The sequence below is a fragment of the Micrasema longulum genome, unplaced genomic scaffold, assembly GCF_059751315.1.
Source record: "Micrasema longulum isolate JH-2025_06_02 unplaced genomic scaffold, ASM5975131v1 h1tg000462l, whole genome shotgun sequence".
Lineage (NCBI taxonomy): Eukaryota > Metazoa > Arthropoda > Insecta > Trichoptera > Brachycentridae > Micrasema > Micrasema longulum.
The window spans coordinates 30,539-607,254 of NW_028277660.1; the positions used below are offsets into that span (position 1 = coordinate 30,539).

Consider the following 576,716-nt stretch of genomic DNA (forward strand, 5'->3'; position numbering starts at 1 on the left):
CTTGAATTCCAAGTGTAACATCCCATCGCAGATAGTTCCAGCAGATTCTCTTTGAGCTTAGTTGCTAAATTTGCCTCGTTTATAGCTGGCTTTAAAATCCATCTTTGCCCAGTGTTATCCGATATCTCTTGCAGTGAGAAGTAATGGCACAGTTCTTTCTTCAAATTATGTAACACCATTTTCATACCAGATATATATGAGTTGATGTTGATCTCGCTTCCGACTTCTTCAATGAAAGACTGTGTGGACGAAAATGAATCAAAGTTCTTTTGATTTATAGATGATGACCACAATTCATTTTTTTATAAAGCCATGGAGTTTGTCTTTTGCTGTAATGACATTTTCATCACGCCCTTGAAGACCTTTATGCAAGTTATTTAAATGTTTAAATAAGTCAGAAAGAAAAGCCAATTTTAAAAGGAATTCCGGGTCAGAAATGAATTCAGAGTAATGTGACTTGGCTTGCTGTAAATATACTAATAGTTCAGCGTGAAGTTCCATAACTCAGGTCAGTATTTTGCTTTTTGATAACCACCTAACTTCTGTATGGTAAAGCAAATTACGGTGTAGTGTCCCCATAACCTCACAAATGATTCGAAACAATCGAGTCTGCAACGCTTTTTGCCTAAAATTTTTGTAAGTATTATTTATTTTTGACATACATGGAAAAAAGGGTTGGGGGGTCGTGAAATATTTTTTGATACTAGGGGGTCGTGTCATGAAAAAGGTTGAAAAACGCTGTAGTAGAGGATTACCTCACGACACATTGCATAAGAAATTAATTTAAAATCAATACGAGCAGTTGACCGCATGCAACCGTACTTAATTATGTAGGTAAATTATAATATATTGACCATGAAGGCTAAATTATTACTGATGCGCCATAAAATGAATATTGCAAGAAAGTCAATAAAAGATCTTTCAACTCAACAATGTTTTGACTATGTCCAAATGTTTTCAGACTGGCTGGATTTCCTCCCTAATGAGTTATTTAGATCTAAATTTGTTGAGAAGGAAATACAGAAGTCGGCCTCGTGGTGTAATGGCCAGCGCGTTTGCCTACCACACAAGAGGTTTCGGGTTCGATTCGTGACATGGTTGACATGAAATATTTATAAAAAATAAATATCATATTTATACAAATCGGGTTGTGGTCCTGTGGCTAGTGTCCCGGACTCACGGACCAAAGGTCCGCGGTTCGAATCCCACTCGGCCCCAGCTTGATTCCCATTTTCAATAGTGAGTTATTTACAACTCGTTGTAAATGGCCACAAAAATTAAATGTTTGGGTAAATCATAAGAACGCAAATACTAATTTTTTCTAAAAAAAAAGAGCGTTTTTACACTAGAATATTTCATAGTCCCTGGACTGGTACCTGAAGCGTAAGACTGATCATCTTACTTTCGTGCAACAAAAATGATCAAGATACGCTGCGATTGGTGTACCAATGCAGTGCCCTATGCACCATTAGGTGCGAAAAGGGAATGATGATGATGAAATACAGAAGTCAAGGCATTTAGCCACTTTACACACTGTGTAAAATTCATCATTCAGCCTTGTTTAAACGACTTAATTTCCTCAACTCTTCCATCTGTTGAAAAGTCAACAAAAGTCAAAAAAAGAAAAAAGAAAAGAAGCATTGACAAGCATAAGGGACATGGAGACAAGATCTGGACTATTTATTTAGTGCTCGTTTAAATCGTTGTAAACTTAAACCAAAAAAGTCCAGATCCTGTCTTGAGTTAACAATACGACAAAGGCGGGTCATTGGAGAATTTAGGCCATAGTTTGTTCTATGCTGATCGATGAACAGTACTTCATTGTTTCTCAATCTACGAGTCGGAATATTGAATTTTACTTGTCCCTCTTAAAAGATATCTGTACGCAATTGACATCAATTCCGTCAAGGAAAACTTAATTCGTCTACAAAGGTTTGTGATACCCAAAGTATTGTCTGCATATTACAACCGATTAAAATTTTAATTTACCCGTGTTTTGCAACAATATTATGCCATTTTTGTTCCACCAGGTAAGCGGGGATCGATGGCAGTACGCGGTAAGAGCGGCCGTCATGACAATGATGGGGTCCTTCGGAGGAGGTGGTTTTGGAATAGCGTAAGTAAACTACATTTTTCCGGGTTCGATTTCAGGAAAGAACACAAGAAATATTTTTTTCTCAAGCCTCCTGGCCTGTTGTGGTGCAAAAAAAAATTTTTTTAAATCGTAAATTCTATTAAATATGTATTTTACTATTTTAAAAAATAATGCTTTTATTCTTTTATTTTATTAAACCAATTTTTTATTTATTTAAAAGATTTGACTACTCATAACAATTATTGTCAGTCACAAAGGGCGAGAAAACAGCCTGTGATTGAAATTAGAGATCGGTCTAAAAAGTGTTGTCGCTTTTTTATATTTTCTTTTTTTATATCATAAACTTCCGATCATGAACTTTTTTATATCATAAACATAAAATTCAGAATTTGCCTACAAAGATTTGGACACACTCAAAACAGTTATTTTATTACGGATGTATAATTGTTTGTCGGCCTCGTGGTGTAATGGTCAGCGCGTTTGCCTACCATGCAAGAGGTCTCGGGTTCGATTCCCGACATATTTATACTAAAGCTGTTTTTCCACAAGAATAATTCAGTTCCTGGGCTGGTACCTAAAGCGTAAGACCGATCATCCTACCTTCGTGTAACAAAAATGATCAAGATACGCTGCGATTGGTGTACCAATGCAGTGCCCTATGCACCATTAGGTGCGGAAAGGGAATGATGATGTTTAAATAAATTTTATTTTGATATTTTTTTCAGGTACTCCCTTATTCGCTTCAAAGGGAAAATTGACTTGATTGATATTATCAACAGTATTTTAGGGTCGCTCGTAGCAATAACTGGTAAGAAATCTCAACAGGGATGGAGAATACCTTAAATGAGGGAATATGGAAGTCAAGGCATTTACAGGGCTTATGACCTTACATTGGCTGGTTTAAGTGGCTTTACACACTGTGTAAAATTCACCATTTTGCCTATGTTTGAACATCCATATTTCTTCAATTCTTGCATTTGTTGATTTTAGTGAAGTTAAAGAGCTGAAACCTTTATTGTTGTGAAGAGATTCATCTGACTGAATTATTTCACATACTAGGCAACGCCTGAAAACAATGACAATCCAGTCTTTTGTCAGACTTCCATATTCCCAAATTTAAGGTATTCTCCATCCCTGTTGTGATTTGTTAATCTTAATGACTCCCGAGGGGGTGAAATCCAGTCTTTTGTCTACACACATTTGGACGAGTAATGGTAAGAAATCATTAAAAAATTATCTCTGTACCAAAACCAATAACCGGTAAGGAATCGTAACAATTATAATTTATAATCAGAGTGTTTTATTATATTAAACTCATTAAAATAGCATTATATCAATTCATTAGTTAACCCAAAGAAAATTTGTTGATAATGATCCTTAAGATAAAAATAACTTTATTTAATTTACTTACACTTAACTTTGAATTATCTATCCTTACCTCTGTTCTGTATAAATACATTTAACTTTTTAATAAAGATACCAGTCTCGAAGATGTCGCGAAAGCGATGAAACCGGTCACTGGATATTCCAAATTTGTGGATTAAAGTATCACTCGTGTTTTATTTATAAAATAAAAGAGTGTTTTATTATATTAAACGGCACATATTCGCTGGGGACTGTCGGCGTGGAAAAGAGAGCATTTGATATCGCCCTCTGTCAGCCTGCCTTGCATTCCATGCGATGTTTATTTACATTTATCTCCTGCTTGACTCTTAACTTTTAATTTGACTTTTATTTTTAAATTTTAATTTTTTATTTAAACTTTTAACTTAATTTTAATTTAAACTTTTCAATTTAATTTTAACATTTACTTTTTATTTTAAACATTTGGTTTCAACTCTTAATTTATACTTACTTACATTTACTACCTGCATCTAATAATTTATTGTTGGTTGTGATTTTTTAGAATTAAATTTAAATGTTCATGGAAGCAGAGAGAAGGGGAGGAAAGTAGAGTAGCTATATAATGTCTTCTCTTTTTAAGAACTTTTTATCTAATATTTTTATATTTACTTTTTTAGAATTAAATATATTTTTCCCCTCTCCTCCTGCATTCATAATAAATTAGTGTGAAATCTGTAGTTGGTCTTACTTTTTTTTATTGTTCTTTTGTACCTTGTTAAATATAAAGACTGTATGCTTTCATTAATAAATAAATAAATAAATGACACACCCTCCAGCTGAACGGCTACATAGCTAGGCTGCATATAACTATGGTCATATATAATATTATCTCCTGCAGCAATAACGAAAAAAACGTATTTAAATATATTTCAACAGAGAGGGAAAACATTTTCGAGAAGGGAATATGGAAGTCTAGGAATTTACATGTCTAATGACCTGTCATTGCCTGGTTTAAGTGGCCACTTTACACACTGTGTAACATTCACCATTCTGCCCATGTTTGAACATCCACATTTCCTCAACTCTTCCATCTGTTTCATCCGGATTCATCTCACCCACGTGATACAGTTTTAGCTCTTTTACTTCACAAAAGTCAACAGATGGAAAAGTTGAGGAAATGTGGATGTTCAAACATGGGCAGAATGGTGAATGTTACACAGTGTGTAAAGTGGCTTACTTAAACCAGCCGATGACAGGTCAAAAGCCCTGTAAATGCCTAGACTTCTATATTCCCTTCATCAAAATGTTTTCCCTCTCTGTTGAAATAAATTTGAATATGAATAACTCCCTAGGGAGGAAATCCAGCCAGTCTGCAAGCATTTGGAGATACTCAAACATAGCTGAAAAAAAAACATTCTTATCTAAATCGTCGTATGATAAATTTTAATTTTTAGCTGGGTGCTACCTCTACAACGCATGGGAAGCTCTTTTGATTGGATTCATTGGCGGAGCAATTACCTGCCTGACTATGCCACTAGTAGACATGATTCACGTGGATGACCCTGTGGGCGCAACGTCCGTCCACGGGTTTGGTGGGATTTGGGGTAAGACTAGCTAGAAAAGACAGAACAAAAATTTCTGAAAACCTCGCGTAGGGTACCGCAAGGAAGTCGTCTTGGGCCAATATAGTTTAACATTTTTGAAACCTTGTTGCATGCATCTTGGCATAAAATGCGAGAGTGAGTAGCTGTTTTATGCTTTAAGGGGGTGTGAGTGTTCATTATTGCACAAGAGTCAATAAGATATAAAATATCATGGGAAGTAGAGAACTAAGTGACTGAGTATGGGTTTTTTCTTTTAATTCGCATTTTGAATGTTAATTTGTTGCAACCAAAAGGGTCAATGACGGGAAAGTTCGAATTTTAAGCAACAATCCTTACCCTTTATTTTTGTCCAGGAGTTGTGGCTGTTGGTTTATTTGCTGATGATCCTGTTCCTCTCACACTTACCAATGGAAGACGAGGCCTATTTAAAGGTGGGATATATATATTCTCCTCATTATCACCACAGCTTTTTAATGTTAATAAACTTAAAATCATTATAAATATACAATTATAAGCGTCATAGCTAGGGTCATAAGCGCCCCAGGCAAGATTAGAATTTTGCGCCTCACAAGACTTATTTTCTAGAAAAAGAAAGAGAAAAGAAGGCTTAGGGTCTACAAAGTCCACTCCTCTGAGGGTTTAGCCCCTGGCAGACGCCCGCCTGGCCAGCCCCTAGGTACGACGCTCCTCAGAATAAGTGCTGCTCTTCAAGATATTAAGTAACATTCCTGAGAGTCCAGAACTGTTCAATGGGGAAATATTACGTCCTACGAGTACCAATAAAAACATGTGAAATAGATGTAGAAAAATTATTTGTAGTTTAAAAATCAATGTGGACTTTGTGGAGAAATGTTTTTATACATAATTTTAAAAACAAAATTGTTAGAAAAAAAATATTTTTACAAAAAAGCGAAATTTTTGGCTTTGACAATTGTGACTTCAAGATTCGTGATGGTGTTCTATTTAAATTTAAAAGGTCACAAACGAAGGTCAAAAATTTACCAAATCGTAACGTATTAGGGGCGCGGCCAATGCAATTAACCGTTTTCGCGGGAATTAAAAAGTATTGATGCAATATTATTTTATTTGAATTATTTTCAAAGAGTTTTACGTTTTACTTTTTTACTGTCCATAGGAGGCGGCTGGTATCTTCTTGGAGTGCAATCTCTGGAGGCTCTGTGTTTGGTGGTTTGGGGTCTGTCCAGCACCGCCGTTATTCTGTGGTTTATCGGACTATTTAGGAATATCAGAATGACCGAAATTGAGGAGCTGCTGGGAGGGGACATCACAGAACACATGATACGCCATGGCAACGTAAGCATATGACCAAGAGATGATGAATGTACATATATAATGAAAACTCTAGACGTTGTAAAATCGCAATGTAGTAATCTGCGTACCGACCAGAAAACTAACTGGAACAGAAGCGTCCAGTTTTATGCTGTTCGAGAAATAGTTACTGAAAAGGGGTGATGAAGGAAGGGGCGCGAGTTTAATAGTTTTAAGTTAGGTTCGGTTAGGTTAGTTGAAGAACAGATGAGTTGTCTTCACAATAACAACTTCTCCGAATTCGCAAATCACCTAATCAATTTTAATCAATATCTAGGAAAGGAAATCTATTATATTAAAGAAAATCTAGCGGAGATGTCCGCTTCGAAGCGTAGCGTTTGGCATATTCACTCTCTACGCTTAGGAATTCCGATGAGGTCCTGGGTTCGATTCATGGCACGGCGGAATTGAAATATTAGTTTAAATAAGCAATTATCATGGATTTTTTATTAGTTAATTAGTAAAGAGTGTGTAGGGGGGGGGGGGGGGGGCTTAAGATAAAATGCATAGACAACTCACTTTATCTTTCTATATGTGGCTTGTGGCATTACCAACATTAAAATTAATGCATTACTCGTGAACTTTTGTGACAAAAATTTTTACCAACTTACGAAACAATCGTTTTCGAAAGACCTTATTTTCCAAATGAAAATAATGAATAAAAATATTCATTATAAGAGCTTATATACGATTAAAATGGTATATTATGCACTTGTACAGTCGTCGCTTTCCTATGGAATAATTGGATGGGGGAGAATTTACAAAAATCATATTAAACCATTAGAAACTGTTCAAAATTTTATATTAAAAATAATGCTTCACAAAAATCGCACTTTTCCCACTTTCCAATTGTTCCGAGAAGCTAAACTTTTAGATCTAAGACAAATATATTGTTTTCAATGTTTAAAATATATATTTAAGAACCAAAAATTATTTACAAGTAATTCAAATAGATCAAGTCAAAGAAGGAATCGTGTGTTAGAAATACCACATTGTAAAACGAGGCTCGCACAGAGACATGCATATTTTATAGGCCTTTTTAGAAATTAATATAGAAATTTTTTAATCATTTTTTTACTGATAATATTTCATTGATTCCAAACTTTCTAAATGTTCCTTCTTTTAAAAAACACGCACTATCCTGGATTCAAACTAAAGATATAAACTCGTTTGTTCTATGATTTATTTTGTTGCCCATTAATAATATTGAATATTTTTTTTTTTTTTTTTTTTAATTATTTCTTTTTTTTAATAACAATAAAAAAAATACCGTATTATCTTTTAGAGAATATATACTTTTTTCTTTCTTATGTTACACAAAAATATTATAACTGTCCATTATTTATTATAGGAGCAAAAATTCATTAACTTTTTCTTGTATACCCACGAACAGGCCATGCCTTTGTGGGATTTTTTGTTCACTATTTTTCTATTAATATGTATTTCATTGCTATGTAATTATGCTTTATTTTTTTAATACTCTGTTTTATTATTATGTTTATTGTAAAAAAACAAAAAAATTAAACAAAAAATAAATATAAATATATATATATATATATATATAAACACTAGGAGAATCTTTAACAAATCTTTTATTTGTAGAGTAGGTTTAATCCGATATCCCTCCCAAGTGATAATACCCTATTGTATATTTTTGTCATTTTGGAGTTTTTTTTCAGGATGAAGAAATTTTGGATATTCTTGAAAGAAATAATTTTGACGTAAAGGAGTTTAGGGAAATTGTTCCTATGAGCGTCAACATTCATCACAGAACGTATTTACAACAGAAATACCCGGTAAAAGACCAAATTTAACTAATTATTTTTATCATTCATAATATTAATAGTCATAAAATGATTGATTGAGTCTATCATGTACTCATAAATGAGTAGGTTTACGTTTTGACCCATCAGTTTCTTTGTAGACGTCGCTCAGTACGCAACTCCTGATTTGAATTCAATTATACCGTGTTGTGTCCTTTTAACGTGTAGAAATACTGCTAGGATCTTAAAGAAACAGGATGGCATCACATTTCATGTGTTATTTGTAAATGAATGTGTAAGCAGCAAATGCTATACGTAAAAATAGTTGTTTTTTCCATCTGTCAGATTGTCGAAGAAACATAATGGAAATTTCGTTTGTGTTGCCATGATAGTATTTTTTTTACTTTACTTTGCTCATCAAATGAAAGAACTAATGAAAATTGGACCTCGGATTAAACAACTCTGTGGTGGACATTTTACTGGCATTATCTTTAAAACATCAAGTATTATTTATCATGATGTAAAAATATTTGTTTTATGTAAAATAAAATTTGTTTTTTATTTTTAGTTTAAAGTTCATTATTTCAATTACTCTATTAAATAACCCTTTACGTATCTACTCTGTTGTGTCGATCAATATTTCCGGGTGCACAATGAAATTTTAGAGAAATTAACAAATTGTTTTTTTTTTAACCTTACATTTGTGTTATGATTATATTATTTCCCATCGTGCAACATTACGCGGCGACATCACAAATGCGCGCGGTGCAAGTGGGGTATGCCCCATTTGATGGGGGGTTTTTTGGACACAGTCAGATGTATTCAAATATAATTCTACGCTCCTCCTGGACTATTCTTAATTCTATGGCCGTTGGCGTGTTATTACTCTAAGGTAAATTTTTTTTTTAATCACTTAATTATATTTCTGTTACAGAATTCAGCAAGGAAATTCAGCATATCAAAGACTATTTATCCTCTGGACAACATATCCACAATTGGGTATCAAAAATACGACCAGTCGGCACTGATTCTGCAACCAGAATACTTTGAATCTAACGAAAATAAACTTGATTTAAAGCATCCGCCATTGAAAAGAATGACAGCTTGGAATAATACCAACTACGGGTCCCATTTTGAAAGTGGTGCAAATCTTGGGAGAGATTTCCACCGACCGATGCAGATTCCGAGAGTAAAAAGCTTCGGAAAAAAGTCAACAGATGTCACTAGCAAAGACGTCAGAAATATCAATTGGAGAAATAATAAAATTATGCATAAAGACCCGTTTTCACCAATAGAATTTAAAAAATAGTTTATTTTTATTTGTTTATTGCTTAGTAGTCATTTTTTTAAATTATCACTGTATACAGGGTGTTCTTTAAACACTGTCACATCCGAAACCACAATGATCAATAATAATAATAATAATTATGGATAACTTATATAGCGCCATTTTCGTAATATAATACCTCAAGGGCGCTTTACAAAGTGATTATATAAAGATATAAATTTAATTTTAACTTTAACTTTTTAATTTAAGAAAAATAATGTACTTTTTCATACTACTTTTCCACCACATGCTAAGAATTTATTCAAATGATTTAGAGAATAAGTGGGTTTTAGGTTTCTTCCGAAACATCACTTCACTCTCACAGTTTCGGATTTCTGCTGGGAGAGCATTCCATACCGTAGGGCCTACGACCGCAAATGCACGTTCGCCGAATTTAGTGCGCGTAGAGGTATAATAACTTTTCCTTTCGACGTAGATGTAGCTGATCTAAGCGTAAGACGCCTGTCAGCTAGTTCCTCTGGAATGCAGAGTTTCCTTAGATATTCTGGAGCAAAGTTGTGCAGTGACTTATACATAAGCCAACAGAGTTTGTATTCCACCCTCTGTAAAAACGTAGCCAGTGCAATTCCCTGAAAAGGTGAAAAGGCTGACAAAAAGGCTCGGGAAGCTACGCTCAAGAAGACGCCCCTTGATTTTACCGATTTCCCGCTCAGCTTTGCCAAAAGGAAAATAAGAAGCAGAACCCTTCAAGTCTGGAACAATCGTTATTTAAGTGAACCTACCGGAAGTATAACTAAAATGTTTTTCCCTACCATTTTCCATGCCTATGATTTCAGGAGAATGCAGAATGCTGGCTACGAATTCACCCAGATGCTTACGGGTCATGGTGGGTTAATGGGTTACCTGCATCGCTTCAAGCTCTCCGAGATCGACAGCTGCCCATGCGACGGTGAAACTCCTCAAGATGTCCCTCACCTGTTGATGCATTGCCCCTTTTTCAGCTTTCACAGATAACAGCTGGAGGCGTGATGCAGAAGTTAAAATTAAATTTATATCTTTATATAATCACTTTGTAAAGCGCCCTTGAGGTATTATATTACGAAAATGGCGCTGTATAAGTTATCTATAATTATTATTATTATTATTTTCGTTGCCAAGGATTCCGCAGTGTTCCCGTATCCAGCCGATGTACACGTCCTGGTGTCTGCATCGAAGCTTCTGGATATCTGTTCTAATGCCCAACATATTTATTTATTAATACTTTTACATTGTTTGTATTCTATTTTTTTATACAGAATAATGTTCCCTCACTGGGGTGTCCCGTGCCGAGGGAAACATTTTACAAAATGTGAATCATGCCTTAAATCAGTTGTTTAACAAAGTTAACATGAAAATAATAATCAAAATACGTAATCAATCTAATCAACTTAATTATCATTAACATAATAAACAATATAAACTAAAATAATCATAACAAACATAATCAATTTATACAGATCAAGAGAACAAATTTCATAGACAGTAAACACATTTTACCTATTTGGCTTGATCCACTCATCAATCCGTGCGCAACCCACCTCCACTATCCATTTCCTAATAGCAATTTTATATTGTGAGAACTTACTTATTGTCCTTATGGATAATGGAAGTAGATTGTACACTTTAACCGAGTAGTAGGCCAATCCTCTTTGACCGAAGGTTGTATTTTTTTATTTTTTTGCAGCATCAGGGTGGAGTATTTAGTAACTCTTGTATTTGTAACGGAAGGTAGAGAATAATATTTACGTGTGTAAAGTAACAGAGCTTTTACATAAAGTTGTTTTATAGATTTTACATTAAAATTTTCGAATATACCGAGGGAGCTAGTTCTGATTGGGACTCATAAGATAATTTTTATTAAAGCTTTTTGTGCAGTTATTATTTGTTTGATCAGTATGTCATATAAATACATGTATACATAGGCAGCACGCTTAATAGTATATAAATTTATGCCATTAAAGTTTCGGCGTCACTTATTGGTTGAAAACAATTCGAAATATAATTAATGTACAGGAACTTTTAAAGATTTATTTTGCATTGTGCCAATCAATTTTGGAGTACGGTATAATCGGTTGGAGTGGTGCGAGTGGCACAGTTTTAAATAGTGTATTTGTTGCACAAAAATCCATAATTAAAATAATACTCAGAGTCCCGATACAGACATCTACTGAAGAAATATTCCATAAATCACAACTTATGACACCAAAACAATTATACGCTAAAACAATACTCACTTATAGATTCAAAAACTACTCTTACTTAAATGAAAGACATAACCTCCACAATACATCACTTGCAAATAATACAATCGCTAGATCCTTAACACATAGACAACTTAAACAAATACAAACTAAAACCACTTTCAGACAAAGAGATTTTGAGTATTATTTAATTAAAATCTATAACCTACTTCCACTATCTACTAAAACTAATATTAAAATGATCCAGGGTCTACAGTATTTTATAGTTAAGCGAATTGTACCTGCAGAGATTTACGAACAAAGAAGTAAAAATGATCTCCTGTACAAAACAATCAAAACTCTGCCTGTTCGAGGACTACTGTGGCTTTGCATCATTTTGGAACAATTTAATAGTAATACATTCAAGTTTCCTCTCAAACATAACTATAATACACGCTTCACGTCTAATGATGGCTTGGTAGTACCAAAAGTATGTAATAAATATGGAAATAGAACTCTCAAATATCTGGTTCCCCAGAATTTTTAATTTATTACCAAAAGAACTTAAATTTAACTCACATTGTAACAAGAGCAAAATAAGAGAGTAGCTACTCGATCAAGAGTTTATATATGAATAGTAGCTTAGGTGTAAATATTTTCTTGTATTTAAATAATAAATTTATATATTATTATTTGTATAAACATGTTTATTCTGATCTTTCCGGCTGTTAATTTTTATCTGTTATTCATTGATTTTATAAATGTAAATAATATTATTAAGTCAGTATAAATATAATCTTCACCAACAAGCTACAAAAAGTGGCTTGGTGGGATTTTAGTTTTAGTAAAAATATAACAAGTGAATTTTTTTTTAAATTGTAAAAATGTATAATTATGCTATTAAATAAATAAAAAAAATTTTAAAAAAAAAAACAGAAAATGTTTAAAAAGGCTTTAAAAATGGATAATGGATAGTGGAGCTAGGTAGAAGTTAAATGGATTGTCTTATTTGCCCATACCAATATTGAATCAATTGCTCCACAAGTGTGTAGCTTATGTCAGGTTTTTGTTATTTTCATTGTGTGTTTTGTAATATAAATAATATAGATGTACATAAATACCTTGTTTTTAAAACTGTCTGAATATTTGTTAATTATCTTCGTTTTTTTAGTTAGTCTTCTTTGTGTATTCTCAAATGTAATAAAAAAAAGTGTATTGTTAAGTGTCCTCAGCGCGGGAAACCCCAGTGAGGTCACATTATTTTTATTATTAATTATAGTTTGAAAGCAAAAAATATGAATAAATAAAATACATCTTCTAATGCACGAAAAAAAATGACGTCAGAGATGACGAGTCGGTAGAGCATACCGAGATTGATTGAGATGGAACAGAAGTATACCGTCTCGATCTATACCGATGATGACAGCGTTTGTAATCGCCCCCTGGGCTATACGTGTTTATGTTTGTCAATGTATTTTTTTTATTGAATAAAGATTTTAAAAAATATTTATTTGTTTATTTCCGGTTGATTTATCGGCTTTCTTCAAGTGTTGGTGGGGTGTGGAGTGGTGCGGGCTGCAGGGGCGGAGGGGTGGAGGGAGATAAGGGAGGTACTGATGGCTTCAAAAGAGAGGTCAAAAGCGAGATTAAATTCTCCGCTAAATCTCGGAGGTATAGCTTATTATTACCCTGCCAGCTATTGGAGGAAACTATATTGTACAAAAAGGACAACTATTCTGCCGTCACAAGAAAGAAGGACGAATCTAACATTTTTTTCGAAAATAAGTTTAAATCAAAATATGTCAATCGAAGCTAAACTGGCAGTGCACAACGGAGTTTTAGTCCCAACACTTATGTATGGAAGTGAAACATGCAACTGGCAGAGGCTGATTTGCAGCAAACAGTCTCTAGAATATATGATGTATGCCTGGAGAGCGAATTGGCGATGAACGAAAGTAAGTCAAAAGTGATGGTATTTGAAAGGGGAAGTGAGGTTACTGACTGCATAATAAATGTAAACAACGAATGTCTCGAGCAAGCAGAAGAATTTGTGTATCTGGGAAGCATGTTTTCAAGAGATGGAAGAGTAGAAAAAGATGTTGAAAGAAGAGTGAATAAGGGCAACAAAATGAACTAAGCACTAAGCACAGTAATTGCTAATTAAAATATGTAAATCGAAGCTAAACTGGCAGTGCACAACGGAGTTTTAGTCCCGACACTTATGTATGGAAGTGAAACATGTAACTGGCAGAGACTGATATGCAGCAAATAGTCTCTAGAATGTATGATGTATGCCTGGAGAGCGAATTGGCGATGAACGAAAGTAAGTCAAAAGTGATGGTATTTGAAAGGGATAGTGAGGTTACTGACTGCATAATAAATGTAAACAACGAATGTCTCGAGCAAGTAGAAGAATTTGTGTATCTGGGAAGCATGTTTTCAAGAGATGGAAGAGTAGAAAAAGATGTTGAAAGAAGAGTGATTAAGGGTAACAAAATGAACGAAGCACTAAGCACAGTAATTGCTAGTAAAAATATGCCAATCGAAGCTAAACTGGCAGTGCACAACGGAGTTTTAGTCCCGACACTTATGTATGGAAGGGAAACATGGAACTGGCAGAGGAAGGATGAAAGCCGAGTGAACGCGGTTGAAATGCGATCTCTTAGACGAATGTGTGGGAAATCAATGTATGACAGGGTTACGAATGATGAAATCAGGCGAGAGTGTAAATCTGAACAAGTATAATTGATAAGATTAAGAAAGGGTCTCTGAGATGGTTTGGTCACGCAGAACGAATGGACGACGAAAGAATGGTGAAACAAATATATATGGCGAAAATGAACCGCAACGTGAGACGAGGACGACCAAGGAAGACGCGGCATGATCAGATAAACCAAAATCTTGAGTCTGGTCATGTCAAAAGCAGACAGAACCGAAGGGCATGTATGACAAGATGTATGAATGTGGAAGAAGCTAGGAATGTATGCCAGGATAGACGTGTGTGGCGGTCCATTCTCTCTGCCTACCACTACGTGGAAATGGCGTGATGGTAGTAGTAGTACATATTCGGAATCAGGAAAAAAAATACGCATCTACTCTTACTTGAATTATCTTCCTAAAATAACCACAACCTTATTATTTTTAAAAATAAATGAGGCTTAAAACACTTTGTATCCCGGAGCCGTGTAAACACGTGATTATATAACCACGCGTTGTGTCCCGGTCCCGTGTTTTCACGTGGTCTCCCAGCTGTCTGAAAAAGCGCATTTTATAGACGTCTGGTGATATTTATTAGTAAACCACGTGAAAACACGAGACCGGGACACAACGCACGGTTATTATAATCACGTGTTTACACGGATCCAGGATACAAAGCACAAAAAAGGAGTGAGGCCCTGGATATGTGCGAACATTGCAATGCGCAATGTGGCTCTCCATAAAGGCTAATGCTGGCAAAACTATCATACAAAAATTACTTATTTAATTATTTTAAATAATCTGGAAGTTTCAATTGATTTAACCCAGGATTTTTATAGTTATGACACTTTTAAGAAACCCTTCACAGAGAATGAAATTTCACAAAAATGGGCCGGGCACGGGGTAAATTTCAACGCTTATTTATTTATTTATTTATTATCATTATATTACATACACAAAATTATAATTTATGTAAAGTTGCTTTGACTGTCTAACTAGGGCTATTTACCCCGTTCTAAAACAGTCAAAAAAATATAAAAAACAGTAATCAATTTATAGAAACAGTTATAAAGATACAGGACAAAGTGAAAAACAAAGTAAAAAATGGAGTAAAAACATGGTAAAAAATGTAGTAAAAACATAGTAAAATTGTAGTAAAAACATAGTAAAATTGTAGTAAAAACATAGTAAAATTGTAGTAAAAACATAGTAAAAATGTAGTAAAAACATAGTAAAAAATGTAGTAAAAAAAAACGTAGCAAAAAAAATAAATTATTAAAACAAAGTAATAAATGCAGTAAAAACATAAAAACAGAATACATAGTAAGAAACATATTTAAAGTCATAATAAAAAAATGAATGTATGTTGTATAGCAAAAAGCGTATTTAAAGAAAGAAAAGAAAAAAACAGCATATTAAAAAATAAAGTAAAAGATGTGATAAAAATTTTAAAAAAATAAATACATAGTTAAAACAAGTTAAAAAGTCATGAGGATCTTAAAAATTAAATCAGCAAAAAAATTAAATCAGCAAAAAACTAAAAATATATATTAACAATTTAAATTAAATCAGTTCATGGTTTACCTCTTCGTTCTAATTCTCAAGGCACTCTCTTAATACCCATCCACAATTCCTCTTTCTTCTCTAACTCATATAGTGTCCATGCGGCTCGACTGTGGAATCATCTACCATCCACCATCAAAGATGTTACTACATTATCTCTGTTTAAATCACGTCTGAAGAAACATCTCCTTTCTCTTCCTTAATCTCTCCACCTTTTCTTTTTCCTCTTTTTTCCCTTTTCCCATTGAGTAATAGTTTTGATTTAAGGTAATTTATAAATAAATCCGTTTATTTCTATTTTTATATATCTTTAGCTTTTTAATCTTTTTTTCTATTGAATATGTTCTGTAACTTGAATTATAAAAATAAAACTTTTATTTGATTGGTTCGTTGGAAGAAATTGCCATTTGGCAATGAACCCGCTAATGTACAATTAACATTGTGTACAAAAATTTAAATAAATAAATTTAAGGAAATCTAATAAGTAAGGCCCAAAATAAAGTAAAATATAATATTTTCTCTCTATGAAACATCGTTTCCTCCAGCCTATGGCCACCGCTTTCGCCTGTTCGTAATATTCAATTATTAAACAATAATCCTACGTTTACTGGGCCCGCGAGACCCCCCCTTCTCCCAGCTCACCCCTATGCGGGGTACATAGGATGGAATACTTGGGGGAGGTGTTATGAACTTGTAGATATTTGCAAATTTCGCCGGAAACTCGTACGAAGCTTGCGTTGATTCGAGAAAAGAGAGCTTTAGAAGAGGGATGATTTTTTCTTTTATTTCGTTTATGGCGCAGAATAACTTGGACTGCTTAAAAACAGAGAAAAGAATTGGGAAATATTAAAATGTTTAAAAGTATAAATTTTTTATTTTTTAACTTTTAACAGGGTACAGATAAACATATCGTGGTTATACAAGTAAAAGTAACCATTTGCAAAAATGACGAAATTGAGATTATTGACTATTTGACATCGTATTAGCATAACATTGACTGGTAAAAATACCAAGTCGATCCGACACTCTAAAAAGAATTTAATTTGTAAAATATGTGACCATTTGATAGAAGCTCACAGATTTTTGACAAGTAAAACTGACCAACACACATAGTCACTTTTAGTGGTAAATTTAAAATACAAAGAATTGACCAAGTAACAGTTAGTCAATTTTACTGTTATGTGACGTCACCAGTGAAGAGTTAGTTAGAGTTAGTAGTTAGTAAGTTAGTTTACGTTTTGTGTTTGATAGATACGGTTTTTTATAAAAAGTTCATTAATAAAATTGATTCTTTAGATCAGAGGTTCCCAAACTTTTTTGTGTCGTAGACCCCTTGCCATGTTTTTCGGTTTTTGGTAGACCCCCACTTACCCGATATTATTGTTTCATAAATTTCTAACTGTAGTGAAGTTTAGTGTTAAAAACGTAAAGTTGAAACAAAGGTTAAGTTTTATACATTTATTAATTGTTGTTTGAACTATTTTTTTTTTAATTTACACTTTTACAATGTTTGTATTCTTTTTCAATACAGAATAACTGGGGTGTCCCGTGCCGAGGGAAACATTTAACAATTTATGAAACATGATAAAAACTATTTTTTTTAAATATATAAATATAAATTTTCAGGCGTTGCCTAGCATGTAGGTGAAATAAGTTCATTGGGAAGATTATTATAATTTTTTACACCTTTGAAGACAAAGCTTTTTGGACCATGACTTGTGTGGAATTTAGGAATTTTAATATTATGTTGGTATCTGAGTGACTTATTCATCTCAAATTCTTTTATTTTTTATTTATTTGTATGGTAGAATTTATTTTATAAATAGTGTCTACTGTATGAACTCTAAGCGATCACATTGAACAATAATGAACATAAACAATATTTTGAGTTTGTCAAATTTTTTGTTGACAAGAACTGGATTCAACTCCCTGGGGAGCTGTTTATATTAACATATTACAACAGAGATGAAGAACATTTAAACAAAGGTATAATAAAATATTGTTGATATATTACCTGGTCCATGAAGAAGTATAGAAATTGAAAAAATAACATTTTCAGGCGTTGCCTAGTATGTAGGTGAAATAATTCAATTAGATGAAACTCACCCGCATAAATAAAGGTTTCAGCTCTTTAACTTCGCAAACATCAACAGATGAAAGAATTGAAGGAATATAGATGTTCAAATATAGGCAAGATGGCAGAGGCAGATGAAGAACATTTAAGAAAAGGTATAATAAAATATTGTTAATAAATTACCTGGTCCATGAAGAAGTAAAGAAATTGACAAAATAAAATTTTCAGGCGTTGCCTAGTATGTAGGTGAAATAATTCAATTAGATGAATCTCACCCGCATAAATAAAGGTTTCAGCTCTTTAACTTCGCAAACATCAACAGATGAAAGAATTGAAGGAATATAGATGTTCAAATATAGGCAGAATGGTGAATGTTACACAGTGTGTAAAGTGGCCACTTAAACCAGCCATTGACAGGTCATAAGCCCTGTAGATGCCTAGACTTCTATATTACCTTATCTTAAATGTTCTTAATTTCTGTTGTAATATGTTAATAATAATGAACATGCTTAAGATATCGCAGTCATAAGTCAACGCGTGTGTAATCTCTAAGTCAACGCTCGAGTCAATTTGTTTTTTTTTTTCCTCGTAAATAAATACAGTTCACTGGCGAAAAATCAGCGTTTACTATAAAAAATAATACCATATATTGCATTTGCAAAATAGTAAGGAGTATCTAATACAAAAAAGTGAAAATTAAATTACAATTACTATGGCGACTGCTTTTCTTGACATTTGGCTTGCTAACCGCTGGCTAAATGCAATAAATAGCGTGATAAATAATAAATAAAAATAGCAGTTTCGGAATATATTCCATACTTACACCTGTTGAAATTCAAATATGCGTTTGCGCAGCAGGATTATACGTCGCGATACGTAAATATTTCGACATTTAATATTAGGTGTTCACGGATGTTGCATTGTGATCGCGAATACGATAAACAACCATGATGGGAAATTGCTATCACGTCACGGTAAGGACATATTGCACTCATTATACCTAGATATGGGTATACATAAAAAAATGTTAATGAACAATATTTTGAGTCTGTTCAAGTTTTTGTAGACAATGACTGGATTCAACTCCCTGGAGAGCTGTTAACATTAACATATTACAACAGAGATAAAGAATATTTGATAGAAGGTGATATAGAAGTCAAGGCATCTACAGGGCTTATGACCTGGCATTGGCTGGTTTAAGTGGCCACTTTTCACCATTCTGCCCATATTTGAACATCTATATTTCTTCAATTCTGTCATCTGTCGATGTTTGTGAAGTTAAAGAGCTGAAACCTTTATTTATGCGGGTGAGTTTCATCTAATTGAATTATTTCACCTACATACTAGGCAACGCCTGAAAATGTTATTTTTTCAATTTCTATACTTCTTCATGGACCAGGTAATATATCAACAATATTTTATTATACCTTTGTTTAAATGTTCTTCATCTCTGTTGTAATATGTTAATATAAACAGCTCCCCAGGGAGTTGAATCCAGTTCTTGTCAACAAAAAATTTGACAAACTCAAAATATTGTTTATGTTCATTATTGTTCAATGTGATCGCTTAGAGTTCATACAGTAGACACTATTTATAAAATAAATTCTACCATACAAATAAATAAAAAATAAAAGAATTTGAGATGAATAAGTCACTCAGATACCAACATAATATTAAAATTCCTAAATTCCACACAAGTCATGGTCAAAATAGCTTTGTCTCCAAAGGTGTAAAAAATTATAATAATCTTCCCAATGAACTAAAAACTATTAAAAAATAATACATCAATAAATAAATTTAAAGTAAATCTAATGAATTTTTTTGAACTCGTGTAAAAACAACATTAAATTTTAATTAGTATGAATGTATTATTGTTTTATATTTTTTCTTCATATATCCTATGTTTTTATTTTTCTTTTTCATGTACTCGAATTTAAAATTAAATAAACTCCTATAAATAAACAACTAAAACAGTGTAAGTCACTCTCCAAGCGCAAGAGTTAGTCTCTTTTTTTGAGAGTTACAGTGATAACATTTACTAGATGTGTAAAAGTAGATATGTTTAGAATTTTAAAAAAACATGCACCTTTTAAGAAATTTATTAATAAAAAAATAAAAAAATGCTTTGCATGTTTTTAAGCACGTCGATAGTTATTTGCGATTGAGCTACTGGTGTATAGTTCTCCTTATCCCTGACAATAAAAGATCATAAATGCCGACATTTTTTATATTCTCGCAAGCTTTTTCTCTTTGTTACAGTTGAAAATAAATAACTATATAAATAAATAACTAATAAATAACTATCGCTTTGAAGTCAATATAAACCTTGTACATTACCAGCAAGGTAAAAGAATATTGCAACTAACATATAAAAAAAGTTGAAAATAAGTCAAAATATCAATATTAACCCCCGCAAGTTAAAAATACAGATTTTGGTCCACGTTTTTGACATTCCTACTCAAATTATTGTGAGACTTTATATTAAGTACCTACTGTACAAATTAGTTGAATTGAAATGGATTACTCGGGACTAAAGTGCCATCTATCGGCCCATTAGAGATGCTTTAAAAAATCTCTATGTTTTTAGGTAGATTTGAGCGAATCACAGAACCATCCTTACATACGAACTTGTCAGTCAATCACTTTCCAATTTTACGTAAATAATTTTAACGTTTCCTTAAGCTCGGGTTTCCTAGGACAGCGGTGCCCGTATTTTAACGGCCGTAGTGAACATTAATGCGGTTGACAGCCGTCGTAACGGTGACTAGAGAGTGGTTTCCTATAAAAATGGTGTTGATAACACCGTTAAAAAATAAAACCACTCTCTAGTCACCACTACGACGGCTGTTTACGCATCACCGTTCACTATGGCCGTAAAGATACGGGCACCGCTGTCCTAGGAAACCCTAGCTTTACTGTCTAAAAACATCCGAGCGTAACGGTGCTGTTTTTATTTTTTTAATTTTCTTTTATTCAGGAAACAGAAGTGATGTTTCGGAAAAAACTTAAAACCATTTGAATAAATCCGTAGCATGTGACAACAAAATATTTTTTAAAAATTAAATATAAAATTACAAATTTAAAAGCTTCAATTAAATTAATTTAACAATAGATTTATATCTTCATATAATCACCATGTTAAGCGCCATTGGGGTATTTTATTACGAAAATGGCGCTATATAAGTTATCCATAATAATAATAATAAATTGTCGATATGAATTGTCCATGTCAATTGTCTGTCTATTGTTAGTCCTCAGTAGTTACACATGCAAAAAATGAAAAATTTTCAACCAGAAAAGTTGAAATTTCATCGACAACTATTTTATTTTATAAATTTATTGCATAAAATTAGTAATATTTAAATTTATTTGAACAGAGAGGGAAACATTAAAAAAAATAAACGGCCTAATACGTTTTCGGGGCTCATTTCTAAATCCAGCCTGAAAGGCATAAGGCACCTACCTTCTTAGCGGTAAAATTAAGATCTGGCAACACTGCATGTACCAAAATATCCCGCCATAAGTGGCGGCAGTATTAAAGGCATAAAAAGCATAAACACTCTAATTGAACACCCTAATTTCCATAGATAACTTCCTGGAAGTGATTTGGTTCAAAAAGAAACATCCCATTAGCGGCGCGGCGGACACATTTAAAAACAAATATTTTAAACGTTCGAATTATGAATGGAACTATTGTGACATTAGAAATAGTAGTAGTAATTCCGTTTCCGCTCCTAATGGTGCATAGGGCACTGCATTGGTACTTGGTACACCATTCGCAGCGTGTCTTGATAATTTTTGTATCATAAAAGTAAGATCTGTCTTACACTTTAGGTGCCGTCTAGGGAAATATTTTACGAAAAAGATTGTGTTAAACTCCTTTTTTATTAAAAAAAATCATGTCAACCAATCGGGTATTGAATCCAAGACCGTTTGCATGGTAGGCAAACGCGCTGGTCACTACACGATGAGGCCTATAAGTGACAAAAGTGACACAAAAACAGCAACCACACCGCTTCTCTTGGGGTAGGCAGAGAGGATTTAACGTAAAAGAGCTGGGCTTTTTTCTGATGTGGGTGAGAATCATCTGCCTGAATGACGAAGTTTAGTGCAACGGGAAATTGGATATAAAAAAGTTTTTTTACGCGTGGTAAAATTTACAGCATTCAGTTGGACTGCGAAGATTCTCGAAAATGTATGAAAATTAATAAATACGTTTTAGATAAAAAATTAACTAACAATGTTTGATTATGTCCAAATGCTTGCAGACTTGCAGGATTTCCTCCCTTATTCATACTAAAATTTATTGCAACAGAGAGGGAAAACAATTTTGAGAAGGGGACATGGAGCCAGTATGCAAACATTTGGACATAATCAAACGTTGTAGAATTAACTATCTGGTAAAAGAAGAAGTATAAATATTTGAAAATGGTTTTAAGGCGTTGCCTAGTAGGTGAATTGGTTCAGCCGGATGAATCTCACCCACTTGATAAAGGTTTTAGCTCCTTTACTTCACAAAAATCAACATATGGAAGAATTGAGGAAACGTGGATGTTTAAACACGGGCATAATTGTTAATGTTACACAGTGTGTAAAGTGGCCACTTAAACCAGCCAATGATAGATCATAAGCCCTGTAAATGCCTAGACGTCCATGTCCCCTTCTCAAAAATGTTTTCCTTCCCTGTTTCAATAATTTAAAAAATGAACTACTTTGAACGACGTCATTATTTCATATTATTCAACCTATGATAAGAATTTTGAATCAGGTTGTGGTCCCGTGGCTAGTGTTGCGGACTCGCGGATCAGAAGTCCGAGGTTCGAAACCCACGCTATCTCAACCTGATTTCCATTTTCTAATAGTTAGTTATTTACAACTCGTTGAAAATGGCCAGTAAAATTTAATATTTGGGTAAATTCTACGGACGATAATATTTATTTTAATTGAAAAAAAAAGAGAGAGCTGAGGAAGATATCCGGTTTACTCACCGTGAACGGACCAATCGGCAGAGCTGACCAAGAATAAGCGAAAGAGAACCTCTAAAGTCACATGCGGAATAATTTCAGAAATATATAACGCATTAAATTGTACGGCAAAGTTTCTTGAAAATGTAAAAAAAAATGGTTTAAATTAAATCGAACAACTTTTGAACCAATGATAAGAGATTTGTGAAAGATTTCCGTCTTACGGTAAGTCAACGAGCCGATCGGCATTAACTGACTGAGAAGAAGCGGAAGAGAACTTGAAACGTCACAAGCGGAGTAACTTCAAAATTACAAAAATTTTAAAAAATCATACCGCTGATAACGATACATTTATTTAAAAGTATGGCTTAGTTTGGCTTAATTTGGCTTAAAAAACACTGAATATCCTCATTGTTTCCCTTAGTTTATTAAATTTTTAAGCATAATTTTGTATCTACCAATACGGAACTTCAGCCCTACGGGAAATTGTTAACAAAAGATGTTTTCTTGCGGGCGGTAAAAATTAGAGTATTAAATTGTACTGCAAAATTTCTTGAAAATATCCGAAAAAAAAAATAAAAACGCACTACTTTGAATGACGTCACTGGTTCATATGAACCATCCAATAATATGAAAGCTTTGAAGGATATCAGGTTTGGTCACCGTAAACGAACCAATCGGAAGAACTGTCAGAGAACGACCTCTGACGTCGCGTTAGTTATTTCAGAAATACAAAACTTAAAATCATAGCGCTGATAATACGACATATAATTTTTTTTTTTAAATGGTTTAGTTTAATAATTTTAGTTTAATAATTAAATTCATAAGTGGTTCAGAGAAGCATCCCAGGGCTGGTATTCTAAACGCTCTCGCAGCCGGTATTATCTGGCGTATTTACGGAAAAAATACACGAAATGAACTCTTTTCTCGTGTACTTTTAATAAACTCGATTATTGTAATGGTATCTACGCAGGTGTAAGAGATAAAATAACTCACCTGCACTCTGTATTGATTGCCACAGCTAGACTAATTTTTGGAATCTCTAAGTTCAGTCATATCTCTCCACTACTTCGGGAATTACACTGGCTACGCTTTCCACAGAGGGTGGAATACAAACTCTGTTGGCTTATGTATAAGTCACTGCACAACTCTGCTCCGGAATATCTAAGGGAACTATGCACTCTAGAGGAAAAGTTATTATACCTCTACGCAAACAGCGCACTGAATTTAGTGAACGCGCATTTGCGGTCGCAGGCCCTACGGCATGGAATGCTCTCCCAGCAGAGGTTGGTCCAAGATCCTTCAATCTTCTAACTGAGGAACTACAGAACATTAAATCACAGGTACAGTTTAACGTAGAACGATTTCAGAATATTTGTATTCTTTATATCTTTAATCTTCGCAAATTTGACCACATAACCGAGTATCGCACGCAACTACACTGGCTCAGCATCAGGCATAGAAGAAACATTCACATTCTATCACTTCTTCGCAATATTTTAAATACTCCCACTTCGCCTGTTTATCTGAGAGAGCTCATCCAACCTCTTTCACAACACGGACTATCTCTTCGTTCTAGTAACGAGAGAACCCTTTTAATACCCTGTCATCGCTCTATTTTTTTTGCCTCCTCTTTCACAGTAGTAGCCGCTCGATTGTGGAATAATCTACCCACTAATGTTCGAGACGCCTCTTCTTTATTTACATTTAAGTCAAGATTGAAATGTCACTATCTAAATATTTAAATTGTTCCTTTATCCTTCTTCTTTCCTTCCCATCCCCTCTCCTCTCTTCTCTTCATAGTAAAGTGTTATTTTTTTTTATATTTATATTTATTTTTGTTAATCTTTGCTTTTAATTTTTGTATAAAATTGTAAGATTCAATATGTCCATGTATTTATAATTTTCTCAAACTGAACGGTTTGGGTAGGTAGGAAGAAATTGCCTTAAGGCAATATGCCCGCCCTTATATGTATATTTATTGTATATGTATATAAAGTGTCAAATAAAGTAGGTTTGAGGTCTTGGATTAGTATGGAAGGAACAGATAGACACATTCTTTGTAAAAAAAAAAAAATTAAAAATAAATCACGTTTTCGTTATATCGGCATATGTTAATTTGGTTTTTCTTTTTTTTTTCTTTTCTTTTCTTTTTATGGTCATGTCATACCATATTTATATGCTATAAACCCTAATATTTGCAAAAAGCGTGTGATAATTTAGATACAATGAAATTGTGGGGCTTGTTGGAAAAGTATGGAGCAATAGTGGTTACACACATAAAGAGAGACATTTACCCAAGCGTCAACCACAACCATAATACAAGATACTCTAATAGGGATCTGATACTAAGTGAAGGGGTCAACACTGTTCTGGCATCGAGACAACACTATAACGTAGGCAAAAAGGTCCATAACCTTTTGCCAGAATCGTGGAAAGACGGGAGTGTTGTCAAGTTACGGAAGGTGTTGACCTCGCTCTTTCATGACATTGGTCGTAGGGAGTCAGAAAAGTTGATGCATGCCACGGATTGGAGAACCTTACTGGATGTCAAAAATAAAATATAAAAAATAAGGAATAATTAAAAAAATATATATTTATAGATGACAACCATGAAGTTTCGCATAAATAAATTGTCTATGTTTTTATGAATGTATGTATGTGTATGCGCATGGGTGTATGTACGTGTGTGTGTATGTACATGTGTATATATGTGTATGTCTGTATGTATATGAATCAAAATGTGTATCCGAATAAATTTATATTTTGTTTGCCTGTGCTCTATATTAATTTGTTAACTATTATAATATATTAAAATGTAATTGCCTAGCTTGGAACGGGGTATGTACCCTTGTTAGCTGGGCAAAGTGAACATGGAATTGTATTTTGATAAAGAGTGTGAATAAATAAATAAAAAAATTAAAAAATAAAAATAAACTTATACGTGGCGTATCGTCCCTCTATGAGGAGAGTTCAGCGTGTGTAAGAGTTAATGGGGGATTCACATCTTAGTTTGCCATCTCAAAAAGCGTGAAACAGGGATGTGTAATGTCACCATGGTTGTTTAATCCGTACATGGACAACTGTATGGCAGAGACAGAATGTATGGGTATTGGAGAAAAAATTGATAATTTTTCAGTAAGCTGCTTGTTGTATGCTGATGATGCAGTTCTGTTAGCAAGCTGCAAGGCTGATTTGCAGCAAACAGTCTCTAGAATGTATGATGTATGCCTGGAGAGCGAATTGGCGATGAACGAAAGTAAGTCAAAAGTTATGGTATTTGAAAGGGGAAGTGAGGTTACTGACTGCATAATCAATGTAAACAACGAATGTCTCGAGCAAGTAGAAGAATTTGTGTATCTGGGAAGCATGTTTTCAAGAGATGTAAGAGTAGAAAAAGATGTTGAAAGGAGAGTGAATGCGGGCAACAAAATGAACGAAGCACTAAGCGCAGTAATTTCTAATAAAAATATGTAAATCGAAGCTCAACTGGCAGTGCACAACGGAGTTTTAGTCCCAACACTTATATATGGAAGTGAAACATGCAACTGGCAGAGGCTGATTTGCAGAAAATAGTCTCTAGAATGTATGATGTATGCCTGGAGAGCGAATTGGCGATAAACGAAAGTAAGTCAAAAGTTATGGCATTTGAAAGGGGGAGTGAGGTTACTGACTGCATAATAAAAGTAAACAACGAATGTCTCGAGCAAGTAGAAGAATTTGTGTATCTGGGAAGCATGTTTTCAAGAGATGGAAGAGTAGAAAAAGATGTTGAAAGAAGAGTGAATAAGGGCAACAAAATGAACGGAGCACTAAGCACAGTAATTGCTAATAAAAATATGCATTGGCATATTCGATTGCGAAGCTAAACTGGTAGTGCACAACAGAGTTTTAGTCCCGACACTTATGTATGGAAGTGAAACATGGAACTGGCAGAGGAAGGATAAAAGCCGAGTGAATGCGGTTGAAATGCGATCTCTTAGACGAGAATGTGTGGGAAATCAATGTATGACAGGGTTACGAATGATGAAATCAGGCGAGAGTGTAAATCTGAGTCAAGTATAATTGATATGATTAAGAAAGGGTCTCTGAGATGGTTTGGTCACGTAGAACGAAAGAATGGTAAAACAAGTATATATGGTGAAATTGAACGGTAGCGTGAGACGAGGACGACCAAGGAAGACGTGGCATGGTCAGATAAACCGAAATCTTGAGTCTGGTCATGTCAAAAGCAGACATAACCAAAGGGCATGTATGAATGTGGAAGAAGCTAGGGATGTATTCCAGGATAGACGTGTGTGGCGGTTTATTATCTCTGCCTACCCCTACGGGCAAATGGCGTGATGGTAGTAGTAATAGTAGTAATAATCAAAAAAGGAATGGCCCACGCTCAGACGCTGAAGTCTTTGTGGGCATTTTTTCCAATTTATGTTATAGCTTAATTTTAAGATGTGTTTTTCTGAAGTGTATTTTTGTAATTATATTTTTATGTAAATAAAATACGTATGGAAAATAAACAAATAAAAAAAATGAGAGTGATTTGGCGTTCTATCCTCTTAGTTAAACCTTACAGGGAAAAGACGTAGTGGTTTGTTTTTGTTGTTGTTGTAATTGGCAGTAGTGCTGTATTGTTAATTTAAATAAATAAAGAAATACATTATATTACTTTAAGTTTTTTTTATGCTATGCATTTGACAGACGATCATGCGATGACAGCTTACTACCCGATTTCATGTTACGGTTGCGTTCTGAATTTTTTTTATGTCTAAATTTAGGGCTGCCATAAAGAAAAATAAAATCGGCGACCATTGGTCCTGTTCTTTGCCAGCGTAGATTAGATACACCAGCGCTGCTCGGCGGCTCAAAGAACCTCCTAATTTATGATTTATGGCAATACTTTGTCGAAAGCATTAAATACTGGGCGCAGTTCTTATACTGTTGTTATTGAATTGTGAAATATAAACAAAAACTACAGTCCTTAAAATATAGCTGGATTAAAATGACAGCTGCCAAACTAATGTGACTAGTGGTCAGTGGCGTCTTTGATACCGAATTTCTAGTGAAGCTCAGACTTTAATGTTAAGTATAATATGCGTATTTTCAGGCGTTGCCTAGTATGTAGGTGAAATAATTCAATTAGATGAATCTCACCAGCAGAAATAAATGTTTCAGCTCTTTAACTTTACAAACATCAACAGATGGAAGAATTGAAGAAATAAAGATGTTCAAATATAGGCAGAGTGGTGAATGTTACACGGTGTGTAAAGTGGCCACTTAAACCAGCCATTGACAGGTCAAAAGCCCTGTAGATGCCTAGACTTCTATATTACCTTCTCCTAAATGTTCTTCATCTCTGTTGTAATATGTTAATATAAACAGCTCTACTGTGAAAGAGGAGGCAAAAAAATTAGAGCGATGACAGGGTATTAAAGGGGTTCTCTCGTTACTAGAACGAAGAGAGAGTCCGTGTTGTGTTTATGTCGTCACTTTTTCTGACAACTGTCGTTCTAATCAAGCTATATTTTAAGGATTATAATAGAAAATCGGAATAGGGCTTGGGTAGAGTGGGGTTTGAACCTCGGATCTCTAATCCGTGAGTCCGCAACCCTAGCCACGGGTCCACAATCCGATTCCCGATGAGAGCATCACGTGTTCGTATTAATTTTTGAGGTTGAATTTAATTTAGAAATGCTCTAAATATTTTTTTTGTTTTTTACGTCATTTGTTAAATCATCTAAACAGACTTTGAAAAACTGTAATGTTGGTCCATGTTTCATGCATATTTGCACCTTTAACAAACTTTGTCTAGAAAATTATGACAATGTGTTTATTATGGCATCCCTTACTCTTAACACGGTGGTTGAAAACTAATACCGCTTTTACTTATTTATTTTATTTATTAATGAAACTGTAGAAATATAAAACATTTTACATAATTATATATTCCAAGGAAAGCATCTGTCTAATATGAAAAAACTTAATTGGTTTTATTACAATTAAAAAGAATGACTAGACAGGTGCGTTTTGTAGCAACTATTCACGGAAAGTGTATACTTGTAATGCCGTATTAAACAGACTTCATGAGCTCGGCAATAGTTATTTCCACGTATCTGATATACTTAGTGTAGGGTATTGTTCCTATAGAACAAACCTTTTGAACTTTTTCAAAGATGGTAAACGGTAATTATATTAATTTATTCATGCATTTCATGATATATACAGTTTTTTGTTCACTTTGCCCAGCTGTATGAAACAGTACCTACTTATGATTTTCTTGTTGTATTACTGTAGAATGTTTTATTATTTAATTTTGTATTTTACATTTATTCTTGAATTATGTAAAATTTTTAGGTTATTTTTTTTAAATATAAATCTGGTATATTTTTTGGTTTATTTTTTTTTATAAATCTTGGGTATAAGGAAATTTATGTTTTTTTTTTTTTTAATATGTATTAAGCCAAATATGTTAGTATTATAATTTTTTGTAAAAGGCTGAAATAAAATTAAATTTAAAAAAATATTTTGGGCTTGTCCAAACGTTTGTAGACAAAATAATGGATTTCACCCCCTATGGAGTCATTAAGATCAACAAATTACAACATGGATTCAGGACATTTTAGATAAGAGAATGTAGAAGTCTAGGCATTTACTGGGTTTATGAACTGTTATTGGCTGGTTTAAGTGGTCACACGTGGGCAGAACGCAGAAGTTCGCGCTCAGCCACCGTACGGGCTGGGCGTGAAATATAGTTCCTCTCCAGCCGTAGCTTATAATCTTATAATAAATCTGAAAATAAGTTGCTATATGTTAGAAAACAATGAGTTAATGTTTATAAGTCGTTAGTGTGTAGTAGTGTAGTCATGTTTCAACAAACAGTGGAAAAAAGAAGACTATTTATTCTATATACTTTATTCTTAACAAAATATGTGACAAATAGTGAACAATGGAAACTTACAAAAAATAGTGCATCTGTAACCTTAAAATCATAAAATTTTATATGAATCCTTTAAAACCGTTTAAGAATGCATCAGTTTTTGACGCTAAAGTACCTAAATTTCGCTATTTAGAACACTACACCCATAATCAATAAATTACAACAGTGCTACTAAAAGTGAACTGACATTTATTGATAACTACATAATATTTCAAATATCTGCCTTCTAATTATATACAAAATGATAAATCAAACCGCTCATACACGCGTTTGTGTAATATTCATGTAAAAAAGTGAATTTGAACAGGAATGTTGCGTCTCATAAAACGAAATAATACGGACCGAAATGGACACCGAGTCATTGGAACAAACGCCATAATGTGCGCGTTACACACGTGCGTTTCCAGAAACTATCTAGCAGCCAGTGGGCCACATGGCGACGGTATCTACCTACTGTCTACAAAAGCTTCTCTTCGGACATCTATCTCCCTTTGTTAACCATGGAGTTGAAACAGTGTTTGATTTATTTAGTTTTTTATTGCTTACTTCTTGGCATGAACACTTGACCAATTTACTACTATACTCGTATGTACGTATTTATAAATTTTTATAAATTTATTGATATTGTTTTAACTTTGCTGGAATTCCTCTCATCCATGCGCTTTGTAGCTGCACGATGATTAGTTATCTACCTTTCATATATCAACTTTAAAATACCTCAATTTTGTAAATGGGGTCCAGAATTCCAATCGTCTATGCGCTTAGTAGCTGAAAGACGTGTTGTAATCTTACTCCTTTTTACTATTCATATTATTATTTTTTTTAATACACTAAATTTATTTGTCAATTTTTAAAATGTGTAAATGGGGGCTAAATTTCTAACTGTCTATGCGCTCTGTAGCTGCAAGACGTCCTGTAATCCAGCTTTTATCTGTTATAATTTTTTATTGATCTTAATTGAAAACGAGGAACTAGAATCCCAACCGGCCTTGCGCTCTGTAGCTGCAAGACGTACTGAGATATTTATTAATTGTACAGCGCCCTTGAGGTGATTTTCACAAAAATAGCGCTATATAAATTAACCAACTATATATATATATATATATATATACACAGTGTGTAAAGTGTAACTTGTAAATGCCGGACTTCCATATTACCTTCTGAAAAACGTTTTCCCTCTCTGTTGAAATAAATTAAAATATAAACGTAAGCGTTAAGATTTGAACAAAATGTAATTTTCTACTTTTTGACCACTCTGTACTTATCTTAGACTTTATTGTACCCAATAAAATAATACTTGCCGATCCTTTGCGACATACCGCATCGCCTGCAGACGCCCATTTGAACAATAGCGCGGGCCTGTCGACCGTCTATATATCTAATATTATATCCCAAACAGTAGTTCAAACACTGTACCAATATTGGGAACAGAATGCTCGACGCCCCTAAGTAAGTATCGCCTACCCACCGACCTTCCCTTAAAATTAGATTTAACTACGCGTGCAATAAAACCATTGCCACAAAATTATCACCAGTTGTAAACATTTGTGACTTATTTGAAGTTTATTGTATCTACTACAGCGTCACTTTTTTATTTAATTTTTTTTTTTTTTTTTCACGCCCATAAGGCTTTTACATACATGAAAGTTTTACAAAATATAAGTATAAAAACAACATTAAATTTAAAAAATACAATATAAAGCAACAATTGTTAGTTGTGATTTTTTTTACAATTAAATTGAAATGTTCATGGAAGCAGAGAGAGAGGGAGGAAAGAGGAGTAGCTTTACAATGTCTTCTCCTTTTTATGAACTTTTTATGTAATATTTTTATTTTTACTTTTTTAGAATTAAATTATTTTTCCCCTCTCCTCCTGCATTCATAATAAATTAGTGTGAAATCTGTAATTGGTCTTACTTTTTAAAATTGTTCTTTTGTACCTTGTTTTATATAAAGACTATGATTTCATTAATAAATAAAAAAAAATAAAAAAATAAATAAAAGATAGAACAGTATTAAGAAGTAAAGTTGGTATAAAAAAAAGAAGATGAGTATATAAACAACATAGATTTAAAAAAAAAAACACAATATAAAGAAATAAAATATAGGAACAGTGTTAAGAAGTATAGTTGGTATAAAAATAAAAAGATGAGTGAATTAACAACATTTTTTAAAAAAAATACAATATAAAGTAATAAAATATAGAAATGTGTTTAAAAGTTAAGTTGGTTTTAAAAAAATTAAAGCAATTTATATATATATGTTTCTATTTTTTCAAATTCTTTTTTTTTAATAAGCTAAAGAAATACAATTAAAGGTTTAAAGCAGCTAGGTACATGATGTTATAAAATACAATATGAACAGAATATTAAGTTCTATTTGATAAGGAACATATACATTGATATTTAAAATTTATAAGACTCACGCTAAAGACATCGATGTTGTTAGCATATTGGTTCGCGAGTATATGCATCCGCATTACAGGTGAATTCGCGCTGTAATTGGTCGACGATGGACCGCAGTAGAACAGAGTATTACATCGGGTAACTCGACCAGGCACTCGCACATTAATCAAATTAATAAGTTCACAACAATCGAACATCGACATTATTATTTTAAACAAAAAAAGCGAGTCATTTAATTTTCGTCTGTTTTCTAATGTTTGGATGTTTAAATAATCATTTAAGTATGAGTAATTTATGTATTCAATCAGTATACTTAATTTAAAATTGATAAAACGCAATTTATAAACAAATATGCGCAAATATACCGTCACAAACGTCAAACAACGACGCTTGTGATTCTCTTTAACTTTACACGTGAGCGGTTAAATTATTTAAACATATATATAGTTGGATAATTTGTATAGAGCTATTTTTGTGAAAATCACCTCAAGGGCACTGTACAATTAATAAATATCCCAGTACGTCTTGCAGCTACAGAGCGCATGGACGGTTGGGATTCTAGTTCCTCGTTTTCAATTAAGATCAATAAAAAATTATAACAGATAGGAGCTAGATTACAGGACGTCTTGCAGCTACAGAGCGCATAGACATTTAGAAATTTAGCCCCCATTTACACATTTTAAAAATTGACAAATAAATTTAGTGTATTAATGATACTAAAAAAAATAAAAATAATATGAACAACAAAAAGGAGTAAGATTACAACACGTCTTGCAGCTACTAAGCGCATAGACGATTGGAATTCTAGACCCTAAATAACTATAACTAATTTATATAGATGACAATTTAAGATGGACTAATCAAATTGATCATATTAAAAATAAATTGAATAATCAAATTCACTTTTTTAAAACCAAAAAAAATATTATTAGCATAAAAGAACTTGTAAAAATATATTACGCAATAATTATATCAGTTTTGGAATATGGGATAATTGGATGGGGATGTGCAAACGACACGCTGATCAAGCAAATAATAATTGCACAAAAAGCTTTAATAAAAATTATCTTAAGAGTCCCAATCAGAACTAGCTCCCTCGGTGTACCGAGGGAGCTAGTTCTGTAAAGCATTTAACAGCAATGAACTAGTAATTATTAAGAACCCATCATAATAAATAAGTCGAATCCCAGAAATAACTCAATAACAGCAAATAATAGGTTTTTAATGGGTAATTTATTCTGCTTTTCCGTTAAATTTACCTGTGGAACCTCAAAAGAATGATTATTATCATAGATAACTTATATAGCGCCATTTTTGTAACATAATACATCAAGGGCGCTTTACAAAGTGATTCAAATACATTTGAAAATCTTAATGTAAAATCTAAAAAACAACTTTATGTAAAAGCTTTGTTACTATACGCACGTAAACATTATTCTCTACCTTCCGTTACAAATACAAGAGTTGCTAGATACTCCACCCTGATGCTGCAAAAATATAACAAAATAAATACAACCTTCGGTCAAAGAGGATTGGCCTACTACTCGGTTGAAGTGTACAATCTACTTCCATTATCCATAAGGACAATGAGTAAGTTCTCACAATATAAAATTGCTATTAAGAAATGGATAGTGAAGGTAGATTGCGCACGGATCGATGAGTGGATCAAGCCAAATAGGTAAAATGTGTCTACTGTTTATGAAATTTGTTCTATTAGTCTATATGAATTGTTTATGTTTTTTATGATTATTTTAGATTTTTATTGTTTATTATGTTAATTATAATTAGGTTCATTGGTTTAATTACGTTTTTTTTATTGTTATTATTATGTTAACTTTTTAAATAGCTAATCTTAGGCATGTTTCACATTATGTAATTTTTTTCCCTCGGCACGGGACACCCCAGAGAGGAAACATTATTCTGTATAAAAAAAGAATACAAACAATGCAAAAGTATAAATAAATATAACTATATCATTTAATAATTGGGTTAGTTGTACCTTTATTTGTTTATTTATATATTAACGGTTTAAAAGAACCTTTTACGGTAAAAAGTTTTACGGAAATAATCACAACAGTGAACAATTCATTATGTAAAATATAACATGAAATATAGTCGAATAATTTAAACTATACAAATTAGTAAATTAATAATATTCAGAAAAAGAACAATAAAAAAATTATAAAGAAACATAACATACCTAAGATTAAAAATAATATATATGGGGGATGGTTCCACAGTGGAGCCGCATGGACACTATATGATTAATAAATTACAACAGGGATGGAGAATACCTTAAATAAGGGAATATGGAAGTCAAGGCATTTACAGGGCTTATGACCTGTCATTGGCTGGTTTAAGTGGCCACTTTACACACTGTGTAACATTCACCATTTTGCCTATGTTTGAACATCCATATTTCTTCAATTCTTCCATCTGCTGATTTGAGTGAAGTTAAAGAGCTGAAACCTTTATTGTTGTGAAGAGACAGTCAGATGACACTATATGAGTTAGAGAAGAAAGAGGAATTGTGGATGGGTATTAAGAGAGTGCCTTGAGAATTAGAACGAGGAGGTAAACCATGAACTGATAAGCATTGACGGAGGTGTATAGGAGAGTTAGGACTATGAAGTACATTGAACAGAAGTGAGAGGGAGTGATAGTCTCTCCGCTGTCTAATGTTCAGCCATTTTAGTAGCCTACGATAATCAGAAATGTAGTCATATTTCCCAAGACCAAAAATGTACCTAACGCATGTATTCTGAAGTCGTTCAAGTTTATCGAGTTGCTCACAGCTTAAATCAGTCGTGGAAACATCAGCGTAATCTAGAATGGGTAGTAGTAATGCTTGTACAAGGTTGCATTTAGTATTAATGGGTAAGAATTTTTGCAACCTTCTAAGTGCGCATAGACTGAAAAATATTTTGCGGCTTAATTCATTAGTATGAGCTTGCCAGCAGAGATTTGTATCTACTACTAGATTTGTTACGGATTACCCGTATTGAATATTAGTACCATTGACATTAAGAGGATTAAGTGATACTAAGCAATCTTTGACTACCCTATTTTGACTTATGTCTCAAATAATGTACAATAAACTTATGTATGTGAATAAGCAAATAAATTGGTTCATTTATATTGCTTTACATAACATACGTACGCCCCCATCTTGAATATTGCACTGCTCTCTGGTCTCATGTTTATAAATTAAATATTAATAGAATCGAGAGTGTTCAAAAAAAATTCCTGAAAAAACTAGAATACAAATTTCATTTGCATTTTCCAAATTATTTAGCTTCATTAAAATTTTATAACCTTGTTTCATTAGCACACAGAAGAGATATGTTTGATCAGATCCTGATTTACAAAATTGACAATAATAAATTCGATTCCCCGGAACTCATTAATCTACTTGCTTACCGTGTCCCCTCCAGGCCAACTAGACTCTGATATTTTATATATTCGTAAATTTAAAACTAATCATCGGAAACATTATACGATCCCTCGTATATGTGAAACATTTAACAAAAAATGTAATAGTCTTGATATATTTAACACTCCATACAATATGTACAGAAGAGAATTAATAGGCTTGATTCATGCTCTTCATTCATAATTCATTTAATCATTAAATCAAATGCAATTTTCCACTCTCACTTTCCTTCAATCATCCTTTACCGCTCCTTATCAATTTCCTTCTTTTCCTTTCCACTATCTCCTTGTTTTGTCCATATTTATCTTATTTTAATATACAGTATATTTATTATTTATATAGTTTAAACTTCAAGCCGTCGTCGTTTTATTACAGTATTATTTAGTGAATACATATAATTGGATGGCAGGCCCTACTATGTTTTTTTTTCAATATTCATTTAACCTGCACATCTGTTTGTATTCAAAATAAAAATAAAAAAAAATAAAAAAAATAACAGGACAATATTTCTTTAGAACCTATGAAAACGGATTTTATTTCGATCCCGGCAAAAATTCTAGTGAACAATATTCCTAATTGTTATCTACCTGCATAATATTCAAAGCAGGTATTTATACTTAGGATCTAATTTGTATTGTTGAATCTACAAAACAATTAGTACTTAATTATAACCGTAAAGCATTTAACAACAATGAACTAGTAATTATTAAGAACCCATCATAATAAATAAGTCGAATCCCAGAAATAACTCAATAACAGCAAATAATGGGTTTTTAATGGGTAATTCATTCCGCTTTTCCGTTAAATTTACCTGTGGAAGCTCAAAATAATAATTATTATTATGGATAACTTATATAGCGCCATTTTTGTAATATAATACCTCAAGGGCGCTTTACAAAGTGATTACATAAAGATATAAATTTAATTTTAACTTTTTAATTTAAGAAAAATAAAGTACTTTGTCACCACATGCTAAGAATTAATTCGAATGATTTAGAGAACAAGTGGGTTTTAAGTTTCTTCGGAAACATCACTTCACGCTCACAGTTTCGGACTTCTGCTGGGAGAGCATTCCATGCCGTAGGGCCTGCGACCGCAAACGCGCGTTCGCCGAATTTAGTGCGCTGCTTGCGTAGAGGTATAATAACTTTTCCTTTCGATGAAGATGTAGCATATCTAAGCGTAAAACGCCTGTCAGCTAGTTCATCCGGAATGCAGAGTTCCCTTAGATATTCCGGAGCAGAGTTGTGCAGTGACTTATACATAAGCCAACTGAGTTTGTAATCCACCCTCTGTGGAAAACGTAGCCAGTGCAATTCCCGAAGTAGTGGAGTGATATGACTGAATTTAGAGGTTCCAAAAATAAGTCTCGCTGCGGCATTTAATACAGCCTGTAGGCGATCATTTTATTCATTGGTAGACCTGCGTAGATACCATTACAATAATCAACTACAAACGCATTTATTAATAGTTAAACTAACGACAAGTAAGTAATAATTAGTTCAGTCATATCACTCCACTACTTCGGGAATTGCACTGGCTACGTTTTCCACAGAGGGTGGAATACAAACTCTGTTGGCTTATGTACAAGTCACTGCACAACGCTTCAGAATATCTAAGGGAACTCTGCATTCCAGATGAACTAGCTGACAGACGTCTTACGCTTAGATCAGCTACATCTACGTCGAAAGTAAAAGTTATTATACCTCTACGCAAACAGCGCACTAAATTCGGCGAACGCGCGTTTGCGGTCGCAGGCCCTACGGCATGGAATGCTCTCCCAGCAGAGGTCCGAAACTGTGAGAGTGAAGTGATATTTCGGAAGAAACTTAAAACCCACTTGTTCTCTAAATCATTTGAATAAATTCTTAGCATGTGGTGACAAAGTACATTATTTTTCTTAAATTAAAAGGGTAAATTAAATTTATATCTTTATATAATCACTTTGTAAAGCGCCCTTGAGGTATAATATTACGAAAATGGCGCTATATAAGTTATCCATAATTATTATAAAGATTATGTCTATATATTTACATTAATATTATTATTATAAATCAAATTTCTCTTTTGAAATTTGTATTACTACTAAAATCGCTTTAATGAAATTTTATCGACTTCTCTTGGTTTAAAATCTTCTTCTTACATTGCTTTTTCAAATTTTAAGGATTACTTGCTATACTTGTTTTTCCTTCTTTATTTTTTCTTTTTTCTGTGCTGCATTGGAATGTTTTTATACTTTTAAACTACTTTTAATTATTTATATAATATATGTAAATAAAATCAATATATTGCTGCTCTTACTATAATTTGTCATTAATTTTGAAGATGTTTTTTAAATTGACCTAAATTTACTGTCTTATATTTGGCTTAAAGATTCTTCTCACTGTTTCTTTGAATCCCTTAAAATAAATATGTGTATATATAAAAAAACGTATTTTTCCTTTTTTTTTTTAAATGTTATTACTATTTTATTTTATTTTTACATCTGAGCATGTTTTTCATTCTTTATTTTAATTCTTAATTTTTAATTACTCTTACAAATTTTCTTCATCTTTAATATTATTTTCATTTGTAAATACTCACTACAAACTACAAAGTTTAAATTATCTTTTTTTCACTTAAATTTTAATTTTTAAACAACTTTCATTTATGTTTTTCTTTTTCCTTCTCTTTTTTATACTTTCATAATTAACCTTACATATAATTGCTTTATAATATGGAAACTTCACTGGTCCATTAGAATTAAGTCTAATTGTGTAAAATATTAAATTTTGTAAATGTACTGTATGTTTCCTGAACAAAAATAAAAAAATAAATAAATAAAAATATTTGAACCTGCTGACAAACTGCATTTTTTGCAGTTCAGTAGGACTTAATAATTTATATGTTAATTTTTTTGTATGCTTTTGATAGTTAAATTCATTAACATTTTCTTGTATACCCACGAACAGGCCATACCTTTGTGGGATTTTTTTGTTTACTATTTTTACTATTAATATGTATTTCATTGCTATGTAATTATGCTTTTTTTAATACTGTGTTTTATTTATTGTTTTTAATTGTTTGTAAATTAAAAAAAATATATTTAAAAAAGTGTTTTAAAAATGCATATAACGTCCATCTCGGTTCTAGGTTTCTCCAATTTCATTTTTAAAGTGTCCTGTATTTTGCTACAATTTACCGTAAGTATGTTTTACTTTATACCGGGAAGGCAACCCTCACCGCACGCCCTTGATCTAAAGATATTATGTCAAAATAAAATCTTGAAATTTGATAGGTCTATAAAAGCTGTCACATTTCGTTGTTTTAAAACCTCTCTAGAAACATAACAACCGACGCCATTTTATGTACAGCCCGCGTTAAATCCTTTCGTAAAACAATTACACAAATAATGAATACTTAAATAAATTTTACATCAAAATTCACGCTAGAACCTTCCTCTGTTTAATTTTCTCTGACGTCCGTTTATGCCAAATAATCTTTCGTAACTCCCGCATATCTCTCTCTCACCCCCGCCGCCAGAACCCTCGCGAGAACGAGCGAGACGCGGCATAATTAGCGTCATAATCTTCGGGCCACGCCGTCCCTCTCGCACCCGCGCACCCGACGACGAAAGACAGAAACAACAATAATCTAATTCCCAGAGCTGTTATTACGTTTCTAATATTCCCAAAAGATGCCGTCGCACGCGGGGGCGGAAAACGCCGCGAGTGCGAGTGAGAACGAACATCATGATGTCAATAATGATATCGATATTGCATCTTTGTCGCCCGCGTTCGTTTACCCGCTGCGCGAACGCGACGAAAGATGCGGCAATTCAAAGGCTCTTATCACAAAACCGCCATTGTTGAAAAAAGAATCAGCAGCGTCCCTTTCTCCCCGCGAGCGATGGAAAGAGAAAGATTTCAAGCGCGCCGCGGCTATTGGAGCGGAAAAATCATCCCGCGCCCCATTGGCTATTGCGCAAATTGTGGGCGGAGCCACGTTGAACATATCAAAAGAAAATACCCAACCAGGGTCGTACTAGGAAAGATTTTGTGCCGGCCTTCGTACAATAAACATTGATTCTTTTTTAATTATAAAAAAATATTTTTAGGGCCACTTTCAACGAGTCGTTAATAACTCACTATTAAAACATGGGAATCAGGTTGTGGTAGAGCGGGGCACTAATTTAATTACTATCGATTTTGTTATTAAACATTATAGACATTACATAAAAACGGTTACACAATGAGGATGTTCACTGGTTTTTTTTTATTTGTTTTTAAATTGAAGATAAATGTTAACTTCCCATTTTAATCGAGGCTCTCGGATTTCTTGCTTTGTAAGCAAGCGCGCTGACCGCTACGCCACGAAGCGGAAAAATAAATAATAATTGGTGTATAACGTAAAAAATGAAGACCGCCTGCGGCTTGATATTTGTAACCTTTCCCTTTCTATTCTAAAAATACCCGCGCGTTACGGTGTTGTGTAGTCACTACATATATTTTTTTTAAAAAAATATTTATAGGAAATGGCTTTAATTGGCCATAATTTAATTCAAAGATGATAATATTTAAAATCTAACTGCTGAAAACATGAAAAAAACATTGGGTATCACTAACGACTCGGGCAAAACGTGCATCCGCGCCAACTTCCCGCGAGCTACTATGTAGCTATATAGTACTGGACTACATGACTGGCTGAGAGTAAACTTTTGATGATATTTGTAATTTATCCCCGATTTCCGATAAAATGCTTTTTTTGTGCCTAATAAGTACTTTTAATTTAATAACAAATTATTTCAGTCGATACGTAAATGTGTAATGGAGGAATACTGAAAATCTAAACCCAATATTTATTATATTTATAAAGATACGAGTACTTTAGTTATTCGACGCAATGTGTCTTTAAAATATAGAACATTTAAGTTTGTAAGTGAAAATTCTTGATGGAAGTTCATTGTAATTTATTATATAAATAAAAGACGAGTGATACTTTAATCCACAAATTTGGAATATCCTTTATAATATATGGTCACTAAAAATAAAATAAAATACTTAAACTCATTAAAATAGCACTATATCAACTCATTAGTTAACCCGAAAATTTTTTGATAATGATCGTTAAGATAAAAATAACTTTTTAAATTAACTTATAACTTTGTATTTTCTATCCTTACCTCTGTTTTGTATAAATACATTGAACTCCTTAATAAATATACCAGTCTCGAAGATGTCGCGAAAGCGATGAAACCGGTGACTGGATATTCCAAATTTGTGGATTTAAGTATCACTCGTCTTTTATTTATATGATAAACTTAAAATATAGCATAATTAGAATGACAGTGGTCAGAAAAAAAACTGACGACATAACTTTGTAATGACCTCTAAGGAGTGAACGAAAAAATCATTTGAATCTGGCGTGTTAATTTATTTTTTGATACAATTCTTGAAACATAAATCAACATTTATATATAAAATTAGCTTTAAAACTAAAAGAAAACTAAAATAAACCTAATTTTTAACGACGTTCTTGCAAGGTTACATAATTTTGAAAAAACGTTAGAGATGACAAATTGATCAATGTAAATTGATCGAATAATAGAATTATGCGTTTAATGTTTATCGTGAAAAAAGTATAAATGTCTTATTTTTTGGTGAATAATTGTCTTGACAGCTGTCGTTCTAATCAAGCTATATTTTAAGGACTATAGCTACACATCACCGGGGAGGGAGGGTTAAACGCGCCGTGAATACAAAGTCTGGCTACGGCCCTGTAACGAACGCTCCTCCTCGAAGTGAGGTTAGAATTTTTGTATATAGGGACGCTCTGGCGAGTTGAGTTAATCAGTCGTTGACATCGATTTTGGCAGGACGCCTGACAGTTCGTTACAATTTCTATTCGAATCGAAGAATCTGTTTTAAAACCAAAACAAATTAGTTGACATTATAATAAGCTGCTGTCAGACTGAGTGCGCGTCGGCGTTATGTTTTAAAGTGACAAACTGGACGATTTCCGGAGTTTTTGAACTGTATCTAGTGTCGTTGAACGTTCGCCATGCAGGGTTTTAGGAATTACGGTGTGGACGTGCATAAAAACTCGAATAACCCCTCGATCGTCGTCGACCTGATGCCTTCGCAGTACACCGGGATGGGCAGCCACTCGCCTCCAGACTCGCCAAAGAGCAAAGGTAGGATTTAAAAAATATTTTAAAATGACCTTAGAATTCTAATACTCCAGAAGCCGCGAGGCCATTATTCACTCTCGCGCTTAGTACGCGACTGCCGATTTAAATTTAATAGGTACGCCGTGTTGTGTCGTTTTAAAGTGTCAAAATACTGCTGGGATTGAAAGGAATAGAGTGCGATCATATTTCATGTGTAAGTAGCAAATTCACAAATAGTATGATTTTTGTATTTTTTTTTTGGTATTTATTTTTATTTAAAAAGGTAAACATGAACAGAAAACATATAAGTAAAAATAATGGAACCCACTTAACCGCGAAACCGGTTAGCCAGCAGGTTTCTATTTTTCTCTTTACAAAGAAAAACGAAAAATTTTATAAATTAAAAAAGTAATATAAACATTTTTAAGAACTAAAAGCATACGTATTTCTACACAAAATTTAATAATAAATTAGATTTTCGAAGAATTTATTTGAAGGGGTGTTTTCACACTAGTATATTTTTATAATCCAAATATGTAGTATTATAAATGTTAAAAGGCAGATTTGCCGTTTATGTTAATAAAATAAATAAATAATCCCTGGACTGGTTGGTACCCGAAGCGTAAGACTGATCACTTTACCTTCATGTAACAAAATTGATCGAGGTATGCTGCGATTGGTATTCCAATCTAGTGCCCTATGCACCATTAGGTGCGGAAAGGGAATGATGATGATAAAGAATTCGATTATTTTACCCACTGTCAGATTGATAGTAAAACAAGGCGGACATTTTGTTAGTATTGCCAGGGTAGTCGAATTTTTGCCCGGATTTCTATTAATTTCATAATCATTCCATATCCGCAACTTATGGTGCATAGGGCACTGTATTGGTACACCAATCGCAGCGTATCTTGATCATTTTTGTTCCATGAAGGCAAGATGATCAGATGATCAGTTTTACACTTCAGATACCAGTCCAGAGACTATAAAATATTCTAGTTTAAAAACACCCTTTTTAATTAATATTTTACATCAACCACGTCGGAAACCCGACACCTCTTGCATGGTAAACAAACGCGGTGACCATTACACCACGAGGCCGACAATTTATAAGCCGTAGTATAATATTAAACTGTATTGATTTGACTTAATGACTAAATGGTTATTTAATTATTTTTTTTTACGTTTGCTTATTATTTTATTTACGTTTGCTTAATAAAAGTACTAGTTTTTTATTATGGTCCATTTAGCAAAATATTTTTTGTCATAAAACATAACACAAAATAATCGAATATTTCTGTTATGATAATATATTGTTCGCGGTTTGGCAACATTACGCGGCCACTTCACGCATGCGCGCAGGTGGAATATCGTGCAGAGGGGGGGGGGGGGCATTTGGCAATTTTCGGACACAGTGCGATGTATGCAAAATCGATTCTACGCGCCTTTTGGGCTGGTATTCTGAACAAAATTACGCGCGAAGAGATCGCTTTGTTTGCGTGTATTTAGTACGTAAATGCGCGTTAAAACACATTTGCTGTGCGCGCTTTTGCGTTCAGAATACCACCCCTGGTATATTATAACTCCATGTTTGAGATATTAGTAAAAATGTTTTTTTTTTTTACAAAAGAACATGTTGAAATTCTCACCAATGATTTCATATGTTTTTACGCTGACTGTATAATCTACCTACTGCACGTCGGACTAATTTTTCTCGACGTTTCGCTGTGCCGTTTTCCACACGCCAAAACGAAACCGATTTTATTGTTTCTTTAAAGAAAGAGTATCAAAATTAAATTTTCTGTGTCCGAATCTTTTCCGTTTTTCAAAATTATTTTTCGTATTTGTTAACCGTACGTCCGAAGTCGGCAGATAAAACTGGGCACTTTTTTGAGATTTTTGATTGTCTCAGTTTCCATGAGAAATAATCAATCAAAAAATCAAAACAATAAAGATAAGCCAATGATAAATATCTATAGAGTGTAAAAATAAATGGTATAATGGTATATTATGCACTTGTACAGTCATCGCTTTCCTATGGAATAATTGGATGGGGGGGAGCTTACAACAACCATATTAAACCATTAGAAACTGTATAATGCTCACAAAAATCGCACTTTTCCCTCTTTCCAATTGTTTCGAGAAGCTAAACTTTTAGATCTAAGACAAATATTTGTTTTCAATGTTTAAAATACATATTTAAGAACCAAAATTTATTTACAAGTAATTCAAATAGATCAAGTCAAAGAAGGAATCGTGTGTTAGAAATACCACATTGTAAAACGAGGCTCGCACAGAGATGCATATTTTATAGGCCCAAAAATTTTTAATTCATTTTTTACTGATAATATTTCATTGATTCCAAACTTTCAAAATTTTCCTTCTTTTAAAAAACACGCACTATCCTGGATTGAAACTAAAGATATGAACTCTTTTTTCTATGATTTATTTTGTTGCCCTTTAATAATAAGGAATATTTTTGTGTTTTTTTTTAATATTTTTTATTTCCCTTTTTAATTACAATAAAAATAAAATACTGTATTATCTTTTAGAGAATATTTTATTTTTTCTTTCTTATGTTACACAAAAATATTATAACTGTCCATTATTTATTATAGGAGCAAAAATTCATTAGCATTTTCTTGTATACCCACGAACAGGCCATGCCTTTGTGGGATTTTTTGTTTACCATTTTTCTATTAATATGTATTTCATTGCTATGTAATTATGCTTTACTGACGAAAATCAACAGAATGAAGGAATGTGGATGATCAAACATAGGCGGAATGGTGAGTGTCACACATTTTGTGAAGTGCCCACTTAAACTTGGTCATTGAAAATGTTCAACGAAAATGTTTAAAATACCTAGATTATTTACAATGGAATAAATACTTATTTCTTGTCACGCGAAGGGGACATTAAGATTAATATTGGAGAGTAGGTTAAAAGAGTCTACTTTATTATTTAATAATTTATTTAAATATGTAGAGTAATTTAGATATATTGCGTCTATTTTCAAGGGTAAAAAAATAATTTTGTAAGTGCAAAACGTTTTATTGTTTTTTAACAACTCAAACTCTTTCCTCTATCGTTCTTGCTCAAACTTTATAGTTTTTTTCATATATTGATATATTTAACATGCCCCTTAATTTATTTTAAAATGAATTAAGACTCATTTTTTCTGGCTGCGATACGATCCCACTTGCTATTTAATGATGCTCACACTTACACACACCTGAACACTTACTCCACACAAACACACACCTCTACACTTACTCTCATACAAATACACATAAACACACCCTTTGGTTGTACCACAATTTAATATGTATGATTTTTATTTGGAAACTTCGCTGGTCTGTCTTTAAACCGTATCTTTTTTATGTTTTTATATCATTGTCGACTGTTTGTTTTTATAAAATAAATAAATAAACTAGTTTATGATAAGTTAATAGCCCTGTAAATGCCTGGACTTCCACATACCTTCTTTAAAATGTTATCCATCTCTTTTGTAATATGTTGATAATTCCTTAGTCAAGCTTTCTTAAAGTGTTTTGTTAAGACAGTGACGCTGTATAATTTTTTTTAACGATTATTAAAATATCTATCTTGGCTGGTTTGAGTGGCCACTTTATACGCTGTGTAACATCCACCAAATTGCCCACGTTTATACAACCCCATTTCCTCTTTTCCATCTGTTAACTCTTGTGAAGTAAAGGAGCTGAAATCTTTATAATGTAGTTGAGTGGTCTAAATAACTCCCTAGGAAGGATATCCAACCTGTCTGCAAACATTAAGACATGCTCAAAACATCGTTGAAAATATTTATCTCTTACCCAATAAAATTTGTCGGCTAAACGACTCCAAGCAATACTTAAATTTAATTTTTAGGTATTTTAAAATTTCCTTTATTTCATATCCTTCCTAGAACTCGTATACCCTTCCGTAATAAAATCAAGTCACTTATTGATTATATTATTTATAATTTTCTAGAAAGCATATTAATACTTAAACAACATTAGCAAACGCCCAAAGCCAAACCAAAAATTATGCGACTGTCACAAATTACCCCAATAAATGTTTACAATCGCGTCTGTCGGCACATCACTAATCGCATTTCTTTTACGGCGTGCAATTAGGACATCTCTATTATCTCGTTTTCCATAGAAGACATCTCTTTCCGTCATAAAACTGGGTCCGGCGTACAATGTCGTCTGTCGTCTGCGTAATTTGTGGAAAAGAACGAATTTGAATTTGCACAAAATGGCGGAAATGTCAGAATATAATTATTATGTTAACCCATTTTACGCTGCCAGTCCGTACGATGAAATAGCCGAGTAAATAAATTGTAATAAAACACTGTTTATTCCATTTTACAACTCAAAATCTTCTTCCTCTTATTCTCTTAATGTAATGTTTCATAATAAATATTGTAATCTTGACATATGTAATAACTGCTAATAATCATCTTGAAGTAATTGTTAATAAACTAAGATATTTAACCTATGTTCAAAAGACTAAGTATTTACGCCCAGCTAAATACGATTAAAATAGTATATTATGCACTTGTACAGTCATCACTTTCCTATGAAATAATTGGATGGGGGGGAACATACAACAATCATATTAAACCATTAGAAACTGTTCAAAAATTTATATTAAAAATAATGCTAAAGTAGTAGCAGTAGTAACTTTTTTACAAGATAAGAACAAACATTAAGAAACGAAGTAGACGGTTCGTTTTTTCTGTAGGAATATCCATCAATAAATGATCAATGTTGAAAGTTTTGTTTATCGATTTGCTTCACATTTAACCATCCGAAATTTTAGCAACGACTTTTAACCAATGTTCAAATTTAAATACTATAAAAGAAGCAAAATATTTGTTGGAATGAGATTGTTTTTATTGTGTTCTAAAGAGTAAAAATACACAGTTACCTTTTGAAAATAACATCCGAAAAATGGTCTCCGCAAAACAGTTACGTAACGCATTCTGTCAGTCTAATGTTTAGCCAATTTTTACACCAAATCCTACGTTATTCGCGAAATAGTGAATGTAACAGTGGCGAATGGTGATTTTATTTACAGGTAAGCTATTAAAATATATCATATATTTGTACCTACATAGAAGGTACATAATATAATGTAAGTAATATATACGATAAATTGATATTTTTCTGTGGTTCTGTGTGATACAACTCTCATCCATGAAATCAACTCAAACGATTTAACTTCGTGATAGATTATTTTATAAAGATTTATTATCCATTACTTTAATATATAGTTAATAAAAAAATATTTAAAAAATGCCACATTGTATTCAATTGAAATGTCAACTGGCCGAAATGTTGTAGTAGTTAATAGTGCTAAAAACGGCCGCGTGGAGCGCTATATGTCCTGCAATATGATGCATGAAAGTAATTATGGTCTTATGTCAAAAGTACCATCTCAAAGAAAAATAGTCCTTAAGAAACAATGTTTGAAATACTGTTTTCCAAATCAAGAATCTTCAAATAATTTGTGTAATCTGCAAGTTTAATCTAGGAGAAAAACCCGCACTGGGGTTAATACATTCAAAATATAGTATGCTTATTTGTATGAAAAAATAAGCTGGAATGATCGGCTAGTTTCTTGGCTCACCGCAGGCGCTGGCGCGCTTTATTAAAATTTATATTTATATTAGGATAAAAATAAAAACTGATTTTAATTAAATGTTGATTATTAATTTGTTTTTCGGTAAATAAAGTTACAATAAAACATTATTGCGGTTAGTCAAATATAATGGTAAGCTGCGCATAATCGCTTCTATACACGGTTCGCCCCGGAAATGTAATAATATATTATCGGCTTCCAATGCTTTAAGGATTGTTGGTTTGTCGCACCATAGGAAATAATCTAATTGCGCCAAATCATAGGATCGTGCAGACCAATAATTAACAGGACTATTTCCGAAAATAATGTTGTCGGCAAACTTATCACGCAGCAAATTCATGGTTTCACAATGAACGAACACATATTTTTTAATCAAGTTTCTACAATTCGCAAGCGTGGTTCGGTATTTTTACAGAGCAAAAAATGTAAAATAACTGTCATCATTACTTTGACAAAAGACAGTATTTAATGTTCTATCAGGACATAAAAATAATCCAATATATTTCATTTTGTGCTAACGTCTATTGTCTATTTCTGGTCGCTCATTTAAATGGGATAAACCGTTGTTTATTTGACATACATTATTATCTTCGCCGACAACAGCTTTACAGTGAAAACCCCATTATGTACACCATGGAATGGATTCACCATTCACCAAGAATCGGTGTATTGAAATGTTAACCGCACATTGTTAATCTCCATTAGGTCGGGTAGTTTACCTCGAAGGGTGCAAACATCTATTTAGCGATGATTTTATTTTAGTTTATTTGCAAAGTTAACAGGATTGACCCAAAGCCCATTTAATGACATTGGGGTGTATTCTGATCCCTTTTCGGGCTAATTTGATGAAAAGAATAACCATTTTATTTATATCCTTTGTAAACACTAAAATGTCTTTTGTTTAGGTGTGACTTAGCTAATTATCTAATGTTATATGAGTATTAAGTTGTATCTCTGCAATTTAATGTCTTAATAATTTTTTTCATTATTTTTGTAAGGTGATTCTAGAATCACCTTACAAAAATTATAAATAACTTATATAGCGCCATTTCCGTAATATAATACCTTAAGGACAATTTTTAAATTGTATTTTTTTTAATTTAAGTAATCAATGTACTTTGTCACCTAAGGATTTATTCCAATGATTTTAGAGAACAAGTGGGTTTTAAGTTTCTTTCGAAATATCACTTCACTCTCATAGCCTCGCACCTCTGCTGGGAGAGCATTGCGCAAATGCGCGTTCACCAAACTTAGTACGCTGTTTGCGTAGAGATATAATAACTTTTTCTCTCGCGTAAGCGTAAGACGTCGACTAATAATCGACTCTAGACACTACAAACGCATTTATTAATTGACGGGCGGCATCAACCGGCAAATTTTTGCGTATGCATTCAATTTGTCTCAGCTGGTAGAAGCATGAACTTATCGTTCTACTAATTTGAGCGTCAAGAGAAAGGTCAGAATTGAGTAAAACTCCCAGTAGTTTAACGGTGGGTAAAGCGGTACTCCCTACATTGGGTAGAGCCGTATCCTGGATCAAATTCTGTCGTCTGGCTGAAGCCACCCACAGTGGTTCAGTTTTTGATGGGTTTAATGCTCTTGCTCAAACTATAATGATTTTTTTTCATCTATCGATATATTTAACATGCCCCTTAATTTATTTGAAAATAAATTAAGGCTCCATCTCTGTGGCTGCGATACGCTCCCACTTGCTATCTAATGATGCTCACGCTCACACACACCTGAACACTTACTCACACACAAATACACACCCTCACAACTCCACACTTACTCTTATACAAATACACACAAACACACCCTTTTGTAGTACCACAATTTAATATGTATGATTTTTATTTAGAAACTTTGCTGGTCTGTCTTTAAACCATATCTTTATTTTGTCATTTAATCATTGTTGACGAATTTTTTTTTTTACAATATACATAAGAGGTAAAACAAAGTATTAAAAAAAATAACTATAATTACATAGCAATAAAATACATATTAACAGTAAAAATAGTAAACAAAAATCCCACAAAGTGATTATGAAATTTTGCTCCTATAATAAATAGACAGGTATAATATTTTTGTGTTAAATAAGAAAGAGAAAAGGAAATATTCTGTAAAAGATTATAAGGTACTTTTTTATTTTATAGTAATGAAAAAAGTAAATAAAAATGTTAAAGAAACAATAAAATATTCCTTATTATTAAAGGGCAAAAAAATATATCATAGAAAAAAGAGTTCATGTCTTTGGTTTAAATCCAGGATATGAAAGCATCCACCCCTTTCCCGAAACTGTTCATAAAGACTTGAGTCTTTCTTCAGTTTCGCATATCAATATCAATTATTTTTTTTAAAAACTAATTAAGCGAAAATTTAATATTTCTTTACAATCAAACCGCGAAAATAACAAAACAAATAAACTTTAAAAACTTTCATTGTACCCCTCACTGCAGTGTGGTCAGTTTGTGATCAATCAAATACACATGGTCAGCACAATCGCCTTTTTCTAATTTCCCAGTATTACAGTGGAGGAATACAGTGTTAGTTCCAAATTGAGACCGCGGCCGCACGCTCCAGATCCCGCCTCGGAAAGGAAGAAGAACGTAGTAATACAAACAAATCAATCAAACGACACGAAACCCAAATACATATAGGAAACATTAGAATAATTTGCCCAATACAAACATGCACTCAATCAACAGAAGAAAAACAATACGTATCTATAACAACTCACAGAGGAACATCAAATTATCAAGACACTACCGGCAAAATCCTAACACAGATCCTAACATGATCCCTATCGAACTCAGGCGAAATTACTTTTCGTCATAGTACTGAATCCCTCGCAAAAACCATTTTCCTAATACCAACAGTAGAAACAATGATATAATATAAGAAACAACGATAAATCCAGGATAGTGTGTGTTTTTTAAAAGAAGGAACATTTTGAAAATTTGGGATCAATGAAATATTACCAGTAAAAAAATAATTCAAAATTTTTAGGCCTATAAATTATGCAGGTCTCTGTGCTAGCCTCGTTTTACAATATAAAATAAATAAATGTTAACAAATGATCTAAGTAAATTCGTTGTCTATGACAATAGATAAAAATAAACCGCGCGAATCTTTAGTACCGATCTAAGCAATTCATTCGCCATTTGTCGCCCTAATAAAAGCGTAATATAAAGATCCGGTAACATCACTAATCGGCACGCGCCAGGGTATGTCCTAGGTACGTCTCCATTGTGGCTAATTTCGCGCACCCGACCGGACATCCCTAAATAGGCCGATCGGGGGAGGCGGCAATTGTCAATTTGACAGAATTAATTGCGCGAAATGTGACAATTGGATTATTAATTGCCTGCGCGCATGCGCTGGCGCGCCAATTCAAAAGAGAAACAGATAGCCATATCGCACATTGAGTAAAAGACTTGTAACTCAAAATTTATCGATTTTGAGTTATGGACACAGTCAAAACGTGAATTTTGCTCTGCATATTTGACTAAAACAAACGTAATTCTTTTACCTTTTCTTTATTAATAAACCCATCTAAAACACAAATTATGTTTGCGGGTAGTCAAAGATTGCTTAGTAAGCTGGACGTATCTTCACTTAATCCTCTTAATGTCAATGGTACAAATATTCAATACAGGAAATCCGTAAACAATCTAGGAGTACAAATGGATGAACATCTCTGCTGGCGAGCTCATACTAATGAATTAAGCCGCAAAATATTTTTCAGTCTACGCTCACTTAGAAGGTTGCAAAAATTCTTACCCATTTATACTAAATGTACCCTTGTACAAGCATTACTACTATCCATTCTAGATTACGCTGATGTTTCCATGACTGATTTAAGCTGTAAGCAACTCGATAAACTTGAACTTCACTTGACTTCAGAATGCATGCATAAAGTACATTTTTGGTCTTAAGAAATATAACCACATGTATGATTATCGTAGGCAACTGAAATGGCTTAAAATTAGACATCGGAGAGACTATCACTCCCTCTCACTTCTGTTAAATGTACTTCATAGTCCTAACGCTCCTATACATCTCCGTCAATGCTTATCAGTTCATGGTTTACCTCCTCGTTCTAATTCTCAAGGCACTCTCTTAATACCCATCCACAATTCCTCTTTCTTCTCTAACTCGTATAGTGTCATCTGACTGTCTCTTCACAACAATAAAGGTTTCAGCTCTTTAACTTCACTAAAATCAGCCCGATAAATTAAATAAAATAATAATTCTAATACTTCTCTTTTCAAAAAAATACTAAAAGAAATAACACGAAAAACATTTCAGTGTAACTGTGAACACGTCGCTATGCGCTAATTGGTCGGGAGACGGGAGACACTTCCTGGCGACCGGATTTAAATTCGAATATCGAGCAGAACAAAAAAAAACACTTAAATGTCATATTCAAATAAGGAACTTGGAACTTCAATTTAAAAAGGCCTTTTTTTACATCAGGAGCGTAAACGCTTTGCCATATTTTGTCCATTTATTTTATTTATTAATATTAATTTATTGAACATATTTTTTCCACAATACCCATACTGATTTCGACAATACAATTAATTTTTTTAAATCCATTTCACAATTTTTTTTCGGCATTTTAAGTATTTAATATTTTACTATCATGTGACAATCCGATCGAAAATTCTTTCTTTTATTATTTAAATTTCCTCTACGCTTAAATTTATGATTTTACATAAGTTAACATAAGTTGTGTCTATTTTTTTCCAAATTAAAAAACGAGCACGAAAAATAAAACAAAATGGTAAATGTGATACGTCATTCAAAGGGAAAGTCTCTGCTTTACAAAATGTTGTATTTGCTTTTACATTACACATATTATTTAATTTTATTACGAGCCTTCAAAATGGAATGCCTATTAGACGAAAGTAATCACTTTCGACAAAGAGGAACTTCAGCCCTACGGGAAATTGGATACAAAAAATGTTTTCTTGCGCGGGGTAAAAATTAGAGCAATAAATTGTACTGCAAAGTTTCTTGAATATGTACAGAAAAAAATAAAATATTTTGATAAAAACGCACTACTTTGAATGACGTCACTGGTTCATGTAAATCAACCTATGATCTGAGAGCTATGGAAGATTTCCGGTCTGCTTGTCGATTTTGGACCAATGGGAAGAACTGAATGAGACTAAGCGGAAATGAACCTCTGACGTTACACGCGGAGTTATTTCAGAAATACACAACTTTAAAAAATCGTAGCGCTGATAATACGATACATAAAAATTGAAAAAAAAAAATTGACTTAGTTTAATAGTCTATTAACAAATAAAACAATAAAAAAAACCACTGAACTTCCTCATTCTTTATATTCGTTTTCAATCGAGGTAACAAAGCTGCCAAAGATGCTCGTGATATTTGCGCGGTGTACGGTGAAGATGCAATAAATTACTGCAAAACAGTATATTTTAGCGCAGAAAATTTTCTTCCGAACGACGTATAACGTTTATCATTTAGTCTTACTTTCGGTGCTCATTTTTAAATTTGAAAAAAAACGTACACAACTAATGTTAACATCAAATACTTTTATTTTTCATATATATCTTTGTAAAATCAAATTGGGAACCCCTGTTCAAGATGGTAATACAAAGACCCTTAGGAAAAAAGCCGATCTTCCACTTAAAGAAACATTAATTTATTTCCGCTCATATTTGTCATTTTTACAACAATGCTGCTTGTCTTCAAGTGGTCTGTGTGAACGTCGGTAACTTTTGACTAGATGCGTTTTAAGTGTTTTTTTTGTTTATTTACGTATGCTGTGTTAATGTTTCTTAAAGTCCTTAACGGCTTAAAGGCTTTTACTATAGTCCTTAAAATATAGCTTGATTAGAATGACAACTGTCGGCAAAAGTGACGACATAACTTTGTAGTAACGTCAAAGGAGTGATTTATATTGACACACGAAAAATCGTTCGTATCTGGCGTGTTAATTTATTTTTTTAATGCAATGCTTGACATTTAAATCAGCATAATTATATTAAATCATCTTTAAAACAAAAAAAAAAAAAAAAAAAACTTATTTTTAACGACGTTCTTACAAGGTTTTCTTGCATCCTCTTTCACAGTAGTTGCCGCTCGATTCTGGAATAATCTACCCACTAATGTTAGAGATTTCCTTCTTTATTTACATTTAAGTCAAGATTAAAATGTCACCATCTAAATATTTAAATTGTTCCTTTATCCTTCTTCTTTCCTTCCCAACCCCTCTCCTCTCTTCATAGCATAGTGTTAATTGTTTTAATATATTTTTATTTTGTTAGTCTTTCTTTTTAATTTTTGAATAAAATTGTAAGATTCAATATGTCCATGTATTCATAATTTTCTCAAACTAAACGGTTTGGGTAGGTAAAAAAAATTGCCTTAAGGCAATATGCCCATGTATGTATATTGTATATGTATATAAAGTGTCAAATAAATAAATAAAATAAGGTTACATTCTTTTGCAAAAACATTAGAGATGGGACAAATTGATCAATGTAAATTGATCGAATAAAAATATAATTTATTTGATGTTGTTCATGAAAAAAGTATAAATGTGTTATTTTTTGGTAAATAATTTACCGTCTTAAACACTCTATAATAGGCTTGTTTTTGCGTTTTTTATTTCAATTTTCGGAAACAGAGTCTCACGTTTGCATGAAAAAAACTGATAAAATCGATTTGATTGGTACATGATCAGTGATCAGTAATTTTCAATCACTATTGACATGAGTTTGACAGCTGTCATTTTAATCAAGCTAAATTGTAAGGACTGTAGTTAAACGTATTAGAAAATGTAAATACATATTTATTAGATTAAAAAATATTTTAAAAATCAATAATTTAAAAATAGCTTATAACTCAATTGTACAATATTTGTTACAATATGGTATTGTAGGGTGGGGTGGCGCATATGCGAATATATGAAAGCCTCTTAAAATAGTACAAAGATTAATTATTAAAGTAAAAATATTTTAGGTTTATACAGTATACACTCTTTATAAAATAAATTCCAGTATACAAATTTATAAAGAAGAAAAAATAAAAGAATTTGAGATGAATTTGGCAGCTGTCATTTAAATCAAGCTATATTTTAAGGACTTAAATGTGTGCACTGCCTATCCTTTAAATTATAATACTCGTACATCTAAAGTTGTTAATTTGTTGCAACAGAGACGGAAGACATTTTAAAGAAGTAAATATGGAAGTTTAAGTATTTACAGAGCTTATGACCTGTCATGCGGGTTTAAGTGGCCACTTTACACACTGTGTAACATTCACCATTCTGCCCATGTTTAAACATCCACATTTCCTCAACTCTTCCATCGGTTGAATTTTGTGGAGCTGAAACCTTTATCACGTGGGTGAGATTTTAGTAGTAAGTTCAAAATTAGGTAGGGAAGTGAATAACTAAAAAAACTGCGTCCCTCAAAAGGACCGCAACTACAAAAGGGCCGCTGGCTATCGGGGAACCCGCCTAATACTCCATTAGTGTTGACTCGCGAAGTGGCCTACCCACGCGGGACTCGAACGCGGGATTGTAAAACAAAGTTTTACGACCCTACCTTTCGGCTACCGTTTAATACAGTCGTTATTATGATTCAAATTAGTCCTAATAATGACGAATATAATAATATGTCGGACGGACGCTAAAAGTAACAAGTTTTGTAGAGGAATGCATGCAAAAAAAAATATGCATATTATTTGATTTTTCGCTTTAAGATTTTCGCCAAAATATTAGCGAGTAGGTAACTGATTTTCATATTTTAAATGTATATTTAAGAACCAAAATGTATTTACAAGTACTTCAAATATATATTCACATACACCACACATATACAGGGTGTTCATTAAACCCTGTCACATCCAAAACCACGATGATCAGTATGAGCAAGAAGACATATTGGCACATGAAAATATTTTTTAGAATCAATAAAAATTTTAAAATATCAAAAAAGCAAATGGTTGCTTACTTCTGTAGGGGAGAAACGAGGAGGGGAAGAGGGGAGTCTGACACAGCGCCACGCTCCTCTCACTTCTCCCCTGCAGAAGAAAGCAACTATTACCTTTTTTTAAAAAATATTTTTAAAATTGTCTTTGTTCTAAATATTTTTTTTAAATATGCTAATATGTCTTCTTGCCTATACTGATCATTGTGGTTTTGGATGTGACAGGGTTTAAAGAACACCCTGTATACACATATATAACTCTCACAGTATGACTAAATGTGAAATTACTGTGAATGGAGTTATACTAAAACAGGTAGAGGAATTTGTGCATCAGGGAAGTATGTTTACGGGGATGTAATGACTGAGAAAGATATTGAAAGGAGGGTGAGTGCCGGGAACAAAGTGAACGGTGCACTTAAATCAACCTTGGCAAATAAATGTTTGTCACAAGAGACAAAATTAGCAGTTTACAATGGAGTCTTGGTCCCAATCCTGATGTATGGGAGCGAAGTATAGACTTGGAAAAACAGGGATGAAAGTAGGTGAATGCTGTATAAATGCGATCTCTCAGGCGAATGTGTGTGACAAATGTGCGTTAGTGCGCTGATTGCGTAGAGGTAAAATAACTTTTCCTTCCGACGTAGATGTAGCTGATCTAAGCGTAAGACATCTGTCAGCTAGTTTATTTGGAATGCAGAGTTCTCTTAGATATTCCGGAGCAGAGTTGTGCAGTGACTTGTACATAAGCCAACGAAGTTTGTATTCTACCCTCTGTCGAAAACGTAGCCAGTGTGATTCCCAGTGCAATGCACAATAAACATAGTAAATGTGGCGCAACTAGTATCCATAAGAAAACGCTGAGTTTCTTCTTGCAGTCGTTGCTCTTTTTTGCACGCCTGCGTGGCAGGACCAATTTGCTTTGACCCCCACAGAAATATTAACTGTATTCTTTTGTATTTCAGATTGTGTTAGTCCTGGGCCAGAGATGCACGGGTCTGGTTCGTCCAACGACCCCAACATAAGGCGATATCGAACTGCCTTCACCAGGGAGCAGCTGGGGAGGCTGGAGAAGGAATTCTTCAAGGAGAATTATGTCAGCAGGCCACGGCGGTGTGAACTAGCAGCTCAATTGAACCTCCCGGAGTCCACGATCAAGGTAAAAGTCACATGCAATAAAATCATATTTATTTTATTCATATTTTTTCTCTCACAAACTATAATTATTAATAAAAATAATAGTTATCCACTAAAGCAATTGCAACAAAACAAACTGCGATCTAACATGTTCAGTATTTGATACAACAGATAAAATTAAATATCTAGGTTTTTTTTATATATTTTTTTATTTTATTTATTGGGGATATCAACAGTAATACATGTAATACAAATATAACAAATAACATATACAGAGAATAAAACCAATGACAGATATCCACAGAAATACATTAAATACACGTACAATACATACTAGTGTGTTTGTGTGAGTGTAAGTGAGTGAGAGGGTGGGTGTGTGGGTGTTATATTGGAAAGAGGGTGTCAGGTATCGAAAATATAAATATATATAAAATATTAAGAAATAGAGATAAAATTTAATAAAATAAAATAAAACTTTATTACTGAAACTAAGTATAAGACAAAAAAGAATGTTTTAAGACGCGCATTTTAAATGTTATTTTTTTACAATCAAATGGATCAATAAGGGGAAAGTTCAAATTATATTCACTAGCAAAACGTATAAGTGGAGAGTTCTGGGCATAGTTCGTACGAACTGCTGGCACATGAAATAGAGAGCTCGACGTGTGACGGGTGCGGTAGCCGGGGACATTTAATGATAACTCTGACAAAAGAGCCGGACTATCAAGGTCTACATAGACCAAAACTCAAAATGGAAAGACCATATTAGTGAACTATAGTCCTTTAAATATAACATGATGATCTTACAAGGTTACATCATTTTGCAAGAACGTTAGAGATGACAAATTGATCAATGTAATTTGATCGAATAAAAAAATAGTTCGTTTGATAATGTTTGATAATGTCATTTGTGATTTAGCTACAGAGCAAAGCTGAGAAACAACTCAATATCACATAATTTATTATAAAATTTGACGAACTTTCCATTAAACCACAATGCAAACAAAGGTATAATAATATAAGTAATAGGTATCCATTACTTAAAATTTTTCATTATTCTATATTCAAACGATTTGCCGCCTTTCACCACGCATGCGCTAATTCTATCAAAATAACCCAAGTGCTAATCATGCTTTTATCAATAGACATTATTCACGCAATTATCACCTCTAAGTTTCTTTACACAAGGGCCACAATCGCGCGCGGTTTTATGGCCCGTTTCAAAGGAGCCGCCGGCAATTATGGCCTTTATGACATCGCTAATTAAGACTCACGTTCGCTTGTACGTTTTATTGCCGGTGTTGAGAGAATCTGATATCTGTGTACGTTTGCTGTAAGAGTTATAATTGCTTGAGTTTGTAAGAATTATTTCGTATTTCGTTTAATAACTTATTGAGACGTGAACAAAAGAATATTTTGGACACAAATCTCAACAGAAATGGAGAACTGTGATTTCTCAGACAAACGTGCGATAAAATTATCTACTTGTGATCTCTATTTTTTTTTGTCCGGGAGGATTAAGAATACAGTGCAGTGTGTGAAATAGAACCAAAGTCCTGGACGTGTCTTTTTGACTCGATGCCTACCTACTCTCAGGTAAAAAATCCGGAATAAGGAAATCGAGTGGAGATTCGTCCGCCTGGTGGTGTAGTGGTTGGCGCGTTCGCCTACCATGCTCGAGGCGCCGGGTTCGATTCCTGGCCAGGTCAAAATAAAATATTGATTAGAAATGTGGTTCTACGTTCTACATAAATAATAATAAAGCTTCATTAACTTGACACGTAAATCAACATATATAAAATAAAAAATCATATAAAATAAAAAATTAAATATAAAATCAGCTTTAAACTAAAAAAAACTAAACTAAACCTTATTACTAACGACGTTCTTACAAGGTTACATTATTTTGCAAAAACGTTAGAGATGAGGCAAATTGATCGAATAAAAAAATAATTAATTTGATGTTGTTCATGAAAAAATTATAAAAATCTTATTTTTTTGTGAATAATTGTCTTAAAAACACCATATTAGGCTTGTTTTTGCGATTTTATATCAATTTTCGGAAATAGAATTTCATGTTTGCACGAAAAAACTGATGAAATCGATTTGATCAGTACATGATCAGTGATTATTAATTTCCCATCACTATTGACATTAGCTGTCATTTTAATCAAGCTAAATTTTGAAGACTATAATACAAATACATCCACCGAATTAAAATTATATTATTTTCTGCGTAGCGCAGTTGCCTAATGAACACAAAACATTAACAAATAAATATTACCTTTAGTTATAGGTAACTTCTGTTCCGTAAAGTTACCGACAAACGTTTATAACTTAAGAACCCAGTAGGTAACACATTATAACCTTTAATATCAATAAAGTCTGCCGCACTTCGCACCTGGCTCTGTATTACAAAGAAACGATAAGGGGTTTTCTAATGTTTGTCGATATATTTATCAACATTAAATCTTAAAATTCCAATATTTTTAAAGCTTTCTTTTCACTAGGCCTGGTGAATTACGTTTTTATTTGACTTTTTGTGCACAGTGTTAATTGTATATTTACGGGCTTATTGCCAAATGGCAATTTCTTCCAACCAACCAATAAAATAAAAGTTTTATTTAAATTTATTTCAACAGAGAGGGAAAACATTTTACAACGAACTATAACAAATGAACATAAAAAAATTCCTTATTATTAAAGGGCAACAAAATAAATCATAGAAAAAACGAGTTCATATCTTTAGTTTGAATCCAGGATAGTGCGTGTTTTTTAAAAGAAGGAAAATTTTGAAAGTTTGGAATCAATGAAATATTATCAGTAAAAAAAGAATTAAAAATTTTTGGGCCTATAAAATATGCATGTCTCTGTGCGAGCCTCGTTTTACAATGTGGTATTTCTAACACACGATTCCTTCTTTGACTTGATCTATTTGAATTACTTGTAAATAAATTTTGGTTCTTAAATATATATTTTAATCATTGAAAACAATATATTTGTCCTAGGTCTAAAAGTTTAGCTACTTGGAACAATTGGAAAGAGAAAAGTGCGATTTTTGTGAAGCATTTTTTTAAATATAAATTTTTGAACAGTTTCTAATGGTTTAATATGGTTGTTAAAAGCTCCCCCCCATCCAATTAGTGCATAGGAAAGCGATGGTTGTACAAGTGTATAATATACCATTTTAATCGTACTTACTTTCTTCAAGTTTATTTGAGTACCAGAGTTTTAAACTCATTTTTTATCAAGTGGCACAAATGATATTAAAAAGATGTATAATTTTAGCCATTTCATCTCCTAATAAATAAGATATAAGCGATGCATCCACAACACACATTAAGTGTGTTTAAATTTTATTAAGGTTAACACGAGCGTGTTAAGTGGTCCGGGTTGACTTTGAAGAGAGCGCTTAAGTGTCAGATTTAACTCCTTCAAGTGTCGGTACCGACATAAACAAAACGCATTCGTGTTAAAACAACCAGGGCCTTACTTGCAAACCTGGTATAAAGTTGCGCCTAGGCATAGTGATAAAATAAGGATGAGATTACCATCCTTATTCTACCACTATACCTAGTACCTAGGCGTAACTTTATGCTAAGTTTATAAGTTAGACCCTGAGAATGTATCATACTCTTATAACTTTTTTTGGGCAATGAATTATAAAAAAAATGAACTTGTCGTGTTGACTTTACGGGACTAACTAACTAACTAACTAACTAACCATCACGCCATTTCCCCAGAGGGGTAGGCAGAGAGGATAGAACGCCACACCACTCTGTCCTGGCACACTTCCTTTGCTTCCTTCGCATTCATACATCTTCTCATGCACGCACGTCGATTATTCCGACTTTTCACATGACCACTTTCAAGAATTTGTTGTACTTGATCATGCCATGTCTTTCTCGGCCTTCCTCGACTTCTACAACCAGACACATTCGCATCATAAATCTTTTTAGCCGTTCTTTCATCATTCATTCGCTCCACATGACCGAACCATCGCAAAAGACCTTTCTTAATTTTGTCGATAATGCTTAACTCAGCCTTGCAACTTTACGGGACAATTGATTGAAATACGCTCCAAGAGATATGCCCTATCGATAAAATTGTTTAAAATTTTGATCTTTTGTATCTTTGTTGAATTATTTTATAAAATAAAATAAGTTAAATCCATCTTCGTGAATATGCAGGTATATCTTTGCAGCATTGTTGAATTCTGTAACGTAATAATCTTTAATAATTTGTATCTTTCTAATTGATTACTTTCTTTTTTGGCAGGTCTGGTTCCAAAATCGTCGCATGAAGGATAAAAGGCAGAGAATTGCAGTGGCCTGGCCTTACGCAGCCGTCTACAGCGACCCCGCCTTCGCCGCGTCAATCCTGCAGGCCGCCGCCACGTCCGTCGCTCTTCCGTACGCCTACCCGGGCCTAGGCCACCCGGGCTTGCCGAATCCGGCGCTGCTGGGCCACTCGCCGGCGCACTTCCCCAACCCCCAGCTGCTGAACCACTCGGGGAACCTCCTCGGACACCCGAACCACTTCAACCCCTACAACCACTACGCGAGATACGCCCCGTACCCCATCCCCGCCAACTCGGCCATGAACGTCTCGGCGCTGCCGCAAAACGCGTCGACCGCGCGGCCGCAAAGCCCCGTCAGATCGGCGTACCCAGCGAACCTGCTGCATTCGATCAATCTTTCTCATCCCGTGTCTCAATCCTCGTACCTCAATCATCTGTCGACGGCGTCGAGAGGTCAGAAGGATCTGGACGCATCCAGAAACTCCTCGTCTCCTGTCACGGTTTCGTCGAGCAGGATGAAGAATAACGAAAGTCCGTGCAATTCTGAGATCAGCGTCAATTCGAATTTGAGTCTCTCGCCGGTCAGCCACGTCGGAAGCGGAGATGTCACCTCTGAATCCAAGCCCATGGACAAAATCCTCAACCACATCGGACAGAAAAGCTATCCTCAGTATGGAGATGTGTTGAGGCATCATCAGGCACAAGACCTGTATAATCTTCAAGGCTCCGGGAGAGACTTGACAGTCCACAGCTCGCTTCTGGACTTTGAGCAAAAGCAAAATTTTAAGCTGGAAGAACAAACAGGGTTAGTTCAAGAAAAGCCAAAACTTTTCAAACCATACAAAAGTGAGGCGTAATTTTAAATACAGACTTAGGCACAGCATGAACAAGTACTTGATAAAAAAATTATGAATGTAAGTGTTTCGGCATAGTGGCGAGCGTTTTGCAGCGCGGCGCGGGTGCCATGGACTTGTTATCATAATGTTTGATTGACATATTACAACCGAGATGGAAATTATATAAGAGAATGTAATACAGAAGTCTATGCAGAGAGTTACATTAGTTTTTCTAAATAAAAATCAGAATTCAACAACATTTTGATTATGTCCAAATGTTTGCAGACAGGCTGGATTTCCTCCGTAGGGAGTTATTCATATCTTAATTTGTCGTAACAGAGAAAAAACATTTTTGAGAAGGAATATGGAAGTGTAGACATTTACAGGACTTATGACCTGCAATTGGCTGGTTTGAGTGGCCACTTTACACACTGTGTAACATTCACCTTTCTGCTTATATTTTAACATCTGTATTCTTTCAATTCCTCCATCTTTTATGTTTGTGAAGTTAAACAACTATCGAGTTCGCCACGCCCGCGCCGCGCTGCAAACGCTCGCCACTATGTCCAAGCACTAAAACTTAATGATTTTAGCTACTCTTTGTAATTATTATATAGCTGTTAAAGATATTTTAAACAATTTGCTATCTTCTGATATGAAAAGTTGTAAATAAGTAGAAAAATTGTATTTTATTTTTAAATTCTTCATACGTTATTTTTGTTACACATTTTAAAAATAATTTAAATAGAAATTTGAGTTGATCTCATTTGTTCGCTTTGTTACCTCGTTCTAAGACCCTAATTATTAGTTATGTATAGATTCTTTGTCCAGGCAGATGAAGAATACAAATGTTAATTTTTTTGCTCCACAACAGGCCAGAAGGCTTGAGAAAAATCACTTGTAATTTTTGGCTTCTTACTGGGAATCGAACCCGGAACCTTCCGTGTGTAAGTCGAGCGTCTTAACCACTACACCACGGAGGCTGGTGAAGTTCTGCGTGTGAAATAAAACCAGAACCCTGGACGAATGTTTTCGACTCGATTGCTGCTCTCAGGTAAAGGTCTCGAATGAGGAAATTTTGTGGAGATAAATCCGCCTCGTTTTGTAGAGCTTGGCGCATTCGCCTACCATTCTTGAGGTCCTGTGTTCGATCCCTGGCGGGGTGGACGTGAAATATTGATTTTGACGGTTTTTTTAACTGAAATATTTCATTGTTCTTGGAACGGAGCCTAAAGCGTAAAACTTACCTTTATGTAACAGATTGTCAATATATGATGCATTTGGTGTACCAATGCAGTGCCCTATGCACCATAGGGTGCAAATGAAAACAAGCTGATGTTATTTATTGTATATGCAGTTTATTGGTAGAATTCCATATTAAAATTTGGTAAGGTACCCAAAATGAAACACTATTTTTCAACTAAATTCCATTTTTTTTAAAAAAAATTATAGATTAGTATACAATGTGACGCGTTTGGTCTTGTTAGGAAAACTTATTTCTTTATTTTATTAACCATAATGTTTAAATAGTGCTTCGTTTATTTTTTATTTTTGTTATTTACCTTTAAGCAAGAACACTTGACAAATTATCTACTCCGCTCAAATGTTTTTTTATTTTTTTTTAATTCATCGATGTAATATTAAGTTGCCAGAATTCTACTCGTCCATGCGCTTTGTAGCTGCAAGACGATTGGTAATCTTGCTTCAGTATGTTAAATTATATCATCCATAAAATACTTTAATTTATTAAACGGGGTCTAGAATTTCAACGGTGCATGCGCTCAGTAGATGCAAGACTTATTAAAATCTTACTCCAATTTTAAAAAAGATTTTTTTATATTTTTTTTAAAAATATCATTTAGACTCAAAACTTCATTGTCAAATTAAAACATAATGTAAATGGGGGCTAGATAACTTACCGTCCATGCGCTCTGTAGCAGCAAGACGTGCTGCATTTTAGCTTCCATCTGTTAAAATTGAAATATATCATGATATGGAAAGGAAAAACTAGAATCCCAATTGTCCAGGCGCTCTGTAGCTGCAAGACGTTCTGGGATATTTATTTATTGTACAGCGCCCTTGAGGTGATTTTCACAAAAGGGGTGCTATATAAATGAACTAACAATACATACAATGTATCAATTTTTCAACAATGCTTTGAGTATGTAAAAATGTTTGTAGACAGCCTGGATCTCCTTAATAGGACGTTATTTAGATCTAAATTTGTTGGAACAGAGAGGTAAAACATTTTGACATCACGAAATGGCGTTATATAAATTATCCATAAAGAGTGTATACTGTGACGCGTTTCGTTTTGTTAGGACATTATCAAACTAACTTAAATATTTACAAAGTTTCCTTATGTACTGTAATAACTTAATTCAATTCATAATGCAATAAAACACCAATGTAAAATTTCAACGATGTATTTTTAACAATATTTTGAGTTTGTCCAAATTTTTGTAGACAAGGACTGGATTCAACTCCCTGGGGAGCTGTTTATATTAACATATTACAACAGAGATGAATAACATTTAAGATAAGGTGATATAATAAATATAATATAGAAAATATAAAATATATAGAAAACATAATATAGAAAAAATTTGGACAAACTCAAAATATTGTTGATAAATCCACCTGATCCATGAAGAAGTATAGAAATTGAAAAAATAACATTTTCAGGCGTTGCCTAGTATGTAGGTGAAATAATTCAATTAGATGAATTGTGAAAGTGGCCACTTAACCCAACCATTGACAGGTCATAAGCCCTGTAGATGCCTAGACTTCTATTAATATGGTAATCCTTATCTTAAATGTTTTTCATCTCTGTTGTAATATGTTGATGCATTTTTAAATGAAATCAATATTATGATCTAATTTTCATAAGTAGTTTATTAATTTGAAAGCTGCACCCCTACAAATATTAAAAAATAATAAGCCTATTTCAATATACCCTAAAGTATTTGAATTACTTTCTTATCTTGGTTTATATAGAAATCCTCAATAATTAAACATACCCACCCCATTAACTAAATGCGCCCATATCATTAAACATCAATTATTGTTAGTATGTAAGGAAACTTTGTAAATATTTAAGTTAGTTTGATAATGTCCTGACATGGCGAAATGCGTTACAATATACACTCTTGTATCTATATACACCTATGTACATAAAAAAAAAAATGTAGAATTTAGTCCAATAGTGTGATGTTATTTTGGATACCTTAACAATTATTTATTCATGACGATGATAGAAAATTAATTAATTACTTAAATCAAAGATCGATGTAATATATTAAATTAAATTAGTAGCGTTGAATAAGATTAGAAGTAGTTAGATTAAAATTGCATTATATTTATTTTATTCATCGTATTATTTTTTCTGCTAAATCAAAGACTTATTTAATGTGATTTATTAATATATTTTTTATGAAAACTGAGCTAGTCTCAAAGTGTTTTTATTATTATTTAAAATCGTATGTTTAAGGTTAAGGCAAAGTATTATGAATAAATAAAATTAAGCATGTCAACCATTGATTGTAAAATGTAAAACACAATAATCTTCTTGTAAATATATAAAATCGGACCTTTTAGAGGACAATGATATAAACAATCGTTTTTTATTCCCTTTTTTCCAAAAAAATATTATACGGTTATGATTGAAAGATTGAGACGTCATACCCTTCACCTTGATGGTATAGTAGAAGATAAATTCTCTCTAGCGATTAGGAAGATACACTACCGACCCCCCGACCCTTCAAGTTTTGAATGGGTACATCGATATGAAACAATGTGAAGCATACGTCACGGTACACATATCCACGCACTGAATTGACAGCTTTAGTGTGACGTCATAGTTGAAGATAAAAATTCTCCCGACCGATTACGAAGATACACTATCGATCCCCCCACCATCGAGTTTAGATGTAAGTACATCGGTTTGTACCGACAGGGATACGGTTATCTACGCATTAAAAGTGTCAAAAATTTTGTTCCACCGAGCAATTTTGCCTTTGATTACGATTTATTTAAATTGTTAATCGTTCTGGGATGACACTTTTTTTCTTATAAGCCTATTCAAAATATGAGAGGAAAATACAAAAAAAATAGAAATCGAATTAAATTCTAACATAAGTCAGTTTTGAAAACGAGTGACTAGATGTAAAAAATATTGTGGCTTAAAGAATCTAGGGCAAAAGCCCTATTAACATATATGAGTATCTAGGCGTAAGAAAGTTGCCATTATAAAAATAATAAAAAAACATTTGTTTTACTATCTTTCTAGGTGTGCGTATCGAAAGTCGGTCTTGTAATCGCTCAGTACATATATACAGACGATATTTAAGTATACCGTCTTGGTAATTCTCAAAAGTCGTATAAAAATAATTATTAATTAATATTTAATTTATAAGCGAGTATTTTTTGGGATTTTTTACTGGGATTTATTGGAGTTTATAATCGCTTTAAAGTGGATACTTTTTACCACAGAAGCCTATTTAAAATATAAACGAGAAGTATTTTTAATGTTAATGAAGTAAGGAACGCGGACTAAAATTTTGGAGTCATTCATTGGTTCTATTCGATCATATGATGTGGATATGACAAGTAGGTAGAACATACCGAGGTAGGTAGAGATAGTACAGAAGTAAAGTATAACGTCTCAATATGTTCAGATGAAGATAGCGTTCATAATTGGGGCCCTGTAGCTCAATCACAAATAACTATCGACGCGCTAATAAGCGACGTGATAACAGTTTCTCACCATTGTTGTTTACAACACCCTGGCGGCCTCCGTGGTGTAGTGGTCAAGACGCTTGACAGAAGGTCTGGGTTCGATTCCCGGTGAGAACACAAAAATAAAATGTGATTTTTCTCAAGCCTGGGTGTTCTGTGATGTAATTCACCACTGTAATTGGGCCCCCTGGCCTGTTGTGGTGCAAAAAAATATTGATAATAAAAAATAAAAATATATTAAACGTCAAAAATATAACAAATAAAATATACAGAGAATAAAACCAATGACAGATATCCACACAAATACATTAAATACTCGTACAATACATGCTAGTGTGTTTGTGTGAGTGTAAGTGAGTGAGAGGGTGGGTGAGTGGGTGTTTTATTGGAATGAGGGTGTCAAGTGTCGAAAATATAAATATATATATAAAATATTAAGAATTAGAGATAAAATTTAATAAAATAAAATAAGATAAAATAAGACTTTATTATTGAAACTAAGTATAAGACAAAAAATGTATCAATAAGGGGAAAGTTCAAATAATATTCACTAGCAAAACGTATAAGTGGAGAGTTCTGGGCATAGTTCGTACGAACTGCTGGCACATGAAATAGAGAGCTTGACGTGTGACGGGTGTGGTAGCCGGGGACATTTAATGATAACTCCGACAAAAGGGCCGGACTATCAAGGCGTCCACTGAGTATGTCATGAAGCACCCCCGGGTCCAACAGTAGACGGCGATCTTCTAAAGTAAGCGAGTGGTGTTTTTTGCAGAGAGACATATAATTGAGATCGGTATACCTGCATCTCCAGTTAAGATGTCTAAGAAATGTCCATTGAATTTTCTCAAACTTTTCTTTATGTGTGACATATTGCGGAGACCAAACAGAAGAGGCACACTCGAGCAAACTGCGAACACGAGCAAAGTAGACCATTTTAAAACACGCGATATCTTTAAATACCAGGGCTGGTATTCCGAACGCGTTTACAGCGCGCTATAATGCGTATTTAGTACGTAAAAACGCGCTATACCGCGCTATAATTTCGATTGGAATACCAGCCCTGACATGTACGAAGTACAAAACCAAGGTTTCTATGTGCACGGGTCAGTATGTCATCGAAGTGATTCTCAAATGTAAGTTTGCTATCAAGAATAACACCCAGATCGCGCATTTGGACATACTCAAGTAAATTTATTCAATAATAAAGAGGGGTGAATCTGATATTAATATGATTAGATAACGCATGTTTTTTGTATAAGAATAATAATATTATGTATAGCGGGGTGGGTACCGTGAAATTGGCTTAGGAATTAAATCTGATAAGTTAAATTCATAAATAATATTACGATTTGTTTGGAACTTCCCCTGTGACATAAGTCTGTCCCCCAATTCTACCAGCAGGCTTTTTTGTTTAGGGGTAGGCAGAATCCACTTCCACTATGATCTGTCAACTTGGTAAAGGCCTTTTTATCGACGTGATAAACATCTGTGATTGAGCGTCAGTAGCTCGATCACAAATAACTATCGACGTGCTTTAAAACATGCTAAGCATTTGAGTGATTACAATGAACAATAATGAACATATAATTACGCCTTATTAGGGCATTTTCAAACGAATGTCACGAAACAATTGTCACGAAGTTTTTATTTTTATATGTTTATATTTGTAAAAATAAAATAAAGTGTTCAGTAGACTCAAATCAGTGTTTGATTTCTAATTATAAGTTTAAATATGGAGTTCTATAAAATAAACACCAAATCAATCAATAATAATGAACATGCTTACGCAGTCATAAGTCAACGCATGTGTAATCTCTAAGTAAACGCTCGTGTCGGTTTGTTTTTTATTTTCCTCGTAAATAAATACAGTTCATTGGCGAAAAATCGGCGTTTACTATAAAAAAATAATACAATATATTGCATTTGCGTCCGTTTAACAACGAATAAAAATGTAGTTCATGTCAATCCCGTTCAAAGCAGGGTAAAAACTTTAGTACTAATATACATATAATAACAAGACATTTTTTAATCGCGAGATGCACCCCTGTCAACATTACGCGGAACATAATTTGTTGGAACAATTTAATCCTTATAGAGTCCATTTCACCCCAGATATAATATTTCCCCCTCTGCACACAAATCTGTACAATACAATAATATTCGTCTGTCATAATATTATTTTTATTGTAATTTAACACTTGTCGGGATTTTATAATGGTTTAGCAAAGGGGTGACAAGTGACCTTTTTGTTATGTCGTCGACGCTTTAATCTTAATATTTTTCATGACAATAAACGCAAATTTGAGTCAAAAGTCAATGAAGTGTTCAGAGAAACACATATTTACTTAATTTTATTTTTCAAACATCTTTTTTATTTCATATCTTTACATCAAGAATATTAAATCAGTTCAACATCGATTTTTGAGAAAGATAGGCTGGAGGTTGGGCTTATCCAAAGACCAATATACGTATAATGAGTTAGAAACTACCAGAAATATATCTTCTCTTCAAGACCGTCGAAATAAATCCAATTTTAAATTCTCAACTCACTCTTTGATGCGCCTGAACTACTGAGTTTACTAAAATTAAATATCCCAACTAGAAACCTCAGACAAAACTTACTCTTTCATACCGGTAACCATAGAACTTACTATAGTTTTCATTCCCCTATGCCCAGAATTCTTAGGTCCGCCAACAAACATCTTCTTCTTCTTCTTCTGCAGCCTTATTATCTCCACTGCTGGATGGCAGCCTCTTCCAAACGTCTCCATTCCTTCCTATCACCCGCTTTCATCATCCACGTTTTACCGGCAATAGAGGCAATGACGTCGACCCATCTTTTCTGTGGCCTTCCAACACTTATTTTGTTTGCCCATGGTCTCCACTTTATTATTCTGGGTGTCCACCTGCCATCATTTTGCCTAGCTGAGTGTCCTGCCCACTGCCATTTCAATTTCGCTGCACGATCCATGATATCCACGACTCATTTCTTCATTTCTTATTTTGTCTCTTAGACATACACCGAGCATCTGTCTTTGCATGGATCGTTGCGTGCATTTTAATTTCTGGCTACTTTTTTGTGTTACAGACATGAACAAACAACAAGCCAACAAAGCCAACAAACATACCAGTCTTGATTTCTTTAATAACATGTCTTCTTTCATTCGATCCTAAATCGAATTAAATTATAACACTTCGCTCTCGCTTCTACTCCCACCAAGTCTACTATATACCATTGTGTCTTTCTATTCCCCTTTATAATAATTTTCTATGTATAAATATGTCCTTAAAAATGCCTATTTCTGCATTTATGTTTACCCGAGAAGGTGGTGCACTGGCTATATTTCCTGTGTACCTACGTTGCGTACATTGGTGTAGGAGCTCCCTGCTCAACGAGCAAATCCCACAAGTCTATCAACAATGACTCAGTAATAACAGCGTCATCAGCATAATCCATCTCGCACAGTTTTCGGGAGGAGATGGATGTAATAAAATATACAATGATTAATTTGTTTTTTAACAATTTGTCTAGCGAGTGGATGGTTTTTATGAGATTTTTTTCGTAACAAAGACACCTGAGGCCAGTAAATTGAAATAATCCCATGGAAATCTATTCCCAAAGCGAGAGGGCGCTAATTGCCTGCGATTTGATTGTCAAATTTTGGGGGGAGATTTGAAAATTAATTTTATACACATCCCTGTTTCTTATGCACCCTTTCCAATGTTTATTTTATTTTTATTTAACTTTTTGTACATAATGTTATGTAAACATTGACGGGCTTATTGCCAAATGGCAATTTCTTTCCGCCAACCAATAAAATAATAGTTTTTTTTTTATTATTCATACTTACAGTTACTACTGAACATATTCGATTGAAAATAAACATTAAAAGGCGAAAGATATATAAAAATAGAAATAAACGTATTTGTTTATAAATTACCTTAAATCAAAATTATTACTCAATAGGGAAAAAGAGGAAAGAGGAAAGGAGGAGAGATTAAGGAAGAGAAAGGAGATGTTTCTTCAGACGTGATTTAAACAGAGATAATGTAGTAACATATTTGATGGTGGATGGGAGATGATTCCACAGTCGAGCCGCATGGACACTATATGAGTTAGAGAAGAAAGAGGAATTGTGGATAGGTATAAAGAGAGTGCCTTGAGAATTAAAAAGAAGAGGTTAACCATGAACTGATAAGCGTTGACGCAGGTATATAGGAGCGTTAGGACTAAGAAGTACATTGAACAGAAGTGAGAGGGAGTGATAGTCTCTCCGCTGTCTAATTTTGAGCGATTTCAGTTGCCTACAATAATTAGAAATGTGGTCATATTTCCTAAGACCAAAAATGTACCTTATGCATGTATTGTGAAGTCGTTCAAGTTTATCGAGTTGCTCACAGCTCAAATCAGTCATGGAAACATCTGCGTAATCTAGAATGGGTAGTAGTAATGCTTGTACAAGGGTGCATTTAGTATTAATGGGTAAGAATTTTTGCAACCTTCTAAGTGAGTGTAGACTGAAAAATATTTTGCGGCTTAATTCATTAGTATGAGCTCGCCGTTGATGAGATGTTCGTCCATTTTTACTCCTAGATTTTTTACGGATTTCCTGTTTTGAATATCTGTACCATTGACATTAAGAGTTTTATCCATTTAATAAGAAAGTTTAATTCTAAATTTGTCGCATCAGAGACGGAAAACCCTTAAAACCCACTTGTTCTCTAAATCATTTGAATAAATCCGTAGCATGTTATAACAAAATAAATTATTTTAATTAAATAACAAATTTAGAAGCTTCAATTTTTTTTAAATTTTATTTAATAGCATAATTATACATTTTTACAATTTAAAAAAAATTTCACTTGTTATACTTTTACTAAAACTAAAATCCCACCAAGCCACTTTTCGTACCTTTTTGTGAAGATTATATTTATACTGACTTAATAATATTATTTACATTCATAAAAACAATGAATAAAAGATAAAAATTAACAGCCGGAAAGATCAGAATAAACATGTTTATACAAATAATAATATATAAATTTATTTTTCAAATACAAGAAAATATATGAAAAATTAAAATATTTACACCTAAGCTACTATTCATATACAGTGGTGCCTCACACAACGAACTTAATTCGTTCCAGGAGCAAGTTCGTTATGCGAAAAGTTCGTTATGTGAAACGCGTTTTCCCATAACAATACATGTTAAAAAAAAAAATTCGTTCTGTAGCATAAAATATGGTAAGATGACATAAAAAAAAGATAAATTTTTTGTTATTATTTTTATTTAGATACATCTAAAAACATAATGAAAAAAACACACATTTTTTAATTTTAAGAAATAATCGAATCTTGCACATCTTCATCCATTTTCCGCTTTTTGGCCGATGGTGCAGTGAAAAACCTGTCCAAAGTCGTTTGTTTCTCTCTTTTCTTCAACATCTGCCGGAAATAACGGACAAGAGTATCGGAGTACAGGTCGTTGATCCTGTTTGCTTCAGCGGAATCCGGATAATGGGCATTGGTAAACTCCTGAACTGCTTTCCATTTGACCAGGATGTTCTTGATGTCAGCAGTTGGAATTGGTTGATTGTTTGATTGTTGCTCCTCGTTATCAGATGACGCTTCCCTTTGAGCATTGTCCTGTTGTTGGGCCAGAAGTGTTTGGAGCTCTTCAGTTGTCAGCTCTTCTTTGTGTTCCTCAATAAGTTCCTCTACATCCTCTTCAACGATTGCTGCGACACGTGCGTAAGTTAAGCGTACTGCTCAGTGACTAACGACTGCCTGCGCGGAAGGATGCAATAAATCGGCAGTGATCGTGTGAAGTGGGCGACTTCGTTGTGTGAAGCGAAGTTCGTTGTGTGAAGCGAAGTTCGTTGTATGAATCGTGAAATGAACGAAAAGGAAGTTCGTTGTGTGCAGCGTTCGCTGTGCGAGGCGTTCGTTATGCGAGGCACCACTGTATAAACTCTTGATCGAGTAGCCACTCTCTTATTTTGCTCTTGTTACAATGTGAGTTAAATTTAAGTTCTTTTGGTAATAAATTAAAAATTCTAGGTACCAAATATTTGAGAGATCTATTTCCATATTTATTACATACTTTTGGTACTACCAAGCCACCATTAGACGTGAAGCGTGTATTATGGTTATGTTTGAGAGGAAATTTGAATGTATTACTATTAAATTGTTCCAAAATGATGCAAAGCCACAGTAGTCTTCGAACAGGCAGAGTTTTGATTGTTTTGTACAGGAGATCATTATTACTTCTTTGTTCGTAAATCTCTACACGTACAATTCGCTTAACTATAGAGTACTGTAGACTCTGGATCATTTTAATATTAGTTTTAGTCGAATGTCCCCACGACATTATACCATATCTTATTATTGATTCTACTAAATAAAAATAAATAATTTTAAGAGTGATTTTAGGCAAAATAAAAGATAACTTATAAAAAGTACTCACAAGAGTCCGAATCAAATTAATTTATTGAATAATCACTTTGTAAAGCGCCCTTGAGGTATTTTATTACGAAAACGGCGCTATATAAGTTGTCTATAATAATAATAATAATTAGAAGGTTGGCATTTTTAGGGCATATTTATTTATTTATTTATACTTTTACATTGTTTGTACTCATTTTTTTATTTAGAATAATGTTCCTGACTGGGTGTCTCGTGCCGAGGGAAACATTTTACAATCTGTGAAACATGCCTTAAATTAGTTGTTTAACAAAGTTAACATAATAATTACAATAAAAAAAACATAGTTAAACCAATTGACCTAATTAGCAATAACATAATAAACAATAAAAAACTAAAATAATCATAAAAACATAACCAATTTATATAGACCAATAGAACAAATTTCATAAACAGTAGACACATTTTACCTATTTGGCTTGATCCACTTTTCGATCCGTGCGCAACCCACCTCCACTATCCATTTCTTAAGAGCAATTTTATATTGTGAGAACTTACTAATTGTCCTTATGGATAATGGAAGAAGATTGTACACTTTAACCGAGTAGTAGGCCAATTCTCTTTGACCGAAGGTTGTATTTTTTTTTGTGCAGCATTAGGGTGGAGTATCTAGTAACTCCTGTATTTGTAACGGAAGGTAGAGAATAATGTTAACGTGCGTACAGTAACAAAGCTTTTACATAAAGTTGTTCTATAGATTTTACATTAAGATGCCTGCCGCTTTATTCACTGTGTAATATACGCTATTCTGCCTATGTTTACACATGCACATTTCCTAACACCTTCCATCTGTTGGACCAGTTATTTTTATACTAATTAATAAATAATAAAATGGATTCCCCTAATCTACTTGAAAGACTTTTATTCCGTGTGCCATCTAGACTGACAAGACAAAATCTTCTGTTTTACACAGACAACGCGTCAACAAGCTTTTTGAAACAATCTACAATACCTAGAATATGCGACCAATTTTTAAAAATTTTATTTTTTTTACAAATGTAATACAGCAATTTACATTGAATTATTTATACAAAAGATTAATTGAGTAGTTTTTTTTTGTTACATATATTTGGACCCCTGTATTTAGTAGCCTTACGTGTCATGTACAAGGCTAAGGTACTCGGAAAAATCGTTTTTGTTTGTCTTGGAAATGGGACGTTCGATCACTGATTTTGGTTTATTACCTTTATGGGTCCAATCACCATTGTTGCAAAGTCCAAGAACAATGGCGCGTGATAACTACTTTTAACGACAGTGTGGATATCTGTTAAGGATATTCCATCTTTCCTGCATTCTGCTTCAAGATTATGGCGTTGTAAACTGAAAAATGGGCACTGAAATAACAGATGTTCGGTACTCTGTGAAGAAATATCATCGCGTGGACAATAGTCATCATTCCTTAATTTAATCCTATATAGGTAACTTCTCATGGCTCCGTGTCCGGCAAAAATTTGGGTCGTTTCGAAAGTACTTTGGTGATGACGACGGAAGTTTGCCGCGTCAGCCAGCGTTGGGTTTAGTGATTTTACCTGTAGAAGAAGCGCGGTAATGATCCTCCCAGCGCTGCTGCGTATTTTGTTTTATACAGCGTTTAGCAAAGCTAAGGGGAAATTTTGAGAAGAAAGGTGCCGTTCTTTTCCAAGTTGCGGCTCTTGCTCGTCCATCCGCTCTCTCATTTCCTACGATACCAGCATGTCCTCTTATCCAGCATATTTAAATGATCATCCTTCTGATTTTTAGATGCTTAATTATACTATGAATATCTACAATTAATGGATTTACTGACCGAGTATCAGTTATAGCTTGAACGCCCGAACGAAAATCAATAACAGGGTTGACACCGTTGGACCTTAAAATTCAAGAAAGGCAGGACATTTATAATGTCAAGAAATTGGGTAAGCTGTATTCCATTCCAGATGATCGCAAGTATCAAGGAACTGCAAACTATTTCGATTTACCTCACCCGTGCGAAAGAATTCCCGAAAGTATTATTTTACTTGACAAAGATATACCTCCTTATGCTCCCAATGAAATAAGAATCTTTACGGATGGCTTGCTCGACGGCAAAGTGGGAGCGGCATTCGTTCCTTTTGAGAGTGATAAAAAATTACCAGGCAGAACATTTAAATTAGACCGGCTTTCTACACAACTAATAATATAGGAACATTGTTAAAAAATCACAAAGACAAAGTCCATAAATATAATAAATCTGGGATATACTAATTAAATTGTAATGGTTGCGATTCAATCTACATTGGAAAAACTAAAAGAAACTTTAATATTCGAGTAAAAGAACACTTAAAATGCTTACATAATAATATTTTATCTGAATTCGCAAATCATCTGATACAAAATAATCATAACTTCAATAAAGACTGTCTGTCTGTCTTTTCTCTTCAAAATTTTAAACAATTTTATCGATAGTCCATATCTCTTGGAGCGTATTTCAATCAATTGTCCCGTAAAGTCAAGACGACAAGTTAATTTTTTTTATAATTCATTGCCCAAAAAAAATTATGTTCAAAACTCGTTTATTTATTGTAGCTGCTCCAAATTTAATTTACTTTGTCCCCATTTAGATATTTTTAATACAAAATTTTGTGACTTCAAAAAAAACTTTTTGAAGCACTGTAAAATGAAACATTTGTCAGTGTGTAATAAGTTTATGTTCCTTTAAATATGTTTATTTTATTATGATATCAAAATGTTGAATTGGTCAACTATATTATGAAAATCCCTCCCCTCCACTCCTCCACTCTATTTCCTCATCCCTTAACCTTCTTACGAGCTCTTTTTTTTCTCATGTCTTATATAATATATTATTCTTCTCTTTACTGTGTAACGTGTTCTCTAATTATATTTGTGAAAAACTTTAACCGGATGTATGTACTATTTTTTTATATTTTGTATTCTTATATAACAACTGTTGTTTTCCCTAAATAAATAAAAATAAAAATAAAATAAAATAAAGGATTAAAAGGATTACACTGGATTAAAAGTACTCCATGTTAAAAATAGAATATTAAAATTAGACAACTTAGAAATCTTAGAAATTAAAAAAGCGATGCATAATAAGAAAGCAATAATTAATAATCAAATGAACAATATTTCTTTTGGTCCTTTCCTGTCTAACTTCGAAAATAGTGATATCAAATTACCAACCGTGTAAGGAAAAAACGCCTTGATTTATTGATTATAACTCGTGTAAAAACAACATTAAATTTTAATTAGTAAGAATGTATGATAGTTTTATGTGTTTTCTTTTTATATCATATGTTTTTATTTTTCTTTTTCATATACTCGTATTTAAAATTATATAAATTCTTACAAATAAACAACTATAACAGTGTAAGTCACTCTCCAAGCACAAGAGTTGGTCTCCTTTTTTGGAGAGTTACAGTGATAACATTTACTAGATGTGTAAAAGTAGATATGTTTAGAATTTTACAAAAACATGTACTTTTTATGAAATCTATGAATAAAAAAATTAAAAAAATCAATAAATATAGTCACAATCAAATAAAATAAATTTTAAAAAATAAATAAATTGGGTCCACGTGTAGTATTTAGTGAACATGATGAAAATAAAAAAAGGAATCAATTCATTCGTTACGTAAACCTTGATGAAGAAGCTTATTTGCTTTGAAACCGGTTAGTGGAAAAAAAAATAGTGGTTAAAAACAAAATTGTTTTATTTATTTTATTTAGATATTTTCTGCTCAGTTTTTCAGGCTGAACTACTCGCAATACGAGAAGCTCTCGAATGGTTATTAAAAAAACCGCCCGAGAGATAGGTTATTGCAAAAATATTACTTGAGTAGTAAAAGTATACATACATATTTTTTATTTTTGCTGGTGGTTCATCTAAATTGCCTAACTGAATTAATGACTCGCCTACAGTATGTATTGACTGCCGCAGCGAGACTTATTTTTGGAATCTCTAAGTTCAGTCATATCACTCCACTACTTCGGGAATTGCATTGGCTACGTTGTCCACAGAGAGTGGAATACAAACTCTGTTGGCTTATGTACAAGTCACTGCACAACTCTGCTCCAGAATATCTAAGGGAACTCTGCATTCCAGATGAACTAGCTGACAGACGTCTCACGCTTAGATCAGCTACGTCTACGGCGAGAGGAAAAGTTATTTTACCTCTACGCAAACAGCGCACTAAATTTAGTGAACGCGCATTTGCCGTCGCAGGCCCTATGGCATGGATTGCTCTCCCAGCAGAGGTGTGAGGCTGTGAAAGTGAAGTGATGTTTCGGAAAAAAACTTAAAACCCACTTGTTCTTTAAATCATTTGAATAAATCCGTAGCATGTGACAACAAAATAAATTATTTCAATTAAATTACAAATTTAAAAGAATCTCTATGTAAAGCGCCCTTGAGGTATTTTGTTACGAAAATGGCGCTGTATAAGTTATCCATAATAATAATAAAAAAAGGGTCAGTTAATTTAATTAGAGCTCCTTCAATAGAGATTTTTAAGTTTGCTTCTAATACCCCAATATATTTTTGATTACAAATTTTTGACCAACTCTTCTTTTGACTAGTCTGTTTTTCTGCTGGCTGGATGATATTGCTTTCATCAAGAAGTCCGCCAAACTTCTTTAGATATATAAACAAATAATTAGGCCCTGTAAATGCTTTAACTTTTGTACGTATTACCTAGTAGTTACCTATAATTAATTAATTAAATATTAAATCTTCGTCTTATTTAAGAAACCGAATTACGATCACGGAGAATGATGTTAACTTCATTACATACGAAAATACATAAGCACGTGGCTCGTCGTCATAACTCAAAGGAAATATCCGAAAACATTTTGAGTATCTCCTAATGTTTGTAGACACCACCGGGCAGTTACATACTTTTTTACTTATTTGATACATGAACCCAATAATCGTACGCTTCAGATTTATGCTGTCAAAATGCGATCCCTCGGGAGAAAGTGTATAGGTAAAACGATGTATGATAGGTGCACAAATCTCGAGATCCGTGAAGTGTGTAAAGCTGAGACATGCATCACTGACAGAATCAAGAAAGGGGCGCTGCGTTGGTTTGGACATGCAGAGCGAATGGACAGTGAAAGAACGGCTGAAAGGATCTACGATGCAAATGTTGATGGATGCAGAAAACGAGGAAGACCGAGAAAGACATGGCACGATCGAGTCCATCAAATACTTGAAGAAGGACATGTCAAAAGTAGGAATAATCGGCGTGCGTGCATGAGAAGATGTATGAATGTAGAGGAATCGAGGTCTTTATGCCAAGATAGAGTGTTATGGCGTTCTATCCTCTCTGCCTACCCCTACGGGGAAACGGCGTGATGGTTTGTTGTTGTGTTGTTGTAGATTTAATCCAAGGAGTATTACATCATCATTATTTCCCTATTTTTAATTTCTTTTATTTATTTGTACAAATATACATATTACAAAAAAATAATACCGTATCCCCAACTCTATGAGTGCAACTCTTTGTCGGCCTCGTGGTGTAATGGTCAGCGCGTTTGCCTACCATAACAAAATACACAGTAAGAAACATAGAAAAAGACATAGTAAAATAAGTATGGCAAAAAACTTATTAAAAAAAACAGCAAAACAAAGAAGATGTTATAAAAAAAATACCTTTGAGAAGGGTATATGGATGTCGAGAAATTTATAGGGCTTTTGACCTGTCATTGACTAGTATAAGCGGCAGCTTTACGCACTGTGTAAGCCTTTATCATGTAGGAGAGAATTATCCGGCTCTTCCAGGAATCGACCCAGGACGATGACCATCATGTTGTGCTTATCTTATGGACATATCTCCACTTAATTTTCTTTTTCAGGATTTTCCCCAGACACCTGAAAACACTGTATTTTTATTCCAGCCGGACGCAAACAAATCAAAGAAAAGTGTTTGCGGGCGTTTTCTCGAAGGTAGAATGGAAGATTTGAAGAATTATGGATGTTCAAACATGGGCAGAATAGTGAATGTTACACAGCATGTAAAGTTGTCACATAAACCAACCAGCGACAGGCCATAAGCCCTGGAAATGCCTTATAAAAAAAACTGTATTTCTATTGATATAAATTTCAAATTTGATAAAACTCCCTAGGGGGGGAATTCTAACGTTTGTCTGCAAACATTTGGACATAATCAAAATATTATTGCTATAATTTATTTTTATTTCCGGTTGACCTTACCGGCAATCGATTCCTAGACATCATACACGTTAGCCAAACGCGCTAACCGCTACGCCACAGTGCATTTTTTTAAAACTCCTCTGTATGATTACTACGAGCTCAATCCTTATTGCTAGCGGTTAGCCAAATTAAATGTTTGAACATCGCAAAATTTCACTTAAAACACATACAAAATACACGCGAAAATCGTTCGTATGACGACTGAATATGGCTTATTTTCGTATGATTATTTTATGTCGCTTGCAACCTTAAAAAACGGACCGTTTTCCTAAATTAACTTTGCCGGTATTTGCCAAGCGAATCCCGGTCTTACGCTCGTCTGAAATAAGGCGTATTTCGGCGTGATTTAATGGGATCTTTTAGTACTTAGAACCGAATCTAAATTAAGTTACATACATGGCTTAACCTATTAAGACCCAGATATAAATAAAGTTTAAAATAATTATGTTATTAACAATATTTTGAGTTTGTCCAAATTTTTGTAAACATGGACTGGATTCAACTCCCCGGGGAGCTATTTATATTAACATGTTACAACCAAAATAAAGCAAATTTTAGAGAAGGAAATATGGATGTTCAAACATAGTTAAAATGGTGAATGTTACACAGTGTGTAAAGTGGCCACTCAAACCAGCCAATGACAGGTCATAAGCCCTGTAAATGCCTAGACTTCCATATTCCCTTATATAAAGTATTCTCCATCCCTGTTGTAATTTGTTATTCTTAATGACTCCCGAGGGGGTGAAATCCAGTCTTTTGTCTACACACATTTGGACAAACTCAAATATTGTAATGAAACCAACTGGTCTAAGAAGAAGTTTAAAAATTGGAAAATTGTTTTCAGGCGTTGCCTAGTATGTGAAATAATTCAGTCAGATGAATCTCTTCACAATAATAAAGGTTTCAGCTCTTTAACTTCACTAAAATAAACAAATGGAAGAATTGAAGAAATATGCATGTTCAAACATAGGCAAAATGGTGAATGTTACACTTATGCTTATGACCTGTCATTGGCTGGTTTAAGTGGCCACTTTACACAATGTGTAACATTGACCATTCAATCCATGTTTGAACAAACAATCACAATCTATATTGATTAAGATATATATATATTTTGCACCACAACAGGCTAGCAGGCCCGATTACAGTGGTGAACTACAGCAGCACAGAACACCCAGGCTTGAGAACAATCACATTCAATTTTTGTCTTCTTACCGGGAATCGAACCCAGAACCTTCCGTGCATGAGTCAAGCGTCTTCACCGCTACTCCACAGAGGCCGTTATATTCCTTTCATTCTGTCATGTGTTGATGTTTGTGAAGTTAAACAGCTGAAACCTTTATTTATGCGGGTTGAAATCTACTTTGGCAAACAAATGTTTATCGCAGGAGGCTAAACTAGCTCTTCACAATGGAGTTCTAGTGCCAAATCTATTGTATGGGAGCGAAGTATGAACTTGAAAAAACAGGGATGAAAGTAGGCTGAATGCTGTTGAAATGCGATCTCTCAGGCGAATGTGTGGTAAAACTATGTACGATAGATGCACAAATGTCGAGATCCGTACATTATATAAGGCTAAGACAAGCATTATCGACAAAATCAAGAAAGGAGCTCGGCGCTGGTTTGGACATGTAGAACGAATGGACAGCGAAAGAACGGCTAAAAATATTTACAATGCGAATGTTGATGGATGCAGAAGTAGAGGAAGACCGAGAGAGACATGGCATGACCAAATCTAAGAAATACTTAAAGATGGACATGACGAAAGTTGGAATAATCGGCGCGCGTGCATGAGGAGATGTATGAATGTAGAGGATGCGAGATCTGTATGCAAAGATAGAGTGTTGTGGCGTTCTATCCTCTGCCTATCCTTACGGGGAAGCGGCATGATTGTTTGTTTGTTTGAGATTCATCTCATTGATTTATTTCACCTACATACTAGGCAACGCCTGAAAAAAAAAATTATTCGATTTCCCTACTTCTTCATGGACCAGGTGGATTTATCAACAATATTTCGAGTTTGTTTGAATTTTTGTAGATAATGACTTGATTCAACTCTTTGGGGAGCTGTTTATATTAACATATTACAACAGAGATGAAGAACATTTAGGAGAACATGAAGAACCGGCCAATGGCAGATAATAGCTTTTTCTATTTGGTCTCCATTCTACAGGATTCATATTGACCATATCGAGTCTGTCCAACACCGTTTTTTAAGAAAAGTTGCACGTTGCTCGGATTACAAAGGGGTAATTATTCTTATTTTGAAATAGAGCAATCTCTTAATCTGTCTTCATTGGAGAGACGTAGAACTGAGATGGACCTTATATGCATTTTCAAAATACTTAATGCTTTAAGTGATGTCCCATCTCTGTTGCGATCAATTTCTTTTCATGTTCCCAACCGTGTCACCAGAAGTCAAAATCTGCTATTTATAAAATCTTCTAAGAGCAACTTTGGTTTTTATGCCCCAATGTCCAGAATGTGTAGATTAGTTAATTCATCACACGACTTGGAATTTTTCGGGATAGATCTTCCGGCTTTTCGTAGATCTCTTCGCGACTAAACAGTGTGGGATGAAGTTGGATTGGCATGGTTTAGCTCAAAGTTTTTGATCTTTGGTTTTTTTTAATATATTGTATACTATTATTGTTTTGCCCTTGTTTGTCTTTGCTAAATAGTTTTATGTTTTTTTTTTTCAGTTTCTTGCATTTATGTTTCTTCATGTAACTGTTGTAATTGGCTTGGCCGTATATATATAATAAATAAATAAATAAATAATAAGCCCTATAGATGCCTAGACTTCTGTTTTACCTTCTTTAAAACGTTCTTCATCTCTGTTGCGACATGTTAATTTTTTCAATGTTATTAAATATTTGCTTATGTATTTAGATGAATTTAAATGAAAAAATATTATATGCAACTGGATTTTGGGTGTTATTTCAATATGGCCGCGCTGGTAACAATAAATTAGTGGGGATTTATGAGTTGTTCGCGCGGTTCAGTAGCTGGTGGATTGATTGACTGCCTAAGTAGGTAATGCGGGTTAAATCCCATTTACGGTCGTGTTCTATACTGTATAGAGGGCCAGCGCGCTGTGGCGGCCAATCAGGGCGCTTATTGGCTTCTCGGAGCGGTACGCAGTACACACTACAATATGAAGAAATGCATATTTGTGTATGTATTTTTAAATATTTAATTAAAGCTTTTTTCGTATTTATTTTTTATTTTTTATTTATTTATGACAAAATACAAGGTTTACATATCACATTTTATTACATATTTTATTTGTACGAAATATTCCCAATCAGCAAAAGTGTTGGTATGAGGGGATATTATATATGATAACACAATAGTTTAAATAAAAATTCGATAAAATAATATCACATATCACTCGTCACACGGGCTGTAAGAACTGTTTTATTTAGGTGTTTTTTAAGTACGCGCATGTTTTGTATATTTTTTAGATCTAATGATCTATGAAATGTTCTAATGAAAGTTAATTGTAAAAATTGATTGCTGTATACAAAAAACTGTTTCTTTTTCTGTTGGTCCTAGGTTGTTCGCAAATAAATTATTTGATGCTCTTGTATTTATTTTATGTATGTTGTAATTAAAATTTAATTTAATATTTCCTTTATTTTATTCTTTTTCATCTTAAATATCATTTATATTTTTTCTGTGTAGGTTAATTCCTCTAGATTGAACATTTTTGTTATTCCATATGAATCTGTGGTTTTAGTATATTTATTAAAATTAAATGTTACTTAAGGTGCTTTATTCATTGTTGTTTGTATTGATTCTTGCATCTGTTTACTACATTGCGACCATATTATTAATCCATACTGAATCAACTGCTCCACAAGTGTATAGCTTAAGTTAGGTTTTTGTTATTTTTATTGTGTGTTTTGTAATATAAATAATATAGATGTACATAAATACCTTGTTTTTAAAACTGTCTGAATATTTGTTAATTATCTTTGTTTTTTAAGTAAGTCTTATTTGTTTATTCTCAAATGTAATTTCGTTAAAAGTATATTGTTAAGTGTTCTCGGCACGGGAAACCTCAGTGAGGTCACATTATTTTTATTAATAATTATAGTTTGTAAGCGAAAAATATGAATAAATAAAAAAATAAATAAAAAACAGCCATTGACAGGTCATAAGAACTGTAGATGCCCAGACTTCTGTATTACCTTCTCTTAAATGTTCTTCATCTCTGTTGTAATATGTTAATTAGTTTCATATTTTCGTTTCATCACATCGTTCCCTTTCCGTACCTAATGGTGCATAGGGCACTGCATTGGTATACCAATCGCAGCATATCTTGATCATTTTTGTTACATGAAGGTAAGATGATCAGGCTTACGCTTCAGGCACCAGTCCAGGGACTATGAAATATTCTAGTGTGAAAACACCCATTTAAATAAATATTTCACATCAACCCCTGTCGGGATTCGAACCCTAGACCTCTTGCATGACAGGCTAACGCGCTGACCGTTACACCACGGGGCCGACATATGAGTTTCATATTTTCGTTTAGAATCACCTTAAACCAGACTATGACATTAGACAAATGACAGGTCACAATAGTAATAATAATAATAATATTTGGCTGATTTATATAGCGCCATTTTTTGTAAAAAATCACCTCAAGGGCGCTTTACAATTGTATATCTAAACTTTCATTCTAACTAAACTTAAGTGATATATTATATTTCCAGATTTAAAATTTAGGGTATGATAGTCTAAAGAAGTGGGATTTTAGTTGGGATCTGAACTGACTGGGACTGTCGATGATTCGTAAGTTTGAAGGCGATCGGTTCCAGGCAGAGGGGCCGGCGGCGGCAAAAGCACGATCTCCAAATCTAGTGTTTGGGGAGCGCCGGATTTCGACAAGTTTTCCTCTTCCTAAATCAAATGCTGACCTAAGAGTAGATTTTGTTTGACATGTATTTTCCCTAATACAAAGGTCCGATAGGTATTTTGGAGCCATTTCATGAAGAGATTTGAATACTGTCCAGTAAAGCTTGTATTTTATTCTCTCTTGGCTTTTTAACCAGTGCAAATCTCGAAGATGTTGTGAGATGTTTTTAAAACTGTCTGAATATTTATTAATAATGTCTGTTTTTTAAGTTAGTCTTCTTTGTTTATTCTCAAATGTAATTTCAAAAAACTAAATTGTTAAGTGTCCTCGGCACGGGAAACCCCAGTGAGGTCACATTATTTTATTATTAATTATAGTTTGTAAGCGTAAAATATGAATAAAAAAATAAATATACAAAGTGTGGAAGTATAAAAGCATTGTATATCATTAATTTTGTACTTTTGTCAAAGTCATCTGTTCTTCTCATTATTCCAATAATTGGACCTAGTTATTTTATAACTGCTTTGATATATTTTGTCCATCCCAATTTTTCATCCACTTCCAAACACAAGTACTTTAAATTTTCTGTTTGTTTAATTTGCTCATCTTTAATTATTAGGTTAAGTTTTATGGGGCGTTTGTTTTTTGTTTTATAATCATATATTTAATATTTAGTCTTATTTATTGTTATCTAACCAGTACATAAATTTATTCAGATCCTTATTAAAGTTGTTTTGCAGTTGGGTTTCATTATCACCACCATATATCAATCAGGGGCGAATGCTCCTTATAATCGATTACATGCAGCTTACCATATTTTTTTGACATTGTAAGTAATGTTTTATAGTACTGTAGTATTATTAGGAAAAAACAATTCACCAAAAAAATATATTACTTTTCTTGGGTAAGTAAATTTATATATTCCTTTATTCCATACAGCGACCGGTTGCGTCTCTATTGGCCAAAATTATTACTACGGATTCCACGAGATTACTCTGCTCACTTTAAAATCACTAATTCAAATACGTCTTTAACCTAAAACTTTAGAATCTCGTTCGAAAAATTACACTTGCGATTGCAGTAAAATCTTGCAGCTTTCATTAATGCAATTAAGTCTTTCAATACTTTTTCATAAGGGCTAGTATTCTTTAAAATACATCAATTTGACTTATGACAGTCTAAGGGAGGTGACAATATACGCACTCGTTATGTGTGAGAAAGAGATAACGAATATATTTTGTATGTTTTAACACGAAAGTTACAATAATAAGTAAGTAATTGACAGTAATTGGTCATACTTATGTTTCGGTGATTTGAAAGTAAATTTGCTTTAAAATAAATTAATATATTGATATTTTAATCGAAATGAATTGATATTTTAATCCATAATATAGTATAAATCCTTTAGTGGGTTTTGAAAAAACAAAGATTCGCTAATTGTTTTTTGATTGTAATTCGTTTTTGTGCATACGATGACAGTTGAATATTGTAGGTTATTCTTCAGTATCCATTTAAACTTTTAAAATTTAGTTAGAGTTATGATAAAAACGTTACTAGTGTATAGTGTTAAGAATAAATATATTTGAAGAATTATAATATGCATAACTTATGTCGTTTTGTGAATAATAATGTGATATAAAAGTAGATGAAACAATGATTCTTAAAACGTAATTTATGTTTTGTTTGGTGAACTATCGTACTCGGTAAGGAATACTTTAAAATTATTCAATTATTTTCATTTATTAAGAAATAGTGTTTTATTTCAAGACAAGTTATAATAGTTTGACTTAACCAAAGATGAACTGGTGCGCTAATGAATTATTCAGTTCATTAATTATTTTTTCGACACTTTGCCCAAAACGCGAAATAGCTGCGCGGTTGGGTCATTGCTTTTTGATGATGAAGGCGGGGGTTCGAGTCCACAGGTGTTCCTTTTTTTTTTGCAAGTATGTTTTTTTAAATTGTATTTTTTAAATCAAATGTTTGTGCTACATTAGAAAATATTTTTACTGAAACTATTAGCCGCTGGAGCCATTTGTTAGGAATTATTTATTAAATATAAAATAGACTTGTTTTTTATATGCCATACTACCGCTGTGGACATTTGATCAGAATTTTCATAGCTTACCAATTTAAAAACTCACCGCTCGCCACTGATATAGTATCATCTGCATATACAAAATACCTCCCGGATACATTTGAATTTAAGAAGGTAAACATGAACAGAAAATATAAAAGGAAAAATTATGAAACCCACTAAACCGCGAAACCGGCTTGCCAGCAAGTTTCTTATTTTTCCTTTACAAAGAAAAACGTTAGAGAAATTATATTAATTAAAAAAGTAGTATAAACATTATTTAGATCTAAAAGCATACGTATTTTTACACAAAATTTATTTACAAAAATTTAAATAGATGATTGTTAACATAAAATAAAAATCAATATAATCCCTTGTTACATATTAGCCATTTAATTATTTTTTTCTTAAAAGTTTTGTCAACATTTTCTTTTAAGATCAGCTTAGGAATCTTATTGAAAATTTGAGTAATTGTATAATGAAGTGTTCTTTGGCCATATTTGTTTACAAACCTCGGCACTGACGAGCCTTCACGTTGTGCTAGCCTTGTATTGTGTGTATGTAAATACCATTTCTGGTAGTTACTATCAAATCGATATCTAGTAACAAATTTGAGCCATAGAATAGCATTTACGGACAGGCACCCTCGCTTTTTAATATAGACAGATTGAGAGATTGCTCTATTTCAAAAAAGGAATAATTACCCCTTTGTAAGCCGAGCAACCATGCCACATTTCTTAGAAAACGGTGTTGGACAGACTCGATATGGTCAATATGAGTCCTGTAGAATGGAGACCGAATAGGAGAAGCGTATTCTAGATGGGGCCGAACTGGTGAACAGTGAAGAGTTTTGATGGTATTAATATTTTTATGTCCGTTGTCATTCTATTGAAAAAACCGAGAAGTTTGAGAGATTTGTTTACAATGTTATCAATATGTATATCAACAAAATAAAAGTAAAAAAAATAAAAAAATTAACACTTTTAAAACTGTTTGGTTTAAATTTTTTCCTTTTTTTTACACACTTAACATAGAATTTAAAAGATATTTAAAACAAATTTTACTTTATTTATATTTATTTCACTTTTCTTTCTTTCGTCTGAGAGTCTATTTACTACGCGTTCGGGCTGGACGTCTGTCGCGTCCGTTAATTTTTTATTTTTTTCCATAGTACTTTTTTTAAATTCGGGATGAAAAATAAGTTTTTTATTTTACTTCTTACTTCTCCGGCTATCCCTATAAACAAAATAATATTTATATTTAACTGCTAATTAAAATACTTAACTTCAATATCAATACATAGATGGCGCTCCAACTCGCTTGTGGATGGTTTCTCGATTATTAACATATATACAAAAATCAAAAATGTTACCTGTGTGGATATTCGCTAATAAGCGGAATGGGGAATGTTGTAGTACCTACTTAAAGTGGCCACTTAACCCAGCCAATGACAGGTCATAAGCCCTGTAAACGCTCGAATATCCATAATCCTGAATTCGGAAAAAAAAATTCCACCTCATCTCTGTAGGGATATAAATAAAAAATAATATTTATCTTTTTATTTATGCTTAATTAAATTAGTTCATAACATCTTAAGAACTAATATAAACTTTTAAAAATATTACAATTTTGTCATCAAAATTTCTCAATAACATATTTTTAAAAAATAATTTCAAATATTTCAATATTTTTCAATCTCCTTTATTTCTTCAGGTAACTCATTGTACAGCTTCAATCCCTCGTACAGTGAGTTTAGAGATTCTATTTTTCTCCTCATTGCTAATCTTATCTTTTTTTACCCCTTGTTTCATATGTATGACATTGTTGGTTAAATTTTATTATTGTTTTTATTTTATTCATCCCCTTAATATGTCAATCGGTCCCCCCGTTGAGACGTGAAGGAAACACAAACAAACAAAAAACTTTCGCATTATGATATTGTACTTATAGATTTTTTTAAGCTTGTATAATTACAATTAATTAATTAATTATTAATTTACACTAAAAATGTATTATACATAATATAATATAAGTTACTACTAATATAAGTTACAACTTAGTAGACATTATAATAATAAATATGTACATCTCCCCTCCCCTCCTTATCCTCTCTTCAAGCATTTTTGTCCTTATCCCGCCCAATTTACAGTAACTTAATGTTCTTAAAATATGTAAATATTTAAAAAATCTTTGATTATTGAGTACATGAAAATAACATTTTTATATGTTTAAATTGTATGTATTTATTTGATATGTAATATATTTTCTTTACCAACTTTGTATACTATGTGGAAATCTGTTATTAGTTCTGAGTTTATACACTATATCTGTTTGTTTACTAAAAATATGTATGTAGAACTGTTGATTTCCCAAATAAAATAAAATAATAAGAGATAATTCTCTTATAATAATAAAAATACTTTATAGTTTTGTTTAACTTTTATTTATAATTTGTTTATAATTTTTTTACCAGTGACCGGTTTTCGTCGTGACAGACATCGTCAGACTGGTAAGAGACTAAACAAATTTTTATGTTATATTCAAGTGCAAGCAGGGGTTGTAAATCATATTTAACTGCAACTAGAGAACTTTTTAAACAAACTAAGCAATTAAATATAACTGAACTCTTTCAACTAGAATCATTAAAATTTATCCATAAATTAGCCACTAATGTAATTGTAGACTAAAAGAACTAAAACTAGTAAAAAATTGTAGTCAACATGGACATAATACGAGAATATCAGACAAATACCATATACAACTTTCTAAAACAAGACAAGGACAATCAAGACTAATGAACCAGGGACTGAAATTATACAATAAACTACCAGACAAAACTAAACAAAAGACTCATACAAACTTTACAAAAGATGTAAAAAATATTATTTTGAACAACAGAGTATAAATGAAAAATGTATATTATTTTATGTAAAATGAATGTTATAATCCGTAAGGGTTTATAAATAAATTTTCAAATAAAAAAAAAAGATTTTATATAATTATGTAAATTAAAGAATTTAAATTAAAACCATTTTAGTATAAGGTAATAACATTTATTAGTGGAATAAAATTATAAAGTATTTTTATTATTATAATTAAAATGCAGTTCCACCAAGAAATGTCAGTAGAAAAACTCAAGATAATTCTCTAAAATTGCAATTTGGAGAAAGATATTGAAAGGAGGGTGAGTGCCGGGAACAGAGTGAACGGCAACTCAAATCGACCTTGGCAAATAAATGCTTGTCACAAGAGGCAAAATTGGCAGTTCACAAGGGAGTCCTGGTCCCATCCCTGGTGTATGGGAGCGAAGTATGGACTTAGAAAAACAGGGATGAAAGTAGGCCGAATGCTGTCGAAATGCGATCTCTCAGGCGAATGTGTGGTAAAACTGTGTACGATAGATGCACAAATGTTGAGATCCGTACATTATGTAAGGCTGAGACAAGAATTATCGACCAACCAAGAAAGGAGCTCTGCGCCGGTTTGGACACGTAGAACGAATGGACAGCGAAAGAACGGCTAAGAATATTTACAATGCGAATGTTGATGGATGCAGAAATAGAGGAAGACCGAGAGAGACATGGCATGACCAAATCCAAGAAATACTTAAAGATGGACATGTCAAAAGTCGGAATAATCGGCGCGCGTGCTTGAGAAGATGTATGAATGTAGAGGAAGCGAGATCTGTATGCAAAGATAGAGTGTTGTGGCGTTCTATCCTCTCTGCCTACCCTTACGGGGAAACGGCATGATGGTTTGTTGTTGTTGCTGTTGTTGGAAATGTCGACATATTTTTGAATTGTTTTGGTTGATCATAAAATAAATGTTTCGGCCGGAAAATTCTAAAAGTCTTTAATTACCCCATTCCGTGCGACAATGGGCACAGTTTTGTCGAATGTCGTCCGGATTCCGGCTATCATAATGTGCAGATATACTGCCGGCCATTGTGTTGCGAACGTTCGTCCCAATAACGATCGACTAGTACCCTAATAAACCAATAAACGCTTAGACTTTTTAACATCATGCTAGCTGCCACTGCACGAAGGTCCGAGCCACGGTTCTAGGTGGACATCGGGCGCGTTCCGCCCATACATACTGTGGACCATAGAATTAAGAATAGTTCAGAAACCTTATACGCACATCAAACCGAAGGCGACTAAACTACTCATAAATGAATAGGTTTACGTTTTGACCCATATGTTTCTTTGTAGACGTCGCGCAGTGCGCAACTCCTGACTTGAATTCAACTATGCCGTGTTGTGTCCTTTTAAAGTGTAGAAATACTGCTAGGATCTTAAAGAAACAGGGTGCAATCACATTTCATGTGTAATGGGGTCTAGAATTGCAACCGTCCATGCGCTCAGTAGCTGCAAGATTTGTTGTTATCTAACTTCTAATTTTATAAATTTTCTATTTATTTCGCTTTTTGAAATATCACTTAAACTCTAAACTTCATTGTAATTTTTTTTTTTTCAATAAAAATGTAAATAGGGGACAGATATCTTATTGTCCATGCGCTCTGTAGCTGCAAGACGTGCTGGGATATTTATTTATTGTACAGCGCCCTTGAGGTGATTTTCACAAAACTGGCGTATTATAAATTATCCAAACACTATTATTATTATTTTTAGTTATTAGCAAATGAATGTGTATATAACAAACGCATTGCTTAAAAATAAAATTATTTTTCCATCTGTCAGATTATCGAAGATACAAAATGAAAATTTCGTTAGTTTTGCCAGGGCAGTATTTTTTTTTACCCTTCTTTGCTCATCTTATGACAGAACTAATGAAAATTGGATCTCGGAATAAACAACTCTATCGCGGACATTTGACCGACATTATCTTTAAAACATAAAATATTTTTTAACATGATATAAAAATATCCATTTTATGTAAAATAAAATTTATTTTATAATATTTCCGCGTGCAAAATAAAATTTTAGAGAAATTAACAGATTGCTTTTTTTACCTTACATTTGTGTTATAATCATATTATTTCCCATCGTGCAACATTACCCGGCGGCATCACGAATGCGCGTGGCGAAAGTGAGGCATAGTGGGGAAATTATTGGACACATTCCGATGTATTCAAATATGATTCTACGCTCTTTCTGGACTATTTTTAATTCTATGCTGTGGACTGTCATCCCCTGAACATTTGAAAATATTATGAATTTTACTATTTAAATTATAACTATGAAAAAAAAAATCTTTAAATATTCCTAAAATGATCGCCAAAAATGTTCGAGCGCACGTGAATCGTACCATATTTTTAGCATACATTCCAAACAGGGATGTGTAATGTCACCATGGTTTTTTTTTTTGTTTGGTTTGACGAAGGCGTTTGGGAAGAAGTGGCATGATCAGATAAACCAAAATCTTAAGTCTGGTCATGTCAAAAGCAGACAGAACCGAAGGGCATGTATGACAAGATGTATGAATGTGGAAGAGGCTAGGATTGTATGTCAGGATGGACGTGTGTAGTAGTAGTACCATGGTTGTTCAACATATACATCGATAACTTTATGAAAGAACTGAAAGATTTAAGAATGGGAGCAAAAATGAGTGGTATAACTGTTAACTGTCTTCTGTATGCTGATGATGCCGTGCTTCTTGCTAGCAGCAAAGGAGACCCGCAACTCTTGGTAACAAAAGTCTACGAGGTATGCAAGAAGAGCCATTTGCTTATGAATGTTGATAAATCGAAAGTGAGAAATGTGAGATCAGTTTGAACGGAGATATTCTGAATCAGGTAGAAGAATTTGTGTATATGGAAAGTATGTTTACTAGGGATGGAAAGGAGGGTGAGTGCCGGGAACAGGATGAACGGTGCACTGAAATCTACTTTGACAAACAAATGATCATCGCAGGAGGCTAAACTAGCAGTTCACAACGGAGTTCTAGTGCCTAATGTATGGGAGCGAAGTATGGAATCGGAAAAATGATGATAAAAGTAGGTTAAATACTGTTGAAATGCGATCCCTCAAGCAAATGGGTGGTAAAACGATGTGTGATAGGTGCACAAATGTCGAGATCCGTGAGCTGAGCAAAGCTGAGGCATGCATTATCGATAGAATCAAGAAAGGGTTGCTGCATTAGTTTGGACATGTAGAGCGAATGGACAGCGAAAGAACGGCTAAAACGATCTACGATGCGAGTGTTGATAGATGCAGAAACAAGGAAGACCGAGAAAGACATGGCACGATCAAGTCCATCAAATACTTCAAAATGGACATGTCAAAAGTAGGAATATCGTACGTGCATGAGAAATGTATGAATGTAAAGAAAGCGAGGTCTGTATGCAAAGATAGAGTGATATGGTGTTGTTTATCCTCTTTGCCTACCCCTACGGGGAAACGGCGTGATGGTTTGTTGTTGTTAAATATCCGGCGCGCGTGCTTTAAATGTACGAATGTAGAAGAAGCGTGGTTTGTATGCAAAGACAGATTTTTATTTATTTATTTATTATGGATAACTTATATAGCGCCATTTTCGTAATAAAATACCTCAAGGGCGCTTAACATGGTAATTCTATTGTTAAGTTAATTTAATTGAAGCTTTTAAATTTGTAATTTAATTAAAATAATTTATTTTGTTGTCACGTGCTACGGATTTATTCAAATGATTTAGAGAACAAGTGGGTTTTAAGTTTTTTCCGAAACATTACTTCACTTTCACAGCCTCGCACCTCTGCTGGGAGAGCATTCCATGCCATAGGGCCTGCGACCGCAAATGCGCGTTCACCAAATTTAGTGCGCTGTTTGCGTAGAGGTATAATAACTTTTCCTCTCGCCGTAGACGTAGCTGATCTAAGCGTGAGACGCCTGTCAGCTAGTTCATCTGGAATGCATAGTTCCCTTAGATATTCCGGAGCCGAGTTGTGCAGTGACTTATACATAAGCCAACAAAGTTTGTATTCCACCCTCTGTGGAAAACGTAGCCAGTGTAGTTCCCGAAGTAGTGGAGTGATATGACTGAACTTAGAGATTCCGAAAATAACAGAGTATTATGGCCTTCCATCCTCTCTGCCTACCCATAAACAGCGTGATGGTTTGCTTGTTCGTTTTTACTTAAAGTTTTGTCCACTTGAATTGTGACTTAGACCTTTGTGCAGCTCCCCAATACTTTATGATCTCGATAAAAGACAATACGGGTTATATGGCTTGTCCTACCGTTCTGGATATTAAGCATTGTATTAAGCGAGTTATTTACGATTTGGTCTACTGTGCAAAATTTTACAATTGTTCTGAAAAATAATTTATGGTTCAAAAGCAAATATTTGTCTACTTTAAAAATGTATTTTTTTCAAACATCCCACGATACTTTTTTACGTCTTTCTCACCTTCTTGTACCTATATATAGTTGGATAATTTATATAGCGCCATTTTTGTGAAAATCACCTCAAGGGCGCTGTACAATTAATAAATATCCCAGAACGTCTTGCAGCTACAGAGCGCATGGACGGTTGGGATTCTAGTTCCTCGTTTTCAATTAAGATCAATAAAAAATTATAACAGATATGAGCTAGATTACAGGACGTCTTGCAGCTACAGAGCGCATAGACAGTTAGAAATTTACACATTTTAAAAATTGACAAATAAATTTAGTGTATTAATGATACTAAAAAAAAATAAAAATAATATGAATAATAAAAAGGAGTAAGATTACAACACGTCTTGCAGCTACTAAGCGCATAGACGATTGGAATTCTAGACCCCATTTATAAAATTTAGGTATTTTTAAGTTGGTACATGAAAGCTAGATAACCAATCATCGTGCAGCTACAAAGCGCATGGACGAGTGGAATTCTAGCAAAGTTAATGATAAACAAAACCTAATGATATACGAAGCACTGCATTTTAGTAAAATAATTGCAAATAGATAAAAAACTTATTTTCCACGTCCGCTCCTAAGTGGAGCATCTGGACATCACCAGCTCTCTCCAGGAGACCGTATTGCCAGCCAGTACTTTCGCCTCCTCCCACATCAATCCAGCGCCCCTTAGTTCCGCCGAATGAAGTCGTAAGTCATCGACGGCTTTCCAGGGGGCGAGAGCCTGCAAGTTTAAAAAAAGAGGCAACTTGGGTTGAAGTTCTCCTGAGGCATGCGCAGCAGCATCCAAGCCAGGTCCACCGCCGCATTCTCAAGACGCTCGTTATAGGAGGCTGCTGCGTCCGTTCTCGAACTTCATTTTTAGTAATAAAATCGAACCACCTTATACTCAATATTCTCCTTTAAGCACTTACTCTCAAAACTCAGAAGTTTGGTGTTCTGGGCGTTGGTAAGGCGCCAAGATTCACACCCTATAGGAGTACTGGTATTATACAAGAGTTCAATATAGACTAGAGTTGCAGCATCATGTTAAAGTTGCTCCAGCAATTCCTAGGCGGGTTGCGAGCTCTTTGTGCATGCTTCCATCCTCAGTCATGTGAACTCCCGAGTATGTAAAGCTGTCAACTTTCTCGATCCTTTGTCCATTATTATACAGAGGCTGACCAGGGTCAGAACAGAATGTGTTGCACAAGATTTCAGTCTTTTTGGTATTAACATTGACCCAGACGAGCAAAAAACGAGCATTGAATAATCACATACTACGAACGCCGATAAAAATATATAAATTGGATTCAGAATAATTCATTGTATTTTCAAAATCAATGTGGATATTGTATTTATTCATCACGGTTATTATACATTTTGTGGACCCCCGATGGAAAATAATACCGCATAAGTAGGATGGCAGACGAACTCGTACGACGATTTGTTTTAATGTCGCGTTCTGTCAAGTTTAAATGCGACATTATACGACTTGACCCGTATCACAACGACAAACATTTGACATTCTTTTTGAAGACAGGTTAAGGCTGTAGTCGGGTAAAACGAACGCAAAATTAGGAAATCATCCGATTTTGCCATTTTAAAACGAATGTTTGTTAAAAATCGCGCAATAAAAAAAATAAATAAATTACATATCTAATAAAAACAATATTTTTATAGGTACTTCCATCAAAAAATGTACTTAAAAGTTTCATATAACTAAAATATAATTACTTTTAGACCGGCAGATTACGCCATTTCAAATTAAGACTAAGCTTATTAATCTGGGATCTCAATAAAGACTAAGTAATGAACTAATTTTTTAAATAATGATTTGAAGATAATAAATTTGAAAAGGAGATGGCCTCGGCAGAATCTTATTTTTTGGTTTTGAAAAGAAATATAAGTATTTTAAATCAAGTAAATTTTTCCTTTATTTCTACGTAAAATTATGCAATCAGTAATACCATAAAAAAATAAAAAATATTGAAATAGTTTAGTTAAAACCTTTTTTTATAGAAATGTATTTTTTTATTTTTTTTCAAAACGATAATTCTAGTTGTTATATTCAATTTTAAACAATGTCTTATTTGGGTTTTTTATTACATTCATACCGACCGTTTGGCGGTCGCAGACGGACGTGCTTTCTGCGCTCTATATATTAATGCATTTTTTAAAACAAATTTCGTTCGAAACATATATTTTTTGTGTTCCTTCTAACACAATTTAAACCAGAATCAATATCACGTTATTTGTTTAATGGATAGTTTGTTCGAATTTGAAAAATAATTTAGCAAAAAAATATTTATATATGTGTTTCATAATCCTTGCATCGTTCTTTTTTATAATACTCACGGACTTCATCCTAGGAAGTCGATTCCACTAGATCGAGGAATATCCATCTTCTCCTTCCAAAAACTCTGAAACCTGGAGTATGCCGATGATGCTCACTGGGGTTACCCGTGCCGAGAGCACTTAAATATATAAATATATTTTTTAATTTTATATGTGAGAATAAACAAAGAAGACTTAATAAACAGATATAATTAACAAAATGTTCAGACAGTTTCAAACACAATGTATTTATGTTTATAATTTATTTATGTTAATCTTTATTATTTATATTTCAAAACGCAAACTGAAAGAACAAAAACATGACTTAAGCTATACATCTGTGGAGCAGTTGATTCAATATTAGTTTAGGCAAATGAGAAAATCCATTTTACTTCTGCCTAGCTCCACTATCCATTTTTTATAGCCTTTTTGAACATTTTCTCGTTACTTATTGTTTTAATAGATAGTGGAAGTAGGTTATAGATTTTAATTGAATAATACACAAAATGCCTGTGTCCGAAAGTGGTATTAGTTTGTATTTGAAGGGTCCACTGCAATAATGCTGAATGTCTTAGGAATCTAGTTCCAAGATATTTGCGTTTAAAGGTTTCAACTAAATAATGCTAAACTGCAGTTAAAGGATTTAAAAAAATGTATATATGAACTTTCAGTTCACATTTATTTATTTATTAACGGACATTGTCCATGTCTACAATTTATACGGTTTAAATATTACAATAAAATAATATTATAAACAATGTTTGAGTATGTCCAAATGCTTGCAGACTGGCTGGATTTTCTCCCTAGGGAGTTGTTCATATTTAAATTTATTTCAACAGAGAGGGAAAACGTTTTTGAGAAGGGAATATGGAAGTCTAGGCATTTACAGGGCTTATAACCTGTGATTGGCTGGTTTGAGTGGCCACTTTGAGTGGCCGTCTTGTAACTTGAATTATAAAAATAAAACTTTTATTTTATTGGTTGGTTGGAAGAAATTGCCATTTGCCCGCCAATGCACAAATAACATTATGTACAAAAGTTAAATAAATAAATAAGATTTGAATGAGGAGATATGCCTAACAAAATAAGCCTTAGACTATTTGCTTCGCTTCGAAATTTTCAATTATAATTAGAAAAAACGTCAGAAATCTTTAAAAAAAAACTTATGAAATGTCATCTCTTTGCTATAAACTACATTTCTATATTTTTTTAAAATAAAAAAACACCACGAAACAGGCCCAAAAAGTGACTTTTTAAACCGGGTCTGAAAGTATCCACTTCGCCACCTGAGTTATTTTTTCTATCATCGGGCTTTACGTGTTAACCCTTGTCTTTTGGTTAAAGAAAGCCATATTTCGGTTGCATTCTCTACAGGAATGTCGTCTGCAAAAATCACTGTGACAGAATGCAAGCGATTACAGCAGTGCACAATAAAGTGTAGGAATCTGAAAATCGCATAATTCTTGTTCAGAACACAGCATGAGTCACAAAAAAAGTCAAAATTATAGTGCGGATTTTTACAAAAAATAATCTGCCTATTTAATAAACAGGATTATAGATTCATGGGAAAACATTCCTACGCTGACACTCGTATAATAATACCTTTACGCTCGCCGTTCGCACATTATTGGCTGGGGGGGAGTCGCGCGTGGCGCGTGGAGTCGTGGAGACGTGGAGCCGTGGAGTATCGCGGAGCGCCCGGCACCGGGGCGAGGATTGCCGTCAATCTGGAACAATTGATTGTCACACCGAAGGGACGACAGACGATTTAACTATTACACTGTACACATTGGGGAATTGCGAAGGTGCAACTGAAAACTATAGCAACTTCAAAAAATCATAAAGGTATTATTTTTATTTAATAGGGCACACATAAACAATATGTTTATTTTTGATTTTACCTTACACCCAGGGGGCATTTATTAAAATAATACAGGTAAGTTCAAACACAGTAATATTTTTTTTTTCAAAAATCAAAATAAATAATATTTTAGACATGTCAAAACCAAAAAAGCATACGGCGATGCAAAATCAAAAGTAATAACTTAGCGTAATAAAAAAGAGAAAAATATGGATATAATGTAACATGTTGTGACAATAATGGAAACGATGAATCTCACCTGCATAAATAAAGGTTATAGCTCTTTTTAATAGGATGTTCAAATATGGGCAGAGGAATATAGATGTTCAAATATAGGCAGAATGGTGAATGTTACACAGTGTGTAAAGTACAAGCATTACTACTACTCATTCTAGATTACGCTGATGTTTCCATGACTGATTTAAGCTGTGAGCAACTCGATAAACTTGAACGACTTCAGAATACATGCATAAGGTACATTTTTGGTCTTAGGAAATATGACCATATTTCTGATTATCGTAGGCAACTGAAATGGTTCAAAATTAGACAGTGGAGAGACTATCACTCCCTCTCACTTCTGTTTAATGTACTTCATAGTTCTAACGCTCCCATATACCTACGTCAACGCTTATTAGTTCATGGGTTACCTCTTCGTTCAAATTCTTAAGACACTCTCTTAATACCCATGCACAATTCCTCTTTCTTTTCTAACTCGAATAGTATCCATGCGGCTCGACTGTGGAATCATCTCCCACCTACCATTAAAGATGTTACGACATTACCTCTGTTTAAATCATCTCCTTTCTCTTCTTTAATCTGTCCTTCTTTCCGCTTTCCTCTTTTTTCCGTTTTCCCATTGAGTAATTGTTTTGATTTAAGGTAATTTATAAACAAATACGTTTATTTCAATTTTTTTGTAAGCAGGTTGGATTTCCTCCATCGGGAGTTATTTAGATATAATTTTGTCCCAACAGAAAGGAAAAACATTTTGATAAAGTAATATGGATGTCTTGGCATTACAAACAAGGCTAATGACCTTTCATTGGCTGGCAGTGGTCACTTTACACGCTGTATAACATTCACCATTCCGCATATGTTTAAACATCGCCATTTCCTCAACTCTTCCATCTGTTGACTTTTGTGAAGTGAAATACCTGAAACATTTATCATGTGGGTGAGATTCATCCGGATGAACCAATTCACCTACTACTACTAAACAATTCTCCACTTTTTATACTTCTTCTTTTACCAGTTAGTTAATTCAACAATATTTTAAGTATGTCCAAATGTTTGCAGACGGGCTAGATTTCCTCTCTAGCAAAAATTTGCTATCAAAATTTGTTGCAACAGAGGGAAAACATTTAGTCGACAGACGGAAGAGTTGAGGAAATGCGGATGTTCAAACATAGGCAGAATGGTAAATGTTTCACAGAGTGTAAAGTGGCCATTTGAACCAGCCAATGACAGGTCATAAGCCCTTTAGATTCATTGCAAAGTTTGTTACATAAAAGAATAATGATCGCGATTACGCTGTAGGGGACAGTCTAAATATTTTTATTTTATTTATTTAACATATACGACAAATCTGCCTTTTACAAAAAAATATAATATGAACACATTTGGTTCAATTATTAAAAAAAAAAATACCTAAATTACCTTTTACCCAAGATTTATAAACATAAATTATACAACACATTTTAGTAGAACCTTAAAAAATTTAAGATTTTTTGATATTTTTTATTTATTTATAATTTAAAAAAAACCCGTTAGGGTTACATTAGAAATTTAATATTGTCTAGTCATTTTATGTCTAGTCATTTTATGTCTCGTCTAGTCTAGTTAGTTCAGTCATCATGTGCTTTTTCAGATTGATTTTAAATTTGTCTCCATTAAAAGTTTTCAAGTAGTAAGGTAGGTCGTTGTAGTGTTTAAGTCCATTATGTAGTATTTTTGACTGTCCTGTGTGTGTAAAAATAAATAAATGTAAAAATCAAATAAAATATTTTAAAGTAATATAACGAAAAATCTTAAAGTACTGTTTCATACAGCTGGGAAAAGTGAACAAATGAATGTTCTAGTGTAAAAACATATTCAAATATGTATTTTGTGTCAACCATTTTGGGAATCGAACCCATGACCTTTTGCATACCAAGCAAACACGCTGATCACTATGTTAAGGATTGTTATATTTCTCGCAGAGAACTGTGTTCTTCTTCCGCCCGGACAGACATTTAAATAATTTTAATAACGTATAAGAACACAGCAGTTCATCATTATTATCTAAAGTTACAATGTTTTTCCTCTAAGTCTGAAGTAGATATTTCCATAAAGCCTATTTCACATATATCATCAAAATTCATACTGCCCAGTGAACTTCGGATAGATCGACATTTCGTATTAACTTTTAAGAGTGTAGTCTGGTAAAACGCGCGCAAAATGAAGAAATCATACGATTTTGCCATTTTTAAACGAATGTTTTTTTTAATAGCGCAATAATAAAAAAAATAATTTAAAAAAATAGATAAGAAAAATAATTTTTAAATGTATTTTTATTAAAAAATATGCTTAAAAGTTTTATGTAACTAAAATATAATTACTTTTAGACCGGCGGATTACGCTATTTCAAATTTAGACTGAATTTAGGTATTTGGAATCTCAATAAAAACTAAGTATTGAACTAATTTTTTAAAAATTATTTAAAGATAATAAATTGAACATGAAAGTGGTGGAAGTTAAATTTATTTTTTTTGTTTTTAAAAAGAAATACAAGCATTTTAAATCACATACATTTTTGTGACTTTTTATTTTATTTCTACGTGAAATTATGCCGTCGGTTATTTAAAAAAAAATATATATTTATTGAAATATTTTAGTTGAAACCATTTTTTATAGAATTGTGTTCTCGTTTTTATGAAAAGAAAAAGATAATTCTGGTTGTAATATTCAATAAAAAATAATATCTTATTAACTATTTTATAATCTTCATACCTTCCTCTATCGGTACCTATAAAAAATATCGTTTTTATCTAATTTATGTTTTTTTATTTTTTTATTATTGCGCAATTAAAAAAACATTCGTTTAAATTGAAAATGAAAAAAACAAACAAATTGAAACTATAACTGCAAAAATTAAGCGCTTAATACATTTTTTCATCCAACTTAGAAATATACTTAAAGTCCCGGACTTGAAACACCTATACCATGCACTGGCAAATTCTGTGTTGACTTACGGTCTAATTGGTTGGGGAGCTTGCACAAAAACCGCCCTTGAACCTGTAGCAATTGCACACAAATCTTTAATCCGAGTCATCTTAAAAAAAACATTTCGCTATCCAAGTGACTTGCTGTTCAAAGAATTCAGAGTACTGAATATTATTCAACAGTATATATTGAGAACGGTAGTGGTTACACACATAAAGAGAGACATTTACCCAAGCGTCAACCACAACCATAATACAAGATACTCTAATAGGGATCTGATATTAAGTGAAGGGGTCAACACTGTTCTGGCATCGAGACAACACTATAACGTAGGCAAAAAGGTCCATAACCTTTTGCCAGAATCGTGGAAAGACGGGAGTGTTGTCAAGTTAAGGAAGGTGTTGACCTCGCTCTTTCATGACATTGGTCGTACTTACTGGATGTCAAAAATAAAATATAAAAAATAAAGAATAATTTAAAAAATATATATTTATAGATGACAACCATGAAGTTTCGTATAAATAAATTGTCTATGTTTTTATGAATGTATGTATGTGTATGCGCATGGGTGTATGTACGTGTGTGTGTATGTACATGTGTATATATGTGTATATTTATATATACATGTGTGTATATATGTGTATGTCTGTATGTATATGAATCAAAATGTGTATCCGAATAAGTTTATATTTTGTTTGTCTGTGCTCTATATTAATTTGTTAAGTATTATAATATATTAAAATGTAATTGCCTAGCTTGGAACGGGGTATGTACCCTTGTTAGCTGGGCAAAGTGAATATGGAATTGTATTTTGATAAAGAGTGTGAATAAATAAATAAATAAATAAATAAATAAATGGCAAAATCGTATGATTTCTTCATTTTGCGTGCGTTTTACCAGACTACAGCCTTAAAAGGCTGAGCTAAAAAATACCTTTACACGCGGTGGATAAAATCGCGTTACCTTTATTATTAGTATCATGGATAACTTATATAGCGCAATTTACGTAATATAATACCTCACGGGCGCTTTACAAAGTGATTACATAAAGATATAAATTTAATTTTAACTTTTTAATTTAAGGGAGATGTGCTTTGTCACCAAATGCTAAGGATTTATTCAAATGAATTAGAGAACAAGTGGGTTTTAAGTTTCTTCCGAAACATCACTTCACTCTCACAGTTTCGGACCTCTGCTGGGGGAGCATTCCATGCCGTAGGGCCTGCGACCGCAAATGCGCGTTCGCCGAATTTAGTACGCTGCTGGCGTAGAGGTATAATAACTTTTCCTTTCGACGTAGATGTAGCTGATCTAAGCGTAAGACGTCTGTCAGCTAGTTCATCTGGAATGCAGAGTTCCCTTAGATATTCCGGAGCAGAGTTTGGAGGGAGAAGTAAAAGCTTACAAGCAGATTAATAACTTTTCCTTTCGACGTAGATGTAGCTGATCTAAGCGTAAGACGTCTGTCAGCTAGTTCATCTGAAATGCAGAGTTCCCATAGACACGTATAATATTTTTGTGTAATATAAGAAATTTATTAAATTTTTTTTCTCTGTATGTATCGGTGGTCAGATGGCAGAATGGACCATCTGTATTTTTGTCTATGTTTTAGATTTCAAGAGTTTGAATGAATATTTTAGTAAATATACGCAGAATTTTTTTTTAAAAAATCAGCGTCATTTACACATAAAATACACACAAATACACATAAAATTTACCCCGTGCCCGGCCCATTTTTGTTAAAATATATGTTTTGTGAAGGGTTTCTTAAAAGTGTCATAATTATAAAAATACTCGATTAAGTCAATTGAAACTTCTCATATTTATTTAAAACTATTTAATAAATCATTTTTATATGATAATTTTGCCGACATTGGCCTTAATGAAGAGCCACATTGCAATGTTTGCACATATACCGGGTCTCACTCCTTTTTTGTGCTTTGCACCCACCTTGCAGGTTCGACAGAGTTTGTCTTTTTTTCTGTGGCAGGTATAGCTATTAAAACATGCTTGGACATATTCCCTGACAACCTGTTCGGTGGATCCTGCAAGTTTCGCATTCGGAGTGGATCCGGTGACTGCAAAATGTGGTCTCCAGAAGGCGAAAAATGATTACTCAAAACTGAAGAACCTACATAATCTAACAAATAAACTCCAAAATTTTTCTTATTACTAACATTATTTTTCTTATATAATATAAAATAATTAAACAAAGCACACATAACAAGGTGAAAAAATACTTTTTTCGACCACTTAATGGTCTTCCTGTGGATATTGTAATAGGACAAGAACTGGTCCGAGATGTCCACTTATTATATTCCAACGCACTTTAAGATGTGTAAAATATCCCCCGTAAACAATCTTCAAAATCAAACGTCAACTGCAAGCGAAACTGGGCGACATCGTAATGGTCAATGGCGGCCACAAATAGCCGTGAAAAAAACTTGTGATTTCAATCCATAAAAGAGATCCTTTCATTTACCGATATTGCAAATCGGATGAGAGCTTTGGAATGGTTCGAGTATTTACAATTCATAAAACTACGAAAAAGTACTAATAAAAGTCACTAGATGTGAATAAAATGCGCATTTTTAGAGAGCTGGTACACCACGTGAAAACACAAGACCGGGACCCAACGCTCGGATACACAATCACGTGTTTACACGGCTCCGGGATACAATGTGTTAAAAGCAATACTAAAATATTTTAGTTTGTGGATTAAAGTCGTATTTTTTTTAAATCGCCTATTATTTTATCGCGCCGTGTGGATTTTTACAGTCGCGTCGTCTGAAATAGGTTTAAGGGGGTTTAATTCGAATAAAAACATGAAATTCTTCCCTATTAATACCCGCTCAGTTTAGCCACCCTTATTCCCTACCCCATAGATGTAATTGTATATCTACTGTTATACACAACAATAGAACGGCTATAGAAAATACAACCGTTTACGCGTAACCTCACACAATAACAATATACACGGTGGCTAAAAGCTAGAAAACATTTCAATTATACAAATTGATCAAAGAAAATAATAGAGCAAAGAAAATTTCAATTGAGGGCCTCGTTTTAAAAACAGCACACGTCCGTTTCTTCTATTTTGATTTAATGTTCATCTGTCCATGACTCCAAACTAGGGACGGTTCTCGCTATGGATCAAGTAGCGCAACGCAGTCCCAATAATTTCAGAAATAATGCATCTGATAAGGGTGCCTAAGTTTGGGACTGTGGGAAAAATAAAGATCTATTTATTTATTGTGTATGCAGACAATTGGTAGAGATCCATATTTAATTTGGTAATGCATCCAAAATAATACAAGTTTATTGGATTATAATTCTACTTTATTTTTTATAAAGTATACAAAGACGCGTTTCGTCTTGTTAGGACATTTTCGAACAAACTAACTTAAATATTTACCAAGTTAAGTCACAAAGTCAAAATATTTACAAAGTAGAATTATAATCCAATAAACTTGTTTTATTTTGGATACATTACCAAATTAAAGAACTATTTATTGAACCCAAAGGATAAGAATCCCCTGGAAAGGAAGCTGTTTATAAACTAAGTTGCCAAAAATGCGATAAAGTATACATAGGACAAACAGGGCGCACAGCAAAGAAAAAGATTGACGAACACAAAAAATCGTGTAAACTTGGGCACCCTCACAAATCCGCAATAGCGGAACTCTTTATAGACACCGGATATTTTGACGCCTTCGAACTGAAAATTCAACATAAACCCAGTAATAATAAAAGAGGCAATTGAAATACACAGACACCCAAATAACATAAACAAAGACGACTGGCTTAAATTAAACTCAACATGGTTCCCAGCACTACATACTACAAAAACTAATAGAAATGTGCCTACTGCCGACTGCGACACGGTACAAATTACTAGTACTTAAACACATATTTTTTTCTATAAAATACTCAGTTTCCCCGAAGATGGCTCCTTTAATGGTAGCCGAAACGTCGGAACAAGTCCAACACACACAGTATCACCCAAAAAAAGAAACATATAATAGTGACCGCGAAAACCTTCGCACCTATATTTGGTTAAGTAAAATTAATCAAACAACTCACCAACTATTTTTTTTCCACTGACCGGTTTCAAAGCGAACATGCTTCTTTATCAAGATTTACGTAACGAATGCATTATTTCCTATTTTATTTTATCCATGTTTACTGCTATACGTGGAGCTAATAAATCACGTCTTTTTTTCTCTAAAAGGGTGGTAATTTGAGATGAATACTTTCGAATGGAGCTGGGCTGGTCATATGACCAGAACCACAGGCTGTAGATGGACCAAAAAAGTCCTGGAATGTCGACCCAGAACGGGTAGAAGAAGCGTCGGCAGGCCTCAGACAAGGTGGTCTGTTGACATAAGCCGAGTTGCAGAAAGTGGTTGGATGCGGTTGGTTCGGGAAAGGGAGATGTGGAGACTAAAGGGGAGGCCTATGTTCACCATTGGACAAGAGACGGCTGATGATGATGATGGTTTTTGAAACTAGACAGGAGTGGAGTAAAAGGAATATTGTTTATTTGGTTATTAATATATTTTTCTTTTTATGAATCACTTTTTCAATTTCTAAGATTTCGGTTGAGATACTGGATTAAAAGAACTTCATATTAAAAAAAAAATATCAAAATTAGACTTACACATTTAAATATATTTAATAATGGCACAACTTGTGTTACCTCTCTCTTTCTCCCTCTCTCCGATGGAGCTACAGCCCATATCGAGCTTTGGCCTCCTGCAACTTTCGCCTCCAACTCTGTCGGTCCTCAGCCACCGTCTTCCAATTTGCCACCTGGAGAAGCTGCGCTGCATCCTTTCTCACTTCATCTTTGGAATGTTGCGTCTCATAAAATGAAATAATATGGACCAAAATGGACACCAAGTCGTTGGAACAATAGGCATAATCCCCCAGTCTACACACGTGCGTTTCCAGAAATTCTCCAGCAGCCTAGTGGACCACATGGTGACGATATCTACCAACTGTCTACGAAAGATTCTCTTCGGACATCTATCTCCCTTTGTTAACCATGGAGTTGATACAGTGCTTTATTTATTTAGTTTTTTATTGCTTAGTTCTTGGCATGAACTTACTACTATGCTCTATTTTTTATAAATTTATTGATATCATTCTAACTTTGCTAGAATTTCACACGTCCATGCGCTTTGTAGCTGCACGATGATTGGTTATCTAGCTTTCATATACCAACTTAAAAATACCTAAATTTTATAAATGGGGTCTAGAATTCCAATCGTCTATGCGCTTAGTAGCTGCAAGACGTGTTGTAATCTTACTCCTTTTTATTATTCATATTATTTTTATTTTTTTAGTATCATTAATACACTAAATTTATTTGTTAATTTTTAAAATGTGTAAATGGGGGCTAAATTTCTAACTGCCTATGCGCTCTGTAGCTGCAAGACGTCCTGTAATCTAGCTCCTATCTGTTATAATTTTTTATTGATCTTAATTGAAAACGAGGAACTAGAATCCCAACCGTCCATGCGCTCTGTAGCTGCAAGACGCACTGGGATATTTATTAATTGTACAGCGCCCTTGAGGTGATTTTCACAAAAATGGCGCCATATAAATTATCCAACTATATATATATATCCTCCCATCTCAGCCCGGGTCTTCCCACTGATCTCTTTCCTCCCGGGTGTCCGCTCATTATTGTTTTAGGGATACGTGAGTCAGGCATTCGCTGTACATGTCTGGCCCATCGTAATCTGAGCATCTTCATATGTGCCGAGATGCTCGGGACCTGGTATATATTGTGTTACCAACTAAGAATAATGACCTAATAGAGTCATTCTTCGTCATTCTTTGAATATTAACCGCGAAGTTAGCCACAGATTACAGCAATACAACGGCCCGTAGGTACGTATCTGTATAGATGTGTTGCTGAATTAGCGGACATTTATTCTTCGCGTAGCAAGTATAAATATTTTTTGTATTAACATTTAGCATAGTTACACAAATTTTGCTTTCCAAATCCGGTGTGAAAATGTCAATTTAAAGATTACAAAAATACGAATTCATTATTTTTTTTAAATTAGAGAGATATATCAAGTCTTGTGTCCTACGTCGACTAGTGTGACATCACAGCCACCTAGAGTTAAACTTGAAACCTAACCAAATCAAACCGAAAATTTGGAGCGCTTTTATTCTGTGCAATAGATTAACACCCAATATTTTTCGTCACGTTTTTCGAACCACCGCATACGCAGTAGGTGCAGCTACAGGGGTTGCAAAAATGGTATAATTGGCTTGAAATTTTGACTCGTCGGATATTGCGGGGGTTAGCTGGTGCTAAATAACTGCCAAATTGGCTCTGGAATAAGGGGCTTAATGCGCATTATCAATTCTAAAGGCAACTTGTCAGCGGTAATAGTCGGGAAAAATGGGAGCGCACTTGTTACATTGGGAAGATTCATTTACACGTCCATTATTTGCATATTATTATGTTTTTCATTGCTCAACAATAAACAGTTATGAACTTGACGAGAGTAGTTCACTTAATATGTATACATTTAAACAAAGACAAAAAAACTCACTGACTCGATAAATGCGGAACTTTGACATTGCAGTGAGATAATTCGAAGCGCGCTTGTTACATTGGAGAGATTCATTTACACGTCCATTATTTGCATATTATTATGTTTTCCATTGCTCAACCATACACAGTTATGAACTTGACGAGAGTAGTTCACGTGATATGTATACATTTAAACAAAGACAAAAAAACTCACTGACTCGATAAATGCGGTACTTTGACATTGTAGTGAGATAATTCGAAGCGCGCTTGTTTCATTGGAGAGATTCATTTACACGTCCATTATTTGCATATTATTATGTTTTCCATTGCTCAACAATAAACAGTTATGAACTTGACGATAGTAGTTCACTTAATATGTATACATTTAAACAAAGACAAAAAAACTCACTGACTCGATAAATGCGGTACTTTGACATTGTAGTGAGATAATTCGAAGCGCGCTTGTTACATTGGAGAGATTCATTTACACGTCCATTATTTGCATATTATTATGTTTTCCATTGCTCAACCATACACAGTTATGAACTTGACGAGAGTAGTTCACGTGATATGTATACATTTAAACAAAGACAAAAAAACTCACTGACTCGATAAATGCGGTACTTTGACATTGTAGTGAGATAATTCGAAGCGCGCTTGTTTCATTGGAGAGATTCATTTACACGTCCATTATTTGCATATTATTATGTTTTCCATTGCGCAACCATAAACAGTTATGAACTTGACGAGAGTAGTTCACGTAATATGTATACATTTAAACAAAGACAGAAAAACTCACAGACTCGATAAATGCTGAACTTTGACATTGTAGTAAGATAATTCGAAGCGCGCTTGTTGCATTGGAGAGATTCATTTACACGTCCATTATTTGCATATTATTATGTTTTCCATTGCTCAACCATAAACAGTTATGAACTTGACGAGAGTAGTTCACGTAATATGTATACATTTAAACAAAGACAGAAAAACTCACAGACTCGATAAATGCTGAACTTTGACATTGTAGTAAGATAATTCGAAGCGCGCTTGTTAAATTGGAGAGATTCATTTACGCGTCCATTATTTGCATATTATTATGTTTTTCATTGCTCAACAATAAACAGTTATGAACTTGACGAGAGTAGTTCACTCAATATGTATACATTTAAACAAAGACAAAAAAACTCACTGACTCGATAAATGCGGTACTTTGACATTGTAGTGAGATAATTCGAAGCGCGCTTGTTAAATTGGAGAGATTCATTTACGCGTCCATTATTTGCATATTATTATGTTTTTCATTGCTCAACAATAAACAGTTATGAACTTGACGAGAGTAAATCATGTGTATGTTTACATCTAAACAAAGACAGAAAAATTGTTGAAAAAAAAGTTTTGTTCTTCGCAATATTTTTCGTTATGTAGGTACATGATATTTTATTTATTTATTTATTTATTAACATACACGGCACGCAGTGCCTTTAACTTAAAAAAGATACATTTTAAAAGTATATAAACATTTCAATATTATGTGAAAAACTTAAAAATTAAATATAAAAGTATTATTTTACATAAATACTATAAATATATAACAAAGCAGTTTTGTATAAAAAACCTATTTAGATATTAAAAAATAATTAAACAATGTGTGTAAATAAAATTTTAAAAGGAAAATAATTTATATGTATTTTTCTTTAAAAGGTACAAAATATAATTTATTTATTTATACATACGCCCAATGGGCATTTTTATGGACACATTTATACATAGAAAATCATCATAACAAAGTTAGAAAGACTCAATGGTTTACATTAGACTTTGTGGGAGTGGAAGCGGGAGAGAGGTGTCTATAATTGAATTTGATTCAGTGATCGTTTGAAAGAAGACAACTTGTTATCAAAAAAATCAAGACTGGTATGTTTTGAATGAAAACCATAGTTAGTTCTAAGGATATCGGTATGAAAGAGTAAGTTTTGTCTGAGGTTTCTAGTTGGGATATTTAATTTTATCGAGCTCAGTAGTTCAGGCGCATCAAAGAGTGAGTTGAGAATTTTAAATAGGACTAGAAGGTCGAATTTATTTCGACAGTCTTAAAGAGAAGATATATTGAAGGTAGTTTCTAACTCATTATACGTATATAGGTCTCTATGTAGTAATAATGACAATTAAAGTAATTTAAAAAATAAGTATACACGTAAATATGGTACACAATAGTACCCATACAAAAGTAAACATAAAAAGCACTATAATCTGAAAAATGTAAATTACCGTTCATCATCTTTGAGTGGATTTATATAAGCTATACTTTAAGTGAAAAATATCAGCAACGTCGGAATAGTTATTGCCGAGAACATTCAGAATCGCATTACAAGAGTATACGGTTCGCGAATTGTTGCAACTAAACGAAGGTACTTGACGAGTCATTCGTCCAGGTACCTTGAAATTAATTTGATTGGTCTAATCACTCCTTCCCTTTGTATTCCCAGTCTTTAGACTTTAATAATTTCATTGTTTGGTTGCGGTTCAATATGACTTATTCCGTGTAAAGTTGATTTTGTAACCTCCTCTGTCTTTTGCACGTGAGTGGTCAAAACACTCTCAGGAATATTTTTTTAGTTTTTTTTTTTTTTTTAATATTTATTTTATTTTTGTTTTTTTACAATAAACATAATAATAAAACAGAGTATTTAAAAAAAAGCATAATTACATATCAACGAAATACATATTAATAGAAAAATAGCAAACAAAAATATCACACAAAGGCATGGCCTGTTCGTGGGTATACAAGAAAATTTTAATGAATTTTTGCTCCTATAATAAATAATGGATAGTTATAAAATTTTTGTATAACATAAGAAAGACAAAATAAAATATTCTGTAAAAGATAATATGGTTTTTTTTATAGTAATTAAAAAAGGAAATAAAGATATTAAAAAGAAAACTAAAATATTCCTTATTATTAAAGGGCAACAAAATAAATCATAAAAAAAGAGTTCATGCCTTTAGTTTGAATCCAGGATAGTGCGTGTTTTTTAAAAGAAGGAAAATTTTGAAAGTTTGGAATCGATGAAATATCAGTAAAAAAATAATTAAATTTTTTTGAGCCTATAAAGTATGCATGTCTCTGTGCGAGCCTCGTTTTACAATGTGGTATTTCTAACACAGGATTCCTTCTTTGACTTGATCTATTTGAATTACTTGTAAATAAATTTTGGTTCTTAAATATATATTTTAAACATTGAAAACAATATATTTGTCTTAGATCTAAAAGTTTAGCTTCTCGGAACAATTGGAAAAAGGGAAAAGTGCGATTTTTGTGAAGCATTATTTTTAATATAAATTTTTGAACAGTTTCTAATGGTTTAATATGATTGTTGTAAGTTCCCCCCATCCAATTATTCCATTGGAAAGCAATAACTGTACAAGTGCATAATATACCATTTTAATCGTATTCAGCTGGGTGTAAATACTTAGTCTTTTGAACACATGGGTTAAATATCTTAGTTTATTAACAATTACTTCGAGATGATTAGTCTATTTAAGTTGACAGTCAATGATTACTCCCAGGTATTTTATGCACCTTTCAGACTTTATGTTTTCGCAGTTATTACACATGCCAAGATTACAATATTTACTATGAAACATTACGTTAAGGGAAAAAGAAGCGTAAGATTATTTTTAGTTGTAAAATGGAATAAACAGTGTTTTATTACAATTTAGCGAGGGAAGATTTCGATCTAACCACTCCTTGATAATAGTTATTCATATATTGTCTTTTTTAAAAGTATTATCCAGGATCACTATTTACAATGAGGAACTTCAGCCCTACGGGAAATTGGATACAAAAAATGTTTTCTTACGCGGGGTAAAAATTAGAGCATTAAATTGTAAGGCAAAGTTTCTTGAAAATGTACAGAAAAAATAATATAAAATATTTTGATAAAAACGCACTACTTTAAATGACGTCACTGGTTCATTTGAATCAACCTATGATCTGAGAGCTATGGAAGATTTCCGGTCTGCTTATCGCTTCTGGACCAATGGGAAGAACTGAATGGGAATAAGCGGAAATGAACCTCTGACGTTACACGCGGAGTTATTTCAGAAATACAAAACTTTGAAAAATTGTAGCGCCGATAATACGATATATAAAAATTAAAAAAAAAAAAATTGACTTAGTTTAACAGGCTATTAACAAATAAAAAATTCAAAAAAAATTCATTATTGCAGTATCATCTGCATATAAAAAATAATAACATTTTACGATCTCTCCTTCCTATCTTCAATTTCTGAGATCGTCTGTTTCTGGGATTACTTTGGGATTGTAAAGGTTGATTTTGTATAATCTGCTTGTAAGCTTTTACTTCTCCCTCCAAACTCTGCTCCGGAATATCTAAGGGAACTTAGCATTCCAGATGAACTAGCTGACAGGCGTCTTACGCTTAGATCAGCTACATCTACGTCGAAAGGAAAAGTTATTGTACCTCTACGCAAGCAGCGCACTAAATTCGGCGAACGCGCATTTGCGGTCGCAGGCCCTACGGCATGGAATGCTCTCCCAGCAGGGGTGCGAGGCTGTGAGAGTGAAGTGATGTTTCGGAAGACACTTTAAAACCCACTTGTTCTCTAAATCATTTGAATAAATCCGTAGCATGTGGTGACAAAGTACATTATTTTTCTTAAATTAAAAAGTTAAAATTAAATTTATATCAACAATGTTTGATTATGTCCAAATGCTTGCAGACCCACGTGATAAAGGTTTCAGCTCTTTTACTTCACAAAAGTCAACGGATGGAAGAGTTGAGGAAATGTGGATGTTCAAACATGGGCAGAATGGTGAATTTTACACTGTGTGTAAAGTGGCCACTTAAACCAGCCAATGACAGGTCATAAGCCCTGTAAATGCCTAGACTTCCATATTCCCTTCTCAAAAATGTTTTCCCTCTCTGTTAAAATAATTTAAATATGAACAACTCCCTAGGGAGGAAATCCAGCCAGTCTGCAAGCATTTGGACACAATCAAACATTGTTGAATTACTACCTGGTAAAAGAAGAAGTATAAAAATTGGAAAATTGTTTTCAGGCGTTGCCTAGTAGGTGATTTGGTTCAGCCGGATGAATCTCACTCACGTGATAAAGGTTTCAGCTCTTTTACTTCACAAAAGTCAACGGATGGAAGAGTTGAGGAAATGTGGAAGTTCAAACATGGGCAGAATGGTGAATGTTACACAGTGTGTAAAGTGGCCACTTAAACCAGCCAACGACAGGTCATAAGCCCTGTTAATGCCTAATAACAAATAAATTTAAATTAAATTTATATCTTTATGTAATCACTTTGTAAAGCGCCCTTGAGGTATATTACGAAAAGGGCGCTATATACGTTATCCATAATAATAATATTCACATTCGTTTGATGACTTTACGTTCATCTGTTGAACTAATAAAAAAGACAGCTTAATAAAACATTAAAAAGAATAAAAAATCATAAATACGAAAGTTACAAAGTAAATAGTTACAGAAGCTGAATTCTCAAATAAATTCAAAATGCTTTTCCGTTTAATAAAGCCACCGCAATGAAGCTCGCGCAAGTCCGCAATGCACAGCGGCCATTTTGATTTATCTGTCAAATAACGCCGGGCTTCTTATCTCCTATGATTCCGTTTCCAATTTGGGATCCTGCCAGCCGAGGGGCCGGAGACGGGGGCCGTGGGCGTAGGGCTGCATCGGGGGCATCTGCCGGGGGGCTTTCTGGGACGACACCCCCCGTCAGATATTGCCAAGACGAAGGATAGAATTAAAGAAACGGCACGAGATCGGAGGACTCTAGCGCATAATAAATGGACTCGTGATAGAGATGAAGAACATTTTAGTGAAGGATATTTGGAACTCGGGGCATTTACTATGATTATGATTAGTGGCTGTTTTAAGTGGTCACATTACACTGTGTAACATTCACCATTTTGCCCGTTTAGACATCCATATTTCTCAAATTCTAAATATTGGTAGACAACTAATGCATTTATGGGCAACACTATAGACGTCACACGCGACGTAGCGCGCCAGGTCCGAGCGACGGACAGGAAGAAGCGTTTTGGCTGTGTTCGGTGGCACTCGTTCTTTAGACAAAAACTTGATTTAATTTTAATTGTTACAATTTCATACTTTTTCTTAACTGCTTTATTTAACGTTTTACAAATTAGATTCCTTGAGTTATTTTTAAGTATTTCCATCCTCTATTACATTAAGTTCAGTTAAGTTTATATATTGTATATTTTGTATTAATAAAAGATAATAAAACTGTAAGAACAATCTTTTACTCTATCTGTGCATTACACATACCATGTTAGTCTGAAGATTTATCCAAAACGAGCGTGTAGTAAAAAAAGTATTTATCCAAACCCTTGAGGAGTTATTTACAAACATGTTTAACAGAGATGGAAAATATTTTTAAAAAGAAAATATGGAACTCGTGCTTTTGAAATTGTAAGGAATGTAGGTATATTGTTGTTACCAACAGTCATCTGCATACTAGCACAACTTGGCAAGTCATTCTAGATTTGTCTCTTCTAGTAAACAGTCGCTCTCTAAACATAGTAATAATATGAATTTATAATAAACCACAGTCAACCGTACCAGGTCATAAGCCCTGTAAATGCCTCAATATCTAAATGCACACAATAAACCGTGTCGTGAATCGAACCCGAGACCTTTTGCATCGTAGCCAAACGCGCGGACCATTCACCACGAGGCCGACAAGGTATTTAATAATAAAAATAAAAGGTTTACAGGCTTTGCAACGCGACAGGTAACAAAACTCACCGGCCGAAAGCCGAAACGAACTAAACGTCACAGTTCACGCGGCCGAGTCACGAGCCATAGGATGCACCAGAGCAGTGGCGGTACTTCCACAGAATCCCGAAGGCCGGGCTTGCCTAATCGATTTTAAATCAAAGTGACAGAATCTGGACCTTACGACTGCAAATAATTAGTGTCGTTGTTTAAAATTTAGCGCGATCGTTTGTAAAGACGTCATTCTTTCTGGAGACGAATTTAGCTGAAACCCGAATCCCATAAAATCCATGTGCGCGGACGCTGGCAGTATGAATAGTCGCCTCGCTCTCACATATTGGTTTCTTACGTGGCTTTATCGTCGCAAGAAAAAGTACGAACATCGCATTGCGAACATAAGATACAAGCCGGATAACAAATTTTATTCACTTGAAAATATTGCTTTTTGTATAGAGGTTAGAAGCCTTCTTTAAAAGTGATGTTAGTTGCATGCGGATGAGATAGAACAGACCGAACGTATTCACGATCGCTTCTCTTGCGCTTGTTTTTTTCTCTCTTCGTTGGGTTATTTTTCTCTATACTAGTTTAAGGCCTACTTATTTTTTAATATAAATAAACGTATGTCTATTGAACTCACAAGAAAAATAAATAAAATCGTTTCTAATTATTAAATCGACAACACAAATTTAATAAACGTTGAGACATTCGAGATCTTGGAATATTTTTTGAAAACACTGGAGACGCGATGCAGAAGCTTGGGTGAAGAATTATGCGACATCCCATCGGTGATAGGTGTTAACGAAAAGGCGGACAGTAAATGAAAATCGAATTTCATTCAGTTTTGTGATTGGGAAATATTTGAGAAAGGATAGGAACATGGAATGGATACCTACCTTTAATATGATCTGAATGTTCTTCAATTTCTGGCACTGGATGACAAAATGAACCATAAAATGCAACAATGTTTTCCACGACGCGCGACGATTCCAACCACTTTTTACCCCAATTTATGTGAAGTCAAAAATGTTGTTTGGTTTTTGTTATAAATCCAAATCTTCTAATTTTGAATATCTTCTATCTTAATGCTAGGCAGGTACCATCAGGATGGGTCAAAGGAAGGATGGAAACGAAAGGTAATCGGCCAGGAATAATATCGATAAATGCTGGTATTTACTTAACAATAGGTAATAAAGAACTGACACGAGAGGTAGTATCATACATGGTCAATATAGTGCAGACAATTGGTAAAATAAACCAAAGTAGGGAAGAAAATGCCGAACACTCCTCTAGTGGAACGGCAGGCCTGTTGACTGCTGCCAACAGGCCGGCTTCTCCTGAAGAGTTTTAAGTGGTTTCCTCTCCACATGAGCAAATGCTGAGAAGTTCCTGATTGGCCCACATTAGTATATCCCTCCTGATCCCAACAGTTTAGATAAATTCAAAGAGATTTAATTGCAGAAAAATCCACTTTTAAAATATAAACCTTGTATATTATAAGCAAGGTAAATAATACAGCAACTCCTATACAAAAAAAAAAACTAAAAATTGAGTCCCTTGGTCGGGTTTGTTTTTGAATTCGAGCCTCCGGCGCTATCTGCTCGCGTAAAAACAGACAAATAATAAATTGTACCCCCTCCAGTCTCCCTGCCCCCACTCCCGGCCAATCCCTATTTATTTAGCGGCCTTTATCTGCCTCGCGAATAAATAAAAACCGAATGAATTGCCCGAATCCTCTGCCATTATCCATTTTCGCATTTAACTGGGAAATCGCTTTTCCAATTTTCCCCGCGCGCATTAAATAAACGAGTCGATGAATATATATATATACATTATTATAGTATTTATAGGGAGGAATAGTTACTTCATTCAAATATAAGTTAATTTTTATTTTGACTCTTGTGTGGCTGTGATGTCGCACTAGTCGACATAGGACACAAGATTTGATATATCTCTCTTATTTTTTTAAATGATGAATTCATATTTTTTGTAATCTTCAAATGGACGTTTTCACACCCGATTTGGAAAGTAAAATTTGTATCACTATGCTATATGTAAATACAAAAAATATTTAACCTCGCTACGCGAAGCATGAATGTCCGCTAATTCAGCAACACATATATACAGATACCTTATACAAGATAAAGCACGAAGATAGAAGTCATAACTAGGAAGACTGAGACGCTGTTCTGCGGTGGGTGTCATCTAAAACAGATTTAGTCTTCAGTCGGTTAATGACAATGATGGGGGACGCACGCGGTAACATGAGCGGCGTATTTGTGATTTTCAATTTATTTTGCTATAACAGGGTTGAATTATATGTTTATTTACATAAATTATGGAAAAGGAGTAATTAAACAGTAGTCTCCATGTTTTCCATTTTTTTCAAATGTCTGAACTTTAGAATATTCCGTTTTTACTAGTGGTAACACGATGTTACATCACCGCGCGCAAAAGGATTATTTACCACAGTCTTCTTCTTCTCTTTTAAGAGTTAAAGCCCGTGGGTCTTTAATAAGGTTGAGAATTAAGTTCGTAGCGTTTATATCAAAGAGTTTTATTTAAACAATAATTAATAATATATAATTAATCCGCAACTTGCAAATCAATACAGTGATTTTTTTTATTTTTTTTTATTTATTTATATATACGCTCAGTGGGCATTTTTATGAACACATTTATACATAGAAAATTATTATAAAAAAAGTAGAAAGACTCAATGGTTTATAGTAGACTCGGTGGGAGTGGAAGCGGGAGCGAGGTGTTAATAATTGAATTTGATTCAGTGATCGTTTGAAAGAAGACAACTTGTTATCAAAGAAATCAAGACTGGTATGTTTGTTGGCAGACCTGAGAATTCTGGGCATAGGGGAATGGAAACCATAGCTAGTTCTATGGTTATCGGTATGAAAGAGTCAGTTTTGTCTGAGGTTTCTAGTTGGGATATTTGAATTATTTCACCTACATACTAGGCAACGCCTAAATTTTTTTTAAATTTCTATACTTCTTCATGGACCAGGTGGATTTATCAACAATATTTTGAATTTGTCCAAATTTGTTAGATGAATTTCACCCGCATAAATAAAGGTTTCAGCTCTTTAACTTCACAAACATCAACATATGAAAGAATTGAAGTAATATAGATGTTCAAATATGGGCAGAATGGTAAAAAGTGGCCACTCAAACCAGCCAATGACAGGTCATAAGCCCTGTAGATGCCTTGACTTCTATATCACCTTCTATCAAATGTTCTGTATCTCTGTTGTAATATGTTAATGTTAACAGCTCCCCAGGGAGTTGAATCCAGTCCTTGTCTACAAAAATTTGGACAAACTCAAAATATTGTTTACATATATTTACATTAACATTTCCCATTACGTGAAAGAAATAAACAATTCTTGTGTACATAATGGGGAGTGACGTCTTACAATAGTTTATTTTATTTTAATTAATCATGTTTTTAGGTTAACATATAAAATATAAAAAAATAAAATAAACGATGTTTTTTATCAGTGCTACATAAAGAATAATTATAAATGTAACTTTTCACTTTTTTCTTAAATATATTGTATTCCTGACTGTACTTTTTATTATCTTTGTTCATTTCATTAATGTAAAATATTCCTCTGTAAGTATAATGATGTTGTGCAGTAGTTGTTTTTAATTTGGGAATTAAGATATTACCACCAATTTATTGTTTTTACATTTATGATTGAATGCAAGAAAAGCGATTTGCTAATGAATGTTGATAAATCGAAAGCGACGGTTTTTGAAAGGGATGAAAATATAACTAAATGTGAGATCAGCGTGAACGGAGATATTCTGAATCAGGTAGAAGAATTTGTGTATCTGGGAAGTATGTTTACAAGGGATGGAAAGGAGGGTGAGTGCCGGGAACAGGGTGAACGGTGCATTGAAATCTACTTTGGCAAACAAATGTTTATCGCAGGAGGCTAAACTAACAGTTCACAGTAGAGCTCTAGTGCCTACTCTAATGTATGGGAGCGAAGTATGGAATCGGAAAAATAATTCTTGTGTATGAAAATAGGCTAAATGCTGTCCAAATGCGATCCCTCAGGCGAATGTGCGGTAAAACGATGTATGATAGGTGCACAAATGACGAGATCCGCGAACTCTGTACGGCTGAGACATGCATTATCGACAGAATCAAGAAAGGGGTGCTGCGTCGGTTTGCACATGTAGAGCGAGTAGACAGCGAAAGAACGGCCAAAATGATCTACGATGCGAATGTTGATGGATGCAGAAAACGACGAAGACCGAGAAGAAAATGGCACGATCAATTCTGTCGCACTGCTATGCAGATGATACGCAGATTTATTTTTATTGCAAAGCAGGCGAGAGAAGTGTGCTTGTCAATTTAATTGATGGATGCATCAAGAAAATAGGAAACTGGAAGGCTGAAAACAGACTAACATTAAACCCATCAAAAACTGAACAACTGTGGGTGGCTTCAGCTAGACGACAGAATTTGATCCAGGATACGGCTCTACCCAATGTGGAGTACCGCTTTACCCACCGTTAAACTACTGGGAGTTTTACTCAATTCTGACCTTTCTCTTGACGCTCAAATTAGTAGAACGATAAGTTCACGCTTCTACCAGCTGAGACAAATTAAATGCATATGCAAAAATTTGCCGTTTGATGCCGCTCGTCAATTAATAAATGCGTTTGTAGTGTCTAGAGTCGATTATTGTAATGGTATCTATGCAGGTCTACCAATGAACAAAATGATTCGCCTACAATCTGTATTGTATATGCCGCAGCAAGACTTATTTTCGGAATCTCTAAGTTCAGTCATATCACTCCACTTCTTCGGGAACTACACTGGCTACGTTTTCCACAGAGGGTCGAATACAAACTCTGTTGGCTCATGTATAAGTCACTGCACGACTCTGCTCCGGAATATCTAAGAGAACTATGCATTCCAGATGAACTAGCTGACAGGCGTCTCACGCTTAGATCAGCTACGTCTACGGCGAGAGGAAAAGTTATTATACCTCTACGCAAACAGCGCACTAAATTTAGTGAACGCGCATTTGCGGTCGCAGGCCCTATGGCATGGAATGCTCTCCCAGCAGAGGTGCGAGGCTGTGAAAGTGAAGTGATGTTTCGGAAAAAACTTAAAACCCACTTGTTCTCTAAATCGTTTGAATAAATCCATAGCACGTGACAACAAAATAAATTGTTTTAATTAAATTACAAATTTAAAAGCTTCAATTAAATTAATTTAACAATAGAATCACCATATAAAGCGCCCTTGAGATAATTTATTACGAAAATGGCGCTATATAAGTTATCCATAATAATAATAATAAATACTTGAAGAGGGATGTGTCAAAAGTAGGAATAATCGGCGTGAGTGCATGAGAAGATGTATGAATGTAGAGAAAGCGAGGTCTGTATGCAAAGATAGAGTGATATGGCGTTTTGTCCTCTCCGCCTACCCCTACGGGGAAACTGCGTGATGATTTGTTTGTTTGTACACTGTATAATATTCACCAGTCTGAAGATGCCCATAAGAGGGTGAAAGCGCTAATTGGTCAAATAAATAAGTGGAAGTGTACCAAGTATTTTTCTATTAATAACTTGTAAATATCAGTTATTACATCATTCGTCTGAACTTTAGATTATTTTGTCTTTTGCTTTGGGTAACACAATATTACATCACCGCGGGCTAATAAATTATTTACCACAGCCTTTTAAGAGAAAAATGCTCCAATTTTTACCGCGTATAAGAAAAGATTTTTCATACTTATTTCTCGTAGCGCTGATATACAGTACTTCGTTTTGATTCAGGAAGAGGAAAACTTTTTAAAATCCGGCGCTCCCCAAACACTAGATTTGGAGATCGTGCTTTTGCCACCGCCGGCCCCTCTGCCTGGAACCGATTGCCTTCAAACTTACGAATCATCGACAGTCCCAGTCAGTTCAGATCCCAACTAAAATCCCACTTCTTTAGACTATCATACCCTCAATTTTAAATCTGGAAATATCACTTAAGTTTAGATATACAATTGTAAAGCGCCCTTGAGGTGATTTTTTACAAGAATGGCGCTATATAAATCAGCCAAATATTATTATCATTATTATTATTCGTTTTAATAAATAAATCAATTTAATATTTTAAGGGTGATAAACTAAAATATGGTGAAATTATGTTGTAAAAATATCATATTGTGTTATTTCAAGTAATGCTGTGGTTATTTTCAGTTTTATGAGGGTAGTAACAATCCATAAAAATATTATTTAATATTATATTGCTTTATGACCGTTTTAAATATTTTAGGAAAAAAAAGCAACCTTTTAAAACTTTCATCTTGTCTTCACATATTACATATTACAACAGAGACGAGAACATTTCAGAGATGGTAATATGGAAGTCTGGGCATCTACAGGGCTTATGACCTGTCATTGGTTGGTTTAAGTGGCTTAAACGTTTTCCCTCTCTGTTGAAATAAATTTAAATATGAACAACTCCCTAGGGAGAAAATCCAGCCAGTCTGCAAGCATTTGGACATACTCAAACATTGTTGAATTACTACCTGGTAAAAGAAGAATTATAAAAATTGGAAAATTGTTTTCAGGCGTTGCCTAGTAGGTGATTTGGTTCAGCCGGATGAATCTCACCAACATCATAAAGGTTTCAGCTCCTTTACTTCACAAAAGTCAACAGATGGAAGAGTTGAGGAAATGTGGATGTTCAAACATGGGCAGAATGGTGAATGTTACACAGTGTGTAAAGTGGCCACTTAAACCAGCCAATGACAGGTCATAAGCCCTGTAAATGCCTAGACTTCCATATTCCCTTCTCAAAAACGTTTTCCCTCTCTGTTGAAATAAATTTAAATAAAAATATGTATTTATTTAATATGTATTATATTTTCTTTACTAACTTTGTATACTATGTGGAAATCTGTTATTAGTTCTGAGTTTATACACTATATCTGTTTGTTTACTATAAATATGTGTGTAGGACTGTTGATTTCCCAAATAAAATAAAATGAAATAAATAAATAAAATAAAATAACTTTTAAAGATATTTAAAAATATAAATAAATGTATTTGTGTATAAATTACTTAAAACAATACCATTACTCAATGGGAAAAAGGAAAAAAGAGGAAAGAGGAAAGAAGGAGAGATAAAGGAAGAGAAAGGAGATGTTAGAAGATATATATTCTTTCAGTTCTTCCATCTGCTGATGTTTGTGAAGTTATAGAGCTGAAACCTTTTTTATGCGGAAGAGATTCATCTGATTGAATTATTGTCGGCCTCGTGGAGCAGTGGTCAGCGCGTTTGCCAACCATGCAAGAGGTCTCGGGTTTGATTCCTGACATGGTTGACATGAAATATTTATTTAAAAATGTGTTTTTACACTAGAATATTTCATAGTCCCTGGACTGGTACCTGAAGCGTAAGACTGATCATCTTACCTTCATGTAACAAAAACGATCAAGATACGCTGCGATTGGTGTACCAATGCAGTGCCCTTTGCACCATTAGGTGCCGAAAGAGAATGATAATGATGACGAATTATTGTTGCCTAGTATGTTGGTAAAATAATTCAATTAGATGAATCTCACCCGCATAAATAAAGGTTTTATCTCTTTAACTTTACAAACATCAGCAGATGATAGAACTGAAGGAATATAGATCTTTAAATATGTGCAGAATGGTTAATGGTACGCAGTGTGGCAGAATCGTGAGTGTTACGCAGTGTGTAGATGCCTAGACTTCTATATTACCTTCGCTAAATTGAATCTAGACTTGAATCCAGCTATTGTCTACAAAAATTTGGACAAACTAAAAATATTGTTAATAAATCCACCTGGTCCATGAAATTAAGAAATTAAAAAATAAAATTCAGGCGTTGCCTAGTATGTCGGTGAAATAATTCAATTAGATAAATCTCACCCGCATAAATAAAGGTTTCAGCTCTTTAACTTCACAAACATCAACAGATGACAGAATTAAAGGAATATAGATATTGAAATATGGGCAGAATGGTGAGTGTCACACAGTGTGGAAATTGGCTATTTAAAAAAAAAAAAAAAAAAATTATTGATAAACCCTTACAGGTTACATACATTTAACAAAGTATTTTCACTTTTAAAATTCACATCCTACTGTTAATAAAAATATTTTTAACATCGTTTTGTAAAGGTTGTCTGAGTCTTTTGTTTAGTTTTGTCTCGTAGTTTATTGTATAATTTCAGTCCATGGTTTATTAGTCTCGATTGTCCTTTTCTCGTTTTAAAAGATTGTATATGATATTTTTCTGATATTCTCGTATTGTGTTCGTGTTTACTACAGTTTTTTTCAAGTATAATTTCTTCGTCTACAATTACATTAGTGGCTTATTTATGAATAAATTTTAAGGATTCTAGTTTAAAGAGTTCAGTTACATTTAATTGTTTAGTTTGTTCAAAAAGTTCTTTAGTTGCTGTTAGATAGGGAGCAAATGACAGTTCATAAGCCCTGTAGATGCCTAGACTTCTATATTACCTTCTCTAAAAGGTTCTTCATCTCTTTTGTAATTTTTGAATGCTCAAATACCGATTCATCAAAATTGACGAACACCTGGGTACGTTTTCTGATGGGCAGTTAAGGTTTATCTTCAATTTTATCTACAAGTAAAATTAAGTTTTCTGTATGAAAAATATAATATGTTTGCATTTTGTTTCCCTAAACGTGTTCAATTGCCAGTTACCGACGAAGATACTTTGAATTTTCATACAAATATTTATACTTTCGTACATAAATATCAATATTTGTTTATACCGTCTCAGTATATACCGATGAAGATAGGCGCATGAGTCCTCTTTAAGTATTTTTAATTTCTGCCTATAGTCCTTAAAATGTAACATGATTAGGATGACAGTTTTCAGAAAAAGTGACGACATAACTTTGTAGTAACGTCAAAGGAGTTATTTATATTGACACACGAAAAATCATTTGTATCTGGCGTGTTCATTTTTTTTTTAATACAATGCTTGAAACATATATCAACATTAATATATTTATTGATTTTAATCAGCGTTAAAACTAAAAAAAACTAAAATAAACCTAATTATTAACGACGTTCTTACAAAGTTACATCATTTTGCAAAAACGTTAGAGATGGGACAAATTGATCAATGTAAATTGATCGAATAAAAAAATAATTCATTTGATGTTGTACATGAAAAAAGTATAAATCATTTTTTTGTGAATAATTGTCTTAAACACACTATAATAGGCTTGTTTTTGCGTTTTTTATATCAATTTTCGGAAACAGAGTTTCATGATTGCATGAAATAACTGATAAAATCGATTTGATCAGTGATCAGTTAAATCACGTCTGAAGAAACATCTCCTTCCTCTTCCTTAATCTCTACTCCTTTCCGTTTTCCTCTTTCCTCTTTTTTCCTTTTTCCCATTGAGTAATAGTTTTGATTTAAGGTAATTTATAAACAAATACGTTTATTTCTATTTTTATGTATTTTAACTTAAAAAGTTAAAATACATAAATATCTTAAGTTTTTTTTTTTATTTCATTTTATTTTATTTGGGAAATCAACAGTCCTACACACATATTTATAGTAAACAAACAGATATAGTGTATAAACTCAGAACTAATAACAGATTTCCACAAAGTATACAAAGTTAGTAAAGAAAATATAATACATATTAAATAAATACATATTTTAATCTTTGTTTTCTATTGAATATGTTCTGTAACTTGAATTATAAAAATAAAACTTTTACTTTATTGGTTGGTTGGAAGAAATTGCCATTTGGCAATAAGCCCGCCAATGTACAAATAACATTATGTACAAAAAGTTAAATAAATAAAATAAAAAAATAATTTCCCATCACTGAAATGAGTTTGACAGCCGTCATTCTAATCAAGCTATATTTTGAGGACTATAGGTACGATATTTTTCTATTGTATCGCACAGCCTTGGTATCGACATATTGACAGTAAAGCGCACTGTCGGACGTCCGACGTTTGACAATAATAAATTTTGTGGTCATGTCTCGGCATTCATCGTGAACATTCTGTAGACGTGTTGACAATTGGACATGTCCGTCAATTAGTCGAGGTGATACTAATTGTCCAAAATTGCTACTGGTTTTCAAAACCTCAATATTTTGGCATAACAAAACGAACGAACAAAAAAACAATCCGTCACTCTGTTCCCCTGGACAGAGAGGATAGAACGCCATATTTCTCTGTCTTTTTGTATTTTTTAATCAAATCAATCGTCGAAATAAATCCGATCTTCTAGTCCCGTTTAAAATTCTCAATTCGCTCTTTGATGCGCCTGTACTACTGAGCTCGATAAAATTAAATATCCCAACTAGAAACCTCAGACAAAACTTCTCTTTCATACAGATAACCATAGAACTAACTTGGTTTTCATCCCCCTATGCCCAGAATTCTCAGGTCTGCCAATAAACATACCAGTCTTGATTTCTTTGATAACAAGTTGTCTTCTTTCAAACGATCACTGAATTAAATTCAATTATAAAAACCTCTCTCCCGCTTCCACCCCCACCGAGTCTACTATATACCATTGTGTCTTCCTACTTTATTTTATAATAATTTTGTATGCATACATGTCCTTAAAAATGCCCATTGGGCGTCGTATATATAAATAAATAATCATTTAATGCAAAGTGGCCACTTTACGCACTGTGTAACATTCACCGTTTTGCCTATCTTCTTCTTAGCCGTTAGCCTTCTTTTACTAGTTAGATGATTCAACAATATTTTGAGTATGTCCAAATGTTTTCAGACTGGCCGGATTACCTCCCCAGGGAGTTATTGAGATCTAAATTTATCAACAGATAGAAAAGTTGAGGAAATGTTGATGTTTAAACAAAGGCAGAATGGTGAATATATTACACAGTGTGTAAAGTGGCCACTTAAACCAGCCAATGACAGGTCATTTGCCCTGTAAATGCCTAGAATACCAGATTTCCTTCTCAAAAATGTTTTCCTTCTGTTGCAACAAATTTAGAGTTTTTTTCATATCATTTTTTCTTTTAAAATCACCCAAACACTTAACTTCATTGTCAAATTAAATATAATGTTAAAAGGGGCTGGATTACTTACCATTCATGCGCTCTGTAGCTGCAAGACGTGCTGGGATATTTATTTATTGTACAGCGCCCTTGCGGTGATTTTCATAAAAATGGCGCCATATAAATTATCCAAATATATTATATCACTTTTGACTTGCTTCCTGTCATCACTAATTCGCTCTCCAGTCCATTATACATTTTTTTATACAGTCTTTAAATATTTGTAAAGACAAAGAAAAACGTTAGAGAAATTATATAAATTTAAAAAGTAATATAAACATTATTTAGAACTAAAAGCGTATGTATTTTTTACACAAAATTTATTTACTAAAATTTAAATAGGTGACAGTTAACATAAAATACTAATCAATATAAAGCCGTGTTACTTATAAGACATTTGATGAACATCTCTGCTGGCGAGCTCATACTAATGAATTAAGCCGCAAAATATTTTTCAGTCTACACTCACTTAGAAGGTTGCAAAAATTCTTACCCATTAATACTAAATGCACCCTTGTACAAGTATTACTACTGCCCATTCTAGATTACGCTGATGTTTCCATGACTGATTTAAGCTGTGAGCAACTCGATAAACTTGAACGACTTCAGAATACATGCATAAGGTACATTTTTGGTCTTAGGAAATATGACCACATTTCTGATTATCGTAGGCAACTGAAATGGCTCAAAATTAGACAGCGGAAAGACTATCACTCCCTCTCACTTCTGTTCAATCTACTTCATAGTCCTAACGCTCCTATATACATGTGTGAAAATTTTTAACGCTTATCAGTACATGGTTTACCTCTTCGTTCTCATTCTCAAGGCACTCTCTTATTAATACCCATACACAATTCCTCTTTCTTCTCTAACTCATATAGTGTCCATGCGGCTCGACTGTGGAATCATCTCCCATCCACCATCAAAGATGTTACTACATTATCTCTGTTTAAATCACGTCTGAAGAAACATCTCCTTTCTCTTCCTTAATCTCTCCTCCTTTCCTTTTTCCTCTTTCCGCTTTTTTCCTTTTTCCCATTGAGTAATAGTTTTGATTTAATGTAATTTATAAACAAATACGTTTATTTCTATTTTTATATATTTTTCACTTTTTAATCTTTTTTTTTTTCTATTGAATATGTTCTGTAATTTGAATTATAAAAATAAAACTTTTATTTTATTGGTTGGTTGGAAGAAATTGCCATTTGGCAATAAGCCCGCCAATGTACAAATAACATTATGTACAAAAAGTTAAATAAATAAATAAATATTTTTTTTTTCTCAAGAGTTTTGTCAAAATTTTCTTTAAAGATCTGCATTCATTCTCGCGACTATTTGTTGCAAATCCACCTTGCCGCTTGTAAAAAAACTGCATCGTCAGCCTAAGATGACAAAATGTAAAGAACTGCTCTGTCAAGGTTTTTGGGCCAGGAGCCGCCAGTTTTTCAAAACGACGTGGCCATTTTTTCACTATGGCAACTGGATTCAAAGACAAACACGCAATGTTTTCTCTTTTCAAACACCCAGCTTCCGACGCCTTTTGTTTACACGCCATGTTTTTTTCTGTTCAAAATATTGAGACAAATGGTGCCGAAGGCAATCCGTTCCGGGCGAAATAAAGATATGAATCTTTTGAAATCCGAGGGCAATATTTAAACATCATGATTTTACACGCCCAATAAAGCTGGTACTTAATTTTATTTGAAGACGTGTAGCTGCAGACAGCGGAAACGCATTCTAAATAAAAAATGGAGGCACCCAAATCACTTCATTTGTGACGAATATGAATATAATCATCGTTCGCTCTTATTTTTTTAACGTGTTTATTATTACTTATTGTTGGGTTGTTTTTTTCCCATTTATTATATAAAATAATATTGAAAAACAATTATAAACAACAACTTATTAAATTTTATTTATTAAATTATATATCCAGTGCATAGAATTAAGAATAGTCGAGAAAGAGCGTAGAATCATATTTGAATACATCGGACTGGGTCCAAAAATTCCCCACTATGCCCCACTTTCACCGCGCGTATTTATGATATCGCCGCATAAAGTTGCACGATGTGAAAAATATATTCATAATACAAATGTAAGGTAAAAAAAAAGCAATCTGTTAATTTCTCTAAAATTTTATTTGATGACACAACAAAGTAGATAAGTAAAGGGTCATTTAATAAGAGTAATTAAATAAATTAACTTTGGACTTAAAATATAAAACAAATGTTATTTTACACAAAACAGATATTTTTATATCATGTTAAATAATATTTGATGTTTTAAAGATAATGTTGGTCAAATGTCCACCACGGCGTTGTTTAATCCGAAGTCCAATTTTCATTAGTACTCTCATTAGATGAGCAAAGTAGGGTAAAAAAAATACTACCTTGGCAACACTAACGAAATGTCCATTTTGTTTTCTTTGACAATCTGACAGATGGAAATATAATTAAATTTTCCTGTTTCTTTTCGATCCTAGCAGTATTTCTACACTATTTAACGACACAACGCGGCATAGTTGAATTCAAATCGGGAGTTGCGTACTGAACGACGCACATAGGAGTATTTCCAGGCGAAAAGCGGGCGAAAGTAAAAAATATGAAAATCGTTAGTTACAAAAAATCACCTGAAAAGCCTTCATTCATTGCCTACCAATAAATTATTTAAATTTGGCCGAACTACGAAAGATTTCTCGGAAATTTACGAATAACGAAAGATTTGAGGGAAAATGTATCAACTGATAAATTGAGCCATGCAACCATTATGAGTTAACAATCTGCCGGGCACAGTGAGGTTTCAAAACTGTTCAAAGACATCACAGCTCTTCCAATACGGGCATCCAAGTATAAAAAAAATATTTACTCTGCAAACCAAAAATTTGCACACAAACTCACCCCATCTAAAGCTTTAGGAATATTGTAGAGGCTGATTTAACCAGAAAACAATGAGAAATCATTCAAGGTTCTAATAAATAAATACAAGAACATCGACCGATCTTATGACTTTATATAAAATAATAAAACCAATGTTTGATACCCCTGATCTACTGAAATTGATTTCATTCTATGTACCACCTAGATTAAGCAGAACATCTACAATATTTTATTGTCAAAATTCTCGAACGGTAGCTCAATATAACTCACCTATTGTTAGATTACAGAATACCGGGAATGAATATGCATAACATTTTGATATATTTAGTTTATCTCTGCCTAACTTAAAAAATAAAGTGACCAACATATTTTTATCAAAAAGAGCACATCATCTTCAGAAGATTGGGTTGGAATAGTTATAATTTGATTGATTAATGTATTTTGTTATTGTATAATTTCTTTAAAATATGTATGTAATTCAAGTAATTAATAATGTGTACAGTACGAGTATATTAATATTTCATACTCGATTTTTTTTCTTTTTAATATTTTTATTTCTAAGCACTCTTTATACCACATATATGTAAATGGCAGAAATGCCGTATATAAATAAATAAATAAGAGGTTTTTGAGGCAGTCCCTGTAAAAGAACTAGAAGAACTTGAATTGCTTACGAAATGGGGTTGTGACGGATGCAAATAACAACAGTTCAAACGAAAATTCCAGAATAATACAGACAGAGACGCAAATATTTTTTAAAGCTCACTAGTCTCTACAAGACTCCGAACAACTGGTAATGATAAAAAAAGCAGTAGTTTCGCAAAACCCTTGCATTTCTACGGCAAGATAAATGTACTCTTGCCCGAATCAGCAGATGAAGATAGCGGAGAAGATTCTGAAACTGAAAATTCAACCGATTCTGTTTTTTTTTTATTGATTTTAAGTCAAATTTCTAATTGATATTTTAGTTATGTATCTTGTATGCTCATACAAATTATTATAATTAATTGTGCTTTTGAAATAAATACCAAAATTAAACTTCAAAATTACCTATTTTTTGTTTACTTAAATTATGGAACCCAAGTACATAATTTATTTATTCATATTTTTCGCTTACTAACTATAATTAATAATAAAAATAATGTGACCTCACTGGGGTTTCCCGTGCCGAGGACACTTAACAATTTAGTTTTTTTAAATTACATTTGAGAATAAACAAAGAAGACTCACTTAAAAAACAAACATAATTAACAAATATTCAGACAGTTTTAAAAACAAGGTATTTATGTACATCTATATTATTTATATTACAAAACACACAATGAAAACAACGAAAACCTAACATAAGCCATACAGTTGTGGAGCAGTTGATTCAGCATTGGTATGGGCGAATGAGACAATCCATTTTACTATTAACTATTTAAAGTATGTTATATTTGCGTTTAGTTAAGAGAATTAATATAAAAGAATTTATTTATTTACTTTTAAAACATATTGTGCCACAAAACCTCGATAAACAATTTCGCGCACTTTTTGACTGGTAATACTCCTCTGTGCGACGTCTACAAATAAACTATTGGGTCAAAACGTAAAACTACTTTTTCAAGAGTAGTTTAGTCGACTATTCTTAATTCTATGTGTTTCGCATTGACAAAAATAAAAAAACTTCAAATTAATCACTCTCTAGAGGGGGTAGAGAAGATCCAAAATACCACCTCTGGGCTTCAGATCTGGCAATCCTATTTGAGGAGTATTGCCCCTTACGTGTATGGCAAATTATGTGATTATATTTTTTTTGCTTATAAGCCCAGTAAGTGTAACAATTAAATGTACATTTTCTGTTGTATCTCAAACATTTAGGAACATGTCAGACCGTTTACGGCTCGTAATATTGTAAATAATTGTCAATATTGCCTGTCGCGTCCTTTGCTTGATTATTCACGCTTCAAAAGTCAGAAGTCTAAACAAATGCGGATGTCTAAGGCGTTGAAAACAATGATGGATGCCACAATAAAAGCTTCGTTCAATACAGTCATAAATACAGAAGACAATGCATAAGGATACTGTTTTGTGAAAACAATGTGACAGATCGAAGCAACCGCGCGACGCCATTTTGACAAAAGTTTACATAGAAAATGTATTATAGGTACTCGAGTGTTAGTGATGCGAATGAATGGCTGCAAAATATCAAGATTCCCGTTGACTTGTATAGTATGTTATTTTGATAATCGATTATTTTCGTACAACAAACCATCACGCCGTTTCTCCGTAAGGGTAGGCAGAGAGGATAGAACGCCACAACACTCTATCTTTGCATACAGATCTCGCTTCCTCTACATTCACACATCTTCTTATGCACGCGTGCCGATTATTCCAACTTTTAACATGTTCATCTTCGTGTATTTGTTGGATTTGGTCATGCCATGTCTTTATCGGTCTACCTCTATTTCTGCATCCATCAACATTCGCATTGTAAATATTCTTAGCCGTTCTTTCGCTGTCCATTCGTTCTACATGTCCAAACCAGCGCAGAGCTCCTTTCTTGATTTTGTCGATATTTTCGAATTTTTTAAATATTTTGATAACCGATTATTTTCATTACGCGGATATTTTTTTAAGTGTATGGTATTCTCCAAATCACTTCTGATCTGGATCCGGATAGGGAAATTAGATTCAGAATAGGCATTGCACGATCAGCATTCAATGGCATGAAATCATTATTCTGCAGTGATAGTCTTAATTTAAAACTGAGACAGAGGATGGTCATGTGCTATGTGTGGTCAATACTGCTCTATGGGGTTGAAACAAGGACTCTCAAGGTGAACTGCATAAACCGATTAGAAGCTTTTGAAATGTGGCTTCACCGGAGAACGCTGAGAGTTGAAACAGAGAAAACTCTGGTCCATATCATGCACGTAAGCAAATATGCGCTTCTACGGCTAATCATGGTGGGGAAGATCGAGGAAAGGCGTGGAGTTGGAAGGCGACAGATGTCCTGGCTGAGAAACATCCGCGACTGGATGGAAGTGCGCGGAGTTGAGGCGCTGTTCCAGTTGGCATAGGACCGGAATGCCTAATCTAGAGTGATCGCAAACGTCGGGGAGACCTGATATGACACAGAAAGAAGAAAATTCTCCAAAGACTTACTAGAGTGCAGAATTTCAGCACGTGACGAGCCAATTAAACGAACAACCCATTTCGGATGTCTTGGCGGTGTACTGTGCAGTTGTGGCTAATGTACAAAATGTTTATCATTTATTGGTATCATTCTGATCGCGCAACTTGCCAGTTGGCAGATGAACGCTAGAATTGGTCTAGTTCGAGGATTTGAGTTATCTTTATTCACTTTGCCACCAACCCCTAATGCAATGAATGCAATTATCTACCTTGTACTGGGGTCCTGGAACCTTGCTGTTAGGAACATCTCTCGCGGCAGGCAGGATCAGATTCTGTGGTCAGAAAGGAGAGGCACTTGACGTGGTTTCTTAATTATTATTTTCGATTTCCCGACACAGTGGATTAAATGTATTATTGATTCCTTTTTTCCCATAGCTGTGGTAATTTGACTCCCGAGGAGGTGAAATCCAGTCTATTGTCTGCAAACATTTGTACAAATTCAAATATTGCAATAAATAAGTAAAATAAATAAACACGCCCGGCGCCCCGGTCGAATCGATTCAATAATTCTCGATTTTGAAATGTTTACATCACTACGGAAAAGTTTGTAATGGCGTGAAACAAAAGGAAACGATGAAAAAATACGTTTATAGTCTTCTAAGCACATTCTCACGACCTAATTTGCCATGATGCGTAGTATTTGTAAGGCTGGACCACTGAATTATCATTGTTTATGACGTTTTGTTGGAATTTTCAACGAACAATGTGTTTCGGGAGATATATGAGCAATACAAGTCAAGTTATTATGTATTTATTTACCATGCATATAAAGAGATCATGTCGACCCGAAACTTTTAAAGCCACTGGTCATGTTATTATATTTGTATTTTTTTAAAATTTTATTCAGAAAACATACAGTCATACATAATAAGTATTAAAAACAATATTTTTTTAACATAAAAAGATCAATTGTATATGGATTATTAATATGGTCGCAATGTAGTAAACATATGCAAGAATCAATACAAAGAACAATGAATAAAGCACTTAAAGTAATATTTAATTTTAATAAATATACTAGAACCACAGAATTATATAGAATAACTAAAATGCTCAATCTAGAGGAATTAATCTACACAGAAAAAATAAAAATGATATTTAAGATGAAAAAGAATAAAATAAAGACAAATATTAAATTTAATTTTAACTACAACATACATAAAATAAATACAAGAACATCAAATAATTTACCTTGCGAACAACCTAGGACCAACAGAAAAAGAAACAGTTTTTTGTATACAGCAATCAATTTTTACAATTTACTTTCTAATGATCTAAAAAATATACAAAATATATACGTACTTAAAAAACACCTAAATAAAACAGTTCTTACAGCCCGTGTGACGAGTGATATGTGATGTTATTTTATTGAATTTTTATTTAAACTATTGTGTTATTATATATAATATCCCCTCATACCAGCACTTTTGCTGATTGGGAATATTTCGTACTAAAAAAATATGTAATAAAATGTAATATGTAAAGTTTAAAAACCTTGTATTTTGTCATAAATAAATAAATAATAAAAAAAAATACTTTTAATAAATTATGCAAAAGATATAAACATTAAATGTGACAAAAAAATAAACAAGTAAGAATTTCAAGTGAGAAAAGAATAATTGTTGACGTTTGCGTTTTCCATGGAGGTAATAAATTAAAGTAAATAAAAATACCGAATGTACACTCCGAGCCATCCACGCACACACATGAACGCACATATAAAACATACACAAACATATACATTACATGCGGCACATATACATAGCAGAAACCACTCAAGATGCACATTCAGCAACTATCCCAAATAATCGACCCCATGAAGAAATTTTCTGTACAAATGCAACGTGCAGTTAGAAATGTCTACATCAATACTGAGTCCGTTATAATTTCTACAGGTACGTCTAATGAATGAATTCGAGGTATAATTGTTTTTAAAAGTTGGTACATAAAAAGGGAATTTAATCTGGTATGGCGAAGAGGAAACCAATATTATGTAAAAGATACGGCGAATCAACTATATTATTGAGAATTTTGAAAATAAATTTTAAATCACATTATAATGGAAAACTTATATAGCGCCATTTTCGTAATATAATACCTCAAGAACCCGATTATATAAAGATACTAGCTGACCCAACAGACGTTGTCCGGACCAAACGTTGGCTTGCCTTGGAAAAAGACTTTTTATTGAAAAGTAGGTACCTAGGTACTTGTTTGCGATTAAATTCCAAGACTAAAAATTGTTAATATTCCAATACTAAATTTAAGTAGGTACTTGTTTATGGTTGAATTCCAAAACATAAAATAAATATTTTTTCAAATATGGCATTCTTTTTGCAAATGTCAAACTCCGGTCTTCTCACCAACAGAGGGGTGTACTTATGTGGGAATAAGATTTTTAAAAAAATATTGAATTTCATATTATTTTAGTATTACCAAAAATCTAATAAAAATAATCAAATGGATGGAAATTATAAGGAATTTAAGGAAAGAATCTAATTGATGTCCGTAAAAAACAAATGCTGTTTGTAAACATTCAAAAACAAACTTTTTTATACACAAAAAAAAAATCTTTCTACACAAAGTACACTATTATACACAAAAAAAATATATGGTGCACAAAAATATTTGATACATCAATTTCCGAAAAAGATAATAATACCCATCAAAAACAGAGAAAAAATTGTATGGAAAAGAAAGTTTTATTACGACATTATGATATTATTTATTTATTTATTTTTTTATTATAGATACAGCCTAAGCCAATTACAACAGTAACATGAAAAAACATAAATGCAAGAAACTGAACAACTACTACTACTACCATCACGCCATTTCCCCGTAGGGGTAGGCAGAGAGAATGGACCGCCACACACGTCTATCCTGGCATACAATCCTAGCCTCTTCCACATTCATACATCTTGTCATACATGCCCTTCGGTTCTGTCTGCTTTTGACATGACCAGACTTAAGATTTTGGTTTATCTGATCATGCCACGTCTTCCTTGGTAGTCCTCGTCTAACGTTACCGTTCATTTTTGCCATATATACTTGTTTTACCATTCTCTCGTCGTCCATTCGTTCTACGTGACCAAACCATCTCAGAGACCCTTTCTTAATTTTATCAATTATACTTGTCTCAGATTTACACTCTCGCCTGATTTCATCATTCGTAACCCTGTCATACATTGATTTCCCACACATTCGTCTAAGAGATCGCATTTCAACCGCGTTCACTCGGCTTTCATCCTTCCTCTGCCAGTTCCATGTTTCACTTCCATACATAAGTGTTGGGACTAAAACTCCGTTGTGCACTGCCAGTTTAGCTTCGATTGACATATTTTTATTAGAAATTACTGTGCTTAGTGCTCCGTTCATTTTGTTGCCCGCATTCACTCTTCTTTCAACATCTTTTTCTACTCTTCCATCTCTTGAAAACATGCTTCCCGGATACACAAATCCTTCTACTTGCTCGAGACATTCGTTGTTTACATTTATTATGCAGTCAGTAACCTAACTATCCCTTTCAAATACCATAACTTTTGACTTACTTTCGTTCATCGCCAATTCGCTCTCCAGGCATACATCATACATTCTAGAGACTATTTGCAAGAAAAAGAACATAAAACTATTTAGCAAAGACAAACAATGGCAAAACAATAATAGTATACAATATATTTCAAAAAAACGAAAGACCTAAAACTTTGAGCTAAACCATGCCAATCCAACTTCATCCCACACTGTTTAGTCGCGAAAAGATCTACGAAAAGCCGGAAATTATGTATCATATAGGACATGTGGCGTTTGTGTGACCGGTTTTGGCATTTATTTTCATTTCATAATTTTTGAAGTAATCGGCCAGTGCTAAGTGTTGACATTTTAATCATAATGCAGAACCTTTTTTGTAGATTTCCTATAAAATAAATCACTGCTCGCGTCGTGTTACATTTACGTGGGGCATTTATTGTGCAGCGCCCTTGAAGTGACTTTCGCAAAAATAACGCTACATAAATTATCCAAAATAATAATAAAAAAATGTTCTTCATCTCGGTTGTAATATATGATTTTAATCAAAATAATTTAATTTGTGGTCCATACTATTTACAATATGAATAATTTCAGGTGTACCTACCTTCTATATATCACGATATTATGTACATAGGTATAACGTACCCTGGCTATATTATTTTCGAGCTGTGTGCGAAATTGGATCCAAAAAAAGCAGAAAATCTCTTTATCGCCGGTAAGCTGTACCTTTATTTTGAGGAGGGATGATAGAGAAGGGGTGGGGGTATTGTTCTTGGGAGGGGAGTTCACAAAATGGCGCCCAACGACACAACCAACGCCCGTCTTGGGACAATATCCTTTAGAGATTTCTGTCCCTCTTAGGAGGGAATTAAATGGAGCGCGCAACATTTTTCTCACAAAATCTTGCACGCGTTTTAATTTTAAAATACGTGGAATGGGCGAACGATATATACTTTTCCCCTTTCGGCACCTAATGGTGCATAGGGCACTGCATTGGTACACTTTTTTTCTTTTAAAATAAAGAAATATTTGCGTTCTCATGATTTACCCAAGTATTTCATTTTGAGGGCCATTTTCAACGAGTTGTAAATAACTCACTATTAGAAAATGGAATCTAGCTGGGGTAGAGTGGGATTCGAACCACAGACCTTTGGTCCGTGAGTTTGAGACATTAGCCACAGGACCGCAACCCGATACACCAATCGCAGCGTATCTTTATCATTTGTTACATAAGGGTAATATGATCAGTCTTCCGATTTCACCGATGTCCGCTTAGCTTTAAAATACGAAGCAGAACCCTTCAACTCTGGAATAATCGTTAATTAAATGAACCTACCGGAAGTATTACCAAAATGTTTTCCCTACAATTTTTCACGCCTATGATTTTAGGAGAATGCAGAATGCTGGCTACGAGCTCACCCAGATACTTACGGGTCATGGTGGGTTCATGAGCCACCTGCATCGCTTCAAGCTATCCGAGATAGACAGCTGCCCATGCGACGATGAAACTCCTCAAGATGTCCCTCACCTGTTGATGCATTGCCCTTTTTTCAGCTTTCAAAGGCAACAGCTGGAGGCACGATGCAGAAGCCCGGGTGAGGATCTACGCAACATCCCATCGGTGATAGGTAATAAAGAACTCACACGAGAGGTAGTATCATACATGGTCAATAAAGTGCAGGCAATTGGTAAAATAAACCAAAGTAGGGAAGAAAATGCCGAACACTCCTCTAGTGGAACGGCAGGCCTGTTGACTGCTGCCCACAGGCCGGCTTCTCCTGAAGAGTTTTAAGTGGTTTCCTCTCCAGATGAGCAAATGCTGAGAAGTTCCTGATTGGCCCACATTAGTATATTCCTCCTGATCCCAACAGTTTAGCTAAAATAAAGTAATATAATAGCAGAAAATTCCTCTTTTTTAAATATAAACCTTATTTTTAAAAATATTGCAACTCTCATATAAATAACAAAAAAAAATATAATCAGTCCTTCGCTTCAGGTACCAGTCCAGGGACTTTGAAATATTCTAGTCAGTCACGTAGTATTCAGAGTCAGTCACGTAGTCTAGTACTAGCTGCCTAGTAGCTCTCGGGAAGTTGGCGCGGGTGCACGTTACGCCCGAGTCGTTAGCGAAACCCAATATTTTTTTTTATGTTTTCAACAGTTAGATTTGAAATATTATCATCTTTGAATTAAATTATGGTTAATTATAGGCATTCCCTATAAATTTTCCATTTTTCCCTTTTTAAATCTCTTATTTTTTTAATGTGTAGTGACTACACAGCACCGTAACGCGCGGGTGTTTTTAGGACAGTAAGATAAAGGTTCGAATCGGGTGTTGGTACTGTGGCTAGTGTCTCAGACTCACAGACCAAAGGTCCGTGGTTCGAATCCTACTCTACCCCAACTTGATTCCCCTTTTCTAATAGTGAGTTATTTACAACTCGTTGAAAATGGCCCTCAAAATTAAATATTTTGGTAAATCAGAAGAACGCAAATATTTCTTTTTAAAAAAATAATTTTCAAAATGTCCGTTCGCGGACCGTGGACCGATGGTTTAGCGGCCATGTTCTCTAGTCATGAAAATAAAATCATGGCGGCTCCTCCCGTCAAATAGAAATACGGAGTCTGGTATTAGGGGCCTTCGCGCCCAATTGAGCAACACGGGATTAGTCTCGTCACCTACCGCCACAACTTCATTCCTATCTTCAAAAGAGTAATAACAAAAAATATTCCCTTAAAAGCACCGCTATAATAAGAAAGTTCTGTAGTTTTTTTCTTATTTTTTTATTTGTAAATATTTTTTTATTTTTTTATTTGACACTTTATATACGTATACAATATATTTACATATTAGGGCGGGTATATTGCCTTAAGGCAATTTCTTCCTACCAATCCAAACCGTTCAGTTTAAAAAAATTATAAGAAGAGAGATGTACATATTTATTATTATAATGTCTACTAAGTTAAATAATGCATTTTTAGTGTAAATTTTAAATCTGACACAGTGATGTTTGTGTAATCTATATATTTAAATTTTGTAATGTACACTGAAAAAGTCCTACGAAAAAAAGCATTTTTAACATACGATGTTTTACTTATTGGTACATGAAACTGGTGGTACCGTCTACAAATCCTGGCTGGCACATGCATTGTTATGAAACTAAGTAGTTCTGTACAGTCAACTATTCCTGTCATAATTTTGTAAAGCAGTAGTTGGTCCGCACACACTTTGAGGTACTGTAGAGATGTGATTCCATGGTAGGTGGAGGCAGTGAGTTGATACATAAGAAATATTGGTACATGAAACAGGTGGTACCGTCTACAAATCCTGGCTGGCACATGCATTGCTATGAAACTAAGTAGTTCTGTACAGTCAACTATTCCTGTCATAATTTTGTAAAGCGGTAGTTGGTCCGCACACACTCTGCGGTATTGTAGAAAAGTGATTCCATGGTAGGTGGAGGCAGTGAGAGTTGATACATAAGAAATACCGGTTTTGTATTTTAGGTACTTTATAAATTTGTTTTGAATATTTTCTATTATTGTTATAAATGTGGCATACTGGGGATTCCATATCTGAGATGCGTATTCCAAATGGCTTCTGACAAACGTATAATATAATGAAATTAGGGCCTTTGGATATGTGTATATTAATTTCCTAATGCGTTTAACCAGATCACGAATATGGTCTTGGCAATTTAACTTTTGGTCTATGTATACACCAAGATATGTCATTGTATATTTTATGTAAATAAATATTTGCCTTCTTATGATTTGACCCACACATTTTAATTTTGGGGCTGGGTACAGCTCACTGTTAGAAAAGCATAAGAGCTTGGAACCTCTGATGCGTGAGTCCGCAGCACTAGCCCTGGGACCACAACCCGAGCCAATTTATATATAATAGATCAAAGTGTGATATTCTTCGTTATGGCGACGGGTGGGTGTTGCCTGGGAATACCCTGGGAATAGGGGCGGCTGGAGGCAGGTGGAGGAAACGCGGAGGGGGTACTGCGTATCGTGAGACAATATATATATTTCACAATGGCGACTCTTATCAAATATTCAGAATCCAATCGACAACCCTAAATCCCCAAGGAGACAGCTGTAGGAAGGGTGACCCAAAACCAGCACTGAGATTTTTAAGCAGTATTATTGAAGAATTATTGCTGAGATATTTTCAAAATATACTTTAAAATAATGAGTTATTTCGTAAAAGGGAAATACAACTGTGTCTTTTACAGAAACAAACATTCGACAATGATATAATAGCATTTAAAAATACGGTTTAAAGACAGACCAGCGAAGTTTCCAAATTAAAATAACATATTAAATTGTAGAACAAAATGGTGTGTTTGTGTGTATAAATAAATACACTTACTCTCATACGAGATTAACTGTATTTATTTATTTATCTTTTTGTACATTGGCGGGCTTATTGCCAAATGCCAATTTCTTCCAACCAATCAACAAAATAATATTAACATATTACAACAGAGACGAAGAACATTTAAGAGAAGGGAATATGGAAGTCTAGGCATCTACAGGGCTTATGACCTGTCAATGGCTGGTTTAAGTGGCCACTTTACACACTGTGTAACATTCACCATTCTGCCTATATGTGAACGTCTATATACCTTCAATTCTTTCATGTGTTGATGTTTGTGAAGTTAAAGAGCTGAAACCTTTATTTATGCGGACGAGATTCATCTAATTGAATTATTTCACCTACATACTAGGCAACGCCTGAAAATGTTATTTTTCCATTTTCTATACTTCTTCATGGACCAGTTAATTTATCAACAATATTTTGAGTTTGTCCAAATTTTTGTAGACAAGGACTGGATTCAACTCCCTGGGGAGCTGTTTATGTATACTTCTTCATTTAATTTATCAACAATATTTTGAGTTTGTCCAAATTTTTGTTTATAAACAGCTTGTCTACAAAAATTTGGACAAACTCAAAATATTGTTAACAAAATAATAGTTTTATTTTTATAATTCAAGTTACAGAAGATTCAATAGAAAATAAAAATAATAATACGCCACGATTCGGTTAAATGTTGACCTTTGTTTCTGACCGCTTAAATTTAAACAGAGCGTCGTCACGTATCTTGATGTCACAATTGTCTAGGCCAAACGTGTCGCCTTGTCGTGGAGACGTATTTTTAAAAACAATTTAATTTTTCCGAATAAAATTATTTTTTCCAAATCCATTTCACTTTTTTTTTTCAGTTATATTAGTATTTCACATTTTACCACCATGCGACAAGCGGAGCTGAAATTCTTTTAAGTTTTTTTTAATTTTATCATTTCTTAAATTTATGATTTTTATAGGTTAACATAAGTTGTATACATTTTTTTCCAAATTAAAAATGAGCACCAAAATAAAAGGTTAATTTTATACGTCATTCGAAGGGAATTTCTCTGCTTTATAAGATATTGTATTTGTTTTTACTTTCCCCATATTATTTTATTTGATTACGAGCCTTCAAAATGGAATGTGTACTAGACGAAAGTGATTATTTTCGACACTTCCTTCTGTTCGTTTTCAATCGAGGTAACAAAGCTGCTAAAGGTGCTCGGACAAAATTAGAGCAATGAAGGGGTATTAAAAGGGTTCTCACGTTACTAGAGAGAAGAAGAGATATTCCATGTTGTGATAGAGGTTGGAAGAGCTCTCTCAGATAAACGGGCGAAGTGGGATTTTTCAAAATATTGTGGAGATAATAATAATAATAATCTTAATTTTGTCTTTCAATTTTAACTTTTGAATTTTAATTCTTAATTTAAACTTTTAATTTAAACTTTTAACTTAATTTTAATTTATACTTTTCATTTTAATTTTAACTTTTACTTTTAATTTTAATCATTTGATTTCAACTCTTAATTTATACTTACCTACATCTACTACCTGCATCGAATAATTTATTGTTAGTTGTGATTTTTTTACAATTAAATTGAAATGTTCATGGAAGCAGAGAGAGAGGGAGGAAAGTAGAGTAGCTTTACAATGTCTTCTCCTTTTTATGAACTCTTTATGTAATATTTTTATTTTTACTTTTTTAGAATTAAATTATTTTTCCCCTCTCCTCCTGCATTCATTAGTGTGAAATCTGTAATTGATCTTACTTTTTAAAATTGTTCTTTTGTACCTTGTTTTATATAAAGACTGTATGATTTCATTAATAAATAAATATATAAGCTATATATACGCTCCATTTAGTTAACAAGTTGAGTGCCCCATGCGCCACTGATGATGAGATAAAATACTCGACTGTGCCGATTTTGAGCAACGCAACCCGTGAATCCGAAAGGCGGGTATTTCCTCGGGGAAGGTGTGACCAATCAGGGATCGGGAGTTTGAAATTGGAATAATTCTTTACCCAATCCGTGTCCCGCATGTTAATAATTAAAATAATGGCCGCTGGGAAATCTACATACTAAATTTAACGGGTTTATTTTCGAATACAGAATGTTCGACTGTCAATTTGACAGAAAACAATTTGAAAAATTATCTGGTTATGGAATTTTCTGTTGGCTTCATAAATCGTCGACTGGGTGCAGAACTTAAGTTTATAAATTATATTTCTGTGGCTTTTAAAAATGTATATTTGTTGGAAGACTATTGAACTAAGCCAAAATTTCTTAAGATATATTTTTATGAATTACGAGCTGAACCCGGCAGCTTTGCTATTGCTAGATTTAAGTACATACTCGTTAATAGATTAAATGAACACAATCTCTTATTTGTTTATTTATTATTTACATACAATATTACATTCTAGTTATTTTAAGACATTTTTGAATTTTTTTAATTTTTTTTTACAGGACTCACCAAGCCAATGAATATGGCTTGTCGGTAAAGGTCCTTTACAATTAATCATATGATAGTCCTACATGGTTTTATAATAATAATTACTACTAACTTAGATATAGGGAGCGAAAAAAACGTACGTGTAATTGATGCTTTCAAAAAAAATATTTAGAAGATGTAAAAAAAAAGCAAAAAATAAGTGAATGATCACGCAATTTTAAGATAAAAAATAAATAAATACAGAACCGGAGTACCAAAATTTTAAACAGAAGTGTGTACATATTTAATAGGCACAAAGCATTTTATTAAAAACATTATTTATTAACATATCCATATCTATATCTATATGTAAGTCTATATCTATATATCATCCTCATCCATATCCATACATATTTATACCCGTACATGAACACATACATATCCATCCATACATATATACACATATATACACATACATACATATATACATATGAACAAACATATACACACACAAACATTCATGAGAATATTACTTAGTTATAAATTCTATTTTATATATATCTATATTTACAAATATTCAATTTTTTAAATATATAAACTCCTGATCGAATAGCCAGTCTATTATTTTGCCCTTGTCACTTTTGGTAGTGCCATTTCGCAGATTGTTTGGTAACAAATTGAACATAACTGGAACCACATATTTTAAAGTTCTTGTCCCATATTTGTTGCTTGTCTTTGGAATCACTAAACCTTCATTTTGTGTGAATCTTGTGTTATAACCATGTTCCAATAAATTTTTGAATTCATCACTTTTTCTTTGTTCCAAAATGATACAGAGCCACAGAATTCCTCGAACCGGCAGCGCCTTTATAAATTTATATAGTACACATTTGTTACTCATCATTTCGTTCTTGTAAATGTTTATGTCGTTTCGCGTCTAGATAACTGTAATGGAATATACGCAAATCTCCCAAAATATCAAACTAATAAACTTCAGTCTGTTTTCAAAGCAGTGGCGAGGCTTATTACGGGAGTAAAAATATATTCTCACATCTCACAACATCTTCGAGACTTGCACTGGTTAAAAAGCCCAGAGATATAAAATACAAGCTGTGCTGGACAGTATTCAAATCCCTTCATGAAATGGCTCTAAAATACCTATCGGACCTTTGTATTAGGGAAAATACATGTCAAAGAAAATCTACTCTTAGGTCAGCATTTGATTCAGGAAGAGAAAAACGTGTAAATATGGATAAATGCAACTTTTTAGACCCCTTTCACTTTGATGTCTAAAAAAAATAAAAAACCTCATACATTATCGGCCCACTCTAATGTATAAGTATCTGGATGGATGGAATAGTGGTGTCAAAGTGGGAGGTCAACAAATATCAAATCTGAGATATGCAGACGACACGACACTAATTGTCAAAGGTGAAACCGAGCTAGCAGAAGCTTTTAGACGGATAAAGTTAGAGAGTGAGGCTCTGGGTCAGAAAATAAATCAAAGTAAGACAAAGCTAATGACTGTAGACAGAGCTGGCAGTCTCCTAAGGACAAGACAGATGCAAGACCTTGAACTGATAGATGACTTTGTGTACCTCGGCTCGCTTATCTCCAACAACGGCAGGTGCAGACCTGAGATCGGTCGCAGGATTCAAATGGCCAAAGAAGCGATGAACCGTTTGGAGAAGATTTGGCGAGATCGAGGTATATCAATAAACACAAAAAAGCGGTTGATAGAAGCCCTGGTATTCTCCGTTTTCCTATATGGGGCTGAAACGTGGACAATGCGTGCCTACGAGAGGAAGAGGATCGATGCATTCGAGGAGTTCATGGTGTTGGAGAAGGCTGCGGCGAGTGCCTTGGACAGCCAGAAGGACGAATGCATCGATACTGGAAGAGCTCCATATTACAACTCGTCTATCAGTGGTGTGTTTGAGAAGGATACTGTCTTTCTTTGGACATGTTGCTAGACGTGAGCCGGACAATCTAGAAAAGGCAATAATGTCTGGCCGAGTTGAAGGCAGGAGAAGCCGGGGTAGAATGCCATATAGATGGACTGACCAAATAAAGGGGGCTACGGGGCTAAAATTTGACGAGTCAGTACGTCGGGCTGAGGACAAACTGGAGTGGAACAGACTAATTAGAAGTGTTCATGGTGATTACGATCCTCAGCATTGAGGGACCGACTTGAAAGAAGAAGAAGAATGTTTCATTATGAATAAATGAAAAAAAAAACATGTAATCTTTGTAATATTTGTAAACGATTATCTATATATAAATTAAAAACACTTCTTACTCATTATTTTTGTGCAGTGCAAATGGGGGCTAGATTTCTAAACGTCCGTGCGCTATGTAGCTGCAAGACGTGTTGTAATCTAGCTCTCACATAATTATTCTAATTCGATAAGGTGGTTCTTAACGAAAATATGAAATTAATTATTTGTAGATGGCGCCGATGGAAATTTAATAACACTTGGTTGGCGGGAACTTTACACTAAATTATTTGTATCAAATACCATAACAATATAATTTAGCTCCTTTTCACAAAATGGTGTACAAAACAAAAAAATACTTGTCTAATTTAAAAAAAAAAACGTAAAAATGGAATTTTTTATTTAAAAATTATAAAAGCGCCATCTATGAATAATTAGTTTCATATTATTGTTTAGAATCACCTTGTAACTAAAATTTCAACCGCCTATGCGCTCTGTAGCTGCAAGGCGTGTTGGGATGCTTATTGTATAGCGCCCTTGAGGTTATTTTCACAAAAATGGCGCTATGTATTTTATCCTAATTTAATAAATAAATAAAAAGTTTTAATTTACTCTCGAGTAAAAATCCTAAGGAAGGAAATTGAGTTGATATAAGTCCTCGCGATGAAGTGGTTAGAGCGTTCGCCCACCATGCTTGAAGTCCTGTAGCTCAATCACAAATAACTATCGAAGTGCTAATAAGCGACGTGATAACAATATCCAACCATGGTTGTTTATCGTATTCGCGAGCACAATGCAACATCCGAGAACACCTAATATCAGAATATTTACGTTTTGCGACGTATAATCCTGCTGCGCAATCACATATTTGAATTTCACCGGTGTAAATATGGAAAATATTTCAAAACTGCTATTTTTATTTATTTATTTATTATTTATCACGCTTTTTATTGCATTTAGCCGGCGGTTGACGAGCCAAATGTTAAGAGAAGCAGTCGCCATAGTAATTGTAATTTAATTTTCAATTTTTTGTATTAGATATTCCTTACTTTTTTTCAAATGCAATAAATTGTATTATTTTTATAGTAAACGCCGATTTTTCGCCAGTGAACTGTATTTATTTACGAGGAAAACAAAAAACAAACCAACACGAGCGTTGACTTAGAGATTACACACGCGTTGACTTATGACCGCGATAACTTAGGCATGTTCGTTATTGTTCGTTGTGATCGCTCAAATGCTTAGCATGTTTTTAAGCACGTCGATAGTTATTTGTGATTGCGCTAATAGATTCGATTCCTAGCAGAGTGAACATGAAATATTAATGTTAGCCGAGTTAGATGCTTTAAAATCAGGAAGCATTTTGTCCTTTCTTCGCAGTACCAAAAAATTAAGAGAAATTCGTCCTTTCAGTAATGTGGTACAATAGATTTTATTAGTTTAGGGCCAGCAGTAAACACGAATAAACTGTAAGTCCTTGTATGTTCTAGCGGTGTCCTTTGCGTCTGGTTTACAAAGATCCTTAGCGAAAATACGGGCTGTAAAACGATAAATACTCGGCTGAGATTCATAATTATTTCTGTACTTAGGTGCAACCATATCGCCGTAAAATAAATGTTTTATTGGCCGTAATCATGGACCTAACCTAACCAAAAATGATTTTTTTGTGTTTTAAATACCTAAATAATAATGTCCAAATGTGCAAGTTTAAAGGACCACTTTACATGCCGTGTAAAAATCGCCATTTTGCCAATGTTTAAACATTCATATTTATTTATTTACATGTACACCTAATGGGCATTTTAAAGGTAAATATTTATACATAGAAAATTAATATAAAGGAAAGTAGAAAGACACAATTTTATTTTTTTTATTTTCTTTTATATATATCTTATAGAAAACATACAGTACAGTTACATAGTTTTATATTTTGCACAGTTAGACTTAACTCTAATGGACCAGTGAAGTTTCCATAAAATATAAAGTAATTATATGTAAGGTTATTAATTAAAGTTAAACAAATTACAACAGGGATGGAGAATATCTTAAATAAGGGAATATGGAAGTCTAGGCATTTACAATGCTTATGACCTGTCATTGGCTGGTTTAAGTGGCCACTTTACACACTGTGTAACATTCACCATTTTGCCTACGTTTGAACATCCATATTTCTTCAATTCAATTTTGGTGAAGTTAAGGAGCTGAAACCGTTATTGTTGTGAAGAGATTCATCTGACTGAATTATTTCCCATACTAGGCAACGCCTGAAAACAATTTTTCAATTTTTAAACTTCTTCTTGGACCAGTTGGTTTCAATTAAAGTACAAAAAACTTTATTTTTTTAATACTGTGTTTTATTATTATGTTTATTGTAAAAACAAAAAAAATCAATTTAAAAAAAATAAAATATATATATATATTTAAAAAGAAACTATTTTTAAAAATATATTTTTTTGGGACTCGAATAAAATGATCAAATAAAATCATAATGCCATTTCAGTTTTATAGTTGAAGCATGCGGCTTGCAAAAACTAGAACCCGCCATAGCAAATTCGCACATAGAGGAGGTCATTCGCTAATTATTGAATCTTACTTTTCATAGCTTAATTGTAACATATTAAAAATACGTTTTTTGACATTAAAATAGCTTTTTTTAACAAATATTGATTAAGATAAGAACATTACTTACCGGTGAAAGGTTATGCCGCCGCTTTTCCAGATCGATTTGTGCAGTATCTGTAGCTCAATCACAAATAACTATCGACGTTCTTAAAAACATGATAAGCATTTGAGCGATCACAATGAACAATACTGAACATACTTAAATTTGTTGCAACAGAGAGGGAATACATTTTTGAGAAGTGGCATTTGGACATACTCAAAACATTCTTGAATAATAAACATGCTTAAGTTGTCGCAGTCATGAGTCAACGCGTGTGTAATCTCTAAGTCAACGCTCGTGTCGGTTTGTATTTTGTTCTCCTCGTAATAAATACAGTTCACTGGCGAACAACCGGCGTTTACTATAAAAAATAATACAACATATTGCATTTGCAAAATAGTAAGGAGTATCTAATACAAAAACGTGAAAATTAAATTACAATTACTATGGCGGCTGCTTTTATTTTGCCGGCTAAATGCAATGAATAGCGCGATAAATAATAAATAAATAATTCAAAATAGCAGTTTTGGAATATTTTCCATATTTACAGCGATGAAATTAAAATATGTGATTGCGCAGCAGGATTATACGTCACGAAACGTAAATATTGTGACATTTAATTTTAGGTGTTCATGGATGTCGCATTGTGATCGCGAATATGATAAACAACCATGGTGTGATATTGTTATCACGTCGATAGTTATTAGTTATTAAAACCCATAATGGGAAGTTAAGAGGGTCTAGAATTTCAACCGTTCATGCGCTCAGTAGCTGCAAGACGTGTTGTTATCTAAATTCTAATTTTATAAATTTGCTTTTTATTTCGTTTTTAAAATATCACTTCAACTCTAAACTTCATTGTCAATTAAAAAAATAGAAAATAAAAATGTGAATAGGGGCTAGATTTCTTATTGTCAATGCGCTCTGTAGCTGCAAGACGTTCTGTTATCTAGCTCATATATATCATAATTGGAGACGAGGAACTAGAATCCCAACCGATTATGCGCTCTGTAGCAGCAAGACGTGTTGGGATATTTATTTATTGTACAGCGCCCTTGAGGTGATTTTCACAAAAAAGGCGCTTTATAAATTATCCAAACATTATTATTATTGTTATCTTCGAATGTCTAAAGAAAATTCCATATGTGTGTACGGAAATGAAAATGAATCTTATGATTACTACCTAGAGCCCCCCCCGGTTATCCGGGGGCTCTGGGTGGTTGTATCTACGGACCGCTCCCGTAAAAAAATATTATTTATTCTTAAAACAATTTTATTTTTATTTTTACAAATTAAACCGATTTTAAGTTTATTTTATTAATAATTTAACACTTACTTTTTAACACTTCGATTTTGCAAATTGTGCAATGATATAAACGCTATTTAAATTTGCAAGGATAACGTGGTGACGGCTAAGACGATTATTCACGGTTCGATTCCTAATTGAATCGCAAATTTTCAAAATTACAATATTTCACTTAAAAACACTAATAAAAAAGAAAGGTCGTTGCGCTGAATTTTAATCGCAAAATTTAAATATGTAATTTACTTTTAAAAATGGAAGTTGCCATTCCCAAGCACCACGTTTAATACGAACATCGGCAGCCAGATTTTTATTCATTTGTATTTTGAAAATAATTAGCAAAAACACCCACTTTTTATTAAACGCGTGGCAAAATATATTATTTTTAATGCGCGTGCTTCGCTATCAAATTTTCAACACGAACTGGCCTCTCTAAGAGAATTATGAAAACTGATTTCACAACACTTTCTGACAAATTGTAACAATACTCTCGAAAATAATATTAAATATCTGTGCCTTAAACTATAAACCTAAGGCCTCACAATTTATTTATTTATTCATTAAAAATTACAAAATTAAATATTTATGAACTTATAAGGGCTTTTTAGGCTATGCCCGTGTCAAGCCACAATGAAAAACAATAAAAATACATAGTAAAATTAATTAGATCAAATTATAATGACATAGAATCACATACTTTTAAATATACTTTTAAACTACTTTTAATTACTTATATTATATATGTAAATAAAATCAATATATTGCTGCTCTTACTATAATGTGGCATTAATTTTGAAGATGTTTTTTAAGTTGACCTAAATTTATAGTTTTATATTTCACTTAAAGATTCTTCTCATCGTTTCTTTGAATCCCTTAAAATATGTTTGTGTATATTTATGTTTTTCCTTTTTTAAACATGTTATTATTTTATTTTATTTTTACATCTAATCATGTTTCTCATTCTTTATTTTAATTACTTTTACAAATTTTCTTCATTTTTTTACATTAATTTTAATTTTTAAACAACTTCTATTTATTTAATTTAAATTATTTATTCATTTATAATATTCACCAGTCTGAAGATGCACATTAGAGGGTGAAAGCGCTAATTGGTCAAAATAAATAAGTGAAAGTGTACCAAGTAATTTTTAAATTAATAACTTATATGTAAATATAAGTTATTACATCATTACAATGGAATTTCATCAAGAATTGTCAATAAATAATTTAAATGAAAAAAAAGTAAAAAAGATGTTGTTATAAATTAAATATTACAACCAGAATTGTCTTCTGTTTAAAAAAAAAGGCATACAATTCTATAATAAAAGGTTTCAACTAAAGTATTTCAATATTTTCAATTTTTTTTTTAAAGTTTTATTGAATGCATGGAAAATGTCACAAAAATGCATGTGATTTTTGTAAGCATTTTAATGCTTGTATTTTTTTTCAAATTAAAAAAATTAAAATTGGCTGCGGCCACTTTCATGTTTAATTTATTATCTTCAAATAATTTTAACCAATTTTGGTTCAATACTTAGTCTTTATTGAGATCCTAGATACCTCAGTTCAGTCTAAATTTGAAATGGCGTAATCTGCCGGTCTAAAAGTAATTATATTTTAATGATGTAATAACTTATATTTACATATAAGTTATTAATTTAAAAAAATACTTGGTACACTTCCACTTATTTATTTTGACCAATTTGCGCTTTTACCTTCTAATGGGCATCTTCAGACTGGTGAATATTATACAGTGTATGGATAATTTATATAAAACTAAATATTATCTTAAGTGTAGATACATTTACACAACTTATATGTAAATATAAGTTATTACATCATTACAATGGAATTCCATCAAGAATTGTCAATAAATAATTTAAATGAAATTATATTTTAGTTACATAAAACTTTTAAGTATATTTTTTAACAGAAATACCTTTTAAAATATTGTTTTTACTTAATTTATGTTTTTATATTTTTTTATTATTGCGCGATTTAAAAAAAAACGTTCGTTTTATATGGCGAAATCGTATGATTTCCTAATTCTGCGTTCGTTTTTCCAGACTACTGCCTTAATCGCGAGATTTAAAAAAAACGTAGATTTATAATGGCAAAATTGTTTGATGGCAAATTTGAATGATTTCCTCATTTTTCGTGCGTTTTTATGACTACAGCCATAACAAGTTAGTCTCTTGATGACAATGGTTGGGTGGAGCAGATGACAGGTTGACAATGTCCGGTTCTCTGCGTGCTCCGTCGTGGCATTGTCACCAGGTTAGTTAGTGGCTTTATCCTTTTGAGGAGGACCGCCACAGCGGGATTCACCTGACAAAAGGAAGGTAGCTTTTTGTCCGCCCACGATCTATTGCAGTCCAAATATTTGTCATTATTTTTACGAGTTAAATTGTCATCTGTGGCGAATGCGAAAATCAATACAGATCGAAAAAATCAAACAAATAATTGAGGAATCATTTTTCAAAGAGGCCTGCGTCAAAATGTGTGAATTTCAAAGGAAGAATAGAGAAATATCGCGATTTTTTTTTACAAAATTAAATTAATAAATGTGTTTGAAATACTGTCGGGAAACGTTTTTTTAAGACTTATTTATTTATTTATTTGACGGATTTACGCAGTAAATACAACTTTTTTATAATAAATACAGGCAAACAATATTTTGAGTTTGTCCAAATTTTTGTGAACAAGGACTGGATTCAACTCCCTGGGGAGCTGTTTATATTAACATATTACAACAGAGATGAAGAACATTTAAGATAAGGTAATATGGAAGTCTGGGCATCTACAGGGCTTATGACCTGTCAATGGCTGGTTTAAGTGGCCACTTTACACACAGTGTAACATTCACCATTCTGCCCAAACTTGAACATCTATATTCCTTTAATTCTTTCATCTGTTGATGTTTGTGAAGTCAAAGAGCTGAAACCTTTATTTATGCGGGTGAGATTTTTGGCATTCGTGATGGGAATCTTTCCCTTCAGGAGGGTTACCTTTCTTTTATTTCCTTCAATCCGTCAGCGCTTAGAATCTTCTCGGGTTATCCCCGATCACAGGACTACCAAAGAATGTGGATTGTGGTCGCACTGCTATGCAGATGATACGCAGATTTATTTTTATTGCAAACCAGGCGAGAGAAGTGGCTTGTCAATTTAATTGATGGATGCATCAAGAAAATAGGAAACTGGATGTCTGAAAACAGACTAACATTAAACCCATCAAAAACTGAACAACTGTGGGTGGCTTCAGCCAGACGACAGAATTTGATCCAGGATACGGCTCTACCCAATGTAGGGAGTGCCGTTTTACCCACCGTTAAACTCCTGGGAGTTTTACTCAATTCTGACCTATCTCTTGACGCTCAAATTAGTAGAACGATAAGTTCATGCTTCTACCAGCTGAGACAAATTAAATGCATACGCAAAAATTTGCCGGTTGATGCCGCCCGTCAATCAATAAATGCGTTTGTAGTGTCTAGAGTTGATTATTGTAATGGTATCTATGCAGGTCTACCAATGAACAAAATGACTCGCCTACAATCTGTATTGAATGCTGCAGCGAGACTTATTTTCGGAATCTCTAAGTTCAGTCATATCACTCCACTACTTCGGGAACTACACTGGCTACGTTTTCCACAGAGGGTCGAATACAAACTCTGTTGTCTTATGTATAAGTCACTGCACAACTCGGCTCCGGAATATCTAAGGGAACTATGCATTCCAGATGAACTAGCTGACAGGCGTCTCACGCTTAGATCAGCTACGTCTACGGCGAGAGGAAAAGTTTTTTTACCTCTACGCAAACAGCGCACTAAATTTGGTGAGCGCGCATTTGCGGTCGCAGGCCCTATGGCATGGAATGCTCTCCCAGCAGAGGTGCGAGGCTGTGAAAGTGAAGTGATGTTTCGGAAAAAACTTAAAACCCACTTGTTCTCTAAATCATTTGAATAAATCCGTAGCACGTGACAACAAAATAAATTATTTTAATTAAATTACAAATTTAAAAGCTTCAATCAAATTAACTTAACAATAGAATCACCATGTAAAGCGCCCTTGAGGTATTTTATTACGAAAATGGCGCTATATAAGTTATCCACAATAAATAAATAAATACGCAGTTTTTATCAGGTCATGGTAAATTTAATAAAAAAATATTTGTTTTTAATATTGTTGACTCCTCTTCGTGCTGCTGCGGATATCCTAACCAATCTTCTGAACACATCCTGTGGTCTTGTCCCTTTCCCCTTCTCTATGATTACCGAATGGAGCTTCTCGCTGCTATCCGTGGCCCTGTTATAGGTCCTGTCGGATATACAGATCTGGTGGCTTCTAAAAAGAATTTCGAGGCTTTTAAAAAGTTTTGTAATCATTTCGGCGAATTGATCATGTCCAATGCGGTGTGCGGTATGTGGTGGGCTAGCTGTTGACCGAGTAGCCTGAAGAGTGTTTTCTATTTCCTGGATACTCAGTTTAGGATTCGTTTCCACCAGTGTTTTTAAAGCGTCATTATTATTATTATTTTTTTTATTATTTATTTATTAAGGAAAAACAACAGTTTTTATATAAGAATACAAAATATAAAAAATAGTACATACATCCAGTTAAAGTTTTTCGCAAATATAATGAGAGAACATGTTACACAGTAAAGAGAAGAATAATATATTGTAGAAGACATGAGAAAAAAAAGAGCTTGTAAGAAGGTTAAGGGATGAGGAAATAGAGTGGAGGAGGGGAGGAGAGGGATTTTCATAATATAGTTGACCAATTCAAAATTTTGATATTATAATAAAATAAACATAATTAAAGGAACATAAACTTATTACACACTGACAAATGTTTTATTTAACAGTGATTCAAAAAGTTTTTTTGAAGTCACAAAATTTTGAATTAAAAATATCTAAATGGGGACAAAGTAAATTAAATTTGGAGCAGCTACAATAAATAAACGAGTTTTGGACATAATTTTTTTTTGGCAATAAATTATTTAAAAAAATGAACTTGTCGTGTTGACTTTACGGTACAATTGATTGAAATACGCTCCGAGAGATGGACTATGGATAAAATTGTTTAAAATTTTGAAGAGGAAAGACATATCAGAAATGCTTCTACGTTTAGTAAGGGAAGTTAAACTATGAAGGGAATTATCAAACACCAACAATAATTCGGGGGTTAAGGGTCATAAGGGCGAAACTACAAAAACACAGTTTTGAGATAAATGATAAAATAGTTTTCAAAAAATAATACTGTCTTTTAAGGGTAACAAATAAAGAAAATAAAAAATACAGTTAACGGAGCATAAAATGTTTTGGAGACAAAAATATGAAACTACGCTTTCGTCTATATGACCCTAACTTGCGCTTACATTAGTAAATTAACAAAATGATGTAAAAGGTGTTTTATTCTTCTGACTTTAAACAAAACGCTTCATTTGTAGTTTCACACAAATTTATCTAGGTAACTACTTATCGGATGAGTTTCATCTTTTTGTCACTAACAGGATATTTTGTTTGGATATCAGATTAGTACTTAACACAAAACAGCATTTTTTGTAGTTTCGCCCTTATGACCCTAAGCCCCCGAATTGATTCCTTATAGTACACCTGACAGTAATGAAAATACAATTAATATTTATAAACCTTTATTCAACATGGCAACAATACTTTTCACATTACATAATACTACCCTTGTGTATATAATCTACAGCCCTTCCATAATGCTGGTTGCTTAACTTACCCTAGTTAACTATAGTACAATGTAGCTGAAGAATTGAGGTCGTAAAAATATAAAGCAACCAAAACATCTACAAAAGTAAGTAACATAATAATAGATAGATATTTTGTTTAACACGTTCGCGGACATTTTTTTCTCTCATAAGATCGTCAGTCATGTGGACACATATGCCTTCAAAGTGTTAAAAACTAGAAGAATTTAAATGACCTGTTGTATTTATATAAACGATATTTTGAGTTTGTCCAAATTTTTGTAGCTAAGGACTGGATTTAACTGTCTGGAGAGCTGTTTATATCAACATATTACAACAGAGATGAAGAACATTTAAGAGAAGGTAATATAGAAGTCATCTAATTGAATTATTTCACCTACATACTAGGCAACGCCTGAAAATGTTATTTTTTCAATTATATAAATACTAACAAATTACAACAGAGATGAAGAACATTTAAGGGAAGGTAATATAGAAGTCCAGGCACCTACAGGGCTTATGACCTGTCAATGGCTGGTTCAAGTGGCCACTTTACACACCGTGTAACATTAACCATTCTGCCCAAACTTGAACATCTATATTCCTTTAATTCTTCTGTTGATGTTTGTGAAGTCAAAGAGCTGAAACCTTTATTTATGCGGGTGAGATTCGTCTAATTGAATTATTTCACCTACATACTAGACTAGGCAACGCCTGAAAATATATTTTTTTTCAATTTCTATACTTCTTCATGGACCGGGTGGATTTATCAACAATATTTTGAGCTTGTCCAAATTTTTGTAGGCAAGGACTGGATTCAACTCCCTGGGGAGCTGATAATATTACCATTTTACAACAGAGATGAAGAAAATTTTAGAGAAGTCAGAATAATTTAAAAGTCTATGCATCTGCGAGGCTTATGACCTGTCACTGGCTGGTTTAAGTGGCCACTTTACACACTGTGAACATTCACCATTCTGCCCATATTTGAACATCTATATTTCTTGTCTACAAATTTTGGACAAACTCAAAATATTCTTGATAAATCCACCTGGTCCATGGACCAGAAAAAGTATAGAAATCGATATTTTTTTTAAATCAGGCGTTGCCTAATATGTAGGTGAAATAATTCAATCCGATGAATCTCACCCGCAGCAATAAAGGTTTCAGCTCTTTAACTTCACAAAGGTAAAACAGATGGAAAAATCGAAGGAATATAGATGTTAAAATATAGGCAGAACGGTGAATGTTACACAGTGTGTAAAGAGGCGGCCAAACAACTGTCTAGATTTCTATATTACCTTCACTAAAATGTTCTTTATCTCTGTTGTAAAACGTTAATATTTATTTATTTAACTTTTTGTACATAATGTTATTTGTACATTGGCGGGCTTATTGCCAAATGGCAATTTCTTCCAACCAACCAATAAAATAAAAGTTTTATTTTTATAATTCAAGTTACAGAACATATTCAATAGAAAAAAAAAAAAAAGATTAAAAAGTGAAAAATATATAAAAATAGAAATAAACGTATTTGTTTATAAATTACCTTAAATCAAAACTATTACTCAATGGGAAAAAGGAAAAAATTAACAGATCCCCAGGGAGTTGAATCCAGTCCTCGTCTAAAAAAAATTTTGACCAACTCAAAACATTGTAGACACCATGTCTTCTACCATATAAATACTTCAGTTTTACAAAGGCTGTCTCCGTCTTCGCTACCAATGTCATTTGGACCGACGGCTATAGCCCGCATATTGCGAACGTGTTAAACATATTTATAAGCAAGAAAATAAGGTTTTTTTTAAAGCCTGATAAAGCTTCAAATTGAATTAATACGATCAATTGTTGGGATAAGTTGAACTTCAAAATATTGAACTATAATTTTGAACCTATAGTCCTTAAAATATGGCTTGATTAGAATGACGGCTGTCAAACTAATGTCATTAGTGATGGGAAATTACTGATCACTGATCACTGATCAAATCGATTTTATCAGTTTTTTATGATAATTGATATAAAAACGCAAAAACAAGCCTGTTATAGTGTGTTTAAGACAATTATTCACCAAAAAATAAGACATTTATACTTTTTTCATGAATAACATAAAATGAATTATTTTTTACTCGATCAATTTACATTGATCAATTTGTCCCATCTTCAACGTTTTAGCAAAATGATGTAAACTTGTAAGACCGTCTTTAATAATTAGATTAATTTTAAATTATTATGAACAATATTCTGTGTTTACTATATTAGTTTTGATCGGGTTGTGGTCCCGTGGCTAGTGTCTCGGACTCACGGACCAAAGGTCCGTGGTTCGAATCCCACTCTACCCCAACTTGATTCCATTTTCTAATAGTGAGTTATTTACAACTCGTTGAAAATGGCCCTCAAAATTAAATATTTGGGTAAATCATAAGAACGCAAATATTTCTTTTAAAAAAAAAAAAAAAAAATATCACCCGTCGATGGGAGGAGTGCTCTCCCGAAACTATAGTAGTCTTCTTGTAAAATAATAAAATTGTGTAACACTAATAACAAAGTTTTATTTTCATAATAATTTATAATGAAGTGTTACGAAGAGAATGCCGATTCAATTTTAAAAAAGGTTTATTTTAGTTTTTTTTTTTTAAATTTTAAAACTGATTTTATATATTTATGTTGATTTGTGTCAAGCATTGTATTAAAAAAAATTATTAACACGCCAGATACGAATGATTTTTCGTGGGTAAATATAAATAACTCCTTAGACGTTACTACAAAGTTATGTCATCACTTTTTCTGACAAATGTCATTTTAATCAAGCTATATTTTAAGGACTAATTAATAATTTGGCATTTGATCGAAATGGCTGAAATATACTTTTCTCTGTAATGCTTACTACCAGCAGAACCAGAAAAAAATAGAGGCTTTCGTTGCGGTGCCAATACTTGAAAAATGAGCCCTCTGCCTTTTTAATTTTGGTAGGTACGAAAGTAGATGAATCTTAAATTTTGTGTATATTTGAACATGTCAATCACAGTAAAAAATATATAAACATTTTTAAAAGTAAGCGCTTAAAAATACAGGAATATTGAATACAAACAATAACATTACAATAATTTGTGAAATCAATGATTAAAATACATTTAAAATTATCAATAATAATACAAAAAACCTGTTGCGATAACAATTTATGATTAAAAAAATATATCATTTTTTGGTTCCTTGTGATTAAAATGGTTATTTTTAAAAGATACATACATTTGGTGGGATATTTCTAAAAGATTATCGGATTTCATATTTTCAAAAATGCACATTTTGAGATGTTCAAATTTGAAATGTGAACGATTTGAGGTTTTCATATTAAAAGTGTGAACAATTTGAGGTGTTCAAATTTGAAATGTGACCGATTTAAAATGTTCAAATTTAAAATTTGACTAATTTGAGGTGTTCAAATTTAAAATGGGAACGATTTGAGGTGTTCATATTTAAAATGTGAACAATTTGAGATGTTCAGATTTGAAATACAAACGATTTGAGGTGTTCATATTTCAAATGGGAACTATTGGAGGTGTTCAAATTAAAAATGTGAACGATTGAGGTGTTCAAATTGAAAATGGGAACGATAGAGCTGTTTATATTTAAAATGTGAACGATGTGAGGTGTTCAAATTTTGAAATTTGAACAATTTGAGGTGTTCAAATTTTAAATGTTAACAATTTGAGATGTTCAGATTAGAAATGCGAACAATTTGAGGTGTTTCACAGACACAAATTAAAACTGTCTATTAACTTTTTTACAAGTGAATACAAGCAACAGGTTTTAAAAAGACATAAAACAGGAATTCAAATTGTAAAAATAATTGGGGACCGTGTGATAGACAAAAGACAAACATTCAGCAAATAGTGTGAAAGCTGTCTCGAGACAAGATTTATACTTGGAAAAAAAGAAATATCGCCTATACGGCGTCTGCATAGCGCCTACACTGCCCTACAGTCTCCGTGGTGTAGTGGTCAAGACGCTCGACTCACGCACGGTTCCGGGTTCGATTCCGATGAGAAAACAAAAATTGAATGTGATTTTTCTCAAGCCTGGGTGCTATAATTCTATATACGAGGTCTGTTCAGAAAATAACGAGATTTTTTTAATTTTGCGGGTTCGGAGAGTCTGATTGTCGTTTTTTAATGTTGGTATACATGCCCCTGAAGTATGCTAACATTTCCAGCTGTATTCATTGCTTACTTTGTCTGTGGCAGCCGTTAAGGTTAGACGTGTTCGGCGTGCTCGGCAATTTTCGTCTTGGTGATCCAAAATGCCTCCACTGGGACGATTGAGCCTTAGTTTCGACGTCATATCCATAATACCACGTCTCGTCACCTGTTATAACACGTTTCAATAATTCTGCCTGCATCGTCCTTGACTTCATTTAGTGACACCTGAGCAACTTCCATTTGCCAATCGATACGCTAACATCATCAGCGAGTTCTCTGATTGTGATTCGGCGATCGTTCATAACCATTTCATTCACCTTTTCCACGTTTTCATCGGCTGTTGATGTGTTGGGGCGTCCGGGCCGTTTGTCATCTTCAACATCTTCACGGCCATCTTGGAAACGCTTATACCACTCGTAAACTCTTGTTTTACTCATAGCAGACTCACCATAGGCCTTTGTTAACATTTCACACACTTTTAATGGAATTTTTCAATCACATTCACATAGAACACGTATAGGTGTTTCCTCATCTGCACTGCAGAACCTACATCTAAGTTTGGAAAAGGTTTATTCTAGCAAGGTGTTTGTTCAATCTGCAGTGCCCTGGGCGGGCTCTGGTGATAACCCTCACTTGATTTGATGAACGGTACTCAAGTAAAATGTATATTTAAGCTCAATCTGTTACGGCTTCCTGCTCAGAGTAATAATGCGTGAACCTATAGCGAAGCCCTATCACTATGTTTCATAGAACGCAAGCGATGTTGGTTTGTTGCTTAGCAACAAATTGATGGCCACTTTGTTTTGTTTGACAACATGAAAATAACGGTTCGATCGGATGCTTTTGTCGCTGTGCTTGGCTTTGTTTGTAAAGAACTTGGCGATTTACGTTATAATAAATAAAAAAAACACTATGGTGAATTGCAGGATGTTTGGTTGCAGCAGTAGGAGCGTCAAATGTGTTAAAGGAGTCAGTTTTCACAGGTGATTGATTACGAATATTTTCCCATGATTTACATTAATTTTTGGCATTTATTGTCCCGACACGTGTATTATGTTGCTTAAAAACTTTCCTTATATCAACATATTTACTTTAGATCCATTTTTTAAAATTTGGGAGATAAATTTGTGAAAAAAAGTATGTTTACTGTTGATAATGACAGCTGATTACGGGCAATACGTCGGGGCCGCACTAGGCATCCATATAAAGTTTGAGTCTTTATCGAGTAGAGGTCGATTGAAATTTTACTCGAAAATAGCAATGTTAACCTTAAATTCGCACCTAAAATGACGTGTCCAAATTTCAGGCCGCTACGACTCGCCATTTCGAAGATGTGACGGACAAACAAACAAACTCAACACGGGACTTTGGTTCCATGGAGTTGGGATTTATGTCTCAATAAATGTAACATAAGTATATTGCGAATAAAATGAATAAATAAATAAAAAAATAAACACACACACACGTATTTTCAGTTTTATAAAATAAATACAGGCGAATTATAGAAAAATTAATTGGAATAACCCTGCAGTAATAAATACACAGGTACATATTTAAAAGTAATTACAATGCAAATTAATATTAATTTGGCAATTCTCGACCTGAGGACGGCGCATTGTTTTGCTGCGTGTAGCTAACTTAATACCCAATAGTCATAGAATGGTTTTCCCACGTTTGGGCTCCTCTATAGCTTGGCGCAGTATTACTCTGAGGCTTCCTGCATGGCAGTAATGGTTGGAATGGTTTATTTTTGTGAAATTTCGTCGCAGTATTTTTTATATCTTATTAAAGCAAATTTTAAAAAGACGTAATAAATTGTTAAAATACTATCATGCGTCGTTAGCACTCTTTTCCGACGTTTAGGATCGCATTACAGCGACGTATGTGCGAAAAAGACGTAGAAGAATGATCCCCATTTATTTTCATCTTAAAATTAGTATACAGACTAAAAATTATTAACTTATTGATTAAAAATACTTTTCAAAACACAAAACTATAAAAATAAAATTTGTAAAATTTCAGTGGTATATCATTAGGGTGATTCCATAGTAAAGAAGACACGAGACTCCCGTTTTACACAGCGGACAGTTTTTATCAAACAAACCATCACGCCGTTTCCCCGTAAGGGTAGGCAGAGAGGATAGAACGCAATACAAACAACACTCTATCTTTGCATACAGATCTCGCTTCCTCTACATTCATACATCTTCTCGTGCACGCGCGCCGATTATTCCTACTTTTGACATGTCCATCTTCAAGTATTTGATGGACTCGATCGTGCCATGTATTTCTCAGTCTTCCACGTTTTCTGCATCCATCAACATTTGCATCGTAGATCCTTTTAGCAGTTCTTTCGCTGTCCATTCGCTCTACATGTCCAAGCCAACGCAGCACCCCTTTCTTGATTCTGTCGATAATGCAAGTTTCAGACATAGATAATTCACGAATCTCGACATTTGTGCATCTATCGTGCATAGTTTTACCACACACTCGCGTGAGCGATCGCATTTTGACAGCATTCAGCCCGCTTTCATCCCTGTTTTTCCAAGTCCATACTTCGCTCCCATACATCAGGGACGGGACAAGGACTCCGTTGTGAGCTGCCAATTTTGCCTCTTGTGACAAACATTTATTTGCCAAGGTCGATTTAAGTGCACCGTTCACTCTGTTCCCGGCACTCACCCTCCTTTCAATATCTTTCTCAGTCATTCCATCCTTAGTAAACCTTCTTCCCAGATACACAAATTCCTCTACTTGTTTTAGTATAACTCCATTCACAGTGATTTCACATTTAGTCATACTTTCATTCCTTTCAAATACCATCACATTGGATTTATCGACATTCATCAGCAAATCGCTTCTCCCGCATACATCGTAGACCTTTGTTACCAAGAATTGCAGTTCCTCTTTGTTGTTAGCAAGGAGTACAGCATTATTTCTACAATATTCAAAGAAACAGCTTTATTTACATAATAATCGAATTTTTAATTAATATTCATTTATTCAATCAATAGTCAATCTTTGTACTTCCGGTGTACAACTTTCATTTCTTTCAAAAACCATCACTTCGATTTATCGACATTCATCAGATTTTATGTACACAGTAATTAACAGTAGTGCTGAATTGTATATAAATAAATAAATAAAATAAAAATCTGGTATTTTTCATACGAATTAAGAGTAAGCATTTATCCACCGCGTAAAACAGGAGACCGGTGCATTGAACCCATCGTAAAATTATTATTGTTCAACAAAATTAATTAGTAATTAAATCGGAATTTGTTACCTTGCAAAGCTTTTATAAAAATATAAATAATCACATAAAATATGACGCAGATGAAAGAATAAAATTTTATTATACAGCGATTTAAAAATAATATTTTTAAATGAGAATGCGGGCGTAAAAGAGGTCCATCTTGTTACAGACGCCTAGAGCATTTACAATTTAAATACAGCCTCTCTTGCGTCACATATCTGAAGATGCCGCTAATATAAAAATACTAGGAAAGAGGTGCCGTTTAAGATAAAAAAAAGAAGAAAAAATAGCGTATTTTTTAATGTTAAGCTACCCTTTATGTTATACGATGAACACTATTTTCGATACTTGCGGTCGCTTGTCCTTTAATTGTGTTTTTTTTTCTTGTGGACATTAGTCACTACGATATCCCGAAAACGTCACAGGCAACCTGCGTTTTCTTGATGGCAATCAAAGATCAAACAGTCATTTTCATTTTACAATAATTATGTTAACTATAGGTCAATCTGCGTTGTTTAAAGCACTCGTAGGTTAACCTGTGATTTGACGATAGCAGTCATAGGTTAACCTCATGATTTTACGATAGCAGTCATAGGTTAATCTGTAATTTTACGATAGCAGTCATAGGTTAACCTCATGATTTTACGATAGCAGTCATAGGTTAATCTGTGATTTAACGATAGCAGTCATAGGTTAACCTGTAATTTGACGATAGCAGTCATAGGTTAACCTGTGATTTGACGATAGCAGTCATAGGTTAACCTGTGATTTTACGATAGCAGTCATAGGTTAACCTGTGATTTTACGATAGCAGTCATAGGTTAACCTGTGATTTTACGATAGCAGTCATAGGTTAATCTGTGATTTAACGATAGCAGTCATAGGTTAACCTGTGATTTTACGATAGCAGTCATAGGTTAATCTGTGATTTAACGATAGCAGTCATAGGTTAACCTGTGATTTGACGATAGCAGTCATAGGTTAACCTGTGATTTGACGATAGCAGTCATAGGTTAACCTGTGATTTGACGATAGCAGTCATAGGTTAACCTGTGATTTTACGATAGCAGTCATAGGTTAACCTGTGATTTGACGATAGCAGTCATAGGTTACCCTGTGATTACTCTAAAGCAGTCATGAGTAACATGATTTCTCGATAGATATTTTGACAGCAGTTATAGGTTAACCTGTGAGTTCTTGACAGTAGTCAATAGTTGAATTGTGACATAGATTGATCCTTGAATTTTCAATAGCAGTCATACATTTAACATAGCAATCACAGACTGATCCGTGATCGTTTTAAAGCATTTACAGACCGATCTGTGACAGTTTGATAGCAGTCGTGAGTTGACCTGTGATCTTTCGATGGGAGTCAGTTGGACCTGCGATTTAAAAATAGCGTCACCATCTAAAATTAATTATCGCGTGTATTTCTATTCATAAGGCGTCTCTTTTCTAGTATAGTCTTACATAGTCGAAAAGGCAACAAATTGTCTTTGTACAATACTAAGTACGCGTAATATTACCACTCCGACAACTAGAACCGGTAGTTTTAAATATATACATTAGAGACTCGAAGAATACTGGGCAGGAATGTTACAGTACGACGTGCAAAGCATGTGAAGATCACATGCTTGACAAGTGAAGATCACATGCACGGCATGCAATAATCGCACAATACCAGATATCCGTAACATCTCCAATTTTGATATAATTAACACGTTCGCGGACATTTTTTACATCCACTTACATGGAAGCATATATCGTAATCTAAATACACTGAAAGAGGTCAGTTGCGTAGGCAGAGAGGATAGAACGCCACACTACTCTGTTTTTACATAAAGATCTCGCTTTCTCATTCGTACATCTTCTCACACACGCCCGCCAATTATTCCGACTTTTATTATTTTATTTATTTTTAATCTTGAAATAGAGCACACATAAACATATTGGCGGCCTCCGTGGTGTAGTGGTCAAGACGCTTGACTCACGCACGGAAGGTTCCGGGTTCGATTCCCGGTGAGAACACAAAAATTAAAAATGTGATTTTTCTCAAGCCTGGGTGCTCTGTGATGTAATTCACCACTGTAATTAAGCCTCCTGGCCTGTTGTGGTGTAAAAAAAAATAATGTAAAAAGTAAAAAAATATTCGTCTTCAACAATGTTTGAGTATGTCCAAATGCTTGCAGACTGGCTGGATTTCCTCCCTAGGGAGTTATTCATATTTAAATTTACTGCAACAGAGAGAGAAAACATTTTTGAGAAGGGAATATGGAAGTCTAGGCATTTACAGGGCTTATGACCTGTCATTGGCTGGTCTAAGTGGCCACATTACACACTGTATAACATTCACCATTCTGCCTGCAATGAAGGTTTCAGCTCCTTTACTTTAAATGTGGATGTTCAAACACGGGCAGAATGGTGAATGTTACACAGTAAATAAAGTGGCCACTTAAACCAGCCAATGACAGGTCATAAGCCCTGTAAATGCCTAGACTTACATATTTCCTTCTGAAAAATGTTTTCCCGATCTGTTGCAATAAATTGAAATATTCTTCTTTTGACATGTCCATCCTTGAGTATTTGTTGGATTTGGTCATGCCATGTCTTCCTCGATTTCTGCATCCATCAACATTCGCATCATAAATCTTTTTGACTGTTCTTTCGCCGTCCATTCGCTCTACGTGTCCAAACGAGATTGGAATATAACCGTATGAAGGGACATGCAGCTGTGTCAGAAGCGCAGGACGCGAACCTGACTTTGAAGGACGCACGGGAGCTGGCAGCCAATAGGGATGCATGGATGCTGCAACTGAGGAGCAGGCGTGGAATGATGATAGATGTCTTTTTACTACCAAAGCCTTTTGGACTCATTTCCTCAATGAGAGACACGATTTTGACGACCATAGCCGGCGCAGCCGCGAACGTGTTAATTACATTTTTATACAATATTTTAATTATTAAATATTTACCACTTTTATGCACGTAGAAATAAACGCTGGATAATGTGACGTTATATACTCGATAATTTCTGCATTTTTTAACGGCTTAGAAGTGGCAAAGCGTTAATTTGTAATTATTTTATTTGTGAATATCGATCGCCCAGTTCGTTAGTCAGACATTTTTAAATGGCAAATTAAGAGATAATTAAAAAAAAAAAAACTTAATTATAGAACAGGCTGAGAATTTGAAAACAAATCAATTATTATGTGTTAAAGGAATTTTGAAATTTTTGGGATTTTATTAAGTCTCGCTGATCACACAACCTGAAATATGCATTTTGCAGAAAACAAAATTGAATTATTGAATGATACCTCATGGGAAATATCACATACTACGAATACCGATAAAAATATAAAAAATGGATTAAGAACAATTAATTGTATTTCCAAAATCAATTTGGGTGTTGTGAAAAAATATTTTCATACATAAATTTAAAAAAGAAATTTTATTTAAATATGTCAGAAAAACGCGACATGTTTGGCCTTGATAGTCGTAACGTTAAGATTCGTGACAATGTTCTAAGCAAATTTGAATGGTCAGGAACAAATTAACATGAATCGTGACGTATTAGGGGCGTGGCCAATGGAATAACAGTTTTTGCGGGAATTCAAAATAAAAAAATTTTTTAATATTTTTTATGCTACGAATAATAAATATTTTTTTTACTGTAGCTCAATCACAAATAACTATCGACGCGCTAATAAGCGACGTGATAACAACTTTTCACCACGGTTGTTTATCGTATTCGCGATCACAATGCAACATCCGTGAACACCTAATATTGAATGTCAAAATATTTACGTTTCGCGACGTATAATCCTGCTGCGCAATCACATATTTGAATTTCACCCGTCTAAATATGGAAAATATTCCAAAACTGCTATTTTTATTTATTTATTTATTATTTATCAGGCTATTTGTTGCATTTAGCCGGCGGTTGGCAAGCCAAACGTCAAGAAAAGCAGTCGCCATAGTAATTGTAATATAATTTTCACTTTTTTGTATTAGATACTCCTTACTATTTTGCAAGTGCAATATATTGTATTATTTTTTATAGTAAACGACGATTTTTCGCCAGTGAACTGTATTTATTCACGAGGAAAACAAAAAACAAGCCGACACGAGCGTTGACTCAGAGATTACACACGCGTTGACTTATGACCGCGATAACTTAAGCATGTTCATTGTGATTGCTCAAATGCTTAGCATGTTTTTAAGCACGTCGACAGTTATTTGCGATTGCGCTACGGGTATACAGGGAGCGAGAGAGACAATTCCACGCGTCACGCCCACGAACAGCAAAGCTGCCAGTACTTCTGCCATTTGCCGGCCGCCAGTTAGTAGCTCTTTGAGTTTCGCTAGTGGTGGTTCTTTTATTTTTGTCTAGACTGTATTTCATAGACGCTTATTACTTTAAAAACCTGTTATTTCATTACGTTTGTAGTGTCCAGAGTCGATTATTGTAATGGTATCTATGCAGGTCTACCAATGAACAAAATGACTCGCCTCCAATCTGTATTGAATGCCGCAGCGAGACTTATTTTCGGAATCTCTAAGTTCAGTCATATCACTCCACTACTTCGGGAACTACGCTGGCTACGTTTTCCACAGAGGGTCGAATACAAACTCTGTTGGCTCATGTATAAGTCACTGCACAACTCTGCTCCGGAATATCTAAGGGAACTATGCATTCCAGATGAACTAGCTGACAGGCGTCTCACGCTTAGATCAGCTACGTCTACGGCGAGAGGAAAAGTTATTATACCTCTACGCAAACAGCGCACTAAATTTAGTGAACGCGCATCTGCGGTCGCAGGCCCTATGGCATGGAATGCTCTCCCAGCAGAGGTGCGAGGCTGTGAAAGTGAAGTGATGTTTCGGAAAAAACTTAAAACCCACTTGTTCTCTAAATCATTTGAATAAATCCGTAGCACGTGACAACAAAATAAATTGTTTTAATTAAATTACAAATTTAAAAGCTTCAATTAAATTAATTTAACAATAGAATCACTATGTAAAGCGCCCTTGAGGTATTTTATTACGAAAACGGCGCTATATAAGTTATCCATAATAATAATAATTTCCCTATCTTGTCTCAGCCTGCTTACTGGACAGATCTCAACATTTAAAGGCAGATTAAAGGAATCATAAAGACGTTTTTTTCTTTATACATAAATACAACTGTACACTTAATTCGAATTTTGTTTTCTGATTATTGAACTGGGCGATTGATGCGTGTTTTTTTAATATTTTTTATAAGCGTCGACTCACTTAAAGCCTAATATCTGTAGTAGTTTGGTTTGAAGGGGCCGACTTTATTCAACCCGAGATATTTGGCTTGCTCGTCTGTTAGTTCTGTGAGGTGGGCGTCGAATGTAGGGAGGTGGAGGCTGGCTACGTATTCGTCCATTTTCTTCGGTAGGAGATACACATCGGCCTGAAACAAATCAAAAACATATTTGTGAAACAATCGTATACCACATAAAACCCCGTTCATTCAAGGAATTCGATATTTATTTCAATTTCAATAATTTATTTATTTTATAAACGTTTATGTACATTACAAAATATTTCAATGCATACATAAAACGACAAAATGAATACTTAAATTTAAATATACAAAAATTATAAAATGAAAATACCCAGCAATGAGGAATTCCAGCCCAACCCAGAATTAATTTTTTTAAATGTTTTCGTGTACACGTCAACATTTAAAAATTTTGGAGTAGGATGAAATATCTCAAAAACGCACGGAAAATAAATAAAAAATGTTAAAAATAATATTCATTTTAAATTAACATACTACAACAGAGATGAAGAACATTTAAGAGAAGGTGATATAGAAGTCTAGGCATCTACAGGGCTTATGACCTGTCAATGGCTGGTTTAAGTGGCCACTTTACACACTGTGTAACATTCACCATTCTGCCTGTATTTGAACATCTATATTCCTTCAATTCTTTCATCTGTTGATGTTTGTGAAGTTAAAGAGCTGAAACCTTTATTTATGCGGGTGAAATTCATCTAATTGAATTATTTCACCTACATACTAGGCATCGCCTGAAAATAGTAGTATAAGTATAGAAATTGAAAAAATAATATAGACACTTATTTGCTACGACAGACTTTAAGGCACCATTAACTCTGTTACCGGCACTAACCCTCCTTTCAATATCCTTGTCCATATTTCCATCTCTAGTAAACATACTACCCAGATATACAAATTCTTCGACCTGTTTCAAACTATCTCCATTTACTACAATCTTACATTCAGTCATAGTTACATTTCTTTCAAAGACCATGACGTTCGACTCTTTTGATGAATGGCTTTACTAATTTCTAATTGTTCTAAATTATCTAAACGAAAACCATTTTTATTGACATGCAAAATTTCTACACACGTTTCTTGATTAAATTCATGGTTTTCGGATATAAAATGATTTGCCAATTCTGAAAAATTATTATTACTCAGACATCTTATATGTTCTTTGATTCTAACTTTAAATTTACGTGAAGTTTTTCCAATATAGAAATTTGGGCAATTTAAACTATTTAATTTATAAATTCCCGAATGATTTAATTTATCATCCCTAACTTTACAATTTGTTAATATTTTACCTATGTAAGATGATACGATACGATACGATGTAAGATTTTGATTTTGGTTTTGAATTTTTTTTATTTTATTTTTTTTTATTTATTGGGGATATCAACAGTAATACATGTAATAAAAATATAACAAATAACATATACAGAGAATAAAACCAATGACAGATATCCACAGAAATACATTAAATACACGTACAATACATACTAGTGTGTTTGTGTGAGTGTAAGTGAGTGAGAGGGTGGGTGTGTGGGTGTTATATTGGAAAGAGGGTGTCAGGTATCGAAAATATAAATATTTATAAAATATTAAGAATTAGAGATAAAATTTAATAAAATAAAATAAAACTTTATTATTGAAACTAAGTATAAGACAAAAAAGTATGTATTAAATTACGCTATTATTTAGGTAGGTAGGTTAGGTATGTATAATGTTTGATTATGTCCAAATGCTTGCAGACTGGCTGGATTTCCTCCCTAGGGAGTTGTTCATATTTAAATTCATTCCAACAGAGAGGGAAAACTTTTGAGAAGGGAATATGGAAGTCTAGGCATTTACAGGGCTTATGACCTGTCATTGGCTGGTTTAAGTGGCCGCTTTACACACTGTGTAACATTCACCGTTCTGCCCATGTTTGAACATCCACATTTCCTCAACTCTTCCATCTGTTGACTTTTGTGAAGTAAAAGAGCTGAAACCTTTATCACGTGGGTGAAATTCATCCGGCTGAACCAAATCACCTACTGGGCAACGCCTGAAAACAATTTTTCAATTTTTATACATCTTCTTTTACCAGGTAGTAATTCAACAATGTTTGATTATGTCCAAATGCTTGCAGACTGGCTGGATTTCCTCCCTAGGGAGTTGTTCATATTTCAATTCATTTCAACAGAGAGGGAAAACTTTTGACAGGTCATAAGCCCTGTAAATGCCTAGACTTCCATATTCCCTTCTCAAAAGTTTTCCCTCTCTGTTGAAATGAATTTAAATAGGTATGCATAGTTTATTTTGGCATCAATAACTAATTTTCCGCTTTTGGTGGAGATTTCTAAGTTCGCTTCTAACACCCTCATGATGTCTCATCCATCAATACCCCCTCCCTCTGTGTCCTCACCTTATATCTATTGGGCGGGGCGTTGAACAGCTCGATGAGCGCCAGGCCTTGGGTGGCGGCCGTGATGGACACCACGAAGGACGGCAGGGAGGAGCACGACAGGTTGGCGAGACGACCCTCGGCGAGCAGGACTATCCTCTTGCCGTTCTCCCAGATCACGTGATCCACCTGGAAAGCAAAGTTGGCAGTGACTAGGCTTAATAAATGTAAAAAAAAACACCGATGCCTTTTACATTTGCGTAACTTTTGGTCGGTCGATTATTCATGAATAAAATTTTCAGTATCTTGTGTAAATGTTAAATTCTTTATTATAACTAATATTACAGTAAAACCTCGTTTTTACGTTCCTCAATTTTACATTTTCCCACTTTTTACACCGAAATGTTTAAGTCCTATTTTTTTCCACACATTCTCATTAAAATATTCCCCCAATTAACGTTTTTTATAACCCTGATTTTACGTTGAAAATTTTTCAAAACTCATTTGATCTGTGAAAAGACCCCGAGCCGCGCGCCGCCGCGTTTGCCCAAAACGGTGAATGAAATCAAGGTTAGTGAAAAAATGTGCAAATTGTTGTCTCAAACTAAATTCAAGTAGGTTCGGTGTAATTGACCATTTTGTTTAAGTGTCTAATTTTAACTAGCGCATTACACTATTTTCTCACTTAAGGAAGTTGGACTAGGGAATGGAACGCATCCTTACCTGCGAGCGGACCCTCTCCCAGACCAGATCGGGAGTGCGCAGACTGTGCACATCGATCTCTGTGTTGGAGTGGCCCATGTTGCACACGACGCAGCCGTTCTTCATGCGCTCCATGTGTTCTCGGGTCACAACGCCTTTGTTGCCAGTGGCTGTGATAACCAAGTCCACGTTGCGAATAACCTGAAAAAATAACATACAGTGAGACCCCGAAATTGCGTCTCGGCCATTTGCTTGTGCACTATTACAACTGATTTACTGTCTTTTAGCACCTGGTGCTCATCCAACAATCTACATCTCAACTTAAGTAAGTGCAAGGTTATGAGATTTTTTCATCTGAAAAATACAAACATATACGACTACTCACTGAACGATGAAATATTATCATCTGTGTCTAGCATACGAGATTCACGTATTATACTTGACACTAAACTTTCTTTTACAATCCATATTGGCCATGTTATCAATAAATCCTTGAAACTCCTTGGATTTATTAACAGAAGCACAACTGACTTCAAAAATATCAATACCCTTAAAGCTCTCTTCTGTTCCCTAGTTCGCCCGCACCTAGAGTATTCCTCTGTTATCTGGTCTCCATATTATGATGTTCACATCAAGAATAATGAATCAGTTCAACATCGATTTTTGAGAAAGATAGGCTGGAGGTTGGGCTTATCCAGAGACCAATATACAATATGTATAATGAGTTAGAAACTACCTTAAATATATCTTCTCTTCAAGACCGTCGAAATAAATCCGACCTTCTAGTCCTGTTTAAAATTCTCAACTAGCTCTTTGATGCGCCTGAAGTACTAAGCTCGATAAAATCTAACATCCCAACTAGAAACCTCAGACAAAACTTACTCTTTCATACCAATAACCATAGAACTAAGTATGGTTTTCATTCCCCTATGCCCAGAATTCTCAGGTCTGCCAACAAACATACCAGTCTTGATTTCTTTGATAGCAAGTTGTCTTCTTTCAAACGATCACTGAATCAAATTCAATTATAAACACCTCTCTCCCGCTTCCACTACCACAAAGTCTACTATATACCATTGAGTCTTTCTACTTTTTTTATAATAATTTTCTATGTATAAATATGTCCTTAAAAATGCCCATTGGGCGTATATATAAATAAAATAATAAATTTGCATTCCACAATTTCTGTATTACTGTTCCCAGTCTCAATTAATTACTTATTTTTTAGTAAATTCAAAACCCAGTTTTAAGTTTTTTTTACAATGCCGAATTCACAATCCGCACTGAAAACTGACAACTCAAGATTCTGAAGTTAGACGCTAATTACGAAATTCGTAATTTTAAATGCAGTTTTGTGTGTTGCAGACATTTACTGCCGCCATTTTAATGTTTTTGACAGCTCAAGAGTCTGAAGTTAGTATCTAATCATTATACCAACTTGTTGGTCAGAAAAATTACAATCCCCACTGAAAACTGACAGCTCAAGAGTCTGGAGTTAGTATCTAATCATTATACCAACTTGTTGGTCAGAAAAATTACAATCCCCACTGAAACCTGACAGCTCAAGAGTCTGGAGTTAGTATCTAATCATTATACCAACTTGTTGGTCAGAAAAATTCCAATCCCCACTGAAAACTGACAGCGTAAGAGTCTGAAGTTAGTCGCTATCATTATACCAACTTTTTTGTTGGGAGAAATTCGTAATTTTAAAGACAGTTTATTGTCAAAAATATTTCGAGTTTCTCCAAATTTTGTAGACAAGGATTGGATTCAACTCCCTGGGGAGCAGTTAACATTAACATATTACAACAGAGATGAAGAACATTTTAGAGAAGGTAATATAATAAACCAGCCAATGGTCAGGTCATAAGTCCTGTAGGTGACTAGACTTCTATATTACCTTCTCAAAAATGTTCTTCATCTTTATTGTAATATGTTAATGGTTTATTGTGTTTTGCGGACATTTATTGCCGCCATTTTCCTGTTCTTGACAGTCTGATGTGAGTCGCATCATTATACCAACTTGCTGGTCAGAAAAATTCCAATCCCCACTGAAAACTGACAGCGCAAGAGTCTGAAGTTAGTCGCTATCATTATACCAACTTTTTTGTTGGAGAAATTCGTAATTTTAAAGACAGTTTATTGCGTTTAACTATTATTTATTGCAGAGATTTTCATGTTTTTGACAGCTTAAGAGACTGATGTTAGTCTCATCATTATACCAACTTGTTTTTGGGGTTTCTCTAGACAATTATTACTCTGAGAGGGAGGTAGACATAGAAAGTCGGTAAGTGGTTAGATACAAATATTTCAAAACATTTAGTAAAATGTTTGACAACAAAATAATTGCTTTAAATATTACCTCATTTAATTTGACTACTCGGCACCCGTCCATGGACGCTTGAAGGGCACAAATTGGATCTATCTCTGTCACATATACCTGGAAATACAATACAATATTCAATACAATATTATACACTTTCATTAAATAGATTTAAGTTGCTTATTTTTCACCTAGATTATTACGTACAACTGCAAAAGGTGTGTCCCTTCTAACTGCCCTAACTATAGAGTGAGAATATAGTAAGAAAATTTGCTGTGGTGTGGTTATGGAATTTCTCCGCATTTGATATGAAGAGGAAACCAAAGAAAACTCATTCAGAAGAAGCTGGACTATTGACGGGCATCAACAGACCTTCAGTCTTACTGAATAATACTACTGTTCCATTTGCATTTGAATGAATTATACTATTGGACCATTTACATAAGAATGAATTTATACTATTGGACCGTTTGCATTAGAATGAATTATACTATTGGACCATTTACATAAGAATGAATTTATACTATTGGACCATTTACATAAGAATGAATTTATACTATTGGACCGTTTGCATTAGAATGAATTATACTATTGGACCATTTGCATTAGAATGAATTGTACTATAGGACCATTTGCATTATAATGTATTATACTATTGGACCATTTGCATTAGAATTAATTATACTATTGGACCATTTGCAGTTTAATGTATTATACTATTGGACCATTTGCATTAGAATTAATTATTATACTATTGGACCATTTGCATTAGAATGAATTATACTATTGGACCATTTACATAAGAATGAATTTATACTATTGGACCGTTTGCATTAGAATGAATTATACTATTGGACCATTTGCATTAGAATGAATTATACTATTGGACCATTTGCATTAGAATGAATTATACTATTGGACCATTTGCATTAGAATGAATTATACTGTTGGACCATTTGCATTAGAATGAATTAAACTCGCTGAATCTGATAGTATTCGTGTACATACGGAAAGGTTTCAAAAATATACTAACAACACAGCCGAGGGCGCGGAGGGCCTGACAGCAGCCTTTGCCGACTTCCCCGTAGCCACATACGACGGCCTGTTTCCCCCCGAACATCAGGTCCGTACTCCTCTTCAAAGCGTCGATTATACTTTCCCTAAAAAATATTCCATTTTCATTAGGATAAACAACACAAATTATATAAATAAAAATAAAAAGTTGTACATAAATCAAACAACAAAACATGAAGCTTTTTATAGGGTTAAGAATGAGGGCTGTGGTCCCATGGCTAGTGTCGCGGACTCACGGATCAGATCTCCGAAGTTTGAACCCCACTCTACCACAACTTGATTCCAATTTTCTCATAGTGGGTTCTTTACAATTTAAATTTATTGCAACAGAGAGAGAAAACATTATTGAGAAGGGAATATGACCTGTCATTGGCTGGTTTAAGTGGCCACTTTACACACTGTGTAACATTCACCATTCTGCCCATGTTTAAACATTCACATTTCCTCAACTCTTCCATCTGTTGACTTTTGTGAGTGAATTTAAACCCTGTCACATCCGAAACCACGATGATCAGTATGGGCAAGAAGACATATTAGCATATTTAAAAAAATATTTAGAACAAAGAATTTATTTTTTTTAAATATATTTAAAAAAACAAACTCAGGGGAGAGGTGAGGGGAGCGAGGCGCAATATTAGACTCCCCCCTCCCCCCTCGTTTCACCCCTGCACAAGTAAGCAACCATATGCTTTTTTTGATATATTTTTTTAAAAAAATTATTCGTTCTAAAAAAATAAATAAATGTGCCAATATGTCTTCTTGCTCATACTGATCATCGTGGTTTCGGATGTGACAGGGTTTAGTGAACGCCCTGTATATATATATATATACTTCAAAAAAGTCAACAGATGGAAGAGTTCCATATTCCCTTCTCAATAATGTTTTCCCTCTCTGTCACAATAAATTTAAATATGACAAACTCCCTAGGGAGGAAATCCAGCCAGTCTGCAAGCATTTGGACATACTCAAACATTATTGAGTTCTTCTTGTTGAAAACGGCCTCCAAAATTGTGAAATATTTCGGTGCATAAAAATGCAAACATTTATTTTTTCTTAAAAAAAAAAAAAAAGAGAAGAGGAAGAAGGTCAAATCTGTGGCGTTTAGGTAAAGTTACTTTAAACGGGCATTTAAAGTTTCTTACTGATTTAGTTCTTTGAAGTAAAATTTTTGGCAATGTCTATGTCAATAAATGCGTTAACTTAAGAATGAAATACGTGAAGCGGCACTACTCATATTGAGATACTTCTCTTATTTGGTTCAGCAAATTGGAATCACATTATTAACTTACATGTCCAGCAAAGTTAACTGCACAATTAAATTAACATTTGAAGTGAGCTTGACATTTAATTCGAAACCAAAATGCCTGATTGTGTTTTAAAAGTGTGCAAAAACCGTTCGGATAAACATAAAAAAGATGATGTATTTGTAAGTAGGTACCTAGGTACTTGTTTATGATTGAATTCCATAACTTAAAAAATTCAAATCCAAATTAAGAATTATTTTTGTAAATATCAAACTCTACTCTTTTTGCCAACAGGGGTGCCACTTAATGTAGGAATCGACAAATGACGGGTCACACGCAAAATAAATGCCTCGACTTTCATACTTCCTTACCAAAAAGGTTCTCTATCTCTTTATTCCTTCCTGTTGTATAGTTAAATTTTTCATCGTAAAAATACTGGAAAAAAAAATAAATTCTCACCTACAGGAGTAAAGATTGTCAAATTTAGTTTTAGTAACTGAATCATTCACATTCATGGCCGGTACGCAGAGTTTCCCCGCTTTACTTAGCTGGTATAGCCTGTGGACTCCGGTAACACTTTCTTCAACGATACCTGAAATCAAATACAAAACGAAAAATTATATCAGTACAGTGCCCTATGCACCATAAGGTATAGATAGGGATATAATATGATGACAACGAAATCAGTAAATGGAATATTATGTGAGTATCATAATGTTTTGATTTTAAACTATGGTAGTTAATTTACTATCAAAATATCAGAGGATTGAAGACTAAATGAAATTGTTAGTATTGAAACATTATATGCCGGTAAAATGGGTGAGTAGGAACATTTTTTGATTTGAAACTTATTTTAATGTCTTACAAACCTACTTACCTGGTAAAAATTTGAGTTTGCAATCCGTTATATAATTTGGTAACAATTAACTCATAACTACAAGATATTCGACAGACACTATAGCTGCCCAAAGGATCCCATATTCAAGCTTGAACAAGATGCTCGTCTTCAAAGCCACAGTCTCAGGCTAGAGAAAACCAGATTTAATCCACAGAAGGATTTTCTGAGCAATAGGGTCGTTGATGGTCGGAATAAGCTGCCACAAGAGCTGATCTCAACGTGTAGTCTCAATGGGTTCAAAAATGGACTAGATTAGTTTCGGAAAAATTAAAGTTTGCTAACAACTAACTTTCATTTAAATAGATAAAAGCATATCAGCTTTAAGCTGCTTGAAAATAACCCTCAATTTGTGATTTTTTAATCGGGTTGTGGTCCTGTGGTTAGTGATTCACGGCTCAAAGGTCTGTGGTTCGAATCCCACTCTACCCCAACATGATTCCCATTTTCGAATAGTGAGTTATTTACAACTCGTTGAAAAAAACATTCAAAATGAAATATTTGGGTAAATCGTAAGACTGCAAATATTTATTTTTATTTTAAAAAAAAACTAAATTTTGACATTCAGATTGTTATCATAAATCAATAAATATCATAATATTAAGTGAACTTTCATCATCCATTGCACGAATATTGAAGAACATCCCCATCGCATCAAAGGTAGGTCCATTCCTGTGCTCCTTCCCTTTATTCAAATACTCCAATTTTGTACAAAATTAATTGATATTCATTGTGACATTACACAGCCTGCTTATAGTTTACAATACCTTTGATGGCTTTGAAGGCAGCTGGGTGTTTCTTGAGCATCAGGTGTGTGGCGTCCCCGCCGTCGTCCAATATCATGTTGGGCTGCCAACCCTCGGCCGCAATACAGCGGTCTATGCACCACCAAAAGTCTTCCTCCGTCTCGCCTCTCCAGGCGAATATACTGTACCCTGGAAAATACCAAGGTAACTAAATTAATGTACAATCGGAATTAGTGAGCCCGCAGGTTTAAGGAAAAGGCACTTGGGTTTAGGTTCTCCTGAGGCATGCGCAGCACATGCCCAAGACAGGTCCACCGCCGCATTCTCAAGACGCTCGTTATAGGAGGCTACTGTGTCCGTTCTCGGACTCCAAAGTTATTTACAAAATCTAACCACCTTATACTATTATTCTCCTCAAGGTCTTACTTTCAAAACTCAGAAGTTTGGTGTTGAAAGTTTTGGTAAGGTGCTAAGATTCGCACCCAACTACTACCGTCTAATATGGACCACCACACACGTCTATCCTAACATAAATTTCTAGCTTCTTCCACATTCATACATCTTGTTATACATGGCCTTTGGTTCTGCCTGCTTTTGACATGACCAGACTTAAGATTTTGGTTTATCTGATCATATCATTTCATTCCTAGGTCATCCTTGTCAAACGTTACCGTTCATTCTCGCCATATATAAATGTTTTACCATTATTTCGTCATCCATTGGTTCTACATGACCAAACTATCTTAAAGACCCTTCCTTAATCTTATCAATTACACCTGACTCAGATTTACACTCTTGCCAATTTTTTATATATTTTTTAAAGAAATATTAGCGTTTTTATAATTTACCCTAATACTTTAATTTTGCTGGCCATTTTCAACGAGTTGTAAATAACTCACTATTAGAAAATGGAAATAAAGTTGGGGTAGAGTAGGCTTCGAACCTCGGACCTCTGACCCGTGAGTCCGCAACACTAGCCACGGGACCACAATCCGATTCATTTCATCATTCGTAACCCTGTGATACATTGATTTCCCACACATTCGTCTAAGAGATCGCATTTCGACCGCGTTCACTCTGCTTTCGTCCTTCCTCTGCCAGTTCCATGTTTCGCTTCTATTCATATTTTAAGTGTTGGGACATATTTTTATTGTCAATTTCTGTGCTCAGTGCGCCGTTCATTTTGTTGCCCGCATTCGCTCTCCTTTCAACATCTTTTTCGCTCTTCCATCTCTCAAAAACATGCTTCTCGGGTACACAAATTCTTCCACTTGTTCACATTTATTATGCGCTTAATTTAGTTTCCGCTATTTGAAAGGATGGTTACTTGAGGATGTCGACGGCTGACAAAACGAACGTCTGAAAATTGCTGGGGCTGGCAGCCATCTTGGAGTAGTTACATTTATAAATTCCACAAAAAAGGTTACGAAATGCAAACATTATATTGGTAATTTCCAGTAATGATTATCTTCTATAGTGGCTACCTCATTATTTATGACACTATCTACACTTCCTGCAATTTCCTATACAATCATTGTCATTTGACACATTTTCAGTAGCATTAACAATGCATAAAATAATTTGATGTCTTTATGCAGAAAGCAGCCAGTCCATTATTTAGAAAAAAGAGATATTACTGTTATCGGGTTCAGGGAGGTCAATTACATTTTCTGTTAAAAACAGCCAGACCGCAAAAAAAACTGTAATAACCACCTTCCAAAAATTCCATGATTGTCACGTTCAATTTGTGTTGAAATTAATGCAGATGTTTCAAAACCGACTAATGATTTAATTTGATCACCGGATGAATCTCACCCACATGATAAAGGTCAACAGATGGAAGAGTTGAGGAAATGTGGATGTTCAAACATAGGCAGAATGGTGAATGTTACACAGTATGTAAAATGACAGGTCATAAGACCTGTAAATGACTGAACCCCCATATTCCCAAAAAAGTTTTCTCTCTCTTTATTTACTACTGGCGAATATGGAATTCTGGGAATTTTCTATGTCCGGGTGGATTGAGAATACAGTTTTATATGTGAAATAAAACCAGAACCCTAGACGAGCGTTCTCAACCCGACGCTGCTCTCAGTTAAAAATCCGGAAAAAGGAAATCGAGTAAAGATAAGTCCGCCTTCGAGTGAAGCCATCCGGTCAAAAACACTCGTTCAGGATTCTGGTCCGATTTACACACAGAACTGTATTCTTCAAAAACCTTGACATTAAAAATTGCTTTATACTTATTTGTAGACATCGTTTTTCGTATGTTAAGGTGCATGAGTATATTCTGCTTTTTAATCAATTTTTCGTTTACTATCAAAACATCGGAGGATTAAGAACCAAATGGTAGTTTTAATTCCACCACTGTTTTGTACTAATTATTGCACAGAGACTTACCCGCTTCTGCTAAGGCGGCCGCTACCTCGTTCTGTGTAGAGTATATATTACAGGCAGCCCAACGAACTTGTGCTCCCAGAGCAACAAGAGTCTCTATAAGAACGGCTGTCTGGGCGTTGATGTGTGTGCAACCCACAATCTGAAAACAAATTTTACAAAGATAAATAAAACATTCAAATCTTTAATGTTTATAATATTGCCCCCTCCAAGATATGTATCAACACGCGCATAGGCTCATCACTGGAAGCTCTATCTTCCCCAATTCCACCTCAACCCAGAAACAAACTCCAGCAAAGTGGTTTCAGGCTGGAATAATTTTCCAAACATGGTTGTAATTTAAGGAATAGAGGGGGTTGATGACTGGATAGATATGTAAAATTTATGCTTGTGGATGTAGGAAGATCCCACCCCTAATTGGAGTGACAAAAGAAAACAGCTGAACTCTGCTGACAACGACTTAGAACTTACTTTGTGAATTAATGATTTCACGGCTTTTGTAGTAGCCGTTTCTGTTGTTCTCTCTTCTTCTGAGTGGAGCATTAAGGTCATCTTCTGTTTCCCCGACTGTCAGCAATTTGATATCCGTTCTAGGTAATCAGTGAATTGGATGTTTTGATATTGTATTGTCTACATACATGAAATCTATGATTCACCTTTTGCACTTATATTAAGACAATAGCAGGTAAGTGACGTTTTCCGGGTTTCATAGTAGCTGTCCCTGTTGTTCTACCTTCTTCGGAATGGGGAATTGAGGTCATCTTCCATTTCCCTGACTGTAAGAAATTCAACATCCATGCTAAGTAATCAGTGTTTGGGATGTTTTGATATTTTATTATTTACGTAAAGTAAATGTATGATTCGCCTTCTGCATTATTCTTAAGACGATAGTAGGTAAGTAACAATGGGCATTGGTTTCCAGGTGAGTCCCATAGATAAATACAAGATACTAAATGGACACTATGACTGCTCAGATGTGTCATAACTGGAAGCTCTATCCTTCCAATTCCATCTCAACCCAGGAACAAACTTCCTCTCCAGCGGAGTGGTTACAAGCTGGAACAACTTGAAAAAATGAACAACTCACCTTGGCATTCTTAAGAGGCTTATCCTCGCTGGCTCTGGTCCTCAAGGCCACTATCCCTGGCATCTCCTGCTCTGCTATTTCAATCTCCCGCCGGCCGAAGGCGTGCTGGGCGATGTTCCTCACGCAGAAGTCGGAGAAGCCCTTGGAGGACTTCTGCTGCTTGTCTCGAGGGGGAACTTCATCTTCCGAGGAGCTGGACCCTGGAAGGAAACAGAATTGGTTGGTTTTCAGGTGTGATGCGTTCTTTTTGTAGAATTTTGTTTAGTTTTATTGAACTAGTATTCTTAAGCATGAATTGATCTATTGTTGCCTGACTAATGGAATAATAGGATAAATGGTTATTAGATATTTGCAGACTGGCTGGATTTCCTTCCTAGGGAGTCATTTATATATCAATTTGTTGCAACGGAGAGGAACAATATTTTTGAGAAGGGAATATGGAAGTCTAGGCATTTACAGGGCTTATGAACCGAAATGTCCCTCATTGCTACAAATGTAGATCTAAATTACTCCCAACGGAGGGAATCCAGCCAGTCTGCAAACCTTTGGACATACTCAAAACATTGTTGATTTAAGTAACTGGTAAAAGAAAAATAATTAAAATTGGAAAATTGTTTTCAGGCGTTGCCTAGTGGATGAACTGGTTCAGCCGGATGAATCTCACCCACAAAAGGTTTCAGCTCTTTTACTTCACAGAAGTCAACAGATGGAGAAGTTGAGGAAATATGGATGTTAAAACATAGGCAGAATAGTGAATGCTACACGACGTCTAAAGTGGACAATTAAATTGTAGATTGTTCTTATAATTTTGACACGGAACCTAACCTTAAATCTGCCATTATATTTGTGTTCATTTATCGCCAATTTTTTTTACGCCGGTGTCTCTCGGAACGACGTTTATCTGTATATTATTTTTATTTAAATCATATTTAAATACATAAGCTGTGAGCAACTCGATAAACTTGAACTACTTCAGAATACATGCATAAGGTACATTTTTGGTCTTAGGAAATATGACCACATTTCTGATTATCGTAGGCAACTGAAATGGCTCAAAATTAGACAGCGGAGAGACTATCACTCCCTCTCACTTCTGTTCAATGTACTTCATAGTCCTAACGCTCCTATATACCTGTGTGAAAAATTTCAACGCTTATCAGTTCACAGTTTACCTCTTCGTTCTCATTCTCAAGGCACTCTCTTAATACCCATACACAATTCCTCTTTCTTCTCTAACTCCTATAGTGTCCATGCGGCTCGACTGTGGAATCATCTCCCATCCACCATCAAAGATGTTACTACATTATCTCTGTTTAAATCACGTCTGAAGAAACATCTCCTTTCTCTTCCTTAATCTCTCTTCCTTTCCTTTTTCCTCTTTCCGCTTTTTTCCTTTTCCCCATTGAGTAATAGTTTTGATTTAAGGTAATTTATAAACAAATACGTTTATTTCTATTTTTATATATTTTTAACTTTTTAATCTTTTTTTTTCTCTATTGAATATGTTCTGTAACTTGAATTATAAAAATAAAACTTTTATTTTATTGGTTGGTTGGAAGAAATTGCCATTTGACAATAAGCCCGCCAATGTACAAATAACATTATGTACAAAAAGTTAAATAAAAAAAAAAAATTGAAAAATGTTCATATATGGGATTAATGGTGAATGTTACACAGTGCGTAAAGTGGCCACTTAAACCAGCCAACGACAGGTCATAAGCCCTGTAGCTGCCTAGACTTATATATTCTTTGTTCTTTCTTCTGCAGCCTTATTCTCTCCACTGCTGGATGGCGGATGGCGGCGTCTTCCAAACGTCTCCATTCCTTCCTATCACCCGCTTTCATCATCCACGTTTTACCGGCAATTGAGGCAATGCCGTCGACCCATCTTTTCTGTGGCCTTCCAACACTTCTTTTGTTCGCCCACGGTCTCCACATTATTATTCTGGCTGTCCACCTGCCATCATTTTGCCTCGCCAAGTGCCCTGCCCTCTGGCATTTCAATTTCGCTGCACGACCCAACAGGACGAGACATTTTCATTAACGATTATAAAATCGAAGTGGTTGATGAGTATATTTATCTAGGACACAAAGTCAAACTTGGCAAAGATAACCGCATGGCGGAGTTACCAAGAAGAATAGGGCTAAGTTGGGCTGCTTTCGGCAAACTTAAATATATTTTTGAAAATAAACAAGTCCCTATATACAATATTATTTTTGGTATGTATATATATTTACATATTTATACACACACAATTCTGGGTTTTTTATCCCAAGGGGGAGTACAGAGATGGGTAGAATTTTTGAATTTTAAGTCCCTATATGCTCGAAAAGACGAGTATATGAATCGTGCATATAGCCGGTGACAACATACGGATTAGAAACCATGTCTGTAACACAGAAAAGTAGCCAGAAATTAAAATGCACGCAACGATCAATGGAAAGACAGATGCTCGGTGTATGTCTAAGAGACAAAATAAGAAATGAAGAAATAAGGCGCCGAACCGGAGCCGTGGATATCATGGATCATGCAGCGAAATTGAAATGACTTATATATTAGCTTCTCTAAAATGTTCTTCATCTCTGTTGTAATATGTAAAATTTTTAAATGTTGGTTGAAACATTGGATTTAAATCTGTTGCAACAGAGAGGGAAAACATTTTTATATAGAAGTGTTCCACATCATTTGATGACGAAATTATCGACAGATATTACTTGAGTAATTAAAATTACATCTTGTGATATAATCTGAGTCACGTTTAAAGTATACAACTCTGTTGGAGAGTAGAAATAACTTTTAAGTACAAATAAATTAATTCGGGCGTACATCTCGGCCACGATTCGGTTAATAATGTCGATCGCGGCAAATTCGCTCGGCATGCTGTCTCTCTCGCACGCCGCGCGCGGCGGCCGCGTGTGTGCGAGCGAGACGGGGCACGGGCGTCCGTGACCCACTTCGAAACGGCGATCGAAATATTATCTGAATTTCTTAATCTGTAAATTGTAAAGTAAAATATTTACAACTTTTCTAAATTTTTGTAAACATGATTTGAATTAATATATATATATATATAGTTGGATAATTTATTTATTTATTTATTTAAATCTTAAAGTAGGGCACACATATCATACATATTGTTATGTGTGTTCTAATAATAACATTGCAAATATATTTAATTTATAAATTGTTTATCACATATGTCTTGACCATTATTTTAAATTTTGATATGTTTTTTTCTTCATAAATATTTTTTTCCATTTCGTAATACTTTTTAATTGCTTTAAATAAAATTGAATTTATACAGCGCCATTTTTGTGAAAATCACCTTAACTCTCAGGACTACTACTACTACTACTACCATCACGCCATTTCGCCGTAGGGGTAGGCAGAGAGAATGGACCGCCACACACGTCTATCCTGGCATACAAACCTAGCCTCTTCCACATTCATACATCTTGTCATACATGCCCCTCGGTTCTGTCTGCTTTTGACATGACCAGACATAAGATTTTGGTTTATCTGATCATGCCACGTCTTCCTTGGTCGTCCTCGTCTCACGTTGCGGTTCATTTTCGCCATATATTCTTGTTTTACCATTCTTTCGTCGTCCACTCGTTCTACGTGACCAAACCATCTCAGAAGCCCTTTCTTAATCTTATCAATTATACTTGACTCAGATTTACACTCTCGCCCGATTTCATCATTCGTAACCCTGTCATACATTGATTTCCCACACATTCGTCTAAGAGATCGCATTTCAACCGCGTTCACTCGGCTTTCATCCTTCCTCTGCCAGTTCCATGTTTCACTTCCATACATTAGTGTCGGGACTAAAACTCCGTTGTGCACTGCCAGTTTAGTTTCGATTGACATATTTTTATTAGAAATTACTGTGCTTAGTGCTCCGTTCATTTTGTTGCCCGCATTCACTCTTCTTTCAACATCTTTTTCTACTCTTCCATCTCTTGAAAACATGCTTCCCAGATACACAAATTCTTCTACTTGCTCGAGACATTCGTTGTTTACATTTATTATGCAGTCAGTAACCTCACTCCCCCTTTCAAATACCATCAGTTTTGACTTACTTTCGTTCATCGCCAATTCGCTCTCCAGGCATACATCATACATTCTAGAGACTATTTGCTGCAAATAGTCACTAGAATAGCAAATAGTCTGCAAGCAAATAGTCTATCGACCGTGAAAACCTTCGTACCTATTTAATAAATAGTATATATTTTAATGATAATTAGATATAAGTCAATATTAGGACATTTAAGTAATATGTTTGTACTATTTTTAGACTAAAAAAAAATTTTTTTTTAAATAAAATAATTTCATAATAATTACTACCTCAAGACTGGTCTACCTTAGTGATTGTATAAATCTAAGTTTACAACGCGACACAATCGGGACATTAGTGCATGCAAGCCATAGTTTGTGCTGTGCTGATCAAGGAACAGCACATTATTATTTCGCAACCGGCGCATCGGAACATTGAATGCCACTTGTTCCAGTAACGATTGTACATCAATTAAGCCATTTAGTAAATTAAACATAAATATGGAATCAACAAGCCAATCAGTTTTGGAATATGGAATAATTGGATGGGGATGTGCAAATGACACACTGATCAAACAAATAATATTTGCACAAAAAGGTTTAGTAAAAATTATCTTAAGAATTCCCAATCAGAACTAGCAACCTCGGTATATTCATAAATCTTAATATAACATCTGTAAAACAACTTTATGTAAAAGCTCTGTTACTATGCGCACACAAAGATTATTTTCTAACTTCCATTACTCCTTCCACAAATACAAGAGTTACCAGATACTCCACCCTGATGCTGCAAAAACAATTAAAAATTCATACAACTTTCGGTCAAAGAGGATTGGTCTACTACTCGGTTAAAGTGTACAATCTAATTCCATTGTCCATAAGGACAATTAGTAAGTACTCACAATATAAAATTGCTATCAAGAAATGGATAGTGGAGGTGGGTTGCGCACGGAGCGATGAGTGGATCAAGCCGAATAGGTAAAAATGTGTGTACTGTTTAAGAAATTTGGTCTACAGGTCTATATAAATTGGTTATGTTTTTTATGATTATTTTAGTTTATATTGCTTATTATGTTAATGATAATTATTTTAATTAGTTTAATTACGTACCAGTCGACAATGATATAATAACATTTTTTATAAATACAGTTTAAAGACAAAATAAATAAAAAAGTTTCTAAATAAAAATCATACATATTATTCAATTGTGTTACAACAAAAGGATGTGTTTATGTGTATTTGTAAGTGTAGATGTGTGTTTATGTGTATTAGTGTGGGAGTAAGTGATCAGGAGGGTGCATCATTAAATAGTAAGTGGGATCGTATCGCAGCCAGAAATAATAAGTCTTAATTTATTTTTAAATAAATTAAGGGGCATGTAAAATATATCAATCGATGAAAAAAAACACATTATAGTTAGAGCAAGAACGATAGAGGAAAGAGTGTTGTGCATAGTTACTGCTACAGACTGGCAGATTATGTTAAATTTGTTAAATAACTCATTTAAGGCATGTTTTACATATTGTATAACGTTTCCCTCGGCACGTAGGGGCAGGCAGAGAGGATAGAACGCCATAACACTATATCTTGGAATGCAAACCTCACTTTCTCTACATTCATACATCTTCTCATGCACGCACGCCGATTATTCCTACTTTTGACATGTCCATCTTCAAGTATTTGATGGACTCGATCGTGCCATGTATTTCTCAGTCTTCCACGTTTTCTGCATCCATCAACATTTGCATCGTAGATCCTTTTAGCAGTTCTTTCGCTGTCCATTTGCTCTACATGTCCAAACCAACGCAGCACCCCTTTCTTGATTCTGTCGATAATGCAAGTTTCAGACTTAGATAATTCACGAATCTCGACATTTGTGCACCTATATACATCGTTTTACCACACATTCGCCCGAGGGATCACATTTCAACAGCATTCAACCTACTTTCATTATCATTTTTCCAATTCCATACTTCGCTCCCATACATTAGAGTTGGCACTAGAATTCCGTTGTGAACTGATTTGTTTGCCAAAGTATATTTTTAGTGCACCGTTCACCCTGTTCCCGGCACTCACCCTCCTTTCAATATTTTTCTCGGCCTTTCCGTCCCTAGTAAACATACTTACCAGATACACAAATTCTTCTACCCGATTCAGAATATCTCCGTTCACACTAATCTCACATTTAGTTATATTTTCATCCCTTTCAAAAACCATCACTTTCGATTTATCAACATTCATAGGCAAATTTGTTACCAAGAATTGAAGGTCTTCTTTGCTGCTAGCAATAAGCACGGCATCATCAGCACACAGAAGACAGTTAACAGTTATACCACTCATTTTTGCTCCCATTCTTAAATCTTTCAGTTCTTTCATACAGTTATTGATGTATATGTTGAACAACCATGGTGACATTACACAACCTTGTTTGACTTCTTTCGGAATATTAAACCACGATGTGAATGACCCATTCACCTTCACACATGCTGTGCTGTCCTTATACAGTGACGCAATAGCCCTTGTCAGGTTACCATTCACTCCATACTCCGATAAAACCTTCCACAATTTATCTCTGTCAACTATATCAAATGCCTTTTAACAATATACAATATTAAAATTATTGGTAATTAGAGTTTACATTAATGTAAAACTTACACCGATGCGACATTTTGGAGTTGGGCAGGCAGGCTGGATCACTTTAAAAGTATTTTCATACAAACACAACACTTCACAATACACTTTTCATAATATACGCGGGAACTGTGTCACTTTTAGATATAATAGATGCACTTTAAAAATATGACCATCTTAAAATTAAAATCTATAATATTATTCATCCACAAGTATTCTGTGTTGTCTGTACCATAAGCAATTTAAACCTTATTGACGCGATTGTCACTGTAAATGTATCAATTTCCCTTGAGTCAATTTAACGAACGGACAGAAACGAAACCTATTTTGCAAAACATAAATGAATTGTTTTTTTTATATAAAAAAAAACTGGAAATGTGGTACCGAGGAAATAATTAAAGATAATGTGTCAGTGATTTCTTTACTTAAGGTTGTGGTCTAATATAGACATATCGTAAAGAAATTCGTTTGTTTTTTTTACTTTGAAGACAATGGATCTTCAGCCCTACGGGAAATTGTATACAAAAAAGTTGTCTTACGCGCGGTAAAAATTAAAGCATTTAATAGAACGGCGGCGGCGTTTCTTGAAAATGTACGGAAAAAATATTTCAATTAAAACGAACTTCTTAGAACGACGTCGCTAGTTCATATGAATCAACCAATGATAAGAGATTTGTGGAAGGTTTCCGGTTTACCTACCGTCAACGGATTAATAGGCAGAACTGACCGAGAAGAAACGGAAGAGAACTTATGTCGTCACACGCGGAGTAATTTTAGAAATACAAAACTTAAAAAATCATAGCGCAGATAATACGATTTTTTTCGGCTTAGTTTAACAGTCTTTTGAGAAAAAATATTTTTTTCAAAACCACTGAACTTCCTCATTGAAGATAACTCTGTTAAATTTTTATTGTAATCGAGGCCCAGGGTTCTGGGCACGTGATGGACAGTTAATTTAAATTTTATTTAGGAGCTGGGACGAATCAGCTAGACTGTTAATAATTTTATAAAGGAATGTGAGGTATATTAATGTTCTCCTTTTTTCAAGGTTGATCAGTTTGTGAAAACGTGCAGATAAGTCATGATTTGGAAATATAAGAGAGCATCGGAAATTCAAATGTTTTAAAAATTTGTTTTGTACTTTCTCCAGCCTGTCAATATAAGTAATGTGTTGTGGATTCCAAACGATAGACGCAAATTCAAGATGGGTTCTTACATAACTATAATAAAGATTTTTTATTGTTAGATCAGCGTATAATAAAACCTAACATTTTATATGCTTTTTCAATAATTTTATCAATATGTGATTGAAATGTCATTTTTGAGTCCAGAACTACACCTAGATCTCGTATTTCTTGGACACGGTGCAAGACTGTACCCGATAGGGAATACGAATAATCTATCGGATTTTTTATTCTCGTAAAGGTAATTGTTTTGCATTTAAGCGGATTTAATATGAGCTGATTATTTACACAGTAAGTAGAGAAGTTTTCAAGATCTTCTTGCATATCAAGACAATCTTGTAGGGAAGTAACTTTCTTGTATATTTTTGTGTCATCGGCAAATATTTTGTGTTCGGAAAATTTAAAGACGTTACCCATATCATTAATATAAAGAATAAACAATAACGGACCCAAGTGGGATCCCTGGGGTACACCGGAATAGCATTGTTTAAATGAAGACTGATAGTTTAATAGTGCAACTGATTGGAGGCGATACCTTAAATAAGATTCAATCCAACGTAGTAGATTACCGTGAAAGCCATAACATTTTAATTTGTGAAGAAGGATTTTGTGACTGATTTTATCAAAAGCCTTGCTAAAATCTGTATACTGAGCGTCGACCTGATGCCGGCTGCCCATTACGTTTAGAACCCTATCTGTAAATTCAGCAAGATTAGTAGAAACATTTCGCATTTTAAAGAAACCGTGTTGGTTTGGATCAATGAATTTGTATGAAAATTCGAAGTATCTTCGTCGGTAACCAGTAATTGAACATGTTTAGAAAAAAAAATTGTAAACAAATCCAATTTATTATATAAATAAAAGACGAGTGATACTTTAATCCGCAAATTTGGAATATCCAGTGACCGGTTTCATCGCTTTCGCGACATCTTCGAGACTGGTATCTTTATTAAGGAGTTTCGTGTATTTACACAGTACACCGAAGTAGAATTACTTAATGAACAGATAACACACGTGCATTCTCTCTTACTTTACCCATTGTTATATATATGTTTACTTGTGACTTTTTTCCCTTTGTTTTCCAGAAGTAATAATTTACAAAAACCACACTCACGAAGGATGGGATACTAAAAATAAAATAAAATACTTAAACTCATTAAAATAGCATTATATCAACTCATTAGTTAACCCGATTTTTTTTTTTATAATGATCCTTAAGATAAAAATAACTTTATTTAATTTACTTTCATATAACTTTGAATTATCTATCCTTACCTCTGTTTTGTATAAATACATGGAACGCCTTAATAAAGATACCAGTCTCGAAGATGTCGCGAAAGCGATGAAACCGGTCACTGGATATTCCAAATTTGTGGATCAAAGTATCACTCGTCTTTTATTTTATTATTATGGATAACTCATATAGCGCCATTTTCGTAATAAAATACCTCAAGGGCGCTTTACATGGTGATTTTATTGTTAAGTTAATTTAATTGAAGCTTTTAAATTTGTAATTTAATTAAAATAATTTATTTTGCTGTCACGTGCTACGGATTTATTCAAATGATTTAGAGAACAAGTGGGTTTTAAAATTTTTCCGAAACATCACTTCACTTTCACAGCCTCGCACCTCTGCTGGGAGAGCATTCCATGCCATGGGGCCTGCGACCGCAAATGCGCGTTCACTAAATTTAGTGCGCTGTTTGCGTAGAGGTAGAGGTTTATACAGGGTGTTCTTTAAACCCTGTCACATCCGAAACCACGATGATCAGCATGGGCAAGAAGACATATTAGCATATTTAAAAAAATATTTAAAGCAAAGAAAATTTAAAAAAATATAATATTTAAAAAAACAAATAGTTGCTTACTTCTGCAGGGTGAGAAGTGAGGGTAGCGCGGAGCAGTATCAGACTCCCCCCTCCCCCCTCCTCGTTTCTCCCCTGCAGAAGTAAGTAACCATTTGTTTTTTTTCATATTTAATTTTTTTAAATTTTATTCGTTCTAAAAAAATATTTTAGTGTGTCAATATGCCTTCTTGCTCATGCTGATTATCGTGGTTTCGGATGTGACAGGGTTTAATGAACACGCTGTATAGTAAATTACAATGAACTTCCATCAAGAATTTTCACTTACAAACTTAAATGTTGTAAACTACTTGACTAAAATTGAGACTTTAAAACTTGTGCACAAAATAACACTGGGAAACATACAAGACGACGACATAATATTAGTCAAAAATGCTGACATACACAAATATAACACCAGACAACAACAACACTATCATATTGAAAAAGCAAAGACAAACATAGGACAGTAAAAAATACTACATAATGGACTTAAACACTACAACGACCTACCTTACTACTTGAAAACTTTTAATGGAGACAAATTTAAAATCAATCTGAAAAAGCACATGATGACTGAACTAACTAGACTAGACGAGACATAAAATGACTAGACAATATTAAATTTCTAATGTAACCCTAACGGGTTTTTTTAAATTGTAAATAAATAAAAATAAAAAAAACATATTCTATTTTTCATACAGAAAACTCAATTTTACTTTGTGCATAAAATTTAAGATACTAATATTATTAATATTTATTTATTAACGGACATTGTCCATGTAAACAATTTATAAGGTTTAAATATTACAATAAAAGAGTAGTTTAAAACATTTAAAGGAAAAAGAAAGAAGCATTGACAAACATAAGGGACATCGAGACAAGATCTGGACTATTTATTTAGTGCTCGTTTAAATCGTTGTTAACTTACACCAAAAAAGTCCAGATCCTGTCTAGAGTTAACAATACGACAAAGGCGGGTCATTGGAGAATTTAGGCCATAGTTTGTTCTATGCTGATCGATGAACAGTACTTCATTGTTTCTCAATCTACGAGTCGGAATATTGAATTTTACTTGTCCCAGTAATGATGGAACATCGATTATACCATTTAGTATGCCGAACATATATATGGACTCAATATTAGTTCTACGTTTTTGTAGACTAGAAATATTTAACATTGACTCTATTTCAGCATAAGAATAATTATCTCTCTCTAGTCCGAGCATCCACGCTATTTTTCGAAGCGAGCGATGTTGGACTGATTCAATGTGATTTATGCGATCGACATAGAATGGAGACCAGACCACTGAGACATATTCAAGAAGAGGGCGAACAGTCGAGCAATAAAGAGTTTTGATTGTACGGACATTAGTAAAATCAGAGGATATTCTGTTAATGAAGCCAAGTAATTTCAGTGGTTTATTTACTGTATTATCTATATGCTCGTTGTATGTCAGTTTATAGTCCAAAACAACTCCTAAATCTCTGATGGACTTGACTACATCAATTACATTTTAACTTCGCATCAGAATATGTACCCAGGTTGTATTTCACGCAGAATTGTATTCTTAATTCGCCGGACACATAAATACGGCTACAACTACTCGGTTATAAATTTTATCGGCGAGAAACGTAATCAAGCAGACATTGACCGAGCGTAAACATTGATAAAAGCTAACTAAGCCACAATTATGTAGGCGACTTGAACGTCACATTGTTTACTAAGTGAACGCAGCATTAATTTATATGCGATTTACGCACTCGGTACTATGGCAAACGCCACAAATGTCTAAATATAGACTCGGCAGTCGGTAGCTATAGGGAATTGAGAAAATGACTAATTAATTATGTAATTCTCAAAATATTTAGTGTATTTTTTACAAACAGAATATCTGAGTGGCTCAAAATTAATAAACTTCAGCTTAATGCTGGAAAAACAAAATACATGAAGTTAGGAAAGAAAAAGCCAAACCCAAGGATGAATGTACTTATTGATAATGAAACCATAGAAAAGGTTAATGAAATTAAATATTTGGGGATAATACTTGATTCAAAATTGACATTAAATGCAAATTTTGAACAGGTTAATAAAAAAATATCAAAAAAAATATTTTTCCTTAGTAGATTGAGAAATAAATTAAATAAAGATACTGCAGAACTAATTTACAAAACAATCATTCTTCCACATATAGATTACTGCTCAACAATATTATTTTTAGCAAACGAAGGAAATTTAAATAAACTAGAAATTTTACAAAATAAAGCGATGAGAATAGTTCTTAAGAAAAATAAATATAGCAATGTAAAAAAAATGAGAGATGAACTAAAATGGTTATCTGTAAGAAGGAGACTTAAATTTAATATGTTGATATTTATACATAAATTTTTTCACGATAAATTACCAAAATATTTTAAGGATAAAGTTGTCTTAAACAAAAATTGTCATGAATATGCTACTAGACAAAAGGATAAAATAAGACTACCATTATTGAAAAGAGCTGAGTCGCAAAATTGTTTGATGTATAAGGGTTTAAAAATGTATGATGAGATGCCTGAATGTATGAAGAATGAAAAGTGTCTGAAAGAATTTAAAAATAAATGTATAAGTTACTGTAAGGAAATGTAAATATAAATAGATGATGTAAATGTACATAATAGTTTATATTAGTTTTAATATTAGCTAACTTAAGAAATAAATAAAAATAAAAAATTTAAAAAAAATATCAAGTGCTGCGAGCATATAATTAAGAATAGTCTAGAAGGAGCGTAAAATCATATTTGAATACATCGGACTGTGTCCAATAATTCCCCCACGTAGGCACACTTTCGCCGCGCGCATACTTGAGTCACCGGGTAATATTGCCAGATCGCGATTAATATAACCATAACACAAATGTAAGGTAAAAAAAACAATTTTGTTAATTTTTCCAAAATTTTATTGTGCACGCGGAAACATTGATTGACACCATTTAATAAGAGTAATTGAATTAATGAACTTTGAACTTAAAATATAAAACAAATTTTATTTGACATAAAACGGATATTTTTACATCATGTTAAATAATATTTGATGTTTTAAAGATAATTTCGGTCAAATCTCCACCACAGAGTTGTTTAATCCGAGGTCCAATTTTAATTAGTTCTCTCATTAGATGAGCAAAGTAGGGGAAACAAATTACTACCCTGGCAACACTAACGAAATTTTCTTTTTTTTTCTTAGACTATTTGACAAATGGGAAAATAAATCATTTTTTAAGTAATGCATTTGTTATATACACATTTGTTGGCTAATTACACATGAAATGTGATACCATCCTGTTTCTTTAAGATCCCAGCAGTATTTTTACACTTCAAAACGACACAACACGGCATAGTTGAATTAAAATCGGGAGTTGTTAAAACGGGTCAAAACGTAAACCTACTCATTTATGAGTAGTTGAGTCGCCTTCAGTTTGATATGTGCGTATGCGGTTTCCGGACTATTCTTAATTCTATGGCTGCGAGGTTTGTCTGAAATTTAATATCTTTATATATATAATTCCTCTGTACGTATGATGTCACCGCACTCCTCCCAAACGGCTTAACCGATTTACGTGCGGTTTTCAGAGAAATATAGATCTTTGCGCTGTGCGTGTCCGTAGATATTAAAATCTTCAATCGCATATGTAAAAAAAAGTTAGGAGCATAAATGTTTTATTTATCGATCTACCAGGGTTGCATTCGAGGAGAATGCATTTGCAAAAAAATGGAAAGATGTTCTTTTTTGTGTACAAAAAAAGTTTGTTTTTGAATGTTTACAAACAAAATTCGCTTTTTATGGATCCCAATCAGATTCTTTCCTTACATTCCTTATAATTCCTTCCCATTTATTTATTTTTACTCGATATTTGGTAATACCAAAAAAATATTAACTGACATTAAATACATTTTTAAAAAATCGCATTCATGATTAAAGAGCACCCTTGTTGGTAAGAAGAGCCGTGTTTGACATTTGCAAAAATTATTCTATATTTGAAAATTAATTATTTTATGTTTTGGAATTTAACCATCAACAAGTACCTTCTAAAATTCAATATTTGATATTAATAATTTTTAGTTTTGGAATTCAATCATGAACAAGTACCTGGTACCTACTTATCAATAAAATAAAAAATTCCAAGTAGGCAAGCCAGCGTCTGTCGGGTCCACTAGTTTAATATAAAATGATGACTTGCTTCATCGGTCGTCGATCTTTATTTCAGGTGAAAGCATTGCACGTGTGTGTATCATCGATCAATGGACTAAGAACCCCACATATCTGATATTTACAGGACTTGTAATAGTCAAAATAATTATTGTACCATAAAATTTGATACCTCTAACAGACGCGCGGCAATCTTTCAGTCATATTTATTACACTAATAAAGAAACAGTATTTGGAACGAGATTTATTACTTATCAATGTTTGAGGTCAAATCTAATAAACTTTGAGGTGTGGCTAAGATACTCAGAGTAAAAAAGGCAACAATGCGTCAACTTACTTACCCGGGCTTAAGGGGGGTATCTAGCAGGGGCGAACCGTGTATAGAAGCGATTATGCTTAGCTTACCATTATATTTGACTAACCATAATAATGTTTTATTGTAAATTTATTTACGAAAAAACAAATAAATAATTACCATTTATTTTAAATCATTTCTACCGTTTGTATTTTTATCCTAATATAAATATAAATATTTATAAAGCGCGCCCAGCGCCTGCGGTGAGCCAAGAAACTAGCCGATTATTCCAGCTTATTTTTTCATACAAATAAGTATACTATATTTTGAATGTATTAACCTCAGTGCGGGTTTTTTCTCATAGATAAAACTTGCAGATTACAAAAATTATTTGAAGATTCTTGATTTGGAAAACAGTATTTCAAACATTATTTCTTAAGGACTATTTTTCTTTGAGATGGTACTTTTGACATAAGAACATAATTACTTTCATGCGTCATATTGCAGGACATATAGCGCTCCACGCGGACGTTTTTAGCACTAGTAATTACTAGAACAATTCGGCCAGTTGACATTTCAATTGAATACCTAATATCGACTGAATTGATAGTGCTATTTTTTTTATTTATTTTTAAATGAGAATAATATCTAGAAAAATTACAACAAAATAATCAAAATATTAACAAACTTAATCTTATATTAATGATGAATTATAACAATTAAAATTGAAAATTAAACGCCGGAAGTAATAATGACAAAATATTTTACATAAACCTAAAAATGTAAGATAAATTTATTGTAAAAAAGTAAAGAATTAATTTAAACATAATTATTTCAATGACACAATTATTACAAATCATAATAGGGAACAGTTTGAACTTAAGAAAATATAAACAGAATTTATTTATTTATTTTATTTATTTTATTTATTTTATTTATTTTATTTATTTTATTTATTTTATTTATTTTATTTATTTTATTTTATTTATTTTATTTATTTTATTTATTTTATTTATTTTATTTATTTTATTTATTTTATTTATTTTATTTATTTTATTTATTTTATTTATTTTATTTATTTTATTTATTTTATTTATTTTATTTATTTTATTTATTTTATTTATTTTATTTATTTTATTTATTTTATTTATTTTATTTATTTTATTTATTTTATTTTTATTTATTTTATTTATTTTATTTATTTTATTTATTTATTTTATTTATTTTATTTATTTTATTTATTTTATTTATTTTATTTTATTTATTTTATTTATTTTATTTATTTTATTTATTTTATTTATTTTATTTATTTTATTTATTTTATTTATTTATTTTATTTATTTTATTTATTTTATTTATTTTATTTATTTTATTTATTTTATTTATTTTATTTATTTTATTTATTTTATTTATTTTATTTATTTTATTTTTATTTATTTTATTTATTTTATTTATTTTATTTATTTTATTTATTTATTTTATTTATTTTATTTATTTTATTTATTTTATTTATTTTATTTATTTTATTTATTTTATTTATTTTATTTATTTTATTTATTTTATTTATTTTATTTATTTTATTTATTTTATTTATTTTATTTATTTTATTTATTTTATTTATTTTATTTATTTTATTTATTTTATTTATTTTATTTATTTTATTTATTTTATTTATTTTATTTATTTTATTTATTTTATTTATTTTATTTATTTTATTTATTTTATTTATTTTATTTTATTCAGAATTGATCAATAAACAATTTGTACAAGAAAAAGGCTGACCTAAAACGATTAGGGCAGGTCTGACGGTCATAAAAATCAATAAGATAATGTTTTAAATTGAATATTACAACCAGATTTTTTTATATTTTTTTTTATTTAATGCACAAAATACACAATTATATGTTTTTTTTTGTCCCGACTTGTTAGAAAATTCCGCGTTAAGTCGGGACACTTCGATATATAAATCAAAAATCAAAAATATTTATTTACATATTAAAACAATATACAGGTCATCAAAAAAAAATATGCAAAATAATCAAAACAATATACAAAATAGTAATAGAAAAATAAAATTAATAAAAAATTATAATACATGTCGAAAATGGAATCAAAAGTTATATAATAATACGTATGACAGTGATGACATACACATATAATTATCTTCTTTTTTCAAAAAATGAGAATACAGTTCTATAAAAAAAGGTTTCAATTAAAGTATTTATTTTTTTTTTAAAAGTATTTACGGTTTAAAGACAGACCAGCGAAGTTTCTAAATAAAAATAATACAAATTAACCTTCCCTTCACTAAGCATCCAAAAATTACACATGATCCGAACGGGGGGACCAAACGACCCCGGCGCCCACTTGTATATGGCGTCAGGAGAATAAAACGTTGGAAGTGTTTATGAACGTGCAATGATTAATTCATGTTTTCGCGTACACATATTTTACTCGTTAGTGTATTTTATTCACTTTTATTAGTTTGCCGAATGCTTATGTACATAAAGTGAAATTGACCGAATCGGTCTATGGGGGATTTGAATAATCCCCCCCTTCGGGTTAACCAAAATTTCACCCGCGAGTCGAAACTTAAGAAATAAAACAAAAAAAGATAATAATAAATAAGTGTCCACCCTAATGGAAAGGGGTCGTTGTCCAATCAATATTTTGTGATCAAAATAAAACCTGATGCAGAAATAGATTTTGACCTTTCCTTTCAATTGAATTTCCAAAGGTTATCAAACGCTGTTGTTTGATCATTTTTGTCCTTTTAATTAACAAACAAAACAAAACAAACAAACCATCACGCCGTTTCCCCGTAAGGGTAGGCAGAGAGGATAGAACGCCACAACACTCTATCTTTGCATACAGATCTCGCTTCCTCTACATTCATAAGTCTTCTCATGCACGCGCGCCGATTATTCCGACTTTTGACATGTCCATCTTTAAGTACTTGTTGGATTTGGTCATGCCATGTCTTCCTCTATTTCTGCATCCATCAACATTCGCATTTTAAATATTCTTAGCCGTTCTCTCGCTGTCCATTCGTTCCACATGTCCAAACCAGCGCAGAGCTCCTTTCTTGATTTTGTCGATAATGCTTGTCTCAGCCTTACATAATGTACGGATCTCGACATTTGTGCATCTATCGTACATAGTTGTACCACACATTCGCCTGAGAGATCGCATTTCGACAGCATTCAGCCTACTTTCAAGTCCATACTTCGCTCCCATACATCAGGGACGGGACCAGGACTCCGTTGGGAACTGCCAATTTTGCCTCTTGTGACAAGCATTTATTTGCCAATTTCGATTTAAGTGCACCGTTCACTGTGTTCCCGGCACTCACCCTCCTTTCAATATCTTTCTCAGTCGTTCCATCCCTAGTGAACATACTGACCAGATACACAAATTCCTCTACTTGTTTTAGTATAACTCCATTTACAGTGATTTCACATTTAGTCATACTTTCATTTCTTTCAAAAACCATCACATTCGATTTATCGACATTCATCAGCAAATCGCTTCTCTTGCATACATCGTAGACCTTTATTACCAAGAATTGCAGTTCCTCTTTAAGTACAGCATTATTTCTACAATATTCAAAGAAACAGCTTTATTTACATAATAATCGAATTTTTAATTAATATTCATTTATTCAATCAATAGTCAATCTTTGTACTTCCGGTGTACAATATTTTTTCGCCAAATAAGCATTTTTTACGCACAATATCGTCTCAATGTAGCGAGTATTTAATTTATTTTAATCAGGGTTCGAAGGATATACCTTTAAGGCTGTAGTCTGGTAACACGCACGCAAAATGAGGAAATCATACGATTTGCCATTTTAAAACGAATATATTTCTGTTAAAAAAATACACTTGAAAGTTTTATGTAACTAAAATATAATTACTTTTGGACCGGCAGATTACGCCATTTCAAATTTAGACTAAACTTAGGAATCTGGGATCTCAATATAGCCGAAAAAAAGTTTTAATTTTTTATTTTTGAATAGAAATAGAAGCATTTAAAATCACATACATTTTTTGTGACATTTTCCTTTATTTCTACGTAAAATTATGCCTTCGGTAATATTTAAATGTATTTCAACAGGAAGGGGGAAAACATTTTTGAGAGGGGATTATGGAAGTCTAGGCATTTACAGGGCTTATGACCTGTCATTGGCTGATTTAAGTGGCCACTCTACACACTGTGCAACATTTACCGTTCTGCCCATGTTTGAACATCCACATTTCCTCAACTCTTCCAACTGTTGACTTTTGTGAAGAGCTGAAACCTTTATCACGTGGGTGAGATTCATCCGGCTGAACCAAATATTTTCATTTCATTTAGACATACTCAAAACACGGTAGGGTAAAATTCATAAGTTAATTATACCTTGATAAAGAAGCTTGAGTAGCTTTGAAACCGGTCGATAGAAAAAATAAATGGTTTAAAACAACAATGTTTTGAATACGTCCAAATGTTTGCAGACTGGCTGCATTTCCTTTCTACGAAGTTATGTTTCAAGTGGCCACTTAAACCAGCCTCTGACAGGTCATAAGCCCTGTAAATGCCTAGACTTCCATATTCCCTTCTCAAAAATGTTTTCCCTCTCTGTTGCAACAAATTTGGATATGAATAACTCCCTAGAGAGGAAATCCAGCCAGTCTGCAAACCTTTTTACATACTCAAAACAATGTTGAATTAACTATCTGGTAAAAGAAGAAGCATGAAAATTAGAAAATTATTTTCAGGTGTTGCCTAGTAAGTCAACAGATGGAAGAGTTGAGGATATGTGGATGTTCAAACATAGGCAGAATGTCTAATTTTACACAGCCGGGTTTGAATCGGGTTGTGGTCCCGAGGCCAGTGTTGCGGACTCGCCGACCAGACGTCCGAGGTTCGAACCCCACTCTGCCCCAACTTGATTTTCAATTTTCTAATAGCGAGTTACGTGCAACTCGATGAAAAATGGTCTTCAAAATTGAAATATTTGGGTAAATTATAAGAACGCTAATATTTCTTTTTTGCCAATGACAGGTCATAAGCCTTGTAAACGCCTAGACTTCCATATTCCCCTTTCAAAAATGTTTCCCTCTCTGTTGCAACAAATTGCTTTTATATTTATTGTATTATTTTTCTCTTATTTGTTTATAAATTTGTATAAACCACTTAATTTTTTTTTTATAATTACACTTGGACCGGTTTCGAGGTTACTACCTCATATTCAGGAATTTAATTAACTTATAATCACACGCGTTGCTATTTATATAATAAAATATTGTATGAAAGAGACGGAAAATTGAAAGAAAGAGAGAGAAAGAAGATAAAATAAATCATAACGGGAATAGTTTTAAAAGAGGACTCGAAGTTAAATTCAATTGATTATTTATTATTTGAAGTTTTTGATTAATGGCTTTACTAATTTCTAATCGTTCTAAATTATCTAAACGAAAACAGTCGAAACCGGTCGAAGTGTAATTATTTAAAAAAAATTAAGTGGTTTATACAAATTTATAAACAAATAAGTGTAAAATGTCATACCACAAAGTGAAAAATGTTTTTGATAACAATAATATACTCGTATTATTTTTCTGTTTATAAAAAACCGGAATGCATTTTTTTGTAACTAAATGGACTTAATAATCTGTAAATAAAATAATTTATTAATAAAAAAAACACTTTACACGAAACTTTAAGTCACTTGACACAATAATATATTTATATTATTAGTGAACAAAAATCTCCACACGTAAACACTATTAATTATTCTCAATGTGATTTTTTTGTTCGCGGCGCAGTTGGACCGTGGCTCTGTGGCTGTGTGTTACTGTGGATGTGCTGGTATTCGCTACTGATAATACGGTCGCCGGTCACATCTCGTGGCTGGCTGGACGCGCGCGTGTGTTGGTGACTTCGGATGGAATATGGCCGAACTGAGCGGCACGCTTGCAAAACCGGACGCGTCCAAAATGCGAAAATATTTTTTATGACGGTTAAAATGAAGCGAACCACGCATAATGGGCAATGAGGTAGTTCAGTGTCTTTTTTTATTTGTTAATATACTATTAAACTAAGCCAAAAAAAAATATTATATTGGTCTATATAAATTGGTTATGTTTTTGATGATTATTTTAGTTTTTTATTGTTTATTATGTTTAATGATAATAAGGTTGTAAACTAAGCCAAAAAAAATTGTTCTATTGGTCTATATAAATTGGTTACGTTTTTTATGATTATTTCAGTTTTTTATTCTTTATTATGTTAATGATAATTAGGTTGTAAAGTAAGTAAAAAAAAATGTTCTATTGGTCTATATAAACTGGTTATGTTGTTTATGATTATTTTATTGTTTGTTATGTTAATGATAATTAGGTTGTAAACTAAGTCAAAAAAATTTGTTCTATTGGTCTATATAAATTGGTTGTGTTTTTTATGATTATTTTAGTTTTTTATTGTTTATTATTTTAATTATAATTAGGTTGTAAACTAAGCCAAAAAAATTGTTCTTTTGGTCTATATAAATTGGTTATGTTTTTAATTATTATTTTAGTTTTTTATTGTTTATTATGTTAATGATAATTAGGTTGTAAACTAAGCCATAAAAAAATGTTCTATTGGTCTATATAAATTGGTTATGTTTTTTATTTTTTATTAACAAATTACAAAAGGGATGGAGAATAACTAAAATAAGGGAATATGGAAGTCTAGGCATTTACAGGGCTTATGACCTGTCATTGGCCTGTTTAAGTGGCCACTTTTCAAACATGTTTACCACTCGGTGACTAGTTTATTATATTGTATACATACTAGCTATTATATTTGATTTTAAAAAGTCGCCACCAGGGCCGCGATTACAATAGGAAGGACGTCATACATTCACCATGACGGTATAGTTGAAGATAAATTCTCTCAGGCGATTACGAAGAAACACTACCGACCCCCACCTTCAAGATTAAGATAGGTACATCGATATGAAACAAGGGAAAGCGTACGTCACGGTACACATATCTACGCACGGAAATGACATAGCTTTAGTATGACGTCATAGTTGAAGATAAAAGACTCCCGACCGACTACTAAAATACACTACCGTTCCTCCACCATCAAGTTTTGATGTAAGTACATCGGTTGATACCGACGGGTCTAGAACCTCTCGATACGTTTACCTACACATTAAAAGTTATCAATTTTTTTTCCACCGTACAATTTTTCCGTTAATTACGATTAGCTTAATTTTTTCATCGTTCTGAGGTTGGCACTTTTTTCTTAAAAGCCTATTAAATAAATGAGAAAGAAAAGGGTAAATTTTGAAGCCGAATTAAATTCCGAAATAACTGTCAGACTAGAAAAAGAGCGCCTAGATGCAAAAAAAATGTCACTAGATTCTGCCCTATTGACGTATGTGAGTATCCAGCAGAGGCGAATGGTAATTTTATTTACAGGAAAGCTATTAAAAAAAACATATATTTGTACCTACATAGAAAGTACATAATATAATGTAAGTAATATATACTATAAATGGATATTTTTCTGTGGTTCTGTGTGATACAACAACTCCCATCCATGAAATCAACTCAAACTATGTAACTTCGTGATAAATTATATTATATAGATATATTATCCATAACTGTAATATTTTATTCTGAAAAAATAAATAAATAATACCACTATGAATTCCGTCGATATTAGATATTCAATTGAAATGTTAACTGCCCGTATTGTTCTAATAATTAATAGTGCTAAAAACGGCCGAGTCGAGCGCCATATGTCCTGCAATATGACGCATGAAAGTAATTATAGTCTTATGTCAAAAGTACCATCTTAAAGAAAAATAGTCGTTGTTTAAATACTGTTTTCCAAATCAAGAATCTTCAAATAATTTGTGTAATCTGCAAGTTTAATCTAGGAAAAAAAAAACCCGCACTGGGTTTAATACATTCAAAATATAGTATACTTATTTGTATGAAAAAGTAAGTTGGAATAATCGGCTAGTTTCTTGGCTCACCGCAGGCGCTGGGCGCGCTTTATAAATATGAATATTTATATTAGGATGAAAATACAAACGGTGGAAATGATTAAAAATAAATGGCAATTATTTATTTGTTATCCTGTAAATAAAGTTACAATAAAACATTATTATGGTTAGTTAAATATTATGGTAAGCTGCGCACAATCGCTTCTGTACACGGTTCGCCCCTGGTATCCAGGCGTTCGAAAGTTGCCACTGTAAAAAATAAATTTAGTATTTTTTTATCTGTTTTACTATCTTTCTGAGAGAACGTATCGAGACGTTAAAGGAGCCGGCTTCGTTGTCGCTAATAAATAAAAAAAAGAATTTAGATCAGTGGATTTTTTAATAAACGCAATGTTGGATGCGGCGTGTTTTTCAAGCGAGAGACTTGTGTGTGTGTGTGTGTCATTCATAATGTACATGTACGTGTCAGAGTATAATTACGCGTGTGTTGTATTGCGCGAATGTCCAACTATAAATGAATCGAGCCCTACTTACAAATAACATATTATATCATAACTGCGTTGGTAATTAATAACACATATTGAATTCAAATGCTTCAAAGTCAAAACTTCAAAGTCTTTTATCCGTGCCATCTTGCTCATTGACGTAGCTAATTCCTAAAAAAAAATCCTGAAAAAAATAAAATAACAATTTTATTTTATTCGGAAAACTAACGATTCAGCGTCATATTATATTCAAAGGCGGCCTCCGCGGTGTAGTGGTTTAGACACATGTCTCACACACGGAAGATTCTGGGCTCGATTCCCGGGGCGAACATAAAAATTAATAAATCCTGTTATGGTGCAAAAAAAATTGTTTATTTATTTATTTATTTTATTTGGGAAATCAACAGTTCTACATACATATTTTAGTAAACAAACAGATGTAGTGTATAAACTCAGAACTAATAACATATTTTTCACATAGTATACAAAGTTAGTGAAGAAAATATATTACATATCAAATAAATACATACAATTTATACTTATAAAAATGTTATTTTCATGTACTCAATAATCAAAGATTTTTTAAATATTTATTTTAAGAACATTATCCATAGAATAAAGAATAGTCCAGAAACCGCAGACGCGCATCAAACAGAAGGCGACTAAACTACTCTTAAACGAGTAGTTATACGTTTTGACTCATTAATTTATTTGTAGACGTCGCGCGTCGCTCAGTACAAAACTCCCGATTTGAATTTAATTATGCCGTGTTGTGTCGTTTTAAAGAGTAGAAATGCTGCTTGGATCAACAAGAAACAGGATGGGATTACATTTCATGTGTAAGTAGCAAATGCATTACTCAAAAATTTTATAATTTTTCCACCTGTCAGATTGCCAATGAAAACAAAATGGATATTTTGTTAGTGTTGCCAGGAACTCAATTTTTCGCGCTACTTTTTATTATCTTACGTTTGTGTTATGGTTATATTTTTCGCGATCTGGCAACATTAGGCGGCGCCTATTCAAATATGATTCTACGCTCCTTCTGGATTCAAATATGGTTCTACGCTTCTTGGACAATTGGACAATTCTTAATTCTATGTGTTTATCATTTAATTAAAATTATATTATATTTATTACAAAAAAAAACAAAACAAACAGTCACGCCGTTTCCCCGTAAGGGTAGGCAGAGGCGATAGAACGCCACATCACTCTATATTTGCATACATATCTCGCATCCTCTACATTCATACATCTTCTCATGCACGCGCGACGATTATTCCGACTTTCGACATGTCCATCTTCAAGTATTTGATGGACTCGATCATGCCATGTCTTTCTCGGTTTCTCCCTCGTTTTCTGCATCCATTCACATCGTTAATCCTTTTAGCCGTTCTTTCGCTGTCCATTCGCTCTACATGTCCAAGCCAACGCAGCACCCCTTTCTTGATTCTGTCGATAATGCAAGTTTCAGACTTACATAATTCACGAATCTCGACATTTGTTCACCTATCATACATCGTTTTACCACACATTCGCCCGAGGGACCACATTTCAACAGCATTTTACCTACTTTCATCATTATTTTTCCAATTCCATACTTCGCTCTCATGCATTAGAGTTGGCACTAGAACTCCACTGTGAACTGCTAGTTTTCTCTCCTGCGATAAACATTTGTTTGCCAAAGTAGATTTAAGTGCACCGTTCACCTGTTCCCGGCGCTCGCCTTCCTTTCCATCCCTAGTAAACATTCTTCCCAGGTACACAAATTCTTCTACCTGATTCAGAATATCTCCGTTCACACTGATCTCAAATTTAGTTATATTTTCATCCCTTTCAAAAACCATCAGCTTCGATTTATCAACATTCATAAGCAAATCGCCTTTCTTGCATACATCGTAGACTTTTGTTGTCGTTGGATTTGGTCATGCCATGTCTTTCTCGGTCTTCCTTTCTTTCTGCATCCATCAACCCTGAAAGTATGCGGAGCATTAGCTTTTATGTTCCGGATAATTACCTTAGACAGCGCCAGCGTCAGCATAGACTGTTTCACATTCCAATATATATATACAGGACCATCCTACCGATGGTTATGCCTGATGGAAGGGCTATCTCTATGTTGAACAATATTACATGGGACATTGACATTTTTCACGTCTCTGAGGGAGTTTTTTGTAACAAGAATCTCTTACTCTTTTCACATGCTATGCTCTGGATATTATGTATATGTATGCCTATGTGTTGGTTTTATATATAACTAATTTTACGTTTTTATTTTAATTAATTTTATTTAATTTTATTTTAAGTCTCTAGAATGTACGATGTATGCCTGGAGAGCAAATTGGCGATGAACGAAAGTAAGTCAAAAGTGATGGTATTTGAAAGGGATAGTGAGGTTACTGACTGCATAATAAATGTAAACAACGAATGTCTCGAGCAAGTAGAAGAATTTGTGTATCTGGGAAGCATGTTTTCAAGAGATGGAAGAGTAGAAAAAGATGTTGAAAGAAGAGTGAATGCGGGCAACAAAATGAACGGAGCACTGAGCACAGTAATTTCTAATAAAAATATGTCAATCGAAGCTAAACTGGCAGTGCACAACGGAGTTTTAGTCCCAACACTTATGTATGGAAGTGAAACATGGAACTGGCAGAGGAGGGATGAAAGCCGAGTGAACGCGGTTGAAATGCGATCTCTTAGACGAATGTGTGGGAAATCAATGTATGACAGGGTTACGAATGATGAAATCAGGCGAGAGTGTAAATCTGAGACAAGCATAATTGATAAGATTAAGAATGGGTCTCTGAGATGGTTTGGTCACGTAGAACGAATGGACGACGAGAGAATGGTAAAACAAGTATATATGGCAAAAATGAACGGCAACGTTAGACGAGGACGACCGAGGAAGACGTGGCATGATCAGATAAACCAAAATCTTAAGTCTGGTCATGTCAAAAGCAGACAGAACCGAAGGGCATGTATGACAAGATGTATGAATGTGGAAGAGGCTAGGATTGTATGCCAGGATAGACGTGTGTGGCGGTCCATTCTCTCTGCCTACCCCTACGGGGAAATGGCGTGATGGTAGTAGTAGTAGTGTATGAATTAAGATATTCCATTTTGTCATGTGCATATACATATAAATAAATTTGAAATTGAAACATTCACATGGTATATATTACTGTTGACCAAACTGTCTTCGTTTGGAATTCGTAATACATTTTTATCGTTCTTTAAATCGTATCTCCAACAGTTTGTAAGGGTAAATAATTCCATCTCTAACAGCATTAATGTATCTTCGGGTGTACCACAGGGTGCTCACCTAGCTCCTTTGCTATTCAATATATTTATCAATGACCTTAAAAATGTTTTTCTTACTTCATCGATTTGGCTGTTTGCTGACGACACTAAGATTCTCAAACATAATATAAATATTTGAAAATGCTCAGTTATGTCTTTCGCTAGGGCCCCAAAACGCATTTTTCCGCTATCGAATGAATGACCAGAATCTTATCTAACTAACTCATTATATTGTAATAATAAATAAATAGATATTATATCATATTTTATGTACTGCATAGTATGTGAGTTTTATCGTTTACAAATTACTCTCGCATCAATGTAACAGACCTATTTTGTGGTTTCCCATAACTAGTCCATGGACATTGTGTGAATGTTTGTAATATTGTGGTATCGCCATCGGTACGTCACCAAAGTTATTAAAAACTCTAATGCAACAAAAAATCTCTATCCTCAATAAATGTATAGACAAGTTAACATATTACAACAGAGATGAAGAACATTTAAGAGAAGGTAATATAGAAGTCCAGGCATCTACAGGGCTTATGACCTGTCAATGGCTGGTTTAAGTGGCCACTTTACACACTGTGTAACATTCACCATTCTGCCTATATTTGAACATCTACATTCCTTCAATTATTTCATCTGTTGATGTTTGTGAAGTTAAAGAGCTGAAACCTTTATTTATGCGGGTGAGATTCAACTAATTGAATTATTTCACCTACATACTAGGCAACGCCTGAAAATATTATTTTTTCAATTTCTATACTTCTTCATAGACCAGGTAATTTATCAACAATATTTTGAGTTTGTCTAAATTTTTGTAGACAAGGACTGGATTCAACTCCCTGGGGAGCTGTTTATATTAACATATTACAACAGAGATGAAGAACATTTAAGAGAAGGTAATATAGACTCTAGGTAATATACCTTATCTTATATGTTCTTCATCTCTGTTGTAATATGTTAATATAAACAGCTCCCCAGGGAGTTGAATCCAGTCCTTGTCTACAAAATTTGGACAAACTCAAAATATTGTTGGTATAGACAAGCTACTAAAAAAATAAAGATTAAATGCGTGTTTTCACACTAGAACATTTCACAGTCCCTGGACTGTTGTACCGGAAGCTTAAGACTGATCATCTTACCTTCATGTAACAAAAATGATCAAGATCCGCTGATATTGGTGTACCAATGCAGCAGGGGCGAACCGTGTATAAAAGCGATTATGCGCAGCTTACCATTATATTTGACTGACCATAATAATGTTTTACTGTAACTTTATTTACAGAAAAACAAATAAATAATTACTATTTATTTAAAATCATTTCCACCGTTTGTATTTTCATCCTAATATAAATATAAATATTAATAAAGCGCGCCCAGCGCCTGCGGTGAGCCAAGAAACTAGCCGATTATTCCAGCTTATTTTTTCATACAAATAAGTATACTGTATTTTGAATGTATTAAACCCAGTGCGGGTTTTTACTCATAGATTAAACTTGCAGATTACACAAATTATTTAAAGATTCTTGATTTGGAAAACAGTATTTCAACATTATTTCTTAAGTGCTATTTTTCTTTTGCGTGGTACTTTTGACATAAGACGATAATAACTTTCATACGTCATTTTGCAGGACATATGCGCTCGACGCGGCCGTTTTTAGCACTATTAATTTTTAGAACAATTCGGCCAGTTGACATTTCAATTGAATACCTAATATCGACTGAATTCATAGTGGTATTTTTTAATTTATATTTTAATGAATTATATATCAAAGTAACGGATAATATATCTGTATAATATAATACATCGCGAAGTTACATTGTTTGAGTTGATTTCATGGATGAGAGTTGTTGTTTCACACAGAACCACAGAAAAATGTCAACGTATAGTAAATATTACTTACATTATATTATGTACCTTCTGTGTAGGCACAAATATATGATATTTTTTTATGGCTTACCTGTAAATAAAATCACCATTCGCCACTGCAATGCAGTGCCCTATGCACCATGATGATAATGATGTAATAATTTTTATTTTATTTATTTATATATACGCCCACTGGGCATTTATAAGGACATATTTATACATAGAAAATTATTATAAAGGAATGTAGAAGACACAATTGTAAATAGTAGACTTGGTGGGAGTGGAAGCGGGAGAGAGGTGTTTATAATTGAATTTGATTCAGTGATCGTTTGAAAGAAGACAACTTGTTATCAAAGAAATCAAGACTGGTATGTTTGTTGGCAGACCTAAGAATTCTGGGCATAGGGGAATGAAAACCATAGTTAGTTCTATGGTTATCGGTATGAAAGAGTACGTTTTGCCTGAGGTTTCTAGTTGGGATATTTAATTTAATTGAGCTCAGTAGTTCAGGCGCATCAAAGAGCGAGTTGAGAATTTTAAATCGGACTGGAAGGTCGGGTTTAGTTCGACGGTGTTGAAGAGAAGATATATTCAAGCTAGTTTCTAACTCATTATGCGTATATTGGTCTCCGGATAAGCCCAACCTCCAGCCTATCTTTCTTAAAAATCGACGTTGAACTGATTCAATATTCTTGATACGAACATCATAATATGGAGACCAGATAACACAGGAATACTCTAGGTGCATGCGAACTAAGGAATAGAATAGAGTTTTAAGGGTATTGATATTTTTGAAGTCAGTTGTGCTTATGTTAATAAATCCAATGAGTTTTAAGGATTTATTGATAACACGTTCATTATGAATTGTAAAAGAAAGTTTAGTGTCAAGTATAATACCCAAATCTCGTATACTAGACACAGATGATAATATTCCATCGTTCAGTGTGTAGTCGTATGTGATTGGATCTTCCAGGCGAAAAAATCTCATAACCTTGCACTTACTTAAGTTGAGATGTAGATTATTGGATGAGCACCAGGTGCTAGAAGACAGTAAATCAGATTGTAATAGTGAACAATCGGAAGGGCTGTCAATCTGTTTGAGAATCGCAGTGTCGTCAGCAAACAGCCAAATTGATGAAGTAAGTAAATCATTTTTAGATCATTGATGAATAGATTGAATAATAATTATGGATAACTTATATAGCGCCATTTTCGTAATATAATACCCTGGAACACAACTGCATATTATCTTTCATTAAGATATGAACTGAACCACATATGTACCTGATCACGGTTACCATAAGTTTTTTCCAGACGTTCAAGCAAAATGTCATGGTCTACAGTATCAAATGCAGCACTCATGTCCAAAAGAGCCAACAACACCAGATTACCAGAGTCTACCGCCGTTATAATGTCAGACAGCACTCTTATCACTCCCGTCTCCGTAGAATGAAAACGTCGGTATGCCGATTGCCTTACCGAAAATAATGAATTCTGCTCGATATAATTAACGAGCCTATGAGAAACTATTTTTTCTAATGTTTTTGATACGATGGGAAGATTTGAAATAGGGCGAAAATTGGAAAGATCTTCCATCTTCCATCTAATTGTGAACATTTTAAAAGTGGAGTTACATTCGCTTTCTTTATGGCTTTTGGAACAATGCTGTGCTCCATGGAAGTATTGAATAAGTGGTCGAGATGCGCCGCATGTACTTTAACGATGCGGTGCCCAACGCACCATCAGGCGAATGCGGAAAGGGAATGATGACGATGCTGAAGCTATAACAATAGTCGATTTGTGATGCTAAAATTAATATGGAAATGTGAAAAATTAACATAACATAAAAAGAGGATGGTGGTATTTACATATGAAATATTGAAAAGAAATTTAAATATTCTTGAAACTTGAAGCGTTGTAGAGACTCCCGATTTTCACAAAGTAACATATTACAACAGACAAAGAACATTTTAGAGAACGGGATATGGCAGACTAGCCATGTACAGGTCTTCTGGCCTGTCATCGGCTGGTTTGACATTTCCCTCACAGAGCATTTAAAAATTACACATGATCCGAACGGGGAGACCAAACGACCCCAGCGCCTACTTGTATATGATTCGATCTTTTGTTGGCTAGACTTAAAACACTTAATATGACACAACCGGTTGTAAAATGGTTCGGATCGTATTTACGAGCTAGACAACAGTGCATCAAAACACCAGATCATCAATCGGAATGGGTCGATATTGCCGCTGGAGTACCTCAAGGTGGAGTTTTATCACCATTACTATTTTCCCTGTTTATTAATCCGATTGCAGATTGTCTCAATTGTTCATATCATCTCTATGCAGATGATTTACAATTGTATCTTCATTGCAGACCTGAAAACACCAGCGAAGCAATAGAATCGATGTCTAATACACTAAATTGCTTGTCAACATGGACAAAAGAGTATGGTTTACTAATAAACCCGTCTAAAACACAAATTAGGTTTGCAGGTAGTCAAAGATTGCTTAGTAAGCTAGACATACCTTCACTTAATCCTCTTATTGTCAATGGTACCAATATTCAATACTGGAAATCCGTAAAAAATCTAGGAGTACTAATGGATGAACATCTCTGCTGGCGAGCTCATACTAATGAATTAAGCCGCAAAATATTTTTCAGTCTACACTCACTTAGAAGGTTGCAAAAATTCTTACCCATTAGTACTAAATGCACTCTTGTACAAGCATTACTACTACCCATTCTAGATTACGCTGATGTTTCCATGACTGATTTAAGCTGTGAGCAACTCGATAAACTTGAACGACTCCAGAATACATGCATAAGGTACATTTTTGGTCTTAGGAAATATGACCACATTTCTGATTATCGTAGGCAACTGAAATGGCTCAAAATTAGACAGCGGAGAGACTATCGCTCCCTCTCACTTCTGTTCAATGTACTTCATAGTCCTAACGCTCCTATATACCTGTGTGAAAAATTTCAACGCTTTTCAGTTCACGGGTTACCTCTTCGTTCTCATTCTCAAGGCACTCTCTTAATACCCATACACAATTCCTCTTTCTTCTGTAACTCATATAGTGTCCATGCGGCTCGACTGTGGAATCATCTCCCATCCACCATCAAAGATGTTACTACATTATCTCCGTTTAAATCACGTCTGAAGAAGCATCTCCTTTCTCTTCCTTAATCTCTCCTCCTTTCCTTTTTCCTCTTTTTTCCCTTTTCCCATTGAGTAATAGTTTTGATTTAAGGTAATTTATAAACAAATACGTTTATTTATATTTTTATATATTTTTAACTTTTTAATCTTTTTTTTTTCTATTGAATATGTTCTGTAACTTGAATTATAAAAATAAAACTTTTATTTTATTGGTTGGTTGGAAGAAATTGCCATTTGGCAATAAGCCCGCCAATGTACAAATAACATTATGTACAAAAAGTTAAATAAATAAATAAAAAAAATATATGGCGTAAGGAGAATAAAACGTAAGTGTTTATGACCGTACAATAATTTATTCATGTTTTCGCGTACACATATTTTACTCATTCGTAAATTTTATTCATTTTGGGACAGTTGGGATTCAAGTTCCTTGTTTCCAATTATAATTTGATTTAATAACAGATAGGAGTTAGATTACATCGTGTCTTGCAGCTACAGGGCGCTTGGGCGGTATGAAGCCTAGCCCCCATTTTATTATTGCACCGAGTTTGACAGTTCCTTGAAAATCACAAACTTAATAGTTTGAAATACTACAAAATAGAGCAATGAGAATTATACTGAAAAAAAGCAAATATAATAGTGTTGGAAAAATGAGAAAACAATTGAACTGGATAGGAATAAAGAAAAGACTATTGTATAATGTATTTGTATTTATATATAAAGTGTTTAATAATCTCATGCCAAAGTATTTTATAAGTGAAATTATATTAAATAGAAATGTACATAAATATAGGACAAGAAATAGAAATAGGATAAGACTACCACTTAAGAAAAAAACAAAATCACAAAATAGCTTAATGTATAAAGGGTTAAAACTGTATGATGAGATGCCTGAAAGTATGAAGAATGAAAGAAAACTTACGGATTTAAAAAAAAAATGTTATGTTTATTGTAATAATGTAGTTATGTAAGAAATATTTAATAAGTATTTGTTATAATTGTAAATATATTAGTTAATATACAATGTAATATTAACTAACTTAAGTAAATAAATAAAAAAAATAAAAAAATAAAATAAAATAGCGATGAGACAGGGGCCCAGTTAAACAACTCACCGGGAAAATTCATAGCCACAAAAGGTGCAAAAGGTGTGCAGTCAATCACATCAGGGGAAAGGGGAAAGACGATGTCAATGATAGCCTGTCGTAATGCCGTTGGAAATTTTCTCCAGTTATCACGAGAAAGTGACTATGAATGCGTGGAATGTTTTAAACATTACCGGAAAACTAAATCTGTTATGAATTGGATACAATGTATTATGTGCAGGAAGTGGCTTCACGAGAGTTGTACTTTGTACGGGGATATCTGTATTCAATGTGGACGGACTAATTTATGAAAATAAAAAAAATAAAAAAATTATAAGGTATAATTCATTACAACGTTAGTTTTAAGTGCCAAAAATGTTTGTGACATAATTGTGACAAAATAAAGTAATATTTAAAAAAAAATGTTTTAACTGATTTCATAATGCAACTAACCCACCAGTCAAAATAACATTGAGGCATCTATCCCATAGAGTAGGCAACTATCCTCATTCATAGGGGTTCCGAAAATAATTTCTTACAAAAAAAATGCAATAAATACTTTACTTTTTACACATGCACAATATTATCTAATATGTAAACTAAACGCCACAAAAGTATCAGGCAGTTTAATTCATAAATTTGTCGAAAAATCGCATTTTTCAAAAAGTGTGGCGACTATCCCACTTTTACCCTATGTAATTAATAATACTATTGAAATATTTTTTGTGCTTTTTTATACTTTTTTAGCTTGTATTATGTATATGTAATTTTAATACGCTTTTGATATTTTTTAACCTGTATTGGGTACACATATTTTGTTAATTTTTTTTATTTTATTTATTCTTGTAATTTTTTAACATTTGCACTCTCGTATTAGTTCAGCTTGTATATATACGAACATGTATTTTTAGACTTTTTATATTTTTTAATTTTTCTTTCCCAGATTGTATAATGTATACATCATTTTAAATTTGTTTCCATACCTTGTATTATATTTATTTTGTTGATTTAAAATATTTTTCATACCCTTTTAATTTGTAGTGTATCTTAATTTTTAATCTGCTTTTGTAAATAATGTTATAGGTTTAAAATATAAAAACATCTGTAAATAATTTTTTTTTTTTTTTTTTTAAAAAAGAAATATTTGCGTTCTTATGATTTACCCAAATATTTAATTTTGAGGGCCATTTTCAACGAGTTGTAAATAACTCACTATTAGAAAATGGAATCAAGTTGGGGTAGAGTGGGATTCGAACCACAGACCTTTGGTCCATGAGTCCGAGACACTAGCCACAGGACCACAACCCGATCCATATCCATATTTATTTATTTATTTATTTATTTATTTATTAACGGACATTGTCCATGTTTACAATTTATAAGGTTTAAATATTACAATAAAAGAGTAGTTTAAAACATTTAAAGAAAAAAGAAAGAAGCATTGACAAACATAAGGGACATCGAGACAAGATCTGGACTACTTATTTAGTGCTCGTTTAAATCGTTGTAAACTTAAACCAAAAAAGTCCAGATCCTGTCTTGAGTTAACAATACGACAAAGGCGGGTCATTGGAGAATTTAGGCCATAGTTTGTTCTATGCCGATCGATGAACAGTACTTCATTGTTTCTCAATCTACGAGTCGGAATATTGAATTTTACTTGTCCCAGTAATGATGGAACATCGATTATACCATTTAGTATGCCGAACATATATATGGAGTCAATATTAGTTCTACGTTTTTGTAGACTAGAAATATTTAACATCGACTCTATTTCAGCATAAGAATAATTATCTCTCTCTAGTCCGAGCATCCACATATTGTTATCTGTATGTCCATAAATGAGTTTTTTAACAAAAACTTCTGGGGCATATCATATAAAATTACGTATAATATGTTTTCAATTTAATAAAAAATAAAAAAATATATATTTGATGTATTTATCAATAAACGTGAGTTCACTTTTAGTAGCACTGTTTTAGCTCATTTATCAATTCTTAAGCGGGGCAGCGTGGAGAGTAGTGAAATTGATTTTAACAGTAACTTATTTATTGACAAAATCAAGACCCACTGTATTCAAAACGGATTCGGGTATGTGGAGGAATGTACTTGAAATATACTATTTAAACAGATTTTGACATTTAAATTTATTTCAACAGAGAGGGAAAGAGTTTTCGAGGAGAAATTTGGAAGTCTAGGCATTTACAGGGCTTATGACCTGTCATTGGCTGGTTTAAGTGGCCACTTTACACACTGTGTAACATTCACCATTCTGCCCATGTTTGAACATCCACATTTCCTCAACTCTTCCATCTGTTGACTTTTGTGAAGTGAAAGAGCTGAAACCTTTATCACGTGGGGGAGGAAATCCAGCCAGTCTGCAAGCATTTGGACATAATCAAACATTGTTGAATTACTACCTGGTAAAAGAAGAAGTGTAAAAATTGGAAAATTGTTTCCAGGCGTTGCCTAGTAGGTGATTTGGTTCAGCCGGATGAATCTCACCCACGTGATAAAGGTTTCAGCTCTTTCACTTCACAAAAGTCAGCAGATGGAAGAGTTGAGGAAATGTGGATGTTCAAACATGGGCGGAATGGTGAATGTTACACAGTGTGTAAAGTGGCCACTTAAACCAGCCAATGACAGGTCATAAGCCCTGTAAATGCCTAGACTTCCAAATTTCTCCTCGAAAACTCTTTCCCTCTCTGTTGAAATAAATTTAAATATGAACAACTCCCTAGGGAGGAAATCCAGCCAGTGTGCAAGCATTTGGACATAATCAAACATTGTTAGATTTTGACATACTCAAAATATTGTTTGTTCTTTTGTAATGCAGAGTAATCTCACCTTACATTTTTATCTGATTAAAAATAATTTTATCTTAATACTTTCAGTACCTAATTCACATCATACATACACAGCTACTTAGTTCTTGAAAAAAACATTAAGTCAATAAAAAGCGTATAATGAGGAAGCTCACAGTGTTTTTTTTTTATCTTGAAATAGGGCACACATAAACATACTCTTGTATGTTCTCTAATAATAATAATAAATATGGCATGAAAAGTGGCATGGTTGCTCGGATTACAAAGGGGTAATTATTCTTATTTTGAAATAGAGCGATCTCTTAATCTGTCTTCATTGGAGAGACGTAGAACTGAGATGGACCTTATATGCATTTTCAAAATACTTAATGCTTTAAGTGATGTCCCATCTCTGTTGCAATCAATTTCTTTTCATGTTCCCAACCGTGTCACCAGAAGTCAAAATCTGCTATTTATAAAATCTTCTAAGAGCAACTTTGGTTTTTATGCCCCAATGTCCAGAATGTGTAGATTAGTCAATTCATCACACGACTTGGAATTTTTTGGGATAGATCTTCCGGCTTTTCGTAGATCTCTTCGCGACTAAACAGTGTGGGATGAAGTTGGATTGGCGTGGTTTAGCTCAAAGTTTTTGATCTTTCGTTTTTTTTAATATATTGTATACTATTATTGTTTTGCCCTTGTTTGTCTTTGCTAAATAGTTTTATGTTCTTTTTGTTCAGTTTCTTGCATTTATGTTTCTTCATGTAACTGTTGTAATTGGCTTAGGCCGTATATATATAATAAATAAATAAATATGTACCTTATCCTCTCTTCAAGCATCCTTGTCCTCCCACTCTACCCCAACTTGATTCCCATTTTCTAATAGTGAGTTATTTACAACTCGTTGAAAATGGCCCTCAAAATTTAATATTTGAGTAAATTATGAGAACGCAAATATTTCTTTTCTAAAAAAAAAACTGTATTCTCAATCCGCCCGGACATAGAAAATACCCAGAGTTCCATATTTGCCAATAATAAATGAATTAAAAAAATAAAAAAAAAATTTTTGGGAATATGGGACTTCAGTCCTGTCTTATGACCTGTCATTTTACACACTGTGTAACATTTACCATTCTGCGCATGTTCGAACATCCACATTTCCTCAACTCTTCCATATGTCGACTTTTATGAAGTAAAGGAGCTGAAACCTTTATCATGCGGGTGAGATTCATCCGGCTGAACCGATCACCTACTAGGCAACGCCTGAAAACCATTTTCCAATTTATATACCTTTTCTTTTACCAGGCAGTTAATTCAACAATGTTTGAGTATGTCCAAATGCTTGCAGACTGGCTGGATTTCTAGACCTAGACTAGACTTCTATATTTCCTTCTCAATAATGTTTTCCCTCTCTGTTGCAATAAATGTAAATATGAATAACTCCCTAGGGAGGAAATGCACCAGTCTGCAAGCATTCGGACATACTCAAAAATTGTTGAATTAACTACCTGGTAAAAGAAGTATAAAAATTGGAAAATTGTTTTCAGGCGTTGCCTAGTAGGTGATTTGGTTCAGCCGGATGAATCTCACCCACGTGATAAAGGTTTTTTTTTTTATTTCTTTTTTTGCCTTGTGAAAGACGACACTTTTTTTTTATTTTTATTTAAATCTTAAAGTAGGGCACACATATCATACATATTGTTATGTGTGTTCTAATAATAACATTGAAAATATATTTAATTTATAAATTGTTTATCACATATGTCTTGACCATTATTTTAAATTTTGATATGTTTTTTTCTTCATAAATATTTTTTTCCATTTCGTAATACTTTTTAATTGCTTTAAATAAAATTGAATTTTGTGACTTTGCCTTTTTCCTAAATGGAAGTCTAATTTTGTTCTTTTCTCTAGTATTGTGATCGTGTTCATGCTGGTTCCGATCAATTTTTTTCCAAAATTCTGTTTTTTTATTAGAGTTAATAATTTTATGAACAAATATCATTGTATTGTAAAATATTCTTTGTTTATATGTTAATAATTTCATTTCATTTACCATCGACTTTACCCTCGTATATCTGTTTTTTTTCAAAATGATTCTAAAGGCTTTATTTTGTAATACAGTTAGTTTATCTATGTTTTCCTTGTTTGATAAAAATAAAATGCTACTACAGTAGTTAACGTGTGGTTCAATAATTGCTTTGTAAATAGTTTTGCAGGAGTCCTTATCAATAAATCTTCTGATCCTTCCCAAAATTGATATTTTTTTTGCAATCTTATTTATTACCAGCTTCCAGGTTTCAGCTCTTTTACTTCACAAAAGTCAACAGTTGGAAAAGTTGAGGAAATGTGGATGTTTAAATATGGGCAGAATGGAGAATGTTACACAGTGTGTGTTAAGTGGCAACTTAAACCAGCCAATGACATGTCATAAGCGCTGTAAATGCCTAGATTTCCATATTCCCCTCTCAAAAATGTTTTCCCAATCTGTTGCAATAAATTTAAACCAATTAGGTACTATAGTCCTTAAAATATAGCTTTATTAGAATGACAGTTGTCAGCAAAAGCGAGGACTTAACTCTTCATTCAACTCTTCCATCTGTTGACTTTTGTGAAGTGAAGGAGCTGAAACCTTTATTATGTGGGTGAGATTCGTCTGCAAGCATTTGGACATACTCAAACATTGTTGATTTTACATCATTATGTTGATTTATATGTCAAGCATTGTATTAAAAAATAGACATGCCAGATACGAATGATTGTTCGTGTGTCAATATAAATAACTCCTTTGACGTTACTACAAAGTTCTGTCGTCACTTTTTCTGACAAATGTCATTCTAATCATGTTACATATTAAGGACTACAGCTGCTTTAAACCTTTAACTGCATTTTTTAAGCTTATTTTTTTTAAACTAAACTTCTGAACACAGTTCCATATATTATTTCTTCATATTGTATTTTTTTTAAATTTATGTCGTTTATACACTCATCTTTTTATTTTTATACCAACTTTACTTCTAAACATTGTACTACTATATTTTAAGGATTATAGGAATGAATCAACGGTCGACGCATTGACCACCCATGAAACATAAACTATATCTAAAATCTAATTTAGAAATATAATTTCGCATGCTGAACTAACAAATATCGGGTGCTAATTAATTGAAGTAAAAATAGACATAATGTATTGTAATCTCAGTCATGATAGGATAATTATTATTTAATGCATTAGCAAATCACTGTGTGGCCTTTATCAACCCAATATTAATTAGCTTAATTGAGTATTGAATAATATTTATAAGGCTGTGGTAAAAACAAAATTTTAAAAGGTAGGTAATTAAATTTGAATAAACAACTTAAGCATCTATTAATTATTTTTTTTAAGGAATAACCCGCTATAGTCTAAGAGTTCGGCCTCCAGACCTTCGTCATTTTATAAAAGCTATAGTTTCTCAGAGTATGCCACCAACCAGTTGCGTGCACAGAGTTTTCAACGAGGGTAGGCAGTAGAAAAAAAGTACGTTTTATATAGTATAAGTACCTAATCAATCCTACCAAACAGTTTCCTTCACTAGTCACATTAGTTTGAATCACTATGCTGTAGGTAGTTAATATTGAAATAACATAAGCTACATCAAATATCCAAATAAATACCAAATTTATATGATATATTTCTTATTTTTAATATAATTTATATAATATATTGCCACGAAATCCTTCTTTTGAATATTTTTATATTTTCATTTATTACGGTTGCTACACTCGAAATTAAATCATTTTGGGCTCCATTTGACATTCTCGTAAATTCACTACTAGATAATTGCCAGTGATTTTCCAAGATACCGACATATTTAGCTAGCAAATCAATAAGTTCCAAAAAATTACCTTTTTTATTTTTTTTTAAATGAACGCGAAACAATAATCTCAATTGTATAATTTTAGAACAGAAACCAATTTGAGGTTATTTATTCGACATGACTGTCTTTTATTAAATAATAATCGAAAAAACGCTAGATGTCAGTAACGTATTTGTTTGTTCTTTCTGAAACAATGTACCTACCAGCGTTCAAAAAGCACTGCCTACTAGCTTACACACACACGCGTAATTACAACTGAAATAAAACCCACACATACACATTTCGTTTTCGCATCGCGTTATGTGCATATGGAAGAAAAAGGCATTTGTAGTTCGTGCTTCTGCCGACCAGGCCGATAGCGGCGCGCTGATCGGTACAATATTTACTTAACCGAATTATCTCTGGCGCGTTTTTCAAATTTTAAAAATAGTTACTAATATTTTTGATATTATTTTTTGCTATTATTTTAATGAAATTCTAGTAGGGTAGGCACTGCTTATGTGACTTTATGGAACGCACGCCACTACCCCCAACACAGGTAGGAAAATACAGACGTCATATCTTCACCTTGACGGTACTGGTTGTTTAACTTAAGCTGGCGAGTTCAGAAATCTCACACTATAGTCCTTAAAATACAGCTCGATTAGAATGACAGCTGTCAAATTAATTTCATTGCTGATGGGAAATTACTGATCACTGATCAAATCGATTTTATCAGTTATTTCATGCAATCATGAAACTCTGTTTCCGAAAATTGATATAAAAAAGGAAATAACGAGCCTATTATAGTGTGTTCTATTATAGTCCTTAATATGTAACATGATTAGAATGACAGTTGTCAGAAAAAGTGACGACATAACTTTGTAGTAACGTCAAAGGAGTTATTTATATTGACACACGAAAAATCATTTGTATCTGGCATGTTATTATTTTTTTTTAAATACAATTCTTGAACATTTTTTGGTTCGTGTACCTGCACACAAATCTGGATTTTCTCCCAAGACGGGAGTAGGTATATATTTTTATTTATATCCCTACAGAGATGAGGCAGAATTTTTTTCAAATTCAAGGTTCGGGATTATGGATATATAAGCCCTGTAAACGCTCGAATATCCATAATCCTGAACCTTGAATTTGAAAAAATTCTACCTCATCTCTGTAGGGATATAAATAACAATTCTTGAAACATAAATCAACATTAATATATAAAATCAGCTTTAAAACTAGAAGAAAACTAAAATAAACCTAATTATTAACGACGTACTTACAAGGTTACATCATTTTGTAAAAATGTTAGAGATGGGACAAGTTGATCAATGTAAATTGATCGTATAAAATAATAATTTATTTGATGTTGTTCATGAAAAAAGTATAAATGTCTCATTTTTTGGTGAATTATTGTGTTGAACACACTATAATACGTTTGTTTTTGCGTTTTTTGTATCAATTTTCGGAAATAGAGTTTCATGATTGCATGAAATAACTGATAAAATCGATTTGATCAGTGATCAGTAATTTCCCATCACTAATGAAATTAATTTGACAGCTGTCATTCTAATCAAGCTGTATTTTAAGCACTATAGGTACATAATGTTATAAAATACAATATGAACAGAATATTAAGTTCTATTTGATAAGGAACATATACATTGATATTTAAAATTTACAAGACTCACGCTAAAGACATCGATGTTGTTAGCATATTGGTTCGCGAGTACATGCGTCCGCATTACTGTTGAATTCGCGCTGTAATTGGTCGATGATGGACCGCAGTAGAACAGAGTATTACATCGGGTAACTCGACCAGGCACTCGCACATTAATCAAATTGATAAGTTCACAACAATCGAACATTGATGTTATTAAATACTATTAAAATGGTATATTATGCACTTGTACAGTCATCGCTTTCCTATGGAATAATTAGATGGGGGGGAGCTTTTAACAACCATATTAAACCATTAGAAACTGTTCGAAAAATTATCTTAAAAATTATGCTTCACAAAAACCAGACTTTTCCCTCTTTCCAATTGTTCCAAAAGCTAAACTTTTGGAAATAAGACAAATATATTGTTTTCAATGTTTAAAATATATATTTAAGCCATTTTCAAAAAGAGTGTACAAGTCTACTACGAGTGTACTCTTAGTAACAAAAGTCTACGAGGTATGCAAGAAAAGCGATTTGCTTATGAATGTTGATAAATCGAAAGTGATGGTTTTTGAAAGGGATGAAAATATAACTAAATGTGAGATCAGCGTGAACGGAGATATTCTGAATCAGGTAGAAGAATTTGTGTACCTGGGAAGTATGTTTACTAGGGACGGAAAGGCCGATAAAGATATTGAAAGGAGGGTGAGTGCCGGGAACAGGGTGAACGGTGCACTAAAATCTACTTTGGCAAACAAATGTTTATCGCAGGAGGCTAAACTAGCAGTACACAACGGAGTTCTAGTTCCAACGCTAATGTATGGGAGCGAAGTATGGAATTGGAAAAATAATGATGAAAGTAGGTTGAATGCTGTTGAAATGCGATCCCTCAGGCGAATGTGTGGTAAAACGATGTGTGATAGGTGCACAAATGTCGAGATCCGTGAAGTGTGTAAGGCTGAGACATGCATTATTGACAGAATCAAGAAAGGGGTGCTGCGTTGGTTTGGACATGTAGAGCGAATGGACAGCGAAAGAACGACTAAAAGGATCTACGATGCAAATGTTGATGGATGCAGAAAACGAGGAAGACCGAAAAAGACATGGCACGATCAAGTCTATCAAATACTTGAAGATGGACATGTCAAAAGTAGGAATAATCGGCGTGCGTGCATAAGAAGATGTACGAATGTAGAGGAAGCAAGGTCTGTATGCCAAGATAGTGTTATGGCGTTCTATCCTCTCTGCCTGCCCCTACGGAGAAACGGCGTGATGGTTCGTTGTTGTTGTTGTTGTGTACAAGTCTGGATTTTGTCTAAGGGAAGAGACCATTGCAGGAGACTGCTGCGAGATATTGCATAGATTTATATACTATTGAGTGTGTTGTCCGGGTGCCCTTTGAAATATATGTTTGTTTATGTAATAATATTTCATTGTTATTTTGGCTATTATTTAATTGTGTACATGCTTTCCAACTCAACTCAGGGCCCTTGGTCTCATAGAGTTTGGGAAACGTTATTATTTATTTATTTATTATATATACGGCCTAAGCCAATTACAACAGTTACATGAAGAAACATAAATGCGAGAAACTGAACAAAAAGAACATAAAACTATTTAGCATGCAATATATTCAAAAAACGAAAGACCTAAGATTTCGAGCTCAACCATGCCAATTCAACTTCATCCCACACTGTTTAGTCGCGAAGAGATCTACGAAAAGCCGGAAGATCTATCCCAAAGAATTCCAAGTCGTGTGATGAATTGAATAATCTACACATTCTGGACATTGGGGCATAAAAACCAAAGTTGCTCTTAGAAGATTTTATAAATAGCAGATTTTGACTTCTGGTGACACGGTTGGGAACATGAAAAGAAATTGATCGCAACAGAGATGGGACATCACTTATAGCATTAAGTATTTTGAAAATGCATATAAGGTCCATCTCAGTTCTACGTCTCTCCAATGAAGACAGATTAAGAGATTGCTCTATTTCAAAATAGGAATAATTACCCCTTTGTAATCCGAGCGACCATGCCACTTTTCTTAGAAAACGGTGTTGGACCGACTCGATATGGTCAATATGAGTCCTGTAGACTGGAGACCAAATAGGAGAAGTGTATTCTAGATGGGGTCGAACTAGTTATTATTATATTTTTTTGTAATATGTATCTGTATTATTAAAATAGATAAAAATCCATTTAATATTTTGGTCGATTACTCGTATTATTCCCAGATATTTTATCTTAGATTTTTCCGTCAGGGTAACACATTGAGAAGAACAGTTTGTCAGGTCTCCGCAGTTTTTGTCGACAGATTTTAGGTCTATATGATTATGTCTATTTCTATTGTTCAATGCAAATGTTAAGTAGTGGGTTTTTTCTGAATTCATTGTCAAGTAACTTTGATCCAACCACTCTTTAAAAACTTTTAAGTCTATATTAGCCATTTAAATTTATTTCAACAGAGAGGGAAAAAGTTTTCGAGAAGGGAATATGGAAGTCTGTAAATGCCTAGACTTCCATATTCCCTTCTCGAAAACTTTTTCCCTCTCTGTTGAAATAAATTTAAAACTTTTTCCCTCTCTGTTGAAATAAATTTAAATACGAACAACTCCCTAGGGAGGAAATCCAGCCAGTCTGCAAGCATTTGGACATAATCAAACATTGTTGAATTACTACCTGGTAAAGGAAGAAGTATAAAAATTGGAAAATTGTTTCCAGGCGTTGCCTAGTAGGTGATTTGGTTCAGCCGGATGAATCTCACCCCCGTGATAAAGGTTTCAGCTCTTTTACTTCACAAAAGTCAACAGATGGAAGAGTTGAGGAAATGTGGATGTTCAAACATGGGCAGAATGGTGAATGTTACACAGTGTGTAAAGTGGCCACTTAACCAGCCAATGACAGGTCATAAGCCCTGTAAATGCCTAGACTTCCATATTCCCTTCTCGAAAACTTTTTCCCTCTCTGTTGAAATAAATTTAAATACGAACAACTCCCTAGGGAGGAAATCCAGCCAGTCTGCAAGCATTTGGACATAATCAAACATTGCTATATTAGCCACTTTATTAACCTCATTCCTCATGTCTTATGTAATATATTATTTGTCTCTTTACTGTGTAACATGTTCTCTCATTATATTTGTGAAAAACTCTAACTGGATGTATGTACTATTTTTTAAATTTTGTATTCTTATATAACAACCATTGTTTTTCCTTAATAAATAAAAATACCATTAAGTATGCCGAACATATATAAGGAATCAATATAAGTTCTACGTTTTTGTAGACTAGAATATATATATATATATACAGGGCGTCCCAAACTTATGGGACATGAAGGGGAAGTACCTTAAATATCGTAGATAGTGTGTTTTGCTGAAAGAAGACTTTATGTTACTTTTAAAAGTTAGTAATTCTGCATTCATAGATTTTCTAAAAATTACTTGCTTCGTCTGGGAATCGAACCGACTTAAATGTCCAAAAAAAATCACCCTACTTTTATGATGCCAATCGAAAGAATAGCTAAAAAATAATAACATTGCTTAAGTAACATAGTATTTTAAAAGAAAGGAACAACATGAAATTAATCATTTTAATCAAATTAAAAACATACACTAAAGTGCCGTAGTCAATTAAGTAAGTATTTTTGTAAATTAATTAATTAAATGCTCAAAATGTGATCCCTCTTGTCTTACGCAAATCGCCAATATTTTAATGAGTCCGCTGCCTGTTGATTTTCTTATCATTTTATGGTGAACACTCGATGTGATATGGATCAATTCTGTTTGCAACTCGCCCAAGTTCTTGTATCGCTTTATGTATAGCATATCTTTCACGTGTCCCCAAAAGAAGAAATCCAATGGTGTAAGGTCCGGGGATCTGGCCGGTTGTATAGTTGGATAATTTATACAGCGCCATTTTTGTGAAAATCCCCTCAAGGGCGCTGTACTATTAATAAATATCCCAGTACGTCTTGCAGCTACAGAGCGCATGGACGGTTGGGATTCTAGTTCCTCGTTTTCAATTAAGATCAATAAAAAATAACAGATAGGAGCTAGATTACAGGACGTCTCGCAGCTACAGAGCGCATAGACAGTTAGAAATTTAGCCTCCATTTACACATTTTAAAAATTGACAAATAAATTTAGTGTATTACTGATATATAAAACAAAATAATAGTATGAATGATAAATAGAAGTAAGATTACAATACGTCTTGCAGCTACTAAGCGCATAGACGATTGGAATTCTAGACCCAAAATTTAGGTATTTTAAAGTTGATATATGAAAGCTAGATAACCAATCATCGTGCAGCTACAAAGCGCATGGACGAGTGGAATTCCAGCAAAGTTAGAATGATATCAATAAATTTACAAAAAATAGAGCATAGTAGTAAGTTTGTCAAGTGTTCATGCCAAGAAGTAAGCAATAAAAAACTAAATAAACAAAGCACTGTTTCAACTCCATAGTTAACAAAGAAATATATGATTTTACATATATTTTACATTTTTTTTGCACCACAACAGGCCAAGAGGCCTAATTACAGTGGTGAATTACATCACAGAGCACCCAGGCTTGAGAAAAATCACATTTTAATTTTTGTGTTCTCACCGGGAATCGAACCCGGAACCTTCCGAGCGTGAATCAAGCGTCTTGACCACTACACCACGGAGGCCGCCAAACGTGATAAAAATGATAAACCAGCCAAAGGTTTAGAACTATTTGTTTCATTCACCGCTCGTACGCATTCGGCTCAAGCAACCAAAAGAACGAAACGAACTAGAGACATGAAGGACACGAAAGATATGAAGACACAAAAGATATGAAGACACAAAAGATACGAAGATGCGAAAGATGCGGAGATACAATGACCTAAATGAGCCGAATGAGCAAAAGATATATTCGCTCAATTGAACCACTTAAAAGATTTGGTCACTTTGGTGATGCAGATCAAGCGATACACAGACAGGGTATTGCCCACGTCTAATCTCGGTCAGAAAATAAATCACATGTAAATTAGAATAAGTCTTTCTAACCTGTATATGACGCCGAGCTGTAGGAGTCAGCGGACGACGCGGACAGCGACCTGCTTCTGTACCGAGCCGCTTTCTTCAAAGCTCCAGACTTATCCATTTTATTGCGCCCCGCAAAGGCGGCTGAGCCGTCCATGGACTTGACGGCAGACCCTGGATCGGTCACGGGACTGTCACAAACCGACGCTAAATTACTGCCGTGCTTGTCGCCGGAACTCGCTTCGCCGACTTCAGCCATGTTACCGGCTAAATTCAAAACAAAACCACTAAATAAACAGAGTACGAGACTTTAAAACTTCACCAGAAGGCCGACGTAACACTGCGCCGATCATTTAATATCTAGTAGCTTCGATGATTGAGTGATAGAACGGCTGGAGTGTTTTTAATTCCGATACGCGATCATCGCTGTGGATTCGTAAATCTTAATTTGATGGTAATTATAAAACAGTTTGCAGAGTTTTCTGAGATTAATCGGAAAAAGTCAGATCGATCCAGTGTTATGGTGAATGGTGTTGAGAGAAATGTCAGTTTTAGTTATTAAATCTGACTGCAGAGTACAACCGATCTAAGACGAACGAGCGGCTAGAAAAGGTCATATATTACACGAAAAAAATAAAATTTTATTTTGGTATGTCCAAATCAGTGTAGACGAATACTATATTCAAGCCCCTAAAGAGTTTTCAAGATATATATAGTCAAAACTGTGTACAGGCGGGTAAAGAATATAGTTTTGTGAGTGAAGTAGAATCAGAATCTTGGACGAGTGTTTTCGACTCGATGACTACGGTCAGGTAAAAAAAAATAACAAGGAAATTGAAAGGATATACGTCCGTCTTATTGTGTAGTAGTTGACGCGATTTCTTACCATTCTTGAGGTTCTTGGTGCGAAATCAAAAGTAAAACTTTGGCTAGTAAAAAAAGAAGAAAAAATATGGATATAATGAAGCATTATTAGTTAGGTGTACAAATATGCATTAAAAAATATATATATGAAGAACAGTAGTAAACATAAAGTTAATTATAGAAATTAAGAAGCAAATCGTGAACATTTTTTTTAACACAAAAAAATGGTACTAACGAATCAATATTTATTTATTTATTTATTTATTTACGGACAAAGTCCATTATAAACATTACAATTAAAAGAAATTTTTACAAAGGAATAAAAAAATATAAGGAACAGAAATAAGCAGCAAAGACAGATGATAGATTTTTTAGATTAAGTAAAAAGCATAGGCTAACTATACAGATTCTTTAGCTGATTTGTAAAGAAAGACATCCTTACACCATAATAATCAAGATCTCGATGATCGTTCACCCGCCTGATCATTCTGGGCAAAGGCGACTGTGCACCATAATTGGTCCTGTAGTGACCGAGGAAAAGCATTTCATTATTTCTTAGTCTACGGGTGGGAACGTTAAAAAGAATCTTTTGCAAAATTTCAGGGGCATCAATGAGACAGTTCATAATTTTATACATGCAGATTATATCTGCAATGCATCTGCGTTTTTCAAGACTTGATATGCTTAAAAACCTCTCCATATCAGAATATGAATAGTCTCCTCTTTCCAATCCCATCTTCCATGCAATTTTTCTTATAAAACGATGTTGAACTGATTCAAGGCGCTTGATATGAACAGCATAATGAGGGGACCAGATTACAGATGCATATTCAAGAATAGGGCGAACTAAAGAGCAATAAAGTGTTTTAAGTGTAAGCATACTTTGGAAATCAAACGTAGTTCTATTAATAAAGCCTAAAATTTTTAAGGATCTGTTTACTATATTATCAAAGTGTACCAGAAAAGTTAGTTTATTATCTAGGATCACTCCAAGATCTCTTATAGAGGTGACAATCGAAAGAACTTGGCCATTAAGTTTATAATCAAAAATAAAAGGATGTTTACATTTATGGTATGAAATAATTTTGCATTTATCGATGTTAAGTTCCATGTTATTAGTTTTGCACAAGTATGAAATGCATTTATGTCTTCTTGGAGTCTGACACAGTCATCAATATTTTTAATTAGCTTAAGTATCTTGTTATCGTCAGCAAAAAGCCAGAATTTTGTAAAAGAAAAAACATTAGCAGCATCATTAACAAACAGATAAAATATTCAAATAAATTACAAAACTGATGGTGGTGTTAGTGCTTATTTAATGATATTTTTTGTTCATTCATACAAATTGATGTGGACAATAACTTTTTTCACAAAAACACCATATTTTTAACAGTTGATTTGAGGTACCTACGTTTTTTTCCTGATATATTTGGAAAAAACGATGGATGGACGCCTAGACAGAAAATAGTTCAATCCAATAGTATCGTTTTGAAAAATTTTGGACCTTTGAAATTTTTAGAATGAAATCTTCAATTCCAAAATCAGATAATATTTATGATAAAAACGTTATAAAATGTCTTGTATCGGACATTGCCGCTCGTATAGTGAAAAAAGGTGAAATGTGGCGGCAAGTGCCGATCATTAGAAACAACATCAAGCCTAGCGGCCCTTATTCGGGCTCACAGACGGACGTGATTGCTGTTCGGTGGAAAATGTTCGACTGGACACTGAGAAATTGTTAGACCCCGATGGCAGCGGGAGTTTTTTGAGTCGTCGCTAGGGCTACACTCGGCGCTTCAATAAGAATAGCCGGCACTGTTGTTTTTACGAACTTTTTTATATGTTGGTTTTTTATGTTTATTTGGCTAGTAGTCTCGATTTCGTAATCTAAAAAGCTGCTCCTTTAATAAAGATAGTTAATTATGTCACTTACGGGGCCAGACGTTAGAATATCGAGACTCTAGCCACAAAGATTGTGAGTTACTAGGCCTCACTAAAACGTGTGTGGCCTTTTTAATCAGTATGTAGGATCTTTTCCCGTGCTATTTACACATCAAATAAGACAAATAGATGATGCCTGCATACTTCACTTTTATATGAAATATATACCGAGGGTGTTATTTGACTTCAAAGTAATAATGTAAAAATAAAAAATAAAATTGTCCAGCCAATGAGAGGGCGCGCTACGAGCAAATCCGGGGCAGCCTGACCCCCTCCCGCTCTCTTCTGCTGCTTATGTTTGCTGTCCCGTACCCTGTCCAACAGTGAAACGGTGCAAATGAATTAATAAAACCTGTTTGTTTTTTTATAAATAAAGTTGTGTATGAATCAAGACTAAGCGTGTTTTATTGTCACTATTTCTCATTGTCACTTCTATTGTCACTTCTGTTTTATCTTCCTGCTTGCAGAACCAACCTGCCGATGGTAATGCCAGTAGGAAGAGCAATGTCTTTACTCAACCGTATCTCTTCGGATATTGACATCTTTCATATTAGTGAAAAAAAGTTCAGAGAGGATTGCATTCTTTCTCTATAATTGCTGGGTATTTTTTATTTTACCATTATTGTATATTTAAATTTTAATGTTCATTTTTTCGTTTTATGTATGCATTGAATTTTTTTGTTATGTACATAAACGTTTTTAAAATAAATAAATTGAAATTGGAATTACGCCCTCTCCACCTTCGACTACGCCTCTTGCCTTTTTGGAGAATATCAACGCCGACCCAGCCAGAGAAGTCTATCTCATCCGAGGTGGCAAGACAGCAACAGCTACAGAGCCACCACTATCTACAGTTCAACTATACACACGGCGAGGTGTCGTGTATATGTCTTTTAGCTATATTTATTTAAGCATTTAATGAAATCATTTATCTTCTTAATGGTCACGTTACATGTAAACTGTTATTTTATATACATTGAATATTGTTCTTTATATTTGTAGATGTCTGGGGATAGTGTGTTGGGGAGCCTCTACACCAGTCAGAGCGTAGACAGAATTAACAGCTTTAGACGTAGATGTTATTTTATATTTCACATTAATTTTCAAGTAAAAGATTTAATAAATATGATGACGGACATAGTAACGCCCGTGAGAGAGTACTGAAGAGATGCGTAGTAGTCCATGAAACGGGTCCTCCTTTTATATGCTGGATTGCTTTGTTCCCTGGTCTCCCACTACGACGGAGGGAAGGAAATCTCCCCCTGACGAACAATTGAATTAGCGTTATCACCACTCAGGTAAGTGGTAGCCGCCTGGATCGGGGTTAGCACTGCGTGTACCGATTTCCCTTACGCGTGCTGTGGTGTGTCGTTGACCTGAGTTCGATGCTTCTTATATATTGTTTAAAGTTATTAAACCTTTAATTTTGATTTCTAAATGTGCATGCATAGATTAATTTATTAAATTTTAATCGTTATATGAATAGACGTACCGGTTAGAATACGTAAGTATATAATAAGACAAATGTATTCACTCTAATGAAACCATACAAAGTAACGAATTAAACAATATGCATTATGAAATAAAATAATATTTAATTTATTGATTATAATTCTGGATGAAAAATTTTAAAAAGGAATTCATCATTGAATTCCAACAAAACAAGGAGGTAGTTGGATGAGAAAATAAAGAATAGGACAAGTAAAAATAAAGGATAAATGAAGAATAGTGGAAGTGAAAAATTTAATTTCCCAGCCTGTCCAGAATAACTAAAATATTTCAGTGTAAAAACGATACATTTTTTTATTTAGACCTTCCTAGGAATCAAATTCCTGACTTATGTAATAACGCGCGGGCTTCATGATTTTTTTTCCAAGAATTTTATTTGAGAGTAGCAATCGTCCAGCGGTGCTATTTTGAACCGCTCTCGTGGCCGTAGAAAACACTTTTATCTCGTGTTTTTAGATACAAAATACACCAAATAAAATTGTTTTCTAGGCCGCGAGAGTGTTTGGAATATCGCCCCGGGATTTTGGTTTTATTTCGCACGCAGAAGTATATTCTACAACCATGCACATATTTTTTTATCACTACATACCCCGATTCTTCGTAAAAACCAAAATGTAGTCACCCTTTTTCTAATTTCGCGTTAGCGTTTTTTTTATTTATTTAAATTCGCTTTATTGCAAACTGCGCGTGTATTACATAAGAATCTAAACATTTTACTTTATTTTCTGGCGAAAGAATAGAGGTAATTATGTTTTTGATATCATATTTCGTTATAAATATAAAAAAGTTAATAGGATATTGTTGCCCTGTTAGCGACTTCGTTCACCATTATTGTCGGGTGCTGGCGACACATAAGTTTTAACCTTCATTCTTAATTTGACGTTTATATTTGTTGTTGAGGGCTAAGCGAATGTGCAAATTAGCGTAAAAAGGTAAAGATGTTTTTATTAATAAATTTAGCTGTCTAAAATACCATTGTTTCCACTTTTTAGCTACTGTTTCCCGCGTTCGCCCTGTGACCTTAGCTAATACCATTTGTGATGTCTATGACTACTTGTACTTGAATAATTTCGATTGTTTACTTGTGTCTTAACTACTGTGGTTTTTTAATTTCTGTATTTATATAATTGTATAAACGGGCTAATGGATAGACAAATATCATAAAGATGTCTGCATACAAAAAAGAAACAAAATGTACCTGTGGCTTAAAACTTTCTGTGCTTACATTTATATGAAATGCTTGTTCGGGAAAAGTCTGCTAGAATTATTTTTTTTGCGAAGTTTTATTGATTTATTATCAATTAGAGAGATGGTGATATTTAATAATAAATTTTAACGACTGTTAATCTCTTTTTTATTCATTTTTAAAATATTTTTATTGTCTTAAAATAGTACAAACATAACACATGAATGTCCTAATATTAACTTATCTCTTTATAAGCTGTACATAATAATACATAGAGATAAGTTAATATTAGGACAATTATATAATAGGTAGTTCATAGATTAATTTAGTATTTTTCAAGTTATTGTTATTATTATGGATAACTTATAAAGCGCCATTTTCGTAATATAATACCTCAAGGGCGCTTTACATTGTGATTCTATAGATAAATTAATTTAATTGAAGCTTTTAAATTTGTAATTTAATTAAAACAATTTATTTTGTTGTCACGTGCTACGGATTTATTCAAATGATTTAGAGAACAAGTGGGTTTTAAGTTTTTTCTGAAAAATCACTTCACTTTCACAGCCTCGCACCTCTGCTGGGAAAGCATTCCATGCCATGGGCCCGGCGACCGCAAAAGCGCGTTCACTAAATTTAGTGCACTGTTTGCGTAGACGAAATGTAAACAACGAATGTCTCGAGCAAGTAGAAGAATTTGTGTACCTGGGAAGCATGTTTTCAAGAGATGGAAGAGTAGAAAAAGATGTTGAAAGAAGAGTGAATGCGGGCAACAAAATGAACGGAGCACTAAGCACAGTAATTTCTAATAAAAATATGTCAATCGAAGCTAAACTGGCAGTGCACAACGGAGTTTTAGTCCCAACACTTATGTATGGAAGTGAAACATGGAACTGGCAGAGGAAGGATGAAAGCCGAGTGAACGCGGTTGAAATGCGATCTCTTAGACGAATGTGTGGGAAATCAATGTATGACAGGGTTACGAATGATGAAATCAGGCGAGAGTGTAAATCTGAGACAAGTATAATTGATAAGATTAAGAAAGGGTCTCTGAGATGGTTTGGTCACGTAGAACGAATGGACGACGAGAGAATGGTAAAACAAGTATATATGGCAAAAATGAACGGCAACGTTAGACGAGGACGACCAAGGAAGACGTGGCATGATCAGATAAACCAAAATCTTAAGTCTGGTCATGTCAAAAGCAGACAGAACCGAAGGGCATGTATGACAAGATGTATGAATGTGGAAGAGGCTAGGAGTGTATGCCAGGATAGACGTGTGTGGCGGTCCATTCTCTCTGCCTACCCCTACGGGGAAATGGCGTGATGGTAGTAGTAGTAGTAGTAGTAGTAGTTAGGTGATATGACTGAACTTAGAGATTCCAAAAATAAGTCTCACTGCGGCATTCTATACAGACTGTAGGCGAGTCATTTTTTTTCATTGGTAGACCTGCATAGATACCATTACAATAATCGACTCTAGACACTACAAACACATTTATTAATTGACGGGTGGCATCAACCAGCAAATTTTCGCATATGCAGTTAATTTGTCTCAGCTGGTAGAAGCATGAACTTATCGTTCTACTAATTTGAGCATCAAGAGAAAGGTCAGAATGAAGTAAGACTCCCAGTAGTTTAACGGTGGGTAATGCAGTACTCCCTGCATTGGGTAGGGCCGTATCCTGGATCAAATTCAGTCGTCTGGTGGTTTTATGCTCTTTAAAGATATTGTGTTTGCTTTTTCATTACAGATACCATTTTATTTAATTACAAGTCTTTAAAATAGAATGTCAAATAGACGAAAGTGAGCATTTTCAACACCTCTTTCTGCTCGCGTTTAATCGTCAATCGCTTTTTCAAAAAGAATCACGTCTTCCGCGCACTTCAAACTGCACAACTTTAGAAGGGAGTTCACTTCTATGGCTCAATCAGACGCAGTTGGTAAAGGAATAACGTGTCCATTTATTGTGCGTCGGTAGATACAATATTACTGTTTTGCAGGAGTAACGAGCTACTCCCAGCCGAGGAGAATGTCGGAGCCCGAAGACTCGTGTGCTGCGGAGGAAACGGAGCAGAATTCTGAAGTGGGAATCGTATACACACAAGAGAAAGAAGGTAATTTAAAACGTTCACCATTTTTACGCAATTATCTACTTTAATTAATTTTTATTCATTTGGGAAAATAACAATTTTTACATAAAATGCTTACAACAATATTTTGAGTTTGTCCAAATTGGCTGGTTTAAGTGGCCACTTTACACACTGTGTAACATTCACCATTCTTTCCATGTCCAGGTCCATGAAGAAGTATAGAAGTTGAAAAAATAACATTTTCAGGCGTTGCCTAGTATGTAGGTGAAATAATTCAATTAGATGAATCTCACCCGCATAAATAAAGGTTTCAGCTCATTAACTTCACAAACATCAACAGATGAAAGAATTGAAGGAATATAGATGGTCAAATATAGGCAGAATGGCGAATGTTACACAGTGTGTAAAGTGGCCACTTAAACCAGCCATTGACAGGTCATAAGCACTGTAGATGCCTAGACTTCTAAATTACCTTCTCTTAAATGTTCTTCATCTCTGTTGTAATATGTTGATATAAACAGCTCCCCAGGGAGTTGAATCCAGTCCTTGTCTGCAAATATTTGGGCAACTCAAAATATTGTTGATTTAGTTATTTAGTAGTTTGAAGCTGTATAATTTCAAATATACATGAAAAAAAAAAAATACGCAAAATAAAAAGAAAAACAGAAAATAATAATCCTATAATCCTATCAATGTAGAACGCTGTGTTTACTCGGGTTCTAAAAATTTCTTTAAATTTACTTTGAGTTTATTTACTGATATATTAGTTTTACTCTTACTCGTGTATTTTGCAGACGAGTGGTATAGTCACACGCAGACAGAGGAGGCAGACCAGTCCCAGGATCTGGAGGAGTCCCACCGTCAGGAGATCCGGGCGGCGCTGAGGAGCGGCCACAGGACCATCACTCTGTCGGCCGACGACACTTCCCTCGAGGCCAAGATCGCCGAGATCGTGCGACAGTCCAGGCTCACGGACCAGGTTAGATAATCGAGAGATATTGCAACCGGAAACTCGGTCTCACGATGCTGCATGAACGGCGAGAAAGAACCGAGATTCCAGCCAAAACCGAAACTGAATTTTGGTTTCTGTTCTAATTTTAAGTCTGAAAATTATTAAAATAAGAATATGGAAGTATAGGCATTAACAGGGCTTATGTACTGTCATTGGCTGTCAGCGCTTAAAATCTTCTTGGGTTATCCCCGATCACTGGACTACACAGTTTGTATCAGATCATGGTAAATTTAAATTTTTTTCAACAGAGAGGGAAAACATTATCGAGATGGGAATATGGAAGTCTAGGCATTTACTGGGTTCATGACCTGCCATTGTCTGGTTTAAGTGGCCACTTTACACACCGTGTAACATTCACCATTCTGCCCATGTTTGAACATCCGCATTTCCTCAACTCTTCCACCTGTTGACTTTTGTGAAGTAAAAGAGCTGAAACCTTGATCACGTGGGTGAGATTCATCCGGCTGAACCAAATCACCTACTAGGCACCGCCTGAAAACAATTTTACAATTTTTATACTTCTTCTTTTACCAGGTAGTAATTCAACAATGTTTAATTAAATATGAATAACTCCCTAGGGAGGAAACCCAGCCAGCCTGCAAGCATTTGGACATACTCAAACATTGTCATGGTAAATTTAATTTAAAAATATTTGTTTTCAATATTGTTGATTCCCCTTCGTGCTGCTGCGGATATCCTCATCAATCTTCTGAACACATCTTGTGCCCTTGTCGCTTTCCCCCACTCTATGATTACCGAATGGAGCTTCTCGCTACTATCCGCGGCCCCGTTATAGGTCCCGTTAAATAAATAATAAAATACATTTATAAACTGCCCCATCTGGCCTACCGCTACGCGGAAGCGTCTCATCAATCAATAAATAGTTCCGCATTAATAATCTTTTTTTTTCAGGGCGAAAATGGGGAGCAGCAGTACATTGAAATAGTGAATGGCTGTGGAGAAATGGGTAGTGATAACGAGGCTGGGAACCAAATTGGACTCATGAACTTTCGGCTAATAAGGTAAGGCTTTATTTATTTATTATTATAAAAATGGTGATTTGTGTAGAAGAATTTCATGGATCTTAACGTCACAACAACCAAGGCCAAACACGTCGCGTTTTTCTACTAACATATTTTTATTGAATTTCTTTTTTACATTTATGTATAAAAACATTTATTATTATTATTATTATTATTGTGGATAACTTATATAGCGCCATTTTCGTAATAAAATACCTCAAGGGCGCTTTACATGGTGATTCTATTGTTAAGTTAATTTAATTGAAGCTTTTAAATTTGTAATTTAATTAAAATAATTTATTTTGTTGTCACGTGCTACGGATTTATTCAAATGATTTAGAGAACAAGTGGGTTTTAAGTTTTTTCCGAAACATCACTTCACTTTCACAGCTTCGCACCTCTGCTGGGAGAGCATTCCATGCCATAGGGCCTGCGACCGCAAATGCGCGCTCACCAAATTTAGTGCGCTGTTTGCGTAGAGGTATAATAACTTTTCCTCTCGCCGTAGACGTAGCTGATCTAAGCGTGAGACGCCTGTCAGCTAGTTCATCTGGAATGCATAGTTCCCTTAGATATTCCGGAGCCGAGTTGTGCAGTGACTTATACATAAGCCAACAGAGTTTGTATTCGACCCTCTGTGGAAAACGTAGCCAGTGTAGTTCCCGAAGTAGTGGAGTGATATGACTGAACTTAGAGATTCCAAAAATAAGTCTCGCTGCGGCATTCAATACAGATTGTAGGCGAGTCATTTTGTTCATTGGTAGACCTGCATAGATACCATTACAATAATCGACTCTAGACACTACAAACGCATTTATTAATTGACGGGCGGCATCAACCGGCAAATTTTTGCGTATGCATTTAATTTGTCTCAGCTGGTAGAAGCATGAACTTATCGTTCTACTAATTTGAGCGTCAAGAGATAGGTCAGAATTGAGTAAAACTCCCAGTAGTTTAACGGTGGGTAAAACGGCACTCCCTACATTGGGTAGAGCCGTATCCTGGATCAAATTCTGTCGTCTGGCTTTCTCTGCCATATCCATTGATTTTGAATATACAATTAATTATTCCAAATCCATTTCATATATTTTTATCGGTAATCGTAGTATGTGATATTTCCCCATTGTAAGGCGAAGTTTCTTGAAAATGTATGAAAAAAATAACAAAAACTGTTTCAATAAAAACGAACTACACACTTTAAATGACGTCACTAGTTCTTCCAAATCAGCCTATGATATAGTGTTGTAATAGATTTCCGTTTTACGAGAAGCCAATTGACCAATCAGCGGAATGAAGAGGGAAAGAGAATTTGAGATATAATGTCAAAATAACAAAACTTTAAAAAATCATTGACTGATTTTAACATACATTTTTTTAACATATTACAACAGAGATGAAGAACATTTAAGAAAAGGTAATATAGATTCTATATTACCTTCTCTTAAATGTTCTTCATCTCTGTTGTAATATGTTAATGTAAACAGCTCCCTAGGAAGTCGAATCCAGTCCTTGTCTACAAAAATTTGGACAAACTCAAAATATTGTTGATAAATTACCTGGGTCCATGAAGAAGTATAGAAATTGAAAAAATAACATTTTCAGGCGTTGCCTAGTATGTAGGTGAAATAATTCAATTAGATGAATCTCACCCGCATAAATAAAGGTTTCAGCTCTTTGACTTCACAAACATCAACAGATGAAAGAATTGAAGGAATATAGATGTTCAAATATAGGCAGAATGGTGAATGTTACACAGTGTGTAAAGTGGCCACTTAAACCAGCCATTGACAGGTCATAAGCCCTGTAGATGCCTAGACCCATTTCAATGATATCTCCTGTACCTAAACTATTCGAATCAATTATTACAAAAAAAATAACACCTATATTTAAAAATGTGCTGATTGAGGAGCAGCATGGATTTAGGACAGCCAAATCAACGACGACCAATTTGCTTTCTTTTACTGATACTATTTTTACAGCGTTCGAGAATAATCTTCAAGCTGATGTACTGTATACAGACTTCTCCAAGGCCTTTGACAAAGTTGATCACAACATTTTATGTGCTAAACTTCGTGCTGTAGGCATTAGAGATCCCTTTTTATCGTTTTTAAAATCCTACCTCTCACATAGAAAACAAAGTGTAAAAATCAATAACGTCATATCAAATAGCTTCCTAGTAACTTCTGGTGTACCACAGGGTGCCCACTTGGCCCCTCTTCTATTTAATCTGTTTGTTAATGATGCTGCTAATGTTTTTTCTTTTACAAAATTCTGGCTTTTTGCTGATGATAACAAGATACTTAAGCTAATTAAAAATATTGATGACTGTGTCAGACTCCAAGAAGACATAAATGCATTTCATACTTGTGCAAAACTAATAACATGGAACTTAACATCGATAAATGCAAAATTATTTCATACCATAAATGTAAACATCCTTTTATTTTTGATTATAAACTTAATGGCCAAGTTCTTTCGATTGTCACCTCTATAAGAGATCTTGGAGTGATCCTAGATAATAAACTAACTTTTCTGGAACACTTTGATAATATAGTAAACAGATCCTTAAAAATTTTAGGCTTTATTAATAGAACTACGTCTGATTTCCAAAGTATGCTTACACTTAAAACACTTTATTGCTCTTTAGTTCGCCCTATTCTTGAATATGCATCTGTAATCTGGTCCCCTCATTATGCTGTTCATATCAAGCGCCTTGAATCAGTTCAACATCGTTTTATAAGAAAAATTGCATGGAAGATGGGATTGGAAAGAGGAGACTATTCATATTCTGATATGGAGAGGTTTTTAAGCATATCAAGTCTTGAAAAACGCAGATGCATTGCAGATATAATCTGCATGTATAAAATTATGAACTGTCTCATTGATGCCCCTGAAATTTTGCAAAAGATTCTTTTTGACGTTCCCACCCGTAGACTAAGAAATAATGAAATGCTTTTCCTCGGTCACTACAGGACCAATTATGGTGCACAGTCGCCTTTGCCCAGAATGATCAGGCGGGTGAACGATCATCGAGATCTTGATTATTATGGTGTAAGGATGTCTTTCTTTACAAATCAGCTAAAGAATCTGTATAGTTAGCCTATGCTTTTTACTTAATCTAAAAAATCTATCATCTGTCTTTGCTGCTTATTTCTGTTCCTTATATTTTTTTATTCCTTTGTAAAAATTTCTTTTAATTGTAATGTTTATAATGGACTTTGTCCGTAAATAAATAAATAAATAAATAAATAAATAGACTTCTATATTATCTTTTCTTAAATGTTCTTCATCTCTGTTGTAATATGTTAATATAAACAGCTCCCCAGGGAGTTGAATCCAGTCCTTGTCTACAAAAATTCGGACAAACTCAAAATATTGTTGATACATTTTTTTGCTTAGTTTAATAGTTTATTAAAAATCCACTGAACTTTTTCATTCAACAATAGATCTTGACGAGTGATGTGATTTTATTTTATCGACTTTTTATTTAAACTATTGTGTTTTTATATATAATATCCGGAATAATATTGGGAATATTTCGTACAAATAAAATATGTAGTGTAATACGCGATGAGGATAATATTAAGATGTGGGAGACGAACAAATGTTAAGAAAATGATTCAACTTCTAGATATCATGACAATTGATCAAAGAATCAAATTCAATGTTGCCAATGAAATAAACAAAATTATTAAAGGAATAGTTCCGAGATATTTTCAAGATAAACTAAAAAATAATGAGTTCTTTCATAACTATGCAACAAGAGGATCTAAAAATATAAGACTGGAAAAAAAATCAAAAGCAATGTCCCAGAACTGCCGCATGTACAAGGGAATAAAACTGTTTGAAGAAATGCCAGAAAGCATAAAAAATGAAATTAATGTAAATATATTTAAAATTAAATGTAAAAAGTATATATGTGAAAAATATTAGGTAGTAAATAGTGAATATAATTAATGAAAATGTACATATGAAACAGTGAATATTATAAATTAGGATTTTAAGTGTATAATAGTGATAAATAATGTTAGAATAAGTATAGATGTAAATATTGTGTTGTAAATATATATTAGACTATGTAAATACATAGAACTAAATAAATAAATAATAAAAAAAATAAAAAATAAAAAAAAATACGTAAAGTTTATAAACCCTGTATTTTGTCATAAATAAATAAAATGATTTTAATTGGTATAAAGATAAATTAAATAAATCTAAGTTTCCATGTTTGTTCGCTAACATGTGGAGCCGTGGAATAGGTGAGTATTTGGCATAGTTTGAACTATGCAAACCAACAGTGAAATAAGTATTTTGTCTCGTCCCACGCTGTCTCACGTAAAGATTCACACAATTCAAAAGTTTGGGACTGTCAGGAACATTATTGAATAACTTGAAAAGCAGCACTAAATTTGAAATTTCCCTTCTATCACTAATACATATTAATTTTAACTGCTTCATTAAACATTTATAGTTAAGCTCTTCAATTGGAATGTTTAATTTGAAATTCATAAATCTTAAAAACTTGTGTTGGACCTTCTCCACACTGTTTGTATGGGTAACATAATGAGGCCCCATATTCTAACTGGCTTCCTACTAGGGTCATGTATAATATTTTTAATGCATCAACAGACTAAAACTCTCTTGTTGTTCTGATAGCAAAGCCTACCTATATTGCGCTCATTATACCTAGATATGGGTACATGTAGCTAACGCGCTACCGGCGTCGTGTTGTGGTTCCGCTGCAGTCACTAATGCACACGTCCCGACCCACTGGCTGTAAGGCAGCGGAGGCTAGGCGATCTTGTTAACTCGTCGGGGCCGGAGATGTCCTCAGAAGGGCCTCTTATTTCGGGTTGAAGTTGCCGGTTCGCCGTGGTCAGGAATCCGTAGGGAGAGAAGTCCAGGGTGAAGCGAAGGTGTCAAGCGAAGTGAAGTAGAATCGAGTAGAAAGCCGGGTCGGGGAGCAGCGAGTAGAGATGAGTAAAAGCCAAACTCAGATAAGAAGTGGTTGGAATAGTTATAATTTGATTGATTAATGTATTTTGTTATTGTATAATTTCTTTAAAATATGTATGTATTTTAAGTAATTAATAATGTGTACAGTACGAGTATATTAATATTTCATACTCGATTTTTTTTATTTTTAATATTTTTATTTCTAAGCACTCTTTATACCACATATATGTAAATGGCAGAAATGCCGTATATAAATAAATAAATAAATATACGCACGTAAACATTATTCTCTACCTTCCGTTACAAATACAAGAGTTACTAGATACTCCACCCTGATGCTGCAAAAATATAACATAATAAATACAACCTTCGGTCAAAGAGGATTAGCCTACTACTCGGTTAAAGTGTACAATCTACTTCCATTATCCATAAGGACAATTAATAAGTTCTCACAATATAAAATTGCTATTAAGAAATGGATAATGGAGGTGGGTTGCGCCCGCATCGATGAGTGGATCAAGCCAAATAGGTAAAATGTATGCACTGTTTATGAATTTTTTTTAATCGGTCTATATAAATTGGTTATGTTTTTTATGAATATTTTCGTTTTTTATTGTTTATTATGTTAATTGTAATTAGGTCAATTGGATTAATTATGTTTTTTATTGTTATTATTATGTTAATTTTGTTCAATAACTAATTTAAGGCATGTTTCACATTTTGTAAAATGTTTGCCTCGGCACGGGACAACCCCAGAGTGAGGGAACATTATTTTGTATAAAAAAAAGAATTCAAATAATGTAAAAGTATAAATAAATGCTTTTTTTAAATTTTTTTTCTGGTAAAATTGATATATTTATAGTGCAGAGCACAATCGCAGTACTCTCTTATGATAGAGAAAATCCAAAAGAAGTTTTTGAGATATCTCTACATGAGAGAGTGCGGGTATTATCCTCGGCTCTACCCGACCGAGTTTCTCCAGGGTATGCTCGGCAGTTTAGAGACTAGAAGGAATGTGTATTTGACTACACATTTTTCTCCATTGTTGCGCGGTGTGGACGATAATCCTCAGGTTATGAGGAGTATTGGTTTGTATGTTCCTGATAATTACCTAAGACAGCGTCAGCATAGATTGTTTTATATTCCGATATACAGGAGCACCCTGCCATTGGAAGGGCTACCGCTATGTTGAACAACATCGCTCTGGATGTTGATCTGTTCCATGTATCCGAAGGGGTTTTCCGGTGCAGGATTCTCCTACTATTTTGAAAAGAGTCTCTTTATGTGTTTTTTGTCTTTTTATAATATGTACATCTTGAATTTTTATTTGTAATGTATGTATTATTTTAAATAAATAAATTCAAAAAAAATTACAATAGAAGCTTCTTTCTCCGCAGGTATGATGACAGTGGAAGTGCAGAGGTCGCAAAGACTGAAGAAGAAGAGGAAACGATGGGAGATATAGAAGAGGAGGAACAGCAATATGTACAATTCAAAGTACGTTAAGTCTATCTGCTATATTTTAAGTTTCTCCAAATGTTTATAGACAAGGACTATGATTCATCCTGTAGGGAGTATTAACCCTTTGAATTATATTTAATTTACACTTTTTGTTGAAGCTCTGAATTATTTTTTTGCAAAAATAATACAATAGGAAATAGATTTACAAAAAAATACACAAAATATTGAATTGCCAACATATTTATTTGAAATAAAAAGCATTTTCTTTCTACTAGTATGGTTGATTAAAAATTGGCTTTGTATGATATTTTTTAAAACACAGTCCTAAATGCAGACCAGGTTTTTGTGGACAGGTTTCGCAAAACCACACCATTTATATTCTTCCTCCTTTTTTATTTCGGTCAATGCATACTGCACAGTCTTAGGAGCTGTTTTTTTCTCTCTCGGCTAAGAAGTGTGGTTTACCATCTAGGCGTTCTTCCATGTTCAGAGTACAAGGTCTTCCTATTTTTTCCGCCATTTTTCAAACATTGAATGGCAGTTGTACAAATTTGATTTATTTTGTTCCGTAATTTCAAATAGAAATCTGTTTTATCGGCTATTTTAAAATATAAAAATACATCGTAAAAAATGTTCCTCCGAAGTTTTGCAGCATGGATCAAAAAACTGCATATAATGCTGTTTTTTTTTTCCATAGAAGGAAAATGTCGAAGAATCGGAGACCTCACAATTAGAAGAAGAAGAAACTGATCCTCAGGGGCTGAATCATCCACCTGGTAAGATATTACATTATTTCACAATATAAAAGATTGTGAAATAATACAACTGTATGTGATGTATAAAAGATTGTGGAATAATACAACTGTATGACATGTATAAAAGATTGTGAAATAATACAACTGTATGTGATGTATAAAAGATTGTGGAATAATACAACTGTATGACATGTATAAAAGATTGTGAAATAATACAACTGTATGTGATGTATAAAAGATTGTGGAATAATACAACTGTATGTCATGTATAAAAGATTGTGAAATAATACAACTGTATGTGATGTATAAAAGATTGTGAAATAATACAACTGTATGTGATGTATAAAAGATTGTGAAATAATACAACTGTATGTGATGTATAAAAGATTGTGAAATAATACAACTGTATGTCATGTATAAAAGATTGTGGAATAATACAACTGTATGTGATGTATAAAAGATTGTGGAAAAATACAACTGTATGTGATGTATAAAAGATTGTGAAATAATACAACTGTATGTGATGTATAAAAGATTGTGAAATAATACAACTGTATGTGATGGATAAAAGATTGTGAAATAATACAACTGTATGTGATGTATAAAAGATTGTGAAATAATACAACTGTATGTGATGTATAAAAGATTGTGAAATAATACAACTGTATGTCATGTATAAAAGATTGTGGAATAATACAACTGTATGTGATGTATAAAAGATTGTGAAATAATATAACTGTATGTGATGTATAAAAGATTGTGGAATAATACAACTGTATGTCATGTATAAAAGATTGTGAAATAATACAACTGTATGTCATGTATCAAAGATTGTGAAATAATACAACTGTATGTCATGTATAAAAGATTGTGAAATAATACAACTGTATGTCATGTATAAAAGATTGTGAAATAATACAACTGTATGTCATGTATAAAAGATTGTAAAATAATACAACTGTATGTCATGTATAAAAGATTGTGAAATAATACAACTGTATGTCATGTATAAAAGATTGTGAAATAATACAACTGTATGTCATGTATAAAAGATTGTGAAATAATACAACTGTATGTCATGTATAAAAGATTGTGAAATAATACAACTGTATGTCATGTATAAAAGATTGTGAAATAATACAACTGTATGTGATGTATAAAAGATTGTGAAATAATACAACTGTATGTCATGTATAAAAGATTGTGAAATAATACAACTGTATGTGATGTATAAAAGATTGTGAAATAATACAACTGTATGTGATGTATTAAAGATTGTGAAATAATACAACTGTATGTCATGTATAAAAGATTGTGAAATAATACAACTGTATGTGATGTATAAAAGATTGTGAAATAATACAACTGTATGTGATGTATAAAAGATTGTGAAATAATACAACTGTATGTGATGTATAAAAGATTGTGAAATAATACAACTGTATGTCATGTATAAAAGATTGTGAAATAATATAATGTGAACAGATTATTTGAATTAGTTAAACAAGACAAAAACAAGTTATAGACAGACGCATTACAAATATTTTCTACTTTAAACTTTGACGCATTGAATTGCTCTGTAATGATTGAATTGAATAATCTGTAAAATTTTAGGTATGCAGTATGTCCAAGTGGTGGAACACGACCAAGTGCCTCTCGTTTACTTCACTGTGACTCAACCGGATCCTCCAAAGCCTCCTGTCCACAAGCAGTTTGCAATTCATCAGGGAATGCGTCCAGGGTAAGAACTGAACTTTTTGTGGAGGGACTGCTTGTCCGAGAAATGAAGTATTTACTATATTTTAAGATTGCATTTTTTTTTTTTAATTGACTTTTTGGAAAAAAAATATTTGCATTTTTTTTAAAGCTTACCATGAGAAATGTTGTTCCTCTGAAGTTTCGCGGTCTGGCCCTGAAAAACCGTGTATATAATACCTGTCATTAGCCCTGTAGATGCCTAGACATCTGTATTTCCTTCTCTAAAGTGTTCTCCATCTCTAAACTAACATATTACAACAGAGATGAAGAACATTTAAGAGAAGGTAATATTGAAGTCTGGGCATCTACAGGGCTTATGACCTGTCAATGGCTGGTTTAAGTGGCCACTTTACACACTGTGTAACATTCACCATTCTGCCCATATTTGAACATCTATATTCCTTCAATTCTTTCATCCGTTGATGTTTGTGAAGTTAAAGAGCTAAAACCTTTATCACGGGGGTGAGATTCATCCGGCTGAACCAAATCACCTACTAGGCAACGCTTGAAAACAATTTTCCAATTTTTATACTCCTTCTTTTACCAGGTAGTTAATTCAACAATGTTTGAGTATGTCCAAATGCTTGCAGACTGGCTGGATTTCCTCCCTAGGGAGTTATTATATTCCTTCAATTCTTTCATCCGTTGATGTTTGTGAAGTTAAAGAGCTGAAACCTTTATTTATGCGGGTGAGATTCATCTAATTGAATTATTTCACCTACACACTAGGCAACGCCTGAAAATATTTTTTTTTCAATTTCTATACTTCTTCATGGACCAGGTAATTTATCAACAATATTTTGAGATTGCCCAAATTTTTGTAGACAAGGACTGGATTCAACTCCCTGGGGAGCTGTTCATATTAACATATTACAACAGAGATGAAGAACATTTAAGAGAAGGTAATATAGAAGTCTGGGCATCTACAGGGCTTATGACCTGTCAATGGCTCCATCTCTGTTGTAGTATGTCAATATTTACGGCTCCTTAGGGAGTTGAACCCAGTTCAATTTATCAACAATATTTTGAGATTGTCCAAATTTTTGTAGACAAGGACTGGATTCAACTCCATGGGGAGCTGTTCATATTAACATATTACAACAGAGATGAAGAACATTTCAGAGAAGGTAATATAGAAGTCTGGGCATCTACAGGGCTTATGACCTGTCAATGGCTCCATCTCTGTTGTAGTATGTCAATATTTACGGCTCCCTAGGGAGTTGAACCCAGTTCATGTCTACAAAAAATTTGGATAAACTCAAAGCATATTTTAAATGGACAGAACACATAGAATATATTACACAAAAATTAGAAAACTCTCTCATATCTTCATGTCGATACGTAACATCTTATCCCTAATTAAACTCAAACAACTATATTTTATTTTATGTAACTCAATTATAACTTAAGGCATAATAGGATGGGGAGGCACTAATAAATCGATATTAAAACCTCTCGAATCTGCTCAAAAATCAATAGTTAAAATAATTTTTAAAAAGCCCTTCAGGTACCCCAGCGTCAAATCATTTGAGGAAATTGAGATCTTAGATATAAGACAATTGTATATATCTAGAATAATAATGTTTGTGGAACTAAATTATTCTACCAAATCCCAAAAGGAACACTCCCACACTACCAGAAGTCAAACTAGAGGATGGGTCATGGGGTCTACCGCAAACTCTGAATTCGGGCAAAGACATTTCAGGCTTCTGGGCCCCAAAATATTCAATATGTTACCCGAACATTACAAAACAACGACCCGGATTCAATTTAATGAATTTGTAAAAAATTGGTTACTGAGTTTAGGTCGAGAAAAATCGGATAATTCACTCAAAAACATTCTTAAATAATAAATGGTATAAATTTAACAATGTTTGATTATGTCCAAATGCTTGCAGACTGGCTGGATTTCATCCCTAGGGAGTTGTTCATATTTAAATTTATTTCAACAGAGAGGGAAAAAGTTTTCGAGAAGGGAATATGGAAGTCTAGGCATTTACAGGGCTCATGACCTGTCATTGGCTGGTTTAAGTGGCCACTTTACACACTGTGTAACATTCACCATTCTGCCCATGTTTGAACATCCACATTTCCTCAACTCTTCCATCTGTTGACTTTTGTGAAGTAAAAGAGCTGAAACCTCTATCACGCGGGTGAGATTCATCCGGCTGAACCAAATCACCTACTAGGCAACGCCTGGAAACAATTTTCCAATTTTTATACTTCTTCTTTTACCAGGTAGTAATTCAACAATGTTTGATTATGTCCAAATGCTTGCAGACTGGCTGGATTTCCTCCCTAGGGAGTTGTTCGTATTTAAATTTATTTCAACAGAGAGGGAAAAAGTTTTCGAGAAGGGAATATGGAAGTCTAGGCATTTACAGGGCTTATGACCTGTCATTGGCTGGTTAAATGCCTAGACTTCCATATTCCCTTCTCGAAAACTTTTTCCCTCTCTGTTGAAATAAATTCAGGTATAAATTTATGTTGTACAACTGTATAGTAAATTAACCAGTTGGTAGTAATGTTATTGTTTATTTTGCATAAAAATGTCTACCTTAAAACAGCTTGTACCTAGTTAGGCAGACTAGACATGATCCAGAGAAATCTATGACCTAAGTGTGGATGTTGTAGATAAAGTTATTGTTATTTTTGTTAATAAATCATTATAATTATTGTTGACCAATGTTGTGTATTGTTTACGCAGGAGACGAAAACGAGGGGAATTCAACATCCCTCCGCACGTGATGGACTCTCCTAACTTCAAACTTTACCTCTACAATTGCAAGATGTGTGACTTTAAATGTAACGCCATCAAGGAGCTGACTGTCCACAAGGTATGTTTCAATTTCTATTTATTTATTTATTTAATATGTTTATGTACATTTCATCGTTTAAAATCATTCAATCGACGACACTTTTTGTTAATTTTAATGAACGTCGAGACGATTCGAGATCTTGGGATACTTTTTGATAGCAAACTTAAGTTCGACCATCACATTGACCACATTTCAAAGAAAGCGTCCAAAATCTGTGGATTTATTTTGCGAATTTCTAAGCCATTCAAATGCCCGAAAATTGCCATTACATCGTATAAATCATTTGTTCGTAGTTTGCTTGAATTTCAAACAAACAAACAAACCATCACGCCGTTTCCCCGTAAGGGTAGGCAGAGAGGATAGAACGCCACAACACTCTATCTTTGCATACAGATCTCGCTTCCTCTACATTCATACATCTTCTCGTGCACGCGCGCCGATTATTCCGACTTTTGACATGTCCATCTTCAAGTATTTTTTGGATTTGGTCACGCCATGTCTTTCTCGGTCTTCCTCCATTTCTGCATCCATCAACATTCGCATTGTAAATATTCTTAGTCGTTCTCTCGCTGTCCATTCGTTCCACATGTCCAAACGAGCGCAGAGCTCCTTTCTTGATTTTGTCGATAATGCTTGTCTCAGCCTCACACAATGTACGGATCTCGACATTTGCGCATCTATCGTACATAGTTTTACCACACATTCGCCTGAGAGATGGCATTTCGACAGCATTCAGCCTATTTTCATCCCTGTTTTTCCAAGTCCATACTTCGCTCCCATACATCAGGGACGGGACCGGGACTCCTTTGTGAACTGCCAATTTTGCCTCTTGTGACAAGCATTTATTTGCCAAGGTCGATTTAAGTGCACCGTTCACTCTGTTCCCGGCACTCGCCCTCCTTTCAATATCTTTCTCAGTCATTCCATCCCTAGTGAACACACTTCCCAGATACACAAATTCCTCTACTTGTTTTAGTATAACTCCATTCACCCTGATTTCACATTGAGTCATACTTTCATTCCTTTCAAAAACCATCACATTCTATTTATCGACATTCATCAGCAAATCGCTTAATTCTATAATATGGTCTCCTAATTATAATATTCATATAACGCGGATTGAATCAGTGTTACGTCAATTTTTTAAATGGTTAATATTTAGAATCGGTTCAAATACTTTCATAATCAACTATTACAATCGTCTAGAGTACTTTCATATCTTTAGTTATGAATTCAGAAGGATTTTGGCTGATTTGATATTCTTGCACAAATTAATATCTAACTGTATGGACGCCCATGATATCCTCGCTCAGATAAACATTAATGTACCCAGCCGTAACTTGCGTACCAATCCTGTCTGTGCCGTGGGAAATTATAAAACTAACATTGGGTTCTTTTCCCCTCTGCCGAGGATCCTCGGAACAGTGAACGAAATATTACTAAACGTCGTACTGTCGATGTGTTCCTACAGCAAGGGCGGGCATTCGAGAAGCAAGCGGTGTTGTCTCTCCTGACTCGCGACGTCACTTGGCTCGTTTCAAAAGTACTTTGGTGATGATGACGGAAGTTAGCTGCATCAGCCGGCGTTGGGTTTAGTGATTTGACCTGTAGAAAAAGCGTGGTAGTGATCCTCCCAACGCCGCTGCGTATTTTGTTTTATACAGCGTTTAGCAAAGCTTAGGTGAAATTCTGAAAAGAATTTGCCATTCTTTTACAAGTTGCGGCTCTTGCTCGTTCATCCGCTCTCTCATTTCCCACGATACCAGCGTGTCCTCTTATCCAGCGTATTTGAATAATCATCCCTCTGATTTTGAGATGCTTAATTTTACTCTGAATATCTACAATTAATGGATTTACCGACCGGGTATCAGTTATAGCTTGAATGCCCGAACGACAACCTGATAATATTTTTTCAAAGCGGGGTTCAGCTCTGACGACCACGCGGATTTTGGTGTTACTCTCTACAATACAATGTGAGTGCAATTTTTGGGCTTTAGAATGGCTTAGATATTCGCAAAATGAATCCACAGTTTTGGACGCTTTCTTGCAAATATTTACGCAGTAAGGTCAATATGCTCTGCTTAAAACCGCCAGACCGCTTTCATACAAAAAATTGTAATAATAACCTTCTGAAAAACGCCATTCCTCAATTAATAACTCATATTCAAAATACGCTGCGTTTGGTGATTGTGTGGCATTCACCATCCCGCCCGTGTTTGAACGCCCGTATTTCTTCGTTTCCAGGCAACGCATCCCGGTATGGGCAGCGGTCGCTACAGGAGCTTGGCCAAGCCTCCCCTGGAAAAGGCCACCGAAATAGAGGCGCCCCCTCCTTTATAGCTCACTGTGATAAGTGTAAATTCAAAGCCACCACTCGACTCCAGGTACGTAGAAAATGGACTCCTTAGTTTTAGAAAATTATATATATTTCAGTGCATAAAATATGTTTATTTTTTTTATATTTTTATTTTCTTTTATTCAGGAAACATACAGTACAGTTACAAAGTTTAATATTTGGACTTAATTCTAATGGACCAGTGAAGTTTCCATATTAAAAAGCAATTAAATGTAAGGTTAATTATGAAAGTATAAAAAAGAGAAGGAAAAAGAAAACATAAATGAAAGTTGTTTAAAAATTAAAATTTAAGTGAAAAAAAAATATTTTAAGGTTTGTAGTTTGTAGTGAGTATTTTCAAATGGAAATAATATTTAAAATGAAGAAAATTTGTAAGAGTAATTAAAAATTAAGATTGGAAATAAAGAATGAAAAACATGCTCAGATGTAAAAATAAAATAAAATAGTAATAACATTTTTTTTATAAAAAAGGAAAAACATAAACACATATTTATTTTAAGGGATTCAAAGAAACGATGAGAAGAATCTTTAAGTGAAATATAAGACAGTAAATTTAAATTTAGGTCAATTTAAAAAACATCTTCAAAATTAATGACACATTATAGTAAGAGCAGCAATATATTGATTTTATTAACATATATAATATAAGTAATCAAAAGTAGTTTAAAAGTATAAAAGTATAAAAACATGCCAATGGCAGCAGAGAAAAAAGAAAAAGTAAAGAAGGAATAACAAGTATAGCAAGTAATCTTTAAAATTTGAAAAAGCAATGTAAGGAGAAGATTTTAAACCAAGATTACTTGAATAGAGAATTGTTTAGTAATAATTTAAATGGTATTAGTAATAGATCCGATAGTGTACTGTCGGTTCCAGGATGCAGAACTAAGTTCGCACAGAGGCACTCCTCACATGTTGGTCCAAGATCCTTCAATCTTCTAACCAAGGAGCTACAAAACATCAAATCACTGGTACATTTTAAAGTAGGTTTGAGGTCTTGGATCAGCATGGAAGGAACAGATAGACACACTTAAAAAATTAATCAAAATTAAAAATAAATGCAAATATCAGCGTATGTTAATTTAGTTTTTCTTTTCTTTTTTTTTCATTTTCATGTCTTACTTTTTAAATAATTAAAAAAGGAATGGCCCACGCTCAGACAAAGCTGAAGTCTTTGTGGGCATTTTTTCCAATTCATGTTATAGCTTAATTTTAAGATGTATTTTTCTGAAGTGTATTTTTGTAGTTATATCTCTTTGTCAATAATATGTGTATGGAAAAATAAACAAATAAAAAAATGACAACACCTAAATAATACTCGGTATATCCAGAAAGTAACCTCCATTTGTATTTGAGGATATTAGAAGCAAAGGATGTAGAAATCTCCACCAAAAAAGAAAAATTAGTTATTGATGTCAAAATGAACTACAGTACAGTTAAGCTTGCATAAAAACCGCCCTTAAAACCGCCCTTGAACCTGCAGCAATTGCACAGAAATCTTTAATCCGAGTCATCTTAAAAAAAACATTTCGCTATCCAAGTGACTTGCTCCTCAAAGAATTCAGAGTACTGAATATTATTCAACAGTATATGTTGAGAACGGTAGTGGTTACACACATCGATAGAGACATTTACCCGAGCGTCAACCGCAACCATAATACAAGATACTCTAATAGGGATCTGATACTAAGTGAAGGGGTCAACACTGTTCTGGCATCGAGACAACACTATAACGTAGGCAAAAAGGTCCATAACCTTTTGCCAGAATCGTGGAAAGACGGGAGTGTTGTCAAGTTACGGAAGGTGTTGACCTCGCTCTTTCATGACATTGGTCGTAGGGAGTCAGAAAAGTTGATGCATGCCACGGATTGGAGAACCTTACTGGATGTCAAAAATAAAATATTTAAAAAAAGGAATAATTTAAAAAAAATATATTCATAGATGACAACCATGAAGTTTCGCATAAATAAATTGTCTATGTTTTTATGAATGTATGTATGTGTATGCGCATGGGTGTATGTACGTGTGTGTGTATGTACATGTGTATATATGTATATGAGTATATATGTGTATGTCTGTATGTATATGAATCAAAATGTGTATCCGAATAAGTTTATATTTTGTTTGTCTGTGCTCTATATAAATTTGTTAACTATTATAATATATTGAAATGTAATTGCCTAGCTTGGAACGGGGTATGTACCCTTGTTAGCTGGGCAAAGTGAACGTGGAATTGTATTTTGATAAAGAGTGTGAATAAATAAATAAATAAAAGTAAAACCTCCTTTTTACCTTTTTCAAGGAAGCAAGAAAAAAGTATAAAACTGAGGAAAACGAATGGAAAAAATGTATGGAAAAAATAGGAATTACAACAAAATAAAATGGATTTGCTACACTATAGTCTACATATACTTCCAGAAAAATTGTAAAAACAATTATAAGTGGGAGTTGTCAATATTTTTTTTTTCAATGATTTGACTAAAAATATTTTTTCAATGTAATCTGTTTTTTAAATAAATAAATATAAATACATTTTTTTTTCTTCCAGATGAATCGCCATATATCAAGATATCACGTCACCAAAACGAAACTGCCCGAAGGTAAATGAAATCCTTTATTTTTTATTAACTAATAGAGGTATTATTTAGTAATCCTGTTTACTGCATACCAAAATAAAACAGGCACGAGTTTGAGTTTGAGTATCGTCTATTGTCTTGTTAACTTTAATAATAAGTTAAGGAATGCTATCTTTGTTTAGTTTTTTATATTTGACTTTTTGTGCTGTTACATGTTCACTTCATTGCCATACTTACTAGTTCTTTGCTCAATGTATTATTATTGCGTTTTTTAAAATTATTTTTTATTATTAACTTTTTAAAATCATTCTTATGTTGTTGAAATTCCATTTGTCGGTGCGTTTTGAAGCTGCAAGACTTTTTGTGATGTTAGCTATCATATTATTTTTATCATATTATGTAAATGTTATCAACTATCAAATATCTAAATTTAGAAAATGGGGTCTAGAATTTCAACCGTCCATGCGCTCAGTAGCTGCAAGACTTGTTGTTATCTAACTTCTAATTTTATAGATTGGCTTTTTATTTCGTTTTTAAAATATCACTTAAACTCTAAACTTCATCGTCAAATAAAAAATTTAAAAATAAAAATGTAAATAGGGGCTAGATTTCTTATTGTCCATGCGCTCTGTAGCTGCAAGACGTTCTGTTATCTAGCTCATATATATCATAATTGTAATATATCATAATTGGAGACGAGGAACCAGTTCACAACGGAGTTCTGGTCCCATCCCTGATGTATGGGAGCGAAGTATGGACTTGGAAAAACAGGGATGAAAGTAGGCTGAATGCAGTCGAAATGCGATCTCTCAGGCGAATGTGTGGTAAACCTATGTACGATAGATGCACAAATGTTGAGATCCGTATATTATGTAAGGCTGAGACAAGCATTATCGACAAAATCAAGAAAGGAGCTCTGCGCTGGTTTGGACATGTAGAACGAATGGACAGCGAGAGAACGGCTAAGAATATTTACAATGCGAATGTTGATGGATGCTGAAATAGAGGAAGACCGAGAAAGGCATGGCATGACCAAATCCAACAAATACTTAAAGATGGACATGTCGAAAGTCGGAATAATCGGCGCGCGTGCATGAGAAGATGTATGAATGTAGAGGAAGCGAGATCTGTATGCAAAGATAGAGTGTTGTGGCGTTCTATCCTCTCTGCCTACCCTTACGGTGAAACGGCGTGATGGTTTGTTTTGTTGTTTTTTGTTTTTAGGAACTAGAATCCCAACCGTCCATGCGCTCTGTAGCTGCAAGGCGTGTTGGGATATTTATTTATTGTACAGCGCCCTTGAGGTGATTTTCACAAAAAATGGCGCTTTATAAATTATCCAAACATTATTATTATAATTTAACTTTTTTTTTTTTGTTTTATTGCTCAAAAAAATTTTATTTTAAGTACCAACGTTGTAATAATTTTTTTATTATTATTAATAAGTTATTCTCAACTTTACTGTGTTATATTTATAATTAGTTCATAAGATTTTCTCGTGGTTATTGCTATCTTTATTTAGAAATGTTATTTTTCTTTTTAATTTTTTGTATTATATGTTTGCCAAATTGTTTAGTTTTAATTATTCCATTATTTCATACCATGTACTACATGATTATTGTGCACTGCTGTGATTATTTCTGTAAATTATTATTTTTTTTGTAAAAGGTTCATTGAACCGTTGATGTATAAATAAATAAATAAATTTAATAATGCAGTCGAACTTGGTTAACAACGATCACGGAAACAGCAAGATCTCGGATGTAACGAGTAAACAGAAAAAAAAAAGAAGTATAGAAATTGAAAAAATAACATTTTCAGGCGTTGCCTAGTATGTAGGTGAAATAATTCAATTAGATGAATCTCACCCGCATAAATAAAGGTTTCAGCTCTTTAACTTCACAAGCATCGACAGGTGAAAGAATTGATGGAATATGGATGTTCAAATATAGGCAGAATGGTGAATGTTACACAGTGTGTAAAGTGGCCACTTAAACCAGCCATTGACAAAGTCATAAGCCCTGTAGATGCCTAGACTTCTATATTACCTTCTCTTAAATGTTCTTCATCTCTGTTGTAATATGTTAATATAAACAGCTCCCCAGGGAGTTGAATCCAGTTCTTGTCTACAAAAATTTGGACAAACTCAAAATATTGTTGATAAATTACCTGGTCCATGAAGAAGTATAGAAATTGAAAAAATAACGTTTTCAGGCGTTGCCTAGTATGTAGGTGAAATAATTCAATTAGATGAATCTCACCCGCATAAATAAAGGTTTCAGCTCTTTAACTTCACAAACATCAACAGATGAAAGAATTGAAGGAATACAGATGTTCAAATATAGGCAGAATGGTGAATGTTACACAGTGTGTAAAGTGGCCACTTAAACCAGCCATTGACAGGTCATGAGCCCTGTAGATGCCTAGACTTCTATATTACCTTCTCTTAAATGTTCTTCATCTCTGTTGTAATATGTTAATATAAACAGCTCCCCAGGGAGTTGAATCCAGTTCTTGTCTACAAAAATTTGGACAAACTCAAAATATTGTTGATAAATTACCTGGTCCATGAAGAAGTATAGAAATTGAAAAAATAACGTTTTCAGGCGTTGCCTAGTATGTAGGTGAAATAATTCAATTAGATGAATCTCACCCGCATAAATAAAGGTTTCAGCTCTTTAACTTCACAAACATCAACAGATGAAAGAATTGAAGGAATACAGATGTTCAAATATAGGCAGAATGGTGAATGTTACACAGTGTGTAAAGTGGCCACTTAAACCAGCCATTGACAAGTCATAAGCCCTGTAGATGCCTGGACTTCTATATTACCTTCTCTTAAATGTTCTTCATCTCTGTTGTAATATGTTAATATAAACAGCTCCCCAGGGAGTTGAATCCAGTCCTTGTCTACAAAAATTTGGACAAACTCAAAATATTGTTGATAAATTACCTGGTCCATGAAGAAGTATAGAAATTGAAAAAAATAATGTTTTCAGGAGTTGCCTAGTATGTAGGTGAAATAATTCAATTAGATGAATCTCACCCGCATAAATAAAGGTTTCACCTCTTTAACTTCACAAACATCAACAGATGAAAGAATTGAAGGAATACAGATGTTCAAATATAGGCAGAATGGTGAATGTAACACAGTGTGTAAAGTGGCCACTTAAACCAGCCATTGACAGGTCATAAGCCCTGTAGATGCCTGGACTTCTATATTACCTTCTCTTAAATGTTCTTCATCTCTGTTGTAATATGTTAATATAAACAGCTCCCCAGGGAGTTGAATCCAGTCCTTGTCTACAAAAATTTGGACCAACTCAAAATATTGTTGATAAATTACCTGGTCCATGAAGAAGTATAGAAATTGAAAAAATAACGTTTTCAGGCGTTGCCTAGTATGTAGGTGAAATAATTCAATTAGATGAATCTCACCCGCATAAATAAAGGTTTCAGCTCTTTAACTTCACAAACATCAACAGATGAAAGAATTGAAGGAATACAGATGTTCAAATATAGGCAGAATGGTGAATGTTACACAGTGTGTAAAGTGGCCACTTAAACCAGCCATTGACAAGTCATAAGCCCTGTAGATGCCTAGACTTCTATATTACCTTCTCTTAAATGTTCTTCATCTCTGTTTTAATATGTTAATATAAACAGCTCCCCAGGGAGTTGAATCCAGTTCTTGTCTACAAAAATTTGGACAAACTCAAAATATTGTTGATTCAATTAATCCTACGTAAAGAATATTCCAAACTTAACTAATCTAACAGGATACAAAACTTTATTAAATGCATCTATTGGTACTCGTGAGACAAAAATCATTTTGACCAGTGTAATTAATAAATGATTTTTTATTTATTTCATAGGTTCATCAAAGTCCTACCACACTTACGAGACCCAAACTACCGAAGGCCTAATCACTTACTACTGCTGTCGCCTGTGCAGTTTCAAATCCACCAACAAGCACCAGCTCAAAAGGCACCACTGCAAGGAAACGGCTCTTCAAGACCCCTCGGGGCCGGATAAAAACAAACTCTGCACATAAACCAGCAGGCAGAGGGGACGGACCCGACGTCCCCCGGACTCGAGGCCCGGCCGCCGGGAACGAAATGGCTGTCTCGAGCTGCGCTTTCCTAAGAAGGCGGCGCCGCTATCCAGCGGCCGTGATGTGCCGTGTGCGGTGGGCGTAAAAAGACAGCCGTCTCAGCGGCGGCCAGAGATGTCAACTTGACCCCTTTTTTGGCAGCATTGTCGCCGTTCGGGCAAACGTCACTAACCCGACAAAACATCATTTTGAGAAATAGCAATTTGAATATTTGGAGACCTTATTTATTCATGTCTTTTTGATAAATTTTATTGGTAACTTTTTATTTCTGATGTATAAAAAATATCTGTGAGGTTTTTAATGAGGCAAGGTGGCTAAAATTTGGACCACGCAAGCTATAAATTAGCGAAAGGAAGAAAATAACACTACTACCATCACGCCATTTTACCGTCAGGGTAGGCAGAGAGAATGGACGCGGTCCATATACACGCGTCTATCCTGGCATACATTCTAGCTTCTTCCACATTCATAAATCTTGTCATACATGCCCTTCGGTTCTGCCTGCTTTTGACATGTCCAGACTTTGGTTTATCTGATCACGTGTCGTTCTCGTCTCACGTAACCGTTTTATTTCGCCAAATATGCTTGTTTTACCGTTCTTTTGTCATCCATTCATTCTACACGGCCAAACCGTGGAAGGAAATATTATTTTTCAATTCAATTCATTTACTTTAAATATAACATATACACTAAAAACATATATTCAATACGTACATATTATAAAAAAGAAAAAAAAATACACGAAAGAGACTCATGTCAAAGTAGTAGGAGAATCCTGCTCCGGAAAACCCCTTCGGATACATGGAACAGATCAACATTCAGAGTAATGTTGTTCAGCATAGCGGTAGCCCTTCCAACAGGCATAACCATAGGCAGCCTGGTCCTGAATATCGGAATATGAAACGATCTATGCTGACGCTGTCTTAGGTAATTATCAGGAACATACAAACCAATGCTCGTCATAATCTCAGAATTATCGATCATACCGCGCAACAATGGATAAAAATGTGTAGTCAAATACACATTCCTTCTAGTCTCCAAACTGTTGTAGCCGAGCATACCCTGGAGAAACTCGGTCGGGTAGAGCCGAGGATAATTATTATTCATCATAGGCAGGCAGCCTTTGCCGGTGCGCCTATATCTCGTGTACTTGTACTGCTTTTTGTCCAAGTTCTTCTTCCTTCAAAACAGCATCCAAACGGTTTTCGAACTAGTCTCAAATGGAATGGACAACTAGGCTTGGCAATTTATTCCAGTCTGAAACTACTCTGCTCTCTCTCCGATGGCGCCACAGCCCATATCGAGCTTTAGCCTCCTGCAACTTTCGCCTCCAACTCTGTCGGTCCTCAGCCGCCGTCTTCCAATTTGCCACCTGGAGAAGCTGCGCCGCATCCTTTCTCACTTCATCCTCCCATCTCAGCCCGGGTCTTCCTACTGATCTCTTTCCTCCAGGGGATCCGCTCATTATTCTTTTAGGGATACGCGAGTCAGGCATTCGCTGTACATGTCCGGCCCATCGTAATCTAAGCATCTTCATATGTGCCGAGATGCTCGGGGCCTGTACAGGCCTGATCAGCGATCAGTAATTTTCCATCACTGATGACATTAGTTTGACAGCTGTCATTCTAATCAAGCTATATTTTAAGGATTATAGAACAATAATTTTGATTTTGATTTTCGCATTTTCCTCAGTTTTACACCTTTTAGTTGCTCCCTAGAAAAACGTAAATAGGGGATTTACTGTAACTCAAAACTGTCGTTTTAGTGACTTTTGCCTGAACGGCGACGATATGATCTCATTTTTAACTGCATTATCACAATTCATAATAAACTTTGATTAAAACAAAAACAGTATTTTAGTTTTGGAATTCTGAAGCATTTTCAACCATCGAATGTGTAAAAAAAAATTTTTTCCTTCTGCCAGGATGAGGGTTAAAGAGAGCAGTGCTTTTATCTAGCTGTCGAGAACACCTAATTACAGGGTTAAAAAATTATTATAAATCTTTTTTTTAATATAATAGACATTTTATATATTACACATAGAATCATAATATACCAGAAAGCGCGTAGAATTATGTTTACATACATCGCACTGTGTCCAAAAGTCTGACATCCCGCCTGCGCGCATGCGTGAAGTGGCCGCGTAATGTTACCAGACCGCGAACAATTTATTATCACAACACAAATATAAGATTTTATGATTCTATTTTTTATTTTTTATTAAAAGAAATATTTGTGTTCTTATGATTTACCCAAATATTTCATTTTGAGGGGCATTTTCAACGAGTTGTAAATAACTAGAAAATGGGAATCAAGTTGGGGTAGAGTGGGATTCGAACCACGGACCTCTGAGCCGTGAGTCCGAGACACTAGCCACGGGACTACCACCCAATTAAATGAGATTTAATATGAGATTTTTTCGTCTGGAAAATCCAATCATATACGACTGCTCACTGAACGATGAAATATTATCATCTGTGTCTAGTATACGAGATTTGGGTATTATACTTGACACTAATTTTTTTTTTTATAATTCATATTAAAAATGTTATCAATAAATCCTTAAACTTCTTGGATTTATCAACAGAAGCACAACTGACTTCAAAAATACCAAAACCCTTAAAACTCTCTTCTGTTCCCGAGTTCTCCCGCACCTAGAGTATTCCTCTGTTATCTGGTCTCCATATTATGATGTTCACATCAAATATATAATCAGTTCATCATCGATTTTTAAGAAAGATAGGCTGGAGGTTGGGCTTATCCGGAGACCAATATACGTATAATGAGTCAGAAACTACTTTAAATGTATCTTCTCTTCACGACCATCGAAATAAATCTGACCTTCTAGTCCTATTTAAAATTCTCAACTCGCTCTTTGATGCGCCTGAACTACTGACCTCGATAAAACTAAATATCCCAACTAGAAACCTCAGACAAAACTTACTCTTTCATACCGATAACCATAGAACTAACTATGGTTTTCATTCCCTTTTGCCCAAAATTCTTAGATCTGCCAACAAACATTCCAGTCTTGATTTCTTCGATAACAAGTTGTCTTCTTTCAAACAATCACTGAATCAAATTCAATTATAAACACCTCTCTCCCGCTTCCACTCCCACCGAGTCTACTATATGCCATTGTGTCTTTCTACTTTCCTTCATAATCATTTTCTTTGTATAAATATGTCCTTAAAAATGCCCAGTGGGCGTATATATATATATAAATAAATAAGGTAATTTTGTGTAATGTTATTTTATGTTTTACCATGAAAATTTTTTACTTTTTTACAAAATGTCGACCTTGTTTTGTTCAACAATCTGACAGATGGTAAAATAATATTATTTGTGAATTCGCTACTTTCACGTAAAATGTGGTCCGCCCTATTCTCTTTTAATCCCAGTGGTATTTTGACACTTACAAACGACACATCACGGCATAGTTGAATTTAAATCGGTATTTGCGTACTAAGCGACGTCTACAGAGTAACTAATGGCCAAAGCGTAAAACTACTCATTTACGAGTAGTTTAGTCAGCTCCAGTTTGATGCCGTATGCAATTTCTGGGCTATTATAATTCTATTATATTACATATGGATGGTGTTACTGATTAGAGCATTAAATTATATTGCAAAGATTCTTGAAAATGTACAAAAATAAAAATATATATTTTTTTTATTCAATTAAGTACTTTTTATGTTTTACTTAACAGCCTAATCAATTATATTTTTGAAAAATGCGCTTGATTTAAAACATCAATTATCTCGGGATTGAGATTGGCGTGGCTTACCGCATTTTTCAGACCATAAGACGCACTTTTTTGCTCTGAAAATCTACCAAAAATTGGGCGTCTTATGGTCCGATGCGTCTTATCGTCCGCAAAATACGGCAACACATTTTTGCAAAACACCATCCATATTTGACAAATTAATATCAAATACCTGTACTTAACCACGAAGCATCAATATTGAGTTAACGAGACTACTATTTATTAACATATTACGACAGAGATGGAGATCATTTAAGAAAGGAAAATATAGAAGTATAGGCATTCACAGGGCTTATGGTCTGTCGTTTGCCGGTTGGCTAATTAAACTAACTGGTATAAAAAGAAGTATGAAAATGGAAAATAATTTTTTTTCAAGTGAAAAATGTTTTCCTTCTCTGTTGCAATAAATTTCAATCTTAATGATTCCCTAGGGAGTGAAATACAGCCTTGTCTACAAACGTTTGGACATACTCAAAATATTGCCTGTTTAAAATTAATTTTCATATAAATATTCTATCATAATTCAGCACAATATTATGTAATAATCATTACTAGCTACTAAATCATAATAAATTAAATGAGTCATAAATTGTTTTTTTCTTTTATTTTTACCTGTTAATTGACGAGTTAAGATAAGAGATTTAGGAGTTGTTTTGGACTATAAACTGACATACAACGAGCATATAGATAATACAGTAAATAAATCACTGAAATTACTTGGCTTCATTAACAGAATATCCTCTGATTTTACTAATGTCCGTACAATCAAAACTCTTTATTGCTCAACTGTTCGCCCTCTTCTTGAATATGCCTCAGTGGTCTGGTCTCCATTCTATGTCAATCGCATAAATCACATTGAATCAGTCCAACATCGCTCGCTTCGAAAAATAGCGTGGATGCTCGGACCAGAGAGAGATAATTATTCTTATGCTGAAATAGAGTCAATGTTAAATATTTCTAGTCTACAAAAACGTAGAACTAATATTGACTCCATATATATGTTCGGCATACTAAATGGTATAATCCATGTTCCATCATTACTGGGACAAGTAAAATTCAATATTCCGACTCGTAGATTGAGAAACAATGAAGTACTGTTCATCGATCAGCATAGAACAAACTATGGCCTAAATTCTCCAATGACCCGCCTTTGTCGTATTGTTAACTCAAGACAGGATCTGGACTTTTTTGGTTTAAGTTTACAACGATTTAAACGAGCACTAAATAAATAGTCCAGATCTTGTCTCGATGTCCCTTATGTTTGTCAATGCTTCTTTCTTTTTTCTTTAAATGTTTTAAACTATTCTTTTATTGTAATATTTAAACCTTATAAATTGTATACATGGACAATGTCCGTTAATAAATAAATAAATAAATAAATAATGCGCGGTTAGACTTCATTATCCAAATGTATTCCCATATTTTCTCCTTGGATTATGGCTCTGGAACAGTGATTTTTTTTCCACACCATGCAAATTTACCATTAGCGTGTCCCTATGGTATGTTTTTTTCAATAAATTGTTTTTTATAAGAACTATCATCATCATTCCATGTCCGCTCCCTGGTTGGAGCATATGGTGTCCACGAAGATCCTCCAGGCATCTCTGTCGGCTGCCAGCTCCTGCGCGCCCTCCCAAGTCAGGTTCGCGTCTCGTAGTTCTGACACGAACTGCCGACAAATAGTTAGCAGTGGACGTCCAAGACTCTGAGTTTTAGAAGGTTAATTTTACTCTGAATATCTACATTCTTTAATGAATTATTTATATAATCACTTTGTAAAGTGCCCTTGAGGTAATACGAAAATGGCTATATATAACAACAACAACAAAGCATCACGCCGTTTCCCCGTAAGGCAGAGAGAATAGAACGCCACAACACTCTATCTTTGCATACAGATCTCGCTTCCTCTACATTCATACATCTTCTCATGCACGCGCGCCGATTATTCCGACTTTTGACATGTCCATCTTCAAGTGTTTGTTGGATTTGGTCACGCCATGTCTTTCTCGGTCTTCCTCTATTTCTGCATCCAACATTCGCATTGTAAATATTCTCAGCCGTTCTTTCGCTGTCCATTCGCTCCACATGTCCAAACCAGCGCAGAGCTCCTTTCTTGATTTTGTCGATAATGCTTGTCTCAGCCTTACATAATGTACGGATCTCAACATTTGTGCATCTATCGTACATAATTTTATCACACATTCGCCTGAGAGATCGCATTTCGATAGCATTCAGCCTACTTTCATCCCTGTTTTTCCAAGTCCATACTTCGCTCCCATACATCAGGGCGGGACCAGGGCTCCATTGTGAACTGCTAATTTTGGCTCTTGTGACAAACATTTGTTTGCCAAGGTTGATTTAAGTGCATCGTTCACTCTATTCCCGGCACTCACCCTCCTTTCAATATCTTTCTCAGTCATTTCAGCTTTGGTAAGGTGCCAAGATTCGCACCCATATAGGAGAACTGGCATTTCGTTTTGACCGAGTATAGACTAGAGTTCCATACAACACGCATCGTGTTAAAAGTTGCTCCAGCAATTCCTAGGCGGGTTGCGAGCTCTTTGTGCATGCTTCCATCCTCAGTTATGTGAACTCCCGAGTATTTAAAGCTGTCAACTTTCTCGATCCTCTGTCCATCATTATACAGAGGCTGATCAGGGTCAGGACAGGATTTGTTGCACATAATCTGGGTATTTTTCTATTAATATTAAGATCCAGACGAGTTGAGTTTTCCTGAGTGTGTCAACAATTTCCTGAAAATCACTAACAGACTTTTTTAAAAAGGACTGCATCATCTGCATACTCCAAATCGCACAACTTTAGGGGGAAGTTCACTTCTGTACCTCGATCAGGTGATAAAATCCATCAGCATGATGAATAAAAACGGTGCAAGGACGCAGCCTTGCCTCACTCCAGTGGAGACCCCGAACCAATCAGTCAAAGAGCTACCGATTCTCACACGACAATTGCTATCTATGTGGAGTTTTCCAGATACACTGGCTGTTTATAAGTTATCCATAATAGTAAGGGCGGGGCTTCTCTAGAGAATGATTACTTTGTTGGTTGCAATAGATTTCCAGTTACCGGGAAGCCATTTTTTCCAACATTTAGCGTATATTTATAGCTACGGGGCTCTACTTTTAAATATCAGACCGATGAAAACTAGTGACATCACAGATTAATTTTAAAATTACGAAACTTAAAAAAATTAAAAGTCGGAATAATCAGCGTGCATGCATGAGAAGATGTATGAATAGAGGAAGCGAGGTTTGTATGGAAACAAACAAATGTTCACGATAGAGCTGTTTAATCCGAGATCCAATTTTCATTAGTTCTCTCATAAGATAGGCAAAGTAGGGTAAAAAATTACCCTGGCAACACTAACGAAATGTCCATTTTGTTTCTTCGGCAGACTGACAGCTGGAAAAATAATTCAATTTTTAAGTAATACGTTTGCTACTTACACATGCAATTGCTAATTACACATGAAATGTGATCCCAACTTGCAGTTTTTAAGATTTACATTGAGTTTATGAAAACCTCAACGCAAGATTACAGGTTCGGGTAAAGATTTCACTATGTTCCAATTAAATACATCAGCAATATCCTCAACTTGAGATCACACAAAGCTCCATTACGTTTGCGTCTTACAAATGACATACCAATATTAAAATTGTGATAGTTGATGCGCTGATAACTTAACTGACATAATATTTGTCATTTTGCGTATCGACAGTGTTAAACTTTACTAAAATGAAAGCGACTTCTTCACCGTTATTAATTTTAAGCGGATCAGACACTGTTTTTTCGTTTTCCTCGGCCAAAGATTCGGAGGCACGTTATTCATATTCGTCGTAATGACTTATGATGAACGTCTCGAAATCTGTTTGTTCATCAACCGAGTAGGCATCAAAGTCTGTTGTTTCCGTGTCGCTATGACAGTTTTTCCAATGTTCTCCTCTATAAGGTGTAGCTATCTTTTGATCCTGATGGCAGAGAAAAATCGGATGGATTGTTTACCAATTGCTGTGTGGTATAAAAAGTTTGATTGAACAGAATAACTGGCTTGTCATTTTCAGCCTGTATTTGAGTTGAAACCCCCGTCAGATTTTTAAATCCGATTTGTTAAATCTTTGGCAAAAAATCTGATTTATGGGCCAGTTTGAACAAAACATCCCGTTACCTCGTTTAAAATCATGTTTTTACCATTTACTTCATTTTCTTTTATATTTTCTACTTTCTTGGATAATGTTTTTTCAATGTAGTATGTAGCGACAACCCTAGACGTCGGCAAAATTGTTTAAAACACTAGCTAAGAAATCTAGGACAATTTTGCCCACTTAAATATCTATTGTGTTGTTCAAATAGATGTACAAAAATACGTTCTATAGCGTCTAGTATGTATGCAATGAAATATATAAAACTTATTTGCCTCCTTTCAACACAAACTCCGCAACAACAAAAGTTTTGACAATATTTGGAGATATACACAAACAGACCTTCAAGTTTAACTCCAAATTTCAAGTGATCAACTGAAGCTGGCGGTAAACTAAATATTTAGTTTTGCCATGGAACTATCAAAATATACTTAATAAATGTAATTTTTATGATACCAGTAACTTTTCTTACTTTAAAACTTGATTTTGTTAAGGATTTCGGCAGTGGGCAAAATTGTCATGTTTGACGGTAGTTGAGTCGCCTTCTGTTTGATGTGCGTGTGGAGTCTTTCTACTTTCCTTTATAATAATTTTCTATACATAAATACTATAATACAATACAATTCTTTTCTATACTTAATGAAGTCACTGAAATTAAATATTTAGGTGTAATGTTGGATTCAAAACTTACATTTCACCAAAACGCTAAGATGGTAATAAATAAGATTGCAAAAAAAATATCAATTTTGGGAAGGATCAGAAGATTTATTGATGAGGACTCTTGCAAAACTATTTACAAAGCAATTATTGAACCACACGTTAACTACTGTAGTAGCATTTTATTTTTATCAAACAAAGAAAACATAGATAAACAAACTGTATTACAAAATAAAGCCTTTAGAATCATTTTGAAAAAAAAACAGATATACGAGGGTAAAGTCGATGGTAAATGAAATGAAATTATTAACATATAAACAAAGAATATTTTACAATATAATGATATTTGTTCATAAAATTATAAACTCTAATAAAAAAACAGAATTTTGGAAAAAAAATGATCGGAACCAGCATGAACACGATCACAATACTAGAGAAAAGAACAAAATTAGACTTCCATTTAGGAAAAGGGCAAAGTCACAAAATTAAATTTTATTTAAAGCAATTAAAAAGTAATACGAAATGGAAAAAAATATTTATGAAGAAAAAAACATATCAAAATTTAAAATAATGGTCAAGACATATGTGATAAACAATGTATAAATTAAATATATTTGCAATGTTATTATTAGAACATATATAACAATATGTATGATATGTGTGCCCTACTTTAAGATTTAAATAAATAAATTGAGTAATAAATATGTCCCTAAAAATGTCCATTGGACATATATATTTAAAATGAACATGGCATTCTATCCTCTCTGCCTACTGCCTACCCGTATGCGAAAACGGCGTGATGGTTTGATGTTTATAAAAATCATAGCTTTTTATGCCGCGGTCACGCCATTTTGAATTAACTGTCATTTCACGTAGTGTTAACTTCCTAGCTCGCATAATAAAGAAAAATAATCCAGTGTAGTTTCACGCAAAAATGATTCATACGCCCACGATCATAGAGGTTAAATTCAAATGTATTTTCCTTGAAACATAACTGTTTCACTCCGTCAACAACCTTTCTTTCGTGCTGGCTTTTCAAACAAAAATTAGTAAAATAAAGACACGGGGCAAAAATGTACAAATCTAAACACCATAGCTATTATTTTATCGTGTAAACAAAATAACTTTTGGTTTTATGTTCGATAACTTAATATTTTACAGGAAAATATAACGTGTTATGGAACATGGAGGTAGTTGCTTAAAATGTCGTTTTGTTGATAAGTTTATTTTTACTATAATAAGCAAATGATTTGTTCTTTTTGTTGTTTTTGTGTAATTTTAACGCGTGTTTCGAAGAACGAGACTATTTGACATTTCATTGGAAAATAAATGTATGTTATAGGGATGCGAATGACGTATCCGAACTATTTATAACCGGTTATTTATATTGTTTATTTGTCAAACAGAAATAAAATATTACAATAAAACCAAAACATGATCCATTATCATTTTGTTACACATATAAATAGTGTAGAGAAGGTCCAACACAAATTTTAAAGATTTATACATTTCAAATGAAACATTTCAATTGAAGAGCTAATATATAAATGTTTAATGAAGCAGTTAGAATTAAAAGATATTAGCATAGAATTAAAAATAGTCCAGAATGGGCGTAGAACCATTTTTGAATACATCGGACTGTGTCCGAAATTCCCCCACTATGTCCTACTTTGGTGAAAGTGCGGTGGCACGCATTCGTGAAGTCGCCGCGTAATGTTGCCAAATGGGAAAAATATAATCATAACACAAATGTAAAAATGATATTTGAGATGAAAAATAATAAAATTAATACAAATTTTAAATTTAATTTTAACTACAACATAAGTAACTAACTAACTAACCATCACGCCATTTCCCTAGAGGGGTAGGCAGAGAGGATAGAACGCCACACCACTCTGTCCTGGCACACTTCCTTTGCTTCCTTCACATTCATACATCTTCTCATGCACGCACGTCGATTATTCCGACTTTTCACATGACCACTTTCAAGAATTTGTTGTACTTGATCATGCCATGTCTTTCTCGGCCTTCCTCGACTTCTACAACCAGACACATTCGCATCATAAATCTTTTTAGCCGTTCTTTCATCATTCATTCGCTCCACATGACCGAACCATAACTACAACATACATAAAATAAATACAAGAGCATCAAATAATTTAACTTGAGAACAACCTAGGACCGACAGAAAAAGAAACAGTTTTTTGTATACAGCAATCAATTTTTACAGTTCACTTTCTAATGATCTAAAAAATATACAAAACATTTACGTACTTAAAAAACACCAAAATAAAACAATTCTTACAGCCCGTGTGACGTGTGAAATGTGAGGTTATTTTATCAAATTTTTATTAAAACTATTGTGTTATTATATATAATATCCCCTCATACCAGCACTTTTGATTTGACAGCTGATTGGGAATATTTCATCCAAATAAAATATGTAGAGTTTAAAAACCTTGTATTTGGTCATAAACAAATTTAAAAAAAGATGAAAAAGCGATTTATTAATTTCTCTAAAATTGTATTGTGCACGCGGAAACATTGATTGACACAACAGAGTTAATAAATAAAGGGTCATTTAATAAGAGTTATTGAATTAATGAACTTTGAACTTAAAATATAAAACAAATTTCATTTGACGTAAAACGGATATTTTTGAAACGTGTTAAATAATATTCGATATTTTAAAGATAATATCGGTCAAATGTCCACCGCGGCGTTGTTTAATCCGAGGTCCAATTTTCATTAGTTCTCTCATGAGATGAGCAAAGTAGGGTAAAAAAATGTACTATCCTGGTAACACTAACGAAATGTTCATTTTGTTCTCTTCGACAATCAAACAGATGGAAATATAATTCAATTTTTAAGTGATACATTAGCTACTTACACATGCATTTGCTAATTACACATGAAATGTTTTCCCATCCCGTTTCTTTAAGATCCCAGCAGTATTTCTACACTGTAAAACGACACAACACGGCACAGTTGAATTCAAATCGGGAGTTGCGTACTAAGCGACGTCTACAAAGAAACTAATGGGTCAAAACGTAAAGCTACTATTTTAGTAGTAGAGTAGTTTAGTCGCCTTCTGTTTGATGCGCGTATGCAGTTTCTGGACTATTCTTAATTCTATGGGTATTGGTGATAGAAGAGAAATTTTAGATTTAGTGCTGCATTTCAAGTTTTTAAATAATGCTTATCCTTTGATTCTTAACCCTAGATTCATAAACTTTATTTAGGGTTACATTATGTATGTCTCTGATACACCTTACTTTTAAGATGACATAATTTAATAATTGCGGGAGATATTTAAAAAAATCTACATAAGTTAATTACAAAACATAAAAAAAACAATTAAAAAAATAATCAGAGCACTAGAAGAAATACTGCTAGGATCTTAAAAAAACAGGATAGTATTTCATTTCACGTGTAATTAGCAAATGAATGTGTAAGTAGCAAATGTATTACTTAAAAATTAAATTATTTTTCCACCAGTCGAAGAAACAAAATAAACATTTTGTTAGTGTTACCAGGGTAGTAATTATTTTTACCCTACTGTGCTCATCTACTGAGAGAACTAATGAAAATTGGATCTCGGATTAAACAACTCTGTGGTTGACATTTGACCGACATTACCTTTAAAACAACAAATATTATTTAACATGATATAAAAATATATTTTAAGTTTAAATTACATAAATTTAATTACTCTTATTAAATGACCCTTGACTTATCTACTCTGTTGAGTCAATCAATATTTCCGCGTGCACAATAAAATTTTAGAGAAATTAACAGATTCCTTTTTTTTACCTTACATTTGTCTTATGATTTTAGTTTTTCCCATCGTGCAACATTGCGCGGTGACATCACGAATACGTGCGGTGAACGTGGGGTATAGTGGGGGGGTTATTGGACACAGTCAGATGTATTCAAATATGATTCTACGCTCCTTCTGGACTATCCTTAATTCTATGTAAAAAACGAAGCTTAAAATTTGAAACGCTTTTGTCTATGCAATAGAGCGCTTTAGGGGTTTTCTAAATAATTATTACTCTGAAGAACTTCCTCGTTGTAAATAATGCAGAATATTACTATTCGATTTCCGTAACCGGTTATCACAACCTGTTGCTGTACGTCTCAGGTTAGCTATGTGGATCAATCGACCAAAGTGGATTGTGCATTTGATAACGTCGGGCTGTTGTAAAGTTTTAAATTCAGTTTTACACAAACTTAATCTGTATTAAAATTAAGTTAAAGTTTCGTGAAGTTATCTACAATGTTTTTCAACTATTTCCCGTGGATTGCTTTTGCAATATGGACCATATTTTCGTTGGATTTTGCGGCTTCTAAAACAGGTATTCATTCTATCGACCTTCCGCTTGCATCTTTCACTTTTGATCGATACAAATTTAATTCTGGGTATATTTATATCTTAATAGGTGCGGTGTGTTTTGATGAAGAAATTTTTACTGATTTATCAACTATATCACTCTACAGTTATATAAAATTACGCAGGAAGTAAAATTAGCCGTTCACAACGTCCTGGCGCCGACCCTTATTTATGCGTGCGAAGTGTGAAAGGATTTATTTATTCATCCATTCAAACACTTTATATACCTACTTAAAATAAAGATACGTTCATTACAACTAGGAATAAGTGCAAACTGTATCCGGGCGCAAAAAGAGTACAGTTGTGCGAGTGAAAAAAAGCAGAACCCTGTAGCTCAATCACAAATAATTATCGACGTGCTTAAAAACATGCTAAGCATTTGAGCAATCACAATGAACATGCCTTAGTTATCGCAGTCATAAGGCAACGCGTGTGTAATCTCTAAGTCAACGCTCGTGTCGGTTTGTTTTTTTTTCCTCGTAAATAAATACAGTTCATTGGCGAAAAATCGGCGTTTACTTTAAAAAATAATGCAATATATTGCATTTGTAAAATAGTAAGGAGTGTCTAATATAAAAAAGTGAAAATTTAATTACAATTACTATGGCGACTGCTTTTCTTGACATTTGGCTTGCCAACCGCCGGCTAAATGCAGTGAATAGCATGATAAATAATAAATAAATAAATCAAAATAGCAGTTTTGTAATATTACCGGTGAAATTCAAATACGTGATTGCGCAGCAGGATTATACGTCGTGAAACGTAAATATTTTGACATTAGTTGCTCACAAATGTTGCATTGTGATCGCGAATACGATAAATAACCATGGGGAGAAATTGTAATCACGTCGCTTATTAGCACATCGATACTTATTTGTGATTGAGCTACTGAACAAGCGTTTTTGACTCGATGGCTAAATCGAGTGGCGATAAATGGTTTGCGCATTCGCCTGCCATCTTGAGGTCCTGGGTTTGATTCCTGGCAGGGTGGACGTCAAATATTGGTTTTAAAGGTGGTTTACACTCTAATATTTCATTTGCCTGGACGGGCACCTGAAGCGTACAACTGATCGCCTTACCTTCATATAATCTATGATTAATGTACGCTGCATTTGATGTACCAATGCAGTGCCCTATGTAAAACTCTTACATATTAATACTAAATGCGCTCTCGTACAAGCATCACTACTACCCATTCTAGATTACGCTGATGTTTCCACGACTGATTTAAGCTGTGAGCAACTCGATAAACTTGAACGACTTCAGAATACATGCATAAGGTACATTTTTGGTCTTAGGAAATATGACCACATTTCTGATTATCGTAGACAACTAAAATAGCCCAAAATTAGACAGCGGAGAGACTATCACTCCCTCTCAATTCTGTTCAATGTACTTTATAGTCCTAACGCTCCTAAATACCTCCGTCAACGCTTATCAGTTCATGGTTTACCTCTTCATTCTAATTCTCAGGGCACTCTCTTAATACCCATCCACAATTCCTCTTTCTTCTCTAACTCATATAGTGTCCATGCGGCTCGACTGCGGAATCATCTCCCATCCACCATCAAAGATGTTACTACATTATCTCTGTTTAAATCGCGTCTGAAGAAACATCTCCTTTCTCTTCCTTAATCTCTCCTCTTTCCCTTCTCATCTTTTTTCCTTTTCCCCATTGATTATAGTATTGACTTAAGATAATTTATATTTTTATACAATATATCTTAAGCTTTTTTATTTTTATTTTCTATTGAATATGTTTTACAACTTGAAATGTAAAAACAAGACTATTATTTTATTGGCTCGTTGGAAGAAATTGCCATTTACAAAAATGTACAATTAACATTATGTACAAAAAGTGAAATAAATAAAAATTAAATAAATAAATATGCGTCACGGGGTGCAGATAGGGACATGCTAATGACGATGATATTTTTATCTTATCAGGGCCCCGATTACGATAGGAAGTTTACAGAATTATCTTCGACTGTCAATAAAGAAAAGCCGATATTTGAGTACGAAAATGAGTAATATTTGCATGAACATTTAAAGTAACTTTGTTGGTAACCTATAATTGAACATTATTTTTTTTAAATTAATAAATTTAATAAAAGGTACATGTTTGATTAGAATTCTTTACATATCTACTTTTATACATCTAGTAAATGTTATCACTGTAACTCTCAATAACAAGAGACTAACTCTTGTTAACATATTACAACAGAGATGAAGAACATTTAAGAGACGGTAATATAGAAGTCCAGGCATCTACAGGGCTTATGACCTGTCATTGGCTGGTTTAAGTGGCCACTTTACACACTGTGTAACATATTTTGAGTTTGTCCAATTTTTTGTAGACAAGGACTGGATTCAACTCCCTGGGGAGCTGTTTATATTAACATATTACAACAGAGATGAAGAACATTTAAGAAAAGATAATATAGAAGTCTAGGCATCTACAGGGCTTATGACCTGTCAATGGCTGGTTTAAGTGGCCACTTTACACACTGTGTAACATTCACCATTCTGCCTATATTTGAACATCTATATTCCTTCAATTCTTTCATCTGTTGATGTTTGTGAAGTCAAAGAGCTGAAACCTTTATTTATGCGGGTGAGATTCATCTAATTGAATTATTTCACCTACATACTAGGCAACGCCTGAAAATGTTATTTTTTCAATTTCTATACTTCTTCATGGACCCAGGTAATTTATCAACAATATTTTGAGTTTGTCCAAATTTTTGTAGACAAGGACTGGATTCGACTTCCTAGGGAGCTGTTTACATTAACATATTACAACAGAGATGAAGAACATTTAAGAGAAGGTAATCAACAGATGAAAGAATTGAAGGAATATAGATGTTCAAATACGGGCAGAATGGCGAATGTTACACAGTGTGTAAAGTAGCCACTTAACCCAGCCATTGACAGGTCATAAGCCTTGTAGATGCCTAGACTTCTATATTACCTTCTCTTAAATGTTCTTCATCTCTGTTGTAATATGTTAATATAAACAGCTCCCCAGGGAGTTGAATCCAGTCCTTGTCTACAAAAATTTGGACAAACTCAAAATATTGTTACTAACTCTTGTGCTTGGAGTGACTTACACTGTTGTAGTTGTTTATTTATTAGAGTTTATATAATTTTGAATATTCAAGTACATGAGGAAAAAAATAAAAACACAGAATACATAAAGAAAAAAACATAAAATAATAATACATTCATACTAATTAACATTTAATGCAGTTTTTACACGTGTTCAAAAAAATTCTTTAGATTTACTTCAAATTTATTTATTGATATATTATTTTTAATTGTTTTTAATTTATTGGGGAGATTATTATATTTTTACACCTATGAAAATAAAGCTTAGTTATTAGTGTTACACAATTTTCATTCTTTTACAAGAACACTACTACAGTTTCGGGAGAGCACTGCACCCATCGACGGGTGTATTTTTTTTTGTATTGCACGAGAAAGTATGTAAAAGTACTTCCTCCACATACCTAAAACCGTTTTAAGGGCCGTGGGTCTTCGTATCGCTTTCCATCATACAAAAAGCGTTGTTTTTGTGTCAATAAACGAGTTATTACTTTTAAATGTTCAATTTCATACATAGCCATTTTGATTGAATTTAACTATACTAATTTCACTGTGTGTTTGTCAAATTAATTAAATTAATTCGAATTTGAAATTTCCCAGTTTTTAAAACGTTAATTGCTTTTTTTTAAATATTTTTTTTTGATGTTTTTTTAATATATTTTATTTTATTTATTTATTTTATTTTATTTCATTGGAAAGCCAACAGACATTTATACATTTATAAGAATCAATTATACCATAAAGATATATCATAAAGTCCAATTAGAGGCTTCCACATAATATTGTTATTGTAAATGTTGTCACATAAAAATTATACATAACATAAAGTAACTAATCATACAAAACTTATAATATTACTAGAAATGTAAATGAATATTGGTCACACAGTTGCACATTACAATAAATAATACAACTATAGTTGACCATACAGTGTTCATTTATTATGTGCCCACATACAGAACGAGGTATGCAAGAAAAGCGATTTGCTTATGAATGTTGATAAATCGAAAGTGATGGTTTTTGAAAGGGATGAAAATATAACTAAATGGGAGATCAGCGTGAACGGAGATATTCTGAATCAGGTAGAAGAATTTGTGCACCTGGGAAGTATGTTTACTGGGGACGGAAAGGCCGATAAAGATATTGAAAGGAGGGTGAGTGCCGGGAACAGGGTGAACGGTGCACTAAAATCTACTTTGGCAAACAAATGTTTATCGCAGGAGGCTAAACTAGCAGTTCACAACGGAGTTCTAGTTCCAACTCTAATGTATGGGAGCGAAGTATGGAATTGGAAAAATAATGATGAAAGTAGGTTGAATGCTGTCGAAATGCGATCCCTCAGGCGAATGTGTGGTAAAACGATGTATGATAGGTGCACAAATGTCGAGACCCGCGAAGTGTGTAAGGCTGAGACACGCATTATTGACAGAATTAAGAAAGGGGTGCTGCGTTGGTTTGGACATGTTGAGCGAATGGACAGCGAAAGAACGGCTAAAAGGATCTACGATGCAAATGTTGATGGATGCAGAAAACGAGGAAGACCGAGGAAGACATGGCACGATCAAGTCCATCAAATACTTGAAGATGGACTTGTCAAAAGTAGGAATAATCGGCGTGCGTGCATAAGAAGATGTATGAATGTAGAGGAAGCGAGGTCTGTATGGCAAGATAGAGTGTTATGGCGTTCTATCCTCTCTGCCTATCCCTACGGGGAAACGGCGTGATGGTTTGTTGTTGTTGTTGTTACATACAGAACTGCACATAACCTGCATAATATAGGCTGCGGATTCAAGGCGCAACATCATAACTTGAATTATTTTTGGAAATTTCACTTTTAAAGGAAGTTAAAGATATATTATTAATATCAATACAATTTAATTTCTGATTACACATATGGCAGGTTCTATTTACAAATGAATTTTGAAAAGATTTAGTTGCACTTTTAGAAATTTCAAAAAGAGATTGGTTTCTGGTCTGCGTTACTGGGACTCTAAAATTAATAAGTGACAGAATCTTAGGGCAGTAAAAAAGAAGTAAAACAGAGTATTAAAAAAATTAATGATAATTACATAGCAATGAAATACATATCAACAGTAAAAATAGTAAACAAAAATCCTACAAGGGCATGCCCTGTTCGTGGGTATACAAGAAAGGTTTATAAATTTTTACTCCTATAATAAATAGACAGTTTTAATATTTTTGTGTCATATAAAAAGAGAAAAGGAAATATTCTGTAAAAGATTATAAGGTATTTTCTTTTTTTATAATAATTAAAAAAGGAAATAAAAAATATAAAAAAACATAATAATATTCCTTATTATTAAAAGTCATCAAAATATATCATAGAAAAAAAGAGTTCATATCTTTAGTTTGAATCCAGGATAGTGCGTGTTTTTTAAAAGAAGGAAAATTTTGAATGCTTGGGATCAATGAAATATTATCAGTAAAAAAAGAATTAAAACATTTTGGGCCAATAAAATATGCATGTCTCTGTGCGAGCCTCGTTTTACAATGTGGTATTTCTAACACGCGATTCCTTCTTTGACTTGATCTTTTTGAATTACTTTGATTCTTAAATATATATTTTAAACATTGAAAACGATATATTTGTCTTGCATCTAAAAGTTTTGCTTCGCTTAGCTTACTTACAAGCAGTGGCGTGCGTTCCATAAAGGCACATAAGCAGTGCCTACCCTACTAGAATTTCATTAAAATAATAGAAAAAAATAATATCAAAAATATTAGTAACTATTTTTAAAATTTAATTTAATTTAACTCAGAGATAATTCGGTTAAGTAATATATTGTACCGATCAGCGCGCCGCTATCGGCCCGGGTCGGGAGAAGCACGAACTACAAATGCCTATTTCTTCCATATGAACATAACGCGTATGCGGGAACGATATGTGTATGTGTGGGTTTTATTTCAGTTGTAATTACGCGTGTATGTGTAAGCTAGTAGGCAGTGCTTTTTGAACGTTGGTAGGTACATTGTTTTAGAAAGAACAAACGAATACGTTACTGACATCTAGCGTTTTTTTCGATTATTATTTAATAAAAGACAGTCATGTCGAATAAATAACCTCAATTTGGTTTCTGTTATAAAATTATACAATCGAGAGTATTTTAGTTTCGCGATTATTTAAAAAATAAAAATAAAAAAGGTAATTTTTTGGAACTTATTGATTTGCTAGCTAAATATGTAGGTATCTTGGAAAATCACTGGCAATTATCTAGTAGTGAATTTACGAGAATGTCAAATGGAGCCCAAAATGATTTAATTTCGAGTGTAGCAACTGTAATCAATGAAAATATAAAAACATTGAAAAGAAGGATTTTGTAGCAATATATTATTTAAATTATATTAAAAATAAGAAATAAATCATATTAATTTAGCATTTATTTGGATATTTGATGTAGCTTAGGTAATTTCAATATTAACTACCTACATGTAATCAATGAAAATATAAAAACATTGAAAAGAAGGATTTTGTAGCAATATATTATTTAAATTATATTAAAAATAAGAAATAAATCATATTAATTTAGCATTTATTTGGATATTTGATGTAGCTTAGGTAATTTCAATATTAACTACCTACATAGTGATGCACACTAATGTGACTAGTGAAGGAAACTGTTTGGTTAGATTGATTAGGTACTTATACTATATAAAACGTCCTTTTTCTACTCTGTGCACGCGACTGCTTAGAAGCACCTAATAATATTACGGGTCTTTTTTGTAAACCTGGTATAAATATACACCTAGGCATAGTAGTAATACTGGTAATAAGGACAGTATTATTTACTTTGTATAAGTTTATGATTAAAGCCCTACGATGATAATACGCGTATTATTTTCAAAGACAATAATAGGTATGAACGCACGGTCAAGCCAAAACCCGGTTTTAGCTTTAATTTGTTATTTTATCATTAAGAAAATAACAGCTTTACAAAATATGTACAACATTATAATAAATATTACGTTGAGCGTTTCACAAGAATACGGTGACGAAGTTCAGTGCTACGGGAAATTGGGTATAAAATATTTTATTAGAGTATTTGAGGGTACTAGCAGGCAGCAGTCTGTTCCATCCTGGGGAATCCTGGTGCTTTTTGCTATACAACATATATTCATTTTTTTATTATGACTTTAAATATGTTTCTTACTATGTATTCTGTTTTTATTTCGCATTTTACCGAGTTTCAAAATATTTTTATAGACATATTTATATATTTTCATGTTTTTTTTTTTACTATGTTTTCACTGCATTTATTACTTTGTTTTTATAATTTATTTTTTTTCTACGTTCTTTTTACTATGTTTTTACTATATTTTTACTATGTTTTTACTACAATTTTACTATGTTTTTTCTACAATTTTACTATGTTTTTACTACATTTTTTACCATGTTTTTACTCCATTTTTTACTTTGTTTTTCACTTTGTCCTGTATCTTTATAACTGTTTCTATAAATTGATTACTGTTTTTTATATTTTTTTACTGTTTTAGAACGGGGTAAATAACCCTAGTTAGACAGTCAAAGCAACTTTACATAAATTATAATTTTGTGTATGTAATAGATATAATGATAATAAATAAATAAATAAATGACCTTTTTTTTGGTTCTGTGAAAATCAACTCAAACAACAATTATTATTAACCACGCGATAAACATGGCTTTATTCTACACTATTTTAATACAATACTTGTTCAAAAGTTTATTAACAAATACCACAATGACATTCCGCAGATATTTCCATTATGATCTGTCATTGACAGTACTGTCAAGACTTGAGCACTGGCCGATTTGTTTTTAAATGAATAATGCCTAAAACGGCCACTGCGAACGCCACCGGTCCTATGTGATACATAATATGTCAACGGTATCCCATCAAAAAAAATAGTCCTTCGGAAATAATGTTCCAAATACTAGTTTCCAAATAGAGAATCTTCTAAAAATATTTGTAATCTGCAAGTTTGTTTTAGTACTAAAAAAGCCGAGTTGGGTTAAAGACGAAAAATACAGTGTACTTTTTTGTATGGAAGAATAAGCTGAGGTAATCGGCTAGTTTCATCGTTCAGTAAGAATGGGCTGGGCGCACTTCATAGATTTTTTTTGTTGAAATATATAAACGGTAATTTATAATAAATAACCAGCCAATGACAGGTCATGAGCCCTGTAAAAGCCTAGAATTCCAAATTCCCTTCTAAAAAATGTTTTCGCTCTCTGTTGAAATATATTTAAATATGAATAACTCCCTAGGGAGGAAATCCAGCCAGTCTGCTAGCATTTGGACGTACTCAAACATTGTTGAATTTTCATTATTGTTCATTTTGATCGCTCATATGCTTAGCATGTTTTTAAGCACGTCGATAGTTATTTGTGATTGAGCTTCAGATTGAATTGGATGCTTTGTAATGTGCTCATGTTAATAATAAATAAAATAAAAAATATCTTCACTGGAGCCGCGAATTAAAATAGGAACAATGGCTTCATTAAATAAATACAATTTAACGATAAAATCATTTCGCTATAAACACAATGGCGCACTTTGGTTCGACTCCGGATTTGCAAGATAATAGATTTCTGTACCAAGTGCATTCTTGTACCAAACGTGATTTCAAAAGTAATTAAAAATTAATTGAATTTTCACCTGTGACTAATTCCGATCGCGCCGTACCGCCATTAAAATTTTATTTCGATCTTAATAAAAGCGGTGAAATTTTGACATACGAATATGTTTTTAATTTTTTTGCAACAGAGGAAAAACACTTTTGAGAAGGGAATATTACGGAAGTCTAAGCATTTACAGTGCTTATGACCTGTCATTGCCTGGTTTAAGTGGTCATTTTACATTAATTTGCCATTCTGCCTGTTTAAACATCCACATTTCCTGAACTCTTCCAGCTGGTAAGATGCGGGCTTGCGCTTCAGGTACCAGTCCGGAGACCATGAAATATTCCAGCGTAAAAACACCCTTTTAAATAAATATTTCATATCAAACCTATCGAGAATCGAACCCGAGATTTCTTGCACGGTAGGCAAACGCGCTGATCATTACACCACGAGACCGGCGAACGCGCTGACATCTGATTATATCGGTCTCAAACTTATTTGATTTGTACATTTATTTGACTATCTGTTCTTACAGCTTTAGCTCACGGGCTTACAATTTTAGCTTGCGCGGACTTAATTACTGGGATAGCTATCCGCCAAATTTTAACAGCTGAAAATGAACCCGATTTATCGTTAATACCACGATAATCCTTTTTTTATCTGTTGATATATATAACACGCCCCTTAATTTATTTAAAAATAAATTAAGACTGATTCTTTCTGGCTGCGATACGATCCCACTTGCTATTTAATGGTGCTCACACTTACACACACCTGAACACTTACTCCCACATACACACAAACACACCCATACCTACTCTTACTCTCATGCAAATACACATAAACACACCCTATTGTTGTACCACAATTTAATATGTATTTAGAATCTTCGCTGGTCTGTCTTTAAGCCGTATCTTTTTTACGTAAATAAATATCAGCAACGTCGGAATAGTACGGAATTCTCTAACAAGTCGGGACATAAAAAACATGTAATTGTGCCTATGTAAAATTGTGTATTTTGAGCATTAAATAAATTTTTGAAAAAAATTTAAAAAAGTTTTTGCCGAGTACATGAAGTCGATTCAGAATAGCATTTTACGAGTATACGGTTCGCGGATTGTTGCAACTAAACGGAGGTACTTGACGAGTCCTTCGTCCAGGTTGACAATCTTAAATAAATTCAATAAATCTACAAGTTTTCTTCTCTCCATATTTTATTTTTTATTTATTTATTTACACATTTCATCAAAATACAATTTAACGTTCACTTTGCCCAGCTAACAAGGGTACATACCCCGTTCCAAGCTAGGCAATTACATTCTAATATATTAACATATTACAACAGAGATGAAGAACATTTAAGAGAATGTAATATAGAAGTCTAGGCATCTACAGGGCTTATGACCTGTCAATGGCTGGTTTAAGTGGCCACTTTACACACTGTGTAACATTCACCATTCTGCCTATATTTGAACATCTATATTCCTTCAATTCTTTTGTCTGTTGATGTTTGTGAAGTTAAAGAGCTGAAACTTTTATTTATGCGGGTGAGATTCATCTCATTGAATTATTTCACCTAAATACTAGACATTTTCAGGCGTTGCCTAGTATGTAGGTGAAATAATTCAATTAGATGAATCTCACCCGCATAAATAAAGGTTTCAGCTCTTTAACTTCACAAACATCAACAGATGAAAGAATTGAAGGAATATAGATGTTCAAATATAGGCAGAATGGTGAATGTTACACAATGTGTAAAGTAGACACTTAAACCAGCCATTGACAGGTCATAAGCCTTGTAGATGCCTAGACTTCTATATTACCTTCAAACTCTATGAGCTAAGAAAAAGGTCCTTCGCAATGTTAGGTTTTTTTGTAAATTTGTATCAATTTGGAAAAATCTATTCGGACATAAATATACTCATCATGCAAACCAGGCGAGAGAAGTGTGCTTGTCAATTTAATTGATGGATGCATCGAGAAAACAGGAAACTGGATGGCTGAAAACAGACTAATATTAAACCCATCAAAAACTGAACACCTATGGGTCGCTTCAGCCAGACGACAGAATTTGATCCAGGATACGGCCCTACCCAATGTAGGGAGTACCGCTTTACCCACCGTTAAACTACTGGGAGTTTTACTCAATTCTGACCTTTCTCTTGACGCTCAAATTAGTAGAACGATAAGTTCATGCTTCTACCAGCTGAGACAAATTAAATGCATAGTGTCTAGAGTATTTTATTGTAATGGTATCTATGCAGGTCTACCAATGAACAAAATGACTCGCCTGCAATCTGTATTGAATGCCGCAGCGAGACTTATTTTCGGAATCTCTAAGTTCAGTCATATCACTCCACTACTTCGGGAACTACACTGGCTACGTTTTCAACAGAGGGTCGAATACAAACTGTTGGCTTATGTATAAGTCACTGCACAACTCTGCTCCGGAATATCTAAGGGAACTATGCATTCCAGATGAACTAGCTGACAGGCGTCTCACGCTTAGATCAGCTACGTCTACGGCGAGAGGAAAAGTTATTATACCTCTACGCAAACAGCGCACTAAATTTAGTGAACGCGCATTTGCGGTCGCAGGCCCTATGGCATGGAATGCTCTCCCAGCAGAGGTGCGAGGCTGTGAAAGTAAAATGATGTTTCGGAAAAAACTTAAAACCCACTTGTTCTCTAAATCATTTGAATAAATCCGTAGCATGTGACAACAAAATAAATTGTTATAATTAAATTACAAGTTTAAAAGCTTCAATTAAATGAATTTAACAATAGAATCACTATGTAAAGCGCCCTTGAGGTATTTTATTACGAAAATTGCGCCATATAAGTTATCCATAATAATAATCTATTTTTATAACAAAAAATCGTGTAAGGAACCATCTTCAAATACCTATTTATCAAAACGCTCTGCCAACGCATATCCTTGCTTTTTTACCGTCGAAATAATGTTCACGATTCATGATACGCGCATTCTTCGGTGACCATGGTGACTCAAAGGACGTTATCAAAATATTTCCTCAATAAATCACACTTTCCTGGAACGAAATTAGCATTACATATTCACATCGCGATCCAGTAAATATAATTTACATTAAAAGTGACTATGAGACCTTCAATCTACATTTAATGCATTTAAATTTCCCTGTAAATAAGTGCATTTATATTTTTTATTAATATCCCTACAGAGATGAGGTAGAATTTTTTCAAATTCAGGATTATGGATATTCGAGCGTTTACAGGGCTTATGACCTGTCATTGGCTGGGTTAAGTGGCCACTTTACGTTTTACAACATTCCCCATTCCGCTTATAAGCGAATACCGACACAGGTAACATTTTGATTTTTTATATATATCTTATTAAATGAGAAACCATTCACTAGCGTGTTGGAGCGCCATCTATGTATTGATATTGAAGTTAAGTATTTTTAATTAGCAATATTATTAATTAATTAATTAATTAACCAACACGCTAGTGAATGGTTTCTCATTTAATAAGATATATACAAAAAATCAAAATGTTACCCGTGTCGATATTCGCTAATAAGCGGAATGGGGAATGTTGTAAAACGTAAAGTGGCCACTTAACCCAGCCAATGACAGGTCATAAGCCCTGTAAACGCTCGAATATCCATAATCCTGAATTTGAAAAAATTCTACCTCATCTCTGTAGGGATATTAATAAAAAATATATACCTACTCCCCCTCGGGAGAAATCCAGATTTGTGTATGTACAAAAAAAATACACATACCAAAAAATAATGAAGTGCATTTATAATCATTTATAATAACGAATAATGCAAATGAATGAAGGCAAACCTTGCCAAAATTTTTAAAAATAAAAATCCTGATTCGAAACCGAATTTCGGCGTCTGTTCTAGTTTCGGCCGAAACGGAAACTTATTTGAATAATTTTACAGTTTTTAAGCCGTGAGCAACTCGATAAACTTGAACAACTTCAGAATACACATGCATACACATTTTGTATATCCGAATTATGTTTCCAATAATCATGTGTTCATTGTACTATACGACATTTCTTAGGCATCCGGGTGGTTACTTACTGAGATGGATATGTTCTCATCATCACTATGGGAGCATCATCTGCGTGGCATGTAGTGTTAATGACCTTATCTCCCTTAGTAGATTCACTACTTTTTTTATTCTTTAAAGCGTTTTTTTAACATATTTATTCTGCTTGTGTAAGAAAAGGTTTTAGGCGTATATATTGTTATTGTATATTTAGTTATAAACTTAGCAGGACTTTTTCAATGTACAATACAAAATTTAAAAATATAGATAACACAAACATCACTCTGTCAGATTTAATATTTACACTAAAATGTATTATGTAACTTAGTAGACATTATAATAATAAATATGTACATCTCCCCTCCCCTCCTTATCCTCTCTTCAAGCATTTTTGTCCTTATCCCGCCCAATTTACAGTAACGTAATGTTATTAAAATAAATATTTAAAAAATCTTTGATTATTGAGTACATGAAAATAACATTTTTATACGTATAAATTGTATGTATTTATTTGATATGTAATATATTTTCTTTACTAACTTTGTGTACTATGTGGAAATCTGTTATTAGTTCTGAGTTTATACACTATATCTGTTTGTTTACTAAAATATGTATGTAGAACTGTTGATTTCCCTAATAAAATAAAATAAAATAAAGTGCTAAACTTGCTTTGTTTCTTTGTTGTTCTCAATATGTGTTATTTTCTAAATGCTAATATTATTTATGTCGCGAATTGAGTTGCTGTAACTCCTGGGAATGTAATTCAACGTATTATACTTTGTAAAATACTTTGTGTTATATGATTTATAAATAAATAAAAAAATATAAAAAAATAAGGTACATTTTTGGTCTTGGAAATTTGACCACATTTCCGATTATCGTAGGCAACTGAAATGGCTCAAAATTGGACAGCGGAAAGACTATCACTCCCTCTCACTTCTGTTCAATGTACTTCATAGTTATTGGTCGCTTATCGGTTCATGGTTTACCTCTTCGTTCTAATTCTCAAAGCACTCTCTTAATACCCATCCACAATTCCTCTTTCTTCTCTAACTCATATAGTGTCCATGCGGCTCCACTGTGGAATCATCTCCCATCAACCATCAAAGATGTTACTACATTATCTCTGTTTAAATCACGTCTGAATAAACATCTCCTTTTTCTTCCTTAATCCCTCCTCCTTTCCTCTTTCCTCTTCTTTTCTTTTTCCCGTTGAGCAATAGTTTTGATTTAAGGTAATTTATACACAAATACAAATATTTCAATTTTTATATATCTTTAGCTTTTTAATCTTTATTTTCGTTGGAAGAAATTGCCGTTTGGCAATAAGCCCGCCAATGTACAAATAACATTATGTACAAAAAGTTAAATAAATAAATTTGTTGCAACATTCATTTTTGAGAAGGGAATTTTAAATTCTAGGCATTTAAGGGGTTTCAGCTCTACTTCACTAAAATCAACAGATGGAAGAGTTGAGCAAATCTGGATGTTTGAACATAGGCAAAATGATTAATGATGACAGCACTGTAAATGGTAAGACTTCCGTAAATCAAAAACGTTTTCCCTCTCTGTTGCATTAAATTTAGATGCGAATGACTCCCCGGGAAGAAAAACCAGCCAGTCTTCAAACATTCGGACGTAGGGTAGACTGAATACGGTTGTGCCAGGGTATGGTTGTGCCAGGGTACGGTTGTGACAGTCGTCGTATTAGCGAAACTGTAAGGAATAGCGGGAAGGGCGCAAGGGGAGTGAAGAACGGCGTGCCCGTCTGAACGTTTTCCGCAATATCGCGTCCTTAAAATTTAGCTTGATAAAAATGACACGACATAATGTCAATAGTTTTGGGAAATTACTGATCACTGATGTAGCCGTCTGCCTGGAAGACCGTCGAAGAGATAGAAGTACAGCTGGTACTCAGCGTCTCAGGAATCACCATCTAACCGATAACAGATCAAACGATCAAAACAGAAAAGAAGAAGAAGAAGAAAATATTATAAAAACCTTTTTTTTCACTACCGTAAACTTAAAAAAAACATATTCCCTTGTCGAAAATGTTTTGTCTCTCTTTTGCAACAAATTTTAATAAAATTCACCGTTTTTATTACAAAATTGGTTAAGTTAAGGTTTCCTCGTTGAATTTGCTTTTAGGAATTTCGATCCGTATTCGGCGTTTGATCGCGTCAATAGGGTTCAAATTGCTTTCGGCGCAGACACAATTCTAGAGAAATGAAATGTAATAAAAGTATGCCGGGAGATTGTCTTTTTCTGCAGTGACGCGTTGGTGGGTCATTCACTCGACGCGACGTAGGAACAAAACTGACCTTCTGTAGCCAACAAAGGAGTTTCCAGTGTCAATATAAATATGGCAACACTTAATAGTACACCGCATATTTATTTATTTATATACCTCATTTCTGCCATTTACATATATGTGGTATAAAGAGTGCTTAGAAATAAAGAAATACACATTATTAATTACTTGAAATACATACATATTTTAAAGAAATTATACAATCACAAAATACATTAATCAATCAAATTATAACTATTCCAACCCAATCTTCTGAAGATGATTTGCTCTTTTTGATAAAAATATGTTGGTCACTTTATTTTTTAAGTTAGGCAGAGATAAACTAAATATATCAAAATGTGATGCATATTCATTCCCGGTATTCTGTAATCTAACAATAGGTGAGTTATATTGAGCTACCGTTTGAGAATTTAAAGAATTTATATTACGAAGTAAAGCAAATTCGTAAAAATACCACAGCTACAGACCGCCGCCTCCTACGTATATTTTATTTGATTTATTTATTTGACTTTTTGTACATAATGTTATTTGTACATTGGCGGGCTTATTGCCAAATGGGAATTTCTTCCAACTAACCAATAAAATAAAACAACAACAACAATAAACCATCACGCCGTTTCCCCGTAGGGGTAGGCAGAGAGGATAGAACGCCATAATACTCTATCTTGGCATACAGACCTCGCTTCCTCTACATTCATACATCTTCTTATGCACGCAGGCCGATTATTCCTACTTTTGACATGTCCATCTTCAAGTATTTGATGGACTTGATCGTGCCATGTCTTTCTCGGTCTTCCTCTATTTCTGCATCCATCAACATTTGCATTGTAGATCCTTTTAGTCGTTCTTTCGCTGTCCATTCGCTCTACATGTCCAAACCAACGCAGCACCCCTTTCTTGATTCTGTCAATAATGCATGTCTCAGCCTTACACACTTCACGGATCTCGACATTTGTGCACCTATCATACATCGTTTTACCACACATTCGCCTGAGGGATCGCATTTCGACAGCATTCAACCTACTTTCATCACTATTTTTCCAATTCCATACTTTGCTCCCATACATTAGAGTTGGCACTAGAATTCCGTTGTGAACTGCTAGTTTAGCCTCCTGCGATAAACATTTGTTTGCCAAAGTAGATTTTAGTGCACCGTTCACCCTGTTCCCGGCACTCACCCTCCTTTCAATATCTTTATCGGCCTTTCCGTCCCTAGTAAACATACTTCCCAGGTACACAAATTCTTCTACCTGATTCAGAATAAAAGTTTAATTTTTATAATTCAAGTCACAGAACATATTCAATAGAAAAAATAATTAAAAAGCTAAAGATATATAAAAATAGAAATAAACATATTTGTTTATAAATTACCTTAAATCGTAACTATTACTCAATGGGAAAAAGGAAAAAAGAGGAAAGAGGAAAAAGGAAAGGAGGAGAGATTGAGGAAGAGAAAGGAGATGTTTCTTCAGACGTGATTTAAACAGAGATAATGTAATTTGTTATATAAATAAAACACGAGTGATACTTTAATACACAAATTTGGAATATCCCGTGACCGGTTTCATCGCTTTCGCGACATCTTCGAGACTGGTATCTTTATTAAAGAGTTAAATGTATTTATACAAAACAGAGGTAAGGGTAGATAATTCAAAGTTATATGTAAGTAAACTTACATTTACATTTATATTAATTACATTACATTTATATTAACGATAATCGGAAATGTGGTCATATTTCCTAAGACCAAAAATGTACCTTATTTTTTAATATTTTTTTATTTATTTATAAATCATATAACACAAAGTATTTTACAAAGTATAATACGTTGAATTACATTCCCAGGAGTTACAGCAACTCAATTCGCGGCTAAAATAATATTAGCATTTAGAAAATAACACATATTGAGAACAACAAAGAAACAAAGCAAGTTTAGCATACACAGATTAAAACTTAGGTACTGAAAGGGTCCGGCGGAAGGGGGAAGGCAATGTGTGGCGGAGGGGGTGGGGTTTTCCTAATTATGGGGAATATTGATAGCAGGGGTGATGCATTTTGAAATATAATATTCTACTTCAGGGTGCCTGGAAGAACGACTAGACAGGTGCCACCGTTTTGTAGCAACAATTCTCGGACAGTGTATACTTGTAATGCCGTATTAAATAGACTTCATGAACTCGGCAATAGTTATTCCCACGTATCTGATATATTTAGTGTTGGGTATCGTTCCTATAGAACAAAGCTTTTGAACTTTTTCAAAGATGGTGAATGGTAATTATATTTATTTATTCGTGCATTTCATAACATGCACAGTTTTAAGTTCACTTTGCCCAGCTGTATGAAACAGTACTTATGATTTTCTTGTTGTATTACTGTAGAATGTTTTATTATTTAAACTTTCTACTGAATATGCTGTATAATATTTAGGTAATTTTTTTAAATATAAATCTTGTAAAATTTTTGGTTTATTTTATTTTATATAAATCTTGGGTATAAGGAAATTCATGTTTTTTAAAAAAAATCATATATATAAATATATATATGTTAAGCCAAATATGTTAATATTATAAATGTTTGTAAAAGGCAAATTTGCCGTTTATGTTGATAAAATAAAATATTTTTAATTAAAGTTTTCTCTGAATTTAATTTTTTTGTATTTCAATATTTTCTTAATTGTTCATTATGTTCCCTTTACTTTTGACCGCATGCAAAAGATTAATGTTGTGTGAATGAAACGAATGGTTTGTATCCATAATATGGTTTGCGAATTCAGAAAAACTATTACTAGAACTAGAACTTCTTCTCTGGTCTCAATCCTGGGATTGGCTGGCAGCAATTACATTCATTCTTCTCCTCCATTCCTCCCTGTCTTGTGCGGCTCTTTTAAAGTCAGCATATGATGAGCAGCGCACGTCCTCTAATGGGTCCTCCAGGTACTCTCGGCGCGGGCGTCCCCTGGAATTTGTCCCCTCGGTCATCCTCTCCAATATGACATGCAGGAGGCCTTCTTGACGTATTACATGGCCGATCCATCTCGCTCGCCTTTCGGACAAGGTCCTGAGCAGGTGCCTTCCACCTTCGATTCTCTGGAGAACCTCCTCATTTGTAATGTGGTCTCTCCAGGAAATTCCTAGTAGTCTTCTATAGGACCACATCTCAAAAGCCTCTAGTCTCCGTTTATCTCTTTCGGATAGGCACCATGTCTCGCAGCCATACATCAAGATACTCCATACATAGGTCTTGATTAGGAGTATTCTTAGTTTTAGCTCTATATTATTTGATTCAATTATTTTTGACCTTTTATTAAATGCAAGTCTAGCTTGATGTATACGGCTGTCGACCTCGCTCTTAAGCTAGGGTTTCCTAGGACAGCGGTGCCCGTATTTTAACGGCCGTAGTGAACGGCGATGCGGTAGACAGCCGTCGTAACGTCGACTAGAGAGTGGTTTCCTAGTGAAACGGTGTTAAATGGTGTTGATAACACCGTTTTCATAGGAAACCACACTCTAATCACCGTTACGACGGTTATCCACCGCATCACCGTTCACTACGGCCGTTAAAATACGGGCACCGCTGTCCTAGGAAACCCTAGCTTTAGACCGACCGACCCACGTTATTTTGCTCCCGAGGCAGACAAACTCCTTGGTGTTCTTTAGTGGTATTCCCGACATCACTACTCTCATCTGGTGTTGCATTCGGCCTACAGTCAGTAGCTTTGTTTTGTCTTTATTTATCTTCATACTGTAGTTATTTTGAAGAATGCTTTTCATAGTTGTTAAGGCCTCTTGCAGTTCTTCTTCACTTTCAGCAACCATAGCAATATCGTCAGCAAACCTTATCATATCCACCTTTTTCCCGTGTATCTTTACACTTTCTCTGTGACTCATCGTCTCTCTCAAGTCGTCAATCGCACCCTGTTTATAAGCGTTGAAAAGAACAGGTGATAGTGAGCATCCCTGTCTTACCCCTTGTCTTATATTGGATTCTTTTGTATCATCGTCACATCTGATTATAGCGGCCTCATTCTTGTATTGCGCCTGGATTATTCGTCTATCTCTATATTTGATATCAATTTTCTTTAAAATCTCGAAGAGTCTTTTCCATTCTACTTTGTCAAAGGCTTTCTCCAGGTCTATGAATGCAATGTATTTGTTTTGGTTTCTTTTTATTCATTTTTCTAGTAGTATTCGTAAAGACAATATTGCTTCTCTGGTTCCTACACCTCTTCTGAAGCCAAACTGGTCTTTGGAAAGGATGTTCTCTACCTTTGGTTCAATTCTCTTTAGGATGATATTAGTCAATATTTTTGAAGCATGAACTACTGTGTGTGAACTCTTAGAACTCTTGTGTGGTAAATTTACAAAGTGTTTTATTTTAAATAAATTCAAAACGCTTTTCCACTAAGTAAATGCTGAAACAATAAATAATATGACATACGCCTGCCTACATTAAAGCCATCGGGTTCTCGACGTCCTGAACGTCTACTGCTGACGTTCGTATAATCCGTGTCAAAACTAGAGATGCAAGGCGGTAAAACTACCGCGGTATTTTACAGGAATTTAACAGATTTTGGTAAAATACGGTATTTTTCGGTAAGAAACGAATTTGACGTACTAATTTTTTCATACCGGTGCGAACCTGACTTGTGAGGATGCACAGGAGCTGGCATCCGACCGAGATGCCTGGAGGATCTTTGTGAACACCATATGCTCCAACTAGGTAGTGGACATGGAATGATGATGATGACTTTTGGTAGGTCGACTATCAAATAATTAGTAAAAGCCTCCGTGGTGTAGTGGTCAAGACACTTGACTTACACACGAAAGGTTCCGGGTTCGATTCCCGGTGAGAACACAAACATTAAAATGTGATTTTTCTCAAGCCTGGGAGTTCTGTGATGTAATTCATCACTGTAATTGGGCCTCCTGGCCTGTTGTGGTGCAAAAATAAATAAATAAAAAAGTTGCTGCTAATAATATGTCCTAAAACAAAGCTACTCGTATTTGTAATATCTTTGAAAAATAAAAATTTGTACGTGAAATTCGTTTCTTACCGAAAATTACCGTAAAATACCGTAAATTACGGTTTTTTTTTTTTTTTTTTTTTTTTTTTATTATATTGAAAACATATTATACATAATTATATACAATATTCCCAAGGAGTTTTTTAAAAAAAAACTCATTTAGGGACATACAGATAATAATTTTTTTAGAGACGTTTTTAAATTTTAAACTATAATATTATTTAACAAAAGCAGAAAAATTAAAATTATGATATACTACAAATTAAAAAGGGTATGAAAAATACTTGAAAATAACAGAATAAACAGAATACTAGGCATGGAAATAAATTCAAAATAAATGTTTACATTATGCAATCTGGGAAAGAAAATTGAAAAAGTTTAAAAATTACATGGATGTATACATACATACTGAACTAGTACAAAATAAAATCATTTTTTTTAATTAACAAAATATGCGCACACCCAATACAGGTTAATTTTTTTATCAAAAACGTTGAAAAAATTGAAATTATGTAATAAGCCAAAAAAAGTATATAAAAAGAAAAAAACACAAATAACATTTAAATAGTATTAAAAATTACATATACAAGCAAAAACGGTGAAATATTAAAAGGTATATGTTCAAGATGCGCATTCTCTATAAACTAACATTATTTATTCAAAGTACTTCTGGAAAAAATAATTCTTCAATTCGCACGTCCTGTTTCTATATTTTGAAATAGGTACTTTAAATTTTTGTGGCAATTTATTAAATTCCTTGAAACCTATGTATTGTAAAGATCTAGTACCAAACTTCGTAGACTTCACAGATCCAATATACATATATATTGTTTTTTGATCGAGTACTGTACCGATGGATGTCTCCAATGAAAGCTGGCTTTATGTTACTGTGCATTGAGTCGAGAGTAGTATTAATGATAGTGTCAGTTATCTCGAAATAGGAAAGTATGCTAAAAGGCATGATTTTTGTTTCAAAATAAATGTCCCTTACATGAGTATCATACGGTAGGTGAAACACATTTCTGATCGCTCTATTCTGAATAATCTGCACCTCAGAAATTTTGCTCTTAGTTGCAAAACCCCAAACACAGCATAGGTATGATAAATGCGAATGGACCATAGAAAAATAGATTGCTCGAAGCAGCGAAACTGGAAGCATTCTCTGAAATCTGTACAGTATTCCAGCTACGGGGACAATCTTTCCCTTCACGTGCTCAACATGTTCATTCCAAGTAAGCTGCGAGTCCACTAACAGTCCCAAGTACTTAGTGCTATTTTATTTCTCCAGACGATCAACACCAATAAAGACATCAATAGATTCATTACTCTTGTTTCCAAATAGAAGGTAGTGAGTCTTTTTTGCATTCAAGCTCAATTTATTTAAACGCAGCCATTCCGCCAGATGTAAAACGTCACTTTCAACCATCTTCTGTAAATCTTGTTTGTTTTTAGTGTGATATAAAATAGTCGTATCATCTGCATAAAGCTGTATTCCTCCTTTGATGCCCCATTTTGTCACATCGTTGATGTATATAAGAAATAGCAACGGACCGAGTATAGACCCTTGATTTTACCGCGACTTTTGGTAAAATTACGTAATTTTACATCCATAGTCAAAACTACGGGACAGAGATGTTTGGAGGATCTTCGTGGACCGACGGGAGCGGACATGGAATGTTGATGAGTTTGTTGAAGTTTCTGTTGTACGCAGTTCAGTTATGGTTTAGTTTCTAAGGCTGAATCACATTTTTTGTGCTCTAGTTAGTTTATTTTTTACAATACTATCTCTTATTCTTTTAAATGATGAAATTGTATTTTTTCAATCTTTAAATGGACATTGGAATAACACTTGTATAACTGACTGAGCGGCGCGCTGATCGGTACAATATATTACTTAACCGAATTATCTCTGAGTTAAATTAAATTAAATTTTAAAAATAGTTACTAATATTTTTGATATTATTTTTTGCTATTATTTTCATGAAATTCTAGTAGGGTAGGCACTGCTTATATGTCTTTATGGAACGCACGCCACTGTACAATAGTATACTTTAAAAAAAGATACGACAGTATGCGTCCCAAGAAGAACGTAACTAATTACAAAATTATGTTTTTTCTTCGTTGGAACTAAAAATATAACAAACACGTGTTTTAGGGCCAGACCGCGAAACTTCAGAGGAACATTCCACGTGGTAAACTTTTTAAAAAATCACACTAATTTTTATCCAAAAAACATTTTTTGTCCTTAATTTCTTGGACCAGCATCCCTTCTACAAACCACTACCACTCTCCTACCCAGCCGCTTCCCTTGTCCGCGTCTGGTGCGTATCGCTTTGTTGGTCAAATGCGTTTTTAACCTCATTTTTTCGTAGGGGAGGGGTAGGGATTTGTAGATAGAAGGATGCTAGATAAATAGAAAGATTTCCAACATTTGGAATTATGCAAAAAAAAAATATTAATATTTTTTTTTGAAGTTTACCATCAGGAATGTTCCCCTGAAACACAGTGTATATATTAAATACATTTAATACTCAAAATCGACAATTTGTGGGTTACGTTACTATACGTAGGAGGGGTCGAAATGTAGGCGGAAGTATGTAATATATTGCCAAAAGCCCACAACCTCAAAGTAATAAAATTCAGTGGATCAAGTTGATGATGCAACGATTTTTTTAATTATTGCCATAAAGTTTCTTATAGGTCTGCAAAAAAGTCCCAACTAATAGCCGTGTTAAAAAAACAAAAATAAACAAACCATTAATCTATATCAACAATATTTTGAGTTTGTCCAAATTTTTGTAGACAAGGACTGGATTCAACTCCCCGGGGAGCTGTTTATATTAACATTTTACAACAGAGATGAAGAACATTCAAGAAAAGGTAATATAGAAGTCTAGGCATCTGCAGGGCTTATGACCTGTCAATGGCTGGTTTAAGTGGCCACTTTATATATATAGGCAGAATGGTGAATGTTACACAGTGTGTAAAGTGGCCACTTAAACCAGCCATTGACAGGTCATAAGCTTTGTAGATGCCTAGACTTCTATATTACCTTCTCTTGAATGTTCTTCATCTCTGTTGTAAAATGTTAATTAATCTATTTTGTATACACCATGATTGTTGTGACACACGTTTTGTAAATCGGAATCATGTTTCCAATAATCATGTGTTTTTCGTACCATACGACATTCTGAGGCATCCAGATTACTCACTGAGCTGGATATGCTCTCATCATCACTATGGCTGCATCTTACGACCTTATTTCCCTTAGTAGTTTCACCACTTTCTTCACTTTTAAAAGCGTTTTTTAAATATATTAATTCTGCTTGTGTAAGAAAGGGTTTTTGGCGTATATATTGCTGTGCTATATTTAGTTATAAAGGTGCTAAACTTGCTTTGTTTCTTTGTTGTTCTCAATATGTGTTTTTTTTAATGTTAATATTATTTATGCCCCGAATTGAGTTGTTATAACGCCCGGGAATGTAATTCAACGTATTCTACTTGTAAAATACTTTGTGTTATATGATTTATTTATATAGCGGGGCACCATTAGTGTGAATGGGCTTTGTTTTACACCTGTTGGTAACAAAACCCGCCGAAAATTCGTTCCTAGAGACGTGTAACGAATCCGATTAATAATTTATGAATGGATTTTCCTCACGAGAGGCGAGCTTCCTTGTGTTTTTATGATACATAGGAACTTTCCGTCAAACTAATATGAAATAAACAATGTTCTAAGCATGTCCAAATGTTTGTAGACAGGCTGGATTTTCTCCCCAGTAACTCAATCACAAATAACTATCGGCGTGCTAATGAGCGAAGTGAAACCCGAATTGTGTTTCCAATAATCATGTGTTCATTGTACTTTACGATATTTTTTAGGCATTCAGATGTTTACTAACTGAGATGAATATGTCCTCATCATCTGCGTGGCATGTTATGTTAATGACCTTATCTCCCTTAGTAGATTCACTACTCTTTTAATTCTTAAAAGCGTTTTTTTATATATTTATTCTGCTTGTGTAAAAAAAGGTTTTAGGAGTATATATTGTTGTGCTATATTTAGTTATAAAGGTGCTAAACTTGCTCTGTTTCTTTGTTGTTCTCAATATGTGTTATTTTCTAAATGTTAATATTATTTATGTCCCGAATTGAGTTGTTATAACTCCTGGGAATGTAATGCAATGTATTATACCTGTATGATTTTTATATCAAAAAATAAAAAAATTGTGCCGTTTTTCCGAAGGGGTAGGCAGAGAGGATAAAACGCTATTTTACTACGTCTTTGCCAACAGACCTCGATTCCTCTGCATTCACATAACTTAGAGAACACTTTCCATTCCTCAACATAGCACATCGATTTTCAGCTAATCCTTTTCCATCCAAGCCGCCAGACTTCGGAATGAGCCATCTCTTCATATAAAAAAGCCTTCTCTAGCCACCTTCAAGATACGCCTGTACCTCAATCACAAATAACTATCGACGTGCTTAAAAACATGCTAAGCATTTGAGCGATCACAATAAACAATAATGAACAGGCTTAAAATATCGGTTTGTTTTTTGTTTCCCTCGTAAATAAATACAGTTCATTGGCGAAAAATCGGCGTTTACTATAAAAAATAATACAATACATTGCATTTGCAAAATGGTAAGGAGTATCTAATACAAAAAAGTGAAAATTAAATTCAATTACTATGGCGACTGCTTTTCTTGACATTTGGCTTGCCAACAGCCGGCTAAATGCAATGAATAGCGTGATAATAAATAAATAAATAAATAAATAATAATAGCAGTTTTGGAATATTTTCCATATTTACGTCGGAGAAATTGTAATATGTGATTGCGCAGCAGGATTATACGTCGCGAAACGTAAATATTTTGACATTTAATATTAGGTGATCACGGATGTTGCATTGTGATCGTGAATACGATAAGCAACCATGGGGAGAAATTATTATCACGTCGCTTGTATATATTTGTGATTGAGCTACTGAAACATTACTTTACATCGTCAGAATCCTAACTCAGAAATTTTTAAAGCTAATATGTCCGAGTCTTATCTCCTCTTAAAAAAACAGCTGTTATTTTTAATTAATTAGGTTTTTTTTCATAAATGTATCTTTTGATTTCGATTTCCGTATTTTAGTACAAATTTTTGACCAGTCTATTTTTTGGTTGGCTGGAAGATATTGCTTTAAGCAATAATTCCGCCAAAGTACTTTTTCTTTGTACTTAAAGTGTCATTACTACTATTACCATCACGTCAATTCCCCGTAGGGGTAGGCAGAGGGAATGGACTGCCACCCACGTCTATCCTGGCATGCATTCTACATTATCTTCTACCACATTTATACACCTTGTCATCATACATGCCCTTCGGTTCTGTCTGCTTTTGACATAACCAGATGATTTTGGTTTATCTGATCATGCCACGTCTTCCTTGGTCGTCCTCGTATCACGTTACCGTTCATTTTCGCCATATATACTTGTTTTACCTTTCTTTCATCGTCCATTCGTTCTAAATAACAAAACTTAATCTTATTTATTTATTTATATATACGCCCAATGGGCATTTTTATGGACACATTTATGCATAGAAAATTATTATAACAAAATTGGAAAGACTCAATGGTTTATAGTAGACTTTGTGGGAGTGGAAGCGGGAGAGAGGTGTTTATAATTGAATTTGATTCAGTGATCGTTTGAAAGAAGACAACTTGTTATCAAAGAAATCAAGACTGGTATGTTTGTTGGCAGACCTGAGAATTCTGGGCATAGGGGAATTAAAACCATAGTTAGTTCTATGGTTTTTTCATTTCATTTATGTTTGCACCAAACAGGCCAGGAGGCCTAATTACAGTGGTGAATTGCATCAAAAAACACCCAGGCTTGAGAAAAATCACATTTTAAATTTTTGTGTTCTCACCGGGAATCGAACCCGGAACCTTCCGTGTGTGAGTCAAGCGTCTTGACCACTCCACCACGGAGGCCGCCAAAGTTCTTTCATACCGCCGCGTTATCGGTATGAAAGAGTAAGTTTTCTTATTTTTATTTTTTTATTTTATTGAAATAAACGGCACTTAGTGCCTTTTACATATTAGTTACAAATACAATTAAATATACATACATGTAAACATAGTTATAAGTAATACAGAGCATTTAAAACAATATTATTAATTTAGAAAGTCTAAGAAATATAAACTATATAAAAGAATAAAATATTACCAGTTATAGAATTATCGATAAAAAAAGATAATTTGGTATTAGAGATACTTTGAACCAGTTAAAAAAATAACTAAGAAGTAAATTTTGAATAACATTAAATAAATATATATATATATATATATATGTATTATTATTGAAAACTAATATTTAGGTAAATAGTATATGTTTATGTATAAAAGTATATAATGATGTAAAAAAAATGATAAAGAGAAATATTTTTTACTTATAAATTAATTAAGAAAAGAAACGAAAAAAGAAAAAAAAAAAACACTAATACACTAAAAAAAAAACACCACTTATCAATTATACTTGACTCAGATTTACACTCTCGCCTGATTTCATCATTTGTAACCATGTCATACATTGATTTTTCCACACATTCATCGAAGAGATCGCATTTCAACCGCATTCACCCGGCTTTAATCCTTCCTCTCTACCAGTTCCATGTTTCAAGTTTCAAATAAATAAATATCTTTCAATTGATTTATATTAGAAAAATTTTCTTCATGCGTGATTTGAACAAGCCTCAGACACGATGGAAGATGATATTACACCTTATCTTTAGGAATTTGACTGACGTGGATATTTACTTTCCAGGACCTGCCCACGACAAGGTGGTGGTGTGCTACGTCGGATCCTGGTCAGTCTACCGACCCGACAGAGGGTCCTTCTCCCTGGACTCTGTGGACCCCAACCTCTGCACTCACCTGGTGTACGCCTTCGCTGGGCTCAACGCCACCTCTTCCACCATCAGATCCTTGGGTAAGCCAACAAACAAACAAATTAACAGAGCAACAGAGAGGGAAAACAATTTTAAGAAGGGAATATGGAAGTATTGGCAATTACAGGACTTATGACCTGTCATTAACTGGATTAAGTGGCCACTTTACACACTGTGTAACATTTTAATTATTATTTATTTTATTTAGTTCTATGATTAACATAGTCTAATATATATTTACAACACAATATTTACATCTATACTTATTCTAACATTATTTATCACTATTATACACTTAATATCCTAATTTATAATATTCACTGTTTCATATGTACATTTTCATTAATTATATTCACTATTTACACTATATATTACCTAATATTTTTCACATATATACTTTTTACATTTCATTTTAAATATATTTAGATTTATTTTTATTTATTTAACTTTTTGTAAATTATTTGTACAAATGGCAATTTCTTCCAACCAACAAATAAAATAAAAGTTTTATCTTTATGATTCAAGTTACAGAACATATTCAATAGAAAAAAAATATTAAAAAGTTAAAAATATATAAAAATAGAAATAAACGTATGTATTTGTTTGTAAATTACCTTAAATCAAAACTATTACTCAATGGGAAAAAGGAAAAAAGAATAAAGAGGAAAAAGGAAAGGAGGAGAGATTAAGGAAGAGAAAGGAGATGTTTCTTCAGACGTGATTTAAACAGAGATAATGTAGTAACATATTTGATGGTGGATGGGAGATGATTCCACAGTGGAGCCGCATGGACACTATATGAGTTAGAGAAGAAAGAGGAATTGTGGATGGGTATTAAGAGAGTGCCTTGAGAATTAGAACGAAGAGGTAAACCATGAACTGATAAACGTTGAAAGGTTTCACTCAGGTATATAGGAGCGTTAGGACTATGAAGTACATTGAACAGAAGTGAGAGGGAGTGATAGTCTCTCCGCTGTCTAATTTTTAGCCATTTCAGTTGCCTGCGATAATCAGAAATGTGGTTATATTTCCTAAGACCAAAAATGTACCTTATGCATGTATTCTGAAGTCGTTCAAGTTTATCGAGTTGCTCACAGCTTAAATCAGTCATGGAAACATCAGCGTAATCTATTTAATTTTTTATGCTTTCTGGCATTTCCTCAAATAATTGTATTCCCTTGTACATAAGGCAGACCATTGACATTGACCATTCTGCTTGCATAGCACTGACCCCCATTTCTTATATGAGAATAGACATAATCGTAATTACTGTATTTGGGGAGGTGTTTGCGATAGATTGTTAGTAAAACTATATTCAAATACCCATTTATTAAATTGCTCTCCGCCACATATCCTTTTTTTGTTTGACAAAAAGTTCCGTGGACTCAGCATCAGAGACGTCCACCGTCCTCGGCGAGTGGAACGTGAATAAATCGACATTTGTAATCTGGCTTTTTGTATAAAGATTTGTATAGGATTTTTACACCCTCAAAATGGCGACAGTTTATACGATATAATGACGCAACAAAACTTATTTTTAATAAAAACGAGATATTGAGACTTAGAAGAAGATTTAAGCATTACGATAAACTAAAAAAAAAGGTCGTACCATATTTACAAATACGTTAAATGCCTATTCGAAAAATTACTGTTTTCAGTGATTTCATAATCTTTAAGAATTTTTTTCACTAACTTACAAGATAAAAATAAAATAACAAAAGATATTGAGCCCTAGAAAAAAGTTCAAATTTTGACAAGGTATTTTTAAAATTTGGCTAGGATTACTACAAGTACTTTAAATCTCCCATAAAAATATAACATTTTAGCATTTTTCAGGCCACTCCCCCTTAATCAGTAGGTACCACTAAACCTTAATTTTGAGCTGTAATTTTCAGATCCCTGGCAGGACTTGAAAGACAACTATGGCAAAGGTAACTTCGAGAGAGCCACGGGCATGAAGCAGAGATACCCCCATCTCAAGGTCACCCTGGCTATCGGAGGGTGGAACGAGGGTTCCACAAACTACTCCAAGATGGCCGCCAGCCCCAGCAATCGCCAGGCGTTCGTTTTGTCAGCCGTCGATTTCCTCAAGTAACTATCCTTTTAAACGACAAAAAAGCAAACGGTATCCGGGTCTTGAACAAGTTGAAGAATTTGTGTGTATATATATATATTTTTGTTCCAGAAAATACAACTTTGATGGCCTGGATTTGGACTGGGAATATCCTGGAAAAAGAGGGGGCGCTCCGGAAGACAAAAACAACTTTGTCTCCTTAGTCAAGGTTTGTCAAACTTAAGCCTGTAATAATCCAATCTTCGGATCTGCTGGCCAAGCGAAGATCTGAAAATGTTTACTTAATAAAATAACGCGTTCCTCTGTGATTGGTGGAATGCGTAATGGATGTCTCAATCACATATCTAAAAAATACCCATAAACTTCAAATTATATTTTTATTTTCAATTTTACAAAATCTAGATTGCGCCAAACTAATCTATATATATATATAAATGAATTGCCGTGTTGTGTCTCGGCGATTCATACACAAGTATTTAGGTATTAATGAAAAGTATTTTTCCTTTTATCCGGACAGTTTTTGCACGCTTTTACTATAGCCCTTAAAATATAGCATGATTAGAATGACAGTTGTCAGAAAAACTGACGACATAACTTTGTAGTAACTTCTAAGGAGTGATTTATATTGACACACAAAAAATAATTCGTATTTGGTATGTTAATTTATTTTTTTATACAATGCTTGACATATAAATCAACATAAATATATGAAATCAGCTATAAAACTAAAAAAAAAAAACCTAATTATTAACGATGTTCTTACAAGGTTACATCATTTTGCAAAAACGTTAGAGATGACAAATTGATCAATGTAAATCTATTGAATTAAAAAATAATTCATTTGTTACATCATGTTGTTCGTGAAAAAAGTATAAATGTCTTATTTTTTGGTTAATAATGAGGAATTCCAGCCCAACCCGGAATTAAATTTTAAAAATGTTTTCGTGTACACGTGAATATTTAAACATTTTGGAGTACGATGAAATATCTCAAAAACGCACGCAAAAATAAATAAAAAATGTTAAAAATAATATTCATTTTAAAATCGTAAATAATGACTCTCCTTATATCTACGTGTAGTATTTCCGGTTTCCGCTTTAAAGCCCCCGCACCTTGTAAGGAACGTTTTGACCATAGAAATAAAAGAGTATAATTTGTATAATTTGACATTTCAACCAGAGATTATGTCAACTTTCTAGGTTTTTCTAAATCGAAATGTTCGTAAAAACAACCATAACATAGAAATGAGCAAATTACGATCAACTAAATGAAGTAATCAAAGCAATATTCCATAGATTCTTGTCAGTTTTGTTATTGGCTGGAGAAATACAACTTACCGCGGTCAGTAAAAGTAAGAACGCCAACCGTTTCATGACGTCACTACTGAAAAGTGACACACTGATTACAGTCATTTGGCGCGGTATTTGATAAATGTAACTTTAAATAACGCACCAAAAAAAATATTTTTTTTTGCTTAGTCAAATAGTACGCCAATAGAAAAAAAATTGGAACAATGTAATTCCTCATTGTATTCAACACACTATAATAGGCTTGTTTTTGCGTTTTTATATAAATTTTCGGAAACAGTGTTTCATGTTTGCATGAAAAAACTGATAAAATCGATTTGATCGGTACATGATCAGTGATCAGTAATTTCGCATAACTATTGACATTAGTTTGACAGCTGTCATTTTAATCAAGCTAAATTTTAAGGACTATACACAATCAGGCATTTTTCTTTTCAGTAGTGATTTTTTCACGATTTTGATTTGAGCACGACGAGGCCTCTTAGCCAATCATATGAAGAGATACAACAAAAAACTTACCCTTATTCCGAATAAATAAATAACTCAAAAAAGGCAAAAATAAATAACTTGTGTCCTTATTTATGAAAAAACGTTTGCTGAAGCTTGTATCAGGCAAGCCAACTTTCAGGAATTTTTTTTTTTTGTTTTAAACAACAATCTATAAGCAAGTACCTAACGTCTTTTTCCTTTTATACGTACAGTTTTTGCACACTTTTGCGCCACAATCGGTAATTTTTCTGGTCGTTCTTTTTTTGTTTAGAATTAAATGTCAAGGTCACGTCAAAACCTGGCTGGCGGTTAAAGAATGACTAAATTCGCATTGGTCATTAGTTGAGTGTCATAATTTTAGACGGCTCAGGGTAAAAAGTGGTCTGACTTTTATTCATTAACACGCATTCTCGTATTTTCTCCGTGGATTATGGCACTAGAGTAGTGATTTTTGCACGATCTTAATTTGAGCACGACGAGGCCTCTTCCAATCAAATAAACGAAAAAAACGATTGCTCATCCAGCTTATAGCAGGCAAGCCAATGTTCGGGAATATTAATAATTTTTAGTTTTTGAATTCAATCATAAACAAGTATCTAGGTACCTACTTATCAATGAAAAGTCTTTTTCCTTTTATACGGACAGTTTTTGCATGCTTTCACGACACAATCGGGCATTTTTCTTCATATTTACTTTGGTATCGAATTAAATGTCAAGCTCACATCAAAACACTGCTGGCGGTTAAGGAATGGCTAAATTCGCGTTGGGCATGAGTTGAGTGTCATAATTTTAGAAGGCTCAGGGTAAAACGCGGTCTGACTTTTCTTCAATTCACATATTTTCTCCATAGATTGTAGCCTTTGAGTGGCCTTAGTACGGTTTGGGTAGATAGGAAGGAATTGCCTTAAGGCAATATGCCCGCCCTATTATGTATATAAAGTGTTAAATAAATAAATAAACTGTTTGTTTTTTACAAAGTAAATATTTCATTCCAGGAGCTGAAGAGCGAGTTTAAGAAACACAACTTTATACTTACGGCCGCCCTGGGGGCGAGCAAGGAAACCATCGACGTGGCTTATGACGTCGTCAAGCTATCCGAATACCTAGATCTGGTACACATGATGTGCTATGACTACCACGGAGTGTGGGACAAGAAGGCTGGTGCGAATGCTCCCCTGTACGGAGAGAACGACAGAGATGAACTGACAGTAGTAAGTATTTACTTTTGGCATACAATAGAACCTTTACGTCATATAATATGGAGTATGGTATAATCGGATGGGGTGGTGCGAGTCACTCAGTTTTAAATAGTGTATTTGTTGCACATAAATCCATAATTAAAATAATACTCAGAGTCCCGATACAGACATCTTCTTTTTCTAGTGCCTTGCCGGGTCTCCCCGACGTTGGCGATCACTACAGCGAAAGCATATGTATCTGTCCTACGCTACTTTTATTCTTCGCAGCCAGGACGACTGCTTATTGATGTACTCGCCGTAGTGATTCCTGGGAAAAGATGACCTGAGTGGTTTCCCGTTGCCTTTTCTGGTGGATTTTTCTGTCGGGATTCCCTTCCCTTAACTGGTTGGTTTTGGTTTTGGGGCGCCAAAAACTCGCCTTTCATCCTCTCGTTATCTGCTGTGATCACACCGCTATGAGTGTAATCCCATTGCCCAGAGTTCGCGACGTGGACGCTAACGAGTTTGACTAGTCAGTAGTGTTGCCGGTAGAATGCAACTGGGCGTTCGCAGCATTTTATAGAATTGCATCCTCCAGCAAGATGTGACTCACTGCGACCCTACTGACAGTTTGAACCCCTAAAGATATATTCCACAAATCGCAACTTATGACACCAAAACAATTATATGCTAAAACAATACTCACTTACAGATTTATAAACTACTCTTACTCAAATGAAAGACATAACCCCTACAATACATCACATAAAAATAATATAATCACTAGATCCTCAACACAAAGACAACTTAAACAAATACAAACTAATACCACTTTCGGACAAAGGGATTTTGAGTATTATTCAATTAAAATCTTTTAACTACTTCCACTCCGTATTAAAAAAATTAATAACAATAAAAATGTTCAAAAAGGCTATAAAAAATGGATAGTGGAGCTAGGTAGAAGTAAAATGGATCGTCTTATTCGCCCAAACCAATATTGAATCAACATATTACAACAGAGATGAAGAACATTTAAGAGAAGGTAATATAGAAGTCTAGGCATCTACAGGACTTATACCTGTCATTAGCTGGTTTAAGTGGCCACTTTACACAATGTGTAACATTCACCATTCTGCCCATATTCAAACATCTACATTCTTTCGATTCTTTAATCTGTTGATTTCTGTGAAGTTAAAGAGCTGAAACTTTTATTTGTGCGAGTGAGATTCATCTGATTGAATTATTTCACCTACATACTAGGCAACGCCTGAAAATCTTATTTTTTCAATTTCTATACTTCTTCATGAACCAGGTGGATTTATCAACAATTGCCTAGTATGTAGGTGAAATTAGCAGCAGATAATGAGAGGGTGAAAGGCGAGTTTCTGGCGCCTCCAAACCAGAACCAACCAGCTATTGTAAAATATTGTCAATATTGAATCACATTATTAAATAAATATGATTCATTCACGAACGTAGAAACTATTTTTCTCACAAGAAATGACTGAAGTTCAATGAATGTAAATAGGTGCGAAGGTTCTCACGGTCACTGTTATCGATAAGTTTCTTTTTTGGGTGATACCGTGTGTGTTAAATTTGTTCCGACGTTCCGGCTACCATTGCAGGAGCCACTTTCAGGGTAAACTGAGTATTTTGTAGAAAAAAAGTATGTGTTTGAGTACTAGTAATGTGTACCGTGTCACACTGTGAAATTTGACCCTTTTGAGTTATAATATATTAAATATCCCAGCGGTCTCCACGGTGTAGTGGTTCAGACGCTTGACTCACGCATGGAAGGTTCCAGGTTCGATTCCTGGTGAGAACACAAAAATTTAATGTGATTAAAGCTACTTTTTCTGCCATCATTTTTTTTTAAATTACACCACAAACCAAATACTCACCTTTTTTTGTTTTCTCGGAAAGCTATTTTTTTTGCCTGTCAGTTAGTATTTTTTTTTATTTATTAAACCCTATTTCCATCTAGCGGCCGACCTGTGAAACGTTAAACCAAATTTTATCTAATATTCGAACCATTACGATTTCAAATCAACTCGCTCATGAAAATTTTTTCACCAGCCCGTACAGGACAGACGCAATCAATCATTTCTAGAGTAATAATATATGGATTGTCATCAAAATGCGACGGTTATCGAATATTACAAATATGGGGGTTGACAAATATGTTATGTTAAAAAATATTTTATGACCATTCCAGGCGTTTACCACGGAGTATATGCTGAGGTTGGGTGCTCCGGCTAATAAGCTTGTAATGGGGGTGCCATTCTATGGCAGAACCTTCATCAAGGAGGCTCCCGCTTCTCCCAACGTGCACGTTGGGGCGTCGACCCAAGCCCAGGGCTTCCCGGGCCCCTTCACCAGAGAGGCTGGCTTTATGGGGTACAATGAGGTAAGAAAATACTCCTTTCCAAACTCTTCAATCTAAACCATGCATTTTAAAATTCAATTTGTATATCCTGTTCTACCACCTTTACCGTCGTACTCGTCGATATTATGCGACAAAAAATTATTATGCGAAAATAAAATGGCTCTAAAATATGGTTGGCGTCTGTTAAGTAAATAACAGCATTTATCGATACTATTCCTGGCCGATTACCTTTCGTTCCCATCCTTCCTTTGACCCATCCTTATGATACCTACCTAACATCAAGATAGAAGATATTTAAAATTAGAAGATTCGGATTTAGAACAAAAACAAAACAACATTTTTGACAAACATTTCAAACAAAACACATAAAATCGGTTTAAAAGTGGTTGGAATTGACGCGCGTCGTTAAAAACATTGTTACATTTTATAGTTCATTTTGTCATCCAGTGCCAGAAATTGAAGAACATTCAGATCATATTAAAGGTAGGTGTCCATTCCATGTTCCTATCCTTTCTCAAATATTTCCAAATTTTTTAAAAATTTTTTTTTTCGTTTTAAAATTCGTTTTTCATTTTCAGTCCGCCTTTTCGTTAACAGCGTCCATAATGGCTCACCCTCTCACTTCTGTTCACTGCACTCCATAGTCCTAACACTTTACTTTACCTTTGTGAAAAATGTCAATGCTTATCAGATGATGGCTTCCCTCTTCGTTCACAAGCATGCTCCCATCCATCATTGCTCCTTCTTCACAAACTCGCATAGTGTCCATACGGCTCCTCTGTGGAATCATCTCCCATCCACTATCAAAGATGTTTCTACACCAACTTTATTTAAATCTCGTCTGAAGAAACATTTCTTTTCTCTTCTTTTTTTATTGCTTATTTCCTTTTGAAGGGAATGTTTATTTATTTATATGGACATATCGAGTGCTCCTCATTATCAACTTGGGTCGTTGAAGCAGAGCATAATGCTCTAGCAAAAAATACCTGGTCATCACCATGTGAAGAAACTGATAAAATGATTAAAATGCATTCTCTACACTCGCGAAACATTTAGAATATCACCCCTGGGCCTAAACCAATGAACACATGCTAGCAGATGATGTAGTTTCGATATCTGCTTGTTATTTTCTGAGATTCATTGTTAGTTTATTTTTAAGCCTTGACAAAATACAGTCATGTTCTGAAAACCGGTTGGCATATTTCAGTGATTTTGTAAGTAAATATGTGCCTTGTCAGGTCCCCCCGATGTTGGCGATCACTACAGCGAAAGCATCTCGGTTCTCCGCTACTCCGAGGCAAGGACAACTGCTTGTTAGATGTACTCGCCATAGTGATTCCTGGGAAAAGATAACCAGATTGGTTTCCCGTTGCCTTCTCTGGTAGATTTTTCTGTCGGAGTTGCCTTCCCTTAGCTGGATGTATTGATTTTGAGGCGCCAGAAACTCGCCTTTCATCATCTCATTATCTGCGGTGATCATATCGTTATGAGTGTGATCCCATTGCCCGGGATTCGCGACGTGGACGCTAACAAGTTGGACTACCGGTGGAATGCAACCGAGCGTTGCAGCATTTAATAGACTCACACCCTTCAGCGAGATGTGACTCACTGCGACCCTACTGGCAATTCGATCCCCGTTGTTTTATTATATTATTTAACATGGAAAATCACAAAGTTAGTGCTTATATTAATTTTATAAGTATTGTGTAATTTCTTTTGTAGATATGCTTGGAGTTGTCAAACACAACTTCGGGTTGGAGCAACCATTGGGACAAGCCTTCCAAGACTCCGTACATCGTGCGCGACAACAGGGTTATTATGTACGACAATCAGAGATCCCTCGCCGAGAAAGTCAGGTAAATTACAATTCATTTAATTTAATTTCATTGTTTGCACCACAACAGGCCAAGAGGCCCAATTACAGTGGTGAATTACATTACAGAACAACCAGGCTTGAGAAAAATCAAATTTTAATTTTTGTGTTCTCACCGGGAATCGAACCCGGAACCTTCTGTGCGTGAGTCAAGCGTCTTGACCAATCAACATCACTTGCTTCGAAAAGTAGCGTGGATGCTTGGACTAGAGAGGTAATTATTCTTATGCTGATATAAAGTCCATGTTAAATATTTCTAGTCTATTAAAACGTAAAACTAATATTGACTCCATAAATATGTTTTTTATTTATTTATTTTTAATTTTTAATTTAATTTTTAATTTTTTTGTTTTTTACAATAAACATAACAGGTAAAATAAAGTATTAAAAAAATAAAGCATAATTACATAGCAATAAAATTCATATTAATAGTACACAAAAAAATCCCACAAAGGCATGGCCTTTTCATGGGTATACAAGAAAATGTAAATGAATTTTGCTCCTAAAATAAATAATGCACAGTTATAATATTTTTGTGTAACATAAGAAAGAAAAAATAAAATATTCTGTAAAAGATTATATGTTTTTTTTATAGTAATTAAAGAAGGAAATAAAAAATACAAAAAAAACACAAAAATATTCCTTATTATTTAAGGGCAACAAAATATATCATAGAAAAAAAGAGCTTATATCTTTAGTTTGAATCCAGGATAGTGCAAATTTTGAAAGTTTGGAATCAATGAAAATCAGTAAATTAAATTAAAAATTAAAAATTTTTGGGCCAATAAAATATGCATGTCTCTGTGCAAGCCTCGATTTACAATGTGGTATTTCTAACACACGATTCCTTCTTTGACTTGATCTATTTGAATTGGTTGTAAATAAATTTAGGTTCTAAAATATATATTTTGGTTTGATAGTCTATAATATAGATAGTTTATATATTTATAAATAAAACCACTGAACTAATTAATTGTTCATACGCGCCATAAAACAGTTTACAGGGTGTGAAGTTGTATTGTTGAGTGACAAAACTAAATAAAATATATTGAAAGTATTATTGCTCGAACCAGGATGGAATATTGATGTTTATATCTGTAACAGGTTTGCCCTATCTAAGAAGCTCCGTGGAGTGATGATCTGGTCTATAGACACTGATGACTTCCACGGAGACTGCTCCCCGGAGACGGACACCTTCGTTGACTATTTGGAGGACCTTCAATCCCTCAAGGCCAGTCCGTTCTACCAGAGTGCGCTTCCTGAACTTGACCTGGCCAAGAGTAAGTTTTTTTTCTTTAAACAAATTAAGATCGGTGTAAAATATAAATACATTTTTAATTAACTAATTAATCGACCGATTGTGGTTCCGCGGATAGTGTTGCGGATTCAGGAGTCTGAGGTCCGAGGTTCAAATGCCGCCTTACCACAACTGGTTTCCCATTTTCTAATACAGTTTTAAATAATGTCGTAAACGACTAAAAGAAAATGCCCTACAAAATTCAATTATTTGGTAAAATCATAATTACTAATATATTTATTTAACAGACACTGTCGGAACACTGGAAATACATAATTCGATTTGTTATTTATTCACCATGTAATAAATACACATTAAACAGCAACCTCTTGTCTTCTGTCAACCTCTAACTGGGGTAGGAGCTCTAACCCTTATCAACCTAAAGGCGGCCTCCGTGGTGTAGTGGTCAAGACGCTTGACTCCCGCACGGAAGGTTCCGGGTTCGATTCCCGGTGAGAACACAAAAATTAAAATGTGATTTTTCTCAAGCCTGGTTGTTCTGTAATGTAATTCACCACTGTAATTGGGCCTCCTGGCCTGTTGTGGTGCAAAAAACTGAAATGAAATGAAATGAAAAATCCTACTGCACCTCGGGATGCTAACAAACGGATGATGATGACTTTAACTCTTAAAACCCCCTGGGTCGGAAAAAATATATGTACATGGTTGGTGGTGGGTCTAATTAAACCCACTTTTTAAAGGTTATTTATTTATAAATACGCCCGATGGGTATTTTTAAATACATATTTATACATAGAAAATTATTATAAAGAAAAGTAGAAAGACAAAATGGTAAATAGTAGACTTTGTAGAAGTGGAAGCGGGAGAGAGGTGTTTATAATTGAATTTGGTTCAGTGATCGTTTGAAAAAAGACAACTTGTTATCGAAGAAATCAAGACTAGTATGTTTGTTGGCAGACCTGAGAATTCTGGGCATAGGGGAATGAAAACCATAGTTAGTTCTATGGTTATCGGTATGAAAGAGTCAGTTTTGTCTGAAGTTTCTAGTTGGGATATTTCATTTTATCGAGCTCAGTAGTTCAGGCGCATCAAAGAGTTAGTTGAGAATTTTAAATAGGACTAGAAGGTCGGATTTATTTCGACGGTCTTGAAGAGAAGATATATTTAAGCTAGTTTCTAACTCATTATACGTATATTGGTCTCTGAATAAGCCCAATCTCCAGCCTATCTTTCTCAAAAATCGATGTTGAACTGATTCAATATTCTTGATGTGAACATCATAATATGGACACCAGATAACAGAGGAATACTCTAGGTGCGGGGGAACTAGGGAACAGAAGAAAGTTTTAAGGGTATTGATATTTTTAAAGTCAGTTGTGCTTCTGTTAATAAATCCAACGAGTTTTAAGGATTTATTGATAACATGTTCAATATGAATTGTAAAAGAAAGTTTAGTGTCAAGTATAATACCTAAATCTCGTATAGTAGACACAGATGATAATATTTCATCGTTCAGTGAGTAGCCGTATATGTTTGGATTTTCCAGACGAAAAAATCTCTTAACCTTGCACTTACTTAAGTTGAGATGTAGATTATTGGATGAGCACCAGGTGCTAAAAGACAGTAAATCAGATTGTAATAGTGAACAATCGGAAGGGCTGTCAATCTCTTGCCTCTTAGGCAATTTTTTTAGTTTTTAAATGTTATTATTTGTTATGTTATTTAATTATCAAAATGTTCTCTGACTCAATTAAGAAGACGCGTCGTAAAAATTTGTTTTATTTTTCGTGATTTTCTTATACATATTATATTCCAAAATATCCAAACGCACCGAAATTATTTTACATATAATCAATATTTTATAGTACTTCTGGGTCTAATCGGACCCATCTCCGGAAGGTATAAATTAAATTAAATTTTATGCTTTTTAATTTTTTTCAGGTAGCAACACAACACAAGATTATGCTAGCAACGCCATCAGCAACGCATACCAAATTCAAAATGGCGTCCTAACCTTAGTTGTGCCCCTGCGAACAACCGCGAATTTCCCGCTCTTGAGGACTCTGAACGAAGCCATCGTCCTCGCAGAGCAAGAAATACTCATCAAGGATGCTTTCGAGAAGAAAATTAAGGAAATCGAAAGGGAAAACGAGATATCAAACTCAGTCAATGCCGCCAATCACCTGTCAGATTTTGGAGGGAAAATGGGACTCGTTTGTTTCACAGTTCTAATTTCTCTTACTATGCGACAGCATTAAAACATTTGAAATATGTATCACAATTCAATTGTTTTCAATGTTTAAAATAAATGCTCACAATGTATCGTCACAAATACAGCGGTGATTTTGTAAAGCCAATGCCAAATTTTTAATTAGGATTTGGTTCAATTGTAATATTTCTCATTTTAAATATTACAAATGGGAACATTTTTTTAGAAGGGAAAATAAATTTTATTTTATTTCATATTAAATATGGTCAATGCATTTACAGGGCTTTTTACCTGTCATCGGTTCGTGGTAAATTTAATTTAAAATTATTTGTTTTTAACACTATTGATTCCCCGACAAGCCGCTGCCGATATCCATAATCAGTCGTCTGAACAAATCTTGTCCCTTCCCCCTCTATGAATAACGAATTAAGCTTCCCGCTACTATCCGCGGGCCTGTTATAGGTCTTGTCGGATATACAGTTCTGGTGGCTTCCAAAAGGAATTACTAATTTCGTCCAGTCAGTGAAGAACTCACTTCTCTCTTTTCCTCAATCCAATGATGTACATATTATGGACTTCTGGATCACCTTCTTGCTACTCAATTACAGAGTGCTCCTTCGGGCAGCTTTTCTTGTTCGGCAACGAGCAATTTTTTGTAGGCTTAAGCCCTCAGATGTTGTGTGCGTGGTATGTGGTGGGCAAGCTGTTGTGTAGGGCATCACCAACAAGCCGTGAAGTTGACAGGGCGGAACACCGTTTTGGCCCGCAACGCGTAACCCGACGCAACGTCAACTCGGACAAGTAATTAAACCGTTCACCAGCTCCTCGCCAGTGTTCGCTATTGTAAATTCCTTCTGTACAAAATGTAACTTCATTATCATCAATTTCAACTTCACGGCTTGTCGGTGATGCCCTCGACACTGTCATTGGCTAGTTTTCGTGATATTTTTTTTATTTGAGTCGCAGAATAACTAAACCCACTCTGGAGACTACTAAAAACAATTATTTTACAATACCCCAAAGAAACCAGATCAATATTTTTTAATCGGGTTGTGGTCCTGTGGCTAGTGTCTCGGACTCACGGATCAAAGGTCCATGGTTCGAATCCTACTCTACCCCAACTTGTTGGAAATGGCCTTCAAAATTAAACATCCTAAGAATGCAAATATTGCTTTTACAAAAAACTTTACAAACCTAAATTTGTTGCTACAGAGAGAGAAAACAAAACATTTTTGAGAAGGGAATATGGAAGTCTAGGCATTTTAACGGCTCACGACATATCACTGTGTAACATTCTTCATTCTGCCAATGTTTAAACATCCACATTTCCTCAACTCTTCCATCTGTTGACTTATGTAAAGAAAAAAAGCTGAAACATTCATAATGTGGGTGAGATTCATCCGGCTGAACCATTTCATCTACTAGGCAATGCCTGAAAACAGTTTTTAAATTTTTTACTTCATCTGATCAGTTATTTTAATCAACAATGTCTTGCGTATGTCCAAATGTTTGTAGACAGGCTGGATTTGCTCCCGAGGTTTAAGTAACCACCTTCACTATTTGTAACATTCACCATTCTGCCTATGTTTAAACGTCCACATTTCCTCCATTTTTCTTGGCTTCTGTGAAGTAAAAGAACTGAAACCAGATTGCAATAATAAATTATGTCCCCTTTTTTTTTCATTTCTCTAAGTGCCTTTTGTAACTCTATAATTGAACGCTCGCTACCAGGAGTTGCTGTGTTTGTTCTATTATTACCCCAACCATCACAGAATCGTACCTGCATTAAAAGAGCCCTATTGAACATTTTACATTACATGTTTTTAATCAAAATGAACTTGTATGATACAACTTATTTTACTATATGAAATATATTTTTTATTACATAAAAACAGGGTTATTTTTTCATGCTGTTATTTTCATTGTTTTCAGGTTAAAATTGTGAAAAATTGATGTGTGGTGGAATAAAAAATACAGTTCTGTGTGTTAAATAGAAACGGAATCGTTTACTAGTGTTTTTCACTCGATAACAACTGCTAAATAACAGGTGTATTTGATTTTAAATCCGTTAGAGATCAGTCCACTTCGTGGTTTACAGGTTAGTTAATTCTCCTACCATGCCCTAAGGTCCCAGATCTGATCCCCATTAATGTCGGCATGATGTATAGGGTGATTTAATAACGGCACCTTTTTTCTCAGAATTTCCCCTTAGCTTTGCTAAACGCTGTAAAAACAAAATACGCAGCAGCGTTGGGAGGATCATTTCCGCGCTTCTTCTACAGGTTAAATCACTAAACCCAACGCTGGCTGATGCGGCAAACTTCCGTCGTCATCATCAAAGTACTTTCGAAACGACCCAAATTTTTACCGGACACGGAGCTATGAGAAGTTACCTATATAGGTTTAAATGAAGGAATGATGACTATTGTCTCAGAGTATCGAACATCTGTTATTTCAATGCCTATTTTTCAGTTTACAACGCCATAATCTTGAAGCAAAATGCAGGAAAGATGGAATATCCTTAACAGATATCCACACTGTAGTTAAAAGTAGTTATCACGCGCCATTGTTCTTGGACTTTGCAACAATGGTGATTGGACTCATAAAGGTAATAAACCAAATTCAGTGACCATTTCCAAGACAAACAAAAACGATTTTTTCCGAGTACCTTAGCCTTGTACATGACACATAAGGCTACTAAATACAGGGGTCCAAATATATATATTTTTTTAAAATAGGGTGATTTTTCTGCAATATTTTGTGGCCCCGGATCTTGAGCACAAGAATGATCAACTTCATGTATAAATGATCCTGAAATGCCATCAGAGTACAAATGCAGTGTAGAATTACTTAATAATTTGCACCGCATGAGAAATCAGGAGCCCCCCAAAAGAGTGTTGTTTAACGCAATGGTCGGATGGTGTTTTGGCAATGTCGGGCTCTGGGGCAACAAAACTGGAGAGAGCTGAAACCTTTATCACGTGGGTGAGATTCATTCTGCTGAACCAATTCTTCTTTTACCGGTTAGTTTATTCAACAATGTTTTGAGTATGTCCAAATGTTTGCAGACATGTTGGATTTCTTCCCTAGGGAGTTAATCAGAACTAAATTTGTTGCAACAGAGGGAAAACATTTTTGAGAATGGAATATGGAAGTCTTACAAAGCCAATTCCAAAAAATGCTTAGTAAAGAAGTTCGTGATTTCAAAGCTACATCGCATTTTACAGGCGGACGGTTAGAAATGGGTATGCGGTCGACCAGTTGACAGCGGTTGACGGTTTGGCCCCCCATGAATGGTGGATACCTCAGTCTCCCATCGAATCATCAAAGTTTACTATTAAATCTGCTCAGGCATATTAAAAGCCAAACAAAGAACAGGGCAATCAATAAAAAAACACCAAACATTGCGATATATATCAGTTTATTGCAATATTTAAACATTAGCCTTTCCTACATATTCCACGAGAAATGTAACATAAAGAATCCCGAGTTATATTTACCATTCAAATCTTAGCAATATCAAAGATGGCCAAAGACCGACTCTAGAATTTTCTACATTTTAATCCAATGTATTACAATAATTTTTAGGAGCACTCCTCAAATATTGTATGCAAAATAATGTTTTTATTATATCATTAAACTCTTCCAATTATCAAATTGATAGATCTGTCATTAAATTTTGATCTGTTGTCAAATCAAATCATTGAACAAAATGGTGTGTTCTAAAATAGCAAACAAGCACACACAATTACCTACGCAACAAAATATACAGTACTAATTTCTAAAAGGACAAGATGTAATGGGAATACGAATGATATAATTTGTGTTTGCGTTGTTATTGTTCTTTTAAAGTGTGGTGTGTAGAACATGGCGTGCATGTTGTGTGTTATGAGAGTAGATTTAGTTCAGATTAAAATAGGTTAATCATTATTACTGTTGATGAGATTCAGCTTCCATTTGTAATGGAGAGCAGAGTTGTTGAAAAAGTCCAAATCAGCTTCTTATATTTTGAAAAAGTGTTGATTGCTCTTCCCAATGGGGAATTTTGAGCTGCTCTAATGTTGCATTTGTTTTTGTTCAATAGTGTAGTATGCCGAATGAGAACAGATATGTTTTTTTAATTCAGTGAGTATGGAAGGAATATAAAGCCTGAGTTTGTTGCTGGAAAATTTAACATTAACAAGTAAGGAAGGGTTGAAGCACTTAATTTCAGGATACTTTTTTGCTATGGGAAAGGTCCCAAGAAATAGGAAAAGTGTTAGTACACACAGTACTGTACAAACTTTGTCATGGAATGTTTCAATACTACATTTTCTGTCTTAATCCTCTGACATTTTGGTAAAAAGAATTTAATATGAATAAGTATATTTATTTATTTACACCGTATGTGTCAATATTTTATTGAATAAATTAATTTAAATGAAAAATATCAAGCTATTTTTGTCAATATCACCTCAAGGGTGTTGTACAGTAAATACCACAACAAGTCTTGCGGCTACAGAGCGCGTAGGCGGTTGGGATTCCAGTTCTCCATTCCTGGGATGGACGACATGAAATGTTGATATATCGTGGGCATACAATGTAAACTGGCCAAATCAGAATTCTTGTTTGCTGGCAAATCAAGATTGAAGTTTTTAAATAGACACAAACTAATAGTTTTATTCAGATTGAACAAACACCTTGCTAGAATGAACCTTTCCAAAACTTCTAGATGTAGGTTCTGCAGGGCAGATGAGGAAACACCTATCCACAATATATGTGAGTGTAATGCTTTACATCATAAAAGGAGCCTCATCCTCGGGGGACCACTGGTTAAACCCGAGGATGTTAAAGAGCTCGCCCCTTACCTAATAGCCCGATACTTTACGGATCTGGGCTTGGAGGAGAATATTTATCAAAATGTAATCTCTTGTCTTCCTCACAGCAGCCAGGCTCTTTATAGACCCGGGCTCGGAGGGCAATAACTATTCACAAGGACCAATAGTCACAATAGATCTTCATAGGTCGCAGTGACGTCAGGAGTTTGCTTCGTTGTTTCGAGATAATCGCATTTAAAGCTTTTTTATTATTTCAATGCATCATATCTCCTACAATTTTCTTTTATTAAATTTTTTTTATAGCTTTGAAAGAATAATTTTTATTCTAGGCATAGCACAAAATTTGAAATCAACATCTTACACCTATATTTAAAAACATTTTAAATATATAAAGGCTGTTGACTCTACTGAGTCATCATGTTCAGTATGGCCTCAATATATGAATTTGCTTGACTTAAATTATAAATTATATTGGTATTCATAGAATCACTTTGTAAAGCGCCCTTGGGGTATTATATTATGGAAATGGCCCTTTGTAGCGTTTGGCGAACGGCACCAGTGTTTTTACGAACTTTTTTATATGTTGGTTTTTTGTGTTTATTTCGGCTAGCAGTCTCGATTTTGTAATCTAATAAGCTGCCCCTTTAATAAAGACGGTTAATTATGTCACTTGCAGACGATAAAATATGGAAACTCTAGCTACAAATATGCATAGGATTATGAAGTACTAGGCCTCACTAAATCCCACTAAAACAAATATCACCCTTTTTATCAGTATGTAGAATCTTTTCCCCTGCTATTTATGTATTAATTAAGACTAAAATGTATACTTAGGGTGTTATTTGACTTTAAAGTTAAGATGTAAAAATAAAATATAATAATGTCCAGCCAATGAGAGCGTTCTACGCATTAATCCGGGGCAGCTCGACCCCCTCTCGCTCTCTCCTGCGGCTTATGTATGCTGTCCCGTACCCTGTCCGACAGCGACACGGTGTAAATGATTTAATACCCGTGTGTTTTTTGTATTATATTATGGAAATGGCCCATTGTAGCGTTTGTAGCGCATGATCAAATTTAAATTCAGAACATAATTAGAAAATACGTAGGTAATGGTCAATTGGTCATCTTTGATACTTATAAAAAGTATTCCTTGAAGAAAAAATCTCTTCCTTTTTATATGGAGTATATTTATAATTAAATACAGATTTAAAATATTACAGTATTTACCAGCCACATTTTGATTACATTTTGCCTATAGTAACAAAGAAACCAATGGGATATCGTATTGAAGGCGTTAGTAAAAAGGTTACATGTTTCATATATGATACTTAACACCGATAATATTGTCATGTCAGCCATTTTCGTAAAGTGTCGTTGATCCTTAGAGAGCCAAATTCAAAATCTACCATTTTGAATGCTTCTAAACTATTTTAATGAGAAAGGTAATTGACAAACTAATAATAATCATTAAATAATCTGATTTAAGGAGTGTAAGACTGATTTAAAAATGTAAAATAGATTCACGGTTATAAAAATTGAATCGAATACAGATTTATCTATTTGATGCAAACGCCGTAAAAAATGACAGTTCCATGAGAAAAAAAAATGTACCATAAACAAATAGATAAAATGAGTTTTTTGTGTGTTTTTGTGCACTGGCAACTAGTTATTGTTTTCTGGATGTTGTTCCAATTTTCAAACGGTTCTTAAAAGTTCGAAGCATTTCAAAATGGCGACGTGTCGTGTGAAAAGTTGGTAGTTTTGTTTACTTATTTTCTTGCACGGGGAACCATGACTGGCAAGCCTCGTTGGCAATCTCACACATGGCTGACAGCGCCTTGCCGGCGTTTTCGTAATCTGGAAAATAACAAGAAAATTATGTATGTGAGAAAACGCCAATAAAAGATATATATAGATACTAAGCACCCATATTGTGTTCCACTCAACTAAGGATTCGGAACTTATCTTTTGTTTGATGGAAAATCATTGAGGTATAAATGTTTTAATAATGTAAATGGGGACTAGGCTTCATATCGTCCATGCGCTCTGTAGTTGCAAGACATCATGTAATCTAGCTCCTATATATGATAATAACTTTTAGCGTGAACACTTTACAAATTTACCATTATGCTCAATTTCTATTTTTGTAAATTTATTAATAATTTTAAGGTGCTAGAATTTCATTCGTTCATGCACTTTGTAGCTGCAAGACGATTAGTAATCAAGCTCCAATAGGTAAATTTAATCAACTATCAAATATCTAAATTTCGTAAATGGGGTCTAGAATTCCAACCGTCCATGCACTCAGTAGCTGCAAGACATGTTGTAATCTAACTTCTATTTTTATAAATTTGTTTTTATTTCGTTTTTTTTTTTAAATATCACTTAAACTCTAAACTTCATTGTCAAATAAAATAAAACAAAAAATGTAAAAAGGGGCTAGATTTATTACTATTCATGCGCACTGTAGCTGCAAGACGTGCTGTAATCTAGCTCCTAAATATCATAATTTATTGTAATATATCATAATTGGAGACGAGGGACTAGAATCCCAACCGTCCATGCGCTCTGTAGCTGCAAGACGTGCTGGGATATTTATTTACTGTACAGCGCCCTTGAGGTGATTTTCACAAAAATGGCGATATATAAACTATTCAAATATATATTTATAAGCATGAGCGTTCGAAATATGGTGCCTCAACCTGCGGCCAATTGGCATATGTTTTATAGAACCGACTTTAGTCTGTTGCGAGTAGTCTTCGGCTACTTTTGTCTCCTCGCAATTACGATACTGCACAAATCGATCTGGGAAAGCGATGGTATAATCTTTCACCGGAAAGTAACGTTTTTATCTTAATCAATACTTGTTTAAAACAGCTATTTTAATGTTTAAAAACGTCTTATTAATATGTTACCAGTTAATTCATCATTAGTCGTGAGTTGGCTCCTGTCTCTGTCCTGCTCAGTTATTCAAGCGCATAGTTAGACGATAAACAAAGGTGACGCGTATGCGGAAGGGAGCGACATACTGTATAGAACTTACAGTAGACCGATACAAACAGTCAGTGCTTTTTACTGTACTACTCGTTTTGCTTGTCAAAATCGACGTGATATGACGTGACGATACTTGGTCATTCCCTTACCTTTAGGAACGACTTTTTAGCTCGGATTTGTATGGAATGTTATCTCTATATATTATATCTCAATGTGGACAGTATCGTTTGTAGTTTGTACAGACCTACGGGGTTTCCCCTCTTGCCGAAGATGGAGCCGTTGAAAGGGGGCTTCCTGTAAGTGGCGTCCCCTCCGGTCACCATACAAAGGACCACGAGACTCGCCAGCAGCACGAACGCCGCAACGCTCACAAAAGACTTGTTGACTCCGAACATTGTCTGAAACAGATATTTAAAACAAAACAATGATTTAGTAGTAGATACTGGAAAAATTGACTTATTTGTTTAAAAAAATTAAATGACTTTTCTTGTATTTTATGCAGTCGTTCATATCGTCTTCATCATAAGTCAGCCAGTGGCTGTCAGTGGATTTCTTTACGACTTGTAACTACAATCTTAGTAATCGGTTGTTATTATTATAAATAAAGTACAAAATACTTTATACTTTCACTGATGCTTTTCAACCTTTTCTCTGTTCTCTGCAAAATATTATCAGATTGTCGTTCGGGCGTTCAAGCTATAACTATTATTTGGTCGGTAAATCCATTAATTGTAGATATTCAGAGTAAAATTAAGCATCTAAAAATCAGAGGGATGATTATTCAAATATGCTGGATAAGAGGACATGCTGGTGTCGTAGGAAATGAGAGAGCGGATGAACGAGCAAGAGCCGCAACTTGTAAAAGAACGGCACCTTTCTTCTCAGAATTTCCCCTTAGCTTTGCTAAACGCTGTATAAAACAAAATACGCAGCAGCGTTGGGAGGATCATTACCGCGCTTCTTCTACAGGTAAAACCACTACACCCAACGCTGGCTGATGCAGCAAACTTCCGTCTTCATCACCAAAGTACTTTCGAAACGGCCAAAATTTTTACCGGACACGGAGCTATGAGAAGTTACCTATATAGGTTTAAATTAAGGAATGATGACTATCGTCCATGCGATGATATTTCTTCACAGAGTATCGAACATCTGTTATTTCAGTGCCCATTTTTCAGTGCACAACGCCATAATCTTGAAGCAGAATGCAGGAAAGATGGAATATCCTTAACAGATATCCACACTGTAGTTAAAAGTAGTTATCACGTGCTATTGTTCTTGAACTTTGCAACAATGGTGATTAGACCCATAAAGGTGATAAACCAAAATCAGTGATCGAACATCCCATTTCCAAGACAAACAAAAACGATTTTTTCCGAGTACCTTAGCCTTGTACATGACACGTAAGGCTACTAAAAACAGGGGTCCAAATATATATTTAAAAAAAACCCTGTTCTCTTCCTAGTTGGTGTTAAGTAGTTGTAGTAGTTCTGAGTACCTAACTATTAATATTCAAAGAAACTATAAGATGTTGACATAGAAAGGTAAATGGCAAAGTAATAAACAACGTCAGAGAGACGGAAACGGTTACAAAAAGAATGATATTTTGAATAGAATAGCTTCTACATCGAATACAAACAAGACACGTGACAATAATAACGACCATAATGAAGGTATAGCTTGTTTGCCGTATGTACAAAATGTTTCCGGTGGAATTTCACAAATTCCTAAGAAAACACGGCATCAAAACCGTTTTCTGCACATCCACAAAAATTTGAGATTTTCTAAAATCAGCGGAGGACCGGGACGGTATTTACAAGCTTAATTGTCAAAAGATGTGCATCGGGCAGATTGCCAGAAAAATTGCAACGAGAGTAAAGGAACGCGCGAGTGCTTGCAGGCTCGGCTACCCCGAAAATCGGCTTTGGCCGAACACCTCATGAGGGCATGAGTTTTCCTTCGAGCTGATGATCTTAAGGAGGCGGCGAACGACGCGCGGCAGAAAAACTTATTGAGAAATATAAGGCGCTGAAGATTCTGTCATTATTGCTGACACTCCTGAACAGATGTAATTGTTGATATAGTTTATAATTCTGTAAAAAACTTTGGGCTCAAAACGAATGCACTCAAAACTAAAACCATGGCAGTCAGCAAACGGAGAGGCACCAACCTCAATCTTACTATTAGGCTGTAGTCTGGTAAAACGCTCGCAAAATTAGGAAATCATACGATTTTGCCATTGTAAAACAAATGTTTTTTTTAATCGCGCAATAATAAAAAATATAAATTAGATAAAAACAATATTTTAAAAAAGTATTTCTGTAAAAAAATATACTTAAAAGTTTTATGTAACTAAAATATAATTACTTGTAGACCGGCAGATTACGCCATTTCAAATTTAGACTAAACTTAGGTATCTGGGATCTCAATAAAGACTAGGTATTTAACTAAAATTTGTTAAAATAATTTAAAGATTGAACATAAAAGTGGCCGAAACAAATTTTAATTTTTTGTTTTTGAAAAAAAATACAAGTATTACCGCAGGCATAGTTTTACGTAGAAATAAAGGAAAATGTCACAAAAATTTATGTGATTTTTTGCTGCTGGTTTACCAGTTTACCACGGAAAACACGGGACCGGGACACAACGCGTGGTTATTTTAATCACGTGTTTACACGGCTCCGGGATACAAATCACAAAAACATTACCTCGGTGAGAACCTGTACACGTGCAAACATTGCAATGTGGCTCTCCATAAAGGCCAATTTTGGCCAGACTATCGTACACAAATGACTTATTCAATTGTTTAAAATAAATAAGAGAAATTTCACTCGATTCGACTCTGTATTTTCCCAATTATGGCACTTTTAAGAAACCCTTCACAAAGCATGAAATTTCACAAAAATAGACCGAGCACAGGTAAATTCTATGTGTATTCGGCCGGTATTCAAACAATGAAATACTCAATAATTACTTACGATTTGGTGTGGTATATTTTCTTGTAAAGATCGGTTCCTACTCGAAGCTCTGACCGCGTAGAACTGATGCTGTTTGAAGGAAAGCAGCCTATTTATACTCTCCTTACACTCGGGGGATGTTGAATTTTCCTTCAGTATATAATACTGTGGAATCGTGTGTGTTTTATCTCAAACAGGGTGGCTAGAAGCCTCCGACCAGGGGCGTCCGCGCTTTTCCTATTACGGCCATACGAACGGTTTAATTTGACGGTGAAACTTTTGTAAAATGTACGTAAAAGTAATTAAAACTGTGCTGTCAAAATTCATCTTATCTTTTAATAAATAAAAAAACGATGCCTTAACTACTTTTCAAGTTTTTACGAACGACCTCTCTTTGGTGGCGAACGGCGATTTCATTTACAAGTAAGCGATAGAAAAAAAAATATTTTTTACTATGTTTCTTACTATATATTTTGTTTTTACCGTGAGTAATGTTTTCAGTATGTATTTTACTGCGTTTTTAAATACGTTTTTTACCATATTTTCACAATATTTTTTGCTATGTTTTTTGCTATGTTTTTTATCTGTGTATTTTACTATGTTTTTCAGTATATTTTTACTATGTCTATGTCTACTACCTACGTAGTAGGTACATATTATAACATATGCAACATGCACGATTCATATACTTGTCTTTTTAAGCATGAAGGGACTTCCTTATTTTCAAAAATATGTCTCTAACACTTAGAAGTATCCAGAAATTAAAATGCACGCAACTATCCATGGAAAGACAGATGATCGGTGTATGTCTAAGAGACAGAGTAAGAAATGAAGAAATAACGCGCCGAACCGGAGTTGTGGATATCATGGATCGGGCAGCGTGATTGAAATTATCGATAATTTAAATAATAAAATGACATTTACTTAAATAAGTCACTAAGATTATCGGTAAGTCGGGACGAAACAATCACAAATCTAAATTGGTCGTTTTGATATTTAAAAAATAAAGTAAACATGCCATTTGTATCGGAATAAAATCGACCTAACCGGCTTGCGGTCACTATATGTTTGTCTGCGTTGCGTCCTTCACACGGCAAACACAACACTAATTGCGTCACTTCCGTACCGATACGGAATCTAAATTCTCCGAGTCATAAAGAGACCGATGTAACGGTTTTGTACTATTCCCACCCGAATGTTGCGTTTTTTTTAATGCAGAAAGAAGGATAATGTTCATTGAAGTCGTTTTATGATCTTAACCACAGAGTAATAATGCGTAACCTAGAGAGGAGCCCAAACGTAGGAAAACCATTCTATGACTATTGGGTATTAAGTTAGCTATAGTTTGCAGCAAAACATTGGGTACTCTAGTCGAGAGTTGTCTAATGGATATTAATTTGTATTTTAATTATTTTTAAATGTTTACCTGTGTATTTATAATTGCAGGGTTATTCCAATCTATTTTTCTCGCTATATTTTATTCTCGCTATTATAATTCGCCTATATTTATTTTATAAAACTGAAAATACGTGTTTGTGTTTATTTTATTTATTTATTTATTCATAATATATTTATGTTATATTTATTGAGACATAAATCCAAACTCCATGGAACCAAAGTCCGGTGTTGAGTTTGTTTGTTTGTCCGTCACATCTCCGAAATGGCGAGTCGTAGCGGCCTGAAATTCAGACACGTCATTTAAGATGCGATTTCAAGGTTAACGTTGCTATTTTTGAGTAAAATTTGAATTGACCTCTACTCGATAAAGACTCAACTTTATATGGACGCCTAGTGCGGCCCTGACATATTGTCCATAATCAACTGTCATTATCAACAGTAAACATACTTTCATTCACAAGTTTATACCCTAAATTGAGAAAAAATAGTATCTGAAGTAAATATGTTGATATAAGGAAAGTTTTTAAGCAACATAATACACGTGTCGGGACAATAAATGCCAAAAATCAATGAAAATCATGGGAAAATATTCGGAATCAATTACCTGTGAAAACTGACTCCTTTAACAGCTTTGCTGCTCCTACTGCTGCAACCAAACATCCTGCAATTCACCATAGTGGATTTTTATTTATTATAACGTAAATATCCAAGTTATTTACAAACAAAGCCAAGCACAGCTACAAAAGCATCCGATCAAACCGTTATGTTTATGTTGTCAAATAAAATATGCATAAGGTACATTTTTGGTCTTAGGAAATATGACCACATTTCTGATTATCGTAGGCAACTGAAATGGCTCAAAATTAGACAGCGGAGTGACTATCACTCCCTCTCACTTCTGTCAAATGTACTTCATAGTCCTAACGCTCCTATATACCTGCGTGAAAAATTTCAACCCTTATCAGTTCATGGTTTACCTCTTCGTTATAATTCTCAAGACACTCTCTTAATACCCATCCACCATTTCGCTTTCTTCTCTAACTCATATAGTGTGCATACGGCTCGACTGTGGAATCATCTCCCATCTACCATCAGAGATATTACAGTATCTCTGTTTAAATCACGTCTGGAAAACATCTCCTTTCTCTTCCTTAATCTATCCTCCTTTCCTTTTTCCTTTTTTTTCCTTTTTGCCATGGAGTAATAGTTTTGATTTAAGGAAATTTATAAACAAATACGTTTATTTATATGTTTATATATCATTAGCTTTTTAATAATTTTTCTATTGAATATGTTCTGTAACTTAAATTATAGAAATAAAACTTTTATTTAATAGGTTGGTTGGAAGAAATTGCCATTTGGGAATAAGGCCGCCAATGTGCAAATAGTATTATGTACAAAAAGTTAAATAAATAAATAAAACAAAATGGCCACCAATTGGATGCTAACCAACAAACCAACATAGCTTGCGTTCTACGAATAGTGATAGGGCGTCTCTCTAGGTTACGCATTATTACTCTAAGATCTTAAATCGTTTTAAGCTTTTTTTAAGTTAAGTCGTTTTCGTCCTAAAGGTGCGATATCTACTTTTGTAGCGCCCAATCTGTGTCGATCGTACGCCCCTGGGAGGCACACAGCGTAATATTGGAACAACGCGATGCTATTATGGAATATAATAACTTTGTCGTATCGTCACTGGTAATTTCAAATGCTCTAAATGCAAAATAACTATAGAAACCCTTAAAATTTCAATCCAGGCGAAAAAAATACAGTATTTTTTGAAATAGAACAAGAATCTTAGGGTTGTATTACAAAGGGGAGTTATTTTTATGAAGTTGAAAGTCTGTTCATTATTACAAGAATTTCCAAATAAACAAATCAGTCATCTGATACCCGACGGAGAATAGCCTATTTCACACATATCATCTTAATCTAAACGGTACGGTAAAAATATACAGGTTTGACATTTATTAGATTCGACAATGTTTTGAGTATGTCCAAATTTTTTTATTTTTTTTATTTATACTTTTACATTGTTTGTATTCTTTTTTTATACATAATAATGTTCTCACTGGGATATCCCGTGCCGAGGGAAACATTTTACAAAATGTGAAACATGCCTAGGATTAGCTATTTAACAAAGTTAACATAATGATAACAATAAAAAAAACGTAATTAATCCAATGAACCCAATTATAATTAACATAATAAACAATAAAAAACAAAAATATTCATAAAAAAAAAACAATTTATATAGACCAATTAAAAAAAATCATAAACAGTGCATATATTTTACCTATTTGACTTGATCTACTCATCGATCCGTGCGCAACCCACCTCCACTATCCATTTCTTAATAGCAATGTTATATCCTGAGAACTTACTAATTGTCCTTATGGATAATGGAAGAAGATTGTACACTTTAAACGAGTAGTAGGCCAATCCTCTTTGACCGAAGGTTGTATTTATTTTGTTATATTTTTGCAGCATCAGGGTGGAGTATCTAGTAACTCTTGTATTTGTAACGGAAGGTAGAGAATAATGTTTACGTGCGTATAGTAACAGAGCTTTTACATAAAGTTGTTTTATAGATTTGACATTAAGATTTTCAAATACACCGAGGGAGCTAGTTCTGATTGGGACTCTTAAGATAATTTTTATTTAAGCTTTTTGTGCAATTATTATTTGCTTGATCAGTGTGTCATTTGCACATCCCCATCCAATTATCCCATGTTCCAAAACTGATCGAGGTATTGCGTAATATATTTTTACAAGTTCTTTTAGGCTAATTATATTTCTTTTAGTTTTAAAAAAAGAAATTTGCTTTTTCAATTTATTTTTAATATGATCAATTTGATTAGTCCATCTTAAATTCCCATCTACATAATTTCCCAAATATTTAATTGAATCTACTCTGTCCAACGATTTACATATACATTCAATATTCGGAATTTGGTTATTATAATTACAGCTGTGAATAGTTAAGGAATGATGTGGATTACATATAGTTTTATTATTAATTTTAAATGTTATTTATTTTGTTTTCGAGTGATTAATTGTTAGATAATTTGAGTCAAATCATTTTTTTACTAAGTTTAAATGCTTGCAGACTGGCCGGATTATCTCCCTAGGGAGTTATTCATATTCAAATTTGTTGCAACAGAGAGGGAAAACATTTTTGAGACGGGAATATGGGAGTCTGGGCCTGTCATTGGCTGGTTTAAGTGGCCACTTAACACGCTGTGTAACATTCGCCATTCTGCATGTATTTAACTTCCGGATGAATCTCACCCACATGGGTTTCAGCTCTTTTACTTCACAAAAGTCAACAGATGGAAGAGTTGAGGAAATGTGGATGTTCAACATAGGCAGAATGGTGAATGTTACACAGTGTGTAAAGTGGCCGCTTAAACAGGGAGCTGACAGTAGCTTGTTACTTGACCTGATGTCTGCACAGTAATTAAATGTGTGAGCTAAACTAGTAATATAATTAACAAATTACAACAGGGATGGAGAATACCTTAAATAAGGGTTAAAAAATTGAAGAAATATGGATGTTCAAACATAGGCAAAATGGTAAATGTTCCACAGTGTGTAAAGTGGCCACATAAACCAGCCAATGACAGGTCATAAGCCCTGTAAATGCCTTGACTTCCATATTCCCTTATTTAAGGTATTCTCCATCCCTGTTGTAATTTTTTAATCTTAATGACCCCCGAGGGGATGAAATCCAGTCTTTTGTCTATGAACATTTGGACAAACTCAAATATTGTAATAATATAATGTTGTTTTCTTCTTCTTTCTTTTTAAATTTAAAAAAAAAAAATCTCTCTCTTACTATGTATTTATATATGTATTTTATATATATTTTTTTAAACACTAATAATATATTAAATCATGTAAATGAATGCCTCAACACGGGTTGTGCTCAGTGAGGTATTCATATTAAAAAATAAAGTTTTATGTAAAACGTGAAATAATAAATAAATAAATAAACCAGCCAATAACAGGTCATAAGTTCTCCCTGTTGCAACAAATTTAAATATGAACAACTCCCTGGGGAGAAGATCCAGCTAGTCTGCAAGCATTTGGACATACTTTAAACATTGTTAAAATAAAAGTATGACTGAATGTAAAATCACTGTGAATAAGGTTATTCAATTCAATTCATTTATTGAAAATGTCTCGGATTCACGACTCAAAGGCACGTGGTTCGAATCCCACTCTACCCCAACTTGATTCTCATTTTCTAATAGGTAGTGAGTTCTTTACAGCTCGTTGAAAATGGCCCTCAAAATGATAGATTTGGGCAAATCAAAAGAATGTAAATATTTATTTTATGAAAAAAAAAATTTTTGTTGGAAAACAAAATACAAGACGTACATAATATAAAATTTAAAAATATACTAAGCGAAGCTTGTCAAAATAGTAGGAGAATCCTGCTTCAGAAGACCCCCTCAGATACATGGAATAGATCAACATCCAAAGCAATGAAATATTATAGTGTGAAAACACCTTAAAAATAAATATTTAATGTCAACCATGTCGGGAATCGAACCCGAGACCTCTTGCATGATAGGCAAACGCGCTGACCATTACACCACGAGGCCGATCGAAAATATTAATGCGTTGAAAATAAAAATTATAGAAGAAGAGCTAATTTTGATACTTAAGAATAGATTATTAAAAAAAAATGATAAACAGATAGATGGCGACCGCATTTAATATCTTAAGTCTGATAAAATAAGGTACATATTTAAAAAATGTATATATTTACGCTGACCGTAACAAATTAAAAATAAGCACGTTATTGGCTTATCAACCGCATCTCATATTTAGCCAACAAAGAGGAAATTCGGTGTTACGGGAAATTGGATATTAAAAATGTTTTCTAACACGCGGTAAAAAATAAAAGCATTTAATTGTACGGCCATATTTTCTAAAATACGTTTTAAAAAAAACAACAAAAAAAATGGGTGGCCTCCGTGGTACAGTGGTTAAGAGGCTTGACTCACACGCGGAAGGTTCCGGGTTCGATTCCCGGTGAGAACACAAAAAAAAACAAATGTGAGTTTTTTCAAGCCTGTGTGTTCTGTGATGTAATTCACCACTGTAATTGGGCCTCCTGGCCTGTTGTGGTGCAAACATAAAATATAAATAAAATAAAATAAAATATTCTTATAAAAATGAACTACTTTGAAACGTCACAGGTTCAGGCGACAATAACCAATCAATTATAACATTGTAATGTGTTGTGATAGATTTCCGTTTTCCGGGTTTTCAGCGTTTAGCGTGCTTTGACGGGTACGGGGTTCTTGACTCGACAGCTGCTCTCAGTCAAAAATCCTGGCTAAGAAATCGGTTGGAGATAAGTCCGTCTCGTTGTACAGTGGTTGGCGCGTTCGCCTACCATTCTTGACGTCCTGAAAAATATTTAGAACGAAGAAAATTTTTAAAGATAAAATATTTAAAAAAACAAATGGTTGCTTACTTCTGCAGGGGGAGAAGTGAGGAGAGCGCGACGCAGTATCAGATTCCCCCTCCCCCTCCTCGTTTCTCCCCTGCAGAAGTAAGCAACCATTTGCTTTTTTTGATATTTTATTTTTTTAAATTTTATTCGTTCTAAAAAAATATTTTAATGAGCCAATATGTCTTCTTGGTCATACTGATCATCGTGGTTTCGGATGTGACATGGTTTAATCAAACACCGTGTATAATTATAGGTTAAGTATTCAAAAGGTTACAAATTAATCTGTGTACAATATCTTAATATTGTTATTTATTTACTATTTTTTTCATGTATCTCTATAATAATGTATATGTACTCGTATATAATTACATCACAGAACACCCGGGCTTGAGAAAAATCACATTTTAATTTTTGTGTTCTCACCGGGAATCGAACCCGGAACCTTCCGTGCGTGAGTCAAGCGTCTCGAGCACTACACCACAGAGGCCGCCAAATATGTAAATGCATATATGTGTATATATATGTACATTCATGTATGTATATGTGTGTGTGTGTATATGCATATGGATGTGTATGTATGTGTGTATGTTTTTATATGTAAATTTATAAAATATCTTTCACACCTATGTTGGGACATTTTCTTATCTTTACTTATTATTGTATCTTTTAGTTTTTCTTATGTTTTAATTAATTATAACTAAATGTACATACTTGTGTTTCACTGCTGCACATGAACGTTGTATTTCTAATAAATGTAAAAGCCCGGAGGGCGTGTAAATCAATAAATAAATAAAAGTCAACGGATGGAAGAGTTGAGGAAATGTGGATGTTTTAACAAAGGTAGAATGGTGTATGTTACACAGAGTGTAAAGTGGCCACTTAAACCAGCCAATGACAGGTTATAAGCCCTGTAAGTGCCTAGACTTCTACATTCCCTTCACAATAACGTTTTCTATTAGCTGCAACAAATTTTAGATCTTATTAACTTACTTCCCAGGGACTGAAATTCCAGCCAGTCTATAAACATTTGGGCATACTCAAAACATTGATGAAACGTTCAGATATGTCATCATCATTCCCTTGCCGCACCTAATGGTGCATAGGGCACTGCATTGGTGCACCAATCGCAGCGTATCTTGATCATTTTTAATAAGATGATAAGTCTTATCTGAAGAGATACTATGAAATATTATAGTGTTTTTACCGTTTGAAATAAATATTTTATATCAACCATGTCGGGAAACGAACCCGACACCTCTTGCATGGTAGGCAAACGGGATGACCATTACACCACGAGGCCGACGTGCATATCGTAAGAACGAAAATTTTCATTTTATCAATGAAAACAATCATTTATTGTGATTTTATCAAATTATAAATATGGAATTAATGGCTAACACGGGCGATGTCACCACCGGCCCGGATAGCTCAGTCGGTAGAGCATTGGACTTTTAATCCAAGGGTCCAGGGTTCAAATCCCTGTTCGGGCGATGCATTAAGCATTTTTTTTTTATGATAATTAAAAAAAAAATACTAAACAAAAATATAACACGTTTTGTAATATACTTAACATACATAAATCGTTATAAAAGGAAAAATTGCTCGGTGGAACAAAACTTTTGTCACTTTCAATACGTTCATAAACGTAACAAGGGTTCTAGACCCGTCGATACAAACCGATGTACTTACATCTTGATAGTGGGGGGATCGGTAGCGTATCTTAGTAATCGGTCGGGAGAACTTTATCTTCAACTATGACGTCATACTGAAGCTTTGTCATTTTAGTGCGTAGATATGTGTGTACCGTGACGTACGCTTCCCCTTGTTTCAAATCGATGTACCTACCCAAAACTTGAAGGTGGGGGGTCAGAAGTGTAACTTCGTAATCTCTAGAGAAAATTTATCTTCAACCAAACCGTCAAGGTGAAGGTATGACGTCTTTATCTTTCTATCATAATCGAGGCCCTGCTCGTTATGTAAAAGAACGTAAAGTTTATGTTATGATTTCGTTCTTTTATTGTGCGTTTTATACAAAATATACAGAAATTATATATATTACAAGCTGACCCGACAGACGTCGTCCTGCCCAAACGTTAGCTTGCCTGCTATTAGCTGGTTGAACAAACATTTTTTTCGTAATTACACACGTTATGTATTTATTTATTTGACGGACTTATGCAGTCCATTTTAAACTTCTATTTATTTTAGACTGTAATAATTATTATTATTTTTGACAGCGTTTTACCCTGAGCCTTCTAAAAATATGACACTCATGCCCAACGCGAATTTCGTCATTCTTTGATCGTCAGCCGTGTTTTGATGTGAGCTCGACATTTAATTGGAAACCAAAAAAGAACAAAGATAGACCAGATCTTGTCTTGAAGTAGTATTTTTTTTGGCCTAGCTTTAATTTTATTTCGTTGTATTTTATTTCATTTGTACCTGTATTTAGTATAAGAAAATGTATTTACCATTGTTGGAATGGACTGTATAAATCCGGCAATAAATATTTAGTAATAAAAGAAAAATTGACTGTATTGTGAACACGTGCAAAAACATTCCGATTAAAAGGAAAAATACTTTTCATTGACATGTAAGTACTTAAGTACTTGTTTATGATTGAATTCCAAAACATAACATTTTTAATATTCAAATATTGGATTTAATTACATAGCTAGGTACCTTGGTACTTGTTTGTGGTTGAATTCCAAAACATGAAATAATAATTTTTTAAATAAATAATTCTTTTTGCAAATGTCAAACTACGCTACTTATCGGCAGTGGTGCATTCTGTGTGAGAATCCGTTTTTCAAAATGTCTCGAATATCGGTATTTTTTTTTTAAACATTACTAAAAATCCATTAAAAATATGTTAACATGCAGAAATGAAGAAATTGTTAGGAAATTGATCAATTCAGTTTCCATTAAAAATAATTGATGTTTGTAAACGTTTAAATATAAACTATTTAATTTACAAAAAAACAACAATCTCCAAATTTTTTGGAATATGCATTTCAGTCGAATGCAACTCTGGAAAATCGATGTAAACACACATATGCTTTTAACTTTTTTTCTAGTTAATATATTGAAGATGTTATTATTTGTTAACCTTGAGTATGTGAATTAGAAAATTTAGCAAAAAACCGCACGTAAATCTGTCAAGCCATTTTCGAGATTTTTCGAGACAATACGGCGATTCATTTTTATATAGATAAACATGAATATGTCGTGTTTAAAACTGTCTTAAAATGTTGTAATTTCTCTGTGTATATTATTTAGTCTTCTTTGTATATTGTCACGTGTAAAAAATAAATCAAAAGTATATTGTCAAGTGTCCTCGGCACGGATACATTATTTTTATTATTGCATTCACCTTTATATAGGCGGCCTCCGTGTTGTAGTGGTCAAGACGCTTGACTCACGCACGGAAGGTTCCGGGTTCGATTCCCGGTGAGAACACAAAAATTAAAAATGTGATTTTTCTCAAGCCTGGTTGTTCTGTAATGTAATTCACCACTGTAATTGGGTTCCCTGGCCTGTTGCGGTGCAAAAAAAAAATGAAATGAAAAAAAAATCCAGGTATGGAAATAAGTTTGGAAATAAATTTGAACAAATATTTGATATTTTCAATACAAACTCTGTTAATGCATGAAAATTTAATCAAACTTGTTTTTGTTTAGAAAGGTAATGAATTCATTAAAAAATATATTATTATATTTTCTTTGTTTTCTTGGATACGTATTTTTGTTTATTTCTTTATATATAAATTGTACATTGGTAGATTCATTGCCAAATGGCAACTTCTTCCAACCAACTGATAAAATAAAGGTGTTATTTAGATTATTTAAGTTTTCCTGTTGCATTAAAAAACTTATCTTTTATCCATAGAATTAAGAATAGTCTAGAAACCGCATACGCACATCAAACAGAAGGCGACTCAACTACTCATAAATAAGTAGGTTTACGTTTTGCCCCATTAGTTTCTTTGTAGACGTCGCTCAGTGCGCCACTCCTGATTTGAATTCAACTTTGCCGTATTGTGTCCTTTTAAAGTGTAGAAATACTGCTAGGATCTTAAAGAAACAGAATGCAATCACAGTTTATCTGTAATTTGCAAATGAATGTGTATATAACAAATGCATTACTTAAAAATTGAATTATTTTTCCATCTGTCAGATTGTCGAAGAAACAAAATGGAAATTTCGTTAGTGTTGCCAGGGTAGTAATATTTTTTTACCCTACTTTGCTCATCTAATGAAAGAATTAATTAAAATTAGACCTCAGATTAAACAACCCCGCGGGGGACATTATCTTTAAAACATCAAATATTATTTAACATGAAATAAAATATCCGTTTTATGCAAATAAAAATTGTTTTATATTTTAAGTTCAAAGTTCATAAATTCAATTACTCTTATTAAATGACCCTTTACTTATCTACTCTGTTGTGTCAATCAATGTTTCCCCGTGCACAATAAAATTTTCATGTCCTTGCGCTCAGTAGCTGCAAGACTTGTTGTAATGTAACTTCCATTTTTGTAAATTTATTTTTAATTATTATTTTTTTAAATATCACTAAAACTCTAGACTTCATTGTCAAATAAAAAAAAATTAAAATGTAAATAGGGGCTAGATTTTTTATTGTCCATGCGCTCTGTAGCTGCAAGACGTGCCGGGATATGTATTCATCGTACAGCACCCTTGAGGTGATTTTCACAAAAATCGCGCTATATAAATTATCCAAATATATACATATATGTATACCGATACAAAAATTTTTATTCTGATAAAAAATAACAAAATCGGTTAAGTTTTGAGGTGCGGAAAACGGTACAGCGAAACGTCATGTCTATTCTAACAAAAGGTCTGAAATGCACTTGTCTTTTCCAAGACAGTGACAGGAAAACCTATTTATCAAAATTCTCAAATGTCTAATTTGGACTAAATACAATAATTGATCTCAAACTTTCGATTGTGTTCATTTAATCTATTTAGCAAGAACTCAAATCTAGCAATAGCAAATCATTGCCGGGTTCAGCTCGCGTGTAAAACAAAATGTTATTTTCATCAACATACAGTATCCGTACGTGATGGTGCATAGGAGCACTGCACCTGTACATATTCAAACATTGTCACTAAACTTTATGACGTGTTTTCAAAATGGCCGCCCAGCCCGTTTTCCGTTTTCCCGCCTCCCCCAATTACGGGCGCGTTCGGACAAGTAAAGTTAGTTTCGGTAAAGTACAATCACTCGGAGATAACGCAATTACCGACCGACGGCGGCCGAACAACACGCAAGCAATATGGCGGACGTGGGACGTATTAGTTCCCCGCTGATGGGCGCTGAGAGCGACTTAATTTCATTTTCTTCAAGTCCGTGGGAACTGCAAACTCCTACAGGGCCGTATTGAGAAAGCCAAGTGCTACAAAATCTTATTTTAGTTCGAAAATCGCCATAAAACCATTCGTGCATGGGACACTGCAATGGTGCTTCGATTTCAGCGTAACCCTACTACTACTACTACCACCATCACTTCATTTCTCCGTAGGGGTAGGCATAGAGAATAGACCGCCACACTCGTCTATCCTGGCGTACATTCCTAGCTTTTTTCCAAATTCATACATCTTGCCATACATGCCCTTCTGTTCTGTGTGCTTTTGACATGACCAGACTTAAGATTTCGGTTTATCTGATCATGCCACGTCTTTCTTGGTCGTCCTCGTCATACGTTACCGTTCATTTTCGCCATATATACTTGCTTTACCATTATTTCGTCGTTCATTCGTTCTACGTGACCAAACCATCTCAGAGACCCTTTTTTAATCTTTCAATTATACTAGACTCAGATTTACACTCCCGCCTGATTTCATCATTCGTAACCCTGTCATACATTGATTTCCCACACATATATCTAAGAGATCGCATTTCAACCGCGTTCACATGGCGGAAGGGCGAACGCCGAGTGAACGAATATGTGGGAAATGAAATGTCAATGAAAATCTAAGTCAAATATAATTGATAAGATTAAGAAAAGGTCTCTGAGATGGTTTGGTCATGTGTAGAACGAATGGACGACGAAAGAATGGTAAAACAAGTATATATGGTGAAAATGAATGGTAACGTGAGACGAGGACGACCAAGGAAGACATGGCATGATCAGGTAAACCAAAATCTTAAGTCCGGTCATGTCAAAAGCAGACATAACCGAAGGGCATATATGACAAGATGTATGAGTGGGTAAGTAGCTAGGATAGACGTGTGCGGCGGTCTATTCTCTCTGCCTACCCCTACACGGGGAAATGACGTGATGGTAGTAGTAGTATATTTAACTTAATTAAAATTATTGTCTTATGTGTAAACAATTGTTTTTGTGTGTGCATGAATGTCCTACAATACAGTCCTTAAAATATAGCTTGATTAAAATGACAGCTGCCAAACTAATGTCACCAGTGACGGGAAATTACTGATCACTGATCATGTACCGATCAAATCGATTTTATCAGTTTTTCGTGCAAACATGAAACTCTGTTTCCGAAAATTGATATAAAAAACAAGCCTATTTTAGTGTGTTTAAGACAATTATTTACTAAAAAATAAGACATAACATACTTTTTTTCATGAACAACAACAAATGAATTATTTTTTTATTCGTTCGATTAATTTGTCCCATCTCTAACATTTTGGCAAAATGACGTAACCTTATAAAAACGTCGTAAATAATTAGGTTTATTTGAGTTTTTTTGTGGTTTTAAAGCTGATTTTATATAATTATGTTGATTTATGTGTCAAGCATTGTATTAAAAAATAATTAACATGCCAGACACGAATGATTTTTCGTGTGTCAATATAAATCACTCCCTAAGGAGGTCTAAACGTCACTACAAAGTGATATCGTCACTTTAGCTGACAACTCTCATTCTAATCAGGGCTATATTTTAAGGACTAAAATATACAAAGAAATTGCCAATATTTCTGGACATACTGTTTGTTTACCCAATAAAATAAATAAATAACTTGTGAAATCTGACTTTAGATGCGGCCCTGCGCTCCGGGCGGGAGTTTAGTTCGGCCGTCCGCCGTGTGGTCATTTAGCGCGGGAAAAATTGACAGCTAATGTAATCAGCACCGACAAATTGTCTCTGCTTCTCCGCTGGCGCTAAAAGGGTTTATGGAAACGTTTTCTCGGAGCTTGATTGGAGCCCTATTAATAATTCCCTACGATACAAACATACGACACAATAAATTGATCATGTTTGTATACTGAAAGTGGAATTGAAGCCTCTTAGGCGCAGAATTAAGAATAGTCCAGAAATCGCATACGCGCATCAATACAAGGCGACTAAACTACTCGTAAACTACTACTACTACTACTACGTACTACTACTAAATGCGTAGTTTTACGTTTTGACCCATTAGTTTCTTTGTAGACGTCGCAAGATATCTGTAGTCTGTGGACGTCGCTCAGTGCGCTGCTCCCGATTTGAATTGAAGTATGCCGTGTTGTGTTGTTGTAAAGCGAAGAAATACTGCTGGGATCAAAAAGAAACAGGATGGAATCACATTTCATGTGTAAGTAGCAAATGTACGTGTAAGCAGTTGATGCATTACTTAAAAATGAATTCTTTTCCATCTGTCAGATTGTCAAAGAAAAAGAAATGGACATTTACTTTTTAGCACGAACACTTTACAAATTTACTATTATGCTAAATGTTTGTTTTTGTAAATTTATTGATAATTTTAAGTTGCCAGAATTTCACTCGTCCATGCAATTTGTAGCTGCAAGACGATTAGTAATCTAGCTTCAATAGGTAAATGTTATCAACTATCAAATATCCAAATTTAGTAAATGAGGTCTAGAATTCCAACCGTCCATGCGCTCAGTAGCTGCAAGACTTGTTGTTATCTAACTTCTATTTCTATAAATTTGTTTTTTATTTCATTTTTTAAAATATCACTAAAACTATAAACTCCATTGTCAAATAAAAAATAGAAATGTAAATAGGGGCTAGATTTCTTATTGTCCATGCGCTCTGTAGCTGCAAGACGTGTAATCTAGCTCCTATATATCATAACTGGAGACGAGAAACAAGAATCCTAACCGTCCATGCGCTCTGTAGCTGCAAGACGTGCTGGGATATTTATTTATTGTACAGCGCCCTTGAGGTGATTTTCACAAAAACGGCACTATATAAATTATCCAAATATAAATAAATAAATATAAATAGTCAAATGTTTGACATGAAAATATCCGCTTTATGTAAAATAAAATTTGTTTCATTTTTTAAGTTCAAAGTTCATTAATTCAATTAGTCTCTTTACTTATCTACTCTGTTGTGACAATCAATGTTTGCGGAATGATATAACTGAAACACCCGGGTGTTCAATAAAATGTTAGAGAAATTAACAAATAGCGTTTTTTAAATGTAATTATCTCTTACATTTGTGTTATGATAATATTTTTCGCAATCTGGCGACATTACGCGGCTACTTCACGCATGCGCGCGGTGAAAGTGGGCCAAAGTGGGGGGTTTTTTGGACACAGTTCGACGTATTTAAACAGGATTCTACGATTCTTCTGGACTATTCTTAATTCTATGCTTTTAGGATGTGTTTGTCTCTGCTTCTTAAGTCACTTATTTTCTAGTTATTTTGCTTTCTTTTCCACCACAGCTGGCCAGAGCTGGTATTCTAAAACGTTTTATAGCTCGATAGGAACGGAATTGCGCGCTAGGAGATCGTTCTGTTAGCTTGCATTTAGTACGTAAAAAGTGCGTTTACTACGCACGTTTTTGCGTTCAGAATACCACCCCTGGGCCCTGATTACAATAAAGAAATAAATTAAAAAGAGATATTGGTGTAACCGGGTGCAGTAGGTCAATTGAACGTAGTTATGCTGAAACCAGCCAGCCCACAATAAAAAATAAAAAAGAGAGATATTAGTGTAATAGGGGGCAGTAGGTCAAGAGAACGTAGTTATGCAGAAACCAGCTAGTCCAATATAAAATAAAAAAGAGATATTAGTGTAATAGGGGGCAGTAAGTCAAGAGAACGTAGTTATTCAGAAACCAGCCAGTCCACAATAAAAAATAAAAAAGAGAGACAATAGTGTAATAGGGGGCAGTAGGTCAAGAGAACGTAGTTATGCAGAAACCAGCCAGTCCACAATAAAAAAGAGTGATATTAGTGTAATAGGGGGCAGTAGGTCAAGAGAACGTAGTTATGCAGAAACCAGCCAGTCCACAATAAAAAAGAGTGATATTAGTGTAATAGGGGGCAGTAGGTCAAGATAACGTAGTTATGCAGAAACCAGCCAGTCCACAATAAAAAAGAGTGATATTAGTGTAATAGGGGGCAGTAGGTCAAGAGAACGTAGTTATGCAGAAACCACCCAGTCCACAATAAAAAATAAAAACGAGAGATATTAGTGTTATAAGGGGCAGTATGTCAAGAGAACGTAGTTATGCAGAAACCAGCCAGTCCACAATAAAAAATAAAAAAGAGGGATATTAGTGTAATAAGGGGCAGTAGGTCAAGAGAACGTAGTTATGCAGAAACCAGCCAGTCCACAATAAAAAATAAAAACGATAGATATTAGTGTTGTAGGGGGCAGTATGTCAAGAGAACGTAGTTCTGCAGAAACCAGCCAGCCCACAATTAAAAAAATCTTAGTTGCATTTTTTTTTGCGGCTGGCGGAATCAAACCCGCCACGCCAGTTTCACAGTTGGCCATTTAACCAACTGTTCTATGACGCCTGTCTTCACACAGTGTGTAAAGTGGCCACTTAAACCAGCCAATTACGGGTCATATAAGCCTTGTAAATCCCTTAAGACTTTTATTTTTATTTTATTTTGATATTTCCTTCTCGTAAATGTTTTCCCTCTCTGTTGCGACAAATTTAGAACATTATTATATTATTTGAATGCCGCAGGACTTTTTGTAACATTCTTGGAGAAATGTAAAAGGACATGTTTTCATCGCCATAAGCTTGACAGCCCTGGTGGGCCTTGGCTGAATCCAGGAGTCTCCACTCGTGCCGGTCTGCTGCCCTTCTACTCCAGTTCCTCGCTTCCAACGTTGTCATATCTGCACTGATGCAGTCCATGCATCGCATTTTGGGCCTTCCTGGTCTTTGGGCACAGAGAGTTAGGCGTTTTACGGGGTTTTCGTCGTCCATTAGTATAGTAAATACATGTTTTAGTGGTTATCTAAAAAATCCTGAACTTGAAGTTACTATAGTCCTTAAAATATAGCTCGATTAGAATGACAGTTGTCAGAAAAAATGACGACATAACTTTGTAGTGACGTCTGAGGAGTGATTTATATTGGCACACGAAAAATCATTCGTATCTGGAATGTAATTTTTTTTTTATACAATGCTTGACATATAAATCAACATAATTATAAAAATCAGCTTTGCAACAAAAAAAATAAATCTAATTATTAACGACGTTCTTGATCAATGTAAATTGATCGAATAAAATTATAATTTATTTGATGTTGTTCATGAAAAAAGTATAAATGTCTTATTTTTTGGTGAATAATTGTCTTAAACACACTATAATAGGCTTGTTTTTGCGTTTTTATATCAATTCTCGGAAACAGAGTTTTATGCTTGCATGAATAAACTGATAAAATCGATTTGATCGGTACATGATCAGTGATCAGTAATTTCCCATCACTATTGACATTAGTTTGACAACTCTCATTTATTTCAAGATATATTTTAAGGACTACAGTTGTAAACATGAAACGAACATTTTATTTTATTTTATTTTATATGTAAAAAATATATATTATTCTGAAAATTATTTATTCAATATATTATTTACAAACAGTGCAAAAGTATCATTTGTCTTATATTATAATCTATGTACAGCGATCTTAATTCTACAAGTTGACCATCCTCAAAAGATACGCAGAAAGTATAAAATATGTAATAATTTTAACAAAAATATCAATCAAGTTTCATAATGTTTATTAAAACCAATAGGCGCTTTCGCCATAAGTATGCATCTTCAAGAATGGTAAATTGTATATGACATTTTAACTTAAATACTATTTTTAACAAGCTTTAGGAGATAAGAACACCAGGGCTGGTATTCCAAATCTTCTCTACTCCATAGAGAGTGGTAAATTTGAGGATTTTTATGATGACGTACGGTAGTGAGACATGGTGCCTTACCGAATGAAATAAAAAAAGACTAGAGGCCTTCGAGATGTGGTGCTACAGAAAAATATTAGAAATTTGCTGGAGACCACATCACTAATGACGAGGTTCTCAGCAGAATCGAAGAAGCGAGGCACCTTATCAAAACCATCTCAGAGAGGCGAGCCCGATGGATCGGCCACATTATGCGCCATGAGGGTCTCCTGCACGACATCATAGAGGGAATGGCTGAGGGGACAAATTACAGAGAGCGCCCCCGACGGGAATATTTGGAGCAAGTGTGCGAGGATTGAAACTGCGCCTCGTATGTCGAGCTGAAGAGGGCTGCAGAGAATAGAGGGCAGTGGAGGACGAGATGCAGGACTTTGCTGCAAACCAATCCCCAGGATTGAGACTGGGGAGAACTTTTTTAATGCAATGACACTTTGCTTTATTTAATGGCCACACTGATGATAGAACGTCAAATAGTGTAAAAAAAAACAGCTTCAAAAATGGAAATGAAACTAATACGGTTTGGTCAGTTAAACGTAATTAAGTGTTTTGGGTAATGCTTAAGGTCGCAATAAAGGTCTAAATTAAAATTTAAATATTTAGTTTCACGTGTTCGTATTTGTTTGACGTTCAATCGTCAGTGTGGCCATAAATGAAGCAAAGTTTAGATGCATGCAAAAAATAAAAATCCCCAAATTAACCACTCTAGGCGGAATAACTTAAAAAAAAGAATTGTGAGATTTGTAATTATGCTTCACCAACTCAATGGAGAATGCTAAATTTGCGGTGTCGAGTAGTATAATTGAAATCTGTTTTTGCGAGATTTAGAGACGGTTTTGAATTACCCTATTATTTAGGCAAGTAGGTTTTAAGGTATATTTAATTTTGGCATGAATAAGTAATTTTCCGTTTTTGGTGGAAATTTCTAAGTTTGCTTTTAATACCTTTAATTAATTTTCAACATACGAGGGCGGATTGATAATGAAGCTACCTAGCGCTAGATGGCAGCACAAACACAAAAAAGATTTTTTATCCAAATTGCGATCTGTCAAACGGCAGCTGTCAAAATGTCACCCAAATTCGTCGATTAGTTCATTTGTTGTAGTCGTTGGAATCGAAAAATGGAAAAAAGCGAATTTCGTGCAGTGATTTAACACTATTATTTGAAAGGGAAAATGGCGAAAGAGACAAAAGAAAAGCTCGATAAACATCACGGTGAGTCTGCTCTGTCAGATTACATGGCGAAATATTGGATTGCTTAATTTAAACGCGGCCGAACAAGCACTGCAACAATACCATCAACAGGAAGGCCAAAAGAGGTGGTTACTGAAGACAATATCAAGAAAATCCTCGATATAGTTATGAATGATCGCCGAGTGAAGTTGCGCAAGATTGTTGAAATGGTAAACATCTCATATGAACGCGTGTTCAACATTTTGCATGAACATTTGCATATGAAAAAGCTATCGGCAAGATGGGTGCCGCGTTTGCTCAGTGTCGAACAAAAACGAGTTTGGACATGATAAAGCGTAATCCTGTTGATTTTTGGCGTCGATTAATAACTGTCGATGAAACGTGGGTGCACCACTATACACCTGAAACCAAAAATCAATCGAAACAATGGGTGGAAGCTGGTGGAAGTGCTCCGAAGAAGGCAAAGGCAGTGAAATCGGCTGGCAAAATTATGGCCACTGGATTTTGGGATGCACTCGGAATATTTCTCATCGATTATCTTGAAAAAGGATCCACAATCACAGCAAAGTATTATCGTGCATTGTTGGATCAATTGAATGATGCAATCAAGGAAAAACGACCACATTTAAAGAAGAAAAAGTGCTCTTTCTTCGAGACAACGCACCGGTTTACACAGCATTAGATACGATGCTAAAATTACGTGAAATATACTTCGAATTGGTTGATCATCCACCTTATAGCCCAGATTTAGCTCCTAATGACTTTTTCCTGTTTCCAAACTTGAAAAAATGGCTCGCAGGAAAAAGATTCAGCTCAAACGAAGAAGTGATTACCGAAACCAACGCGTATTTTGAGAGGTTCCCGAAATCGTATTATTCGGATGGTATAAAAAAGTTGGAATATCGTCTTACTAAGTGTGTCGAAGTAAAAGGAGACTTTGTTGAGAAATAAATGGTTTTTGAAAAAAAAAGTTTTTTTCCTACTTCAGTAGCTTCATTTATAATCCGCCCTCGTACATACATACAATTCATGAAAATAGACCCTTTTGTGGAAAAAAACAATTATCTGAATTTATAATTGTCAGAATAGGTCCTGTCCCAATTGATTAGAATAATCGGAGCTCTACTGTAGTTTGTTTTTATTAAAATATTTTTAAAAAATCATATATTTTTGAAAAACTTTGCAGTAAAATTATATGGTCTAATTTTTAACAGGTATAAGAAAACATTTTTCAAACTTCCTCATTTCATAATTTTTAACTGAGAGAAGCCACCAACCATCTTTTTCACACATAGAATTGTATTTTTCATACGCTCGGACAAGACTATACACACTGTTTGAATGCCTATGTGTGGAGTACACGTCAATCTCCATAGATCGTATAATATACAGTAAGGTAATTTATACATGTCATAAAGAAAAAATAGGTTGAAATTGACATAGAATAATTTCGATCAAGTTGTTGCGACTCTAACATCGTACGGTTGATTCCCTTCTTTGCTCCCATCCACGTTCGGCACACTCCTGGCGAGGCCGCTTTGATAACTCGGCGAATTCGCAATCGGGCTGGACAGATCGTCGAAGCTCTGTCTCGGCGAAGAGGCGTCCGAGCGCAGCTGGCCGGCCGGGTAGGGCGACATCGGATGCGGCTGTCTGGTCATGTCCATGGCGGAGAGGTTCGGGGGGAAGTTTTGGACGCCGCCCGGGCCGAACATTCGCTGTTGCAGATGACGGAAATCTCTGAAGAAGTTGTGCGGGTAGTGAGGTGTCTGGCTCTGGATATTAGGGCTCGAAAACGCATGCGGGCCGACATTGAAATCCCTAACATTTTGGTGCGGATAGCCTCGAATGAAATCAGCGGGATTTTTGCCTTCGTCAATTTGATACTTCTGTTCATTTGCAAATTCCCTCAATTCGTTTTGGGGCGCGTTGTCGTGTTGCCTTTGCAAGCGTTGGTTCAGACTACCGTAATTTAATTGTCCGGGCATTTCTATGTGTTGTTGGCGTAGATCATTGTATCGTACAAATTGTCTATGCGCCGCCGTTTTCTCGGCATTTTTCGCTAACAACCAAGAGTTTAAATTGTGTTCCCGATAGGTTTCGAAGGGTTTGATTGATTCTTCGTTGTTTATATAGGAGTTTGGCGGGATTAGTCGGCTGTGCTGGTTTAAATCAGGAACCATTTCACTATACGATCTCATATAACTTTCATATGGCAATCGGGGAGGCACATATTTCTGTTTTGCATCTGTGGAGACATTAGCACTTAAATTCCGAACCGCTTCTGTCGCTACACCTAAACTGTCTTTTTTCTTTTGTTCCCTATCACTCAAATTCATTTGATCATCGTGTCTTACTTGGCGTGCTTTTGAATCATCATTTAAAGCGCACATTTCTTCTGCTTTTTTGGATTCGCAAACCATGGCTGTATCTTCAGTAACATCTTCCCTGTCAAACAGATTCTTAGCAACATTAATTCTCACACCCTCAGTAGATGTTTTGACAGTTTTATCGGGTAAATTTAAATTAACGTCGTTATTTACAACTTCATTTATTTTTTCTACTATTTTTGATTCTTTCTTTACAGCAGGTACATCATCTTTATTGTTTTTAACTTCTTTATCTTTGAACACAGTTTCATTACATTCTTTAGCTAATTCTTCCGTATTATCTTCAGCTAAAATTATATTTGTTTTACTATCTAATTGTTCGTTTGTTTTTAAACATTCTTCGTTTACTTCATGGGTTACTTGTTCCCTTTTACCATCAATTGGTTCCGTTGTATCATTTACCTCGATTTGTTCATTGGCTCTTACGTTATCAATATTAGGTAGGACAGATTCCTTTGGTCCAACAACTTCTCCATCTTTGGGAGGCTCTAAATTGATAATATCTCCTATTACGAGAACGACATGGCTGTCTTTCAAATGCCTATTCAGTTTGTCCTTCAGTTCGAACACCTGTGAACAAAAGAAAATATTATGAAGCCTTCTACTGACTGCGTGGAAAACATTAAAATTCAACAATGCATCCATAAAAAAAGTGGCCCAGAGGGCTTTTACAAGACAGTTACAAAATTACAATACGTCTAATAAGTATGTATCTAACAAGCAGAGATTATATATATTTTTTTTTAAGAATCAAATAACATTTTAAAGAGAAATACGAAATGTTAAAATTTTCTGACCATTCCCTAAAAGTCGTAAATGACTTGTGCGGGAAAAATGGAAAACGAGTTGTGGTAGAGTGGGATTTGAACCTTGGACCTTTGGCCCGTGAGTCAGCAATACTACCACGGGACCACAACCCGGTTTGTTCGAAGACTAAGAGCATGGTCAAGTTAGCGTAAAGAGAAGTCCAAAGACTATTTAACAGCATTTGCAATATTCTCGCCACATGTCGGACCTTTTAGTGGCAATAATCTAAGGTGGACCTATAGTCGAAATAAATCGAACAAAAGGGGAGACTTGCGCTGTGTGAGCCGCGCTTAAGTGGCTAAAGACCCGCACGAGACTCGTGGCAGTGGCGTGCCTTCCATATGGGCACATAAACAGTGCCTACCCTACTAGAATTTCATTAAAACAATAACAAAAAATCATCTAAAATATGCCAGTAACTATTTGTAAAATCTGAAAAATGCGCCAGATGTGCCAATTCAGTTAGGTACTGTGTCGTACCGATCAGCGCGCCGCCATCGGCCATGGTCAGCTATGGCACAAACTACAAATGCTTATTTTGTTCATATTGCAGCTGTTGTTTACATGAACAAAACGTGTATGTGTGGGTTTTTATTTTCATTTGCAATTACGCGTGCATGGGTAACTTTGAAGGCAGAGCTTTTCATGAACTTTGGTGCATTGTTTTAGAAAGAAAAAACGAATATGTTACTGACATGTGGCGTTTTTTTCAATTATTATTTAATAAAAGACGGTCAAACATCAAATGTCAAATAAATAACCTCAAATCGATTTCTTTCATATAATCGAGTCCGTGTTTATTTTGTTAATAAAAAAAAATAAATGAAATTCTGTCAAACTAGAACTAGGCATGTGTTCACAATGAGGAATTCTACTATTTAACTAAGAAAAAAAAATTATTTTTTTTGTGCATTATTTACAAAGATATAGGTTTTTTTATTTTTTTAATAAGTTACATTTATCAAATACCGCGCCAAATGACTGTAATCAGTGTGTCACTTTTCAGTAGTGACGTCATAAAACGGTTGGCGTTCTTACTTTCACTGACCGCGGTAAGTTGTATTTCTCCAGCCAATAACAAAACTGACAAGAATCTATGTAATTTGCTCATAGAAATGAACAACACAACATAGAAATGTTATGGTTGTTTTTACGAACGTTTCGATTTAGAACTGTTTTAGACGCTGTTGAAATGTCAAAACTTTTCAATCACAAATTATACTTTTTTTTTTTCTATGGTCAAAACGTTCCTTACAATGTGCGGGGGCTTTAAAGCGGAAACCGGAAATACTACACGGAGATATAAGGAGTGACGTCATTATTTACGATTTTAAAATTAATACTATTTTTAACATTTTTATTTATTTTTGCGCGCGTTTTTGAGATATTTCATCCTACTCCAATTTTTTTAAATATTCACGTGTACACGAAAACATTTTTTAAATTTAATTCCGGGTTGGGCTGGAATTCCTCACTATCCTTTATGGACAAAAAAATAATGTGACGAGTGAAGGAATCTGTTTGGTAATATTTATTACTTATGTTGTACAAAACGTTTTTTTTCTACTGCCTATCCTTGATAAAAACTTAGTGCACGCGACTGCTCGTTGGTTAGAGTAAAAATACTAGTAACGGGGCTTGATTAGAATGAGAATAATGAGAAGAAGCGAGCTAGGTTAGGTCTGGATAGAGTTCATAGAAGCCTAGTAGCGGGGTTAGGTTACCTGCCCGCACAACGTACACAAGTGCTGCGGCGCGATCTTGGGCACGTCCTCGTCGCGGTGCACCGTGGCCAGGTGCTTGTTGAGGCTCTGCGCGGAGCGGTAGCCCAGCGAGCACACGAAGCACGCGTACGGCTTGCCGGCCAGCTCGTGGCGCGTGGCGTGCGCGGCCAGGCGCGCCGCGGACGAGCAGTCGCGGTGGCACGTGTCGCAGCGGAACTCGCCGCCGTGCACGGCCACGTGGCGCGCCAGCTCCGCGGGCGTGTTGCGCGTGGCCGGGCACAGCGTGCACGCGAAACGTTCCTTGTGCTCGTGGTGCTGAAAATAATATTAAAATAACATTAACATAATATACACCTATTTTTCATAGAACGCAAGCGATGTTGGTTAGCAACAAATTGGCGGCCATTTTGTTTTGTTTGACAACATAGGCATAACGGTTCTATCGGATGCTTTTGTCGCTGTGCTTGGCTTTGTTTGTAAATAACTTGGATATTTACGTTATAATAAATAAAAATCCACTATGGTGAATTGCAGTATGTTTGGTTGCAGCAGTAGGATCGTCAAATGTGTTAAAAAGGAGTCAGTTTTCACAGGTAATTGATTTCGAATATTTTTCCATGATTTACATTAATTTTTGGCATTTATTTTCCCGACACGTGTATTTTGTTGCTTAAAAACTTTCCTTGTTTCAACATATTTACCTTAGATACTATTTTTTCTCAATTTAGGGGATAAATTTGTGAATTAAAGTATGTTACTATTGATTACGGGTAATATAACGGGTTTCTAGTTAGAATAATTCATTTTATTATTGTTATGTCAGCAGTTCAGGCGCATCAAAGAGTGAATTGAGAGTTTTAAATAGGACTAGAAGGTCGGATTTATTTCAACGGTCTTGAAGAGAAGATATATTTGAGCTAGTTTCTGACTCATTATACGTATATTGGTCTCCAGATAAGCCCAACCTCCAGCCTATCTTTCTTAAAAATCGATGTTGAACTGATTCAATATTTTCGATGTGAACATAATATGGAGACCAGATAACAGAGGAGTACTCTAGGTGCGGGCGAACTAGGAACAGAAGACAGCTTTAAGGGTATTGATATTTTTGAAGTCAGTTGTGCTTCTGTTAATAAATCCAAAGAATTTTAAGGATTTATTGATAACATGTTCAATATGAATTTTAAAACAAAGTTTAGTGTAAAGTATAATACCTAAATCCCGTATACTAGACACAGATGATAATATTTCATCGTTCAGTGAGTAGTCGTGATGGGTTAAACAGCCCGTAAAGTAAAGCAGACTACAATAGGCTATTATCACTCGGGAGGAATATCGGATTTAACCTACTCTACAAATAAAATATTGTTAAAGATTCTCCTAGTGTTTATTATATAAACTCTTATAATGAATATTTTCATTCATTATTTTCGTTTCGAAAATAAGGTCTTCCGAAAACGATCGTTTCGTAAGTTGGTAATAAATTTTGTCACAGAAGTTCACGAGTAACGCATTCATTTTAATGTTGGTAATACCACAGGCCTCAGATAGAAATATAAGGAAAGTTGTCTGTGCATATTATCTTTAGCCCCCCCTTACCCACTCCAGTTCCAGGCACTGACAGATGAAAGTTAAAGTGGAATACATCTTACATCTCGAATTTCTTTTATTATTTCAACCTCTTCTAAATATTAATTTATTATGATAATGATAAACTGAATTATCAATTTAGCATGAAAATTATAAATCACAACTCGTAGCGTTTGATAAGTGACAGAACCCCGTAAATGTAAACAAACGACACAGAAAAAGGAAGCTATCTACAATACTCTATAAAATCCATAGACATTGATGAAAAAAAAATCCGATGACGCAACAAAACATCCGAAGATGTCATACTTGATATCGTCACGAATCGTTTGTTTTTGGAACCATTTAAATTACTAGAATTTAATCCTTTATATCTCCTTTATTTCTTAACAGATTTTAATAAGAATAGTACCGTTCGGCTTGTCATTTTTTAGATTAATATATTAGCTAATAAAAAAAATCCATGATAATGACGAATTCCACTGTTTTCTAGTTTATTTATTTTCTATTAGCGTACTATTTAACTAAGCAAATATATATATATATTTTTTTTGTGCGTTATTTACAAAGGTATGATTTTTTAAAGTTACATTTATCAAATACCGCGCCAAATGACTGTAATCAGTGTGTCACTTTTCAGTAGTGACGTCATGAAACGGTTGGCGTTTTTACTTTCACTGACCTGACAAGAATCTATGGAATATTGCTTTGATTACTTCATTTAGTTGATCGTAATTTGCTCATTTCTATGTTATGGTTGTTTTTACGAACGTTTCGATTTAGAAAAACCTAGAAAGTTGACATAATCTCTGGTGGAAAAAAGAGTATAATGAAAGTTATACTCTTTTTTTTTCTATGGTTAAAACGTTCCTAACAAGGTGCGGGGGCTTTAAAGCGGAAACCGGAAATACTACAGGTAGATATAAGGAGTGACGTCATTATTTACGATTTTAAAATGAATACTATTTTTAACATTTTTTATTTATTTTTGCGTGCGTTTTTGAGATATTTCATCCAACTCCAAAATGTTTAAATATTCACGTGTACACGAAAACATTTAAAAAATTTAATTCCGGGTTGGGCTGGAATTCCTCATTGCCCATTGTCAAATAAATAAATACAGATCCAGCTGCTGGTTTTATTACCTTGGCGTGGGCGTTGAGGCGGGCCTGCGTGTGGAAGCGCTTGGGGCAATGCTCGCACCTGAAGTGCTTGGGTCCGACCTGATGCATGTTCAGCTGGTGGCGGTTCACGGACGAGGAGGTGGTGAAGCGCATGCCGCACATGTTGCACGAGAACGGCTTCAAGCCGAGATGCGTGCCGATGTGGTACCTGGAACGAGGGATGATGGGACTTGAAAGATAATACAAGACGTTGAGACAATGAAGGTGAGATGATCAATATTACGCGTTAGGTACAAGTCCAGGGACTATGAAATATTCTAGTGTAAAAACAACAACAACAGCAACAAACCATCACGCCGTCCCCGTAGAGGTAGGCAGAGAGGATAGAACGCCACATCACTCTTTCTTTTTATTTTTATTTATTAAGGAAAAACAACAGCTGTTATTTTTTTTTATTTTTTTTATTTTATTTTATTTAGAAAACATACAGTCATACAAAATAAGTACTAAAAACAACAATTTTTTAACATAAAAAGACCAATTAAGTTTTCATAAATTAAAAAGATATAAACATTAAATGTGACAAAAAATAAAAAATAAATAAGAATTTTAAGTGAAAAAAGGAGAATTGTTGACATTTGCGTTTTCCATGGAGGTAATAAATTAAAATAAATAAAAATACCGTATGCACACTCCGAGCCATCCACGCACACACATGAACGCACATATAAAACATACACAAACATATACATTACATGCGGCACATATACATAGCATAAACCACTCAAGATGCACATTCAGCAACTATCCCAAATAATCGACCCCATGAAGAAATTTTCTGTACAAATGCAACGTGCAGTTAAAAATGTCTACATCAATACTGAGTCCGTTATAATTTCTACAGGTACGTCTAATGAATGAATTCGAGGTATAATTGTTTTTACAAGTTGGTACATAAAAAAGGGAATTTAATCTAGTATAGCGAAGAGGACAACGGAAACCAATATGTTATATAAGAATACAAATTTAAAAAAATAGTACATACATCCAGTTAAAGTTTCTCACAAATATAATGAGAGAACATGTTACACAGTAAAGAGAAAAATAATATATTATAATATTATATGTAAGACATGAGAAAAAAAAAAGAGCTTGTAAAAAGGTTAAGGGATGAGGAAATAGAGTGGAAATAGAATGGAGGAGTGGAGGAGAGGGATTTTCATAATATAGTTGACCAATTCAACATTTTGATACCATAATAAAATAAACATATTTAAAGGAACATAAACTTATTACACACTGACAAACGTTTTATTTTTAATTTACTTTGTCCCCATCTAAATGGGGACTAAGTAAATTTAAATTTGGAGCAGCTACGATAAATAAACGTGCTTTGAATTTTTTTTGGGCAACGAATTATAAAAAAAATGAACTTGTCGTGTTGACTTTACGGGACAATTGGTTGAAACACGCTCCGAGAGATATGGACTATGGATAAAATTGTTTAAAATTTTGAAGAGGAAAGACAGATCAGAAATGCTTCTACGTTTAGTGCGGGAAGTTAAACTATGAAAGGAAGAAGAGTCTTCGTACGAGTCAAAATATGTAAGAGATTTACGATCCAGAAGTTTAAGGAATCTATTCTGTATTCTATCTAGTTGTGATATGTAAAATGTATATCGAGGATTCCAAACAACAGATGCAAACTCAAGATGGCTGCGAACGTATGCATTATATAAGATTTTGAGGGATGCGGTTGTTTTGAATGGTCGAGTGGTGCGTATAATAAAGCCCAGATTTATATAAGCCTTATTTATAGACGCCTGAATATAGGAATCAAATAAGAGGTTTTCATTCATAATCGCACCTAAATCTCTCAGCTCGTTTTTCCGGACAAGACAATTACCGTGAATTTCATAGTTGAAAATAATTTTATTTGCGTTTCTAGTGAACGAAATAACGAAACATTTATCAGTGTGTAAGAATAGCTGATTATATTATATATGTAAATAAAATCAATATATTGCTGCTCTTACTATAATGTGTCATTAATTTTGAAGATGTTTTTTAAATTGACCTAAATTTATTGTTTTATATTTCACTTAAAGATTCTTCTCATCGTTTCTTTGAATCCCTTAAAATAATAAATATGTGTATATTTACGTTTTTCCTTTTAAAAAAAAAATTTATTACTATTTTATTTTATTTTTACATCTGAGCATGTTTTTCATTCTTTATTTCAATTCTTAATTTTTAATTACTCTTACAAATTTTCTTCATTTTTAATATTATTTCCATTTGTAAATACTCACTACAAACTACAAACTTTAAAATATATTTTTTTCACTTAAATTTTAATTTTTAAACAACTTTCATTTATGTTTTTCTTTTTCCTTCTCTTTTTTATACTTTCATAATTAACCTTACACATAATTGCTTTATAATATGGAAACTTCGCTGGTCCATTAGAATAAGGTCTAATTGTGTGAAATATTAAACTTTGTAACTGTACTGTACGTTTTCTGAATAAAAGAAAATAATAAAAAAAAAAATAAAAAAAATAATATATATATATATCATTAATTGTAGTGCTTTCGCACTTATAGATTACGCAGACAGGGTATAGTCTAAGCTTATAACCTAGTTGCACAGTTTAAACCCAGTCATGGTAACAGTAATCCGCTAGTTTATTTAGGTCGTTTTGTAATTTCCAACAATTATTTTCTTTGCATACAGATCTCGCTTCCTCTACATTCATACATCTTGTCATGCACGCGCGCCGATTATTCCGACCTTTGACATGTCCATCTTTAAGTATTTGTTGGATTTGGTCATGCCATGTCTTTCTCGATCTTCCTCTATTTCTGCATCAATCAACATTCGCATTGTAAATATTCTTAGCCGTTCCTTCGCTCTATATGTCCAAACCGGCGCAGAGCTCCTTTCTTGATTTTGTCGATAATGCTCGTCTCGGCCTTATATAATATACGGATCTCAACATTTGTGAATCTATCGTACATAGTTTTACCGCACATTCGCCTGAGAGATCACACTTCGACAGCATTCAGCCTAATTTCATCCCCGTTCTTCCAAGTCCATACTTCGCTCCCATACATCAGGGTCGGAACCAGGACTCCATTGTGAACTGCTAATTTTGCCTCTTGCGACAAACCATTATTTGCCAAGGTTGATATAAGTGCACCGTTCACTCTGTTACCGGCACTCACCCTCCTTTCAATATCTTTCTCAGTCAGTCAATACCTAGTAAACATACTTCCCAGATACAAAAACAAATTCTCTGCTTGTTTTAGTATAACCCCATTCATTTCACATTTAGTCATACTTTCATTTCTTTAAAAACTTTCACATTCGATTTATCGACATTCATCAGCAAATCGCTTACCTTGCATACATCGTAGACTTTTGTTACCAAGAATTTAAATAAACTTGTTTAAATAATTATTTCATGTCAACCATGTCGGGAATCGAGCTCGAGACCTCTTGCATGGTAAGCAAACGCGCTGACCACTGCACCACGAGACCGGCAAAAAAAACTTACTAACATTAAAATGTGCAAATATGGAAAGAAAAAACAAAAAAATACGGCATTGGCTAGAATAAGCGAGGTGAAAAAAGCCACAAAAGAAGTACATTTTTAAAAACATATTTTTTTATAATATTATATATTTGGACATCCCTAAATGCTAGAAAATCTGGTTTCACCAAATTGATAATAAAAAAGTACCTGCCTGCATAAAATTGAATTGTAAATAAGGAAAAATTTACACTCAACAGCCATGAGAATTATGTTTAAAAAAAAGGAAATACTATGGAGAAAAATTCGAACTAAAAATAGTTCCATCCAACCACACACACACACAGTTTGTGCTATCTCATTCTTTCTCTCGCAATTTCAAACAAGAGAAAGCGAGAAAGAATTGAAAATTTGAAATCAGTTCAAATTGGGGGGAAGGAAAATTTTCTGTCACATTCAATTGTTTTGTTTTCTTGTGTGATGTTAATTTGTTTCGGGTGTTTGAATTAAAATCAACCATTAATATGCAGAAATTGCCGTTGGATAATGACACGGCGCTTTTACTGAGATGTGAAATCATAAAATACTTGGACGGGTGTGGTTATTTGAAGAAAATGGAGGACGAAATAGTCAAATATACGCGAGTTCTGAAGTCCGGAAGGAATCACTATCCGCCATTCAACTTTCCCATTTATTTCAATTACATGGATCTTTTAGATAAATCAGGTACACAATTATTTATTTATTAACGGACATTGTCCATGTATACAATTTATAGGTTTTAAACATAACAATAAAAGAATAGTTTAAAAAATAAATAAAAAAGAAAAGAAGCATTGACAAACTATTACTATTTATTTAGTGCTCGTTTAAATCGTTGTAAACTTAAACCAAAAAAGTCCAGATGATCTTGTCTCGAGTTAACAATACGACAAAGACAGGTCATTGGAGAATTAAGGCCATAGTTTGTTCTCCGCTGATCGATGAACAGTACTTCATTGTTTCTCAACCTACGACTCGGAATATTGAATTTTACATGTCCCAGTAATGATGGAACATCGATTATACCATTTAGTATGCCGAACATATATATGGAGTCAATATTAGTTCTACGTTTTTGTAGACTAGAATTATTGAACATTGACTCTATTTCAGCATAAGAATAATTACCTCTCTCTGGTCCGAGCATCCACGCTACTTTTCGAAGCGAGCGATGTTGGACTGACTCAATGTGATTTATGGCGATTGACATAGAATGGAGACCAGACCACGGAAGCATATTCTAGAAGAGGGCGAACAGTCGAGCAATAAAGAGTTTTGATTGTACGGACATTAGTAAAATCAGAGGATATTCTGTTAATGAAGCCAAGTAATTTCAGTGATTTATTTATAGTATTATCTATATGCTCGTTGTATGTCAGTTTATAGTCCAAAACAACTCCTAAATCTCTGATGGATTAACTACATCAATTTTGGAGTTTTCTATTAGAATCGTTGTTTTGTTCTATATTTTTTTAAATATTTAGTTCTAATTTATTGACTTTACACCATTGGTTAAAAGGTACACCCGATGACTACATTAGTACACCAATCGCAACATATTCTGTTTTTTTGTTTTTTTTTTTTAACAAGAAGGTAAGATGATCAGTCTTACGCTTCAGGTGCCAGTCAGTCCATAGACTATGAAATATTCTAGTGTAAAAACACCTTTTTAAACAAAATTTTTATGTCGACGATGTCGGGAATTCATTTCACGGACAGTGTATACTTGTAATGCCGTATTAAACAGACTTCATGAACTCGGCAATAATTATTCCCACGTATCTGATATATTTAGTGTAGGGTATTGTTCCTATAGAACAAACCTTTTGAACTTTTTCAAAGATGGCGAATGGTAATTATATTTATTTATTCATGCATTTTATAATATATACCGTTTTTGTTCACTTTGCCCAGCTGTGTGAAACAGTACTTATGATTTTCTTGTTGTTTTACTGTAGAATGTTTTATTATTTAAACTTTCTGCTGAATATGCTGTATAATTTTTAGGTTAATTTTTTAAATATAAATCTTGTATAATTTTTAGTTTAATTTTTTTATATATAAATCTTGGGTATAAGGAAATTCATGTTTTAAAAAAAATAAAATATTAAGCCAAATACGTTAATATTATAAATGTTTGTAAAGGGCAGAATTGCCGTTTATGTTAATTACAATATTTGAGTTTGTCCAAATGTTCGTAGACACAAGACTGGATTTTACCCCCTTCGGGAGTCATTAAGATTAACAGCTCTTTAACTTCACTTAAATAAACAAATGGAAGAATTGAAGAAATATGGATGTTCAAACATAGGCAAAATGGTGAATGTTACAGTGTGTAAAGTGGCCACTTAAACCAGCCAATGACAGGTCATAAGCCCTGTAAATGTCTAGACTTTCATATTCCCTTAATTAAGGTATTCTCCATCCCTGTTGTAATTTGTTAAGTTTATGTTAAAAAAATAAATAAATAAATAAAATAATTTACCCTTATCCGCATGTGATGATGGATAGGGCACTACATTAAAGTAAAAACGGCGTTTCTTTGTGTCCAGGCGGGTGAAGAATACAGTAATGTTAAAAACAATTATTTTGTGAAAGAGCGAGTTGCTTTTGAAAATTTCACTTTAAAAAACCGCGATTTTAACTGAATTTAACTGTACCGCTTTCATTGCCCCTTTCACTGAAAACCTGATTTTTACGTTTGCGTGAACACTGAACGACCGAACGTTTTCTGCAGAGGTTCTGGCGTCGTGGCTGTCGCGCGAGCCCGTGGCGACGCGCGAGATACTGCGCAGCGTGGTGCACGCGTGCGTGCTCACGCGCGCGCGCGTGCTGCCCGGGCAGATCCACGCGCGCGTGAGGTGCGGGGGCGCGGGCGCGCTGCGCAAATATTCGGGACTCGTCCTGCAGGCCGTGGGCCCCAACGAAAGCTACATGTGAGTGATGACTGCTAATTTTAATTATTTATAATACTAATCATAGTTTATTAACAAAATAACAATTACTTTATCTACTACATACACACTTAGGTAATAGATTTCTCCGGAACATATCGAGTAGAGTGGGACGATGATGTATGAGGTTTTTTATTTTTTTAGACATCAAAGTGAAAGGGGTCTAAAAAGGTGCATTTTGGATCACATTAAACGTAAAAATTATTTAAAAAAATATTCCATACTACTTTTGGCCCTCAACCGAGGTTTGAAGTTTATCACTGTCTGAACATTTTGTTAGTTGTCTATATTGATAAAATTATTTTGTGTCAGTAAAGAAATAACTTAATCACATTACAAATTCGAACGCGCTTTAAAACTACCGAAATGGAAAAAGTTTACCCTCCGCGGAACCAATTCCGTCGAGCGCCTTGCTAATATTGACGAAAACAATGACCTATTAAAACAATTCTACACATTTATTACAAAACAAAGTGCAACTCACGCCCTTAGATGCTTATTTAATAAGATTTAATGCACATTACAACATTTAACCGCCCACCCTAATGTCTAGTCTGCCTAACTAGGTACAACCTGTTTTAAGGCAGACATTTTGATGCAAAATAAACAATAGCATTACTACCAACTAGTTAATTTAGTATACAGTTATACAACATTAATTTATTATTTAGGAATGTGTTTTGAGTAAATTTTCCGATTTTTCTCGACCTGATTACCAATTTTTTACAAATTTATCAAATTGAATGCGGATCATGGTTTTGCAATCTTTGGGTAACATATTGAATATTATGGCATTACATTTAAGAATTCAATCAATTCATTTTATATAAAATTAAAACCAATTTCGACAAAATGAGGAAGTTCAATTATTCATTCATTCATTCATTCATTCAATCATTCATTCATTCATTCATTCATTCATTCATTCATTCATTCATTCATTCATTCATTCATTCATTCATTCATTGATTGATTGATTGATTGATTTATTGATTTATTTATTTGTTTATTTATTTATTATAAAGTATAAAATGTACAAAATAATGAGACAATTAGATATACAAAAAATTAAAAATAATATTAAAACATGGGTATAAAAAGAAAAAGAAAAATAACAAGAAATATATACGGGGTGTTCTTTAAACCCTGTCACATCCGAAACCACGATAATCAGTATGGGCAAGAAGACATATTAGCATATTTAAAACAATATTTAGACGCAGATTTTTTTCAAAAATAAAATATTTAAAAAAACAAATGGTTGCTTACTTCTGCAGGGGAGAAGCGAGGGGGCGTGGCCATATGGTTGAGGGTGTATCAGACTCCCCCCTCCCCTCCCCGCCCCTCCTTCCCCCACCATTTGTTTTTTAAAATATTTTATTCATTCTAAAAATTTAAATTAATGTGCCAATATGTCTTCTTGAATTTACTGATCATCGTGGTTTCGGATGTGACAGGGTTTAAAGAACACCTGTATATATATATATATATGTGTACCAACTTGTAAAAACAATTATACCCCGAATTCATTCATTAGACGTACCTGTAGAAATTATAACGGACTCAGGATTGATGTAGACATTTTTAACTGCACGTTGTATTTGTACAGAAAATTTCTTCATGGGGTCGATTATTTGGGATAGTTGCTGAATGTGCATCTTGAGTGGTTTATGCTATGTATATGTGCCGCGTGTAATGTATATGTTTGTGTATGTTTTATATGTGCGTTCATGTGTGTGCGTGGATATCTCGGAGTGTACATTCGGTATTTTTATTTATTACCTCCATGGAAAACGCAAATGTCAACAATTATTCTTTTCTCACTTAAAATTCTAATTTATTTTTTATTTTTTGTCACATTTAATGTTTATATCTTTTTAATTTATGAAAACTTAATTGGTCTTTTTATGTAAAAAAATTGTTGTTTTTAATACTTATTTTGTATGACTGTATGTTTTCTGAATAAAATAAAATAAAAATGTATGTATGTCAGCATACTAAAGATATAAAAAATATATAATGAATAAACACCAGATCATTGGCATAAGTAGCCTTTGCAAATAATTCGTTAATCGTAACTATAGAACATCATAAAATATATATAAAGAGGTGATTTGAATTCACAGAGACTCGAGTTGAAAATGTCGATATTTTTTATTTATTTATTTATTTAATCCAATATAAAATACAATACAAATACATAGTTAACAAAAATGTCCATACAATAGGTAGGTACATTCAATTTTTTTTTTATGGATATAGCCACTCCACTGGCCCACAAGCACGTTCCGGAGTGTCAGTGTATTATTTATTTATACATAATTTTACATAATTTCACATCAATTGTGTAAAAATTTAAAAGAAATAAAAAAATTTAAAAATTATAACATATCTACATCAATAAAACGAAAAAGGATTTTCAAGAAACTATAATTACATTCTTATATATGAAACATATTCTTCAGCTTCCTGTCTAGTCTTTTTAGCAATCCATTTATGTACTCTAGCTTTGAAAATATTGATATGAGAGGTACATTTGTTTCCTAGTCTGTGTATACGCGGTATTGGCGAGTGACACAGATCGTTAGTTTGAGAAGGGTGACAATAATATGGACTATATTGCCCAGTTCTACGTATTGGTACATTAACGTTTATTAAATCCAGGAGTTTGCAACAATCGAATTTAGAATTAATGATTTCATATAAAAATATTAGGTCAATTTATTTATTTATCCTTTTACATTGTTTGTATTTTTTTTTTATACAGAATAATGTTCCCTCACTGGGGTGTCCCGTGCCGAGGGAAACATTTTATAAAATGTAAAACATGCCTAAGATTAGCTATTTAACAAAGCTAACATAATAATAACAATTTAAAAAACGTAATTGATCCAATTAACCTCATTATCATTAACATAAATAATAATTCCCTTTTTTTTTTTTTTTTATACGCCTCCACTCGTTAATAATTCCCTTAGATAACATAAATTACACGTATTTATTAGACACTTTAAATTTAATTTTATAAGAAGATCGTAGAAAAAAAAATTACCTTCTTTTTTATTTTAAATTTTAAATTCGGTGCTCGATTGTTGTGAACTCCTGAATCTCATTAACTTCAAAATACTTAATCGAGTCACTAAAAGTACGGAGTTGTTTGCAACTACGAGTACATACGTAGCTACTAACTATTTTATTTGATTTATTTATAAATTTATTGCAAAAAAATCATATACATACTTAATAACAGGGAATCTATATAAAACCAATTAATGTAAAATGAAAACGGAGTGTTCTCTGTTTATGATAGTCTCCATCTAACATGGCACAGCCTGTTCTAAGATGGAGACTATGCACGACACTCTCCGATTCCGCGTTTACATTCCTTAGCCAACAAATTTACTTGTCAAATAGACATTTTTAATACGTCAATTACTCATATCAATTTTAAAACGTTCTTAAATGCACTGTTTGAAACTAAATATTAATGTCGTAATAAAACTTTCTTTTTCATACAATTCTTTCTCTGTTTTTGATGTGTATTATTATTTATTATTATCTTTTTCTGAAATTGATGTATCAAATATTTTTGTGTACCAGATATTATCTTATTTATACTTACTGTTAACTAATTTTTATTATTTGTTTTTAACAATAATTTGTTGATACCATTTTTTTATACTTATAAGTACATGTAAATGTATTTATTTTTTGTTTGAATTCTTTACAAGTTATTTACAATTTGCTTTTTAATTTAATTACTTTTCTTATATCTATTTAAAAAAAATAATCTTTTTTACTATGTAAAGTTTCACTTTTTATTTTGCATGGCAGTGTGCTTTTTATTATTTCTACATGTAGACAAAAAAGCGTTGTTTATCTTTTAAATTTTTACTCACTATGTTTGTACTTACCTGTATATTTTTTGTAAATGCCCCTTGGGCGTATTGTAAAATTAAATTTAAAAAAAAAAACAATAAAAAACTAAAATAATCATAAAAAACATAACCAATTCATATAGACCAATAGAACAAATTTCATAAACAGTACACACATTTTACCTATTTGGCTTGATCCACTCATCGATCCGTGCGCAACCCACCTTCACTATCCATTTCTTAATAGCAATTTTATATTGTGAGTAATTTTTTAAATTTTATTTATTTATTCACACTCTTGATCAAAATACAATTCCATGTTCACTTTGCCCAGCTAACAAGGGTACATACCCCGTTCCAAGCTAGGCAATTACATTTTTATATATTATAATAGTTAACAAATTAATATAGAGCACAGACAAACAAAATATAAACTTATTCGGATACACATTTTGATTCATATACACACATATATACACACATATATATATACACATATATACACATGTGCATACACACACACGTACATACACCCATGCGCATACACATACATACATTCATAAAAACATAGACAATTTATTTATGCGAAACTTCATGGTTGTCATCTATAAATATATATTTTTTAAATTATTCCTTATTTTTTATATTTTATTTTTGACATCCAGTAAGGTTCTCCAATCCGTGGCATGCATCAACTTTTCTGACTCCCTACGACCAATGTCATGAAAGAGCGAGGTCAACACCTTCCGTAACTTGACAACACTCCCGTCTTTCCACGATTCTGGCAAAAGGTTACGGACCTTTTTGCCTACGTAATAGTGTTGTCTCGATGCCAGAACAGTGTTGACCCCTTCACTTAGTATCAGATCCCTATTAGAGTATCTTGTATTATGGTTGCGGTTGACGCTCGGGTAAATGTCTCTATCGATGTGTGTAACCACTACCGTTCCCAATGTATACTGTTGAATAATATTCAGTACTCTGAATTCTTTGAAGAGCAAGTCACTTGGATAACGAGCTATTTTTTTTTAAATGACTCGGATTAAAGATTTCTGTGCAATTGCTACAGGTTCAAGGGCGGTTTTTGTGCAAACTCCCCAACCAATTAGACTATTTACTAATTATTTAATAATTTACTAATTGTCCTTATGGATAATGGAAGTAGATTGTACACTTAAACCGAGTAGTAGGCCAATCCTCTTTGACCGAAGGTTGTTTTAATTTGTAATTGTTTTTGCATCATCAGGGTGGAGTATCTAGTAACTCTCGTATTTTTATTTGTAACGGAAAATAGAGAATAATGTTATCGTGTTTAATTGAACATAAACAATGCTTTCTAAGACGTGGTAAAAATTAGAGCATTTAATTGCAAGGTGAAGTTTATCCAAAATGTATGCGAAATGGTATGACCACATTTAAAATATGTAAGTCAAATTTACATGACTTTTTTTTTTATTTTCTATTTAATAAATCTGATATGTATATTTTGTAATGTGTTGAGAATTAATTGAATACTCTGTAATGTTCACAATTGAAAATAAATCAATGAAAAGAAAAAAAAAGATTTAAAAAAACAACATATTACAAAATTTTAGAGAAGGTAATATAGAAGTCTAGGCATCTGCAGGGCTTACGACCTGTCATTGGCTGGTTTAACTATCAACCGTCGATCGCGAGTACTTTTTGAGTCGATCTAGAGAAAAAATATCCGTGCATATTGTGCGGAAAACTAATGTATGTGTCACGATACACCCTACCTAGGCGACAATCCTGCATTGCACATACGTTCAGCCTCTCAGAGTCGATCGATCTGTTATAACCCATGATGAATTACCAATACTCATAATTGGGGTTTTTCCATGTTGTCATTTTGTGGTTAAGCGTCTTCCTTTTGATAATTAAATTGAAGCTAATTTTATATTTAATTGATAGTTTTATCCTGTTTATATATGGAAAATACGCATTATTCATTCCTGAAATCCCGTCATAACTAACTGATTATTTATCCTGTTGATGCAATATTAGTAAGTTCTGGAATACGACGCAATAGGTGAATAAACAGGATATTTGTGGTAATTGAACCATATAAAAAGGGGATTGCACATCCCAACTGTGTCATTATTATTCGATAGTTATACGCCTGCATAAATAATTGCACTTGTTCCCTTCTTGATAAAATAAACTATTAAGTTCTGCACAAGTGTTATCTCATTGGTGGACCATCCTGAGGAAGAAGACTACCCCTGACATAGCCTCCTTCTAAGTTTTCTACAACTTATCAGTGTAACGCTCACGACTGATTGCCTTCGGTCAAAAGTTCTAACAGATCGCAGTCTAACGATATTGAGGTATATCGCCAGCAGTTCAGGTTTGAGCACCCCTGCTCTAGGGGATAGCGAAGATTCATAATTGCAACCACGGAGACGTCTGGTGATGTCCGCGTCCAAGAAGGATGTGAAAGTCTCTCGAAAGTTTATGGTGGAAATACGAAAGTCCAAGTCAAAAGCCCTGCGGACTTCCATATATTGTCTTCTCAATGATGTTTTCATTTCTGCTGCGAGGTTAAATTTCAAATGAAACATTTTCAGAAACCAATCGGCCTGGAGATGCTTAGAAGAGTGTGAAAACACTTTTGTAGTTCTTCCGTGGAATCCAAATAAAGGTATGCATAATATTTTGAGCCTGTTCAAATGTTTGCAGACAAAATACAGGACTTGAGGAAATGCGGAAGTCTAGACATTTTTTTTTTTAACCAATCAACAGTGACCGGTTTCATCGCTTTCGCGACATCTTCGAGACTGGTATCTTTATTAAAGAGTTAAATGTATTTATACAGAACAGAGGTAAGGATAGATAATTCAAAGTTATATGTAAGTAAATTAAATAAAGTTATTTTTATCTTAAGGATCATTATCAACTAATTTTCTTTGGGTTAACTAATGAATTGATATAATGTTATTTTGATGAGTTTAAGTATTTACAAAACCACACTCACGAAGGATGAGATACCAAAAATAAAATAAAATACTACGTAATAGTATTTTAGTCAAAAGATGGAAGAGTTGAGGAAATTTGGATGTTTAAACATGGGCAGAATGGTGAATGTTACAATGTGTAAAGCGGCAACTTTAACCAGCCAATGACAGGTCATACGCCCTGTAAATGCCTAGATTTCCACACCATTCTCGAAAACGTTTTCGCTCTCTGTTGCAACAAATTTAGATCTAAATAACTCCCTAGGGAGGAAATCCAGCCGGTCTGCAAACATTTGGACATACTCAAAACATTGTTGTCTTTGACTTATTCAATTGGTGACTTTTCGCCGATGTTGAACAGTAAAAAAACATAGCTAGATTATTTTTCAGTTAAACTTTTGAATAGGAAAATATCACCCTTTTTAAATATTTTTTTTAAGTAATAAAGGTCTATGAAATACTGTTCAAAAAACGGTAATTCCATTCCCTAATACATTACGATACGTGTTTATTTGTTCCTGACCATTCAAATTTGTTTAGAACATTGTCACAAATCTTAACGTCACAACTATCAAGGCCAAACATGTCGCGTTTTTTAAAAAAATATGTATGAAAACATTTCTCCACAATATCCAAATTTATTTTGAAAATACAATTGTAGGAAAAAGTAGTTGAGGGTTGGTTGGAGCTCCTACCCCAGTTAGAGACTGACAGAAGAGACATGAGGTTGCTGTTTGTTGCGTATATATTATTACATGGCGAATAAGGTACAGCACTTGGTTGTGTAGCATGAGCGTCGATGGTGGGTTGAAGAGACTGCACTTGGACTACATGCTGGAGCTGAGCGAACTGGACTGAACTTGTTGGGCTGACTGACTGGCGTTGCGTCCTGTGGTCTCTTTAAATACGACGTTCCTTTGTACTTCATTTCTTCGTGGTAGGGACGATGTGAATGTACTGCAGAACAATGCTCCCGGTTTAACGTGCAATACTATAAGAGTTGCATTATACGAATGTATTGGATTCGATAGAAAATGATGGCATTGCATCGTCGGTCATTAGCCTACTTCGGGTGAACTAATTTAACACATGTGTGTCATCGATTATGGACTATGGACTTATTATATAATTAATTATTCTTAATCCATTTCATATATCGGTGTTTGTAGTATGTGATATTTCCCTGTTGTGTTTTTCACTTCTAGCCCCGAGGTGTGACGGTTGCAACTCAGTAATGGCGGAAATGCAAACGGGTCGTGATCAGGGCAGCGTCACTGTAGCGACATTTCTACTGCCGGAAGCTTTGGCCTACAAAACTACCCGAGACATCAAGCAGTGTTTTGCAAAGAACATATTCATCTGTGGTAAGTATTCCGGGGCCTCGATTATGATGGGAAGATAAAGATGTCATACCTTCACCTTGACGGTATAGTTGAAGATAAATTCCCTCTAGCGATTATTATTATTTATTTATTTATTTTATTAAAGAAAAAAGAAATATTTGCGTTCTTCTGATTTACCCAAATATTTAATTTTGAGGGCCATTCTCAACGAGTTGTAAATAACTCACTGTTTGAAAATGGAACCAAGTTGGGGTAGAGTGGGATTCGAACGACAGACCTTTGGTCCGTGAGTCCGAGACACTAGCCACGGGACCACAACCCGATAAAGATATACTACCGACCCCCCACCTTCAAGTTTTGGATAGGTACATCGATATGAATTAAGGGGAAACGTACGTCACGGTACACATCATAGCTACGCTCTAAAATGACATAAAATGACATATAGATAAAAGTCTCCCGACCGACTACAAAGATATAGTACCGATACCCCCACCATCAAGTTTTGATGTGAGTACATCATTTTCTACCGACGGGTCTAGAACCCCTCGATACGTTTATCTATGCATTAAAAGTGTCAAACATTAAACCTAAGTTTGTTTCGCCTTCCCCATTCAGATATATTAGATATATCCGCTTGGAGAAGACGAAAATCGTCAGAAGTTGTCACCTTTAAGAACGGTTTTAAGTCATCCGCAAACAACAGAAAACGCGAGTTCAAAATTACATTTTTAATATTAATAATGAAAATTGAGAACAACAATGGACCCAGGTTAGAGCCTTGCGGGACACCCGAGAAAGTATGGAAACACTCTGACGCAAATAGACCGTAGGAGACGTGTTGATAACTCCCTAGGGAGGAAATCGAGCCCGTCTGCAAACGTTGGGCCATACTCAAAACGTTGCTGTATTGAAATACATTTTGTAGACAGTACTAATAACTTTGCAGACGAAATGATCGACCTGCTAGAGTTGGGCAAAAGCTACGACGTGACCGTGTTGCAGTCGGATCGCAAGCTCACCGCGTGGAACGTGGAGCCGCGCCAGCCCGCGGCCGCGCTCCCGCGCACGCCGCGCGCGCGGTGGACGCACGCCCACCCGTGGCTGGCGTGCGTCGGCGCGTGCTGGGCCGCGACCGGCAACGTCGCGCCGCGCGGCTCCTTCGTGCACCTCTGCATGGGACTGATATTAAGCCTGGCGAGCGTGCAGGTAAGTTCTTGATTTAAATTTTGGATACATTTTTTAAGGGGCCGATATTTTTTTTTTACTAATTTTATTTATTCATTTTATTCATTTTGTTCATTTTGTTCATTTTGTTCATTTTGTTCATTTTGTTCATTTTGTTCATTTTGTTCATTTTATTTAATTTATTTATTTTATTGGTATAAACGGCAAATCTGTTTTTCACAAAAAATTATAATGCTAACATTTTGGCTTAGTATTTTTTTTTTTTTTTTAAACAAATTTCCGGTGCTGCGTTGGTTTGGACATGTAGAGCGAATGGACAGCGAAAGAACGGCTAAAAGGATCTACGATGCGAATGTTGATGGATGCAGAAAACGAGGAAGACCGAGAAAGACATGGCACGATCAAGTCCATCAAATACTTGAAGATGGACATGTCAAAAGTAGGAATAATCGGCGTGCGTGCATAAGAAGAGGTATGAGTGTAGAGGAAGCGAGGTATGTTTGCCAAGATACAGTGTTATGGCGTTCTATCCTCTCTGCCTACCCCTACGGGGAAACGGCGTGATGGTTTGTTTGTTTGTTTTGTTTGCAAAAATATTTGAAACAATATTTGGTATTACTTTTGACCCTCAACCAGAGCTTGGAGTTTTCGAAAAAGTCAATTTTTGCCCTAAAGCGGCCGTCGTTTCGTATTTAAGTAAGAAAATCAGTCCAATTAAATCTTATAATGTGCATTAAACCTTATTAAATAAGCATCTAAGAGCGTGAGTTGCACTTTATTATGTAATAAATGGGTAGCATTGTTTTAATGAGCCATTATTGTCGTCAATATTAGTCAGGCGCTCAACGGAATCAGTTCCGCGGAGTGTAAACTTTTTGCATTTCGGTAGTTTTAAAACGTGTTCGAATTTGTAATGTGATTAAGTAATTTTATGCGAGTTATATTATATTAGACGCTGATTATTTACATTTTAGATTGTTTTGATTTAGCCATTTTAATTTCATCATCATTCCCTTTCCGAACCTAATAGTGCATAGGGCACTGAATTGGTACACCAATCGCAGTGTCGCATCTTGATCATTTTTGTAACATGAAGGTAAGATGATCAGTCTTACGCTTCAGGTACCATTCCAGGGACTACGAAATATTCAAGTGTGAAAACACCCTTTTAAATCAATTTTTCATATCAACATAGCCGGGAATCGAACCCGGGACCTCTTGCATGGTAGGCAAACGCGCTGACCATTACGCCACGGGACCGATCTAACACGTGATGCAAACTGTAAATATAAGTTAGAAGTTAATGCATAGAAAGCAGATAGCTGCTGAACTGCCGATATGTACACAAAAATAGATCCATATTATCCGCAGACGACGGCGTCGGATTCAGCAAGCGGATTGCCCTATCAACGGGTGAATTCCGACTTGCATTCGTACGGCTTCCAGATGCGTAAAGTAGTGCAAATTGATTTCATTCTATGTACCACCCAGGTTAAGCAGAACATCTACAATATTTTACTGTCAAAATTGTCGAACGGTAGCTCAATATAACTCGCCTATTGTTAGATTACAGAATACCGGGAATGAATATGCATCACATTTGGATATATTTAGTTTATCTCTGCCTAACTTAAAAAATAAAGTGACCAACATATTTTTATCAAAAAGAGCAAATCATCTTCAGGAGATTGGGTTGGAATAGTTGTATTTTTTTATTGTATGATTTCTTTAAAATATATAGGTATTTCAAGTAATTAATAATGTGTACAGTACGAGTACATTAATATTTCATACTCGATTTTTTTATATTTTTATTTTTAAGCACTCTATACCTCATATATGTAAATGGCAGAAATGCCGTATATAAATAAATAAATGAATTAATTAATAAATAAGATCTCTTGTCTAATACGATGTTACATCGCCACGTGTAAAGGAATTTTATAGCATAGCCTTTTAAGAGTTAAGGGTTCCGACCTGATATGTTGTCCCAATTTACAGCAGCACATAAAATAATGTAAAATGTAATGCATTCCAATGAATTAATTTATTAAGTAGTAGCGGACGTTGGCTTGCAATTAATATTAGCTGGTTAATCAAACGTTTTTTCGTAAAAAAAGGACACACGTTATTTATTTTGATTTTTTTTGAGCTATTTACATATTCGTAATGACGGTTAGTTTTTGTTTTATCTCTTCATGTGATTGGCTAAGAGTCCTCGTCGTGCTCAACTCAAAATTGTGCAAAAATCACTGCTCTAGTGTACCCAGGGAGAAAATATGGGAATTCGTGTTAATGAACAAAAGTCAGACCGTGTTTTACCCTGAGCCTTCTAAAATTATGACACTTAACTCATGCCCAACGCGAATTAAGTCATTCTTTAACCGCCAGCCGTGTTTTGACGTGAGCTTGACATTTTATTCGAACCCAAAATAAATTAAAAGGAAAATGCCTGATTGTGTCGTAAAAGCGTGCAAAAACTGCTCGGGTGTGTGACTGGGTACCTAGGTACTTGTTTATGATTGAATTCCAAAACTAAAAATTATTCTTATTCTCGAACGTTGGCTTGCCTGCTATAAGCTGGTTCAGGAAACGTTTTTTCGTAAATAAAGACACACGTTATAAGTAAATAAACGTTAAAATACAATCTTTTTTTACATACAAAAAACAACACTCCCAAATTTTTTGGAAAATGCATTTTAGTCGAAAGCAACCCTGGAAGTTTGATGGATTCGCTCCTAACTTTTTTTCTGATGAACATTTTAAAGATATTATTATTTACAAACCTAATTCACGTAAATTAGATTATTTTGCAAAAAATCGCAAGTAAATTGGTCCAGTAGTTATCGAGTCTATAAAGGACAAACATACATACATTAATTAATATATATGTACTAGCAGACCCGACAGCAGCCCGAACCTTAGCTTGCCTGCTATTAGCTAGTTGAACAAACATTTTTTTCGTAAATAAGGATACACGTTTTTTATTTTGTTTTTTTTTAACTACATATTTATAAATTCGTTATTACGAATGGTTCATTTTTCGTTTGATTTCCTCATGTGATTGACTAAGAGGCCTCGTCGTGCTCAAATCGTGCAAAATCACTGCTCTAGAGCCATATCCATGGAGAAAATACGGGAATACGTGTTATTAAAGAAAAGTCAGACCGCGTTTTACCCTGAGCCTTCAAAAATGTTTACACTCAACTCATGCCCAAGGCGAATTTAGTCATTCTTTAACCGCCGGCCGTGTTTTAAATTGAGCTTGACATTTAAGTCGAAACTAAAATAAATGAAAAGAAAAATGCCAGATTGTGTGGTGAAAGTGGACAAAAACTGTTCGGATAGAAGAAAAAATACTTTTTATTGATAAGTAGGTACCTAGGTACTTGTGTAGGATTAGGTGGTTGAGGGTTGGTTGATGTTTCTAATTGGGGTAGGAACTCCAAACAAACCCTCAACTACTTATTCCTACACTTGTATATGATAAAATTCCAATTCTAAAAATTATCTTTATTACCGAGCGTTCACTTGCCTGCTTTAAGCTGGTTCAGCAAACATTATTTTGTAAATAAGGACACACGTTATTTTTAGTCCATATATTGAGAATGTTATTATTTGAAAACCTTGAGGACGTAAATTAGAAAACTTTGCAAAAAACCGCACGTAAATCTGTAAAGCCATTATCGGGTTTTTGCGAGACAACATGGCGATTAACTACTAACTAACTAACCATCACGCCATTTCCTCAGAGAGGTAGGCAGAGAGGATAGAGCGCCACACCACTCTGTCCTGGCACACTTCCTTTGCTTCCTTCACATTCATACATCTTCTCATGCACGCACGTCGATTATTCCGACTTTTCACATGACCACTTTCAAGAATTTGTTGTACTTGATCATGCCATGTCTTTCTCGGCCTTCCTCGACTTCTACAACCAGACACATTCGCATCATAAATCTTTTTAGCCGTTCTTTCATCATTCATTCGCTCCACATGACCGAACCATCGCAAAAGACCTTTCTTAATTTTGTCGATAATGCTTAACTCAGCCTTGCATTCTGCTCTAATTTCGACATTAGGGCACCTATCATACATTGTTTTTCCGCACATTCGCCTGAGGGATCGCATTTCAACAGCATTCAGTCTACTTTCGTCCCTTTTTTCCAACTCCATGCTTCGCTTCCATACATTAGGGTTGATACCAGAACTCCATTATGAACTGCTAATTTAGCCTCTTGCGATAGACACTTATTTGCTACGACAGACTTTAAGGCACCATTAACTCTGTTACCGGCACTAACCCTCCTTTCAATATCCTTGTCCATATTTCCATCTCTAGTAAACATACTACCCAGATATACAAATTCTTCGACCTGTTTCAAACTATCTCCATTTACTACAATCTTACATTCAGTCATGGCGATTCATTTTTATATATATAGATAGATTAAATTAATTGAAATATACATTATTTGGTCAATGAATTATGTTTTTAGGAATCTGAAGATGGATCACCATTACAAGTACTGGCCGTTGGTTCTGAAGTTACCTTCACAAATCAAATCATGGACAAAGTTTCACAGTATGCCAAGAGGTAAAATATCCCCATACACATAATCCACAAAGATCCTCCAAGCATCACTGTCGGCTGCCAGCTCCTGCGCATCCTCCCAAGTCAGGCTCGCGCCCCGCAGTTCTGACACGAACCGCCGAAGGACAGTCTAGTGAGGTGCCACGATGGGTTTTTGCAATATTGATTTTTAAACCCATGCATGCGGAGTACCTATCTGCAGTGGCTGATGATGCAGTTCTGTTAGCCAAGCAGCAAGGATGATTTGCAACAAATAGTCTCTAGAATGTGTGATGTATGCCTGGAGAGCGAATTATAGTCCTTAAAATATAGCTTGATTAGAATGACAGCTGTCAAACTAATTTCATTAGTGATGGGAAATTACTGATCACTGATCAAATTGATTTTATCAGTTTTTACATGCAATCATGAAACTCTGTTTCCGAAAATTGATATAAAAAACGCAAAAACAAGCCTATTATAGTGTGTTTGAGACAATTATTCACCAAAAAATGAGACATTTATACTTTTTTCATGAACAACATCAAATTAATTATTTTTTTATTCGATAATTTACAATCCCGTCTCTAACGTTTTTGCAAAATGATGTAACCTTGTAAGAACGTCGTTAATAATTACGTTTTTTTTTGTTTTCTTTTAGTTTTAAAGCTGGTTTTATATATTAATGTTGATTTATGTGTCAGGAATTGTATTAAAAAATAAATAAACACAGCAGATACGAATGATTTTTCGTGTGTCAATATAAATAACTCCTTTGACGTTACTACAAAGTTATGTCGTCACTTTTTCTGACAACTGTCATTCTAATCATGTTACATTTTAAGGACTATAAGCAAGAACGAAAGTAAGCCAAAAGTGATGGTATTTGTAAAGGGAAGTGAGGTTACTGACTGCATAATAAATGTAAAAAACGAATGTCTCGAACAAGTAGAAGAATTTTCGTATCTGGGAAGCGTGTTTTCAAGAAATGGAAGAGTAGAAAAAGATTTTGAAAGGAGAGTGAATGCGGGCAACAAAATGGACGGAGCACTAAGCACAGTAATTGCTAATAAAAATATGTCGATCGAAGCTAAACTGGCAGTGCACAGCGGAGTTTTAGTCCCACCACCTGTGTATGGAAGTGAAACATGGAACTGGCAGAGGAAGGATGAAAGCCGAGTGAACGCGGTTGAAATGCGATCTCTTCAAAATGTGTGGGAAATCAATGTATGACAGGGTTACGAATGATGAAATCAGGCGAGTTTAAATCTGAGTCAAGTATAATTGATAAGATTAAGAAAGGGTCTCTGAGATGGTTTGGTCACGTAGAACGAATGGACGACGAAAGAATGGTAAAACAAGTATATATGGCGAAAATGAACGGTGACGTAAGACGAGGACGACCGAGGAAGACGTGGCATGATCAGATAAACTAAAATCTTAAGTCTGGTCATGTCAAAAGCAGACAGAACCGAAGGACATGAATGACAAGATGTATGAATGTGGAAGAAGCTAGGAATGTATGCCAGGATAGACGTGTGTGGCGGTCCATTCTCTCTATTTAATTTTGATTTCCCAGTATGACAGTGAAGGAATACTGTCTTAGTTCCAAATTGAGATCGCGGCCGCACGCTCCAGATCCCGCCTCGGAAAGGAAGAAGAACGTAGCAATACAAACAAATCAAACATCGACACTGAACCCAAATACATTAAGGAAACATTAGAATAATTTGCCCTATACAACATGCACTCGAGCGACAGAAGGAAAACAATACGTATCTATACCAAATCACGGAGGAACATCAAATTATCAAGACACTACTGGCAAAATCCTAACACAGTTCCTAACATTATCTCTATCGAGCTCAGGCGAAATTACTTCTCGTCGTAATACTGAATTCCTCGCAGTAGTAGTACAGTGGCCTGAAGACCCGTGACTGAATTCCATCCATTTTAACCGCATCATATAAAGGTAGAATCGTTTGTCTTTCAGAGTGGCGTACGGCAGGGCAGGCTCTCTCCTCTCTGGAGAAGTGCGCAAGGACGGCTCCCGAGAGGCCGGCGCCCTGCTGCTGGCCAGGGGCGGGGCGTGCCTGATGGGCCACTACGACGCCAGGGGCGGACTCGTACAATCCGGTAATTTATTCACTCACAACCATAGACAGAATGGCGAGAGCTGCACGAAACGAAAGATATCGCGTAAATGTGAAACGATGGAAGTAGTTCGTAATTTTTAGTTACAAAAAAAATAGTACGTGGCGGAGTGGTCAGCGCGTTTGCCTACCATGCAAGAGGTCTCGGGTTCGATTCCCGACATGGTTGACATGAAATATTTATTTAAAGGGGTGTTTTACACTAGAATATTTCATAGTCCCTGGACTGGTACCTGAAGCGTAAGACTGATCATCTTACATGCATAAGGTACATTTTTGGTCTTAGGAAATATGACCACATTTCTGACTATCGTAGGCAACTGAAGTGGCTCAAAGAATTAGACAGGGGAGAGACTATCACTCCATTTCACTTCTGTTTAATGTACTTCATAGTCCTAACGCTCCTTTATACCTGCGTCAACGGTTATCAGTTCATGGTTTGCCTCTTCGTTCTAATTCTCAAGGCACTCTCTTAATACCCATCCAAAATTCCTATTTCTTCTCTAACTCATATAGTGACCATGCGGCTCCATTGTGGAATCATCTCCCATCCACCATCAGAGATGTTACTACATTATCTCTGTTTAAATCACGTCTGAAGAAACATCTCCTTCCTTAATCTCTCCTCCTTTCCTCTTTTCTGCTTTTTCCTATTTCCCATAGAGTAATAGTTTTGATTTAAGGGAATTTGTAAACAAATATGTTTATTTATATTTTTTATATCTTAAGCTTTTTAATTTTTATTTTCTATTGAATATGTTTTGTAACTTGAATTGTAAAAATAAAACCATTCTTTTATTGGTTGGTTGGAAGGAATTGCCATTCGGCAATATGTCCACCAATGTACAAATAACATTATGTACAAAAAGTTAAATAAATAAATAATGTATTGAATTCAATAGAAAACGCTGACTTGCTTCATCGGTCGTTATACTAAAATTTCAGGTGAAATTATTTAGCGCGTGTGTGTGTAGTCGATCATGGACTACAAAACCCCGCAAATAAAAACAAAAAATATATATAACACCTTTAAAATTTATTTTAGCAGTGTCTTCTGGTAAAATAGTGTTGGAAAGTCACAAAGGAGACTGGCTCCCTCTGAAGTGCACAAGTTGGAGCTACTGCGAAGTGCCGACTAAACAGAAAGGCAAACATCTACTACACACTCTAAGCAAGTAAGTATACATAGAATTAAGAATAGTCTAGAAGGAGCGTAGAATCATATTTGGATACATCGGACTGCGTCCGAAAATCCCCCCACTTTGCCCCACTTTCACCGCGCGCATTTGTGAAGTCGCCACGTAATGTTGCCAGATGATAAAAAATATAATCATAACACAAATGAAAGGTTTAAAAAAAAAAAAAAAATTGTCAATTTCTCAAATTTTTTTTTAGGCAACGCCTGAAAATGTCTAGTATGTAGGTGAAATAATTCAATTAGATGAATCTCACCCGCATAAATAAAGGTTTCGGCTCTTTAACTTCACAAACATCAACAGATGAAAGAATTGAAGGAATATAGATGTTCAAACATAGGCAGAATGGTGAATGTTACTCAGTGTGTAAAGTGGCCACTTAAACCAGCCAATGCCTAGACTTCTATATTACCTTTTCTTAAATGTTCTTCATCTCTGTTGTAATATGCATTTTTTTTATTTATTTGTCTGCCTATGCATAGACATACAAATGTATCTGTAATTTATTACCTTATATCATCATCATTCAATTAACACACCTAATTAGGCATAGGGCACTGCATTGGTACACCTATCGTAGCGTATCTGGGGATAATTTAGAATAATGATCAAATCTTGATCACTTTTGTTACATGAAGGTAAGATGATCAGTTTTATGTAACTGTATGAAGCAGACGGAATATTTGCATTTGCGCTATTCCTGATGCGAAAATTTCTTTTACATATCTTTTGTACAAAAACATGTTTCAACTACATTAAGACCAAATATCATTGGGCTCTTTGTGCGTGGGGTGGGTACTAACTATGCACGACACTCTCCGATTCCGCGTTTACATTCCTTAGCCAACAAATTTACTCGTGAAATAGACATTTTTAATACGACAATTATCCATTTTAAAACGTTCTTAAATGCACTGTTTGAAACTAATTATTAATGTCGTAATAAAACTTTCTTTTTCATACAATTCTTTCTCTGTTTTTGATGTGTATTATTATTATCTTATCTCTTTCTGATATTAATTTATCAAATATTTTTGTGTACCGTATATTATATTATTTTCACATATATACTTACTGTTAACTAATTTTCATAATTTGTTTATATCGTTTTTTTTTATACTTATAAAGTATATGAAAATGTATTTATTTTTTTGTTTGAATTCTTTACAAGTTATTTACAATTTGCTTTTTAATTCAATTACTTTTATTATATCCATTTAATTTTTTTTTTCTTTTTTACTATGTAAAGTTTCACTTTTTATTTTGCATGGCAGTATGCTTCTTATTGTTTCTAAATGTATACAAAAAAGCATTGTTTATCTTTTAAATTTTTACGCACTATGTTTGTACTTACCTGTATAGGGCTATGTGTAGCGTGTGAGCTCGCCAATATATGACAGTAAAAAATTTATTGTCTTTGAATTTCCTAGAGTTTTAACCATCGAAAAAAAAGAAGATTGCAAATCAAATCAACAGACAATGGAAATTTGAGGTGCATTATTTTAATAGATTGTTTATAACAGAAAAATACATAGAGAAATATGCATTTTTATTTTTTGTAATAAAAAAAGTAAGTAAATTCGAATAAATAAAAATACGCTTTATATTAACAATATTAATTAAAATGCAAAAATAACATTGAATACTTGAAAAATAATTATTATTTAGTGTTACAAACATAATTTAAAAAACGGATAGCGATTAAAAGTAAAAACTATCTTTAGTTTAATTCTTATAGCGATAAATACATAAACATTATAAAACAGGAGTTATACAAATACAAAAATAATATTGTAACTAGGCGGCTACCTACACGGTTAAATTTCGAAACACCACGCAATTTCTTATCTCGGCTACGCTATGTAAAATGAAATAAATATCTAAATTAATAATTTCATTACGTCATGAAGTCGCCCCTGGGTAACGCCTGCTAACGTCAATCAACAAAAACATCCTCATTTTAATTACAATATTTCGGCTACGCCATGAATCTCTTTTTTTAAATAATTTCTCACGTCACAAAGTCGCCCCTGGGTAGCGCCTGCTAACGTCAATCAACAAAAACATCCTCGTTTTTATAACAGTATTTCGGCTACGCCATGAATTTCTTATAAAAAATGTCAAAACGTCACAAAGCCACTCTCTGAGTGTCGCTACTGACATCATTTACAAAAACATAATTATTTGTGCTTTTTTTAGGTACGCAACATTTTTTTTTAAATACACCTACCTAACCGATAAAATACTATTAGTAATTAAACCAAGGTGTGCTTTAAAGTTCCGTATGGCCAAATAATATTATTTATTATTAGAATATTATTGACATGTAGTTCAAGCATTGCTGCATTCACGTTGCTTTACTTCTGAGAGCTCAACTGCTATGTTTTTCTATGGTTATGTTTACTGTCATCTGTCATGTATTGGCGAGCTCACAGGCTATACTTACGCCCCTGTATATTTTTTGTAAATGCCCCTTGGGCGTATTGTAAAATTAAATAAATAAATAAATAAAATAAATAAAAATGTGAATGAAAAAGATGTAGAATGTATGGGTATAAACGATATGTGGGAGTGTTTGAAAATAAGTATGTGCGAGGCGGCGAAAGAAGTGTGCGGTGTGACAACGCTAGGGAGAAAGAAAGGTGATGCGTGGTGGGACGACGAAGTCAAAAAACTCGTTAAAGAAAAGAAGGATGCGTGGATAAATTTGCTTGCTGTAAAAAAGAATACAATTGAATATGAATCGGCTAAACGCGTGTATGGTGAAAGTAAGAAAAAGGTTAAGCAGGGTGTATGTGAACGGAAGAAAAAATTGAAGGATGAAGAAGGAATGAAAATGACACACAATTTCCATGAAAACATTAAAGTTTTCTGGAAAGCTGTGAAAAACTCCAGGAGTAGCAGTGAAAGCGGAGGCATGACAGTTGTTAAAGATAAGGATGGAAAAATGGTGACTAGTGAGAGTGGAATAAAAGAGAGATGGAAGGAATACTTTGAGGAAGTTTATGAATCGCACACTGGTAACTCGGGCGGTGCCGATGTATCGACATTATCCGAGGTGTGTCTGAACGCAAATGATGAGGTAAGTCAGATTAGTATGAAAGAAATTATCAGCGTTGTCAAATGTATGCGGAATGGTAAAGCGCAAGGGTATGACTGTATTGCAGCAGAGTTTATTAAGTCGGGTGGCAAATTAATTCTCACATGGCTACATAAACTTTTTAACTTGTGTCTCAAGGAGGAAAGGACTCCACCTGATTGGAGGAGGGCAGTTGTTATGCCGTTATACAAGGGAAAGGGTTCTAAGGTGGAGTGTGGGAATTACAGAGCTATCAGTCTTCTGAGCGCTGTCGGCAAAATGTATGGAAGAATACTGATAGAAAGAGTAAGAAACGTGACCAAGGAGAAAGTATGGGATGTACAGAGTGGATTTATGAATGGAAGAGGATGTATGGATCAAATATTTGCATTACGCAATATGACAGAAAAGTTTTTGGCGAAAAACCAGAAGCTTTTTTGCGCTTTTGTTGATTTGCAAAAAGCATTTGATCGAGTTGATAGGAAAAAATTATGGATGGTTCTATCGGAGTATGGAGTGAGTGACAACCTTGTCCGCGCTATTGCTTCCTTGTACAAAGATAGTGTAGCGTGTGTAAGGGTAAATGGGTCATTAACTTCCTGGTTTGACATCCCTAAAGGAGTCAAACAGGGATGTGTAATGTCACCGTGGTTATTCAACATATACATGGATAAATGTATGAGAGAATTGAAAAGTATGGATGTGGGAGCGAAAATGAGTAATATAATTGTCAGTTGCCTTCTGTACGCCGATGACGCAGTTCTCCTAGCTGACAGCGAAGAGGAACTGCAATCCTCGGTTACAAAGGTTTACGAAGTGTGCAAGGAGAGTGATTTGCTAATGAATGTGCAAAAGTCGAACGTCATGGTCTTTGAAAGAAATGTAACTATGACTGAATGTAAGATTGTAGTAAATGGAGATAGTTTGAAACAGGTCGAAGAATTTGTATATCTGGGTAGTATGTTTACTAGAGATGGAAATATGGACAAGGATATTGAAAGGAGGGTTAGTGCCGGTAACAGAGTTAATGGTGCCTTAAAGTCTGTCGTAGCAAATAAGTGTCTATCGCAAGAGGCTAAATTAGCAGTTCATAATGGAGTTCTGGTACCGACCCTAATGTATGGAAGCGAAGCATGGAGTTGGAAAAAAAGGGACGAAAGTAGACTGAATGCTGTTGAAATGCGATCCCTCAGGCGAATGTGCGGAAAAACAATGTATGATAGGTGCCCTAATGTCGAAATTAGAGCAGAATGCAAGGCTGAGTTAAGCATTATCGACAAAATTAAGAAAGGTCTTTTGCGATGGTTCGGTCATGTGGAGCGAATGAATGATGAAAGAACGGCTAAAAAGATTTATGATGCGAATGTGTCTGGTTGTAGAAGTCGAGGAAGGCCGAGAAAGACATGGCATGATCAAGTACAACAAATTCTTGAAAGTGGTCATGTGAAAAGTCGGAATAATCGACGTGCGTGCATGAGAAGATGTATGAATGTGAAGGAAGCAAAGGAAGTGTGCCAGGACAGAGTGGTGTGGCGTTCTATCCTCTCTGCCTACCCCTCTGGGGAAATGGCGTGATGGTTAGTTAGTTAATAAAAATGTAAAATTCTAATATTGCATTATGGACCGTGTTTTAAAATTGAATTAGTACGCAAGTATTTGTCTAACCGGGTGGATCTTTTTTGTTTAAATTCAAATGAGATATTCTCTATCGATTTTTACAATAAATGCAGAAAAGATCCAAAGTGAGTTGGATCTTTTCTGCATATTTATTTATTTATTTATTTATTCACACTCTTTATCAAAATACAATTCCATATTCACTTTGCCCGGCTAACAAGGGTACATACCCCGTTCCAAGCTAGGCAATTACATTTTTATATATTATAATAGTTAACAAATTAATATAGAGCACAGACAAACAAAATATACACTTATTCGGATACACATTTTGATTCATATACATACAGACATACACATATATACACATATATATATATACACACGTACATACACACACACGTACATACACCCATGCGCATACACATACATACATTCATAAAAACATAGACAATTTATTTATGCGAAACTTCATGGTTGTCATCTATAAATATATATTTTTTTAATTATTCCTTATTTTTTATATTTTATTTTTGACATCCAGTAAGGTTCTCCAATCCGTGGCATGCATCAACTTTTCTGACTCCCTACGACCAATGTCATGAAAGAGCGAGGTCAACACCTTCCGTAACTTGACAACACTCCCGTCTTTCCACGATTCTGGCAAAAGGTTACGGACCTTTTTGCCTACGTTATAGTGTTGTCTCGATGCCAGAACAGTGTTGACCCCTTCACTTAGTATCAGATCCCTATTAGAGTATCTTGTATTATGGTTGTGGTTGACGCTCGGGTAAATGTCTCTCTTTATGTGTGTAACCACTACCGTTCTCAATATATACTGTTGAATAATATTCAGTACTCTGAATTCTTTGAAGAGCAAGTCACTTGGATAACGAAATGTTTTTTTTAAGATGACTCGGATTAAAGATTTCTGTGCAATTGCTGCAGGTTCAAGGGCGGTTTTTGTGCAAGCTCCCCAACTGTCCTTCATTTCTTGAATTTTAAGATCTCGCGGTGTAAAACCCGTTAGGGCTTGAGCTGAGACGAGTAAAATTGTTCTGTATCCTCTACAAGATCTCATGGCAAATTGTCTTTGTAAGCTGTCAAGCGCATTGATCGATGATATGTCTGATGAACGTTTCTTCCAGTCTGTACGGCATTATATTCCCCGCTGACGAGGAAGACATCGACGGCTTGGCGGAGTACGTTCTCAGCAGGGCGGTGAACCCCGGTAGCCGTGAAGACGAGGACCCCCATGTCCCCAGCTCTGCGGACATAAAGGAGAGGTATCGGGAGACCGCCGAGTGGAAGGTGACCTTGGAGCCGACGGCCGAGCAGCTGATGAGGGATTACTTCCTCGCGCTGCGAAAGGATCGACCAGGCAGGCAGAAATTTTAAAATTACAAACATCGGTGATGTGATGAAAACGTTGGATTATTTTAGCCAATTTAAAAAAAAAACATATGTTAAATCACTTACCGACTTTTCCATGTCTACCGATTTTGAGATGTACCCGTCTCTTCGTCAGGACACCAATTAAACTAACTTTATTACATCTAAAAACGTATTCCTATCAATGCACCACTGTAACTAAGAAGAGCTTCTCAATTGCGCCGTTAGACGTAGTTTGACGTTTACAAAAAATAATATTTATATTTTTACAATAATTGTTTTAAGCTTTCTTTAAACTTTAAACTCATGAAACAATGAAAAATTACACAATCCTTTTGTTTATCTGTTTGTACTTTTATTTTTTTAACATGTTTTCTTGACACAAGTAGGTATTTTTGTTTCGATATTCAACGTCACGTCTAGCTGGCGGTCGAAGAACGGCTAAATACGCGTTGTAGTTTTGTAATTTTGAAATTACACCGCCTGTGACGTCACGAGTTCGAGTCGGTGAGTTTTCCTGCAAAGTCGTACACCTAATAGCTTCAAAATGAAAACGGCGTGATGATTTGTTTGTTGAAATTACACTGTAGAGGGGTTTGGAAGTGAGCGACTCATTTCTTCATCGTTGGTTGCGCCACATGTATTATGTTTGTTGTGTATTGCGCATTGACTAGGTCGCTGCGTTGAATTTATTACTACCTACTGAGCCCTGGTGAAAATGTTGTAATTATCCTACTGTGGGTACAATATTTTTCTCTCCGGCCATTGGGCATCAACGTGTTCCATATTCTTTCCGCTCCTCACATAGCATTTTACTACTGCCTCTCTCGTCTGAAAATCTATCGGGAGCACAAGTATAGGAAGAGTCTCAGACGCCACAGTCCGATATGCCCTTGTCAGTGACAGCAGAGGAACCCTCTGTCCACTAAGACAAGTGCTAAGAATCCCAATACAAGGTGGGTAATTGTATTCATTTGTATTAGGGTTCGGTGGCAAAGTATATGAAGATAACGCAAAGCAAAGCCAAAAGCCGCGAACCAGCAAAAACGCAATATTCGAGCGTCCATCCGCTAACTGGCGAGTGGCGCGATCAATCTTACTGAAACGTTTGCTATCTGTTTCCAGAGGAGGTCCCGCTGCGAGCGCTGTCAGTACTGGACAAGATGTCCCGCGCCAATGCGCGCCTCTCCCTGCGGACAGTGGCCGTGAAGGAGGACGTCCTGCTGGCTGCGTTCCTCTACCAGAGGAGCATCAGCACCCTGAACGGGGAGTCAGCAGCGATGCCCGAGCCGGAAAATGCACCGATACAGTGCCTGGATGATGTAAGCGCCTATTTATTTAACCTTTCCCTCATTAAGCATCCAAATTTTACACATGATCCGAACGGGGGGACCAAACGACCCCAGCGCCTACTTGTATATGGCGTCAGAAGAATAAAACGTTAAAAGTGTTTATTCCCGTACAAACGGTAATTACATTGGCCACGCCCCTAATACGTTGCGATTCATGTTTATTTTCAATTTTGTTCCTGACCATTAATTGTTTTTAGAACATCGTCACGAATCTTGACGTCACAACTATCAATGCCAAAAATGTTGCGTATTTTTAGTGACACATAAAAAAAAAAAAATTATTTATGAAAACATTTCTCCACAATATCCATACTGATTTTGAAAATACAATGAATTATTCTAAAGCTCAGAGTAATAATGCGTCAACCTATAGAGAAGCCCTATCACTATGTTTCATAGAACGCAAGCGATGTTGGTTAGCAACAAATTGGCGGCCATTTTGTTTTGTTTGACAACAAACACATAACGGTTCCATCGGATGCTTTTGTCGCTGTGCTTGGCTTTGTTTGTAAATGACTTGGATATTTACGTTAAAATAAATAAAAATCCACTATGGTGAATTGCAGGATGTTTGGTTGCAGCAGGAGGAGCGTCAAAGCTGTTAAAGGAGTCAGTTTTCACCGGTAATTGATTCCAAATATTTTCCCATGATTTACATTGATTTTTGGCATTTATTGTCCCGACACGTGTATTATATTGCTTAAAAACGTTCCTTATATCAACATATTTACTTCAGATACTATTTTTTCTCAATTTAGGGGATAAATTTATGAATTAAAGTATGTTTACTGTTGATAATGACAGTTGATTACGGGCAATATGTCGGGGCCGCACTAGGCATCCATATAAAGTTTGAGTCTTTATCGAGTTGAGGTCGATTCAAATTTTACTCGAAAATAGCATCGTCAACCTTGAAATCGCATCTAAAATGATGTGTCCAAATTTAGGGCCGCTACGCCTCGCCGTTTCGGAGATGTGACGGACAAACAAACAAACTCAACACCGGCCTTTGGTTCCATGGAGGTGGGATTTATGTGTCAATAAATGTAACATAAATATATTGTGAATAAAATGAATAAATAAATAAAATAATAAATACACACATGTATTTTCAGTTTTAGAAAATAAATATAGGCGAATTATAGAAAAATAAATTGGAATAACCCTGCAATAATAAATGCACAGGTACATATTTAAAAGTATTTACAATACAAAATAATATCCATTTGGCAATTCTCGACCTGAGTACGGCCCATTGTTTTGCTGCAAACTGTAGCTAACTTAATACCCAATAGTCATAGAATGGTTTTCCTACGTTTGGGCTCCTCTATAGCCTGGCGCACTATTACTCTTGAGTTCTAAATCAATTTTTATCGGTATTCGTAGTGTATGTAAATAAAAATGGTTCGAAGGCGAAAAAATGTCCGGTGTCTTTAGAGTGTTCCGCTATTGCGGATTTGTCAGGGTGCCCAAGTTCACGCGCTCTTTTGTGTAAACTTGGGCACCCTGCAATCCTCATTTCCTCAACTCTCCGGACGAAGCTTACTCTCTGGACATACCTTGTACATCCGCCCAGACAAGGGACCCATGCAACCCAATGCAGCATGAAATATAATTTATATAATGTTTTCAGATTCTCAAGACGGTCCGCGAATTTGAGAAGTGGCTCACAGCGTACGAATACAACATATTAGGATGAAAAATAAATTAAAAAAATTGCAGTGTTACCGGATTTTTAAATAAAAGCTTAAATAACAAAACGACTCACTTTTTTTACTTTTAGTCCTTTCAGCCTGGGTGTTCATTTAAATGTTTAAACATTCAATTATAAAAATCAATCATAAATAAGTACCTAGGTACTTACTTACAAATGAAAAGTTACATCATATTTTTTACGTTTATCCATTTTCCTTACTTACTTATATTTACTTATAAGTTATTAATTTAAAAAATACTTGGTACACTTCCACTTATTTATTTTGACCAATTAGCGCTTTCACCCTCTAATGGGCATCTTCAGACTGGTGAATATTATACAGTGTATGGATAATTTATATAAAACTAAATATTATCGTAAGTGTAGGTACATTTAAAAATAAGTTGAAAAAAATACAATACGCAATATTGCAATGGAACAGAGTGAGACAAATGATCGAAACACGTGTTAGCGGTGTACTTTAAGAGGATATTCTATGTTATGAAAAATATTTATTGTTTTATTACAATGTAAAGGGTCCAACTAAGGGGGCTAATAGGGGTGAGTTTTTAAATTCTATCTGCTGATTTATTAAAATTCTATCGCTATTAATAAAAAATATTAGTGATAAAAAAATAATGTAATTTGTAAATAAAACAATAAATATTTTTCATATAGTAGAATATTCACTTAAAGTACACCGCCAACACATGTTTCAATAATTTGTCTCACTCTGTTCCATTGAAATATTGCGTATTGTATCTTTGTCAACTTATTTTTAAATGTACCTACACTTAAGATATTATTTAGTCTTATATAAATTATCCGTGCACTGAATAATATTCACCAGTCTGAAGATGCTCATATAGTGTCCATGCGGCTCGACTGTGGAATCATCTCCCATCCACCATCAAAGATGTTACTACATTATCTCTGTTTAAATCACGTCTGAAGAAACATCTCCTTTCTCTTCCTTAATCTCTCCTCCTTTCCTTTTTCCTTTTTCCTCTTTTTTCCTTTTTCCCATCGAGTAATAGTTTTGATTTAAGGTAATTTATAAACAAATACGTTTATTTCTATTTTTATATACTTTCAGCTTTTTAATTTTTTTTTTTCTATTGAATATGTTCTGTAACTTGAATAATAAAAATAAAACTTTTATTTTATTGGTTGGTTGGAAGAAATTGCCATTTGGCAATAAGTCCGCCAATGTACAAATAACATTATGTACAAAAAGTTAAATAAAAAAAAAAAAAAGATGCCCATTGGAGGGTGAAAGCGCTAATTGGTCAAAATAAATAAGTGGAATCGTACCAAGTATTTTAAAATCAATAACTTATATGTAAATATAAGTTATTACATCATTAGCGGCTTATATGTAAATATAAGTTATTATTTATTTATTTAACTTTTTGTACATAATGTTTTTTGTACATTGGCGGGCTTATTGCCAAATGGCAATTTTTTCCAACCAACCAATAAAATAAACGTTTTTCATAGAAAAAAAAAAGATTAAAAAGTTAAAAATATATAAAAATAGAAATAAACGTATTTGTTTATAAATTACCTTAAATCAAAACTATTACTCAATGGAAAAAAGGAAAAAAGCGGAAAGAGGAAAAAGGAAAGGAGGAGAGATTAAGGAAGAGAAAGGAGATGTTTCTTCAGACGTGATTTAAACAGAGATAATGTAGTAACATCTTTGATGGTGGATGGGAGATGATTCCACAGTCGAGCCGCATGGACACTATATGAGTTAGAGAAGAAAGAGAAATTGTGGATGGGTATTAAGAGAGTGCCTTGAGAATGAGAACGAAGAGGTAAACTATGAACTGATAAGCGTTGAAATTTTTCACACAGGTATATAGGAGCGTTACATTACATCATTGGCGGTTTCCGTGGTGTAGTCGTCAAGACGCTTGACTCACAGACGGAAGGTTCCGGGTTCGATTCCCGGTGAGAACACAAAAATTAAATGTGATTTTTCTCAAGCCTGGGTGTTCTGTGGTGTAATTCACCGCTGTAATTGGGCCTCCTGGCCTGTTGTGGTGCAAAAATAAAAAAAATAAATAAAATATAATTACAATGGAATTCCATCAAGAATTGTCAATAAATAATTTAAATGAAAGAATAAATAAATAATCGAATTTAGCAATAGCAAAGCATTGCTGGGTTCGGCTCGTATAATATACAGTCAAGTTATACATGAGTAGCTTGGTGTGTGGACAAAAAATATACTCATTCTTTAACAAAATAATATGACTTACCTAAAATCTGAAACTCGAGCGAATTTCCTATCACATTTGTCGCACTCGTAGGGAAGCTCTCCAGTATGGATTCTGGGAACAAAAACAAACAATAAAAAAAGTAAAGCGGGGGATTCACTGAACATATAAGTGAAACAATTATGATTCTATTTTATGTCAATTGCTATAATAGCTAATGCATGTATATCAGGGGCGAATCGTCAAAGTAAGCGATTATGCACAGCTTACCATTATATTTGACTTTAAATTATAATAATTTATAGTAACCATGTTTATGGGAAAATATATAAAGTAATTGTTATTTATTATAAATCACCGTTTATATCTTTCTACAAAAAATATCTATGAAGTGCACCCAGCGCCAGCGCCCAGTCCATTCTCACTGAACGATAAATTAAAAGATTCTCTATTTGGAAACTAGTATTTCGAACATTATTTCCGAAGGACTATTTTTCTTTGATGGGATACCGTTGACATATTTTGTATCACATAGGACAGGTGGCGTTCGCAGTGGCCGTTTATTCATTTTAAAAGAAATCGGCCGGTGCTCAAGTCTTGACAGTACTGTCAATGACAGATCATAATGGAAATATCTGCTGAATGTCATTGTGGTATGTGTTAATAAACTTTTGTATGAGTTTAGTATTCTATTAAAATAGTGTAGATTAAAGCTACGTAAATCGCGTGGTTAGTAATAATTGTTGTTTGAGTTGATTGCCAACCAACTGGTCCAAGAAGAAGTTTAAAATTAAAATTGTTTTCAGGCGTTGCCTAGTATGTGAAATAATTCAGTCAGATGAATCTCTTCGCAACAATAAAGGTTTCAGCTCTTTAACTTCACTATAATCAACAAATGGAAGAATTGAAGAAATATGGATGTTGAAACATAGGCAAAATGGTGAATGTTACAGTGTGTAAAGTGGCCACTTAAACCAGCCAATGACAGGTCATAAGTCCTGTAAATGCCTAGACTTCCATATTCCCTTATTTAAGTTATTCTCCATCCCTGTTGTAATTTGTTGGTATCAAATATAGTTACCTAAAATGGTGAATGTTACACAGTGTGTAAAGTGGCCACTTAAACCAGCCAATGACAGGTCATAAGCCCTGTAAACGCCTAGACTTCCATATTCCCTTATTTAAGTTATTCTCCATCCCTGTTGTAATTTGTTGGTATCAAATATAGTTACCGATAATGCTCTTTCAACTTGAAGGGGGTTATGAAGCAGCGCTGGCAGAGATCACACTTCCAGGACTCTTGGTGAAGGTTCATGTGGAGCTTCATATCTCTCTCGCGGGTGAACACTGCAACATACGGAGGCCCAGAAAATTACATGGCTCGAGTCGTCATTGAAATGTGCACGAGGCGGGTTCAGAAAACCACGGGAATCCTTCAAGTTCGCGGGCTCGCTAAGTCTGATGGTCAATTTTAGGGTGGAATCGAACCCGTCGATGGGAGGAGCGCTCTCCCGAAACAGTGGTAGTGTTCTTGTAAAATAATAAAATTGTGTAACACTGATAACAAAGTTTTTTTTGCATCCTCTTCTCCGTTGCTCTCTATCCCTGAACAAATATAAGTTTTATAGTGAGAAGATCTTTTAATATAAATATGTATCCCCGTACTGCGGGCCAACTGTTTGTGACACCTGATTTTCATAATCCGAATCATTCCTATCAAACTTATATGTTATTCTTATTTATATATTATGTAGGTGCATATAATATGCATCTGTGTGTTCGTTTTGAATCAACGTTCGCGTATTGTCAAACCTTATTTTATTGTTGTCACTATTTCGTATTTACTGCATTTTGAGGTTACCTACCGTACTCCTATTGTATGGGACTCGTCGCACATTATTCATTCGATGTGTATCAGTTAAATTTTAAAATAAAATGCTTTTTTTTCAGAATACGGTTTTGAAATTTAACATACTTTTAAAAAAAAATACAATTCATATCATTTCTTGATTTGAATTTTAACAAAAAGGTTTTTAACTTTTTACTAAGCTCTTTATTGTACCATTTTTAATACAATTACAAGTTTTAAACAATTATTTTTTTATACTTGCGCACTCACACACACGCACCCTCTCCCACATTCATTCCCACACGCACATGTATCCTCTCCCTCATTCATTCCGCATACACACATTCACATACACATGAACACAAACGTCACACAAATACAATTACCAAACTTATTTTCTTATATATTATGTGTCATTATATTTACAGTGGATTTTTTAAATTGGCTTTAGCATTGTTAAGATTTTCTACTTATTTTGTTTATGTAATAGCTGTAAAAATCCCAAATAAAATAAAATAAAAGAATTTGGGCCTCCGTGGTGTAGTGGTCAAGACGCTTGACTCACACACGAAAGGTTCCGGGTTCGATTCCCGGTAAGAGCACAAAAAATAAAATGTGTTTTTTCTCAAGCCTGGCTGTTCTGTGATGTAATTCACCAAATTGGGCCTCCTGGCCTGTTGTCGTGCAAAAATAAATAAATAATAATTTTAAGAATCAAAGTTGACCTATTGAATTTCCCATGTCGTGGTGTAGTGGTCAAGATGCTTGACTCACACACGAAAGTTTCCGGGTTCGATTCCCGGTGAGAGCACAAAAAATAAAATGTGTTTTTTCTCAAGCCTGGCTGTTCTGTGATGTAATTCACCACTGTAATTGGGCCTCCTGGCCTGTTGTCGTGCAAAAATAAATAAATAATAATTTTAAAAATCCAAGTTGACCTATCGAATTTCCCACGTCTCAAGAATGTAATTCAGGAAAAGGGGTATAGTGGGTTATTGTTGGTTTAATCGGTGTCCTGATGAAGAGACTAGTTCGTCTCGAAACCGGTTGACATATAAAAGTCGGTAAGTGGTTACTACAAATATTTCATGAAGAAGAACATTGCTACAATAAATATTCTCGCATCAATATTATGCAGTGTTTAAATCATTGCTTTAATATGGTTAAATTTAAGCTAACACATCTAATGAGGAAGTCCAGTGCTACTGGAAAACTGAATTTAAATAATATTTTCTGAAGCGCAGTAAAAATTTGGGCATTTATTTGTACTGCGAAGTTTATCGAACATGTACGAAAAGCATAATTTAATTACTTTGAACCATGTCACAGGCTCTTCAAAATCAACCAATGATAGTGTGTTGCGATAGATTTCCAGTTTCCGGGAAGCCAACTCACCATTCAGAAGAATTCGCCGTCGAGAACTTGTAACGTCACGGGCGGAGCGATTTCGAAAATACAAAACGTAAAAAAATCAGATCGATGAGAATAGGATATTTGACAGGCGCCATGGCGCAGTTGATTAGACGGCCAACTGTTAAACTGGCGTCGCGGGCTCGATTCCCGCCAGTTCCAAAAAAATTGAAGAAAGATTTCTATCTTATATTTACAGTCTGCATTGTGTGATGGGTCAAACACCCCGTAAAGTCTGCAGACTACAAAGTTAATGCTTTTTTTTAACAATATACCTAAGAGGTAAAACAGAGTATTAAAAAAATAAAGGATAATTACATAGCAATAAAATACATATTAAAGTAAAAATAGTAAATAAAAAATCCCACTAAGGCATGGCCCTTTCGTGGGTACACAAGAAATGTTTATGAATTTTTGCTCCTATAATAAATAGACGGGTATTATATTTTTGTGTAATATAAGAGAAAAGAAAATATTCTGTAAAAGATTGTAAGGTTCTTTTTTATTTTATGATAATTTTAAAATGAAATAAATAATATTTTAAAAAAGCATAAAAATATTCCATATTATTAAAGGGCAACAAAATATTTCATAGAAAAAAGAGTTAATATCTTTTGTCTGAATCCAGGGTAGTGTGTGTTTTTTAAAAGAAGGAAAACTTTGAAAGCTTGGGATCAATGAAATATTATCAGTAAAAAAAGAATTAAACATTTTTGGGCCTATAATATATGCATGTCTCTGTGCTGGCCTCGTTTTACAATGTGGTATTATTTCTAACACACGATTCCTTCTTTGACTTGACCTATTTGAATTACATGTAAATACATTTTGGTTCTTAAATACATATCTTAAACATTGAAAACAATATGTTTGTCTTATATCTACAAGTTTAGCTTCTTGGAACAAGAGGGAAAAGTGCAATAGTTTTTTTTTTAAATATCATTAATGTAATAATATATTAAATCCTGCTTGAAAAGTTCTACAGATATTGTAGAACAACAAAAAGTAATAATGTTGAAAAACATCAATTTTCTTCAGTATACATACATTTTCCGCAGAGTTCGCAATTGGTAGGCTTCTCCCCCGTATGCAAACGGATGTGTTCTTCGAGGCAAGTTGCGGACGACAGACCCTGAATAAATACCAGAAAATATTAACAAGCAGAAATAAACGGTGAAATGTAAAGAATTACAATTTAGAACAGTATTTGAAACACAGATATCAAATAACGAAAGTTAAAAGTATTATTTCAAATCCAATAGAAAATAATTTAGGAGTACCCCAAGGCTCAGTGCTAGGGCCCATATTATTTATCATATACATAAATATCGGTGAATCTCTTAAATATTGTAAGATTCAACTTTTTGCAGATGATGCAATAATAAATAAGATAAATTACAATTTGGAAAATATATCAAAATGGTTAAAAGTGAATAAATTAAAATCAAATATCTCAAAAACAAAATATATTAGATCGGGTTGTGGTCCTGTGGTTAGTGTCTCGGACTCACGGACCAAAGGTTTGTGGTTCGAATCCCACTCTACCCCAACTTGATTCCATTTTCTAATAGTGAGTTATTTACAACTCAACAATGTTTGATTATGTCCAAATGCTTGCAGACTGGCTGGATTTCCTCCCTAGGGAGTTGTTCATATTTAAATTTATTTCAACAGAGAGGGAAAAAATTTTGAGAAGGGAATATGGAAGTCTAGGCATTTACAGGGCTTATGACCTGTCATTGGCTGGTTTAAGTGGCCACTTTACACACTGTGTAACATTCACCATTCTGCCCAAGTTTGAACGTCCACATTTCCTCAACTCTTCCATCTGTTGACTTTTGTGAAGTAAAAGAGCTGAAACCTATATCACGTGGGTGAGATTCATCCGGCTGAACCAAATCACCTACTAGGCAACGCCTGAAAACAACTTTTCAATTTTTATACTTCTTCTTTTACCAGGTAGTAATTCAACAATGTTTAATTATGTCCAAATGCTTGCAGACTGGCTGGATTTCCTCCCTAGGGAGTTGTTCATATTTAAATTTATTTCAACAGAGAGGGAATTTTTTTTTTTTTTTGAGAAGAATGTGGACGTTCAAACTTGGGCAGAATTGTGAATGTTACACAGTGTGTAAAGTGGCCACTTAAACCAGCCAATGACAGGTCATAAGCCCTGTAAATGCCTAGACTTCCATATTCCCTTCTCAAAAATTTTTCCCTCTCTGTTGAAATAAATTTAAATATTTACAACTCGTTGAAAATGGCCCTCAAAATTAAATGTTTGGGTAAATCATAAGATGGCAATTTTTAAAAAAAAAAAATTAAATATGAATATTGGGAGAAAAAATATACCCCAGGATACAATATTAATATTGATAATTATATATAAATTCTGTGGACGAAATAAAATATCTCGGAGTTTACTTGGATAGACATTTGAATTTCAAAACACATTCTCAAAATGTAACAAAAAAATTCATTTATGGAAAGCTTGCGAAATGTAATTGATGTAAAGAGTAGTGTTTTTATATTTAAAAAAATCAAATGTCCACACATAAATTACTGTTCTTCTATTCTTTTTTTATGTAATGTAGGAGAAATTAAAAAAATACAAATTCTTCAAAATAAGGCGATGAGGATTATACTCAAAAGGAATATATATTCTAATGTAGAAATAATGCACAAAGAAATTGGCTCGCTCACAGTACAGCAGCAAATTAAATATAATGTAGCAATTTTTATGCATAAAATAATTAAGGGGATGAATAAAATAAAAACAATAATAAATTTAACCAACAATGTCATACATATGAAACAAGGGATGAAGAAAGATAAGATTAGCAATGAGAAGAAAAACAGAATCTCAAAACTCATTTTACAAGGGATTGAAGCTGTACAATGAGTTATCTGAAGAAATAAAGGAGATTGAAAACAATATTTTGAGTTTGTCCAAATTTTTGTATACAAGCACTGGATTCAACTCCCTGGGGAGCTATTTATATTAAAATATTACAACAGAGATGAAGAACATTTAAGAGAAGGTAATATGGAAGTCTAGGCATCTACAGGGCTTATGACCTGTCAATGGCTGGTTTAAGTGGCCACTTTACACACTGTGTAACATTCACCATTCTGCCTATATTTGAGCATCCATATTCCTTCAATTCTTTCATCTGTTGATGTTTGTGAAGCTAAAGAGCTGAAACCTTTATTTATGCGGGTGAGATTCATCTAATTGAATTATTTCACCTACATACTAGGCAACGCCTGAAAATATTATTTTTTCAATTTCTATACTTCTTCATGGACCAGGTAATTTATCAACAATATTTTGAGTTGTCCAAATTTTTGTAGACAATGACTGGATTCAACTCCCTGGGGAGCTGTTTATATTAAAATATTACAACAGAATCTCACCCGCATAAATAAATGTTTCAGCTCTTTAGCTTCACAAACATCAGATGAAAGAATTGAAGGAATATGGATGCTCAAATAAAGGCAGAATGGTGAATGTTACACAGTGTGTAAAGTGGCCACTTAAACCAGCCATTGACAGGTCATAAGCCCTGTAGATGCCTAGACTTCCATATTACCTTCTCTTAAAGGAGATTGAAAAGATTGAAATATTTCAAATTAATTTGAAAAAATGTTATTGAGAAATTTTGATAAAAAAATTGTAATGTACTAAAAATTGTAATGGACTAACTTCATAAAGAATAAATAAATAAAACTGGGCTGAACGAACGTTTCGTCATTGCGCCTGCAAAATCCGTTAAATGATTTTTCTTTTTTATTTATTTATTTATTAATGAAATCATACAGTCTTTATATTAAACAAGGTACAAATAACAATTAAAAAAGTAAGACCAACTACAGATTTCACACTAATTTATTATGAATGCAGGAGGAGAGGGGAAAAATAATTCAATTCTAAAAAAGTAAAAATATAAATATTAAATAAAAAGTACATAAAAAGAAGAAGACATTGTATAGCTAATCTACTTTCCTCCCTCTCTCTCTGCTTCCATGAACATTTCAATTTATTTGTAAAAATTCACAACCAACAATAATTTATTATATATAGTAGATGTAAGTAAGTATAAATTAAGAGTTGAAATCAAAAGTTTAAATTAAAAGTTTAAATTCAAACAATAAGTTTAAATTAAAAGTTAAAATTAAGAATTAAAATTAAAAAGTAAAAATTGAAAGATAAAATTACTACCATCACGCCATTTCTCCGTAGGGGTAGGCAGAGAGAATGGACCGCCACACACGTCTATCCTGGCATACAATTCTAGCCTCTTCCACATTCATACATCTTGCCATACATGCCCCTCGGTTCTGTCTGCTTTTGACATGACCAGACTTAAGATTTTGGTTTATCTGATCATGCCACGTCTTCCTCGGTCGTCCTCGTCTCACGTTGCCGTTCATTTTCGCCATATATACTTGTTTTACCATTCTTTCGTCGTCCGTTCGTTCTACGTGACCGAACCATCTCAGAGACCCTTTCTTAATCTTATCAATTATACTTGACTCAGATTTACACTCGCCTGATTTCATCATTTGTAACCCTGTCATGCATTGATTTCCCACACATTCGTCTAAGAGATCGCATTTCAACCGCGTTCACTCGGCTTTCATCCTTCCTCTGCCAGTTCCATGTTTCACTTCCATACATAAGTGTAAAAATCAAATTAAAAGTTAAAAGTCAAGCGGGAGATAAATTCAAAATGTCTAAAAGTATTAAAAGTATTTTTAATTTCTCATTAAGATTACACAACTTAGTTTTAGCAAAATTAACTTAAATCTTCTCTTCTTGTGCGTGTATGTGTCGTCGATCTATGGACGTTGTACTCACACGCCTAAAATGATTTTTGGTTTACCTTTTGACAAATGTGACAGGAGAAAGGTTTCCTTTCCGAAGAATCTGGTTCAGAATGGATGATCCTAATGTGTTTCTTCAATGAAGGGCTGGCTTTAAATGTTTTGTCACACATGTTGCAACTGGAAAAGAAATACGCACGTTAACACAGCGTGAGGGGAAAGCGTCCACCTATAGAAAGCTCACCTAATACGATGAATAAATGATCTGGGTATCATCTTTGATGATAAATTAACTTTTGCTACCCATACGAATGAGATGGTTAATAGAGCCACTGTATCGGACATCGCCGCACGTATGGCAAAAAGGCGGAATGCGGCGGCAAGTGCCGATCATTTAAAACATCATCAAACCTAGCGGCCCTTGTTGGGGCTCATAGACGGAGGCGGTTTCTGCACGGGGAAAAATGTTCGACTGAGCGCGAGAAGTCATTAGACCCCGATGGCGGCTGAAGCTTTGCGAAACGTCACTAGGGCTACACGCGGCGCTTCAATCAGAGCGGCCGGCACGGGTGTGTTTACAAATTTGGTGTTTTTACAATGTTAGTTTTCTTGCTTATTTCGGCTAGTAGTCTCGATTTTGTAATCTAATAAGCTGCCCCTTTAATAAAGACGGTTAATTATGTCACTTGCGGAGGCAGACGTTAGAATATCGAGACTGTATTTATTTATTTATTAACGGACATTGTCCATGTATACAATTTATAAGGTTTAAATATTACAATAAAAGAATAGTTTAAAACATTAAAAAAAAAAAAAAAGAAGCATTGACAAACATAAGGGACATCGAGACAAGATCTGGACTATTTATTTAGTGCTCGTTTAAATCGTTGTAAACTTAAACCAAAAAAGTCCAGATCTTGTCTTGAGTCATCTCTAGCCATAAATATGTATAGGATTATAAGGTACTAGGCCTCACCGAATTTATTCATTTATTTATTTATTAATTTATTAGTTTATACATACATTGTCACAAAAATGGCACAAAAAACACTCTGGCAAATTCTGCTTGTACTAGGAGTAGGCTCAGTATATGAAGGGTCGGCAAGCCAGAAATATTAATATGCCTAATGTTGCAATCGGTTCCTATATGGGCAAATGCCTGTTCTAAGAAACCGATTTGTTGCGGCAAATATGGTTTTCGAATATGTTTCCTATAAATAAAAACAACATTGAAGAAATAGAAAAACAGTTATAGCCCAAAAGAGAAGAAAAGAAAAAAAATATTACAGTTTATACAAATATACAAAAGGTACTTTAAGAACTTTTTTTGAACAGATTCTATTGAATTTATATGGTTTTGATATTGCGGACTCCATACGCATGAGGCATACTCAAGATTACTGCGAATCAAACTCATATATAGACATATGACAGTTTCTGGTTTTTTAAAGGGTTTGGTTACTCTCTTTAGGAACCCCAGTAGCTTAAGTGACTTACGAGTTATGTAATCTATATGATGCTTAAAATTTAATTTTGTGTCAAAATAAACCCCGAGATCCTTAATAATGTTAACTCTACTTAATATTTTATCACCAAGAGAGTAGTAAAAAAATATTGGGTTAATTTAACGAGTAAAACTGATAGAGTAGCACTTTTTAATGTTCAGTTGCATATCGTTTTTATGGCACCAACTCAATAAAGTTTGCAAATCAGTCTGCAATTTAACACAATCCTCCACTCCATCAGTTTTATTAAATATTTTCAGGTCATCAGCGTACAAGAGAGACATACATTTTAATTTATTTGACAGATCGTTAATAAAAATTAGAAATAACAATGGACCAAGGTGAGACCCTTGGGGAACTCCAGAAGTTGGAGAATAGGGCAGTGACTCATAACCTCTAACCATTACAACTTGACACCTATTTGATATATATGACTGAATCCAACGCAGCAGGTCACCACGGATACCAATATTTTCAAGTTTTGTTCTGAGAATGCGATGATTACGCGTTAATCCGGGGCAGCCCGACCCCTTCTCGCTCTCTCCTGCGGCTTATGTACGCTGTCTCGCACCCTGTCCGACAGGGACACGGTGCAAATAATTTAATAGTAGGGAAGAAAATGCCGAACACTCCTCTAGTGGAACGGAAGGCCTGTTGACTGCTGTCAACAGGCCGGCTTCTCCTGAAGAATTTTGAGTGGTTTCCTCTCCACATAAGCAAATGCTGAGAAGTTCCTGATTGGCCCACATTAGTATATCCCTCCTGATCCCAACAGTTTAGATAAATTTTAAGAAATTTAATTGCAGAAAAATCCACTTTTGAAATATAAACCTTGTATATTATAAGCAAGGTAAATAATAAAGCAACTCCCATATAAAAAAAATAAAATAATAATAATAATTTAATAGAACCTGTGTGTTTTTACTGAATAAAGTTGTGTATAAATCAAGACTAAGTGTGTTTTATTGGAATTACGCCTTCGACTCCGCCGCCTGCTCTTCTCGGAGGATATCACCGCCGACCCAGCCAGAGGAGCCTATCTCATCCGAGATAGCCGGGCTACAGCAGCTACAGGGCCACCCCTATCTACAGTTCAATTATATACACAGCGAGGTGTCGTGTATAGACACAAAAACCCTGGGCTTTGTTATCAGAACAACAAGAGAGTTTAAGTCTGTTGATGCATTAAACATATTATACATGATCCTAGTAAGAAGCCGGTTAGAATATGGGTCCTCATTATGCTACCCATACAAACAGTGTGGAGAAGGTCCAACACAAGTTTTTAAGATTTATGAATTTCAAGTTAAACATTCGAATTGAAGAGCTTAACTATAAATGTTCAATGAAGCAGTTAAAATTAATATGTATAAGTTAAAGAGGGAAATTTCAGATTTAGCGCTGCTTTTCAAGTTATTAAATAATGTTCTCGACAGTCCCGAACTTTTAAATTGTGTGAATTTTCATGTGAGACAGCGTGGGACGAGACAAAATACTTCTTTTCAATGCGCTATGTAGCTGAAAGATGCGTTGGGATATCTATTGTACAGCGCCCTTGACGTAATTTTCACAAAAATAGCGCTATATACATTATCCACAATAATAATGATAAATATAATGGTAAATCCAATTATCTGGATAACGTCTGGCACTCATTAATCCGGATTATTGGAGTTTTACTAAATAAGATATTTACCCGAAAGGTCGAATGACTGTATGACATTTCCTGTGTTCTATAAGGTGGCTCACTTTCTTGAAAGCTTTAAGGCAAATGTTACAGAAGTGTGGTCTCTGATGAACTTTCCTAAAAATAGATACAAAAAATTCATCAAAAATCTTATTCGGAAAATTAATATTTAAAGCACACTTTGATGGCGTTATGCAAAAATGTGTTGAGCCCTCAGGGTAATGATGCACCAAGTTATAGAGAAGACCTATCGCTATGTTTCATAGAACGGAAGCGTTGTTGGTTACCGACAACTTCACTCTGCTGGCGGCCATTTTGTTTTGTTTGACAACGACGCTTTTGTCGCTGTGCTTGGCTTCGTTTTTAATCAACAATGGTGAATTGCAGTATGTTTGGTTGCAGCAGTGGGAGCGTCAAAGCTGTTAAATGAGTCAGTTTTCAATGTCGCCACTTTACTAATTAAATTATTGATATGAATTGTCCATGTCAATTGTCTGTCTATTGTTATTCCTGGAAAATAAAAACGTGATATTTCGGTATTCTGACACTATTTTTTTATTTATTTTGCAGCTTCACACATTTTTGCATAACATGATCCATATCTGATTTCCCGTGTTCAAAAAATCAACAATGTATATCGTCGTCTGTTCGTGTCCAGACGAAACAAGAATACAGTTCTGTGTGTCAAATAGAACCAGAATCCTAGACGTGCGTTTCCCACTCGACGGCAACTCTCAGGCAAAAATCCTGACAAAGGAAATTGAGTGGAGACAGGTCCGCCTCGTGGCGTAGTGGTCGGAGTTTGCCTACCGCGCTTGAGGTCCCGAGTTCGATTCCTGCCAACTTACGAACGAGACACCCTGCATTTGGCACACCAATGCAGTTACCATAGACCACTGGGAAAATAAAAATTAATGAAGATATTTTTACTTACTTATTATGAGATTTGAATTTGGCTGCATTTTTTAATATTTCATCGCATTCCGTACACTTGTATACTAAGTTTTCAGGGGGTTCCTGCATGATCTCATCTTCCTCTTCGATAATTTCTTTCTTAATCTTCTTAATTTTCTTAATTGTAAGCTTCTTGACCTTCCTACTAAAAAAAATACATATAATATACTTTTACGTTCAATTTGACCAGGAATTTGTAATTTAAAAGAACCACGCTTAAGATATTGATATTTTATTCCTTTTTGGAAAGTCATTCTGAAATCGGCCTACAAGAAGTTCATTACTTAATATATTGTAATTCAATGGAAAACCATGTAAAATTTTCGAATTGCTTCCAATTCGCAGACGATACTGCCCTTGTAATAAGCCATTCAAATATAAAAACTGCCCAAAAAATGCTTCAAGAAGATTTTTCAAATCTCATTAAATGGGCGCATGACTATGGCTGAGTAATAAATTCTAAAAAAACTAAAATTGTTCATGTATCCCCACCATATATTACTAAATGTGAATTTGAAATAGAAATACAAGCTCATATAAATTCTTGCCTTCATTCAAATTTAAATATAGAATCAGATAAATGTAATTGTCCTATTATAGATGTTGTAAATAATCATAAATATTTAGGATTAATTATTGATTCTAAATTTAGCTGGGGTGTTCATATTGATGGAATCTGCGACAGATTAAGGTGATTTATGAAATTAAAAGCATACTCCCTTTCAAAACGTTAAGATACATATATACTTCGCGCATTGAATCCATTATATCTTACGGAGTGCGTGTCTGGGCCTGGGGTCTCACCTTCCAGTCTCATCGGGGTAAAATTTATGATATTCAGGTGAGACTGTTGAGGGGGATCGTACCGGATAGCATAATCCGTGAGGCGAAACATATGGGCGAAAGTGTATATTTTAAATTCTGTAATGTCCTGCCGGTAAAACAACTTTGTGACTACAAATTGATTGTAGATCACTTTGTTGATCCGGAATATAAAAAAAGAGTTTCCCACACTCACAACACTAGATTAAAAACTAAGGGCTCCCTGTCTGTTCCCCGAATTACAAATTACTTCGGAGAGCGAACATTAAATTGCGTTGTTCCAAGATTGTTCAATGATCTCCCACAAACCATTGTCAACATGAAAAATCTTCAAATGAAAAAAAAAGAACTGAAGAAATATCTTGATACTTTATAGTGCCTGTTTATAAATAAATCTGTAAAATACAAATAAAATAAATGTAATTTAAACCTGTCATAAAAAAAAAAAAATTCCCACCGAAAAGTCTTTAGACTTAGTGGGTAACAAATTCTTTTATGTATTTTTAAATTATAAAATAAACGCTGCTCTGCAGCACTGAAACTGAAGTACTATGAAGAATGGTAAAAATGTTGGCATATGTGTATTGCCTCTATTAATAATAATAAAATTTGCCTGATTTATTATCAATGTTGATAAATCGAAAGTGATGGTTTTTGAAAGGGATGAAAATATAACTAAATGTGAGATCAGCGTGAACGGAGATATTCTGAATCAGGTAGAAGAATTCGTGTATCTGGGAAGTATGTTTATTAGGGATAGAAAGACCGAGAAAGATATTGAAAGGAGGGAGAGCGCCGGGAAAAGGGTGAACGGTGCACTGAAATCTACTTTGGCAAACAAATGTTTATTGCAGGAGGCAAGCAGTTCACAATGGAGTTCCAGTGCCAAATCTAATGTATGGGAGCGAAGTATGGAACTGGAAAAATGATGATGAAAGTATGTTAAATGCCGTCGAAATGCGGTCCCTCAGGCGAATGTGTGGTAAAACGATGTACGATAGGTGCACAAATGTCGAGATCCGTGAACTGTGTAAGGCTGAGACATGCATTATCAACAGAATCAAGAAAGGAGTGCTGCGTTGGTTTGGACATGTAGAGCGAATGGACGGCGAAAGAACGGCTAAAAGGATCTACGGTGCGAATGTTGATGGATGCAAATAACGAGGAAGACCGAGAAAGACATGGCACGATCAAATCCATCAAATACTTGAAGATGGGCATGTCAAAAGTAGGAATAATCGGCGTGCTTGCATAAGAAGATGTATGAATGTAGAGGAAGCAAGGTCTTTATGCAAAGGTAGAGTGATATAGCGTTCTATCCTCTCTGCCTACTCCCATGGGGAAACGGCGTGATGGTTTGTTGTTGTTGTTTACATTTATTGTATCCAATTTTCCGTAGAGCTGAAGTTTTTCATTCTGGATCATATTTAACATAAAGTATACAGGTATTTATTTATAAACGTCAATGGCATATGGAGAGGCTTCACCACTAGAGATTTGTAGACGATATCGTCCTGATTTTAAAGAGAGACATGTCGTTGGTTTTTGCGTTTCGAAGACGGTAAAAATTTGTTGGTTTGAAGGGGATCTTTGCGAAAAAATATGGTTTAAGCGGTTCTCATTGGATTCCGCTGGTCGTCCGGAACGCTCCATGTCTTTCAGGTCGAAATTAGCGTCATTGAAACTCGCCTTTCAGCCTCTCGTTATCTGCTGTGATCACACCGTTACGAGTGTGATCCCGTTGCCCGGGGTTCGCGACGTGGACGTTAACGAGTTGGACTAGTCAGTAGTGTTGCCGGTGGAATGCAACTGGGCATTCGCAGCATTTTATAGAATCACACCCTCCGGCAAGATGTGACTCACTGCGACCCTACTGACGGTTCGAACCCTCAATACAATCGCTAAATTAATAAATAGTCTTCCTGTTTGTACTTACTCGTCAAAAGAGTTGTCATCTTTGGCCGAAGATACAGAATATGCCTTGGTTTTGTTTCCCCTCCCAGTTGGTAATTTGTTGGATTCTAACTGCGACAGCGGCAAATCGTCCTCCGATTCATCGTCAGCCTGGAAATTACAATTTTTATCATTTCATCAATGACGTAAAAATTTACGGAGCGGTGACACACTTGATGAAATTTATGGGCTTACTAAGATCTATTGAAAATACTAACACACTTTCACGTAATGTATTGCCATACCGAGGATTTCCAAGGCACATCTATAACAGAGGTGAATCGTTCAAATAAGCGATTATGCACAGCTTACCATTATATTTGACATTCAATAATAATGTACTTATATGTTTATGGAAAAATAAATAAAATAATTGTTATTGATTATAAATCGCTTGCCCTTCCAATTTTTCACTTTAACAACATGATTTACTGTCTTTTAGCACCTGGTGCTCATCCAATAATCTACATCTCAACTTAAGTAAGTGCAAGGTTATGAATTTTTTTCATCTGAAAAATACAAACATATACGACTACTCACTGAACGATGAAATATTATCATCTGTGTCTAGTATACGAGATTTAGGTATTATACTTGACACTAAACTTTCTTTTACAATTCATATTGAACATGTTATCAATAAACCCTGAAAATTCCTTGGATTTCTTAACAGAAGCACAACTGACTTCAAAAATATCAATACCCTTAAAGCTCTCTTCTGTTCCCTAGTTCGCCCGCACCTAGATTATTCCTCTGTTATCTGGTCTCCATATTATGGATGTTCACATCAAAAATATTGAAATAGTTCAACATTGATTTTTAAGAAAGATAGGCTGGAGGTTGGGCTTATCCAGAGACCAATATACGTATAATGAGTTAGAAACTACCTTAAATATATCTTCTCTTCAAGACCGTCAAAATAAATCCGAACTTCTAGTCCTATGTAAAATTCTCAACTCACTCTTTGATGCGCCTGAACTACTGAGTTCGATAAAATTAAATATGACAACTAGAAACCTCAGACAAAACTTACTCTTTTAAACAGATAACCATATAACTAACTATGGTTTTCATTTCCCTATGCCCAGAACTCTCAGGTCTGCCAACAAACATACCAGTCTTGATTTCTTTGATAAGAAGTTGTCTTCTTTCAAACGATCACTGAATCAAATTTAATTATAAACACCTCCCTCCCGCTTCCACTCCCACCAAATCTACTATAAACTATTGTCTTTCTACTTTCCTTTCTATTAATTTTCTATGCATAAATATGTCCTTAAAAATGCCCATTGGGCGTATATATAAATAAATAAATAAATCAACACCACCGTTTAGATCTTTGTACAAAAAAAAAACTATGAAATGCGCCCAGCGCCCAGCCTGTTCTCAGTGAACGATGAAACTAGCCGATTACCTCAGCTTATTTATTAATATAAAAAAGTACACTATATTTTACATCTTTAACTCCGTCAGGTTTTTTAGTACTACAGCAAGCTTGCAGATTACAAATATTATTTGAAGATTCTCTATTTGGAAACTAGTATTTCGAACATTATTTCCGAAGGACTATTTTTCTTTGATAGGATCACATACGACATGTGGCATTTGAAGTGGACGTTTTTGGCATTATTCATTTTAAAGGGAATCGGCCAGTGCTCAGTGTTGGCATTTAAATCATAAAGGAAATATCTACTGAATATCATTGTGGTATTTTTTAATAAACTTGAATGAACCCTAGACCTCTTGCGTGGTAGGCACCACGAGGCCGATAGATGGTAAATAAAATAAATAACAAATACAATAGTAACCTTTTCTTCTGCATCGCTAAGAACTTCTTGTTTTATTTCCAGAACATCGTCCAAAGTGCAGAACTCGAAGCCATTTTCCGATATTACAGGTTGATCTTCGATTGTTTTTTTCTTGTGTTTTTCACTTGTTTTTTTGCTTTTTTTAAACAGCCGTTTCAGGGTCTTCGTGCTGAGCTTATTTTTCTTGGTGTACACAATTTCTCGCTGTTTTTCCTTGGATATTCGGTCCAGTTCGTATGACAGAAGAATGTCATCATCCAATTTCCTCCGGGAGCTTTTGCGATGAAAAATCTTTTCAGCCTGCAAATAAAATCAATCGACAGACATGTTAACGGAGAGAGAGAACATATCTGCAAAAAGAATTGGTGTATCTGGTAATAAGGAAGATTGGTGGTTTTAAAAATATATATATTTGTTGATAGTTGTTCAAGAGTTCTGATGACATTGAAAAGCAGAGCCTCGTTAATTACGCCACATTTACTAGGTTGAGGCGTTCAAATTTATTTGCTACCTACTGGACCCTGATAGGATGTTGCAATTCCTACCGTGGGTACCAATATTGTCTTCGGCCTAAAAATAACAACTGAACTGTCTTTGATATTCTCACCGCAATCGCGAATAAGTTATTTTTGCAATCAAAAGTTCATTTAATCCACTGTGTCGTATAATCGCATATAATAATCAAGAAACCACGTCAAGTGCCCCTCCCTCCTGACCGCAGGATCTGACCCTGCCTGCCGCGAGGGAAATTCCGAAAAATAAGGTGCCAGAACCCCAGTACAAGGTGGGTAATTGCATTCATTGTATTAGGGTTTGGTGGCAAGGCAAATAAAGATAGCGCATTCCGCGAACCAGACCAAATTGAGCGTTCATCTGCCAACTGGCAAGTGGCGCGATCACTCGTAGTGTCAAATGCACTAACCGTTGAGAAAAATGGCTACCGGAAACCTATCACAACACTGTAATTGATTTGTTACTACTACTACTACTACCATCACGCCATTTCAGTGTAGGTAGAGAGAATGAACCGCCACACACGTCTATCCTGGCATACATTCCTAGCTTCTTCCACATCCATACGTTTTGACATACATGCCCTTCAGTTCTGTCTGCTTTTGACACAATCAGACTTAAGATTTTGGTTTATCTGATCATGCCATGTCTTCCTTGGTCGTCCTCGTCTCACAATACTGTTCATTTCACCATATATACTTGTTTTACCATTCTTTCATTGTCCATTCGTTCTACATGACTAAAACATCTCAGAGGGTGCTATTCTGAACCACTCTCGGTTACATACAAAACACACGAGATAACACGGCCACAAGAGCGTTTGGAATACCAGTTCAGAAACCCTTTCCTAATCTTATCAATTATACCCAACTCAGATTTACACTCTCGGCTGATTTCGTCATTCGTAACCCAGTCATACACATTCGTCTAAGACACCGCATTTCGACCGTGTTCACTCGGCTTTCATCCTTCCTCTGTCAGTTCCATGTTTCACTTCGATACATAAATGTTGGGACTAAAACTCCATTGTGCACTGCCAGTTTAGCTTCGATTGACATATTTTTATTAGGAATTACTGTGCTTAGTGTGCTGTTCATTTTGTTGCCCGCATTCCCTCTCCTTACAACATCCATTCCATTTCTTGAAAACACGCTTCCCAGATACACAAATTCTTCTACTCGTTCGAGACATTCGTTGTTTACATTTATTATGCAGTCAGTAACCTCACTTCCCCTTTCAAATAACATAAAAAAATATACATATTAAAAAATCAGCGAACTTCCTCAATACTGTGCTTAGTACGCCGTTCATTTGGTCACCCGCATTCAGTCTCCTTTTACCATATTTTTCTACTCCTCCATCTCTTGAAAACACGCTTCCTAGATCTACCGATTTGAAAATAAAAACATCCAAAAACAAAATGACTACGTACCTTGCTGTCAATTGGACTTTCGATATTTTTTACGCACTCAGTGGCTGGTACTCCTTCCTGGATATCCACAATCGGATAAAAAAGACCATCATCTTCGCTGCTCAAATCCTCAGACATTTTAACAACGATAAAAATGTGATATTTCAAACTGAAAACATTTTAAATCATAGACATTTTGTTTTGCTCCGAAAATTACGAAACTTTACACGCAACGCCGGGAGCCGAGAAGGACCTTCGAACACTTTTCACAATTTTTCGATGTAATAACATAATATTCGGCATGTAATAATTAATTTTACAACTTTAAATTACGAAATTAACGCCTGAGAATAAATACACAACACTTTAATTTTGATGACGCCGTTTAAAAATTAATAATAAGATTTTTATGGATATTTTTTTGTTCGCGGGATCGAGCCCGCTATGCAAGCGTCGAAGTTGTTCGAAGCGCCATTGTGCCAAGCGTCAAAACAGGTTTTGAAGGCTAAAAAACACGAATTCCTGCTATTAAAAATATGGAAAATAATTCTCAATTTCTCTAAATACAACTTCAAAAAAATCTTTTAACTTTGATGACTAACGTTGATGCAATTCGGTGTTATTTTGAATGCATTTAAATAACGCGGATGGGAATTAAAATATAAGATGGTTGGAATTTTTGACTTTGACAGATGGAGAGTGTTGTCAGATCTGATACAATATTCCATAAAATATTTTATATAAATAAAGTGTTACCTTAAAAGTATACAACTTCAAACAGTTTTCAACTTCAACTGACTATATCTATTTATATATTAAATACTACGCTTTCAAATTTCAACACAAATTTAAGTCTTATGTTTCAGGTTACAGAAACATACCACATATGTGGACATATTAATATCCTTCAATTTCTTTTTTATTTAATTGTTTTTGTCACAATTTACCTGCAATTGTTGCAAACATGAGACACAACAAGAAAGTCGTAGTTTCTCATGTAGTATTTTACTGCTTTAACCATGAGACAATAAAATTTTTAAAAATATTCAATTTCCATGAATAATGTTGTAAATATATCATGCAAAATCAGAGAAATTAAATAAAACCAATTTTCTGCTTTTAAAAACATGATATAATTTGAAACGCTTACGTCATCAAATAAATCAAATCCTATCAAAAGAAATTAAACATCTTTCAAAAATCTAATTTAAAACTCAAAATACAATACATAACTTTTATTATTTTCCCGTTTTGGCTTGGATATGTAATTTTTAATACTATTGTAATATTTTTTGTGCTTTTTTATACTTTTTTAACTTGTATTATGTATTTGTAATTTTAATACGCTTTTGATATTTATTCAACCTGTATTTTGTTAATTTAAAAAAAAAAAAATATTCTTTTAATTTTTTTACATTTGCACTCTCGTACTAGTTCAGCTTGTATATTTACATAAATGCAATTTTTAAACTTTTTATATTTTTTTAATTTTCTTTCCCATGTTGTATAATGTATACATCATTTTGAATTTATTTCCGTACTTTGTTTATTTTGTAATTTTTTAATATTTTTCATACCCTTTTAATTTGTAGTGTATAATAATTTTTATTCTGCTTTTGTAAATAATGTTATAGTTTAAAATATAAATACGTATGTAAATAAATATTGTTATCTGCATGTCCCTAAATGAGTTTTTTTACAAAAACTCCTTGGGAATATTATACACAATTATGTATAATATGTTTTAAATTATTTAAGAGTTTTTTTTTAAAATTAATTGAGACTGTGTGTAATTTAAGACATGGATAATCGGGTTATGGTCCCGTGTCTAGAGTCTCGGACTCGCAGCTCAAAGGTCCGTGGTTCAAATCCGACTCTACCCCAACTTGGTTCCCGTTTTCTAATAGTGAGTTATTTACAACTGGTCACAAAATTAAATATTTGGGTAAATCATAAGAACGCAAATATGTATTTTATTTTTTAAAAAAACAATGATAGAAAATAAACAAATATTAAAATGCATAATACTATTTTCATAGTCTGTACTTTTCTGTAATAAATTAACTACTGAAGTCGTACCTATTTATAAAATAATTCAGTTTTCTCTTCATTAATAAACATAACTATCAGTAGAGATTTGATACAATTTGAGACCTACTAATTGAGACTTACGCACCTGATTTGAGACATAGTCTTAGTTTACCTTCCAAATCTTTCATTTCTGGGAATTTTTTATTTCACTTTACCAACTTATGCCGAAAGTGTCAAACATGGCGTAGACTTGTTTATGGAAAAGCGCCTCTCGAGATCGTATTATTAAATCGATTTAGATCACTACAATTTTTTGACTAATAATTGAGTTTTGAGGCATATGTAATTAGATTTTAATTTAAAATCAATGTCAATTTATCAATAAATACAACTTACTTTGTCTAAATTTCCTCTTGACAGCAATTGACAAATGACAAGCAAAAACTTCGGAAGGACACTGCCAGTGCTGCCTGAGTAGCAATGATACCACATGTAATATTAAGTGCCGCGGAGATTTCGTCTCAAATTATATTCAAGTCGCATGTTTTATGCTTTTACGGTAAAAGATTTACAATCATTACGTCAGAGAGGAATAACATTAAAAAATAATATGGCAGTCTGGATACTTACAGAGCTTATTACTTGTCACTATGTGTGTGAAATAGAGCCAAATCCCTGGACGAGTGTTTTCTACTCTCAGGTAAAAGTCCTGAAAAAGGAAATTGTGTAGTGGTTGACATGAAATATTTATTAAAAAAGCTGTTTTTACACTAGAATATTTCATAGTCCCTGGATTGGCACCTGAAGCGTAAAACTGATCATCTTACCCTCATGATACAAAAATGATCAAGAAACGCTGCGATCGGTGTACCGATGCAGTGCCCTATGCACCATTAGGTGCAGAAAGGGAATGACGATGATGATGAAATAATAATAAAAAGAAAAACTACTATTACTACCATCACGCCATTTCCCCGTAGGAATAGGCAGAGAGAATGGACCGCCACACACGTCTATCCTGGATTATATTCCTAGCTTCTTCCACATTCATACATCTTGTCATACATCCCCTTCGGTTATGTCTGCTTTTGACATGACCAGACTTAAGATTTTGGTTTATCTGATCATGCCACGTCTTCATTGGTCGTCCTCGTCTCACGTTACCGTTCATTTTCGCCATATATACTTATTTTACCATTCTTTTGTCGTCCATTCGTTTTACGCGACCAAACCATCTCAGAGACCCTTTCTTAATCTTATCAATTACGCCTGATTCAGATTTACACTCTCGCCTGATTTCATCATTCGTAACCCTGTCATACATTGATCTCCCACTCATTCGTCTAAGAGATCACATTTGTCTATAATTTTATTTTATTTTTTTATTACTCAAAATCAAAATAATTCCTAAGGAGATTTAGTATTTTAAAATAAAATATTTATTTTAGTTTGTATTAGGTACGTCCTGGCAGCATTTTCTGTTTTCAAATATTTCCACTAGGTTGCACTGGCATCGGTGCATATCGAACCTGAAGTGTAGCAATATTTTTTCTAGTAAACTAGTACATAAAAAAGTATGACGATTTGTATGACGGTTGCCCGACGGTATTATAATGTTAGATGATTTTTTTAGTAACGTGCTTTATTTTACTATCAACTTAATTGCACGGATATAAAATGACATGACCGCGGCTACAGTAGGTGCAGACTCAAGGCTAGTATGATATATTATTTAATATTTAATATTATCGTCAGAGTACATCGCGTCGGTCGGGTCGGTGTAAATTTCCGTCAAGTATGTTTTTGATGTCATTAGTCGCAGTTTGTATGTGCGAGTAACAGATAAAATCGCGTCAAATTTCTGAAAAGTGTGACTTAAAATCCCCGAAAATGAAGCTGGCTGGCCCTATTTTCAGCCACATGACCAAAATGCTGGATTTTTATTCACAATTCAATCCTTCGCCGCTGTCCATAAAGCAATTCATCGATTTCGGTAAGTAAACAGCATGTTTTTTAATGTTTCTGTACAATTTCATTAAATAAGCAACCATCAAGAGTGTTTTAATTGTATGCGGTGTAGACGTCACTTTACAAAATTAAATTTGTAACAGGTACCCTTGAAAGGGATTAAAAATCGTTCTGTTTTTAAATGATAAATCTCATTTGTTTTTCTTTGGCGTTTATCTGTCAAATTTGCCTCCAATTAAACAAAATGTCAAAATTGGTTATTTTCTTCTCACCTTCAAGTACCTTTGAAAATGAACTCGGTACATTTTCACCGGAGTTTTCATGTGCGCATGTTTTGTGCCAAGTGTTCACTCCATTATTAACATTACTGACGTGGTAAAGCGCCATCAAACGTAAACAATAACAAGTCTTTTTAGGTGACTAGGTATAATTTATCTTTCATAAATTTACGGACAAAACACAAACATTCGTAATTTCATTCACAAAGTGATACGTTTATATTACGAAAATACGTGATACAAACGAATGACGTATTTTCTCCCTGGATTATGGCTCTAAAGCAATGCTTTTTTTACACTATATAATATATTATATACTATAAGCGTGTCCCTATCGTTTTTTTTGTTGATAAATTGTCTGCATGTACCATTGAGATACAATACATAGAGAAATATTAACAAAAATATACAAAAAGTAGCAAGAAAAGTAAATAGAAATCAAAATAAAATTATAAATATGTATTCAAAGTAGATAACTGTAGCCTAATAAATGTAAGTTACCGTTCACCATCTTTGAAATGATTAAATAGAGTTGATTTATATAAACTATACTTTATGTTAAAAATATCAGCAACGTCGGAATAGTTATTGCCGAGTACATGGAGTCGATTCAGAATAGCATTACTCTTCGAAATGTCACTTTTTTTACATTATTAAAGTAATAAAGGTCTATGAAATACTTTCCAGTAAAAAAAGAATTTTGCTAATTTATTAGTAGCATGAAAAATATAAGTAATTTTGAATTCCCGCAAAAACGGTCATTCCATTGGCCACGCCCCTAATACGCCACGATTCATGTTTATTTGTTCCTGGCCATTTAAATTTGTTTAGAACATTATCACGAATCTTGACGTCACAACAACCATAGCCATCACGTCGCGTTTTTCTAGCAATGTATTTTGCGCCGCGGCGCAGTTGGTTAGACGGCCAACTGTGAAACTGGTGCCGCGGGTTCGATTCCCGCCAGTTGCAAGAAAGATTTTTTTCTCATTTGGTCTGGGTGTTGTGGTGTATTTTCCATTACCTCCTTCCATATCCTTTTTATCCAACTTGCTGACAAGCCTCAAAATAGAGACTTAGCGGGTTATTCCTTTAAAAATAAATATGTATGTATATATATAAAATTTATTTTTTACATTTATGCATGAACACATTTATCCCCAATATCCATATTGGTTTTGAAAGAGCAATTAATTATTCTAAATCCATTATATACAAGTATTTTTATCGGTATTCGTAGTATGTGATATTTTCCTATGTAACTATAGTCCTTAAAATATGATTAGAATGACAGTTGTCAGAAAAACTGACGACATAACTTTGTAGTAACGTCTAAGAAGTGATTTATATTTACACACAAAAAATCATTCGTATTTTGTATGTTATTTTTTTTTATACAATGTTTGACATATAAATCGACATAAATATATAAAATCAGCTTGAAACTAAAATAAACCTAATTATTAACGACGTTCTTACAAGGTTACATCATTTTGCAAAAACGCTAACGTTTTCTAACAAAATCTCTAAAGATGGACAAATTGATCAATGTAATCTGATCGAATAAAAAAATAATTCGTTTGATAATTTTGAAGAATAAAAAGTATAAATGTCTTATTTTTTGGTGAATTATTGAATTCAACACACAATAATAGGCTTGTTTATGCGTTTTTATATCAAATTTCGGAAACAGACTTTCAGTTTTGCATGAAAAAACTGATAAAATCGATTTGATCGGTACATGATCAGTGATCAGTAATTTCCCACCACTATTGACATGAGTTTGACACCTGTCATTTTAATCAAGCTAAATTTTAAGGACTATAAACGAAGGTACTCTTGAAGAGTCCTTAAAAGCGCCTTGTTTTATCTGTCGTCTTCGGACGTACGAATATTTGAAAAATGCAAAACGTGCTGGTACAGAAAAATTATTACTGTTACTCTATCTTTAAAAACAAAAATCTGTTCAGTTTTGGGGAGCGGAAAACTGTTAGTTGGGCATCATCTTTTCCACGGTCCGTTGTCTTTTTCTCTTCCCCGCATATCCTGTTAATAAGTCATCGCTTTCCTATGAATAATTGGATGGGGGAGCTTATAACAACCATATTAAACAATTAGAAACTGTTCAAAAATTTATCTTAAAAATAATGCTTCACAAAAATCGCACTTTTCCTTCTTTCCAATTGTTTCAAGAAGCTAAACTAATAGATATAAGACAAATATATTGTTTTCAATGTTTAAAATATATATTTAAGAACCAAAATGTATTTACGAGTAATTCAAATAGATCAAGTCAAAGAAGGAATCGTGTGTTAGAAATACCACATTGTAAAACGAGGCTCGCACAGAGACATGCATATTTTATAGGCCCAAAAAAATTTAATTCTTTTTTTACTGATAATATTTCATTGATCCCAAACATTAAAAATTGTCCTTTTAAAAAACACGCACTATCCTGGATTCAAACTAAATATATTAACTAAACTCTTTTTTTCTATGATATATTAGGTTGCCCTTTAATGATAAGGAATATTTTTATGTTTTTTAAATAGTTTTTATTTACTTTTTAATTACTATAAAATAAAAAAGTACCTTATAATCTTTTACAGAATATTTTCTTTTCTCTTTCTTATATAACACAAAAATAGTATACCTGTCTATTTGCAGTCCTCCTAGCTGACAGCGAAGAGGAACTGCAATCCTTGGTTACAAAGGTTCACGAAGTGTGCAAGGAGAGTGATTTGCTAATGAATGTGCAAAAGTCGAACGTCATGGTCTTTGAAAGAAATGTAACTATGACTGAATGTAAGATTGTAGTAAATGGAGATAGTTTGAAACAGGTCGAAGAATTTGTATATCTGGGTAGTATGTTTACTAGAGATGGAAATATGGACAAGGATATTGAAAGGAGGGTTAGTGCCGGTAACAGAGTTAATGGTGCCTTAAAGTCTGTCGTAGCAAATAAGTGTCTATCGCAAGAGGCTAAATTAGCAGTTCATAATGGAGTTCTGGCACCAACCCTAATGTATGGAAGCGAAGCATGGAGTTGGAAAAAAAGGGACGAAAGTAGACTGAATGCTGTTGAAATGCGATCCCTCAGGCGAATGTGCGGAAAAACAATGTATGATAGGTGCCCTAATGTCGAAATTAGAGCAGAATGCAAGGCTGAGTTAAGCATTATCGACAAAATTAAGAAAGGTCTTTTGCGATGGTTCGGTCATGTGGAGCGAATGAATGATGAAAGAACGGCTAAAAAGATTTATGATGCGAATGTGTCTGGTTGTAGAAGTCGAGGAAGGCCGAGAAAGACATGGCATGATCAAGTACAACAAATTCTTGAAAGTGGTCATGTGAAAAGTCGGAATAATCGACGTGCGTGCATGAGAAGATGTATGAATGTGAAGGAAGCAAAGGAAGTGTGCCAGGACAGAGTGGTGTGGCGTTCTATCCTCTCTGCCTACCCCTCCGGGGAAATGGCGTGATGGTTAGTTAGTTAGTTAGTTAGTTAGTTAGTCTATTTATTATAGGAGCAAAAATTCATAAACATTTCTTGTGTACCCACGAACAGGCCACGCCTTTGTGGGATTTTTGTTTACTATTTTTACTGTTAACACGTATTTCATTGCTATGTAATTATCCTGTATTTTTTTTAATACTCTGTTTTACCTCTTATGTATATTGTAAAAAAACAAAAATAAATAAAATTTAAAAAAATATATACAAAATAATTTTAAAAAACGATGACCGAGGTCCGAAGTTCGTACTATGCCAACATTGTAGACGTTCGTTTAAGCAAGTTTGTGTATTTTTAAAAGTCCGTAATAATGCATACATTGCGTTAGTGTGCAATATGGACGCGGCATGGACTTGGAACTTAATTTTATTTTGATGGAAAGTAATTTGTGGTGTGGGCGTTAATTTTCATTACTTTTAAACAGGTTTCTAAAAGATCGTGATATCATCATTCCCTTCCGCACCTAATGGTGCAAAGGGCACTCCATTTGAGGAATTGGAGATCTTAAATATAAGGCAATTATATATTTTTAGAATTATGATGTTTGTGAAGGCAAATTGAGAAGGACGATGAGAAGGACGTAAGCTGGTTTCTTGTTTTACTAGTAATGACTTAGGACTTAGGATATAGAGATTTTGGTATTATTTATGTTTTCTCTGGACATTCATTGTTTACTTTTAAGACTGAAAAAGCACACATTATGATAAACCTGTAATTACTTTTTAATATTATTATAAAATACATAATTTACTGCCTTAGAACGGGGAAGCTATACCTAGTTAGGTAGTTTAGATGAACCAACAGCAAAAATTAAAAATATATATGCTTACTTTTACTACTTAATTAATTTGTTGTATAAATAATTACTTGTAAATTGCTGTAATAGATATGTAAAAAAGAAAGAAAGAAATAATAAAATTAATTTTCAAATACATAATTATTTTTGCAAATGTCAAACTCTGCTCTTTTCACCAACAGGGGTGCAATCTATTTAGGAATGCGATCTACAAAAATTTATTGAACGTCAGTTAATATTATTTTAGTCGGCCCCGTGGTGTAATGGTCAGCGCGTTTGCCTACCATTTAAAAGGTCTCGGGTTCGATTCGCGACATGGTTGATTTGAAATATTTATTTAAAAGGGTGTTTTCACACTAGTATATTTTATAGTCCCCTATATATATATATAGACTGGTATCTGAAGCGTAAGACTGATCGTCTTACCTTCATTTAACAAAACATGATCAGGATACGCTGCGATTGGTGTACAAATGTAGTGCCCTATGCACCATTAGATGCGGAGAGGGAATGATGATGATTATTTTATTATTACCAAAAATCCAGTAAAAATATATAAATGGGTAGAAATTATAAGGAGTTTGAGGAAATAATCTGATTGAGATCCATAAAAAACGAGTATTCTTTGTAAATATTCAAAAACAAAATGTTTTGGCACTAAAAAATAACATCTTGAAATTTTTATACTATATGCATTCTCGTCGAATGCAATCCAAAAAAAACATTTACGCTCCTAACTTTTTTTCTACTAAAAAATTGAAGATTTTAATAGCTTTAAATATGCTCGTGACAAAGATCTACATTTCGCTGAAAACCGCACTTAAATTGGTCTAGTAGTTATTCAGTCCATCGAGGACACACATACGAATATTGCCTTTTATATACATACATTGAAGATAGAAGATTAGATTAATATTGTAGTAACGTGTGTATTTATTTATAAAAATATTAATTGTAAAAATGACAGTGGCCTATGCACCGCTGAATGCAGATAGGCAAATGATGACGATGATTTAATTTGTTCACACTCCCACACATATTTGTCGTAAACTTCCTCATTACGATTCCAATTAATGTTGGTGGAAAATACTAAAAGGAAGCCATTTTATGTACGCCTCTATTATTGCATTTTATTTGTAGATCTGGGGCACGGATGACGTAATGTTGAATGACGTCAGAACCCAAAGTGTTAACTACTTGAATTACTCCAGGAATTGTATAATTTGCCAAAAATATTATTGCGGATGCACTCCCGATTCTAACGGGCTTGTTCCATTTAGACCTGTGCCTCGATTATGGTGGGAAGGTAAAGACGTCATACCTTCGACGTCACCTCGACGGTATAGTTGAAGATAAATTCCCTCTAGCGATTTTAAAGATATACTACCGACCCCCCACCTTCAAGTTTTGGGTAGGTACATCGATATGAAACAAGGGGAAGCGTACGTCACAGTACATCGGTTTATACCGACGGGTCTAGAAACCCTCGATCAGTTATTTACGCATTAAAAGTGACAAAAATTTTGTTCCACCGAGCAATTTTTCCTTTAATTATGATTTATTTATTTATTTTATTTTATTTTCTTTCAGTTGACGCCCATGGGGCTTTTACATTATACATACTATATAATAAGAAAAAGTTACACATTAAACATAATTAGCATTTTATCAAATATAAAAATTTTAAAAAAAATTTACATAGTTAACATAATACACTATTAAGACATAATAATATATACATTATTTTATGTTTATAATATAAGGCATAGTAGGATTAAAATAAAACATAATTATTATTATTTTTTTTTTTTTACACCGGTAAACTAAACTTTAAAGTGAAGTTATCCAAAATGTTGAAAACTGAAAAGGGTTTTATAAACTAAAAATATAAAACATAACACGGGCTAACTTTTAAGTATACATAAATACGATCAAAGATTTATTGACTAGACTCCGTCGCGTCGGTCGCCTGTAGTAAAATTTAAAAAAAATATTAAAATTTTTAATCGTTTTGAGGTTGGCACTTTTTTTCTTAAAAGCCTATTGTAAATCTGAGAGAGAAATAAGTAATTTTTGAAGTCGAATTAAAATCTGACATAACGAACGCCTAGATGTGAAAATAATGTCGCTAGGTTCTGTACTATTAACAAATAAGAGTATCTAGGCGTTAGAAAGTTACCACTTTAAAAAAATAATTTAGTTATTATATTTTTTCCATCTGTTTTACTATCTTTCCGAGTGTACGTATCGAGACGTTCAAGGAGCCGGCTTTGTAGTCGATCGGTAGATACATACTTACGATCGTTAAGCTTACCGTCTAGGTGATTTCCAAAAGTCATACAAAATTCATGTTCAAGCGAGCGTTTTTTGCTTGAATTGGGATATTAGAGTTTATAATCGCTTTGAAGTGAGCACTTTTTATTACAGGCACAGTGCCATGATTATGAACGTTATCTTCATCTGTATATATCGAGACGGTATACTTAACTTCTGTACTATCTGTATCTTACCTCGGTATGTTCTACTTACTTGTCATATCGACATCATATGACCGAAACAAGCCAATGGAATGACCGCAAGCAATTAGTCCGCGTTCCTTACGTCATTAACATTTAAAATAGTTCTCATTTATATTTTAAAAAGACTTATGTGATAGAAAGTGCCAACTTCAAAGCGATTATAAACTCTGATAAATCCCAATTCAAGCAAATGCTCGCTTGAACATGATTTTTATATGACTTTTAACCATTGCCAAAACGATATGCTTAACGATCGTCTGCATTTATCTACTGAAGTAGTACGTAGCGAATACAAAGCCGGCTCTCGATACGTTCTCTCAGAAAGATAGTAAAACAGATAGAAAAAATATAATAACTAAATTTATTTTTTACAGTGGTAACTTTCTAACTATAGGACAGAACCTAACGAGATTGTTTTTGCATTTAGCCGCTCGTTTCTCATAATCTGACAGTTGTATCGGAATACAATTTGACTTAAAAATTTACTTATTTCTCTCTCATATTTTTAATAGACTTTTAAAAAAAAGCGCCATCCTCAAAACGATTAAAAATTTAAATAAATCGTTACTGAAGGAAAAATTATTGATCGTTCACCAGGGCTGCATTTGACGAGAATCCATATACTAAAAACTGGAAAAGGGTTTTTTTTGTATGAAATAGTTTATTTTTAAAACAAAATTCGTTTTTTATGGTTCCCAATCAGATTATTTCCTTAAATTCTTTTTAATTTTATTTCTTTTTACTGGATTTTTGGTGAAAGTAACTGGCATTTCATACATTTAAAAAAAATTGTATTCCTACATAAAATGCGCCCCTGTTGGTAAGAAGAGTAGAGTTTGACATTTGCAAAAAGAATTCTATATTTGAAAATAGATTATTTCAAGTTTTAGGATTCAATCACAAACATTTACCTAGGTACCTACTTACTTTTAAAAGTTAAACGGATTTTTACGCTACTTTGCTCATCTAATGAGAGAACTAATGAAAATCGGACCTCTCGGATTAAACAACGCCGTGGTGGACATTTGTCCGACATTATCTTTAAAAAGTAAAATATTATTTAACATGACAGTACCTATCCGTTTTATGTAAAATAAAATTTGTTTTATTTTTTAATTTCAAATTCATTAGTTCAATAACAATTAATCAATGTTTCCGCGTGTACAGTAAAATTTTAGAGAAAAAGTTACAAATTGCTTTTTAAAAAAAATATATTTTCAATTTTTTGTGTTATGAATTTATTTTTCGCGATTTGGCAACATTACGCGGCGCCTTCACGCATGCGCGCGGTGAAAGTGGAGCAAAGTGGGGATCTTTGGACAGTCCGATGTATTAAAATGTATCTACATATAGATCTTAATGATTTTGATAATTTCTTTGTCTTTAACACCTTCTAAAATGTACATATTAATTAATTAAGATGCAAGACCTGATATATGACTTTGTGTACCTCGGCTCGCTTAAGCTAGGGTTTCCTAGGACAGCGGTGCCCGTATCTTAACGGCCGTAGTGAACGGTGATGCGGTGGATAGCCGTCGTAACGTCGACTAGAGAGTGGTTTTCTAGGGAAACGGTGTTAAATGGTGTTGATAACACCGTTTTCTTAGGAAACCACTCTCTAGTCACCGTTACGACAGTTATCCACCGCATCACCGTTCACTACGGCCGTTAAAATACGGGCACCGCTGTCCTAGGAAACCCTAGCTTCATCCCCAACAACGGCAGGTGCAGACCTGAGATTGGTCGCAGGATTCAAATGGCCAAAGAAGCGATGAACCGTTTGGAGAAGATTTGGCGAGATCGAGGTATATCAATAAACACAATAAAGCGGTCGATGGAAGCCCTGGTATTCTCCGTTTTCCTATATGGGGCTGAAACGTGGACAATGCGTGCCTACGAGAGGAAGAGGATCGATGCATCCGAGATGTGGTGTTGGAGACGGCTGCTGCGAGTGCCTCGGACAGCCAGAAGGACGAATGCATCGATACTGGAAGAGCTCCATATTACAACTCCTCTATCAGTGGTGTGTTTGAGAAGGATACTGTCTTTCTTCGGGCATATTGCTAGACGTGGGCCGGACAATCTAGAAAAGGCAATAATGTCTGGCCGAGTTGAAGGCAGGAGAAGCCGGGGTAGAATGCCATATAGATGGACTGACCAAATAAAGGTGGCTACGGGGCTAAACTTTGATGAGTCAGTTCGTCGGGCTGAGGACAGACTGGAGTGGAACAGACTAATCAGAAGTGTTCATGGTGATCGCGATTCTCCGCATTGAGGGACCGACTTGGAAGAAGAATATAAATTGATTGCTACATAATGTTATAAAATATTGTAAAATATAATCATCAAATAATTATTCAGCTCGTATTATGTAAATAGAAATAAGTTCTCATAAATTATCTTTATCTCTAGAATAGTAAACCCATGTCAAATATGTTTTCATTATATATTTTTGTTGTAAAATATGTATTATCAAGGTTTTGGGTGTTTTGACAGAATTAAGAAAGGGGTGCTGCGTTGGTTTGGACATGTAGAGCGAATGGACAGCGAAAGAACGACTAAAAGGATCTACGATGCAAATGTTGATGGATGCAGAAAACGAGGAAGACCGAGAAAGACATGGCACGATCAAGTCCATCAAATACTTATATATTAATAGAATAATCGGCGTGCGTGCATAAGAAGATGTATGAATGTAGAGGAAGCGAGGTCTGTATGCCAAGATAGAGTGTTATGGCGTTCTATCCTCTCTGCCTACCCCTACGGGGAAACGGCGTGATGGTTTGTTGTTGCGTACACATTATTATTTTTGTGTATCGGTTTATATAAATTGTGAGGACAGAGAATTTTGATAAATAGGTGTTCAAACATAAAGGCAACTGCATGTCAGACCTTTTGCTAGAATAGACAAAATCGACGTTCCGCGCTACCGTTTTCCGCACCTCAAAACTGAACCGATTTTAACAAATTACAACAGGGATGGAGAATACCTTAAATAAGGGAATATGGAGGTCTGGGCATTTCTTAATAATGCATATTATTATTGCGAGTATGTTTAATTTCCAATTGTTGTAATTCACCTATTTTGTACCTATTTTAAAAATGTTTAAGGTTTTATGTTTTTTTTTTGTCTTGTCTGTAATATTGATTTACTCCCATTTAACATTTTTAATCACAGTTTGTTTCTGGCTAATATTACCAAGAATGGTAAAAGCCATAATAAATAAATAAAAAATAATGATTCTACGCTCTTTCTAGACTATTCTTAATTCAATTTTTTTTCTTTTATTCAGGAAACATACAGTACGGTTACATAGTTTTATATTTTACACAGTTAGACTTGACCAGTGGACCAGTGAAGTTTCCATATTATATAATAATTTTATGTAAGGTTATCAATGAAAGTACAAAAAAGAGAAGGAAAAAAACATCAATGGAAGTTGTTTAAAAATTTAAATTAAATTAAAAAGTAAAAAAGGTTATTAAAAAGTTTGTAGTTAGTATTTACAAATGGAAATAATATTAAAAATGAAGAATTTTTGTTGTTAAAGTAGTTAAAAGGTAAGAATTAAAATAATGAATGAAAAACATGCTCAGATGTAAAAAAAAAAAAAAATTTTAAAAAGGAAAAACATAAATATACACACACATATTTTATGAGAAACGATGAGAAGAATCTTTAAATGATATATAAGACAGCAAATTTAAGTCAATTCAAAAAACTACTTCAAATATAATGACACATTATAGTAAGAGCAGCAATATATTGATTTTATATACATATACCAGTGGCGAATGGTGATTTTATTTACAGGTAAGCCATAAAAAAATATATATTTTTGTACCTACATAGGAGGTACATAATATAATGTAAGTAATATTTACTTTAAATTGATATTTTTCTGTGGTTCTGTGTGATACAATAACTCTCAACCATGAAATCAACTCGTAACTTCGTGATATATTATATTATATAGATATATTATCCATTACTTTAATATATAATTCATTAAAAAATAAGTAAAAAATAGCACTATGAATTCAGTCGATATTAGGTATTAAATTGAAATGTTAACTGGCCGCATTGTTCTAGTAATTAATAGTGCTTAAAACGGCCGCGTGGAGCGCTTTATGCCCTGCAATATGACGCATAAAAGTAATTATGGTCTTATGTCAAAAGTATCAACTCAAAGAAAAAGAGTCCTTAAGAAACAATGTTTGAATGACTGTTTTCCAAATCCAGAATCTTCAAATAATTTGTGTAATCTGCAAGTTTAATCTAGGAGAAAAAACCCGCACTGGGGTTAATACATTCAAAATGTAGTATACTTATATTTATGAAAAAATAAGCTGGAATAATCGGCTAGTTTCTTGGCTCACCGCAGGCGCTAGGCGTGCTTTATTAAAATTTATATTTATATTAGGATAAAAATACAAACGGTGGAAATGATTTAAAATAAGTGTAAATTATTTATTTGTTTTTCTGTAAATAAAGTTACAATAAAACATGATGGTTAGTCAAATATAATGGTAAGCTGCGTGTAATCGCTTCTATACACGGTTCGCACCTGACATATACAATATAAGTAATCAAAGGTAGTTTAAAAGTATAAAAACATGTCAATGCAGCAGAGAAAAAAGAAAGAATAATAGGTATAGCAAGTAATCTTTAAAATTTTAAAAAGCAATACAAAGAGATTTTTTTTTCTATGATTTTCATATAGTTTATTTTACAGAAGCAATAATTTTTACCGTTCAGAAAATAACTATGATAGTTTGAATCAAAATATCAACACAGAATTGTCTATTCTGTAGATTAATTTAACGTTTAAATTACATAATATTTACGTCAGAGATTATCGGATCGTCTGAAGTATTCTATAAAAATATTCGCTTATAAGCAACTATAGTTAAGTGTGAGTTTGTACAATATTATAATCTCATATTCAAGGTTGGACAGTGCCTATGAGCGTCAGCAATATTAATAATTTGGTATTTACTGGCTGAGACAACTAATTGACTGTTTGTTAGTAATATAATTATGATTCTATTGTAATATAACACCACACGACACACCGCCTGCATTCTGATGCACTCATGCAAATGCTCGTACAGGCAACGTCGGCGTCGGTTGCATTCGTTAATTTGATTTATGTTGCATATTGACGTGATCTAATTCCATGGTTATTAAGTAGATACGTATATTTTTAAGTTAAATAGATAATGGTCTGTTTCCGGGCGGATGTATTACGAAGGCTGTCCAATAAATACGCGAACTAGACCCTAGTTAAAAACTTTATTTTACAAAATTTCATGTACATGTTATTTCATATCATTTCATTTATTTATTCAGATATTTAGAACATTACAGAAAAAGACCCAATTCATTCTAAATACAATAATAGATCACAAATTACAGTAGATAATTATGTTATTAAAATAATATAACAAAATGTAAAAAGAAAAATTAAATGTTAGAAAGTGCTTTCCTAAGGGAAGGCCCACTGTCGTGAAATATGCGATGCGATTAAGTAGCAAGATTGCCCTACCAACCGGCATAACCATTGGCAGGTTGGTTCTGCATCGCGGTAGGTAAAACAATCGATGCTGTCTTTGTCGAAGATAGTTATCAGGTACGAACAGACCTACATCCATCAGAATTTCTGAGTTATGTATGCGACCACCGATCACCTGGAAAAAGTGAACACCCAAATGAACGTCCCTCCTCCTCCATAATGACTGATAGCCTAGCATTCCCAGTAAAAAGTCAGTTGGGAAGAGCCAAGGATAATATCCACACTCTTTAAGGTACAGATAGCGCAGAAATTTTTTCTGCACTCTCTCCACCATCAAAGAGTATCGAGTCTCATGTGGCGACCAAATAATGGAACTAAACTCCAAACGACTTCTTACCAAGGAATTATACAATGTCCTCAAAATCTGAGTGTTAGAAAAGATCTTGGCATTTCTAAGAACAAAACCAAGCATTTTAAGGGAGTCATTACATAGATTAACTATATGAAGATTAAAAGATAACTGAGCATCAAACAACACCCCGAGATCTCTGGACGTTGAAACCCTTTCAAGTCTTACTCCGTCCATGAGATAGCGATAGTATATTGTTTTGGATGCTCTTGTTATGGCCGATGTAGTATCACACAGTGGAGGACTATTTGAAGTCCACCAGTAGCTCAATCTCAAATAACTATCGACGTGCTTAAAAAATTAAGCTTGACATTGACTCAAATCAGTGTTTGATTTCTAATTATAAGTTTAAATATGGAGTTCTACAAAATAAACACCAAATCAATCAACAATCAATCAACAATATATTGCATTTGCAAAATAGTAAGGGAGACAACAGAGATGAGGGCTTATGACCTGTCATTGGCTGGTTTAAGTGGCAACTTTACACACTGTGTAACATTCACCATTTTGCCTATGTTTGAACATCCATATTTCTTCAATTCTTCCATCTGTTGATTTTATTTATTTATTTATTTATTTGACACTTTATATACATATACAATAAATATACATATAAGGGCGGGCATATTGCCTTAAGGCAATTTCTTCCTACCTACCCAAACCGTTCAGTTTGAGAAAATTATAAATAAATGGACATATTGAATTTGACAATTTTATAAAAAAAATAACACTATACTATGAAGAGAGGAGAGGGGATGGGAAGAAAAGAAGAAGGATAAAGGAACAATTTAAATATTTAGATAGTGACATTTCAATCTTGGCTTAAATGTAAATAAAGAAGGGGCGTCTCTAACATTAGTGGGTAGATTTTAGTGAAGTTAAAGAGCTGAAACCTTTATATTTAAGGTACTCTCCATCCCTGTTGTAATTTGTTAATCTTAATGACTCCCGAGGGGGTGAAATCCAGTCTTTTGTCTGCGAACATTTGGACAAACTCAAATATTGTAATGAAACCAACTGGTCCAAGAAGAAGTTTAAAAATTGGAAAATTGTTTTCAGGCGTTGCCTAGTATGTGAAATAATTCAGTCAGATGAATCTCTTCACAACAATAAAGGTTTCAGCTCTTTAACTTCACTAAATCAACAGATGGATAAATTGAAGAAATATGGATGTTCAAACATAGGAAAAATGGTGAATGTTACACAGTGTGCAAAGTGGCCAATGACAGGTCATAAGCCCTGTAAATGCCTAGACCTCCATATTCCTTAGAAAAATAAAAATAATTTTTTTTTATTATTTTTATTTTTCTATTATTATTTTGTATATTTTGTATATTGTTTTGATTATTTTGCATATTTTTTTGATTACCTGTATATTGTTTTAATATGTAAATAACTTTTTTTGATTTTTGATTTATATATCGAAGAGTCCCGACTTAACACGGAATTTTCTAACAAGTCGGGACATAAAAAAAACATATTATTGTGGCTATGTAAAATTGTGTATTTTGTGCATTAAATAAATAAAATAAAAAAATAAAAAAATCCCTTATTTAAGGTATTCTCCATCCCTGTTGTAATTTGTTAAAATCGGTTCAGTTTTGAGGTGCGGAAAACGGTAGCGCGGAACGTCGATTTTGTCTATTCTAGCAAAAGGTCTGACATGCAGTTGCCTTTATGTTTGAACACCTATTTATCAAAATTCTCTGTCCTCACAATTTATATAAACCGATACACAAAAATAATAATGTATACGCAACAACAAACCATCACGCCGTTTCCCCGTAGGGGTAGGCAGAGAGGATAGAACGCCATAACACTCTATCTTGGCATACAGACCTCGCTTCCTCTACATTCATACATCTTCTTATGCACGCACGCCGATTATTCTATTAATATATAAGTATTTGATGGACTTGATCGTGCCATGTCTTTCTCGGTCTTCCTCGTTTTCTGCATCCATCAACATTTGCATCGTAGATCCTTTTAGTCGTTCTTTCGCCGTCCATTCGCTCTACATGTCCAAACCAACGCAGCACCCCTTTCTTGATTCTGTCAATAATGCATGTCTCAGCCTTACACACTTCACGGATCTCGACATTTGTGCACCTATCATATATCGTTTTACCGCACATTCGCCTGAGGGATCGCATTTCGACAGCATTCAACCTACTTTCATCATTATTTTTCCAATTCCATACTTCGCTCCATTCGAGTTGGCACTAGAACTCCGTTGTGAACTGCTAGTTTTGCCTCCTGCGATAAACATTTGTTTGCCAAAGTAATGTATACGCACATATCTAATTTGGACCAAACACAATAATGAGGAACTTCAGCCCTACGGGAAATTGGATACAAAAAATGTTTTCTTACGCGGGGTATAAATTAGAGCATTAAATTGTACGGCAAAGTTTCTTGAAAATGTACAGAAAAAATAATAAAAAATATTTTGATAAAAACGCACTACTTTAAATGACGTCACTGGTTCATGTGAATCAACCTATGATCTGAGAGCTATGGAAGATTTCCGGTCTGCTTGTCGCTTCTGGACCAATGGGAAGGACTGAATGAGAATAAGCGGAAATGAACCTCTGACGTCACACGCGGAGTTATTTCAGAAATACAAAACTTTAAAAAATCGTAGCACCGATAATACGATATGTAAAAATTAAAAAAGAATAATTTTGACTTTGTTTAACAGTCTATTAACAAATAAAAAATTTGAAAAAAACCACTGAACTTCCTAATTGATATCAAACTTTCGATTGTGTTCATTTAATAGATTCAGCCAGAACTCTAAATTCTATTCTTCGTCTCGGTTAAGATCGATTAATTTGGTATCAGCTAAAAGCTAACTCCTGAGACTTTGAGTTTCAGCTGTTCTTCCCGCTCCTTGGTGGTCTTCCGGGCAGACGGCAAACGGCCGGGATTTCGTGGGCAATGGTATAGGGGATTTTGGAGCTGTCCATTAATGGCATTACTGACGTAATCTCTCCATAATCTATTTACTGTTCAATGGGTATCGCAAATCCGTCTAACTTCTTGACTCTAGACCCTTTCTCTTCTGGGTTTCCCTGCGATTGCCTTTAGTACTTTCATATCTGGCGTTCTAAGCAGTTATTTGGTTTTTCTATTTAGTTTTGTGTATTTTTTTATTTTCTCTCTATCTATCCTCGCCTCTGTTGTATACACCATGATCTGGTCTGACACACGTTTTGCATATCCGAATTATGTTTCCAATAATCATGTGTTCATTATACTATACATTTCTAAGGCATCCAGATGTTTACTAACTGAGATGGATATGTCTCATCATCACTATGGCAGCATCATCTGCATGGCATGTGATGTTAATGACCTTATCTCCCTTAGTAGATTCACTACTTTTTTTATTCTTAAAAGCGTTTTTTTATATGTATTTATTCTGCTTGTGTAAGAAAAGGTTTCAGGCGTATATATTGTTGTTGTATATTTAGTTATAAAGGTGCTAAACTTGCTTTGTTTCTTTGTTGTTCTCAATATGTGTTATTTTATAAATGCTAATATTATTTATGTCCCGAATTGAGTTGTTGCAACTCCTGGGAATGTAATTCAACGTATTATACTTGTAAAATACTTTGTGTTATATGATTTATAAATAAAAAAACTCAAATCTAGCAATAGCATAGCATTGCCGGGTTCGGCTCGTGTTATATAAACACAACAAGTCGTTTATCTTTCTTCTATTTTATAATGTTTTGAAGTGAAACTTGTTATTGTTTGCGTTTGATGATGCTTAACCGCATAAATAGTCCAGAAACCGCGTACGCGCATAAAACTGAAGCCGTTCATTGTCAGCATTGTTGAGGGCTCATGGCATGTCTAATGTATATGTGTGTATCAGTATGACAATGACGTATTCTATTATAATATAAGCCATCTGGCCCACACATGTCACGTCTCTGAGTATAGTCATTTCGTATAGATATTTATTTATTTATTTATTTATTTATTTATTAACGGACATTGTCCATGTATACAATTTATAAGGTTTAAATATTACAATAAAAGAGTAGTTTAAAACATTTAAAGAAAAAAGAAAGAAGCATCGACAAACATAAGGGACATCGAGACAAGATCTGGACCATTTATTTAGTGCTCGTTTAAATCGTTGTAAACTTAAACCAAAAAAGTCCAGATCCTGTCTTGAGTTAACAATACGACAAAGGCGGGTCATTGGAGAATTTAGGCTATAGTTTGTTCTATGCTGATCGATGAACAGTACTTCATTGTTTCTCAATCTACGAGTCGGAATATTGAATTTTACTTGTCCCAGTAATGATGGAACATCGATTATACCATTTAGTATGCCGAACATATATATGGAGTCAATATTAGTTCTACGTTTTTGTAGACTAGAAATATTTAACATTGACTATTTCAGCATAAGAATAATTATCTCTCTCTAGTCCAAGCATCCACGCTATTTTTCGAAGCAAGCGATGTTGGACTGATTCAATGTGATTTATGCGATTGACATAGAATGGAGACCAGACCACTGAGGCATATTCAAGAAGAGGGCGAACAGTTGAGCAATAAAGAGTTTTGATTGTACGGACATTAGTAAAATCAGAGGATATTCTGTTAATGAAGCCAAGTAATTTCAGTGATTTATTTACTGTATTATATATATGCTCGTTGTATGTCAGTTTATAGTCCAAAACAACTCCTAAATCTCTGATGGACTTGACTACATCAATTTTGGAGTTTTCTAATAGGTACTCGAAGGAAATTGGTTGTTTTGTTCTATGAAATGACATTATTTTGCATTTTTTAATATTTAGTTCTAATTTATTGACTTTACACCATCGGTTAAAAGAGTTAATGTCTGATTGAAGAAGAAAGGTAGTTATCGGTAGTTATCCAGTCCTGTAGTTGCACTCAATACACGGGCTGTCCGCTGTCCCGCGTCCCAGATATGCTCCGCATAAAATCAATTATTTAATCACGCTATGACGCTAAATGAAGCACGCTCTACTCTGATGATACATCCGTCTTATTCTGACTGCCTGTAATAAAAGTATTTAAGTTTCGTAAGAAGTCAAAGGCGCAGAACTCGTCGATGCACCGAGCCGTACATTTATATATTTGGACCCCTGTATTTAGTAGCCTTACGTGTCATGTACAAGGCTAAGGTACTCGGAAAAAATCGTTTTTGTTTGTCTTGGAAATGGGATGTTCGATCACTGATTTTAGTTTATTACCTTTATGAGTCCAATCACCATTGTTGCAAAGTCCAAGAACAATGGCGCGTGATAAGTACTTTTAACAACAGTGTGAATATCTGTTAAGGATATTCCATCTTTCCTGCATTCTGCTTCAAGATTATGGCGTTGTAAACTGACAAATGGGCACTGAAATAACAGATGTTCGATACTCTGTGAAGAAATATCATCGCATGGACAATAGTCATCATTCCTTAATTTAAACCTATATAGGTAACTTCTCATAGCTCCGTGTCCGGTAAACATTTGGATCGTTTCGAAAGTACTTTAGTGCTGAAGTCGGAAGTTTGCTGCATCAGCCGGCATTGGGTTTAGTGATTTTACCCGTAGAAGAAGCGCGGTAATGATCCTCCCAACGCTGCTGCGTATTTTGTTTTATATCGCGTTTAGCAAAGCCAAGGGGAAAATCCGAGAAGAAAGGTGCCGGTTATGAAGTAAAGTTTCATCGCATTCAAAAAATCCCCAAATTAACAAATTTCTAGGGGGTAGAGAAGATTCAGCAAACCATCCCAGCACGTCTTGCAGCTACAGGGCGCATGGACGGTTGGGATTCTAGTTCCTCGTCTCCAATTATGATGTATTACAAGTATAACATATGAGAGCTTGATTACAGCATGTCTTGCAGCTTCAGAGCGCATGTACAGTAAGAAATTCAGCCTCCCTTTACATGTTTTTTATTTGTCAATGAAGTTAAGTGAGTTAATATCCTTAATTAATCCGGATAAATTAATTGAACCTCGGACCTCTGGCCCGTGAGTCCGCAACACTAGCCACGGGTCCACAACCCGATTACACACTCTGTAACATTCACCATTCTGCCCATGTTTAACCATCCACGTTTCCTCAACTCTTCCATCTGTTGACTTTTGTGAAGTAAAGGAGCTGAAACCTTTATCACGTGGGTGAGATTCATCCGGATGAACCAAATACCCTACTAGGCAACGCCTGAATTCAATTGTCCAAATTTTATCTTCTTCTTTTACCAGGTAGTTAATTCAACAATGTTTGAGTACGTCCAAATGCTTGCAGACTGGCTGGATTTCCTCCTTAGGGAGTTATTCACATTGAAATATATTGCAACAGAGAGGGAACACATTATTGAGAAATCGCCTAGTAAGTGATTTGGTTCAGCCGGATGAATCTCACCGACATAATGAAGGTTTCAGCTTCTTTGCTTCACAAAAGTCAACAGATGGAAGAGTTGAGAAAATGTAAATGTTTAAACATGGGCAGAATGATGTTACACAGTGTGTAATCGGGTTGTGGACCCGTGGCTAGTGTTGCGGACTCACGGGCCAGAGGTCCGAGGTTCAAACTCCACTCTACCTCAACTTGATTTCCATTTTCGAATAGTGAGTTATTTACAACTCGTTGAAAATGGCCACCCAATTTGAAATATTTGGGTAAATTATAAGAACGCTAGCATTTCTTTTAACAAAAAAAAAGTGGCCACTTAAACCAGCCAATGACAGGCCATAAGCTCTGTAAATGTCCAGACTTCCATATTCCCTTCCTAATAATGTTTTTCCTTTCTGTTGCAATACATTTAAATATTATGATCTTAATGATGTAATAACTTATATTTAAATATAAGTTATTAATTTAAAAAATATTTGGTACACTTCCACTTATTTATTTTGACCAATTTTTGACCAAAACAAAAAAAAAATTACACATAGGACATAAAGGTCAAAAGTTAGGTAGATTGGAAATTTTAGAAATAAATTGGATAAAAAATAATAGCGATAGAATTTTAATAAATCGCGACATCTTCGAGACTGGTATCTTTATTAAAGAGTTAAATGTATTTATACAGAACAGAGGTAAGGATAGATAATTCAAAGTTATAGGTAAGTAAATTAAATAAAGTTATTTTTATCTTAAGGATCATTATCAACAAATTTTCTTTGGGTTAACTAATGAGTTGATATAATGCTATTTTAATAAAGATACCAGTCTCGAAGATGTCGCGAAGGCGATGAAACCGGTCACTGGATATTCCAAATTTGTGGGTTAAAGTATCACTCGTGTTTTATTTATATAATATATTACCTTTTTTGTTATAAATGGCTTTTATTCCTGTCTTTTTTTTTTAACACTTTTGAAAAAACCCCCAGTTAGGACGGTGTCAGAATAAGCCCTTTGGAACATCAGAACGTTATTTGTAATTCCGTTCATCACTTAGCGACTAAAAATTACAATTTTTTAGGAAAATTCAGCGTCGAAAATATGTTTACTTGTTCAAATAAATAAACACACTTTCGGATTTCTGTCTAACATGACTGCGATGAGTCTCAGTGTAAATATTGTCTGTAAATTCTCGAGACAGAACACAGAACACTCGTCCAGTGCCTCGATTATGAACGCTATCTTCATCTGTATATATCGAGACGGTAAACTTACCTTCTGTATACAGATGAAGATAGCGTTCATAATCGGACACTGTCGAAAGACATAACTGAGCATTTTGAAATATTGAGTAATAATTTATTTCGTCTTCCCCATTCAGATACGTTTATTATATCCGCCTGGAGAGCACGAAAATCATCCAAAGTTTTAACCCTCGAAAATAGCTTCAAGCAGATACAGTGTCCATAGTGAGAGCGCGGGCGCGGCAAGGCGCCCGCGTCGTGCCGCAAACGCTGCACCACTGTGGCCAAGCACTAAGCTCTAAGGCGTTCCGTTAATGAATTGAGTGTTGTTCAAATAACCGGCATCATTAGTTTGACAAGAGAGTTCTATCTAAATAAAACATCTGTTATTTCACATTAATTCTGTGATTTATTTTATTATTTATAGAATTTATTTATTGAACTACCAAACATTTTACGCGTCACAAAAAATACACACATATGCGAGCCATGATCATGTCTTATCAATATAAACATCGGTCGTTTTGAACAGCTAAACAAATACTTTACTCGTTCATATTGCTCGTAAATATGAATATTACACCTTTGTTATCGTCAAGCGAATAATGCTTATCACGATAATAAATCGCCGAGTAGAAACTATAAACAGTATTACAATAGACATTAAGTCTTGCGTCCTTAAGTTGCCACAGTTTGGTTTGAGGTCACCACCGGAGTTCGCCAAGGTTGCGTCCTTGCACCGTTCCTTTTTATAATCCTCATGGACTTCTTCCTTAGAAAGTCAATTCCACTGGATCGAGGAATATCCATCTCCCCCTCCTAAAAACTCTGCGACCTAGAGTATTTATTAAGTTATTATACGGCACAAGTGCCTTTATGATATAAAATATACAAAATAATGAGTTAGTTAGATATGCACAAATTTAAAAACAATTAAACATGGGTATTTTTTTTTTAATTTGAAAATTTATTTAAAAACCTTTACGGATTATTACATTCATTTTACAAAAATAATATAAACATTTTTCATTCATACTCTGTTGTTCAAAATAATATTTTTTACATCTTTTAAAAAGTTTGTCTGAGTCTTTTGTTTAGTTTATAAAAAGAACAAGAGGCGTAAGTATAGCCTGTGAGCTCGCCAATACATGACAGATGACATTAACATAACCATAGAAAAACATAGCAGTTGAGCTCTCAGAAGTAAAGCAACGTGAATGCAGCAATGCTTGAACTACATGTCAATAATATTCTAATAATAAATAATATTATTTGGCCATACGGAACTTTAAAGGACACCTTGGTCTAATTACTAATAGTATTTTATCGGTTAGGTAGGTGTATTTAAAAAAAATGTTGCGTACCTGAAAAAAGCACAAATAATTATGTTTTTGTAAATGATGTCAGTAGCGACACTCAGAGAGTGGCTTTGTGACGTTTTGACATTTTTTATAAGAAATTCATGGCGTAGCCGAAATATTGTTATAAAAACGAGGATGTTTTTGTTGATTGACGTTAGCAGGCGCTACCCAGGGGCGACTTTGTGACGTGAGAAATTATTTAAAAAAAGAGATTCATGGCGTAGCCAAAATATTGTAATTAAAACGAGGATGTTTTTGTTGATTGACGTTAGCAGGCGCTACCCAGGGGCGACTTTGTGACGTGAGAAATTATTTAAAAAAAGAGATTTATGGCGTAGCCGAAATATTGTAATTAAAACGAGGATGTTTTTCTTGATTGACGTTAGCAGGCGCTACCCAGGGGCGACTTCATGACGTGATGAAATTATTAATTTAAATATTTTTTTTCATTTTACATAGCGTAGCCGAGATAAGAAATTGCGTGGTGTATCGAAATTTAACCGTGTAGGTAGCCACCTAGTTACAATATTATTTTTGTATTTGTATAACTCCTGTTTTATAATGTTTATGTATTTATCGCTATAAGAATTAAACTAAAGATAGTTTTTACTTTTAATCGCTATCCGTTTTTTAAATTATGTTTGTAACACTCAGTAATATTTATTTTTCAAGTATTCAATGTTATTTTTGCATTTTAATTAATATTGTTAATATAAAGCGTATTTTTATTTATTCGAATTTACTAGACTGTTTTATTACAAAAAATAAAAATGCATATTTCTCTATGTATTTTTCTGTTATAAACAATCTATTAAAATAATACACATCAAATTTCCATTGTCTGTTGATTTTATTTGCAATCTTCTTTTTTTCGATGGTTAAAACTCTAGGAAATTCAAAGACAATAAAATTTTTACTGTCATATATTGGCGAGCTCACACGCTATACATAGCCCGAATAAGAAAAATATCAAGAAATATATATACACATGTCAGCATACAAAAGATATAAAAATTATAAAATTAATTTCCTGTGATTGTGGATCCTTTTTCAAGATAATCGATGAGCGATATTCCGAGTGCATCCCAAAATACAGTGGCCATAACCTTGCCAGCCGATTTCACTGCCTTTGCCTTCTTCGGAGCACTTCCACCAGCTTCCACCCATTGTTTCGATGATTTTTGCTTTCAGGTGTATAGTGGTGCACCCACGTTTCATCGACAGTTATTAATCGACGCCAAAAATCAACAGGATTACGCTTTATCATGTCCGAACACTGGTGTGAAGTGGTCTCTCGAACTCGTTTTTGTTCGACACTGAGCAAACGCGGCACCCATCTTGCCGATAGCTTTTTCATACGCAAATGTTCATGCAAAATGTTGAACACACGTTCATATGAGATGTTTACCATTTCAACAATCTCACGCAACTTCACTTGGCGATCATTCATAACTATATCGAGGATTTTCTGGATATCTTCTTCAGTAACCACCTCTTTTGGCCTTCCTGATGATGGTATTGTTGCAGTGCTTGTTTGGCCGCGTTTAAATTCAGCAATCCAATATTTACCATGTAATCTGACGGAGCAGACTCGCCGTAATGTTTATCGAGCTTTTCTTTTGTCTCTTTTGCCGTTTTCCCTTTCAAATAATAATGTTTAATCACTGCACGAAATTCGCTTGTTTCCATTTTTCAAGAAACACAAAAGTTGTTTACTTCAAACGACTACAACAAATAAACTAATCGATGAATTTGGGTGACATTTTAACAGCTCCCGTTTGACAGATCGCTATTTGGAAAAAATAATTATTTTTTGTGTTTGTGCTGCCATCTAGCGCTAGGTAGCTTCATTATCAACCCGCCCTCGTATTACTGTAGCATTTACTAGTGATTTTTTAGATTAAACGAACTATAGTTAATACGTTTTTAAAAGATCCTCGAAATAAACAAACGAAATGCGTGACCTTCGCGTGATCGAATAGTATATCACCTCGTATATGACATCCACTGGCTAAGTTGTTGGTTGTAAACGCGGGTCTATGATGATAGAATAAAATATTAGACACTGATAACGTTGTTTTTATTTTTATAATAAATTGTTACAAAGTGAACGCCGGTTCAATTAATAATATTGTGAAAAACATTATTTATCGATTCATGATAATGTTCTTGTGATAATGACGGAACAGTTTTATCGATAGCAAAATTATTGCCGATTGCAATCATCTTTGGTGACATTTTCAATCAAAATAAACAAAAATCTTTTTAATGATGATGGATCACTGTTGTTTGGATGAAGGTAGATAATGTAGATAATAAATATTGAAATTATCTACATATGCGTTTATTATTGTTACTGAGCAGAAATTTTAATAAATTTATTATTATTGATATACAACAACAACAGAAACAAATCACGCCGTTTCCCCGTAAGAGTAGGCAAGAGGATAAGAACGCCACATCGCTCAATCTTTGTACACAGATCTCACTTCCTCTACATTCATATATCTTTTCATGCACGCGTGCCGATTATTCCGACTTTTGACATATCCATCTTCAAGTGTTTGTTGGATTTGGTCATGCCATGTCTTTCTTGGTCTCCGTGTATTTCTGCATCCGTGAACATTCGCATTATAAATATTTTTATCCGTTCTTTCGCTGTCCATTCACTCAGCGATTTTGTTGATAATGCTTATCTCAGCCATACATAATGTACGGATCTCCACATTTGTGCATCTATCGTACATAGTTTTACCACACATTCGCCTGAGAGATCCCTTTTCTCAGCATTTAGCCTACTTTCATACCCGTTTTTTCAAGTCCAACCTTCGCTCCCATACATCAGAGTCGGGACCAGGACTCCATTGTGAACTGCTGTCTAAAGGAAACATTTACATATTGTTTATAAACATATTACAACAGAGATGAAGATCATTTTTAAGAAGGTAATATAGAAGTCTAGGCATCTACAGGGCTTATGCGCCACATCAACAACAGAAACAAATCATCACGCCGTTTCCCCGTAAGAGTAGCCAAGAGGATAGAACACCACATCGCTCAATCTTTGCACACACATCTCACTTCCTCTACATTCATAGATCTTTTCATGCACGCGCGCCGATTATTCCGACTTTTGACATGTCCATCTTCAAGTATTTGTTGGATTTGGTCATGCCATGTCTTTCTCGGTCTTCCTCTATTTCTGCATCCATCAACATTCGCATTGTAAATATTTTTAGCCGTTCTTTCGCTGTCCATTCACTCTACATGTCCAAACTCGTCTTTCTTGATTTTGTCGATAATGCTTATCTCAGCCATACATAATGTACGGATCTCCACATTTGTGCATCTATCGTACATAGTTTTACCACACATTCGCCTGAGAGATCGCATTTCGCAGCATTTAGCCTACTTTCATCCCCGTCTCAGCTGGTAGAAGCATGAACTTATCGTTCTATTAATTTGAGCGTCAATGCGAATACGAATGCGAAAGTGTGTCTAAGTGGGGGAATTATTGGACACAGTCCGATGTATTCAAATATGATTCTACGCTCCTTCTGGACTATTCTTAATTCTATGGACTGTAGACCTAATGCATTCTGTCAGTATAGCCTCGATATGTACAAAGCTAAAAATAAATTCTCATCATGTTATGTATAATTCACCTTCACACCTCTGTTCTATATTTATCGAAATCGTGTTAATTTAATTTGTCTTTCGTTTCAGGTTTGAATGCGTGCGAACGGAAATCCTTCATTTTCCTGCGGAAGGAGCTTCCTGTCAGGTAATTCGGATTCATCATTCCTTCATCTGACCCTGATGGAGCGTGGGGAGGGTTGCCATGTTTGGCCGGGGTCTCGTCAAGACGGTTTGGGATATGGAGATGTAGCAACAAAAATGACAATTTTATAATGAACTAGCAGCTTCAATATATTAGGTTGTGCAAAAGTTATGACTGTTTTTTTATGATCCTAGTTAAAAAAAAATTCTTTAGAAATGATGAATAGTATCTTATTTAAAATGATTCCATTGTATAAAGGATGCTTCCCCTCTACTTTCTATTCAGTTTTGGCCTGGCCAGAGTACAGTGACGAGCTCTTGTATTTTTTCAAAATGTCGGTCGATAGAGTGCGTTTACGTCATTGTTTACTTTATGAATTCTGCCTTCGAAGTTGTTAATGGGGCTTGTCCAGGTATAGCCCAATGTCTTTTTCTTGTCACATTGTTGAACACGACCCATTTCTCATCTCCCAATACCAAACGATGCAAAAAAGGTTCATGTTTCAAAAAGCAACGCACGTCGAAACACGATATAATAAATTGGCAGCCGACAATGAGGAATTCCAGCCCAACCCGGAATTAAATTTTAAAAATGTTTTCGTGTACACGCGAAGATTTAAAAATTTTGGAGTAGGATGAAATATCTCAAAAGAGCACGCAAAAATAAATTAAAAATGTTAAAAATAGTAAGCATTTTAAAATCGTAAATAATGACGTCACTCCTTGTGTGTACTATTTCCGGTTTCCGCTTTAAAGCCCCCGCACCTTGTAAGGAACGTTTTGACCATAGAAAAAAAAAATTGTATAACTTGACATTTCAACCAGAGATTATGTCAACTTTCTAGGTTTTTCTAAATCGAAACGTTCGTAAAAACAACCATAACATAGAACTGAGCAAATTTCGATCAACTAAATGAAGTAATCTAAGCCATATTCCATAGATTCTTGTCAGGTCAGTGAAAGTAAGAACGCCAACCGTTTCATGACGTCACTACTGAAAAGTGACACGCTGATTACAGTCATTTGGCGCGGTATTTGATAAATGTAACTTTAAAAAATCATATCTTTGTAAATAACGCACAAAAAAAAATGTATTTTTGCTTAGTTAAATAGTACGCTAATAGAAAAAATATATATTAGAAAACAGTGGAATTCCTCATTGATGAGGTATCCAAACGTCGTACCGCGAAACCACCCCCATACGCTTCAAATGTCTTAATACGGTTGTTTGGTTGACTCCCATCATCAACGCGATCTCCCTGGTGGTTAGACGTGAATTAGTGTCAATTATGACTTTTAACTTGTCGTCATCAGACTTCAATGGCCGCCCGGTACGTGGTTTATCAATTAGTGAAAAATCCCTAGATCGGAATTTCGCAAACCATCTTCGTACCTGTCGAGCTTTGATGACATCTGCTCCACACACTTCGCAAATGCTTTCGGTTGCCGCACTCGCGGTATTGTCTTTACGGAATTCATAAAGTAAACAATGACGTAAACGCACTTTTTCGACTGACATTTTGAAAAAATACAAGGGCTCTTCACTGTACTCTGGCCAGGACAAAACTGAATAGAAAGTAGAGGGAAAGCATCCTTTATACAATGGAATAATTTAAAAGAAGATACTTATCATAATTTCTAAGGAATATTTTTTTTTTGTAGGATCATAAAAAACGGTCATAAGTTTTGCATTAACCCAATATTATATCGATACGGTATAAAGTAAAATTAGTATAAATATACGAAAATTAAAGTATCTTCCGATGAACTAACCGATGTAACTAACCTGAAAACGTTTGACATGACAGCGAGAGAGATAGCAATCGGACGCAAGAGAGAGACAGCGCCTTACAAAACAATTAAGGACGCATAATAATAATAATAATAATGTTTGGATAATTTATATAGCGCCATTTTTGTGAAAATCACCCCAAGGGCGCTGTACAATAAATAAATATCCCAACACGTCTTGCAGCTACAGAGCGCATGGACGGTTGGGATTATAGTTCCTCGTCTCCAATTATGATATATATGAGCTAGATAACAGAACGTCTTGCAGCTACAGAGCGCATGGACAATAAGAAATCTAGCCACTATTTACATTTTTATTTTTAAAATTTTTATTTGACAATGAAGTTTAGAGTTTAAGTGATACGAGTATTTTAAAAACGAAATAAAAAGCAAATTTATAAAATTAGAAGTTAGATAACAACAAGTCTTGCAGCTACTGAGCGCATGGACGGTTGAAATTCTAGACCCCATTTACTAAATTTAGATATTTGATAGTTGATAACATTTACATAGTATGATAAAAATAATATGATAGCTAACATCACAAAAAGTCTTGCAGCTTCAAAACGCATCGAGAAATGGACTTTCAACAACATAAGGATTATTTTAAAAAGTTAATAATAAAAAATAATTTTAAAAAAGACAATAATAATACATTGAGCAAATAACTAGTAAGTATGGCAATTAGTGAACATGTAACAGCACAAAAAGTAAAATATAAAAAAACTTAACAAAGATAGCATTCCTTAACTTATTATTAAGGTTAACAAGACAATTGACGATACTCAAACTCAAACTCGTCCCTGTTTTATTTTGGTATGCAGTAAACAGGATCTATTGTCCTTTTCCTAGTAAATAACCGTAAAAACATTTGGTTCACATTTGGCTGTTCCCTGGGAGATGATAGTAGAAACGCATCTGCGTGCGTAGTGTAGAGTGTTGGTACCAAGGAATTTATCCGCTTCTTGTTAATTTTGTTTGTTATTATTAGACGCATGTTTCCCGCTTAAAATTTCTGATTATTATTATTTTACTTTGATTAAGATGTCAGATAAACTTGTGTATTACTTTTGATATTCGAGTAATTTTACGTGATACAGAAAAAAGGGTATCATTTGTATTTTTAAATGAACGTAGATATGTAGCACTATATTGTACAGAAATTGTTTTATAATAAATAGTTAAATTTCGACACTTGATCTTCACAAATATACACTTTTTTAAACAGTTTTAACAGAAGCACAGTTATAAAATCACGAGAGTTTGTGGCGTTTGAATATATTTTGGTTAGAACAAAGCGTTGAATATAATAACGTGTATAAAAAAATGCTTTAAATGAATTATCTCATCTAACAAATTGTTAAATTTCGGCACTTGATCTTCACAAATAAACACTTTTTAAACAGTTTTAACAGAAGCACAGTTATAAAATCACGAGAGTTTGTGTGCATGTGTATTCCCTTTACAAAACGACGTCTGTGTACTGCTATCACTGACTTGTTTTACATTTTACGGAGCAAAGAAAAACATAGGGTGGATTCATTGATATTTAAAAAAAAAACATTTATCAATAGGCAGGTAAAAACACGAAACAGTACACCATGCGGCCGACTAATATCCACTCGAGATCTTTAAGCAAAATTTTCACCCGCGTGTAGAAACTAAATAAATAAAACCAAAAAGGAAAATCATAAATACGTGTCTATCCACCCTTATTTTACCGGACCGAGTGGATTGGCGCAATTCGTGCTATACGGGCCCATTCATGACAGACACAATCAATCATTTTTAGAATAATAATATATAAGTCATTCAAAATAACGCTTCAAAAACCACACAGCTATCACATATCAAATATCCTGGCGGCCTCCGTGGTGAAGTGGTTAAGACGCTCGACTCACGCATGGAAGGTTCCGGGTTCGATTCCTGATGAGAACACAAAAATTAAATATGATTAAAGCTACTTTTTCTGCATGTTTGTTATTGTTATAATTCACCACAAACCAAGTCTTATTTATGTATAGGTTGAGATATTATTTTAAAAGCAAAATAAAAACATTAAAATATCCTGCCATCTAGCGGCCGATTTGTGAAACGTTAAACCAAAATTTCATCCAATATATGAACCAAAATGACATACTTTCAACTCACTTACGAAACTTTTGGCGACATATTGAAGTACATATACTAAAAAAAATATTCATCAGCGGGCAAAATAAGCCCGTACAGGACAGATGCAATCAATCATTTCTAGAGTAATAATATATAGATTCATCAATAAACTGACGAAGCAAGTTTCTTTTCTCCAGTCTTTGTATGTATATAAGTTTTTTTTATTCCAGGCTCGCAAACATAATGAAGGAGATTGCTCTGCTTCCCGAAAATCTTCTGCGCATGCCCTCCGTGGGACTCGTGAACCAATGGTACGCCACTTCCTTTGATGAGATTATACAGTTTGAAAAAAATGATCCATCTGAAACTACACTCAGAAAGTAAGTATTTTTACTCCTAAAATTTATATCTGAAACACTAATTTTCAAGTTATGATTATTCTGTATATGTGATGTCACTAAACTCTTAAACGGCTAAACCGATTTACGTGCGGTTTTTTGCATAATAATGATCTTTGCGCTGGGCATGTTTTTAAATCTTAAAATCTTCAATTTAATCTGTAAAATAAAAGTTAGGAGCATAAATGTTTAATTCGGATATTTCTTTCTTACTATATGTAAATATTTCATATTATCTAAAATATATTAAATGCAACAACTATGGGGAACAGGAAATCAAAATGACATAAACAGACTAAGGCGACAGCAAAATAAAATATTGAAGCTAGTATGACCTCCTTTATCTAACACCAACTAAAGAACTCTTTAAACAAACCAAACACTTAAATGTGAATGATCTTTTCAACTCGAATCTTTAAAATTGATTTATAAGTTAGCCACTGATATTATTGTAGACACAGAACTAAAACTTGAAAAAAATTGTAATAAACGTGGACATAATACAAGAATATTAGAACACGACCTCACACAACATTCCAGAACAAGACAAGGACAATCGAGACTAATAAATCAGGGACTGAAATTATACAATAAACTGCCAGACAAAACTAAACAAAAGACTCAAACAAACTTTTCAAAAGGCGTTAAAAATATAATTGTCAACAACACAGTAAAATAGATGGTACAGAAATTCCATTCATGACTTCAGTTAAAAACTTAGGTATTATCATTCATAAGCATTTAGGGTGACACGATCAGGTTAACGAAGTTAGTCGTAAACTTTATAGCAGTTTGCACTCACTTAAAAGATTACAGAATTTCTTGCCAATTAATGTTAAGCAAACATTAGTCCAGAGCTTACTTTTTCCACTCCTTGACTATGCGGATGTATGTTATCCAGATGCTAACTCTGAATAACTTGATAAGTTAGAACAATTGCAGAATATTTGTATTCGTTATATCTTTGATCTTCGCAAATTTGACCACATAACCGAGTACCGCACGCAACTACACTGGCTCAGCATCAGGCATAGAAGAAACATTCACATTCTATCACTTCTTCACAATATTTTAAATAATCCCACTTCGCCTGTTTATCTGAGAGAGCTCAACCAACCTCTTTCACAACACGGACTATCTCTTCGTTCTAATAACGAGAGAACCCTTTTAATACCCTGTCATCGCTCTAATTTTCTTGCCTCCTCTTTCACAGTTGTAGCCGGAAGTAGTAGTCACGGAATATTATTTTTGGTGCTAAAGAAATTGTATAAAAACTTTCAGATTCTGTTCTTCCCTTGTGAAGATTCGCAACCGTCACTCGGATGTGGTGCAGACCATGGCGCAGGGTGTGCTAGAGCTGAAGGACAGTCACGACGTGGACTCCAGCACGGAGCACAGCGTCCAGTACTTCCTGGATCGCTTCTACATGAGCCGAATCTCCATCCGAATGCTGATTAACCAGCACAGTAAGTGTCTACTTCAATCGAACTTGGTTATTACGAGGAAAACGGGACTGACTGAATTTTCTCGTTTTAATCATTACTTGTTATACCAGCGGAAGGTTTTTTTAATCCAATTGCCATTGCATATTATCACTGTTAAAAAATTATAATAAATGCTTCCAAACATATCACCTAGAATTAAGAATAGTCCAGAAGGAGCGTAGAATCATATTTGAATTCATCGGACTGTGTCCGAAAATCCCCCCACTATGCCCTACTTTCGCCGCGTGCATGGGTACAGTCGTCGCGTAATGTTGCCAGATGGGGAAAAAAATAATCATAACACAAATGTAAGGTAAAAAAAGCAATCTGTTAATTTCTCTAAAATTTTATTGTACATGCGGAAACATTGATTTACACAACAGAGTAGATAAGTAAAGGGTCATTTGATAAAAGTAATTGAAAATATGAACTTTGAACTTACAATATAAAAAATATTTTATTTTACATAAAACTGATATTTTTATATCATGTTAAATAATATTCGATGTTTTAAAGATAATGTTGGTCAAATGTCCACCACGGCGTTGTTTAATCCGAGGTCCAATTTTCATTAGTTCTCTCATTAGATGAGCAAAGTAGGGTAAAAAAATGTACTACCCTGGCAACACTAACGAAATTTCCATTTTGTTTCTTCGACAATCTGACAGATACGCTCATCGAACAGAAGGCGACTAAACTACTCTTAAAATAGTAGTTTTACGTTTTGACCCATTAGTTTCTTTGTAAACGACGCTCAGTACGCAACTCCCGATTTGAATTCAACTTTGCTGTGTTGTGTCGTTTTAAAGTGTAGAAATACTGCTGGGATCTTAAAGAAACAGGATGGGAACACATTTCATGTGTAATTAGCAAATGTTTGTGCAAGTAGCAAACGCATTACTTTAAAAGTAAATTATTTTTCCATTTGTCAGATTGTCAAAGAAATCAAAATGGACATTTCGTTAATGTTGCCAGGGTAGTAATTTTTTTTACCCTACTTTACTCATCTAATGAGAGAACTAATGAATATTGGACCTAGGATTAAACAACGCCGTGGTGGACATTTGACCGACATTATCTTTAAATGTAAAATATTATTTAACATGATATACAAGTATCCGTTTTATGTAAAATAAAATTTGTTTTATATTTTAAGTTCAAAGTTCATTAATTCAATTACTATTATTAAAGGACCCTTTACTTATCTACTCTGTTGTGTCAATCAATGTTTATGCGTGCACAATAAAATTTTAGAGAAATGAACAAATTCCTCTTTTTTTACCTTACATTTGTGTTATGATTATATTTTTTCCATCTGGCAACATCACGCGGCGACTTCGCGAATGCGTGCGGTGAAAGTGGGGCAAAGTGGGGGGATTTTGAACACCCAATGTATTTAAATATGATTCTATGCCTCTTCTTGACTATTCTTAATTGTATGATAAAAAATAATAAATACATTCTAAAAACCCCTGGAACAAGGATGTCATTTATAAACTACAAATGAAGTTGTAAATTTTAATTAGGTGCCAAAGCTTAGATTTTTCAGGCAAAGCACTTACGCAGTTCCGTAATCCAGAATTAGACAATATGCAGTGTAGTTAATACCAGTTCGCGCATAACTGCGCAGTCGAAAGGTTGTGTGTGTGGGGTTGTCACAATTTTTTAGAACTTATTAATGAATGAACATCGGACCCATCTCAGATGGCTTCGATCAAAACAGCAAACCAATAACAAAATATTTCTTTTAGTTATTTAAAGGATTAGTTAACTCATAGATAATTTTATTTAATGAAAAGAAAATATATACTGATTGTTTATAGGTCAAATATTTAGGGAAGCATTGGTTCCATCCGATATATGGACGAACCGCGCATGGAATATAATACAAATTTCTATGCAAAACATTTCAGTTTGTCAATGCATTATTACCTTCTGTTTCTTCAGCCCTACTGTTCAGCGAGCAGCCGCCCCCTGTGACTAGCAGTCGCCACATCGGCTGCATCGACATCGACTGTGGACTCGGCTCCGTAGTGAGAGACGCGTACGACAACGCTCGCTTCCTCTGCGAACAGTACTACCTGACCGCGCCAGAACTGGTTCTCAGCGAACACAACGGTAAGTCCGAGTAAATCCAAATCTTCATAGATTGGGATTGGTTTGCAGCAAAGCCCTTCATCTCGTCCTCCATTGGTCTCTATTCTCTGCAGCCCTCTATCTTTAGCTTGACATATGAGGCGCAGTTTTAATCCTCGCACACTTGCTCCAAATATTCCCGTCCTGGGCGCCCTCTGTAATTTGTCCCCTCAGTCATTCCCTCTATGATGTCATGCAGGAGATCCTCATGGCGCATAATGTGGTCGATCCATCGGGCTCACCTCTCTGAGATGGTTTTGATTAGGTGCCTCGCTTCTTCGATTCTGCTGAGAACCTCGTCATTAGTGATGTGGTCTCTCCAGCAAATTCCTAATATTTTTCTGTAGCACCACATCTCGAAGGCCTCTAGTCTTTTTTTATCTCTTTCGGTAAGGCACCATGTCTCACAACCGCACATCAATATGCTCCATACATATGTCTTGGCAAGTTGCTTGCTGAGTTTAAGATTTACCTCCTATTATATTATAAACCACACTTAAGTAGAGCCAATACGAATCAGTGGCAAGTGGTAATTTTTGCATAGGTAATCTACAAAAATTGATCATAAATTTGCACCTCCATATAATTAAGTAATACATCAGTAATATAATTATAAATGGCTATTTATTCTGTGGTTCTGTGAAAATCAACTCAAACAACGAAAGAAAGAAAAATAATTCGTTGGAAATAATGTTCAAAATACTATCTTCCAAATAAAGAATCTTCAAATAATATTTGTAATCTGCAAGCTTGTTTTAGGACTTAAAAACCGCGACTGGGCTAAAGATGTAAAATATAATGTACTTTTTTGTATGGAGTAATAAGCTGAGGTAATTGGCTAGTGTCGTCGTTCACTAAGAACAGGCTGGGCGCTGGGCGCCCTTTAAAGATTTTTTTTTTGTAGGAAGATATAAACGGTGGTATTAATTTATTTATTCAAATATTTTGTTTTTTTACAATAAACAATAATAAAACAGAGTATTAAAAAAATAAAGCATAATTACATAGCAATGAAATACATATTAATAAAAAAATAGCAAACAAAAAATCCCACAAAGGCGTGGCCTGTTCGTGGGTATACAAGAAAATGTTAATGAATTTTTGCTCCTGTAATAAATAATGGACAGTTATAATATTTTTGTGTAACATAAGAAAGAAATAAAAATATTTTAAAAAAACACAAAAATATTCCTTATTAAAGGGCAACAAAATATCATAGAAAAAAAGAGTTCATATAAAGATATCCTGGATTCAAACTAAAGAGTTTGAATCCAGGATTGATTTATAATGAATAAGAATTATTTTATCAACGTTTTGAGTATGTCCAAATGATTGCAGACTGGCTGGATTTCCTCCCTAGGGAATGTTTTCCCTCTTGGTTGCAACAAATTTTTAAAATAATTATTTTATTTATTTTCCCATAACGCGCACATAGTTACTTTTACATTATTATCTAAAGTCAAATATAATGGTAAGCTGTGCATAATCGCTTATTTGGGCCATTCGCCCTTGGTACCAATATAGAACTGTTCACCGCTGTTATATATGTGTTGAGAGGTGATAAATATGCTATACGTCGGCTTGTCATGAAGAGTAAGATTGAGTGCTGTAGAGGGGTTGGAAGGAAACGGCTTTCCTGGCTTGGAAACATCCGAGAACGAACCAGGATTAAAACTGTGGAGGAGCTGTTTCGCACTGCTCAAGACGGGGAAGCTTTCTTCCAACATGCAAAAATAAGTGTTTTAAAATCTGAAAAATGTAATATTCATAAGCAATCAGGAGAGTCCTGAAGATGCCTACTCAGGCAAAAGCGGTCGTTGGTAAAATTAAACTTAGTGAAATTCAATCGAGGAATTTTATTGATATTTTTACCAATCAAATCTCACGTCTTATTGTATTTTTAGAACTGAATACCGGCAATGAGATCCACGTGGTTTACGTCCCTTCCCACCTGTACCACATGCTGTTCGAGCTCTTCAAGAACGCCATGAGAGCCTCCGTGGAGCATCATCAGGACAGCGGAGACACTCCCCCCGTAGTTGTCACCGTAGTGCGAGGAAAGGAAGACATTTGCATTAAGGTATTTTCAGATATTCTTCGATGCTCTTGATATTTTATTAACTAAATGATTAACGCGCCATAAGTGAATATGTCATGAATATTTCACATCCACCCTGCTTAGGAATCGAACCCAGGATCTCAAGAATGGTAGGCGAACGTGCCATTAGTTAAATCAACTGTATCCATATGTTTTTTTCCTTTTCAGATGTCAGATCGCGGCGGGGGAATACCCCGAAGTGTTTCTCATCAGCTGTTCAAGTACATGTACAGTACGGCTCCTAAACCGTCTAAATCTGACGCCCACACGGTTCCATTGGCTGGTAAGTTTCCATCACAGGCAATCGCCTCTTTAGTTTTGATTGGTAGAATGCATAAGGCCCTATTCATTAAAAAAAATTAAGTCTATTTAAATTTATTGCAACAGAGAGGGAAAACATTATTGAGAAGGGAATATGGAAGTCTAGGCTTATGACCTGTCATTGGCTGGTTTAGTGGCCACTTTACACGCTACGTGATAACACACACATTTCCTCAACTCTTCCATCTGTTGACTTTTGTGAAGTAAAGGAGCTGAAACCTTTATTACGTGGGTGAGATTCATCCGGCTGAACCAAATCACCTACTAGGCAACGCCTGAAAACAAATTCTCCAATTTTTATACTTCTTCTTTTATCAGGTAGTTAATTCAACAATGTTTTGAGTATGTCCAAATTCTTGCAGACTGGCTGGATTTCCTCCCTAGGGAGTTATTCAAATTTATTGCAACAGAGAGGGAAAATATTATTGAGAAGGGAATATGGGCAAAATGGTGAATGTTAATGGTAATGCATTGAAGATGTTAGGATTTGTTCTGCTTACTGCCAGGGTTTTCTAAAATACCCGCATACTGAGAACTCTTTGCAACTCCTTGGTGCGAAGTAGACTCGAGAGTGGCTCGATGATTTAGGGGCCACATGAACTGAAGTACTCTCTTATGATAGATAAAATTCAAAAGAAGTTTCTGAAATATCTCTACATGAGAGAGTGCGGGTATTATCCTCGGCTCTACCCGACCGAGTTTCTCCAGGGTATGCTCGGCTACAACAGTTTAGAGACTAGAAGGAATGTGTATTTGACTACACATTTTTATCGATTGTTGCGCGGTATGATCGATAATTCTGAGATTATGATGAGCATTGGTTTGTATGTTCCTGATAATTACCTAAGACAGCATCAGCATACATTGTTTCATATTCCGATATTCAAGACCAACCTTCCTATGGTTATGCCTGTTGGAAGGGCTACCGCTATGCTGAACAACATCGCTCGGGATGTTGATCTGTTCCATGTATCCAAAGGGGTTTTCCGGAGCAGGATTCTCCTACTACTTTGACATGAGTCTCTTTCGTGTATTTTTTTTCTTTTTTATGATATGTTCGTATTGAGTATATGTTTGTAATGTATATGTTATATTTAAAATAAATTAATTGAATTGAATTGAACTGAATGTTACACAGTGTGTAAAGTGGCCACTTAAACAAGCCAACGACAGGTCATAGATAGTCTGTAGATGCCTAGACTTCTATACTGCTTTCTCTAAAATGTTCTTCATCTCTGTTGTAATATGTGAATATACATAAAACCTTCCTACCTAAATAATAGCGTAATTTAAAACTGACTCTAAATCTTGCAAGATTCCAATGATACTACTCAACACTGCAAACTTAACATTCTCCATTAAGTTGGTGAAGCATAATTACAAATCTCACAATTCTTTTCACAAAGTTTTTCACAAATATCTCCTTCAATGGAGATTTCTAAGTTTGCTACAAATACCCCCGTATGCATCCCAACAGTGCTGCTCTACGAATGTGAGTCGTGGTATCTCACCTAATTAAAAAGCAAAAGAAAGCTTCGATAATAAATGCTTGACACTTGAAAAAAGTATTTGACTTGACTTAAATTTCCAGGGTATGGATATGGACTCCCTATATCCCGCCTGTACGCACGCTACTTTCACGGAGATCTGACTCTGCTCTCCTGCGAGGGGTATGGTACCGATGCTGTCATCTATTTGAAGGTAATTGCTATTTATTATTTATTTAATTGACGGACTTATGCAGTTCGTTTTAACGATGATTAATACAATTTCTTATAATAAATACAGGTACTAATCAAATAAAGTACAAAAAAAATAAAATTACTACCTCAAAACAAGATCCAGTCTATCTTAGTGAATTTTTAAATCTATAAAGACTTGCACCAAAAAAGTTTAGATCTTGTCTCGAGTTTACAATACGACACAATTGGTACATTGGTGCATGCAAGCCATAGTTAGTGCTGTATCATAATTTATCCCCCATTTCCGATAAAATGCTTTTTTTGTGCCTAATAAGTACTTATTAATTTATAACAAATTATTTCAGTTGATACGTAAATGTGTAATGGAGGAATACTGAAAATCTAAACCCAACATTTATTATTTTTATAAAGATATTATAGTCGTTAGACGCAATGTGTACTGGCTACACATCACCGCGCACCGGGAGGGAGGGTTAAGAGCAGCCTGATTGTCTGAGAGAATATAAATTATTTTGTTTTGGTATTGTCTGCGTAAATTTTCATGTACTTCACTACATAAACCGTGATTATAATTTTTATATACCATGCATTTATTTGTTATTATAATTCTCTATTAAAGGCATTGTCAAATGAAGCAAACGAGTTGCTCCCGATTTTCAACAAAACGTCCAGAAAATTCTACCAGTCTTCCACCCAAATGGCCGACTGGTCCGGTCGGATACAACCGTCCAAGAGCCGCAGCACCCCGCCGGCCAACTCCGCTTCGTCCGACGCGTCGTCGCCCGAGTCCTCCCCGCGCGGCGTGCGCGTCGGCAGCTAGCCGGCTGCCCCTTCATCGCCCGATGAAACCAAAGACTCGAGCGATGAAGCGGCGAGACAGGAGAGCGACGACGACTCGAGTTTTAAGTTTCAGTGCGATGGGAGCGAGTGCTACGATTGCGAGTCCGAGCTGAACCGGCAGAACTTGGATTTGGAGCTGTTTGATGACAAATATAACTGCTCGGAAATGGTTAAGGATTTCTATGGGCATCGATGTACCGATGAAGAAAAAGATAATAAATAGAGTGTGATGTAATTTTGATGAAAACTAGCCCATGATGTTTAAACCCGACACGGAGACTGTATTCTTCGTCCGCGTGGTCATAGAGAGTTATAAGAACTAAGAAAAAATTATGGATGTTTAAAGTTAGGCAAAATGGTGAATAGGTGTGAAGATTTTCACGGTCACTGTTATCAATTTGTTTATTTTTTGGGTGATACTGTGTCTGTTGGATTTATTCCGACGTTTCGGTTACCATTGCAGGAGCCATCTTCAGGGTAAACTGAGTGTTTTGTAGAAAAAAATATGTTTTTAAGTACTAGTAATTTGTACCATGTCGCAGAGCGTGTAAACTTAGGCATCCTGACAAATCTGCAATAGCCGAACACTTTAAGACACCGGACATTTTTACGCCTTTGAACTGAAAATTTTGCATAAACCCGGTAATTACAGTGCACGAATAATAAAAGAGGCAATTGAAATACACAGACACCCAAATAACATAAACAAAGACGACAGGCTGAAATTTAACTCAACATGGTTCCCAGCACAACATACTACAAAAATGAATAGAAAAGTGCCTACTGCCGACTGCGACACGGTACAAATTAACAGTACTTAAACACATTCTTTTTTTCTACAAAACACTCAGTTTACCCTGAAGATGGCTCCTGCAATGGTAGCCGAAACCTCGGAACAAATCCAACAGACACGGTATCACCCAAAAAAGAAACAAATCAAAATAGTGAATGTTACACGTCGTGTAAAATGATCACATTAACCAGTTAATAACAAGTCGTAAGCCCCGTAAATACCTATAATTTCGTATTCCCTTCTCTGTGACGTGTCTGTCAACACATTTGTTACCTGTTGCTTTTCAAAATTATTCCGGAATATTTTAAAATTTTGATAAAATTATGTTTGTAGGTTTACATATCAGGTTTATAATTACGTAAGTGTATTATCTTTCGTGGGCGGAAAAGGGGTCTCGAGGCAATGAAGAGAGCGGTGCCGTCATCTAGCGGCTGTCACGTAGCAGTGGGTTGTCCTCGTATAAACTCGCAGGGACAGAACCTTATGACAATAGTTATTAAATCGCTCACGCGTATTTTTTCTGCCCAAAATGGAGGCAGACCTTTTTATTATTTAATTTGTTTGTTATTTAACAATTCCAACACGTCTTAGTCTAAAAATATTTTTCGTTAGCTCACTCGTAGTAAACTTCATTGTGTATTCATTTTTGCACCATTTCGCTTTGCATAATTTTCGTATTGTCCCAGCTTTCTGTCGAGGCTGTTCACGGAGCTGGGACAAGACAATATTGCCCCATCTATTGTATTGTCTGCGTGTAAATGATACTAGAGACTTTAAATTTGTCGCAACAGAAAGGGAAAATATTTTTAAGAAGGGAATAAGCTAGACAGGTCATATGCCCTGTAAATGCCTAGACTCCCATATTCCCTTCTCAAAAATGCTTTTCCCCTTTGTTGCAACAAATTTAAATATGAACAACTCCCTAGGGAGAAAATCCAGCCAGTCTGCAAGCATTTGGACATACTCAAAACATTGTTGAATTAACTACCCGGTAAAAGAAGAAGTATAAAAAATTGGAAAATTGTTTTGAGGCGTTGCCTAGTAGGTGAATCGGTTCAGCCGGATGAATCTCACCCACGAGATAAAGGTTTCAGCTCTTTTACTTCACAAAAGTCAACAGATGGAAGAGTTGAGGAAATGTGGATGTTCAAATATAGGCAGAATGGTGAATGTAAATTGGCAACTTAAACCAGCCAATGACAGGTCATAAGCCTTGTAAATGCCTAGACTCTCATATTGTTGCGCGATATTATTGACAACCCTGAAATTATGCGGAGCATTAGCTTTTACGTTCCGGATAATTACCTTAGACAGACAGGATTTTCTCCCCAGGGAGTTGTTCATATGTTAAGTGGCCACTTAAACCAGCCAATGACAGGTAATAAGCCCTGTAAATGTCTAGACTCCCATATTCCCTTCTCTAAAATGTTTTCCCTCTCTGTTGCAACAAATTTTAATGTGAACAACTCCCTAGGGCAAAAATTCAGCCAGTCTGCAAGCATTCGGACATACTCTAAACATTGTTTATTTATTTATTTATTAACGCTCATTGTCCATGTATACAATTTATAAGGTTTAAATATTACAATAAAAGAATAGTTTAAAACATTTTAAAAAAAGAAAAGAAGCATTGACAAACATAAGGGACATCGAGACAAGATCTGGACTATTTATTTAGTGCTCGTTTAAATCGTTGTAAACTCAAACCAAAAAAGTCCAGATCTTGTCTCGAGTTAACAATATGACAACGACGGGTCATTGGAGAATTAAAGCCATAGTTTGTTCTAAGCTGATCGATGAACAGTACTTCATTGTTTCTCAATCTACGAGTCGGAATATTGAATTTTACTTGTCCCATTGTTGGATACTTTAGACTTTTGATATTAATCCTGCCCACGAAAGCTATTTTCCATATGAAAACCTAGTCTATTTAGATGTAGGAAACTTGTATATAGATACGTAATTGGTATAAAAAGAGTAATGATTTTTTAGTATATTTTGTGACGTTCCATTTTACTTGTAGTCATAGTACTTTAGTGTTTTGTGACGTGATCTTCGTCGCCATACCCTTGTCTACACCTCATGATGCACGGGACACTGGACCTCGATCATCTGCCACATGAAGGTAAACATCTATACACGTCTTCAAGCTACAGAACGTATGTAAAACTCTTCATAATATCGGCCACATCTTTGAGAGCTTACTACACAGTAATTTGGCTCAGCACTTTTAAATGTTAAGAGCTTTCAGTGTAAAATATGTTATGGTCCTTAAAATTTAGCTTGATTAAAATAACAGCTGCCAAACTCACGTCAATAGTGATGGGAAATTACTGATCACTGATCATGTATCGATCAAATCGATTTTATCAGTTTTTTCATGCAAACATGAAACTCTGTTTCCGAAAATTGATATAAAAATGCAAAAACAAGCCTATACAAATAGGTGTTGAACACACAAGTGTTGAATACAATTATTCACCAAAAAATGAGACATTTATACTTTGTTCGTGAACATTATCTAACAAATTATTTTTTTATTTGATCAAATTACATTGATCAATTGAACGTAGTTATACAGAAAGCAGCCAGCCATAGAATAGTGAAACTGAGATAATAGCCATTTTGTGAAAAGAGTGAATTATAAAATCTACACAAAAGTTTGAATGTTTTTGACTTTAACAAACGATAAACAATGAAAAAATAAGTTTTTTTATATAGTACAAACAAGAATCTTATTGTGTATTTGACCAGTTTAAAAGATTTTTAAAGTACCATAAGATTTTTCTAGTTTTGTGGGTGTTTTTTGCAAATTGAGAAGTGCCTTTTTTGTGATCGACACCTTTTTCCGGAGGTGATTAATACAGTTTTTTATATGAAAGCGGTCCGGCTGTTTTTAGCAGAACATGAATCGACCTTACTGCACCCGATAACATCAATATCTCATACATTTAAGTTTGTAAGTGAAAATTCTTGATGGAAGTTCATTGTAATTTATTATATAAATAAAACACGAGTGATACTTCCAAAATTTGTGGATTAAAGTATCACTCGTGTTTTATTTATATAATAAATCAATATCTCATTTTTCCGAAATTGTGGACTGGCTGCTTTCTGCATAACTACGTTCTTCTTCGTTTTTTCATGGCCTTTTCACATCTCAACTCGGGTGTTCTGGCCAGTGTCGAGTATTTTTGTTTTTTTTTTACATATATACACATGTGTTAGTAATATAATATATATATAATAACTACGTTCAATTTGTCCCATCTCTAACGTTTTTGCAAAATGATGTAACCTTGTAAGAACATCGTTAATAATTAGGTTTATTTTCGTTTTTTTTTTAGTTTTAAAGCTGATTTTATACATTTATGTTGATTAATATGTCAAAAATAAATTAACATACCAAATACGAATGAATTTTCGTGTGTCAATATAAATCACTCCTTAGACGTTACTACAAAGTTATGTCTTCAGTTTTTCTGACAACAGTCATTCTAATCATGCTATATTTTAAGTACTTACTATAGTAATAATGTTGCGATATGTTTATATATATAAATATGAAATTTTGAGTTAATAGCCAGTAAAAAACGGACTTCCATTAAACGAGTGATAGATAGATTAAGGCTAAAATGCGGAGCAGTGCTTTATTATATAGATAGGACCTACAACTGAGGAAGATCGTAGAGAAATCACATGTTTTATGGCTTGGTGTTCGAGTGCAGTTTGTGTCCGGACACGATAAACGAAACTTATCTGTGAATTTTTTTGAGGAATTATCGCTGAGACTCAAATCTCCACCGTCAACTGTGCTGGTAACAGCAAATGTAAATTTACAACGCAAGTGCAAAACAAACAGAATGTGAATTGATGCAAAAATGTGCAATTTCTTTATGGTCCGTCTATTACTAGGAATGAACCAACATGTCATTGGCTTGGTGGTGACTAGAACTGAGTCACAATATCAGAGTTTTAAAAGAATGACTTTTCATTTGACTGCACACCCAAAAACACGATTCAGAATACCACCTCAGAAGCCCTTTGCCAGAACCCTAAGCTACGCTTCTGGGCACACGACCTAAGTTCATTACGAGGTGTACATTTGGACACTGTTTTAAAAGATGTATTTTTCTCTTCTGTCTTTTCACCACTAAGATGATAGTTCGAATTGTCAAATTGACCAATATGTCATTAGCTTGATGCGAAATTTGTGAATCTGATAAGTCAGCTTTTCAGGAGGACAAAATATGCTTTTTTTGTGTTGTTTTAATTTATTATTTTCAAATTATCACTATGTGTAATGGTATTGTGTTATCAATAATAATTAAAAGCCTACTATAATTTGAAAGAATAATCGAGAAATATTGCTATAAAAACTAACCCAAAAAGTCAACGGATGTCACCTAACAAAAGTGTCAGATTAATGTGAAAGCACACCTGTTTTGACTAGACATTATATATTGTACGCTTCTAAAAATTATGGAGATGTGGAAATCACAAACATGGTGAATGTTACAGTGTGTAAAGTGGCCACTTAAACCAGCCAATGGCGGGTCATTAACCATGTAAATGCCTCCACCCTCCTCCGTGTTAAAAATGAATTTGGGTAAAATAGCAGATTTACAACTTTCGCATGGATCTTCTGATGATATACATATTAAAATTATAAATTTAGAAAGGAAAATGAGGGTTGATTGGATTGAAAGTAATTTTAGTACTTTTTATAATAATAGTTATAATTAATTTGTACGCCATTTTATGAAATTGTTCATATTTTTATTAATATTATTGTTTGATGTATGCACTTTTTTTTTATAATGTCAGATTAATTAATCATTTTACTATGCTATTTATTTATACCTCATTCCGTTAGAAATAAAATTTAATTTAAAAACCCGTTTTTTCATTTATTTTCCTTTGCCCTATCTACTAGCCACTATTTGTTTATTTATTAGATTTTACCCGGCACATCGCTTCGCGTGGTATTATGGGGAAATATCTAGCGCAGTGGTTCTGAACCTTTCTGAAGTCAGGGAGCCTTTTTGATCGTAATGAAAATTCGCGGTACACCAAAACTAAAGATTAAAAAAACATACAAATTAACTTTTATTAAAAATAAAACTGATTATTATTACAGACAAGTTAAAAATTACAATCATTTAAAAAATACATAAAAACATAAATACTTAAATTAACTTTTTGCGGTGAAAATTATTTAATGTGACACCTGAGCTTGTCGGCTTTTTTTATTTTTATTTTTTTAATTTTATTTTTGCACCACAACAGGCCAGGAGGCCCAATTACAGCGGTGAATTACATCACAGAACACCCAGGCTTGAGAAAAATCATATTAAATTTTGGTGTTCTCACCGGGAATCGAACCCGGAACCTTCCGTCTGTGAGTCAAACGTCTTGACCACTACACCACGGAGGCCGCCAAAACAAACAAACTTCAGCGATATTAGGTCAAATATTTGATATAACTACTCTCATTTCTTTATCCAAATTGCTAAGTTTTTCGCGTTTCTTCGTTTTAATATTGGTTAATGTCGAGAAACCTAGCTCACACAAATATGAGGTTAAAAATTGTAATAAAATTTTCAGTGCCCTTGTGGAGAAAGCTGGGTATTCGTCTTGAACAAAAATCCAAAATTCATTTAGAGCTATTTTTGAGAATTTTATATTTAGAGTACGATCTGTTGATAGAGTAATTAATTGTTCTTCTTCTTGATATGAAAATTCACAATTCGATGTATCCCTGGAAGTATCAATTACCGCAAAGGGATTTCGTATCCAGTCATAATTTTCTATATTTATTGAAGGAAAGTAATATTCAATCTTTTCTTCCGATAAAGTTAAATGTTCTGTTATAGCTAAAATAATTTTCTCAACGGTGTTTTCATTTAACAAAGGATACATATCTACTCTTTTTTTCTAAAATGTGATTTTTCCAAATATTGAAGTAATCAAAAACATCAGCCAAATATGCCAGTTTAGCACACCTGATATCATTTTGAAAACATTGTACAAAATTATCCATACCTTAATTTTGGTCAACATCAAATTTTGGTTTTCATGATTTCGCGGAGCACTTGCAACAAGCTCGCGGAGCACCGGTTAAGAACCACTGCTCTAGCGGTCTTTAAAAACTTCACCAAAAAGTCAACAGATGTCACCTAACAAAAGGGTCAAATAATCTGATAGCACACCTATTTTGAATAGACATTATATATTATATAGAATGGTGAATGTTTCACGGGTGTAAAGTGGCCACTTAAACTTAAACATAAGCCCTGAAATGCCTAGACTTCCGAATTTCCTTATCAAAATCATTTTCCCTCTGGCTATACATATTTTTTTTATTAATCGACTGGGCAACTTAGTTGGACAATACATATTTTTTTAATAATCAATTATTATAACCCAGTATCATATCTTAAGTCTGTGATTATAACCGGGACGTCTCTGATATTAATATCCCATTCCCTATTCATATTCTTACTCTCCTGTCCCCACCCAATAAACGTATATTTAAAATCCTATGTAAGTATTTAGTTGTAAATGGTGTAAAGCTGCAAATACGTTTTATTATTAAATGTATATATTATATTAAATACTAACGTACTGACTTGTACATATTATATTACTAACACATGTGTATATTTGTAAAACAAAATGTGTATATATGTACAAAAATACTCGACACTGGCCAGAACACCCGAGTTGAGATGTGACTAGGCCATGAAAAAACGAAGAAGAAGAAGGTTATAACCGGTTATCGAATCAATAGTTAGTTATATGTAGGTTTAGTCTATGGTGTAATGCTTGCGGATGCGCTTTGGTCTGTGGTTTCCAGTTTTGACATTGACATTTATTTCGCGTCATGACCACAAAATATAAAACCAAACCTAAACAGAACACATAACCTATTTGAGGAATAGCAATTTATAATGTTTTAGTATGGTGTTTATAGTCAGGCTTTTTACATCGCGCCGTTACGCATAAAACGGAAACAACCTAAATCTTTACCGCTGTTTATTGTTTCCTGCCGCGATGTCTCACTCCGTGGAGTGGGACGTGGAGGGCTACAGGGCGCAGTGCGAGAGCGCGGAGCAGTGGGAGCTGAGGAAGGCGTTCCTGGAGAAGTGGAAAGACCAATTCCCGGAGGACAGACTCGTGTGCCTGTCGCGCGTCTTCACGAACATGGAGTTCCTCGGCTGCCGCTACCCGGCGGAGGTCATGCGCCTGGTCGCCGAGTTGTCCAAGGAGGTAACCTCTAATCATCTCCCGTGTACTATCTATATACGTGTTTATTTTTATTTACATTGAAAACGTATTATACATTATTTTATATACATAATATTCCCAGGGAGTTTTTGTAAATAAAACTCATTTTAACCCAGGCATTTACAGGGCTTATGACCTGTCATTGGCTGGTTTAAGTGCCCACTTTGCACACTGTGTAACATTCAAACAAACATCCACATTTCCTGAAATCTTGCATCTGTTGACTTTTGTGAAGTAAAAGAGCTGAAACCTTTATCATGTGGATGAGATTCATCCGGCTGAACCAATTCACCTACTAGGCAACGCCTGAAAACAATTTTCCAATTTTTATACTTCTTTTACCATTTAGTTAATTCAACCTTTCTGTTGCAACAAATTTATATCTAAATAACTCCCTAGGGAGGAAATCCAGCCAGTCGGCAAACATTTGGGCATACCTAAAACATTATTTTTCTTTCCGGTTCAATCCAGTGTCTTAATTTAATCCAAAATATGAATATTAATTTGATCAAGATCTTATAGTGTTTAACATTTCATATTTTTTATTAATTTTCTCTTGATAACTCGTGAAGTAATGTTTTATTGTAATTTTTAGGTTGCCGCAGATTATAGAGAGAAGAAAAAGTCAAAACTTCAACGGACGTTTGTTTCGGCGTCCGACGCCGCAGAATACCGAGCTCGGGGTGTAAAGCGACCGGCTAACGATCAAAGCAACTCCAACGCGCGTAACAGTGGCCCCAAAATCTTCATACCGGCACAAACTAGCGATAAACAACACATTGCGGAAATAAAACAAGAAAATTCTAAGTCTAATGAGCTCATCAACGAAAGAGTCTCATTTGAATGTACGCAAAATGTAAGACCGTCATTTGGTAATGGAGGGAATAATGACAGACCGTCTTTTGGTAATGGAGGGAATAATGACAGACCGTCTTTTGATAACGGAGGGAATAATAATAGGCCATCATTTGCTGTCAGAAGTGATGAGCGACCGTCATCTGATAATAGAAACAATGAAAGACCGCATTTCGATAATAGGAGAAATAATGACAGACCCTCGTTTAATAATAGAAATAATGATAGACCGTCTTTTGATAGTAAAAGAAATAATTATGGATCGTCATATGATAATAGAGGTAATAACTACGGGCCGTCATTTGATAACAGAGGAAATAATTACAGGTCGTCATTTGATAATACGGGGAATAGTGACAGACCGTCTTTTGATAATAGACGGAATGATGATGGACCATCATTTTACAACAGAGGAGATAATGACAGACCACCTTTTCGAGGAAAGGCAATGAGGGGTTCAAATCGGCGACGAGATAAAAGGAATAATTTACCGTATGTGGATAATTCACTGATTGAAACTGAGTATGGAAATCTGGTGCTGTTTGATCGACCGGGAACGTTTGCAAACAAATTGTTTAGTAAGTATAAAATTTGCAAATTATACCTTACATGTTTATCTGAGAGAGCTCTTCCAACCTCTATCACAACATGGGCTATCGCTTCGTTCTGGTAACGAGAGAACCCTTTTAATTCCCATTCATCGCTCTAAAACAATTGTTTGCCTCCTCTTTCAGTACTACAGTAGTAGCTGTTCGATTGTGGAATAATCTACCCATTAATGTCAGTCATTTAAATCAAGATTAAAATGTCACTATCTGAATATTTGAGTTTTTCCTTTCTCCTTCTTTCATTCCCATCCCCCCTCCTTTCGTCATAGTATAGTGTAGATTCTTAGTTTATTTTTGTTTAAATTTTTATATAAAATTATAAGATTCTGTGCCTAGAATATGTCCATGTACTTCTTATTTTCTCAAACTGAACGGTTTGGGTAGGTAGGAAGAAAGACGATATGCCCACCCTTATATTATGGATATAAAGTGTTCAATAAATAAATATATTTATAGAGGCAGTCAAAGAGATCATCATTGTCATCGCCCTTTCCACACCCAGATAGGGCAATGGAGACCGTATTATGTTGAAGTAATGATACGATAATCTTTTATAGGTTCGTGTCAGCGCTGCCGGGCGCCAATGCTGACCAAGTTCTCCCACGACGGACCCACCTGGCTCTGCTCCATCCTGATCAAGGGCCTGCCGGCGGGCGAGGGCGAGGGGCCCTCGCAGCGCGAAGCCAAGGAGGCCGCGTGCGGCGCCGCGTGGCGCTCGCTTGGCGCGCGCTGCCACACGCTCGTCGTGCGCGCAGCGCACTCGGCCGGGGACCGGATCTCCGCGCAGGAGGTGGCGGGCGCGGCCGTATCGGGGCCGTCCCGGCTCGAGGAGGGACTCGATACGAAGGTGGACAGCGCTATAGCCACTAGGTGTGTGATCCATTTTTAATATCTAGCGTCGTGTGTACTAAAAAAACCATCTAAATGCACCGTTGCCTATACTGAAATACATCAATTTAAATGTTTGACGGGTGTTTCTCATCTGCACTGCTGAACCTACAGCTAGAAGTTTGGAAAAGGTTCATTCTAGCAAAGTGTTTGTTCATTCTGCTGCGCCCTGGGCGAGCTCTAGTGATAACCCTCATTTAATGAGACTGAGCTTTATTAGGGCATTACGCTCTGCTTCCTGGCTCATGACCTATGCTCGTTACGAGGAGCACATTTGGGCAGCCCTAAGTAGGGCTCAGGGCCTATTGGGGCTGTCTCAGCTCCCAGCCTTGCCAATCACCAACCGTTTCGTAACCGTCGATGTTTGAGTGTCCAGGTACCTAAATCAATGTCATACTGTTTCACTCGGTGAAAATTCTGAATCGAATCTAGCCTTGTCTACACATCTTGACATACTCATATTTTTTTTTATTCATTTATTATAATACGGCACAAGTGCCTTTTACAATATAATGAGTTAATTACATATACAAAAATTAAAAAACTAAAAAACAATATTAAAACATGGGTATAAAAAGAAAAATTAAAATAACAAGAAATATATAAATAGACATGTATGTATGTCAGCTTACTTAAGATATATAAAATGAATAAACACCAGATCATTAGCATAAGTAGCTTTTGCGAATAATTTGTTAATCGTTATCATAGAACATCATAAAATATTTATAAAGAGATGATTTGAGTTCACAGAGATTCGAGTTAAAAATGTCGATATGAGAGGTACATTTGTTTCCTAGTCTGTGTATACGCTGTATTGGAGAGTGACAAAGATAGTTGGTTTGAGAAGGGTGACAATAATACAGACTATTTTGTCTAGTTCTACAAGTTGATATTATTATTATTATTATGGATAACTTATACAGCACCATTTTCGTAATATAATACCTCAAGGGCGCTTTACAAAGTGATTATAAAAAGATATAAATTTAAGTTTAACTTTTTAATTTTAGAAAAATAATGTGCTTTGTCACCACATGCTAAGAACCTATTCAAATGATTTAGAGAACAAGTGGGTTTTAAGTTTCTTCCGAAACATCACTTCACTCTCACAGCCTCGCACCTCTGCTGGGAGAGCATTCCATGCCGTAGGGCCTGCGACCGCAAATGCACGTTTGCCGAATTTAGTGCGCTGTTTGCGTAGAGGTATAATAACTTTTATTTTCGACGTAGATGTAGCTGATCTAAGCGTAAGACGTCTGTCAGCTAGTTCATCTGGAATGCAGAGTTCCCTTAGATATTCCGGAGCAGAGTTGTGCAGTGACTTACACATAAGCCAACAGAGTTTGTATTCCGCCCTCTGTGGAAAACATAGCCAGTGTAATTCCAGCGTAATATTTATCAAATCCAGAAGTTCGCTACGATCGAATTTAGAATTAATGATTTTATACAAAAATATTAGGTCAGTTATTTTCCTGCGATCTTCCAGAGTAGGTAAATTCAAAAAGTTTAACAGAGACATGTAGTTGATTTGATCTATAGGAATATGCAGTTTGAAATTAATGAGTCTTAAAAATTTTCGTTGGACTCTTTCAACATCGTTTATGTGAATTTTGTAAAAAGGGGACCATATTGTAGAAGTAATGCAATCACATCGGTATTAGGCAATAGATCGGGTTGTGGTCCTGTGGTCAGTGTCTCGGACTCACGGACCAAAGGTTTGTGGTTCGAATCCCACTCTACCCCAACTTGATTCCATTTTTTAATAGTGAGTTATTTACAACTCGTTGAAAATGGCCCTCAAAATTAAATGTTTGGGTAAATCAAAAGAACGCAAATATTTCTTTTTCTTAAAAAAAAAAAAAAATTCTTTGTTTTAGAATGATGGAAATGATGGGATGGAGCGGAGGAGCCCTAGGGTCAGCCGAGGATGGAATAAGCGAGCCAATCGTACCACATCTGAAGCAGGTAAAATCAGACTAATATATTTTAAAACCCAATTATATAACGATTTCTTTTTATGTCCCTAACCGTGTCACCGAAGTTGAATTTTGCTATTTATCAAATATTTTAAGAGCCGCTACTGTGTACTACCATCACGTTTCTGATACATACTGAGGCCCCTAATCTTAGTTACAATTCCAAGCGTTGTGGTGGTCCGAAGAAGCAGTCGACATCCGTAAGACGTTTTTAATTTTAATTATTTTCGCCCGTTGCAGATCCGGCGAATGGGGCTCGGCAACGCAGGCAGCGGCAAGCGAGAGATCAACACCGCTCTGCAGTCCGCCATAGAGGAGTACGCGCGCGACGGCACCCCCGACTACGACCTGGTCTTCGCGTCGGACTTCACCAAGGAGGAGCGCGCTGACATGCACAAGATTGCCCTCCGCTGCGGTCTGCGCTCCAAGAGCTACGGCAAGGACGAAGAGAGGTGAGGCATCAATCCTGATCTCTATAGGCACAAGAGCTGCGGCAAAGCGACGGTTTCTGCAACTGACTAATGACCAATTAAACTATAAATTTTTTAACATATTACGACAGAGGTGAAGATCATTTAAGAGAAGGTAATATAGAAGTCTAGGCATCTACAGGGCTTATGACCTGTCAATGGCTGGTTTAAGTGGCCACTTTACACACGTAACATTCACCATTCTGCTTATATTTGAACATCTATATTCCTTCAATTATTTCATCTGTTGATGTTTGTGAAGTTAAAGACCCACATAATTACTTAATTACTCTTAATTACTCTTACAAGTTTTCTCCATTTTTAATATTATTTCCATTTGTAAATACTCACTACAAACTACAAACCTTAAAATATATTTTTTTTTTCACTTAAATTTAAATTTTTAAACAACTTTCATTTATGTTTTCTTTTTCCTTCTCTTTTTTATACTTTCATAATTAACATTAGATTTAATTGCTTTTTAATATGGAAACTTCACTGGTCCATTAGAATTAAGTCCAATTGTGTAAAATATTAAACTTTGTAACTGTACTGTATGTTTCCTGAATAAAAGAAAATAAAAAAAATAAAAAATAAAAAAAATAAAAAATAAATAAAGGTTTCAGCTCTTTAACTTCACAAACATCAACAGATGGAAAAATTTAAGGAATAGAAATGTTAAAATCTAGGCAGAATAGTGAATGTTACAGTGTGTAAAGTGGCCACTTAAACCAGCCATTGACAGTTTATAAGCCCTGAAGATGCCTAGACTTCTATATTACCTTCTCTTAAATGTTCTTCATCTCTGTTGGAATATGTTAATATAAATAGCAGAGGTGCGAGGCTGTGAAAGTGAAGTGATGTTTCGGAAAAAACTTAAAACCCACTTGTTCTCTAAATCATTTGAATAAATCCGTAGCACGTGACAACAAAATAAATTATGATGTAATAACTTATATTTCCATATAAGTTATTAATTTAAAAATACTTGGTACACTTCCACTTATTTATTTTGACCAATTAGCGCTTTCAATGGGATCTAATGGGATGCCCATTAGAGGGTGAAAGCGCTAATTGGTCAAAATAAATAAGCGGAAGCGTACCAAGTATTTTTTAAACTAATAACTTATATGGAAATATAAGTTATTACATCATTATAATGGAATTCCATCAAGAATTGTCAATAAATAATTTAAATGAAAAAATAAATTATTTTAATTAAATTACAAGTTTAAAAGAATCACTATGTAAAGCGCCCTTGAGGTATTTTGTTACGAAAATGGCGCTATATAAGTTATCCATAATAATAATAAAAACAGCTCCCCAGGGAGTCGAATCCAGTCCTTGTCTACAAAAATTTGGACAAACTCAAAATATTGTTTATAATTTTTTTATCTGAACTTTTATTTCTATAACTGATTATTATCTCATTATTTTTATATAGGATTCATCGAATCTCTTATAGTAATCCATAAATCAATGCAGTAAAATCCCCTCTTTACGTTTTTCAAGGGAGCAAGGAAAAAATTGTAAAACTGAGGAAACCGCTAAATTGAGGAAATGAAAAATGCGTGGAAAAAATAGGAATTACATACTTCTTCTTCTTAGTTTTTTTTGTGGCTTTTTTCACCCCTAACTGGGGTGTTCTAGCCAGTGTCAAGTTTGAGATTGGCATATTTAAATATTTTCACATGTGTTAGTACCATACATACAAGTTAGTGTGTTGGTATTTAATATTACATACACTTTACATATTACAACAGAGATGAAGAACATTTAAGAGAAGGCTATGCCTAGACTTCCATATTCCCTTATTTAAGGTATTTTCCATCCCTGTTGTAATTTGTTAATTTAAAACTTATTATGTTCGTGGCTAATTAATTAGTTATTTTTTTCCAGGTATTTGGTAATTACCAAACCGTTAGCCCTGGCCGAGTTGGTGCAGAACGTCATCTCCTCTGGGGGAAGCAACGAAAAATACCAACTGATCTTGCCAACGGGGAACGCGTAGATCTGCCACTAGTATTCCCTTGCCTGGGCACCGATTACAGCTTGCCCGCCACATGCCGCACACCGCATCCGAGGACGCAAGTCTCCGTGGTGGTGCCCACATACCAGGGGCGAACCGTCCATATAATCGATAAGGGTATTTTATGGAGCAAAATTATTATCCAACAGATGTTCAGCTCGATACATAAAAATAAATTATAGTCCTTAAAATGTAACATGATTAGAATGACAGTTGTCAGAAAAAGTGACGACATAACTTTGTAGTAACGTCAAAGGAGTTATTTATATTGACACACGAAAAATCATTTGTATTTGGCGTGTTAATTTATTTTTTTAATACAATGCTTAAAACATAAATCAACATCAATATATAAAATCAGCTTTAAAACCTAATTATTAACGACGTTCTTACAAGGTTACATCATTTTGCAAAATCATTAGAGATGGGACAAATTGATCGAATAAAAAAATTGTTCATTTGATGTTGTTCATGAAAAAAGTATAAATGTCTCATTTTTGGTGAATAATTGTGTTAAACACACTATAATCAGCTTGTTTTTGCGTTTTTTATATCAATTTTCGGAAACAGAGTTTCATGATTGCATGAAATAACTGATAAAATCGATTTGATCAGTGATCAGTAATTTCCCATCACTAATGAATTTAGTTTGACAGCTGTCATTCTAATCACGCTATATTTTAAGGATTACCAAAATTAAAAAAAATATATATATGTTGCCACTTGACATGAAAACATGTCATAGTAAAAATAAAATTATGTTTTTATTACGTAAGTGGTCAGTAGCTAGAACGTTCCTATATTGATTTATTATTTAAAAACATTTTTTATCTCTGATTGGATACATTTTTGTTATTTTCTCAGGTTAACCTTTTCTTTTATTTATTTCTTATTTTATTTACATTTTTAGATCTTAATTTAAATAGGTACTTTTAATTTTCTTATTTATCTTGTTTTGATTACATTTATGAGCACACACTATTTATATGTGTTTATATTTTTTCCTGTATTTAAAATATATCAAAGTAAATGGCTATTGTTTAATTTTAATTGTATTATTTTACTTTATTTTATTACTTTTCAAAAAAATATTTCTTTAAACCATTTTTATCTGGTTTTGTTGAGTTTTTTTTTTCTTAATAATATTTTTCAAAGCATCTAAAACAAAACAATATATATGTTCATTATTTTATACGTATACAGTATTATGTCTGTACTCTTTTATTTGATTGTTAATTAAAACTAATGTCTGAGCACCCGATGACAAACTATTATTGAATAGTTTATCGGGACAAAATATATTTTAATACTTTGTTTTCTTTATAATGTATTAATATTGTAATAATGTGTATATTTTATTGAATAAAGACTATAATTTTATTTTTTTTTATAACTATTAATATTAATGTTTTACAGTAGTTTTAACTTCTTTTTCGCAGTCTCAATCCTGGTGATTGGTTTGCAGAAAAATTACGCAGTTTCTCCGTAGGGGTCGACAGAGAGAATATAACGCCATATCACTCTATCTTTGCATACAGACCTCACTTCCTCTACATTCATACATCTCATGATCAAAATTCAAATTCAAATGATTTATTCACAAAGTAACATAACAAATAACAAAGGATCTAAGACGTTAAATTGGAACTTTATATCAAACCAAGAACCCTTGAGCAATGGTTCGACATTATGAAGGTATAATACTCTCTAATAGCAAGAGTATTTGCCTCTTAAACATAGTTTCACTAATGTGAAAGGTGTCGATCTCCAAAGTGATAATGTTCAGCTGCTTGACTGCTCTTCCAATCGGCATGACCAGAGGCAGGTTGGTTCTGGAAGCCGGGAGGTAAAACAGTCTGTGCTGACGCTGTCGGAGATAGCCATCAGGAATATAAAAATTTATACTCTCTAAAATGGTTGAGTTATCGATGAATAATAATAATAATGTTTGGATAATTTATAAAGCGCCATTTTTGTGAAAATCACCTCAAGGGCGCTGATGACACCCCTTAACAGTCTGAAAAAATGGGTCAGTGTAGACCCATCCCTTCTAAGTTGCAAACTATTGATCCCAAGCATACCCAAGAGGAACCCAGTGGGTTCTGGTTAGAGTTAATATCATAATGTCGTAATCATGTTTTTAAAAACACTGTCAAATAAACTATTTTTTTAATATAATTTCAAACAGAAAAAATATATAAAAAATGGTTTCACATAGATTAATCTCAAGTCAAATTACATTAGTTTTAAAAATATTTAATCCGATGACGAACTCTGCCGAGATCGTTTCTTGTGTTTGCTCTTTTTTTTCTTTTTATCTTTCTTGTGAGACTTCTTTTTCTTTTTAGCCTTGTCTTCTTCTTCGGAGTCACTCCTCTCCTTTGGTGATCGTGATCTGAAATAAGATATTTCAAATATAAGTACATTACAATGCTCACTCGTACGAGCATTAATACTACCCATTCTAGATTGCGCTGATGTTTCCATGACTGATTTAAGCTGTGAGCGACTCAGTAAACTTGAACGACCTCAGAGTATGTCCATTTTAAAGTCTGTTCATTATTACAAGAATTTCCAAAGAAACAAACCAGCCGCGTGATACCCGACAGAGTATCGGCTATTTCACACAAATCATCTTAATCTAAACGGCATTAAAATTATAATGGATTGACATTTATTAGATTCGTTTGTACCTAGTTAAATTTGATAATATTTTTACATTTCGTTTTTTTTTTTTCGGTAATGATTTAAGTAAAATATCAATAGCCTTGGTATTTTTTTTTATTTTTTATTTATTTATTCATATTTTTTGCTTACTAACTATAATTAATAATAAAAATAATGTGACCTCACTGGGGTTTCCCGTGCCGAGGACACTTAACAATATACTTTTTTTTTATTACATTTGAGAATACACAAAGAAGACTAACTTAAAAAAACGAAGATAATTAAAAAATATTCAGACAGTTTTAAAAACAAGGTATTTATGTACATCTATATTATTTATATTACAAAACACACAATGAAAATAACAAAAACCTAACATAAGCTATACACTTGTGGAGCAGTTGACTAGTACCAACTGTACTTGCTTGTCTATATTTACTTCAATATTCATCAAGGATTTTAAGTTGTTGCTCATGATTGACAAAATAACTAACTGGGGTGATTAAATTAGATGATTCAATATTGGTATGGGCGAATGAGACAATCCATTTTACTTCTACCTAACTCCACAATCAATTTTTTTATAGCCTTTTTAAACATTTTCTCGTTACTAATTGTTTTAATAGATAGTGGAAGTAGGTTATAGATTTTAATTGAAAAATACTAAAAATCCCTTTGCCCGAAAGTGGTTTTAGTTTGTATTTGTTTGAGTTGTCTATGTGTTGAAGATCTAGTGATTGTATTATTTGTATGTGATGTATTGTGGGGGTTATGTCTTTCATTTGAGTAAGAGTAGTTTTTGAATCTATAAGTGAGTATTGTTTTAGCGTATAATTGTTTTGGTGTCATAAGTTGTGATTTATGGAATATTTCTTCAGTAGATGTCTGTATCGGGACTCTGAGTATTATTTTAATTATGGATTTTTGTTTTAAAACTGTATCACTCGCACCACCCCAACCGATTATACCGTACTCCAAAATTGATTGGCACAATGCACAATAAATCTTTAAAAGTTCCTGTACATTAATTATATTTCGAATTGTTTTGAATATATACGTTAATCTCTTAAGTTTATTAGTAATATTTTCAATCTGCTATATATAATATATATATATTTTTTTAAATAAGAAATTCTTATAATTTACCAAAATATTAAAATTTTGGTGACCATTTTCAACGAGTTGTAAATATTTAAATTTGTTGCAACAGATGGAAACATCATTTTTGAGAAGGGAATCCGGGAGTCTAGGCATTTACAGGGCTTATGACCTGTCATTTGCTGGTTTAAGTTATCACTTTACACACTGTGTAAGATTCACCGTTCTGCCTATGTTTAAACATCCACATTACGTCAACTCTTCCATCTGTTGACTTTTGTGAAGTCAAAGAGCTGAAACCTTTATCATGTGGGTGGGATAAGAGAGTCCCACTGTTGAACTGAATTGTTTACCTGTCCCTCTTCCTGCTTTTCGTCTTCTTGGAGCGAGTTGCGAGTTTGGATTGAAGTTCCTGAGTCCGGAGTTGCTGTAGAGGGGTAGGCGCTTCGCTCTCCGAATCTGAGCTGGTGCTACTAACATCCAAGACTATTTCCTTATTTGGGTCCACCTGACAAAAAATACACATTAAAACTGACAAACAATACAGAAATGTATTTATTTATTCATACAAAGACACGTATTACAAAAAAAAACATGTGTTGCCGACGTAACACCGCAAATAATAACTTGGCGGCCCTTCCTGGGGCCTCTTGATATAATTTTAACATAGGGACTTCAGTACGTGTAAGCGAGGTACTACCTCCCCAATAAAGACCAGTATTTGTCGCTTTCGGGGGTGGTCACTGCCATACCTGAAGCATTTATAGACTAGGAATCATTTAATAGAATATTATTGACTGCCTACTATGATATTTAATGTATCATAAAAATAAACTTGTTCATTGTTCTGTTTGAATGTTGATCACCGAACGGTCGGCAGGGAACTGCGGCCGGGCAGCGGGAGGGGGGCGTCCTTATACGTGGATAGAGCGGGCGAATGTGCTCGCTATCTCTCTCGCCACGTGATCGGCCAACCTAGTACCGCCTGCTATTGGCCTAACAGAACCGCCGCACGGTGAAATGTATTGTATATATAGCCCCGCCGGGCAAATAATAAATCAGTCAATTGTCAACACCATTAAGGGCTTTTACTCTCCACTTCGTCTCCCTGCCTCGCTTCAACCGGACCTTGCCGCCAACTGGAATATTCGACCGCTGCTACCCCCTGGATTTAGGACCCCGGATAAATTGGACCCTTGGCTACCTCCCCGGAACACATTCCGCCGTTCCCGCCGACGGAGAGATACCGGCCTTACGACCCGGTTGCCTACTTCAGGATTGCAACCGCCAGTGCTACTCACTAGCGACCCCGCAAGGGATCGCTAGGCAGCGATACCTCCCCCGGAGCTTATCGTTCGTCGGCCGAGGCCAAGCCCTGTAGATGCCTAGACTTCTGTATTACTTTCTCTTAAATGTTCTTCATCTCTGTTGTAATATGTTAATATAAACAGCTCCCCGGGGAGTTGAATCCAGTCCTTGTCTACAAAAATTTGGACAAACTCAAAATATTGTTGATAAATACGTAGTGTTTAAAACTGTCTGAACATTTTGTTAATTATCTCTATACATTACATCTTCATTGTATATTCTCGCATGTAAAAATATTAAGTGTCCTCGGCACGGGTAACCCCAGTGAGGTCACATTATTTTTATTGTTAATTACAGTGTATAACGTGGGAAAATGAATAAATTAAATAAAAAATACGGCAGGGTCAGGTCGAATAATAATAAATGAAAAATAGTTACCTTAATGAAGTTTCTGCACTGGTAGGTGAGATGTCCGGCGTAACCGCACTTGCTGCAAGCTGCTCTGGACGACTCCTTCCCGTGGGGCATCAGGCGAGATAGAAACTCCGAGTCCCCCATCTGATAACCACAAAATATACACATCCAAACAATTCTCCATTACTTTCGCGCCATTCCTCCGTAAACCCTTACGGCAGGCGGCGGAAATAGAATGCCGCACTCAATAAAATACTGCAGTGTGTTGCATGAATATATCTGAAAATAATTCAATTGACAAACCTCTAATATTTCAAACTGGTATTTGAAATGTAAATACACATTCGAACTTATAAACTCACGGCACAAGCTGTCAGTGTCAAAGTCATAGAAAATGCGTGATTGGGAAACAGAGCGGGAAAGGAATAGACAACGAAAATGTAAATAGCCGGTTATGAAGATCGAATAGTTGAAATATTAATTGTTGTACTATATATTTTTTTTTTATTAAATTGAAAAACATAGTATACATAATTTTATATAATATTCCCAAGGAGTGTTTTTAAAAAACTCATTTAGAGACATGCCGATAACAATATTTATTTAAAGACGTTTTTATATTTTGAACTATAACATTATTTACAAAAGCGGAATTAAAATTATGATACACTACAAATTAAAAGGGTTTGAAAAAATATTTAAAAATAAAAAAAATAAACATAATATTTATTTTATTTTTTCACGTGCTAAAGATTAAGTAGTATTTTGATCAGGCAGAGATGTTCGAGTAGAGAGAATAGGGAAATATCACATATACTACGATTACCGATAAAAATATATTAAATGGATTTAGAATTATTAATTGTATTTTCGAAATCAATATGGATATTGTAGAGAAATCTTTTCATACATGAATGTAAAAAAAGAAATGAAATAAAAATATATGTTTGTAGAAAAACGCGACGTATTTGGCCTCGGTTGTTGTGACGTGAAGATTCGTGAAATTGTTCAACAGAAATTTCAATGGCAGGAACAAATAAACATGAATCGTGATGTATTAGAGGCGTGGCCAATGGAATGACCGTTTTTTCGGGAATTCAAAATTACAAATTTAGCAATATAAATATTACAATGAAGTATTTTTTATGCTACTATACGCGTCACATTTATTATTCACAAGTTGCCTCCGTTCAATATGATTACTTCTTATTTACAACGGCCAAAAGAACGATGCGAATGTTGATGGATGTAGAAATCGAGGAGACCGAAAAAGACATGGCATATCCAAATCCAACGAATACTTGAAGATGTTCATGAGAAGATCTATACGGAAGCGAGGTCTGAGCAGAAAGACAGAGGGATATGGCGTTCTATCCTCTTGCGGGGAAACGGCGTGATGCGTGGTGGTTTATTTGTGTTGGTTTAGACGTGTCATTTGAATCGGGTTGTGGTCCCAAGGTTCAAACCCCGCTCTATCCCAACTTGAAACTTATTTACAACTCGTTGAAAATGGCCACTAAAATTTAAATATTTGTGTAAATTATAAGAACGCTAATAGTTCTTTTTTAATTAAAAAAATAACCGATTATTTGATATTCGGTATTATTCCCAACCAATTTCACCCTATGTTCAACGGCATAAAACACATAATCTTATTTAAACAAGCAAATATAGTCATTGTAGTACTAAAAGTAAAGACTATTTTCATATACTACAAATTCTTACTGGGTAAGAATATAGGGAAACAAGTGTTACCATGACAACCGTTGCTTCCGTTTGTAAGAGAATCAACATTCAAATCACTTCAATATTTTAAGATATATTTTAATTGATTATTATTTTTAAAGTTGTTTTTTCGTGTAAATAATTATTCACTTATATTTAATGATGGCGTTGTCACAAGACTTGATAAACATGGAGAGTGAATTTAGAATTTTAAATCAAGAATTGGAAAACAAGGCCGAAGAACTTTTTAAAAGAGCTGATAACATTGTGGTATTATTTTTAACTTATCCGCACTTAATAGTGCATAGGACAATTAATTTAAATTTTTCTCCACTCTTACCAATGTTGATTAGTTTATTTTTATGATTTATTAAGTTAATTCATAACATTTTAAGAACTAATTACAAAATTTTAACAACATCACAATTTTTAATAAAAATTTAACAAGAACATATTTTTAATTTTAATTTGAAATATTTCAAAGCTTTCTATTTCTTTATTTCTTCATATTCTGAATCAGGTAGAAGAATTTGTTTATTTGGGAAGTATGTTTACTAGGGATGGAAAGACTGAGAAATATATTGAAAGGAGGGTGAGTGCCGGGAACAGGGTGAACAGTGCACTGAAATCTACTTTGGCAAACAAATGTTTATCGCAGGAGGCTAAACTAGCAGTTCACAGTGAAGTTCTAGTGCCAACTTTAATGTATGGGAGTGATGTGTGGAATTGGAAAAATAATGATGAAAGTAGGTTAAATGCTGTCGAAATGCGATCCCTCAGGTGAATGTGTGGAAAAACGATGTACGATAGGTGCAAAAGTATCGAGATCCGTGAACTGTGTAAGGCTGAGACATGCATTATCGACAGAATCAAGAAAGGGGTGCTGCCTTGGTTTGGACAAGTAGAGCGAATGGACAGCGAAAGAATGGCTAAATGGATCTACGATGCGAATGTGGAGACAGACATGGCACGATCGAGTCCATCAAATATTTGAAGATGGACATGTCAAAAGTAGGAATAATCAGCGTGCGTGCATGAGAAGATGTATGAATGTAGAGGAAGCGAGGTCTGTATGCAAAGACAGAGTGATATGAAGTTACTGAGATATTTGCGAAAAACTTTGAAAAAATAATTGTGAGATTTGTAATTGTGCTTCAAGGTTTCAGCACTTTTACTTCACAAAAGTCAACAGACGGAAGAGTTGAGCAAATGTGGATGTTCAAAGATAGGCAGAATGGTGAATGTTACACAGTGTGTAGAGTGCCCACTTAAACCAGCCAACGACAGGTCATAAGCCCTGTAAATGCCTAGACTCTTATATTGCCTTCTCAAAAATATGTTCCCTCTCTGTTGCAGTAAATTTAAATATGAGCAACTCCCTAGGGAGAAAATCCAGCCGGTCTGCAAGCATTTGGACATACTCAAAACATTGTAGAATAAAATCAGTTTAGTTTTGGAGCGAGAAAATTGGGTATACTAGACCTTAATTTGGTCGATGGCATAATTGGTCTGATGTGTTGTTGTCTTTTTTGCTTAGTATCGGGGAGCATCTGCTAGAGACTGACAGAAAAACTATATTTAAATTCCTATTCATCAAATTTCTCTGCCACCGCATATCCTCATAATCACTCACGATTCAGGATTTTTCTTCCAGAAAAATCAAGAAAGGTCAATGCAAGACTTAGTCACTCCTCAATCCACCAACAGAGAATCCGAAAGAATGTTCCAAGAATCAAAATCTTCAGATATTGGCCCAACATATCGAAACTCGGACACTACATCTCTCCAATCATCCTGCGACGAGTCTATGGGCCAGGCGAGTGATCACGTCAAACAGCTCCTCGCAAAAAGAACAAAAATTAAAAACAAGCATCGAACTTTTGATTCGGACGACTGCTCGCACAAAAGCTCTAACGCGAGCAAATGTCCCAATGGCAAGTCGAAGGCGCGGGAACGTTTACAGTCAAATGCGCGCGAGAGCTTGCACAAGTCAAAAGCTCTCGAATGTTTGCCGACAAATGCGCGCGAATGTTCACACGACAAGTCGAGCGCACGCGAATGCTTATTCGATAGCTCCAACACGCGCGACTGTTTCCGCGTCATGAGTAGCTTGGGCAACTTCGAGATGGAGAGTCTCGACGATGATTCCGAACTCGACGATGACGAGGTGGATAATATGATGAAGGTGTTAGACGATCAGAAGAAGTACAATAAAAGCGTCATCGGTCTGATAAATACGAAGGAGTCCATCAGGAGGAAAAGGGATAAGTTAAATAGCGGGGATTCTGGCAACCTGGACAGGAATACATCTGATGCAACGCTCAAGTGCAGTCGAACATCCGTTAATGAAATTACTGCTTTAACCCAAGCAGGTAATTATGAAACAGTTTTATATCACTGTCGGCCTCGTGGTGTAATGGTCAGCGCGTTTGCCTACCATGCAAGAGGTCTCGGGTTTGATTCCCGACATGGTTGATATGAAATATTTATTTAAAAGGGTGTTTTCACACTATAGTCTTTAAAATATAGCATGATTAGAATGCGTTGTCAGAAAAAGAGACGACATAACTTTGTAGTAACGTCTAAGGAGTGATTTATATTGACACACGAAAAATCATTATTATTTGGAATGTTAATTTATTTTTTTAATACAATGCTTGGCATATAAATCAACATAATTATATAAAATCAGCTTTAAAACTAAAAAAAAACTAAAATAAACATAATTACTAACAACGTTTTTACAAGGTTACATCATTTTGCAAAAACGTTAAAGATGGGACAAATTGATCGAATAAAAAAATAATTCATTTGGTAATGTTCACGAAAAAAGTACAAATGTCTTATTTTTTGGTGAATAATTGTCTGGAACACACTATAATAAGCTTGTGTTTGCGTTTTTATATCAATTTTTGGAAACAGAGTTTCATGATTGCTTGAAAAAAATTGATAAAATCAATTTGATTGGTACATGATTAGTTTGGCAGCTGTCATTTTAATCAAGCTATATTTTAAGAACAATATTTCATAGTCCCTGGACTGAAGCAAAATGAAGAAAAATTTATTGAGATATCCTGCGATTGGTGTACCAATCCAGTGCTCTATGCACCATTAGATGGGGAAAGGGAATGATGATGATGATGATTTATATCACTGTATGTTTTTTTTGCATCCTTTATTTTTTTATGCTCTCAAAGAGCCTCCAGACATCTTTCTTGACTGCCAGCATCTGTGCATCTTCCTAAGTCAGGTTCGCATCCTGAAATTCTTTCATAAATTGCCAACAAACAGTCAAAATCGGATGCCTTGTAAAGTAGACAAGCGTGGTTTAATCTCTCAGGAGGCATCCAGAGCATACGGCCCGCCAACAGTATCGCCTCCGCTTGACGATAGTTGTTACCGGAGTTGCTTTGTCCATTCTCGTATTTCTTTACACCCTACAAAGTCAAACCACCGCACACCCAAGATTCTACTGAGACTCCTATTCTCAAAACTCAGAATTTTGCTGCTTTGGGCCCCAGTGAGGTGCCACGATTCACATCCGTAGAGGAGAACAGGTGTTATGCAGGCGTTATTTATTTATTTGTTTTGACGGCTTACGCCTTTGATAAAGTATAAAATAATATTTAAAAACAATCATAATGAAAGAAAACACCTGAACACAGTATGGAAAATATAGATAAATGAAATAAAATCAGCAGAAAATAAGGAAATAATAAAGAAAAATTAAATTAGAAATTATAACATAGGTATGCAGCAAATCAACCATTAACAAAGGGTTTAAATATAAAAAGTATTGAAGTAACAGGGGCGATGTATCATAGCATCAACAGTAAAACAAGTAGAACACTTAGTACATTTTTGTAATTTAGAAAAGAAGTGATTAAAAAGTAATGATTTTAATTTGTATAAAGATAAATTAAATAAATCTAAGTTTCCATGTTTGTTCGCTAACATGTGGAACCGTGGAATAAATGAGTATTTAGCATAGTTTGAACTATGCAAACCAACAGCAAAAGAAGTATTTTGTCTCATCCCACGCTGTCTCACATAAAAATTCACACAATTTAAAAGTTCGGGACCGTCAAGAACACTATTCAATAACTTGAAAAGCAGCACTTTATAGGCGGCATTTAATTTTCACTGAGTAAATATCTGATCTCCTGATAGCCTCATTGGTGTTTGAAATTCTCGACTATTTGGATGACTTGATTTGACAGCCAGGGGATTTTGAGCATCAAGGCACAAAGCGTTACACAGTACATGGGTTTTACGATATTGATTTTTAAACCCGTGGAGTACCTATTTAGTCTATCAACAGTGACTTTAGGACTGAATTGTAACTAGGTCACAGAGTTTATGGGAAGAGAAGATGGATATTCCTCGATCTTGTGGAATCGACTACTTCAAGATGGAGTCTATTAGGCTTATAAAAATGAATCATAAACCAGTCTGTGACAACATTGTCACCCAATTAGGACTAATCACCCACCTTGTACTGTAGTGTTCGAGGTTCTGAGACCGATACCTCGTCGCAGGGTCGACATAATTTTTTTAATCCAATGGAGAGATATGAACAAAGGTGTATTAAAAATAATATTAGCGTAATGTAACATTTTAAAATAATTATAAATTAATAAGGCTCTATAAATTCTGTCGAGCAAAAAGTCATTTTTCTTTTACTTATTAGTAGCATACAAAATATTTTGAAATTCATCATCATCACCGTTCCCTTTCCGCACCTAATGGTGCACAGGGCACTGCATTGGTACTACAATCACAGAGTATCTTGATCATTTTTGTTACATGAAGAAAAGATGATTAGTCTTACGGTTCAAAAAAGTACTTATAAAAGTCACTAGATGTCAATAAAATGCACTTTTTTAGACAGCTGGTAAGCCACGTGAAAACACGGGACCGGGACACAACGCGTGGTTATATAATCACGTGTTTACACGGCCCCGGGATACAAATTATTTCAGTTGATACGTAAATGTGTTATGGAGGAATACTGAAAATCTCAACCCAACATATATTATATTTATAAAGATATTATAGTTATTAGACGCAATGTGTACAAGCTACACATCACCGGGGAGGGATAAATTATCAATGAAAATATTTCTACACAAAATCCATATTGATTTTGAAAATACGGTTAATATTTCTAATCCATTTCACATATTTTTATCGGTTTTCGTAGTATGTGATATTTCCCCATTGTAATTAGGTACATGTATGTAAAAATTGTGTTTTGCTGTTTGCTGAATTTTGATTTGCGTTCAATTACAGCAGAGAAGTCTAAAACTGAACTAGTTATGGTACGAAGTTTACAGTCAAAAGTCAAATCTCTGCAAGACGAATTGAATAAGACAAAGGAACAACTCAAGAAAAAGGTAATTATTGTTATATTTTAGTTCGAATACAAACAGATGTACAGGTTAAATTAATATTTTAAAAAACTATATAAAATGTATACATAGTAGGGCCTGCCATCCAATTATACGTGTTCACTAAATTATACTGTAATAAAGTGACGACGGCTTAAAGTTTCAACTATATAAATAATAAATATACATTGAAAATTGCATTTGATTTAATGATTAAATGAATTATGAATGAAGAGCAAGAAAAGAGACAAAACGTCTATTCTCTGTTATTCTGAATCAAGCCTATTAGTTCTCTTCTGTCCATATTGTATGGAGTGTTAAATATATCGAGACAATTTAAATTATTGTTAAATGCTTCACACAATACAACAAATATGGGGAACATTTTAGAGAGGGGGGGAATATGGAAGCATAGGCATTTACAAACATCTTTAAATTTATTGCAACAAGTTGGCTGGTTTAAGTGGACTTCTACCTTCTCTTAAGTGTTCTTCATCTTTGTTGTAATATATGAATAATCTACTTTTACCACGCAAGTACCAAAATAAAGATCTTCGAATTTCACATTGTCCCATATTTATTTATTTATTTCAACGGCTTACGCCTTTGACAAAGTATAAAATAATATTGAAAAACAATTAAAATGAAACAAAACACCTGAACACAGTATAGAAAATATAGATACATGAAATAAAACAGCAAAAAATAAGGAAATTAAAAATTAAAAATAAATAAGAAATTAAAACATAGGTATGCAGCAAATTAACAATAAATAAAGAGTTTAAATATAAAACGTATTGAAGTAACAGAAGCGATGTATCATAGTTTATACAGCAAAACAAGTATAACATTTAGTACGTTTTTATAATTTAGAAAATAATTGTTTTGCTTGAATTTGATTTGATTGAAGGTAATGATTTTAATTGGTGTAAAGATAAATGAAATAAATCTAAGTTTCCATGTTTGTTTGCCAACCGTGAAATAGGTGAGTATTTAGCATAGTTTGAACTTTGCAAATCAACAGCAAAAGAAGTATTTTGTCTCGTCCCATGCTGTCTCTCATAAAAATTCACACAATTTAAAAGTTCGGGACTGTCGAGAACATTATTTGATAACTTGAAAAGCAGCACTAAATCTGACATTTCCCTTCTATCACTAATACATATTAATTTTAACTGCTTCATTAAACATTTATAGTTAAGCTCTTCAATTGGAATGTTTAATTTGAAATTCATAAATATTAAAAACTTGTGTTGGACCTTCTCCACACTGTTTATATGGGTAACATAATGAGGAGACCAAACTGGTGTTGTAGATAAATCTAGTGAGATTCTTGGATTTTTACTTCGAAACTCTAGATACTTCGATAATACTACTACAATTCTACACTAGTCCGCAGCATACTAGAATACTGTTCCATCATTTGGGCCCCTCTGAATCCAACCACATCCTTGAAATAGAAAAAATTCAAAAGCCATTTTTGCTTTACTTATACCTTAAAGAAAATAATAATTATCCATTCTTGTATCCATCCTTTTTTCTGGCAGGGACGCTGGATTATAACACTCAAATCTAGTTGTCAAATTTTTCTTGGGAAACATTTCTATAAGCTGATTTCTGGAAGTATAAATTATCCAAATATACTGAAAGAGATCAGTTTGTATGTTCCCAATAATTTTACCATAGTGAGATCTTTGATGCTTGGACTAGAGAGAGGTAACTATTCATATGCTGATAGAGTCAATGTTCAATATTTCCAGTCTACAAAAACGTAATACTAATATTTGACTTCTTATATAAATATGTTCGGCATACTAAATGATATAATCGATGCGCCATCATTACTGGGACAGGTATAATTTTATATTCCGACTCGTAGGTTAAGAAACAATGAAGTACTTTTCATCAATCAGCATAAAACAAACTATGGCCTTAATTCTCCAATGACCGTCTTTGTCGTATTGTTAACTCGAGACAAGATCTAGACTTTTTTGGCTTAAGTTAAGGTTAAAGTTTTTCAACTATTTAAACGAGCATTAAATAAATAGTCCAGATCTTGTCTCAATGTCCCTTATGTTTGTCAATGCTTCTTTTCTTCTTTTTTAATGTATTTGAGTGTTCTTATCCTGTAATATATTTATCCCTATGAATCGTATAAATGGACAATGTCCGTAAATAAATAAATATTTCCATCCCTTAAATGTTCTCTATCTCTGTTGTAATATGTTAATCTTTATAACCCCCTTGGTTTAGTATTTAAGAATAAAATATGCTTGCAAGGCATTGCGTGATACATATTAATTATTATTATTGAATTTGAAATATTCTAGACAGTTGAGTGTGAAGCCTGCACTAAGGCTACTCAGGGCTTCGTGGAGAATAAACTGAAGTTACTGGGGCAAGTCAACTCTCTGAGGAGTCAGGGGGTCAAGTTGGAGTGCCAGGTGTCGGGGCTTACTTCCCAGCTGCAGGTGAGTACATCGTCAACTAGAAGCTGAAATATGATCGTAAAAAGATTAAAGATATTAAAACAGGGATCAGAAGTCTGATGTTTGAACCCCATCCTAGCCATTCTTATTCTTATTCCTGTGCTATGCAAGCTCCTGACGTCACCACGACCTGTGAAGATCTATTGTGAATAGTTGTCGCCCTCCAAGCCGAGGTTTATAAAGAGCCTGGCTACTGTGTGGAAGGCAATGTTTTTAAGAATTATGCTGTTAATTGTTTGGATATTTCAAAAAAATTTGGGAACACTTTTGCATACTTAACTCAATAAGTAAATTTCTGAATTGTGCAATTATTATCGCTCAAATGCGAAATATGCTTACCATTTTTCATCAGATATTCGTATTCTTTTCATAATTTAGAGACATTTCTACCTTTCCTGAGACTGTCTGCGCCTCGATTATGAGCGCTATCTTTATCAGTACATATTGAATTTTATAGTATCTGGTTTCAACACCAGGGCTGCGATTATGAATGGCTATCTTCATCCGTATATGCTGAGATGGTATAAACCAACATTGTTATTTATTTATTTATACATCAACAGTTCAAAGAATCTTTTACAAAAAAATGTTTTACAGAAATAATCTACAGAAATAATTACAGAATTACTAAATGTAATTAAATATTTGTACATAACCACTTGCTGACTTTTCTATGTCTACCGGTTTCGAGACGCACCCGTCTCTTCGTCAGGACACCAATCAAACCAACATGCAAAACCCACTATACACCTTCACCATAGTTGTTGTACAAAAATATAACACCAACACGACATGCATTTTAATAAGCACATGCACTTATTAGGACAAACATGCACTGATTAAATTATGAAAATATTCTGTTGTTTGAGAGATAGTTGAAAAAAGGTAGAGGGGGTGGATGGAGGGGGTAAGCTTAATAGGTTTAATAGGGTGACCATTACAGTGGGATATCATATAAAGGACTATATTGGAAGTTTGTTTGATTATTGATCAAAGGAACATTATTTTTTCAAGTTTTTCTAATATGAAATATACAGGGTGTTCTTTAAACCCTGTCACATCCGAAACCACGATGATCAGTACGACCAAGAAGACATATTGGTAAATAAAAATAAATTTTTAAAATGAATAAAATTTACATAAATAAAATATCAAAAAAACAAATGGTTGCTTACTTCTGCAAGGGTGAAGCGAAGAGAGGGGAGGGGGAGTCTGATACACCATCAACTACATAGCCACGCCCCCCTCGCTTCTCCCCTGCAGAAGTAAGCAACCATTTGTTTTTTTTTTTTTAATTCTGCGTTTTTAATATTGTTTTAAATATGCTTATATGTCTTCTTGCCCATACTGATCATCGTGGTTTCGGATGTGACAGGGTTTAAAGAATACCCAGTATAATGAAATAAGTGGTTATATACAAATATTTAATAACGTTTAGTAAAATGTTTGACCACAAAGTTAATGCTTTAAATATTAATAATAAACAATAAAATAATTCAATCTAAACAATTTAGTGAACATATAATATAAAAAACAAAAAAAAATCTTATGTTCCAAATATAAATATAACATAGTAAAGCTGGGAATAACCGGGAACAACATTACTACTTTGTAAATTATAAGTTTTTTAGAGCAATAAAAAAAAACTAAAATTAACTAAATAATACCTTTATTTGGTGAAATCATCATCAGTTTGTTGGAAGAAGTTGCCATTTGGCAATAAATCCACTAATGTAAAATTTAAATTATGTTTCACATGTTAAAATAAATAAATTGAAAATCACGTATTCCAGGAAACAAAGTTAAATATAATAATACATTTTAAAGTAAATCCATTACTTTTCTAAAAAATAACGAGAGAGTACGTTTTAATTCTTGAACAGAACTTTTATTGAAAATATCGAATATTTTTTCGAATAATAATCGAGTTTTATTATATAAATAAAACACGAGTGATACTTTAATCCATAAATTTGGAATATCCAGTGACCGGTTTCATCGCTTTCGCGACATCTTCGAGACTGGTATATTTATTAAAAAGTTAAATGTATTTATACAGAACAGAGGTAAGGATACATAATTCAAAGTTATATGTAAGTAAATTAAATAAAGTTATTTTTATCTTAAGGATCATTATTGACAAATTTTCTATGGGTTGAAGATGTCGCGAAAGCGATGAAACCGGTCACTGGATATTCCAAATTTGTGGATTAAAGTATCACTCGTGTTTTTATTATATAATAAATTACAATGAACTTCCATCAAGAATTTTCACTTACAAACTTAAATGTTTTAATAATCGAGTATTTTATGTGCAAAAATGTGTATATTTGTATGAAAATTCAAACTATCTTCGCCGGTATCCTATAATTGAACATGTTTAGATAAAATTTTAAACGTATTCTATTTTTCATGCAAAAAACTTAATTTTAATTTGTAGATAAAATTGAAGATAAATTTGATCTTCCCATCAGAATACGGACTCTGGCAATTAATTGTATATTTCTTATCCTTAATTGATTCCAGGCAAAAGAGTCCGAGTTGTCGAGCGAGCGAGAAGAGCGGATGCGCTTACAGAGGGAGGCAGAGAAGGGCGAAGCCTCTCAGGACGCGCGGTTGGCGACCGCGGGGCGCGAGCTCGCATCACTGAGAGAGCAACTCGCACTAGCTAGAGCGGCAGAGAAGGTTATAAAGAAACATGTTACGCAGTGTGTAAAGTGATCGCTCAAACTAGCCAATGACAAGTCATAAGCCCTGTAGATACCCAGTCGTTCATATTCACTACTCAAAATGTTTTCAAGAGAGGGAGCGCGATTAACTTTTAGAGATGTCATTTTTCTCTATTGCAAGCATTGCAAATTTTTGGTTTGATTTTTGACTTCACAATAGACGTATAACAGATGGTTTCGTCACTGTGCTTGCAATTCTAGACGTGAGTACCAAGGACCCATTATTTTGCTGCAAACTGTAGCTAACTTCATGATTGATATCCTAGAACTAGCTCCCTCGGTATATTCGTAAATCTTAATGTAACATCTATAAAACAACTTTATGTAAAAGCCCTGTTACTATACGCACACAAATATTATTCTCTACCTTCCATAACTCCTTTTACAAACACAAGAGTTACTAGATACTCCACCCTGATGATGCAAAAACAATTAAAAATTCAAACAACCTTCGGTCAAAGAGGATTGGCCTACTACTCGGTTAAAGTGTACAATCTACTTCCATTATCCATAAGGACAATTAGTAAATACTCACAATATAAAATTGCTATTAAGAAATGGATAGTTGGAGGTGGGTTGTGCACGGATCGATGAGTGGATCAAGCCAAATAGGTAAAATTTGTGTACTGTATACGAAATTTGGTCTACAGGTCCATATATAAATTGCTTATGATTTTTATGATTATTTTAGTATATATTTCTCATTATGTTAATGATAATTAGGTTAATTAACACCCCAGTGAGGAAACATTATTATGTATAAAAAAGAAATACAAGCATTGTAAAAGTATAAATAAATAAATTATTTTTTGTCCATATAGGTGGCTCTACAAACGATAAAACCGTTATTACTCCGAGGATGCAACAAATTCAAATACATTTTTTTGTTTGATTGTCTTTTCTTCTTGCGGTGCCTTATCAGCTCCCCAGACATTAGCGATCTCTACCGCGAAAGCATCTCGGTCCTGCGCTACTCCGAGGCCAGAACAACTGCTTGTTGGATGTACTCACCATAGTGATTCCTGAGAAAAGATGACCAGAGTGGTTTCCCGTTGCCTTCTCTGGTGGATTTTTCTGTCGGAGTTACCTTCCTTCAGCTGGTTGCTTTTGGTTTTACGGCGTTCTTTTAACAAATAAAAAACCGCTGAGCTTTCTCTTGGGTGTTTGCAGGGGGCTCGCGAGGAGGGGCGGCGCCACTCGGCGCGCCTGGAAGCGGAGCTGGCGGCGAGCTCGCGACGTTCGGGGGCCGTGGTGCGAGGACTGCGCGCACATGCCGCGCTCGCTGATAACCTGCGCCGCCAGACCGCGCTGCTGGCTTCGGCGCGGGAAGTGCGCACCGTGGACGGCCAGCTAGACACCCTGCTGCAGTGGGAGCCCACAGTCGACTGAGAAGACTGCACAAACTCCCTCGCTATTTATACCGACTCTTCCACATTAAAGAAAAAATTATAGTAGTGACAATACTGTATTTAGTTTTATTCCACTTTTTTTTTAAATCTTTCAAGGTTCATCTTTCAAGGAAGGCACATTTCATTATAGTTTTTTTACCGGTGCTTGGGTTTGTAAAATATTGAAATAAGAGCGAGTGCCGGGAACAGTATAAACGGTGCACTCACAAGATCCTAAATTGTCACTGTGACCACACCCCAAGCAAGAAATGTATCAACTCAACCCAAACACCCATCACTGGATCCACCCATTATCACCCATCTCTATTATCCTCCCGAATCACATCACTACCCCGGAACAAACTTCCTCTCCACCAGAGTGGTTCCAGGCTGGAACAACTTGCCAAACATGGTTGTCCGCTCCACCTAGAGGGAACCAATTTGAGGAAGAGAGGAGACTTGATAGAGACATACAAGATCCTAAATGGTCACTATGACCGCTCTCTGCAAGAAATGAATCAACTCAACCCGAACACCCATCACTGGAAGCTCAATCTGCTCCAATATCACCTCAACCCAGAAACAAACTTTCTCTTCATCACTGGTTTCATTTCTTATTTAGAAGTCATAAAACATGTGATAAAACGAAACAGATTAAAACAAAAAGAGACCATTCAAGTGTTCTGTGTCCAAGTGGATGAAGAATACAGTAATTCTCTTTGTGAAATAGAATCAGGATTCCGGATAAGCGTTTTGCATTCGACGGCTGCTTTCGGGTAAAAACATTTTTTTTTCAAAAATCAAGTGGAGCTAAGTTTGTCGCCTCATTGTGTGGTGGTAATTGATGCGTTCGCATACCATGCTCGGGGTCTTGAGCTTGAGTCCCGGTGAGACGGACATGAAATATAAATTTCAATGGATTTTTAACTGTTCCCAGAATGGCACCTAAATTGTAAAACTGAATCACCTAAGCTTACTTTCAAGTAACAGATGATCAAACTACGCTTTGTCTGGTTTATTAATATACTGCACCACTGGGTGCGGAAAGGGAAATCACGGTGATGAATTTTTAATAATAATTTTCGTCCATGATTTCTTAGGGGAATTGTTTTAGTAAAGTAAGTAGGTGCCATCAAGAAAACTATTCAATTATTGTCTATGTCATATTTCGAATTTGTCTATGTGTTTTGTCGAAATGGCCGCCTACGTCTAGCGAGCGGCTTTGCTTGTTGTGTTTTTCACCTGACTTGTCAATAAATAAAAATAAAACCGTTTTTCTAATAATGTTCGCTCCTTGTTATAACTGTTTTTATCACGCATAAAGGTGGTGCACTCGAACTTACAAGAAACAGTAGGTATGGAGCTCTTAATATAACGATCAACGGAATTTTAATGTTTTTTTTTTTAATTTTGAGGTTATGTTCATAGTTTATGCTCATAATTTGTATTAAAATAATGAAACTGTAAACCTTTTATGCAAATATTTCGCACACCTCGTGTACAATCTAAACTAACTCAGCTACCCTGAGTTGAACTTCGACCAAGAAATTTAACGACCCGAATTGGAATGTGTTATCGTTGATAACTTTTTAAAAGGCGATTATTATTGTTTAGTATGTGTCCGAGCGAATCAAGAATACATGTCTGTGTGTGCGAAATAGTACCAGAATCATAGACGAGTGTTTTTGACGCGATGACTTCTCTAGTAAAAATCCTGAACAAGGAAATCAAGTGGAGAAGTCCGCCTCGTAGGGTAATGTTCGCCTACCACACTTGAGGTCCTAGGTTTGATTCCTAGGATGATCAACATGAAATCGGGTTGTGGTCCCGTGGCTAGTGTTGCGGACTCGTGGATCAGAGGTCCGAGGTTCGAACCCTACTCTACCCCAACATGATTTCCATTTTCTAATCGCGAGTTATTTACAACTTGCAAATGGCCACCAAAATTGAAATATTTGGATAAATTGTAAGAACGCCAATATCTCTTTTATTTAAACAGAATATATGTATATAAATTAGTAAGGTGGTTTTCCACTGTAACGTTTCCTGACCCTGGACTGGCACCTGAAGCGTAAGACTGATCACCTTACCTTCCTTTAGCACATGATCGAGATACACAGCATGTTATTTTCTAATGCAGTGCCCTATGCATCATCGGGTGCAGATTAGGGCTTGATGATGATGGGTAGTTTTGCATTAAAATCTTCGAGTTCCATTATGCATTTTTTACAGGAGATGCAGATTAATTGAAAGTTATTATATTGAGAAAGACATGGAATTCTTTTGCATCAAGACTGAACCGGGGATCAACGATGCAACTTATGTTCCTTGTGCTAATTCAAGCTCTGCTAATGATGTAGCCAATATTAAAATTGAACCAGAGAGTGATGATGAAACAATTGCTAGTAATTGTAAGGAAAATGATTCACTTAATCTTGACGACGAGTCTGATGATGGAAACCTTAAAACTGTACCAGAAAACGATGAACCAATTGTTAATAACTCTGCTCGAAAAGAGCCATCTTATCTTGAAGAGACCAAAAGGTTAGACAATGTAAATTTTAAAGTTGAACCGGGTACTGGCGATGTAACTGTACCGAAGAATTGTACGATTATCGAAGAGTTGGAAATATGTTTCGATAGAAGTGTTGAGTCTAAAGTTCCTCCAATCACCCGCAGGACTAGAGGTGACTATAATGAATTTATTATTTTTTTGTACGCAGGCAGCCTTTGCCAGTACGCCCATATCGCGTGAACTTATTTTTGTCTGCGTTTTTCTTCCCTCAAAAAAGCATCCAAATGGTTTTCAAACTGCTGGAAAGGAACTTTTTCTTGGGATTGAGGTGAAATTGAGGACGATAAAGCTTCTAGTTATGACCCCGTAAGTTGGTGTTAGGATTTTATTGATACATCTTGTTCCGGGGCAGTCTCATTCGTCGTTCTTCCAATGATGCAAGTCTTAGTGCTTTTAATCCAGTAGGGCACCCCCTTGAGTAATTTAGATATATTCGTAGCACATTTTCGGACCTTTTCCAGACGCTCAATGTCTTAAGTGAAGGAGGGACTCCATACTTGGGTTATTATTAACAATATTTTTTAACATGTTTTTCAAAATTTTGACAGATCCTAGCTAGTGTCGTTTCTATGGTAACGATTTACGCAAAAAGAAATATGAACTAAAAAAATATGTTTATCTCTTTCTTAGATGAATGATTGTATGCACATGTATCGCGATTTGCTATCTATTATTTTTTTATTGCTGAGGGCCACGCAATATTTGCTTTATCTTATATGTTCATTGTATTAAGAATAACATGTGTATTTATTTATATATCATTGTTTGAACTGTATAAAGGTAATCTGTTCCTTTTTTACATTTCAGGCAAAACGAGCGGTTCAAAAGCGACACGCCGCCGTAGAAATAAAATTCCTAATTACATTCCAAAGTCAAATATGCTTTTATGTCCGGAGTGCCCATACGCCTGCGTCCGAAAAGGACATCTAGATAGACATATAATGACTCACACTGGTGAAAAACGGTTTTCCTGCTTAGAATGTGATTACAAATGTGCAGACAGTAGTCAGTTGAAAAAGCACATGTTTGTTCACACTGGTGAGAAACCATATTCGTGTCCAGACTGTGGTTACACCTGCTCGTTAATAACCGCTTTGAAAATTCACATGCTTGTTCACAGTGGAAAGAAACCGTTTGCGTGCTCTGAATGCGATTATGTATGTTCGAGGAAAACGTATCTAAAATCGCACTTGCTAATTCACGCTCCCCAGAAACCATTTTCATGTAAAGACTGTGATTACAAATGTTCGCATAAACGGGATATGGTGAAACACTCTTTCACTCACGCTGGTAATAAACCATTTTCGTGTCCTGAATGTACATACACTTGCGTACTCAAAGATGAGTTGAAAAGACATTCTTATACTCACACTGGCGAGAAACCGTTTTCGTGCACTGAATGCTCGTATAGATGTACGCAGAAATACAGTTTGAAAAAGCATCAATTTACTCACACTGGGTTCAAACAGTTTTCGTGTTCACAGTGTACTTACCAATGTTCACAAAGCAAGTATTTAAAAAAACATATGCTCACACATACAACTTAAAAATGTGCATGATAAAAGTTCGAAATAATACTTCTAAATATGTGGATCTCTTAACAGAGAATAAAATGTTTTGAAAATGAAATATTGATGTCTTGTACGCATTCTCAGCGGGCTTATGAACTGCCTTTATGTTTGATATATTCAAGACAGAATTGGACAAGATCTGCGGCATATGCTAAATATCAAATCCAAAAGGCACGCCAATAGTATCGGCCTTTGAGTATCTGGAAAATTTATAAAATGAAAATCTAGATTGAAAAAAAATATTGAACTGAGGAAGCTTGATATTTTTGGATCTTTTCCACTAGATAATTTATGTTTTTTTTGTACACAGCAATTATTCGTTAATAAACAAATTCAAGAAATTCAACATGAAATAAAAAATAAAATAAATATGTACACATATGATGCCTTGTTTCTTATTTTAGCTTTGAACGCACACAATTAAACTAACCATTATTTTTTATTTAATTTCAATAAGTAGTGTCAATGTTATTGTACAATTTTTGTATGTATCCAGGATGGTGAAGACTGTAGTTCTGTGTGAAATAGAACCAGAACCCTGGACGAGTGCTTTCCACTCAATGGCTCTCGGGTAAAAATCCTGAATAAGGAAATCGAGTGGAGATAAGCCCGTCTCATTGTGTAGCGGTTGGCGCGTTCGCCTACCATTCTTGAGGCCCTGGGTTCGATTCCTGACCGGATTGAAGTGAAATATTGCGTTTAATGGGTTTTTGAACTGGAATATTTAATTATTTCTGGACTGACATCTAAAGTGTAAGACTGATCCTTACCTTCATACAACAGATGATTGAACTACGCTAAATTTGGTTTAACAATGCAGTGCTCTATTCACCGCTAGACGCGGTTAGGGCGATGATGATGACAATGTTTGTAACGTATTTGTTCATTATCGATCTCTTCATCTGCCCTTTTGAATATTATATACTTATGAATTAAAATAAAAGCAAAGCACACCATGCGTGCCCAAAACTCTAAAATAATATATCAATGAAAAAGAAATACAAAATAAAACTACGTGATGTAACAATTTAGAATTAAAATGAAATAATCTGATTAAATGTTTGCAATCATGATAGCACACCTCCATTTTTACTCCTCCAATTTTCTTTTTTTTCGTTTTTTACCTCCCATCCGCAGTGTTCTAGCCAGTTTCGAATTTTAGATTTTTAATTTATATGTATATTCACACATTTGTTAATTCTATAAAATAAATAACTTAATATGTTGGTATTTAATATTAAGTACACCATACATATTTAGATATAATTTATTTAAAACTCAATACGGTTTATAACCAAATATTTACATATATTTTGAATACATCTTTATTGGGTGAGGATAGGAGAGTTGGAATATATGAATAGGAAATGGAATGTCAATACCGGAGAGGTTGGATAGGAACTCAGGATAACAATCATTTAAGGGGTAAAAACAAAAAAAATAGGTCTTCCTCCTCAAGCTAACATTCACATTTGGCAGAGTCCCAGATATGGATTCTGAACAGATAAGAACCCTTACAACAGTACCCAATGAGCATTCTGTATATGGAAGTTGTATCAAAATTGTTTAGAATCACTTTGTAAATCCAAGGAGTTATGTTACATTTGGTTTTAGATGAAAAAATGTCTTCCTTTGGCTTGGGAAGACGTTACCCAGCATTCTTGCCATCTACCCCTCTACTGAAGCAAAATGATTTTCAAAACATGTACACAACTACAATCTTAATGCAGATTTGTGAACTTGCGCGACTCGCTAGAAAATCAGTGCTGAGTTGTGGCACTTATTTTCACTGATCAGGTATTTGATAGTTCTAGTCTACGGTTTGTCGAATATTATACTTGTCAAGATTGGAGAACTGGCAACACATAGAATACAGAACTGTCAATTTGTAGAATTTTGACTTCTAACCTAAAATCCGCGATCTTCATATTTCATTATAACATAAGGAAAGTTATTCCTTGCGTGTATTCCGTGAATAAAAAAAAAAAAATACAATCTTAAGATGGTGGAGTTACAAAAACAACGTGTTGAACAAGAAATGACAAAAATCGTGGACGATTTGGACAAAACTTATCTTCGAAGAATTCAAGTAAATTGATTTTGAATTGTTTACAAATTGAGGTTATGTGTACAGATCAGGAAATGATTATTACAAATAATTATTTTAATTTAGGGTGATATGCATCGCTGTGCCGCCAAGTGCTGTGATAACAAAACCAGTTCTTTGGAATCCACGCATAGCTGTATAGAAAAATGTGGAGCTCCTCTTAGTAAGGCGAATCAATTTGTTCAGGTATTGACTATTTAACATTTCTTGTGCTAGTTTTAATCCCCGGGGTTGGTTTGCAACAGCAAACCTGAATCTCCATTCTGTACCGTCCTTTAACTGGCCATATAATGTGTAGTTCATATCCAGCGTTGCCCATGCTAATTTTCCAAGTCTCGATTCCCCATAAATTCCCCACATAATTATCTCAAGAAAGAAAAAACAGTTTTGATAAAATATGTAAAATAACATGAAATAAAAACTGGCTAGAATCGTGAGTGTAGCGAGGGTCCACCGTCGGTGACTTTGCCATTTACGCACATATTGCAATATTTTTTCATTCAAACAAAATAGACGTAAGGTCTAATCATCCTCGACATTTCGAAGGGACGTTTATGGGCTCTTAAGAAGAATTTAAACAAGTTTTGTTGATAACCTACCTTAGGATTATCTTGCGCTTTTTTATCAATAACTTTTAACAACCATTTATATTTTTTTGCACAAAACCGTTATTATCTTGAAAGATAATAAAATAAAACACAAGCAGTGGTTTGTACTAGTACTTAATGTGCTCATTCGACTGTCATTGTTTTCATTTTCATTAAAAAGGGGATCCCGAATTACTATTTGAAGTTGATATTGTGTTGCTGTTAAAAAATATCGATTACATTCATAATAATATTAATGTTTTAATCACTTACCATCAAACTATCAATGTGTTAGCTAAAGATAAATTAGTAAATGATAAAATTTTTAAATCCTCGCATTTTCCCCGCATATTTATTTATTTATTGTGGATAACTTATATAGCGCCATTTTCGTAATAAAATACCTCAAGGGCGCTTTGCATGGTACCAAACCCCACAAAATCCCCAATCGAGTTGAGATTCCCCGCAGTTTGATATTCCCCACAAATTGGCAACCCTGTTTATATCTCCTTCACTAAACTACATTCACAGATTTAAATTTATTGCAACAGAGAGTGAAAACATTGTTGCAAAGGGAATATAGGAGTCTACCTTTGAGGTGCAGATTTTATATTATATATGTTTTTTTCTTCTTAAAAAACAAACTGTTAAAAATTTGAAATAATATTTTATTCATAAATTTTCAGAGTGAAATCAGTCATCTTCAGGACAAACTACAGCGGTGTGTTATGCAGTGCAATGATGACATTAGGGACGCCATGGGACCAAATCCCACACAAGACGTTGTTAGTAACCTTTTTTATTTAATCAATAATGTTTTGGGTATGTCCAAATGCCTATAGACAGGCTGGAAATCCTCCCTAGAGAGTTCGATCTAAATTAATTATTATTTGTTAATTATTACTGCTACTATCACGCCGTTTTCTATAGGGGTAGGCTGAGAGGGTGGACTGCCACACTCATCTATCCTGACATAAATCCATAGCTTCTTTCGAATTGATACATCTTGTCATACATGGCCTTCGGTTCGGTTTTACACTGCAGTATTGGCATATGAAGCGTAAGACAGATCACTTTACTTTCATGTGATGGATGATAGATATATGTGACATTTAGTGTACCAATGCTGTTCCCTATTTTTTTTTTTTTACATTTTTTTTTTTGTACTACAACAGGCCAGGAGGCCTAATTACAGTGGTGAATTACATCACAGAGCACCCAGGCTTGAGAAAAATCACATTTTATTTTTTGTGTTCTCACCGGGAATCGAACCCGGAACCTTCTGTGCGTGAGTCAAGCGTCTTGACCACTACACCACGGAGGCCGCCAAATGCACCATCGGGTGTGGATAGTATGATATGGTGAATGAAAATGCCAGATACAAGTCAACTATTCATTTTAGTATAAATAAGTATAAAAAAGTGCTGATTGTGTTGTCAAATTTTTAAGGAAGCATTATTTTGTTTCAATCTATGAACGGACTGTGCATGGTATCAAGTAACTTCTGACTGCTTCTTAAATCGAAAACCTCACAACTGGCCCCTTTTTATACGTTTATTTTACAAATTGTAGTCTGCATTTCTTTACAGGTTGTTTAACCCATTACATTATGTAGACTGTAAATATTTATTTATTTTATAAATTTATTGCATAAAATTAGTATACATATTTAATAACAGGGAATCTATATAAAACTAATTAATATAAAATGAAAACGGAGTGTTCTCTGATGTTCTGACTGTTCTAAGATGGAGATTTTTTTATCTTTTAGAGCATAAGTAGTCCTATACTAATAAAACAATAACGTTAAAAAAAAAACTAAAACTACTTAATTATAAATGCCTAGCTAATCAAATGTAAGAAATTAAAAATCGTTATTATACAAATAAAAAGTAAATAAATGTGCCAAGAATACATGTTACTTAAACATAAATAATATACTATAATTATAATAAAAAACAAATATAAAGCAATGAAATACATAAAAATATAAATAATATGTGTACCGATTGTATAAAGTACTACGTTTTTTGATTTCCATATATTTTTCAAAAAAATCTCTCGCTGCACTATTTATATGTGCAGTTATTTTTATTTTAAAATTTGTTTTACATTTTGAGTCTTTTATATTTGGCAATAAATCATTAAATATTTTTGGAGCAATTACATTATATTGCTTTTTACCAAAGGCGGTTGATACAAATGCGACAATACAGTTAATTTGTGTTGCCGAACGATTGTTTATATTTTGTTGGGTTCTTTTGACCTCACTTAATTTATCATAAAATTTAAGTAGTCGGCACCTCACAAACAATTGTCTTACACCCAATATCTTTAACTCAGCGAATAGATCTTCTGTTAGATACCTCAAGGGTTTTTTGAGAATGATTTTCATGATCCATTTTTGTGCTATTTTCACTGGTTCAAGAATCGAACGAGAGCAACCTCCCCAAGCTAAATAAGCTAGAAGTTAATGAATAGAAAGCATATAGCTGCTAAACTGTCAATACGTACAGAAAAATAGATACATATTATCCGCAGAAGCCATATTTAGCAAGCGAATTGCCCTATTAATGGGTGAATTCTGACTTGCATTTGTACGGCTTCTGGGTGTGTAAAACAGTGCATGAGATCTCGCTCTAGTATAATTATTGGGAACATACAAACTGATCTCTTTCAGTATATTTGGGTTATATATACTTCTAGGAATCAGCTTATAGAAATGTTTCCCAAGAAAAATTTGATGACAAGATTCGAGGGTGTTGTAATCCAGCATCCCGGCTAGACATAATGATAGTTACAATATGGATTATACTTTTATTTGTTATTTTCAGACGGATCGACTGACAACTCAGTTTGAAAAATGCGCCGTGAAATGTGTGGACAAACACGTGGATTCCTTACCCAACATGATGAAAACAATGAAGACTGTGCTGTCGCAAGTAGCTTCTCCACGGGGCGAATCTCTTTAGAGACGGCGAACACTAAACCAGAGTTTGCCTAACAAATGGTCTGATGATATTGCAAGGACAATGAATATTAAAAAAACAACATATTTTTTCAATTGCAGAAAACAATTTAGAGTCAGAGAAACAGCCTAGAAAGCGTCGACATCTGTGAGGCGGAGTACTGTGATAAGTAATTCAATGATAAGGAGATGGGTGAGTCAGTTCTATGAAGGTCTTGATAACACGCACTACACTGAACAAAGTAGGTGTCCATCTTTGATTAGTGATGAACTGGTTCGTCAAAGATAGACTCCCACTTTTTTGTCCATATGCACATTATCACGACTTCACAAATCACTTATCACATGTTCTCCGTACACCTCACAGGTCTGTTGATGAATCTTGACTGGTTTTATATTCATCGCACAAAGGAAACGAATCACAGACCTTATCTCACAAGCGGCGGGATTTTCTCTTTTATTTGGCATTTCAAACAAGCACCGCGAATCGTACACAACAGTCAGCTAATCCATAATGGCTTCAACTCCTTCCCAATAGGTCACAAATCACAAATAACTATCGACGTGCTAATAAGCGACGTAATAACAATTTCTCACCATGGTTGTTTATCGTATTACCGATCGGAATGCAACATCCGTGAACACCTAATATTAAATGTCAAAATATTTACGTTTCGCGACGTATAATCCTGCTGCGCAATCACATATTTGAATTTCACCAGTGTCAATATGGAAAATATTCCAAAACTGCTATTTTTAATCATCATTTATCATGCTATTTATTGCATTTAGCCGGCAGTTAGCAAGCCAAATGTCAAGAAAAGCAGTTGCCATAGTAATTGTAAATTAATTTTCATTTTTTGTATTAGATACTCCTTACTATTTTGCAAATGCAATATATTGTATTATTTTTTTAAGTAAACGCTGATTTTTCGCCAGTGAACTGTATTTATTTACGAGGAAAACAAAAAACAAACTGACACGAGCGTTGACTTAGAGATTACACACGCGTTGACTTATGACTGCGATAACTTAAGCATGTTCATTATTTAAATTTGTTGCAACAGAGAGGGAAAACATTTTAGAGTAGGGAATATGGTAGTCTAGGCATTTACAGGGCTTATGACCTGTCATTGGCTGATTTAAGTGGCCACTTTACACACTGTGTAACATTCACCATTCTGCCCATGTTTGAACATACACATTTCCTCAACTCTTCCATCTGTTGACTTTTGTGAAGTAAAAGAGCTGAAACCTTTGTGAAACGTGAGATTCATCCGGCTGAACCAAGTCACCTACTAGGCAACGCCTGAAAACAATTTTCAAATTTTTATACTTCTTCTTTTACCAGGTAGTAATTCAACAATGTTTAATTATGTCCAAATGCTTGCAGACTGGCTGGATTTCCTCCCTAGGGAGTAGTTTATATTAAAATTTATTTCAACATAGCCAATGACAGGTCATAAGCCCTATAAATGCTTAGACTTCCATATTCCCTTCTCAAAAATGTTTTCCCTCTCTGTTGAAATAAGTTTTAATAAATATTAATATTTAAAAAGCACACTCAGCGCCTGCTGTGAGCCAAGAAACTAGCCGATTATTACTAGGGGTGGAGAATACCTTAAATAAGGGAATATGGATGTCTAGGCATTTACAGAGCTTATGACCTGTCATTGGCTGGTTTGAGTGGCCACTTTACACACTGTGTAACATTCACCATTCTGCCTATGTTTGGACATCCACATTTCCTCAACTCTTCCATCTGTTGACTTTTGTGACGTATTCTCTTCTCAAAAATGTTTTCCCTCTGTTGCAACAAATTTTAATATGAACAACTCCCTTGGGAGTAAATTCAGCCAGTCTGCAAGCATTTGGACATACTCAAAACATTGTTGATGTTCATTATTGTTCATTGTGATCGCTCAAATGCTTAGCATGTTTTTAAGCACGTCGATAGTTATTTGTGATTGATGATGGCAAGAAATACAAACAGAAATTACTTTCTAAATATACCTCGTATTTATGTTCTATCACCATCAGCATTGTGAACAGAACGCTGTTTAGGGGGTAAAGAACGCGTTTTTAAAATGCACTTCAGAGTCTGAAATTTCTTCAGATTCAGCGTCAGTCTTTTCCGTATCACTTTTCAATGAGTCGTTGTCTTTTTTTTTTCCACAAAATGTCATCCTCTGTGCCAACAATAACCAAATAAAAAACAACACCGTTCACTCTGTTCCCGGCACTCACCCTCCTTTCAATACCTTTCTCAGTCATTCCATCCCTAGTAAACATACATACTGACAGTTGGAGAACGACTATATACGCGTTGGGCATGACTTCGCGTTTGGCCATGAGTTAAATGTCATCATTTTTGAGGGCTCAGTCTATATGTATTAATAGGTCCATGCAGTCCGCGTATTGGAATATCCACCATTGCTGTTGTTTGCATTTGGTTCTGCATTTGAAATACAGTTTTTTGAGGTTGGTTCTCAGATATTTTATAATGAAATGTTATTGTATTGTTAAGTATCCAAATAAAATTAGTTTTAGTATGTAGCGTGTTATTTATTTTACTTCATGAAGTACACAAAAAGCAAGAAAAAAGAGTTTAAAAATTCTGAAGTATGAAGCCTATGTCAAATCTAAAATATGTTATATGCAACAACTATGGGAACAGGAAACTAAAATGACATAAACAGACTACAACGACAGCAAAATAAAATATTGAAGCTTGTTTATATAGGAGCTCCCTTATCTAACACCAACTAAATAATGTGAATTAACTTATTATTTATATCACTACAGAGATGGGTAGAATTTTTGTTTCAAGATTATGGATATTCGAGCGTTTACAGGGCTTATGACCTGTCATAGGTTGGGTTCAAGTGGCCACTTTTATGTAGAATTCTACAACATTCCCCATTCCGCTTATTAGCGAATATCAAAAAAACCAAAAATGTCACCGATATGGATATTCGCTAATAAGCGGAATGGGGAATGTTGTAGAATTCTACATAAAAGTGGCCACTTGAACCCAACCTATGACAGGTCATAAGCCCTGTAAACGCTCGAATATCCATAATCTTGAAACAAAAATTCTACCCATCTCTGTAGTGATATAAATAATAATATACCTACTCCCCCTTGGGATACAACCCAGAATTGTGTGTGTATAAATATGTAAATATATATACACATACCAAAAATAATATTGTGAATTAACTTTTTTAACTAGAACCTTTAAAATTTCTTCATTAGTTAACCACTGATATCATTGTAGACAAAGAACTAAAACTTGGAATAAATTGTAGGAAACAGGGACATAATACAAGAATATCAGAACAATATCGCATAAAACATTCCAAAACAAGACAGAGACAATCGAGACTAATAAATCATGGACTGAAACTATACAATAAACTACCAGACAAAACTAAACAAAAGACTCAGACCAATTTTTAAAAAGGAGTAAAAAATATAATTATCAACAACAGAGCATGAAAAAAAAGATATATATAATTTTTGTATAATGAATGTAATAATCCGTAAGTCAAATAAAAAAAAAAATGTTACTCAATTGGGCGGCTGGGCTGTTCAAATGCTGGCATTCAATTGCATGGCTAGGCCATTCGTTAAATGAATTAAGATAACTCAACGTTGAAAGCTAGCCCTTTGGAAACAGCCGAACCAAAAGTAGCCACGTTTAGTTAAGTTTAATAATATAAAATGTTTTGTAACTTGGTCCTTAATTTAACTTAATAATTCATCTTTCTTAAGTAAAAAAGCTAATTATTTTTGTTATTAAACTTAACGTAACCTGGCGGATTTTGGTTCAGCTGTTTCCAAAGGGCTAGCGTTCAACCAGCCAACATGTTAAACTTTTGAGACATCTTAATTCATTCAATGAACGGCCTAGCCATCCATTTTAATGCCGGCATTTAATAAACTGCCCAGCCGCTCAGTTAAATGACTGATTTGAATATTTGGTGGTGAAATATATACAAAGTTTTTTTTTTTACATACAGGTGTTCTTTAAACCCTGTCACATCCGAAACTACGATGATCAGTATGGGCAAGAGAACATATTGGCATATTTAACCAATATTTAGAATGAAGAAATTTTTTTAAAATAAAATATAAAAAAAAAACAAATGTTTGCTTACTTCTGCGGGGGAGAAGCGAGGGGGGCGCGGCCGTGCGGTTGACAGTGTATTAGGCTCCCTCATCTCCCCTCCTCATTTCTTCGCTGCAGAAGTAAGCAACCATTTGGTTTTTTTTAAATATTTTTGTTTTTAAGATTTTAGTCGTTTTAAAAATTTATTTTAATGTGCAAGTATGTCTTCTTACTCATACTGATCATCGTGGTTTCGGATGTGACAGGGTTTAATGAACACCGTGTATATACAAAAAAATTGAGCTTGAGTTTGTTTTGTTGGTGAAAGCGCTAATTGGTCAAAAAAATACGCGGAAGTGTACAAAATATTTTTAATTAGTAACTTACATATATGTAAATATAAGTTATTACATCATAATACTTAAAATAAAAAATTCAACCAAAATACCCTACACAGAACGGAAAAATAAAATCAAGTTTTTCGTATTTTTTATTTTTATAAAAATCCGGTATTTATTTATTTATTAATACAAAGATACATATGCCATTTTTTAAAAAACGTATCTTTAACTCTTGAGGTCAAGAGCTCTGTGTTGACATTCTTTGTTGTTCTTTAATTCAAATTACCCTCCTCGCAACTTTTTCAACGTTGTCATTGGTCAAATGACGCCGTTCCTTAATATATTCTGAGCATGCGCACTAACTTCAAGACGCACTAGTGTTGGTAATCGATTGTGGAAGAATTAGATATATTTATAACTGGTAACGATATTCGATTCCAAATAATTATTGGTATGTAAGTAATATTATATTTAAAAAATACGGAAATATTACACAGGTAGTTCTTATACACTGGAATCTCAAGTGTAAAAATGCAGTACCTTTTTCACCATTTGTCGCCGATAAGGGAATGATAATGGAACTAATATTAACATTTTAAATAAAATTAGTTTGTTCATGTTTTTTGATTTTATTTCTTCTCTTTTGCATTGGAAACCATAGTGTTTTTGAAAAATAACATGAATTATGAATTCTAAAAAAACATGATGCGTAAATATAATTGAAAGATGTTTGTTATTGCCATGTCGTGCCGTCTGATAAATTGACATTATTATGGATAACTTATAAAGTGGCATTTTAGTCAAAATCACCTTCAGGAAACAGTACAATAAATATCCTAAGTCATGTTGCAGCTACATAGCGTATGGACGGTTGTGATTCTAGTTTCTCATTTACAATTACAATATATATATTAATAACAGATAATTGCTTAATTACAACATGTCTTGCATCTACAGAGCGCTGAACGGTATGAAATATAGCCCCCGTTTACATTATTTTAAAATGTAATTTTCAGTGTATTTTTTCTAATCGCTAGCAAGTAAGAGTTAAAATACGTCTTCCAGCTACAGAGCGCATGTATGGTTGGAATTCTAGATCCTATTTGTGATTTTCTCGTATATTAAACAATTTGAAGTTGATGACACACACACAAAAGCTAGATTAATAAATGCATCGCAGCAACAAGCGTATGAACAAATGTAATTCCAGCTTGCTAAAAATGATTTTATAAAAAACATTTAGCAGAGTATTCAATTTGTTCAGTTTGCATTATGAAAAGTTAACAATACACAAGGAAATCAATGATGTATTCGTTTGTAATTGCCCCCTTAGAGGCACTCATTTTGAAGATTTTTTCGAATATTGGCATTTGGCTAAGACTTTTTCGTAAAAACAAAATCATGGGCTTAATGCTATAACTAGGTAACTTCTTCTCATTCTAAGTTATTTACAACTCTTTGAAAATGGTTACCAAAATTCAAATAGTGCGGTAAATGATAAAAACGTTAATATGTTTATATATATATATATTTTTAAACTTTAAAATCAACATTTATGAGCCAACTACTAAAATACAGATTTGTGTCTTCCTCCATGAATGCCTTAAATAGACTAGTAGAATTTTCAAATATTCTCAGCGTTAATTTTGTTGCCGTTATTTCATTGTCTATTCGCTCTACATGTCCAAGCTAAAGCAGAACTCCTTTCTTGATTTTGTCGATAATAGTTATTTTAGACTCACATAATGTACTTCGAATGTTGATGGATCGAGAAAAACCGAGAAAGACATAGTGTGATCAAATCCAACAAAAACTTGCAGATCGGCGGGCGTACATAAGAAGGTGTATGAATGTAGTGAAAGCTAGATCTGTATGCAAAGACCGAGTAATCTGGCGTTCTATCATCTCTGCCTGTATGTTAAGAAAAACGGCATGATGATTTGTTTTGTATTCAAATAACGATTTTATTGCTCACTCAAAAATTATGATTTCTGCTTATTTATTTATTCATTCATTTATTTGATCAATTGTAGTCTGCATTACTTTACGGGATCTTTAACCCGTTGCTAATTGATATAATGGAGATATCTGCTAAACTGCCGATATGTACAGAAAAATATATTCATATTATCTGCAGAAGCCGTATTCAGCAATCGAATTGCCCTATTAATGGGTGAATTCTGACTTGCATTTATACAGCTTCTGGGTTTGTAAAACATTCCATGAGATCTCGCTCTAGTATAATTAAAATTATATTTATTATAATTATATTGTGATTATATTCATAATTTTATTTATTAAATAATGTATGGCATTAAGCCCACGATATGATAAATATAAATGTATTAAAAGCTAGATGAGTTATTGTTTGATTAATTATTTAAAGAAACTAAATATCCAATGTGTAAATAATCGAACTTTAACCAAACACATCACTAAATCTAACCAGAATAAAAAAAAACTCGTTTATCGGGGCGATTCTTGTGCGGCTGACGACCCTTTTGAGTTATGACGTTAAGTGCCATTCCGGCATTAAATTGTTCTAGTAAAGAAAGTTTATCGAGAAGTAATCCAGCATCTGTCATGCCTTCAATAATTTCCAGACACTGGTAAGTCAAAAACATTGTACAATTAAAAATTACATTCTTCCTGCTCCGCGCGCCGCCATTTTGCATTTCATCTGTCATGTTTACGAATATTGTTTTGAATCGGACTTCTGTTTTGTTGTGATAACAAATTTTAATAAACGTAAAAATTACCCACGAAAAGATTAAGACTCTAAAAACACTGCCATGTTCTTTTTTTATAAATAATATTTTAGATAATTAATGATCAGAAGTAACTAGTTATTCGATAGGGACCTGATGTCCGCCCTTTTTAGAAGATTTACGAGAAATAGATTTTGATGAATAGTTTTTTTAATTATTATTTTTCGGTCATTCTCTCTCAAATTCCTCCCCGGTTCTGTGTGAAAAATACAGCTGCACTTCGGACTGATTATGCCTAACTAAAATCGACAGAATCGACGTTTCGTAGTCCCGATTTATGCACCCCAAAACTAAACCTATTTGTTTGTTTGTTTAATGAAATAGTATCAAAATTAATTCTTGTATCGGTTCCTTTTGCAATTTAAAAACATATTATTATCATATTTGTCAACTGTACGTCCGAAGACAGCAAATAAAACTGGACGCTTTTATGGCTGTTTGATTGGTTTAAGTTCCCATAGTAAACGATTTATCAAAAATATAAAACTAAAGGAACACGCCAATGGTAAATATCTATAGTGTGTTAAAAAATTGCTGCTATTGTGCTATAATCCGGCGAGAAAATACGAGAATACGTTTGTATGAAGAAAAGTGGACCGCGTTTTCTCTTGAGATTCTTTGTTCGTTTTTTTTATGTGTTGAGTTTTCGTTTGGCCATTTGAGGAACATATTGAAATGTTATGGCGTCTTTAGAATTTTCTGGAAACATTACCGTGATTTTATTCCATCCACATTAAAGATTTATAACTGTAAACAATTTAATTAGACGAATGTTATTGTTGTATTTGTCAGAAGGTACAGTCAGCCATCTGTGGCCCCTTTCTGTAACTAATTCGTAAAGTATGAGTGGGAACGAAAGCGAAATACGATTTTGATTGCGTTAGAGATGTATATATGACGAACGAACTTACGAAACGAAATTCTGACAATGGCCTGCATGGAATTTTCCATTGCTTCGTGCGTTTCACCTAAATTGGTTTAAAAATAGAAAGTGTGTTGTGTTTACTAATTTATTCATCATCCTTGTCTTCGCCAGTGGTGCATATGGTACTGGATTGCTACGCCAATCGCTGCGTATTTCCCCTATTTCAGTAACCGACCGGAGTTTCGGTCTCAGCCAATAAAACAAACAAGTTTCAGTAGCCGAAGTTGGCCCAAACTTCGACTCAGCCGAAACCTGCAGTCGGGATGTGTCGGATTACGTTCGGCTGCACTCGGGTGCATCCTAAGGCTCTTGGAGAAGTTCTCGTGAAAAGTCTTGCGTATTTATATTTTTGTAATTCCTTTACAGTTAAAAGTTAAAGTTCCTTTAGCGTATATTGAATAACTGTTGCATATAAGTTATACGTATAACATAACAACGGACCAAAAAGCGCTAAAATTAAACAAATTTACTCATTAAATTTATACCTTTTATTTCATTGTGTATTTTATTCAACCTTCTGAAACCTGAATTCAATCAGGGGCCTGGAAATGGGAAGATGAAGACGTCATACCTTTACCTTGCGGTATACTTGAAGATAAATTCTCTCTAGCGATTACGAAGATACACTACCGACCCCTTACCTTCAAGTTTTGGATAGGTACATCGATATGAAACAAGTGGAAGCCTACGTCACGGTACACATATCCACGCACTGAAATGACATAGCTTCAGTATAACGTCATAGTTGAAGATAAAAGTCTCCCGACCGACTACTAAGATACACTACCGATCCCCCCACCATCAAGTATTGATGTAAGTAGATCGGTTTATACCGTCGGGTCTAGGACCCCTCGATACGTTTATCTACGCATTAAAAGTGTCAATAATTTTCTTCTATCGAGCATTTTTTCCTTTAATCATGATTTATCAAAAAAATTTATAGTTTTGAGGTTGGCACATTTTTCTTTCAAAGCCTATTAAAAATACGAGAGAGAAATAAGTAAATGTTGAAGTCGAATTAAATTCCGACATAACTGTCAGTTTAATGAAACGAACGCCTAGATGTGAAAATAATGTCGCTAGGTTCTGTCCTATTAACATATAAGAGTATATAGGCGTAAGGAAGTTACCACTGTAAAAAATAAATTCAGTTTTTATATTTTTTCCATCTGTTTTACTATCTTTCCGAGTGTATGTATCGCGACGTTAAAGAAACCGGCTTTGTAGTCAATCAGTAGATACATACAGACGGTCGTTAAGCGTACCGTTTAGGTTATTTCCAAAAGTCATACAAAATTCACGTTCAAGCGAGCATTTTTTGCTTGAATTGGGATTTATTGGAGTTTATAATCGCGTTGAAGTGGGCACTTTTTATTACAGAAGCCTGTTTAAAATATAAATGAGAAGTATTTTAAATGTTAATGACGTGGGGAACGCGGACTATTTTTTTGCTGCCATTCATTGGCTTGTTTCGATCATGTGATGTCAATATGACAAGTAAGTAGAACATACCGAGGTAAGATACAGATAGTACAGAAGTTAAGTATACCGTCTCGATATATAAAGATGAAGGTACCGTTTATAATCGAGGCACAGGAACATACAAACCAATGCTCATCATAATTCAATGTTCCGATCCGCCGGTTGCGAAATAATAATGTGCTGTTCCTCGATCAACACAGCACAAACTATGGCTTGCATGCACCAATGTCCCGATTGTGTCGTATTGTAAACTCGAGACAAGATCTGGACTTTTTGGTGTAAGTCTTTATAGATTTAAAAATTCACTAAGATTTTGAGGTAGTAATTTTTATTTTTTTGTCCTAGCTTTAATTTTATTTTATTAGTGCCTGTATCTAATATAAGAAATTGTATTTACCATCGTTAGAATAGACTGCATAAGTCCGTCAAATAAATAAATAAATAATCTCAGAATTATCGATCATACGCGCAACAATCGATAAAAATGTGTAGCCAAATACACATTCCTTCTAGTCTCTAAACTGTTGTAGCCGAGCATACCCCGGAGAAGCTCGGTCGGGTAGAGCCGAGATAATACCCGCACTTTCATGAGGAAACTGAGTGATTTGATGTTTCTCTTTAAGATAATAAATGGCATGTTGGACTCTCCTGACTTGCTGAACATGATTCAATTCCGAATACCTGTTAGGACTACTAGATAATGTCCCATTTCATATAGATATTGCTGCTTCTAATTATGCTATGAATTCACCTATTTCAAGATTGCACAGTCTAGGGAACCAGATCAGTTGTATTGACATTTTTCACATTAGCCAAATGAAGTTTAAACTTGCTATTAAAGAAATAGTTTAGGATTTTGACTGATTTTATTTATTCATTTATTTGACATAAACGGCATAAATTGCCTTTAACATATATTGAACATAAATATGAAAAAAAAATACATGTATAAAAACATAACAAAAAATTATAAAATTGCATAACTATAACAATAGTAACAAGTAGGTTAATACACGTAAGCAACCAAAAATATTAACGAAATAAATACATAAATATGAAAAAACAAAAAAAAAAACATTTTTAAATATAAAGAAAAGTTTAAGAATAATATTGCGAGAGAAAAAAAGAAATCAGACTCGTTTTATAACTATCAAGTCCAGAACCAAATATATCAGCCTTGTCCTCATACTGATTGCCATGTCTATGGAGCCTAGGGATAGGCGAGTGCATGTGATAGTTGGTTCTAGAACTTGCAGAACAAAAAGGAGATCTGTGGCGGGTATGTCGACCAGGTACACGGAAACACACCAACTCCAGCAAATCTGGACGGTCAATTAATGAATTGATCACCTTAAAAGGTAATATTAGGTCGGTTAGGATTCTTCTATCAGAAAGTCTTCAAAGATTTGCTGAAGACAACAATTGATTATAATTAAATAAAGCAGCTGGAATATGAAGTTTAAAATTAATATATTTTAGAAATTTCTTCTGGACGCGCTCGAGTGAATCAGAATGTACACGATAATGGGGTAATGGTTTAAGTATTTATGTTCATTTATAAAAAAATAAAAATAAATGTATTAATAAATACATGTCAAATATATTTATAAACGTACGACTAGATATTTGTTTTTTTATTTTTTTTAGTTTTTAAAATTTAAATTTTTATATATTAAAAAAAAAATTCATATTAAATTTTTAAAAACGGTTGAGAACCCCTGAGCTCTTATCAGGAGACAGTTAGTATTATTCCTAGGGCATTCAATATACATTGCAACAATACCAACAAATCAATGATTAATGATTTTTGCTATTTCGAATATACCGCGTTATCTTTATTTTTATTATTTTTCTACCTAAGTATGTTAAGTATTAAAATCCCAAAGTTATTATATAGAATATTTATAAAACAACTGTGTAATATGTATAGATATATTGTTATTATATTATTTCATAATTTATTTCATAATTTATTATTTCATCATTTTTCTTATTATATAGTATGTATAATGTAAAAGCCCCATGGGCGTCAACAGAAAGAAAAAAAAAATTGTAATACAACACTGTATGTCAATTGTATTTATGATTATGTTTATACAAGGCATTTGTGCCGTGTATACACTAATAAATAAATAAATAAAAAGTCAAAACATTACATTTGTCAACGTTGAGGAACAAATTGTTTCTTTCACACCATACATTTTAGCAATTGAAGTTAGATTGTAGAGTTTCGCAATGACCTATGTTTGTTACCACCCTATATATTTTTATATCATCATTGAACATGTTCAGAAAAAAAATATTGTAAACATTATATTTTTCATACAGAAAACTTAATTTTACTTTGTAGATAAAATTAAAGATACATTTTAACATCAGAATGCGTACCCGGGTAGTGCCCCATTAACAGTTTGAGGGATTATATATATAGTTGGATAGTTTATATAGCGCCATTTTTGTGAAAATCACCTCAAGGGCGCTGTACAATTAATAAATATCCCAGTACGTCTTGCAGCTACAGAGCGCATGGACGGTTGGGATTCTAGTTCCTCGTTTTCAATTAAGATCAATAAAAAAATATAACAGAAGGAGCTAGATTACAGGACGTCTTGCAGCTACAGAGCGCATAGACAGTTAGAAATTTAGCCCCCATTTACACATTTTAAAAATTGACAAATAAATTTAGTGTATTAAAAAATAATAATAATATGAATAATAAAAAGGAGTAAGATAACAGCACGCCTTGCAGCTACTAAGCGCATAGACGATTGGAATTCTAGACCCCGTTTACAAAATTTAGGTATTTTAAAGTTGATATATGAAAGCTAGATAACCAATCATCGTGGAGCTACAAAGCGCATGGACGAGAGGAAATCCAGCAAGGGATTATTATTAATATAGTTGGAAATTTTATATAGCGCCATTTTTGTGACAATCACCTTAAGGGCGCTATTTATTTATTTATTAACGGACATTGTCCGTGTATACAATTTATAGGGTTTAAATATTACAATAAAATAATAGTTTAAAACATTTTAAGAAAAGAAGCATTGACAAACATAAGGGACATCGAGACAAGATCTGGACTATTTATTTAGTGCTCGTTTAAATCCTTGTAAACTTCAACCAAAAAAGTCCAAATCTTGTCTCGAGTCAACAATACGACAAAGACGGGTCATTGGAGAATTAAGGCCATAGTTTGTCCTATGCTGATCGATGAACAGTACTTCATTGTTTCTTAATCTACGAGTCAGAATATTGAATTTAACTTGTCCCAGTAATGATGGACCATCGATTATACCATTTAGTATGCCGAACATATATATGGAGTCATTATTAGTTTTACGTTTTTGTTGACTAGAAATATTTAACATTGACTCTATTTCAGCATAAGAATAATTATCTCTCTCTAGTCCGAGCATCCACGCTACTTTTCGAAGCAAGCGATGTTGGACTGATTCAATGTGATTTATGCGATTGACATAGAATGGAGACCAGACCACGGAGGCATATTCTAGAAGAGGGCGAACAGTTGAGCAATAAAGAGTTTTGATTATACGGACATTAGTAAAATCAGAGGATATTCTGTTAATGAAGCCAAGTAATTTCAGTGATTTATTTACTGTATTATCTATATGCTCGTTGTATGTCAGTTTATAGTCCAAAACAACTCCTAAATCTCTGATGGACTTAACTACATCAATTTCGGAGTTTTCTAATAGGTACTCGAAGGAAATAGGTTGTTTTGTTCTATGAAATGACATTATTTTGCATTTTTAAATATTTAGTTCTAATTTATTGACTTTACACCATTGGTTAGAAGAGTTAATGTCTGATTGAAGAAGAAAACAGTCTTGTAAAGTTTGAATTATTTTGAGAATTTTATTGTCGTCCGCGAAGAGCCAAAAACGAGAGTAAGAGAATGATTTAGCAACATCATTAATAAACAAATTGAAAAGCGGGGATGTTGTTTGTTGTTAAATCGAGTATTATTTATTTGGCCGAACGCCCATTGGCAGAGGTAAACGGTTTTATAATTCTATTAAAAGAATAATTTAAGTATGCAAATATAGTAATTTCCTAGTTTCTATCTTCTCCGCCTAAGTTCCTCAGTAAGTCAGTAGCTTGAGGACTCTCTTCCACTACGCTCGTGTTCGTCGTGATCGCCTTCAATTATTGATTTCGATAGCATTTATACTAACCAGGTTTTCTAAGACTAAGGTTTTGTTATTTTTTTAAAATATTAAAGTTCGAACCAAGTTGTGGTATCTCTCAATTGAACATCCGTGACGCTTCGACGGGGCCGCAACTCTTCAAATATAAAAATATGTTGTTAAGATAATACGCATCTAAATAGTGGCGAGTCTGCAAAGAGGGAATAAGGAATTCTAGGCATGAACAGGGCTTATGGCGTGTCACCGCCTGTTTTAATCACTTTACAAACTGTATAACATTCACCATTCTACCGATATATATATATTTTTTTTTAATGTTTATATTTATTTATTTTAAAGAAACAAACAGTCTACAATGATATAGTAAAATAATAAAGAAAATACAGCTTAAAAACAGACCAGCAAAGTTTCTAAATAAGAATCATACATATTAAATTGTGTTACAACAAAAGGGTGTGTTTATGTGTATTAGGGTAGGAGTAAGTGTTCAGAAATGTGTAAGTGTGAGCATCATTAAATAGTAAGTGGGATCGTATCGCAGCCAGAAATAAGGAGTCTTAGTTTATTTTTAAATAAATTAAGGGACATGTAAAATATATCAATAGATGAAAAAAAAGCATTATAGATTAAGCAAGAATGTTGTGCATAGTTAATGCTACAGACTGGCAGATGGAATAAATACTTATTTCTTGTCACGCGATAGGGGGACATTGAGATTAATCAAATTAATATAATCATCATCATTGGCTTTCCGTACCAAGTGGTGCTTAGGGCACTAAATTTGTAAACAAAGTGCAGCGTATTTCGATCGTCAGTGATTCAGTTAACATTTATCTTTAATTTTAACTACAAAGTAAAATGAAGTTTTATGTATGAAAAGCATAATATGGATACATGTTTTTCTTCTAAACATGTTCAATTAAAGGTTACCGATGAAGATACCTTAAATGTTCATGCAGATATACTTATTTGCGTACACAAAAATCGGTTTTTTCTTTATAGACCGTCGAAGATAATTTTGTTAACTTTCCATTGTAATCGGAACCCCGGTGCCAGTTCAGGGCCGCGATTATGAACGCTATCGTCATCGGTACATATCGAGACGGTTTAAACTAACATCGATATTTACGTACGAAAATGTGTATATTTGTATGAAAAATCAAAGTATCTTCGTTGGTAATAGGTAATTGAACATGTTTAGAAAAAAAATGTAAGCATATTATATTTTTCACACAGAAAACCTTATTTTACTTTGTAGATAAAATTAAAATCAAATTTTAATTTCCCGTCAGAATACGTACTCTGGAGCAATGAAATGTGGCAAATTCTACTCTGCCAGGAATCGAACCCAGGATCTCGAGAATGATAGACGAGCGAGACAACCGCTACACAACGCGACGCACGTATCTCTACTCGATTTCCTCCTTCAGGATTTTTAACCGAGAGCAGCAATCGAGTCGAAAGCACTCGTCTAGGTGTCTGGTTCTACCATTCGAAACCAGGCGAGAGAAGTGTGCTTGTCAATTTAATTGATGGATGCATCGAGAAAATAGGAAACTGGATGGCTGTAAACAGACTAACATTAAACCCATCAAAAACTGAACAACTATGGGTCGCTTCAGCCAGACGACAGAATTGGATCCAGGATACGGCTCTACCCAATGTAGGGAGTACCGCTTTACCCACCGTTAAACTACTAGTAGTTTTACTCAATTCTGACCTTTTTCTTGACGCTCAAATTAGTAGAACGATAAGTTCATGCTTCTATCAGCTGAGACAAACTAAATGCATACGCAAAAATTTGCCCGTTGATGCCGTCCGTCAATTAATAAATGCGTTTGTAGTGTCTAGAGTCGATTATTGTAATAGTATCTATGCAGGTTTACCAATTAACAAAACGACTTGCCTACAATCTGTATTGAATGCTGCAGCGAGACTTATTTTCGGAATCTCTACGGAAGTTCAGTCATATCACTCCACTACTTAGGGAATTACACTAGCTACGTTTTCCACAGAGAGTCGAATACAAACTCTGTTGGTTTATATATAAATCACTGAACAACTCTGCTCCGGAATATCTAAGGGAACTATGCATTCCAGATGAACTAGCTGACAGGTGTATCACGCTTAGATCAGCTACGTCTACGACGAGAGGAAAAGTTATTATACCTCTACGCAATCAGCGCACTAAATTTAGTGAACGCGCATTTGCGGTCGCAGGCCCTACGGCATGGGATTCTCTCCCAGCGGAGGTGCGATGCTGTGAAAGTGAAGTGATGTTTCGGAAAAGACTTAAAACCCACTTGTTCTCTAAATCATTTGAATAAATCCGTAGCATGTGACAACAAAAAAAAATGTTTTAATTAAATTACAAATTTAAAAGCTTCAAGAATCACTATGTAAAGCGCCCTTAATAATAATAATATTTGGCTGATTTATATAGCGCCATTTTTGTAAAAAATCACCTCAAGGGCGCTTTACAATTGTATATCTAAACTTACATTCTAACTAAACTTAAGTGATACATTATATTTCCAGATTTAAAATTGAGGGTATGATAGTCTAAAGAAGTGGTATTTTAGTTTGGATCTGATATGACTGGGACTGTCGATGATTCGTAAGTTTGAAGTCAATCGGTTCCAGGCAGAGGGGCCGGCGGCGGCAAAAGCACGATCTCCAAATCTAGTGTTTGAAGAGCGCCGGATTTCGACAAGTTTTCCTCTTCCTGAATCAAATGTTGACCTAAGAGTAGATTTTCTTTGACATGTATTTTCCCTAATACAAAGGTCCTATAGGTATTTTGGAGCCATTTCATGAAGGGATTTGAATACTGTCCAGCAAAGCTTGTATTTTATTCTCTCTAAGCTTTTTAGCCAGTGCAAATCTCGAAGATGTTGTGAGATGTGAGAATATATTTTTACTCCCGTAATAAGCCTCGCCGATGCATTGTAAACAGATTGAAGTTTATTAGTTTGATATTTTGGGAGATTTGCGTATATTCCATTACGAGGTATTATATTACGAAAATGGCGCTATATAAGTTATCCATAATAATAATAATTTACTGTTTTACCTGGTGCTCATTTTTAAATATCGTAAAAAATGGGCACAACTAATGTTAACAACTTCTGAAACTTGTAGGGATGTGAAAATTGCAAACATTAGGCAAAATTATAAATGTTAACACAGTGGGTAATGTGACACTTAAATCAGACAATGACAGGTCATAAACCTTTACAGTGCCTACACTTCCATATTATCCCTCGATGACATCTTCCAAAGTAATTTCAGTACGCGCTCGTCTGCAAAAATACTCCTAGTATATTTTCGATAAAAGAATATTTGAGTTCAAAAGAATTGACAGTTTGTTAAAAAGACTGACTTTTAAAAAAGGAACTTTCAAGAAAAAGTGTTTCGTTTTAAGGAAATTGAAAAGGAAAAATTGTCAAGATGATGATGCATTTGGTGTGCGAAAATTACGCCTGGTAAATATATTTTTAATTAAATTAACTTTTTTTTGTTGCTAATTTTGTGTGGAAAAGGAAATATCACATACTACAAATACTTGGATTTAGAAAAATTAATTATATTTTAAAAATCAGAATGGACATTGTTGAAAAATGTTTTCATACGTAACTTTTTTAATAAAATTATTAAAACTATGTCTCTACAAAAACGCGACATGTTTGGCCTTGACAATAGGGAAATATCACATACTACGAATACCGATAAAAATGTATGAATAATTAGTTGTATTTTCAAAATTTTTATTTCATTACCTCTTGTTTCATCTAATTATAGGCAAAATTCATATTTATGGCGAACTTTTAATAATTTTAATGTACTAAATAAATCATTTAACATAGATTTATTTGAAAATAATCTTAATGACGTGCGGCGTTTACTTTCAAAATAACTCGTAGTATTTTTTTTCTTTTCTTTTAAATTTACATTTAATTACTATTCATTTTATGTTCGAGAATCTTTTTTAACTTACTGTGATGCTACTTGTGAAAACCTGTAATTGGCTTATTTGTTATTTGTTTTGTTATATAAATATGATATAATTATAGCTGTTGGTTATCCAAATAAATAAAATAAAATAAATAAATAAATAAATAAAATCAATCTGGATATTGTGGAGAAATGTTTTCATACATAAATTGAAAATTTTTTTTTTTTTTTTTAATACGTCAATTGAAAAACGCGACATGTTTGGCCTTGATAGTTGTGACGTCCAGATTTGTGACAATGTTCTAAACAAATTTGAATGGTCAGGAACCAATAAACATGAATCGTGACGTATAAGGGGCGTGGCCAATGGAATGACAGTTTTTGCAGGAATTGCAAATTTAACTATGTTACTAATAAGAATATTTCAAGAAGACTGATCACCTTACCTTCATGTAACAAAAATGATCAAGATACGCTGCGATTGGTGTACCAATGCAGTGCCCTATGCACCATTAGGTGCGGAATGGGAATGAAGATAATGAATGTTCAATGGGTTTTTAAACTTATTTTGTTTTTAATAAGAAAATATTTTTTTTTTTATTTACATTTTTAAAGTATTAAAGGTAAAATAATACTGGCCAGTAAAAAAAAAATTGTTTAGTAGCATAAAAAACGCTTTTAAATTTGTAATTTTGAATTTCCTCAAAAACGGTCATTCCATCGGCCACGCCCATAATACGTCACGATTCATGTTTATTTGTTTCCGACCATTCAAATTTGTTTAGAACATTGTCACGAATCTTGATGTCACAACTATCAGGGCCAAACACGTCGCATTTTTCTAGCAACGTATTTTTATTTAACTTTTTTTTTTAAATTTATGTATGAAAACATTTCTCCACAATATCCATATTGATTTTGAAGATACAATTAATTATTCTAAATCTATTTCGTATTTTTTTTTATTTATTTACAATTTTAAAAAACCCGTTAGGGTTACATTAGAAATTTAATATTGTCTAGTCATTTTATGTCTCGTCTAGTCTAGTTAGTTCAGTCATCATGTGCTTTTTCAGATTGATTTTAAATTTGTCTCCAATAAAAGTTTTCAAGTAGTAAGGTAGGTCGTTGTAGTGTTTAAGTCCATTATGTAGTATTTTTGACTGTCCTGTGTTTGTCTTTGCTTTTTCAATATGATAGTGTTGTTGTTGTCTGGTGTTATATTTGTGTATGTCAGCATTTTTGACTAATATTATGTCGTCGTCTTGTATGTTTCCCAGTGTTATTTTGTGCACAATTTTTAAGGTCTCAATTTGAGTCAAGTAGTTTATGTCAAACTGGTGTGTTTTTTGTACAGTTCAGTCGTAGAGGTCATTTATTAGGTCGTATATTTTTATCCGTATTCGTAGTATGTGATATTTCCCTATTGTGGTCGTTATTTATGTCTATTTTGTGAAAAAAACTTGAACGCTCTATGTCTGCGGATTTACGTTTCGGTCTGTTGGACGAATACGAACTGAAGCGATGACACATCACCGGGAAGCGAAAGTAAAGCATGTAGTCGTAAAATCATTGCAAAATGGCACCAAAATATTATAATGTTGATAAATTACTACAAAATTAAATGATGATAAATATTGTTAAAGTCATTTGGTCATTTTTGCCCAGATTACATTGGGAAGTTATCAGAGTTGTCTTAATTATTTTTTATAAGTATAATTTAATTTTCTGTTTTCGAAAATTTGTTTATTTATTTATTTAAAATACAAGCTGATGTACAGGTTAAACGAATATAAACAGAAACTACAAAAAAATGTATGTCAACATTTTTTTATTTTTTTTAGAGTCTTTATTCAATAAAATATACATATTATTACAATATTAATACATTATAAAGAAAACAAAGTATTAAGATATATTTTGTCCCGATAAACTATTCAATAATAGTTTGTCATCGGGTGCTCAGACATTAGTTTTAATTAATAATCAAATAAGAAGAGTACAGACATAATACTGTATACGTATAAAATAATAAACATAAAAATAGTTTAAAGATTTTTTTTTTTTTTTAAGTAAGAAAATAGAGTAAAATAATACAATTAAAATTAAAGAATAGTAATTTACTTAAATATATTTTAAATATAAGAAAAAAAAAAAAAATAGACACATATATAAATAGTGTGTGCTCATAAATGTAATCAAAACAAGATAAAAAAATAAATTAAACAAGGTAAAGTAAATCGAGAATTTCAATTCATATCTACAGGAGAAAAAAAAAATTAGTAAGAAAATTAAAAAATGTAATTAATGAGGGATAATTTTTTTAAATTTTTTTTTTTAATTTATATATGTAAAAATAATAAGTAAAAAATATTAAAAAATTTTAAAAATTTAAAATTAAATGTTTTGAGGATGTGAATTTTTCTATGATATATTTTGTTTTTATAAATATTTTTTATTTCCTTTTTTAATTACTATAAAAAGAATACCATATTATCTTTTACAGAATACTTTATTTTTTCTTTCTTATGTTACACAAAAATATTTTAACTGTCCATTATTTATTATAGGAGTAAAAATTCACTAACATTTTCTTGTATACCCACGAACAGGCTATGCCTTTGTGGGATTTTTTTGTTTACTATTTTTACTATTAATATGTATTTCATTGCTATGTAATTATGCCTTATTTTTTGAATACTCTATTTTATCACTTATGTAAACAAACAAAAAACTACTGGCAGGTTTAAGTGGCCACTTTACACACTATGTAACATTCACCATTCTGCCCATATTTGAACATCTAGGTATATTCCTTCAATTCTTCCATCTGTTGATGTTTGTGAAGTTAAATAGCTGAAACCTTTATTTATGCGGGTGAGATTCATCTAATTGAATTATTTCACCTACATACTAGGCAACGCCTGAAAATGTTATTTTTTCAATTTCTAAACCAGGTGGATTTATCAACAATATTTTGAGTTTGTCCGAATTTTTGTAGACAAGGATCGTGAAATTAGATGAATCTCACCCGCATAAATAAAGGTTTCAGCTCTTTAACTTCACAAACATCAACAGATAAAGGAATTGAAGGAATATAGATGTTCAAATATGGACAGAATGGTGAATGTTACACAGTGTGTAAAGTAGCCACTTAAACCAGCCATTGACAGGTCATAAGCCCTGTAGATGCCTAGACTTCTATATTACCTTCTCTTAAATGTTCTTCATCTCTGTTGCTTAATTTAATATCTTAATTGGCTGTGACTGTGCTGTAGAAATAAGGAGATAATTTATGTAAAAAATTGAGTCAATCCATCGATTACTTTCCGAGATTTGCGGTCACAAACATACAGAACCTAAATTTTAATATATAGGTATATCAACATAACATATCATGGATAATCATATGAAAGAGATAGAATGTATGGCCATTGGAGCAAAAATGGATAATTTTTCAGTAAGCTGCTTGTTGTATGTTGATGATGCAGTTCTGTTAGCAAGCAGCAAGGCTGATTTGCAGCAAATAGTCTCTAGAATGTATGATGTATGCCTGGAGAGCGAATTGGCGATGAAAGAAAGTAAGTCAAAAGTGATGGTATTTGAAAGGGGAAGTGAGGTTACTGACTGCATAATAAATGTAAACAACGAATGTCTCGAACAAGTAGAAGAATTTGTGTATTTGGAAAGCACGTTTTCAGGAGATGGAAGAGTAGAAAAAGATGTTGAAAGGAGAGTGAATGCGGGCATCAAAATGAACGGCGCACTGAGCACAGTAATTGCTAATAAAAACATGTCAATCGAAGCTTATCTGGCAGTGCACAGCGGAGTTTTAATCCCATCACTTATGTATGGAAGTGGAACATGGAACTGGCAGCGAAAGGATAAAAGCCAGGGGACGCGGTTAAAATGCGTTCTCTTCGACGAATGTGTGGGAAATCAATGTATGACAGGATTACAAATGATGAAATCAGGCGATAGTGTAAATCTGAGTCAAGTATAATTGATAAGATTAGGAAGGGTCTCTGAGATGGTTTGGTCATGTAAGAAGCTAGGAATGTTTGCCAGTATAGACGTGTGTGGCGGTCTATTCTCTCTGCCTACCCCTATGGGGAAATGGCGTAATGGTAGTAGTAGTGGTAGTGGTACTGGCAGTGGTAGTGGTTGTAGTAGTATATATAAAGATTAGGCATGTTTCAAAGGTATATTGTACCCTCTCCCTCATTCATTCACGCATACACACATTCACATACACATGAATACAAACGTCACACACACACAATTATATTATGTGTCATTAGATTTACAGTGGATTTTTTTGATTGGCTCTAGCATTGTTAATATTTTTCTACTTATTTTGTTTATGTAATAGCTGTAAAAATCCCAAATAAAATAAAATAAATAAATATTAAGGTAAGGATTGGCCTACTACTCGGTTAAAGTGTACAATCTACTTACATTATTCATGAGGGCAATTAGTACGTACCGCGGTATTTTACGGGAATTTTACCAGATTTTGGTAAAATACGGTATTTTACGGTAATTTTCGGTAAGAAACGAATATGACGTACTACTTTTTATTTTTCGAAGATATAACAAATATGAGTAGCTTTGTTTTAGGACACGTTACACGACAGTGAAAACCAGGTTTAGATCCATCTGGTGGGGACAATTATATTATTATTAAATGCTTTTTTTCGTAGGACTTTTTCAATGTACAATACAAAATTTAAAAATATAGATAACACAAACATCACTCTGTCAGATTTAACATCTACACTAAAAATGTATTATGTAACTTAGTAGACATTATAATAATAAATATGTACATCTCCCCTCCCCTCCTTATCCTCTCTTTAAGCATTTTTGTCCTTATCCCGCCCAATATACAGTAACTTATAAAATAAATATTTTAAAAATCTTTGATTATTGAGTACATGAAAATATCATTTTTATATGTATAAATTGTATGTATTTATTTGATATGTAATATATTTTCTTTACTAACTTTGTATACTATGTGGAAATCTGTCATCAGTTCTGAGTTTATACACTATAACTGTTTGTTTACTAAAAATATGTATGTAGAACTGTTGATTTCCCAAATAAAATAAAATAAGTAACCGGAAATTACGGCATTTTACCGCGCCTTTTGGTAAATTACGTCATTTAACATTCATACTTTCAATCAGAGCAACAATGCCGTGTCCCGTGCCCCGTGCACCACTCGGAGCGTATGAAGAAATGACGATGATGATCAAGTAATGTACCATTTCGGATGGCACAAAACCTCGTCAAGTTTATTTATAAAATGACTTTGAACGTTTCGTGACTTAATAAATTCGTTTTCCGTAATTATTGGTACCATCTCGAAACAAATACCAAATTAGGGTGAATTATAATTTGAAAATAAAAATACACGATTTTTCAGGGCCAGACCGCGAAACTTCCGAGGAACATTTCTCATAGTAAGCTTTAAAAAAAATCCTGTTTGTTTTTTTTCCAAAAAGTAATTTTAAAAAATAAATTAAATATATATTATGATTTAAATTTATTTCAACAGAGAGGGAATATGGAAGTCTAGGCATTCACAGGGCTTATGACCTGTCATTATTGGCTGGTTTAAGCGGCCACTTGACACACTGTGTAACATTTACCATTCTGCCCATGTTTGAACATCCACATTTCCTCAACTCTTCCATCTGTTGACTTTTGTGAAGTAAAAGAGCTGAAACCTTTATCACGTGGGTGAGATTCATCGATTTACGTTGATCAATTTGTCTCATCTCTAACATTTTTGCAAAATGACGTATTTTTTTAGTTTTAAAGCTGATTTTATATAATTACGTTGATTTATGTCAAGCATTTTATTTAAAAAATAAATTAACACGCCAGATACGAATGATTTTTCGTGTGTCAATATAAATCAATCTTTAGACGTTACTACAAAGTTACGTCCTCACTTTTGCTGACAATTGTCATTCTAATCAAGCTACATTTTTAGGACTATAATTAAAGTATATGTTTTTGTAATGTAAGATGTTTTATTTACCAATTAACAGAATATGAACCATGTAATTTTAAACAAAAATCAAAATCAAAATCGAAAATAAGACATTTTTCAAATATATTTTTTAAAATGGCGGGTCCAAGGAGGCTCGGACGCCAGTATCGCCAGTTAAGAGTTCAGTAGCTCAATCACAAATAACTATCAAAAAACAAATTGACACGAGCGTTGACTTATGACTGCGATAACTTAAGCGTGTTCATTATTGTTTATTGTGATCGCTCAAATGCTTAGCATATTTTTAAGCACGTCAAAAGTTATTTGTGATTGAGCTGCAGGGGCCGGGGGATGTGTACGTATTAATATGTCCACGATAGAACTGAGAAAAATGTAAAAACAAATTTGCTCATTACCTTCACAAAATGGCGTCGAAAATGAAACGCAGTCGTGTTAATATAAGCGACGTGATAACAATTTCTCACCACGGTTGTTTGAAACATCCGTGAACACCTAATATTAAATGTCAAAATATTTACCTTTCGCTACGTATAATCCTGCTGCGCAATCACACATCTGAATTCCACCGGTTTAAGTATGGAAAATATTCCAAAACTGCTATTTTTATTTATTTATTTACCATTTACCATGCTTTTCATTGCATTTAGCCGGCGGTTGGCTAGCCTATTTATTATTTATCACGCTATTTATTGCATTTAGTCGGCGGCGGCGGTTGGAAAGCCAAATGTCAAGAAAAGCAGCCGCCATAGTAATTGTAATTAAATTGTCACTTTTTTGTATTAGATACTCCTTACTATTTTGTAAATGCAATATATTGTATTATTTTTTATAGTAAACGCCGATTTTTAGCCAATGAACTGCATTTATTTACGAGGAAAACAAAAAACAAATTGACACGAGCGTTGACTTATGACTGCGATAACTTAAGCGTGTTCATTATTGTTTATTGTGATCGCTCAAATGCTTAGCATGTTTTTAAGCACGTCAAAAGTTATTTGTGATTGAGCTGCAGGGGCCGGGGGATGTGTACGTATTAATATGTCCACGATAGAACTGAGAAAAATGTAAAAACAAATTTGCTCATTACCTTCACAAAATGGCGTCGAAAATGAAACGCAGTCGTGTTTGATATTATTCCAAGGAATGTGCCGCCCGTGACGTCACGGAGCGCGGAGCAAAACAATAACAGTGGAAAAAGTAGGATGATTATTGGGATATTTATATCTCGGCAGACAGTGAGTGCGTCATCTTGCCGTAGCATCATATTGGGAATATATCGCCTCCCGCATCCCCAGTAGCGCAATCACAAATAATTATCGACGTGCTTCAAAACACGCTAAGCATTTGAGCGATCACATTGAACAATAATGAACACATTTTAAGTTATTTCAGCAGAGGGGGAAAACATTTTGAGAAGGGAATATGGAAGTCTAGGCGTTTACAGGGCTTATGACCTGTCATTGGCTGGTTTAAGTGGCCACTTTACACACTGTATAACATTCACCATTAAGTATCTAAAAATGTAAGTAAAATGACGGGAAGATAAAATTAAAGATAAATATAAAAGGAAAATTAAGTTTTCTGTATGAAAAATAGGATATGTTTACTTTTTTTTACTAAACATGTTCAATTACCCGTTACTGACGAAGATACTTTAAATGTTCATACAAATACACACGCTTTCGTTCATAAATATCGATATAAGTTTATACCGTCTTAGTATATACCGATGAAGATAGCCGTTCATAATCGCGGCCCTGGTGTCTGGCCACCTGTCTATACATAAAATTACACATTTATATAAAGTTCATTGACTCAAAAACTATAGTAAATACGAAGAAAAAACATGCTAAAAACTATTTTTAGTAGAAGCTTGTGAACACAATAAAAACCTCAGAGTAATAATTCTCTAGAGAAGCCCTTAGGCCAAATTGCATATAGGAAATCAAAATGACAAACAGACTACAAAGACAATAAAATAAAATATTTAAGTAAGTACATGACCTACCCTATCTAACTGCAACTAGAGAACTTTTGAAACAAACTAAGCAATTAAATATAACTGAACTCTTTCAACAAATTTATCCATTAATTAGCCACTAATGTTATTGTAGACGAACAACTAAAACTTGTAAAAAAATGTAGTAAACATGGGCACAATACGAGAATATCAGAAAAATGTCATGTACAACTTTCTAAAACAAGACAAGGACAGTCGAGACTAATAAAGCATGGACTGAAATCATACAATAAACTACCAGACAAAACTAAACAAAAGACTCGGACAAACTTTTCAAAAGATTTAAAAAATATTGTTTTGAACAACAGAGTATGAATAAAAAATGTATATATTATTTTTGTAAAATAATTGTAATAATCCGTAAGGGTTAATAAATAAATTTTCTAAAAAATAAAATAATATATATATTGAGTTTTTCTACTGACATTTCTTGGTGGAACTGCATTTTCATTATAATAATAAAAATACTTTATAGTTTTATTCCACTTTTATTTATAATTATTTTATAATTTATTTATTTTTTTACCAGTGACCGGGTTTCGTCGTGGCCGACATCGTCAGACTGGTGGGAGACTAAACAAATTTCTATGTTATATACAAGTGCAAGCAGGGGTTGCAAATCATGATTTTATATAAAACTTATAATTGTTATTACCTTATACTTAAATGATTTTAATTTAAATTCTTTTATTTACATAATTATATGGAATAAAATAAAAATGTGGAATAAAACTATAAAGTATTTTTATTATTATAATTAATATATATATATATATATATTAGCGATGGTTTTTTGAACGCACTTTCGTCAATACGACCAACGGAAAACGGATTTATAATTAAAATATTATTAATAATGAATAAATACAGAAAATTTTAACATGATTCCGTTGAATTAAAAATATCTGCTGATTTTACGGTCACTGGGAAACAATTTATTATCAAAATTCATTAGCGTTTTTTCGTACTCACATTTGCTGTTGCGAGATAAACTTCATTTTACAAGATACACTTTTAACCTCTTGGTTCTGAGGATTGCGTCAGTAAAGCATCATCATCATCACTACAATCCTGCCCTACTCGGTGGTGCACAAGGCACTGCATTGGTACACCAATCGCAGCGTATCTTGACCATTTTTGTTGCATTAAAAAAATAATACATTTTATAATATACATAAGAGGTAAAATAGAGTATTAAAAAAATAAAAGAATAATTAAATAGCTATGAAATACATATTAACAATATAGTAAACAAAAATCCCACAAAGGCTTGGGCTGTTCGTGGGTATCCAAGAAATGTTTATGAATTTTTGCTCCTATAATAAATAGACGGGTATAATTTAAGAAAGAGAAAAGAAAATATTCTGCTTTAAAGTAAGTTTATTTGTCCAGGGCCCCGATTACAACGGCAAGTTAACATTTATCTTCAATTTTATCTACAAAGTGAAATTAAGTTAAGTCACTGAAATTAAATATTTAGGTGTAATGTTGGATTCAAAACTTACATTTCACCAAAACGCTAAGATGGTAATAAATAAGATTGCAAAAAAAATATCAATTTTGGGAAGGATCAGAAGATTTATTGATAAGGACTCTTGCAAAACTATTTACAAAGAAATTATTGAACCACACGTTAACTACTGTAGTAGAATTTTATTTTTATCAAACAAAGAAAACATAGATAAACTAACTGTATTACAAAATAAAGCCTTTAGAATCATTTTGAAAAAAAACAGATACACGAGGGTAAAGTCGATGGTAAATGAAATGAAATTATTAACATATGAACAAAGAATATTTTACAATACAATGATATTTGTTCATAAAATTATAAACTCTAATAAAAAAACAGAATTTTGTAAAAAAATTGATCGGAACCAGCATGAACACGATCACAATACTAGAGAAAAGAACAAAATTAGACTTCCATTTAGGAAAAAGGCAAAGTCACAAAATTCAATTTTATTTAAAGCAATTAAAAAGTATTACGAAATGGAAAAAAATATTTATGAAGAAAAAAACATATTAAAATAATGGTCAAGACATATGTGATAAACAATTTATATATTAAATATATTTGCAATGTTATTATTAGAACACATAACAATATGTATGATATGTGTGCCCTACTTTAAGATTTAAATAAAATAAAAATAATAATAAAAAGTTTCCTGTATGAAAAGCAGAATGTGCGTACATTTTTTTATTTTAAACATGTTCAATTATAGGTTACCGACGAAGATACTTTAAATGTTCATGCAAATATACTCATTTTCGTACACAAATATCGATTTTTCTTTAGACAGTCGAAGATAACTCTGTTAACTTTATATTGTAATCGGGGTCCGGGAGGCAATTACAAAGGCTATCTTCATCGGTACATACCGAGACGGTATACTTGACTTCTATAATATCTCAATCTACCTCGGTATGTTCTATCGACTAGTCATCTCGACATCATATGATCGAATCTAACCAATGAATGACGCCGAAAATTAATATTTTTAAATAGTTGTCATTCATATTTTAAATAGACTTATGCGATAAAAATTGCCCACTTCAAAGCTATATAAACACAAATGAATCCCTATTCAAGCAAAACATGCTCGTGCATGATTTTTTTTATGACTTGACAATTACCAAGACGGTATGCTTAACTTTCGACTGTATTCTTCTACCGAGGTATTACAAAACCGGCTATTTTAACATCTCTATACCTACACGCCGGAAGATAGTAAAACAGATGGAAAAAATATAGTAACTAAATTTATTTTTTAAAGTGGCAATTTTTTTACGCCTAGATGTTCTTATTTATTCTCCCGTGGGATCCACCATAAACGAATGTTGATTATTAAAGTTAAAATACAATCTGTTTCATGTAAAAAAAATGTTTATCCTTAAATTTTTAGTAGCATTTGCATGCTCATTGAATGCAGCCCTGGTTTTAATAAACAAACTCTGTCCGTATGCTTGTCACTACTTTTTGACATATTTTACTCTATAGGGCGCGTCTATGTATTGTGTGTTTATTTATTTTAAAACTTCTAGTACAAAGAATAAGTACCTACTTTGGCAGACTTAATGCTAAAAGCAATATCTTCCAGCCAACCAAAAAACAGACTGGTCAAAAGAGGAGTTGGTAAAAAATTTGTATTAATAAACGAAAATATATATAAAAAATGTTATTAAATATTTGTATATAACCACTTACCGACTTTTCTATGTCTACCGGTTTCGAGACGTACCCGTCTCTTCGTCAGGACACCAATTAAACCAACATGCAAAACCCACTTTACACCTTATTTTTATTTTATTTATTTAACACTTTAAATACATATACAATATACATATAAGGGCGGGCATATTGCCTTGAGGCAATTTCTTCCTACCTACCCAAACCGTTCAGTTTGAGAAAATTACAAATACATGAACATATTGAATCTTAAAATTTTATACAAAAATTTAAAACCAAGATTTACAAAATAAAAATATAGAAAAAACATAACACGATACTATGAAGAGAGGAAAGGGAAGGGGAAGGGGAAGGAAAGAAGAAAGATAAAGGATCAATTTAAATATTTTGATAGTGACATTTCAATCTTGACTTAAATGTAAATAAAGAAGGGGCGTCTCTAACATTAGTGGGTATATTATTCCACAATCGAGCGGCTACTACTGTGAAAGAGGAGGCAAGAAAATTAGAGCGGTGACAGGGTATTAAAAATCCCACTCCACCCCAACTTGATTTTATTTTTCTAAAATTGAGTTATTTACAACTCGTTGAAAATGGCCCTCAAAATTAAATATTTGTGTAAATCATAAGAACGCAAATATTTCTTTCTAAAAAAAAAAAAATTGAAAAGGGAAAAAAAGAACTCTATTAATTTCTCTAAAATTTTATTGTGTACGCGGAAACATTGATTGACACAACAGAGTAAATAAGTAAAGGGTCATTTAATAAGAGTAATTGAATTAATGAACTTTGAACTTAAAATATATAACAAATTTTATTTTACATAAAACGGATATTTTTAAATCATGTTAAATAATATTTGATGTTTTAAAGATAATGTCGGTCAAATGTCCACCACGGCGTTGTGTAATCCGAGGTCCAATTTTCAATAGTTCTCTCATTGGAACAGCAAAGTAAGGTAAAAAAAATTACTACCCTGGCAACACTAACGAATTGTCCATTTTGTTTTCTTCGACAATCTGACTGATGGAAAAATAATTCATTTTTTTAAGTAATGCATTTGCTACTTGGACATTCATTTGCTAATTACACATGAAATGTGATCCCATCCTGTTTTTAAGAGATCCCAGCAGTATTTCTACACTATAAAACGACACAACACGGCATAGTTGAATTCAAATCGGGAGTTGCGTACTGAGCGACGTCTACAAAGAAACTAATGGGTCAAAACGTAAAACTACTCTTTGAAGAGTAGTTTAGACGCCTTCTCTTAGATGCGCGCATGCGGTTTCTGGATTATTCTGAATTCTATGTCTATAGTCCTTCAAATATTGCTTGATTAGAATGACACCTGCCAAACTAATTTTATCAGTTATTTCATGCAATTATGAAACTCGGTTTCCGAAAATTGATATAAAAAAACGCAAAAACAAGCCTATTATAGTGTGTTCAACACAATTATTCACCAAAAAATGAGACATTTATACTTTTTTCATGAACAACATCAAATGAATTATTTTTTTATTCGATCAATTTACATTGATCAATTTGTCCCATCTCTAACGTTTTTGTAAAATGATGTAACCTTGTAAGAACGTCGTTAATAATCAGGTTTATTTTAATTTTAAAGCTGATTTTATAAATTATTTTTGATTTATGTTTCAATCATTGTATATAAAAAATAAATTTACACGCCAGATACAAATGATTATTCGTGTGTCAATATAAATACCTAACTCCTTTGACGTTACTACAAAGTTTATGTCGTCCCTTTTTCTGACAACTGTCATTCTAATCGTCTTACATTTTAAGGACTATAGCCAAATGAAATTTTCAGGATTACTTCTCCATAAATAAGAGTAGTTTTTAAAATAGGTTGTGGCGCTATAGTTATTTTGCTTAGAAATTCATCCGTTAGAGAGGGCCTCTCTTGAAAGAAAACGTTATCTCCTGAGAAAGGCCATGATCAGAAAGGTAAATGAAATTCTCAGTAAGATATTTTGGAGCGCAAGGGTTGTGAAGAATGTCATGTAGCTAGTATAGGAGTAACGGATCTATTTATTTACGTCATAGCATGCGACATTATTGACTTTTTTAACATCAGGTTGGTCATGACATCTTTGTATCTATTTACCAAACAACAGTTGCATCATTACTTACTTATACTTCAAATTAAAACGAATTAAATTTCGATGCGTCACGCAGTGATAATGTACAATTCATATTTATTAAATTTACAAATAAAAATCTAAATTACGATGCAAATATATTCCCTAAAATTGTCGTCGAACAAAAGTAAACCTTATAACTTTAATTCACAGGGTCCTATTTGGCGTGACTCTCGTACGACTGCAGTGAATTTCGTTTGTTTATGTTTACAAGTAGTACACTTTCAAGGAAATTAGTCATTTATTTAAGGTTACCGTAAGGTTCAAATTTCTTCGTTTAGGGATAATAATTTGTGCAGCAATGCGCAGGAGCGTTTTCGGTAATGTGGTGTTGCCAAATTCTGAAATATATCTTGTAAATTCCACGGCTCGCTAAAATGTCGATTTCTCGCTGAAAATGTTTTATCAGTTTTGAAATTTATTTAAACTAAAAAATATGTTAGATCAGGGCTCCGATTACTATGGGAAGTTTAAATTTATCTTCAATTGAGTGTTATGTGCCGATGTAGTGTAGCACACAAAAAATCAATATTCGAAGTCCAACAGATCAATTGAGAAGACACGAACATGTTGTATATTATTTAAATTTATTGCAACAGATAGGGAAAACATATTTGAGAAGGGAATATGGAAGTCTAGGCATTTACAGGGTTTATGACTGGTTTAAGTGGTCACTTTACACACTGTGTAACATTCACGATTGTGCCCATGTTTGAACATCCACATTTCCTCAACTCTTCCATCTGTTGAGTTTTGTGAAGTAAAGGAGCTGAAACATTTATTATGCGGGTGAGATTCATCCAGCTGAACCAAATCACGTACTAGGAAACGCCTGAAAACAATTTTCCAATATTTATACTTCGTAGAATCTCACCCGCATGATAAAGGTTTCAGCTCCTTTACTTCACAAAAGTCAACAGATGGAAGAGTTGAGGAAATGTGGATGTTCAAACATGGGTAAAATGGTGAATGTTCCACAGTATGTAAAGTGTCCACTTAAACCAGCCAATGACAGTTTGTAAGCCCTGTAAATGCCTAGATTTCCGTATTCCCTCCTCAAAAATGTTTTCCCTTTCTGTTGAAATAAATTTAAATATGAACAACTCCCTAAGGAGGAAATCCAGCCAGTCTGCTAGCATTTGGACATACTCAAACATTGTTGATCCAGTTCTTACTGCATGTAAGAAAACATGTTTTATATCCAAATTCCTGTAGTACTGAACTTACTTATTATGGGTTGCCATCGAAGATTTAAAAAAAATTTAAGCAAATATGCACATTTAAGTACAAAAAATTCGATTTGACTTTATTGACAATTGGAGAAATCTCTTGCAGTGTCGAAATCACTTATACAAAACGAATTATTATTTTAAGTCAATGCATTGAAAAAAACATGTCGAAATCGATACAATAATATTTATTTGCAAAAGAAAAAGACGAGGTTATAGAATGCATGTGTTAGTGATGTACAGTAATACAGGATTTTATTCTAAAAATATATTTACCTTTCCAAGCCGTGGTGTAATGGTCAGCGCGTTTGCCTATCATGCAAGAGGTTTCGGGTTCGATTTCCGACATGGTTGATTTGAAATATTTGTTTAAAAGGGTGTTTTATTTATTTATTTTTGCACCACAACAGGCCAAGAGGCCCAATTACAGTGGTGAATTACATCAGAATACCCAGGCTTGAGAAAATTACATTAAAATTTGTGTTCTCACCGGGAATCGAACCCCGAAATTTCCGTGCGTGAGTCAAGCGTCTTAACCACTACACCTCGGAGGCCACCATTTCATAGTCCCTGGACTGGTATCTGAAGCGTAAGACTGATCATCTTACCTTCATGTAAGAAAAATATGACCAAGATACGCTGCGATTGGTTTACTAATGCAGCGCCCTATGCAATTAGGTGCGGAAAGAAAATGATGATGATGATGAAGTATTTTAATTTATAACTTAAATAATTTTCATTATAATGGTGACGTTACATTTAAAAATAAAAAAGGGCAGTTTAAAAATTTGGATTTTTATTTTAATTTAAATGGTGGCGTCAAAATAAGGAGACTTTTTTTAAAATGCTTCGCTTTAGTTATCCCCGGTGATGTGTAGCTAGTACACATTGCGTCTAATAACTTTATAAATATAATCAATATTGGGTTTAGATTTTCAGTATTCCTCCATTACACATTTACGTATCGACTGAAATAATTTGTTATCAAATAATAAGTACTTATTAGGCACAAAAAAGCATTTATCGAAAATCGGTGATAAATGACAAATATCATTAAAAGTATACTCAGTCAGTCACGTAGTCCAGTACCATATATCTACTCAGTAGCTCTTGGGAAGTTGGCGCGGGTGTACGTTTCGCCCGAGTCCTTAACGATACCCAATGGTTTTTTCATGTTTTCAGCAGTTAGATTTGAAATATTATCATCTTTGGATTAAATGACAGTTAATTAAAGCCATTCCCTATAAAAATTTCATTTTCCCTTCTTAAATCTCTTATTTTTTTAATGTGTAGTGAGTACACAGCACCGTAACGCGCGGGTGTATTTCAACTTCCTCATCAGTATTTTATTTTCAGTACTATGAACGAATTAATATCGATAGATCATTTAGGATAGGTTAGGTTAATGAAATCGATCATAATTGGAAACAAGGAACTAGAATCTCAAATTCCAACCGTCCTTGCGCTCTGTAGTTACAAGATGTGCTGCAATATTAATTTGTACAGCGCCCTTGAGGTGATATTCACAAAAATGGCGCTTTTTAAATTAAATTTTAAATTACGAGTATTAATTAAATATAAAAAGTCGGTTTCGTCGTGTGGTGGCCAGCGCGTTCGCTTACCATGCAAGAGGTCTCGGTTTCGATTCCCGATATGGTTGACATGAAATACTGATTTTAAATATGTTTTTACACTAGAATATTTGAACGTAGTCATGCAGAAAGCAGCCAGCCTTAGAAAAGTGAAACTGGGATAATAGCACCTTTGTGAAAAGAGGGAATAATCAAATCTACACAACAGTTGGAATGTTTTTGACAAATGATAAACAATGAATACATAAGTTTTTTTATATTACAAACAAGAATTTAATTATGTATTTGACCAATTTCAATAACTTTTTTAGTACCGTAAGATTTTTCTAGTGCTATGGGTGTTTTCTTCCAATTGAAAAATGGAGTTTTTGTGATCGACACATTCAGAAGGTAATTATTGTAGTTTTTTGTGTGAAAGCGGTCTGGCTGTGTTAAGCAGAACATAGAATTGACCTTACTGCATCCGATAACATCAATATCTATTTTTTTGGACTTTCTGCGTAACGACGTTCATTTCGTAGTCCCTGGACTGAAGCGTAAGACTGAACATCTTACTTTCATGTAACAAAAAAAAACAAAATAAGCTGCGGCGGAAAGGGGATGATGATGGTGATATAAAAAATAATCACAGTCTCCAAGACTGGTGAAAAAAAAATCTTTTGGTCTGAGTGTCACACTCGGCATACGCGCTTAATAATATTTTCTAACTGGCAACACAGTTCCGGACTACTTAACAGCCAACAGCTGGCGTGCTGGCAGTTTTGAAGCTACATTCGCACCGGTTGTCCGTCAAATTTTCCTGCTAGCCCTTACGCCATTTTGTTTTCTGACTGAATCTTATTTGCACTTTCGAGTTTTATCCGCCGATTCGCCGCCGTTCGATTGAATTCCCCACGGGAGATAAAATATAATTTGCCTTTGCGTCGAAACCCGCTTGTAGCGTTTTCTTTTTTCTTTTTGCCGGAACGCGTGTGTTGAAAAAAATCTTGTAAAAATGGCAATGATTATTTCTCAAATGCCTTTTAGTAGTAGTAGTGCCAAAAATAAAAACTTAGAGACTGGATGTGGAATGTTGGGGTAAAATAATTGTTTTATTATAATCTTAATTAATTAATTATCCACGTGAAGTACGAAGAACAAATATTGTGCAAATAATTCGACTACGCCATATGTTTTTTTTGGCCTGCGTAAATAAAATTGTCTGAAGAAAAATTGCCAATTCACCCATAATTTCACCGTTATTTTTGTGAAAAAAAGATTTTTTAAATATCAATCAATTAATTATGTAACAGGTAAGTATTGATTTTAGAAAACGTGTTCCGTGTTAATTCAATTATTAATATTGTTGAAGTTTTTTTTTGGTCGGCCTCGTGGTGTAATGGTCAGCGCGGTCGCCTGGGTAGGCGCAAGCGAGGTCCCTGGTTCGACTCTTCGGTTGAAATGCGATCTCTTAGACGAATGTGTGGGAAATCAATGTACGACAGAGTTACGAATGATGAAATCAGGCGAGAGTGTAAATCTGAGTCGAGTATAATTGATAAGATTAAGGAAGGGTCTCTGAGATGGTTTGGTCACGTAGAACGAATGGACGATGAAAGAATGGTAAAACAAGTATATATGGCGAAATTGATAAACTCAAATCTTAAGTCTTGTCATTTCAAAAGCAGACAGAACCGAAGGGCATGTATGACAAGATGTATGAATGTGGAAGAAGCTAGGAATGTATGCCAGGATAGACGTGTGTGGCGGTCCATTCTCTCTGCCTACCCCTACACGGGGAAATGGCGTGATGGAGTATTTGATATGAAATATTTATTTAAAAGGGTCATATGTAGTATTGACTGTCGCAGCCGGGCTGCATAGTGAGTGGGGAGCCTAAAGTGTTAAATAAACAAATGAATATGGAAGTGTAGGGCGTATGGCTTGTTATTGGCTGGTTTGTTCATCCTAATAACTCTAGTCGCTAAATAACACTCGTCGAAGCATTGTATTGGAATTCTTTTAAAAATCAAGCACTAAATAAATAGTCCAGATCTTGTCTCAATGTCCCTTTGTCAATGCTTCTTTTCTTTTTTTTTTAAATGTATTAAACTATTCTATTGTTATTAAAATAACATTTTCAGGCGTTGCCTAGTATGTAGGTGAAATAATTCAATTACATGAATCTCAGCTGCATAAATAAAGGTTTCAGCTCTTAAACTTCACAAACATCAACAGATGGCAGAATTGACGGAATATGGGCAGAATGGTGAATGTTACACAGTGTGTAAAGTGGCCACTTAAACCAGCCATTGACAGGTCACTAGACTTCTATATTATCTTCTCTTAAATGTTCTTCATCTCTGTTGCAATTCTTTTATTGTTATATTTAAACCCTATAAATTGTATACATGGACAGTGTCCGTTAATAAATAATTAAAAAGTGGGATTAATACCATCATACTTAATAATACAACATTTTCCTTGGTTAAATCATACTTTCAGTTGCCATAAAAACATTATTTTATTCAGAAAAATGTCTGCATACTATATTCCTAACGCTTACATCCGAACAGAGTGGAAAATTTTTGGGTGTTCGGACTATGAAGACCCGCTTTATCTACGATATTTGTTGTTCGGTAGAGTGATATATCACGTGATTAACCATGAAGACAAAATGTCCAAACCATTTGTCTTGTTATTCATGGAACTACATATAGATAAAGCACAAAACGTGTCTTCCTTATCAACTACATAGTTCAAACAAACATTAGTCTAGATAACAGGAGTGTGCATACATTATGAACTGTGTTAATTATCAGCTGATAGCCACAACATTGAAAAGTTTATTTAATTTATTTAGAATTATGTTTATAACTAGATATGGCAAATAACTGCTTTTTCAAAATGCGTGACCCCCTCAATAGCAGAGACATCAACCCCAATCCGCGTGTGCGATGCTATATTTATTTATTTACGCACGCTGTCCATTTATACAATTTATAGGGTATTACTATTACAATATAAGAACATTTAAAATGAAGAAAAGTAGCATTGACAAACATAAGGGACATCGAGACAAGATCTGGACTATTTATTTAATGCTCGTTTAAATCCTTGTAAACCTAAACTGAAAAAGCCCAGACTATCTTGTCTCGAGAACAATACGACAAAGACGGATCATTGGAGAATCAAGGCCATAGTTGCTGATCGATGAACAGTACTTCATTGTTTCTCAACCTACAAGTCGGAATATGGAAATTTACATGTCCCGGTAATGATGGCACATCGATTATACCATTTAGTATGCCGAACATATATATGGAGTCAATATTAGTTCTATGTTTTTGTAGACTAGAAATATTAAACATTGACTATATCAGCATACAAATATTACCTCTCTCTAGTCCAAGATCCACGCTACTTTTCAAAGCTAGCGATGTTGGACTGATTCAATGTGATCTATGCGATTCACATGGAATGGAGACCAGACCACTATTCAAGGAGGCATATTCTAGAAGAGGATATTCTGTTAATGAAGCCAAGTAATTTCAGTGATTTATTTACTGTATTATCTATATGCTCGTATGTCAGTTTATAGTTCAAAACAACTGTTAAAACTCTGATGGACTTGACTACATCAATATCTTTTCGATACTTCTCTACGGCGTCAAAAGCTGGACTCACCAAAGTTACCACAAAGAGAATTGAAGCATTTGAAATGTGCTATGGAAGAATTCTTGACCCTTAAGCCATATTTTTTTTACATCACTTTTTAAGCCAGCTGTGAATTAAATTCTCGCAAAAGGGTAGAAAACAATATTGATTTCCAAGTAGAAAAAATATTTACCAAAGCATTTATAATTTTTGTATCACGCCATTACCCCGTAAGGGTAGGCAGAGAGGATAGAATGCCGTCGTATCATTATGTCTTTGCGTACAGATCTCGCTGCCTTCACATTCATACATCTTATGCACGCGTGACGATTTTTCAGACTTTTAAAATGTCCATCTTCAAGTATTTGTTGGGTTTGGTTATGCCATGTCTCTAAATGTCCAAACCGATGCAGACATCATAGCCATGCAGTGCACCATAAGACAGACACATCTCTACTCCATTTACTTTTAAGTATTTCTGTACCTCAGAGGCAGACGGATGCAAATCCAAACGTCAAAAATTTAACAAAAGCCTAAAGAATCTACTTTCTCTAAGTGATTTCTGATCATTTCTAATAATTTGTATTTTTAGTATCTTAATACATTGGTTCTTTCATTATAAGACTTACATTTCTTTAAAATCGATGGACATTATCATAAACTGGATACAAAAATCGAAATGTCATTTTATCAAATTCTGGATTTGCATCTGTCTGCCTCTGAGGTACAGATTTTTATCTGCCAAGGCTTTATTGAGATTATCGTCGAGATTATTGTTGCGATTATTGTCGAAATTGTCGAGATTGTTGGGATTATCATTGAGATTATCGTTTGGATTATCGTCGAGATTGTCGGGATTATCGATTTATCTGTTCTCCGGAACTCGGTCCGAACAGTCGTGTTGACGGTCGTGTGTTGCGTTTCTAGTAGCGGCGCCATGCAGAAGCAGCAGCTGCAGGCTGCCCAGGCGGGAGTGGGAAGCAAGCGCTCCGCCGCCAGCGCGGGGGCCGCCGAGTGCTTCCAGGTGTGCCTGGGTGCCGGGCCTCTGTGGTGGTCCTGATGTCCCTGCCGTCCCCTCGGCGCCGCCTCCCCCCTTCCCCTGTAAGTACAACACTACTTACCATTTCGTTGACCTGATGCTGAAACTAGTCATCCGTAATGCGTTTCTTTTTTGTTTGATACTGGGTATGTTGGATTTTTCCCAACACTTCAGCTAGCATTGCAGGAGCCATCTTTAAGGTAAACTGCGTAGAAAAAAAGTATTAGCAATTTGTACCGTGTCGCAGTCGGCAGTAGGCACATTTCTATCAGATTTTGTAGTATGTAGTGCTGGGAACCATGTTGAGTTTAATTTAAACCCTTTGTATTTGTGTATGTCAATTGCCTCTTTTATTATTGTACATTTGGGAAGAAATGTGAAAAAGGAAGATTAATATAAATATGGTTCTATGACGTTTTATCTACTCATCCAGAACCTAGTTTAGAACTGTAGTTTGTAGACACTACGCTTTATTATGGCCACTTTATAGGCCACTGAATCAGTACACCAGTTACAGCATATGTCCATAATATTTATTTACACAAAGGCAAAATTATCAATCTTTGTACAATCTCTAGGCTAAAATATATTAAAAATTATAATTAGAAATCAAACACTGATTTGAGTCTACTGAATACTTTATTTTATTTTTACAAATATAAACATATAAAAATAAAAACTTCGTGACAATTGTTTCGCCTTATTAGGGCATTTTCAAACGAATATAAAATAAAGTGTTCAGTAGACTCAAATCAGTGTTTGATTTCTAATTATAAGTTTAAATATGGAGTTCTACAAAATAAACACCAAATCAATCAATAAAATATATTATGTTTATAACTAATTGACTAATTATGTACGTGTATTGTGTATGTTACAGGGGATATTTCCTCACTGTCTTCATGTGAGGATTCCCCCTCAACCCCCACCACCATTCTTTCTCCCATCTCCGACTCTGAAGATGCTACTCGCTACCGTCAAGAGGTTAGTTTAATCTATATACATATTGCTTTATTATCTCTTCCAAAAGGTTAATAAATCAGTTGCCTCTGGGTGGAATGGACGAACATGCTCGGCAAGTTATACCAGGCTGAATCCACTCTGCTGGGGAGGAAGTTTGTCCCTGGGAGGATGGAGCTTCCAGTGTAATGGTCCACAAAACGGGTTGCTTTGATACATCTCTTGCCCCTGGCAGTTTTAGTGACCTGTTAGAATGACAACAGAGTAACTTGTATCGATGTTTGCAGGTAATCAGCAAGATCTGCACTCTGAAGGATGCCGGTCCCGTGAAGGTGGACTTTACCATCTCCCTCACGGAGACCACTCGCAGCGTGTGGCGCACGGTGCTGGAGGGTGAGAGCCTGTACATGACGGTTCCCGGCGTACTGAGCACCGGTTCCAAGGACTCCTTCATCACGCTGCTCGAGTTCGCGGAGGAGCGCCTCGGCTGCACCAGGTATTACTCATAGTCCGCACACTCGCATCTCCTTTACTAGCTACTCTTGAGGGCTGTTTCTTCTGGTTTCAATCAAATAAATCACTCGAGGAATTGACTGAATGACTAAATTTATTGCCTTACTTACAAAACTGGCATTTTTAAGGTAGCGAATTTGATGAAAATTGTGAAAAGAGTCTATCAAAAATCCTTAATATGTATAGTGTTTTAAATCTGATATTCCTCGCGAGTGATAATACTCCATTGTGTGTTGTCTAGGTGCGTGCTGTGCGTTCCAAAACAGCACAGCGACCGCGCCGCGCTGCTCCGCACCTTCATGTTCATGGGCTTCCAGCTGCTGGGCCCCGGGGCGCCTCCGTCGCCCCCGGCCTGCCTCCCGCCGCCCGCGCAGCCGCGCGATTACCTCTACATGCTCTACTCCATGGACTAGGGACGGGCAGAGACACCCCGACAACTCGCAACTTTGGCCACTTCTCATTACGACCGTTCTTACGAAACATCGTACCTTATAAAGGTTGGGACGATTAGAATCACTTAATCTTATACGGTAAGATTATGTTACTCGAATTCTCAGTACTTTACTGTCACACTTTAAATCATCCTAGTTTTTAATGTGGAAGTGGCCAAAGCTAAAATAATGTATACAATTAATATGCGATTCCTCTAAAACTTGATTGTGTAAATTTTTCATTTTCTCTGCGTTAGTTCTGTCTGCTGAAAGAGACGAATTGAAATAAAAATGTAATCGGTTAGGACACTCCGCTCGTACTCCGAGAGCAGCGTACCTTGAGAAGGCCAGTCCAGGAACTGAAATATTACAGCGTAGACAGTGATGTAATCGTATTTTCCTACCACGCTGGAGATCTTGGATTGGGTTCAGTTTCCGACAAGGTCGTCAATTATACAGATATGAAATTTCAAACTTCAAAGTATGTTTATTGATTGTTTATTTCTCGTTCAGACAACGCAGAAAAAATTATTGATTTAGAAAAACATCGCATTATAAATGTATACAAAATTTTATTACGTGTTTCTCTACAAGTAGCAGTGGGCGCATAAGTTGCTGCGGTTGAATATACCAAATGCGAGGGTTATTTTATATCCAACACGGGTGAAACTGTCGCCGCAGTCAGCGTGCGCCGCCCGCGAACATCTTTGGTACGATCAATCGCAATTGACTTGTCGATTTGTCGGAGGCCATCCGTCCCGGATGGACGTATTCTGTAGCATTCTTCCCGAGTCACCTAATAACGCAAGCTAACATTTATTTCCCACAAGGAGGCGAAGAAAAATATTTAAAAAAACAAAAAAACATTAAAAATATAAAATACAAAAAAATTCATTAAAATTTTAGAAAACCAAAAAAACATATACATTCGTGCATTATATTATTATTATCAAATACTTTTGACACGTTTGCGTGTAAAACTTATTAATATATTATTTCTTCGGATGATTTTACGAGTCTCAACAGCTTCGAGTTGAATAATTCCGGTGCATCGCGGTGAATAATGGATGCCGCTCGATTTTAAAATCGTTCTTTTTAGGTTTAGTTTTTATTATAATTGTAAAAAAATAGTTTTGCGTTGAGAATTTATATACGTTCGCATTTTGACAAATGATATATTTTATACGTCGTGGGTGCTTATAAATTGGAGTCGTCGTATCGCAAAATGACGAAAGTTGCGAGGATATCTAAAGGTTGGATTTTTATACCATTTTGTATGCGGCGTCCCATTTTTATAAAATTTTTCAACCACCCGAATTCACACTGTGATTTTTTCAGAATTTTTAATTTCATTCCCTGTATTAAATTGTTTTTATCATATTTTGTTCCAACGAGTAGTAAGAAAACAGTGTTGAGATTTTTTTTTTCTATATTTTTAGATTTTTTGTATTGGCTTTTCAAATTGACTCAATATTTTATATCCGAGTTGGTGAAACAAACATTTGAAGGTACTCGGCAAAAATGGACTGCGTTTTTTATTTTAGAGATATTAATCCCATTTTTTTTTAATGTTTTGACTGGAAAAAAAATCAGTAAATTATGTGACAATTAAGCTCAATTTTGTCTATTCAAGGAATGAGTTTTTTTAAATTTAAATGAGATATTTTTCTTAATTTTTTTCTGTGATTTTATGCAAGATATTTTTTATCGATTGAGAATATGTTTTATTAAATAAAATATGAAGCCAGTGTCCAACAAATAAGGCCTGTATTCTTCAATTTTCGTCAACGATCCCGTCTTTGCCGTTTACCTTAATCTGTACAAGCATTCTATTTCATACGATACTATTCCTGTTGACTTCCCTTTGTAAATTGTTTATCTTGGTATTTTTTAATTTTGATTTTAATTAAGTAAGACGTAGTTTAGTGAAGGATATTTTTAAACATATTAAAGTATAATTACACCCACCATCTTAATATTGAAGTTTGTGTTTTGTGTCACAGTTTTACTTAAAACTCTCCTGTGACGAGATTTCTCCTTTTCACTACACGCTAAAACTGTCAATTATGTTATAATTTCAATTTATAAATAAAAAATGTAAAAAAAACACTTGTTTTATTTTATCAAGTATTAGACTCCCCCCTCCTCGTTTCACCCCTGCAGAAGTAAGCAACCAGTTGTTTTTTTAAAAAAAATATTCGTTCTAAAAAATATTTTAATGTGCCAATATGTCTTCTTGCTCATACTGATCATCGTGGTTTCGGATGAGACAGGGTTTAATGAACACCCTATATTCAAGGACTATAATACAAAATATTTTCAGCCTCTGCCTATGGTGGAACTTCTTCGAAGGGAATATGCGAGTCTGTTTAGAGATAGCTGGACTTGTAAAGCAGCAGTAATGATCGCTGATACGCTGTGATACCAATGCAGTGCTCTATGCACCATTAGTTTCAGATAAGGGAATGATGGTCGGTCTAATCAATACCGAACCTGGTCAAGTTTTGGGAATTGGATATAAAACTGTCATTTTCAAAATTATATTAAAACAATAGGTAGTACATTTTATTATTTGTGAAATATTGCACTTTTAATCCCAAATCAACAATTCAAATAAAACCGCGAGCTGTATACGAGTATTATAAAATATTCGTTTTTGTATTTATAAAGTTCGAAATATTTTTATTTGCTTTTTTAACACAGATTATTTGATGCCATTTGAGGGTATGAGAAGCAAACTTCTCAAGCAAAATCTCCATTGAAGGACTTGCTGAGATATTTGCGAAAAACTTTGAAACAAGAATTGCGAGATTTGTAATTATGCTTCACCAACTCAATGGAGAATGCTAAGTTTGCGGTGTCAAGTAGTAGAATTGAAATCTGTTTTTGCAAGATTTAGAGACGGTTTTGAATTACGCTATTATTTCGGTCGGTAGGTTTTTATGTGTAGTTTATTTTGGCATCAATAACTTGTTTCTCGTTTTTGGTGGAGATTTCCAAGTTAGCTTCTAATATCCTCATTTGTAATTACCAATTTGCGCCGGAGACCTGACTTAATGTACATTTATCAAGTTTTAAATTGCGATTTGGCATTGTCCCCGATTCCATTACTAGCCAACAGCATTACAGAAATTTATTAGAAAGGGAAAATAAACAGTTTATAAAGGTATATGAGAAGTATTATATTTTCAGCCCCATTGTGAAGTGGTTAATGTTTGCGCCTACCATTTTTCAGATCCTGGGTTCGATTCCCGGCAGATGGACATAAAGTATTGATTTTTAAATCGTCATTCCTCTTCCGCACCTGTTGGTGCATAGGGCGCTGTATTGGTACATCAATCGCAGTATATATATGGTATATAAATTAATCTGGTATAGCGAAGAGGACAACGGAAACCAACATTTTGTAAAAGGTACGGCGAATCAACTATATTATTCAGAATTTTGAAAAGAAAAATTAAATCACATGTAAGGCGCCTTTTTTGGAGTGATTCTATATTAAAATTAATCAATGTGAAATGCCATCGTACGTGAAACCGTGTTATGAGACTCAAAAAAATACAATGTAACGATGGCAACCCCGTCCTGATGGCACCCTGGTGGCAACACTAACCCACCTCCGCCGTCGCCAGGATTCAGCACTGAACCTCGAAGCTTACCCTCTCTCTCCTGCAGAACTTACCGTGTGCACATCGTTTCTCGAGCTGCTCCGTCCATCTTTACTCTAATTTGAATAAACAGGAATAGCCCTTTTGATTTGTTAAATCTTGATTTAGTGCTTTTCTTTCTCATCACCGCTCGATACAACTAAACAAATGTTTTTTGGTTAAATGATAACATCATCTTTGCTGTGAATCTCTTTATCTAAATTTGATACAGAGTTTGTGTGGCTTTTTATATGATTTAATTAAATTTTTTTGTTTTTTTTCACAATATACAGTCGAACTTGGTTATTACGAGGAAGATGGATGGAATTTGCTCGCTATAAGCGTTACTCGTCATACCAGGGAAAGGTTTTTTTTTTTACAATCGCTATTGCACATCGTCACTAAGTAAATACATAATATATGTGTACATATAATTCATACAGAATTTTTTACAGGGGTTAGGTTTTAACTGATCTGGTCTAGAACTCATTTGATATCACCCACTTGTAATGTTTATTGTGTATTGAAATAAGCATAAAACATTAATACCTAAACCTAAAACTCGGTTATAAGCTTAGACTATACCCTGTCTGCGTAATCTATAAGTGCGAAAGCACTACAATTAATGATATGAATCATACACGTATTAAAATATCTAAAAAAACCCCGCGAAAACCCTCGAAACAAGCGTGTGATTCATAAACTACAAAAGCAGCTGTAAATTGTAGCAATGTGCCGAACCGGCACTTACTAAGTTCACAAAGCTTGGATTTTTTAAAAACCTTGTGTTGTTGTGGCGAAAAATCCAATTGGGTACTTACATAGCTATCATAAACATAATCCGATCCCAACGCCCAGGGGTGGTATTTATTATTTACGTTAGCCGACCGTTTAGATTTTATTACTTAGATTCTTATTTCGAGAATGATGTTTTTAACAATTGAAGATTTTTTGTATAATTTTTTTGTTCGGTATGTCCGAGAAGTACCTCGTTATAACAGTGAATAATTGTATGGAGACAACCATAAACTAAAATGTCAACTAATGTTTCCTTGTTACATCCGAGATCTCGTTATTTTCATGTTCGTTATAACCAAGTTTGACTGTATATAAAACAGAGTATTAAAAAAATAAAGAATAATTACATAGCAATAAAATACACATTAACAAATACAGCTTACCCACCCCATACCGCACACCGCATCTGAGGACATAAGCCTCCTCGGCGGTGCCCACATACACGGAAAATTTGCTCATTGTCAAACGAGAAAAGCTGCCCGAAGGAGCTCTCTGAAATCTGGTAGCCTTAGCATCTTTGTGCTGAAAGAAAGTAATCCAGAAGCACATAATATGTACTTCGTCGGATTGAGAAGAGAGGGAAGTGAATTCTTCACTGACTGGGATTAAATTGATTGGACATGATCAATTCGCCGAAATGATTACAAAACTTTTTAAAAGCCTCGAAATTCTTTTTAGAAACCACCAGATCTGTATATCCGACAGGACCTATGACAGGGCCACGGATAGTAGCGAGAAGCTCCATTCGGTAATCATAGAGAAGGGGAAAGGGACAAGACCACAGGATGTGTTCAGAAGATTGGTTAGGATATCCGCAGCAGCACGAAGGGGAGTTAACAATATTAAAAACAAATCATTTTTGAATTAATTTACCATGACCTGATAAAAACTGCGTAGTCCAGTGATCGGGGATAACCCGAGAAGATTCTAAGCGCTGACGGATTGAAGGAAAAAAAAGAAAGGTAACCCTCCCTGAAGGGGAAGATTCCCATCGCGATTGCCAAGCATTAAGAAGTACATATTAACAGTTAAAATAGTCAACAAAAATCCCACAAAGGCATGGCCTGTTCGTGGGTAACAAGAAGATCGAGAAATGTTTGTGAATTTTTGCTCCTATAGTAAATAGACTATAGCGGTAGCTTTGAAATCAATCAGTAAAAAAATAAAAAAATAAGCCCCTAAATAAAAACAAATACAATTATTTTAGAAGAATGTGTATTTAAGCCCAAAGTAAAAGCATGTAGGTAATTTGCTATAATTCATAATAAAACAAGCAAGTACTTTTTTTACAAATAATTTAATGTGTAAAAATATACAAACAATATTACAACTACAATGTTTCGAGTATGTCCAAATGCTTGCAGACTGGCTGGATTTCCTCCCTAGGGAGTTGTCCATATTTAAATTTATTTCAACAGAGAGAGAAATTTTTTGAGAAGGGGATATGGAAGTCTAGGCATTTACAGGGCTTATGACCTGCCGTTGGCTGGTTTAAGTGGCCACTTTACACACTGTGTAACATTCAACATTCTGCCCATGTTTGAACATCCACATTTCCGGACACAATCAAACATTGTTGAATTACTACCTGGTAAAAGAAGAAGTATAAAAATTGGAAAATTGTTTACAGGCGTTGCCTAGTAGGTGATTTGGTTCAGCCGGATGAATCTCACCCATGTGATAAAGGTTTCAGCTCTTTTACTTCACAAAGGTCAACAGATGGAAGATTTGAGGAAATGTGGATGTTCAAACATGGGCAGAATGGTGCAAACATTTTCAGGCGTTGCCTAGTATGTAGGTGAAATAATTCAATTACATGAATCTCAGCTGCATAAATAAAGGTTTCAGCTCTTAAACTTTACAAACATCAACAGATGGCAGAATTGACGGAATATGGGCAGAATGGTGAATGTTACACAGTGTGTAAAGTGGCCACTTAAACCAGCCAATGGCAGGTCAGAAGCCCTGTAAATGCCTAGACTTTCATATCCCCTTCTCAAAAATGTTCTCTCTGTTGAAATAAATTTAAATATGAACAACTCCCTAGGGAGGAAATCCAGCCAGTCTGCAAGCATTTGGACATAATCAAACATTGTTAAAATGAACCTAATTATTAATGACATTCTTACAAGCTTACATCATTTAGCAAAAACGTTAGAGATGGGACAAATTGATCTATGTAATTTGATCGAATAAAAAAATAGTTTGTTTAATAATGTTCGCGAAAAAAGTATAATGTCTTATTTTTTATAAATAATGTATTAAACACATAATAATAGGCATGTTTTTGCGTTTTTTTTAATCAATTTTTGGAAACAGTTTCATGATTGCATGAAATAACTGATAAAATCGATTTGATCAGTGATCAGTAATTTCCCGTCACTAATGAAATAAGTTTGACAGCTGTCATTCTAATCGAGACATATTTTAAGGACTATAATTGCAATTATTTGATTACGTCGAATAAGGTGCTGGGCCCCGTTTACAATAGTAAAATAACAGAGTAATCTTCGATAAATTGTCCATAAAGTAAAATAGAATTTTCCATAACAAAAGGTGTTTATTTCTATTTATGTAATAACACCGGCGGCCCCGACAGACATTGTCCTGCCCGAACGTTGGCTTGCCTTGGAAAAAAAACTTTCATTGATAAGTAGGTACCTAGGTACTTAACATTATTTTGGTACGTGTATTTGTACACAAATCTGGATTTCTCCCGAGGGGGAGTAGGTATATATTTTTTATTTATATCCCTACAGAGATGAGGTAGAATTTTTTTCAAATTCAGGATTATAGATATTCGAGCGTTTACAGGGCTTATGACCTGTCATTGGCTGGGTTAAGTGGCCACTTTAAGTACTACAACATTCCCCATTCCGCTTATTAGCGAATATCCACACAGATAACATTTTTGATTTTTGTATATATCTTACTAAACGAGAAACCATTCACAAGCGAGTTGGAGCGCCATCTATGTATTGATATTGAAGTTAAGTGACAGGTCATAAGCCCTGTAAACGCTCGAATATCCATAATCCTGAATTTGAAAAAAATTCTACCTCATCTCTGTAGGGATATAAATAAAAAATACCTAGGTACTTGTTTATGGTTGAACTCCAAAACATAACATAAATCTTTTTTTCAAATATGGCATTCTTTTTGCAAACGTCAAACTCCGGTCCTCTCACCAACAGAGGGGTGTACTTATGTTAGGCATACGATTTTTCAAAATGTGTTGAATTTAATATTATTTTAGTATCACCAAAAATGGGTAGAAATTACAAGGAATTTAAGGAATGAATCTAATTTAGATCCACAAAAAACTAATTTTGTTTGTGAACATTCAAAAACAACATCTTCATATTTTTTGTAAATGAATTCTCCTAAATTTAAAAGGTTATTAATTAAAAATACTCTACACTTCCACTTATTTGTTTGACCAATAAGCGCTTTCACCCTAGAGGGTGAAATTGGCCCATTAGAGGGCATCTTTAGACTGGAGAATATTATACAGTGTGAGGATAATTTATATAAAACTAAATATTATCAAGTGTAGGTACATTTAAACATAAGTTGAAAGAGATACAATAAGCAATATTTCAATGGAACAGAGTGGGTCAAATTATTGAAACATGTACATTTAAATTGAAGTAGTATATTTTTATGATATTTTAACTAAAACATTTCAATTATATGTTACTGACGAAGATACTTATTTTTTTATACAAATATTCATTTAAATAATTATATTTCACTATGTCGATGATAACTCTGTTATTTAATTGGGGAACTGAGAAACCTTAGGCCCAGTTGCATTAAAAAAGTAAACAGAGATGAAGAACATTTAAGATAAGATAATATAGAAGTCTAGGCATCTACGGGGCTTGTGACCTGTCAATGGCTGGTTTAAGCGGCCACTTTAGACACTGTGTAACATTCACCATTATGCCCATGTTTGAACATCCATATTTCCTCAACCCTTCCATCCGTTGACTTTTGTGAAGTGAAAGAGCCGAAGCCTTCATCATGCGGGTGAGATTCATCCGGCTGAACCAATCCACCTACCAGGCAATGCCTAAAAAATTATTTTTCCAATTTTTTATACTTCTTCTTTTACCGGGTAGTTAATTCAACAAGAGGAGTGATAAAGGAATAAATATAAATCTCAATAAATAATATTCTGTATGTAATTAGGCTAATTAGTTCAATAAGTAGATTTATGCCGATTCATAAGAAAATAAAAAAATGTATGTAGTCATGATCATGCCCAAGAAAAATAACCGAAGGACGCACATCGTGGCGGGCGGAGAGAATTGAAGGAAAGTTAGGGGACGCAGCTGCTAGACCACTAGACAACCCCGATGGAAAAAGGGTTGGTCCAACATGATTTAACCGACGATGATTGGAGGAACCCATCGAAAAGGAAGGCCCAGAGTCCAGCAGAGGGTGATCGAATTCCCCATAAAATACGCAACATGAGTGATTATGGACATTCACGATGTAAGATTCGAAGGAGTCGCGACGTCAGATACATTCGCGATGTAATTGTAAGAGAAAAAACTATTGGTATATTTATTGATCTTCGCAAAGCCTTTGACAGCATATCACATGAAAAATTATTTAATAAACTTAAATATATTGGGATAGAAGGAAAAGCTCTATTATGGCTAAAAAGCTATATGACATGTCGCACCCAAAAAGTAAAAATTCTTAACATCTTAAGTGAAATTGAATTAATAAATTTTGGTATACCCCAAGGCACAGTACTAGGCCCCCTGTTGTTTATTATATATGTCAATGAAATTTTCAAATTAAAATTAAATGGGAAAATAATATCTTATGCTGACGACACTGTCCTAATTATAAATGAACTTAATTGGGAAGAAGTAAAGAACAATGCCAACGAGGACATCAATTATGGTTTCATACTAATTTATTATCACTTAACAGTGAAAAAACTTTCTTTCTATCCTTTTCCATTAACCAATTTGACCTCCCAGTAAATTTCAATATCACGATCCATAATCAAAATGACAATATTAATCATTCTTGCCCCCAATTATGCTCGACAATCAAAAAAGCGGATAATATTAAGTACCTAGGCATTATAATTGATAGTAATTTGAAGTGGAAAGTACAAATAGCCACTATGGTCAAAAGAATTAGGAAACTTATTTATGTATTCATTAGACTAAGAAATATTTTATCTCTAAAACTTATAAAAACAGTCTATTATGCTTTAATACAGTCAATTCTGCAGTATGGAATTATAGGCTGGGGAGGAGCTTATAGGACAAACTTAAAATCACCCTCTATTATTCAAAAAAAGATTGCAAAAATAATTCTTAAAAAGCCCAGAACTCACCCATCAAAACTAGTATTCGAAGAACTTAATATACCAACAATTGAAGAAATTTTTAATAAAGCCTCTATCTTACAAACTTTTAAAGAAAAAACAATTGAAGTACAAAATTCAAGTAACTCTAGATTTTCTAATAATTTAATTTTGCACAGATGTAAAACAACAGCAGCGTTAAACCATTATACGTACATAGGTAAAAAAAACTTTAATAAACTTCTGGAAAACTTAAAATCTATAAAAAATTATCAAACTTTTAAAACTAAAATTAAAAAACATTTAAGACTCACCCCTTCCTAGACTCCATACCAAAGAATGTTTATTTTTTATTTTTAATTTACCTCGTTTATTTTTAATTTTAATTTACTTTGTTTATAAAAAAAAAAAAAAATGTAAAACGAACTCCCTCTCTAAACACAAGTATCTACTTTATTAGAGAGGTAGAAACGTTATATATAAGATGTTCTGTATATTTACCTATTTTGTATTTCAAAAATGTATTTTGTAAAAAAAAAAAAAAATATTCAATAAAAAAAATTTTTAAAAAATCTCTCAAGTCGCCACGGGTGAAACTCGCCAACTTCGCAAAACGCGCACACCGCCGTAATCTAACCACACTCAAGCCGCAAGTAAACACCTGTCCGATCAAGCCATAATCTAATCACAGGTACAGACTTCAAAATTTCATACCGCGTTCGAAAACGCCTAAGATCTCCCAGGACCACGTCGAGTTCTTTAGCCGCCGTCCTTCGTGCCCGAAGTCTCCGGTCCAGCTGCAGCATCGGGAACCAGTCGCCGGAGGCTGCAGAAGACGCATCGAGCTTCTACACGCCGCTGCGCCGCGACGCTCACCTCCGTCAGGTTATTTTTAAGTTTATATTTAAGATTATTTCTAAGTTAAATTAAGTTTTTACGTTCTAATATATTTAATTCATTCACGAAGCCATAATTTATTTCTTTACCCTCTCCATCATTGTAGTAAATTGACTGACAAAAGACTAAATGCAAAGAAACCTTTTTTAAAATTATATTCTTAATATTTCATTATTTATTTATTGTACAAAATGCGTAAAGCGCTATTGTCAATTGGCGCCCAACGTGGGGCCTTGTGATTTTGAAAAATCGCAGGACCGCGAAAATTAATTAGAACGGTCAGTCCATTTACGGGGAGAGATATTATTGTGCAATCAAATCATAGAGGAATTTTTCTTTACCAAATATATAATCACAGTTGCGTATACTCGTATGTGTACACTTATATTTCAGGTTATGTTTGATTTGTTCTTTATAGCGATGTTTATGGTGTAAGTAGTCTAATTGTTTTTCTTAGGAATTTTTTTGGGGATAGTAATTTCTATACCGAGTTCAATCGATTTTGTTGTGTTCTTATTCTGGTGTTAAGGTTCTTAACAATTAATATTCGGTTTACTAATTTTTTTTGTGACATGTCTTCGTATAATAAAAAAATTCCGCAATGCCTCAACCGGGTAACTGGAACTAAATCCTCATATCGGTCTAAAGCTCCTTGATTTTAAGCTATTGGCTCCGGCGAAGTTAGCCACCATTTTTATCTTACTATAATCACACCTAGCTACGGGTAGCTACGGTTGCTATAAGAACAATTTTCCATATCCATAGCAACCAACATCAACAATGACATTTTTCTCTTCTTGATAAATTCTGTCAACTACCGCATGTTCATAATTTTATATTCCCGCATCTGCTTGTCCTTTTATCATCTTCCCGCATCTGAACACCATTACATATTCTGACCCCCGCGCCGCCAAATTCATCTTTATATTTCCCAAATAACTATCGTGAAAGTGCTGTAATCACCAAAAAAGGGAAAAACTACCCAGAAGCCAGGACTTGGAGATAGCATCCGGATTCCTGTCCCTGATTCCCTTTCCTGTCTTCCTAAAGGTAGGATTTTTGTCTGCTGTGGTTTGTTTGGCCGCACACTGTTTTTTTCCGCATCTGCTATCATCGCAAACGGATTTTAGAGCTATCGATTAATGGAATTATTGACGTAATCTCTCCATAATCTATTTACTATGCACTGGGTATCGCACATCCGTCTAACTTCTTGACTCTAGATTCTGCCTCTTCTGGGTTTTCCTGCGATTGCCTTTAGTACTTTCATCTCTGACGTTCTGAGCAGTTATTTGGTTTTTCTATTTAGTTTTTCTACTTGGTTTTTCGTATTTTTTATTTTCTCTCTATCTATCCTCGCTTCTGTTGTATACACCATGATTTGGTCTGACACACGTTTTGTATATCCAAATTATGTTTCCAATAATCATGTGTTCATTGTACTATACGACATTTCTTAGGCATCCAGATGTTTACTAACTGAGATGGATATGTTCTCATCATCACTATGGCAGCATCATCTGCGTGGCATGTAGTGTTAATGACCTTATCTCCCTTGGTAGACTCACTACTTTTTTTTATTCTTAAAAGCGTTTTTTTACATATATTTATTCTGCTTGTGTAAGAAAAGGTTTTAGGCGTATATATTGTTGTTGTATATTTAGTTATAAAGGTGCTAAACTTGCTTTGTTTCTTTGTTGTTCTCAATATGTGTTATTTTCTAAATGTTAATATTATTTATGTCCCGAATTGAGTTGTTGTAACTCCTGGGAATGTAATTCAACGTATTATATTGTAAAATACTTTGTGTTAAAAAAAAAAAAAAATTCCCGCAAAAATTAACACAGATTCAGTCAAATAATACTCACGCAAAATTATAATCGCCACCCCAATATGGGTAAAGTATAAAAACAGCATTATCGATATTATTCCTGGCATCGGTCAAGGCAATCGTACCTTCCTTTCCCATTCATCCCATGACCCATCCTTATGGTACCTACCTCACATCAAGATGGAAGAAATACAAAAATAGAACATTTGGATTTGAAACAAAATAAAACAACAGTTTGACATTACACAATGACATTGCGTAAAAACTCTCGGAATCGTCGCGCGTCGTTGTAAAAGTTATCATAAATAGTTACATATTGTAACGACTATATTTCATCCTGCCCCATTTAAGTAGCGCGTGATTAAGCACGAGTCTAAATGATATTTTTGCTACATTAAGATTCAAGCATGGCAATACCACGTCAGACTGTGCATTTCTAGAAAAAGCAAAAGATCGCCCGTGACAAACGGAATAAACGTGTAACGTGACAAAATCAAAGATGTAGTTCTTTTATATTTACGGCATGTAAGTAGTATGTAATTTAATTTGTAATCGTATTGTCGTTTCAATTTGCCAGAACACGGAATCTATTGATGTATTTTTGTCCATAATTATAGGCTTCCTAAACACCCCACTTTATTTTTTGATATATTTAAAATAATATTGATGTTTTTTGTTGATATTTCTTGATAAAACTCCATAGTTAATGATAATGATAAAATTTATAAATAAACTTATCAATGAAACTTCTTGGTTTAGTTTTACTTTTTATTATTTTGACCAACGAGCGCTTTCGCCTAAGTAGGCATCTTCAAGACTGGTGATTTGTTTACAACGTTTACAGCTTTTATACTATTCTTAACATATTTTGGAGATAAGATAGAACAATATTTTAACAGGGGACAGAAAACATAAATATTTACAACTAGTTTGCTATACAATTCATTTTTGGGAGTTTTTGGACCGAAAGGGATTAAGTTTTATTATTTAAAATGTGGGAAGAGAACACATGGCGAAATACAACAGTGTGGGGAATCTACATTTTAACAGATAAAGTTGGAAAATACTTTGGTTTTTTTGACAGGGAAGTTTACATACCTATAAATGAAACATTTTAAGATTCATACTTAGTTAATACAGATAATTTCATTACATAATTTTAGTAGTAAGTAATTAAATCAAACGGAGCTATATTAAATTAAAGGTTTAAGTAAAGGAGAGTTTACATAATAACATTTAGTTAATAAGTTTACATACCTAGAGATAAATGACGAAACATTTAAAATTCATAATTAGTTAAGACAGAGTTAATAAGTTTACATACCTATAGATGAATGACGAAACATTTTAAGATTCATACTTAGTTAATACAGATAATTTCATTACATAATTACATTTAATTAACAAGTTTACATACCTAAAGATGATTGACGGAATATTTTAAGATTAATACTTAGTTAATACATTAGTTTTTGAAATGAAGTTATCATTTTGATAGTTAATTTCATGTTAATTATATTATTTTAGTAGTAAATAGTTAAATCAAACGGAACTTTATTAAATTAATGGTTTAAGTAAGGGGGAGTTTGATAATTCCAATTGCTGGTTAATTATTACTGCATTAAGTTTAATTCTATTGATTTCTAATGATTCTAATTTATCTAGTTTTTTCCCTTTGTTTTCAAAATGTAGTAATTTAATATTATTTTCGCTGTCAAAAGTATGGTTAAGCGAGTTTAAATGTGTTGCAAAATTAGATTTGTCATTTTTTAATCTATAGGAGGCAATATGTTCTTTGAGTCTTGTTTTTATTGATCTGCCACTTTGACCTATATATATACCTTCACAATCATTGCACTTTAAACTATACACTCCATTCTTGTCTAAGGTTGAGATCTTATCTTTATTATTAACAAGGCATTGTCCCATTGTTTTTTTATTATACATAGCTACATTAATTTTATTTTTATTAAATATTTTTTTAATTTTTTTTTTTTTTTTTTTTTTTTTTTTCACTTGTGTTTCCTATATAATTTAATTTTACCCAATAATTTGATTCATTTTTATTATCTATTGGTAATAAACCGTTACCTATTGCTTTGACTGAGTTTCTTTTTTGTTTTTTAATTAATAATTTGTCAATGAGATTTTTTTCATAACCGTTATTGAATGCTATTATTTTTATAATGTTTATTTCTTTTTTATAATTTTCATTAGACATTGGTATATTAACTAATCTATGTATCATTGAATGAAAAACTGACAATTTATGAGATAAATGATGGCGTGAATTGGCATGTAAATTTGAGATTGCTTCTATAATTAAATCAGATTTCTGTAAATCAAAAAACTTTTCTTCAAATAATGAATCAAAAATCATTAAAAAAATAAAAAATAAAATCAAATCTAATAATTTAATTGTTTCAAAGGCGGACAAAGGTAATTGTACGGTTATACTTAGCAAAGAGGTTTATACTGAAAAAATGGAAAATCTCCTTTCTACAGATAATTTTGCCGAAATACCCAAAGATTTAACGCAAATTTATTCAACAAATATAAAAGCGGTAGTAGATTCATGTAAAATTATTTTTTCTAACACTTTCTCAAGTCAACAAATACTTAATATGAACCCTCAATGTCCGAGACTATATGGATTACCAAAAGTTCATAAAGATGGGATGCCATTAAGACCAGTTGTTTCTTTTAACTCTGCTCCCTCGTATAAATTAGCAAAAAAAGCGAATTTCCTCATAAAATGTATTCTAAAATTTAACCCTAGTCGGACAATAAAAAATTCGTTAGACCTTATCACTAAAATTAAAGACACTAATATCCCTAAAAATTCAGTTCTAATATCTTTTGATGTAGTAAATCTTTTCACTTGTATACCTATAAATGAACTTAAAAATGCATTAGACACATATATTTATAAAAAATTCTTAACGCCTCAATTGAAAAATGAGATTTCTCAAATTTTAAATGTTTGTATAGATCAAAACCTATTTAAATTTAACAATAAATATTATCTTCAGAAGAATGGTCTTGCCATGGGAAGTCCATTATCTCCAATATTAGCTGATTTTTACATGGACTATTTAGAATCAAAATTATGTCAAACAAAATTATTTGAAAATGTGCAATTTTATTATAGATATGTTGATGACGTCATTTGTCTTTGGAAAGGAACAAAAAGACAGTTAGATACATTTTTTAATGAACTAAATAACTTAAGTAATTCAATTAAATTTACGATGGAATATGGAGGAAATAAAATTAACTTTTTAGATTTAAACATACAAATAATTGACAGTAAATTTGACTTTAGCATTTATAGAAAACCCACATTTAGCGATAATATCATACATGCCAATTCACGCCATCATTTATCTCATAAATTGTCAGTTTTTCATTCAATGATACATAGATTAGTTAATATACCAATGTCTAATGAAAATTATAAAAAAGAAATAAACATTATAAAAATAATAGCATTCAATAACGGTTATGAAAAAAATCTCATTGACAAATTATTAATTAAAAAACAAAAAAGAAACTCAGTCAAAGCAATAGGTAACGGTTTATTACCAATAGATAATAAAAATGAATCAAATTATTGGGTAAAATTAAATTATATAGGAAACACAAGTGAAAAAAAAAAAAAAAAAAAAAAAAAAAATTAAAAAAATATTTAATAAAAATAAAATTAATGTAGCTATGTATAATAAAAAAACAATGGGACAATGCCTTGTTAATAATAAAGATAAGATCTCAACCTTAGACAAGAATGGAGTGTATAGTTTAAAGTGCAATGATTGTGAAGGTATATATATAGGTCAAAGTGGCAGATCAATAAAAACAAGACTCAAAGAACATATTGCCTCCTATAGATTAAAAAATGACAAATCTAATTTTGCAACACATTTAAACTCGCTTAACCATACTTTTGACAGCGAAAATAATATTAAATTACTACATTTTGAAAACAAAGGGAAAAAACTAGATAAATTAGAATCATTAGAAATCAATAGAATTAAACTTAATGCAGTAATAATTAACCAGCAATTGGAATTATCAAACTCCCCCTTACTTAAACCATTAATTTAATAAAGTTCCGTTTGATTTAACTATTTACTACTAAAATAATATAATTAACATGAAATTAACTATCAAAATGATAACTTCATTTCAAAAACTAATGTATTAACTAAGTATTAATCTTAAAATATTCCGTCAATCATCTTTAGGTATGTAAACTTGTTAATTAAATGTAATTATGTAATGAAATTATCTGTATTAACTAAGTATGAATCTTAAAATGTTTCGTCATTCATCTATAGGTATGTAAACTTATTAACTCTGTCTTAACTAATTATGAATTTTAAATGTTTCGTCATTTATCTCTAGGTATGTAAACTTATTAACTAAATGTTATTATGTAAACTCTCCTTTACTTAAACCTTTAATTTAATATAGCTCCGTTTGATTTAATTACTTACTACTAAAATTATGTAATGAAATTATCTGTATTAACTAAGTATGAATCTTAAAATGTTTCATTTATAGGTATGTAAACTTCCCTGTCAAAAAAACCAAAGTATTTTCCAACTTTATCTGTTAAAATGTAGATTCCCCACACTGTTGTATTTCGCCATGTGTTCTCTTCCCACATTTTAAATAATAAAACTTAATCCCTTTCGGTCCAAAAACTCCCAAAAATGAATTGTATAGCAAACTAGTTGTAAATATTTATGTTTTCTGTCCCCTGTTAAAATATTGTTCTATCTTATCTCCAAAATATGTTAAGAATAGTATAAAAGCTGTAAACGTTGTAAACAAATCACCAGTCTTGAAGATGCCTACTTAGGCGAAAGCGCTCGTTGGTCAAAATAATAAAAAGTAAAACTAAACCAAGAAGTTTCATTGATAAGTTTATTTATAAATTTTATCATTATCATTATATTTAAAATATATGGTACTCGTATATTACCATATTTTTAATGGATTATCATCAACAATAAAGTCGGTCGAAGTATTATTTAGAGGAATGACGCGTACAGCGATGGCTTACGCCAAGATGTTGGCCGGATGTACCTTTAAAAACTAATATGTACCTTTAATAAATAAAGGCACAATTTAATTTTTCCAAATAATTAAATTTTAATTTTTTTGTAAATCTTTGAAATATGTGGATACATTGAGTGTTGACATTCTTTTATTTTAAAAGAAAATCTGGTCCTTTTTCACACTCCTCACTAAGGGAAGTTACAATGGCGCCCAACGTGGGGCCGAGCTTTACTGCGGCAAATGGCTTCATAAAACACTCATATTTTAATTTAATTTACCCTGAGATAACCTCCATGACGCCCAAACTGGATTCTTATTTGAGTAAAGTAAAAGTATCTTTCACTGTGTATTGGTATGACAGGAATTGCGAAATGGCAATCGCAAAATATGATAAATTGAATTTGGTAACTTTACATAGTTTATTTAATATTATATAACGTAACTTATTCAGATTTTATATTTTAGTATAAACCATTTTGTCGAAATTAATTAGCGGATGTAATTATGATAATCAATATTGTATTAGAAAAACACTCCTTTTCCTTTCCTTTTAACTGATGACCTATGGGCGGAAACTAGACGAGAAGCAGCATCTGGATAAAAAGCCCGGATCACAGATTTGGTGATATTTTTTTCATTTTCGTTCTTTCATTTTATCCCATCATAATAGTTTAGTTAAGTCTAATTAGGAGAATTCTTTGATCGTTTAGAGTAATTTGAAGATTTTTGTAAAAAAATTTTTTTTTATTGATAATTGTGGGTAGGGAGTTGTCTCGTAACATCGACAGCGGATGGTTGTGTGTTTTGTTGTCAGCGCGTACAATTTTGTGTAAATTATAATATTACTTCGGTGCATTGTACTGGAGTCAAGTAATAACTGGACATCGAGGGAGGAGCGTTCGATAAGTTTTTGATTTTTGATCATTATTTATTTTTAATTTAATTTTTGTTACTGTCTTCTTTATCGCATTTTTGTTGTTTAATGCTTCAGTATGGAGTATCCTGGGGATCCTCCTGATCTTGAACATAGGAAAAGACCTAGGGCACCTAGTTCCCCTGATTTGCAACCATGCAAACTTCCCTTCCCTGATCCCGACCTTTCCTCTCCGTCATTTACTTATTCAGATAATGCTTCTGGACCATTCTTGGTGTTTGTTTAATACCAAGAATCTTCAAAACCCCTTCACCCTATCACTTTTGGTAAACTTTTGTACACCAATAAAATTGGTGATATTATATTAGGTGTGAGAGTCGAAAATAAATTTTAAATTTCCTTGACCCTTAAGGCTGCCATAGCAGCAAATATTTTTTACCGCCGAGGGACAATAGCACCGAACCGCGGGCGGAAACCTCCGCCGCGGTACACCTGAGTGACGACTTCGAGCCGCGGGCGAATGAACTCGCCGCGGCGCGCTACGTGCTGAGGAACATCGAAAAAACGCGAGCCAGCACGGATGCGAGACGGCCACGAGCGGCCGATCGACACCGCATTCCCGAGGGACGACTAATACGCGCCGCGTGCGGGAGAGCCCGCCGCGGCCCGCTACGCACTGATGGACAACACCGAACGTGAGGCTGGGCGCAGACAGGAAGGCCGTGAGCGGCCTGCCTACTTCACATCTCGGCGGGACGACTTCGAGCCACGGGCGAATGTTTGTCGTGATTCCAGCGCAGTTTTATGCTGGATACGGACGGACCCTCTCCGGTACTCCACTTTCGTGGCCAATCGACTTGGGGAAATAGACGAGTTGACCGCCATCAAAGAATGGAGATGGGTACCGACGAAGGAGAACCGCGCCGATCTGGGGACCCGCGACAAAGGGCTTTCTGACCTGAGGACAACAGGGCTGTGGTTCACCAGGCCACGCTTCCCGAAGAGCCCCGAAACCCAGTAGCCTGTTGAAAGGTCGCTCACTAAAACCACCGACGACCTGATGGGACTGAAGCAGGCCCACCGTCGGGCATGTGAACAGAGAAGAGGCGCTCCCCCGAATAGAGCGTTTTTCCTCATGGACTAGACTAGTCCGAACCACCGCCTGGATGCAAAGATTCATCTCACGGTGCCGCCGCACCGTCACTGAAGCTCAACAAGTTTGAACTACGAGCCGCCGAGATGCAAGCAGCCGAGACGCTGTGGATCAAGCGGTCACAGGAAGCAGCCTTTCAAGAGGACATCGATGCCTTGAAAAAAGGGGAAAACATCCCACCGGGAAGTCGCCTGCACGCGACGAACCCCTTCCTGGACAGCAAGGGAGTGCTTAGGATGGGAACGCGCCTACAAGCCGCTGAGGGCATTGCGGCCGGGAGCGTCGCGCCGCCCGTGCTGGACGGCAGCTGCCGCTATGTACGCCTCCTCATCAACCACTACCACAAGACGGGCGGACACCCAGGAGTCAAGAGGACGCTAGCCGACATCAGGGCCAGGTTCTTCGTGCTGAGACTCCGCAACGCCACAATGAAAATAGCGCGAGAATGTTCGCTATGTCAAATTGCGCGTAGCAAACCGCGCCCGCCGCTCATGGGCCAGCTACCGGAAGCCCGGCTCGCCCATTGACTGCCACCTTTCTCACACTGTGGCCTCGATTTCTTCGGGCCTATGGCGGTGACCATAGGCTGGCGGCGAGAAAAAATATATGGCGCGCTATTTACCTGCCTCACGACACGGGCTATACACATTGAGCTCGTGTCATTTCTAGAGAGCGATACCGCTATTATGGCCATCAGAAGGATGGCCGCCCGTAGGGGCTGCCCTGCGGAGCTGTATTCAGACAACGCCACCAACTTCCGCGGAGCGGACAAAAAGATCCGCGAAGCCGTGGCCAGTCTTCTCACCGACCCCAAGCTGCTGGCCGAGCTGACGATTCGAAAGATGGGCTGGGAATTTATTCCCGCATCATCGCCCCACACGGGGGGAGCCTGGGAAAGGCTCGAGAGGTCAGTGGAGAGAGCCATACATGCCACCCTAAAGGAACAAGCGCCACGCGAGGAGACGCTGAAAACAATCTTGGCTGAGGCGGAGTACTCGGTCAACAACCACCCGCTCACCCACATAATATTATTGTGGCGAAGGACGCATGTGTTTTGTTCGCTCCGTTTTTAAATTTAATAACTGTATTAACTGAACACTGGTTCACTATGCCGAAGGATCTCAGTGAAGTGATCGCAGAACAGAGTAAACTAATTGCTCTGTTACTCTGCAGAGTTACATCAATTGAGGATAAGGTGAGCGTTGGATTTGGCGAAATTTTGAATGCTTTAAAATCTCTGCCTTAGCCGAGCTATACCGACTTGTGTAATGGCAACAATATGTCGCAGTCCGCGTCAGCCGACCGCGGCCCGCCCGGCTCGCCCGGCCCGCCTACTAACGTCGTTCCGGCACATCCTGATACGGCGGCGTTACTTGTAGACTGCGTCACAGTGTCTACTGCGCATACTTCTGCGCACTCCGATCCTGCACCGCCGCTGTCGGCGCGCGTAGCCGAGTCGACTATGGTACCTGCGCCGGTAATAAACGAGAAGCGCAAAATGACTACTCGCTCAGCTGGAAAAAAATCCACAAACGTAATGTCTGCGATCTCGCGGAAGGATATCAGCGTACCGGAGCGATCGGGGAAGGTAATGACTGAGGTTACCCCAATCCCCAGTTGTTCGTATTCACTACTTGTCACTGCTCCTGCCGCTGCCACTGCTCCTGTCGCTGCCACTGCTCTTGCCGCCGCCGCTGTTCCTGTTGCCACTGCTGTTGTAAATCCAGCAGTGACACCGCCATCTTCAGCCCGCGATGCCGCAGAGTGGAAAACAGTGAAAAATAAAAAAACGTGTCTTCATTCGTGGTAGCATTGGAAGACGAACTGAGCAGGATTTAAAGTTTTATCATTTTTATCCTTTTCACAAGGACACCACGAGTGAAGACATGTTAAAATATTTGAATTCTTTTGTAAGTACCGCTTCATTTTATATTGCAAAAATTAAAGTACGGGGTGATTATTCGTCGTTTAAAATCGGTATTCCAAAAGGAATAACGGACATAGTATCGAAACCGGAAAATTGGCCTCACAAATCTTTTATTAAAGAGTGGGAAGACAAGCGAGATCTTCCGCGTCTTCCAAATATCAAATGACTCTTTCGTGATGGTGGCCGGTTTGTTTTTTATTTAATTTGTAATTAAATACAGGAGTCTTTCCAGAAATTTGAAAGATATCTAAAGTTAACTATTTTTTCAATCTGTCAACAGTTCAAATTATACTTACCTACGAAATAAAACAAAAATATAAACATTGTTACGGACGTCAAACGGAAAGCGGCCCTTGTAGGGACCGCCACTGCGCTATATTAAAATGTTTAGATTTAGGGATCTCGGTATGTGTTAGAAATGAGCTACCCTCCAATAAAGACTAGTATTTGTCACTTTCGGGGGTGGCCTTTTCCATACCGAGACATTTAGTTCATAAATTAGTTTTAAGTATATTTTTGAACATGTCTCCACCAACTGCTAAATGTGTCTGCCGAAAGGAATCGCGCCTCTAAAGGACACGTGCTGCTGAACGTACACAGTGAAAGTGAAAGTGCAACGGAACACACAAGCTCGACGTGTGCCGCGAATATTCGGGGCTTGGCGTGAAAGACAAGTGGGCATTTGTGCGCGATTTAAGACTGTGTTTCCTGTGCTTGGGGAAACGCTGCCGAACGTCGAAATGCCGGGCAACAAGGTGCAACGTAGACGAGTGCGGAGGAAGGCACCATCGCACACTACATACGCCGCGCGCCCAGTCGACGGATGAGAATGTGTTACACGTATCGCGGAAGGAGGGCTCGGTCGCCCTTAAAGTGTTACCTGTGACTCTCAGTGGACCGAAAGGTCAAGTAAATACATACGCGTTACTAGACGAAGGTTCAACTATCACACTCCCGGAAGAAGAGGTCGCCGACGCGATCGGAGCGCGCGGTCCACAGGCCGGTATACAAGTTACGGGTATAGCCGGAATCGCCGCGAGTGATGCGTCATCGCGACGCGTAAAAGTGACGCCGATAAAAGGCGACGCCGGCGCTTATGAAGCGATCGCCTACACAGTTAAGACACTCAACTTGCCGACACAAAAAGTTAAAAGTTGCGACAACTCGGCGCGGGAAGTGACAGTGAGACCTAAGATGCTTATAGGCCTCGATAACGCCGAGTTAATAGTGCCGCATGGCCGGGCGGAGTTTCGAAGTGACGGCGTCATCATAAGTGATACGCCGCTTGGCCGCGTCGCGTTTGGCCGACACGTGAGTCAGAACGATAATAACGCGAGTGCGCCTACGGGTGAAAAATATAACGAAAATAAGTCAGTTTCTAATGGCATAGTGAAAACAGTCCTAGTGAGTGCTAAAGGACCGTCGCGTGATGACGCGCTAAGTGAATTAGTGAAATTTAACTTCAAAGTGGATTCGATCGGAATCATGACCGCGCCGCGAATATGTGCCGCAGAAAAAAGAGCGCTGCATATAATGCATAACTCCACAAAGCAGCTTCCCACAGGCCGGTGGGAAATGGGCCTGCTATGGAGTTCAGACAACGCATCGCTCCCCTACAACCGAGAAGCGGCAGAAAAACGCCTCTACTCGTTGGAAAGAAAATTAAAAAAGAACCCGGTACTTGAAGTTGCGTACCGGGCTAAAATCAGCGAGTATGAGGAAAAGGGATACGCCGTTGAGTTATCCAGGGAAGAAGAGGCGCGAGAAAACACAAGGAAATGGTTCCTGCCTCATTTTTCGGTATGCAATCCGAACAAGGTTGGGAAAATTCGGGTTGTGTTCGACGCGGCGAGCCCTCACAGAGGTGTGTGCCTCAACGACCACTTACTGACGGGACCGGACTTGCTCACGGCACTAGTGGGGAAAATACAGAGGTTCCGAGAGGGTGGCGTAGCTATTGCCGCCGATATAAAGGAGATGTTTCTCCGCATAAAGATGACACCTGATGACACGATGTCACAATTGTTTTTGTGGCGTCGAAAACCGAACGAAGCAGTGAGGACCTTCGCTTTCACATCCATGATGTTCGGAGCCAGGTGTTCTCCGAGCGGCGCCCAGTACGTGAGAGACCGCGTGGCCGCGGCGAATGCTGACTCATTCCCGGAGGCAGCGCGGGCGGTACACGAGAAAATGTACATGGACGATTATCTGGACGCCGTGGACTCGACTGCGGAGGCTGCAAAATTGGTGAAAGACGTCACGGCCCTCCTGCTGACGGGGGGCTTTGAAATGACGGGATGGGCGTCAAACAACGCCAAGGCATTGTGCTCGGTCCGCGACGAGGATCGAGCCAAGACGGCTATCATCATTGGCGAGGCCGCCACTACGGAAAGAGTACTAGGCGTGCGGTGGGACCCGCATGCAGACTATTTAGTATTCAAGTATAACCAAGAGGGCGGTGACGAACCTGAATGGCCTACAAAGAGGCAGATGTTGGGAGCCGCCATGAGGGTCTTCGATCCAATGGGATTTATTGGATGCATAACAGTGAGGGCTAAAATACTGTTACAAGCCGTGTGGCGGTCGAACATACAATGGGACGAGGCTTTGAAACTAGAACACGTGCAGAGATGGCGCGAATGGCGGCAGTTACTAGCCGAAAGTAACTGCGCAATACCGAGGTGTTGTATCAACAGGAAGGCGGAGGAAACAACAATGCACGTCTTCAGCGATGCCTCGGAACAAGGTGGCATATTTTGTGCACAGGGCGGGCACTAGCTTTATTATGAGCAAATGTAAAGTAGCGCCGCTAAAGCCTTTATCGATACCGCGCCTCGAGCTTCAGGCGGCGCTACTCGCCGCGCGGTTAGCGGCGAGTATAAAGAGGGAAAGCCGCATGAAAATTAAAAGAACTATATTCTGGACGGACTCGAGCACGGTTCTATCCTGGATACGCACAGACCCGTTGAAGTATTCAACGTTCGTAGCGAACCGACTCGGGGAGATCGATGAAATCGCCGGAATAAACGGTTGGCGCTGGGTACCGACAAAACAAAACCCGGCGGACATCGAAACGCGAGATACACAGCCACTCGATCTGTCTTCGAACGGCATGTGGTTCCGGGGCCCAGATTTCCTCTCCCGGCCGGAGAGTGAATGGCCTCAGGAAAAAGGGACAATCTCGCCTCCTGAAGACGCGCTGGAGAAAAGACCACCGCGTCACTTTGTAGGCCATTGCCACACGACGACAGGACTCCCGGACGTATCCCGCTTTTCATCGTGGGTACGACATATACGGACGACGGCCTGGGTTATGAGGTTTGTCGGACGTTGCCGCCGTCCCAGACAACGTGACGAGCCCGAGAAGCCGGGAGGCGACTTCGAACTCCGGGCCGAAGAATTGAATAAAGCCGAAGAATTATGGGTGCGCCTGTCACAGAGGCGTGCCTTCGGCAAAGAAATAGAATGCCTACAACGGGGAGAGGCCCTACCGCCCGGAGGACGGCTACACGCTGTCACGCCGTTTATTGATGGAAGCGGCATACTGCGTATGGGAACCAGACTACAAAGGATAGATGAACAGAACGTAAATGCCCCGCCAATACTGGACGGCGGGGACGAATACTGCAGACTGATGACAAGTTACCAGCACGCAGCATCAGGACATCCAGGGACGGAGCGCACGATAAGCGACATCAGGTCGGGCTACTTTGTTGTGCGCCTCCGTAAGACACTGCGAGGGATCATCAGGAGCTGCCGGGCGTGCCGCATTCTGAGATGCCGACCGGCGGTCAAGGTGGCGGTCTTCGCCGAAGGGGGCCACTAGCAGCCGAAGGACGTCCGGATGCTTCAGCGCAGCGGAGACTGCACCGGGGGAGTGTTACGGGCGTCAAACGGAAAGCGGCCCTTGTAGGGACCGCCACTGCGCTATATTAAAATGTTTAGATTTAGGGATCTCGGTATGTGTTAGAAATGAGCTGCCCTCCAATAAAGACTAGTATTTGTCACTTTCGGGGGTGGCCTTTTCCATACCGAGACATTTAGAATAGGCATTTAGTTCATAACTCATGTAAATATAACAATTTTATTTTTAATTTTTATTATGGATTGTTTAAAGGATGGCAAGCGGATGTATGATTTGTATCATATATTTGCTTGCTATCTTATTTCAGTTTTTATGTACATATTATTACTTGTTACTTTATTACTATTTGTTGCTATATTATTGTTGTTAACATACCTATGTGTAAATATTTTTCTGTCCCAAAATGTGTTTGTTGTAACTCCTGGGAGTACGAAAAAAAAATTTGTATGATTTAATAAATAAAAAAAATAGTTTTAAGTATATTTTTTAATGTTCATCGTTTCGCGCTGCGTTGCCGCCGCGAGAATGCCGTGAGAGCTGGAGGGGGTAGTGCCTATATACGTGGAGGGAGGGAGACAGATAGAGCGGGCGTGCGGCCTTCTCTATCGCTCTCTCTCTCTCCGCGCGGCATACGACGGCTAGACCCGCTCGACGGGGTGAATGGTGGGGCACGTAGCGCGAACGGTATATAACGTGTACAGACAAAAATAAACGACACTTCTTCTCTGACGTTTGGCTTTTACTCATCTCTACTCGCTTCTCCCCGACCCGGCTTTCTACTCGTTTCTACTTCACTTCGCTTGACACCTTCGCTTCACCCTGGACTTGGATTTTGGACTTCTCTCCCTACGGATTCCTGACCACGGCGAACCGGCAACTTCAACCTGAAGTAAGAGGCTCTTCTGAGGACATCTCCGGCCCTGACGAGTTTGACAAGATCGCCTAGCCTCCGCTGCCTTACAACCAGTGGATCAGGACGTGTGCGTTAGTGACTGCAGCGGAACCACAACACGACGCCGGTAGCGCGTTAGCTACAAACATTAACTGTCAAAAGTGAGTGAAAGTGTTTTTAAAATAAGGATTGAATTCTTATTTACCAGTGGAAGTGTTATCTAATCTTGTTTTGGAGCAGTTTTTTCAAAATTTAACATTGAAGTTCAAATTTTTACGTCAAAATACTATTTGGGTACCTAGTACCTACGAAGTGTTATATAGCGGCCATAGAATCTAGAAACGGCGCTCAGCACCGGTACGGCTTTATAATATTTAGTTTTAACATTATTTCTGCCAGCAGTTCTTGCGCGCCTACTTATTACCGAAGGTACGGCTATAAAATAATTCCGATATTAAAATACAACATTTACGCACAACCATTTTTATCAATTAAATTAACTTACACGTAATAAAATGTCTCCACCAACTGCTAAATGTGTCTGCTGTGATCGTTCGACTCATCAAGGTGACAATATACTATGTGCGACCTGTGGCAAAAATTACCATTTTTTATGTGAAGGTTTCACCGAAAGTAATTTCAGAAAACTTTCCACGGCCAACAGGAAAATGTGGAAATGTAACCAATGTAAAGTAAAATCTGATAAAGCTTCATTCGTCAATGATGATTTACTAGGTTTTGTGAATGAAAAAATGGACGAAATTAAGAAGGATATCACAATAGAACTGAAGTCTTTCAAAAAAGACCTAACCGTATTAACTGATATAAAAAAGGCTATGGATTTCTTCTCCGAGAAGTACGACGAATTGAACAAGAATGTAATCGAACAAGGGAGAACTATTTCATTTTTGCAATCAGAAAATGGAGATCTAAGATCGAAGACAAACAACCTTGAAATCAAACTGTCCAATATAGAACAAATCAACAGAAGCAACAACATTGAGATCCAGGCGTTACCAGAAAAACGAAACGAAGATATTGCGGACATATTTAAAAACCTGTGTGCCAAAGTGTCCTGCAATATAATGAGAGATCAAATTATTGGCTGCCATAGGGTTCCAAAAATGAACTCTCAATCACAGAAACCGCGCAATATAATTATTTCTTTATCCAGTACTCGAAAAAGAGATGAAGTCTTATCTGCAGTTAGAAAATTTAATATAAACTCGCCCCTGGACAAACTTAACACTAAATTATTATGAAAATAAAGCTTTGTTATCAGTGTTACACTCACCACATGGGCATAATGGATATAAAAACTCCCGTGTACGTTGCGGAGCATTTAATCTCAGCAAACAAAGACCTACATGCCGCAGTACGACGTGCAGTAAAATACAACGATTTCAAGTTTGTTTGGATTAGGGACGGGAAGGTGTATGTGAGAAAAAACGAAAATTGCCCTGCAATGGTTATTCGATCTCAAAATTGTATAGATAAGCATATTTGTGTCAAAACTTAATTTATTTATTTTTCTTTATTTTTTATTTCATTCTTAATTCTAAGCATGTTCTAAATAAACTTATATCACTTTCACTTCTCACAAAATTTTGAGGATTTTTTATCAAAACCTAAGAGGTATTCGCACAAAGTTGGAAGAAATATCACTAGAAATTCTTAACCAAGATTTCGATGTTCTATGTTTCACAGAAACATGGTTAAACTCATCATATTATAGTGAAGAATTCATAGATAATCGCTACATTGTCTTTAGACGTGACCGTGAGTCATCATCTTCCAAAAACATGGGAGGCGGGGTGCTTTTGGCAATAAAACCAACCTGGGTCCATTACTGTTCTCTATTTTTATCAATGATATTAAAAAAGTTGTAGTCAAATCGCGTTTTTTTATTATTCGCGGATGACTTGAAGCTATTTTGAGGGTTAAAACTTTGGATGATTTTCGTTCTCTCCAAACGGATATAATAAACGTATCTGAATGGGGAAGACGAAATAAATTATTGTTCAATATTTCAAAATGCCCAGTTATGTCTTTCATCAGGGCCCACAAAACGCTATTCTTCCGCTATAGAATGAATGACCAGAATCTTATGCGGGTTGCGAAGGTTAAAGATCTTAGGCTTCACTTTTGTGAGTTCCCTGACATTTCATGATCAGATCGAAACAGTTTGTAGTAGTTCATTGAAGATGTTAGGATTCGTCTTGCGTACTGCTAGGGTTTTTGGTAGTACACGAGTACTGAGAATTCTTTATAACTCGTCGGTGCGAAGTAGACTCGAGAGTGGCTCGATGATTTGGGGACCGTGTGAGTTGAAGTACTTTCTTATGGTGGAGAGGGTTCAGAAGAAATTTCTGCGGTTTCTCTACATGAGGGAGTGCGGATATTATCCATGGCTTTATCCCACTGAGTTCCTCCAGGGTATGCTCGGTTACAGCAGTTTGAAGACCAGAAGGAATGTGTATTTAACAACGCACTTCTTTCGATTGTTGCGCGGTATTATTGACAACCCTGAAATTAGCGGAGCATTAGCTTTTATGTTCCTGATAATTACCTTAGACAGCGTCAGCATAGACTGTTTCACATTCCAGTATACAGGACCACCTGCCAATGTTTATGCTTGTTGGAAGGGCTATTTCTATGTTGAACAATATCACTTTGGACATTGACATTTTTCACGTCTCTGAGGGAGTTTTTCGTTACAAGATTCTCTTACTTTTTTAACATATTATTCTTTGGATATTATGTATACTAATGTGTTTTTTATATATACCTAATTTTACCTAATTATTTCTATATGTATGAATTAAGATATTCCATTTTGTAATGTACATATATATGAATAAATAAATGATGAAATATCGACACAGGCCAACGATTAAAAGCCACTCATTCCGAACCACTTTCTGCTGGGGGCCGCCGACACACAACCTACGCTGGCGTACTTCAACAGGTCCGAAGAAGGGACTTGCCTCCGCAAACAATGGCGGATCTCGCAGAAGGTAGCGGACATGTTCTGGCGGCGGTGGGTAAAGGAACACCTACGGACGCTAGCCCAAAGGAAGAAGTGGCGCGATCCTGCCCCACCTATTCAGGTGGGCGACCTGGCTATCATCGTCGACCCGAATCTACCGAGAAACAGATGGCCCCGGGGACGAATCACATGGGCAGATCCAGTCCCCGATGGACAAGTTCGCGTCGTGGATGTCAAGACAACCAGCGGCGTCTACACCCGGCCAGCCGTGAAGATAGCGGTGATACTACCCAGAGAGGACCTGCGCGACCGGGAGATTTCTGGTGCAGACCAGCTGCACGGGGGGGAGTGTTCCGGACACGCGGGCTGAAGATCAAGATATCTTGATCTTATAAATCTTATTTAATTATGTATTTTATAAAGATTTAACTAAGTATAGGGCCTCGGTGTCTGTAAGAAAGTCAAGTGCCGAATCCCTAATAAAGACGAGTTGTTTCACTTTCGGATTCGGCCTTGACAAACACCGAGGGCAAAATATAGCTTAGAAAAGGAATTTATTTGTATCATGTAAAATATTGGATAGTTTTATGTTGAATGTATGTATTTTGTGTACGTTTATTATATTGTATATTAATTGTTCATTCTTGTATGTTGCTCGCCGCGCGGCATACCCCCTGTAACGGGTCGGTTACAAGAAATATGAATTATTTATTTGACTTAGGTATTTGAATAAATGCACAAAAAATGCGCGACGATGATTGACATGTGATTATGACATGATGACATGTGATTATGTGACCGTGGCAAATCTGAAATAGGAGCAGCAAAATCATGTATTTTTCTTAAAATAGATTGCTTTTCGAAGATTGATTAAAATATATCCGCTGTTCAGTTATTACCGCCGAACATATTGTCAAGAAATAATTCTCGCCATTTCTTTTTAAAAATTTGGACACCCATGAAATACTAAAAGTGGTTCATTGTGCCAGCCCGTTATTTCACTTCCTGTGGGAGAGGCCTAAACCACACCATATCATTCCTCCAATGAGAACACGTTACAAATTTTTCCCTCGTGAAATTTTAGCTTCGCACAAGGACCTCGATACCGCCTAATGGAGCATCCTGTTTTGCGAGCGGCGACTAGCAGTCAGTCGAGGACGCGCTCCCTGGATGGTAACACGTCGGTGTCCAACGGAGAAACAAAACGTCGTGTCGATCTAGCATCCGCGTTTCTGCAAGCCCTCGCCTCATCTCTCACGTACCGCAGAGTAAATTTAACGCCATGACCAGAAATTACGCGAAAATCACGTTACAAACTAAGTCGGAATGGTCTGGGTTTTCTTTGTGTTAAACAGTTTAAAGCATCCAATGAGCTTTTAATGGAGCGGTTTGAGCCTGCGGAGGCGGCGGTCGCGTGTTTGGACCGGTACAGTGTGTCCTATGAGCCCTTTTGTTATGCATTGCCTTTTTTTCAGCTTTCAAAGACAACAGCTGGAGGCGCGATGCAGAGGCCTGGGTGAAGATCTATGCGACATCCCATCAGTGATAGGTAATAAAGAACTCACACGAGAGGTAGTATCATACATGATCAATATAGTGAAGGCAATTGGTAAAATAAACCAAAGTAGGGAACAAAATGCCTAAAACTCCTCTAGTGGAACGGAAGGCCTGTTGACTGCTGCCAGCAGGCCGGCTGAAGAGTTTTAAGTGGTTTCCTCTCCACATGAGCAAATGCTGAGAAGTTCCTGATTGGCTCACATTAATACAACCTCCCTGATCCCAATAGTTTAGATAAATTTTAAGATATTTAATTGCAGAAAAATCCACCTTTTGAAATACAAACCTTGTATATTATAAGCAAGGTAAATAATAAAGCAACTCCCATATTAAAAAGCCCTTTTGTTAAACGAACACCTTAGGGGTTGTCTGTTTAAACCTGCGGTAGCAGGGGTTGAGTGTTTAAACCAGTTTAAGGTACTCTATGAACTATTTTGACAGTCGAGCGCCGTTTGATATATGTGCTAGTCAAACCTGCTAGCATAGTGCTCACTGCCCCACAGAAAATAAATTAGCTGTGAAAATAACGAAGAAAAAACATACTGAAAAACGCCATAAAAAAATCATCACACTGTGAATTGGAAGCAGAAGAAACAGTAAACGAAAAACCATTAGTTATTTTTAAGTACGTCTTGAACGATACTAAGGAGGACGATTTGATAAATTCGCTGAAATACAAAACAAATCACGGCACAAGATTGGAGAAGACGACATAAAATTCAAATATAAAAAGCGCGTAAGAAATGACAATTTGTGTAACATTGTAGCGCAAACCACGCCACAAATTTGGAAAGAGCTTATTTCTGTCAAACGAGTTAATATAGGAAATTATGATATGGGGATTTTACATGATATTCTTAATGGACGTCTTGATAGTCCTGTTCTGGTTTCTAAGTTGGCCCTTAATGTACCTGGCTACCGCACCCGTCACACGAATCTATCTCTTTTCCATGTACCTACAGTTGATGATGTTATCAGTGCTGGAATCCAATTTGATTTTAGAGTAGCCACTCCGCTCATGAATTTGCTTACTGGATTCAAACTATTTTTTGATGAAGTCAGAACTGGAGTCACTAGATTCAAACTTCGTGCTGATGAAACCAGTTTTTCAAGAAAGAGAACCCATGCTTTGGCTGCTGGAACATCAAAAGCTAAACAGCCTGGTCCAATTAATGCAGAATTTGCCACAATAAATTCATATGGGTTGACAAATCAGCACATTGCTTTGTGCATGGGCTTAAAGTTACCACCTGAACGTAGAACAGGATTATTGAAGAGTCTTGGTCCAATGACACAGGCCACCTTACTGATAAGAGAAAAGACTTACAAAGATAAGATAAGAATTGCATTTGAAAACTCTATCATGATGTTGCCAATGCACAAAGAACTGGCTCAATGCTTTGCAAATGCTGAGGTTCCTTCAACAGTTTCAGGTGTAATGAAGGAATTAGGTGACTTGCTTCTTCTAACAACTGCCAGAAACACTGGGAAAATATATTTTCCAATTCTTCTTGTCCATGACATAGTGAAGAATTACTCTCTTAAAGACTTCAATTTTGCTGGCACAAAAGCCATGATCATGTACAACAACGTAATGAGATCAAAGCAGTTTTCCATAAGGAGAGGAGCTAATGGATCATTTACAGCACAAGCTGTCTTTCATGCAATGTTTGGGACATATATGGGTGAAATTTCATGTCTTAGAACCATAACATCTGAGAAAGATTGGAAAACAAGGAAAGCTCTTGATGCTGTTTTCATTGGAAGGAATACAAAGCCAAAATTGCTCTTCAGACCTATAAGATTTACTCGAATTTCAAAGATGTCTCAGTCTCTCAAATCAAAGATGATGGGAACAATGGACCCAATGATAGTTGGAATAAATCCATTTTCAGGAAAAACCCAAAGAAATTTTAGTGAGAAATTCCTAAATTATATTTTACATGGTAAGAATACGGTATCATTTGGGACTGATGCAAACTCTCTTCAGTATTCCTTAAAAAAACTCAAAGACGATATCTTTACGGGAAGAAATGAAGCCAAATTCAAAGAATCAGGGACAACAAACTGGCTTATTAACAATTCAGAAGGATGGGTTGAAGATGACGCATTTACTCTTGTGGAAGGAGACACGTATTTTTATGGTGATGCGAACAAATAAGATAGAATAAGAGAGAAAATGTAAAATTAAATATTCTATACCTTTAGTTTTTGATTTGTTCTCATTTTATTATTGAATTATTAATTAACCAACTATGCACAGAACTCTCCTCTGATTCGCTTGACGCGTAATCATAATGAATTTTTCAATAAATAGACACATTTAACTGCAGTAAACTCACTTTTAAATCCAAAATTAAAAAAACTATTATGTGAAAAAAAATTATGTTTCTTTATAAAAAAAAATATTTTTACATTGTAAATTTAAGTGTTTCTATTCACTCATATCAAACACACACTCACCCTGTCCATAAACCTACCCTCACACCCATATACAATCACACACATATTCACATACCTACCAAAACCACACTCCACTTTTTTACACACACATCCTCACACAAAAAAAAAACTCGCACACATGCACTTCTATGAATTAATATCTAACTGAACTGGATTTTTGTAATTGTATTTATGTAAAAAACTGATTTGGCTTTATTTTATGTTTTTTTTTATAATGTTGTGTATATTTTTTTGTATTGCTGTTGTTTTTCTGAATAAACTAAATTGAAAAATTAAATTAAACTAAAAAAAATTGTACATGACGAGTCGCCATTGATTCGATGTGGGAATTGTTTATTGTACGGTCGCACGCGACGCTACTGTGACAGAAAACTGACTCGTGTGTTTTGCGCAGGAGAACATAAAATGATACGACTGTTAAGACAGGCAAACGAAGGGCACCTCGCCAAGCTGTGTTAACTACGCCGACGGATCAAATGATCACTCGGCTTTCAGTCCAGATTGCCCGGTGCGCAAGAGAATGGATGAAAAGGCCAGAGCGCGCGTACAATATGGTACAGTCAATTGGGACTGTGCCGATATTGACTTGGAAATAAATGTAAATTAGGAGCGACCCGATAGTTTTGAAGAATGGTTTAAGAGAGAAATAACTCGCTCGAGTCTTGTCTGTGTTCAACTAAACATACCGGTTACGCGTGAATGTTTACTGCCATTTGTATGTTTTGGTTGTCGGCTTTTTCTTGAGAAGTAGGAATCTGGAGTAGCCTGGCAGTACCTACCGTATTTCAACAATTTAAAATTTCCACATTCAAATATAAAACTGACAGCTGTATTTTCCTGAAAAACAAATGAATGTCTTCCTGTGATCTGATTCTGAAAGCAAAATAATATTCCTACCGCTATCTATATATATTTATCGCTAAAGTGTCAATAGCATTATAATCATCACCGCATCCAATTATCCAATCGTGATACACAAAGCAAAACAGAGAAAGAACTAAACATCCGCATCATTCCTGCATATAATATCTGGTGGAGCGAGGGCGAACACTTCAACACATGTAGTCGATAAACGTCCTTAGTAGCGTGTATTTTGGCTGAGTTTGTTGGACCATCTTCTTCTCTTCCATGGGTCTACACTGACCCATTTTTCCAGACTGTTATTAAAGGGTTTCATCGATAACTCGGCCATTTTAGAGAGTATCAATTTTTATGTTCCCGATGGCTATCTCCGACAGCGTCAGCACAGTATGTTTTACCTCCCGGTTTCCAGAACCAACCTGCCTCTGGTCATGCCGATTGGAAGAGCAGTCAAGCAGCTGAACATTATCACTTTGGAGATCGACATCTTTCACATTAGCGAAAGTATGTTTAAGGGGCAAATACTCTTGCTATTAGAGAATATTATACCTTAATAATGTCGAACCATTGCTCAAGGGTTCTTGGTTTGATATACAGTTCCAATTTAACGTCTTAAATCCTTTGTTATTTGTTATGTTACTTTGTGAATAAATAATTTGAATTTGAATCTCGGATTAGTTCATACGCTCTTTAAGTTATCGAGGAAATAACTTAAGCGCGTCTCTCTCGCGTCACCACATACGTCCACTAGAAAAATATTGGGACGAATTAAATATAATATTAAATAAATCACTTGACCGCGGCCATGGCAGTTTGATGCAAGACAGCGAAGCAAGTGGAATCAGAAGCAATCCCAATAAGTGGAAACGATTCAGAAGTGTAAATTCGGTGTTATGTGGACTGTAAGGTGCCTTGGAGTTGGAGTAATTATAGACTGATTTATGAGCGTAAGTCACGCGTGGTTATGTCTGCTGTTTAATTGTTTGAAGAGCGCGAACCACTTGTTTTACGGTACGCATTTATTTGAGTTGTTATAATTGAAAATGGATAAATTCCTGAAAAGATCATCAGAACCATCAACGTCTAGCGGGAGTAGTGGAATAAAGAAAAAACGTATTTATGACGACATTTATTTAAAATTTGGGTTGACTGTGATTGACAGTAAGCCGCAGTGCGTAATTTGCTTTGAAATTTTGTCAAGAGAAAGCATGAAGCCATCGAAGTTGGTACGCCACCTAAACACAAAACATCCTAATGAAAAAAATAAACCCGTGGAATTTTTTGAGCGAAAATTAAAAGCTCTTGAATGTCAAAAAACTGCTATAGGACAAATGTCCAACCTGAATGAGAAAGCGTTGCTCGCTAGTTATCGAGTAGCTTTTCGTGTGGCTAAAGCAGGGAAATCTCACACTATTGCCGAAAATTTGATTTTACCAGCGGCTTTAGATATAGCAGAGATTATGTTTGGCAAGCAAGAGGTCGAAAAGCTCAAAAGTATACATCTCTCTGACAAAACCATTCAACGCAGGATAAGCAATATGGCGACTGATGTTCGTGATCAAGTCATAGAAAAAATAATGAAAAGTTCTTTTGTATCCATGCAATTTGATGAATCAACGGATATTGCGAGTTGTGCGCAATTTGTAGCTTTTGTGCGTTTTGAATCCAATGAAATAATAATGGAAGAAATACTGTTTTGCAAGGCACTTCCCAAAAATACTACAGGTCAATGCTTGCATGACATGTTCCTTGAAGCTACGCAAGATATGAATATCGATTGGGCACAAAAATGCATTGCTATTTGTAGTGACGGAGCAAAAGCCATGACTGGTGCGAAGAGTGGATTTATTGCTAGACTGAGAGAACAGATGCCAAACGCTTGTTGGATGCATTGCTTTCTCCATCGCCAAGCTCTTGCAGCCAAATCCTTACCGCAAGAATACAGTCAATTTCAATTTATTTATTTAAAAACGTTTATGTACATAACAAAAAAAATCAATGCATACATAAAACGAAAAAATGAACACTAAAATTTAAATATACAAAAATGGTAAAATAAAAAATACCCAGCAATTATAGAGAAAGAATGCAATCCTCTCTGAACTTTTTTTCACTAATATGAAAGATGTCAATATCCGAAGAGATACGGTTGAGTAAAGACATTGCTCTTCCTACTGGCATTACCATCGGCAGGTTGGTTCTGCAAGCAGGAAGATAAAACAGCTTGAGCTGTCTATGTCTAAGGTAGTCATTAGGAACATAAAGAAAAATACTCTCCGTTATACCTATGTTGATCGTAATACCACGGATTAATCGGAAAAAATACATAAGCAAGTATGCATTTCTTCTTTTCTCCAAACTATTGTAGCCAAGCATTCCCAGTATGAAGTCAGACGGGTACAACCACGGATAATATCCGATAACGATGTGATCACTGATGCTTACCGAAGCACACGTAATTATTCTCTGCTATTTGTTGATTTAATTATCGGTCGAAATGTCAGATATATCGGACTTAAAAGCGCTTATTGCTAATAGTAATAAAATACTCGTTTTTCTAACGGAGAAAGTTAAAACTCTGGAATCCGTAATACTCAATAAATTAGATTTAATTATTGAATCTAAATGTGAATGTAATTCTCAGTGCGTCAAACTACGTGCTGTTAAAAGTGCCGAATCTCATAACACTGTTGCCGGCTCTGGCAAATTTGGCAGTGTTCGTCCTGTGCGTTCTCATTCGCCCAAAGTGATCGCCAGTCCCCCCGTTCGGCCGCCGCCGGAATCGCTGCCGGAGCCACCGCCCGCACAGCCGCTACCGCCGCCGCCACCAGCGGTAACAAACACGCCAGTGGTAACTGACACGCCAGGGGAGACCCAAGATCAACGTAACTGGAGCGCCGTCGCCTCAACAAGTAGTGGCAAGACTACATCTAATAACAAGACAAGACCAAATAGTCCTGTGCTTGCTCTTTCTTCCATTCTGGAGCCCAGGAAAATTGTGACACGTTCCGCCACCACGAAGGCCGCCGAAAAAACTTCAGCAGGAACATCCGACACAATGAGTAACCATCAAGATGCTTCGTCTGAAGACTGGAGGACAGTGGAGAAGAAGAAGAAGAGTCCTCGTCGTGTTCTCATTCGTGGTAATATTCGGAAGGATGAGGAGTCTCCTCTTATTTTTTATCATTTTTATCCCTTCCATAAAGATACCACGAGAGAAGACATGAATAAATATATTTGCTCCCTTGCTATGTCGGAAAAACATAAAATTATTAATATTAAGACTAAGGGCGATTATGCTTCGTTTAAAATAGGAATACCCAGTAATTTAGTTGGGGAAGTTATAAAGCCAGAGAACTGGCCGCGACACTCTTTTATTAAAGAGTGGATAAATAAGATGGAAACACCACGGCTTCCTGCTCCTAAATGACAGCTAAATAATAATACTTACAAATGTCTTCTTTCTTTTTACTATCAGAATGTCCGTGGATTGAAGAGTAAGTGCGCGGATTTCTGTAGTGCGGTCGAATCATGTAACTTTGATGTAATCGCACTAACAGAAACATGGCTTAACCATAGTGTATTCAGCTCTGAACTTTTTGATGGTAATTTTACAGTTATAAGAAGGGATCGTGATGTCACTGATAATGTCCGCAGGCAGGGCGGGGGATGCTTATTGGGGGTTAGAAACAGAGAAAATTTGCAAGTTCAACATTTCACTGTTTTGGAAACTCCGAATGAGGATCTCTGGGTAAAACTGACTTATCATGGTGAAGTTATATTTATTTGTGTTGTATACTTTCCACCGGCGATTGATTTCCAAGTTTACAAATTATTTTTTGACTCTTTTTTAGCTAATTTAAGTATAATAAATGACAAAAAGTCATTATTTTGGGAGATTTTAATATTTACTCAGCACGCAGTAAGGATTTAATAGAAGCTGAACTCTCACTGCTTTGCGAGATACTGGGTGTTTCTCAATGCAACAACATTTTAAACTCGTCTAGTCGTATTTTAGATTTAATTTTTAGTAAGATTTATTTGGTTATAACGAGGAGTATCAATCCCTTAACTTCCGAAGATAATTATCATCCGAGTCTTGAATTTGATTTTGACTTCCGTCAACACCAATTTCATCACTCTAGTGCTGTCCCTAAGCAAGACACAACTACTTGGAGAGGATGGAATTTCCATAAAGGTGATTTCATGTTGCTATATAGACTAATGAGTGAAGTCGACTGGAGTGAAATGTACGAGTCGACTGATGTTAATATATCTACTGATTATTTTTATTCCTATGTTTACAGTATTTTTGATTTATGTTTTCCAAGAAAATCACCATCATTGGGTGGAAGACGATATCCGGAGTGGTACACTAGAGAACTTATTAGGGACATAGAGAGGAAACATTTCCATCATAAACAGTGGAAGGCCACTGGTAGTGTGCGTGAGTATGAAGTGTAGTCAAGTTCTTAATATTATTACAAACATTGTAAATTCTATTAAAGGAAAAGCGTTGCAGACTCGATTGTTTCGAATCATTTGTGAAGATATGAGGACACTACACCGTAATTTGCTTTACCATATAGAAGTTAGGTGGTTATCAAAAGGCAAAGTACTGACCAGAGTTATGGAACTTCGCGCTGAACTATTAGTATATTTACAGCAAGTCAAGTCACATTACTCTGAATTCATTTCTGACCCGGAATTTCTTTTAAAATTGGCTTTTCTTTCTGACTTATTTGAACATTTAAATAACTTGAATAAAAGTCTTCAAGGGCGTGATGAAAATGTCATTACAGCAAAAGACAAACTCCATGGCTTTATAAAAAAAATTGAATTGTGGTCATCATATATAAATCAAAGCAACTTTGATTCATTTTCGTCCACACAGTCTTTCATTGAAGAAGTCGGAAGCGAGATCAACATCAACTCATATATATCTGGCATGAAAATGGTGTTACAAAATTTGAAGAAAGAATAGTGCCATTACTTCTCACTGCAAGAGATATTGGATAACACTGGGCAAAGATGGATCTTAAATCCGTTTTTAAATGCAGCTATAAACGAGGCAAATTTAGCAACTAAGCTCAAAGAGAATCTGCTGGAACTATCTTCCGATGGGATGTTACACTTGGAATTCAAGTCTGAAAATTTGGATACGTTTTGGTTAAAAAGAAAAACAGAATACCCGGAATTAACAACCGAGGCTTTGAAGTGTTTGATTCCATTTTCTACCTCGTACTAGTGCGAGTTGGCATTTTCATCAATGGCGCGAATAAAATGTAAACTAAGAAATCGCTTAAATTTGGAAAACGATTTAATACTTAATGTGGCAAAAACGGATCCACGATGGGAGAAATTAATTGAACAAACTCAAGCGCAACCTTCACATTAAAATGAACGAAGATAAGCAAGCACAGATGTAATCATTTTCTATTTAAACACATTTTGTATATTTATTTTCTTTAACATGTTTTGAACTAGCATTTTTCTGAGTTGTATGATTGATTATAGGGAAATTTTGTTAAATATAATTGGTTACGCGTGAATGTTTACTGCCATTTATATGTTTTGGCTGTCGGCTTTTCCTTGAGAAGTAGGAACCTGAGCAGCCTGGTAGTACCTACCGCATTGCAACAGTTCACAAATTCCACTTTCAAATAAAACTGACAGCTGTATTTTTCCTTAAAACAAATTATGTCTTCTGTGATCCACACTATAAACTAACAACAACAAATAAGATTCGTACCGCTATCTTGCTATAGGAAGTTACCGCTTAAGTGTCAGCATTAATATCATCACCGCAACCAATATCTAATCCTGATACACCAAACAGAATAAGAAAGAACTTGACATCCGCATCATTCCCGCATTAATATCTGGTGGAGCAAGGGGGAACACTTCAACACAGGTGAGTCGATTTCCATTGCATATTAAGTGGCAGAAAACATTCTTAGTAACGTGTGTGTTGGCTGACCTTGATGGACCATATCGTATCTGTTCATGCGCTCTCTAAGCTATCGAGGAATTAACTTTTGCGCCTCTCTCTCGCGTCACCAATAATAATTTTAACTCTTATCGACTTTTTATTTGAGTCTCACAAATTATATGTTGTATTAAAAAAACTGAAGTTTTCTCGACCTCTCGCGACCCCCCACAGAGCCTCCGCGACCCCCCAGGGGGTCGCGACCCACAGGTTGAAAAACAATGTTTTAGGGGAAAGAATAAATATAAGTGGTCTAAATCACCTCCAAACAGATCGTCAGTTAGAACAACACGACACAATATTATTTCCCGAGTGCCCACATCCAATTTGACCAAAAATGATGAAAGGATCCTTATTCTTTATGGAAACAATACATAAATGACGAGATGTTATCGGAGATTTTGCTAAGAACCATCGAGAAGCTAGCTGAATATAGATCTGAATATATGAAGCAGGATCGATCAGAACTAAAAGATACTGATAAAATTAAGTTGCAGACTTTTATTGGACTATTGATGTACACAGCTGTATTAGAGTCTAACCACGAAGACGCAGATTTAATATTTGCCACTGATGGTATCGGAAGAGACATTTTTAGATGTGTTATGTCTAAAAACGGATTTCTGTGCTCGCTTCACCGTTTTCGATTTGAAAATGCACTTGACAGAGCACAGAGACTAATAAATTGGCTGCGATGTCGAGTATTTTCCACAAAATCGTATCAAATTGTCAGAGGGTATACGTCAATATGCTACAGTTGATGAAATGCTAGTTCCATTCAGAGGCCGATCGTTTTTGATGATATACTCGTATTGTAAACAAATCTCTCAAACTTCTCGGTTTTATCAATAGAGTGACGGCGGACTTCAAAAATATGAATACCATCAAAACTCTTTATTGCTCACTAGTTCGACCCCATCTAGAATACGCTTCTCCTATTTGGTCTCCATTCTACAGGACTCATATTGACCATATCGAGTCTGTCCAACACCGTTTTCTAAGGAAAGTGGCATGGTTGCTCGGCTTACAAAGGGGTAATTATTCCTATTTTGAAATAGAGAAATCTCTTAATCTGTCTTCATTGGAGAGACGTAGAACTGAGATGAACCTTATATGCATTTTCAAAATACTTAATGCTTTAAGTGATGTCCCATCTCTGTTGCAATCAATTTCTTTTCATGTTCCCAACCGTGTCACCAGAAGTCAAAAACTTTGGTTTTTATGCCCCAATGTCCAGAATGTGTAGATTAGTCAATTCATCACACGGCTTGGAATTCTTTGGGATAGATCTTCCGGCTTTTCGTAGATCTCTTCGCGACTAAACAGTGTGGGATGAAGTTGGATTGGCATGGTTTAGCTCGAAGTCTTAGGTCTTTCGTTTTTATGAATATATTGTATACAATTATTGTTTTGTCCTTGTTTGTCTTTGCTAAATATATTTATGTTCTTTTTGTTCAGTTTCTTGTATTTATGTTTCTTCATGTAAGGCCGTATATATAATAAATACATAAAAATAAATATGCCAAAGAAGCCCGCTAAGTATGGGCTAAAACTAATGTGCCTGTGTGATGCCGAAAATGGGATATTTTTACGATTGTTACGTTCATATGGAGAAACATTAACAGATGAAGAAAAAAAGCTTCTAGTTCCTACGCAGGCTGTGATCTGTTTGAGTAAACCATTACATGGCAGTAGCAAAAATATTACGTGTGACAACAGGTTCACGTCAGCACGACTAATTGATGCATTGAAACAGAGAGGATTGACCTGTGTAGTGTAACGAGTCAATTTAGACGCGTAGGAACTTTAGTTCAATAAACCCCGCTGATAACACTTTAAATTTTGGTGCCGAATACCGGGATTGTCGATTTCAAATGGCGGCAACGCGGAATTACAGAAGCGAAAAGAAATTCTCCGAAACGCTTTTAAGGATTCGAAAGAGCATCAAACATGTAGTCCAAGCGATTTGATGGACGTCTGCTATCAGGCGTAAGGAGTAATCTTTATTCATAATAGCGCGATATCCAAAATCATTTTTTTTCTGCCGAGTTTTGTATCTTTTTTGCATTAGGTCCATCATCAGGATCCCCACATACATTCCTTAATCACCCAACCTGATTCCAATTCTCATATTATCAATTTGAAATATGAAATCATAAAGAACTACCTTGAATTATGTGAGCATATTCCAACTGTTAATTTGACGACTTGAAGGTCGAAATTGTCACATGACGAGCTTGTCAAACGTGAAGACATTTAATGTGTAGCACAGCATATCAACAAAATTTTCCAAATAATTCTGAATATGCGGATATTCGTCGTGCGTCATTGAAAACATTGTTACAATTCATAGTGCATTTCATCATCCAGTGGTTAACACATTGTCGTCGGGACACGGCATTTGCCGTTTTTCGCGGACTGTCGGTCAACCGCGGGACACGGCAAATGCCGTTTTTGTCGACTGTCGGTTGTTGGCGGGAAACGGCATTAAACGGGTTTGTTATCAGCGTGAAATAAAACGCCTTGAAGGGTGATTTGCTACCTGGGGTGCTAGGCGACAGTCTGTCGACGTTATTTGAGATGCCTTGTCCGGATTGGCTAGTGTGCCACTTGTAAAGGCGTCGCCAGAAATCTAGAGTTTTATGCGATCTTAATCTCCAGTTTAGTTTGAGTCATTTCACGTATTGGACTATTTTTCATACCGCTCGCACTGTTTTGTTTACTGTTTGGTATTTTCTTATTTGAATATATTAGCATTGTATAGGACGTTACCCCTACAAAAATGTCTTTACAATCCAATGATAGTGACGATGAAGTGTATGCCGACAATTTATCTAATTGTTCATGGAATGATGACATTGAAGAGTTGTCAGACAAAGAACCGAGTGATGATGAACAAATACCAAGACCTAGAACGTTTCACCGTCGCACTATTGAAAGTGATTCTGATTCGGAGACGAGCTCAGATGAGGATGTGGACGAGTGGTCATCGTTTGATAATCCTCCAGTTCTGGAATCGTTTTTAGGCCGCCGCGGTTTGAATTCAAATGTCCATTGTCCTCAAACTGTAAGTGATGCGATAGAGTTATTTATCGGTGATGATTTGTTTGAATATTTTATAAACGAATCTAATAGATATTACCACCAAAACTCACATAATTACAAATTATATAAAAAATCGGGAAAGTGGAAAAATATTACTTTGAAAGAAATGAAAAAGTTTTTGGGGCTGATTATTTTGATGGGACAAGTTCGAAAGGATATAAGGGACGAGTACTGGTCTACTGAACCAACAACCGAAACTCCTTATTTTGCTAAAACGATGTCCAGAGACCGGTTTCGGCAGATATGGAAAGCGTGGCATTTTTCTAACAATGAAGAAATCATAGATAGTTCCGACCGATTATGCAAAGTAAAACCAATTATTGACCACTTTTTACCTAAATTTAAAAACATTTACAAACCCCACCAAGAATTAAGTTTGGATGAGGGAATGATACCTTGGAGGGGAAGACTATTTTTTAGAGTTTACAATGCTTCTAAAATTGTGAAATACGGAATACTTGTGCGAATTTTATGTGAAAGTGATACCGGCTACATTTGCAATTTTGAGATGTATTGTGCACAAGGACTTAAATTACTAGAAACTGTAAAAAAAGTTGTATCTGAGTATACTATTTATGGCATCATCTTTATATGGACAATTACTACAACAGTGTCGAAAATTGCAAGGCTTTATTACTAAATAAAATAAGAGTTTGTGGTACCATAAGAAAAAACAGAGGTCTACCCAAATCATTGCAAATGATTAAACAGAAGAAAGGTGAATCAATTTTCAAAAGAAAAGGCGATATACTATTGCAAGTTAGGCAATCTAAAAAAGAAGTTCGAATGATTTCCACCATTCATTCTGCTGAAATGAAAGAAAGCCAGAACATGGATTGGAAAACGCGCAATAAAATCATAAAACCAACATCTATAATCGAATACAATAAGCACATGAAAGGTGTTGACCGTGCTGATCAATACCTCTCATATTATTCGATATTGCGTAAAACTACAAAATGGACAAAGAGGGTAACGATGTACCTGATAAACTGCGCACTTTTTAATTCATTCGTCATATTTAATTCGGTTCATCAACCAAAGATGAAATATAAAAAATTTCTGCATGAAGTAGCATTGCATTGGATAACCGACCGAATACCTTCTGATGATGAATTAGATAACCCGGATCCGGGACCATCGACACAACCTACGGAGCGAACACCAAAATTCGATCCTCCCGGAAGATTGTCAAAGGACATGAAACAACATAAATTAGGTAAAATTGTAGGTAAGGGTAAGAGAAAAAATCCCCTAAGACAATGTCGGGTATGCGCAGCCCATCAAAAGCGAAGTGAAACGTGTTTTATTTGCCAATTTTGCTGTGTACCACTTCACCCTGGAAAATGTTTCGAACGTTACCACACCGTAAAACATTATTAGTTTATAAAATAAACATTACATTTCGTTTTTTTTTTTGTATTTTATTTTATTATGTATAGTTATATCATGTTGCCAAAGTTTTGTAAGGAAAAGTGACAACCGACTGTGCCACAGTGAATCAAGTGTTCCGTTAAATATTTCACCCTATTTTATCTACCCAGGAGAAATAAAATCAAACCCTTTCATTCCACACAGATAGACCAGTTGTTTGCAGAATGCAATGATTGTACTGTAATCCTTTGCAATGCCAGTTTTTCGTAAGTACTTACCAATCATCCACTGCTTTTTACATGTATTTTTATTTTTTGTTTACTCAATTGTCATTGTTGTTTTATACAAGCATATATGTACTTGGAGAAATTTATGTGATACATGCACTTATAGTGTGTGATGGATTGTCAACATATGAAGTGTACTGATTCCTTGAAAGAATAAATACTATGATTCATAAGTGGAATGGGCTCTTCAATTAGACGAGGCAACCGCAAAAGATCCTTTTTTGACAAGAAGCAATTAAACTTATGAGTTATTGAGGGTTCGCCTTGGCCTTAGGCGACACTGTTCAATATTTACGCGATCAGATTTCACACATCCAGCGATTGTAAAACTGCGGGCATGGCAAATAAATATTATTATTTATCATATAACTATATGATATGAATAAACATGTTATCTTTTACATGGAATTTTCAAATATTAAATATTGAATGCTATTTACTAAATTAATTTCAGGTTTTTATATTCAGTTTTGAAATGTGCTGAAATTATGATGTAATCAAAGCAATTATAATTTATTTTTGATGATCAAATGTCAAATATGATTTCTTTGAAAATTTCGATCGAAAATATTATTTGGTTTAGAAATTGTGTCAATTTTAAGAAAGCGATATATTTTTGCGCTAATCGCGAAAAACACCCGCTATCAAAGGTAGGTATCCATACCATGTTCCTATCCTTTCTTCAAATATTTCCCTATCACAAAACTGATTGAAATTCGTTTTTCATTTACAGTCTGCTTTTTCGTTAACAGGTGGTACCAAAAAAACATTTTGGGAAAACATGTCACCATCATCAACAAGGTATCGTCGTCCAATTGGATTTAACGCTCGGACTCTAAAACATTCCTACTCTAACGTACGACCCCATCCTGCTCAGATATGGTACGACGGCTATTGGCCCAGAACCCAACTTTCATGCCGCGCGCCCCCCCGTCCACAGTACCGTCCGAGGAATGAACTACTGAAGCTAAAAAATAATAACTTTGCTTAAGTAACATAGTATTTTAAAAGGAAGGAACTTAGCTATTCTTTCGATTGGCATCATAAAAGTAGGGTGATTTTTTTTTGACATTTAAGTCGGTTCGATTCCCAGACGAAGCAAGTAATTTTTAGAAAATCTATGAATGCAGAATTACTAACCTTTAAAAGTAACATAAAGTCTTCTTTCAGCAAAATACACTATCTACGATATTTAAGGTACTTCCCCTTCATGTCCCATAAGTTTGGGACGCCCTGTATATGCTCGAGCTGCCCCTAGAACCAATAGACTAATCTTCCTTCCGCCACAAGCTAACATCTCTCGATTGCGCACTCATTGGGTCCATTCATAAGATTACAACTTGGAAGCAGTAAACTCTCTTGGTAGCACTCATTGTGTTAACATAACAAATGAAACGAACACGAGGCAACTTTTGGTACTAACGAGGATCGCCGGTGCTCGTTGTGTTCAGGATACCCCCCACTACCAATCAGTGTTGCCAACTTTTGGAAAAAATAATCTCACAGCACGAGAGCCAAACAGTACTCTTACTTTCTCGATATGCCTCGTATCTTAAGGCATTTGGTGGAAGAGCCATTTTAAATGTTAAATTTAAATTTCAGTAAGGCAATGATGATGATGATCAACTCGAGCCGAGGATTACATTGTTTTACGTGCGTGAGCACTAAACCAGTGCAAGTGGAAGCGCTGTTAGCCTTCATAGGTGGTCACTCAGAATTTGCAGCTGGCCGTTTTGCAGGTCCACTTGGATTTCATCAAAATAATAGAATGCGGAAGCGGCTGGCCGACGAATTGGCCGCGTTGGGTCCACTCAAAACAATATTAATAGTATTGTTTCGATGACTGGTTTAATATTTCGACATTAAAAATCAAATTATGTTCGTTTTAGGCATAGAGAGATATAAAAAGAAAAGCACGACACGAAAATGCAGAGAATAGGAAAAATTTTACGGTGCCTTTTCTTAGTGACGTGTCGAAAAAAGTTCTCTGCCAATGCATAATTAGGGACTGCCAGTTGCGGGGGCACCGAGGTAGCAGAAAGTTCAATCTCGGGGCCCAAGGAAGCCAGCCCACCATCAATATGTGTGCTTAGTTTTCTTCCTACTATATTTATACCTAAACACGGTTTTTCAGGGCCAGCCCGCGAAACTTCAGAGGAACATTCCTCATGGTAAATTTTAAACTCGCATTCCCTCCACCACTACGGTCCTATCCGGCCGCTTCCCCGCCGCTTCGTTCCTTCGCTGGCCCTGCCCCCTTAGTCAGCTGTTAACGCTTGTTTTTTGTTGCTGTTTACTCTCGTGTGATTTCTGTTTTGTACGCCATTATTTAGTGACTCCCCGGAGAATCGACTTGCCAGACTTTAGTGTAATAACGCGACACTTTTGTACGCCAGATAAGTGTTTGGACGTTTTTTAATGGTAGATAATTAAGTGACGTTTCGTACAATTCATTTGCCAAACCTAAGTGTAACCGACATTTTTTGTACGCAAGATAATTTGTGTTAGAACGTGATTAGTAAGATTTGGTGTCAAAATTTTGTGTTATTCTTTGCAATGAATTACTCGCCACTAAATATTATTAATTTAATTTTTTAATACATGTTTGGATTCCTTTAACTCTGCATGTATTTTTTCGTAAATACTATGTATACTTCAGTGCTGGGAAAGATGAAAGTGTATTTTAATATTTGCATGTTGGCGTAGTGTATTGACGAAGAGACGAGTACGTCTCGAAACCGGTAGACTATCTTTAATATTTCATACATAAACTATGGTAAATGTGTGTAATTATTTTTCAGATCAACAAGAGAGAGTGATAATGCGAGATAAGTGGTGGTAATGCTGTTGGTTATGTCCAGCTGAAGCATTCAGGTTTGTTACATTGGTCTGAAATGAAAATGAAGGAAGAATAGAATCCGTCAAGTGTGAAGGCTGCAAACCAAGATTGTAAAAATGCAATTGCCTTTCTCATATGGATGCACCGACGATGTGAGGAGCCAGCAACTACCTTCACAAAGTTCTACTGAACCAAGTCAGTTTTATCGAAAATTGGAACTACAATTAAATTCGCAAAGGCTGAAGATTTTACAAAAAATTTACCCAGTCAATCACCAAAAACCATTCCCGTTGGAAAGTTTTTAAATGCTTTCTTAAAAAATCTGCCGAGTTAGGTGTTGCTGACACCCAACTCACTGAATACTATACCGACAAAGTCCTATTAGGCAACTGTCGCTCTGCCATTTAACTTTAAAGTCCCGAAAAGAGGGAATCGGAATTCTTGGAGTTCTCAATTATTTCGGTTCAAAAATTAACTCAAAACAATGCCAAGAAGCTGCAGAGCCACAAAAGAGCAAGCAAATAGTGCCCCCTGGTCTAAGCTTCGGTATGGAAGGATAACGGTATCGAAGGCAATTGCCACACATTTGACGGTGTAACGAGTCATTTTAGATGCGTAGGAACGTTTGTGCAATATGCCCCGCCCCGTCACTGACAGCACCTTGAATTTTTGATAACAAACCCGTGTTATCGGAGCAGAACTTTGATTTTCCTTGTCTCTCTCGAAAAAGGAATAGTTGCGGCAAGCTGCGAGAATTCCCGCACGTGGTCATTTAGAAGCAAAAATGTAATCGGAAATAACTAATTGTGAGGCATCAGGACGCTGACGTAAGTCTTTAACATTCTATTTTTAAAAACGCAGTTTTCAAAAATGGATTATTTGTCAAATTTTGTGTTTTTTTTACATCTGGCCTCCACAAAACCCCCAACAATTTCTATATTCCTTTTCCGTCATGTGAAATCACCAAAATATTAAATTTAGTCATGACAATTCAACCATATATATCATGGTACTCGGCACGCGTCAAGGTGGGGACGGTTCCGTATAAACATATTCCAACGTGAAATTCTAAACATTGTAGCGATTATATTTCATCCTGCCCCATTTAAGCAACGCGTAATTAAGCACGGGTCCGAATAATATTTTTTTGGTACGTCAAAATTCGAGTATGGCAATACCGCGACAGACTGTGCATTTGAAAAGCAAAGGCCGCCCGTGACAGGAGAAATTCGTGAATAAACGTGTAACTTAACAAAAGCTAAAATGCAGTTGGTTATATTTGTGTTCCAAGTAACTTCCGTTATGTGTATGATGTTGCAAGATCTTAAAGATGTAATACTCGGAAGGCTTGAAAAAAAATGCAAGACGAATTCCCCAAATTTCATCGATGGACGAAAATCATCAATTCGCCACCATGTTTTCTCATCATTCAAAGAGGTAAATAACATAATTTTCAAAGGCATTTTGCTAAACGGGGAGTGTCCGCTACTCGGCGCATCTCCAGATGAAATAGCGGATGATTCTGTTGTGGAGGTGAGGTGCCCAATCGACGAGGATACTTTCAAAACCTATAAGAGAGATCGGAAGCCAGCTAGCAAATGCTTAGCGCAGATTCAACTCCAGACGCAATTTGGCAAGAAAACTTCCGGAATATTTTGTATAGCTCATCCTGACTTTGAGAGATCACTACATTGACCGTAGAGTATGACAAAATATTTTGTGAGGATTTAATAAAAAAAAATGCAACACGTTTTGCTTTAACGCCATTTACCCCAAAATGAAATAAATGTGTACAGGTACTGTTTTTGAAAAAAAATCCGTTCACTCATTATTATTCATAATTATTCGCGGAGTAATTTCGATGTTTCGATATAAAGGATATATATAAAACAGAAATATAAATATGTAATATTGACATGGATATTTATATTCAGTGAAACCTCTATCTATCGTTCCTCGAATAATCGTTTTCCCGGATGTGTCGTTTTTTTCTTCCAACTCCGAAATAATTTCATATAAAACATACAAAAATTGATCGCATCGATCGTTTCTCTATCCACCATTTTACCGCATTCATCGTTTGAATTACGATGCGTATTTGACATATTTTAATATTTAGTGTATGTTCTAATTTATTTATTTATTTATTTATTTATTTATTTTACATAAACGGCATAAATTGCCTTTAACATATATTGAACATAAATATGAAAAAAAAATAAAAAATACATATATAAAAACATAACAAAAAATTATAAAATTGCATAACTATAACAATAGTAACAAGCAGGTAAATACATATAAGCAACCAAAAATATTAACGAAATAAATACATAAATATGAAAAAACAAAAAAGGGAAAAACATTTTTAAATATAAAGAAAAGTTTAAGAATGCGCAGAACGTTCGAAAGAGAAAGAGA

At 34.4% G+C, this 576,716-nt stretch overlaps 18 protein-coding genes, 4 long non-coding RNA genes and 2 other non-coding genes across 37 annotated transcripts in view; 17 read left to right on the plus strand and 7 right to left on the minus strand.

Annotated features, from left to right (window-relative positions):
- The window catches only part of Amt (Ammonium transporter), a 17,508-nt gene extending 9,322 nt beyond the window's left edge, over positions 1 to 8,186 (plus strand). Inside the window, exons 6-11 of the mRNA XM_088226695.1 lie at positions 2,031 to 2,116; positions 2,821 to 2,903; positions 4,894 to 5,043; positions 5,397 to 5,474; positions 6,179 to 6,357; positions 8,052 to 8,186. Coding sequence (XP_088082821.1) covers positions 2,031 to 2,116; positions 2,821 to 2,903; positions 4,894 to 5,043; positions 5,397 to 5,474; positions 6,179 to 6,357; positions 8,052 to 8,186 — 711 coding nt within the window. The remainder of the gene's footprint in view (positions 1 to 2,030; positions 2,117 to 2,820; positions 2,904 to 4,893; positions 5,044 to 5,396; positions 5,475 to 6,178; positions 6,358 to 8,051) is intronic.
- A 33,373-nt stretch (positions 8,187 to 41,559) lies between these two features.
- Positions 41,560 to 62,156, plus strand: eve (homeobox protein even-skipped). Its single transcript, XM_088226696.1, has 3 exons — positions 41,560 to 41,884; positions 56,448 to 56,641; positions 60,898 to 62,156. The coding sequence occupies exons 1-3, from the start codon at positions 41,752 to 41,754 to the stop codon at positions 61,774 to 61,776; spliced, it is 1,206 nt and encodes a 401-aa protein (XP_088082822.1). The 5' UTR covers positions 41,560 to 41,751; the 3' UTR covers positions 61,777 to 62,156.
- Positions 62,157 to 161,323: 99,167 nt separating this feature from the next.
- Positions 161,324 to 164,529, minus strand: LOC148281422 (uncharacterized). Its single transcript, XR_015822364.1, has 2 exons — positions 163,487 to 164,529; positions 161,324 to 163,280 (listed from the first exon to the last, which is right to left on the minus strand). It is a non-coding gene; the product is annotated as an uncharacterized LOC148281422 (long non-coding RNA).
- Positions 164,530 to 165,359: 830 nt separating this feature from the next.
- Positions 165,360 to 225,160, minus strand: LOC148281423 (adenosylhomocysteinase-like 1). Of its 7 annotated transcripts, XM_088226710.1 has the most exons (12): positions 199,114 to 199,288; positions 198,906 to 199,008; positions 185,872 to 186,023; positions 179,157 to 179,356; positions 178,073 to 178,211; positions 175,694 to 175,861; positions 174,491 to 174,623; positions 172,747 to 172,873; positions 171,753 to 171,830; positions 169,412 to 169,591; positions 168,710 to 168,877; positions 165,360 to 166,425 (listed from the first exon to the last, which is right to left on the minus strand). In XM_088226710.1, the coding sequence occupies exons 3-12, from the start codon at positions 185,882 to 185,884 to the stop codon at positions 166,267 to 166,269; spliced, it is 1,365 nt and encodes a 454-aa protein (XP_088082836.1). In that variant the 5' UTR covers positions 185,885 to 186,023; positions 198,906 to 199,008; positions 199,114 to 199,288; the 3' UTR covers positions 165,360 to 166,266. The 7 variants fall into 7 exon arrangements, with proteins under 7 accessions (XP_088082836.1, XP_088082833.1, XP_088082837.1 ...); XM_088226707.1 differs by lacking the exon at positions 198,906 to 199,008 and having other exon boundaries at positions 199,049 to 199,223; XM_088226711.1 differs by lacking the exon at positions 198,906 to 199,008 and having other exon boundaries at positions 185,872 to 185,984; positions 199,049 to 199,217.
- A 4,337-nt stretch (positions 225,161 to 229,497) lies between these two features.
- LOC148281424 (uncharacterized) lies at positions 229,498 to 256,852 on the plus strand. Of its 2 annotated transcripts, none has more exons than XM_088226715.1 (11): positions 229,498 to 229,637; positions 232,088 to 232,201; positions 232,972 to 233,156; positions 234,102 to 234,211; positions 240,565 to 240,664; positions 241,326 to 241,404; positions 242,998 to 243,124; positions 245,849 to 245,978; positions 248,205 to 248,344; positions 250,862 to 250,913; positions 254,765 to 256,852. In XM_088226715.1, the coding sequence occupies exons 2-9, from the start codon at positions 232,117 to 232,119 to the stop codon at positions 248,298 to 248,300; spliced, it is 912 nt and encodes a 303-aa protein (XP_088082841.1). In that variant the 5' UTR covers positions 229,498 to 229,637; positions 232,088 to 232,116; the 3' UTR covers positions 248,301 to 248,344; positions 250,862 to 250,913; positions 254,765 to 256,852. The 2 variants fall into 2 exon arrangements, with proteins under 2 accessions (XP_088082841.1, XP_088082840.1); XM_088226714.1 differs by lacking the exon at positions 229,498 to 229,637 and adding an exon at positions 229,716 to 229,827.
- A 10,873-nt stretch (positions 256,853 to 267,725) lies between these two features.
- Positions 267,726 to 309,691, plus strand: LOC148281425 (putative chitinase 2). Its single transcript, XM_088226713.1, has 9 exons — positions 267,726 to 267,941; positions 294,902 to 295,066; positions 296,921 to 297,116; positions 297,211 to 297,307; positions 299,891 to 300,106; positions 302,289 to 302,480; positions 304,182 to 304,315; positions 305,437 to 305,612; positions 307,532 to 309,691. The coding sequence occupies exons 1-9, from the start codon at positions 267,863 to 267,865 to the stop codon at positions 307,846 to 307,848; spliced, it is 1,572 nt and encodes a 523-aa protein (XP_088082839.1). The 5' UTR covers positions 267,726 to 267,862; the 3' UTR covers positions 307,849 to 309,691.
- Positions 309,692 to 313,786: 4,095 nt separating this feature from the next.
- SIFa (neuropeptide SIFamide) lies at positions 313,787 to 318,640 on the minus strand. The gene is made up of 3 exons (XM_088226716.1): positions 318,589 to 318,640; positions 315,855 to 316,008; positions 313,787 to 314,473 (listed from the first exon to the last, which is right to left on the minus strand). Exons 2-3 carry the CDS (start codon positions 316,003 to 316,005, stop codon positions 314,382 to 314,384), a joined length of 243 nt encoding a protein of 80 aa, XP_088082842.1. The 5' UTR covers positions 316,006 to 316,008; positions 318,589 to 318,640; the 3' UTR covers positions 313,787 to 314,381.
- Positions 318,641 to 324,502: 5,862 nt separating this feature from the next.
- TRNAD-AUC (transfer RNA aspartic acid (anticodon AUC)) lies at positions 324,503 to 324,575 on the minus strand. The gene has a single exon. It is a non-coding gene; the product is annotated as a tRNA-Asp (tRNA).
- A 2,277-nt stretch (positions 324,576 to 326,852) lies between these two features.
- Positions 326,853 to 326,925, plus strand: TRNAK-UUU (transfer RNA lysine (anticodon UUU)). The gene has a single exon. It is a non-coding gene; the product is annotated as a tRNA-Lys (tRNA).
- A 12,171-nt stretch (positions 326,926 to 339,096) lies between these two features.
- Positions 339,097 to 400,062, minus strand: LOC148281429 (zinc finger Y-chromosomal protein-like). 2 transcript variants are annotated; one of them, XM_088226717.1, is made up of 12 exons: positions 399,383 to 400,062; positions 397,438 to 397,737; positions 395,613 to 395,740; positions 392,835 to 392,999; positions 391,910 to 392,017; positions 388,768 to 388,888; positions 384,929 to 385,013; positions 381,855 to 381,969; positions 380,665 to 380,736; positions 345,446 to 345,632; positions 342,711 to 343,025; positions 339,097 to 340,749 (listed from the first exon to the last, which is right to left on the minus strand). In XM_088226717.1, the coding sequence occupies exons 1-12, from the start codon at positions 399,497 to 399,499 to the stop codon at positions 339,244 to 339,246; spliced, it is 3,219 nt and encodes a 1,072-aa protein (XP_088082843.1). In that variant the 5' UTR covers positions 399,500 to 400,062; the 3' UTR covers positions 339,097 to 339,243. The 2 variants fall into 2 exon arrangements, with proteins under 2 accessions (XP_088082843.1, XP_088082844.1); XM_088226718.1 differs by having other exon boundaries at positions 340,030 to 340,749; positions 342,728 to 343,025.
- On the plus strand, positions 349,482 to 378,462 carry mei-218 (meiotic 218). 5 transcript variants are annotated; one of them, XM_088226719.1, is made up of 11 exons: positions 349,499 to 349,685; positions 351,739 to 351,937; positions 358,422 to 358,495; positions 360,014 to 360,172; positions 361,101 to 361,360; positions 365,839 to 365,936; positions 367,906 to 368,048; positions 369,111 to 369,240; positions 375,106 to 375,338; positions 376,475 to 376,671; positions 378,335 to 378,462. In XM_088226719.1, exons 1-11 carry the CDS (start codon positions 349,574 to 349,576, stop codon positions 378,398 to 378,400), a joined length of 1,671 nt encoding a protein of 556 aa, XP_088082845.1. In that variant the 5' UTR covers positions 349,499 to 349,573; the 3' UTR covers positions 378,401 to 378,462. The 5 variants fall into 5 exon arrangements, with proteins under 5 accessions (XP_088082848.1, XP_088082849.1, XP_088082845.1 ...); XM_088226721.1 differs by having other exon boundaries at positions 349,501 to 349,685; positions 369,114 to 369,240; XM_088226722.1 differs by lacking the exon at positions 375,106 to 375,338 and having other exon boundaries at positions 349,482 to 349,685.
- Positions 400,063 to 403,071: 3,009 nt separating the features above from the next.
- On the plus strand, positions 403,072 to 442,266 carry Pdk (pyruvate dehydrogenase kinase). The gene is made up of 9 exons (XM_088226725.1): positions 403,072 to 403,385; positions 429,119 to 429,176; positions 433,306 to 433,455; positions 434,755 to 434,939; positions 436,905 to 437,075; positions 438,998 to 439,173; positions 439,360 to 439,474; positions 441,104 to 441,213; positions 441,835 to 442,266. The coding sequence occupies exons 1-9, from the start codon at positions 403,283 to 403,285 to the stop codon at positions 442,033 to 442,035; spliced, it is 1,269 nt and encodes a 422-aa protein (XP_088082851.1). The 5' UTR covers positions 403,072 to 403,282; the 3' UTR covers positions 442,036 to 442,266.
- A 439-nt stretch (positions 442,267 to 442,705) lies between these two features.
- Positions 442,706 to 443,100, minus strand: LOC148281432 (uncharacterized). Its single transcript, XR_015822365.1, has 2 exons — positions 442,968 to 443,100; positions 442,706 to 442,845 (listed from the first exon to the last, which is right to left on the minus strand). It is a non-coding gene; the product is annotated as an uncharacterized LOC148281432 (long non-coding RNA).
- A 6,559-nt stretch (positions 443,101 to 449,659) lies between these two features.
- LOC148281433 (uncharacterized) lies at positions 449,660 to 457,143 on the plus strand. The gene is made up of 6 exons (XM_088226697.1): positions 449,660 to 450,120; positions 450,734 to 451,571; positions 452,159 to 452,471; positions 454,370 to 454,457; positions 454,709 to 454,920; positions 456,838 to 457,143. Exons 1-6 carry the CDS (start codon positions 449,905 to 449,907, stop codon positions 456,947 to 456,949), a joined length of 1,779 nt encoding a protein of 592 aa, XP_088082823.1. The 5' UTR covers positions 449,660 to 449,904; the 3' UTR covers positions 456,950 to 457,143.
- A 1,401-nt stretch (positions 457,144 to 458,544) lies between these two features.
- Positions 458,545 to 462,853, minus strand: LOC148281434 (uncharacterized). The gene is made up of 4 exons (XM_088226698.1): positions 462,758 to 462,853; positions 462,479 to 462,598; positions 461,086 to 461,240; positions 458,545 to 459,362 (listed from the first exon to the last, which is right to left on the minus strand). Exons 2-4 carry the CDS (start codon positions 462,596 to 462,598, stop codon positions 459,224 to 459,226), a joined length of 414 nt encoding a protein of 137 aa, XP_088082824.1. The 5' UTR covers positions 462,758 to 462,853; the 3' UTR covers positions 458,545 to 459,223.
- A 1,369-nt stretch (positions 462,854 to 464,222) lies between these two features.
- Positions 464,223 to 476,248, plus strand: LOC148281435 (uncharacterized). Its single transcript, XM_088226701.1, has 6 exons — positions 464,223 to 464,449; positions 465,834 to 466,551; positions 469,472 to 469,575; positions 471,900 to 472,040; positions 474,585 to 474,743; positions 475,958 to 476,248. The coding sequence occupies exons 1-6, from the start codon at positions 464,339 to 464,341 to the stop codon at positions 476,174 to 476,176; spliced, it is 1,452 nt and encodes a 483-aa protein (XP_088082827.1). The 5' UTR covers positions 464,223 to 464,338; the 3' UTR covers positions 476,177 to 476,248.
- A 1,119-nt stretch (positions 476,249 to 477,367) lies between these two features.
- LOC148281436 (uncharacterized) lies at positions 477,368 to 480,705 on the plus strand. 2 transcript variants are annotated; one of them, XR_015822366.1, is made up of 3 exons: positions 477,368 to 477,530; positions 478,408 to 478,862; positions 479,558 to 480,705. It is a non-coding gene; the product is annotated as an uncharacterized LOC148281436 (long non-coding RNA). The 2 variants fall into 2 exon arrangements; XR_015822367.1 differs by having other exon boundaries at positions 477,377 to 477,526.
- Positions 480,706 to 482,155: 1,450 nt separating this feature from the next.
- On the plus strand, positions 482,156 to 486,959 carry LOC148281437 (TIM double twin CX3C motif protein). Its single transcript, XM_088226726.1, has 4 exons — positions 482,156 to 482,410; positions 482,495 to 482,614; positions 483,702 to 483,800; positions 485,850 to 486,959. The coding sequence occupies exons 1-4, from the start codon at positions 482,324 to 482,326 to the stop codon at positions 485,985 to 485,987; spliced, it is 444 nt and encodes a 147-aa protein (XP_088082852.1). The 5' UTR covers positions 482,156 to 482,323; the 3' UTR covers positions 485,988 to 486,959.
- Positions 486,960 to 524,537: 37,578 nt separating this feature from the next.
- Positions 524,538 to 527,438, plus strand: Oda (Ornithine decarboxylase antizyme). The gene is given in 5 exon segments (XM_088226728.1): positions 524,538 to 524,657; positions 524,659 to 524,706; positions 525,525 to 525,628; positions 525,892 to 526,100; positions 526,359 to 527,438. Coding segments are annotated over 5 exon segments (648 nt in total). The 5' UTR covers positions 524,538 to 524,542; the 3' UTR covers positions 526,531 to 527,438.
- Positions 527,439 to 536,930: 9,492 nt separating this feature from the next.
- LOC148281439 (uncharacterized) lies at positions 536,931 to 539,749 on the plus strand. The gene is made up of 2 exons (XR_015822361.1): positions 536,931 to 539,581; positions 539,674 to 539,749. It is a non-coding gene; the product is annotated as an uncharacterized LOC148281439 (long non-coding RNA).
- A 6,484-nt stretch (positions 539,750 to 546,233) lies between these two features.
- On the plus strand, positions 546,234 to 546,674 carry LOC148281440 (uncharacterized). Its single transcript, XM_088226702.1, has one exon. The coding sequence runs from the start codon at positions 546,234 to 546,236 to the stop codon at positions 546,672 to 546,674; it is 441 nt and encodes a 146-aa protein (XP_088082828.1).
- A 159-nt stretch (positions 546,675 to 546,833) lies between these two features.
- Positions 546,834 to 547,220, plus strand: LOC148281441 (uncharacterized). The gene has a single exon (XM_088226703.1). The coding sequence runs from the start codon at positions 546,834 to 546,836 to the stop codon at positions 547,218 to 547,220; it is 387 nt and encodes a 128-aa protein (XP_088082829.1).
- A 35-nt stretch (positions 547,221 to 547,255) lies between these two features.
- Positions 547,256 to 550,852, plus strand: LOC148281442 (uncharacterized). Its single transcript, XM_088226704.1, has 3 exons — positions 547,256 to 547,342; positions 547,436 to 547,624; positions 548,927 to 550,852. Exons 1-3 carry the CDS (start codon positions 547,256 to 547,258, stop codon positions 550,850 to 550,852), a joined length of 2,202 nt encoding a protein of 733 aa, XP_088082830.1.
- Positions 550,853 to 550,859: 7 nt separating this feature from the next.
- On the plus strand, positions 550,860 to 551,900 carry LOC148281443 (uncharacterized). Its single transcript, XM_088226705.1, has one exon. The coding sequence runs from the start codon at positions 550,860 to 550,862 to the stop codon at positions 551,898 to 551,900; it is 1,041 nt and encodes a 346-aa protein (XP_088082831.1).
- The last annotated feature ends 24,816 nt before the right edge of the window (positions 551,901 to 576,716 follow it).

Excerpts from the sequence above, each read along its gene's own strand:
- eve (XM_088226696.1), top strand. The coding sequence starts at position 41,752 with ATGCAGGGTTTTAGGAATTACGGTGTGGACGTGCATAAAAACTCGAAT. Across the intron at positions 41,885-56,447 it reads AGACTCGCCAAAGAGCAAAG|ATTGTGTTAGTCCTGGGCCA; the intron begins GTAGGATTTAAA and ends TTTGTATTTCAG. Across the intron at positions 56,642-60,897 it reads TCCCGGAGTCCACGATCAAG|GTCTGGTTCCAAAATCGTCG; the intron begins GTAAAAGTCACA and ends CTTTTTTGGCAG.
- LOC148281423 (XM_088226706.1), bottom strand. The coding sequence starts at position 224,840 with ATGGCTGAAGTCGGCGAAGCGAGTTCCGGCGACAAGCACGGCAGTAAT. Across the intron at positions 179,357-224,605 it reads CAGCTCGGCGTCATATACAG|GGTCCAGCTCCTCGGAAGAT; the intron begins GTTAGAAAGACT and ends GTTTCCTTCCAG. Across the intron at positions 166,426-168,709 it reads CCCCGCCCAATAGATATAAG|GCCGATGTGTATCTCCTACC; the intron begins GTGAGGACACAG and ends GATTTGTTTCAG.
- LOC148281424 (XM_088226715.1), top strand. The coding sequence starts at position 232,117 with ATGTCGGAGCCCGAAGACTCGTGTGCTGCGGAGGAAACGGAGCAGAAT. Across the intron at positions 233,157-234,101 it reads AGTCCAGGCTCACGGACCAG|GGCGAAAATGGGGAGCAGCA; the intron begins GTTAGATAATCG and ends TTTTTTTTTCAG. Across the intron at positions 241,405-242,997 it reads GGGGCTGAATCATCCACCTG|GTATGCAGTATGTCCAAGTG; the intron begins GTAAGATATTAC and ends GTAAAATTTTAG.
- LOC148281425 (XM_088226713.1), top strand. The coding sequence starts at position 267,863 with ATGTTTTTCAACTATTTCCCGTGGATTGCTTTTGCAATATGGACCATA. Across the intron at positions 297,117-297,210 it reads TCAGCCGTCGATTTCCTCAA|AAAATACAACTTTGATGGCC; the intron begins GTAACTATCCTT and ends TTTTTGTTCCAG. Across the intron at positions 305,613-307,531 it reads TGAACTTGACCTGGCCAAGA|GTAGCAACACAACACAAGAT; the intron begins GTAAGTTTTTTT and ends AATTTTTTTCAG.
- SIFa (XM_088226716.1), bottom strand. The coding sequence starts at position 316,005 with ATGTTCGGAGTCAACAAGTCTTTTGTGAGCGTTGCGGCGTTCGTGCTG. Across the intron at positions 314,474-315,854 it reads CAAGAGGGGAAACCCCGTAG|ATTACGAAAACGCCGGCAAG; the intron begins GTCTGTACAAAC and ends GTTATTTTCCAG.
- mei-218 (XM_088226719.1), top strand. The coding sequence starts at position 349,574 with ATGGAGGACGAAATAGTCAAATATACGCGAGTTCTGAAGTCCGGAAGG. Across the intron at positions 360,173-361,100 it reads AAAGAACATATTCATCTGTG|ACGAAATGATCGACCTGCTA; the intron begins GTAAGTATTCCG and ends ATAACTTTGCAG. Across the intron at positions 361,361-365,838 it reads TAAGCCTGGCGAGCGTGCAG|GAATCTGAAGATGGATCACC; the intron begins GTAAGTTCTTGA and ends TTATGTTTTTAG.
- LOC148281429 (XM_088226717.1), bottom strand. The coding sequence starts at position 399,499 with ATGTCTGAGGATTTGAGCAGCGAAGATGATGGTCTTTTTTATCCGATT. Across the intron at positions 393,000-395,612 it reads GATGACAACTCTTTTGACGA|TAGGAAGGTCAAGAAGCTTA; the intron begins GTAAGTACAAAC and ends TATTTTTTTTAG. Across the intron at positions 343,026-345,445 it reads GCCTCAACGCCCACGCCAAG|CACCACGAGCACAAGGAACG; the intron begins GTAATAAAACCA and ends TATTATTTTCAG.
- Pdk (XM_088226725.1), top strand. The coding sequence starts at position 403,283 with ATGAAGCTGGCTGGCCCTATTTTCAGCCACATGACCAAAATGCTGGAT. Across the intron at positions 433,456-434,754 it reads TCTGAAACTACACTCAGAAA|ATTCTGTTCTTCCCTTGTGA; the intron begins GTAAGTATTTTT and ends AAAAACTTTCAG. Across the intron at positions 437,076-438,997 it reads GGTTCTCAGCGAACACAACG|AACTGAATACCGGCAATGAG; the intron begins GTAAGTCCGAGT and ends TTGTATTTTTAG.
- LOC148281433 (XM_088226697.1), top strand. The coding sequence starts at position 449,905 with ATGTCTCACTCCGTGGAGTGGGACGTGGAGGGCTACAGGGCGCAGTGC. Across the intron at positions 450,121-450,733 it reads TCGCCGAGTTGTCCAAGGAG|GTTGCCGCAGATTATAGAGA; the intron begins GTAACCTCTAAT and ends TGTAATTTTTAG. Across the intron at positions 454,921-456,837 it reads TACGGCAAGGACGAAGAGAG|GTATTTGGTAATTACCAAAC; the intron begins GTGAGGCATCAA and ends ATTTTTTTCCAG.
- LOC148281434 (XM_088226698.1), bottom strand. The coding sequence starts at position 462,598 with ATGGGGGACTCGGAGTTTCTATCTCGCCTGATGCCCCACGGGAAGGAG. Across the intron at positions 461,241-462,478 it reads AGTGCAGAAACTTCATTAAG|GTGGACCCAAATAAGGAAAT; the intron begins GTAACTATTTTT and ends ATTTTTTGTCAG. Across the intron at positions 459,363-461,085 it reads AAAAGCAGGAAGAGGGACAG|ATCACGATCACCAAAGGAGA; the intron begins GTAAACAATTCA and ends ATCTTATTTCAG.
- LOC148281435 (XM_088226701.1), top strand. The coding sequence starts at position 464,339 with ATGATGGCGTTGTCACAAGACTTGATAAACATGGAGAGTGAATTTAGA. Across the intron at positions 469,576-471,899 it reads AGGAACAACTCAAGAAAAAG|ACAGTTGAGTGTGAAGCCTG; the intron begins GTAATTATTGTT and ends GAAATATTCTAG. Across the intron at positions 474,744-475,957 it reads TAGCTAGAGCGGCAGAGAAG|GGGGCTCGCGAGGAGGGGCG; the intron begins GTTATAAAGAAA and ends GGGTGTTTGCAG.
- LOC148281437 (XM_088226726.1), top strand. The coding sequence starts at position 482,324 with ATGGTGGAGTTACAAAAACAACGTGTTGAACAAGAAATGACAAAAATC. Across the intron at positions 482,411-482,494 it reads CTTATCTTCGAAGAATTCAA|GGTGATATGCATCGCTGTGC; the intron begins GTAAATTGATTT and ends ATTTTAATTTAG. Across the intron at positions 482,615-483,701 it reads AGGCGAATCAATTTGTTCAG|AGTGAAATCAGTCATCTTCA; the intron begins GTATTGACTATT and ends ATAAATTTTCAG.
- LOC148281440 (XM_088226702.1), top strand. The coding sequence starts at position 546,234 with ATGCAAGCAGCCGAGACGCTGTGGATCAAGCGGTCACAGGAAGCAGCC.
- LOC148281441 (XM_088226703.1), top strand. The coding sequence starts at position 546,834 with ATGGCCATCAGAAGGATGGCCGCCCGTAGGGGCTGCCCTGCGGAGCTG.
- LOC148281442 (XM_088226704.1), top strand. The coding sequence starts at position 547,256 with ATGCCGAAGGATCTCAGTGAAGTGATCGCAGAACAGAGTAAACTAATT. Across the intron at positions 547,343-547,435 it reads TTACATCAATTGAGGATAAG|TCCGCGTCAGCCGACCGCGG; the intron begins GTGAGCGTTGGA and ends AATATGTCGCAG. Across the intron at positions 547,625-548,926 it reads CGACTATGGTACCTGCGCCG|GAGGGCTCGGTCGCCCTTAA; the intron begins GTAATAAACGAG and ends GTATCGCGGAAG.
- LOC148281443 (XM_088226705.1), top strand. The coding sequence starts at position 550,860 with ATGAGCAAATGTAAAGTAGCGCCGCTAAAGCCTTTATCGATACCGCGC.